The 576,716-nt window shown below is 42.8% G+C and overlaps 1 protein-coding gene across 1 annotated transcript; it reads right to left on the bottom strand.

The window, feature by feature from the left end:
* Positions 1–205,762: 205,762 nt before the first annotated feature.
* LOC126248228 (HEAT repeat-containing protein 5B) lies at positions 205,763–456,278 on the bottom strand. The gene is made up of 37 exons (XM_049949054.1): positions 456,210–456,278; positions 393,806–393,944; positions 388,012–388,223; positions 384,884–385,031; positions 371,960–372,070; positions 367,506–367,683; positions 365,818–365,978; positions 355,426–355,675; positions 352,423–352,566; positions 344,883–345,006; positions 341,995–342,121; positions 339,993–340,104; positions 339,803–339,921; positions 337,703–337,836; positions 337,510–337,619; positions 326,151–326,314; positions 319,591–319,623; positions 299,437–299,511; positions 291,749–292,024; positions 290,948–291,229; positions 290,306–290,495; positions 290,032–290,201; positions 289,785–289,926; positions 283,253–283,432; positions 277,810–278,061; positions 275,979–276,160; positions 275,055–275,300; positions 274,574–274,796; positions 261,465–261,707; positions 257,006–257,168; positions 251,528–251,643; positions 247,906–248,187; positions 246,548–246,784; positions 240,577–240,728; positions 240,265–240,478; positions 233,139–233,284; positions 205,763–209,025 (listed from the first exon to the last, which is right to left on the bottom strand). The coding sequence occupies exons 1-37, from the start codon at positions 456,224–456,226 to the stop codon at positions 208,849–208,851; spliced, it is 6,231 nt and encodes a 2,076-aa protein (XP_049805011.1). The 5' UTR covers positions 456,227–456,278; the 3' UTR covers positions 205,763–208,848.
* Positions 456,279–576,716: the final 120,438 nt, after the last annotated feature.

Raw genomic sequence — 576,716 nt, 5'->3', positions numbered from 1 at the left:
ATATATTACGTAATGCGTAATGTGGGGAATGCCTTAACTAACATTTACTGGCATGCATTTTAAATATTATGTAACTGTACATTTAATAAGTCGTGCATGTTGCCTTATTGTAACTAGTTCTTCGAATGTTTTCTGGCACGGAAGATGGCCACACAATGTGCAATAAACATCACTGCAACTGACTGCTGTACCCTTTACTACTTGAAATGAATATAGTTTGCTGGGCACAACTGTTTCCCTACGGAATCAAATCTGATATATGTCAGTGTTATTGTTTTCTTTCATTGTTGAATTACATATCAGTAACAGCAACGATGGTAGTTAGGGCATCGTTTCCAGAGTTTATATATATATAAAACAAGCTTTTTAGTACTTTGCTGGCCTACTGATCGATCATCTAAACTTCAGAAAAAATGTCGTACGACCACAGCTAGGTGCCACCACATTTCTGTCCAGTGTCTTGACTACCTTCGGGAACCTGACTCTGGACCGAAATATTGTGGCACCAAGTTCGGACGTATGACAGATTTCCATAAGTTTAAAAGAACGATTAATAAGCCGTAAAAACTTTGAAAAACTTGTCTTTTCTGCGAGGTTCATTCTAAAAGTCATGGCAACTGTGGTATATCTTGCGATAATGCGACAACACGTGAATTCCACAGGGTGCACTAAACCGGTACGGCATTGTGTATACCAACGATAACATAAAATAGGGTTCCAGTAGAGGATGTCACGATAAAGGTTGAAATGAAACACTTCCATTGGAACTCCATGTAAATTTATTGTGCCCGAGTACAAATGGAGCAAAAATGAATCAAAATCAACTATGTGCTTCAAAATAGTCCCCCAACGCATTCAAAAATGGCTCTGAGCACTATGGGACTCAACTGCTGAGGTCATTAGTCCCCTAGAACTTATAACTAGTTAAACCTAACTAACCTAAGGACATCACAAACATCCATGCCCGAGGCAGGATTCGAACCTGCGACCGTAGCGGTCTTACAGTTCCAGACTGCAGCGCCTTTAACCGCACGGCCACTTCGGCCGGCTCACCCAACGCATTCCTACAACGTTGCCAAAGGTGTTGAAGGCGGTGAATGCCATTGGCATTGCCATCAGTGTGTGCCACCAGATGCTGAAATCGCTACGGTCGCAGGTTCGAATCCTTCCTCGGGCATGGATGTGTGTGATGTCCTCAGGTTAGTTAGGTTTTAGTAGTTCTAAGTTCTAGGGGACTGATGACCTCAGATGTTAAGTCCCATAGTGCTCAGGGCCATTTGAACCATTTTTAGATGCTGAAATGCCGTGGAGACATTCACCTTGTTTGTAAAGCGCCTCCAGCACAATGTTTTCCTCACTTGTGGAATGAGGTCGACGTTTTGTGGACTGTGGTCTGGTGAGCAGGATGGGTGGAGAAGAACACATTTTGTAGCACTGCCACCCTCACGCTGAATGTTTGATGCGCAGGTACTCGGCCATCCTCGCATGCGGTCGCAATCTATCGGTTGATTTTGGTAATGCTTGCCACGAATTTTCGGATGTATTTACTGCGATTACGATGATGAGATACGTTCACACGATATACCATAGTTGCCATGATTTATGGAATGACCCTAGTATATTTTTCTTTGGCCCCTGTAAACGATGAACCATTTTTACAGAAAAGAAGCAAAATAGCATGAATGACTGTGGTTACTGCGTCAGTAATATTTCTCGTTTGACATTACACATTTCGAATTCATGCCCTCTTAATAAGGTGTCTTTAAATTAAATTAGGCTTCATTTTAGCTGTTTATGTAGCAATATTTCACTTTTGGTGGCATTAACTCTTCGTGTTATTGTGGTCTTCACTCTAAAGACGTTTGATGTGACTCATGACGCTAGTCTATCTTGTGCAAGCCTCTTCATCTCTGCATGATTAATGCAACCTACATCCATTTGAAATCAATTCTATGGTGAAGGCTTGCTCTCCCCCTACAATATTTACCCCCTCCTCTCTTGCACCTCTCTCCATTACCAAATGGACTATTCTTTGATGCCTCAGCATGTGTACGCTCTCAGTATTTATCCGAAATACCTACCTAATTTCCAGCATTCTTCTGTAGCACCATATTCCATAATCTTATGTTGCCCTATGAAAAGGGTTTTCCAGAAACGGGTGTCACTCACAGATTTACGTTGATTTAATTAAATTAGCTAACAAAGCAACATATTTCGAGTCTGCTGCTAAATGTCGGTATTGACATGAGGACTTGCTGAAAGACGATCAGCTGCGAACTGGTCGTGTTGGACCCAGTTCCTAAGAAACGTTAGCAGTCACGTAACATATTAATGTTTGTAAGGCCTGAGTGCCTCTTGTTGGCTGAAAGCCAGCCCAGGCTCCCGCACAAGACGGCTACCAAATGTAACACCCATATGTCACAGATACATTACTATCAACTGAGTCGCATGCTACTACTACTTAGTAAATTGTGAAGTTATTTGTGGTCTGATGCAAGAAACTGGCGCATGTCTCGTGATCAGGAAGATTAGGGTTTAGTGTGCCGACGACGACGAGGTCATATCAGACGGAACTTGATATGGAATGCCACTGTCAGTCCTTCTGTGTCGGGAAAATACCGGCGATCTCCGCCATGATTCGGGTTAAATATACCCTTGGTGTCTCAATCATCAGAAAAGTTAATGAATATGCACCACAGACTTTACTAATGCTCTGTCGTTGAATAATTTAACTATTCTGGGAAATTTTTTTATAAAAATTTCCGATCGCTTATTGACTGTTCCAAGGATGCCTCAAAGACAAGGCATATTTTTGATGCAGTGGATTTTAAGTTAGTGCTGAAGTGGACTACTTAAGTTCCTTCCACAACTAAATCTTAATGCATTTCAAATGGGTGGCGGTGGTGTTCTACTGGGTAGACTCCTAGACTCTGGCGCTGCAATTCCCGGGTTTAGTCACGGATAGGGGCGGTGATTTTTCCTCGTTCCACCCCCTCCAGGGATAGGGGATCCTTCCCGGTGTTAAATGGTGGCTAGCACGATGGACCCACCTGGTATTTCGGCAAAGAAAGATTGTATTCCAACAACAATTGACGACTGGGTATGTTGCAGAATTGTATCTTTAACTTTCACTAATTAAGTACAGGGTAAAACATCGTTACATCCTCGATCGTTTAAGTAAAAAGAACTGAAATGTCTGACAGTTGTCGAAAACAAAGTGGAAACAGTTATTCATCCTGTCAGCCTGGGTGCTTTTCACTGGACTTTGAGAGCTTCAATAACGTGTATGCCTTCCGTGAGCTTTTGTCACTGCCTGACATCTACGTGACATGCTTCGTAAAGTATACGGATGACACCGTTTGGTATCCGTTCTCATTATTCACTGAGAAGCGACGAGAGTTCTTGGAGAGTCTGTGGTGGAAAGCGACGACCACGAACACGCCTGGCAAGGAGCCATTCCATTACTTCAATATCCAGGCTTCGCACGACATTTCTGCCGATACCCCCCTCCCCCCCCCCCTCCTCCTCTCCCCCCCCCCCCACACACACACACACATGAGCCCTGGCATTAGAAGAAAATTGAGGGAGACCATCGTGTGCAGCAGCGACTACATGGTCCAACAGGATCTGTTCGATGTATTGCCTGCCGGAGAGACGACCATGGACAACGATAGTATCCGTATAGCTGTCAACACTGAAGTCTCCCCACAACATCACAGAAGCTAGGAAGTTTGTCGATTTCCTGGACAACATTTCGCAGGTACCGTCCACCACGGCTGTCCACACTTAAGCCATCACCTTACGTTAGATGATATCTGGACTCGTCTGAATAACACGGTTCTCCAGAGCCGAAGTTGCCAGTTCATATGGGCAGGACTGAAGGTGAGCTGCAAGACGTTGTGTCAAGTGGTGTACTCGAACAGTCAGACCGGACACAGCGGCTCCAATTGGCCCTCTGAGATCAACTTGCAGTGCTCTGGCGGTATCCGTAACGACGCCGCAACGCAGAGATGGCCAGGTATCGATCTTCACGTGGGATTGTAATGCTTGGAACACCTTGTCCAACACGCCTTGTGCACTGACCTGTCTCCCCGTAGCGTATCCACAACTTATGGATAACCCATGCAGAGGCAACATCCGCAGCAACACGACCGAAAATCCATCCGTTTTGGATCAAATAGACCAGCCTCACAACTTGCACTGCGTTAAGATGCAAGAGGACGTGCTTGGTTGGATACAACGTCCACAAGTGACAACTGCCGTCTGTGTACCTCACTAGAAAACACTGGGACGCAGGTACTCACTTCTTTCTGAGTGACCGCCTGACATTGCAATGCCTAACACAGCCAATATATGCCGAATGATTTTAATTGTTGCCTTCGTGGAAAGCGAAGATCTCAAACCATGCAATAAGCCCACGGATACTGCCTGTATCAGATTTAACATACCTCCCGTTGATTCATGCAGTCAACCCACAGGTACCGTCTGTATCAAAATATATGTAACATACCGGACGTTGATACACGTGTTCCCCAAATTCTTTTGAACAGTGTACTTCAGTCGGGCCAACAGCCCGGTCACGGGCATGCACCTCAGACAGAACATTTCAAACAGCATTTTACTGACAGAAAATGAACAGTAAGTAGGGGTTCATGTCAAGAAAGCCTGCTTTTTCATGTACCCCTTGTCAAAGATGAGCTATGTTACACATGTTGCACGATCGTTTGTAATCGGAAAATGTTAATATTCCTCCTCCGTACATCAATGTTTAAGTTTTCCCGACTCAATGTTTCTTCTTAAGGTCTTACGAACGGAAAATGGTTCAAATGGCTCTGAGCACTATGGGACTTAACATCTGAGGCCATCAGTCCCCTAGAACTTAGAACTACTTAAACCTAACTATCCTAAGGACATCACACATATCCATGCCCGAGGCAGGATTCGAACCTGGGCCCGTACGAACGGAAAATAATAATGCAAGTTACAACTTAATCTACCGTCAGAGACAGAGATGGACCACTATTTCGGAGCGAAACAGATCGAAGGAAAGATTATACTACCATTCTGAGGGAACCCTGCAAACATCGAAAGTGCTTTCTGGAAATCAGAGAAATGCTGAAGGTTGCTCCTCCCGAAAACCCCTCCTGCGACTTAACCACTGTACCAACTCGACCTGTGCTACAACACGTCTCGTGATTTTATTTTATCTTGTGTGCCATAATCTGTGTCGAATAAATTTTTACTCATCTTATACTGAAATTGTTTTCTTGGACAACTAAATACGAATTTGCTACATTAGAGAGTTAAAATTCGTATCTTTGTAAATTTTTATAGGTTCATAAGTGCAGTGTTAAATGGCTTTCAATAAACACGTCTATTTCTTTCTGAAGCTCTATATTTGTTTATGCAGTGTTTAACAGAAAGGTACGATCAAACTTTACTCCTCACAACATATTATATGGACATGGCTTCAGAAAGAGTTCATTTCCACGTTGGAACTCATTTCTTACAACTATACATAGTATATAAATCATGGGAAACACGCAGGAGGAGAACATACCAGAGCAATGCATGAATGTTCTTACACGGAATTTTCCAAATCCTTCAATAGTATTGATACATGCGTCAACTCACCAACACCTTGAATATTGGATGCGCTGATGTACGAGAGCGCGCAGAAAAGTAATGATCCGAATTTTTTATGTGGAAGTTCTTAACGTTTTCAAAATAAAACAAACGATACAAACTTGCTACATCTTTGTTTTTCATGTCTACATATTTATTTCTCAACATAATCACCCTGGCGACGAACACATTTCTCCCAGCGAGACACCATTTCGTTGATAGCGCCACTGTAGAATGTTTTACTTTGTTGACAGAGTCACAGCCTCAACTCCGCCATTGCCGTTCCCTAGCCCGGGGCCCCATCTCGCAAGTCATGGGACAGGAGGAAGGGACTTAACAAAGGCATATGACTCCATCGACAGACAGACTCTTGATAGGATCCTGAAGAACAGAGGACTTGATGGAACTACACAAAGACTCATAAAATAAATTCTGACAGACACAAAAGCAAGGGTGAGATTCAGAGGAGCACTGTCAGAAGAATTTGAGATCAAGACTGGTGTTAAACAGGGAGATGGATTGTCACCATTGTTGTTCAATATAGCACTGGACGAAGTGATCAGGCAGTGGAGAGCAATAAACGAGGAAATGGGAATACCAAAGACCCATGTGGGGGACAAAAAGGACTGCCTAGCCTTTGCAGACGATATAGCAATAGTAAGTGAGACGGGAGAAGATGCAAAGACACAACTCGACAACTTAAGCAAGGTAGCCAGAAATGTGGGACTGAGGATCGCCTATAACAAGACAGACATTAAATATCACTGCAGACTGGGAAACACCGGAAGGCACTGTGCAAATGGTGGACCAATTTAAATACCTGGGAGAATTTATAACAGGAAGGAACAGGAGCAAGGAGGGAATAACAGAGAGGACAAAGAAGATGAGGTCAGCCTTCTGTATGACGAGAGAGATATACAATAAAAAGAATATATCCACAGAGGCAAAGGTAAGCCACTACAAGGCAACGGTGAGGAATGCAGTATGCTGAGACGATGACACTAGGAAGAAATGGGGCAGAACAACTAGAGAAAGAAGAGAGAAAAATACTGAGAAAAATACTAGGTCCCAAAAGAGGTGGATACGAAGACCTAGGGAAGAATTGTACCGGAATTGTACCCGGGGAAAACAGACTCAAAACGGCAAGGTTTGCTGGACATGTAGTTAGGATGAGTATGGACAGAATGACGAAGAGAGTGTGGGAAACAACAGGGAGGACAAGGGGAAAGACAGGAACCAAGTGGGTTGTTGAACTTCGGAAGGACTGGTTGGAATTGGGGATCAAGGTCGAAGGAAAGGAAAATTGGGGGAACAAGTATACACTGACCAATATGCCGGAGACCAACGACAGAGAAGAATACAAGAAAAGATTAGAGTGTCACCAGTGAAGCCGACAGGAGAAAAGGACACTGAAGATCTCGGAAGAAGAGCAGGAGAGAAGAAGAGAAAGAATGAAGAGGTTCTGGGAGAAGAAGACGAAAATGCAGTCCACGAAGGGACCACCCATGGTCCTACAGAGGCCGTAACGCAAGAAGAAGAGAGTCACAGTCTCACCTCTGCTTGCACAGCTTCATCACTATCAAAGTAAAGTCCTCAAGGTGTTCTTTAGGTTTTGGAAACAAATGAATATCGGATGAGGCCAAGTCGAGACTGAATGGACGATGATCGGCGACAGTGGACCCCAGGCGTCGGTTTGCTGCCGACGTCACAGCACTCTTGTGTGGTCTGACATTTGTCATGCCGAAGGAGTTGGTGCTCCATGTCTGGAGGATTTCTACGACTTCGTGTTTTCAGTTTTCTAAGGGTCTCGCAGTACCTTGCAGAGTTTTATGGTGGTGGCTTTAGGCATAAATTCCAATTGCGCAACACCTTGAACATCCCAGAACACTGTGAGCATGACTTTACCTGTCGATGGGATGGTCTTAAACTTATATGGCGTCGTTGATCCTCCATTCATGCTCTCTTGTTTATGGGGTCAACATGGTAGACCCAGCTTTCATCGTTTGCCACAATGTTGCTAAGGATCCAATCACCCTCAGGCTCTAAACGCAAAAGAAATTGTTGAGAGATGTCCAGTCTCTCTGTTTCAAGTCAGGAGTGAGCATTCGAGGCACCCTACGTGCACACAGTTTTTTTGTACTACATTTGTGCAGTGATGGCCTGTACACGCTCTCATGATATGCGACACTTATATGAGAGTTGTGTCTGTGTTATCCAACTATTTTCTCTTGTGAGGTCATCAACTCGATTCCGATGAGTGTCGTCAGTTGCCGTACGCAATCGTCCACTCCGAACTCTGTCAGACACATTGAGGTAAGCGCCACCGTTTCCTTCAAAATGGTTCAAATGGCTCTAAGCACTGTGGGACTTACCATCTGAGGTCATCAGTCCCCTGGACTTAGAACTACTTAACCTAACTAACCTAAGGACATCACACACATCCATGCCCGAGGCAGGATTCAAACCTGCGACCGTAGCAGCAGGGCGGCTCCGGATTGAAGCGCCTAGAACAGCTCGGTCACAGCGGCCGGCTCCGTTTCCTTCATTGCGAGCACGAACAACCCGAAGTCACACATTACTGATGTCGATACAATCATTACCACACACAGCTTTCATTCTTCTATGGGTTTCAATTGGAGGCACTTTTTCTGCCGCTAGAAACCCGATTACAGCATACAGTTTCTCACGCACCGACATAGTTACGTTACACACCGCCTTGTTACACGCTACAACTCATAGTCGTCTACCGCGCGACTGCTACGGTCGCAGGTTCGAATCCTGCCTCGGGCATGGATGTGTGTGATGTCCTTAGGTTAGTTAGGTTTAAGTAGTTCTAAGTTCTAGGGGACTGATGACCACAGATGTTAAGTCCCATAGTGCTCAGAGCCATTTGAACCATTTTTTTTTCACAGTCGTCTAGCGGCTGAGGTTTGCAACCCGCATCAGCGAAGCGGAAAACTCAGACGAGTAATATGCATGACGTGTAATATCTCAATCGACATTGAGAAAAAAAAAAATCGGAGGCATTATTTTTCAGCACGCTCTCATATTTCAGTGCTACACCATGTGCAAATAATTGTGTTACTGGAGTCATAGCCAACAGAACTTCACGTGCCGATAAAACCAAACTTGTCGTCCATCAAAATGCGGAACGGAAATGATGCATTCTGTGATGAGTATCTGGACGAAGTCCATGCATACTAAAGTATAGATTGCTTCAGTGTAATACACAACTCACTGTAAACAGTGTGGTAACAAACATGATAATGTCATAGCAGTGGATGGGGCGTTGGACTTGTAACGGGACGTCCTCCTCTAACATTACTTTTCCTCAATAGTAGTTGTCGATACCACCATTATTTTTCGAATTTTGAGCAGGCCAATATTGTCTCAGTTGCTTTCCTGAAAGCTTTCATACAATTTTATACACAATATGTTATATTTGAAGCTAAAATTTATTGAAAGGAATTACTTTATAAACTATTTTAGTTTCGATATTATAATCGATAAGTACTAGTTCTGGATGTAAAGTTAAAATTACTTTTTTTAAAACATTTGAAATTACGAATTATTTGCATACTTAAAATTTCTATTATTAAGTGCACAACCCTGTACTGTTTACTATGTTTATTTCTGGATTCATTTATCAAATAATAATCGAAATTAATAATCTAACGAAAAGTAGTAGGAATTCATTTGTTAAGAAACGTTGTAAACCCTTTGGAAGATTGTTCTTTCCGCAGAGTGTGAGAGTCGTAAGCTTGCCTCTGATGTGATCAAACGTATTTTTGTATAATAGTGCGAACAATGTAATTTCGGCTTTGTTAACGTGAAAAATCAATATACCGTATGATATACTAATACGTGAGAAAATCAGTAGTAAATATATGTACGTAAAAAATTCTGCAACAACCATCTTCCAATTTATTTAGTTCAAACCAACCGTGAGGACCTGAAGTTAGATTTTCAGCTTCAAGAATCAGACCACTAGAAAAAAGAACTGCAGCCATCTCAACGCGACAAGCTACGTAAACTTGAAAGTTTATTATAATCTTAGCTCCTCTCAAATCTTCATAAAGGACCTTGCTTATTAGTTACTTGGGCTGGGCATTGTTTAATGTGGACAATAGATGGAAGAGGGAAGGAGGGGGGAGATTACAAACTAAACAAAATTTTGCAGATCACCATAGGTCGTAAATCCACCGTTGTGGAGCTAAGACCGTAAAACGAAAGCCTACCAGCAACGAGAGCACAAAAGTTTGTCCGTTAAGCGGACGTGTCTAGATGTGTCTAGCAGCGCATATTTGTCCAAATATGCTGATTCTGTGTTATACTTACTAACCGAAAAAGTTAATATCTACATGGTACTTTTAGAGTAGTTGATTTAATAGTCTAGTTATACTCCGTAAGCAACACCAAGCAATTCGTGTCTTACCAGCTATGAACAGGAATTTAAAGTTTTCCTAGCTCTTTGACTGTTTCAGCTGAAATCATTATCTTGAGTTAACTGAATTGGTAACTGCACCCTCTAGCATAACACGTATTAGCTTGGATCAGTTTAGATGGACACACTACCGCAGGCTCGTCATTGATTGGCTGTCGTTCAATGGCCATTTCCCCATAACAGCACATTTCCGGCAGATGGTTTTCTGGAAAATGTGGACTAATTCTATATCCTCTGCCCTGCTCTGACCTTATTATCAGGTTTCTATCTGTCCGCCCTATATAGCGCTAGTTTATGTTGCTTTTCTAAAGCATTGTACAGGGTAATTATAAAGTCTGAAAGTTGCTTGTTAAACAGCACTTTCATTTCATTCGCAATTTTGCTTTCATTAAATAGTAAAACCATCTTTGCCTACATTTCACAGAGATGTCCTGTAATTGCTATTGGTACATCATACAAGCTCTTTGTGCTATATTTTGTGGTACATTGCTGTTTATGAGCTTTTTACCTTTGGCGAGTTCTACTTGGTTCGGCCAATCAGGGGGGAGAGGGGCTTAGCGGGCCACGAGGCGGACAAAGTTTGAATAGACTAGATGAGTGTTTTGGATGCAACGACCACTAGTTTTAAGCTGATCGGAGTTGACGGTTGCAGATTTGGTGAGATCGTTATACTTGTGATTCTTGAAGTTTTTCCAGCCTACTGAATATTCTATGCGGTTTCAGGATTGCTGCCGGATCATGTTGACTTCTTGCCACAATATTTCGGTTGGCAACCGTCCAGCCATCTTCAGTCACTGGCTAGTGCCGGACACTCACCTGAAGATAGGTGGACGGTTGTCAGCCGAAATATTTGGGTAAAAAGTCAACATGATCCGACTGCAATCCCGAAATCTCATAGAATATCGTTACAGTTATTTACAGTGATTACTAATACACAACGTTTAAGATACTTCAGTTGGAGATATTAGTATTTGCACATTTAAATTGCTGTCATTTCCAATGCCAGTTTGGTGACGAAATGTGAGTGTGGACTTGTATTCAAAGACTTAGAGATTGATTACTTTTCGTAATCCCGAAGCTGATTACAGTGCTATGTCGTTGTTAATCAATCTAAGCCTTACGCACTCAATTTAGTCACCCTCTCCCGCCCTTCAGGATACTTAATGCACTGTTGGAATACGCGTTTAGATAACTTTTGTTTCCGTGATTACTGGAACTCCAGTTCATGTCCACATGTCTTCTTAAATCCAGGTAGTGTATATCTATTGTTTGATTCCTTTGAGGTTAATATAGTGTGTTAATTCAACATTGTTGTTACTCAATTATGCACTCCTCAACCATTTCATTAATTTTCATGCATGAAACTGAAGAACATGTCGCGACGCCATCTTCCCCAAGATGACGTTGCCAATATTCCCTTTATCCATTCAGTGATTGTCCATGAAATAAATATTGAAAAGGTTCAGTCATATTCAGTTTCTCCCACGAACTAGTAATAAATATCCCACTCTCTTCACGTGCAATTTCCAGGATTTGAAAGGATAGTTTTTCCGATGATTCTGGGACGGAGCTTTGCCGTGTCATCTTTTTGTGATGTTCCCAAGCAACCATTTGTGCAGAATATGGTGTTTTGAGTTTTTGCAATAGCATGTCTCTTTTTTGTTCTTGGTCGTCGTTATTATTTAATCACTGTAACGAAGCACTTTCTATGCTGAATGATTTTGAGATTAAAGTATTATGATTACAATGAAGCGAAATCATCCCACAGTCCTGAGTTTAGATAGAAGCTAACCACATTACACTCTATAATTTCGAGAGGTTTTCGAGACTGATCAAACAGGTTTTGATGTTCATTAGTACAAGCTATACATATCAATTTTCCATCGCGTGGAATTTCTGTGTGTGCTACAGTGTTCACCTCTTCTGGTTATTTCGCAGTCCGATAATGTTTTAGAGTTGGTTCTTGGGTCACGAATATTCATATAAAAGAGCATACCTTCAATTAGTAGGTACTTAGTCTAACTATTCATGGATAACAGAACAATCTAAGACAGTACACAACATAGAAGTCCATGACGCTGCTAAAAAATCGGTATAGATAAATGGCGAAGAACAACGAAAGAAGTGATTTAATATGGGAAATACAAACTCTCAACAGTTTTTTTTTTTTTTTTTTTTTTTTTTTTTTTTTGCAATATGTATGAATGTTCTATGCGTCCACACATCGTTTCGTGGCCCACATCTAATCGGTAGTCCAATCCTGCTCATATCCGACCCAGAGTGTCGGCAAGAGCAGGTGCGGTGTCTTAAGTCTTGGAGGTACTATGGTAGAAGTGGAACGTAAACGCTATCATCGATGTAACCCTGCAAGAAAAAACCGCAAAGAGTCCGTTCCAAAATGCTTTTTATACCTGGTCCACCGCCATTTACGGCAACTTCATTCGGTGGCGCCATTGTTGGCGGTTTTAAAAACTAATTTGCTGGCACCACGTAAAAAATAAATAAATAAATAAATAAAAAAGTTTGAGAGTTTGTTCTGACTTTCTGGCACCACGTTGACGAAATCTTTGTGAGTTTGTTTTTCACATTCTGTTTCATTTGTTACGTTACGTTTAGCCGTCTACCTGTATCTATTTTTTTTAATTTTTCGTGAACTTTATACTTACAATGTATTACGAAAATCATACTATTTACGTAAAGCGAAACTGAATTCTTAGGCAGAAAAATTTCAAATCGTGCTAGCTGTGTAATAGGTTGGTTTATTATTTTTCAAAATCAGAAGATGGGTAATATCTACTTGAAGTCAGTCTAACAACCCTACCACAACAAAGGTCAAAAATTAATTATGATTGTAGTGTTGCTCACGCTGCTTTAATAGTGCATATTCCGGCAACAAAGTTATATTATGTGGCAGGTGTCATTAGAGCACAGTTAATAAAGTCATTTCTTGAAATAATGGATAAACTAGGCACTCATCTTTTCGTGTTTCCCACACTGGTCTCGTTGTGAACTCATGGCTCAATCGTCGAAAATCTAGGTAGTGATGATTCCAAGCTCGGATGCAAAGAGGCCTAGGTGTTATTCTGCGATATTCAAAAGTTTTATAGATGTGTTTCATAAACCATTCTTGAAGATTAAACTTTTGCAAGTTAGGACAATGGTGATGTAAAAAAGTAATCAGCACTCCGAATTTAAGTTACACTTCTTTTTTATTACTTTTGTTGCAATATCACGTAACTCTTTCCAAAACATCACTTCACAATATAAAACATACTTGAAAATATCTTCCTCACTGTTAAAGTTCACATTTCATAAACCGACTACAATTTGCGTCTTTTTAACATGACTACCAAAGCTTGACTCTCTAATAATCGCTTACGTGCCCAAAAATCAGAGTTACAATTACGTCAAAGATCATAGTGACAAAAAAAGAATATACATAAGAATAATATCATTGCAATATATACATATCGATGTATCGAAACACCTCTACATTAATGAAATCAAATCTGAATGTTGTCACAGAAATATGTTAACTATTTTACAGAAACACAGTAGAATATTGCTGGTATGGAGAGGTTTAGGTGAGGTGCCGTAATGGTTACGTAATTCAAGTAACATTACATCGGTTATCAAACGTTAAAAAGTCTGTATCAACGGGAGACTGGTTTCCGTTTTGTTTAGTTTCAAACTATCGCCAAAGAATATTTCAGAGAAAGCTTCAGATGTTCAAATGACAGCCCAGCAGACGTGAGTCATTACAAATGATCGTCCAGATTTCACAAAGGACAACAGGGTGATAGGTCCCGTGCCCGTTCCTCACACTCGTAGTGTCCTGCTGCGAAATCCGGATATCTCATTATGTTTAGCGCAGTGGCTATAATAACAGCAAACCGATGAAGCAAAGCATTCATAATTGACCAAATGGCTTAACCCTAAGCTATTCTCGAGTATTCATTGCATGATTGCGTTAAGCGAACATTTACATGTCGTTCTGGTATACGGGCGGGAGCACGGATTACCAAGTGAATGGGCAGGACGCGGCTGTGTGAAGAGGCCCGGGGGCTACCCCAGGGCGAAACAGATGCGCCACAGGGCTGTCCAAGCGCCACGGCGCGCTGCCGCCTCCTGGCTAGACGGTGTCACACGTGGCCAAACGATTCATTTTCAATTAGACACCAAGAATAGTTGGATTCCGTAGAGATGTTGGAACACGTGAGGCAATACTGACCCTACGACTTATCTTAGAAGAAAGATCAAGGAAAGGCAAACCTACGTTTCCAGCATTTGTAGACTTAGAGAAAGCTTTTGACAATACTCTCTTTCAAATTCTGAAGCTGGCAAGGGTAAAATACAGGGATCGAAAGGCTATTTACAATTTGTACAGAAACCAGATGGCAGTTATAAGAGTCGAGGGGCATGAAAGGGAAGCAGTGGTTGGGAAGGGAGTGAGACAGGGTTGTAGCCTCACCCCGATGCTATTCAATCTGTATATTGAGCAAGCAGTAAAGGAAACAAAAGAAAAGTTTGGAGTAGGTATTAAAATCCATAGAAAAGAAATAATAACTTTGAGGTCTGCCGATGACATTGTAATTCTGTCAGAGACAGCAAAGGACTTGGAAGAGCAGTTCAACGGAATGGACAGTGTCTTGAAAGGAGGGTATAAGATGAAAATCAACAAAAGCTAAACGAGGATAATGGAATGTAGTCGAATTAAGTCGGGTGATGCTGAGGGAATTAGATTAGGAAATGAGACACTTAAAGTAGTAAAGGAACATAATAACTGATGATGGTCGAAGTAGAGAGGATATAAAATGTAGACTGGCAATGGCAAGGAAAGTGTTTCTGAAGAAGAGAAATTTGTTAACACCGAGTGTTGATTTAAGTGTCAGGAAGTCGTTTCTGAAAGTATTTGTATGGAGTGTAGCCATGTATGGAAGTGAAACATGGACGGTAAATAGTTTGGACAAGAAGAGAATAGAAGCTTTCGAAATGTGGTGCTACAGAAGAATGCTGAAGATTAGATGGGTAGATCACATAACTAATGAGGAGGTTCTGAATAGGATTGGGGAGAAGAGGAGTTTGTGGCACAACTTGACCAGAAGAAGGGATCGGTTGGTAGGACATGTTCTGAGGCATCAAGGGATCACTAATTTAGTATTGGAGGGCAGCGTGGAGGGTAAAAATCGTAGGGGGAGACCAAGAGATGAATACACTAAGCAGATTCAGAAGGATGTAGGTTGCAGTAGGTACTGGGAGATGAAGAAGCTTGCACAGGATAGAGTAGCATGGAGAGCTGCATCAAACCAGTCTCAGGACTGAAGACCACAACAACAAACAACCAAGACCAGTGTGACTTGCAGCCGCTTTCCAGCCACTGTTACAGACAACGCACTCGACATTAACGGCAAGACTTTAGCAGGCAGCTTCTTCACAAACAGTTCTTTCGTACGATTTGTGCTGTTCAGTATGTTCATAAGCGTCTCCTGTTCTACGAGAGAAGGAAATAATGTCACAGTCCGGCGTAAAAGATCATTTTTATGTCAGAAATGTACTTATATTTCTACTTATTCCTCTGTTAGGTTAATGTGCATTGTCCGACGATTGTACAGTGAGGAACTTTCATCTCCGATTTGCGAGTCTGGAGGGTCTGCACATTTTCATCAACGCTAGAGTTTCCAAAATTTTCTGAAGTATCGTTATACTGATTTATCTATACATTAGGTGAATGATATACAGATGCTGACGATATACTGGTTGCAAAAATTGATAATTTAGATATACCAAGTAATCGATGTACCAAATAGGGTGACTCTTATTTGATGGAAAAAAGGTTTTACGTTCGTTGTAGGAAACTGTTATTTACATTTGTTCCGTGAAAAATCTGTCACTATGAAATTACAATGAAATGAATATCCCTAGCTGCATACAGGCGTTGATATAAGTCAACTGGGACAGTTGAAAACGTGTGCCCCGACCGGGACTCGAACCCGGGATCTCCTGCTTGCATGGCAGACGCTCTATCCATCATTTTTTTTTTAATCTCATTTTGTTCGATATCGTTCGTTGCATTTGTTCGGTGCGGACGTCCCATGACACCCGTTCAAGTTCACTGTTGATCCTTTCACTCAGTTTCTTATTACAGAAGGCAGCTAACCCTCTGACCGAACACGCTGAGCTACCGTACCGGCATCCATCTGAGCCACAGAGGATAGTGCGACTGCAGGAACTTACCTCTGACACGCCCCCCGTGTGACTCACATTCCCAACTTATTGTCCCGCACTATATTCATAGTGCCCCTGCCCATTATACTCATTACTCGCGGCTTTTTGCCGCTTCCCGTAAGAATTCGGGCACTGTTAGTGCATCCGCACAGAAGAAGCTGGTTCTTTTTTGCACACCACAGTTAAAGAACATTATTCGGAAGTTCGAACTAACTGGCGATTTGGGAATATCTCCTGGGAAAGGCCGATGGCAAAACTCGCCACAAATCATTGAAGAAGTTACTGTTGCCACGACTGACAAACCAGGACGCAACGTGTGATCTTGAAGCCGTGGACGAGCTGTGTCGCGACATTCCATGGTCCATCGTTGTTTCGAGCAATAGCAGAGCAATCCCTAGTGTGGTTTCAGGCTGTTTTGGATGCAAATGGTCGTCGTATTGAGCAACGTTTGTAACTTGGAACGTTAACATTGTACGCAATTAACAAATGTTGACCTCTCATACGACAGGCTTGTTGGCCGAGCGGTTCTAGGCGCTTCAGTCCGGAACCTCGTGACTGCTACGGTCGCAGGTTCGAAACCTGTCTCGGGCATGGATGTGTATGATGTCCTTAGGCTAGTTAGGGTTCAAAATGGCTCTGAGCACTATGGGACTCAACTGCTGAGGTCATTAGTCCCCTAGAACTTAGAACTAGTTAAACCTAACTAACCTAAGGACATCACAAACATCCATGCCCTAGGCAGGATTCGAACCTGCGACCGTAGCGGTCTTGCGGTTCCAGACTGCAGCGCCTTTAACCGCACGGCCACTTCGGCCGGCAGGCTAGTTAGGTTTAAGTAGTTCTAATTTCTAGGGGACTGATGACCTCAGATGTTCTGTCTGTCACAGTTGTTAGATCGGTTACTGCTGCTACAATGGCAGGTTATCAAGATTTAAGTGAGTTTGAACGTGGTGTTATAGTCGGCGCAGTAGCGATGGGACGTAACTTCTCCAAGGTATCGATGAAGTGGGGATTTTCCGGTACGACCATTTCACGAGTGTACCGTGAATATCAGGAATCCGGTAAAACACCAAATCTCCGACATCACTGCGGCCGGAAAAAGATCCTGCAAGGACGGGAGCAACGACGACTGAAGAGAATCGTTCAACGTGGCAGAAGTGCAACCCTTCCGCAAATTTCAATGCTGGGCCATCACCAAGTGTCAGCGTGCGAACCATTCAACGAAACATCATCCTTATGGGTTTTCGAAGCCGAAGGCCCACTTGATGACTGCATGACATAAAGCCTTACACCTCGCCTGGTCCCGTCAACACCGACATTAGACTGTTGATGACTGGAAACATGTTGCCTTGTTGGACGAGTCACGTTTCAAATTTTAGCGAGTGGATGGACGTGTAAGGGTATGGAGACAACCTAGAGAATCCACGGACCCTGCATGTCAACAGGGGATTTTTCAAGTTAGTTTAGGCTCTGTAATGGTGTGGGACGTCTGCAGTTGGAGTGATATGGGACCCCTGGTACGTCTAGATACGACTGTGACAGGTGACAAGAACGTAAGCATCCTATGTGATCATCTGCATCCATTCGTATCCATTGTGCATTCCGACGGTCTTAGGCAATTCCAGCAGGACTACGGGACACCCCACACGTCCAGAATTACTACAGAGTGGCTCCAGGGCCACATCTGCTGGCCACCAAACTTCCCAGACATGAACGTTATTTAGTATATCTGGGATGCCTTACAACGTGTTGTTCAGAACAGATCTCCACTCCCTCGTAGTCTTATGGATTTATGGACAACATTGCAGGATTCATAGTGTAAGTTCCCTCCAGCACTACTTCAGACATTAGTCAAGTCCATGCGACGTCGTGTTGCGGCACTTCTGCGTGCTCGCGGGGGCACTACACGATATTGGGCAGGTGTTCCAATTTCTTTGGCTCTTCAGCGTATATTTTTCCTGCTTTTGGTGGATGGCCACAGACTTTGACACATTGTTTTGATTGCTGATTCGTTTCAGGCGTGAAGTGGCGAAACCACGTCTCGTTCACAAATAGAAATCGAAGATCGAAATCAGTTGGATCCTTTTTACAACCGTTCAAACTTTAACGAATATTCCCGTTTGGTTTTGGCCAACAGCCGGCCGCTGTGGCCGAGCGGTTCTAGGCGCTTTTCGAATCATGTATCGGGCGTGGATGTGTGTGATGTCCTTAGGTTAGTTAGGTTTAAGTAGTTCTAAGTCTAGGGGACTGATGACCTCAGATGTTAAGTCCCATAGTGCTTAGAGCCATTTGAACTTTTTTTTTTTTTTTTTTTTTTGCCAACACTCAAAACATATGCGGACCCATCTTCTTGCTCACTTTCTTTCTTTGTTAATTTACCGAACTCTTTCGTTTGATACGCCCATAGTGCAAGCTGTTCTACTACCAATATGTGCTAATTGTCGAATACCATATTGTGCACTTTCTCTGTTTTCTTAGATTTATGGTTGAAGATGGCGGAAGTCCTTAACGTGAATAACAATCAGCGAACTCAGCCATCCGTTTATTACCTGTTGAAACTGAAGAAGCAGATTCTCTATAAGTTTTCACCAATGCCGCATGTATTTCTGTAAGCGGTAAACCAACTAAAACATAGCGTTTCCAGACGGCAGTGTATTTCAGTTTATTCATTTGAACGAATCGCATACAACGCAACTACGTTGGAAAATAGTGTTTCTTCGTTACCAACACAATCTCTGTGTCAGGTCCTGGAGTTCTTTTCGGGTTCTAATAACTTATGTTGATTACTATCCGAAAGTTTCTCTCAATCACACAATTCAGTCAGTAATTTATGGTTTTTTTGTGACAACGTGGTGATCTGAGTGAATGCTGGTCATGCCCATGTGATTGTTGACAGCTTTATGTTTTTAGGAGAGCTCATCAAATGGTCCCTTGTTTGTAAATAAGGAAATCGTTTTACACATATTCGATTTACCCTACCTGTGATATTCTCGGTATCGGTTATAGACCGAGTTACAGAAGAACGTCTCCTGCCACTTCTGTTGCCTATATTACCGTCCCCATGACCCCTCGTATGGTTGTCATTCCCTTCGTTATCGAGATCAATAGCGGTGACTGAAATAAAATTTATACTGAATACTAAGAAGATGAGGATACGCAAATGACTCGCCCCTCATATTACCTGTAGACACCGAGAAAGACTACGACCATGTATGGCATATTGGTCTCCTTTTCTAACTTCACTGATGTGGGCGCTAGTCGGTCACGTCCTCCTAATTGCATCCTTTACAGCAAACCATCCATTCTATTTAACAATAAACAACACTCGCTCCCGCCTTTTTCTTCTCAACTGCATGATCCGTCCAGTCACACCACTCGATGTTCCTAAACCATCTTCTCCCATATTTTTATTGCTGCCACATCATCCATCATCATCCCAACGATCCCTCCAACTACACCTCAATAACTTGACCTTGGAAGTTGCCTGTAGCATACGTAAACTCTCAGAGTCCCATCTTTTCCGCGTCTGCTAACCCGCGAACACTTTTGCTAAGGTAATCTGTGCTCACTAATCGATGTCTGAGGTGAAGACAGACATTACTGAGTCGAGTTGGGCAGTTTAAGCTAGTTCCTTGGCGAGCTGCGTGTTTCGGTCAAGAAGGGATCAGCGCGTTCTATGCCAGTGCAACGTGTTCGGATTCGGATGGGACGTCGCGAATCTTGCCTTTTTCTTGGGTTGTCGCTTGTCTTCATAAATGTACTCCGAATTTCAAAATTACAATAGCACTTACCACCTCCTGGTGTAACCAGTTGTATCTCTCCATTAATCCTGCGAGAACCAGTCCATCACTCTCAAATTCACCTCATTATAATAACTTGGACCAGTACTTCGTCAAAAGCTGACACGGAACCCCCACATAATAGCCATCCAAAAGGAAGCCCACAAGAGACAAAAACTATTAAAACAACTGACTAACTAAATATGACACTAATATTACATATCCACAAGACTCTCACCCGCCCCATCTTCACCTCTGTAGATGTTGTGTGGATCTCCGCGTGTTCAGTCTGCTTTCGGCTGCGGTGGGCCGAGGACGTCCGCTGCGCCCCGCCGTGCGCGACCGTGAGCGCTTGCTTGTGTTTACCTTCTCGCGGCGCGAGTTGTATTTGTTCCAAGTTCAGTGCGACTATGGCACACACATGGCGCCACGATACGATCAAAATTACCTTCCAACCAGATCACGCGCGTCCTCGAGCCTATGAAACAGAACAGTTCATACGCGACGATCTACGTTTAGATCCAGCGACTGTCGCCGGAATACATGTTTCTATAACGGCGAGCGTTGCTTATGTTAAAATGACCAGTGCAGAGGTCTGCGCGACAGTGTTGTCTAAATACGCGAATTCACTCAGATTCAAACATTCTGACGGGCATATCGGTGCAGCGACCGTGGATCGTGCAGGCATGGGCCTGAGGACTGTAAAGGTTTTTGAGCTCCCCTTCGAGATCCCAGAGGAAGTTGTCAAGGACGCCTTCCGACCATATGGCAATGTCATCAGCCACGTTGCAGAAAAGTGGCAAACTTTTTCGACGTATAAGGTCTACACTGGTGTGCGCCAAATTAAACTTGAGCTCAAGAAACACGTGCCGTCCTATTTGAACATCGGTGGTTGTCGTGCAATCATAATGTACGACGGTCAACCGCGTACCTGTTCCGGATGTGGGTAGGAAGGCCATGTTCGATCGAGCTGCTTACAACGTAGAATTACGCAGACACCAGTGGGAGACTCCGTTTCCCCGACGGGGACGACAATCCTTCCCCTCACGTACGCTCAGACGACGATGCGCACCATAGATGAGGACGAAACGGGCGATCGGGCACACCTATCGACGTCAGAAGGACCGGGAGGAAGAGGAAAGACCCCCGATGCCAATCCAGATCTCGCACCCTCCACAGCAATAACAGCAGCAACAGTCCCAGGGAATCCAGACGCAACATAACATTCAGGACGAGATGGACGTGGACGCCAACATTGTCCCGAACGCGGCTTTCCTAGCGGAAGGTGATACGACGCTGGATTGCCTCCCACATTCGGATACGAATGTCCACGTTTGAAAGCAACGTTCGCCTCGACGACGCAAGCGACATCGGCGGACCCCTTATGACAATTGCCTCCTACACACGGCCGGTCAAGAAGGTGACATCTCGTCAGACGGCATGGATGCTGCGCCTGCTGACGATTTAATAGTGTAGACGGTTCGCTTGCCCATACTACGAGTGCCCAGTTACTTCTTGCACCACAGATGCAGCAGGTCGCGTCGATGGATGGCGCTCCGTCTACCTCTTCCAAAGGCGACGTTGGTGAGAGAGATTTAGGTGCCGATCAGCTACACAGCATCGCGTTGCACCCACTGTGGTCGGACGATGTGGAGGAACTTCATGGAGAGGGCGCGGGTGACACGGGAGGGGATGGCATTGGGGATGCCACTCCTAGCGTGAAAGACTCATAATCTGTGACGGGTTCGGTGCGTTCGGCATCTCTTGCGGTTATTTTCAATTGCCATGGCGTCTACCCTCGGTGAAGAGGCTAGGCAGCACACCTTTCGCCTTGCCACAATCAATATCAATGCGATAAGGGCACCACACATACTGACAATGCTACAACGCATGCTCGATGCGGCGGACATCGACGTGGCCCTCTTACAGGAAGTATGTGTCGCTAGTTTCCCTGACTTCTAAGGATATACAGCCCACATCTCCAACGCCTCTTCTACCGATTGTGGTGTGGCTGTCCTGCTATGGGAAGGCTTGGCGGCTACGGACGTACTGTAGCTACCGAGTGCAAGAGCCATGGCCGTAACTGTCAACGGTGTACGACTCATCAATGTATATGCCCCTACAGGATCAGGGAGACGGAGAGATCGGGGCCGCTTTTTTTCGGAAGATATTACGCGTCTCTTTATGGGCCGCATAGACGATATGGTGATCGGAGGAGACTTTAACTGTACTTTATCTCCGTCTGATCAGCAGCCACATCACGTCCCGTGTGCGGAATTGGAAATGCTAGTGAGTGACCTCCACCTGCTCGACACGTGGCGCCACATCCATGGCCCAGCTCCTGGTTACACCCATTATACAAGTCATTCGTCAAGTCAGTTAGACAGGATTTACGTCACAAGCACCCTTTCGACGACGACGAGAGGAGCATAGCTCTGGCCCACTGCATTCACCGACCACACAGCCTATATTTGCACCATTGCCCTCCAACCTGCACGTGTGTGGCGCAGTAGGCCGCCAGGAAACTGAACGTCACCCATCTGGACGAGCCGGCATGTAAAGGTGCTATCGAAGAGTCGTGGAATGCGTCCTTACAGCGTCGTGGTCGTTACCGATCGACCCTCAGTTGTTGGATTGAATGTGTAGGCGCACCTTCAAGGCTTACGGCCTGGATGCGGCGGCATGGAGGAGGAGCACGGAAAACTTTTATTACACCTACGGGAATGTCTTGCTATGGAGCCCTCACCTGACAGGCAGATCATAGTCAATCGCCCGAAAGCGCAGCTCGTCTCCTTCGCACGCCATCATTTACAGGGCGCTGTTATACGGTCGCGTGCTCCAGACATGATACAATCAGAAAGGCCATCTATGCACCACGTGCTCTTAGAGCGCAGGAGGCGCCGTAGGGCGCTGGTAACCTACATGGTAACGGACGACGGTCGACACGTGGTAGAACAATCAGATATAGCAGAAGCCTTCTATGGGCATTACGCTCACATTTATTCAGTAGTGCTGCCTGGTATGGCGACGGTAGACACCGTTTCAGCACATGTCCACGGCACAGTTCCACCAGACGTGGTACCGACTTTACTAGGAGACGTGACAGAAGAGGAAGTGCTCGACGCCATTGGTAAAGGTGCTCCCCATAAATAACCAGGAATCGTCTGATTACCATTATAGTTCTATCGAGCCTTTAAACAACTGTTGGTATCGCGTTCTGTTGAAATTTGTCAGGAATTGATGTCCCCGGGTATACCGTTGCCTGCACGGTTCTTGGAAGGACTGATTTTACCCATCCATGGAATCATGTCCGCGATTATAGCCCGCCCTTAACGTTACTGAACAGCGACTTCAAGATCTTTTCGAGGCTGCTATCAGAACGTATTCGCGGCACACTATTGCACGTCCTATCCAGCGATCAGACGTCCTTGGGCGGACCCAACAACGTCAGAACTGCGTTATGTCGTTACAGAGATCTCATCTCCCTTTTACGGGAGAGACGTTTGCCGGCAGCCCTGGCGTCTATCGACTTTAGCCAGGCTTTTGACTGTGTTGGCCACACTTTCCTCAGGGCCGTTCTACGGCGCATGGAATACCCCGACCCCTTTATCACAGTGTTGACACGCCTTCTGCATGGTGCCATTTCTCGAGTTCCTGTTAATGGAAGAATGACGGCACCCATGCCGATCCGCCGATCAGTACGACAGGGATGTCCATTATCTACATTGTTATTTGCATTGGCCTTAGAACCTTTGTTGTGTGGCCTCCGAGACAGGCTCACTGGGATACAGTTTGGCGGCTCCATCTATCGCTGCACCGCATATGCGGATGATTTGATGATCGTCATAGGTGGAGCTGACGATGTGGCGGCGGCTTTGGACTGGATTGCAACCTACGGTACAGCTTCTGGTAGCCAAATCAACGTTCACAAGTCCGTTGCCTTGACCATCGTGATTGGGCTACCTCAGAAACACATTGCCCCCTTACGCTTCAGTGATAATGTCCGCTGCTTGGGCTTAGATGTCATGATCGACATGCGACGCGCGACGACGCTCAATTATCGACACCTTCTTAACCAAATTCGGGCCGTAATTGCAAATCAGCGCTTGCGATAACTCAACATCGTTCAGGGGGCGCATTATGCCAATGTATACCTTGAGTCCCGCATACTGCATGTCGCCCAAACGCTACCCATTCCGAACTCCTTGGCGCATAGCATTATAGCAGCGCTGGGATACTTCGTCAGCGCTGGTATGTTACTGAAGATCAGATACGTATCTCTTACCCTCCCGAAGGAAAAATGTGGTCTCGGCCTAGTTAACGTCCATGACAGGGCCATTGCCCTCTACGTTAGCTCGCATTTATTTCTGCTGCGTCGTTGTCCTACAAGCTTCACGACGGCGCTACGACTAAGAGCGCCGGTGCCGCTGGAGGACATCCCAGCGCCCCTCCTTTATATAGGACGTTTCTATTTAAAACAAAGTTATTCCAGTGTAGTGCTCACGACACCACGAATGGCCACAACTCGAGACCTATGTCACGACATGCTGCAACGCCGCTCCCTAAATGTGGTCGAACTAAAATATCCTGATGTACGGTGGCGCGTAGTGTGGAAGACAGTGCACGATGCCATGCTTGATTCCGATGTTGTTTCCCAGTCGGAAGTAATCGTCAATGGGAAGCTAGTGACGCAAGAACGTCTCTACAATAGCCACATGGCAGAACCTCCCAATTGTGTGGGTTGTAATTCAGTGGATTCTGACGAGCACCGCCCCAGCTGTGGAGAGGCGGAACCGGTTTGGCACCTAGTGCGGCAGATGCTGGCTTACCTCTTGCGCGTTAGGCCGGACCATATATCTGCACGAACGTTATTGTTTCCGGATGAGACATTTTACCCCAAGACTCGGACCGTCACCTTGATACGTGGGCATGTGGTCCATTACCTCTATCGTGACGAATACAAGAATTTACTTGACTTCTGGCTCTATTTGCAAGAAAGACATCATGCTATTGCCGTGAATACCAGATATCGACAATGTTTCGCAAACTACCTATGGAGTGCCTTTCACAGCCCGCCGTGTAGTTGGAATGTTCCGGGCAGTGGTAGATGAGGTCAGAACGAACTGCAAACGATCGTACATTGAATTATCTTTGTCAGTGGGCGCAGTCGCTGGGAAGCCTAACTACGAAGTGCTGGCTTTATTTTCATGTTATTTATGTTTACTATCTTCGATGGTGTATTCATTCTGTTTTAGTTTTCCAGGCTTGATTAACTATGACTCTTCGCACATTGATATCTATATAAATAAAAAATAGAAAAAAAAAAAACAAAAAAGTGGTTAGCGTTGTTGCCTCTGGATCACGGGGTCCCGGGTTCGATTCCCGGCTGGGTCGGGGATTTTCCCCGCCAGTGGACTGGGTGTTTTTGTTGTCCTCCTCATTTCATCATCATTCTCGAAAATGGTGACACAGGACTATGAAAAGATTGGAAATTTGTACAGGCGCTGATAACCGCATCGCTGAGCGCCCCACAAATCAAACATCATCATCCTTCCGTTTGCCCTCCACTAACAGTACCTCGTACCAGTTGACAGTCAGCAAATCTAATTAAACAGACGAAATACCTTCTTCAGTTACAAAAAAATCTAAGCGAAGTAGTCCACTGTAGCCTCCACCTTTGCAAAACCTGCCTTGCTGCGTCTCCTCTGACACCATATCCCACCTTCGTTACATCTTCACCTTCCTGTCCCAGGAAAAATTCAACTCTCTCCATCTCCAAGACTATGAAATTTACCCATCCTATTAGCTACAACCTGTCCTACTTCATCGATTCCCAATTAAGGCTCCATTCCACCCTCATCTTGTGTCACAGCAATCCTATTACCCACCTTTCACCACATGCAAAGAAGTCGGCGAAAATCCCTGATAGCTGCAGTGGACTTGGCGCAGTTGCTTAATGTGTCTGTCCCAACCAATCACATACAGAAATACTGTATACGTCTCTATGGCAATGTCTTAAAGCAGTCGCAGCTCTATAGACGACTACTGTTCCAGCCTGCAGCCGTTTGCATTACGCAGATGAAAGCTGGCCACAGCGCTGCAAACTGTCAGTGATCTTCTTTCGCCAGTTCTACTTTACATCCCGTCTCTTGACGCTTCCCAGAAGTCATTCCACATCCTTTCTCATATCACTTCCTTCCCTGTCCCATTTGCAACCTAACCCCCCCCCCTCCTCCGCCCCCACAAATATCAAATGTTACTAGGGGCCACAGCACCATCAATATTATGTTAAGTCAACGCAACATCACAACTATCTCATCAAGTTTAAGGTCATCGATTTTATTCCCACCAATCTATTTTTATTTTTAAAATATTTTCCAACACATGGCAGGTATGATACACAACCAGTAATACACGATGAAGAAACGAACAGTCCAAATATTTCATGAGGGCAATTATATGCTGGGACATTCTGTATGCTCGGTATCCCATGTACCTAATAACATCTAATATTCAGTAAGTCATGTTACTTGCTAGTAACTCCAATTCTGTTAAATGGGGTAATGCTACTTCTAGAGAAATGTACGAAGGTCACTCCAAAAGAAATGCACACTATTTTTTTTAATCCATCTTTTATTCTACATGTTTGAAAGTTTTACAGTGTGTAGATACATCCTTTAGGAACAATATTTTCATTTCTCCACATAATTTCCATCCCTCTCAACTGCTTTACGCCATCTTGGAACCAGCGCCTGTATACCCGCACGGTAAACTTCTGGACCAACTTGTTGGACCCTCTGTTTGGCAGCGTGCACAAGGGAGTCATCATCTTCAAACCTTGTTCCACAAAGAGAGTCTTTCATATTCCCAAAGAGATGATAGTCACATGGAGCCAGGTCAGTACTGTAAGGCGGGTGTTTCAGTGTTGTCCATCCGAGTTTTGTGATCGCTTCCATGGTTTTTTGACTAACATGTGGCCGTGCATTGTCGCGCAACAGCGCTGATGTGGTCGAACACGACTCAGTCGATCTTGAAGTTTCTTCAGTGTTGTCACATATGCATCAGAATTTATGGTGGTTCCACTTGGCATGATGTCCACAAGCAAGGGTCCTTCGGAATCGAAAAACACCGCAGCCATAACTTTTCCAGCAGAAGGTGTAGTTTTGAATTTTTTCTTGGGTGAATTTGCATGATGCCACTCCATTGATAGTCTCTTCGTCTCTGGTGAAAAATGATGGAGCCATGTTTCATCACCTGTCACAATTCTTCCAAGCAATTCATCTCCACCATTCTTGTACTGTTCCAAAAGTTCGCTGCATACCGTTTTTCTTGTTTCTATGTGAGCCACTGTCAACATCCTGGGAACCCACCTGACACAAACCTTTTTTAACGCCAACACTTTCAATATTCTGCAAACACTTCCTTCCCCTATCCCAACGTAGCGTGACAATTCGTTCACTGTGATGCGTCTGTCAGCAGTCACCAATTCGTTAACTCTCTGCACATTGTCTGGAGTGTGTTCAGTACGAGGCCTGCCGCTGTGAGGACAATCCTCAATATTGCCGTGCCCGCTTTCATCACGTAACTTGCTTGCCCACTGACTAACTGTACTGCGATCGACAGCAGCATCTCCATACACCTTTTTCAACCTCTTGTGAATGTTTCCCACTGTCTCGTTTTCACAGCACAGGAATTCTATGACAGCATGTTGCTTCTGACGAACGTCGAGTGTGGCAGCCATCTTGAAGACATGCTATGACGGCGCCACTCACGGGAATAGGTTAAACTAAGTTTGAAAACAAGCGGAAAGGATGTGTCTACACATTGTAAAACTTTCACACATGGAGAATGAAAACTGTATTTTTACAAAAATAGTGTGCATTTCTTTTGGAGTGACCCTCATACATATTTTTTCTAGGCCAATCTGAAGATGAGTGAATCAAACGAAACGTGTCATTGGTATATAGATAATAAATAGCCTCCAGCAGCCAAGACTGTTCGTTTCTCCATGTTTTTATTTATTTTTAATTGTTTCATTAAAGAGCTGAATACAGGCAACATGGCTGCAGATAGCTCATCACCTTTCCGGGAAAAACTAAATAACAGATAAATAAGAGGAAAACAGATGATGACGATTACATATTTGAACAGGAATAAACATAACCTAAACTTCGCGCCCCACAAACAGATCCTTGTTGCACAGAATCAAAGAACACCTAGATTTGTACCTGGGGAATCCCACTCCACACAGATAGAGCCACGTGGTACAGTGGTTTCTGACACTAACTTGCATTCGTGAGTAGCCAGATTCAATTACCCTCCCACCCATCCAGATTGCTGTTATTCGTGACGGCACAAAATCAATTAAAATGAATGCTGGAAAGGACACGGTTGATTTCTTTCCACAACCTTGTCCAATCAGATCTTCTACACCATATCCAATGATCTCCTGGTCAACAGATCGTTAAAACCCAATTTTCGTTCCTTTTCCCCTCCCCAAAGCCTTATCTATGGCTTTTAAAGAGGTATGATGAACAAATTAGCGACCACTCGTACGTTAAACATGTTCGATGGACCACACACCATGCGAATATGCGGGTCAGTGAAACACTGAGTCTACAGTTCTTCAAAGAGAGTTGTACATCCCTCGGAACATTGGCCTCCTGCCAAAATATGGTATGTGGAGCTCTTTGAAGTAACGGCTGTTAACTCGCATTCTGAAATCTCTGTGATATAGTGATTGATACTCAGATCGCTCTGAGTACGGTACAGTTAATGTCTCATGTTGTGTCTAATGACACTTTAAGCCATGACTTAGCGTTTTCCACTATGCCGCCAAAGAGAGCGGGTTGCCAGTTGACAGCACGGTAGCGTTCTATACATATGCTGCCATCTCTGTGAGACAGATGGAAGCAGAACTTGCCCGAAAAGATAACATGTAGCAAGTCGGTACGGCAGCAAAGTGTTTCATGTGCCCGTGGTAGTCAGGCGTTTTTGGTTTCTGGACAATAGAAGCGAACCCAATGCGGTGCATGCCATAACTCCATCGCACAGCAGGCTGCGTAAGGCCATAGAACTTCGACGATCGTAGCTGTGCGGCATACTACGGCCGCGTGGACGCACTGCGATCATCCATTTCTGTATATGGTCCGTCCGGTCATTCGGTCATTCGGGGAGGGGGGGGGGGGGTGAGCTCTTACCGAGTTTTCTTTGCATATGAAAGTTGTAAATTTACAGTCAAGATCAACGTCTGCCCTGCTAACTGTCCCAATACACTTCCGAAGTATCCTTCATCAGGAACTGTACCCTGGTAAATGCTGATGCAGACAAGATTAAGTCAACACAATAGTAATTCCACTGTTGGTATAAAAAATATCAGAGGAAAGAAGCGTACGTGAAAGCAGCCATAAGATTTTTCCAGCAAGCACCTCACTAGTTGAAACACAAGATGTGGGTCCAAAAGGGAGCGGGGCTTGGAGTCAAAGAAACAGTATTTCCCCCAATTGTATGCTAATATGGCCACAGATTGCAGGCCTGTTCAAAAAAATGGTTCAAATGGCTCTGAGCACTATGGGACTTAACTTCTGAGGTCATCAGTCCCCTAGAACTTAGAACTACTTAAACCTAAGTAACCTAAGGACATCACACACATCCATACCCGAAGCAGGATTCGAACCTGCGACCCTAGAGGTCGCGTGCTTCGAGACTGAAGCGCCTAGAACCGCTTGGCCACTCCGGCCGGCTGCAGGCCTGTGTTTACAGTTCTAGTGCTAACTTGGTGTTGTGTGATGTCCTTAGGTTAGTTAGGTTTAAGTAGTTCTAAGTTCTAGGGGACTGATGACCATAGATGTTAAGTCCCATAGTGCTCAGAGCCATTTGAACCATTTCTGGTGCTAACTAAAGTACTGATGAGTGTGAATTTCGATTATATATTGTGTAATTTATGACGTTGTCAGAGTTGTAAGTTTGCTACTATTACTGTTTACAAATCACTTGCATGACACATGTACTCCTCAAATTTTCTGACAAATCCTTTCAAATGATGTATTTCTCATAATTGAAATTTATCGCAAGTTATGGCAAAGTGATGTATAAGACACTGATGTAAACAAATTATTGATATTATTCTTATATTAATGTATTTTAAATGAATGAAAATCAGTCAGGATACTATGTTACATTCTTGACACTACTCACAAACTGCGCCTTGAAGCACTTTATTTGGAGGTCAACTGTTGGTCAGCTCAAAACCTGTCATCATTAATAAAAAATAGTGATCCATACGGTGTTTCTCATTCATCATACTGAAAGGTGGATGTCTATGACCACTTTCTTCTTTTTTCTTAGGGGTTTTCCTAACAGAGTCGTGTGTGTGTGCTGCACAGATGGGTTTTTCCGTGTGTTGTAATTAGCTGATACAAGAATACGTATGGCGCAACAGTATTTATTTGTTTAATCGCCAGTACCCCTTTTCTTGTACACTCCGCATCTCAGAGTAATCTCTGCAAGTATGAATGTGTGGGTATATGTGCTCGATTCTGTCGGTGAGGGAAACAGAGAGTCTCACATGTTGTCTGGCAGTGCAGTGCCAAGTTCGCTAAGCTTCCCCAGAGACGTCTAGCAAATTGTTTATTTTCGAGTAAGTGTTCTCATTGGCTTCTCTCCGAATCATTGACAATGATAATTACTCCCACACTGTTTGGCAAAACGATTGGTCTTTGCGGTAACCACAATTGCCTGGCTTTTTTAAACGGTTGACAAAGCTTGATTCTCTGCGAATTAGAACGTTTCCCACTCTTCCATCTCAAGGATACATTGGCTGTGCACCCCACTCTTCTTAAATAAAAACAGCGAGCTCCAACGAAAACACCCTTTGGCTGGCCACTCAGGAACTTGGACACTCCAATGGTAAGCATGATTTTCTTTGGACCATCTTATGATACATCTTTGTGTTACAGTTAGTGAGGATAGAAGTAGCAGAGTAGTGGCGGCGCAAGAACACTTTTGATTTCAAATTGATATTCAAATTAATTAAATTAATCAATTAATTCCTCCCTTCCCCCAGACAAAGCGCGGCCCCACACCTGAATAATGTCATGTGTTTTTCACAGCCTGCACATGCGCCCCAGCTCCCTCCCCCCTCCCCCCTCCTCTTCCTTCCTCTCCACCACCCCCAACAAACCCTATTGGCAGGAATATCGAATTTTGGCAGGAATTTCGAATTTTGGATTGAATTTCCAATTTTGGACGTAATTTCTTTGTCCCAGGGCTCTGCCTACATCGCACCCCACCCTCACCCAATAACTGGTGGGAATTTAAAAATATCAGTACCATTTCTGGGTCTCGAACACTAGTCCTCCTGGATGGAAATCCCAAGTGTAACCCCCACCCCCCAACACAATTACACCACCAGACACACTTGGCATTGATGGGAAATTAAAAATAGCAATGCTCTTTCTGCCCTGGTTCTACTGGATGGAAAGCCCATGGGCACCCCCAACAGTTGGAAACTGTCCAGATGCAGGAGAGGAATGTTAGGTTAGTGTACTTTATTTATTTTTGACACAAACATGAAGTAAATATACACTGTGTGATCAAAAGTATCCGGACACCTGGCTGAAAATGACTTACAAGTTCGTGGCGTCCTCCATCGGTAATGCTGGAATTAAGTTTGGTGTTGGCCCTCCCTTAGCCTCGGTGACAGCTTCCAGTCTCGCAGGCATACATTCAATCAGGTGCTGGAAGGTTTCTTGCGGTGGTCTCGCGGTTCTAGGCGCGCAGTCCGGAACCGTGGGACTGCTACGGTCGCAGGTTCGAATCCTGCCTCGGGCATGGATGTGTGTGATGTCCTTAGGTTAGTTAGGTTTAAGTAGTTCTAAGTTCTAGGGGACTGATAACCACAGCAGTTGAGTCCCATAGTGCTCAGAGCCATTTGAACCATTTTTTGAAGGTTTCTTGGTGAATGGCAGCCCATTCTTCACGGAGTGCTGCACTGAAGAGAGGTATCGACATTGCTCGGTGACGCCTGGCACGAAGTCGGCATTCCAAAACATCCCAAAGGTGTTCTATAGGATTTAGGTCAGGACTTCCTGCAGGCCTGTCCATTATAAGGATGTTGTTGACTTGTAACTACTCCGCCACAGGCCGTGCATTATGAACAGGTGCCCGATCGTGTTGAAAGATGCAATCGTCATCTCCGAATTGCTCGTGAACAGTGGGAAGCAAGAAGGTGATTAAAACATCAATGTGGTCGACCGCTGTGGCCGAGCGGTTCTAGGCGTTTCAGTCCTGAACCGCGCTGCTGCTACGGTCGCAGATTCGAATCCTGCCTCGGGCATGGATGCGTGTGAAGTCCTTAGGTTGGTTAGGTTTAAGTAGTTCCAAGTCTAGGGGACTGATGACCTCAGATGTTAAGCCCCATAGTGCTTAGAGCCATCTGAATAGTCTAATGACTACTGTGGTCGCTGATATGGAGTACCTGGCAGTAGGTGGCAGCACAATGTACCTAATATGAAAAACGTATGTTTTGGAGGGTGTCCGGATACTTTTGATCACACAGTGTAGGTCCTAATTACGTAATTACTCATAAAGATTGGACCCAATTACACAACTATATGTGTAGCGCTACACAAGGACAGCCTAAAATCGCAAAACAGCTCAAAAACTGATGTTATCATACAACTGATATTATCCTGCTGGGAAAATTTCCGCAATACCACTCGAAACTAGTGACAGACACACTCAAACTCTACCTTTGACCTACAAGCTGGTGGGAAAAAGGCAGGGCTGTAAGGTACTACCTTTATACTTTTTGGTGGGAAATACTTTCAACTGACGAGATGCTGGTGTTGGACAGAGAGTAGTTGAAAAAGTCTATTACCTGTAAGCATACAGCTGAGGACACTATCTATCGTTGTTTGACGTCAGAGTTTGCTACAGACGCCAGCTCAAAAACCACACTGCAGCCAAGGTAACCGAAGCCAATACACACTACCACAATTAATGGAAAAAATGCATCACAGTTTCAATTACACTTCAAAATTGTCTTGAAAAAACCAGCACTCGTAATGAACAGATACAATGCAACACATGTACTGAGGAAAATCATCGTCCCAAAAGACTGCAGAGCGGAAGATAGTTGAATGTGCGTTCTCATCGATAGGCATGCACAAATTGCCTCCCCTCGCTCCCACCCTCCGTCTACCTTTGGAGGGACGGGGGGGGGGGGGGGACAGGCTTTTTCAAACGGCCAGCTGCTCCGCTGAGCGTCTCGTAGTTTTTCTGCAGACAACAGCTATCCTCTCATGGTCGCTGGCCACACTTGGCGTTCCGTCATACCCCCATGGACGCTAGCCACCTTGAGGCGACGATCCTTAGCCAACACAATAGCATGTACAGTCAGCTAAACAATAGGGGATAAAACGATGGCCACCCCAAGTGCAACTTGTTCGTATCAAATAGCGACACAGCTTCCACATACCGCCTTCCTGGTCAGGGGCGACCACCCACAGACTAGGCATGCTCCCAATGCCTCCAATAGGCCTGTCGTTCTGCGATGGACAACACTTTTATTTAACTTCAACTCTTTCTTGTAATCAGTTAAACATATTTCTCAGAAAAACTGGACCCCTCTGGAACAACAGCGACATTATGGAGAACGCTCCAGATCGCTTTTTCAAACAGCTTGGTGCTCCTGCTCCGCAAAGCAATTTGTGGTTTTTCTGCTGCCTCACTGCCACCCCTCTGCGGTCAGTGGTCTCACTAGGCATTCAGCTACCCTCTGCAGTCGCTTGCGGCACGCACGCTGGCTTGAGGTGACGGCCCTTAGCCAACACAAAAGGGAAATTTAGCAGCACCACCCTGCTCCAAGTCTGTCCAGCGACCACCCCCAGTAGACATGCCCCCCCCCCCCCCCTCGCCCCCAGCAGCCCGCCGTTCTGCGATGGAGAACAATTGTATTTAACACAGTGTGCGATATTTGCAGGGGGGATGGGGGGGATTTCCCCCCCCCCCCCCTCTGCATCAGACCATCCCCTCCTCTGGTTTTAGTTTATGCATCCCAACCTGGGATGTTTATTTCCCACCCACTGGAGTAAAACTTTACATATAATTTAAATTTGTGGAGCCGAACACTGAAAGTTTTTAATAAGTCTTACTATTAATGCTATTAATATGTTTCAGTTTTCTATCATCAGAATAAGTACAGCTTTTCACAAATGTGCCTCTACTTTTTGAATTCCCCTCGTATACCTGTATATAGATGATTTTGTAAATAAGCTTTACCAATAATGTACTTTTAAAGATATAACAAGGGATGGCTTTTCTGATAGTGCATACGCGTGAATAGTGAGTTTCGGCATTAACATCTATTTATAAGTAGCTGTTTAACCATGCGTAACGCCACGGTCCAAGTTAGTAACATATATAATTCTACCAACCCCCTCCCTAAGACATCCCCCCCTCCCCCCACTGGTAAAAGCACAGATCGCCCCCTGATTTAACATCAACGTAACTCTTTCTTGCAATCTGTTAAACGTATTTCTCAGAAAGACTGGACCCCTCTGGAACAACATAGAAACTCCAGAGTACGCTCCAGATGGCTTTTTCAAAAGTTGGCTGCTTGGGAAAGAGGAAACCTTCCGCCAAAAGCGACCGCAGCCTCACATCGGAATGTCTTCAGTGCAATGCGCCATGGCGAGCACATTGCTGGGTGGTCAGCGTTATCGGCGCTGACAAAAACTATGATTACAACAGATTGCGACGCTAGCATCCCTCAGAACAAAATCGTTATAAATCAGAGCTATCCGGACCGCAAGTTGTTTATCTAAAGGGACAGCCGTGATCTCTTAGGGAACTTGGCCACCACGCCATTTCAAGCACTGGGCTGTAGCATTTGCTTTTAACATCAATGCGAATCCTATAATAAAGCCACTATTAAAAAACTGAAAACACAGTTGTGACGACAATAAATGTCCTCTTTCGACGAAAATAGGCGTAGACCATTTTCTTTTAGTTTTACGACGAAAATCGGTCTAGTTTTTACGTTCAGCTGCAACATAGAGCCCGAATCTCGTGGTCGTGCGGTAGCGTTCTCGCTTCCCACGCCCGGGTTCCCGGGTTCGATTCCCGGCGGGGTCAGGGATTTTCTCTGCCTCGTGATGGCTGGGTGTTGTGTGCTGTCCTTAGGTTAGTTAGGTTCAAGTAGTTCTAAGTTCTAGGGGACTGATGACCATAGATGTTAAGTCCCATAGAGCTCAGAGCCATTTGAACCATTTTTTTGCAAGATAGAATTCGCATCTCATTATTTCTCCACATCCAGCAAAGTGCGCCGCCGCCGATCACAGATGATCAAGTGTGTATTACGAACATTTCAGACACGTGAAATATCGTTAGGGAATTCAATCTTTCATGCCATTAGCTCACATGACGGAAACAAAACACAATCATTTACCGTTCAACAACAACACACTATAATTCGAGGACATAGCTGTTCTGTACACTTGGCAGGTCTCATTTTACCATTGCGTTGCTATATCACACAGGCATTTACGAAACAAGTCGTGAGAGTCTGTCTTGTAATAGAACCTCCTATAATATTTTACTACGCGTCTCTTCCATTATGGACTCGCATTCGGGAGGACGACGGTTCAATCCTGCGTCCGACCATCCTGATTTAGGTTTTCCGTGATTTCCCTAAATCACTCCAGGCAAATGCCGGGATGGTTCCTCTGAAAGGGCACGGCCGACTTCCTTCCCAATCCTTCCCTAATGCGATGAGACCGATGACCACGCTGTCTGGTCTCCTTCCCCAAGCAACCAACCAACCTCTTCCATTACGTCGAAACTGCATGCTTACATTTGACATTTTTCATGCATAACTCACCTCTACCGACATGTCTGTAAAGTTTCTGTCATACAGCGCCAGGGATTTGTCTTCTAGTTTTGTACGCAACTCGGTCATCACAACCTGTTTCACACAATTTACTCACATGTTGAAAAACAATAGTATCATTTCTAGGTTCCACAACGAGCTATAATTCAAGTGTTTTCTACTTTATAATTATAGGTTATGACGCATGAAATAACACCTATTTTTTAAACATGCAATCGTGATGATGATAATAAAAAAAGCCAGTCATGAGTCCACGAGAATAGAGACAGCCGATTCCTATTGGTTTTATGAGCAAAATCGGTTTAGTTTTGAGAGAACTATCTGCATCCAGACTAGAAACTAGTTATATCTCTCCTTGTTATAGTACATCCTATAAGACTTAACCGCATCTCTCTTTTTTGATATATCGAAAAACAATTACTGTCTGCGTGTCGGCATTGAGCATATTACACATAACGAATAGCTCCATTGGAGTTGCAGGCCAGTGCTCTAAGTCCTTTGCACAGATCTGCACAAAATTTTGTCATCTGTACTGGAAGAAGACCATATCCAGCAAACTATTAATCGTATGAGAGAGTTCCTGTATTGTTCCTTCATAAGCAGTTTAAAAAAATGTCTTTCATTCTCCTTACGGCTATTACAGCTACCCACATCAAATCCGTACCTTCCCTTACAACAGGACATCGTCATTTTCTTTGCACATGTCAGAACACCCATATACTTGTTAAGACTGCTGCTCAAGGCGAATCTATCATGTATCCCTTACTACTACTGAGCATGTATGATACTTGACCAATAACTGAATGCTGGCGATACGAAACAATACTAAGCGAAAATGAGAGATGGGTAGATATGTCTCATAGGTTTTTTTCCTTGCGTGTGGTACCACTGTGTCTTAGAAAGGGAGACATAATCGTCCTACAAGCTTCCAGCTGTTAAAAACACCATCACAACGTCCATGTTACTGTCACATGCGGTCTTGGTTCTAGAGGTGCTCACAAGTATAGCTAACGATATCCATGTTAAACCCTATACAAGCCATATAAATCAAGGTATGGAATTATCTCCGAATGAAGTGGTTTTTCCATACAAATACCTCGAAACTGAGTAGAGATGGTTATCGACGGTGTGTGTATTAACAGACCGACAGTGCTGATACACGTTTCCAACGGCGTAAGCTCGTAATAAAATCACCGAATTTAGAAAGTGATTCGGCTAAGGAGTGTGGTATGAAACCTGTATTTGCAACTTCCTCATGCCGCCGGTAGATATCTCTCTAGTATTTGTAATGCATTCCGTCTCGATGCCATGTCAGAGGTTCTGAAATATATCCACTAGGTTACAGGCGATGGTTGATTGAGAATGATCACATACAGGTGGTGTGCTGATTGAGGTCGAAAGAAATGTACACTGGCCTTTCACATCTCTAGTGTTACGCTTTCCGGTAGAAACGCTGACTGCGATTTGGAATCAAGTCTTTCCATTAAACAATACACATGTGTTGGATCATATGGAGAAGTGTTTTAATGATTACAGCTGCTAGTGAATCATATTCGTGGCACTCTCATATCTCGAAACGAGTCACCGTTTTCGAACCTATCTGTTACAGCAAATTCCAGTGTGGTGTTAGATAGTCCGTATGCATCTTGAGTCTGCTCCTCAGACTCTGCCCCGCCATCCCTGCAGCTTTGCGCATGTGATCGCCCCAATTTAAGTCGGAACTGAGCTGAAGTCGGCGAGAGCTATATCTACCAAATTCTGCTACCCCTGTAGAAACAGAGAGAGCTGACTTAAAGCTACAGGACCGTGTTTTGCCCACTTGGTGGAAATAGGAACATGTTGTCGTAGCTCGGCCATTTATTTACGATGTGTAAGGTCGGCGCCAAACGAAGCCTGCTCTTGCAACACAAGGTAGTATAAAATACAGTGCGAAGAGTTATGGTGCTGTTTCTTATCAGGAAAATTAGGAAGACCCAACATCATACATGAAGTGTTGGCAGAAGAGCCAACACCGTGTTGCTAGAGGAGGCCGAAATGCACGCGTTTAATTACACGCAGACTGGCGTGAGGTCTGGAACAGGACAATGTCTTGAGATTTGCAAGTAAAGTACGTAGATGATGTAATACTAAAACTTTAATCCATAATTGGAGTACATCGCTCTTGATGATACAAAAGTATAATAAGCCCAATATTACTGGTAATGGCGCCTTGCTAGGTCGTAGCAAATGACGTAGCTGAAGGCTATGCTAACTATCGTCTCGGCAAGTGAGAGCGTATTTGTCAGTGAACCACTGCTATGAACGTCGGCTGTACAACTGGGGCGAGTGCTAGTAAGTCTCTCTAGACCTGCCGTGTGGCGGCGCTCGGTCTGCGATCACTGACAGTGGCGACACGCGGGTCCGACGTGTACTAATGGACCGCGGCCGATTTAAAGGCTACCACCTAGCAAGTGTGTGTCTGGCGGTGACACCACAATACATGTACTGCAGTCCGAAGCAGATCCGCGTCCCTCAGGTTCCATTCACGTCTATCACCCAAATATTCTATTATCGTTATTCTGTAACATTCAACACAGAAAAATTCTGAACTATAAAAGCTCCACTAACTTCATTCAACAGATTTTTACCGCATCTCTCTTCTGATATATCGGAAACAAATACCATCTGCGTGCTGGCGTCGAGCACATGTGGCGATCCTATTAAATATACAGGTAGTGACCCACTGAAGCAGGGGGCCAGTGGCCCACGTCACTTACACAGACCAGCGTTAAGTTTCACTGTCCGTACTGTACGAAGACCATCTTCCACAGATTATGGATAGTGGCTTTATTATAGGAGCCGTGTTGATGTTAAAAACAAATGTTACAGCCCAGTGCTCGAAACAGCACGGTGGCCGAGTTCCCTAAGAGGTCACAGCTGTTCCTTTAGACAGTCAGTCTGGGTCTGGGATAGTCCTCATGCAATACCATTTTGTTCTCAGGGATGCCACCGTCGCGCTCTATCGTTTGTGTAGCTTTTGTCGGCATCGATAACGCTGACCACCCAGCAGCGTGCTCATCAGGGTGCAGTGTACTGACGCCACTGCGATGTGAGGCTGCGGTCGCTTTTGCCGGAAGACTTCCTCTTTCCCAAGCAGCCGCCTTTCGAAAAAGCCACCTGGAGAGTACTCTGCAATTTCGATGTTGTTCCAGAGCGGTCCAGTCTTTCTGAGAAATACGTTTAAGAGATTGCAAGAAAGAGTTGCGTTGACACTAAATACAATTGTTCTCCATCGCAGAACGGCAGGCTGCTGGGGAGAGGGGGCATGTCTACTAGGTGTGGTCGCTAGACTGAGTAGCGCTCCAACTTGGAGCAGGGTGGTGCTGTTAAATTTCCCTTTTGTGTTGGCTAAGGACTGTCACCTCAAGGCAGGCTGCGTGCTGCCAGCGACTGCAGAGGGTAGCGGAAGGCCTGGTCACACCAGTGACCATAGGGGGGTGGCAGTGGTTCCGCAGAAAAACGGCAAAGCTCTTCGTCGAGCAGGAGCACCTAGTGTTGTCCAACCCAGAACGACAGGCCTATTGGAGGTATTGGGGGCATGCCTAGTATGTGGGTGGTTGTCCCTGACCAGGGAGGCTGTATGTGGGGGCTGTGTCGCTATTTTAGACGAACAAGTTGCTCTTGGGGTGGCCATCGTTTTATCCCCTATTGTTTAGTGGACTATACATGCTATTGTGTTGGCTAAGGAGCGTCGTCTCAAGGCAGCCAGCATCTGCGGCGGTATGGGGGAAGGCCGAGTCTGGCCAGAGACCATGATGGGATGCCTGTTGGCTGCAGAAAAACTACGAGGCGCTCAGCGGAGTAGCTGGCCGTTTGAAAAAGCCTGTGTTCCTCCCATAGGTAGATAGAGGGAGGGAGGGAGGGGAGACACAAAGGAGGTAAGAGGGCCTCGGTTTCCAGCAGTTGGTGGACACCTATCGATGCGAATGCACGTTCAAGTACATTCCCCTCTGCAGCCTTTTGAGATGACGATTTTCCCCAGTATATGTGTTGCATTATGACACATTCATTACCAGTGCTGGTTTTTTCGCAACTACACTCCTGGAAATTGAAATAAGAACACCGTGAATTCATTGTCCCAGGAAGGGGAAACTTTATTGACACATTCCTGGGGTCAGATACATCACATGATCACACTGACAGAACCACAGGCACATAGACACAGGCAACAGAGCATGCACAATGTCGGCACTAGTTCAGTGTATATCCACCTTTCGCAGCAATGCAGGCTGCTATTCTCCCATGGAGACGATCGTAGAGATGCTGGATGTAGTCCTGTGGAACGGCTTGCCATGCCATTTCCACCTGGCGCCTCAGTTGGACCAGCGTTCGTGCTGGACGTGCAGACCGCGTGAGACGACGCTTCATCCAGTCCCAAACATGATCAATGGGGGACAGATCCGGAGATCTTGCTGGCCAGGGTAGTTGACTTACACCTTCTAGAGCACGTTGGGTGGCACGGGATACATGCGGACGTGCATTGTCCTGTTGGAACAGCAAGTTCCCTTGCCGGTCCAGGAATGGTAGAACGATGGGTTCGATGACGGTTTGGATGTACCGTGCACTATTCAGTGTCCCCTCGACGATCACCAGTGGTGTACGGCCAGTGTAGGAGATCGCTCCCCACACCATGATGCCGGGTGTTGGCCCTGTGTGCCTCGGTCGTATGCAGTCCTGATTGTGGCGCTCACCTGCACGGCGCCAAACACGCATACGACCATCATTGGCACCAAGGCAGAAGCGACTCTCATCGCTGAAGACGACACGTCTCCATTCGTCCCTCCATTCACGCCTGTCGCGACACCACTGGAGGCGGGCTGCACGCTGTTGGGGCGTGAGCGGAAGACGGCCTAACGGTGTGCGGGACCGTAGCCCAGCTTCATGGAGACGGTTGCGAATGGTCCTCGCCGATACCCCAGGAGCAACAGTGTCCCTAATTTGCTGGGAAGTGGCGGTGCGGTCCCCTACGGCACTGCGTAGGATCCTACGGTCTTGGCGTGCATCCGTGCGTCGCTGCGGTCCGGTCCCAGGTCGACGGGCACGTGCACCTTCCGCCGACCACTGGCGACAACATCGATGTACTGTGGAGACCTCACGCCCCACGTGTTGAGCAATTCGGCGGTACGTCCACCCGGCCTCCCGCATACCCACTATACGCCCTCGCTCAAAGTCCGTCAACTGCACATACGGTTCACGTCCACGCTGTCGCGGCATGCTACCAGTGTTAAAGACTGCGATGGAGCTCCGTATGCCACGGCAAACTGGCTGACACTGACGGCGGCGGTGCACAAATGCTGCGCAGCTAGCGCCATTCGACGGCCAACACCGCGGTTCCTGGTGTGTCCGCTGTGCCGTGCGTGTGATCATTGCTTGTACAGCCCTCTCGCAGTGTCTGGAGCAAGTATGGTGGGTCTGACACACCGGTATCAATGTGTTCTTTTTTCCATTTCCAGGAGTGTATTTCGAAGTGTAATTAGAACTGTGACGCACGTTTTCCATCAGTTGTGGTAGTGTGTATTGGCTTCGGTTACCTTGGCTGCAGTGTGGTTTTTGAGCTAACGTCTGTAGCAAACTCTGAAGTCAAACAACGATAGATACTGTCCTCAGCTGTATGCTTAAGGTAATACACTTTTTGAACTCTTCCCTGTCCAACAGTAGCATCTCGTCAGTTCAACATATTTCCCACAAAAGGAATAAAGATAGTATCTTACAGCCCTGCCTTTTTCCCACCAGCTTGTAGGTGAATGGCAGAGTTTGAGTGTGTCTGTCACTAATTTCGAGTGATATGGCGACATTTTTTCTCAGCAGGATAACACCAGCTGTACAGTATCGTCAGTTTTTCAGCTGGTTTGCGATTTTAGGCCAACTTTGCCTAGTGCTACGGATATTGTTCTGTAATTAGGCCCAATCTTTATGATTAATTACGTAATTAGGACATATGTTTACTTCATTTGCTGACCAAAATAAATAAAGTACATTAACCTAACGTTCTTCTCCTGCGTCCAAATGTTGGCGGTGCACATGGGCTTTCCATCCAGTTGAACCAGGGTTCGGGTCCTACAAAGGGCACCGCCATTTTTAATTTGATGTCAATTCCAAGTGCCTTTGGTGGTGTAATTGTGTTGGGAATACACATGGGCTTTCCAGCCAGGAGGACCAGAGTTCGAGTCCCAGAAGAAATGCCGCCATTATTAATTTTCCTGCAATACCTCTGGGTAGGGGGGGGGGGGGGGGGACGTGTGCAAAACCCTGTGATAAAGGAACTCCCACCACAATTCGAAATTCCCGCCAAAATTCCATATTCACAACAAAATGTGGAATTCGAAATTCCTGCCAACAATGTAGGTTGGGGCAGGGATAGGGTTGGGAGTGGGGAGGGAGCAGGTCCCTATGTGCAGGATGAGAAAAACACATTGAAGTCATCTGGCGGTGGGGGTAGGTTTGGTCGGGTCGGTGGAGGTCGTGGTCGGGGGAGGTGAAGAATTAATTGACCAGGTTAATTACTTTGCATATCAAGTTGATATCAAAATTGTCCTCATGCCGACACTACCCTACTACTGACAGATACTCGTTTTTGTTAGGAAACTGTTTGATTTATTTGATTCAGACCAGTATACTTAACATTGGTCTCTTGCAGAATTCTAGAGCATATTCTGAGTTCGAATATAATCATTTTCCTAGAGACTGAAAAGCTCATGTCCACGAATGCTTTAGAAAGCATCGCTAATGGGAAACCCAGCTTGCTCTTTTCTCACATGATATACTGTGTACTATAGGTGAGGAGCAACAGATGAATTTCATATTTATTGATTTCCGAATAGCATTCGACACAGTACCCAAGTGCAGACCGTTAACGAAGGTCGGTGTGCACATGGAATAGGCTCTTATATATGTGACTGGCTCAAAGACTTCTTAAGTAACAGAACCCACTATGTTTTCCTTGACGACGAGTGTTCATCGGAGACAGGGGTAACATCAGGAGTGCATCAGGGAAGTGTGATAGGACTGTTGCTATTTTCTATATGATCTGGCAGACAAGGTGGGCAGTAATCTGCAGTTGTTCACTGATGATGCTGTGGTGTGCAGGAAGGTGTTGAAGATAAATGACTGTAGGTTGATACAAGGTGACCTAGACAAAATTTCTAGTTCAAAATTGTTCAAATGGTTCTGAGCACTATGGGACTTAACGTCTATGGTCATCAGTCCCCTAGAACTTAGCACTACTTAAACCTAACTAACCTAAGGACAGCACACAACACCCAGTCATCACGAGGCAGAGAAAATCCCTGACCCCGCCGGGAATCGAACCCGGAAACCCGTGCGTGGGAAGCGAGAACGCTACTGCACGACCACGAGCTGCGGACAAAATTTCTAGTTGATCTGATAAATGGCAGCTGGCTCTTAATGTAGAAAAACGAAATTTAATGTGGATGAGTAGACAAAACACGCCTGTAATGTTCGGATATAGCATTAGTAGTGTCCTGCTTGACACAGTCACGTAGTTTAAATATCTGGACGTCACGTTGCGAAGCGATATGAAATGGAACGAGCATGTGAGGGTTGTGGTAGGGAAGGCGAATGGTCGACTTCGGTTTATTGGGAGAATTTTAGGAAAGCGTAGTTAATCTGCAAAGGCGACCGCATATAGGAGGATAGTGCGACCTATTCTTGATTTCTGCTCGAATGTTTGGGATACGCACCAGGTCAGTTAGTAAGAACACATCGCAGCAATTCTACATCTACATCTACATCCATACTCCGCAAGCCACCTGACGGTGTGTGGCGGAGGGTACCCTGAGTACCTTTATCGATTCTCCCTTCTATTCCAGTCTTGTATTGTTCGTGGAAAGAAGGACTGTCGGTATGCTTCTGTGTGGGCTCTAATCTCTCTGATTTTATCCTCATGGTCTCTTCGCGAGATATACGTAGGAGGCAGCAATATACTGCTTGACTCCTCGGTGAAGGTATGTTCTCGAAACTTCAACAAAAGCCCGTACCGAGCTACTGATCGTCTCTCCTGCAGAGTCTTCCAGTGGAGTTTATCTATCATCTCCGTAACGCTTTCGCGATTACTAAATGATCATGTAACGAAGCGCGCTGCTCTCCGTTGGATCTTCTCTATCTCTCTTCTATCAACGCTATCTGGTACGGATCCCACACTGCTGAGCAGTATTCAAGCAGTGGGCGAACAAGCGTACTGTAACCTACTTCCTTTGTTTTCGGATTGCATTTCCTTAGGATTCTTCCAATGAATCTCAGTCTGGCATCTACTTTACCGACGATAAACTTTATATGATAATTCCATTTTAAATCACTCCTAATGCGTACTCCCAGATAATTTATGGAATTAACTGCTTCCAGTTGCTGACCTGCTATTTTGTAGCTAAATGATAAGGGATCTATCTTTCTATGTATTCGCAGCACATTACACTTGTCTACATTGAGATTCAATTGCCATTCCCTGCACCATGCGTCAATTCGCTGCAGATCCTCCTGCATTTCAGTACAATTTTCCATTCTTACAACCTCTCGATACACCACAGCATCATCTGCAAAAAGCCTCAGTGAACTTCCGATGTCATCCACAAGGTCATTTATGTATATTGTGAATAGCAACGGTCCTATGACACTCCCCTGCGGCACACCCGAAATCACTCTCACTTCGGAAGACTTCTTTCCATTGAGAATGACATGCTGCGTTCTGTTATCTAGAAACTCTTCAATCCAATCACACAATTGGTCTGATAGTCCACATGCTCTTACTTTGTTCATTAAACGACTGTGGGGAACTGTATCGAAAGCCTTGCGGAAGTCAAGAAACACGGCATCCACCTGTGAACCCGTGTCTATGGCCCTCTGAATCTCGTGGACGAATAGCGCGAGCTGGGTTTCACACCACCGTCCCTTTCGAAACCCATGCTGATTCCTACAGTGTAGATTTCTAGTCTCCAGAAAAGTCATTATACTCGACATAATACGTGTTCCAAAATTCTACAACTGATCGACGTTAGAGATATAGGTCTATAGTTCTGCACATCTGTTCGACGTCTCTTCTTGAAAATGGGATGATCTGTGCCCTTTTCCAATCCTTTGGAACGCTACGCTCTTCTAGAGACCTACGGAGGAGGATATTAGTGTTTAACGTCCCGTCGACAACGAGGTCATTAGAGACGGAGCGCAAGCTCGGGTGAGGGAAGGATTGGGAAGGAAATCGGCCGTGCCCTTTCAAAGGAACCATCCCGGCATTTGCCTGAAGCGATTTAGGGAAATCACGGAAAACCTAAATCAGGATGGCCGGAGACGGGATTGAACCGTCGTCCTCCCGAATGCGAGTCCAGTGTGCTACTAGAGACCTACGGTACACCGCTGCAAGAAGGGGGGCAAGTTCCTTCGCGTACTCTGTGTAAAATAGAACTGGTATCCCATCAGGTCCAGCGGCCTTTCCTCTTTTGTGCGATTTTAATTGTTTCTCTATCCCTCTGTCGTCTATTTCGATATCTGCCATTTTGTAATCTGTGCGACAATCTAGAGGCGGAACTTCAGTGCAGTCTTCCTCTGTGAAACAGCTTTGGAAAAAGACATTTAGTATTTCGGCCTTTAGTCTGTCATCCTCTGTTTCAGTACCATTTTGGTCACAGAGTGTCTGGACATTTTGTTTTGATCCACTTACCGCTTTGACATAAGACCAAAATTTCTTAGGATTTTCTGCCAAGTCAGTACATAGAACTTTACTTTCGAATTCATTGAACGCCTCTCGCGTAGCCCTCCTCACACTACATTTCGCTTCGCGTAATTTTTGTTTGTCTGCAAGGCTATGTTTATGTTTGCTGTGAAGTTCCCTTTGCTTCCGCATCAGTTTTCTAACTCTGTTGTGTACTACGGTGGCTCTTTTCCATCTCTTACGATCTTGCTTGGCACATACTCATCTAACGCATATTGTACGATGGGTTTGAACTTTGTCAACTGATCCTCAACACTATCTGTACTTGAGACAATACTTTTGTGTTGTGTCGTCAGGTACTCTGTAATCTGCTTTTTGTCACTTTTGCTAAACAGAAAAATCTTCCTACTTTTTTAATATTTCTATTCACGGCTGAAATCATCGATGCAGTAACTGCTTTATGATCGCTGATTCCCTGTTCTGCGTTAACTGTTTCAAATAGTTCGGGTCTGTTTGTCACCAGAAGGTTGGTTCAAATGGCTCTGAGCACTATGGGACTTAACATCTTAGGTCATCAGTTCCCTAGAACTTAGAACTAGTTAAACCTAACTAACCTAAGGACATCACACACATCCATGCCCGAGGCAGGATTCGAACCTGCGACCGTAGCAGTCGCGCGGTTCCGGACTGCGCGCCTAGAACCGCGAGACCACCGTGGCCGGCGTCACCAGAAGGTCTAATATGTTATCGCCACGAGTCGGTTCTCTGTGTAACTGCTCAAGGTAGTTTTCAGATAAAGCACTTAAAAAAATTTCACTGGATTCTTTGTCCCTACCACCCGTTATCAACGTTTGAGTCTCCCAGTCTATATCCGGCAAATTAAAATCTCCACCCAGAACTATAACATGGTGGGGAAATCTACTCGAAATATTTTCCAAATTATCCTTCAGGTGCTCAGCCACAACAGCTGCTGAGCCAGGGGGCCTATAAAGACATCCAATTACCATGTCTGAGGTTGCTTTAACCGTGACCTTCACCCAAATCATTTCACATTTCGGATCTCCGTCAATTTCCTTCGATACTATTGCACTTCTTATCGCTATAAACACGCCTCCCCCTTCACTATCCAGCCTGTCTCTGCGGTATAAATTCCAATCTGAGTTTAGGATTTCATTACTGTTTACGTCTGGTTTGGTTCAAATGGTTCAAATGGCTCTGAGCACTATGGGACTCAACTGCTGAGGTCATTAGTCCCCTAGAACTTAGAACTAGTTAAACCTAACTAACCTAAGGACATCACAAACATCCATGCCCGAGGCAGGATTCGAACCTGCGACCGTAGCGGTCTTGCGGTTCCAGACTGCAGCGCCTTTAACCGCACGGCCACTTCGGCCGGCTTTACGTCTGGTTTCAGCCAACTTTCTGTCCCTAGTACTATATGGGCGTTGTGACCGTTTATTAATGAGAGCAGTTCTGGGACCTTTCTATAGACGCTCCTGCAGTTTACTATTTGCTCATTAATATTATTATTCCCTGTTGCATTTTGCCTACTCCTACCTTGCCGCGTCTCAGGAGGAGTCTTGTCGGGCCTATGGAGGGAATTCTCTAACCTAAAAAACCACCATGTGCACTCCACACGTACTCCGCTACCCTTGTACTTCAGGGATGAGTTGCTATATTTGTCACCGGTAGGTTCTATCAGCATGCAAGTGTGCTTCGGGAGATCAAGTGGGAATCCATGGAGGGAAGAAGACATTCATTTCGAAAAACACTACTGAGAGAGTATATTGTACCAGTATTTGAAGCTGACTGCAGAACGATCCTAGTGTCGCCAACATACATTTCGCGTAGGGACCACAAAGATAAGATACTGGAAATTAGGGCTCATATGGAGGCATATAGATAGACGTTTTTTTCCTCGCCCTATCTGAGAGTCGAACAGGAAAGAAAACGACTAGTTGTGGTTCAAATGGTTCAAATGGCTCTGAGCACTATGGGACTTAACTTCTGAGGTCATCAGTCCGCTAGAACTTAGAACTACTTAAACCTAACTAACCCTAGGACATCACACACATCCATGCCTGAGGAAGGATTCGAACCTGCGACCGTATCGGTCGCGCGGTTCCAGACTGTAGCCCCTAGAACCGCTCGGCCACTTCGGCCGGCGACTAGTTGTGGTGCAAGGTAACCCCCGCCACGCACCGTACACCTTTTGCATGGGAGGTATGGGATGTTTCCATTGTTGGTTTTGCCGTTTGCCGTCGGGCGGTCGGAATGCCATCAGCCGGAATCTTCTTGTTGCACACTGTCAATCGGTCGAAAGCTATGCTTCAGCGATTTGCTTGCGAAACACTGCAACATCCTCTGAACAGACCGGATATTTCATTGTGTGAGTTTCACATCTTGGCGACCTGAAAAACGACATGCGTGGACGTCGATTTCAATCAGAGAAGGAAGCGCAAGAGTGGGTGGGGTCGTGGATCTGTCAGCAGCCACCGCGTTATGCGAAACAGGAGTCCTCGTTGCTCAGTGGGATAAATGTCTTGACGCGTGTGGTGATTACTTTTGAATGAAATCTTTCTATGGTCCCATTGTGGCAGGTCATTTGACTGCCCCTTACAAATGAATAGCTTTGCAATTTCCTCTGACAGATAAAACAGCCGCCAGATTGCATTGCTGTTGTTCGTGTTTAGTGTTGTTACCGGGCCTGCTTGGGTATATAAGTGGCATGAGCAGAGTCAGATGTTGATTGGTCACTGTGAATGACCATGGAGATGCCGCGTAGTCGTGTGAGACAGCGTTGTCAGCACCTGACGCAGTTTGAACGGAACCTCATTGTAGTTCTTCATTCCAAGCAGTGAGCAACGAAATCTGCTCTCGGCACTAGGAAATTTGTCTAAATATCTAGGACGAAAAATGACAAGATTATCACGGCTGCAATCCCATACAGCGTAATTCCAGCTGCCAAAATGGATATCGAGCATACTTGTAAAGACGTCTTTCTAAAATTTGGCTGACACTCTCCTCGGACATGTCCGCAAGGAGTAATAGGCCAATTTTTTTAACTTTAATTTGTTCATCAGTTGTTGCAAAAAGCGTGACAAGACACATGAACAGACTGCATCTTTGTATAAAACGTCCTCCGTTTTATTATTTCTCAAATTCAAAAAACTGTGCTATTACTCCGTGCGCAATATTCTATAAATTAAGAAAATTTGCAAACTGTAGGACTTCCGTCATAGACACACCTCAGTTTGGACAGATCACATTTAATTCCTCGAATGATGACTTAATGATGACTGAATTTCTCCAAAAAAATCAGAAAACATTGTCCAAGAATCAATAAACAATGTGCAAAGAGATTTACGTTGGTTGCTTCATTAGTTTTTCCAAAAAGAATCGTAAAAGTCACTTAATTTGAGGGCTGACAGGAGATGGGGAAGGGAGCCAGACCAAGCTTTCATACGGGTGCCGGTTTGACGACCACTGGTCTACAATTCTGGCCAGTCCGAGTGTGTTTCCCTGTTTCCCATGCTTTCCTAGGGAAACGCCGCGCTGGTCGTCAATTACCGCCCCAGGAGACCTGGTACGAGGGCACGCAGAACAAAGTTTACACGATACACACAGAGATGGCACACGCGACCTCCCTCCACCCCCTCCCCCCTTTAAGTTCCCTTTTCTATTTTCTGTAAAACTTCACTCTCATAGTCCTGCAATGTATAATATCAACATCTTATCTTCTCTCTGACTTTCTGAGCTCGACATCTCACTCTTTATGGAGGGATACTGTCTCACATTACAGGCTAGTAAATGGGAAGCTGCTGTATACAAAATGAAAAAAAAATATCGCCACTGTAGCCATGATAACAGATGATTATGTATGTAGTGTTGCACCATGAAATAATGTGTGAATAATATGTGTAGTGTGCGCAATGACTGTTAGGGAGAAACGAGTGAACAATGTAGCACTAGCCTTTCATATAAATTCTTTGTAATAACTTCTTCTAATTCTTTTCCAATTTTTCTCAGTAATTTGCAGTTTGGAGCGTGTTCCATTCAAGAGTATACAGCATTTACGAGCTTAACTCCATTTGTATGTCACGATGTACGCGAGTGTCGTAAACACCGCACGAAATATACGACACGTAATTCCAACTTAACTGTTCCAGTCTGAATTACAAATGTTCATCCATCGACAGTATCATATAATTATTTCACTATATTACTACTCTGAAGCATGTGTTTTTGTCATTGGATAAACAATTTTAGTAATCGTGGTACAGTTCCCTGACGTTACACAATGTCGTGCTACACCAGTCTGAATTAACAGAAGGAAGGATCGAAGGAAAATTAGGGTTTAACGTCCCGTCGACATCGATGTCATTAGATACGGAACACAAGCTCTGTATGCTTCACGCATGGGGAAGGAAATCAGCAGTGCCTTCCGAAAAAACTATCGCTGCATTTTCCTGGAGCGATTTAAGGAAGTCACGGGAGACCTAAGTCTGGATTGTCTGACGCGAATCTGAATCGTCTTCCTCCCGAATCACTGCACCACCTACCTCAGTTTGACTTAACGGTGGTCCCCAAGTATGCCATTTCGTCAGTTCTCTTGAATCCTGCACACTTCAGAAGTAGCCCTCCCTGAATGTTGTTCTTCGCGCTTATGAAATTACAAATTGTATTTCCATGTATTAATATGTAAAGCATAAAATTCGATACTTTCAGTTATTCTGATGACGTGCTCTGAAGCGTCTTCCACCAAATCTGTGAACGTAACAATGTTGTCAGTATTTCTGATGATGGCGAGAATTTCCTCATTAACAAGAATCCATTTTTCTATGACTGTGAGGGCTCCTGGGACGGCTGACCCCGAACTGATTCCGAAATGGTCTTCTTGATTCCAGTTAGCTGCTACCGTATTATTCGACAGCGGACGTACTGATTTCCATCAGTTGCCATCTTAATTTCCAGTAGCATATGTGTTGATTCCTATTAGCTATCAACAGTGCCGTAACGGTTGCCTTCCCATTTTACACAGACTTAGGTCTGTCTACGTGCAGTAAGTAGGGTTAAAAATGTTTGGCTTTTGATATTCTCGTAATGTAAGTGCAGCAGAAGCAAAGCTGCAATTGTCAAGCATAAGTAATAAAAGTATGTAGGTGGACGAAACTTGTAGGGCATGTTTTGAAGATATTCATACCAGTTAACGGTTGAGTCAGACAGCTTTTCCATTTGTTGTTCTTTTTGTGGAGCTTTGTTTGCCCCGCATTTTTTTTCGCGCTTCTCATTTTAACGTAACTTTCAGCTTGAACATCCTTGCCCGCATCTCGTGGTCGTGCGGTAGCGTTCTCGCTTCCCACGCCCGGGTTCCCGGGTTCGATTCCCGGCGGGGTCAGGGATTTTCTCTGCCTCGTGATGGCTGGGTGTTGTGTGCTGTCCTTAGGTTAGTTAGGTTTAAGTAGTTCTAAGTTCTAGGGGACTTATGACCACAGCAGTTGAGTCCCATAGTGCTCAGAGCCATTTGAACCATTTGAACCATCCTTCAGTGTCTCTAACAGATGGAATATGTTCAAATGTGTGTGGAATCTTATGGGACTTATCTGCTAAGGTCATCAGTCCCTAAGCTTGCACACTACTTAACCTAAATTATCCTACGGACAAAGACACACACCCATGCCCGAGGGGACCAGCCGCACAGTCCATGACTGCAGCGCCTTAGACCGCTCGGCTAATCCCGCGCGGCAGATAGAATATGTCAGGATGGGAAGAGTGAAATTGAGCGTTCAGTTTGAAGTGGAATGTCTCACAGCGGTTAGTAGTCCGTTCAGAATTAATCGAGTGTCGTTAACATTTTTTCTTATTCGAACCAAGTCCTGAGTTGTGAGAGTATCAATATCACCATTATGAAATTTTCGCTCTGCAGCGGCGTGTGCGCTGATATGAAACTTTCTGGCAGATTAAAACTGTATGCCGGACCGAGACTCGAACTCGGGACCTTTGCCTTTCGCGGGCAAGTGCTCTACCATCTTTTTTTAATTTTTTTTAATTTTTGTGCTAAGACCAGGATTATAACTCAGGTCTCCTGCTTACTTTTTTTATTTATTTTTTATTTTTTTAAGGAACAAACGCCTACTACGTGAGCAAAAAGTTGCAGGTAATGAGACAACAAATAAAAACCTCTAGTATATGAAAATAAAAGAAGACCTTCTTCATAAAATAACACAATATTCCTTGAAAACGTAAAACATAAATAGGTATATTTTCGCAGCATCCTTCTTTTTTATTTTATTTTATTTTATTTTTTGTAAACGTAAGTAAGTATACAGTCTCACCATCAGCAGCAAACCCAACTTTTTTATTTTATTTTTATGGGGGAGCACAGGAGAAAGAAAACAAATTGGCTGTAGATAGGGAGCTATGTGTAAAAATTATAAACATGTGTAAGGGGAAAAAACTTGGAAGAGGAGGAGAAAGGAGAAATGAAAGAAATTAGGAATACTTTCCACGCCGTGCTCCACTCAGAACAAAGTCCATTCTATCACTGACCATTAGACGGGGGACGTGGGATCGTCCAGTCTTGGTTGGCACGTTTCGTTGAGATTCCAGCTCCGAGGCGGGTTGGAGAAAATACTCTGTAAATAGTCCGCCGGATCGACTATGTCGTCCCGGAAGAGGTAGTTGATAGCCATGCCACTGATCTATGTGATTGCGTGCCACCTAGACGATGGAAAGCAGGTGGTGTTGGGATATATCATCGTGGTAGGAGAAACGTGATGTGGTGGTACTCGGAGGTAGAAAGCCACAATCTTCTGTACGAGGGTCCAGACAGTTGTTGCTGGTCCACACTCAAAACGATGTAGATCTGTATCTTCGACATTGCACTTGAGGCACAGGAGTGAGTCCACAAGCGCGATGCGATGCAGTTTCTGTCTTGCAGTATACTTGCCGTTGACGAGAAGGTACCATGTCGCGGTGGTGTCAGTGGTGTGGTATGGTTGGTGGATCGTTTTCCATACTGTAGGCCGTGAAACCTGGGGGTGACGTGCTTCGACGGGGTTTCGGGGTAGGGACTTTCGGAGAAGGCGGTAGATGTCGCTGGTGGTCGTCTTCTTGGTCCTGGGGAGCTCGGTGCATATGCAGCTGTATTCCAAAAAGAAACGGCCGACGTCCGACATCGGAGGTGGGATGTGTGCCGAAGACGTCAGTGGGCGTCTCGAAACAGGTGCGAGCTCGGTCGTCAACAATCCAGTAAAACTAGCATTTTGGCTTTTCCATAATCGGAGCATATAGTATTGGTGTAAAGTGCCGCAGTCCTGGCTCTCACATTAACCAGATCGAGGCCACCATCCCGCTTCGGTAAGGTGAGAGCTTCATACTGGACTTAGAAGAAATGTACAGAACACATAAAATACCCGAAAGCCGCCTCTAGTCTGGCCGCCATTGTCGCAGTGATGGGCAGAATCTGCGCGATATGGGGTATCCGGGCTGCCAGATGGGTATTGACGAAGGTGACTCTCTGGCACATATTCAGCGGGCGTAGTAGGTGATTTCGTATTTTGGCCCGGATACGTTCCAGTAGCGCCCGAAATTGGTCGCCGCGGTGCGGCAAATGTCTTGCGTGCACATCAACCCGAGACAGCGAAGGGTGTCCACTAGATGGAAGGGGACTACGCTGTCTGCGGGAAGGCCGCGGCCGATCTTCATGGCGCATGATTTTGAGACGTTCATAACGCTTCCTGCCCCTGCACTGTAACGGGTAATCCACTGCATCGCAGCTTGTACGTCGGCCGCTGAACGTACGACGAGGGCCAAGTCGTCCGCGTAGGCTCGGTAGCGGAACATACAGGGTGTTTCAAAAATGACCGGTATATTTGAAACGGCAATAAAAACTAAACGAGCAGCGATAGAAATACACCGTTTGTTGCAATATGCTTGGGACAACAGTACATTTTCAGGCAGACAAAGTTTCGAAATTACAGTAGTTACAATTTTCAACAACAGATGGCGCTGCGGTCTGGGAAACTCTATAGTACGATATTTTCTACACATCCACCATGCGTAGCAATAATATGGCGTAGTCTCTGAATGAAATTAACCGAAACCTTTGACAACGTGTCTGGCGGAATGGCTTCACATGCAGATGAGATGTACTGCTTCAGCTGTTCAATTGTTTCTGGATTCTGGCGGTACACCTGGTCTTTCAAGTGTCCCCACAGAAAGAAGTCACAGGGGTTCATGTCTGGCGAATAGGGACGCCAATCCACGCCGCCTCCTGTATGTTTCGGATAGCCCAAAGCAATCACACGATCATCGAAATATTCATTCAGGAAATTAAAGACGTCGGCCGTGAGATGTGGCCGGGCACCATCTTGCATAAACCACGAGGTGTTCGCAGTGTCGTCTAAGGCAGTTTGTACCGCCACAAATTCACGAAGAATGTCCAGATAGCGTGATGCAGTAATCGTTTCGGATCTGAAAAATGGGCCAATGATTCCTTTGGAAGAAATGGCGGCCCAGACCAGTACTTTTTGAGGATGCAGGGACGATGGGACTGCAACATGGGGCTTTTCGGTTCCCCATATGCGCCAGTTCTGTTTATTGACGAAGCCGTCCAGGTAAAAATAAGCTTCGTCAGTAAACCAAATGCTGCCCACATGCATATCGCCGTCATCAATCCTGTGCACTATATCGTTAGCGAATGTCTCTCGTGCAGCAATGGTAGCGGCGCTGATGGGTTGCCGCGTTTGAGTTTTGTATGGATAGAGGTGTAAACTCTGGCGCATGGGACGATACGTGGACGTTGGCGTCATTTGGACCGCAGCTGCAACACGGCGAACGGAAACCCGAGGCCGCTGTTGGATCACCTGCTGCACTAGCTGCGCGTTGACCTCTGTGGTTGCCATACGCGGTCGCCCTACCTTTCCAGCACATTCATCCGTCACGTTCCCAGTCCATTGAAATTTTTCAAACAGATCCTTTATTGTATCGCTTTTCGGTCCTTTGGTTACATTAAACCTCCGTTGAAAACTTCGTCTTGTTGCAACAACACTGTGTTCTAGGCGGTGGAATTCCAACACCAGAAAAATCCTCTGTTCTAAGGAATAAACCATGTTGTCTACAGCACACTTGCACGTTGTGAACAGCACACGCTTACAGCAGAAAGACGACGTACAGAATGGCGCACCCACAGACTGCGTTGTCTTCTGTATCTTTCACATCACTTGCAGCGCCATCTGTTGTTGAAAATTGTAACTACTGTAATTTCGAAAGTTTGTCCGCCTGAAAATGTACTGTTGTCCCAAGCATATTGCAACAAACGGTGTATTTCTATCGCTGCTCGTTTAGTTTTTATTGCCGTTTCAAATATACCGGTCATTTTTGAAACACCCTGTATGATCCCGGAGTGGAATGCCTGTCAAACGTCGTCGTAATTCTCAAATGAGTGGTTCCATCACAATGTCATAAAGCACCGTCGTCAGTGGGCAACCCTGCCGTATTGAGCGTTCAATCCGTGTAGGTTCTGTAAGTCTGCCGTTGACGAGAAGCCTGGACGTTGACCCTCGAAGGACCCACTTAATCACTTGCGTGAACGTTGGAGGAATCGCCATCCGGTCCATCACTGCGTTGAGGAATGCATGACTGACGCGGTCAAACGCTTGTTTGAAGTCGATGGAGATTAAAGCGCGTGGCAGTTGCGATAGTGTTGCCACAGCGACCACATCTCGATATTCACTGAGGGCTGATTGTATATTACGATCGCGACCTAAGGATGTTTGTTCGTGTGAAACAATGTCTCGTAAGACATGTTCGAGTCGCACTGCTAGAAGGCGTGTGAAAATCTTGAAGTCGGAATTGAGTAACGTGATCGGCTGATAACTGTCGAGTCGTGTTCCTCCTGCAGGTTCCGGACTGGTACGAGTAAGCCTTCCATGAACATTGGTGGCGGGATTGCCGCGCCGGACAAACGTTCCCAGTACATGTCTCTCCATCGTGGCAACATCAAATCTTGGAAAGTTCTGTAAAATTCGAGAGGTAAACCGGGAGACCGATTCAGTGATCCTTTTGCCCACAGCGCCATGGACGTCGTCGGTGGCCACTTCCTCAGTCAGGAGGGTTGCAGCCGCGGTGTTTAGTGTACAATGTATCTCCTGGGCAACCTCAGCAATGGCCTCTGTACCGGCAGGTACTTCTTGATAGAAAAGTCTCTAGTGCGTTGTGAAGGCATCCGCAATGGTAGCTTGCGAAGTCAGCCGTCGTCCATCAGGTAGGTCTAAAGTTGTCATTGAAGCCTGTCGGCGTCGGCGAAAATTTTGAACAATATGATGCATAGAAGGTTCTTCACCGTTAATCATATCTTGGCTGCGTGCTCGTACAATGACTCCCACTAGACGGCAGCTGGTCAAGGTTAAAATCTTTGCCTTGATTCGCTGAGCTTCTTTTAGACGATCCGGGAATGGAGGATGATCCATGAGCTCTCGTAGAGCCAGCACCCCCTGTAAAAGAAAGCCTGTCCACGTAGTGCGTGACCTCACAACATGCCTACACATGGAGTCTACCTAGTCTTCAAAAGTTTTATGGGACAGTCGGGCGCCGCGTTTCGCGTCAGGTTACTATTATAGTGAATGGTGTTCCTGCGTTAGTGTACGTGATTTGGTTGTTTACTTTCTGTTCACTAAACTGGTGATCTGTTTTTCTTGCCTGTGAAAATTTCGTTGCCTGCAAAATGCCGTTTCGATGCTCTGCGCCGAATTGTAGAGGAAATTACGACGGTGGACAGAAAGTAACTGCGTTTAAATTTCCGGAGGATGAAGCAACGAGGAAGAAACAGTTGTCAAGTATTCGCAGAGATAACTTTACTCCTTCTTCAAGTTCAAGAGTGAGGATTTGTTTTGTTTATTTCTTAAAAGAGGTTAAGTGCGCTAACAAAGCATAGGCACTTACGCAGTGTGAAATGTCAGCGACATATTGACTAATATATAAGATCTTAACTGCATAAGTGCCGAAGAAAACGATGTTTCGTTTTCTTGTCCCAGTAATTCTACAGGCTCAAATGGCTCTGAGCACTATGGGACTCAACTGCTGAGGTCATTAGTCCCCTAGAACTTAGAACTAGTTAAACCTAACTAACCTAAGGACATCACAAACATCCATGCCCGAGGCAGGATTCGAACCTGCGACCGTAGCGGTCTTGCGGTTCCAGGCTGCAGCGCCTTTAACCGCACGGCCACTTCGGCCGGCAGTAATTCTACAGTTTAGCTGGTTTAGATTGTATGAATTCTATATTCTGCAGGTTCAAGTAGTATAGTTTAAGCACATTCATACTTAATAGTTAAATATCTCAGTATATCTTTATACTTACTGTTTGTTGTTAGGAATAAAAGTCGGTTTGTGATTAAGTACATGCACATAAGATACAGACGAGTTTCGATGTATTCTGGTTCTAGTATTTAGTTCTGTTTTTTTTCTGCTGTAAAAGTCTTCAGGAAGTTGCCTGTTCAAAACGAAGTAATGTGGTATACCCAAAAATTGAAAATTAAGTAAAAGCAGTGTCTCAGTCGCTTGTTTTTAATAAATTATTGATGGGAATTTGAAGTTCAATGCAAGGAATGTTACTATTAGTGATTATAGTAAGCTTCCACTAATAAATATTTAGCTTTAAAACGATAGAAAGGAGAAAAGAATGAGTACGTGAACGGATCAGTAGGCTATCAGAAAAGACAATGAGAGAAACTGAAAACATGCAGAAAATAAAAAAAATACTTGTATATTTTACAAATTCTTACTTTCTGGGTCGGGAGGACGACGGTTCAATCCCGCGTCCGGCCATCCTGATTTAGGTTTTCCGTGATTTCCCTAAATCACTCCAGGCAAATGCCGGGATGGTTCCTCTGAAAGGGCACGGCCGACTTCCTTCCCCATCCTTCCGTAATCCGATGAGACCGATGACCACGCTGTCTGGTCTCCTTCCCCAAAACCAACCAACCAACCAACTTTCTGGGTCTGGAATTTCAGAAAAATGCCAGTTGCCTACACTGCTGTCTTATAGATACACAACTAAAGTACTTGAAAACAATGGTGTGCTCATGTTTAGCCTAATGGGTAGCACACTACTGGCACTGTATTAGCTACATTATATTGTCAGTTTTTATGTGAGTTATGAACTGATATATCGGCTAGGGAATAGCAACTGAAATACAAAAGCAAAACACTGTCTATCTCATAAAAAGTACTACCATGAAGTATTTCATAGTTCTACAGGACACGCAGTCTGAGAATTACTTTGAATTGTTCTGTTACTCTGTTTCACAGTTGCTTCTACGGACCACACCTGTGTGAGTTTGGTGTCATGCTTTTGTGTATCCGAGGGGTTCTTTACGAATTTTCGTCGTCCGGATCCCTTTACAGTGTATTGCTGTTGCCAAACGGACTGCGAGCAACGGCACCAGACTCTGTGCGTGACGTCACTGAGCTGGCACACAGGCTTTCCTCTGTAGGGGGTGCTGGTAGAGCGCTATAATAGAAATCTGTTGTGTGGTGATTCCACCTGGCTTTGGCTGTGCCATAGTGTGTCAAGGTGCGTCGGATCGCCGGTTTGGCGCACAGTAACCACCATTGCAGTGTGGTCTCGTAACGCGTGATGAGTTGAACACAAGTGTGCCATGTGTCAGTGACCTGTTGTCGACATTCAGGGTCCCTCAGTAGCGTGACGTTGAGTTTCCAAGGTCCTGCACTGCGCCATATAGATTACCTACGTAGGTTGATGGCAGAGATGTAGATGTCATGATCCGAAAAGGCGAACGGCCAACGTTCCGTGTCAAGAAGAACGGATTTTAGAGCGCCAGAGATGTATATTCTATCGAGTCGAATGGCGGAGTGGCTCGTGATGTGTGTATGCCCCGGGCGGTCGCCGCGTACCACCCTCGAAATGTCAAGGAGACGAAGGTGGCGGATGAGGAAGCGAAGTTCCGGACATGTGGTGAAATGAGGGTACTGGTCTGTTCGCTCGAGAACAGTTGAAATCTCCACCTACAATGAGGTGATCGTATCTGCCGAGGAATAAAGGCGTGATATCTTCTGTGTAGAACTGGGAGCGATCCCTCCGTTTATCAGGCCCGATAGGGAGTAGAGATTTATGATTTTCATTCCTTCAACTGTTATGGCCACCCCTCGCGCCGTTGGGAGATATGCGACATCGGGAACTGCAATACATTTTCGGAGGAGGAATGCTGCACCTGTGTGTTCCATAGCTGCCGGGGCAGCTTACGTCTCGTAATCCGTAACACCCGGACCAAGTTGCTGTCCTCAGTTCTTGTAACAGGGCGATGTCGACGTCCGCTGCTCTTAGCGTATCACGGAGCAGTTGAAGTTTAACGTAAGAGCCGATATTATTAGTACCGATAGTACCTATTCGGTACGCCTGGTGGGGGATCCGTGCTGTCGATAGGTTCGTAGCTGGTGAAGATTGTCGTGGTGGATTCTGGAAGTCCATAGAAGTCTCACGAGTCGTCGTAGAAACATCCCCCACTTTAGTGTTGGCCTAACAGAGGAACAGATCTCATTTCCGAATCAGGTGGAGGTAGGAAATCGGTGTCATCCACCCATTAAAAATGTCCGTCAGTTTTAATATCGGTGAGAGATAGCAGCGCTGGCCGAGTCGGCTCAATTGCGTCGGTGACGACGGGCGTGCTACGTTACGTGGCTTCTGGGCGCGGGACTTGCACATGATCTCTATTGGACGGCTCACCGTCTTGTGGATGACGCGTTTCCATGACAGAGGAGAAAGAGTTATCGTGTACTCCGTCAGAGCAGCCATTGACATTTGTTTTACTTCTCCACATTCTTTCTTTATTGTTAGTAATTCCCCTCGAATTTCTCCTATATGCGAAATTATTGCCTGAGTGTCCTTCTTACGCTGTTCGTCAGCTTCTTCCTTCTCCTTCTTTCGCTGTTCGTCATCTTCTTCCTTCTCCTTCTTACGCTATATCTCAGCTTCTTCCTTCTCCTTCTTACGCTGTTCGTCAGCTTCTTCTTTCATTGATCGTAGGAAGCTCAGTATTGGGTTTATGTCATCTTTTTGATCCTCTTCAAACATGGGCGATGTAACTCTGGACACCTGGGCGCTAGAGCTCTGACGTGACCGAGCTGGCCCCTGTCTGCTCTCGTTCGTTTGATTATAAACTTCTGCTGCCGTCTCGACCTGTGTGCCTGTCTCTGTTTCATCCTCTACCTCACTATCATAATCACGGCCGCGACGTTGCTCTAAGATCGCGTCCAAATCACATTCCTCATCAATGACCCTGTCGTCCTGTCCTGCTAAAAATGTGCCCATCTCATCTCCGAACCTATCCCCGTCAGTAAATTGCCCCTTATCCATTATGCTATCCTTTTTTGTTTTAGCTTCGCTGGATAATAAGCGTGCCTTACTTCTCGTGATCATTCATGAAGAACTAATTTATCTACAATGCACAATAAAAATAATCTACTCCATATATTTTTCCACATAGACATAAAATTTCAACAACGCCGTTCCAACGCTGTAATTACATGCACGATTTGTTGTGGTACAGAAACTGCCCACAAACCCGACAAAATGTGATGTAGTGCAGACACCACATCAAAGAAACACATAAAGCAATGAACAAACAAACAAATATATACGCTGAAAACAAAAACAGTAATCATGCGCCGCTACTTAAAACTAATCACGGAACTACAAGAAAAAGAACTTGGGTATTAATCATTAAAAAAAAGTAGAGAAAAAAAATTTGAATGTTCCTACTAAGAATACTGTTTGCTTATCAGTGATTCACAGGAAAGATCCGAGGCTAAGGGTCACCATTTTATGCAAGGTGCCGGGGCTAGCAGTGTATTTAACACTAAATTCTTCTCGAATCTTCATATGGAAATGATGCTCTAAGCCTCACCCTTTTCTAACTCCTACTTTTGCTGTTGCACATGGATTTAGAAGAAACGCCAACTGACTGTAACCGACCCTACAAGTGGAGTAGAAAAGAGTTTGGCACCTGCAATAATTTAATTTGATAGACATTAATTAAACAAAGGAAAGTTTCAGTAACGTAGTGAGGAATGAAAGGGTTGCTCTACCGATTAACAGAATGAAAGTTCTGTCCAAAATAACAATTTGGTTTATTATGACTAAACTCAAAATCATAAACAAAACACATGAAACATTTACAATACATCAAATTGGATACTCAAATAAATGCTGTGAAGGTGAAGTTGTCCATAAACTAGATTGTGACATTTATGACGAAGTGGTATGTGGAGCCAATTCCTTGCAACTCAAATCTTAAGAGAAACACCCAGCCAACTCAACATTAATTGCTGCTACGGTAGTGATAACTCAGACAATGAACACCCAAGACAGAACAAAGTTAGAAAAGACGAACAGGCGCGCTCTGCTGAGCTCTGATTATCACAGTGCAAATTCCCTAGTCTGCCGGTGCTGCAGACATACATTACCAAGCTGTCTTCTTAACTGCAAGGACACGATCTGGCGTACGGGAAGCGATGGCTAGTTGCTTCGACGTCCCGTCGTGGTGATGATAATGTCGCGAGTATAGCACGAAACAAATTGTCCTGGTCTGCTTGTTCCAGACTAAAGACTTCCTATCAACACAAATGCGCCTCTGAGGCAGACGAAGAAGGCTCGCCACACAATCACTGACGGTACAATGATTGATTTTAACAAGCGAAGTCACACAGTAACTCCGATACAGTCAACTTTAGCCAAAACTGCCCAAAACAGACAACATAGGCCGCTCGTACGCAGAACGCTCAATTGCCAACTGTACTCGGAAAGTTATGTTGAAGTCGAAACTTCAGCAACTTCGTAAAACAGTTACAATCAAATAAAAGTATATTAGACAGCCAACGGAAGGCAGGCTGTCCAGAGCAGCTCAGTCTTGTAACCTACTCCGACCGAAAGGCGAGAGCCGACTCTCTCAAGAGCACCCGTACAAGCCGAACACAGAACATTCCCGTCCCCACGACAGTGGCCGTGGTTAAACGTTGCAATCAGAAACTCGAAAACCGGCGGAAAATTCCACTCTATTGCCGAAGCACTACCATTCCACCAATGGAGATTCTTGGCGCCAATTTCTGCGCCGATTTTGCTACGTCACGGAGCTATGCCCTGAGCAAGCCAATCACAGTTACGATTTTGCAGAAAACGCGGGAATTTGCCCGCCAAGACTGCCTGGGGACACAAGTCATTCCCACGCCTCGCTGGTAGACCGCCAGAAAGTGTTTTCGCTAAGTTTCTGCGAAGTAACGGAATCTCTAGCCCAGCCGCTCCTTCAGGCCCCTGCAGGCGTGTCTCCGCCGCTATTCTGACAATGTCGGCGTCTGGAAAGCATTCACTCGACTCCCTCACACCCGTCGGCTTAACCCTTTCAAGATCAGCAGAGCCCGCCTGTCAGAGTAAGATAGAAATATGAGAGAGGACTTCTGCCACTTCCCACCGACACACAGTTTTATTCTGCCAGGAAGTTTAATATCACCATTAGCTAACTACAGTCTGGAGCTGCGCGACCACTACGGTCCCAAGTTCGAATCCTGCCTTGGGCATGGATGTGTGTGATGTCCTTAGGTTAGTTAGGTTTAAGTAGTTCTAAGTTCTAGGGGACTTATGACCTTAGCTGTTAAGTCACATAGTGCTTAGAGCCATTTGAACCATTTTTGAATCTAACTCTAGACGTATATGTTTGGAGGTGCGCTCACACGAATTTTCTTCAGCCTTTCTCTCACAATATTACTGACCTCTGCAGGTTTAATACACCAGAGTCACCTTTTCCATGTTTATGACCTAATTGCCAACCGACAATACAATTTAAAGAATTTAATTTCAGAAAACACATGTTCTCCTCGTACAGTTTTTTCTACCTGTGCCGTCGATGAGACTCTATCACCAACAGTTTCTTGCTCTATTCACTTATATCAAACGCCATCGCGCGCACACAGAGCACTGACTACTTACAAGCCTGACGGACCTGCCTGCGTGGTGCTGGGATGTAGTAGCGAAGCGCCGCCAACCGAAAGTTAGCGGAATCAACACGGCTGTTATTATTCGACGAACTTACCTAAAGTGGGAATCAGGTCGTTCTCTATTCGACCGCAGGGGGACGGAAAACGGCAGTAGCGTCTGGAATAATGGCCTCTGAGCACAAATTGCAAACCAGAGGGACAAAAAGGCACCATCATCGTGGTCCGCGTTGAACGGTAGCATTTTCTCAGTTTGTACCCCCAACTTCGACGTATGCTGATTAATTCCAATAGAGGTGTGTAATAATATGTACATCTTTGTCATCGTTTCCTGTCTCCTTCTGCACGTACTTCAGTTTTCGATGTTATACCTTGTGTCGAGGAAGATACAATTTCTTTGCGTTTTGCAGAGGTACAATCCTAGTTCCGAGGCAACAAATAAACTATGGAAAATATGTTTCTCATTGCAGACATTCGACCGCAGTGGTATAGTACACGTAATGCAGTCAACCACAGTGGTAAGAATACAACAACAGGGGTTGCGCTGTCGCGGTGCGCGAGCTCACCCTAAAGAAGTGCAGGCAATTGATTTAAAGCGACTTCCTGGGCAAACAAGTGTTTAAGAGCGTGCTTAAACTAGCGTGCGCTATCCCTTTTTGATCGTGTGTGGTAAGCACTTAACCGGCTAAGGCCGTGACGGAGCCCGGCCCATTACGGCGGCCATCCATCTTGGCAGCTGTGATTCACGCGGCAGCGGTCACCCCAGCCCGCCGCTGCCACAGCCAACCGCACTTCGTCACGCCCAGCCGTCGCATATATTTCGGGGGACTCCTCCTTCTGCCCTCTCAGTTCGCACGTCACTGTTCAGAGGACGCTGCCACCGGAAGGGATAAACGAATCCCATTTTCGGCCACAGGAAATACACAGCAGAAGCATAATCTACGCACGTTCCCAAGTACACGCTGAGCGCCGATTACCCACATACGTGCGAAATATTGGTGTATCAGGACCAAAGACATTAAGCGCCTAACTGCACGGTGATGCACATCAAGTCAATCGATATACAGGGTGTTTCAGAAGTGATGGTAAATAATTCACACAAGGAAAGCACAGGCCGAAAGTAGCTAAAAGGCTCCAATAAACATGGTCCACAAATCACCCGTTGTCGAGATGCAACACATTTCCTGCGGTTCACCAGTGTCTAGGAACACATGGCACCTCTAAACGTTAAAGCAGGTGTTCGAAATGTTGTCCATGCGTCTCAACGCAACACTGAACTCGTCTCTAATATGAGTTACGAATCCTCTCAGGCAGTGCCGGCGAATTCTGTAAATGCTGGAAGTCTGCTTCAATCCTCAAGCGTAATTCCCCAAGAGAGTTGACTTCGGTAGCGTAGTCCAGGCTTTTTGCACGACTGGACACACAGAAATCCATGGGATTGAAATCCAGAGACCTTGGAAGCCATGGCACAGACCCTCTCTACCTATCCAATGTTGGCCAGACGTCCGAGTTAGAAGTCGACACACTCGTAAATAAAAATGTGCTGGAGCACCGTCGTGCATGAACCACATGTTCAGGCGTTGGTTCAGTGGGACATCATCATGTGTATCTGGAAGTATAGTCTTCAGAAACCGTATGTACTGCTGTCCAGTTAGTCTCTGTGGTAGTAAGTGTAGCCCAGTTATGCAGTCTCCGAGCAGTCGTACCTAGACGTTCAAAGAATAACGCTGCTAATGTCGTGAGACGTGCGTTGCATTAGGATTGACATCGACCCAAATGTGACAGGTCATGGTAGTTAAAATACCGTCCAAGATGCTACTCCAGGTGGGTGTAAAATGAATGTGCGCAACGGAAAATAATAAACGCTAAATGAAGATTTGGCCCTGCCTGGCTACCCCTTGAAGCAGACCTTAGGATCTCTTAATTTTATAAATTACAATCTAAACATAAATGAATAATGAAGGCAACTAATCCTCCTAAATCATAAACGTTGTTACTGCTTATATATTTATTGTAGACTAAAAACAACCTTTAGATTACAAAGTTTACATTTCCTAAGTAAAATTACTAATCAATTGCCCAACTCTGCCACTTATTATCACTGCGCGGTCTGATATCAATAACGCGAAATGACTGACATCATCTACATACCAAACACTAGAAGACACTACTTTCAAAGATGATCTACGGTGGTGTGGATCCTCGGTGGAAATAAACTAGCCGGCCGGAGTGGCCGAGCAGTTCTAGGCTCTACAGTCTGGAACCACGCGACCACTACGGTCGCAGGTTCGAATCCTGCCTCGGGCATGGATGTGTGTGATGTCCTTAGGTTAGTTAGGTTTAAGTAGTTCTACGTTCTAGGGGAATGATAACCACAGCAGTTAAGTCGCATAGTGGTCAGTGCCATTTGAACCATTTGAAATAAACTAACGTGATCACAGCTGTTTAGCTTTTATAGCCCTAGCAACCCGAAGCAATTTGCGTCCGGCGCATCAAAGTGATGGTTCTCGTGCTCGTCTGCGACGATGGAAGAACTCCAGCCACAAATAAACGTTTTCAAACACTAGGACGGCAGAAGGCGGTCCTCCGACTAATATACTCTAATACTGTCTTCTCCTCTCTGTGTTCTACTGACGAGAAACGCGAACTCCCAGCCACAAGGACGGAGTTCAGATAACGTCTCTACGTTAAGTATAGATAAAGGAAGTGCTCTCAATTACTGACCGCTGCGTACTCAACGACGACTTCCAACCCGGAGGTGAAGTCCAGAATTGTATAGGCTCGCAGCAGTACAGTGCCCAACTGTTTTAACTATAAACTTTCCTGAGAGCAAAGACAGCAAGTCCGTCTGTACCAACAAAGCAGATATCGAGCGACCGTCACACATGGGCGCTCACAACGGAAGACCTCAGCAAGGCTCGGCTCCACACCCTCGTAATTCCGAAAACGAATCATATTCCCTAAACCACGGAATATTCTCGCTCTCTACAGATTCTTCCGAACGCCGACCAACGATATTTTAGGCTTTTGTCGTCCAGCGCGGAAAGTTTGCGAGGAAAAACTTATACTCGTACAATGGTACGCTTCTGAGTAAAAATCCTTGGAAATATCCCAGCCGGCGTGGTTTCCGAGGCGACTCATCCCTCGTTCCTCTCAGCTACGTCAAAGATTTTCGTAGTTTCCGAAGTATAATCCCTCCCATCTGGCTACAATACCGACCGGTCGCGACGCTATTGTGCCCCAGCTCTCAGGTGCCACGACGTCCGTCTAGCTCAGGGCTTCACAACATACGTGCTCGCGGAGCAAGCTGTGAGCAGCAAGGCGCGAGCACGGAGCAGCGCGAGCACGCTACCCCCACTACCGGACCAGAGCGGAGAGTGGGGAGAGTCGCGTGGGGTACACAACAGCTGCCGCCAGTCGATGTAAATCTGCGGCCACCTGCAGGGATATCACTCACGAATTATTACTGCGACAAATAAAACAAATAAAGGAGTATGTAGACGTGCCACATAATTTTACTAGCTTAGTGTATGCCTCTACCATCTGTAGACACTGAAACTAAAGAATTCCACGAAAATCCTATATTTTCAACACTTTCTTCAACGCTACTTAAAATATCACCTCCGGTTGTAGTGTTCTTCATGGCTACTACATCGAGGAGCTCCTCCCTCACCTGAAGATCTCTATTAACACCTCTAATAAATATGGCAAGCTGCGCTGTTCCAGTGATATTAACACTTTCGTCCAGAGCTATAGAATACGCCATAAAATCTTTACAGATATTTGCAAGCTGGCTCTGGACGTCGTCTGCCATGTCCTGTATGCGACGCATAATGGTCATGTTAGATAATGGCACAATTCGAAATTGTTCAACTTGAGATGGACACAAATACTCCGCTGCAACTACCAAACATTCTTTTATTAAATCGCCATCAGTGAAGGGGCGCAGGGATTTTGCTAAAAGCAAAGCAATTTTGTAACCCACTCTGAGAGCTGCCTCAGTTGATTTTTCTTCGTCGTCCAGATCTTCTTCGGATAGCTTCCTTTTAATTTTAATAACTTCCTGTGCACGATATGGTCAATCACATTTTTCACGTCCGTAGTCTTTCGCGTGGTACGACATATAATGTCGCTGCAAATTAAATTTCGTAAAAGAATTCATCGTTTTGTGACATACTAAACATTTTGCAACACCATCTTTTTCTGTAAACTGATACAATTCCTCCCAATGGGGGTTGAACTGCGAAAGCATGGTTGGGGTTACACAACGGCGACTTCACATGATTCTTAACCAGCGAAGTGACTGTTAAAGAGCTGATCGTAGTACTTTAAACGTTACACAGTCGGCGCGAATTCAATAGGCATGCCAATAGGCATGCTCCGGCCCTATTCAAACGTGCGCGCGCATTTCCCCTCCCTCCTCTCCCTCCCTACTCCGCGACCTTGCAGCTGCTCGCGAGCACTTGCCTGAGCAGACGCGAGTACTCGCGCTCAAAACCGGCCAGTTGTTAAGCCCTGTCTAGCTACTTCCTGTGTTTAAGCAGGCCCAACACCTGTGCGGGCCTTCCACCCAGAGCTTGAGTTCTGCCTGCCGTTTCATCTCCACTGGCGATCCAACCTCTACTAGTATAGGCAATCATACATTATGCCATTCTAATAATAAAAACACTCCGTCACCTTTCATGCAATAATCGTTAATAATTATTTACAATGCGTACGTGACAATGTCAGTCTCCTTTATATCTTCATATATACGATGTACAACCTATCAAATAATATCTAATTGTGTATGTAGTTCATGGCAAAGTATGCGGATGAGTGCTTGTAAGGTGAGAAATTATAGCAGCCTTACAACTGTCACGAGTAAATCCAGCCTCATCCGTGAACAGAATACTGATTACAAACAGGGGATTCAGGGCACATTGTTGTTGCAACCACTGACAGAAATTCTCTATAGTAGGCTTGCACTCAGTGGAGACGCTATGTATGGAGTACTTGCCGATGTAAAAGCCGCCACACGCTGCTGTGACTCAGGACACGTTCTTGGATAACAATCCTCCCTGTTGAAGTACTCGGACGTTCGGGTACAATGCGTAACACCCTCCCTCAACATCGGGTGTTATGGATCTGGGCCAGCCTTCTCGTACATGGTGTGCGAAACTCCCGATTTCTCTAAGGCGCTGAAGTAACCGGCTAAATGTACGCCTGTCGGGCTGTCTGTGGAGAGGAAAAGCTTCTTCACACAATCGTGCGGCCTCAGAGGCACTGCCATTCGTTTTCCCATACATGAAGTGCATGTCAGCTGGCTCTTCATTGGTGTCACCTCTGTCCATGGAGCCCTCACGTTCGTAACTGATTGTAAGGCCGGTGTGGCACAGTGTACGGAGGGGGAAAGGGAAGTAGTTGAGCATGCGTAAACAAACAGATAGTCGATCCCAAGCCTTGAGATACTAACGTAAATACCGCAGTATCCAAGGGCGTATACAGTTTGTTCCCAACTGGAATTAATGTAAAAGTAGCACAGAAAATAAGGAACAGATGCTAAATGCTTCACATACAGTATTATGAACTATACCAACAGTTCATGACCACGTCATCATGATATTCATTAAACACAATGTGTGGCTTGAGGTTCAGTTGAAACTTTCGATATACCTCTGCGAAGTGCAGCTCCTACTTACGTGATGTAGACACTAAATTATGTTGTCAACTCTAAATAAGAATTGAGCAGCACAAGGCAACAGACGCATGCTTTATGTTTAAAGCATATATGGAAATAAATGTCCGAGAAATCGCCGAGGCAGCTTTTTGTGAACGTTCATATGAACAATGTGGGCTAAAGAAACAGATGAAACTGGTTCACCACAAGGCTCTCATGCTTCTTAGCGCCTCAACTGGATCAACTGAAAGGGATTTTGGAATCTCTGATGTATTTTACGATGATACACTGTTAAATTAACCCCTTTATTAGATCCAACTATCGAATTTTTCTCGTGATGCGAATAGTTCCCATCCGCTGAAAAAGAGCTCAAATCAGTCCTGTTATTAAGAAGGCTAAAAGTACGGATGCAAAGGAATCCATATCAGTATCCATGGCGTCCGACTATTGCAGGCTTCTAGAGTATATTCTAAGCTCTAATATTACGAAACTCCTCAAGGGAAGCAAGCTCCTTTCAATGAATCAGTACTGATTCCAGACGCAGCATTCACATGAAACACAACTCGCCTGTTTATAGAAACGATTTCTAGCAAATACGAGTACTACACTCTGGTGAATCAGCATATCCCGTCTTCCTACGTTTTCTATAGCTACTCGGACCGATAACGTTCTGAGCATACACAAACGTTGAATGAGATATCACCAACGAAATTTCGTTGTTGCTCGCTGTAAAGGCAAGTATTGTCTTCGGATGAATGTAAGAAAAATGTGGAATGATATAGAGAGTTTTCCTCTTGACATGTTGAAGCGAAGCTGTTTTATAATGTAAATAAATGGAAGATAATTCGGATAAACAACAGGAAAACTCAACAGCATTTTATTAATTGACTCATATTGAGTTCTTAAGGGCGATCTGTAGTGATTTCCTAGGAGTAGAACTGCTTAGCCGAGATCGCTATAAAAAACTTTATTGTAGATAACCAATTTCGATCTTCTTTTGTAACTGTCTGTAACAAGTCTTGTAATTTTACTACAGATCTGAAGACGGTAACTTAGTTTTACGGAAACTGGTTATCTACAATAAGGTTTTATAGCGATATCGGCAATGAAGTTCTTCTTCACCTAAGTGAATTTCATTTCAAGGTACACTTCGGAAACTTGTCATCTCCTTTAAACATCTTGGGGGTGATAACCCGACGTGATTCGCGATGGAAAAAACACGTGAAGTCAGTATTAGGGATGGGAACTTCAGGACTTAGAGTTTTTGGACGTGTTGATCATCTGTTAAGGAAACAGGACTCAAGATACTAATGCGACCTACCCTGTAGGTCTACTATATAATCTTTCGATTCATTTCTAATGACTTCATCTTCAGTGAGGCGTTAAACTCTAATCTCTACCTTATTCCAGTGTTTGGATGTGATAGCATGTACTGGGACATTGGGTTGGAGTCCACCCTACGTTCCAAGCTTCATTTCGCCTGATTCCACCTTAACGATAACTACTGCATAACTAATCTCATTACAAATTAGAAGTGAGATGGTGAATAATGATGCAGAAGAAAATTTTTGTTGGATAATTCCGTATAAATAACTTATTTTAAGAGCTACTGTGAATTAGAACTGTGCCCAGAAGGAGAGCGTATGAAGTGAGACACTAAGAAGGGAACCTCCCCATCGCACCCCCCTCAGATTTAGTTATAAGTTGGCAAAGTGGATAGACCTTGAAAAACTGTACACAGATCAATCGAGAAAACAGGAAGAAGTTATGTGGAACTATGAAAAAAATAAGCAAAATATACAAACTAAGTAGCCCATGAGCAACATATGCAACATCAAGGAAAACAGGAGCTCAAGGGCGGCGTGGTCCCGTGGTTAGCGTGAGCAGTTGCGGAGCAAGAGATCCGTGATTCAAGTCTTCCATCGGATGAAAATTTTAATTTTTTTGTTTTCAGACAATTATTATCTGTCCGTCCGTCCGCTATATTTGCTGGATTCATATTGCCCACGCAATACATCTCACGTATTTAATGCACTCTCGTCCAAAGTAGCGAACAGTCAACTGCCAGCCAGGGAGCCTCGTTAGGAGGAATACTATCTCTTCCGTGCGTTGTAGTCGACTGACATCGTGTGTTTCGAAGTTTGTTTAGGTGTAGCGTCCCCATACTACGGCGCAGTTACCTCGCATCGGACGGACAGATAATAATTGTCTGAAAATAAAAAATTAAAATTTTCACTCGAGGGAGACTTGAACCAAAGACCTCTCAGTCCGCAGCTGCTCACGCTAACGACGGGAACACAGGACCACGGCGCTCGTGAGATCACCCTCTCCTTGATGTTGCCTATATTGTGCATGAACTACTCAGTTCGTATATTTTGCTTATTTTTTTCATAGTTCCACACAACTTCTTCCTGTTTTCTCGATTGATCTGTGTTCAGTTTTTCAAGGCCTATCAACTGTGCCAACTTATAACTACATCTGAGGGGGGTGCGATGGGGAGGTTCCCTTGTAAGAACCAATATGGAGAACTTTACAGTACGTCTCCCTGGAGAGGTGTAGATGGCGGGGTTTCTCATTGACGCAAAGGGAGGCGCCTATTACAGTTGGGTTCCGCGTCTCCAAGCTTCTAGAACACTGGCATATTCATACTTCTACTGAATCCCTAGTTTACAGAGCTATTTGTCTGTGGGTATGCCACTTCACTCAAGAATGGGACCGTCTGTTTACCTAGGAGGAGGAGGGCCACGAAATAGTGTGCAGCATTTCTGTATGTACCGAGCGTGTTAGTAAGAGTTGGAGAGTAGAAGGAGTGGCAAACTGCATGAATGAGGTTTTTTGAGGTATTTGCAGACAAAGATTTATTCTTAGATACTACAGTACTGAGTTATTTTATCACGTTGTATTACGTCGAGGGCAGATCCAGCGTCGTCGTAGAACTCCGAGAGCTGTTGTAACGCCGTCAACTGGTATCAGAGATGTCTACGTAACTTCACAACTTGCTTCTCCTCTGGTAAGTCCCCAACCCGATAGCGTTTCGCGACTGCATCCTCTTAACGATAGTAGATAATATTTATGTCTGCTGGGTCACGGTCAGTATCGTTCCTTCCGTAAGTGTTCGGTTATTCTGTGAGTTTTTGCGAGCCGTGAGTTAATACGTAAGACCTGAGTGACAGAACCAAGATTAAAGTACGCAATGCCTTAATTTAAGAGCGAATTCTGAAAGGTACAAAAACTCACGCCGACTGGATAGTGCTGTAAGAAGTTTATCTGGGAAGATACATGTTTGGCATTATAAAGGTCGGTTGGTGCACTCCGCTTTGGTGCCACGCACAACTGTAATTTGAAAAATTGTTTGTTGATTGTGTACAGTTCTAGGAAGCCACAGCCTTTATAACAAGGGGAGGTCACGACGTTGGGGTCACAAATTTACTTCAGACGCATGTAGTAGGCCATTAAAACAACATCATGTGCGAGTAGTAAGGTGTACTATTCTGGCAATTCCGAGAAAATCGCAAGAGAAGTTTTACGCGTCTATTACGTGGCTTATGTACCTGTGCGTAAGTGAAGGAAGTTACTGTTCATGGCGGTCAAGTGATTAGCGTTTGAGCTTCGTGAAACGAACCTGTATGAGGCGATCGTTCGAAACCCACTCAAACTTACGTACTAAGCTATTTTTTTATCACTGGTCATATTATTTAATTTTTACGACATTTGAGAGACAATATAACGAAAAAAACAATGTGTATTTGCCAAAAGTTTTTGCATGAAGTTTCAGTTCATGTTTTCTATGTCTGTACGACAAGTACCATCCTGCAACGTGTGATCTCGAGAGCACATCCGACGAGTAATTATATATTACTCCTGTAGTCTGGCAAATTGTGACTTACTATATTACTGATTGCGAATAACGTCATTCGTATCATTATTTGTCGAGGTTCGACTTGATTTTTCCAAGCCTATCCCTCGTCCTTGAAAACTTAATTACCAGGATTGGAAATTAAAAAGTGGCGACTACGGTCCTTCAATGTAGTCACCAGCGTTGTGTAGAACCCTTTGCCAGCGATGTGGAAGGCGTAGTATACCGTTAGTAGAGCCTGTTCTGTTGATGGTGCGAATGGAGCGGTCTACTGCCTGTCGAATCTCTGGAACAGTTCTGAAGCGAATGCCACGAAGTGGTTCCTTCATCTTCGGAATCAAATCAAAGTCACAAAGACTTAAGTCGTCTTACTGTTCGTTTTGGAGCATCACCTGCGACCAGCTTTGCGAAAGAAGCGGCGACACTTTCTGCGCAACCCACCCATCATTCTGCTCGACAATGCACGGGCGCATACAGCGCAAGTCGTGGCTGCTCTGTTCGGTCGATGGGACTAGGAAGTACTGTACCATCCACAATACGCCCCGGACTTAAGTCCTTGTGATTTTTATGAAGGAACCACTTCGTTGCATTCGCTTCAGAACTGTTCCAGAGATTCGACAGGCAGTATACCGCTCCATTCGCACCGTCAACAGAATAGGCTCTGCTAACGGTATACTACGCCTTCCACATCGCTGGCAACGGGTTCTACACAACGCTGGTGACTACTTTGAGGGACAGAAACACGTGAAAACATGTAACTCTTTTGTATCGGTTGTGAATAAATAGTTGTCGTAGAAATAGAAAAAAAGTCAAATACCGTGAAAATCACTACAACTTCATGAAAATTCAAGTTTTTTTTTCGTTATGTTAAATAATGAGACCAGTGATGAAAAAAATAATGATTAAAAAGTAGGTGGTAGAGGTATTCGAACCGCCGTCTCGTCCACGACCCACTTGGCCACAATTACTTCTTACAATCAGCATCTTCGCACAGATACATAACATACATAATAGATGCGTAAAATTTCTCTTGCAATTTTCTCGGAATTGCCAGAGTAGTGCACCTTACTACTTGCCTATTATGCTGTTTCAATGGGCCACTAACGATGTACAAAGTTTGAAGTAAATTCGTGATCCCAACGTCGTAGCCACCCCTTGTAAGTAAATAATATTCCTTTTTAAACGGCGGTTTTTTTCCGATTGTTCACTCAACACAAATTTAAAAAAGCACTCTATTCCTTTTTCACGTGTGTAACAGTGAGCGTATGTTGCATGCTCGTTTTTGCAAAGATCAACCAGCAGGCAGGTGTGGGCAGAGCTCCAGCCCTCAAGTCGGCGGGGCGACACGCAGTATTACGGCAAGTGCGTTCAGGAGGGGATTCAGTTGCACACCATCTGGGCACTAGCAAAGAGGTGGACGTGGGTATCTTCCTTACTCGGCCTACCTCTCGGTCAGAATTACACTGTAGCGCAGTCAGACGTTGAAGAGATTTAAAAACGCGTGGTTGCGGTCTTAACAGACTAGTGTACAATTTTTCATCCAAGCTCAATTTTCTTCTTTTGGTCTCAAGGCCATACTGCCATCTCTCAGTGTTTTAGGAATATTTCAGGATTTTACAGGGTAAGGTTACTTATATTTGAAAATTTCATAATTAGTTTTAAAATTAATATACTACTTTGATGAAGGAGAATTGGTATATTAGTTGGTAACCGTTGATGGGATCTGATTGACTGCTGTATGAAACTAATATGCTAGTTTTCAGAGAGTTTACATACGATAAAATGTGATTCACATCTCTTACTGCTACTTCATCATGTTCATAGTAAGGGTTATTTCGAACATGTATTCGGTGAAGATGATTGGGGAATGATCCATAGTAGTCACGCTATTGCGACTTTAATTCACTTTGTCTACAATGGTGGCTCTGGCACACCTAGGTCAGTGACATAGTGACATCATCATCCTTATCAGTCGTCGCCCTCATCAGTGCCGTCATCTTCCTCATCTCTGAGAAGCCACAACCCATTGCCCCTCCATCCTCCATATCAACAGTCAATCGTAGCACAGTATTAAAAAAAATATGATTCCGGAAATAGCCCAATTATGTTAATGGCAAATTAAAACTCCTTTCCTCCTCCCCTTACCCCTCCTCTCCTTTCCTTATCGCCAACCAATCATAGCACAGTATTAAAAATCTAAGATGATACAAAGAGACCAATTGTGTTTTGTACACCCTCTTTGTCATGTTTCTAACCAATCACAGCATCGTATTAAAAAACAACGCAGTTGCATTCGTGAAAAATTTAAAAACATCACCTGCTCACATCTATCCTATCTCAAACTAATCACAGTGCAGTATCAAAATGAATCGTCCAATAAAAAAGTCAGAGATGATGGAAAGAGACCAGTTGTGCCTTATATCCCATGAAGTCGTTCTGGTTCCAGACAGTCAGGGTGCAGTCAGTCAGGATGCCCCAGATAAACAGTAAAACCTCATAACCTCGACTGGAGTTCCAAGTTATGCATTGTTTCCTTGAAGGATAATCATTATTTCCGAAAGATATTTACATACCTCTGTGTTTAATCAGCGAAATATGATTATGAGGTTGGATCTTTAAAGCGAGAACTAATTATTTACAACTTACACAAAATACACTCCTGGAAATGGAAAAAAGAACACATTGACACCGGTGTGTCAGACCCACCATACTTGCTCCGGACACTGCGAGAGGGCTGTACAAGCAATGATCACACGCACGGCACAGCGGACACACCAGGAACCGCGGTGTTGGCCGTCGAATGGCGCTAGCTGCGCAGCATTTGTGCACCGCCGCCGTCAGTGTCAGCCAGTTTACCGTGGCATACGGAGCTCCATCGCAGTCTTTAACACTGGTAGCATGCCGCGACAGCGTGGACGTGAACCGTATGTGCAGTTGACGGACTTTGAGCGAGGGCGTATAGTGGGTATGCGGGAGGCCGGGTGGACGTACCGCCGAATTGCTCAACACGTGGGGCGTGAGGTCTCCACAGTACATCGATGTTGTCGCCAGTGGTCGGCGGAAGGTGCACGTGCCCGTCGACCTGGGACCGGACCGCAGCGACGCACGGATGCACGCCAAGACCGTAGGATCCTACGCAGTGCCGTAGGGGACCGCACCGCCACTTCCCAGCAAATTAGGGACACTGTTGCTCCTGGGGTATCGGCGAGGACCATTCGCAACCGTCTCCATGAAGCTGGGCTACGGTCCCGCACACCGTTAGGCCGTCTTCCGCTCACGCCCCAACATCGTGCAGCCCGCCTCCAGTGGTGTCGCGACAGGCGTGAATGGAGGGACGAATGGAGACGTGTCGTCTTCAGCGATGAGAGTCGCTTCTGCCTTGGTGCCAATGATGGTCGTATGCGTGTTTGGCGCCGTGCAGGTGAGCGCCACAATCAGGACTGCATACGACCGAGGCACACAGGGACAACACCCGGCATCATGGTGTGGGGAGCGATCTCCTACACTGGCCGTACACCACTGGTGATCGTCGAGGGGACACTGAATAGTGCACGGTACATCCAAACCGTCATCGAACCCATCGTTCTACCATTCCTAGACCGGCAAGGGAACTTGCTGTTCCAACAGGACAATGCACGTCCGCATGTATCCCGTGCCACCCAACGTGCTCTAGAAGGTGTAAGTCAACTACCCTGGCCAGCAAGATCTCCGGATCTGTCCCCCATTGAGCATGTTTGGGACTGGATGAAGCGTCGTCTCACGCGCTCTGCACGTCCAGCACGAACGCTGGTCCAACTGAGGCGCCAGGTGGAAATGGCATGGCAAGCCGTTCCACAGGACTACATCCAGCATCTCTACGATCGTCTCCATGGGAGAATAGCAGCCTGCATTGCTGCGAAAGGTGGATATACACTGTACTAGTGCCGACATTGTGCATGCTCTGTTGCCTGTGTCTATGTGCCTGTGGTTCTGTCAGTGTGATCATGTGATGTATCTGACCCCAGGAATGTGTCAATAAAGTTTCCCCTTCCTGGGACAATGAATTCACGGTGTTCTTATTTCAATTTCCAGGAGTGTAGATATACATGTTTTGAAGTTTTACTATCTTTCAGAGTCGTCACCGGAATTGTGAACAACGCGTTGCCAGCGTTTTCGAAGTCGTAGGAGAATCCTGGCCACGCCAGCTGCTGTGATAATTTGACTGATGCGGTCTGTTGCCTGACGAATCCCTGTAACAGTTTTCAAGCAAACGCCATGAAGTGTTCCCTTCAAAATGGCTCTGAGCACTATGGGACTCAACTGCTGAGGTTATTAGTCCCCTAGAACTTAGAACTAGTTAAACCTAACTAACCTAAGGACATCACAAACATCCATGCCCGAGGCAGGATTCGAACCTGCGACCGTAGCGGTCTTGCGGTTCCAGACTGCAGCGCCTTTAACCGCACGGCCACTTCGGCCGGCGAAGTGTTCCCTTCATCTTAGGAATTAAGTCGTAGTCATTCTTGAAAGTGTGGTGGGTTGTGCAGCACTATACAGCCCCACTGGGCGAACAAATCAGCCACAATTTGTGCGATATGCAACCGAGCAGTGCCCTGCAAAATGATAGGAGTGTCCTAAAGAAAGTGTGCCTCTTCTTTCTCTAAGCTGGTCGTAAGCCGTGTTACATAAATGAAAACAGTCTTTCAGTGCAACGCATAATGTGCTAAACACTCTCACCTACATAAAGCACTCCGTCTTCAGGCCACAAGTGGCCCATCGGGACCATCCGACCGCCGTGTCATCCTCAGGCGAGGATGCAGATTGGAGGGGCGTGTGGTCAGCACACCACTCTCCTTGTTGTTATGATGGTTTTCTTTGACCTGAGCCGCTACTATTCGGTCGAGTAGCTCCTCAATTGGCATCACGAGTCTGAGTGCACCCCAAAAAATGGCAACAGCGCATGGCGGCCCGGATGGTCACCCATCCAAGTGCCGGCTACGCCCGACAGCGCTTAAGTTTGGTAATCTGACGGGAACCGGTGCATCCACTGCGGCAGGCCGCTGCCTCATCTACATAAGGCTAACTCATAAGCCAAGACTAACATCCTTCAGTGTTTCGCCGTTAGCTATTAAGCAGCGCCCAAACAAACTGCCGGCCGTGGTGGCCGAGCGGTTCTAGGCACTACAGTCTGGAAGCGCGCTACAGTCTGGAACCACGCGACCGCTACGGTCGCAGGTTCGAATCCTGCCTCGGGCATGGATGTGTGTGATGTCCTTAGGTTAGTTAGGTTTAAGTAGTTCTAAGTTCTAGGGGACTGATGACCTCAGAAGTTGAGTCCCATAGTGCTCAGAGCCATTTGAACCAGACAAACTCAGTGAGGCTGCATTCTTTTATACTGGTAATGAATCTCGAACAGTGGCTTTCCATGCGATGGTGGCTTGAAACGTTGGAAAGAATCCACGTGATGAACATGCTCTGCAGTTTCTCAAGTGTTCGTTTTTTATTTTTGTGAAGGGTAGATAGTACATGCCAGATCAAAGACGTGTTGTTTATGGCAACTTCTGGCAATCTGTAATGACTGCTAAGTTAAGATAGGAGTGCTATTCTTTCCATGCATACATATCGCTGTCTGCGATAAATGTGCACTTTCTATATCCTTATGTGCTGAGTGTCAGTATCCGTTTTTAGTTACAGTTAGAACAAATATGTCTTAATAAATTCAGTATAAATGAACAGTTTGACAGATAAAATGGATTGTTAATATACGTTATGGTACTTTGTTAACTGTAAAAAATAAATCACTTCTGCTAAAATAATGTCTTTTTTTATACACTGAAGCGACCGCATGCGTATTCAAATACAAAGATACTCGTATGTAACCAGGTAAGCCGCGCGGGATTAGCCGAGCGGTCTCAGGCGCTCCAGTCATGGACTGTGCGGCTGGTCCCGGCGGAGGTTTCGATTTCTCCCTCGTGCATGGGTGTGTGTGTTTGTGCTTAGGATAATTTAGGTTAAGTAGTGTATAAGCTTAGGGACTGATGACCTTAGCAGTTAAGTCCCTTTTTTTTTTTTTTTTTTTTTTGTAGCCAGGTAAAATACGGCGCTGCGGATAGCAACGACAGCGTAAGACGAGAAGTGTCTGGCGCAGTTGTTAGATCCGTTACTGCTGTTACAATGGCAGGTTATTAAGATTTAAGTGAGTTTGAACGTGGTGTTATAGTCGGCAAACGAGCGATAGGACACAGCATCTCCGAGGTAGCGATGAAGTGGGGATTTTCCCGTACGACCATTTCACGAGTGTATCTTGAATATCAGGAATCCGGTTAAAAAAAAAAAGTCAAATCTCCTATATCGCTGCGGCCGGAAAAAGATCCTGCAAGAGCGAGACCAACGACGACTGAAGAGAGTCGTTGAACGTGACAGAAGTGCAATCCTTCGGCAAATTGCCACTGATTTCAATGCTGATCCATCAACAAGTGTCAGCATGCGAACCATTCAAGGAAACATTATCGATACAGGCTGTCGGAGCCGAAGGCCCACTCGTATACCCTTGATGACTGCACAGCAGAAAGCTTTACACCTCGCCTGGCCCCGTCAACACCGACACTGGACTGTTTATGACTGGAAACATGTTCCCTGGTCGGACGAGTCTCTTTTCAAATTGTGTCGAGCTGATGAACGTGTACGAGTATGGAGACAACCTCATGAATCCGTGGACCCTGCATGTCAGCAGGGGACTGTTCAAGATGGTGGAGGTTCTGTAATGGTGTGAGACGTGCGCAGTTGGAGTGATATAGGACCCTTGATACGTCTAGATACGACTCTGACAGGTGACACGTACGTAAGCATCACCTGCATCCGTTCATGTCCATTGTGCATTCCGACGGACTTGTGCAATTCCAACAGGACAATGAGACACCCCACACGTCCAGAATTGCTACAGAGAGGCTCCAGGAACACTCTTCTGAGTTTAAAAACTTCCGGTGGCTACCAAACTCCCCAGACATGAGCATTATTGAGCATATCTGGGATGCCTTGCAACGTGTCGTTCAGAAGAGATCTCCACCCCGTCGTACTCTTACGGCTTTATGGACAGCCCTGCAGGATTCATGGCGTCAGTTCCCTCCAGTACTGCTTCAGACATTAGTTGAGTCCATGTCACGTCGTGATGCGGCACTTCTGCATGCTCACGAGGTCCCTACCCGCTATTAGGCAGGCGTATCAGTTTCTTTGGCTCTTCAATTTACCAACAGACTTAGAGTATAGCAAACTTGAGTAACTCTTATGAGTGCAGCTTAACCTGAAGGCTTTTATCAGTAGTTCCAATATGCAAGTTATATTTTAATAAGTAAAACAGACAATTTATATGAGGGAATATATAATTTGCTTGCAAACAGTGTGAAATCTTACAATAAATGTTAAATATCTTTATTTGTTTTCGAGATATCGACTCTGACATTGTTTCTTGAGATGTTACATCTATCTGTTACTGTCTTTGGTCGTACTGCAAGTGTTTATTAACAATTTATGTCGGAAGTTAAGTGATATATTGTAATAAAACAGCTTATTCCTTCGCAAGATCGAACACATTACTCCTACCATTCTTCCCTAAAAATCTTGTGCTACTTTACTAAATGTTGGTGTAGTTGATTACAGGTATTTAGCGAGCCATATTTCCGAAAGCAGCAGTTTGTTCATTTATTTGTAATACTTGTCATCTATAGTATTTTTTTCTTGTGATGCTTACCTTCACTCTCCTCCTAGACTAGTAACGAAAACAACGCCATGACAGTACACATTAACCAACTGAATACACTTTAAATATTTAGATACTGTCGCAACATAGATATTACATTTTCTTCCCTTGCTGATGCATTTTAGAATAGTGTGGCATTTGACAAGCTTCATAGATGAGGTAAAATAAATAAATTTGAGCCTTACTACGTTTTTTATTTACCTTCAGCTAGGTCCCAGTCGTTTTCAGTAATTGTTGCGGAGAATATTTTTCTAGTGATACATTTTATTCACTCTCCTCTCACCTGACACATACTTTACAGACTGCGCGAAATTCGGAAAACTTCCAATTAAAAATAAGGGCTGCTATGACTTTGCGTTTGTTGCATATTACATAAAATGTTGCTGCATATGAAATTTAGCTAACACACTGATTTTTTTTTTTTTTTTACACTTGGGTGAACGTCTGTATCTGTCACCAACCTTGAGAAAATTGATCTGATGTAGCACACTACTTTGCCATCACGCCACTCCAGCGATAAAGCCAGAATGAAATATTCACTACCTTCCTAAACGGTTTGAGATATGCAAATGAGATTTTAGCAAATGATGGCACGCAATGAGGAGAGTATTCTGTCATATGGTTGTTATGCAAAACTTAATTATCTATTGTGTTACTCCACCAACTACTGACTTTTTCGATGAAAGAATGTAATTTTTAAGCGCCATCGTTATCTGGTGAAACATGAAATGTTATGGATTTTGGAACGACATAAGTGAAGACTTACATGTTTAATTTGTATCGAGGATGTGCTTTTTCATAAGCTACTGGCTTTACTTTTCCTCAGTTCCCCACTTAACAATCTTACTGAGCACTGTTTCAGAATTCTCTAGCAATTGCGTGTGCGCAATTTGTTAGTGAGGTGTCACTGTGTAAATTGTGCTGTGTTATGGCAAAAGAAGCTAATTTTAACATAGCAACAAGAAAACCATTTCGGTTTTACTCATAATTCTCCTCTCTCGACGCTTCTCTGAAACTTACAAATGCTTAACAAGCTAGGCGAAAATAAATCACTGCATTTTCAGCGGAATTATTTTTAGATACTAACCAAAGCTGAGGTGACAGATGCTTTTGAATTATCACCATGCAAGTGTGGGTGTGAAGCGGGTCAACTTAATATTTAAAAAAAAAATGTGAGCTTAGGTTTCAGTTTCAAATGGCACTTCCGCTCCAGGGTTCGGAATTCCCCTGCAGGACCTGCCAATAGCCCCCACCACTACCACTCTCGCCATGCATGCCCTACCGACTGCGCATCTACCAGCCATGGTATTCTGCACGAACTCCATCTCAGTCGACTGCCCCCTCCCTAAGACAAACTTCAGTTCAAAGGTTCAGCCCGTGTCCCCCTTTTCACATACCCACTATTGCTGAGGCTCTTTGACATTGGAATAGTATCCCAGCTTTGTATGTAATGGGGGAAACTTGCACCTATCCCAGGCATCCCCCTCCCCCCTCCCCCCCCCCCCCCCCCCATGACCATGAACCTCAGCGTTGGTGGGGAGGATTGTGTGCCTCAGTGATACAGATAGCCGAACCGTAGGTGCAATGACAATGGAGGGGTATGTGTTGAGAGGCCAGACAAACGTGTCGTTCCTGAAGAGGGGCAGCAGCCTTTTCAGTAGCTGCAGGGGCAACAGTCTGGATGATTGACTGAACTGGCCTTGTAACATCAACCGAAACAGCATGGCTGTGCTGGTACTGGGAACGTCTGAAAGCAAGGGAAAATTACAGCCATTATTTTTGCCAAGGGCATGCAGCTTTACTGTATGGTTAAATGATGATGGCGTCCTCTTGGGTAAAATATTTCGGAGGTAAAATAGTCCCCCATTTGGATCTCCAGGCGAGGACTACTCGGGAGGATGTCGTTATCAGAAGAAACGAAACTGGTGTTCTACAGATCGGAACATGGGATGTCAGATCCTTTAATCGGCCACATAGGTAAAAAAATTTAAGAATGGAAGTGGATAGATTAAAGTTAGATTGAGTGGGAATTAGTGAAGTTCGGTGGCAGGAGAAACATAACTCCTGGTCGGGTGAATACAGTGTTATAGATACAAAATCAAGTAGGGGTAGTGCAGCTGTAGGTTTAATAATGAATAAGAAAATAGGAATGCGCATAAACTACTATGAACAGCATAGTGAAGGCATTGTTGTAGCCAAGATAGACATAAAGCCCACACCCAACACAGTAGTGCTCTGCAGATGATGAAGAGTATGAAGAAATGTATGATGAAATAAATAAAAACTTCAGATAATTAAGAGACATACAAAATTTATTAGTCATCAGGGTCTAGATTCGGTAGTAGGAAAAGGAAGAGAAAGAAAAGTAATAGGTGAATATGGACTGGGAGTAAGAATCGAAAGAAGAAGCTACCTGCTAAAATTTTATACAGGGTATAACTTAATCATCGCTAACAGTTGGTTTAAGAATCACGAAAGAAGGTTGTATATGTGGAAGAGACCTGGAGACACCGGAAGATAACAGACTGACTATATAATGGTAAGACAGAGTTTTAGGAACCAGGTTTTAAATTGTAAGACATTTCCAGGGGCAGATGTGGGTTCTGACCACAATATATTGGTTATGAACTGTAGATTGGAACCGAAGAAACGGCAAAAAGGTGGGAATTTAAGAAGGTGGGATTCGGATGAACTGAAACAACCAGAGGTTGTAGAGAGTTTCAGCGGGAGTATTAGGGTAAGACTGACACGAACAGGAGAAAGGAATGCAGTAGAAGAAGAATGGGTACCTTTGAGAGATGAAATAGTGAAGGTAGCAGTGGATCAAGTAGGTAAAAAGAAAACACAAACGTCTCATAACGCAAGTGCAAATTGGCTAAGCGGGAATGGTTAGAGGGCAAATGTAAGGATGTAGAAGCATATAACACTTTGGAGAAAAGAGTACCACCTGTATGAATATCAAGAGCTCAGTTGGAAAACCAGTCCGAAGCAAAGAAAGGAAAGCAGAAAGGTGGAAGGAGTATATAGAGAGTCTATACAAGAACGATGTATTTGAGGGTAATATTATGGAACTGGAAGAGGCCGTAGATGAAGATGAGATGGGAGATATGATAATGAGAGAAGAATTCGATAGAGCAATGAAAGACCTAAGTCGAAACAAGGCCTCTGGCGCAGAGAAAATTCCGTTAAAACTACTGATAGTCTTGGGAGAGCCAGCCACGACAAAACTCTTCCATCTGGTGAGCAAGATGTATGAGACAGGTAAAATACCCTCAGACTTCAAGAAGATTATAATAATTCCAGTTCCTAAGAAAGCAGATGCTGACAAGTGTGAACTATCACTTTAATAAGTCACGGTTGCAAAAACTAACACGAATTTTTACAGAAGAATGGAAAAACTGGTGGAAGCCGACCACGGGGAAGACCAGTATGGAATCCCGAGGAATGGAGGAACATGTGAGGCAATGATAACCCTACGACTTTTCATAGAAGACAGGTTAAGTAGAGGCAAACCAACGTTTATAGCACTTATAGAAAAAAATGGTTCAAATGGCTCTGAGCACTATGGGACTTAACTGCTGTGGTCATGAGTCCCCTAGAACTTACAACTACTTTAATCTAACTAACCTAAGGACATCACACACATCCATGCCCGAGGCAGGATTCGAACCTGCGACCGTAGCAGCAGTGCGGTTCCACACTGAAGCGCCTAAAACAGCTCGGCCACAGCGGACTACTTGACCAGTACCACCGATCTTCTTCAACACGTAATCGGTAACAACTTCGACATACGATTTTCAGAACCATGCAGACTTTTGACAACTGTCTGCACGACACCGATGACTATAGCTGAGACTGGAATATGCTTCTGAACTCTGACCAAGATGAAGTCATTTTTAAGGGTCAGATTGATAGAGACTAGGCTCACTGCATTAATTATGCTCTTAGCAAAGTACATTATTCACAGCATACTTAATCTCTACTAAAAGTTTACTGGGTTGTTTTCTTCAAAGGAGGACAGAAAAATGAACTTTGTGTAGAAGAACATAGGTATGTTCCTCTATTGTGTACGGGTAATACTCATGTACACTACTGACCATTAAAATTGCTACACCAAGATGAAATGCAGATGAAAACGGGTATTCATTGGACAAACATATTATACTAGAACTGACATGTGATTACATTTTCACGCAGTTTGCGTGCATAGATCCTGAGAAATCAGTACCCAGAACAACCACCTCTGGCCGTAATAACGGCCATGATACGCCTGGGCATTGAGTCAAACAGAGCATGGATGGCGTGTACAGGTACAGCTGCCCATGCAGCTTCAACACGTTACCACAGTTCATCAAGGGTAGTGACTGGCGTATTGTGAAGAGCCAGTTGCTCGGCCACCAATGACCAGACGTTTTCAGTTGGTGAGAGATCTGGAGAATGTGCTGGCCAGGGCAGCAGTCGAACATTTTCTGTATCCAGAAAGGCCCGTACAGGACCTGCAACATGCGGTCGTTCATTATCCTGCTGAAATGTACGGTTTCGCAGGGATCGAATGAAGGGTAGAGCCACGGGTCGTAACACATCTGAAATGTAACGTCCACTGTTAAAGTGCCGTCAATGCGAACAAGAGGTGACCGAGACGTGTAACCAATGGCACCCCATACCATCACGCCGGGTGATACGCCAGTATGGCGATGACGAATACACGCTTCCAATGCGCGTTCACCGCGATGTCGCCAAACACGGATGCGACCATCATGATGCTGTAAACAGAACCTGGATTCATCCGAAAAAATGACGTTTTGCCATTCGTGCACCCAGGTTCGTCGTTGAGTACACCTTCGCAGGCGCTCCTGTCTGTGATGCAGCGTCAAGGGTAAACCGCAGTTATGGTCTTCGAGGTGATAGTCCATGCTGCTGGAAACGTCGTCGAACTGTTCGTGCAGATGGTTGTTGTCTTGCAAACGTCCCCATCTGTTGACTCAGGGATCGAGACGTGGCTACACGATCCGTTACAGCCATGCGGAAAAGATGCCTGTCATCTCGACTGTTAGTGATACGAGGCCGTTGGGATCCAGCACGGCGTTCCGTATTACCCTCCTGGACCCACCGATTCCATATTTTGCTAACACTCATTGGATCTCGATCAACGCGAGCATCAATGTCGCGATACGATACACCGCAATCGCGATAGGCTACAATCCGACCATTTTCAAAGTCGGAAACGTGATGGTACGCATTTCTCCTCCTTACACGAGGTATCACAACAACGTTTCACCAGGCAACGCCGCTCAACTGCTGTTTGTGTATGAGAAATCGGTTGGAAACTTTCCTCATGTCAGCACGTTGTAGGTGTCGCCACCGGCGTCAACCTTGTGTGAATGCTCTGTAAAGCTAATCATTTGTATATCACAGCATCTTCTTCCTGTCGGTTAAATTTCGCGTCTGTAGCACGTCATCTTCGTGGTGTAGCAATTTTAATGGCCAGTAGTGTAATTTTAGAACATTTTGTATCATTTGTGGTCACATTTTGTAGTAAAATTGTATGTATTTCATATGAACTTTGTACTGACTTTCATGAGCATTAACAATTTAGAATTCGCACGTGAACACCCAGTTGTGTAATTTCAGACCCGCCACCTGCCACTTCTTCCTACAGTGCTGTCCTGTGTGTCGCAGTCCTTAGATCCAGTCGTTAAGATGTTGAATTTCATCTTGTGATATAGTGCACAATTATGCTTCCACCTCTCGTCGAAACTTGCCAAAGAATTTTTTTCGTCCACATAGACTCGGCTAGAAGACGTCGTACCGTAGTCCAAACATCTCAATTATCGATAGGTCTCATGATCATGCTGGCCACGGGAATGAACAAACATCGTGCAGATCGCGTTGGGTAACCTGGGAATAGTATGCAGAAGCATTGTGTGTAGCTGAAACAACACACATCCACGATGTTGTAAGGACGGTAACATAATGGCTTGATGATGTTCTGGAGGCATCCTACCCTGTTTTGTGTTTCCTCGAGAACCACTGAATGTGTGAGGTCATTGTAGGCCAAGACATTCCACACAGTGCTGGCCGGAGTTGGTCCTGTATGTCGCTGCCTAACACAATACAGTAGTTCCTATCTCTGGTCGCCATCGCACTAGATAACGACTATCGTTCCAGCAAAGACAGAATGTTCTCATCACTGAACACAACTTTGCGTCTATCATACGAACAGTAACGTCTTTCCTTATACCGCCAGAGGCTTCATTGCTGGACATATAAATGATATTAGCTTTGTTCCATAGAAATTTATTAGGCTTTATTTCCTCACCTTTCTATTCAGTGTTCTGTATACGTATCCATTAGTGTACCTGAATTCCGCATTTTCTTCGGTATGTGTTTCTCGTTTGTGAAGAAGTTGGAATTTTCCAAGAAGTTGAATTCATCCGCTGTCGTTATTTTTTGGTACAATTTTGCTTGTGACGGGGTCTTGACCTTCAAAAACCATGACGTTTGTTTTTTGGATCGAGATTATTAAGATATAGCTCTTGGCTGTTGTATTCAGTTTACAAATGGCTTCTTGAAGGATGTCCGCATTGTCAGTTATAGGAAGTTAGTCATCAGCAAACAGCGTTATTGTTAGGTTTGTCAGTTATAAGAAGTTGGTCATCATCAATTATTAGGTAATTTCGTTGGTTGAAGTTATGAGTGTAAAGCTAATTCCTTTGCCCATTGTCTCAACATATCATCAACATACATACATTATAATAAAATATGAAAATCATCAGTCAAATGTTTTGTGAAACGATTTGTCTAAGAGTAAGAAATAAAGTAGATTAGAGAAACATTTGACGTTCCTCATTTGATGTACATGATTTCCAATACTATACAAAGGCTAGTCAAATATTTCTCTAATCTATTTTATTCTTTCCTTTTAGGCAGATCATTTCACTAAACATTTGACAGACTTTTTTCAATTTTTTTTATTTTCAAGTTCTATTAAATTTTGCATGTTTTTCAATTATCTGTCTGATGACAAATTTGTTGTCTGGGCAAAACGCTTCCTGAACCCACTTTCATCATCCAGCAAGATATTTTATAAAATTGTTGTGAGTCTTTTTATTATCTTAAAAATATTTCATACCCAGTGTTGCCTAAAGAAATGCTCTATAATTCTCATGCTCTTTCTTTTTTCCTTTCTTAAATATAGACGTTACTATGTCCAGTTTCCAGCTGTTCGCAATTTATTTCTTTGTCACTGTGTAGTTCTCGGGGTGACTGAACAAAGGCGTGACGAAATGCACTGTCCTCCCTGGATCTGCTTTAACTATTCCAACACCGTTATAGTACAAAGACTCAATCACAAAAAAAACACAAACACTTCATAACCCCACAAACAATAGAGACACTGCATCACACGCAGAAACACAAAACAGTAACGCTCGCGACAGATAGAAATGGTACACTTCAACATGCAGGCACAAATCAACCTACAGAATAGCAAATATGCTAAAGAAACAAGGATTAAACATTGTTTACAGAACAAGAAGCACACTCCAGTCACATTTACAGAAAACAACAGACAAACCAGATACATACCTAGGAGCAGGTATACACCAATTACAATGTCAAAAATGTGTATCAGTATAGCTGGGAATGACAGGCAGGGATTTCAAAATTAGGTCTAAACAACATATAAAATCTGGAAGTATGAAAATAGCCATTATACCTTTGATAAACACCTGACAGAACAACGGACATGTACCATCCAACATGGACCAGAACATGAAAGTTACTAGAGTGATTAATTACAACAGAAAACTCCTGACGTTATAGGAAAACTGCCATATCGAAAGAGCGCTTGCAATGGAAACGAAAGTAATTAGTGACGAAATCAGTATAGGCAATAACTCACTGATCGTGTTAGCCACTAAAACAATAACAAACAGAAATGATAATCAAAACCAGAATAAATAATTAATTAATTCCTCCCTCTCTCTCTCTCTTTCTCTCTCTCTCTCTCTCTCTCTCTCTCTCTCTCTCTCACACACACACACACACACACACACATGTAAATCCACTCACAAAAAATAACACGTTCACACATAACAAAACACACACATACACACACACACACAATCACACGCACACAAATGAACAAATATCAAACCACACAAAGCAAACACGAAAGATAAACACACAACAGTTGGCACCGCTGCACACTGGAAACACACACACGTTCAGCATACAATAGGGAGTGCAAGTGAAATGTTTAATAAATGTGGGTGAGAAAACGCCGGAAATCGGCTATCTGGAATATGTGGGCCGAGGAAGCACATCTCCTGGATCACGCACATGGACTAGCAACACTGGAAATCGTAAAACCAAACGATAATTTACCCTCAGGAAGTTTGTGCTGCAACAGTTGTTTCTATTCTGAAAAACAAGAAAATAAAATGAGAACATGTAACACAGAAACACACTTGTAACTACTACATAATGCACTTATTACACATACATAAAAACAAACATGTATTACAGGCCACTGAGGGTGGTACATAAATAAAAGAAGCGAAACGCGTATGGCAAAAAACAAAGTGCCTTTTATTTATATGCAAATAAGGAGCATACGTCCATGAATTTATGTACAGGGTGTTCGGAAATTTACGTTACAAACCTCTGGGACTTGTAAAGGAACCCATGTCTGGAAACGTACAGTTTCAGTTCTACGACGTTTCAGTTCAAATGTGTAACGCGTCCACATCTGCTGAGGGAAAGAGAAATGTCTCAGAGTTGCTTTTCCTGGTATGCAGTAGGGTAGGCAGGATGACGTGTGCTATATCAGACGGTCACCTGATGTCACTTAACGTCGTACGCAAAGTTTAATTTACGAGACTCCTGTAGAGACAGAGCCAGGTCTGCTGGCACAAGTTATCGCTACTGCACTAGAAACTAAAGACACACCAGGTGGGATGGAGAGTGTGCACCAGAACCTGCTTCGTAGGTGCAATGTCTGTAACAACGTTGGTGGTCGCCACATCGGGCAGCTGCTGTAATGCATCAGTACTACTCTGTACGTACAGTATGCTGGATTCATTTTTGTTTTAAAATTATGTAAACACGTAATGTTTATGTGTTAATACAAACAAATGTGTTTAAGTAATAAGTATATGTTTCTTTATGTTTTCTTTCGAATTGTTACCTAACAATTGTATTGCGTCACCCCTAATTCAGCCGGCCGGTGTGGCGGAGCGGTTCTAGGCGCTTCAATCTGGAACCGCGCGACCGCGACGGTCGCAGGTTCGAATCCTGCCTCGGGCATGGATGTGTGTGATGTCCTTAGGTTAGTTAGGTTTAAGTAGTTCTAAGTTCTAGGGGACTGATGACCTCAGATATTAAGTCCCATTGGGCTCTGATCCATTTTTGAGCCACCCCTAATTCAATTCCTCAAGCAGAAGTGGATGAGTTAAACATCTGAATCGAAACTGTAAGTTTCCAGACATGGGTTCTTATACAAAATACACTACTGGCCATTAAAGTTGCTACACCCCGAAGATGACGTGCTACAGACGCGAAATTTAACCGACAGGAAGAAGATGCTGTGATATGCATATGATTAACTTTTCAGAGCATTCACACAAGGTTGGCGCCGGTGGCGACATCTACAACATGCTAACATGAGGAAAGTTTCCAACCGATTTCTCATACACAAACCGTAGTTGACCGGTGTTGCCACGTGAAACGTTGTTGTGATGGCTCGTCTAAGGAGGAGAAATGCATACCATCACGTTTCCGACTTTGATAAAGGTCGGATTGTAGCCTATCGCGATTTCGGTTTCTCGTATCGCGACATTGTTGCTCGCGTTGGTCGAGGTCCAGTGACTGTTAGCAGAATATGGAATCGGTGGGTTCAGGAGGGTTATACGGATCGCCGTGCTGGATCCCAACGGCCTCGTATCACTAGCAGTCGAGATGACAGGCATCTTATCCGCATGGCTGTAACGGATCGTGTAGCCACGTCTCGATCCCTGAGTCAACAGATGGGGACGTTTGCAAGACAACAACCATCTGCACGAACAGTTCGTCGACGTTTGCAACAGCATGGACTATCAGCTCGAAGACCATGGCTGCGGTTACCCTTGACGCTGCATCACAGACAGGAGCGCCTGCGATGGTGTACTCAACGACGAATCTGAGTGCACGAATGGCAAAACGTCATTTTTTCGGATGAATCCAGGTTCTGTTTACAGCATCATGATGATCGCATCCGTGTTTGGCGACATCGCGGTGTACGCACATTGGAAGCGTTTATTCGTCATCGCCATACTGGCGTATCACCGGGCGTGATGGTATGGGTTGTCATTGGTTAAACGTCTCTTCACCTCTTGTTCGCACTAACGGCGCTTTGAACAGTGGACGTTACATATCAAATCTGTTACGACCCGTAGATCTACCCTTCATTCGATCCCTGCAGAACCCTACATTTCAGGAGGATAATGCACGACCGCATGTTGTAGTTCCTGTACGAGCCTTTCTGGATGCAGAAAATTTTCGACTGCTGCCCTGGCCAGCACATTCTCCAGATCTCTCACCAATTGAAAACGTCTGGTCAATGGTGGCCGAGCAACTGGCTCGTCACAATACGCTGTACCTGTACACGCCATCCAAGCTCTGTTTGACTCAATTCCCGGGCGTATCAAGGCTATTATGACGGCCGGAGGTGGTTGTTCTGGGTACTGATTTCTCAGGATCTATGCACCTAAATTGCGTAAAAATGTAATCACATGTCAGTTCTAGTACAATATATTTGTCCAATGAATACCCTAATAACTGATGAGGAGGTATTGAATAGAATTGGGGAGAAGAGGAGCTTGTGGCAGAACTTGACTAGAAGAAGGGATCGGTTGGTAGGACATGTTCTGAGACATCGAGGGATCACCAATTTAGTATTGGAGGGCAGCGTGGAGGGTAAAAATCGTAGAGGGAGACCAAGAGATGAATACACTAAGCAGATTCAGAAGGATGTAGGTTGCAGTAGGTTCTGGGAGATGAAGAAGCTTGCACAGGATAGAGTAGCAAGGAGAGCTGCATCAAACCAGTCTCAGGACTGAAGACCACAACAACAACAATGAATACCCGTTTATCATCTGCATTTTTTCTTGGTGTAGCAATTTTCATGGCCAGTAGTGTATCATGTGCTCGCCCCTCGCCCCTCTACAAATCCTAGAAGATTGTAACTAGAATTTTCGGACACTCTGCATTTTGTTGCTCAAGCGAGGAACGAAGTGCACACTGATGACCTGTACTGTATACTTGGAAGAATGAGCATTTTGTAAGTGACCTCTTTTGTGCAGACATTACACTTCCGTCGAAGTCTGCAACAACAGCGCATGCGCAGAAGAGACGAGAAGTGGAGAGAGGGGCCGGAGAAGGCAACAGACGGATCGGTGCAGGAGGGAGCGCGGCCGAGCTAAGTCGCGGGCTTTAGCTGCGCATTGTCTGCTAAACTAATTGCTGCGCCGCCACTTTGGCGCACCGTCTGATTCGGCGCTCCCCTGCTGCGCCAGTCCTCAATTCAATTACAGTATACATGACGTTGATTAGAAGCAACCTCCACTTTACGGCTACGAGCTCCACATTAAACCAAACTTGCGCTCCTAACAGAATACTAACATATGGCGCCAGCTCCGGGCGAAGCGCGGACATGTATATATAATGTAAACTAATTGGCACAAAAGCAGCTCGGGGGTCCCCTCGCCTCAACTCGGAGCCAACTCTAACCAAAATTGAGTAATAAGAATTATCGAGTACAATGCCGGCGTCCCCCGGCCGCAATCAGGCGGAACGGATTTGCAGCCGTAACGAAGCGGAACTGCAAGTGGCTACCGGCGACGTCGTTACATTACTCCGCCTAATAAAGCCCGCCAAGATAATTCGGGAGGGGAAGCTCTTTCCGCAGACAGTACCGAAGCGACGCGCGGTAACAAAAAAAGTAAATAAATAAAGCCAGGCTGCGTAAAGCGCTATTCGAAATTCGCTCTTTCGACGTTTTCCCTTTTCTCTAGTGTAAGACGGCCTGTCTCTGCTCTGATATAGCGTCTCGTTGATCTGCCGTTCTTACTGCTTTACTTATGGCCTGGAACAAATGACTGTTTAAGAAGCAAGTTTTGCATGTCAGTCTAGATTTGGTTGGGTTGATTTGTGCGAGGAGACCAAACTGCCGGCCGCTGTGACCGAGCGCTTCTAGGCGCTTCAGTCCGGAACTGTACTGTTGCTACGGTTGCAGGCTCGAATCCTGTCTCGGGCATGGATGTGTGTGATGTCCTTAGATTAGTTAGATTCAAGTAATTCTAAGTCTAGGGGACTGATGACCTCAGATGTTAGGTCCCATGGTGCTTAAAGCCATTTGAACCATTTTGAAGACCAAACTGCGAGGTCATCGGTGTCATCGGATTAGGGAAGGATGGGGAAGGAAGTCGGCAGTGCCCTTTCAAAGGAACCATCCCGGCATTCGCCTGAAACGCTTGAAGGAAATCACGGAAAACCTAAATCAGGATGGCCGGACGCGGGATGCGAGTCCAGTCTGATAACCACTGCGCTACCTCGCTCGGCCGTCTAGACTGGGCATACAAAACGGAGTATAACTTGACGCAGTCTTCATGCGTCCGTACTCCGTTTTGTACACTCTCATCCACCAATTCGTCGCCAAGCAATTGTTCTTATGATCAATTTTTTCTCTTTGTTTTGTTCTTAAAAAGTCGAAACAAAGTGTCGAGGCGTAAATAATCTTCACGATAATTAACACTAGATTACTAAACCCTCATAAAACTTAGGATTGCAGTGGGTATCTCTTTGTGGTTCCCGCCAATCTGGACACATTAGCAAGACGTGCTCTTGAGTAGCTGCATGGAAAATATAGCTGTTAATAATGGCTCAACTACGTTCTCTGGGGTGACAAAAGTCGTGAGGTAGCGAAATGCACCTATACAGATGGCGGTAGTATAGCGAACATAAGGTGTTAAAGGGCAGTGCATGACGGTGTTGTCATTATACTCATTCGGTTCAAGTGGAAAGGTGTCCGACGTGATTACGGCAGTACGACGAGAATTAACAGACAGTGAATGCGGAAAGGTAGTTGGAGCTAGCAGCATGGGCCACTCGATTTCGGAAATCACTATTGTTGTTGTTGTTGTGGTCTTCAGTCCTGAGACTGGTTTGATGCAGCTCTCCATGCTACTCTATCCTGTGCAAGCTTCTTCATCTCCCAGTACCTACTGCAACCTACATCCTTCTGAATCTGCTTAGTGTATTCATCTCTTGGTCTCCCTCTACGATTTTTACCCTCTACGCTGCCCTCCAATGCTAAATTTGTGATCCCTTGATGCCTCAAAACATGTCCTACCAACCGATCCGTTCTTCTAGTCAAGTTGTGCCACAAACTTCTCTTCTCCCCAATCCTATTCAATACCTCCTCATTAGTTACGTGATCTACCCACCTTATCTTCAGCATTCTTCTGTAGCACCACATTTCGAAAGCTTCTATTCTCTTCTTGTCCAAACTGGTTATCGTCCATGTTTCACTACCATACATGGCTACACTCCATACAAATACTTTCAGAAACGACTTCCTGACACTTAAATCTATACTCGATGTTAACAAATTTCTCTTCTTCAGATACGATTTCCTAGCCATTGCCAGTCTACATTTTATATCCTCTCTGCTTCGACCATCATCAGTTATTTTACTCCCTAAATAGCAAAACTCCTTTACTACTTTAAGTGTCTCATTTCCTAATCTAATCCCCTCAGCATCACCCGATTTAATTTGACTACATTCCATTATCCTCGTTTTGCTTTTGTTGATGTTCATCTTATATTCTCCTTTCAAGACACTGTCCATTCCGTTCAACTGCTCTTCCAAGTCCTTTGCTGTCTCTGACAGAATTACAATGTCATCGGCGAACCTCAAAGTTTTTACTTCTTCTCCATGAATTTTAATACCTACTCCGAATTTTTCTTTTGTTTGTATTGTATTGTATTGTATTCACTAGTGAATACAATATTCCGCGATTCACAGTGTCCAGTTGTGCTGAGAATAAAAAAATTCACGCATTACCTCTCACCACGGACAACACAGTGGCCGACAGGCTTCACTGAACGACCGAGAAGAGCGGCGTTTGCGTACAGTTTTCAGTGCTAACCAGGGTGCGATTTGTGCTTTTACCGGGGGGGGGGGGGGGAGGATGTCTTAGGGGGTTATTAGTATTATACATGTTACTAGCTTGGACCGTGGCGTTACGCATGGTTAAACAACTATTTATAAATAGATGTTAATGCCGAAACTCACTATTCATGCGTATGCACTATCAGAAAAGCCATCCCTTGTTATATCTTAAAAAGTGCATTATAGGTAAAGCTTATTTACAAAAATCTACATACAGGTATACGAGGGGAATTCAAAAAGTAGAGGCACATTTGTGAAAAGCTGTACTTATTCTGATGATAGAAAACTGAAACATATTAATAGCATTAATGGTAAGACTTATTAAAAACTTTCAGTGTTCGGCTCCACAAATTTAAATTATATGTAAAGTTTTACTCCAGTGAGTGGGAAACAAACATCCCAGGTTGGGGTGCATAAACTAAAACCAGAGGAGGGGATGTGCTGATGCAGAGGGGGGGAAATCCCCCCCATCCCCCCCTGCAAATCGCACACTGGTGCTAACAGACTCGCCGGCCATGCGGTTAAAGGCGCTACAGTCTGGAACCGCGCGACCGCTACGGTCGCAGGTTCGAATCCTGCCTCGGGCATGGATGCGTGTGATGTCCTTAGGTTAGTTAGGTTTAAGTAGTTCTAAGTTCTAGGGGACTGATGACCTTAGACGTTAAGTCCCATAGTGCTCAGAGCCATTTGAACCATTTTTGCTAACAGACAAGCAACACTGCCCGAAATAACCGAGGAAATCAATGTGCAACGAATGTATCCGTTAGGACGGTGCGGCGAAATTTGGCGTTATTCGGTTATGGCAACAGACGACCGACGCGAATGCCTTTGGTAACAGCACGACATAGCCTGCAGCGCCTCTCTTGAGCTCGTGACCATATAGGTTGGACCCTAGACGAGTGGAAAACCATGACCTGCGCAGATTTGGTCCGATCGCAATTGGTACGAGCTGATGGGAGGTTTCGAGTATGGCACAGACCCCACGAAACCATGGGCCCAATCGCAGACTGGAAATGATTATGTACGGTTACTTGGAGACTATTTGCAGGCGTTCAGGTACTTCATGTTCCCAAACAACGATGGAATTTTTATGGATGATAATACGCCGTGTCACCGGGCCACAGTTCTTCGCGATTGGTTTGAAGAACATTCTGGACAATTCGAGCTTATGATCTGGCCGGCCAGATCGCCCGACATGTATCCTATCGAACATTTAAGGGACATAATCGAGAGCTCAGTTCTTGCACAGAATCCAGCACCGGAAACGCTTTCGCAGTTGTGGACAACTATAGAGGCAGCATGGCTCAATATTTCTGAAGAGGACTTCCAGCTACTTGCTGAACACATGCCACATCGAGTTGCTGCTCTACGCCGGACAAAGAGAGGCCCGACACGATATTAGGGGGTATCCCATGACTTTTGTCACCTTAGTGTGGCTTACGATGCGGCTGAGCGGTTCTAGGCGCTTCCGTCCGGAACCGCGCTGCTGCTACCGTCGCAGGTTCGAATCCTGCCTCGGGCATGGATGTGTGTCATGTCCTTAGGTTAGTTAGGTTTAAGTAGTTCTAAGTCTAGGGGCTGATGACCTCAGATGTTAAGTCCCATAGTGCTTAGAGCCATTTGAACCATTTGAACCATTTGAACCTTAGTGTGTTTATTACCTCACTCCAGTGGTTTTCTGTCACTGGTCCCTTGTCATAAACATTACGAATGTTTAGTAATAATGTACTTGTTTTCTAATAGTTAGCATACTTATTTTATCGCTTGGAATTTATCTCAGTGTGGCATCGTACTCGAAATATTGAAATATCAAGCAGTCGCAGTTACAAGAGTATTAGCTTATATCACATCGACTCTCTTCAGTGCTAATATCGTCTTTCGCTACTGAACTTGTCACAGTATGCGTGGTGCTGAGCTTGATCTTGGCCCTAATATACTTGGTGATTTGGTTCAAGAAGCTGATAAAGACAAAGACAATGGAGAATTTAGTGAAGAGGAAGATTTTCAGGAAGATAACGTTGCGTGTATAAATGACAGTGATGTAGACCCAGACGTTAAAGCAGCAAGTAAGAAATCGATTGAAGAATCCCTGTGTTCCCGTCAAAAACAGCAGATCATCCTCCACTCATTTTGTAAGTAAAATACTCTTGGAATCATAATAATTATAATAATTTGTAACTAGTGCGTAGCATAAATTACAACATCTTTTCCCATAACATTTTGAGCGATATAATTGTCATTATAGGATATAAACTTTGAATTTTGTACTTTTTTGTATATACCATACCACTGAATAACTAATAATTGTAATTAACTAAACCATAAGCCATAAATTATGATTTTTTTTTATAAAATTTGAAGTGATGAAATTTACGATGGTTCAGTAGTAATGTAACATTGTCCGCCTTTAATGCTCCAGGGTTAAAACATTGGGAACGACAGTTATGCAAAGCTCCTCCCTGAATTTTGGAGCGATCCTGAAGGTGACAAAATTACCTACTAGTGGATGCTGAAACACAATTATTTACTCAAACTTACAATTCGTCATACAACCAACCGAAACAGTTGTATGACGGCGTCTATATCAACACACAATGACCAGACTACATTTTTACGTTTTCTAGCAACTCTAAGACGTTACGGTGACTCAGAAATCACAATCAATATTCCGAAGCGAGGTTGCACAAACTAGCCAAAACTGAGCAATTCTTATCGATTCTGCAACTAAATGTTCCGCCACTTAACAGTTCGCATAACTACGCAGCTTTCCAGTCCATATGCACCGACATACCTGCGTAGCAACTGCATAGACAAAACTTAACGTGTGGTCGAGCCTCTAATCAGACTACAGTGGGCGTTATGGTGTAGAGCTTGGCACATCTGGTCAGTATATCGAGGGAGTGAAATCATAGTAACCGTCCAGCTTTACAAGTCAAAGTTTTCGTTTATTTCACTGCGTCACTTCAGTCGAGTGTCAGAAAGCTTCCTTCAACAAACTCAGATTCCCACCTCAACGCTGATCAGTTTCGATTTAATACTCCGTCTCGGATTTCTGTGGAACATTAAAGTCTAACCATCCTTCTTTATCATGAATCAACAACGCTATACTCGCAGTTTTCTACTGTAAACTGTGGGTCGCTGTAATTTACGCACGGCAGTCAATGACATCTCCACCATCCTCCGTAACTGATGTACTGGTGGTGCTATCAATTTTTATCACAGTGATTTAGTCAGCAGAGGTTGAAGTAAGGTTCTGATCAGCAGACTACGAGCCAATGTCCTGGGTTAAATCCCAAATCTCGCTTTAGAGTTTCACGGATATTTGGAGAGTGGAAATAGAAACAGTTCTAAGTGCCATATCTAACATTTATCAGGAAAATGAAAAAAATATGTATATCTGTTTGTACATAATTGATTTGTTTTCAAAAAAGTGAGACGGAATTCTGATACCACAGAATCATGCTGCTCACTACATCTCTGCAGAAGGTTGTTAGTCAATTAAGAACATAAGTACCTCATTAAGAACGTTGTAAGTACCGTACCAGGAAACTCACTGGTTCTATGAGCTAATAATAAAGTTCTTACAAGTTGATTAGTGCGAAAAAGAAAACAGCAACGGGTCACTGTTAATAATGCCATTTCTTTACACGAATAGCGCCTTTACTGGTTTCGGACCGACAGTGTCATCTTCAGACGGCTGTTAACGTTTATATTACATTTGCTCTTGTTTACATTATTTGTTGGCTGTTTTTTTTCGTACAGATAATGTAAACAACAACAAATGTAATGTAAACGTGAACAGCCATCTAAAGATAAGCCTGTCGGTTGTTTTCTACATTAGTTTTTGAATGTTTTCTTTCGAACAGCTAATGTAAACAACAACAAATCAATATCAATATGTACAAAAATGAGACGTCTGTCTGTATATTTCGCTTTGTAGCCAAAACTGTTCACTGCAGGCCAATGGCGTTTATGCATCAGAGTAGCTTTAAGTCTCACATTGTGCACTATGATGTTTTGGTCGCGTTGGGTGGAATTGGGTGGTTGTGGGTGGCAAAAATTGAAATGCTGACATAATTAAAACTTGGTGCTGCCAACACACAAACTGCGTAGTGTAATCTCTGCCTAGCGTGTCTCAATATTATTTATAACAATCATAGGAAAAAAATAACAAAGGAAAAATTGCTCGCGAAAACTGTGATTCAGTTACAATTCAACATTTAAAGGAGGAGTAATTAATATCTGTGTCTAATAATAAAGAGCGTGAAAATATATTGGAGCAAAATTCCGAAATGTAAAAGCAACTTCTCGCGACACCGTATAGTACAGAAAAAAGAGGGCGCGGAACAATGAAACCGATCAAGAAAGAGAAGCACGTCTAGCAGTGTTATGACAAAATTCTCAACGAAGAAGAAATAATCTAACAGAAGAGCAACGTGAAAATAGTAGGGAGACAGATGGGAGAAGAAAGCAATCATACAGAAAAACAGAAGAAGGATGGGATAGCAATAAAAATGATGAACAGAATACAGAAGTAATAAAAAATCTTCGCTTAGGAAGTTTGGTCGCGGTACGATGACTGAAGACATCAAATGCTGGATGCACAGGGAGGCAAGTACGTCATTGTCTTAAAAATGAGGTATTTCATTAGTATTCAACTATAAAATATAATGAACATCCAAGTATAGCAATTGGGAGAATGGATAAACTATGTAAATATTGTAAGGCGAAAAAGTTTAAAGAAGAACCATCAAGTATATGCTGTTCAAATAGTAAAAGTACATTGCCAGCAGTAAAATTACCTCCATCTGAATTATTCAAATGGTATGAAGGGCGAAACACTGTTATCGAAAGACTTTTTGAAAAAAATAAGACTCTGCAAATTATGGTTCAAATGGCTCTGAGCACTATGGGACTTAAGTACTGAGGTCATCAGTCCCCTAGAAATTAGAACTACTTAAACCTACCTAACCTAAGGATATCACACACATCCATGCCCGAGGCAGGATTCGAACCTGCGACCGTAGCGGTCTCGCGGCTCCAGACTGTAGCGCCTAGAACCGCACGGCCACACCGGCCGGCTGCAAATTATGCTTCCAAACAACATCCTTTGGAGCAACAGCAATAACCGAGGAGAAAGGATTTAATCCTGTGTAAAGACTTTATGCGTAAGATATTTGTCCGAATTAAAAAGACACGAAGGGAAAAAGTCTTTCAATGCTGTTCTTTTGTCCAGTATTACGTTTATACAACTACTGACAGAAAACTAAAACCCCAGCGAAACGGGTTACTATTAACTAGTTTAATACGTTGGTTGGAACTTTAATAGTGGCAACTATTTATTTACAGCTCGTACAAAATAGATACATGTTTCAAAGTTTTACTGACCTTCAAAGTAGTCGCCAGCATTGTGTATAACCCATTGCCAGCAATGTGGAAGTCGTAAGATACACTTAGCAGTGCCAGTTGTGTTGACAGTTCGAGCGGCACGGTGTATTGCCCGACGAATTTGTAGCGGTTCTGAAGCGAATACCGTGAAGTGTTTCCTTCAGTTTAGAAATCGAGTGGAACTCACGAGGGCTTATGTCAGGGGTGTGCAGTAGGTGGTATAGCACTTAGCAGCTCCATCAGTCAAACAAATCAGCAACAGCTTGCACTGTACGCGCTTGAGCATTGTCCTGCAAAATTATGGTCAGGTCCTACAGAAAATGTCATCACTTCTGTCTCTATGCTGTTCATTTTTGGAACACAACCTACGACCAGACTAGAGACAGAATTGATGATACTTTCTGCAGGACCTGACCATAATTTTGTACGACAATGCTCAAGCGCGTACAGTGCAAGCTGTTACTGATTTGTTTGACTGATGGGGCTGCTGAGTGCTATACCACCTACTGCACCCCCCTGACTTAAGCCCTCGTGAGTTCAACTCGATTTCTAAACTGAAGGAAACACTTCATGGCATTTGCTTCAGAACTGCTACAAATGCGTCGAGCAATAGACCGCGCCGCTCGAACTGTCAACACAATTGGCATTGCTAAGAGCATCCTACGACTTCCACATCTCTGGCAACGGGCTATACACAATGCTTGTGACCACATTGAAGGTCAGTAAAACTTTGAACCACATATCTACTTTGTACGAGCTGTAAATAAATAGTTGCCACTATTAAAGTTCTAACCCTCGTATAAACGTGAATAACCGTCTGAAGATGAACCTGTGGGTAACGGCGATATTTCTGTAAAAAATAAAGAAATAAATAAAAATAAAAAAGACAAGTTCATTAATACTGGTTGGTTTCTGTTTTCTTCTTTGGAAAACTGAACATGTATTTTGTACTGAGCCACGCTCACAAAAATGTCAGTTTTCGACAAAATAGCAGGAAGAAAATTTTTGTTACAAGTGCCCTTATTACTGGGACACTACGTTTTATTTGTGACAATACAAGTACAGAAATACAGCATTAGGTTTTTAAGTAGTGGAACTGTAGTCAACAAAAACCACTTCTCATATCTTTTAAATTTTGTAACTCCAGGGTAAAGCACAACTTCACTACTAACGCATGATTGAAAGACTTTCTCCGTGGTTTGGCACGTGGATAAAGTACGTATAGGCGCATGCAACAGAGTAACGAGAACACAGTAGCACTGAAAACGCGCTTAGAGATAAAATTGCACTCAGAACGTTTACCATTTCCACTCTTACTGATGTTTCGTACCAACATATTATTAAAAAGTGTAACGAACTAAAATTTTGGGGTGGCCCTGAAATGCGGCTTCAGCAATATGCAAATCACAAGTATAAACTCTCAGTGTGCCTCGTTAGCCAAAGACACAGTGTATCACTGGTACGAAGTTTAGAGGATATGCCTCGTTTCACTAGAAGCGTAAGGTTAGACATTCTCATCCTAGCAGTCAAAGACCCTTTCTTTAGAAAAAATTATACGTTTCTTCGACGGATCCTTCTTTCAGGTCAAAGCTCTTTCCCTTCCAGTAGTTACTGAACTGCGGTTTGGAAGGTATGCAAATGATCGTGTGTCAACAGATCACTCCGGTCTGAAGGATCGAATGGATGTGTTTATTTAGGAACATTTTTAAAGTGCCCAAGAAAGGTGCCGGAGTGGCATTAATAGTGTTGCCCAACCGGGGTGCCTTAGAGAAACCTTTTGTCGTTTTATTCACGAGTGTGTCGATGTCGCAGCATCCTACCTCTCCCACATCCAAGCCCCGCCCGTGGACACACCACAGGTTGGTGCGTAAAAGGAGGGATGAAAAAGCATGAACACCCTTTTCTTCTTCAGATCACGTTCAAATGTCGTCTAATGGTTTTGAACGATATCTAGTGGTTCTATCCCGCACACAAGGGTAAAAATTACGGTCACACTACACTCCAAAAGGATAACACGTTAAGAAGGATTGCAACCCAACAGTGTCTTTAGAGAAGGATTCAATCGTCCATGGGTTGCCAGCAGCATCGAAGGTTGTCAAGAACGTCGCCCTGTTGCACATCTCACTGCAAATTGTCGTTTCCGACCACGAAATGTGTCAAAAGAAACGCCTCAGGACAAGGCGTGGTTTCATTCACACCCTTTACAAGACCTCCTCAGGCCTTTTCATGTCGATTGTGAGCAGCAGTGTGTCCGACATATTTTCCTCGGACACCCGTAAGAAAACCGCTTGATTTCTACGATGGATGTCGTGGTTGTGACTTTCGTCATAGAGGCGTCAAGAGCAGGGTTCAGATCTGGGTAAGGGGATGTGTAACGACCTTCCCCTTACACCTTGCATGAACTTCTGAGCACTGCCCCATACTTTCTCCTTTTCTTTCCACCTGCACATATCGTCACCTCGCTGTCTGAAGCATTACCGAACCTCCGCTGACGCCGCAGGGCGCCATGCTTTTGCACAACCACAGAGTACAGAGGAAGGTTGTAGGCACCTTCGAGCCAAATTCCGAACTTCTGCGTTGTAATCAGAGAAAATGACGGTGCTTCAAAAAAGTGACCCTTTAATTTTGTTGCGCAGTGTATTCAGTAACGGCTCCGTACCACACAGCAATACTACGGAAGAGGACGGACAAGGGCAGTTTAGGTAATCTCCATAGTAGATTTGTTGCATTTTGTGAGGTGTTCTACCAATAAAATGCAGTCCCACAACATTTTCTTTGTGATGGTTCCAACACAATTTTTTCATATCGTAATCCCTAGGTATTTAGTTAAATAAAGTAATTGTCGTTTGGGGCAACATGTTTCGTTTTATCGTAAAATTCTAGCTTCTCTTCTAAGTCTTGTTCTCTGTATTTGGTCATTTCAGAACAAATTACAAAGAAAACGTGTAGGCAAAAAATGGTGTCTGGTTTATTTGTTATCCTTAAAGCCAACAGAATCTCACAATTTCTCTCAAAAATTGGTATTCCATGAAGTGTTGGCACTTTAGAAGCAACAACTAATTCAGCATATTTATTAAGTCGACCTTAGAACTTTTATAATAACCAGTTTTCATCTTCCTCTTCTCTGGGTAAGATATTTCCGTTCTATTCACCAACACGTGCAGCACTGTCTGTACTTTTCTTCCTGTCGTCATTTAACAAAAAAATGGCTCTGAGCACTATGGGACTCAACTTCTGAGGTCATTAGTCCCCTAGAACTTAGAACTAGTTAAACCTAACTAACCTAAGAACATCACACACATCCATGCCCGAGGCAGGATTCGAACCTGCGACCGTAGCGGTCTCGCGGTTCCAGACTGCAGCGCCTAGAACCGCACTGCCACTTCGGCCGGCGTCATTTAACATATTAATTTGCTAATCACTAGTAACAATACAGGATAGGAATGGTCAGTGTTGTTCAGAGCCAATTGATGGCGAGCAAGCAGAGATGCATATACGGTCACCCGCTGATTGTCGTGATTTTGGCTTAGACCATGCGGTACCCATAACCCGATTTCTGGACCTTCCCCACTGCATGCAAACATCGCACGATGGTGCAATGATCACAGTTCATCAGACCTGCCACTTTTCGAGTTCACGGAAGTGGGTCATTGTTGATTAATACTTTTAAACGATCTTCATGAAACTCCGAAGGTCTTCCTGAACATCACTAATGTCAAAACGATCCTCCTTAAAACGAGAAAACCACTTTCTTGCCGTGCTCTGTGGAATGGCATTGTCCACAGACACAACGCAAATGTTTCTGGCTGCCTACTCTGCTGTTACCCCTCTATTGAAATCAAACAGAAAATGGCTCTGATCACTATGGGACTTAACTTCTATGGTCATCAGTCCCCTAGAACTTAGAACTACTTAAACCTAACTAACCTAAGGACATCACACAACACCCAGTCATCACGAAGCAGAGAAAATCCCTGACCCCGCCGGGAATCGAACCCGGGAAGAACTCAAACAGAAGAATAGGTCGGAAATGTTCGGATTTCTCCACTTGCCAATCAATTTTCAAGCGTCCACAGCTCCTCTCGCTATCTCCAAATGACAAAACGAAAATACGTAAACTCAAATAGCAAGAGTGAACTACAAATAAAAAATGACAACCCATAAATAAGCCCATAGCAATCGAAATAATAACATGCAAAACATAACCACTAGGAACGTATGCACAAACCTAATATATTGAATAACAACTCTAATAGTTTTTGAGATAATGTTAAAGCGTCCGTGTGTTACTTGTAAGGGAAAAAATGTTTTCCATGCCCTATTATTTAGAACCGTACGGACATTTACCTAGAATAATAAAATGAAGTCAGTGTCTATACAGATACTTCACCGATCTATACAACTGTGCCGAGCTAAGTTAAACGGTTCATCGCACAAGACAAAAAATGGCTCTGAGCTCTATGGGACTTAACTAACCTAAGGACATCACACACATCCATGCCCGAGGCAGGATTCGAACCTGCGACAGTAGTGGTCGCGCTGTTCCATACTGTAGCGCCTAGAACCGCTACGCCAATGTGGCCGGCTCGCACGAGACAGCTTCACCTACCGGATAGTGTGGTAGTTGTATTTGCTGAAATATTCTGAAGTCGATGTACCGAAATGAAAAGCTGATAGCTAATGTTGGGACAAAGTAATCTTCAAAGATGTGTACCACTGTTATTTCTAGCTGAATGAAGTCGATAACTTGTAGAAGTATAATGTTCGTGTTCGCTTCCAAAGATTATACTCCACATTGTTACATGGAATTCCCACTTAAAAACCGCATCGTTATTACTCAGTAAAACTGTAGATCTCTTAAACGTATTTTGTAGATGATATGTTGAAACTACGGAAACGTTAAAACAATTGTCGACCAATAAACAACTGTGATATCCAAACAGTTTTATTATCCGTCAGCAAAACTGAGATCAAAATGAGGAAGTTCATCAGATGGCAGCAGTACATTTATGGACGCATAAGCATTCCGTATCTTTTACAAATCTTTTGAGCCATATTATCGTTATAACAGTCCCAGTTTTTATGAAACTTTGAGTAAATAGACGCCTCTGCTACACCAAAGTTTCATACAAAATCAGTTTATCATTGTTCTTTTCACAATCGCCAATGGAATAATTCCCTGAAAAGGCTCTATTTCCATCATCGATGCTTTTCTTTGTATGACGAGGATGTTTTAGCGTTTTGTCAATATTTATTTGATTGCTGTGGAAGACAGCATCTAGCGGTTCAAATGTCATAGGCAGAATTCATAAAGAAAATGTTTGTGCTTAGGGTTGTCAACAGCAGCGACATCAAGAGAACATTTGAGATGGATCTCAGGCTCAGCTGTGTCAGGTTGAGGAAAGCAGACAGCCTTGATCTTGCCGGGGAAGCCACTCCAACATTCGCCTCAAGTGGTTTAAGGCAATCTCTGAGAACACAGTCTAATGGGCACTTGAATACCATTTATCACGAATTCGAGCCCACCTCTTCAACCACAGCATCACCTTCCTCAGTAGCTTGGTTAACAGAGAAGGGCAAGGGAGGATAAGTCCTTTCTGATTCTGTCAAAAAATTACTAACATTATTTTTAACGGCTATTCGCTCGACGTAATTTGGGGAATCTACAGAAAAAATAAACGAGAATGGCAAAATAGAGATTGGAAGGAAATGAGTGAAGTAGTGCTGGTTTTATAACACTGGACCCGTATTCGAAAGAAGCGTGTTTCAAATCCCCGGCTAGGCATACAGATTTTAGTTTTCGAAGCTATTTTTGAAATGATTCCGTTGAATAGGCCGATTTTCTTTATTCAACGACACAAGTCCTTCGTCCCTACTGATGATACCCACAATAGAAATTTACTCTTTAATTTTCCTTCTTCCTTAACGAAAGAAAGGTCAGAGTTTAAGCTTTCGTCGATTCCAGTACCATTAGAGACGGATTATTAGCTCAGCTCGACAAGAATGAGGGAAGGAAGTGACCTTGTGTTAGTCGGAGAGACATGCCAGGCATTCGGTTGAAGTAATTCAGTGTAATAATGGAATGTCCTACAAGAAGTAGACACGGCAGAGATTTTAGTCTGGTGATTCTGGAAAGTTTTAACCACTGCGCCAAGACTAACAATTATTAAATAAAGTACCCATTTGAAAATTTATCAATTTTACGGTTGTTTGGATCCAGATTCAGTTCAAATTGCGGGAGCTGTAATGAGATATTTGCAACTACCGACTTTTTACTGTAATTAGATGGAAACAGTGAACTGTTATTTCTTGCATTGGTATCTTCCCTGCAAATAAATAAAATCCTTTTTTTGAGTATCTATAACATGCGCTCCACCTCTTTTATTTCCGAACCGTCTTCTCAGGTAAATTTTAGTGATTCATTCTTTACATCTATGATATTATACATCGAAAAAAAAGAAAAATGTGAATAGTAGATACCTATAAAAGCCTTTCATTCATTCTCAGAGACAGTACCCCAGATTCAGACAGTTTATTTTAGTAGCTAACTGACCGACAGCAGACGTAGAAAAAGATTCTTTACACTACTTCAGTTTTTGGAAGTTAGAGAAATAATCAAATGCTGATATTTTGCCAATAAAAATCATCACCGATTCCACAAATAGAAATCTTGCGAAACTCAACTCGTTGTGTTCATCCAAGTAATCCAGAGCGCCTTAGACGTCGGTGGTCAGGTTGATGCAGTGTTCCTTGGCATATGATACAAAAATGTATTCGAGAGTTGCGAATACGGTAAGACAACAGCTATAAAATTTAGTGGAAACATATGAAAATCTGTGCCGGACCGCGACTCGAACCCGCATTTGATAAAGTCAAAAGATCATCTGACGTTCATAACCAAAAAGAAATGAACGTTTTTCAAAATCTTGATGACATTTTTGAAATATCTCATGCTAATGGTTTAAATATCATTACTGTTGAAGAAGATAAGTAGTTTTATAAATAGTTTTTGATCAACGAAGGGTTGAAAGGACGACCAAGATTCATGCATGGAATGGAGGCAACTGGTAAGATGCGAGAGACAAGCTAATATGAAATCATGCAATTTGATAAGTCAGACCAACTTGCCAAATTGGTAACTCTAAGTTCAAGAAGTGCTGAATCAGGGCTACTTGGTTTCGAGGAAGCTTCAGGAACACTGACTGATGAAAGTGTCTCAAATTCAACCGGCAAAAATAAAAAAAAGAGAACACGACGTCAAGCAGTAATGAGTTCAAATGGTTCAAATGGCTCCAAGCACTATGGAACTTAACATCTGAGGTCATCAGTCCCCTAGACTTGGAACTACTTAAACCTAACTAACCTAAGGATATCACACATATCCATGCCCGATGAAGGATTCGAACCTGCGACCGCAACAGCAGCGCGGTTCCGGACTGAAACGCCTAGAACCGCTCGTCCACAACGGCCGGCCAGTAACGAGTCCAAAGATTGTCGATTCCTTTGATAAATGCAAGATCAGTAACAGAGAACCAGTCCACATGCCGATAACTGCAAACGAAGCGCTAGACCAAGATGCTGAAGATTTTGTTGTCAACAGGATTTCTGTTCGCAAGTCCTGAGAGAAACTCCACGAGAATAAAGCTACTAAAATCAAGAATCGTTTTAAGGATTAAGCCATAGCAGGCCGCTACCATCCATTGAGATGGTAAATTACTACCATTATTAACAGATAACGATACGGTAGAAAGACTTCCTTTGATTCTTTTAAACTGTGGTACTGAGAATCGCCTTGGAGTGCCTTCATTGCAGTCTGCTACTTGGAAAGAGCGGGCTACAACTGTTTATCAAACTCTCATTAATCCTATTTTGACACAGCAGGATCAAGTACACGAACTTTCGTTTTAGAAGAAAGATCTGTTGCGTTTACGTTACAGCCGTCATATATATGAAACTATTTTCAGAAGTGTTTTGTGGAACGATAGGTTGCAGAAACATATGTCCGACTATAACAATCTTTAAAAATTCTCAAGACACTTGGTTTGAAAACGGTATTAATTAATTCCAAATAGACATTCAGTACAGATATGTCGAGGAACATGCGAATCAAATCGATGTGTCTCGAATACTCGATTTCGTTTGAGTTTCTTTGAAAGAGAAATACCGTAGATAGGACTGTAGGCAAATATTAGAGAAATTTACTTTGGAGAAGCAGCATCTCGTTGAATGTATGTCTAAACGTGACTTTCTGTTCCTTCTGCAGCCAAAGCATCGTATCTGGATTTCAGTATACTTTCAAAGCTTATAAACATCAGGTTGTCGATTGTATTATCTTCAAAGTAGCTTTGAATGGTACCTGTCTCCTGCATTCTTTGATTATAATTTGTCTTATTCAAAACCGAAAATGGTTAACGCATTGAACCCTGAGACAGAATTAACAGTCGAATACATTAAAAGGGTTAAAGTAGGAAGCGTTCAAATCGGAGAAATCATTACTAATGGGTTCGAACAGTTTCAAATAAAACAAAACTGTTTTTACTAGGTCCTTTGAATTGGAATGAAAATGAAGACTTCATCAACGTTCTGCAGCTAGTCAATAAAACGAAAGTTTTAAATGATCCGGCAGAAACAGGCGTCAGGCTCAAGGAGGATTACAATAAATTATCCATAAAAAATGAGAAATAGAAGCAGCATTTGCTTCAGGTTGTATCAGAGTATCGTTGTAAGTTTCGAATGCGCGTAAGAGAAACTTTATCAAAGAATAAGTACTTGCAAAAGAAAATTCGAATTTATCGCATTTGCCTCACAAACATTATGCTTAGTAGTGTTGTAGGCTGAATTATTACAGTCAATGAAACTAATTGGCTATTTATCGACTTCCATGTTATATTGCTGAAAAAAATCAAATGAGATGTTAATGCGATTTTTTTCTTTTTTCCGTTTTATAGGGACCTAGGGCCGCGAAATACAATTTTCCTGTGTTTCCCAAATTACATATAACTCAATTTTGTGTACAGTGGAATCAAGCGAGGGAGTAGTACAAAGAAAAAAATAAACTTGAAAAGTTAAAGCCACGCTAACGTGTCATACAATTACTTTAAGAACAATAAAAGCAAACTCTCACAATTTTTACGACTTGATAATTTACACAATATACGTGGTTCAATCACATTAATGTGACAGCCGCCTATGTTTGATGTCAATTTACAATAACCACTCACAGATGGCAGGTAGCAGCACCAGCAGTGAAGGGTCTACAAAGCGTTTCCGGGGGACGTCGAAAACAAAAATAAAAAACAAAAAAAAATGTGTGTGAAATCTTATGGGACTTAACTGCGAAGGTCGTCAGTCCCTAAGCTTACACACTACTTAACCTAAATTATCCTAAGGGCAAACACACACACCCATGCCCGAGGGAGGACTCGAACCTCCGCCGGGACCAGCCGCACAGTCCATGACTGCAGCGCCCTAGACCGCTCGGCTAATCCCTCGTGGCGGTAGGGAGGAGTTGAGCTTTTTTTTTAAGAGGAATATAAGTTAATAGATTATTTCTTCCTGCGAGGCTTGTATTTTTGTTTTCACCTAGTGTATTTTAAAATTATTTCGTTTAGAATTTGAATTGTTGATATCGCTTTGTGAATTGATATGTAAGTTATCTAAAGTTTCCGTGCGAAGGCTGTTAAGTCCAGAATCAGTATGCGGATCAGGCAAAATCACTGTGAGCATTGAAGCAATCGCCGAACGGGATTAGCCGGGTGGAGCCGGCACGGTGGCTCAGCGTGTTCGGTAATAAAAAAAACTGAGTTAATCGATCAACAACGAACTTAAACGGATGTCTTACGACGTCATCCCCGAGCAGACACAACGAACGAAAGCGAGCAAGATGGGATTAAAAAAAAAAAAAAAAGCGGTCTAAGGCGCTGCAGTCATAGACTGTGCGGTTGGTCCCGGCGGAGGTTAGGTTCGAGTCCTCCCTCTAACATGGGTGTGTGTGTTTGTCCTTAGGATAATTTAGGTTAAGTAGTGTGTAAGCTTAGGGACTGATGACCTTAGCAGTTAAGTCCTATAAGATTTCACACACATTTGAACATTTTTTAATTGAAGCAATCACCCCATCTGCGCAACAGGCTAAAGGCACATTTTTGGTAAAACACCGTGAAGAAGTCTCTAACCTCCATCTGCACGTCGTTTTAAGGGAACGAAGGCGTGATAGTCACTTGTGGAGAGATCAGGACTATAGGCCTAGTGCTCGAGTGTCTCCCACGTGAGTTGGCAATAACTTCTGCCTTACGTTTGCTATCTGGGGACGTGCGTTATCGTGAACTTGGCGCACCATTCCACGACAGTGGTTTTCGACAGATGGATGTCTGCAGTGTTTGTCCTTCAGCAGCCAAGAAAAAAATAACAGCACATACGTCCTGTTTGGATGCATTTGTAATAACGTAGTCATAGCTCATGTACCCGCTTTTACCGCACGTAGGTCGGAAAGCCACGAATACTACACTAATCCCTTGCATATGTGTCGGTGCTTATACCGGATCTCTCTCCGAAGAGTCGCCAGGAGCATTTTCTCTGGTGTTTCGGCAGATATTTCCAATTTCGTTTTTGCGTTGTGTAGCTGGAGTTAGTCAAACAATTACTGCTGGCAAAGGCTTTCATGCGACGCCAAGTGTCTACAGAAAGTGTTGATTTGTTTCCCATTACAAACAACATTACTTTTAAATCAAAATTTTCCGAGCCTTTTTTTTTTTGTAGTAAGTTTCTATGGGACCAAATTGCTGAGGTCATCGGTCCCTAGGCTTACACACTATTTAAACTAACATACGCTAAGAACAACACACACCCATGCCCCAGGGAGGACTCGAACCTCCTACGGGGGGAGCCGCGCGAACCGTGGTAAGGCGAATTAGACCGCACGGCTAATCAGCGCGGCCTGTGCCTATTCAATAGAGCGCTGCCAAATTAGTCTAGTCCGATATTCGTTTTATTGCTATGTATAATCAGGAACAGTAAATAAACACGAAAAATAAACAGCCATCCAGCAGCGTCTCTCTAGCTCGGCGTCTTTGGCGGTGGCAGTCAACGCGGACCAGTACTCGCAATAGACTAACCTGGGACCGCTCTATCGAATAGGCACCTAAAATTCCGCTTTTAAAAATCATTGTGTTTGTAATGGGAAACAAACCGATGCTTTCCGACGACACTGGGCGTCGCATGAAAGACGTGATGACCACTACTTGTTTGGGCTGTCTCCAGCTACACAATGGAAAAACGAAATTGCAAATATCTGCTGAAACACCGCTCTCCCGGCCGTATGTCAGTTTCCGACCGGTTATATTTCTCTAAAATCAAATATTGCACAACTTATGGGCAGCGTTTCGACACCAGGAAGCTGAAGCGTTGAAACTGACTCGTAATTTAATTGTGGCTTTGCTAATACCTAGAAAGCATTCGTTAAACTTGAGAGACACCCACATGCCTTGCTCATACTGTGGCATCAAGCAGTCAGGCCTGCAAGGTGAGTGGTCTGCCAAGCGAGTGGATTCATTCTTATTTATCGAGTAACATGAACTCTCGTACTCACAATTAAGTTACAAATTATCCTCCTGTATGAATAATACGCAACGGAAACGCACATCTGACTATCAGTGATTTACAGAACTCTGACTATTCACTACGCACTGGCAATACCACATTTTCTTTTTGTCTTTTATTTAACGGCTTTTATCAACACGTGGCCACCGCACTGAATATGAATGGCGCACACATTATAAATTCGGGACATCATGACAACATACAATTCGAAGGAAAAGTCCACCAATCTTTTTCTTTTCACTATCTTATTTATTCCGATAAATTCTATAACCTAAACACACAAATTCCATAACCTACAACAATAACACATGAGAAATTCCGCCCAGTGGGCATGGCTTTACATTGGTGAATCTCTATATTATGGTCTCGTAATTATTTAACGCTACAGTGCACTTTCTGGATAGGATGGTGGATCTTTTATTATTTCTCACACTTCGACTCTCACAATCATCATCACGAAACTTTCCTCCAGACCGAGCAGTACAAAAGGAACACGCATAACCCACTAATATTTTGAAACTACCTCGCTACTCTCCCATGCAAACCACACATACCCAAATTACATGACATACACCACACTACGACATGGAATACAAACACTAAATAGTCACAACACTATCACTTTCAGCTTTCCCACTTCAATTAGTATTTATCCCAGTTTCACACGACACTGCCCCACTTTGTAATTCTACTTTCCTACTATGAACTCTGGAGATATTTGCACGTCTTCCTGTGCAATGCAAGCCAAGTGGCGTTGCTGGATAGACGGCCGACTCACCTTGCTTCTCTCTCAGAGTTTGAATCTAGCGTCACACGGAATCACATCACGCAAACTAATATTAAGAACATATTCATCACACACGGGAGTCCTCAACTGATACCATGGACGAGTACTTCTCTTTATCCTTTGTCTCATACACAGATTGAGACTCACACAGTACTCACCACGTGGAAGTACTCGTCTCTAATTTCAAGTCCTGCACACGCCATTTCTTAAATATTTCAACTTATGGTACACACGCTATTTCTTAAATATTTCAACTTATTGTACACACGCTAGTAATTCAACTTAACTTAAGCACACGGAAGTATTTCAACTTATTGCTACACGTGGTTTCATTGTGACCGTTGGTCACTTCCGAAGATTACTACGATCCCATTAATATTACCTGCCTGACATTTAATTCTCCCCACAAAAGTTCCTGAAATAGAGAAATTATTATATCAAACTACTCTCAAATATTCCACATGCATACCATGTCTCCACTCTTTTGTGTTTACGGAGCACAACTAAAACAGGTCTTAACAGCACAAGATCCAGCGGCAGAGTCCTGAAACATGGCCGTTCTCGAGGTCCTCTCGCACCTCTGCTGAAGTGGGGGAGCACCTTGCTACCGTATTGGTCAGCCACATTTCAGGTGCTCAAAGCTCAGGTAAATTTCATCTCTTTGGTCCCACCAAAGGTGGCCAAAGGATCGTCTCAAAGATGATCATATATTCACATTCACTATCTGCGGTTAGCAGACGACCATACATTCATTCATTTCACAGATCTCACCAAACTGGATGTAGGGATTTATTTTGTGGGAGTGCACATGTGATCAATTAAATAAATAAATTGTCATTCTTTCCCACACTGGTATCCGGCTTCGCTGTATTAATTGAAATTGAGTTATTTTACAAAAAAAAAAATGTGTTGTTCTGACAGCCGGCCGAAGTGGCCGTGCGCTTAAAGGCGCTGCAGTCTGGAACCGCAAGACCGCTACGGTCGCAGGTTCGAATCCTGCCTCGGGCATGGATGTTTGTGATGTCCTTAGGTTAGTTAGGTTTAATTAGTTCTAAGTTCTAGGGGACTAATGACCTCAGCAGTTGAGTCCCATAGTGCTCAGAGCCATTTGAACCATTTTTTTGTTGTTCTGACAAAAATAATGAAGTATGTTGTACCTATTTTCAATGTCAGGCGGTACTGTACCCTTTCAAACTAACGAGATCTATTCGGGAAGTAAGGTCTGATAGGTCGCGAAATGAAAACCACTGTGCAAATCGAAAATGTTTCATTTGCAACAGTTAGCTACGCCTTCCAGTTATTTCTCAACATAGCCGCCACTCCGACTTAAGACATCTGACGTAGCGTTGTACAAACGTTCCAATAACCTCGTCATTAAAGGCAGCCGCCTGTGCTTCCCACCAATTCTCTACGCTGGTCTACAGCTCGTTATCTGAGCCAAAATGTTGTCTTCATAGTCAGCGGTTCATCCGATCAGAGATGAAACTCGGGGGGAGCCAATTACGAGCTATATTGTGGGTGATCAAACACTTCCCATCGAAAACGCTGTAGGAGTATCTTCATTGCCCCTGCAGAGTGCGCCAGAGAACTGTCATGAAGAAGGAAATGCATGACAGTTATGCTATGTGGACTGCATGACATCAGGTGAAATCTCGCACCAGGCCATAAATTTCGGCAGGCGACACTAGTTCTAGGCATCTTTACGTGCTCACTGTGCGCTCAAAAGACAAAAGAGCGACATGACGCGATCTACGGGCATACTAGAGACACTGCCCGACACACCTGTGCAAAGCTTCATCGGATTTTCGCTGTGGTTTCCATTTCGCGCCCGATCGGACCTCATTTTCCGGATAGCCCTCGTAAACTCGATATCATAGACAAGACAGTTCAACAGCTCAGTTACACACACCCCTCTGAAGTCGCATGATATCAGCAGTGATTGAAAAAGAGAAATTACTTACAGTATGAAACATTTTTCTATTGTAGGGAGACGGACAGAGGTAGGATGGGAAACTAACGTCCCGTCGACGAAGAATTTGATAGAGATAAGAATCAGGCTCGTAAGAGGCAAGGATGGAAAAGAAGATCGTACGCGTCTTTTCAATGCAGCCATCCCGGCATTTACCTTTATGGAAACTGTGGAAAACCTAAATATGGATGTCCGGACGTGGATTAGAACTGCGTTCTTCCAGAATGCGTTACATGAGAGGGGTATGTCGGGAAGGGATATGACTCGTCAGTATTGTTAGTATTGAGGAATTGAATCACATAGAGGGTTCGTGTTAGATTCACGGTAAGGAACAATGTCTGGCGTGAGCTTGTAGCGGCCGGCCGCGGTGGTCTCGCGGTTCTAGGCGCGCAGTCCGGAACCGTGCGACTGCTACGGTCGCAGGTTCGAATCCTGCCTCGGGCATGGATGTGTGTGATGTCCTTAGGTTAGTTAGGTTTAAGTAGTTCTAAGTTCTAGGGGACTTATAACCACAGCAGTTGAGTCCCATAGTGCTCAGAGCCATTTGAACCATTTGTGAGCTTGTACCAGTAACGGGACCTCTGCTTGGGCAACATTTTTCAGTAAGGTACCACAGTTCAAAAGCTCAGTTACACACACCCCTATGAAGTGTCATTATTTCAGCAGTGAATGAAAAAGAGAAATTACTTACAGCATGAAACAACATTTTTCTATTGTACGGAGAGGGACAGAGGTACGATGGGAGACTAACGTCCCGTCGACGAAGAGTTTGATAGAGATAAGAATCAGGCTCGTAAGACGCAAGGATGTGAAAGGAGATAGGGCGCGTCTTTTCAAAGTCGCCATCCCGGGATTTACTTTTATGGAAGCTGTGAAAAGTTGATATTAACAATGTTTGAAACACATCCTCTTACAAACATTAAAGAAGTGAGTGGTACACAAACTATGGACTGATCCACTATTCTTTTGCATCCTTGTGAAAATCAGTCACAAATCGTAATAAATGTGTTCGCACGTTGTTATCCAGTACGGAACGGGTTGTTAATTCGCCCACTGCTCCAAACAGAATAAAATGTTGTAGGCGTCTGTGCTTGCCGTGATATCTCTTACCGTACATACACGACATAACTGTCGCTACAGATTTAATCAAATACCGATTCTTAAAATTTAGCCAGAGGAAATATGTAGTCTGGCTAAAATGTACATTATTTGAAATTACTTGTCATGGACGTCAAGACGTAGCGTAATCGTAAAACAAAGCCTTACCAGTTCCCTGTTTCTTGTGCTCTATTGGCGAATGTGGTTTCTTTCATGAAATGATACGACTAATTTTGTTCACCGTCCTTGTCCTACTCGAGCTTGGGCTCCGGCTGTGGTGGGGCTTCCTAAAACATAACGATCTGTTCGCTTCGTATGTATTTCGTTAACTTACTCCTAAATTTCCATCATTTTCGTTAGCACAACGACCATGGTGTCACACGGCACAGGGTCCAAAAAATCATCTTCCTTTTAACACTTCCATATGATGCAAAGGTCTCAGCAGAACTTGGTGCACTTTTAACACAGGAAAAATTACGTTAACTGTTCCTTTCACTGGGTGTTTGAGATGACGGCCTATTTACTGACCTGTTACGTTCGGTGTCCCGATTGATATTTCCGCAGTTGCCCTGGTTATTTCCAGTATGTGGTAAAAGATGACTTATTTTCACATTAAAAAGAAAAATAAAACCGCCGCGACAGACGAATGTCCTACCGCATCCAATCCGGCTAGAAACTTACATCTCAACAATTGTAGCACAGCGGTTATTCTGAGAGGTGTCTTAATGCATTTCTTTTCAACAATGTTGGAGAATCCCGAACTGGTTGTCTGATGTGGTCTCATACATAAGTTTCACGGAACATGTCTGATCCTTTGCTGTGAGTAATTCGTGACTTCTTCATCTGGAAAAACTTACCTCCTTATCCCTCAGTTATATCCGAATTAGGCATATCTATAAAACGTTTCGCGTAACTTGACTAAAGAGAATGGAGAAGAGGGGAAGAAGAAAGCAGATTTTTCTGGACACGAGAGCAGTTCTGTACGATTAGACACAGCTTGTTGCTATGGGGTTATGTCAGAGGTGGATATTGTTCAAAAAATATAACAAAAATTTGAGTATAATTGAAAAGCCAGCAGTGATCACTCTGGACATAACTAGCTACATGTCCCAATTACGTGTCTGGTGAACAAAACTTTATTCGTGACATTTGCAGGAGACAACTACTTATATTTTCGTTATGCCATAAATCTGTTTGGAAGAGATGGGTCGTCCCCAGTGTATGCTTCATTGTTAACGGTGTCAGCTATTTACTAAAAATTGCTTGTATGACAAAACATAAATATCAACTTGCTTAAGACTAAGAACTATTAAAATTTAACCTTCTGTTGGAACATAAAATACCGGTTGGTTAAAATTACAATGCAGCTACTCACAGAGGTCCAGTATGGGCTGTAACCATCGTATGGCAGCGAAATTCTAATGCGTTAATGCAGAACCGATCTACGCTGGAAGAACTTCTCATAACAAGAAAGACTAATTTTCTCTACCACACGTTACACAAACAAAGGACAACGTCAAAACTCTTGTACAATGTTTGGTAAGCAGGAGAATTACTACGTCTGTGGCACTCCGTTAACACTGATTTAGAGGTTACATGTTTTCGCCAGACATCTCCAAGAGAATACCGAGAGCGGTTCTAGGCGCTCAGTCCGGAACCGCGCGACTGCTACGGTCGCAGGTTCGAATCCTGCCTCGGGCATGGGTGTATGTGATGTCCTTAGGTTAGTTAGGTTTAAGTAGTTCTAAGTTCTAGGGGACTGATGACCACAGATGTTAAGTCCCATAGTGCTCAGAGCCATTTGAACCATTAGAATACCGAGGTTGCTCCCCAAGTCCGTTTCTAATGTTGGGCAGGAAAAGTTAACTGTAAGATGTGAATTCTGAAACAGCTCTTCATCGAGTTTCAGCCAGCGGAGACACTGATTCTGGCACATATCACATCGCTTCACGAACCACGAACTGCATTGAATGAAGTTAAGAGTGAAGGTTTCTAAAAATTCAAATGGCTCGGAGCACTAAGCGACTGAACTTCTTAGGTCATCAGTCGCCTAGAACTTAGAACTAATTAAACCTAACTAACCTAAGGACATCACACACATCCATGCCCGAGGCAGGATTCGAACCTGCGACCGTAGCGGTCGCTCGGCTCCAGACTGTAGCGCCCAGAACCGCACGGCCACTCCGGCCGGCAGTGAAGGTTTCTGTCGCATATGAAAGCAACAGTGGTGTCTCTGATCTATTTGAAAGAGGATAATGTGGCTACAGATGTAACAAGAGCTTAGGCAGAACGACTTTCGTCACATGTTACGGATGATGTAAAAAGAACGTTGTTTGTTAATAGTTGCAGAATATTCTGTCCACAGCTTGACTGGCTTTTTTTTTCGTACAGTAACAGTTAACAGAAAAGCAGATGTTTATCTTAACACTGCATACTTCGCCCACAGCAGTTTCACTTCTATCACAAACATAAATTTTGTATGTGGCCGGCGACTACAATAATATGATGATTCAGAGCGCATGTGTATCAGGAGTGACGCAGCAGCTACTGCTCTGCCATCTACTGGCAATATTTCCAGTTACGAAGAGCGCGTCGTCGGTAGATGGCAGCACATGTCGGGCACATGATTTCAGTTCTACGCGGTGATTTTCGATTACAAAGTACAATGTACATTGTGCATATTCTCAGTGTTATTTATTTTTCAAGCCTCTGAAAAAGTTAAGAACAACTGAGGAAAACTGTCAAACAAAATAATTCATAAATATTCATACTAGCGCAATTGCAAGGACGGTGAATTGTCATTATACGAAAAGGAAAGCCCAGCAAATGAAAATTGAGGACTTGGCGCTTAATAAAATCAGTGCATTAACTATTTTTCTCTGATAATTAAGCCTTACTGTGCCTAAAGTACTCCTACGTGAACAATACTGAATGTCTCTTTTGTCAACTGATTGAGCTTTGAATTGGCAGCATTATTGCGCTTGTTCGCATGTCTCGGCAGCGAGCGAGGTGTCGCTTTGTCTAAAACAATGTATGGAGGAGCAGAATCAAATCTCTGCCTTGTCATCGTGAGTCTCAATTTACATAATTGGCTTACAACGCTCTAGGATAATGCTTCGGTGGTTTCTTAAACGAGGGTGGTGTTAATTGTCCATCCGAGCATTTCCAAATTCACCTAGGCTCCGACACTATCGACCTGACCGTCGACCCACTAAGCTCCATTGCTCTCGAAAATTTTTTTCTTCAAAGTAGAAATCTTTGAATATACGCATTTCTGTATCGCAGAAACGTGGGTACGTAGCTGCTTGCTGCATCCTCCCAGTTTTCCATACAACTTGTAAAATGAAGTAAAAAATTACAAATATCTCCAAGTGTATACTGAATCCTGCGGAAGTAATTAGTCGTTCAAATGGCTCAAATGGCTATGAGCACTATGGGACTTAACTGCTGTGGTCATCAGTCCCCTAGAACTTAGAACTACTTAAACCTAACTAACCTAAGGACATCACACACATCCATGCCCGAGGCAGGATTCGAAACTGCGACCGCAACGGTCGCGCGGTTCCGGACTGTAGCGCCTAGAACCGCTCGGCCGCTAAGGCCGGCAATTAGTCGTCACGTCAGACTTAGCAAACGTTAAGAAATCGTATTCACATGTATCCAGCAATCGACTCAACAAAGAGAGATGAGAATCGACGACAAGGTTATCAGAGACGGCGCATAAGTGGAAGGGGCCGTGGCCTTGCTAGGGAACATCCCACCCTTAAACAATTTAGAAAATTTACGGTAGCCGGCCGGTGTGGCCGTGCGGTTCTAGGCGCTTCAGTCTGGAACCGCGTGACCGCTACGGTCGCAGGTTCGAATCCTGCCTCGGGCATGGATGTGTGTGATGACCTTAGGTTAGTTAGTTTTAAGTAGTTCTAGGGGACTGATGACCACAGATGTTAAGTCCCATAGAGCTCAGAGCCATTTGAACCATTTGAACCAAAATTTACGGAAAACCTAAATCTAGATGGCCTAGCGGGGATTATAATCGCAGTCCTATTCCATGGATGAATTTCTATTGAAAATCTGGCAGCCCGTATTTTCTTTTCTTTTTTTTGCAGAAACCTAGTTTTTAAATGTAGTTGCATAAGCAGGACTAAAAAATAATGTGCTCATTAATGTACGCACTAATTATGTATTCTGTAAACTGACTCGTTCCACATCGTTTCAATAAAAGAATCGTTCAACTGAAGTACGGAACATGTAACTAACAACCTAACCCAAATACGGGTCGAGTATCTTACCACTGCGTTCCTCGGTCGGTGTGAACGGATCATTTGTTCCTTGCGAAAGCATAATCTACACACCCATACGGTTCTTAGAGGAATGAATAAGCTCAACAGTTTGTAGACTAAATATCCATCACTCCGTCTGGAGCCGAGCGACCGCTACGGTCGCAGGTTCGAGTCCTGTCTCGGGCATGGATGTGTGTGATGTCCTTAGGTTAGTTGGGTTTAATTAGTTCTAAGTTCTAGGCGACTGATGACCTCAGAAGTTAAGTCGCATAGTGCTCAGAGTCATTTGAACCATTTATCCACCTCTCTCTTCATAGGCGATCTATATACGCTTGTGAAAATATTGAAAAATCAGTATTGTCCTTAGGGGACTAGCAGTTAACGACAAATAATAAAAATACACACAACTAAACTGTTTATACGTCGAATGTAGCGAAATTACACATACATCAAAAAAAGTTTTGCATCACCCCGGTTCCCAGAAATCCTGAAGATAGACGTTGACGTGGATATTGTATCACAGACAGAGTCGCTATGACTGTTCAGAGATGTCACTAAACCCGCCCAAAGAGGTAAACAACCATGCATGAGAAACGCTTCTTAGACGGAGGGGGTCCGACAGCCGATCATTTCCAGTCATTCCACCAGGAACGAGGAACACGGCTCGTGTTGTCCGTAGTTCAACCATGCCTAGACGGTCAATACCGCGGTTCGATCGCGTCCGCATTGTTACTTTGTGCCAGGAAGGGCTTTCAGCAAGGGAAATGTCCAGGCGTCTCGGAGTGAACCAAAGCGATGTTTTTCGGACGTGGAAGAGATACAGAGAGACAGGAACTGTCGATGACATGCCTCGCTCAGGCCGTCCATTGGCTACTACTGCAGTGGATGACCGCTACCTACGGATTATGGCTCGGAGGATCCCTGACAGCAACGCCACCATGTTGAATAATGCTTTTCGTGCGACCGCAGGACGTCGTGTTACGACTTAAACTGTGTGCAATGGGCTGCATGATGCGCAACTTCACTCCCGACGTTCGTTGCGAGGTCCATCTTTGCAACCACGACACAATGCAACGCGGTACAGATGGTCCCAACAACATGCCGAATGGACCGCTGAGGATTGGGCATCACGTTCTCTTCACTGATGAATGTCGCATATGCCTTCAACCAGACAATTGTCGGAGAATTGTTTGGAGGCAACCCAGTCAGGCTGACCGCCGAGTGCAGCAATGTGGAGCTGTCCTGTTGTTTTGGGGTGGCATTATGTGGGGCCGACGTACGCCGCTGGTGGTCATAGAAGGCGCCGTAACGGCTGTACGATACGTGATGCCATCCTCCGACCTATAGTGCAACCATATCGGCAGCATATTGGCGAGGCATTCATCTTCATGCACGACAATTCACGACCCCATCGTGCACATCTTGTTAATGACTTCCTTCAGGATAACGACATCGCTCTACTAGAGAGGCCAGCATGTTGTCCAGACGTGAACCTTATCAGACATATCTGGAATAGATTGAAAAGGGCTGTCTATGGAAGACCTGACCCACCAACCCTTTCTGAGGGGTCTACGCCGAATAGCCGTTGAGGAGTGGGACAATCTCGATCGACAGTGCCTTGATGAACTTGTGGATAGCATGCCACGACGAATACAGGCATGCATAAATGCAAGAGGACGTGCTACTGGGTATTAGAGGTACCGGTGTGTACAGCAATCTGGACCACTGCCTCTGAAGGTCTCGCTGTATGGTGGTACAACATGCAATGTGTGGTTTTCATGAGCAATAAAATGATGCTTATGTTGATGTCTATCCCGATTTTCTGTACAGGTTCCGGAACTCTCGGAACCGAGGTGATGCTAAACTTTTTTTGATGCGTTTATGTTCGACCTGTCCTCCTAAATCACTGAATCGATTTCAACCAATCTTGGCGCACATATCACTTATTGTCTGGAAAGAATCACTGTGGGAGTAAGAACCACCACCTACTGATAACAAGGGCGGGGACAGGGGTGAAAACGCAAATTAGCCCATGTTCGCGAATATCCATAGTTTATTCATGCAGTATTGGAGAATAAGAGTACTTAATGACTTACAGTAAACTTAACACGTAATTCCAAACCATTACGAAATTTTTCCTCACTGACAGCTCCCACAAAATGATTAAAGGAAAAACTTTTATCGCTTTCTACAGCTTCACTATTCATAGAGTAATACTGCTGTATGAAGTATGACGTTTTAGTTTATTACTTCTTCACTAGTAACTGTATTCGCGACACATTTTTGCGCCGGCCGGTGTGGCCGTGTGGTTCCAGGCGCTTCAGTCTGGAACCGAGTGACCGCTACGGTCGCAGGTTCGAATCCTGCCTCGGGCATGGATGTGTGTGATGTCCTTAGGTTAGTTAGGTTTAAGTAGTTCTAAGTTCTAGGGAACTGATGACCACAGATGTTAAGTTCCATAGTGCTCAGAGCCATTTGAACCAACACATTTTGGGGACGGTATTCGCAAATAACACTGAATGCACCAGCAAAATTATGTCGTCGTACGACACATAGTGCAGGACATTCGACCTCATAAGCCTCGCGGGATTAGCCGAGCGGTCTCCGGCGCTGCAGTCATAGACTGTGCAGCTGGTCCCGGCGGAGGTTCGAGTCCTCCCTCGGGCATGGGTTAGTGTGTTTGTCCTTAGGATAATTAGGTTAAGTAGTGTGTAAGCTTAGGGACTGATGACCTTAGCAGTTAAGTCCCATAAGATTTCACACACATTCACACATCGACCTCATAACCATTGTGCTGCGTGAAAATGAAACTACAGGACGAAATTAGCTAGAGATATAGAAACACAGGCGAAATAGGTGTACAAATACGCGAAAAATATGTTCGACATATGTGAAATACATTTGACATATGTGTACGCAGGCAAAGCCACTGGTAAGAAGCTCATCCTAAACTCTTGGAGCGATTTAAAGCAGATTTGGTACTCATACCAGTAACGATCTGGAAAGAAACACTGTAGGCTCCTACTGAGGTGAGTGTGATAACGTGGAGAGAGAAGGGTGAACGAGGAGATGGCCAGGTAATGCGTGAGAAGGATGAGATAGGCACAATAGGAGGAGGAGAAGGACATGGACAGGGAAATGGTGAGAGAGAGGGGAGAGGAGGAGATGGACTCAGATAAGAGGAGGAAGATAAATAGGTGTACAGAGTGTGAGGGAGCAGATGGACAGAGGAGGTGAAGCTGATGGACAGAGAGAGGGGAAAGATCAGATTGACAGGAAGAGGGGCAGGAGTTGATGGACAAAGAGAGGGGCAGATGGAGATAGGCAGAGAGAGGGTGAAGGAGGAGAATAACTAATAAAAGATTGGAATAAATACATAGCCTGCCAACGCCGGGTACTTAGCTAGTGCTTTTATAAAGTCTTTTAATCTTTTATCAAGGTATTTGTTTCTCTTTTATTCTTTTATGAAAAGGCAGAGTCTACTGCTGAACGGCGATCTGCCACTCCCTTCTCTTCGCCAGGCGACTGCACCACGGTATTTCCTTCAGCTTACACAGTGAGGGCTGCAGTAGGCAACAGTGAAGATGGCAAACGAGGGATCATCGCTCGCCTCGTCTAAATGCACGCCGCCATTCTGGTAGAACTCATCGAGACGGTGTTTAATGGTTTTACAAAGTCGACGCACATTGCTTTCCTCAAAGAAGAACTGGAGGACATCGGATTTTTCGTGCGCGACGTGTTACGTGCCGAGTCTTCTCAGTCACAGAACGAGTCGCGGCCTCGCTCGGTCATCGCCACCGACAACTCGGAGAACAGACGGCTCTTTCGACTGAAGAATGTAGCCAAACCCGAGGTCACCGTGGAGCCACTGAAGCAGAAGAGAGGACTGCCACAGTGCTTCAGATGCCAAAGGACGCGACGTGTGGCTCACCAGTGCTCCTTTTCGGAGACAGGTGTTAAAAGTGTGCTGGCAATCACGCGAGCACCAACTGCCCACACCCAAAATCGTGCCCAGATAAGTGCCCCAGCTGTGGCGGCCCGCACTTGACAAATTACAGGGTGATTTTTTTCACCGCGTACAAACTCTAGGGACTGATCGATGACAGGATTCAGAACAAAAAAGGTCTAATGAACTTAGGTCCGGAAGTGCATGGCTTCCATGGTAGAGGCCATTTACTCAATCATACTTCTTTACAGAGACTGCCGTCTAATACGCGCTGTACCATGCACCCACAGTTACAGTATGTGTTGAAAATGGTTTCCATGTGCCTCAACGTATGTGTGTACACGCCGTAGCATGTTCTGTGTCACATGTTAACATCGGCCAGGCTGCATCCCAACAGTGTGAAAGGCAGCTTTAATACGCTGCTCCGGTGTCTCCACATTTGGAATGGGTTCTGCATACATGATCCTTTTGAGATGGCTCCACAACCAGAAGTCGCACTGGTTGAGATCCGGTGAACGAGCAGACCATGCAACTGGACTCCCTTGTTCAATCCGTCGAACAGGGAAGTCACGACTGGGATGCGTCCGGACGTTATTGGCGAAGTGGACCATCATATAACAGCCACATAATCCTTCGAATCATCAATGGCAATTCTTACAGCTGGAGAGGCAAAGTCGAAACGCCGATAGTTCCGGCCTGTTATGAGACGTGGAAGGAAGACTGGTCCCAAAATACAGTCGCCAGTTATCCTGGCCCACACGTTCCGGCTGCACCAATTCTGATAATTCGCTGTCACCATACCATGGGGGTTCTGCATACTATCCCACAGATGACTCTTATGAAAGTTGAAGATACGCTCCACGTGAAGGTGGCGTCATCTTGGAATAGGATGGACGACACAAATCCCGGAATCGTGGTTGCCTGGTGAAGAAACCAGTGACAAAACTGCTCCCAATGTGGAAAGCCTGTTACTAGTAAGCCCTGCACACGCTATAAGTGATAAGGGTATTAACAATTGTCATGGAGAATGTTCCACACAGTCGTCTGGCTTATCCTGTACTGGCGGGCTAACTGCCTGGTACTGACACGGCGGTCGCCTTCCACAGTGTTAACCACATTTTCCTCCAAGTCTGGTGTCCGAACATTTCGGGAACGTCCTTCATGATTTCCCGCTCGCTGAAACGACCCTGTCTCAGACAAACGACGAAACACTGTTGCAAACATTGAATGCTGTGGTTGTTGTCGGCGTGGACAGGTCTCCTGATACAACTTTGCCATTTGCCATTTGCCTTTCATTAAGTAAACGCGATGTCGGCAAGCTCTCGATTGTATACAACGCTGTATCACATCCACTACAAGGCGATTCAGCAAGAGAAGTGAATAGGACATAACATGACCAGTGACTATGGCAGGAGAGGGCGCTAGGGCATGACGTATGAGGAACAGTACCACCCTTTAGGAGGAAATCATGCATACTGTAACTATGGCTGCATACTACAGCGAATATTAGACCGCAGTCTCTGTAACAAGATATGATTGAAATAATGGTCTCTAGCATGGAAACCATGCATTTCCGGTCATAATTTCGTTAGACCTTGTTTGTTCTGTATCAAATGGTTCAAATGGCTCTGAGCACTATGGGACTTAACTGCTGAGGTCATCAGTCCCCTAGAACTTAGAACTACTTAAACCTAACTAACCTAAGGACATCACACACATCCATGCCCGAGGCAGGACTCTAACCTGCGACCGTAGCGGTCGCGCGGTTCCAGACTGTAGCGCCTAGAATCGCTCGGCCACTCCGGCCGGATTGTTCCGTATCCTCTCATCGATCAATCCCTGGAGTTTGTACACGATGGAAAAAATTACCCTTTATAGTGGCTGTGAGAAGATTAAGGCCGCAGTAGCTCGCCAACGCGGCGTGCCGTAGAAGAAGACAGCTGACTGCGTCCGATGCCCGGCCCCAGGCACAAGTGAGGCGGAGTGGCCGATCAACGCCGAGCAGATACATGAAATGTGTTCGCAGTTCCGAATATGGACAACTGTACAATGGAATGAGGACACTAAAAATTTGTTCCGGATCGTGACTCGATCCCGGATTTCCCACTTATCACAAGCGGTCGCCTTATCGTTAGGCTAAAGGTACGTTGTCCAAGACGCGACGCACACTAACGACTGCGACGGGTCGCTACGTGACGTCAGAAGTTGCCTGCTGGCGCATGCGCAGTTCGAGTTTGGGATGCGACGCGCGACTGTTGCGGCAGCTGTCGCAGCACTGCACCAGTGAGCAGTGTTGCGACGGAAGTCGCACGACACAAAGACGTACGGCTGCCAGAAAGATGTCGAGTCAGTCAAGGAAAACTGAAATGAGCCACTCACAGGATGTGATGCTCTGTGAGCTGGTCTCGCAACATCCTTGCCTTTACGATTTGAAGAACCCTAAATATAGACACTATGTTCAGACACAGAATTTGGGAAGAAATTGGTGCACATTTGAAACTGGCAGGTGAGTGAAATATATAATATTTTCCCATTAATGCAAATTTTTCAGGCCTGTTATGAAAATCATATAATCCATGCAGATGTAGAATTAGAATGATGAAAATGAACTTGAAGGTCAATTTTCGCATTACTCTTTTTTCTGACGATAAAAATTGAAAACGGCAAGTACATTACAAAATGAACAATCTAAAGTACAACGAGAAAGTTACATTTTACAATACCTTCACTTCGAAAGTAAACGGTAGATTGGTGTCTTGATGATACCTTCTAGTTGTGAAAAACCACCACCAGATTGTTGTACAGCTTTCTGTAATCAATAGATGTTCGTTTTTGAGGAAGGCGTTTCTCAACAGATTGCGCAAACAGTTTGCTGCAATAAGTAATTTGTCACATTGACTTCAATTCAGTGATTTCCCTAAATCACTCCAGGCAAATGCCGGGATGGTTCCTCTGAAAGGGCACGGCCGACTTCCTTCCCAATCCTTCCCTAATCCGATGAGACCGATGACCACGCTGTCTGGTCTCCTTCCCCGAAACCAACCAACCAACCAACCAACTTCAATTCATTGGTAGAAGATGGTGCTCAAAAAACTTGTGCCAAAAGTGCACTACTGTTTTACAAGGCCCTTCTGGTCTGACACAGTTCACAATTGAAATTCGTCTTTTGTAAATCCTGGAGTGCAGCTTGGCAAGATTAAATGTTCATGTCATCCATAACGATGTATGCTGTCAGAATATAAGAATATGGAAGTTCATTTGGATGGGAATAAAGAGTCAGCCGGCTATGAAAGTTGCCTTAGCTTGTTCCAAAAGTTTCTGCATGGGAGAAACTGACAAGTATAATTTGGGGAAATTTTGTGAACAAGCACGGACATTATTTCTTCCACATTTCTGCCAGTGTATACTGTAGACGTTCAGAATGAAAATTCTAGAAATGTTTAAGGTGTAACCCTATCTTGTTGTCAAGAACTTGAAACAATGCAATGACGCTAGCGTGCGCTTATTGTTAATAAACTTATCTTTCATTGGAATTTTAGGTGAAATGTGCAAAAACAGATGGAGGAATATTCGGGACTCGTATCAGAGAAATAAACGAGAAAGAAAGCTTGGAACAGGTTCAGATGCCTCAGCAAAACCAAGAAAATGGGTTCTGCTTGATCACTTGGCTTTAAGAAACCTACATTTCGTGGCATTTTAAATGAAATTGTCAAGAGCATATGGAGAAATATTAGAAACTCATACCGGAGAAATATATGACATAAAATGGTTTCATTAGGTCGAAATGTGTCAGCGAAACAAAACAAATGCATTCTCTATCGTGTGATGACCACACGATTCTCGTTGCGCGTCGACAGAACTGGCGGCTAGTCGCGACGCTCCCGGAGATATATGAGCCCAAATCTCGGAAACGGAGATAGATATCATTCTGATCTCAACTTTAAAAATAATTTCGATATGTTAGCTTCTTTTCATCGGCAACGATGTATGACCTAACGTGAACCATACGTAAAGTAGCCAGCGACCACATTTTTCACTGTACACAATTCAAATTTTATGCAGTAGGTTACTTGTAAATTAAGTATCGGAATAACTGTGACGAATATCGGAAAAATAGACACCTCATTATCAAGCTGTGATGTGAAACTGTAAGATACGTAAACATCAATTTTTTGTGCCTTTTACTTTCCTCACAATTGATAGAGAAGTAATATACAGCGAAAAAACCACGCAAAACCGGAAGAGATACTTTTCAATTTTTTAAAGTAAAAGGAGAATCTGTATCGAAAAAGTAACTCTGGGAGCCGATGTAACTTTGTTGCATTAACATACAGTATTTTTTAAAGCAAGAAAATCGGAATTCTTATTTTTCTTATGTATTTGAATCCGCCGCCGCCGACCGGAGCTTGGGAAACGGCGACGACTCCAGTCGTGTTGCGGCCGTGTCGCCGTCTGCCAGGGTGGGAAAAGAGGAGGGGGCAGCGTCGCAGTCGCAGCCAACTGTCGCGTCTTGCACAACGTAACTTAAGTGAACACAAATTTTCATTATCATTCCATTACACAGCTGACGGTCGTCCATATTCACAACGGCGAATACATTTCAAGTATTTCGTAACGGTTGCAGTTGCCGCAGTGCCTGTTCCTTTTGGCATGCATGTATGTTCGAAGTGTAGAGGACAAGGGGTTATTTTGAGGAAACTGTGATTTAGTGTGTTTCAGTGAGCGATGCGCCAGCCTCACGGGAGACGGCGGACGAAGGCTGGCCGGCGCGTTAGGCAGGCGACACAGTTTTGCAACGAGCGTCGGTATGTGTGTACGTGCGCGGCAGCCATCAACAGCCAGAACGCAGCATTAGCAGAATTACGCAGGCGCGGGCCGCGTGTGGCGCAGTTGCGTTAGCCAACTCATCGAGAACCTTCTAATAAACACGCCGCCGCGTAACCGGCGGATTCAGCAGCGATCTGCACTATTTAAGGGCATCAGAGGTGGGCGTCGGCATTCGGTTCGACCGATATTGCGTTCGGTCGCTGTTACGTCGTTGTCGTCTGTGATGCTGTCCCCGAGGACCGGCCGGCGGAGGGCGTTGCCCACTGCTGCACCGGCGACTCCCGGCGTCGTCACGAGCCGCAGCGTCTGCAGGAGGCGTTCCCCGGGGCTGCGTGCATCAGCACGTATCCACCACGACGCGAGCGGTGGAGATGAGCTACCGGAAAATGTATTGGGAGAACCAACAATAAAGAGGAAGATTGCTAAAAACAGCCACCTTCTTCTACCCAGCCACGCCCTACAACACCGACCACATCACCCGCTCTGGTCAACCTATTACAGAAGGAACATTGCATCATACTTGTGATCAATACAGGAACTGCTGTACCTTATGTAACACCTAGTAGATCTCGATTCCCCAGAGGGAAAACATGCCGCCAGACTGACGACACCTATGCTGCTTCCCGCCGCATCTGCTGTGGTCGCCGGCACCCGTCACCTCGCAATCTGCTGCTCTCGAAAAGCTGCCTGCCTTTAACTTGACGCTGCAGAAAGTTGCAGAGGTATCGATGACAGCTTCACCTGCAGCCGTGCCATCTGCGCCCGGAACAGAGACGCCAGGCCTCCTGATGGCCACCACAAGCTGTCTGCAGCCGCTAACAGGGTCTCATAAATTCCTCAGAATGGCACAAAGATCGTACCACTAGAACAAGATGTCACAAATTTGTTAATACTCCAACATCACGAGGGTGCGACTGGGCAACCACTGCTGAAGTTCTGTCTGTCTTAGCAGTAGTGGAGGCTCTGATAGGTTATTAGATCCGGTTGGTTGGAAGTGCCACCATACCCATGGCAGCTGCAAGAGGGTCGAAAGCGCCACAATCGGAAATTGTACATAGCTGGCCGGCCTTTGAATGAGTTAATAGGCACATTTACACTACTGGCCATTAAAATTGCTACACCACGAAGATGATGTGCTACAAACGCGAAATTTAACCAACAGGAGGAAGATGCTGTGATATGCAAATTATTAGCTTTTCAGAGCATTCACAAAAGGTTGGCGCGGGTGGCGACACCTACAACGTGCTGACATGAGGAAAGTTTCCAACCGACTTCTCATACACAAACAGCAGTTGACCGGCGTTGCCTGGTGAAACGTTGTTGTGATGCCTCGTGTAAGGAGGAGAAATGCGTACCATCACATTTCCGACTTTGATAAAGGTCGGATTGTAGCCTATAGCGATTGCGGCTTATCGTATGCTGCTCGCGTTAGTCGAGATCCAATGACTGTTAGTAGAATATGGAATCGGTGGATTCAGGAGGGTAATACGGAACGCTGTGCAAGATCCCAATGGCCTCGTATCACTAGCAGTCGAGATGACAGGCATCTTATTCGCATGGCTGTAACGGATCGTGCAGACACGTCTCGATCCCTGAGTCAACAGATGGGGACGTTTGTAAGACAACAACCATCTGCACGAACAGTTCGACGACGTTTGCCGCAGCATGGACTATCAGCTCGGAGACCATGGCTGCAGTTACCCTTGACGCTGCATCACAGACAGGAGCGCCTGCGATGGTGTACTCAGTGACGAACCTGAGTGCACGAATGGCAAAACGTCATTTGTTCGGATGAATCCAGGTTCTGTTTACAGCATCATGATGGTCGCAACCATGTTTGTCGACATCGCGATGAACGCACATTGGAAGCGTGTATTCGTCATCGCCATACTGGCGTATCACCCGGCGTGATGGTATGGGGTGCCATTGGTTACACGTCTCGGTCACCTCTTGCTCGCATTGACGGCACTTTGAATAGTGGACGTTACATTTCAGATGTGTTACGACCCGTGGCTCTACCCTTCATTCGATCCCCGCGAAACCCCACATTTCAGCAGGATAATGCACGACCGCATGTTGCAGGTCCTGTACGGGCCTTTCTGGATACAGAAAATGTTCGACTGCTGCCCTGGCCAGCACATTCTCGAGATCTCTCCCAAATTGAAAACGTCTGGTCAATGGTGGCCGAGCAACTGGCTCGTCACAATACGCCAGTCACTACTCTTGATGAATTCTGGTATCGTGTTGAAGCTGCATGGGCAGCTGTACCCGTACGCGTCATTGAAGCTCTGTTTGACTCAATGCCCAGGCGTATCAAGGCCGTTATTATGGCCAGAGGTGGTTGTTCTGGGTACTGATTTCTTAGGACCTATGCACCCAAACTGCGTGAAAATATAATCACATGTCAGTTTTAGTATAATATATTTGTCCAATGAATACCTGTTTATCATCTGCATTTCTCGCCATTTCTTCTTACGCTGTTCGTCACTAGATGGCTTCGCTTTCACTTGTGGTATGACGGTCGCTAGCTCCATGCGCGGCTGCCTTCTATACGGCGTCATTCCGTATTTCGGCTTCACGTGCGGCGGTCACGTGCCCGCAGCCTAGTGTTCACAGTGTGCGGCAGCCACACACCCCACGGTGTAAGTTATCACGTTGACAGGTGACATTCTGTTACTACTTGTCTTCTTTTTTCTTCCTTTGAACTCTCACTTTCCTTAGGCTATTTTGTCGCTATCTGGTGCGTCACCCGTGTTTTCATTCTGACTAACCCGACCGTATCAACCTTATATTTCTAGTTGGACAGTGAATCCGCACTATTATTATTACAAAAGGTCTTAAGTCTTATACAATTTCTTATTACAGCTTATTCATTTTGCAAAAAATGGTTCAAATGGCTCTGAGCACTATGGGACTTAACATCTGTGGTCATCAGTCGCCTAGAACTTAGAACTACTTAAACCTAACTAACCTAAGGACATCACACACATCCATGCCCGAGGCAGGATTCGAACCTGCGACCGTAGCAGTCGCGCGGTTCCGGACTTAGCGCCTATAACCGCTAGACCACCGCGGCCGGCCATTTTGCCTTTTTCAGTCTTGGAGACCTGAAGATGGGCTTATAGCTGCCGGAAACCGGTCATGATTTGAATCAACAAAACTATTTACAACTGAACATACTGATTATCTAACTCTACTATGAAGCTCAGTTACGGGTTCCTCTAACAAGTTTTATTTCTCTGCCGTTCTACTTTCGAACGGCATACGGCAAAAATGAACACTTAAATCTTTCCATGCGAGTTGCGAGCTCTGTCTTCAATGAACATTTGTCCCTATGTACGTCAGCGCCATTAAAATATTTTCGCATTCGGAGGAGAAACTTGGTGATTGAAATTTCATGAAGAGATCCTACCGCAACAAAAAACGCTTTGTTTTAATGATTGCAACCCAACTCGCATATCACATCCATGACACATTTTCCCCTATTTCGCGATAACAGAAATCGAGCTGCCATTCTCTGAACTTTTTCGATGTCCTCCGTCAGTCATATCTGATGCGGATCCCACACCGCGCAGCAGTACTCCAGTACAGGACGGTCAAGCGTAGTATTTGCATCTTCTAAGTGCTCTGCGAATGAAGCCTAGTACTTGTTTGGCATTCCCCACATCTTTGAGATCGTTCCAAGTTAAGTTATTCGTGATTGCAGTCCCTAAGTAATTAATTTAATTCTTACCTTTTATATTTGTGTGGTTTGTTGTGTAACCAAAATTTTGTAGATTGCTTTTAATACTCATGAGGATGACTTCATATTTTTCATTGTTTAGAGTCACTTGCCAATTTCCACTTTCCGCATCATACAGGTATTTTGTCTAAATCATTTTGTTATTGGTTTTATCACCTGATAACTTTACGAGACGTAAAATGACAGCATCATCTGCAAAAATCTAAGCGGGCTGCTCAGATTATCTCCTAAATTGTTTATATAAGTTAGGAACAGTATTGCTTCTGCAACGGTATTCAGACCTGTTTTGTGTACCATGGTGGCTCAGTAGCATTTAGTACCATATTAATTTATTTGGTCTTTGAGGGCGTATTGAACAGCAATTCCTCTTAATTTTTAATGTGAAAACTCTTAACAAAATATTAAATACAACAAACGTTAGGTTACTAACATTCTACATCTTTATTCTTCATGTCTATAAATTTGCAGCCCTCTGCCACTAGAGGGCTCCGAATTGTAGCATGTAACATGGCGTTGTGTAACGTAGCCATGTCGGTGTGTGAGTAACAGCGTGTTGTAATCGAATCCGAACAACTCGTCCACACATGGAACACCCTTTCTTTCAGGATGACAATGCCAGATTACACTCGAGCGCTGCCACATCTGCAACAAAAAAAAAATGGCTCTAAGCACTATGGGACTTAACATCTGACGTCATCACTCCCCTAGACTTAGAACTACTTAAACCTAAATAACCTAAGGACGTCACACACATCCATGTCCGAGGCAGGATTCGAACCTGCGGCCGTAACAGCAGCGCGGTTCCAGACTGAAGCGCCTAGAACCGCTCGGCCACATCGGCCGCCATCTGGAACAATCCGACGCCTTGGGTTCACTGTTATCGATCGTTCTCCATACAGACCCGATTTGGTCCCGTTTGATTTTCATCAGTTTACAAACATTCGAGGACTTCATTATAATAGTCATGAAGCGGCGCAAGCAGAGGTGAGGTTGTCACTCCGAACACAAAGTCAAACATTCTACAGTGACGATATCAACAAACAGGTCCCTCGTTGGGAGGTATGTGTTCTCATCAGGATGACTGTATTGAGAAATAAATATGTAAATATTCAGAACAAAAATGGACAATGTTAATAACTTTCTTTTATTTAAAAAGCTTTGAGTTTTCACATAAACTCGGAGGCATTACTTTCCAGCAAGCCCTCGTATATCTCTCAGTTGGCGTCGATACTATGTTTTTGAATTGAAGTTACATTTGTTTTATGCTCACATAGTCAGTTTGGAAGGAGAGGAGATTGTCTCTTAGAAAGGCGTCAAGCGAATTTTTATCTCCTTTTTCTCAGTAGATGTAATTTGCTTTTATTTTTGGTGGATTTGGATGTTAAGGTATTCAATCTTGCTACAACGAGCTTGTGATCACTGATTTCTGCAAATCATGATGTTCCCTATTTGCTCAGAATTATTTGTTGTTAACAGGTTAAGTATATTTTCGGAAACACTTGCTCTTTGAGTAGCCTCCTGAACTAACCGTTGAAATAATTCACGGAGAAAGCATTTAGCATTAGTTCGAATGGAGTTTAATGCCTACCACAAACTTTAAACATGGATTTTCGCCAACATGTCGAGGGTAGATTAAAGTCATCATCAACTTTAATTCTATGAGTAGAGTACCTTTTTGGAGCGAAACTCAGGTTTTTCTTCGAACTGTTCAGAAAATAAATCATCTAGACAGGGGGAGGGGGGGAGTGGGTGCTAGGCGGGGGTGGAGGTCTGCAAACCAGTTATTAATTTATTTCAGTTGTCAAGTGTAACCTCCAACCATACTAATTCACAGGAATTATCGATTTCAGTTTCACTGCAAGGCAACCTACTTCCAACGGCAATAAACACTCCGCCAGCAACTGTGTTTAATCTGTCCTTTCTGAACACCGTTAGGTTCTTCGTAAAAATTTCGGCTGAATTTATCTCCGGCTTTAGCCCGCTTTTAGTACCTATAATGATTTGAACTTCAGTGCTTTCTATTAGCGCTTGGAGCCATGGTCCTTTCCCAACACAACTATAACAACTTCCAGCTACAGTACCGACTGTTGCTTGGTCTTCCCTCGTCTTGTGTTTGTCCTGCACCCTTTTAGACTGAAGCCCTTTCTGTAATTTCCCAAGATCATAAAAAAAAACGCCCAGTCCACTCCGTACAGCCCCTGCTACACATGTAGCCACTTTCTGTGTGTAATGGACTCCCGACCTACAGTATTAAGTGGGACCCGAAAACCCACCACCATACGGCGCAAGTCGAGGACTCTGCAGCCCACACGGTCGCAGAACCGTCTGAGCCTCCGATTCCGACCATCCACTGTGCCAAAGGTCCGCAGTCGGTCCTGTCGGCGACGTTATAGATAGTAAGCTCTGCCTTCAACTTGCAAGCAACACTGGCGGTCTTTACCATTTGAGAGATCCACCCGAAAGTAGCGAAAATCTCTTCCCACCAAAGGCGACATACATCGGTAATACAGATCTGAACCATCACATGCAGTTGACTGCACCCTGTGCAGTTGACTGCGCCTGTTCCACATCTGAGATGACTCCCTCCGCATGCACACCGAGTGCCCACTGGACTTCTCCCCCCCCCCCCCCCCCCCCCCCGGCCCCCTTGGCAGCCATCTCCTTAAGGGGCCCCATTACACGCTTTATAACACTGGAGCTGTCAGTTACCAGTAACTCACCCTCTGTGAATGCCCAGATCTTGCCGGGCGACAGACTTCCTCTGAAACAGGGCAAGCGACAGCATCTGGCTCAGGTTTTTTTATCAGACACAGATAACGCCTGAAACCTTTTCGTCAGACAAATCGAAGAGGCCCTTCAATAGGTCCTCCAGAAAGTGTTACGCTGCCGCCACACCTTGAAACCAGCCCCTAGTCGACCACAGGGAGAGTCTCTACGCCAGTGTGGGCAGTAACTAGGGTGGCCACAGTGAAGGGTCGAAAGCCAGTCTGCTCACTTGTTCCTTGCTGAAGCCTGCTGTTCGCTGCAAACTCGTGGATTCAGCTGATCTCGGCCTACAGCCTTCACTTCTTTTCGTAATATCATTGCAAGTCTTTACTCACTTTCATTTTTCTCTTATTCAACCAACGCCTGTTTTTCCGTTGCTCAGAATACTTGTACTCTGGATTCAGAAACTCGTCTTTACTCAAAGGGTTTAGCTGACTACCTAATTTTTTAAAATGATCGTACATACTGGTTCCCTTTCATCACTGAATGTTCTCGAAAAAAACTTATTATTTCCTGAAATAGGCTTTAAGTCTATCACCTAATAAACTTCCTAGAACTTAATATTTCTTACTCGCTTTCCCCCTTTTTCATTTCAAGTAGTCTGGCTTTTTCTACGGTTTAATTAATATTGTTTCCATCTCATTTATATCCCGATTTCTCCATCTTTGCACGTTAAGGAAAAGAACCGCAAAAATTTTAATTTTTATTCCATTTGTTTTCTTCTGGTACAACCAGAAATAGCTTTGTCCGACACAACCTCAGTCTACCACTATGGCTGTTTAACGTTTCCAAGTAATAACTACTTGTGCTAGAATTTGTCGCTCCCTACAATATAGAGAATAGCATTCTCTATATCCAAAAATACAATAAAAATTTCATATTATTTAATTGCAAACAAAACACAACACTCCAAAGTAAATTTAGTGCACTGAAAAGCTCACCAGAAGCGGATAACTTGTTCCCACTCCGAAACGCACTATTGTTTTAATCGAAATTGGAGTGAGTAGCCTTGTTCCTTCGTAGTTCACACTGCAGCGATGCGACAGGTGTTGACACTAGCACTATAGCTCTTGTCCGATAATCATGCCTACTGAAGCACAAGGTGTTCAGACTAACATTCGGGATGATATCAGTTTAAATTAGCTTACTTTTTTTAATAAGACTTTTAAAAATAGACATATCACATGTGTTTCGTCCAAGATGAACTGGAATATCGTGTTATGGTAAAAAAGATGTGTTTTTTGTGAAGTTTGTCGCCAATGGAAGTTCATCCAAAGCTGGTGAAGACTTAAAACGAGTTAAGTATTGTAGCTAGGCTAGCTCTGGCTCAGTCTGCATTGTTGCCATATTTCCCTCTCCTTTATTATGTCATTGATGACATCGTGCATTGTTGCCAGATTTCTCCCCCTCCCCCAACCCCTGACATAGCCAATTTCCCCATGCGTAAAATGATGGGAAGATTAGAAAGCGATGAGAAATTCAAAATAGCATAATTGTGCCCCACTAATATGGCATCATTGTAGAAATATGGAAACTGACCACATGTAAATTGATGGGCTGTTTAGATACAGCCCTATGACGTCAGAATCTACGATGGCTACTTACTATGGAGCACCTGAAGATATTTGTGTAGCTTGCATGGTTGTCAGGTTTTCCCTAGTCCTATGATGCCATAAGACAAGTCAGAAGACCCAAGTATACTAGCGCAGCTTGCATGGTTGTCAGATTTCCCCCTGTCCATTCCCTTACACTGTGATTGATGATGTTGTACGTTGTTACCAGATTTCCCCCAATCCTCTGACATTATACTGAGTTAAAATGGTGGGAAATTCGGTATAGCCCAGTTGTGCTATAAGTTATTCCCCTACTCCTATGACAGCACTGTGGAAGCAAGGCAGTTAGGTGTAAAATTGAGCGAAATTCAAGAAAAATTGAAGATGGGGCATTATCCTATTGGTGTGAAATTCTAAAACTTCAGGATGACAGACCTGTGCAGTATGTGTGCAGCCCTCTGCCATCAGAATCGATTATGTCAACCGCTGATGGAGGACCTAGGAATACAAGTGCAGCTCTATGACATCATTATCCAAGATGGAGGATCTGAGAATATGAACGCAGCTCTGTGACTTTAGAATCCACGATGTCAATCCAAGATGGAGACCTGAGAAAAGAGGTGCAGCCCTCTGATGCCACAGTCTAAGGTGGAGGACATGGTAATATAGGTGCAGCTCTACAACCCAGTATGGAGGAGCTAAGGGATATAGGTGCAGCCTCATTGTTTCTGGGTCACTTGTGCTAAGTATAGAATCCGGTTAGAAGTTTAAATTGGTGGGAAATTTAAAAATCATTGGTTTTCCCAATACCTCCTATGTCACAATTTAAACAATTGTCGTCCTGAGTTTGAAATAGAAGAGGTGACTTGTCCCAAGTTTAAAATGGCGTGAAGTACAAAAATCGACTTATCCTAAGTATAAAAGTATGGGAAGCACTCTTGTTGTCAGAAGTATTGCACTTGTCGCAAGTTTAAACGTGTATAGCTCACTTGTACAAACTGTGTGACTGTCAAACAATTGCTACTGTCATGTGTGCTAACAGGATAGGAATGGGGGAGGTATGCACTTGAATGTTATTTGTTTAAACATGTCACGTGATTCCACTCACAGAACTTCACCAGTCCCATGCAGCAAAAGTCAACAGCTACTTCGCACCACACTGGACAGGACTCACAGGAGCAGCTTACTGCTAGCCGTGAGTCCAGTCAGCCACCAGCCCCCTGCTCAGTCACGTTACAGTTCATGCCTTATATCCTTTCACAGCAGTGCTGTCTTCATAACTGAGTACGCTCAGCAGAGTGCGGCTCTACTGAGTACCTCCACTACAGAAACCCATGCAGCGTCAGAGGTCCATCTCACAGCTCTCGTCAATGCTTGTGGGAGCTCGTAAGATGGTACGAATGCAGACAGTTGTTCGTCTCCTACAGGTATTGCACCCTCCAAGTACTGCGCCCTGACCACAGTCAGCAAAATGATTTCTCACTTAAGCAAGTTTTGTGTAGAGAAACATATAGAAGCATGTGCCTGTGAGCTTAAATTAAATAAAGGCACATTTATAATTGTAACTGTATATAGGTCCCCATCAGGAAATTTTCATCTATTTCTGAAAAATTTGGACTCCTTGTTGTGCTATCTGTCAGACAGGGGGAAGCAAATTATTATTTGTGGGGACTTCAATGTAGATTCTCTGAAAGAGGGTAATAGGAAAAATGACCTTGAAGTATTACTCGGTTCTTTCAATTTGACACCCGTTATTGATTTTCCTACTCGGGTGGTAAAGGATAGCAGCTCACTGATAGATAACTTCTTTATAGACCAAGATAAGTTTAACCAGATAAATGCTCAGCCTGTTGAGAATGGTCTTTCTGATCATGGTGCACAGCTAGTTACAATATATGACATAGCTCCATTCAGCAATACTAAACAGTCCTCCAAAGTGGTACGTTCAGTCAACGATTTAACAATTGCAAATTTCAGGGAAAGCCTACAGCAGTTAGACTGGGATGAGGTGTACCGTGAACCTGATGCCAATTTAAAATATAATTTATTTCATGACATTTTTGTAAATGCATTTGAAAACTGCTTCCCCAAGAAAATAGTTAAATATACTCGTAAGAAACCTTGTAAGAAACCATGGCTTACTAAGGGTATAAAAATATCTTGTAACCGCAAAAGGGAAATGTATCTGACAGCAAGAAAGAGTAGTGACCCAGAAACTATCAAAAATTATAAAAACTACTGTGTTATATTAAGAAAAGTTATTTAAAAATCCAGGAGTATGTGTATCATGTCTGAAATCAGCAACTCTGATAATAAAATTAAAACAATTTGGAATATTATTAAAAGAGAAACAGGTCAACCAAGAGCAGAGGAAGACAGTATTACCATCAAATTGAATGAAAACTTTACGAACAAAAAGTCAGAAGTTGAAAATATTTTTAATAATCATTTTCTAAATGTTGTGGATATAGTAGGATCCAGGTGTTCATTAGAAGATGCTAGGCTGTTAATGGAAGAGGCCATACCTATGCAATTTGATACAATTGAAATCTCACCCACTTCTCCCTTTGAAATTAGGAAAATAATAAACTTGCTTAAAAGCAAAAACTCACATGGAATTGATGGCATTTCCAGCAAAATACTAAAAGCTTGTTCTCAACAGATAAGTAAGATTCTCAGCCACCTGTGTAATAGCTCTCTGGAACAGGGCATTTTCCCTGATAGACTGAAATATGCTATTGTTATACCTTTGCATAAAAAGGGGGATAGATCTGATGTCAACAATTACCGTCCAATCTCCCTTCTAACAGCTTTATCCAAAATTTTTGAGAAAGTAATGTATTCAAGAGTAGCTTCACATATCTGTAAAAATGAAGTACTAACAAAATGTCAGTTTGGTTTTCAGAAAGGTTTTTCAACAGAAAATGCCATATATGCTTTCACCAGTAAAATTTTGAATGATCTGAATAACCGAACACCACCCATTGGGATTTTTTGTGATCTCTCAAAGGCTTTTGATTGTGTAAATCATGAAATTCTGCTAGACAAGCTCAAGTATTGTGGCATGAGTGGGACAGTGCACAAATGGTTTAATTCGTACCTAACTGGAAGAGTGCAGAAAGTTGAAATAAGTAGTTCTCGTAACATGCAAAGATCAGCACATTCCTCAAACTGGGGAACTATCAAGAATGGGGTTCCACAAGGGTCAGTCTTGGGTCCTTTGTTGTTCTTATTATATATTAATGACTTGCCATTCTATATTCATGAAGAGGCAAAGTTAGTTCTCTTTGCTGATGATACAAGTATAGTAATCACACCTGACAAACAAGAATTAACTGATGAAATTGTCAATACTGTCTTTCAGAAAATTACTAAGTGGTTCCTTGTAAACGGACTCTCACTGAATTTTGATAAGACACAGTACATACAGTTCCGTACAGTGAATGGTATGACGCCATTAATAAATATAGACCTTAATCAGAAGCATATAGCTAAGGTAGAATATTCCAAATTTTTAGGTGTGTCCATTGATGAGAGATTAAATTGGAAGAAACACATTGATGATCTGCTGAAACGTTTGAGTTCAGCTACTTATGCAATAAGGGTCACTGCAAATTTTGGTGATAAACATCTTAGTAAATTAGCTTACTACGCCTATTTTCACTCATTGCTTTCATATGGCATCATATTTTGGGGTAATTCATCACTGAGGAATAAAGTATTTATTGCACAAAAGCGTGTAATCAGAATAATAGCTGGAGTCCACCCAAGATCATCCTGCAGACATTTATTTAAGGATCTAGGGATATTCACAGTAGCTTCTCAGTATATATACTCTCTTATGAAATTTGTTATTAACAACCAAACCCAATTCAAAAGTAATAGCAGTGTGCATAACTACAATACTAGGAGAAAGGATGATCTTCACTATTCAAGATTAAATCTAACTTTGGCACAGAAAGGGGTGAATTATACTGGCACTAAAGTCTTTGGTCACTTACCAAATAGTATCAAAAGTCTGACAGATAACCAACAAGTATTTAAGAAGAAATTAGAAGAATTTCTGAATGACAACTCCTTCTACTCCATAGAGGAATTTTTAGATATAAATTAAGAAAAAAAAGAAAAAAATATTAAAAAAATAAAAATAAAAAATAAAGAAAAACAAAAAACACAAAAAAATAAAGTTGTTATATTAACTTAAGTATGTTGTTAAATTAACCTAATTATGTCATGTATTGGAAAATTCGACTCGTTCCACATCATTACGAAATATCGTATTCATGATCCATGGAACTAGTATTAATCTAATCTAATCTAATCTAATCTAATCTAATTTTAGTACTCTATGGCTTTCTGTTGTGTTCGATGACCATTACGATCCAAAAGCTGAACCTCCACAGCTACCGCACACCTTAATTGCCACGACTGTATCCCATCTTATATCGTCCCATCTCCGCCCATGTTCACTCAGTACACTACTGTCACAGTGTATACATCTCATGTGTTGGGGCACACATAAAACCCCACATAACACACCTTTATAGAGACACGTTCCGAAGGCCTCAATCAAGCCTTAATTTTAGAATTGGACAGCGGCTCACTATGTCGACAGGCATCCAGACTGAGCACTGGGATAGGAGCCACCACCATCAAGCTCGCTGCATCAGATATTACTGCTGCTACAAGCTATAATAATGGTCCATAGAGGAATGTGTGCTACTCCTTTCTGAATGAACTTTCTTCTTCATTGAGAACAACACGCTATTTGCGAGAAACTCTCCGTTCCCATGGCAACGGCCTTGCCGCGGTGGATACACCGGTTCCCGACAGATTCCCAAAGTTCAGCGCTGTCGGGCGTGGCCAGCACTTGGATGGGTGACCATCCGAGCCGCCATGTGCTGTTGCCATTTTTCGGGGTGCACTCAGCCTCGGGATGCCAATTAGGAGCTACTCGACCGAATAGTAGCGGCACTGGTCAAAGAAAACCATCATAAAGAGCGGGAGAGCGGTGTACTGACCACACGCCCCTCTTATCCGCATCCTCAGTTGAGGATGACACGGCGGTCGGATGGTCCACATGGGCCACTTGTGGCCTGAAGACGGAGTGCTGTGCTCCATTACCATCACAAATACAGTTTGAAATTCTGTATTTCATTCGTATAGCAACACTGCAGGACTACACCGAACACAGTATCAACCTAGGAGTGATATCTACTGCCTTCTGGCTCTCATAGACAACAGAGCGAGCTGAGTTCCACACAGTCACTGTCTATGGAATGCATGTTGATATTCTGCCTGCAGAAAGGTCATTAAGACATGTTCGAAAAAGCACATCTGAATGACGCTAGCAATATAGACCTTTATTTGTGTGCGTCAACTCGACGACAGTTCGTAAAGTATCCTCGAAAAGTCGTTTTTGATAGCAGCACTGAAATGCGTCAAAAACAGAACATGAACTTTGCAGTTATTTAACACCACCCTACAGTCCTTATGTAGTGATCAACACAACAGTTTCTACATATACTGGTATGTAAATTTAAAGCAATGGACTTTCTAATGAGGACAGCCTACTGATGTTAGCGATATAGGCCTATAGTTTCGTGCATCAGATCGATGACAGTTCTTGAAAATAGGAAATATACTATGGAGATGCTATGTCGCATAAACCGTTGATAGGTTTCAGGAGGCATATGACAGTAAACTTTTAAAAAATTCACGTCAGATTCCAGTTCCTCAGTTCTGTTTTTAAGTACTGCAAGCGAGGACCTGTTTAGTAGTGTAAACCTTTTACGCCTAATACTGAGGTGATTCTGCGTGACACATGCCTTTCATAGGTCAATTATTATTTTCAGTAGTTCAGACATAATGCATAGAAACCTCAAAAAGTTACAGAACTGACATCAGTGAAATGTAACTTCTTGGAGAGCAACACATATAGCAGAACATGCAGAAAGTCTTAGATTTACTTACTCAGTTGTGTGAGAAAACATACATCTTATAATTAAAACGATACACAGATAATTCCAGTGTGGTACTATAAGGATTACCAGTTTTCTGCAAACGGATGTTACATTGTACAAGTGCGGAGAAAGAAAGAGGTGGATGTACCACGCTTCTGAAGGTAATGTTCAGGTGGACGAGCGGTCAGAACTTATGAGGTGTGCGTCCAGAGCTGACATCAAATGATAGAACAGAAAATTACGTCGAATAAAGAGAATATGTTTCAGTGTACGGGATACATGAACTGCGCCTAGGGTAGGAAGTTATCAGGTGTAGGTCAGTCTACGAGATCGAACAAATTAAATAAAGTGGGTTACGGGAGGGGAGGCGGTTCAGGTTAAGTTCTGTTGGTGACTGGTCGTGGGGCGCGGAACCAGAGGCTGTGCCTCCCAAGAAAGACGGCTGTTCTCCTCGAGATCTGGGTCACAAGAGAGAGAAGCAACTCTGTTCTGCTCTGCAGAAACCGCTAGAGTCCACACATGTACCTACCTCCCACGCACTTTATTGCGAAGCCGGTGGCGCGAATTAGCTAGGAGTTTCAGCAGACGTCTGAAGGCGTCTCTTGTCAGCGGTTTTAACCAGGCAGAACTACCTCGGTTCTGAAAGGCAGGTAACTTGTGCCGCACAGGCACAGCCGAAGCTGCTCCGGGAGAAAACAAAGATTTGACTGGGGCCTTTGAAGTAAAATTTGTTAAACCAAAAAATGGGTCAAATGGCTCTGACCACTATGGGACTTAACTACTGTGGTCATTAGTCCCCTAGAACTTAGAACTACTTAAACCGAACTAACCTAAGGACATCACACACATCCATGCCCGAGGCAGGATTCGAACCTGCGACCGTAGCAGTCGCGCGGTTCCGGACTGCGCGCCTAGAACCGCTAGACCACCGCGGCCGGCCTTTGTTAAACCAATACCCTAAAATAATCCTTGACTGGCTGCCACCTTGAACAACATAGTAACTTGCTGTGTGACCAATATCTAGCCATCTTACAGGCTTCATGGGTAGCTGCCGTCAATTCATTTAGGGAGCATGTACTTTCACACAAATTGCAGATGAGGAGATGATCAATGATTCGCTCTTTCCGCATTTGCACAGGGTTGAGTCACAAGAAATCCCCCACTTCTTCACTCCTGTCGACTCCAGATCATAGCCTGTTGGCCAGCTGTCTACATTGCCAGAAGGTAAGTTCTAACATGGTACCATTCATTCTGTGATATTGTTTTGTCTTGACCAGGAATTTACTCTGATTGCCGGAGGTTGTTCAGTGAGGGTTTCTATAGCACGGAGGGAACTCCATCTTGATTTGAGATGGGCTGTTGCTGGTGAGTACTCGTACAGAGAATGGGTTTCTAGACGTAGTTCTGACATGTAACAGTACTATTTTGTTTTATCACATTAAGGGTGACCTCATTTCTGCCACATATTCAAAACTGCCATGACTAGAAAGCTGAAAGTCCCACACATATTTCTGACAAACACTAGAGGTAGCTGCTTTTGTCTGTCAGATACACGTCAATAAGTGCAGTATAAAAATCTCCCGTTTCCACAAGATTTAGGTATCATTTCTGAGTAATGCAGGTTTTCTTCCTTCAACAAGGGGCTTGCATAACAAGCCTTTTGCTGGCCAAGGCTGTGGATGATGACTGCTACGACTTACACTAAACCCCACGTGACAGTCCAGAATGGCCAGCATATCAAACATGTTACAAGGGATTTTTCTAGATTTCGAGAGGTAACTGACATGGTGTGTTTGACACAACTCCCACAAATTGTGTGTGTATTGCTGATTTTCAGTAGCATCGCAGATGCATACAGGTCAGACGAATTTAATGGCTAGGACATCAACAAGTGCGCTCCTTAGACCAGTGTCAGACGATTTGAGTCTTACACCACAGTCAATTTTAAGGGTGCTCATGTAGGGAATATGCACTATAATAGTTCATAAAGACGTGTTGTCGATGTCGCGAAAGGGTTCAAATGGCTCTGAGCACTATGGGACTTAACATCTATGGTCATCAGTCCCCTAGAACTTAGAACTACTTAAACCTAACTAACCTAAGGACATCACACAACACCCAGTCATCACGAGGCAGAGAAAATCCCTGACCCCGCCGGGAATCGAACCCGGGAACCCGGGCGCGGGAAGCGAGAACGCTACCGCACGACCACGAGCTGCGGACTGTGGCGCAAGGGGTGGAGTACTAGTGGTTGTTGTTGTTGTTGTTGTTGTTGTACATTCATTTCATAGACTGAAACAGCAGGACCAATGGTGAATTCAGTGAGGTAGTAGCTGTAGATTCACACTATTCATTCAAACAGATTTCCAAACAGATGTAGTGGACTCATACCATAAATTTTCAACTAACTCTATCATAATGACCATATACTTTTCTCTGATAAATGACAGTGTTATTCTTTAATTAACATTGAATTTTTGCTGTCATGGTAAAAATTTTATATCAGTGAGGATGAAACGGTAAAAATCCAATCATCCTTCCTATAAACAAAAAGTAACCTAATGCTCAGGCTAGCATTGCATTTTTTAGTGCTTATTAAGTGAGTCTACACATAAATTGTGTTTTGCATTGTACTTAAGACAGATAACCATTATCTTAATCGATTGTTGGGGTATTGGGACTTCTGTTTGCAAACTTAAAAGCTTCCATTAGATTTCTAACTCAGTTTCTAATGAATAGCGGTATAACTCAATGAACAAGGGCGCCTGTGCAAGAGGTCTTTTGCTGCTCATGATAGTGAGTGTCAGGACATGTGATGTGAAACAAGCACACATACGGAGTTCGAGAAATGCTACTAGCCTAATAATTTGGAGGACATTGAAACACACTGCCAGAAATAAAATCACAACACCAAGAAGGAGTCGTGCGACATAGACAAAAGTTGCTGGTCGTGTTTCTACATCTGAAAGATGATGTCTACTCCAAATTCAGATAGCTCTAAGCGCTATAGGACTTGAGGTCATCAGTCCCCTAGAAAACGGTTCAAATGGCTCTAAGCACTATAGGACTTAACATCTGAGGTCATCAGTCCCCTAGACTTAGAACTAATTAAACCTAACTAACCTAAGGACATCACATACATCCATGCCTGAGGCAGGATTCGACCCTGCGACCGTAGCAGCAGCGCGGTTCCGGACTGAAGCGCCTAGAACCGCTCGTCCACAACGGCATGTCTACTCCAATTTCGCGCCAGTTGCGTAAGAGTGGAGCTACTAGCGCCACTATTTTGATACAAATCAGGTTTGCTTTAAATACACGCTGTAACGGTCGTGGGCGTTAGTTACCTTTGAGACTGGACGTGGTAAGTTGGTCAGTCAAGAATGTCCTTAAGGCGACAAAGACGCCATTATCAACGCCTTACTGAGTTTGAATGGGATCGTGTAACTGGGCTACAAGGAGCTGGATGTTCCTTCGGCGACATTGCAGAAAGACTTGGCACGAATGTAGCCACTGTACAGGATTGCTGGTCACAGGAATGTAGAGTGACAAGAAGACAGGGCTCCGGACAGTCACATGGCACTACTGAGAGGGAAGACCACCGTGTTCGACGTATAGCTGTGGCGCATCATATTGGATGTGCAGAAGCAATTTGAGCAGCAGTAGGCACCACAGTGACTCAACCAAATGTTACTAATTGGTTACTTCAAGTGTAGCTCCAAGCCAGACGTTCTGTTGCGTGCATTCACCCGACCCAAAACTCCGTTTGCGACTTGAGTGATGTCAAACAAAAGCCCACTGGAGGGCAGGGTAGAGTTCCGTTGTATTGTCTGTTGAAAGCTGGTTCTGCCTGGCTGTGTGTTGGTTCGGAGAAGGGCAGTTAAGGGCCTGTAGCCAACCTGTCAGCGTGCTAGATACACTGGACCTATACCTGGAATTATTGTCTGGAGTGTGATTTCTTATGACAGCAAGTCTCCCGTGGTTACCTCATGCAGCCTGGCTGAAAATTTGTACGTCAATCTGGTGATTGCGCGTGCATTCCAGGACTGTATATTCCAAAGGTAAAACTCTTCCACATAACGCTGTTGTGATAGAACATACACTACAGGTGTCGACACGTTGCCTTGGCGTGCTCAGTCACCAGAGTTGTCTCCAATCGAGCACGTATGGGGTATCATAGGATGAGAACTCCAGCATCCTCCAGAAACAGTATTAACCATCCCTGTATTGACCGACCAAGTGCAACAGGCATAGAACTCCATCCCACAAAGTGACATGCGGCACCTGTACATGCATGTTTGCATGCTTGCATTCAACATTCTGATGATTACACTGGTTCACATTAGTAGTGGCTTAAATTGCACGTACATTAACCTGTGATATTGTAATGATAATCACTTTAATATGTTTCTTAGACAAATGTATTCGCAAAATTTCATTACTCTACATTAATTATTTTTTGATTTTGCAATTTTTTCCATCAGTGTATACTTGACTTTAGTGAAACATTCCAGACAATTGTAGTGGGATGTTTGATTTTATGAAGGCTATGCTGATGATGTTCGGACTTTGAATATTTTATACGAAATGGGAATATGGTGGGAAACTGAGCAATTCGTGCATTGATCAGTAGAGACCACATAACACTTCACCCCATATATGTATATGTTACAATGAAATTCAAACAAAGTACCCTTGTTATAGCAAAACTGTAACAAAATGCCCCATCTTACAGTGACATTCCAGCAAACTGCCCAATGTTAAAGTGAAATTTTAACAAAATGCGCCAAATTACAGTGAAATTATAACAAAATACCCGACGTTACAGCAAAATTGTAACAAAATGTTCATGCTACAATGAAATTGTGACAAAACATCCCAGGATACAGCGAAAATTATAACAAATTACCCAGTACATCACTGTGTCACAGCAAAATTCATCAAACACCTTCCAAAAGTAAAGTTCGAGAAGAGCCTTAGGGCAGAATCAGCATGATAGGTCAGTAGAAGTTCTGCATCACTCCCATAAATTATCTGGGAGTAGGCATTAGGAGTGATTTAAAATGGAATGACCATATAAAATTAATCGTCGGTAAAACAGATGCCAGACTGAGATTCACTGGAAGAATCCTAAGGAAATGCAGTCCGAAAACAAAGGAAGTAGGTTACAGTACACTTGTTCGCCCACTGCTTGAATACTGCTCACTCGTGTGGGATCCGTACCAGATAGGGTTGATAGAAGAGATAGAGAAAATCCAACGGAGAACAGCGCACTTCGTTACAGGATCATTTAGTAATCGCGAAAGCGTTACGGAGATGATAGATAAACTCCAGTGGAAGACTCTGCAAGAGAGACGCTCAGTAGCTCGGTACGGGCTTTTGTTGAAGTTTCGAGAACATACCTTCACCGAGGAGTCAAGCAGTATATTGCTCCCTCCTACGTATATCTCGCAAAGGATAAAATCAGAGAGATTACACAGAGGCATACCGAAAATCTTTCTTTCCATGAACAATACGAGTCTGGAATAGAAGGGAGAACCGATAGAGTTACTCAAGGTAGATACCAATCATGCTGATGTGGAGTCCATTAATGCAATATAGCTTTCCCAAGTATTCGGTGCTTTTACCAAACACCTCTTAGCTCCAACACTGTTATACTCTACTGGGGTTTCCATTGTGTCTTGCGGTGTAATTGTTGTAGGATCTATTTATTGCTCACACACAATTCATAAATGGTGCGGTTGACAAGGTTGTCAGATTTCACTTGTCCTCTTGAGTTTTTTCTGTAACATCACTGCAGAAGTACGTGATCAGCAATAAGTATAGAATCAAGATGATTACTGTGTTTAAAGTCCAAGGTAACAATCTAAAATAGTGGCCCTATGATGTCACAATCCAAGATGGCGAACCAGAAGTCATTGATGTCAAAATCCAAGGTGGCGATCCAAGATGGTGGACTTGGGGCTATGGGTGCAGCCGAAAACAGTTGTTCCAATTTCTTTGGCACTACACTCGCTTACCCCCCACCATTCCTCTGCACCATCAATTCAAGGGGTGAACTCGATAGACATTTCACTACATCCTATTGAAAGGCTGATGGTCATGAAACATCATCAAATATATACCACCTCCAGACAGAAAAATTGACTCGCATACTAGATGGCAAATATTAATTCCTTTCATTATTTATTACTATTATTATTACTATTATTATTATTGATATTATTATTATTCATTTGGCATATGTGTATATACAGCAGAATATTGCTCAAGTATGTAGACTACCTCCGTTGTTGAATGGGTAGTGTCACTGCCTTTGATACGGAAGGACCGGGGTGCAATTCCTGATACCTTCTCAAGTTTTTCTGAGTTAGGGAGGTCTGGAACATGGTCCACTCAACCTCATAAGGCAAAATTAGGAGCTGCTTGACTAAAGAAGTGGCATTATCACCAGGCTTCATCTACTGGCAATAATGGTTGGAGGGTTTGGTGAAATGCTGAACACATCCCATTATCACACATCGCTCCTCGAGCTGCATTCTAAGCAGCAACTGGCGAGTCGGAACAGGACCAAGGCCTAATCTGTGAGAGATGTTTATGTTTAAGTGTGGGCCCCGTATCAGACAGAACGAACAGGTGTTACTGGACGTATACAAAAATGCTAGCACAAATGGCCACAGATCTGTTTGATCCATGGAAGAGTGTTGCAGAGATGCTGGTAAATTTAAACTTGCACATGCTTGAAGATAGATGCCGACTATTCTATGAAAGCCTACTTAAAAATTTGCAAGAACGAGCATTAAGTTGAGCATCAGACTTCCAGACACTCCAGACTAAGAAAATCTTATAAACTGTATTCTTTCCGCGTACAGTCAAAAACCTGTCCCTGCAGTTTGTTGGTTTTATTAATGGTTGGTTGGTTGATGATTCGGGGGAAGGGACCAAACAGCAAGGTCATCGATCCCATCGGATTAGCGAAGGATGGGGAAGGAAATTGGCCGTACCCTTTCAAGGGAACCATCCCGGCATTTACTTGAAACGATTTGAGAAATGACGGAAAACCTAAATCAGGATGGTCGGACGCGGATCCGAACCGTCATCTTCTCGAATGCGAGTCCCGTTGTGCTAACCACGCCACCACCTCGCTCGGTTCCGTTTTTATTAATGTTCACCTTGTATGTGTTGGCGTAGTACACTGTGGATATGTCGTTCAACTCGCTTTATTTTCTTATTTCCATATGACTCAGCAGGTGTGAATACCCATTTTCATTTCAAGTGGATGTAATTGCATTAGCATCGGAATGTTCGTGAATGGTGGTGAATTCAACCCAGCAGTGATTTTTGAAAACCTACATTATTCTGGTACGTAAGTAATATTAACCCCTGCAGAATGGGGTAGTCTATGTGACAACTCAATAGCGATTTCAGCCATGTTTACTCGAAATACTCAGGCAATACATACAGTGATACCAGATGATCACAAGATCAGTGTTGGTGACTTCCCACAAACATTAAAAATTTTTAACAAAACGAAATCTACTCACGTCCAGGAACACACCTACAAGAATTTAACATACAGCAGTTTCGGCATACAGCACGCACTCGACCAGAGATTGAGCTGGCAACCTTACGTTCATAACTTCTATGACACATAGCGGACCAATTTACAGGAACTTTTGTGGCACACGCCCAATCCCATGAAAGAAAATGTAGCTCAATATTTTCATGCGTGCTGCTTGTTAGTATGTGGAACTACCTATGAGTTTACAACACTTGATGTAGGCATAGAACTTTGATTTTATTTGAGAATGTATACATACACCTAGTTATCTGTAGAAATAAATGAAACATGTTTATGACACCTGCGTTCTTTTTGTTTTCCTACAGAACTCCCTGTATGCAAGTGTACTCATATAGTAGTCAATATGAGCGGACGGAAGAAACATCCTCATCACAAGGACTACGTTATAACTTATTGTTCTGATAATACTTCAGAAAAACAGAATAACAAGAATGGGTCACTACTGTAAATCTGTATCGGGTGAATCACTGTTTGTCCATCTGGTAGTGGGAAGGCAAATGTTCTCATGTCCCTGCTAATGCATCCAGATGGCGTTCGCTTCGAGAATATATATTGCTGTTTCAACCTAAGTACTAGCTACTTGCGGTAATACTTTCAGTGTTGACGTGTTACATATAAGACTTTCACCCAAAATAATGGATTCTCACGACGTGAAGGAGTATAACTTAATACAGTATTCACATTTGACGATGTCGTAATGGAAAATCAGTGTCGATGAATTTACAACTTTATGTAGAGATTCTGGGCTCATTCACAAATAGCTTTCTATAAAACGAAGCAGTTGAATGATGATTAGTACCACAAGAACTTTCAGACTGTTTTTAAAAAATGATGGTGTGTGCATACAAAGTGAAACAATAGAATAACTACATCATTATGCTATGAACCAATTCGCGAGATCATCCGCTCACAATCAGTCTGAGACGTGGATGCAGAACGTTCGCCTGTACACTGGCGTGAAAATTCAGATGCTCAACAACAGTATTAAATGTCATACTAACAGACTTGAAGCTCTCAACAAAATAATCAAGGAATTAAATACTTATTCTCAAACCATATTGAAGTTAAACAATGAGGTAACTGTAAGAGTTGATGTAACTGAAAAGAAGACAAGCGAGTTAACTGCACAGCTTGCTGTAATTGAAAAGAAGGAAACAGGAGAGTATATAAGTTGCATACTGATCCAAAGTCAGCCTAGTATATAAAAATATCTTATCAGAACATAGTCGCTGAAGCACGGGAGAAGGTCCTTATTAAATGCTTGGGATTCCCTTCATCGCTTCACAGTTGGATGGGTGACACTGACTTGATACATAACAAAGCGTGCAAAATTCAAACAACACAGTAGCATAACATGCATTACAGGTAGCGTTGTTCTCAGTAATTTGTCAGTAGAAATTAATATCCCTACATATAACTATTGTGGACCTGCAATAGACTTGAGGAGCTACTCATGCGTGGTGACAAGGGAATCAGTCTTTTAAACAAGGTCTGCAGATGTCACAATATTATGTACGCAGCAAATAAGGATCTAGGAATCTCGGCATTGGTCCGTGTGCCACCGCAATTTTGGTTGATAAAGCAATCCATGCAAAACTTAAATTGGGTGTGGGGTTAAATTTCAGTCGAGTTATGAATGCCACTCATTTCCCACTGAAGAATGAGGATAAGAAGAAGAAGAAGAAAGGCAAGTCAAGGTCTTTAAAAAATGTATTCAGCGTTCATTGGCTACAGCTAAACGAGCCTCAAAAGGAAAACTGATTAACACGCCTACAGTTCTATCACTACCAAGCACATCAGATGGAATCCTTCTGGTCTTAATTCCAGCCTTAGTGTGGCTTTCACTGGTTGGTTTCCTAGCCAGCGGTGCGGCAACAATGAACAATGCGGAAAACATGTAGGGGCAGTTTGACGAAGTCAAAAGGCATAATAGTCATGCCGTCTGTGGCTACTGGGAAAGGACAATATTAAAAATGCACAGGAAAAGGGGTTGGATTTTTCATTAAAAGAAACTGTTAGGTATACTGCCTGAAAAGCCACTTACAAATGTGGAACACACTCTCTGACAATATGTGAAAATTCAGTGAATGTGGAATTCTAAATTTAGACGTAACATGGGGTCCTGAAATTCACTAGGTGGCGTATGTTAGAAGAAGAACCGAAAATAGTGTTTATTAATTTGACTCAAATGGCGATTTACAACCTCCAGAAGAATTACGCCGCTACTTTTTGTCTGTAACTATACATTTTGCAATTGTAAACGCAACCAAAAGTTCACTCAGTACCTCTGCAGACATCTATGTCTCATAAGTAGATAGACAAGGAAATACCTGGCGTGCTTAGGTCACCTAGCCCGCCCGGTTGGCCGTGCGGTCTAACGCACGGCTTTCCGGGTGGGGCCGGCCGCAGTGGCCGTGCGGTTCTAGGCGCTGCAGCCTGGAACCGCGAGACCGCTACGGTCGCAGGTACGAATCCTGCCTCGGGCATGGATGTGTGTGATGTCCTTAGGTTAGTTAGGTTTAACTAGTTCTAAGTTCTAGGGGACTAATGACCTCAGAAGTTGAGTCCCATAGTGCTCAGAGCCATTTGAACCATTTTTTTTCCGGCCGGGAAGGAGCGCCGGTCCCCGACACGGATCCGCCCGGCGGATTTGTGTCGAGATCCGGTGAGCTGGCCAGTCTGTGGATGGTTTTTAGGTGGTTTTCCATCTGCCTCGGCAAATGCGGACTGTTTCCCCTTATTCCGCCTCAGCTACACTATGTCGGCGATTGCTGCGTAAACAAGTTCTCCACGTACGCATACACCACCATTACTCTACCACGCAAACATAGGGGTTACACTCGTCTGGTGCGAGACGTTCCCTGGGGGTCCACCGGGGGGCTGAACCGCACAATAACCCTGGGTTCTGTGTGGGGCAGCGGAGGGGTGAAGTGGACTGCGGTAGTCGTCGTGGGGTTGTGGACCACTGCGGCTATGGCGGGGACGGAGCCTCTCCGGCGTTTCTAGGTCCCCGGTTAACATAACATAGCATAATATAGGCCACCTATGACATCATCAATGATTCATCAGATTTCCCCACGCCTCCCCCTCCACAGTCCTGACAAAGGCCAGTTGACCTATGTTTAAAATGACAGTAAATTCAAATTTTCATGAAAAATTACAAAATAGCCAGGAATTTTCCCCCACTCCTTTGGTGCCGCTATTCTACTAAGCACATATTGGCAGGAAATTCATATAAGTAAGGAACGAGGTTTGCCTTGCTTTCTGCGACCTATCCGCTTCCTCCCTCCGAAACACATGCACATAGATCACTGTAAATAGAAAATGTCTTAGGATTATTGGCGGGTTAGCGAACAAGACAAGCAAATATTCTAGTACAAAATATTTATTAATTTCTGCACATACATTTACACACAGAAAACAACCCTTTCTTTATGTTGGTTTTTTGTAGTTTAAATAATATCCAGCTTAATGTTTAACTTATAATTTAAATCCACGTTTGAATAAACTATTTCTTTCTTCAACCTGTAATTTGACGGGTATAAAGACGATATTTTCCCAGATTCCAGTAAGCATCTAATTTATTTATTTATTTATTGTAATCTGTCTCTTTTATGGTTTTAAGAAGTAGCTCCTTTCCTTTTTGCAAATTTCCTAGCAGAGAGCATTTGGAGAATTTAATTTTACCTCTTATTTCTTGTATAACACTTCTGTCATAGCACTCCACATCTTCCTGGGTGTAAGCTACCAGCTCTTCTGATACACATTCTTGTGGTGCTTCCATTTAGAACACAATGTTTACAGCCTTTACAAAAGAGTGGTCATTAACTGTTGTTAGTCCGCTGCTTTTAAGCTCTGCATATGGCTGTTTTGTTGCTAGGTGTACAACTTCTACTACACCAGTTTTTGACACAAAGTAACCATTCTTTTTAAATAAGTGCATGGAGTTGGAAGTTCATAAACTGATTTTTTGTATGTCCTTTAATCTAGTAAACGGGCTCCAATCCATCATTTTCGACCAGGTCTCCAACATATGGCCACTTACCATAGCTGTTAACAGTGAACACACATTTCATATTCCCCAGTCATAGCCTGATTTCTCCACACACTGTATTTCAAGCAGTATTCCAAACCTGCTTGCACATCTACAATAGCTTCTTATTTTTCCAACTGCAGTTTATATTCTTCCTTTACGGCAGTTGTCTTCACCATATACTCCACTTTTAGCTTCTTGACTTCAATTACCTCCATTTCCAGTTTTCTTTTCCACACCCATAACACATAAACTGTACTCAGGGGAGTAATTTCTTTTATAGGAAAAGGCTTAAGTCTGTTTGATACATTGGTTCTTTTGCTTAACACCTATGGAATAACATTATTTGTGGGAACCACCCCCAATTCGGCTATTTCTCTATCTGACAGTTTTGTGCAGAACAATGTTTTGGTTTAAGAAAAATATGTTCCTCCTGATTTAATATAGCACTTCTATATAATACTCGTATTTATTGGAGTCAATGTGCGGTAATGATCCTGATTTAATATAGCACTTCTGTACAATACTCATATCATATTTGTTGTAGTCACTGTGTAATCATTGGTCCTGTCAGACAGACGCCCAAAAAGGGCTTGAAATATTGTGTTATCTAGCTGGTGTCTGTGAGGGTACTCGTTTTGGTATAGCTGTGTTGCCTCTCTACTGTTTCCATTTGCGTGATTGTATACAAACACCATCTCGGCTTGTTCCCAACATGAATAACTGACCATTCTGCTGCTTACAGTACACTGTGTCAATCACACAGCCTGCAGCGCACAAGGAACATGTGGTCAGAGGAACTTTCATTTGTCAGCGACATCTAACATGGCCATATAGCCAATAGCATTTAAAAGGAAATTAGAAGAATTTCTGAATGGCAACTCCTTCTACTCATTAGATGAATTTTTTGGATATAGTAAGTGGGTAATTTCCCCACCCCCACAAAAAAATTAAAAATATTGAGTGTCATGTAATATTTTGTGTAATGTAATATATTGTATAGACATCTTTTATTAACCTGACACATTCCACACCATGACGACGCGTCGTTTTCATGATCTATGGAACAAACACTAATCTAATCTAATCTCTAATCTAATCTAATGATGCATTTCCAGACACATTTTCATAGAACTTTTTTTCCTCCGTTGCCAGTCAGGAATCCGTCCGTCCAGTTTGTCTGCTTTATTAATGTTCACGCTGTATATGAAGGAACATTGATGATGCTTATATGACGTTGATTGCTTAGGTGGAGCCTGACGTTTCATGGTGGGGATGTTACCTCACCAGTAACACATTGCTAACTGAAAGAATTACTTATCGACGGTATATATATTAATTTCACAATTCAGTGTTGGTAACGCAATGAAAAAACTCGTGTGATCGATGTGTTGCTCTTGCTTGTGAGGGAAGGAACCTAATGTTAGAATCTTTGCTAGGATTGAAAATTTCGTGTTGAATCTATGGAGTAGGGATACTAACACAGGAATCTGCTTCTGAATCCATTGCCAATCACATGACTTAAATCATATTTTAGGTGTATGATGGTCTAACAGAAATGCCATTAGTATACACTCATCATCTTGAAACATCTTTATTTGCTGGCCGAGTTCTACCAGCTTTGAATCAAAGTATTCTTTGATTACCACATCTCACTCTTCAGTTATTATTATTTGAAGAATTGTCTTACTCTGATATCGCCGGAATTTGTCCATTGTATGGAATATTTGTTCACATTCCTAAGAAGTTAAACTTTTGTGGTTCTGCTACAAATAATGCTGAAGACAGACCAGAAACTCCTGTCGAGTGAATAATAGGGAGGGGAAAACATGTTAAGCGGTTTTTCGTATCGTCATTTATATATATGGCAGACTGGCTACTGCCTAAATATCATATCTGAATGAATGATATGTCAGAGTTGTTTTCCATGCTGTGGAATAGCAGACTGTGAGGTGAAAATATATGGAAATACCTAGGAGGCTTAGACAAACGTCCTTTGTCTCAACACCTTTCTAAGAGTATTTTCATGTAGGTTGACTACAAATAAGGTGAAACCCAAGCATCACAAATAACAGGCAGGCTATGACTTGTTTGAGATTTGAATCGCACATGAAAATGAATACCTATGCAGTTAATTATACGTCCTGGCAGTGTAGTGTGGTAATGGTGTCTCCGGTTAATAACGGGGTAGCAGTGTTCTGTAGTGACTCAAACGAGCACACACAGCTGGCTCCAGGTAGGTTGGAAGGTGGTGGGGTGGGGTTGGGGGGGGGGTTGGGGGGGGGAGCCATTACGATGACATCACATGCTACCGTGATAGTCTATATATGCAGGCTGGTAGCTGGAGCAGTGCAGTCTGCAAGGCCGTGGGTGCCATAGTGGTCATGTACAGACTTTCACAAGAGTCCCAGACAATGTCAGCAGTGGCTGTGTGACAGTTACGCTACAGCAGCGGTAGCAGTCTCTGCATGAACCACATTCATTTATTTCTCGTATGGCAATGCATATACAAAGATTAGAAAACTACTACACGTCGCCGCGCGGGATTAGCCGAGCGGTCTCAGGCGCTGCAGTCACGGACTGTGCGGCTGGTTCCGGCGGAGGTTCGAGTCCTCCCTCGGGCATGGATGTGTGTGTTTGTTCAAAAAATTGCTCTGAGCACTATGGGACTCAACATCTGAGGTCACTGGTCCCCTAGAACTTATAATTAGTTAAACCCAACTAATCTAAGGACATCACACACATCCATGCCCGAGGCAGGATTCGAACCTGCGACCGTAGCGGTCTAGCTGTGTGTTTGTCCCTAGGATAATTTAGGTTAAGTAGTGTGTAAGCTTAGGGACTGATAACCTTAGCAGTCAAGTCCCATAAGATTTCACACACATTTGAACATTTTACTACACGTCGACATTTAAGCACAGCTCTCCAGCATAAAAAATACAAATTACGACAGCTGTATATGGATGTCAAGGTTGTTTGTGTATTTTATAATGTCACTCGTCGCTGTCAGGAAATCTTCGAAAGGATCCTTGCAGGCGTGTGCGGGACATGTCGATACAACATGACCAACTGTCTGTTGTTCTGCACCACAATCGCACTATGGTGATGAAGATTTGCCTCACTTATACAGAGTGTCTGCACATAGTCCATGGCCCATTCGGATGTGGTTCAAGGTAGTCCAAACTACCACACAGTAGCACGCTCTTCTGTTTGATATCAGGAGGTGGAATGTGGCTAAAGACAGGTAGCCAGGATGTGGGAATAGATCGTATTGACCCACTAACAATGCACATGGCCTCATTAAGTAGTATGTATATATTTTTTATGTATGGACTGTTAAGCCAGGCACACAGTACTCTGCTGCTGAGTATATCGATCTGAGTGCTGATATCCAGCGAGTGTCAACTGATGGTACCCGATGAGCGCCACTGATTTTATGGAGAAAGTTGTTCCTGGTTTTGGGCTTAGCAGATGTTCGTATCAAATGCTCCTTAAAAGAAAGTGTCCGATGTAACGCGATCCCAGGATATTTTGGATACATATTTTGATGAAGTTTGTCTCCCTCAAAATAGACGTCGATAGATCTGTGTGTGCCAATCTATTGGACGAATGAAATCATGGAACTTCTTTTTTATTCGAGTTTGGATCTAACCTCCGCTGGGCGTAGTGGCCGAGCGGTTCTAGGCGCTTCAGTCCGGAACCACACGACTGCTATGGTCGCAGGTTTGAATCCTGCCTCGAGCGTGGATGTGTGTGATGTCCTTAGGTTAGTTAGGTTTAAGTAGTTCTAAGTTCTAGGGGACTGATGACCTCAGATGTTAATTCCCATAGTGCTCAGAACCATTTGAACCATTAGAACCAAACTAAAACAATTGTTTAAATGGTGACATCAAATGGGAATTGCTTATCTCAGGACAGGCAATATGGAATTACACACACTTAGAACAATTGACCTGACTTCTGTAAATAGCCCTACAAGTCCCTGTAGGACTGGGCGCTTTCTGTTAGCACAAGTGAACTAATCCCACCAGTATAACAATTTGCCATTCTGGATTTTTGATTTCCCGCCAATTTATACTTAGGCCGACAGGCCTACATCATACGAGCGGGTGAAAACCCACCAAAATTTGAATTTCTCACATTGACCTGTATCAGAGGGGATAAGAGAGGGGAAATCCTTTGACTCATCGATGGTGTCATTAATGACGTCACCGATTACGTCATAGGTGACCTAAGATTGTGTGAACTGGCACTGCCTAACTACTCACTTCTTACGTAAATGAAACAGGAAGAAGCCCTAATAACTGTTATAATGGCAAGTATCCTCTGCTGTGTACTTCACAGTGGTTTGCAAAGTGTACAACAAGATGTAGTGATAGCGGAATACAGATTCTCGCCTAGACGCCACATGTAACATGGATCCATTGCTGATCACAAGGCTACTGTTGCGCGAATTTAGACCAACGTTGCACCTAGTCTATCAACTGTTTTTCTCCCATATCTTATAACTGTGTACTCTGCCTGTAATGGTGTGCACAACCATACAACTGGAGTGATGAATGGTGCAGTGTTGTGTTTAGTGAGGAAAGCAGATTCCGTCGTGGCATCAGTGATCATCGTTTACGAGTCTGACGTCACCGGTGATCGCTCACTAGGGTGGCGCTGACAAGGAGAGTGGAAACTACCAGAGCGCACAAAACAGTAGCATACTGGGCTAACTCTGGCCATTATGGTGTGGAAACCCATATCCTACAATGACCGTACACCTCTTGTGTACACTGAAGAGGGCCGGATATATCCAGAATAACCTTAGTCTATTCTGTTGCATATACTACTAGGCCAGGGATAATATAGTAGAGCAGCGGTCGTACACACGCTTCTAACATCATTCTTTGTACTCTCCAAGGTCAGAGCAGTAGCCAGATTTTTCCCTCATCGAGAACGTCTGCGGCATTACTGAAAATATTCCTTGACAATTTTAAAACAGGAGGGAGAAGCATGAAACACAGATACCCCAGATTGCGTACGACACCTTTGTGATCGTTTCCACGCACTAATGGACGATAAATACAGGTATACTAGGCCTTACGTCGGACTTGGAGTGCATACCACTTTACGCCAGAAGGCAAAACTGGAATTTCTGCTGCCAGTTCACCCACATATGTTGTAATTATAGTGAGAGAAAAGAACGTTTTGATTTTAAAATTCTATAATCTATGCAGAGCGCCAATGAAATATCGACGCTCGATAATAGTATCGCAGATGATTGTTTGCCTCCCACATTCTATTACAAGGGATACGTACTAATTAAGAAATAATTTTAAAAAATGGCTCTGAGCACTATGGGACTTAACATCTGAGGTCATCAGTCCCCTAGAACTTAGAACTACTTAAACCTAACTAACCTAAGGACATCACACACATCCATGCCCGAGGCAGGATTCGAACCTGCGACTGTAGCGGTCGCGCGGTTCCAGACTGAAGCACGTAGAACCGCTCAGCCACACTGGCCGGCAAGAAATAATTCCGACGCTAGGACCTGCATAAAGATCTGTATGAAAGTTGTGGGATGTAGTGCGCGTGACTGGAAATTCGGGAGCCGAGAGCCACAGTAAGCAGCGTTGCTGATCGTCCGACACGGACAATGCGCCTCGTGACGATGACGATCGCTTCTCTAAGGATCTTGTCCTCTCTCTGTAAAGCGCGTTAAATAAGCGTCGAATGCCTTACCCGCTGTCTTGTGCTTTTTTATGTATACCTCTTAGCGTGAAAGTGTCCTCTGGTTAGCATCTCTTCTTTGGCGATTGCTGTCTGCCAGGTGCATTCTCTGAGTTATTTAACAATGGCGACGGGCATCTTATAGCTCTTGAAACGACCCCTTAGAAAAATTATTGAATTACTGTGCTGATAAACCTCTTTCGTTATTTGATTTTCAAACAGCTGAGCAGAACTGAACGTACTCGGACATTTATCTCTTTACTTATTCTGATCAACACTAAACTGATACATAATATTTTTAGCGCAACGCAAAAGACTAGCCCTGACTAACAATAACTTATACATTTCATGAATCACTTACCTCACAAAATTCTTCGTTACTCGAGCTACTGCAATACATCGAGTGCCAATACTGCCAGCTAAATCAAAGATTCTAACTACTGAAGGCACTAACTACTGATAGGCATAGTTAGGAAATGAAAGATTTTGATAGAGAACAAACAATGTACACTACTGGCCATTAAAATTGCTACATCACGAAGATGACGTGCTACAGACGCGAAATTTAACAGGCAGGAAGAAGATGCTGTGATATGCAAATGATTAGCTTTTCAGAGCATTCACACAAGGTTGGCGCCGGTGGCGACACCTACAACGTGCTGACATGAGGAAAGTTTCCAAACGACTTCTCATACACAAACAGCAGTTGGCTGGCGTTGCCTGGTAAAATGTGAAAGACGTTTGCAGCAGCATGGACTATCAGCTCGGAGACCGTGGACGCGGTTACCCTTGACGCTGCATCACAGACAGGAGCGCCTGCGATGGTGTACTCAACGGCGAACCTGGAGTGGCAAAACGACATTTTTTTCGGATGAATCCAGGTTCTGTTTACAGCATCATGGTGATCGCATCCGTGTTTGGCGACATCGCGGTGAACGCATATTGGAAGCGTGTATTCGTCATCGCCATACTGGCGTATCACCCGGCGTGATGGTATTGGGTGCCATTGGTTACACGTCTCGGTCACCTCTTGTTCGCACTGACGGCACTTTGAACACTGGACGTTACATTTCAGATGTGTTACGACCCGTGACTCTACCCTTCATTCGATCCCTGCGAATGCAGGTCCTACAGGGGCCTTTCTGGATACAGAAAATGTTCGACTGCTGCCCTGGCCAGCACATTCTCCAGATCTCTCACCAATTGAAAACGTCTGGTCAATGGTGGCCGAGCAACTGGCTCGCCACAATACGCCAGTCACTACTCTTGATGAACTGTGGTATCGTGTTGAAGCTGCATGGGCAGTACGCTGTACCTGTACACGCCATCCAAGCTCTGTTTGACTCAATGCCCAGACGTATCAAGGCCGTTATTACAGCCACAGGTGGTTGTTCTGGGTACTGATTTCTCAGGATCTGTGCACCCAAATTGCGTGAAAATGTAATCACATGTCAGTTCTAGTATAATTTATTTGTCCAATGAATACCTGTTTATCATCTCCATTTCTTCTTGGTGTAGCAATTTAATGTCCAGTTGTGTATTTACCTTAATAGTGTTCAAAAGTAATCATATATATATCTATCAATTCATGACATCCATCTTTACAAATTTCCTTTTTCTGGCGGACACACGTCCAGATCGTCCGCTTTTGGCAACTTTGAAACGTCCCTTTAGAAAAATTATGAATGACTGTGCAAGTAAACTTCTAGGTTATTTGATACAAAGACAGCTGCGTAAAACTGAACGTACTCAGACAGTTCTCTCTTCACTTATTTTGATCGTCACTAAACTGACGCACTATATTTTTTTAGCGCGACGCAATCTGACTTTCAAAAATCCCTACAAAAGACTAGCCCTGACTAACAAGAACCTATACCTTTCATGAATCACTTTCCTCACAATAATCTTCGTTACTCGAACTACTGCAATACAGCGAGCGCCACTACTGCCAGCTAAATAAAAGATTCTAACTACTGAAGGCACTAACTACTGATAGGCATAGTTAGCAAATGAAAGATTTTGATAGAGAACAAACAATGTATTTACCTTAATAGTGTTCAAAAGTCATTATATATATATATATATATATATATATATATATATATATATATATATATATATATATATATATATATATATATATATTATAGCAGTCCCACGGTTCCGGACTGCAGCGCCTAGAACCGCACGACCACCGCGGCCGGCAATATGGAATCGGTGGGTTCAGTAGGGTAATATGGAACGCCGTGCTGGATCCCAACGGCCTCGTATCACTAGCAGTCGAGATGACAGGCATCTTATCCGCATGGCTGTAACGGATCGTGCAGCCACGTCTCGATCCCTGAGTCAACAGATAGGGACGTTTGCAAGACAACAACCACCTGCACGAACAGTTCGACGACGTTTCCAGCAGCATGCTGCATCACAGACAGGAGCACCTGCGATGGTGTACTCAACGACAAACCTGGGTGCACGAATGGCAAAACGTCATTTTTTCGGATGAATCCAGGATCTGTTTATAGCATCATGATGGTCGCATCCGTGTTTGGCGACATCGCGGCGAACGCACATTGGAAGCGTGTATTCGTCATTGCCATACTAGCGTATCACCCGGCGTGATGGTATGGGGTGCCATTGGTTACACGTCTCGGTCACCTCTTGTTCGCATTGACGGCACTTTGAACAGTGCACGTTACATTTCAGATGTGTTACGACCCGTGGCTCTACCCTTCATTCGATCCCTGCGAAACCCTACATTTCAGCAGGATAATGCACGACTTCATGTTGCAGGTCCTGTACGGGCCTTTTGGTTACAGAAAACGTTCGACTGCTGCACTAGCCAGCACATTCTCCAGATCTCTCACCAATTGAAAACGTCTGGTCAATGGTGGCCGAGCAACTGGCTGGTCACAATACGCCAGTCATTACTCTTGATGAACTGTGGTATCGTGTTGAAGCTGCATGGGCAGCTGTACCTGTACACGCCATACAAGCTCTGTTTGACTCAATGCCCAGGCGTATCAAGGCCGTTATTACGGCCAGAGGTGGTTGTTCTGGGTACTGATTTCTCAGGATCTATGACCCAAATTGCGTGAAAATGTAATCACATGTCAGTTCGAGTATAATATATTTGTCCAATGAATACACGTTTATCATCCGCATTTCTTCTTGGTGTAGCAATTTTAATGACCAGTAGTGTCTAACGTGCATTAACAACCTTAATACAGGTACAGGTTTACACCACCATCTTTCCTCCCCGTGCCGGCCAAATACCGACAGTGAAAATTTCATTCACCACCAGGATTCGAGCCGGCATACCTCAGAGTCGAGTGCCAACGCAAAGGCGTGTGTTAGCAACCTCGTCTACGGAGGCAGATAGAGTGTAATGAACGTTCCTGAAAGATTAAAAGTGAGTGTTGCATTAAGACACCAGTCTGCAGCTTTGACTTTCGCGTGAAATGCTGTGCTTAGAATGTATCAAGGCTCGCGACTCGATTTAAACCATTAAACTGTCAGTACCTTTATTCCTCTTACAAACTAAAGCATAGCTATGCAGAAGAAGAATCATTCGTACCATGTGGCTATCAGATTACACTGTTCTATGCTGCTGTCCTCCTCTAGGGCAGGCGTACAAAGTTAAAATCGTTGGAGTGTGCTGAACCAATCGCAGCAGCAGTTCCCCGAACAATAGCCCCAGATGCGACTGTTGACAAATGATCAACCGCACGTGTGTAGGACGGATGTTCCGCCCGGAAAGGTGGCCATTATACTGAATCCGCCTCGGAAACTGCTCAGACATAAGGGCTTCTCCGTCCAGCGGTTAATAGATAGTTGAATGCGTGAAGTTGGAAACGCTGCAGTCATAACGAATCAGATGCGGCACGGCCGTCTTTGTTCTCGTTTGGTACCGGCGAGTCGGATCATGCCCTACGCAGGCGGCTACGAGTGACACAAAAAAACAGCGGCAGCAACGGAAACAGGACGAATAGTTACGCGTAATGGCGTAAAAACACAGTGAGAATAAACGGGCTCTGCAGCAGGGGAGCGAGACTGCCGCCGTGGCGAGTTGCCATGCTTTTAACGATGGAAAATGTATGCTCCTCGCTAAACGATAAATGCAGTAGCCTTCGATCACAGAATCACAACTCTCGAAGATATAATTTTATTAATATTGCTATAAAATGCAGCTATCACGCTAATACTGTGATACGTAAAGAAAAGGCTTTGGTTTATTACCAGATTAGGAAAATGCAGTTCGCTGTCGAAAAAATTGCACATATGACGCTTGCGGGCTCTGCACCAGGTTGAGCTAACATGCATCACACAGAGCACACGGATAAGGGCAGCAAGGCTTGGTCACGCTTATGAGAGAGCAGCAAGTACACTGCTGGCCAATAAAATTGCTACACCACGAAGATGACGTGCTATAGATGCGGAATTTAACCGAAAGGAAGAAGATGCTAGGATATGCAAATGCTTAGCTTTTCAGAGCATTCACACAAGTTTGGCGCCAATGGCGACACCTACAACGTGCTGACATAGGTCGGATTGTAGCCCATCGCAATTGCGGTTTATCGTATCACAACATTGCTGTCCGCGTTGATCGAGATCCAATGACTGTTAACAGAATATGGAATCGCTGGGTTCAGGAGGGTAATACGGAACGCCGTGCTGGATCCCAACGGCCTCGTATCACTAGCAGTCGAGATGACAGGCATCATATCCGCATGGCTCTAACGGATCTTGCAGCCACATCTCGACCCCTGAGTCAACAGATGGGGACGTTTGCAAGACAACAAACATCTGCACGAACAGTTCGACGACGTTTGCAGCAGCACAGACTATCAGCTCGGAGACCATGGCTGCGGTTACCCTTGACGCTGCATCACAGACAGGAGCGCCTGCGATGGTGCACTCAACGACGAACCTGGGTGCACGAATGCAAAACGTCATTTTTTCGGATGAATCCAGGTTCTGTTTACAGCATCATGATGGTCGCATCCTTGTTTGGCGACATCAGGGTGAACGCACATGGGAAGCGTGTATTCGTCATCGCCATACTGACGTATCACCCGGCGTGGTGATATGGCGTGCCATTAGTTACACGTTCGGTCCCCTCTTGTTCGCATTGACGGCACTGTGAACAGTGGACGTTACATTTCAGAAGTGTTACGACCCGAGTCTCTACCCTTCATTCGATCCCTGCGAAACCCTACATTTCAGCAGGATAATGCACGACCGCATGTTGCAGGTCCGGTACGGGCCTTTCTGGATACAGAAAATGTTCGACTGCTGCCCTGGCCAGCACATTCCCCAGATCCGAGCAACTGGTTCGTCACAATACGCCAGTCACTACTCTTGATGAACTAAGGTATCGTGTTGAAGCTGCAAGGGCAGCTGTACCTGTACACGCCATCCAAGCTCTGTTTGACTCAATGCCCAGGCGTATCAAGGCCGTTATTACGGCCAGAGGTGGTTGTTCTGGGTATTGATTTCTGAGGATATATGCACCCAAATTGCGTGAAAATGTAATCACATGTCAGTTCTAGTATAATATATTTGTCCAATGAATACCCGTTTATCATCTCCATTTCTTCTTGGTGTAGCAATTTTAATGGCCAGTAGTGTAAAATCTACACAGACACACACGCAAAAAAAGGTCAATCATATTTTGAAAATATCCAGTAGCATATTTTCAGTCATGAACCTACGAATATCCCTTTAATGATATATATTACAGTAACTACGAGGGATGCTCAGAACGTAAGGTCCAATCGGTCGCGAAATAAAAACCATAGTGAAAATCAAAAATTTTTTATTCGCAACGGTTAGCCACACCTTCCAGCTACCTCTCTAAATTTTCGCCTCTCCGACTTAGACATTTGTCGTGGTGTTGTACTAACTTTCCAGTACCCTCGTCACAGAATGCAGCCGCCTGTCCTTTCCGCCAGTTCTCTGTGCTGGTCTGCCTTTCGTTGTTTGTATCAAAATGTGTCTTCGTAGCCAGCGTTTCTTGTGAGCAGAGATGAACAATGGAGGGAGCCAATTAAGGGCTGTATTGTGGGTGATCAAACACTTCCCATCGAAAATGCTGCAGGAGCGTCTTTATTGCCCCTGCAGAAGGCGGCTGAAACTTGTCTTGAAGACAGAAATGCATGACATTTATGTGGGCTGCATAGCTCCAGGCGAAATCTCTCACCAGATCCACATACTTGGCGGGAGACACTGTTGCCGGCCGGAGTGGCAGTGTGGTTCTAGGGGCTGCAGTCTGGAACCGAGAGACCGCTACGGTCGCAGGTTCGAATCCTGCCTCGGGCATGGATGTGTGTGATATCCTTAGGTTAGTTAGGTTTAATTAGTTCTAAGTTCTAGACGACTGATGACCTCAGAAGTTAAGGCGCATGGTGCTCAGAGCCATTTTGAGACACTGTTCTTTTAGGTATTTCTACATGATCACTTTGCGTTCTGAACTGAAAAGAGTGACGTGAAGCGATCGACAGGCACCTACAGACACTGCGCAACACATTTGTGCAAAGTTCCATTGGATTTTCAGAGTGGTTTCCATTTCGCGCCTAATCGTACCGTACTTTCCGAATACGCCTCGTATATGATCCAAATAATCAATGAAGCCTCACATATCTCAATGGTGAGAGAAAAGAGGATAATTATGAACACAGATGTCAATGAAAATTACGTTTTGCCAAGTGCTCTTCAATGATTAGCAGAATTCAGGTGTAGATGTCTATGTATACGAAAACAGTCTGTTTTTGATTAGCGAACTATGTGTACAGGAGTGTAAACGAAGCAAAGTTTGGACTCCTGGAAAACAGCACTAATCTGACTGTCAGTCCCCAGACACACAGAATCTGCACATCATAGACTCTACCTGGGCGACTCACACGCTCTGGCAAGGACAAGGCAATCATTGCATGCAGTCCATACAAAGAAAGACTCTTCTACAAATCCGAACAATTAATTCAGATCACAGATTCTGACAGGTGATGAAATTACAGATCGAATGACTGCTATCACGCATAGGTCACTTGTATATTAAGCAAGTACATAAACTTAATATGCAAATCTCTCCCAGATAGACAATTAGGCGCGAAGCTCTGAAACTACCAACGTACTGTGGAAGAGGTGGATTATCAGGAAGTGATGTCTGAACCATTTTGTGATTACCATAAATCACTTTTACTGAAATTCTCAGTATGATGGGGGAAAGCCGATGACGTTCAAATTATGTGCGTGGCCCAGGCGGTCGCAAAAGGAACGTTGGCACTGCGTGGAGAGAGCAACCCTGAAACTAAAACATTCCTCACCGTCTGTAAAGATGTAACAGGGGCGGGAGATGGCAGCCGTCATATAGAGTTGACAATGCGCACTATGTTTTTAGACGTGGAGGCACACTACAGAAGATATGAGACTGCTGGAGACACTGCATTCCATTTCACTCTCTCGCTAGAATCACTAGCGGAGTTGACTCACTCGTTTTGTCTCGACGTGCACTTTGGCATAGCAGTCTGCCACCGTGCTAGATAACAGCATTTACCTTGGAGTCAGACTTGCAGAGTCCAGGCTAGCTACGAATTCCATCGCATGACAAGATACGGCATCGACCAACGTCGTGGCATCCACGCACGCCCGGGGTAGCCGTTACGACATGCCGCCCACTTTGCTGATGTTAACACGTCGGTAAGCACTACATTGTCCGCCGCCACTTTTAATGAAACCCTGCAGCTCTCATAGCTAGTTAGCAACTCCCCTTCATTCTCGGCATAGTTTTCTCCCAAATTCTTTTGAAATTTGAACGATCTTTTTTTTTCGTTTCTTACGCTAGCATGGTAGGTAATTGGTCAGCCGTTTATGACATGCTATGGGCTGGAGTAAGCGAACTTTCCTATCTTGTTAGCTTTTTTTTTCCTGTTCCATTTCCTATGCGTGACTCCCAAAATGAAAAAGCTACCTAAACTTACATACATTTTGTAGAATACAGTTAAATAAAGTTTAATTTCTACCAACTGTTTCTTGTATGTAACCGCTGTACCTGTCACAATACAGGGTGGTTAAAATTAAACTTTCGCTATTTGAGAGGGTCCCCATGAAAAACGAGTGATTGTAGAACAATGAAACGTTGTGGACACATTGATAAAGACATGGGGAAGAGAAATGACGAATCGACCACTGATATAAACACATTTTAATTTCCACACGATAGCGTAAGCTTTGTTAATTGCGTATCATGTTTACGTTACAGGTTACAATTGTTCCTCAGTGTGACGACCATCTGCATCCACGGTAGCGTGAAACCGCACTAGAGATGGTTCTACTGTTGCCAGAAGAAACGATGGATCGTGGAACAGATCGTGCGCTGCTTGAAGATCTCTCATTGCGTCCAACATTCTCAGTCATGGCAACAGTAACTTTTTCAACAATTTGTGGTGCAATTGGCCGTCGGCCTTTCCCAGGAGCAATTCCCAAATCGCCAGGTAATTCGAACTTCCGAATCATGTTTTTCAACCCTTTTGCGTAAAGAGGGCCTCCCCGTATTCCTTTAATGCAACTTGGTCTCCAGCGCCCACTAGTGGGCGTTCCAGCTTTCATGGTAGGTGGTACGAGGTAAGGGTTTTAAAAACATTTTCATTAGGTTTTCACAAAATTTTTGCATAAAATATTTGGTAAGTAATTACGAGGGTCATTCAATAAGTAATGCCCCACATTTTTTTCTCAGAACATATTTGTTGCTAAGAGGCAGAATTTGGTGACAATATACATCAACACGTCTTGTCCATGTACTACGTAGTGTCCATCACGTTCTATGGCCGTACGCCAACGTCGTGGAAGAGCATGTATTCCCAGCCGGTAAAAGCTCTTGTCCTGAAGGCGTAGCCATGTTTTCCCTGCATGACTGACACTCTCTTCATCTTCAAAGTGCGTTCCTCGTAGAAATTCCTTAAGCAGCCCAAAGAGATGGAAGTCTGAGGGTGACAGGTCTGGACTGTAGGGTGGATGAAGCAATGATGCCCAACCCAATTTCGCGATGTGTTCCCAGGTTCTCAGATTTGCAGACGCTCTTCCAATGCTGACCGTCAACTGTAGACCCAATTGTCGAGTTGTGATGCGCCGGTCGGCACGAATAATGGCATCCGCACGATTCAGCATGTCTGGAACAGTGGCTGTGACAGGACGTCCCGAACGTGGCTGGTCATGGAGCTCTGTTTCTACATTTCCTGAGGCTGTAACTTTCTTTACCCATCACCCAACTGTACTCCTATCAATTGCAGCATCGCCATACACTGCACACAAATGGTTCAAATGGCTCTGAGCACTATGGTATTTAACTTCTAAGGTCATCAGTCCCCTAGAACTTAGAACTACTTAAACCTAACTAACCTAAGGACATCACACACATCCATGCCCGAGGCAGGATTCGAACCTGCGACCGTAGCGGTTGCGCGGTTCCAGACTGTAGCGCCTAGAACCGCTCGGCCACCACGGCCGGCCACTGCACACAAATGTTCATGTATGTTCACCACGGTTTCTTTTTCTGTACACAACGATTCAATACCAGCACGCTGCTTGTAACACTAGTCGTACGTAGACGCCATTTTGACGCTGTACTACGGCTCTGCCATCTGCCAGAACGGTTTGAAACTTCACCGGCGCACAGAACAAACTTCAAATGTGAAGCACGAACAAGGATATATATATATATATATATATATATATATATATATATATATATATATATATATATATGGCTTTTTTTAAAAAAATGTGGGGCATTACTTATTGAACGACCCTCGTATTATTATACGCTTTAGCTCGCTGAAACTCCGCTTTACAAATTTTATAAAGTAAAGTTGCTTCCCTACTTTATAAATCAACATGAATGTGGAGACGTTGGGCAGTAATAAAATTTTACTACCAACAGACACAGAAGTGTTCGGTGGGTAAAAAAGGTTGACTACCCCTGCTTTAATGTGTCGATACTCGATAGGAGCAGCAGCACTCCTGCTGTTGTTTTGATAAAACAGCTTTACGAGTAAAGCCCTGCTTGCATTATCCAGACCCATGTTGACTACCTGCTACTGTAATGCACACTGATGTATGTGTTTCGATCCTACGTCACCATACCAGTGCCGGCGCCTAACGGTAAGTCATGACACTACACTGTTAACAATGCAAATCCTGCAGCGCACAGTCTGAACGTCATTGCTGTAAAGTTCGATGTTCATACTGTAAACAGTTTTCCGCTTATACTGGCTCAAGTAGCGAAAGTTTAATTATAATCACCGTTCATACTCATACAGCAATTTTTAGCAGAAACCCCTGCTGTAAGACAAGAAGTCCGACTCTACCACACTCGCTGTGACAGGAGATGTTCCCTGGAGGTAAGACATTACTTATCAACGAGAAACGAAGTAATCGGCAGTTAGGGAAAGACAACAGCCCAAGATATACAAACGTCTCAATATGTGACGACGCAATATCCCTTTGCAAGAAAGAAACACTAGGAACCGTCTGTTCGGACCGTTTGCCTGCACGACTCTGAACACCAGCGGCACATTAAGTATGTGAGCCAATATCAGTCAGCAGAGGCCAAAACGTGTAGTTTATGCTTGAAATTTCTGGATCCAGACATCAAGGAGACAGTGAAAATTACACTACTGGCCATTAAAATTGCTGCACCACGAAGATGACGTGCTACAGACGCGAAATTTAACCGACAGGAAGAAGATGCTGTGATATGCAAATGATTAGCATTTCAGACAAGGTTGGCGCCGGTGGCGGCACCTACAACGTGCTGACATGAGGAAAGTTGCCAACCGATTTCTCAAACACAAACAGCAGTTGACCGGCGTTGCCTGCTGAAACGTTGTTGTGATGCCTCGTGTAAGGAGGAGAAATGCGTACCATCACGTTTCCGACTTTGATAAAGGTCGGATTGTAGCCTATCGCGATTGCCGTTTATCGTATCGCGACATTGCTGCTGGCGTTGGTCGAGATCCAATGACTGTTAACAGAATATGGAATCGGTGGGTTCAGGAGGGTACTACGGAACGCCGTGCTGGATCCCAACGGCCTCGTATCACTAGCAGTCGAGATGACAGGCGTCTTATCTGTACGGCTGTAACGGATCGTGCAGCCATGTCTCGATCCCTGTGTCAACACATGGGGACGTTTGCAAGACAACCACCTTCACGAACAGTTCGACGACGTTTCCAGCAGCATGGACTATCACCTCCGAGACCATAACTGCGGTTACCCTTGATGTTGCATCACAGACAGGAGCGCCTGCTATGGTGTACTCAACGACAAACCTGGGTGCACGAATGGCAAAACGTCATTTTTTCACATGAATCCAGGTTCTGTTTACAGCATCATGATGGTCGCATCCGTGTTTGGCGACATCGCGGTGAAGGCACATTGTAAGCTTGTATTCGTCATCGCCATACTGGCGCATCACCCGGCGTGATGGTATGGGGTGCCATTGGTTACACGTCTCGGTCACCTCTTGTTCGCATTGACGGCACTTTGAACAGTGGACGTTACATTTCAGATGTGTTACGACCCCTGGCTCTACCCTTCATTCGATCCCTGCGAAACCCTACATTTCAGCAGGATAATACACGACCGCATGTTGCAGGTCCTGTACGGGCCTTTCTGGATACAGAAAATGTTCGACTGCTGCCCTGGCCAGCACATTCTCCAGATCTCTCACCAACTGAAAACGTCTGGTCATTGGTGGCCGAGCAACTGGCTCTTCACAATGCGCCAGTCACTACTCTTGATGAACTGCGGTATCGTGTTGAAGCTGCATGGGCAGCTGTACCTGTACACGCCATACAAGCTCTGTTTGACTCAATGCCCAGGTGTATCAAAGCCGTTATTACGGCCAGAGGTGGTTGTTCTGGGTACTGATTTCTCAGGATCTATGCACCCAAATTGCATGAAAGTGTAATCACATGTCAGTTCGAGTATAATATATTTGTCCAATGAATACCCGTTTATCATCCGCATTTATTCTTGGTGTAGCAATTTTAATGGCCAGTAGTGTCTAACGTGCATTAACAACCTTAATACAGGTACAGGCTACACCCTAAGCAAGGAATGGAAACAGTTGCTCGATACAGAGAGACCAGAAAGGGGTATGCGCTAAGCTCTACATCAAGATGCGAGCAATGAGGGTAGAAGACGACGGACCATCACAGTCACTGGGCACTGGCCGCCACGACAATTGTGTTTTCCCGGCATCTCTTTCAAAGTCAATTGCTTTTCTGACAAATCTGGGGAAGAGATTGTCATATGTTTAGAATGAATTCTAATTCCTTCTTCGCAGCTACACTAAAATGCTTGTTTTTGTCACCAGGCGTGTTTCGTTTTCTGAAATAAAACGTCATCAGTGGTGATATTTCATGTCCCTTTTGCGCTCACATCAGGAAACGCAGTCTGCTTGCACGTTTTTGAGTTATTCCTTCCTTGGGCACTCTTTATTCTGGTCTAATCCCATATTTCTCCGCAGATGGTGACAAAAACAAAAATTATCTTTTCGTTGCAAAGACGGGATGCCTTCAATAACTATAAAGCAACAACGGGCAATATGGCCACACAAATGAAGAACTTAAATTAGAACTGACTGAGTGGCAGAAATACCTGGAGGTTACGGTAATATGCAGTATCAACTGCCAGTCACGTTTGTGCGTGAAGTTTCTGTCGGAATACAATGATGTCTTTTCTTCACCTGCTGTACCAAACGGTCCAACATATTTTCAGTTTGCTTGCAGGATTAACAAGTCGATGGAGACAACTGTGTTTTAGAATGATTGTAACATCACTTTGATGAACCACGAGTACCTAGCTTCACTCTCATGGAAAACTGACGTTCGTGGAGAGCTTATCTCAAAGAAAGATGATAAGACACTACAGTCTCCTGCTTAACGGAATACGCTCCTACAACTTTGCTGACGTACAGATTCAAAGACTGTACGAAACAATGACTTTCACATCGGAATCATATTTGCAGTTGTTTATAGTGGAGCGCTGCGATGATTCTGCCGGCCGCGGTGGCCGAGCGGTTCTAGGCGCTTCAGTCCGGAACCGCGCGACTGCTACGGTCGCAGGTTCGAACCTGCCTCGGGAATGGATGTGTGTGATGTCAGGTTAATTAGGTTTAAGTAGTTCTAAGTTCTAGGGAACTGATGACCTCAGATGTTAAGTCCCATAGTGCTCAGAGCCATTTGAACCATTTTTTGCGATGGTTCTTGCCATCAAAATCATTATTTTTTTTTACTTTCGTGGCAACAGTAGTTGTAGATTTCTATCGGTGTAAATCTCTCCATGCAAACATTTGGGACTGTCAACTATGTTGCATACAAAGGCTTAGCCAGATGAGCCACCATTCATCCTTGAGCAAATACAAACATTCAGTTCCATCAGACTCACGATCCATTGCAGCTTACTTTCTGAATACATCTCAGTGCACTGCCACTCCAAATAATTTTACTGGTATTATATTTCCTCGGACGACGCAGATCAACCAGAAAATGCAATATACCTGACGTGGTGAAAAGTCTCTGGTAATCCACCAAGAAAAATTGGTCTGCAGCCCGACACGAAGTACTTAAATAATGATAAAACCAGAGGCTGTATTTGAATCCACGCCGTTTATTCTTTTTAACACACTCTACCAGTTTCGACACCAAATGGCGTCATCTTCAAGTAACAAGCCCACTGCATACGATTCTGTTCATTGCACATGAAAACTGTTGTGGATGATAGGTTACGCTTGGGACCTGGAGATGACATCATTTGGTGTCGAAACTGGTAGCATGTGTTAAAAAGAATAAACGACGTGGATTGAAATGCAGCTGTTGGTTTTTTCATCATTGTTCAATTGGTGAAAAACGTCTTGACACACCACTGCTCCGTGTGACCTCAGGCAACGAGTAGGAGGACATTCACTATCTGATCAAAAGTATCCGGGCACCCCTATGTGATGCGGAATCGATAACTAAATATCACTATATGTGGGCCCGCCACTATGAAGGAGTCAGGGATTATTGCGTTGTCGGTAAAGAAACAATAACAGCAGAATGGATCGGTCAGAAGAGATCAGCGACTTCGAACGTGGACTAGTCACTGGATGCCACCAGCGTAACAAATGCATCTGGCACATTTCAACCCTTCCACAGCTGGCCAAATCGACCGTTGGTGACCTAGCTGAAAGTGGAAATGCGGAAGAACAACCACATTAAACACAGACCAGGCAGACCTATTCTACTGAACAACAAGGAGCATCGAACACTGCTGAGGGTGGTTGTAAAAATGTGTATGAAATCATCGGAGGCAACCATTCGTGAGTTCTTAAGTGCCACCAGTAGTTTCAGCTAGAAAAATGACTGTGCGTAGGGAGTTAAAATGTATGGGATACAGTGGTCGGGCAGCTTCTCAAGTTACACATTTTTGCAGTCAGTGCTAAGCGACACTTGAGGTGGTGTAAAGATGTTTGCCACTGGATAGTGGAAGACTATAAAAGAGTAATGAACCACGCTAGACCGTGTGGCAATCCGATGGAAGGGTTGGGTTTGGCGAATGCTTGTAGAATGTTGCCTGCCACCATACGTAGTGCCAACAGTGTTATGGTATAGTAGTGTTTCTCGTGGTTAGGGTGTGGTCCCTTTATTATTCTTAAGAAAACGCTAAATTCTGAATGATATCACATTTTACAGCACTGTGTTGTGCGTACAGTAGACGAACTTTTCGGAGCCTTTGACTATTTGTATCAGAATGACAATGCACCCTGTCATGAAGCAGCATATACGTATGAGGCAGTGGTTTGTAGACAAAAAGCATACATGAATGGCTTGCTCGGAGTCCCTACCTGACCCCAATGGAACACCTTTGGATCGAGGTAGAACGTCGCCTTCACGCCAGCCCACAGCGTCCAACACCTCTAGCTTCTCCAGTTTCGGCTCTTGAGGAGGACACTTCATTGAATGTGCCCGCACTAGAGTTCAGTCCATAATAAAGGCGAAGGGTGGACACACCCCATATTAATGTCCACTACTGGGTGTCCCGAAACTTTTCATCTGATAGCGTATAATTGCAAGTAAAGTTGGTCAAGATCAGAGACGCCTTATTTTCAGAAATTGAGTCAATGAGGAACAATGTGTCAGTTCGAACAGTGCGTAACTGTACAGTATCGCAAGTTCAGCCACGACATCCACATCTATACCGACGGAAAAAAAAACTCAGCACTAAGAAGAAGTTGTGCGACATGAACCAAAGTTGGTAAGCGTGTTTCTATACCTGAAATATGATGTCTATTCAAATTTCTAGTAGCGCCACTATGAGAATGTAACTCAGGTTTGCTTTAAATGTATGTTGTAACGGCCGTGAGTATTACACTACTGGCCATTAAAATTGCTACACCAAGAAGAAATGCAGATGATAAACGGGTATTCATTGGACAAATATATTATATTAGAACTAACATGTGATTACATTTTCACGCAATTTGGGTGCATAGATCCTGAGAAATCAGTGCCCAGAACAACCACCTCTGGCCGTAATAACGGGCTAGATACGCCTGGGCATTCAGTCAAAAAGAGCTTGGATGGCGTGTACAGGTACAGTTGACCATGCAGCTTCAACACGGTACCACAGTTCATCAAGAGGAGTGACTGGCGTATTGTGACGAGCCAGTTGCTCGGCCACCATTGACCAGACATTTTCAATTGGTGAGAGATCTGGCGAATGCGCAGGCCAGGGCAGCAGTCGAACATTTTCTGTATCCAGAAAGGCCCGTACAGGACCTGCAATATGCGGTCGTGCATTATCCTGCTGAAATGTAGGGTTTCGCAGGGATCGAAGAAAGGGTAGAGCCACGGGTCGTAACACATCTGAAATGTAACGTCCACTGTTGAAAGTGCCGTCAATGCGAACAAGAGGTGACCGAAACGTGTAACCAATGGCACCCCATACCATCACGCCGGGTGATACGCCAGTATGGCGATGACGAATACACGCTTCCAATGTGCGTTCGCCGCGATGTCGCCAAATACGAATGCGACCATCATGATGCTGTAAACAGAACCTGGATTAATCCGAAAAAATAACGTTTTGCCATTCGTGCACCCAGTTTCGTCGGTGCGTACACCGTCGCAGGCACTCCTGTCTGTGATGCAGCGTCAAGGGTAACCGCAGCCATGGTCTCCGAGCTGATAGTCCATGCTGCTGCAAACGTCGTCGAGCTGTTCGTGCAGATGGTTGTTGTGTTGCAAACGTCCCCATCTGTTGACTCAGGGATCGAGACGTGGCCTCACGATCCGTTACAGCCATTCGGATAAGATGCCTGTCATCTCGACGGCTAGTGATACGAGGCCGTTGGGATCCAGCACGGCATTCCGTATTACCCTCCTGAACCCACCGATTCCATATTCTGCTAATAGTCATTGGATCTCGACCAACGGGAGCAACAATGTCGCGATACGATAAACCGCAATCGCGATAGGCTACAATCCGACCTTTATCAAAGTCGGAAACGTGATTTCTCCTCCTTACACGATGCATCACAACAACGTTTCACCAGGCAACGCCGGTCAACTGCTGTTTGTGTATGAAAAATCGGTTGGAAACTTTCCTCGTGTCAGCACGTTGTACGTGTCGCCACCGGCGCCAACCTTGTGTGAATGCTCTGAAAAGCTAATCATTTGCATATCACAGCATCTATTTCCTGTCGGTTAAATTTCGTGTTTGCACCACGTCTTCTGCGTCGTGTAGCAATTTTAATGGCCCGTAGTGTAGTTAGCGTCGAGATTGGACGTGGTGAGTTGATGTATGTCAAGTATGCCTTTAGGACGAGAAAGACGCCCTTACCAATGCCTCACTGTGTTTCAACGAGGTCGTGTAATACTGCAGATGGACTCGATAGGAATGTAGCCACTGTACATGATTGCTGGCAGCGGTGGTCACGAGAATATATGGTCGCAAGAAGACCGGGCTCCGGACGGCCACGTGGCTCTACCGAGAGGGAAGACAATCTTCTTCGGCGTATGGCACTGGCGCATCGTACTGGATCTTCAGCTGCAGTTTGAGCAGTTGAAAAAACAGTGATACAATGAACTGTTACAAATCGGTTACTTCAAGAACAGCTCCGAGCCAGACGCCCTGTGGCGTGCATTCCACTCACCCCAAACCACCGCCATTTGCGATTTCAGTGCTGTCAAGTGATAGCTCACTGGAGATCTGTTGTGCTTTCTGATGAAAGCTGCTTCTGCCTCAGTGCCTATAATGGTTGTGTGTTGGTTAGAAGGAGGGCAGTTCGTGGCCGAGCGGTTCTAGGCGCTTCAGTCTGGAACCGCGTGACCGCTACGGTCGCAGGTTCGAATGCTGCCTCGGGCATAGATGTGTGTGATGTCCTTAGGTTAGTTAGGTTTAAGTAGTTCAAAGTTTTAGGGGACTGATGACCTCAGATGTTAAGTCCCATAGTGCTCAGAGCCATTTGAACCATTATTGAGGGTAGTTCAAGGCGTGCAAACAACCTGTCTGCGTCCTAGACACACTGGACCTACAGTTGGTTGGTTGGTTGGTTGATCTGGGGTAGGGGACCAAACAGTAAGCTCATCGGATTAGGGAAGGATGGGGATGGAAGTCAGTTGTGCCCTTTCAAAGGAACCATCCCGGCATTTGCCTGAATCGATTTATGGAAATCACGGAAAACTTCAATCAGGATGGCCGGACCCGGGTTTGAACCATCGTCCTCCCTAATGCGAGTCCAGTGTGCTAACCGCTGCGCCACTTCGCTCGGTGACCTACACCTGGAGTTCTGGTCTGGGGTGCGATTTCGTATGACAGCAGGAGCACTCCAATGGCTCTCACGCACCCTGACTGCAAAACTGTACTTTAGTCTGGTGATTCGACCTGTTCTGCTGCTATTCGTGAACAGCATTCCAGCATAACGCTCGCCCACATACCGCTGTTGTAACCAGACATGCTCTACAGAGTGTCGACAAGTTGTCTTGGCCTGCTCGATCACCAGATCCGTCTCCGATCAAGCACATATGGGACAGCATCGGACGACAACTCCAGCGTCGCCCGCAAACAGCATTAGCCGTCCCTGTATTGACCGAGCAAGTGTTACAGGCATGAAACTCCATCCCACAAACTGATATCCGACACCTGTACGACACACTGCGCGCACGATTCCATGCTTGTATTCAACATTCTGGTTGCTACATCGGTTATTAATGTACTAGCATCTCAAATTTGCAATGGCTTATCTAGCGTTTCTATTAATCTGTGATCTTGCAATGTTAGTCAATTATGTTATCTAGACATATGTATTCCCGAAATTTCCTTACTTTACATTAATTACTTTTTTGTGTTGCGATTTTTTCCCGTCAGTGTACATCTACGTCTATATACTTATTATGTAAGCCACCGCATGGTTCATGGCGGAGCTTACCTTGTGCCACTTTAGCCATTTCCTTTCCTATTCCACTCGCAAATAGAGCGAGGGAAAACAACTATTTATAGCCTCCATACGAGCCCCAATTTCTCTTATCTTCATGACCCTTATGCGGAATGTACGTTGGCTGCAGTGCAACCGATCAGTTTCAAACACAAAAATGTTCAAATGTGTTTGAGTTCCTAAGGGGCCAAACTGCTAAGGTCATAGGTCCCTAGACTTACACACTACTTAAACTAACTTGTTCTAAGAACAACACTCACACCCATGCCCGAGGGAGGAATCGAACCTCCGGCGGGAGGGGCCGTTAAAACACAAGTTCTCCAAATTTTCTTAATAGTGTTTCACGGAAAGGTCGTCTTCTTCCCTGTATGGATTCCCGTTTGAGTTCACGAAGAATTTCCGTAACAATCACGTGTTGATCGAACCTACGGGTAACATATATAGCTGCCCGTCTTTTAATTGTTTCGACGTCTTCCTTCAATCCGACCTGGTGGGGATCAAAAACACTAGAGCACTACTCAAGAATGGTTCGCACTAGCCTTCTATATGCGGTCTCCTTTCCTAAAATCCTCCCAATAAACCGAAGTCGACCATTCACCTTCCCTACCTCCGTCCTTACATGCTCGTTCCATTTCACATCGCTTTACAACGATACGCCTAGCTATTTAATCGATATGACTGTGTCAAACAGCAGAGTACTGGTTCTACATTCGCAAGGAAAGAAGATTAGGTTTCAACATCCCTCTGGCAGCGAGGTCATTGGAGACGGAGCACAAGCTCGGATGTTTCAAGAATGGGCAAGAAAATCGGCCGTGCTCTTTCAAAGGAACCATCCCAACATTTTCCTGGTGCGATTTATGGAACTCCCAGAACAACTAAATCTGGATGGGTGGACGAGAGTTTGAACAGTCGTCCTCCCAAATGCGAGTCCAGTGTGCTGTGTTCGAACGTTAAGGTATTGTGTTTCCTACTCTTCTGCACTAACTTACATTTTTCTACATTGAGAGCAACCTGACATTCATCACACCAACTAGAAGTTTTGTGTAAGTCATCTTGTATCTTTCTACAGTCACTCAACGACGATCGCTTCCCGTACACCACAGCGTTTTCAGCAAACAACCGCAGATTGTTGCTCATACGAAATCTCATTTATGTATGAATAGAATAAGAGCGGTCCCATCAAACTTCGCTGCGGTATTCCTGTTGATACCTTTGTCTCTGATGAACATTCGATGTCGGTGACAACGTACTGGGTTCTATTTCTTACTAAGTCTTAAAGCCACTCACATATCTGAGAACCTAATCTGTATACTCCGACCTTCGTTAACCGTCTGCAGTGGGATACCGCGTCAAAGGCTTTCCGGAAATCTAGAAATATGGAATCTACCTGTTGACCTTCATCCACGGTTCGCAGGATATCATGTGAGAAAAGGGCGCGCTGAGTTTCGCACAAGCGATGCGTTCTAAATTGGTGCTGATTTGTGGACAGAAGCTTTTCTGTCTCAAGAAAATTTACCATATTCGAACTTAGAATATGTTCAAGAAGTTTGCGGCAGATAGATTTTAAGGATATCAGTCTGTATTTTTAGAGGTCAGTTCTTTTATCTTTGTTATACACAGGAGTCACTTCACTTTCTTCCAGCCTCTTGGCACTTTGTTCCGGGCGAGAGATTCGCGATAAATGCAAGCTAAGTAGAGGGCCAGTTCTGTAGAGTTCTTCTCTGTAACATCGAACTGGAATTCCATCCGGACTGGCGAGTCACTTGTTTTCAATTCTTCCAGTTGCTTCTCTACGCCAGAGATGCCTATCACTCTGTGCTCCACATGGGGCTGTGTGCGACGGTCAAACGATGACATGTTTGTACGGTCTTCCTGCGTGAATTAGTTCTTAAACGCGAAATGTAAAACTACAGGTTTCCTTTTGCTGTCTTCTATCGCCACACCAGACTGGTCGACGAGTGACCGGATAGAAGCCTTGGACCAGCTTAGCGATTTACGTAGGACCAGAATTGTTTCGGCTTCTGTGCAAGATCTTTTACTAATGTATGACGATGGATGTTGTATGCCTTGTGATTCGATCTTTTTGCAGACGCAGTAATTTCTGTTAACTTTTGCCTCTCGTCATTTGCGCGCTCTTTTTTGTACCGTCAGTGCAGCAATCTCTGCTTCCTCAGTATTTTCCGAATTTTGCTGTTAAACCACAATGGGTATTTTCCGTCCTTAATCCAATTACTCGGCACATGCCTCTCCAGAAAGCGATTTACAATCAATTTGAACTATGCCCACACTTCCTCTACGTCCATAATACCCGAACTAAATGATGTCCGTTCAATATCTAAGTGATATGCTAACATAGGAAACTACCCATCGCAAGCCCCTCAGATTTAGTTGTGAAATGGTCCAGTCGATAGCCCATCAAAAACTGAATGAAAACCAAGCATGAAAACGGGAAGAGGGTGTTCTGAACAGTGAAAAAAGAAAAAACTAGAAACGGTGAACAGCCAAAGCTCAACATATGCAATATCAAGCAAATAAAGATAACCATGGGCTTGTGGTCGTGTGATCACAGTGCTGGACATCAAAGCGGAAGACGCGTGTTCAAATCTCCCTCGTGCCTTTTTTTTCACAAAATTATGAGCTTCCCGTCAGTTCATTGGTGTGTCTGTTCTCCTTCTGTAGTCTTGGCAATTGTCATACTAAACATTGGTTATAGAATATGAGTCATGTGATACGAATATATTACCGTCGCAAGTAAATATGATAAATACTGATGGTAGGCGAGATGCTGCATAGACTTCCGACAGAAATTAACAGGTGTGAGCTATGTTACAACAAAGTACCCCAAGAGTCAAAACTTCTGAAACGGAAGGCAAGAGTCACAACACGTGGTACTTGTGTAGAACAGGGGCTACGTACACTATGTGATCAAAAGTATCAGAAAACCCCAAAAACATACGTTTTTCATATTAAGTGCATTGTGCTGCCATCTACTACCAAGTACTCCATATCAGCGACCTCAGTAGTCATTAGACATCGTGAGAGAGCAAAATAGGGCGCTCCGCGGAACTCACGGACTTAGAGCGTGGTCAGGTGATTGGGTGTCACTTGTGTCATACGTCTGTAAGCGAGATTTCCACACACCTAAACATCCCTCGGTGCACTGTTTCCGATGTGATAGTGAAGTGGAAACGTGAAGGGACACGTACAGCACAAAAGCGTACATGCCGCGCGGGATAGCCGTGCAGTCTAAGGCGCCTTGTTGCAGTTCGTGCAGCTGCCCCCGTCGGAGGTTCGATTCCCTCCTCGGGCGTGTGTGTGTGTGTGTGTGTGTGTGTGTGTGTTGTCCTTAGCGTAAGTTAGTTTAAGTTAGGTTAAGTAGTGTGTAAACTTAGGGACCGATGACCTCAGCAGTTTGGTCCCATAGACTCTTACAGCAAATTTCCAAAATTTTTGCCGCCCTCGTCTGTTCACTGACAGAGACCGCCGACAGTTGAAGAGGGTCGTAATGTGTAATACGCAGACATCTATCCAGACCATCATACAGGAATTCCAAACTACACTCCTGGAAATGGAAAAAAGAACACATTGACACCGGTGTGTCAGACCCACCATACTTGCTCCGGACACTGCGAGAGGGCTGTACAAGCAATGATCACACGCACGGCACAGCGGACACACCAGGAACCGCGGTGTTGGCCGTCGAATGGCGCTAGCTGCGCAGCATTTGTGCACCGCCGCCGTCAGTGTCAGCCAGTTTGCCGTGGCATACGGAGCTCCATCGCAGTCTTTACCACTGGTAGCATGCGGCGACAGCGTGGACGTGAACCTATGTGCAGTTGACGGACTTTGAGCGAGGGCGTATAGTGGGCATGCGGGAGGCCGGGTGGACGTACCGCCGAATTGCTCAACACGTGGGGCGTGAGGTCTCCACAGTACATCGATGTTGTCGCCAGTGGTCGGCGGAAGGTGCACGTGCCCGTCGACCTGGGACCGGACCGCAGCGACGCACGGATGCACGCCAAGACCGTAGGATCCTACGCAGTGCCGTAGGGGACCGCACCGCCACTTCCCAGCAAATTAGGGACACTGTTGCTCCTGGGGTATTGGGGTATCGGCGAGGACCATTCGCAACCGTCTCCATGAAGCTGGGCTACGGTCCCGCACACCGTTAGGCCGTCTTCCGCTCACGCCCCAAACATCGTGCAGCCCGCCTCCAGTGGTGTCGCGACAGGCGTGAATGGAGGGACGAATGGAGACGTGTCGTCTTCAGCGATGAGAGTCGCTTCTGCCTTGGTGCCAATGATGGTCGTTTGCGTGTTTGGCGCCGTGCAGGTGAGCGCCACAATCAGGACTGCATACGACCGAGGCACACAGGGCCAACACCCGGCATCATGGTGTGGGGAGCGATCTCCTACACTGGCCGTACACCACTGGTGATCGTCGAGGGGACACTGAATAGTGCACGGTAAATCCAAACCGTCATCGAACCCATCGTTCTACCATTCCTAGACCGGCAAGGGAACTTGCTGTTCCAACAGGACAATGCACGTCCGCATGTATCCCGTGCCACCCAACGTGCTCTAGAAGGTGTAAGTCAACTACCCTGGCCAGCAAGATCTCCGGATCTGTCCCCCATTGAGCATGTTTGGGACTGGATGAAGCGTCGTCTCACGCGGTCTGCACGTCCGGCACGAACGCTGGTCTAACTGAGGCGCTAGGTGGAAATGGCATGGCAAGCCGTTCCACAGGACTACATCCAGCATCTCTACGATCGTCTCCATGGGAGAATAGCAGCCTGCATTGCTGCGAAAGGTGGATATACACTGTACTAGTGCCGACATTGTGCATGCTCTGTTGCCTGTGTCTATGTGCCTGTGGTTCTGTCAGTGTGATCATGTGATGTATCTGACCCCAGGAATGTGTCAATAAAGTTTCCCCTTCCTGGGACAATGAATTCACGGTGTTCTTATTTCAATTTCCAGGAGTGTATATCAGCATCCACTGCAAGTACTTAGACAGTTAGGTGGAAGGTGAGAAAACTTGGATTTCATGGTCGAGCGGTTGCTCATAAGCCACACATCACGTCGGTAAATGCCAAACGACGCCTTGCTTGGTGTAAGAAACGTAAACATTGGACGATTTAACAGTGGAAAAACGTGTGGAGTGACGAATCACGGTACACAATGTGGCGGTCCGATGGCAGGGTATGGGTATGGTGAATGCCCGGTGGACATCATCTGCCAGCTTGTGTCGTGCCAACAGTAAAATTCGGTGCCTGTTGTGTTGTGGTGTGGTCGTGTTTTTCATGGAGGGGGCTTGCACCCCTTGTTGTTCTGCGTGTTGCTATCACAGCACGGGCCTACATCGATGTTTTAAGCACATTTTTGCTTCCCACTGTTGAACAACAATTCGGGGATGGCGTTTGAATCTTTCAACACGGTCGAGCACCTGTTCATAATGCACGACCTGTGGCGGAGTGGTTACACGACGATAGCAACCCTGTAATGGACTGGCCTGCACAGAGTCCTGACCTGAATCCTATAGAACACCTTTGGGATGTTTTGGAATGCCGACTTCGTGCCAGGCCTCACTGACCGACATCAATACCTCTCCTCAGTGCAGCACTCCGTGAAGAATGGGCTGCCATTCCCCAGGAAACCTTACAGCACCTGACTGAACGTATGCCTGCGAGAGTGGAAGCTGTCATCAAGGCTAAGTGTGGGCCGACACCATACGGAATTCCAGCATTACCGATGGAGGGCGCCACGAACTTGTAGGTCATTTTCAGCCGGGTGTCCGGATACTTTTGATCACATAGTGTATGTCTGGAGGCCCCTTGCTTACACCTCGCTGTTGCAAGCGGACCTTACGCCACGACAGAAACACAAATCTGAATACAGCGCACAGGCTGGTCAACGCCCGTACGGCCAGTTGTGAGCAAAGAAAACTGGAGCACGAGGGAGGTTTGAACACAGATCTCCCACTTCGCAGTCCAACACCAGGACCACGAACCGCGACGCCGTTACTATTTCAATTTGTTCGATGTTGCTTTTCTTAAGTGTGAACCATTAATTGTTTCTATTTTGCTTCTTTTTTCCCAGTTCTGTAGACCTTCTTCCTGTTTTCATGCTTGCTATGTGTTCAATTTTTGATGGGCTACACTTAGCACTACTTCTGAGGGGGATGCGATTGGGAGTTTCCCTTGTAATAACTGCTTATTCACTCTTCCTAGCAAAAATGCTCTCCTTATCTTCTTGATGGATTTATTGACTTTAGTAGCCATCGCCGCTATGATGAAATCACGATCACTAATGCCTGTCACTGTACTGTTACTGTCGATAAGGTCAAGCCTGTTTTTAGCTACCAAGGTCTAAATTATTTTCATTGCGTGTGGGCTGTCGAACGAGCTGCTCAAGATAGTTATTGGAAAACGTTCAAAACTACACTGAAGAGCCAAACAAACTGGTACACTAGCCTAATATCGCGTAGGGCCCCCGCGAGCACACAGAAGTACCGCAACACTACGTGGCATGGACGCGACTAATGTCTGAAGTAGTGCTGGAGGAAACTGACACCGTGAATCCTGCAGGGCTGTCAATAAGTCCGTAAGAGTACGACGGGATAGATATTCCTCTGAACAGCACGTTGCAAGGCATCCCAGATCTTCTCAATAATGTTCATGTCTAGGGAGTCTGCTAGTCAGCGGACGTGTTTAAACTCAGAAGAGTGTTCCTGGAGCCACTCTGTAGCAATTATGGACGTGTGGGGTGTCGAATTGTTCTGCTGGAATCGCCCAAATGAAGACAATGAACATGAATGGATGCAAGTGATCAGACAGTATGCTTATGTACGTGTCAACTGTCAGAGTCGTATCTAGACGTAACTAGACCACTCCAACTGCACACGATTACAGAGCATCCACCACCTTAAACAGTCCCCTGCTGACATGCAGTGTCCATGGATTCATGAGATACCAGTACGCGTCCATCCGCTCGATACAATTTGAAACGAGACTCGTCCGACCAGGCAACATGTTTCCAGTCATCAACAGTCCAATGTCGGTGTTCACGGGTCCAGACGAGGCGTAAGGCATTGTCGTGCAGTTATTAGGGTACACAAGTGGGCCTTCGGCTCGGAAAGCCCATATCGATGATGTTTCGTTGAATAGTTCGCACGCTGACACTTGGTGATGGCCCAACATTGAAATCTGCAGCAATTTGCGGAAGGGTTGCACTTCTGTCAAGTAGAACGATTCTCTTCAGTCATCGTTGGTTCCGTTCTTGCAGGATCTTTTTCCGACCACAGCGATGTCGGTGATTTGATGTTTTACTGGATTCCTGATATTCACGGTACACTTGTGAAATGGTCTTACGGGAAAATCTCCACTTCATCGCTACCTCGGAGATGGTGTGTCCCATCTCCCGTGCGCCGCCTATAACACCACGTTCAAACTTACTTAAAACTTGATAACCTGCCATTGTTGCAGCAGCAACCGATCTAACAACTGCACCAGACACTTGTCTTATATAGGGTGGTCCATTGATCGTGACCGGGGCAAATACCTCACGAAATAAGCGTCAAACGAAAAAACTACAAAGAACGAAACTTGTATAGCTTGAAGGGGGAAACCAGATGGCGCTGCCATAGGTCAAACGGATAACATCTGCGTTTTTTTAAATAGGAACCCCAATTTTTATTACATATTCGTGTAGTACGTAAAGAAATATGAATGTTTTAGTTGGACCACTTCTTCGCTTTGTGGTAGATGGCGTTGTAATAGTCACAAACATATGGCTCACAATTTTAGACGAACAGTTGGTAACAGGTAGGTTTTTAAAGTTAAAATACAGAACGCAGGTACATTTGAATATCTTATTTCGGTTGTTCCAATGTGACACACGTACCTTTATGAACTTATCATTTCTGAGAAAGCATGCTGTTACAGCGTGATTACCTGCAAATACCACATTAATGCAATAAATGCTCAAAATGATGTCCGTCAACCTCAATGCATTTGGCAATACGTGTAACGACATTCCTCTCAACAGAGAGTAGTTGGCCTTCCGTAATGTTCGCACATGCATTGACAATGAGCTGAAGCATGCTGTCAGGAGTTGTCGGTGGATCACGATAACAAATATCCTTCAACTTTCCTCACAGAAAGAAATCCGTGGACGTCAGATCCGATGAACGTACGGGCCATGGTGTGGTGCTCCGACGACCAATCCACCTGTCATGAAATATGCTATTCAATACGGCTTCAACCGCACGCGAGCTATGTGCCAGACATCCACCATGTTGGAAGTACATCGCCATTCTGTCATGCAGTGAAACATCTTGTAGTAACATCGGTAGGACATTACGTAGAAAATCAGCATACATTGCACCATTTACATTACCATCGATAAAATGGGGGCCAATTATCCTCCCTCCCATAACGCCGTACCATACATTAACCCGCCAAGGTCGCTGATGTTCCACTTGTCGCAACCATTGTGGATTTTCCGTTGCCCAATAGTGCATATTATGCCGGTTTACGTTACAACTGTTGATGAATGACGCTTCGTCGCTAAATAGAACGCGTGCAAAAAATCTGTCATCGTCCCGTAATTTCTCTTGTGCCCAGTGGCATAACTGTACACGACGTTCAAAGTCGTCGCCATGCAATTCCTGGTGAGTAGAAATATGATACGGATGCAATCGATGTTGATGTAGCATTCTCAACACCGACGTTTTTGAGATTACCGATTCTCGCGCAATTTGTCTGCTACTGATGTGCGGATTAGCCGCGACAGCAGCTAAAACACCTGCTTGAGCATCATCATACGTTGCAGGTCGTGCTTGACCTTTCACATGTGTCTGAACACTTCCTGTTTCCTTAAATAACGTAACTATCCGGCGAACGGTCCGGACACTTGGATGATGTCGAAAAAAAAAATCAAATCGCTCTGAGCACTATGGGACTTAACATCTGAGGCCATCAGTCCCCTAGAATTAGAACTACACTCCTGGAAATGGAAAAAAGAACACATTGACACCGGTGTGTCAGACCCACCATACTTGCTCCGGACACTGCGAGAGGGCTGTACAAGCAATGATCACACGCACGGCACAGCGGACACACCAGGAACCGCGGTGTTGGCCGTCGAATGGCGCTAGCTGCGCAGCATTTGTGCACCGCCGCCGTCAGTGTCAGCCAGTTTGCCGTGGCATACGGAGCTCCATCGCAGTCTTTAACACTGGTAGCATGCTGCGACAGCGTGGACGTGAACCGTATGTGCAGTTGACGGACTTTGAGCGAGGGCGTATAGTGGGCATGCGGGAGGCCGGGTGGACGTACCGCCGAATTGCTCAACACGTGGGGCGTGAGGTCTCCACAGTACATCGATGTTGTCGCCAGTGGTCGGCGGAAGGTGCACGTGCCCGTCGACCTGGGACCGGACCGCAGCGACGCACGGATGCACGCCAAGACCGTAGGATCCTACGCAGTGCCGTAGGGGACCGCACCGCCACTTCCCAGCAAATTAGGGACACTGTTGCTCCTGGGGTATCGGCGAGGACCATTCGCAACCGTCTCCATGAAGCTGGGCTACGGTCCCGCACACCGTTAGGCCGTCTTCCGCTCACGCCCCAACATCGTGCAGCCCGCCTCCAGTGGTGTCGCGACAGGCGTGAATGGAGGGACGAATGGAGACGTGTCGTCTTCAGCGATGAGAGTCGCTTCTGCCTTGGTGCCAATGATGGTCGTATGCGTGTCTGGCGCCGTGCAGGTGAGCGCCACAATCAGGACTGCATACGACCGAGGCACACAGGGCCAACACCCGGCATCATGGTGTGGGGAGCGATCTCCTACACTGGCCGTACACCACTGGTGATCGTCGAGGGGACACTGAATAGTGCACGGTACATCCAAACCGTCATCGAACCCATCGTTCTACCATTCCTAGACCGGCAAGGGAACGTGCTGTTCCAACAGGACAATGCACGTCCGCATGTATCCCGTGCCACCCAACGTGCTCTAGAAGGTGTAAGTCAACTACCCTGGCCAGCAAGATCTCCGGATCTGTCCCCCATTGAGCATGTTTGGGACTGGATGAAGCGTCGTCTCACGCGGTCTGCACGTCCAGCACGAACGCTGGTCCAACTGAGGCGCCAGGTGGAAATGGCATGGCAAGCCGTTCCACAGGACTACATCCAGCATCTCTACGATCGTCTCCATGGGAGAATAGCAGCCTGCATTGCTGCGAAAGGTGGATATACACTGTACTAGTGCCGACATTGTGCATGCTCTGTTGCCTGTGTCTATGTGCCTGTGGTTCTGTCAGTGTGATCATGTGATGTATCTGACCCCAGGAATGTGTCAATAAAGTTTCCCCTTCCTGGGACAATGAATTCACGGTGTTCTTATTTCAATTTCCAGGAGTGTACTTAAACCTAACTAACCTAAGGGCATCACATACATCCATTCCCGATGCAGGATTCGAACCTGCGACCGTAGCAGCAGCGCGGTTCCAGACTAAAGCGCCTAGAACCGCTCGGCCACAGCGGCCGGCGGATGATGTCACCGAGGATACCGAGCAGCATACATAGCACACGCACGTTGGGCATTTTGATCACAATAGCCATACATCAACACGATATCGACCCTTTCCGCAATTGGTAAACGGTCCAGTTTAGCACGGATAATGTATCACGAAGCAAATACCGTCCGCACTTGCGGAATGTTACGTGATACCACGTACTTATACGTTTGTGACTATTACAGCGCCATCTATCACAAAGCGAAAAAGTGGTCCAACTTAAACATTCATGTTTCTTTACGTACTACACGAATATGCAATAAAAATGGGGGTTCCTATTTTAAAAAACGCAGTTGATATCCGTTTGACCTATGGCAGCGCCATCTAGCGGGCCAACCATAGCGCCATCTGGTTTCCCCCTTCATGCTAGACGAGTTTCGTTCTTTGTAGTTTTTTCGTTTGATGCTTATTTCGTGAGATATTTGGCCCGGTCACTGTCAATGGACCATCCTGTATATGCGTTGCCGACTGCAACGCTGTATTCTGCCTGTTTACAAATCGCTGTATTTGAATACGCATGCCTATGCCATTATCTTTGGCGCTTCAGTGTACTTCACAAGACTGTCTGACTGTACCACCTGCAATGAATCATAGACGTCCCAGTCTCTACTCGGTTAGTTCAAGTCGCGTCTAACTAATATAGCATACTCTGAGTATTTCCGAGCTGCTGAGCGTAGACTTACTTTGGATGATTCTAAAACTGACAAGGCGGCACTGAGTGGCCGGTAAAAAATCCGATAACTAACTTGAGTTCACTTACGTCTGTTCCTCGCTTTCAGATAACTCTACAGTTAGACTCAATTTCGATCTCAATAGGTAACATATTTTTGTCGACTGAAATCGACATTCTCTCTCCTACCGTGTTTCATCTGTCTCTTCGATATACGTTCCATGTCCCGTTAAATATTTCGGAGGTTTCTGCTTCTGGTTTCATCAAGCTCTCAGTCCCGAAGGAATGAAGGAATATTAGGGTTTAAAGTCCCGTTGACATCGTGGTTATTAGAAACGGAGCACACGCTCGGAATGTTTCAAGGATAGGAAAGGAAATCGGCCGTGCCCTTTCCAAGAAACAATCCCGATATTTGTCTGGAGCGATTTAGCTTCAAATGGTTCAAATGGCTCTGAGCACTGTGGGACTCAACTTCTGAGGTCATTAGTCCTCGAGAACTTAGAACTAGTTAAACCTAACTAACCTAAGGACATCACACACATCCATGCCCTAGGCAGAATTCGAACCTGCGACCGTAGCGGTCTCGCGGTACCAGACTGCAGCGCCTAGAACCGCACGGCCACTTCGGCCGGCAGCGATTTAGGGACATCAGGGAAAACCATAATCTGGATGGCTCGACGTGGACCTGAACAGTCGTCCTGATTAATAGGACTCGGTTCTGAGAACTATTTGAGGGCGACAACTTTCTAGGAGAGCACTAAATTGCGGAACTTTGTTTCGAATACTTCGACGATTTACTGCTAAGTTTTGACAGCCCAAGTGGCTTTACTTTGTACGCTGTCTGATTTTGCTCTCATCGTGTCAGCTGACGAGCGTTCATCAGATCTGAAACTACTGCCTGGCCTAAAAAATCCCCACGTGCCCTCCACAAGTACTCTCCTACCAGAGTATCTGATTCATTTGTGTAGTATACCCTTAACCCATCAAGGGGAATGCTATAATTCTCAGCCCCACAACGCCGGTCAAGAAACCAGCACTCAAGACCGCCACAGAATCAATGGGCCCTTCAGATGTGACCCTCCACTCGGCTCCAAACCAAAGCACCCTGATCAACTCTGGGTAAGATGCTGCACATTATGAACTCGGCTTGAACCCTGTGAGAATGTACAGAAAATATATGCTGCTTTTCGAAAATTACACCACTGGCCATTAAAATTGCCACACCAAGAAGAAATGCAGATGATAAAGGAATATTCATTGGACAAATATATTATACTAGAACTGAAATGTGATTACATTTTCACGCAATTTGGGTGCATAGATCCTGAGAAGTCAGTACCCAGAACAACCACCTGTGGCCGTAATAACGGCCTTGATACGCCTGGGCATTGAGTCAAATCGAGCTTGGATGGCGTGTACAGGTACAGCTGCCCATGCAGCTTCAACACGACACCACAGTTCATCAAGAATAGTGACTGGCGTAGTGTGGTGAGCCAGTTGCTCGGCCACCATTGACCAGACGTTTTCAACTGGTGAGAGATCTGGAGAATGTGCTGGCCAGGACAGCAGTCGAACATTTTCTGTATCCAGAAAGGCCCGTACAAGACCTGCATTCGCAGGGATCGAATGAAGGGTAGAGACTCGGGTCGTAACACTTCTGAAATGTAACATCCACTGTTCATAGTGCCGTCAATGCGAACAAGAGGTGACCGAGACGTGTAATCAAAGGCACCCCATACCATCACGCCGGGTGATACGCCAGTATGGCGATGACGAATACACGCTTCCAATGTGCGTTCACCGCGATGTCGCCAAACACGGATGCGACCATCATGATGCTGTAAACAGAACCTGGTTCATCCGAAAAAATGACGTTTTGCCATTCGTGCAACCAGGTTCGTCGCTGATTACACCATCGCAGGCGCTCCTGTCTGTGATACAGCAACAAGGGTAACCGCAGCCATGGTCTCCGAGCTGATAGTCTATGCTGTTGCAAACGTCGTCGAACTGTTCGTGCAGATGTTTGTTGTCTTGCAAACGTCCCCATCTGTTGACTCAGGGATCGAGATGTGGCTGCAAGATCCGTTAGAGCCATGCGGATATGATGCCTGTCATCTCGACTGCTAGTGTTACGAGGCCGTTGGGATCCAGCACGGCGTTCCGTATTACCCTCCTGAACCCACCGATTCCATATTCTGCTAACAGTCATTGAATCTCGACCAACGCGAACAGCAATGTCGCGATACGATAAACCGCAATCGCGATAGGCTACAATCCGACCTTTATCAAAGTCGGGAACGTGGTGGTACGCATTTCTCCTCCTTACACGAGGCATCACTACAACGTTTCACCAGGCAACGCCCGTCAACTGCTGTTTGTGTATGAGAAATCGGTTCGAAACTTTCCTCATGTCAACACGTTGTGTGAATACTCTGAAAAGTTAATCATTTGCATATCACAGCATCTTCTTACTGTCGGTTAAATTTCGCGTATGTAGCACGTCATCTTCGTGGTGTATCAGTTTTATTGGCCAGTAGTGTAAAACGATCTTCGGAGGGAAAAAAACAGTTGTAAGAATATAAAAAGATCTAATGGCAAGCCAATATTAAGCAAAGAAAGGAAAGCTGAAAGATGGTAGGTATACACACTGAGGTGTCAGAAGTCATGGGATGCCTCCTAATGTGTTGGATCACCTTTTGCCTGGCATATTTGACCCCAGATTAGGTACAGCTGCAAATTAAGCTTTAGCAATTTATATTTTTCTCACACAGTCAATTCCACATGCATTACTGGGGAAAGTTAGAGGGTAACTGCATGTTTTGCACATTCGGGAAATGTTACATCAAATAGCTGGACCACTCCACTGGTGGTCATATGAAAAACGTTGTTGTTCCAAAGCATAACACAACAGATGCTACAATTTTGGCATTGTCAAAAGTATTTGCAATTTAGGGTTTATCGTAAGTGAAACTATTGTACAGTGACCCACAGTTCATTGTTCACTTGCGTAAACAGCATTGCAAATAAAATAGAATCAGGTGCATACTCACTCCGTCTTCCACAGGCAATCTGACGGAAAGGCCGAGGGAATGAGTAGGGCCTTCAAGACGTGTGTAAACATCAGCACACATACAGAGCCTTCGCTAGTTTTCTCAGCCCATAAAGGTCAACTTCAAGAGACGTAACAGCCATTTGGAGCTGTTGTGCTGCAGACGGCCCCATAGTCTGCCTTCTGTAGCCCTTACAAGAGGATGCAGTGCTAAGTTCTGGAATGCACCTTCAATCCAAGTCTGCTCCTGTGGTACCACTCATACTTGACAGATGCCATCAATACAATTCATAAGCCCCACCAGTAGGACTACTCTGTATAGCTCAAGGGCATCCTTCTGAGGAGTCATGTGGACTGGACAGAGCATCTTGCTACTATCATCCATGGATGTCACCTGTATTCTGTAAAAGTCAAGGGAACCTTCTAAGATGACACTCGGACTGGACAGAGGGTCATGAATGTCAACAATATTCTGCGTAAGTTGACGGCGACCTTATGAGGTGCTACTCTGACTGGAAAGGGGGTGTCATCACTATCATATATTGGTACCACCTGTACTCTGTGTAGGTTGAGGGTGGCCTTCTATGATTCGACTTGGAATGGACAGAAGATGTCATCACTACTATCTGTGGACACCTCTTGTGTCCTGTGTTGTCACTTGCATCCATGGATGTCACCAGTATTTTTTTGAGGTCAGGGGCGGCTTCCTGGGTTGTTGTCAAATTCACCTGCAACACCAGAGCTGTCCACTACTGCCCTCATTGCCACCATCGCCACTGATTGCCCATCAATATGACAGTTTTCAGTGCAGGCCACATGTTGGTGCCAATGCAGCTAGACAGCTGCCTGGATACCTACACCAGTGTCAGCCACCTATGTATCCTCATGGACTTGGGCCCACTGGCTTTGAACTTCACCCTTAACAAGCAGGAGAGGCTCCCAAGCAAATGTATTATCACTACCGACTGATTCACGAACAAAGGCAATCCCTGCAGGTCAAGGCACATGCGGAGATTGCAGCATTGCTGGTTCCGAACAACAGATGCGCTAAGTGCATAGAGGTGCTTTGCACTTCAAGAAAGCATGTATCCTGCAAATTATGCCTCTTGCTTGTTTGTATAGAATTTGTCATTTATCATCATCATCAGATATGAATAGAAATTCACCAAATAACTCACTACAGTCACATTCAGTGCTCATACCACTGGCTATGACATTCACAACAGAAAGTTCAGACCAGTTTATGGGTGTCCATCCTATTGTTCAGAACAGAGTTGAATGTTCACTGTCTGTCAGAGAATGCCTGAGTCAGGTGCGCAGAATGAGACTAAACTTGAACTCCTTCATTTGTGTCTCCAAGTTTAATCTTTCCTTCCCTCTCTTCTCAAATGAGCCAGCACAAAGTTGGACACTACTGCCTGTCTGTGCCTACATGGGGGAGGGGGGGGGGGGAGGAGATATATTTTTCCAGTAATACTACTGTATGAAAGAAGTACAGGTATTTAATCAGGAGACTGACACTGCTGGATACACTAATTAATAAGTACTGTGCTTCCCACAGTTGCATGTGCTCTGATGCAATGATTCAGCAGAATGTCAACAAACCAGCTGCTGCTGATACAGTCATAACAATCATCACAACATGAAAGCAGTTGCCTTATCAACTCAAGTTACCCAGTGCTCATTGTAAGCCATATACAGTAACTACCGACCTGTGCTGTATGGACTACAGTTTTGACATTTTCTGCTTACTGCTAGTGGCTCAAACAGTACTTGTATCCTAGCACTAAATATTTCAATGGGATCTTTGCTGTGCTATTTACATTGCTTATAGAAACAGCAAAAAGGATGACACTTTGCACACTGCCCTTCAAGACACTAATTCCTTGTCTATAAACCAAAGGCTATGTTTCTAACTCTAGGACAAAAACAGATCTGCTAGAGGGGACTATTACAAAAGTGGAAAACAGTCACCGAGACCCTAACTGTGAGCATACCTTAAGATTTGCACCTCCACCCTATTTCACAGAAATCTTCAATGTAAAGTACAAGTATGAGGCATTGCTAACACAGGAAAGTCTCCTGATTGCCCATTTATAGTTTGATCAGATTATTAAGGCAAGTGATACTTTCTGAAACTACTTTGGAAGTGACTGGTGAGTTTTTACATTTCAAAAAATCTGTATTATGCATTCGTTTACCATTCCAATTGGCCTCTTTCTTTTTTAGGGCTACACCTTGATAGCTATTTGTGTCAGTGATATACACTGATGGAGAAACAATGCAACGCCAAGAAGGAGTTGTGCAACAAACAATAGCTGGTAGGTGTGTTTCTACACCTGTAAGCTGATTATTCAAATTTCACACCAGTCCCATAAGAATGCCGCTGTAGTGCCACTAAGATGATGCAAATCAGGTGTGCTAGAAAAACACACTGTAACAGTCATGAGCATTTGTTACCTTTGAGAACTGATGTGAGTTGATGTCAGTCACGAATACCTTTAAGGTGACAAAGGTGCCATTATCAACGCCTCACTGAGTTTGAATGAGGACGTGTAATTAGGCTACAAGAAGCTGAATGTTCCTTCTGTGATACTGCAGAAAGACTTGGCAGGAATGTAGCCAATGTGCATGATTGCTGGCAGCGGTAGACACGAGAATTACAGTTGCAAGAAGACCGGGCTCCAGACGGAAATGCGGCACTACTGAGAGCAAAGACCATCATGTTCAGTGTATGGCTATGGTGAATCGTACAGCATCTGCAGCAGCAATCTGAGCAGCAGGTAGTACTGTATTGACACAATGAACTGTTACAAATCAGTTACTTCAAGGAGAGCTCCAAGCCAAGACACCCTGTTGCATGTATTCCCCTGACCCCAAACCAGTGCCGGCGCAAGGCACGTGCGATGCGTGCGGCACTTTCCGAGGGGCGGCAAATCTGCCGCCCCCCCCTTTTTTTTTTAACATTCATGCCCAAGAGGGGATTCGAAACCAAACCTCGGAGGGAGCGGCTTCGGGAACTGTAGCATGGCGCCTCGACTAACTGCCGGCCGCCCCTGTTGAACAAGGGGAGGGAGGAGGACTAATTTCTTCCTTGCCACTGTGGCAGCACCGTCGTATTTACGCGGAGGAACAGAGAGGGGGAAGCAGTCTGGCGTACACGCCAGTATTATGAGTAGAGTGTTGCCAACCTGCTACGCGCCGTGCGTTTACTCACAACTAATTTTGCTGAAGACGAAATCTAATTTGGAAATTCGAATGCAATGTTCGATACTACGGTTACATGTTAAGCCTGAAGCAATTTTGCTAAGGTCTTCAATGGCAGTTTCCGAGTGTTTTATACTTCCTGCATTATGGAAAAAAATGGCCGAACATTACTACGGTCAAACATGCCCAACACCTACAATGGCTAGAAGTATTCCGAATGGGTAAATACTTACTGTGAGCTTCTTGCATCTTCTTCTTCTTGGGCGTTAGTTTAACCGTCGCCTCGCTGTACCTCGTCACGTGACCTAGTTCCTGGCACTGCCGCGTCACCAGTTCGCCTTTCCAGGCAAAAGGTATTGTTGCGTTCTCTACAACGAAAACTACAGAATTCGTTTCGGTAGTTGGCCGAGGGAGTCAAGATTGGTCAGAGGCACTTTCATTGCATTTCGTAAGAACAGAAGAATTGGTGCGTCCGAATTTCTTGCAACTTGGGATGTAATAGGTAAGTGCTTTTCATATAACGTACAGATAGTACTGCGCGTGTACGTTTCTCATAAGTTAGAATTTTTCTATTTCAAGATTGCAGAATAGGAAAACTTATTTTTCTTATGATCTGTTACTTCAAAAATTGGCAAGTCGGCAGATAAGCACGCGTCGTCCCAATAGCTAGAATGAAAATAAAGTGAAGAAAAGTGAAGTGATACAGCGATGACTAATTTGTTACCCCTTATTTCATAATCAGACACGAAAGAAGTGACACATGGATGGCTGGTCTCGGCGGAGGTTCGAGTCCTCCCTCGGGCATGGGTGTGTGTGTGTGTCTGTCTTTGTCTTTAGGATAATTTAGGTTAAGTAGTGTGTCAGCTTAGGGACTGATGACCTTAGCAGTTAAGTCCCATAATATTTCACACACATTTGAACATTTTTTGACACATGGAAATTACGACGGATGACGAGTGTCACTTATTTGAAATGAACAACCTCAGTGCTGTGAGTTAATATATTTCGACTAGCATTAATCCGTCGATGCCCGGGAGTGTATTTATTGCATTATTATGTTACTCCATCTCCTTATTCTTCCTCTCTCCATTGTCTTCCGCCCCATTCTTTGACCGGTTCACCTGCGTCTGTAGTGAAATTCGGCCTGAAATTCAATTTCACGCGGCTCAGTTCTTATGACTTCATCTCCTGAACAGTGTATCCTACAGTAATATAATTTTCCGTTTACGTGCAGTGGAATATCAGGAAATTGTCTGCGAAGTCTGTTGCAAATAAAGTTAGTACGCTGACATCAAGTTACTTTCAGGTAATCGTTCTTTATAGGTTGAATCGAAACATGTCCGACGGTAGAAAAAGACTGTCTGGCAGTGAATATAGGAAAAGACGGGCGCTGAAGGAAGATGACGATAAGAAGCAAAAGGATGCACTACAACGGGGGACTGCCGCAATTTAGCAGCTTGCACGGTTGCACGGGGTGGCACTTGGGCTTGCGCCGGCCCTGCCCCAAACCACTACCATTTGCAACTTCAGTGGTGACAAGGGAGAACTCATTAGAGAACTGGGTGAAGGGCTGCTGCTTTTTATGATGAAAGCTGGTTCTGCCATGGGAGTGATGGCTGCGTGTTGGTTAGGAGGAAACCAGTTAAGGGCCTGTAATTAACCTGTCACTGTGCTAGATGCACTGGACCTACACCTGGCGTTATGGTCTGGGGCACAGTTTCGAATGACAGCAGGAGCACTTTCGTGGTTATCTCATGCACCCTGACAGCGAATCTGTACATCAGTTTGGCGCTTTGACTCCTTGTACTGCCATTCATGAACAGTATTCCATGGAGTGTTTTCCAGTAGGATAACACTCACCCATATACTGCTGTTGTAACAAAACATGCTCTACAGAGTGTTGACATGTTGCCTTGGCCTGCTCAATCAGTAGATCGCTCTGCAATCAAGCACATATGATACATCATTGGATAACTCCAGCATCATCCACAAACAGCATTAACTGTGCTTGTATTGGCCAACAGGCATGGAACTCCATCCCACAAACTGACATCCAGCCTCTGTACAACACAATACATGCACAATCCCATGCTTGCATTCACCATTCTGGTGTTTACACTGGTTATTAATGTATCAGCATTTCACATTTGCAATGGTTTATCTCATGTTTACATTACCCTGTGATCTTACAATGTTAATCATTTAACACATTCCCAAAATTTTGTTACTCTACATTAATTATTTTTTGATGTTGTGATTCGTTTTTCGATCAGTATATATGTCTGGATTGCAAAAAAGAATAAAGATTGCCTCTCACAAGTTGGGCTGCTGAATGCTGTTGAAAATGACATGGAAGATCTCTTTAGTCATGTTATTCAAAGAGAACAGGAAGCAGTACTGGGTAAAAACAGGTCATTTCTATAAGCACAGACAATATGGATTAAATATTCCACACCAGGAAGGACTTGGACATACTTGGAAATTCCTGCAGATTGACACTGAGTACCAGACCAAGACTGACACTTGAGATCTTTGCCTTTCTTGGGCAAGTGCTCTACTGACTGAGCTAACCAAACACGAGTCAAAACTTGTCTTCACAGGAAGTTTCACATCAGCACCACTTCACTGCAGAGTGGAAAATTCATTTTTTCCCATATTTATTCACTGTTGTAATTTATGTCCAGCTGCAATATATCTACAGCCTCATCTGGGATAATAAATTATGTTCTTTATTAGAGCCTGATGCTTTGTTGCAGAAGTATTAACTGATGGAGAAGTTAACAGCCTTCCTATTATATATTATACCTTTGGTTTGTGATCAATGGCCTTTCCAAAGATCCCTTTGATTGTCTCTTTACTATTGTGGCTTTTGTGAAACAACTCGTGAGATTAATTAACTCCCACCTTGACACGGAGTTCTGTGGTACATCGATGAGGCGTTGAGTTATTGAGAAGCTCATGTGATGACAGGAGGTTGGAGCAGATACTAATTTTTATGGGCTCATGTACAGCTAATTTGGAGAGGCCACCATGTTGTGGTAAAAGACAGTCACATCTTCTGCAGTTTTCTTGCCAGCAAATTTGTCCTTCCTGCAGGAGTTGTATACTCTTACAACGGGAACTTTGGAAGGTTGGAAATGAATCGCATGAAAGAGAAGCAAAGTATGTTATATTAAACTGTAACTTTCAGCTACTCCATAAAGCCTGGATACAGTTAGGTTTTACTGTAATATGGAAACCCTCATCAAAATGAGTTTTCCTTCTCCTTTCTCTTTCCTTTGATGATGTGTTCCTGAAAGACAGAATCTGTAGATGGACTTTCTGCAAAATCTGAAATTAAAGAAAATTAATCTGAAATTAAAGAATAAGGCTCAGATGATCTGACACATGCTTCCATTCTTATAAAGTCTTATACCTTCGTTGTTGTAGATGAGGCTGAAACAGTGGATATTGGCATGTGTATTGCAGTAAACAGTGCTGCAATCATGTGCACCACTTTTCTGTGTAGTCACATCCCCGTTGAATGCCATGCCCATATCCCTGCAGCGGGCAGACATTTACGAGGTTTGTCCGGAAGATACATCTAAAAGTTGATTAATGTCTTTATGTTACAAGTTGCAGTCACCGCCAGGTGGGACTACTGCTGTAATCAATCCCTTGAACGCTCAGTTCGAGTCAGAGCACTCTGCGTGAAAGTGGGAGTGTGCGGCAGCTTGTTGACAGTTACCCTTTTCACCTGCCGTCGCCATGGAGCCCTCTCTGATTCAGGAACAGCGCGTCAACATAAAGATTCTTGCAAAGCTAGGCAAGAATGGCCGTGAGATTTTTGAGTGTTTGAAACAGGTTTACGGAGACAATTCTCTGAAGGAACCAACCGTGAACAAGCGGTTAAAAAGGTTCCAGGATGGCCGAGAAGAAGTGAACGATGACCCTCGCCCAGGACGCCCGTCAACATCGAGTTCCGATGCAAATGTTGAACGAATTCGGGCTTGTGTTCTTAAAGACCGTAGATTGACAGTCAGAATGATGCTGACGAGCTGTCAATCCCCAAAACAATCGTTCACGAAATCCTGACACAAAAACTTGAAATGAAGAAATTGTGTGCAAAAATCGTACCGAAGCTCTTGACGCCAGAACAGAAAGCAAAGAGGGTTGAGTGCTGTGAGGATTGGTTGGAAGCAGAGGAACGAGGGGACTTTCTCAACCGAATCATCACTGGAGACGAGTCCTGGTTTTACGAATTCGATGTGGAGCTCAAATCTCAAAGCAAGGAATGGAAACTAGCAGGAGAACTGAGAACAAAAAAGTCGCGAAAATCAAGGTCCAATGTGAAAACAATGTTGATTGTTTTCTTTCATTCTAGGGGCATTGTTCACAAGGAATTATTCCCTCTCGGCCAGAGAGTGAACGGAAATGTTTACGTTGAAGTTCTGACACGTCTCAGAGCTCGTGTGGCCCGAGTTCGACCAGAGTTGGTAAAAGGGGGCAGGTGGATCCTTCATCACGACAATGCGCCCGCTCACACGTCGCTCGTTGTGCGCGAGTTTTTGGCCCGAAGCTCAATCACCGTGACAGACCACCCGCCTTATTCACCCGATTTAGCCCCGTGTGACTTCTTCATGTTCCCAAAATGCAAAATGGTGCTTCGGGGGTGGCACTTGGGAGATGTGGAAGCCATCAAGGCGGAAACGACACGGCAACTTAACAACATCACAACTGAAGACTTTCAGCAATGTTATCAACAGTGGAAACGGCGTTGGCAGAAGTGTATCGTGTCTCAGGGCGAGTACTTTGAAGGAGACCCTATTGTAATACCTGAATAATTGTAAAATAAAGTTATTATTCAACTTTTATACGTACTTTCCAGACAAACCTCGTATGGCACTGCCCAGCAATGCTACACTCAGCACACACACTGGGCTTTTGCCAGCCACGTTCAACAGTCCATCAATCAGACTTCTTGCTTGAGCCCTTGTCTCACTGGACTCCACTTCAACCATCCTCGAGCTCATGCCTCACTGGAACTCATCTCTGCCATCCTCGAGCTCATGCCTCACCTTTAACCATCCTTGAGTTCACCATCCTGCTGGACCTTGTCTTCAACTGTCCTCGAGCTCACCATATTGCTGAGCTTCAAGAGTCGGTGACAGACTACAGTGAAGAACATTGCAGTGAAAGGTCAGTTTTGACTTTTAACCTAACCAAGTAATGTGGACTCATGTCTTACAAAAATTGTGTTCTACATTGTTCATTAGGCCTAATAAATGTATTTTCTTCCAGACTAACTTTTTTCCCTGATCACACACTTTGTACTCTGTTTAATAATATATCATGGTACATACATAGTAGTGTATTACTCCACTTGGTCACAAATACAAAATGTGGGAACCATCACAAGTGAAGTGATTTGACATGCAAGTGTTTCTATTTATATGTGATTTGATTCCAGTCACTGGTGTAGTTCCACAATGGCAGCTCATGGGAAAGGAAGGCTTACCACTAAAAGTCAAGAAGAGATACCCTTAGCTATTAGGCGACAGATGGTTTGCCATACCTCTCTAAGCTCTTAAGTACTGGACAGTACACATAGGCACAGGAAATATCTGTCCTTGGACAACAATAACAGCAGAGTGGAACAGCTTTACAAATACGCAAACTGATGGTAATCTGGCCATGGTAGAAAGAACTTTCCCATGGCCGCAAGCACATGCCAGTCAAACATGGAAATTTTGATCGCAACATATTTATAAGCACATTTGTTTGACGGGTGTACAAAGTGTAAGCAAGGCAACTTAGTGCAGGTCAGAAGTTTCTCACGAAAAAAATCACTCAGTGGTCTACTTCAGATGCCACAAACAACTACAGAGACAGATGTGTCATTACACATATCTTTAAACATGTAGGCAAGCCTCTTAAAACTAGAGTGAGACAGATGCCACAGATGTAATTCACTAATCATTTTTTTTAATTAACAGCTGTCTACACTGTCCCCATATAGCATTGGTCTGTACAGTCCTTGTGATACTCATGGTTAGACTAAAATCTCTGCAAGACATGCTGAGTTCCACTGGCATGTTGAACAGCAGTTACTGAGGCATGACCAGTGCTGCACCTCAGGAATCTCAGGTTCACAAGGCAAACGTAGCCATTATTGTCAATAAAGTTCTTCTGGGTATGTGACAGCATTGCCAACGAATAAAATACTCTGATGTTTTGGCCACTGTTGCAAATGTCCTTCCTCAGGGTGTTTCCGCTAATTACTGAATCAGAAAATTTTTGGTTCTCATATAATGGCAGAAGAGGCTGTTACTTAACTCTGATAGGGTATTCAGGAGGATGGGTGTTCAACATCCTTTATTGGTGTTTCCATTATTTCTTTACACTGGTGGAAATAAATATCCTTGATTCGGTGTTTGCTTTATTGCTTGCCACTGGTGGACATAGCCAAATGAGAGATGGGAAGAAGTTGGGCATAGCACCGTTTACTTGCTGCAACTGAGGCATGCCATATTCTGTGTATCTGGAGCCTCTGTGGTCTCCTGCACACCTGTTTGTGTTGTTTCCCATGAGCTGTCATTACGTATCGCTGTTACTGCTGGCAGCCAAGATGCCGGTTATCAGTACCCATCATCTCTTTTCACATTTGCAGGTCACTTGGCTGTTTCTATCAGCTCTCTGATCTTCCTCCTGAAGGGCTCTTTTGGCAGTTTACAGACCTATCACAATTCTATTTGTTTGCTACTCTCATCCTGATGTTCTGCCACCGATGACTTCGTGTGTTGTCTTATTCAGATATATATTACATAATCAGACATCAGTGTGCTGATATAGTTTTTCAGCTGCATCTTTCACTGAGCAAAGAACATCTCTTATTCTCTCTCATTCATTTCATTTGATACTCTTCAGTCAGTGACCCCCACACGTCTCCATAAAAGACCTTGTTCACTTAAAATCCATTTACTAACCCAATCACAAACAATACCTCTACCTCCACAGCTGCAACCAATTCCACACAATTTATCCAACACAGTCTGTGCACCAGTGGGTGCCACATATGTAGTAGCAAACAGTTCCTCTCCAGATATCACGTACTGGATTGGACCATTTTCCACTATGGCTGTAACTAATTCTTGTTGTGCTCTAGAATGAGTGATATCCTCCAAACCTATCACAATGTAGTATACTAGAATTCACCCTAACTACATAGTACCCTATCCTATTTCTTCTCCCAGTATCCTGCCTGGTGGACTGCATCACTATGGAAACCACCTTACTTCCACTCGCCACCTCGTGATTGCAGTCTGGTCATTAGCATTTTCTATCTTATCTTAGGTAGACCCGACTGTGAAAATAGCCATGCTAGCCACCTACTTTTCTGCCATCGCAGAACAGTATTCCACATAGATATAACTGCCAACCTTCCTGGATAAATGGACAACACCAAACTGTGGCTAAGTGGCAGTTGGACCATTCAGTTCCTAAATATACTGCTCATCGTAACATAGTTGACTTCAATGGCTGCTTCACCACCCATGTCACCATCTTAATCACCCCCCCCCCCCACACATTCTCCCCATTCTCCCCTCCCACCCCCACCCCACCAAATCTCCCAATGGTAACTTTCCTGCATCTGGATATTATCCCCGCTTTTCTGCTAATTTGTGTTATTTATGTGCCTGTGCTCAATTCATCCTCTATTCAGTGAGTAGCAATGTACCCTTATGTAGATATTTATTGTAAAATCTGGAAGATTTAAACAACAAAATGTGGAAGATTTAAAGTATGAGATCAGATTACGTGAAATAGATGCTTGAGGTAGTAAGTAATTGGAGACTGCAGTAAATGGTCTAAGCAGTAACCATGAATAAGAATTTCATGCTAATGATAAACTTCACCTCTTGATCATTATTTCTGTAATTTGTGTGACAATATTTACATTCACACTGAAATCAGCATAAAGGTAGAGAGTGTGCCATACTTTTTTATTCATGAAAACAGTTATAGGAACAAACTATCCTATATACCACCCTCATCACTGTAATTTCTCTTCTCCTATTCCTATGGTATTTTTGTGAAATGTGCAGTGCATAATTTTACATAAATGACTACTTCGCTGTAAATAATATTGTAGAAACTTATTTTACTAATATTTTAACAAGAACTGCTAATGAAGATTGATCCCAGGCTCATGTCTTGCATCTACACACTCATGCAACAATCTTAACCTTTATAGATACATATATTAAGCACAGCAATGTTCCTCAAATATATTATTTCGTGAAGTCTATACAAAAAGTGATCACCGTTTTCATGTACCTTGGAAAGCAGTGGGTGGGAATGGAACTGTCAGAACACTGACTCACACAGTAGGACAGTGAACTTAGAGCTGTGACAGTGAGAAAGACCCATTGCATGTCTTTTTGTCTACAACAGTAATTTCAAAATGAGCATTGCAACTGAAAGTCCTGCTGACTTTGAAATCCATTTGGTGGCAGTTTTTGATGGCAAATAATCTCAGAGTTGTTGATATTCGTTGTGAAATTTGTACTGTACATGAACCAACTGTGATTAGTCAAGTTTATGTTTCTTTGAGAGTATAAGAACAACAGAAAGTGCACTCCATCTGTATTTAGCTATAAATATAATAGAGGGAAACATTCCATGTGGGAAAAATATATCTAAAACAAAGATGATGTGACTTACCGAACGAAAGTGCTGGCAGGTCTCTTCTATTTGATGTGCTCAATTTGCACTTACAGATGACTTCAATGATTTCAGATACGGGAATCTGATATGCAAAGCCTTCTGTGGCCCTAGTCTATAATATATTTATTCATAGATATCGTTCATTACTATCATTCTATCGACCTGCCAGCACTTACATTTGGTAAGTCACATCATAGATGTATTTAGCTATATATTGATACAGAAAACTGATGAAAAAACTCATGAAAACTGGAATTTCTTATTATCTCAACTGTTGTACAATTTTTTTTTTTTTTGCAGTTTTCTCTGATAATTTTGCAAAATATTGTGGCTACCACAAATTCCGAAGGAGGATTTCCAGATGCTCTCATGCACATATTGCACACTCAGGCAGCATAATTTTATACAGAGTGAATTTCTCATCTCATTAACAGATATGACATAAGCTTAAAATCTGAATGGTAACTATGTAGAGAAGTAATACAAAGGTTTAGTCTTAAAACTTTTCCACAAAATTTTCTTGGACTGTTTCAATATTCCGTTTATAATCTGGTGGAGATTACTTTCTGATTAGCCTTCATACCTCGTAGATGCCTACAAATCAAAGGGTGGGCAATTATGTCATTACAATTGACACAGCTATCATGTCAACATCATCAAGTTGTCGTACTCATTGCTGAGCACTGTAACCACATGAACCAAGCATCACCAACTCGAATGGTTACTAGCTGTTTTCAGAGCCTGCTGATGAAGTAGACTGGAGGTGATATAGTTTTGATCTATTCACCTGCTCAGTGCACCCCTCCTCAGGCTCATGCCCTCAATCTTTCCTTAAATGGTTATTTAACAAAGACACATGGAGATATTAAGTTGTTTAATAATTGACACATTAGCTCTTCATTCAGTGCATTTTATGCGTAACGTCCCACACAAGCACCAAAGCTCAAATGCATCAATATAGTGCTTGTCTCTGGCCTTGATAGACCATTTTTCACAGCCATAGAAGAAAGTGAAAAACAAGAGTATTTCAACAAGCTGGATCTCTGTAGTGTTCATTGCCACTCTGTCTGCCAGATCTTAATGAGCTTTTCCAAAGTCACTTGTCCTTCTGTAATCTACCTTCTTATCTCATCTCCAAAACTTCCCATGTTGCAGATGGTTCACCCACAATAGATGAAAGAATGCACGACTCCCTGTTCTGTAATTGAGTTGTTAGGTGGACCTGCGGCCTTGATCATATATCACGAGTTTGGACTTTGAGATATCCATATGATAAACTAATACCCTTTATTTTTGTCAGCAGCTCGGCAAGTTGTTTTTCACTGCTTACTAAAAGTAAGATGTCGTCAGCGTATCAGACGTTGTTAATGGTTCTTCCACCAACTGCAATGCCTTTGGTTCAACCATCAAGAGCTTTCTTAATAACATATGTTTGGCACAGATGTTGTACTGTTGGGGAGATAGGACACAACCCTGTGTAACATCTTTAGACACAGTGAAGAAATCAGGCATGCCAGCACTTGTCTTCACAGCTATGTTGATATAATATATGTTGATATAATACACCTTTTCAGTGACAATAGCTACACAGTTTAAAAGCATGGAATATTAACAGGGTTTAAATCTGCTAATAAATGAAATAAATAACTTAAAAACATGACTCAGTTACTTTAATTTGATTACAAAAACTGCTCTAGGATAGTTAACCATTATTGTACACTTATTTATTGCTGCAAAATCACATTTCATTAACAAAACTCTAAATTTACTTCTAACATCAATTCTGAAGAACAAATATAATTTATTTATTTATTTGTTGGTTTAGGAAATCATAAAACATACATAAAAAAACAGAGTATTCTGACACATCGATTGAATACATTAACACAGCTACAAAATATTCTAGGTATCCAGTACTTTACAATTTGCTGTGCACTTTCACCGATATGTATAATAATTACATTAACTACTCAGTTGTCTTTTTTTCTGTATTCATATACAGTTGAGGATAAATGGAAATTAAGCAACAGACACAAATCATTCAGCTTTTAGTGAAACTGAGAGGAAGACTAGAGATATCACATTGTTCAATGAACATGTGGAGCAAAATAGCGTATCTCATTACACTATATGGAAACAATGGTGGATGTGTTGACAAATGATACCTGTATGTAAATAAGTAACTGAAAGTGAGCAAATCAGTTGTGTGTGGTGGTGATAAAAGGCAGCACAGAAAGCAACTGCATACAAGACACCCCAATGCCTGAAGTTTGGTTTCACAGACTCATACAAGAATGAAGTTCTCTCTGCCAGATTCCCAAGGAACCACTCCCCCTTCCCCCTTTCCACTCTCATCGTAATATCATTCACGTCACACTGTTCATCATCATTATGTTTAACTTATAAATAAAAAAGCATCAATGTTTAATGTCTCTTGTCTTTTCATTGCATTTTGTGAAGGCTTGTCTTTAATAATTAATTGTAGCATTTTGTATTTGTTGTCAAAGCTTACAGAAGCAAACAATACTCATATGGTTTGTTCCTGTAGCACTAATGTAGAGCACCTTCTTCTTATAAAGGAACAATGAAAGCTTTATTAATTGTGTCTCATGCAGTCATAAATATGATCTTGATATATTCAACAAAAAGTTTGGACTAACAGGTGTTGTAGCTGTGGTATACTTTAAGTATTGTCTGCTCTTTAGGTCTTGGAAGTTAATGTATCAGTATTCCTCACACAGTGCAGGAAATTCACACTGCATCAGCTACCAAATGCAAGAATTAAATGTAATTCAAATCAGGGAGACTATAGTGAGTATATACAGCATCTAATTCAAAATTAACAATGATTGAAGCACTGAAAGATGAACTAAAATCCAGTTTTTAATTTCTTACAAACAATGGCCACAATTTGGCATAATAGAGTAAATTACTCATAAATAGTGTGACAGTGGTGATGATAGAAGTGGCATGATTTAGCAAAGACAGGGTGGATGTCAGTAAAAACAACAAAAATTGTTAAACAATTTTAGATCACCTGATTTACAGATGTGCATAATGTACTGGGTGGTTAAGAAGCAATTTCTGCTTTATGTTGAATCAAACAGTACAAACAGTAAAATTACTGATGGAAAGGATGTTAAACTCTTGCTTGTTCACTCCTGAATTCTAAAATGTTTGCACTGGCTAGTAAAATGTGCATTTTCTCTCATTTTTCTTTTTCCTGCATACAAGTAAAAAATCCTCTTGTGATGGAAAGACTGGTATTATGTTCCTTCTTAATTTGATGCCTGTTGCTATTGTTCATGCCTATATTTACTGCTGTATTTCAGAACCTGGAGAGGTTTTGTGACCACATTCAGGAGAGTTATTCTTTATATGATATAGTTTCTGTCGCCATAATATCTTTAAAATATCATTTCAAACTATTGAAGAGTGTGGTTAGATTTTTCTGTGTTTAATTTGCCATTTGCCATATGGCCCAATAATGATTTCAACTATCAGCTGAATAGCAGATGTGAAGCAAACCAATTATTTTGGTTTTGCAGCAAATAAACTACTTGACCTAGAGTGTGGAACATGTGATATACTGTTTAGTGTTGAAGGAATGACAAAAGTATGACTGGAAAACACATAGGCATTCAATAACTGTTGCAATTTCTAAGGAAAGGGGCACTGTTGCAAAAGCAGATTGGAACCTTCACAGTGTGTTTTAAAAAATTTGCAGAAATCAAAACAATGATTCACTGTAGTTTTCTTACCAGTTACATTTATCTTTTCTTCCTACATATTGATACATTGTTTAGTTGTTATTTTTACACATTCTTAGAACCTTATCTACACAATATGTGAAACATACAAATATATATCAACCCCCCCCCCCCACACACACACACAAATCTCTCTCTCTCTCTCTCTCTCTCTCTCTCTCTCTCTCTCTCTACAATGTCAAACCTTAACGCATTAGCTCAGTCTTAAGTCAGTATTAAAATTACTTCACATTCCTAAGGTAAAACATAACAGCCCTCTGCCAATACTTTATGGTACCATTTCACAAGCCTCTCTTCTATTTGATGTGCTCAATTTGCACTTACAGATGACTTCAATGATTTCAGATACGGGAATCTGATATGCAAAGCCTTCTGTGGCCCTAGTCTATAATATATTTATTCCTAGATATCGTTCATTACTATCATCAAACTTTGTGCACTGAAAGCAGTCAGCTAAACATTTTGTGAGATTGTGGAGGTGCAATCATACTGACTGAAACACAATAAATAACACTTATACTTGGCAACCATCATGTTGTGTATATCAAATAAATGCAGATGAATTCAGAATGCCGTCATTAAATTACTGAAATGCTGGTTTCTTCCTTAAAACAAATCAGGCAGTTGTCTCTGTTCCTAAAATCAAACATCAAATGGAGAAGATCCTAAAATCCAATATCAATTGAAGAACCAGTAGCAAATCTAAGAAATGGTTTTCCCATCATACCTAGCATTATGGAACCAAAAGGAACCTGTCCACACAGCATGACATAGAAGACTATTAAAAAATTAATTTTCCATTCGGACAGTTGGAATTTGTTTAAGAGTTACACTCAAAGAAACTATCCTGAGAAGTAGAAGTCATATAATTACACAAACAAACATTCCCCTCCACCCACCCATTCACGTTTTTTTTTTTTTTTTTTTTTTTTTTTTTTCTTCTTCTTCTTCCCAAATTTCCCACTCTATCTCACGGCTCTTACAAAACGCACAACAGTTCATTTCTTTTGATACTATGAAGAAAAATTGCTGAAATCAGTTTTAAGTTTTATTGTTGGTGTCTGGGAAGGAAAGGTCTTCGCTGTGGCACTATCAGCTCTCAATTTCTGTTGATTTTTTTGGCTTGACCTTACAGCCGACTCCAGTTTTGAACGTAGTTCAGTTGACTGACTCATTAATGACTTAAACTCCTATTAAAAAAAGAAAGGAAACAAATATTAGAAAAGTTTAAACACAGTTAACTAACAATGACTATTACAAAATAAAATCCTGTACAATAAAATTAGCACACAAAAGTATTTCACACATTGTGAAACACTATAATAATCAGATCATGTTAAACAAATAAACAAACAAATATAAATAAATATTATACTAAGATAGCTAGCCTATAAAAAAACACAACAGGTCTGTTTGACTAGCACTTCTAACTGTTTGTATAATGGTTTCTGACTAATTGCATTTTCAATTGGGTTCATATCAGCAGATACCACAGGTATTCCATTTCACTGATTTCTGCCTCCTGTAGGAAGGTGTTAATATGGTACGTACAGTGTACTGGCATTTGATGTTCTTGAAAGACGAACTGTTTGCCAAAATGTTGACTGTAGGGTTGGACAATAGGGTGAAGGGTCCTGTTCCAAAAATGTACAACTCTCAAGTTACCATAACTATTGATGTATGTACAAAGACTTGCACATGATACCAGCCCAAAACACAACAGACCCAGCTTCCTGCAGATCACATCAGACTTCATCCTGTGGTGTGCACTCATTTATGATGATCATCAGTGTTAGACAGATCCTACACTTCTTTGTGAAAAGAATCCAATGCCACACACCCAGGTCCTACTGAGGTGTTCCATTGTCCATCTCCTTTGGACACCAAAGTGCTGGGCAGTTTCTACTACTGTTTGTAATGACTGCCTACAGGCCAAATGGATCATGTGGAGAAAGATGGGTACTGTACAGGTCATCACAGTCCTCCCAGCTGCCTCCACAAAGGCAATGTGCATTTATGTTACACTCTCCTCACGATAAATAGAAACCATAATTTGGAGGTAGCAGTAATTAGCTCCTGTTGTTAATAGCAGGCAACCACTATGAGGCAGATCTTCAATATTTTTAATTGACTACAGCAGTTGAATGTTCAGATGATGACTGTGGTGTGACCAATTCAGTGGGCAACTACCATTGTTGACAATCCTTGCCATAAACTAACAATGTGAGCGATGTCTAAGTATGGAATAACCCTTATAGGTGTGCTGTCAGACTTAACAGTGTCTGCACAACTGATTTTGTCCCTTTTCTTGTTCACAATTTGAACTTGTTTATTTGTACCTCCATAACAAAGGTGGTTATAGATAAAGATAAAAATCAAGATACAAAAGTCAAGTCGCATCTACAATATTTTGACCAGAATTTGTTGTTCAGCAAAGATTTAGAAAAGTACCATACTACGTTCCCTGAATTAAAGGATTCATCTCATTACTTGAAGTTTCCTAAATTCACTGAAATTATCCATGGTCTAATTTCATTTTTTAGCGAGAAATTTAATGGATTCAGTTACATAACTAGACAAAACACTTGACAATACCACCAGAACTGGTTTATCAGTCAATAAATACCTCATAAAAAAAACTGTTCAAATGGCTCTGAGCACTATGGGACTCAACTGCTGAGGTCATTAGTCCCCTAGAACTTAGAACTAGTTAAACCTAACTAACCTAAGGACATCACAAACATCCATGCCCGAGGCAGGATTCGAACCTGCGACCATAGCGGTCTTGCGGTTCCAGACTGCAGCGCCTTTAACCGCACGGCCACTTCGGCCGGCTAAATACCTCATAAGCACAATGCTATTTCCTCTAGTAGTACTGAAGCACTTTCTCAAAGTGACTATGACCAGTGACATGTCTGGAGATCCCTAAGCAGTGGTGGGATACCAACCTGACTGTCACCCACCTTACAGCCCGACAACCAGGAGTGATGGTGTGGGGTGCCATTTCACTTCATAGCAAGACCCCTTTGGTTGTCTCTGTGACACCCTAACAGTACAGCAGTACTTCAACAATATTCTATGACCCGCTTTGTTGCCCTTCATGGCAAGCCATTCTGGTCTTACATTTCAGCAAGATAATGCCTGCCACACATGCTGAGAGTTTCTACTGCCTATCTTCATGCTTGTCAATGCCTGCCTTGGCTATCAAGCTCACACTTGAAGCATTATGGACAGGATCCTCCAATCAGCTCAGGATTTTGACAATCCTTGCCATAAACTAACAATGTGAGTGATGTCTAAGTTTGAAATAACAGAATCTGGCACAATATCCCACAGGAGATCATCCAAAAACTCTATCAATCACTGCCAAGCCAAATAATTATTTTTATTTGTCTGTGTGTGTACATCACATCTATTGATTTCCACCTCATTTGGACAATTCCTTCGGAGTGCATAACATCTCCTCCCCCCCCCCCCCCCCCCATAGAGTGTAACTGTGACCCAGGTATGAATCTGTTCTTCTCTAAACTAACACATCAGGGAAAGGCTGTTGGCCCTCTTTTTTAAGCTCCATCATGGATTTTAAATTACTGTGGATACAGTTTAAATATTCTACAAACTCTTTAAGTTTTTCTGCTTTATGTACCCTTTCCACAAACGTGTTGACCATGTACCAATAAAAACACATTGGTTTCAACTTGGCAGTTTCTAGTGCTTTTGCTTCAAAGTATTCCATTTATAAGTTTGCCACAAAGGGAATAACGGACTAGGCATCACCACATCACTGGTATGTTCACAATATTTTCTCTTGAAAAAGAAATAAGTTAATGTCAGAAAACACCTAAAAAGTTCTGTGAAATAATCATCAACCTTTCCTGAAATTACTTCCAAGGAATCAGAAACTGGTACTCTCAAAAAGAGGGAGAGTACATCAAAACTGACCATAATATCCTTAACATGAAGTTGCAATGAACTGAGGTAATGTACAAAGTCAGCGGAGTTGTGAATGTGATGTTCACACTTCCTCATATATTTGCAGAGAAAGCATTTCAGGTATTTTGCCAGTGGGTAAATGAGCCAGTATAACTAACTATGGTTCTTGGAGGAATTCCTCCCATGCATACCCTATGAAGGCCATGTAGCCATGGTGACACTGCTGCTCATTTTCTAAGATCTTTAATGATGTTACATAGCAAGCCCAACTCACTGGGAAGAATCACCATCATTCTCTTGATTTGATTTGTAGGAGCGGCATCTATCTGTCTATAGGCAACATCATTTAAAAGATAGAAAATCATCTTACTGCAGTCCACATGTGACATTAGGACCATCACATTGCCCATGTCTGCTGTAAAAACACAGATTTCTCAATGTTACTCGTTCTTCTTTGGAGACATTGGATCTTAGCATTGACACCTTGGTAACTGATCAATCTAGTGGGAGAGAAGCTACAACATGCTCCATGGAGCTGGTGTAATATACTAAATGGGAATGAAGTTTAGCCCTTTACCAAGAATCTTCTTGTATCCTCATCCAGATGTTTGTCATGGAGATTAATTACAGTAGAGCTTCCTGCACCTTGTCTTGACTTTTTGTGCACGTGATCAAATTTTTCTCTCTGGCTTGCAGATATTTCCAAATGCATTGATTCTGCTTGTGATCATATTATATTGTCAACCCGTTCCCAAGAATCTGCAGAGAGTGTCGCTGACATGTAGGGGTGAATATGGAAAAGCTCTTTTGAAGTGACGTTCAGCATTCATTGGGTGTCACAAATTCTCTCTCATACCATAACCAGAGTGGCATGGCACATAATCTTATTTGCTGCTGATGTTTTAATATGATGTTTGACTTTGGCACATGCAGGTACATCTTGTTAGAACATCAGCGTACTGAGAAGGCAACCTTTCTTCTGGCGGAGCTTATCCAACTTGTGTATGTTACGGAACATTTCCTCCCAGCTGAGTGAAGAGATGGCATTAGGTTTCCACAGCGCAATTGATAAATATGGCACTTCTGGGTGTTCTGCCAAGTTTTTTCCATTTTATGCACAATTATTCCACAACTTACCCGTCTATCTTCTTCAGGTGCTGTGATGTATGCTGTTATGTGTACTCGCTGCCTGGGCTCCAAACAGTCTGTGAACCATTGTTGGTCTCGTGCCACTATTTATACCAGAGTTTAACTCCCAACACCCACTATGGCCTCTGATGCTCTTTTGTTTTTCAGAGCTCGCTCTGATAGTCCAAGAAATGCAAAATCCATCAGCACTTTCCAGCTCTGGCAGATGGCGAACAAGATCTTTTTGAACTGAGTGCTAGACGCCAGCCTTGTTTAAACTGAATCCTCCATTCCTGTTTATTAGGGTTTCCAACATCTTTATTTCAATAGACCCTGAATTATGCTGTCTTATAAACTTAGAATTTTGCGCAAAGATACTGGTCTCATTGTACTTCATTTTATGATTATATTCAAGGCAGTGATGGTGATACAGCTGATTTGCTTGGTTGTTGTAGTCGGGCGTGTCACTGATGTTCCTTGTATCTCTCCACAATTCTTATGATAGTCTGCTCCACATAAGACATGCAACGTTCACACTGCATGCAATGCACACCCAAATAGTCTTTAACATTACTAAGAATACTTTTTATCTTAGTTGAAGGTAGTGAAATACACTGGATACCACATTTCAGTAGAAATCTACTGATATTTTTGGTTATTGGATCAGTATAAGGTAACTGACTAATTTTGACTTCTCTTCGCCAGTCTGTCTTGATCTCTTTCTCAGGCATACTGGATTTTGGTGGCGCTGCCCATTTAATTTGATGATCTGAGAACCCATTCCTTTGTAACACTATTCGTAGGTGTTGTAATTCTTTGGAAAGGCTCTCCTTGTCTGAAAGTGTTTGAGCACTGAATTGCTTTGTAGTGGATGGTGATAGCTCAAAGCATGGAGATAAGAGGTCAGTGTGTGTAAGTTGGGGTCTACACAGTGAGTAAATATAACAACAAAACTTGCAGCACCTGAAAAAGGATGCTGGTTAGTCATCGAAAAACTTTGCAAAACATTCAGAAACACAGCATTAATCAATTGTCCTGAGAAAACCTGAGAGATCGTATCACTTCACTCTATGGAGGGATGATATTTGTTAACATACATAATTTGGATAAGCTCCACAAGAAGAAAGGTCAACTTCTAAATATGCAGAACTTTCTAAAAAGGTGTTGAGATGAACAAGCTGGACCTATGTAAGCTAAAATCAAACATCATTTTAGTAACACCACCACTGGACTTCAATGCGGACACAGATAATCCGATGTGGATCTCCCAGGAGAGCAGTAAAGCAAGCTACCACAGGCTGGACATGCAAAGCACTGTATATACAGAACCACTGAATGTGGTGTTTACCAAGGCTGGGCCTTTCAGTTCTTACACTAATTTCAACTACTGCCAACCTGGCTTCACTTCACACCATGCTCTGTCTCCACATGCTTAGCTGTTCACTACTTCAAGCTGGTCAGATTTGTGTATTTCTCCAAAGCTCACCTCTATGCAGTGTTCAGACACACTAATCGCCCATAGGTTGACTCGACATCAAGTTTCTTTCACTCTTCTGGGGTTCAGCTCAACATCTTTACAGTCGGGCTACCATCAGTTAGTATAGTTACTTTTAAGTCGAGACTGACGGTTTTCTGGTGTTGCCTTGCACTGTGCAGATACAAAAATGGTGGCATAGGATGTTCTTACAAATTTGATGGTCGTCCTTTTTTTCATGGCATTAGTTTGTGGCCACCATGCAACTGGCATTTTTGCAATGTTGGCAAGAGGTGAAATTCCTCTGCATCCATGCTGCAATAGTGGCAGGCCAGGTGGCTGCAGAGAAGCCACCCACACTGCCATCCCCAACTGCATACACTGGTTTTGAGGAGTCTGCTGAAAGGTGGGAGAATTATCTGTGCCAGTTCTTGCTGTACTGCCATGTAAAGTGTACTGTTGATCCACAACCTCGTTACTGTCCAGCAGTATGAAATTGTGCAAAATTTGATGTCCTCCAATGAGTCTGCAAAACTTAACTACAGGAACTCTGTCAGCTGCTCATGCAGTATTTCAAACATCAAACCTATATGGTGGTGGCACAGTTGCAGCTTAACTAGCACCCAAAGTGCTCTGGGCAGTCATATGTGTCCTGGATCCCCGACCTGCAAGGTCTTTCATGCAAGGGTCGGTTTAAATGTCCTTAATGTTCTACTTCATATGTGGACTCACTAATTAGGGACACAATTGTCTGGTTAGCACCTGACCCCAAGGTCCAAACTAAGGCACCAGTGTTGTTCGACCCCTTCTTAGCTGGAGCTGCCCAATTTGCTGAATCCCATCAACTTACGGCAATGGCAATTTTCTGACAATTGGCAAATGGTAAAATTAGATATGCATGGTAAGCAGCTCCCAGTGCCTCATGGGGTTGACCAGGCAACTACACTTCCCCCCCCCCCCCCCCCCCAATGTGATTATGTCTTCGCCAATTTTAGGGTGATGCTGTTGCAGCATTCCCTGCCTTCATCTGTAGCAAGCCCAGTATGCACAAGACAAAGAGTTGGGGATCCCGCTTGCAATCTTTTCATGCTTTTGGCATCGCTCTCCTTCTGCATTTGTTTCCACTCTATGCACAAGTTGACAGTCCTGTCCCAATTGTCATGTGGTACATGTTAGACAGGACTGCCCATATGTAGCTGCTATGTTCCTGGTATGCCAAAAAGTATGCCATTTGTGATCAGATTCTGGCAGTTGGTGAGCCGCAGGACGGTTGTTGGAAGGCCCCATTGTTTTCCCTGGACACAGGGGCTGCCTCTGATACCCCTGAAGCATTATCCCAGTGTATTCCACTAATGCTGCTCATGAATTGGTGACTGACTGAGTTTCAGGTACATACGGGAGCAACTGTCAGCCTAACTAACATAGAAACATATACACTCTTGGGTCACTCTGTGTTGCAACAGACATAGTGTTAAGTTATGTCTTATAGTAAAAACACTGTATTCTTTTCTTTTTTTGGAGTGTGTGTTTGTGTGTGTGTGTGGGGGGGGGGGGGGGCAATTCTTTGTTTCAGCATATCAAAAGAATGTGGACTGGAAACTTACATTAACTCACTGTTGGCACAAAATATTTTTCGGTTAAATGCCTTTTCTGCTTTTGGCTTTCAATACTGGACAAAGAACATTTAGTGTCTAAATCTGTCCCTTTACAACAAGGTACAAGCAGCTGTTTGAGAAAACCTTGGGTTGGGCAATAAATTTCGAGGCACACACCTTCCTTAAGCCAAGAGTAATACTTAAATTTTGTCACCATCATCCCATTCCCTTCGCCATGTGTGACGAGGTCAAGGCAGAGTAGCAGCATTGGCAGGACCTCGGCATCATTCCTCCTGTTTCATCATGTTTCATCAAGTCGGTGGGACACACTGGGGCCACACACATGGCACCTTGCTCCTTTGCAACAATTTTAAACAACAGGCAATGTGTCATGGACTCTTATCCAGCTCCACAGCTGGCCAAATTGTCAGTGGGCCAGTATTTTTCTGCATAGCATACCTGCACAGTAGCCATTGGATACCACATCTTGGAGTTTCTTGGTGCTGAAAACCCTCTTTGGGCTTTATCAATTTAATCATCTGCCCTTAGGAATTCCGTCTGCACCAGGAATTTATAGACGATAATTGGAGCAGTTGATTCAGGACATTTTCTGTGGCGAAATTGCCCTGGCGACTTCTCGTTCATGGGCTGTATGCAAGAAGGCATTTACGAAATCTGCAGGCTGTTTCCTAATGCCTTCTGGAGAATGGTCTTCACTGCAAATTGGAAAAGGCACTTTTTCCCCCAAAGGGGCATTTTTCAGGTCATGTGCTTAGCAAAGATGGCCTCTTTTCTACAGATGAGCACAACAAAGCCACTGACAACTTGCAGGTGCATAAGAACCTCAAGGAGCTCCAGTTCCTTTTGGACAAGATTTCTTGTTATGCTAAGTTCATTCCCCAGGTCATGCACACTTGCCATCCTCGTAACTGCCTTTGCCAGAAGAGCATCAAATTTGTATGGTTTGTGGATTGCCAATGGGCTATCCAGTCCTTTAAACACTGTTTGTGCTCTGCTCCCTGTTTGGCTTCTAGTACACCACTTAAATCACTAACCTTGGCAGCTACCAAGTCGCGTAGGTGTGGTTCTGTCACACTGAAACCTAGATAGCACTGAGCAGCCCATCACTTACGCATTGAAGACACTTTTTGTGGTGCAATCTAATCATTTACTTGTGGTAAAAGAATCACTCACTATCATTTTTGGCATAAAAAAGTTTAATGTTTTCTTGTATGGAGTGAAGTACCTACTCATCACCAACCACACGCCACTGGTTTCCTTATTTGGCCTTCATTCCAGGCTCCCAGATAGGACTGCCCACTGATTGCATCAGTGCTATGACATTCATTACCAGTCCACCACCCAGCAGGTGCACTATCATGGTTGCCAGTGGGACCAGATCCAGAGTTCAACTGACAAGAGGCTTTCATTTTGACATTGTATGATACCTTGTAGCAGACACTGCTCAATTTTTCTTTGTTGGTGCTGGAGGTTATGCCCACTATGGCTGCCGCCCTGTTTTATCGGAAAGTAGTTTCACCAGCCTGGACAAGATGGGCCGAGCGCGCTCCTTCTTTTCTCCTACATAATTGCCTCAATGTGATCCAGGGGATCTTCATGTCTGCGATGGATGATCAAAGCTGTTGAAAAGCTGTCCCTCCATTGCTACATCCTCACATACTCCAGCTGCTGCATGGATCAAACTGAGGCATGTCTCATATGTATGCTTTGGCACACACCTACTGGTTGGTGATCAATCATGATCTTGAATATCTTGTGCAGGCTTGCATGGATTGTGAACAGAACCAAGCTCCGCCAACAAGTCAGTTCCTCCCTTGGCTGGTCCCACAGTACCCTTGGGAGAACTTCCACAGCAACTTTGTGGGGCCCTTTTTGGGAAGCATGAGGTGGTTGGTAATGGATGCTCTGTCCTATTTCCTATATGTTGCCAAACTGTTTTCCATGACATCAAGAGCTACTATTCACGCATTGTGTCTCATTTGCTCTATTAAGGGCTCCCCCTCAGACCCTTGTATCTGATAATGGCTGGAAATTTGAGTCAGGGAGTTCGAACATTTTTGAATCCACAATGGTTTCCAGAATCTGACTATCAGCCCCTTTGATCTGGCTTCTAACTAAGAAGTGGAGTGCTTTTTGTGTGAACATTCAAGACACAAATGAAGAAGTCTGTGTCTGCATTGTCCCACGATGATGCACTTTCTAGTTTTCTCACCATGTACCAATCAATGCCCATTAACAGGTGCAGTCTGGTGGAACATTTGCATGTGCACAGGTCATGGGGTCATATGGATTTGTTGTACCCTGAATCGCACACCCTGAATCGCATGCCCTGGACCATCGCAGCTTACTGTGATTTCATCAGATGCTTTTGGGCCCAGTCTTTCAGCTGGTGGCAGGGATGGCTCCCAAGTCTAGTGGTGGGCCACAAAGGTTGGAAGTTGTTTGTGAAGGATGTCAATTGGGAACAGCTGACTGGTCATTCCAATCAGTTGCAAGCTTTTGGACTCATGACATAGCCATCTCTGAGCAAGCCGGGCAACGGGTTCGGTCATGACATATTCCTGGTAGGAGCTCCAAATTCCAGCAATGTGCACACCTGCTGCCATCCCCACTGTGCCGTCTGCCAGCCTACTTTTGCCCACAGAATTGAGTGCAAGAGGCAATCATTTCTGAGACTTCTGCTGCAGGGCCCATGGAGTTGGAACCATTGCCTTCCTTTATCTACTTGCCTGTGGATGTGTTCCCGTATGCTCAGTTGATCAGTCACTCACACTGGCTGTGTTTGTGTTTTTCTTTGTGCTCGCCTCTTTGCGGTGTTCAGACACTCTGCTTCCCTGTAGTTTGACTCACAGATCAAGTTTCTTTCCCTCTGCTGGGGTTCAGCTCTGGGCTTTGCAGTCAAGCCGGCACCAGCTAGTATACTTACTTTGTTCTGACAGTGGGAGTTTTGTGGCATTGTCATGCCCTGTGCAGATACAAAATTCTTACTAACACACAAGCAGCAAACAGGATTATGTGCTATGCAATCCTGGCTCTAGTACAAGAAAGAATTCGTGACATCCAATGAATACTCAATGTCACTTCAAAAGAACTTCTTGAGCTCCATCTTTACATGTTGGCCACACTCTATGCAGATTATTGGGAACACTACATGAGCACAGTTCAAATCAATGTAGTTGAAAATGTCTCCAAGCCACAAAGCAAAATTCAATCACACAAAAGTGAAGACAATATTCAGAGAGGCATACTATAATTAATATCACTGACAAACAACCGAATGAGGATAAAGTGAAGATTCTTGCTAAGGGGCTAAATTTCACATCTACTCCCGAAATGTTATGAACAGCAGATTATATCAGCTCCATAGAGCATACTGTAGCTTCTTTCCCACCAGAAGCAGCAGAAGAGGTTCCACTGTTGACCACTTACCAAGATGCAAATGCTAAGATCCAACATCTCTAAAGAAGAATGAGTAGCGCCGAGAAATATGTGGGAGGTGAAGGCAACTATAGTTGTGCCAGCTAACAAAAGCAATGCTACTGTGCTAATGTCACATGTGAACTACACTAAGAAGATTCTTGATCAAAAGATGTTGCTACCTACAGACAGATAGATGTCAATCCTACAAATAAAATTGAGAGGAAGATGAATCTTCTTAATGAGTCGGGCTTGACATGGTTTTCCACATCTCCCTAGGTGAATACCGGGCTGGTCCCCATGTCCTGCCTCAGTTGCACGGCTCGCAGACATCTGAACACTTTCACACCATTCCATGGATTACACCACCATTCCATGGATTACACTAGTCACAGACAGTTGGGGTACACCAATTCCTTCCTGGGGGGTACGGGGTGGCGGCAGGAAGGGCATCCGGCCACCCCTTCCACTAACAATGCCACATCTGATTAACCATGCCGACCCTGCGTCTCCATGGGAAAAACAGCACAAGCAAAAGAAAGAAAAGAAAAAAAAAGAGTCAGGCTCGATATGTAACATCATTAAGGGTTGTTACATTGGTGCCAGCTGGATGACATCCATTGTATGACGTTGTGTCACTGGTCGAATAATCAGCAGGTACGGCAGTTCGGCAAGGCTAATAGTGAAAACCGCCCCAACACAGCACTGCAGCTGACTGAACTACACTGCTGCACTTTCTGTAGATTCCAATCACTCTTCAGACGATATAACTTTACACTGAGTGCCAAAGAGCAAGCAGCTTGTCATCTCGACCAGCGGCAACCAACCACGCAAATTGAGCACACTCATCCACCTGACAGTATAACCTGTGCCACCAGGCCTCAACAGTGGGTCTACACACAGTCCACAGTGAGTTCACAGCAAGAGCATGGTCCAACCAGTCCATGGTTAGAGTTCACACTAAAAAGCCAGTAAGCTACCATCCACGGCAATCATCAGAGATTGGTACCACTGCCAGAGAAGTGAAGCTTCATGGTCTTTCTAAGATACACAAGGAAGCATTCCTCTAAGATCCAAAGTCATATGGGCACACAGACATACCAGATGGCAAAATACCAGAGATGCATTCTTCACAAATATGCAGGGAAGCATGAACACCACATTCACAACTCGTTGACTCTGTATGCCACCTGAGTCAATTTCAGCTCAAGGATAGGGATATTATGTTCACTTTCGACGTAGTCTCCCTCTTTATGAGAGTTTCACTGTCTGATTCCTTGGAACTAGTCACTGAGCAGTTTGAAGATTATTTCACAGAACTTTTTGAGCATTTTTTGACAACTTATTTCCTTTTCCTGTTCATCAGGAAATATGAACAAACCAATGGTGTGGGAATGGGTAGTCCATTACTGTCTTTTGTCATTAATTTATTCATGGAACACTTTGAAGGAAAGGTACTAAAAACCGCCAAGTCAAAACTAATGCGGTTCTATTGGTACGTGGATGACACGTTAGTGGTGTGTGAGTACAGAAAGTGAAAAAACTTGAAGAGTTCCTAGAAAACTTAAACTCTATCCACAGTAATGTAAAATCCATGATGGAACTTGAAAATGAGGGCCAACAACCTTTCCTCAATGTGCTAGTTTAGAAAAGACTGGATGGATCTCTGGGTCACAGTGTATGTAAAAAGAACTGTGCACACTGACCTCTATCTCCAAGCCTCAAGCCATCACCATTTGTCACAAAGAAATTTGGTGCTTGATCCATAGAGCTCAAACACTTCCAGATAAGGAGTACCTTGTCAGAGAATTACAACACCTACGAATAGTGTTCTGAAGGAACAGGTACTCATACCATCTAACTGAATGGGCAGTACAATCAAAATCAGATACACCTGAGGAAGGGGATGAGACTGAGGAAGAGAAGTCAAAAATCAATAAGCTGCCTTATGTTGACCGATCATTCCAGATATTGGGCCTACTCCAATGGAATCATGGTATCAGAAATATTTTGCTCCCTTAACTAACAAGGTGAGGTTGTAGGATGGGACTCACCAATTTGGCTCAAACAGTGCGAGTAGAAGCAGGTACATGCACCTTTCAAGTTCTTACAATATCCCCCCTGAGTGGGCCATAGTAAATAGTAAGACCCACTGTGAAGATTTTGAGCAGAGTGTGAGGGATACCCCCCACCCTCTCACATCATCAATGACGTGGCCCAGTGGTCAAGGGCACTGTCTGGCAACTCACCGGCTTGGATTCTATTCTCACTGCTACAGTTTCTTTTTCTTTTTTTCCCCTTTTTATTTCATTCCTCGCACTGTTTAACTATGAATTACGAAATTTAAATACATTCAAACAGTTAAATTTATATATGCAAAAGTATATATTCAATTTAATTTGATTAATTAATAAATTTAAACAGGAATTATTGTAAATGATAAATTTCTGAACTGTATTTACTGTACAATGTGCTTTGTGATTTCAACTGGTCTTCAGTAGCAACATTCTCTTTTTCTTTGTTCTCTTTCATGCACTCAGAGCACATGCCTCCGGCAACAGGTCCGTATCCCCTATAGTTGGCCCTTACTATACCTTTTTTCCGACTGTTTGTAACACTCTCTACAGTTGTTAACAGTATTTCATCACACCTTTGTAGCATTTTTTTAATGAAAACTTATTATATTGTTGGAAAATGGAAATTCAACAAGAAATTTTCTACCAGTGAAGTGATTGGAGAAAAAATCTAAACTACAACTTTTGATGAAGGTCTTTCAAAAAATTTCACCAGTGATTTTCACTTGCACTTTTTCATTTTATAATGAAGCATCTGTGGTCTACGGGTAGTGTCTTTGATTCGTAATCAAAACGTCTATGGTCCCGGGTTCAAATCCCACTGCTGCTTCAATTTTGATTAATAATTAGCATTGGTGGCCGAAGACTTCCGACACAAGAAGTCACCCTCACTCTGCCAATGGCCTTGCCAAGAAGGGTGGAAGAGTGGACAGAGGTTCAGGGCACTCTCTTGTCCTAGGGGTGGGAAACTGTCCCTAACGGCGGAAGAATCAGCAATGATCTATGGCATGAGGATGCAGAAGGCAATGGAAACCACTGCATTAAAGACACGTAACATGTGTCCATAGGACATGTGGCCTGTAATTGAAGAAGTGTCATGATATCACATTCAATAAGACACTGAAAACTCACCACATTCATCAACAAAAATGATGTTGCAATTTTGGAAGAAACGGTCGAAGCAGCGGAGAAGTTTTGTACACAGGCGAGACATACAATGTCAAACTTCAGCCTTCATTATATATGAGACCTTAACTTTTCCCGGCGAATTGTGCCTTGAGAATGGCAGGGTGTGCTCCTGTCGAAATATCGGCGGTGGTCAACGACGTCACCCGGCAGCAAACCCGTAAATTATTTGAACATTCAACCCTCATTATATAATTAACACGGGCAAGTGTTGGTGCCAGTATGAACCACTGTATAACAGGTCACTGGATTACAATGGTGAAAAGACAATTTTGGTGAAAAAAATCAACCTTCCCCACCCTTATACAGTGTAGTATAGTTGAACTGCTGCAAGGAAAGTGTCACCCCTTCTATTTTTGTGTAAGCAAGACCCTGCCAATAAACTTACTCCTTGAGTTGCTGCTACTGTCAAGAAATTAGGAGAAGAATATCAGAATATTGTTACTTGCTCCATGCCAGGAAAACTAATAGAAGATATTTATGGAAAATTCTTGGAAACAACATAAAAGCCATATGTGCTAACAATAATTCATGGGGTAACTTGTCTGATGAGACATTCATCAATGAGGAAGGTGAAGTAACATGTTTTATGCAGATCATTCCACCAAAATGTACTCTTCTTGTTCAATCCTGTGATGTATATTTCTATTACCCAGTCAAAAATCTCTAAGAATTGCCGTGAACTGCTACAACAATGAGAATTACTGTAAAGAGAAGATGAAATTAAAATAAATTTGATTTTGAAGCATCACTTCAATGCTCCTGTTTTGACCCCAATGATTTAGTATCAGAGGCTGAGATGGTTCTGCGACCATGTGGGCTGCAGATTCCTCGACTTGCGCCATAGGGTGGTGGGGTTTCAGGTTCCGCTGGATAGGTCAGGAGTCCACTACACGCAACAAGTGGCTACACGGGTAGCAGGGGTTGTGTGGCGTGCGCTGGGCGGTTTTTTAGGTTAGATGGCCTTGGGCAAATACAGAAAGGGCAACAGCCTCAACGGGTGCGGGGCAAAGTCAGGACATGCGGGGACCAAGCAGCAATCGGTATTGTAATTGTCAACTGTCGAAGCTGCGTTGGTAAAGTACCGGAACTTCAAGTGCTGATAGAAAGCACCGAAGCTGAAATCGTTATAGGTACAGAAAGCTGGCTGAATCCAGAGATAAATTCTGCCGAAATTTTTACAAAGGTACAGACTGTGTTTAGAAAGGATAGATTGCATGCAACCGGTGGTGGAGTGTTCATCGCTGTTAGTAGTAGTTTATCCTGTAGTGAAGTAGAAGTGGATAGTTCCAGTGAATTATTATGGGTGGAGGTTACACTCAACAACGGAGCTAAGTTAATAATTGGCTCCTTTTACCGAACTCCCGACTCGGCAGCATTAGTGGCAGAACAACTGAGAGAAAATTTGGAATACATTTCACATAAATTTTCTCAGCATGTTATAGTCTTAGGTGGAGATTTCAATTTACCAGATATAGACTGGGACACTCAGATGATTAGGACGGGTGGTAGGGACAGAGCATCAAGTGACATTATACTGAGTGCACTATCCGAAAATTACCTCGAGCAATTAAACAGAGAACCGACTTGTGGAGATAACATCTTGGACCTACTGATAACAAACAGACCCGAACTTTTCGACTCTGTATGTGCAGAACAGGGAATCAGTGATCATAACGCCGTTGCAGCATCCCTGAATATGGAAGTTAATAGGAATATAAAAAAAGGGAGGAAGGTTTATCTGTTTAGCAAGAGTAATAGAAGGCAGATTTCAGACTACCTAACAGATCAAAACAAAAATTTCTGTTCCGACACTGACAATGTTGAGTGTTTATGGAAAAAGTTCAAGGCAATCATAAAATGCGTTTTAGACAGGTATGTGCCGAGTAAAACTGTGAGGGTCGGGAAAAACCCACCGTGGTGCAACAACAAAGTTAGGTAACTACTGCGAAAGCAAAGAGAGCTTCACTCAAAGTTTAAACGCAGCCAAACCCTCTCAGACAAACAGAAGCTAAACGATGTCAAAGTTAGCATAAGGAGGGCTATGCGTGAAGCGTTCAGTGAATTCGAAAGTAAAATTCTATGTACCGACTCGACAGAAAATCCTAGGAAGTTCTGGTCTTACGCTAAATCAGTAAGTGGCTCGAAACAGCATATCCAGACACTCCGGGATGATGATGGCATTGAAACAGAGGATGACACGCGTAAAGCTGAAATACTAAACACCTTTTTCCAAAGTTGTTTCACAGAGGAAGACCGCACTGCAGTTCCTTCTCTAAATCCTCGCACAAACGAAAAAATGGCTGACATCGAAATAAGTGTCCAAGGAATAGAAAAGCAACTGGAATCACTCAACAGAGGAAAGTCCACTGGACCTGACTGGATACCAATTCGATTCTACACAGAGTACGCGAAAGAACTTGCCCCCCTTCTAACAGCCGTGTACCGCAAGTCTCTAGAGGAACGGAAGGTTCCAAATGATTGGAAAAGAGCACAGGTAGTCCCAGTCTTCAAGAAGGGTCATCGAGTAGATGCGCAAAACTATAGACCTATATCTCTGACGTCGATCTGTTGTAGAATTTTAGAACATGTTTTTTGCTCGATTATCATGTCGTTTTTGGAAACCCAGAATCTACTATGTAGGAATCAACATGGATTCCGGAAACAGCGATCGTGTGAGACCCAACTCGCTTTATTTGTTCATGAGACCCAGAAAATATTAGATACAGGCTCCCAGGTAGATGCTATTTTTCTTGACTTCCGGAAGGCGTTCGATACAGTTCCGCACTGTCGCCTGATAAACAAAGTAAGAGCCTACGGAATATCAGACCAGCTGTGCGGCTGGATTGAAGAGTTTTTAGCAAACAGAACACAGCATGTTGTTCTCAATGGAGAGACGTCTACAGACGTTAAAGTAACCTCTGGCGTGCCACAGGGGAGTGTTATGGGACCATTGCTTTTCACAATATATATAAATGACCTAGTAGATAGTGTCGGAAGTTCCATGCGGCTTTTCGCGGATGATGCTGTAGTATACAGAGAAGTTGCAGCATTAGAAAATTGTAGCGAAATGCAGGAAGATCTGCAGCGGATAGGCACTTGGTGCAGGGAGTGGCAACTGTCCCTTAACATAGACAAATGTAATGTATTGTGAATACACAGAAAGAAGGATCCTTTATTGTATGATTATATGATAACGGAACAAACACTGGTAGCAGTTACTTCTGTAAAATATCTGGGAGTATGCGTGCGGAACGATTTGAAGTGGAATCATCATATAAAATTAATTGTTGGTAAGGCGGGTACCAGGTTGAGATTCATTGGGAGAGTGCTTAGAAAATGTAGTCCATCAACAAAGGAGGTGGCTTACAAAACACTCGTTCGACCTATACTTGAGTATTGCTCATCAGTGTGGGATCCGTACCAGATCAGGTTGACGGAGGAGATAGAAAAGATCCAAAGAAGAGCGGCGCGTTTCGTCACAGGGTTATTTGGTAACCGTGATAGCGTTACGGAGATGTTTAATAAACTCAAGTGGCCGACTCTGTAAGAGAGGCGCTCTGCATCGCGGTGTAACTTGCTCGCCAGGTTTCGAGAGGGTGCGTTTCTGGATGAGGTATCGAATATATTGCTTCCCCCTACTTATACCTCCCGAGGAGATCACAAATGTAAAATTAGAGAGATTAGAGCGCGCACGAAGGCTTTCAGACAGTTGTTCTTCCCGCGAACCATACGCGACTGGAACAGGAAAGGGAGGTAATGACAGTGGCACGTAAAGTGCCCTCCGCCACACACCGTTGGGTGGCTTGCGGAGTATAAATGTAGATGTAGATGTAGTATGTCTGGAACACATCAAAATCATCAGAGGAAGACCTGGATTTAAAAACTTGCATGACTATGCTTTCCACTGAAGCTTATTTTGGCAAAATGTTCTTGCTCAAAAAATGCTTTCATAAAATGTGCATGGTGTGAACAATATTTATGTTTTAAATGTTTCTTTGATAATTATCACTCTAAATAATGAAGTTCCCTTAATAATACATAAAAAACAGATACTTAATTGTTAGAAACTTTGGAAAATTTTCCTTCATTCAAAATTTCTTTCAATTATGAAATTAACTGTTTAAATATATTAATTAATTAAATTAAAGTAATATCAACTGAATTAAAAAGACTCTTTTACGTAAATAAACTGAACTGTTTAAATATATTTAAAATTTACAATTAATAATTTAACACTGCTAGGCAGAAAATAAAATGGGAGGGAAAAAAGGGGGAAAAAGTGGTTTCAGTGAGAATCGAACACAAGCCAGTGATACGCCAGATGACTGCGCCATGCCTCTGAGTTCAAAATTACTTTGAAAAAATCTCACACTCTATCCAAAAATCTTTAAGAGTGTTTTACCTTTTCCTATGGCCCATTCAAGTGAGATATTCTACACATTCTACACTGTCGAAGCCACATTAATATGACCACCTGACAAAAGCCTGAATAATAACTTTTCACGGAGTGGACCACTGCAAGACATGCAGGAAGAGTGTCAGTGTGGTTCTGGAAGGTACTAACAGGGATAAGGAGCCATGTTGACACCAGTGCCATGGCAAAAGGCAAGGGGAGTATGGTAAACTCATCCTGGTGCTCTTTGAACCATGCATGCATGCATGCATGTACACTGTGATCTGTGTGACATTCTTTTTTTTCTTGCTGGTAGATACCATTGTGCAGTGGAAAAACAAACTGCATGTAGGGGTGGATATGGTCCCCAAGGACAGATGCATACTTCTGTTGATCCATTGTGCCCTCCAGTATGATGAGATCACCCAGTGAATGCCACAAAAACATTCCCCAGACTATAACACTCCCTCCATGTCTGCTTTCAGATGTTTCACATCATGCACACCTGTGGTCATCTGTCTGATGGAGCACAAAATGTGATTCATCTGAAAAGGCCACCTGTCGCCACTCTCTGGATGTCCAACTGCAGTACTGGCATGCAAATTCCAGTCTTCACCACCAATGGACAGCAGTCAGCATGGGTGCATGAACCAGGCTCCTGAGGAGGAGGCCAATACACAGCAACATTCGCTGAACTGTCATTGAAGAAACACTGTTGGTGGTCTCTCGGTTCATATGGGTGTCTAGTTGCTCAACAGCTGCATGTCTATTCACCCATACATATTTCTGCAGCCATCGTTACCCACTGTCACCTATGGTCCATGGTGTACCACAGTTGCCTCAGTGCCAGTTTTGGATAGCGTGATTTTCCCATTAAGAAAGCCCATGATCATGCAATTTTAGACGTCAGGTAATTCACTCTATTTCCATACAACAATGACTACACTGTTTTCCGCATCCATCCCCTCCCCCACCAGCACCTGACACGTTTTATATACCCTCCACTGCTAGTGCTGCCACCTGCCATCTGTGAGGGGTTATTGCACGCTGACATCAAACATGGCCTGGGGTTACGTTAATGTGACAAGCTATGTAGGAACTCAAAAGGGGCATTTGTCTGGTTCTACTCACACAGTCTGAGCTAAATTGGTGAGCTCCACACCATGTCCTACCCTCGTAAGGTAAAAAGTATTCTTAGTAATGTTAAACAATATCTAGGTCTCGGAAATCTGGGTGTGCATCACATTCCAGGCGAATGTGGTATGTCTTACATAGAGCAGACTATCAGAATTGTTGAGGAGAGATGCAAGGAACATCAGCAACACATCTGACTGAAACAACCAAGCGCTACCATGGTTATAATCATGCCATAAATATAATCATGGAATCACACAATGGAAACTCCATGTAGGACTATCAATGTAGGAAAAGACAGACTGTTACTTACCATAAAGAAGACACAATAAGTTTCAGACAGGCACAATTAAAAGTCATTTACACAAAGCTTTCAGCCACAGCCTTCATCATCAAAAGAGAAATACACACCATTCATACCCAAAAGCAAGCACACCTCATGCATATGACTGCCAACTCCAGCAGCATGGGCCACAAGGGCGAGAAATATGACAAGACCAGTATTGTGGTGCAAATTCCAAGTTTCTGGGACAGCACAATTAAGGAGTCTATTGAAATAAAGATGTCAGAAAATCTAATAAACAGGGATGGAGGTTTCAATTTAAAAAAGGCTTTGAGTATAGCACTCAGCTGATAAAGATCTCGTTGACCATTAGATCTATGCATATATCAGAGCTCGAAAATGCTGAGAGAATTTGCATTTCTCTGAATACCAGGGCAAGCTCTGGAAAACAAAAGATCATCAAAGGTCATACTGGGTGTTGTGGGCTAACTCGGTTGTAAATAGTGGTATAAGACCAACAGCAGTTCACATTCTGTTCGGAGTCAGAAACCGAGTACATATAACAGCACCTGAAGAAGATGGCAGAGTCAGTCTTCAAAATATTGCACATAAAATAGAAGCAACAACTCAGCAGAACACCCAGAAGCACATCATTAATGAAACATGGTGAAAAAATATGAGAGCTCATACAAGATATTTATTGTGAATGATACTACTATATACAGAGGGTTGGCATCAATAGATAATGTCATCAGAACTGTACTGAACAAAAGGGCTATAAATGATAAGTCACAGCTAGCAAATGTATTTAATAATCATTTCTTAAATATCGTGGAAAGCAAAGGGAGAAACAGTTCAAGAGAAAATGCACAGCAGTGTGTTGAAAAAGTAACTCTCATAAAATTCAATCATATATCATCAACTTCTCCTCCTGAAATTAAGGAAATTAGACATTCTCTTGAAAATACAAGCTTATCTGGTTTTGATGGTGTTTCCAATACAGTACTAAAGATTTGTTCCCATTTAATAAGACCAGTCTTATCTAATATATGTAATGCATCACTAACTCAAGACATCTTTCCAGAGAGGCTGAAATATGCTATTGTTAAACCTCTCTTTAAGAGAGGTGATAAGAAAAATGTCAACTACTATCAATGTGTTTCGCTGCTGACATCATTTCCCAAAATTTTTGAGAAGATGACATATTCTAGAGTAGTATCTTATTTTAGCAACAATAATATCTTCAGCAAATCACAGTTTGGGTTTCAGAATGGTTCTTCTACAGGGAATGCCATTTACTGATTGGTGTTTTTTGCAACCTATCTAAGGCATTTGACTGTGTGAATTGCAATATTCTCCTAAATAAACTGAAGTTTAAGGAATGATGGTATAGTCAATCAATGTATAATGTCATATTTAACCAAAAGAATGCAGAAAATTGTACTTAGTAATTCAACCATTGTAGTCTGGGGGACTAGTCCGACTATGGATAAATCATGTATGGGTTACCCAATGCTCATCCTTAGGTCCACTATTGTTCCTCAAACTTGTAAATGATTTCCCAGCTAATATACAACAAGAAAAATTAGTTCTTTTTGCAGATGACACTAGTATTGCAATCAGTCCAAGTAAACATACAGAAGCGAAGAAATAAGAAACAAAGTTCTTAAAAGTATCACTGACTGGTTTTCTGCAAATAATCTCACTCTCAGTTTTAAAAAGACACAGCATATTCATTTCTGCACATCTAGGTTTACTACACCAATAAAAAGTGTAACACATGGAGAGGAAATAATAAATAATGTGGAAACTTCCAAATTATTAGGTGTCCATATTGATTAGAATTTAAATTGGAAAAAGCACATTTTGGAGCTCCTAAAACAACTTGGTTCAGCCACATTTGCACTTAGAATCACAGCAAAGCTTGGGGAGAGGCAAATCAGTAAGTTGACATATTTTGCATGTTTTGATTCAATAATGTCATATGGAATAATGTTCTGGGGTAACTCATCTTTAAGAAACAAAGTCTTCATTGTGCAAAAATATGCTGAAAGAATAATACATGGTGCTCACCCATGATCATCTTGTGTACATCTGCTTAAGGAGTTTGGCACTCTGACTACTGCTTCACACTATATTGCCTAATGAAGTTTGTTGTAAATAATCCACTACAGTTCAAAAGGAATGATGTAATTACAATACCAGAAGGAAAAATGACATTCATTACTCCACATTAAGGTGGTCTTTGCACAAAATGGGATGCACAATGCTGCAATAAAACTTTTTGATCACTTACACAATGACATAAAATGACTGACAGACAGCAAAGTAAAACTTGAAAACAAACAGAGAAAGTTTCTCCTTGACAACTCCTCCTATTCCATACAATTATTTCTATTATTATAATGTGTAAAAGGTGGTGCGTAGGAACTACTAACACCCATCTGCACATCTTTCTCTCTGTAAAAACTGAAATAAAATGCAAAATAAACAAATAAAAGTACTTACAAATGTTCAGAGTGCAAACCATATGTACAAATTCATGTTCGATGTGAATGTAAAATGACTTGTTCCACAATGTTACGATCTACCATGCAAAATGATCAATGGAACATGTAATTAACTAAATAATTAACTATCTAACGAAATATGCCAAAATTCAAGATAATTTTCAGACGTAAAAGATATTCTCAGATCTCTTTCTATATCACTGCTGGGTAAAACCTCAAGCGTAAATTTCGCTTCATTTTAGTGTTATGTTGACAACATGTTTATAGTCTGGCCACATTGCATGAAAGCACTTCAGATGTTATAGTACAATGAAAGTTGGATGGGCATGCTGGCCACTCTGTGTACCATAAGCTGACCCACACTGATTTACATCTCACAGCATAGAGTTTCCACTGTTCAGTCCAGGAGAGAGCCATATCAAATACACTGATATAAAGTGCTGAAATAGTTTATGACAAGGACTACTTGAATTCCAAAATTAATCATCTGAAGTATGGGTTCCATAACAATAGCTACGGTTCACACGATACAAAATCAGCACTCTCCAAGAAACAGAAACATGAAAATATTGAACAATTATGTGATGAGCCACTGACTGTGCTCCTTCATTTCTGCAGTGGTACGTCCAGCAAAATAGGCAAAGTCCTGGGAAAATGAGGAATAAGGCCTACTTTCTGACCACATAAGTAGATAATGGAGATGTTGTGCCTGGTTAAGGACAGTCTCAGCCTCCAGGTCCCTGAAATTTACAATATCCCCTGTGAGTGCACAAGCAACTACATCAGTCAGTCCATATGTATTTTTTTCAGATTGTTGTACAGGACATCAACAGAACATTAAAAAATGGGTACTTGAGATACCAGCCTCATAAACAAACACAAAATACTGTTTGATGAAACAACAGTTCTGTCCCACACTTTCATATACTGGGATTTTGTTGTTAAACTGGCAGTAGTAATAAGAATGTGCAAGAACAACTTCAACCAGGACACCAGATATAATCTTACTGGTGCATGGAAGTGACACTGAGAAGAAAGAGAAAAATTTGTCACATTATTTATGCTTCTATGGAAGTGGTGGCACCAACAGCGAAGACATTAACACCATTTGTGGCAGCATCTGCTCTTAAGATTCCACAATATCACCTATCAGGAATTCAACAAACATATAATTACTTCCCACACAAAACATAAGCTCATTAAGTTGAAGGAAGGAGAGCTCACACACAAGTACGCAAGTATAAGGGGCGTTCAAAAAGAAACGAACTGGAGGAATAATTACAGAAACCAGTACCTGTATGTTAGAAGTACTGACCCTGGCTGTTGAGACACTTGTCCCACTGTGACACAAGGCAGTGAATGGCTGTCTCATAAAATTCCTGGGGCTGCGATGTTAGCCAGTTCTGCACATACAGCTGGACATTGCCATATGGGTGAAACGTTTGCCCCTCAGAGCCTTCTTAAGGGTTCCAAAAACAGCGTAATCACAGGGAGAGAGGTCTAGACTGTATGGAGGTTGGCCTACAACCTCCATTTGAATTTCTGCAGGAGTGCCGTGACTGAGTTGGCCATATGAGGCTTTGCATTGTCATGGAGTAGAATGATCCCACGGGTGAAATTGCCTGGTCATTTTGATTTGATCGCTTGGCGAAGGGTGGTCAAGGTTTGCGAGTAAAGCTGGGGATTCACTGTTGTCTCGTGCTGCAGCAAGTGAATCAGAAGGGGGGGCCCATCTTGGTCAAAAAAGAACGTCAGCATAACCTTCCCTGCACTTGTGTGGACAGCGACGTCCAGGTGTAAATGCAGAACTGGTTAACATCGCAGCCCCGGGAATTTTATGAGACAGCTATGCAATGCCTTGTGTCACAGTGGGACAAGTGTCTGAACAGCCACGGTCAATACTTTTAACATACAGGTACTGGTTTCTGTAATTATGCCTCCAGCTCATTTCTTTCTGAACGCCCCTTATAATCAGCATTCACTTCATACATTCTCTCTCAATGGAGTGGGAATTGAGACTACTAATGCTAGTATACTACATGCCCTTGTACATACAATAGTTTGCCGAGTACAAACTCATAAACAAAATTATAGTAAAAAAAGTCACTCTGATATATGGCATCTTCATTGTGTATACTATCTGGATTTTTACCTGTGGATACTGAGGACCAATCTTCATTAATTTCTGAAGGCACTGTTCATGCAGCATCTGGCGGAATTTGTTAGCTTCTTTGAAAGCAGGACCCTCCAATAAGCAACTGATCAAGATGGGAACCAACAGTGACAGCATCTCCACCCCTAGAACAATTGTAATTATCTGTGGGTTACAACAGTCAGTTATCTTTGTTAAAATAACTTACTTAAACAAAACATAAGTGAAGTTCATACATACACTCATTTTCCGTGCAGGTGTATTGAAGTCAACTGACTACATAACACCTTGAAACCAATAAAAATCTCAATGCACATAGTGCTTTTACGAGTAGTGCAGTTTAGATCCTTGTAAAGCCATTCACATTTAGGTTTCCTGTGATTTGTCTAAATCAGTATTTTGAAACAATTTAGCCATTTTCCTTCCCGGTGAGAGATTGTGCTCAATTGAGACTGATGATCAACATTGTCAGTACACGATCCACATGTCCACTGCAGTGGACAGCTGTTAATGATTGCTTCTTTGGTATTTTCCGTCAGTCCTGAAGTTAAAGATGCAAGTGAGCTGTGTGCACTTGCAGCCTCAGAACTAAATGAAAATGTCAAAGAAGTGCCATTCACAGCAGTCCACTGCAGTGGAGAAATGCACCACAGGGTTAAAGACACTTAAGAATCTAACCTTCCTTCCTTCAATGAGCCTAAGGTTAACATTTTACAAGGTGATCTTCACTGATGAAATTAAACTGCATGGAAGGGTGACTGGAGCCAGGTCTTTGCCATTTGAGGCAATATGTTTACAAGGTTAGAGGCATCATTTTGTGGATGCTGTTCAGGTAGTAAGGAGTTCTCTTCTACAGAGAAAGACCTAGATAACCTTACTGTTGAGCAGCCGAGTTTAACAATAATAGCGAAAAGATCCATGTTTTAGTCCTAGTCCAATGCACAGTTTTATTTTGTCATACACATTGATTTCAAAGTTCAATTCTGGAGTAAGAATAAAGTTCCATTTTCCATTTTGGAATACTTTTTGAGTGTTACCATGATGCACATAGGTTTGGTCAACAATTATTGTTTCATATACATACCACACCACTTAAGAAGGAATCAAATGCAAGAGTATGCCAAGTCATTAAGAGTTTTAGGAATTTCAATCACTGTATAAAATCCTGCCAACAGTGAGCCAAAGTAGAGATCAAAGTTTTTTCCAGTTTACTAAGATTTGGCTACTGACTGGACTGAGGTCTCTGGTGAAGTGCTAACATTGTTTTTGTATGATGATATTTGCAAAATCACTAAATAATAATAACTAAACTGGGATTTCAACTATTATTTTGAAGTTCTACAGGTTGCAATGTAGCTTATATAGGAGAAAATCTATCTGTTTGGAAGTTTGCTTGTTTTGATTTATAAGACTCATCATGTCATCAAAACACACACTGTCAACATAATGCTATGTTAGCTCATGCACTCCAACTTCAATGAAATGTCACCTGTTCAACTGTGACAACAGTGACAGACCAAGTTCCCCCCCCCACCCCCCCACCCCTACCTCCCATTGTGCTGTACTCTGGTAGACATCATGAGTCTATGGCTTCTATATGGGTATTAAAAATAACTCTTCTTATATCTATGTATGTACACGAAGCTTTATAACTTAACTACAATACATTTCATTAATTACAACACACTAGCCAAGAATCTTGAAAGTTCATATAAAAACATTGAAAGTAAGAGTATACACTCTCATTACTGATTTTAAAAAATGTGTGACATCCATGAGGCCAACCTAGAAGAATGAAAGTGGACAGGAGTGGGATGACAGAAATTTTTCATTACACAGAAAATTATTTTTAACTGAGGATTTTGAGTATTATTAACAAGATGTTCCAATAAATGTCTAAAGCAGGTGTAGTTTGGCTCTGGATGGACAAATACTTGTTCACGAGCCGATTATAATTTTGAGTATGTAAAGTCATGAACACAGAAAACAAATAAATTTCAATCAATTGGAAAACTGTTTACAAATATTGCCATGGAATAGTAGTTCTGCATCATGCACACCAGCACGAAATGAAAATACACACAAAATTGCAATAAATAAGAAATTATTATTTAAAATACATTAACCAACAGAGAAATTGATGCCAAGGGGATTATAAAACACTTATCTACATAAACATGTAAAAAAGCTATGAGAAACAAACCAAAAGATCACATGATTCTTAAGAATTGTAAAGCAACATGCAACTTTTCTGGATGTATATGCAAAAAGAAAACAACTGTGCATAAAAAATAATTCTAAGTTGCATGCACATAAAAGAGACTTTCTACATTTACAACATCATAATTTAATGCAGAATAAAGCCATTATACAAAGTGGAACTTGTAGCTTGTAGCAGCATCCTGATACAACACATCATCAGAGGAAAAAAAAAAACAATCTTACTAACAGCAGGATCTGCAATAGAATTACCAAGTATAATGTTAATTGCAAATACAGTTTCTTAGAAAAATCTATGCCACAGAAAAAAACTTGTGTACAATGCAGCACATTCAAAAGTTGAGAGAGAAAATAAAAAGACAATTGTGAAATAATATTACTGGAGTGCTGAAAGTTCAGCAGTTTTTAACTTGCCTTGAAATACATCTCCTGTGCAGCACAAAAGAGGTAAAAGTGAACTTTATCCATTATAATGTAATTTTCTATACACCACACAAAAATTGTACAGAATTCTACGTTTACATATTTATCAAATCTTACCACAAAGATGAAGAAGAAGAAGAAGAAGAAGATGATGATGATGATGATGATAATTATTATTATTATTTAGTACTGCTTTACTAATGTTCAAATGTGTGTGAAATCTTATGGGACTTAACTGCTAAGGTCATCAGTCCCTAAGCTTACACACTACTTAACCTAAATTATCCTAAGGACAAACACACACGCCCATGCCCGAGGGAGGGCTCGAACCTCTTCCGGGATCAGCCGCACAGTCCATGACTGCAGCGCCTTAGACCACTCGGCTAATCCCGCACAGCACTACTTTATAATTTTACAATGCCAACTGGAGGTTCTAAATTAGGTTTTCATGTCCTGTCGACATTGTGCAAAGGAAAATTAAATAATGAACATTTATTATTAACGCAAAGTATATTCTCCACATTTCTGTGTCCAGTTTATCCAATCTCCAGACAATAACACTGAAATATATTTTTGAAAAGTATTTCCTGAGGGTTCTCTTTGTATACAACATTATACAGTTTATCAATATCAATATACTACCTGTGTTCAAGTTTCAGGTATGATGTGGGTATAGTTTGCTTCTGCACTGTTAGCAAACAGAAATATAATCAGAGTGTGATCTCATTTGCCCTTTTGGTACATAATGGATGACTGTTGCAAGTGCCATGTCTTTGCAATAATTTCCAGACAGCACTTCTCACAACCTCAAACCAGACATTCTTCCTTTCATTTGAAGGTAACTAATCTTCCAACATCAAAGACATTCTAAATAAACTACACTAACTAATATGTGTGATACAGAAGATGGACCAATCAGCAACTGTCTCACCAATGTCTCCAAGAATTATGTAGAAATGAACAGTCAATCTTTATCAAGGTAACTGGAAAAGCAATACTTCAAAACCACAGACATTATCTTGCCGTAAGCTGTTATATCAGGTAATTTTAGAAAATACTCATATGGAAGAAGTTTGATTGTATGCATTTAAAACTCTTAACTGATCAGTTATATCATGATTCTTGATATTTTTGTAATTATTTTCATTTTGTGTTATATCTATATTTCATAAGAAAGTCCAAAAATGAAAGTAAGCTGTGTAGTTAAACACAGTCAGACAGAAAGGGAATGCGTACTTAATTGTCAAATTTGCCATAATCTGAGTACAGGGAGAAACGATTTAGAGGGGGGGTTGGGTTGTTTTGGGGGAAGAGACCAAACTGCGAGGTCATCGGTCTAGGGGAGGACGGGGAAGAAAGTCGGCCGCGCCCTTTCAAAGGAACCATCCCGGCATTTGCCTGGAGCGATTTAGGGAAACAATTTAGATGTGAGAGATAGAAGAAACAGAAATTAAGTGCCTGAAACAGCAAAGAACCATACTTTGAGAGGTTATCTGATCACATTGTGAGTGGATATTAATTTCCTTTACTGTACAAACTACACTGTGGAACAGAATTATCGGATCACTTTTTCAAAACACCGTAATTCTCACCAATTCCCAGTTTGAAATTTGTCCTTGAAGGAGCATACAAACTTCCTCTGTAATGGTGCAAAAGCATGGTGCCCCCCAATGTCACCTTCGGACTCAATGACACTTCAAGAGGCATCGACACTTGCGAGGGAAAAAAAAGAAAGAAAGAAAAAAAAAGAGGGGGGTGGTGTCACACCTCAGAAATTCATGTGAAGTATAAGGTGGGTTAATGATGTCACATTATCACCAAATTTCACTACAATTCTGCCCAATGCTCTGTGGACATGCCATATGATGAGAAGGTCATGGACAGCCTGTTATCCACATTTTACCCCTTCTTTTGATGTGTCTGGGATGGAAGTCAGAACTGCGACACCCAACACTGAAATTATGTGGTTTTCTTATGAGTGCCCAAGAAAAACATTCCAGACACACCACTGCTCAGAATTAGCACAAAAAAGTCACAGGGGGTTGCATAAAAGACGTCAGTGACACCATCCCTTTCCCTTGGGTGTTGATTCTCACACAGAAGGAGCATTGATTCCCACACATTTTGTGGTCAAAAATGACAGTTTGCAATGTGATTAGCAATAGAAAGATGTTCTTCACAACCTACAACTGCTCTGACATCCTTGGGCATTTCAACCTTTCTCTGACATTGTGGGGCTGCAGCACCATCAAACATGATTGCACCTCTTTGGAGCAGCACATCCAGACCACAATTTCTGCTCTCATGTACAGATTGAAAGTCAGTCAGGGACCGTTCAAAACCATTCAAAAAAATTTGAATGTCATCCGAAGTAGCTAAGGGTGCTTATTCTTTGTCAGCACTCCTATTTTGTGTCCTCCTGTGGTGTGACCAAGAAAGGATGCAACACTGACACATGTGAATAAGACAGCAAAGGGTCCTTCTAAGATCCCCTCAGTTTGTCAAAACCTTCAGTGGCACCCGCCCACCTTTACTGAGAATTTCAAAAATGTACCTGTACAGACAGAACATGTGATATATGCTACAGGCCTGCAAACCAGAAACCCCTTCAACACTATCCAATTGCATATAGCCTGCTATCAGATGCACAAGCAGCAATGTGGTGATGAAAGAGCAGCAGCATAGCATGTCTGCAGGGTGGGGTGCCTCCGAGGGTTTTTCTGGGGGGGGGGGGGTGTCTTAGAGGCACCCTTTGCTGTTTTATTCACACATGTCAATGTGCATCCTCCCATCCTCAGCAGCTTCAGATCATGTTCAAATTTCGTCAAATGGTTTTGGATGGTCCCTACTGGTTCCAACCTGTACAAAAGAGCAAAACTGCATTTCCAAACAGATGTGACTATGTTCTATGTGGATGCAACCCCACAGTGTCCTTAAAGATGGGTTGAAATCCATGAGGGCAGTTTCAAAGGTTGTGAAGAATGGCTTCCTGTTGCTCATCACACTGCAAACTGTCATTTTCAATGATGCAATGTGTGGGTATCATGCCCCAGGGGAAGGGGTGGTTTTGCTGACATTAAATATGCTACCCACTGTGGCCTTTTCATGCTGATTGTGAGTGGTTGTCTGTCTGAAATGTTTTCCTCAGCCACTCCTAAGAAAACTGTATAATTTCAATGCTGGATGTTGTGGTTCTGAACTCCATCACAGAGGTTTCAAAAGAAAGAGCGAAATACATGTAAGAAGAGGTGTGACAACCTCCTGATCATGTGACATGTGGCACTGGGCAGAGCTGTGGTGAAATTTGGTACCAATGTATGTGACATCCTTAACCCACCTTACACATCACATGAACTTCTGAGCTGTGACCATTTATTTGTAGTTGTCAACACCTTGCCTGTTTGAAACATCATTGAGCCCATGGGTGACTTAGCAGGGCACCACACTTTTCCACGTTTACAGAGGATGGTTGTAAGCACCTTCGAACCAAATTTCAAACTTAAGCATCACAGTGGGTGACAATTATTGGGTTTCAAAATAGTGATCCTTTAATTCTGTTGCACAGAGTAATTACTGTCTCAGTATAACAATTAATCATCACTTCAGGCAGATATTGTGTTCTGCAAAATATGGGCTCCCTCATTTTTGATAACAATGTGTACATTCAGTTAATAATGCTCACTATATTTACTAATATTTGAGACAGATGATGAAAATGGTTACTGTTGCAACAACTTTTCCACTTTTCCTCAAATAAAACAAACAGTCACGGGGTTATTCAAGGACCTATCTCAAAATTCTTGGACCAAAAATGACCAAGTAGAGAAATAATTCTGACTTTTTTCAATTGTCTCTATTGATGAGCTCCTTTTAATTCTCATACAGTAAATAATAAAAAAAATGTATTCTGGAAATATTTCCCAACTGATTCCAATGTTTGTCATAACAAATCTCTGACACCATGCATAGGAAGAAAGCTATCTCTGTTCCGCAGAGACTTGTAAATTTTCAACAAATTCTGACATTCGGAAGCAAGAAGACATATTCTTAGTAGACAAATGATCCAATACAATTTTAGCAACAGCTCAATGCCTTTTTTTTAATAGACACACAGTCAAGGACTTTTCAACTTGTATGCAGTGTAAAGACATGCCAAAGCTACCTGCAGTAGAGCTGTAACAATACTAATGTTGTTCATTATCTCAAAAAAAACTTTTTGAAGCTGCTTCCATTTTTCTTACATTATTGCACCGCATAGCAGAACTTTGCTTTCAATTCTTTGCAGTTACAGAAATTTCAGCATAAATAGTTAGTGTGTAAAATGTAGCTGTTTAAGTGAAACTAATGCTGTAAACACACTGTATAACACTGGAGCTGAACTGTCAGGCATCATTTATTTATTACAATGACTCTTAAACGGCACCCTTAGTAACTGTTTAGCTGCTGTCTAGTAATTAATAGACTGTCTCAAATATATACTTACTGCATTGTGGCTCTGTGAGGGATGTAAGTGTCTCCACCGTCTGAATGCACTCCATTGTAATCTGTAGTTCCGCCTCGGATGCAAGTTGCCTGCTCTCTTCAGTATAGAGAAATTCAATCAAGCGGGGAGCTAATGCATGAATATAAGGTACTCCAACATTTTGGTCAGGGTGAGAGAATATGGTACGCATAGTCAGAATGCATCTTTGTTTGATCTGAAATGGAAAAAAAAGATTATTAGAAGTCATTTATGCAAGCAATCACTAATTAATTCTGATATTCTGGTTATGAATTGGCTTGAATTAACCCTTACTTGTAAATTGTCACTTTGCAAGCAGTGACGGAACTGATTAATACATGGATACTGGAGATTTGGTACACAAACCACATCTGAAGGAGCATGTAGTACAAATACTGCAATTGCCAACAGCATAGTTATTTCATCTAATTTGGTCTCTTCAGAGCCTGTAAATGAAAAGACAAGTCAAGTCATTGTCAAAAAATTTTATTTCACAGACAGTTAACATAACAACAACAAAACAACAACAGCAATAATTTTTAAGTGCCTCATTCATACTTCCACACTAATGGTTGTCAGACTTAAGGCATGTAGAAGTAATGGCCTGAATGATCACATACAAGTAGGACATGAACATCAATGTACAAACAATACATGATTATGACTGCACAGAGATGGTGTCCACACAGGCCCAAGAGACCCCATCTTGTATAACTGGAAAGATCATTCAATGAAAAGCCAGCAAATAAACTGGAAACATGAAATCCACATCCAATATGTCTTGCTGACATCAAAGGGTGTAATAATGGTGAGTGATTTCTAATGAGTCTGAACAGAGCAAAACAATCAATTCTAGAAATATGAATACTTTAAGAGTAAAGAAGACCACTCGCCGCATAGTAGAAATGGTGAGTTATTGACAAGCACATACGAAAAGAGAAAGAAAATTTTCTACCTTTCAGAACAAATCCTTTGTCAAGCTGATGTACAAAGCACATCCCCCCCTCCCACACACACACACACACACACACACACACACACACACACACACACACACCTGTGCTCTGGCATTGTGCTGGCTGGGCACACAATCCCACAACTGCATTTTGGCATGTGGACTAAGGTGGGTGGGGGTTGTATCAGATGGGATGGGTAGGGGAGAGAGGCAAAAGGCAGGAAAAGGGGTTGGGGTGGGTAGCTAGTAACTTGGAAGGAGGCAGCAGGTTTGCTGGCTAGGAATGTTGAAGGGAAGGACAGGTGCAAGGGCTAGGCATGCGACACACTGATCCAGAGCTGGTAGGGTACAGCACACGATGAAGGTGATGTGGAGACATGGGCTGGGAGAAGGTGACAGAGCAGAGGAAGGGGAAACTGTTGGATAGAGGGTGTGGGGACAGTGGTTTAATGGAGATTGGGGTCATAAAGGTTACAGGACTGGTTGCATCTACATAGTTCAGAAATGCTGGTGGTGGAGGGATGTATCCAGATGGCCCAAATTGTGAAGTAGTCATTGAGCTTCAAAACGCTGTGCTCAGCTGTATATTGTGCCACCAGGTAGTCAACTCTCTTCTTCATCACAGCTGGGTTGTGGCCAGTCATTCTGTTGGGCAGCTGGTTGGTTGTCAAACCAGCATAGGCTGCACAGTGATTGCAGAAGAGTTGGTTTATGCTGCCTTCACATGTGGCCTTGCCTCTGATGGAATAGGATAAGGCTGTGACAGGAATGCTGTAGGAAGTACTGTTTGCATGGTAGTCCATAATCCACCCAACCTACACAACATCCTAGTCCATCCTTATTCCACTATCACTGCCACAAGGATCACATGTCTGTGGAAGATCCAGGTGCAGAACCTGTCCAGTCCACCCACCCAGCACTTCCTACTCCATTCCTGTCACAGGCTTATCCTGTCCAATCAGACACAGGGCCACCTGTGAAAGCAGCCATGTCATATACCAGCTATGCTGCAATCACTGCACAGCCTAGCCTTTTATGTCAGTATAGCAACCACCCTGCTGTCCACCAAAATGAATGGCCACCGCCAAAATCTAGTCAGGAACAAAGTTGACCACCGAGTGGCTCAACATACAGTAGAGCACACCATGTTTGAGTTCAATGGCCGCTTCACAATCCAAGCCATCTGGATCCTTCCCTCCACCATCAGCTTTTCTGAACTATGCACATGAGAGTTATCCTTGCAACACATCCTTCACTCCTGTAACCATCTTCGCCACAATCTCCGTTAACCCACTGCTGTAATCAGCTCCAACAGTGACACAGAGCTATCGCAGCTGTTGGAGTTTGACACTTACTTGTAGCCTTTACCACAGGTAGCACCATGATCTGTAAGCAATCACTGCAAGTGGCACTCTTGGAAGAAGCCACACACCTAGAGCTCAAGTCACATCACCTGGTGGGACCCTGTGACTACCCAACTGTCAATAACTGTTCTGCAGCCTGAAGCTGCTATTCTCTCCTGTGATTGCTTACACAGAACACTCAATTTTCCAGCCACTATCAGTTGACAATTTCAGCTTTGTCTCTGAACTTTGTATAGGTTCATTTTCAGCCAGCTGCATTCTACTTTTATTAAGCCAAATTTACATGTGTTTGTATTAGCTGTGTGCCTCTACTGCATCTGTGTGTTTAACCCAATAAATTATGCTCATAACTGCAGACTTCAACTGTGACAACGAGTATTTCCAAATCACAGAGCGTCAATAAATCTGGCAATGTGGACCCATAATTTACGAAGCAGTGGCTTCTACAACAGCATTAACAATGACAGCTTTATCAGCAACTACAGCAGGAACAATGACAGGTTGACTGAAACCAAATGGACTAGAGCAATGGCAACTGGTCTTATTAGAGCAGCAAATAACACCATTATCCATTAGAAACAAGATAACTATGGCAGTTTCACCGTTTACATCATTTCTAGATGGTATTGGTGACTGAGAAACATGTTTACAGCAGCTCAACCATTACGTCACTGCTTAAAAAGTAACCAACTGAGATTGAAAAATGGTCTTTTTTTTTCTTTCTTGGTCTTTGCATAGTGTGGTTTCATTGCTACATAAGTTGTCCCCCATGGAAAATTCTGGTGTTTGTCTTTTGCTGAACTTCGTAACCTGTTGTCTGATCATTTACAGGTGTCAATCCTGAGTGGTGCATGATAGGTTTGAATTTTACTGGCACTATAAACTGCAGTCATAAACCTATATGAACTGCATCACTGACCTTGGAGTCTTAGCTGCACTTTCATGTGCTCAGAAGAAACATGTCAGAAATCATATGCCGACTCGACAACTCGGGACTTGCTTCTCCAATATTTTTCCAACGAGGAAGTGTATGCACAGGCTTTACAGCACCGGGATCCTTCCCCGAAGAAGGTACTGAAAATTGCTCAGGCTTTCAAGGTCACAACACAGGAAACTGAAAGCCAGTAGGAGGCTCAGTCTGTAGTGTCCACTATCTCCACAGGTGCAGTGGTAGATTCCAGTAAGTACACCAGGAAATTTAAGGTGTACTCAGACTGTGCTCCAGTAAACTTGTTAGACTTGGGCAACAGCCATTCCCTCAGCACAACAGGGTACACATACACAGACAAAGCAGTGAAACTACAAGTGCTTCAGAATGTCTGTTCCCTCACAGTTCAGTTTCGAAGAACTTACTGTCTCAACAGAACTTCAATCAGCACTGTTTACCCTCTTGTCCTCTGTTTTTCCACTGACACCCTCACTCCCACTGCCCACGTTGATCAGCTACCAGACTTCCATGCAGCATTCAAGGTCACCTTGTTAGTGTCAGTCCACTGGCACATGGCAGTATAGGTACAATGTGGCATTTGAGTTGAAATCTTGTTCTACTATTTCCTCCTTTGACAGATACAGTTGATTTACACCTAATGAAGCAGTGCACACTATTGAAATGTTAACTAATCCAGAAACACATAAACCTGCAGAACTGTTATTAAAGCTGCAAGAAAATGGCTTTGAGGTCTATTTTCAAGTGCACTCAGATGGCTCGGGTGATGTTAAGATTGCTTGAATTGTCCAAAATGCTCTTCAAATCAACTGCGAACAACAGTGGCTTGGTGACATCTTTCGGAACATGAAGACCATGAATGGTTGCAAATGGTCTCCAAGTAGCCGAACGTAACCATTTTTAGTCAATGGTTGGTTCAGTTGGATCAAAGAACCCAGCCCATTCCATGTAATCACAATCCACACCATTATGGAGCCACCACAAGCTTGAACAGTACCTTGTTGACAACCTGGGTCCATGGTTTCATGGGGTCTATGCCACACTTGAACCCTACCATCAGCTCTTACCAACTGAAACCAGGATTCATCTGACCAGGTCACGGTTTTCCAGTTGTCTAGGGTCCAACAGATATGGTCACGAGCTTAGTAGAGGCATTACAGGCAATGTCATGCTGTTAGCAAGGTTCCTCATGCCGGCTGCCTGCTGCCATAACCCATTAAATGACAAATTTCACTGCACTATCCTAACAGATACACTCGTTGCACATCCCACATTGATTTCTGTGGTCATTTCATGCAGTGCTGCTTGGCTGTTAGCACCGACAACTCTACAAAAATGCCACTGCTCTCAGTTGTTAAGCAAAGACCGTCAGCCACTGTGTTGTCCACGGTGAGAGGTAATGCCTGGAATTTGGTATTCTCAGCACACTCTTGACTTATGGATCTTGGAATAATTAATTCCCTAACAATTTCCAAAATGCAACGTCTTGTGCATCTAGTTCCAACTACCACTCCGTGTTCAAAGTCAGTTCTGATCGTGCGACGATAATCACATTAGAAACCTTTTCACATGATCACCTGAGTACAAATGACAGCTCCGCCAATCCACTGCTCTTTTATGCTCTGTGTACACGGCACTACTGCCATCTGTATATGTGCATATTGCTATGCCATGAATTTCGTCACCTCAGTGTAGATGTTAGAAGTCGTTAATCTGGCCACATTCTGGCAGCACACATAGCTGACTCGCGTAATGGGCAGCTGTCAGGTGAAATCGTTTGTGGGCCACTGGATGCAAAATGCAAACTAAGATCCTACACAGTGAGAGCAACTGAATAGCAGTAATTACATCAGGCCAGTTTGAAAGTGTGCACAGTACTTTCTTATGGAAACTTTACATGCTATATTTCTTAACAGCAGTGCCCAGCCACAGGTGGAACAACAAGAAACACTACTTGCTTGGCCTGCACGTTTGCCTGACATTTTGCCCAAGAAACATATCTATAAATACATCGACATCTACTTGATTAATCTGAACTTCACACGTGTCACTGGGTTAACAGAAACACTTTCAGACTATTTCTGTACCATTCCACTCTCAAACCACACATGGGGAAAATGAACAGCTCAACACTTCGAAGCAAACTCTAACTTCTTTTATTTTACCGTGATAGTCATTTCTCCTTATGTAAGTGGGAGTTAGCAAAATAATTTGGCATTCAGAGGAGAAAGTTGGTGGTTGAAATTTCACAAAAAGATCTTGATACTGCAGGAAACACCTTTGTTTCAATGGTTGTCACCCAATTCGCTTAGCATACCCTTCTTTCCCTGTATTATGATAACATGAAAGGAGCTACCCATCTCTGAACATTTTTGATGTCCTCCATCAATCCTATCTGGTAAGGCTCCCATACCATGCAGTGCTATACCAGAATGAGAATGACAAGCAGTGTACACAGTCTCCTTAGTAGATTTGTTGGATCTTATAAGAGTTCTGCCAATAAAATGTAGTCTTTGGTTAATTTTCCCCAAAACATATTCTATGTGATGGTTCCAATTTCAGTTGTTCATAGTTTAAATCTGTAGGTATTTAGTTGAACTGACAGCCTTTAAATCTGTCATTTATCGTGTAACTGTGACATGGTCAGTTGGCAACTAGTTCGTCATGATCATCCAGTAACCTCTGTAGGTACATTTTTGATATGCATACAAACTTCATGGATGGAGATTCTCCTTAAACATATCCAGGTCCTCTTTGATAACATGACATGAAATTTTGAGACTGATAATTCAGTATGGGATGAATGTTCATCGAGCTGCAATCAGAATGCACTGCCTAATAATTTGTGTACCGTCATATACTTAATCTGTGGTATTCACATCATTTCAGTCATACATGTTCTCTTTCTTGCTGTCGTTTTCAAATATTGTATAGCATTGAATGTCATTTTCAATGCACCAACAAGACACAGGGAATCATGAATCAATAAACAAAAATTACCTGTCTTTGCCAGGTCCAATATTTTTGCAAGGGTGCTCTGCAGCAGCTGCTTCCATTCTTCACATGAACGTGCATCTGTAGCATACTTGCTGCTACACAAGGATCTAAGGCAATGCAGAGCTGATGAAACTGGGACAGTTGATGCTAAAATCCTTGGATCATGGATGCTTTTGGTTGCTGTCTCTTTGATGACACCAGTCGTCAAATACAGAATAGTTGGCAACACAACTACTGCTCCTGCGAATGGAAAATAGAAAATTGCTACAAAATTATCTGGGAAGCAAAAGTACTCTCAACAAATTTTTAATACTATAATTACTAAAAATATTATCACAAAAAAGTACATTCTAAATCTCGTTTTGAACAGTTTTCAGCTCACTGCTATTCATTAGCAATTTTTCTCGTTTATCTTTCAACAGCTAAATCTTATTTTGCTATATGCATGTGGGAGGGGTTGTGTAAGACACTGATAGATAGGTAGACACACACACACACACACACACACACACACACACACACACACAGAGCGAGAGAGAGAGATTTGTTCTGTATGCCCATCTTCATTTTTAAGCACATAGCAATTAAAAGGCGGAAGCACTTTACCAGTAAGTCCAAATATTTTTTGATCAAGTAATCTGAAACCAGATATACCATATCTCCCACTACCTGCAATCTAAGGCAAAGTTCACAACATGGTCAACTACCTTGCAATGTGTCACCTATAAGACTTTTTTTATTGGAAAAAAGTCAAAGAACTGCTGATCATCAACTACTTTACAACTTGTAATTATACTATGAACAGTGAAAAAAGTATGTGCCGAAAAAGTCACCACTGTCATATCACAGTTTTAAAATTATGAACAGCAGTTTCTTCAGAGCATAGGTCTCATTTCACAGAAACTTCAATTTATGAAGACATTTGAATTACAAATGGGGCTCTGTATCTGAAACAGACTTAGACTCAGTCTTTCTCAAACATGACAGAATTACTTAAAAGTTTCATTACACGTTCTTCTTATAAATAACAAAGCAATTATTATTTCCACATCATAAATGTCATGAAAAAACTGACACATTGCTGTGCACAGCAGAGATTACATCTCTGTAAATAATTACTTGAAATATGACATGTAGACTATTCTGCACCTACAGCCTCACAATTGCACTCAAATGCTATTTGTACATATTTGTACTTGATCCAAGAGACACACCATTGATGACAAGTTGTAACTAGACCTACATTTTTAACTGAAGGTTGAAACATCATCACAACAGTTTTTTAGATAAATGTAAGTACAATAAGTCTACCAGAACATCTAAGCTAAAATTTTTATATAACACTATGAATCACTACTAACCTTGTGGAGAGCACAGTTTTGGTAGGTTCTCCATGCACGAAACTGCGGCAGACATAAGTCGACCAGCTTCTTCTGTTAAATGCAAGGTGCGCACAGCTGAGCAAATCACTGGTGATGGAGAAGGATTCAGAGCTGGTAGCTGCCGCACCAGCACACACAAGCACACTTCAAGCATGGCAAATACTAGTGACTGCCCAGGAACCAAATCACCTTTAGTACCACCTTCACCAAGTAAGTCTACTTCTGGGCAGCTGTTTGAATCTTGATTTGCAGGAACCATTTCTGAAAGATGAGAATACCTACTGGTTACAAAACTAAGACACTGGGAAGTCTGGCAATACATGGCACAAAAGGTAGAACAGTATGCCAAATTACACTCAGGAGAGTACGTTATTCATGTATGATCTAATATACCACTAAAAAGGTGACTTTATTAAGAACTAGTGAGAGAGCCCTTAATGACATATTAATGAGGACAAAGGGCACGAAACAGTGTTCTGATGTCATTTCATCAGTATCCCAAGCTCTGATACTGCTGGGAGAATAGAACGACTATAAAAGACAAAGATGATACATTGCCACAATTTGCCGAAGAGAACAAGATGTTTGCCCTTAATAAATCGTTTCACAAGAAAAAATATAGAACTGGCTTCTCAAAGATAAAAAAGAATTAAAATAATTTTTTTATCACAGACTAAGAAATTAAAGAGAATGTGAAGGTCTTAAACCAAATTAGAATTTCACATGCTCAAGACTAACAAAACCTAGAGTGAAAATAGACACAGGGTTAGAAAGAGACAAATGCAACAGGTAGGAAATAATAAATGACATCATTTAACAAGATGGAGGTATACAACATAAAATTAAGTAACAAATTTAGCACCTGTAAAATGAAGACTACACTGACAAGCGAGTAATGCTATACAGATTACTTAATGTATTTTTTCCCACACGCCGTAGATGTGTTTCAGCTACTGTCATCATCAGAACCAAACTTGATAACTCTGAAACACAGTTCAGTGTCAGTTGCAATAAAATCTATACCAAAATGCACCCACATTGGCTTTACATAACAGTTAGGAGAGAATGCAGTGCCTAATGCTCACACATTAGTACTTAAATAACTGGCATATTTATATCTATAGCTCATGGGCATCACCAGCTTCTGTCTCAACAAAGTACTAACAACTGGAAGTGTTAGTTGCACAGATATAACTGGCAAAAAAACAGTGTGATTCTGCTTGAAGCATAACCAGTTTTCTAAACTATCATGATTTTTGTGACAAGCATTTTCAGCACAGCTCAAAATCTTGAAAATGGAGCAGATTATCTGCCCTGCATTCACAATGTGTCCAACCAGTCCATTTACCAACCTGAAGAAATAATTCAAGGTACATATACAGCCATTTCAGCATTGTCTACTCACTTCATAGTTTTTTTTCTTTTCTCTTGGTTCCCAATCAGAGAAAGGGAAAATGAAACATGGGAAGATTAATGCAATTAAAAACAAGAAGGAAAGTGAAACGAGGGGAGGAGGCGAGAGGTACAGGGTACGGGGAGGAGGTTTAATTGTGGGAATGACAGCATGGATAGGAACTTCAGGGCTAAAGATAATGGTCTGGGAATTTTATACGGTTAGACAATTATTCTGCAGAGGTTATGAGGGTGATACAAGGGGCTAGTGGGTGGTGTGGAGAATATAAAGAAGAAATGATGTCCAGCCAGTGCCAAACTTGAGAAAGTCGTAGCCCTAGTGGATAATCTACAGAGGCAATTGAGGCCTGGGTGGTACTCGGTGACAAAAGGGGTGTTTCTGGGTTTTTTTTGGAAGCGGGACAGTGAGAGAAGGAGATTGCCCACAAAATTTGTTTGTGGACAAGACCTGTGAAGTAGATGCAGTAGAGTAAAGACTGAAAGAGGTTGTTTGTGTACATACTGAGGGGTATCATGCTAGTCAAGATATATTTATCATGCATGCTTAGGCTGTAGTGAAAGTTCTATTTACCATGTAAGGGATGTCAGTTGCTGAAGTGGAGATACTGTTGCCAACTGGTCAGTTTGATACAGACTAAAGTTTAGATGTGACCATCAATAGGATGGAAGATAGCCTCCAGGAAGACAATGTTGGATCTGGAGGAGGGCCAGGTGAATTTAAGCTGGGAAAAGAAGTGAACCTGTAGTAGAAAAAGTGGCGAAGTTCTTTCGCAGAGCACAACTGTTGGGAGCTAAGGAACGTCTTTTCCATGCAGGTCATTTAAAGACTGGGCTATGGTGTGGTTCCCACAGCCGTCCTACTAATTTGTTTATAGGTCTTTTACTCAAATATGAAGTTGTTATGGCTATGATGCTTTTTTACTAAGTTTAAAACTTATTTATTTTTGCTAAACACATTAATAACCTTCTCAAAACATAATTTAATATGTTCTCTTACAATTCTTCACTGAGATTTACAACAATAATTGTCATCTGCAGACAGGATCAATTCTGCCTCTTGATTCAAATAAGATGGTATATTATTAACATAAGGCAAGAATACTAGAATGTCTGTTATCCAGTTGTGTAGAATGTACACTTTAATATCTCCCCAAGCATATGGTGCTCTATGAATTATTTCATCATCATAGTATAACTTTTTGTATTTAATTTCTGAAGTAAAACCAAGCACGTTCTGAACCAAATTTTCAACAAAAATGTAACTTCTCTTTCAAACTGCCATAATAGACACAGTATATACCTATGGTAAGTAACACAATAGTTGCAACTGGTGGTATTTTCCTATTGAAAATAGTAGCTGTCTCATTCGAATGGCCCATTTGTTACCCAAACTGTAACTGGCTAAGTATCCCATTACTGGACACGTGGGTGACAACCCTTCAGTACATTACCTTACCAAAATTTTAGAAATTGGGACACAGATGGCAGGTCATTACTGATATCTGCAGCTAAGAATGGAATATTTTAATTTATCTGGGTATTTCCTCCAATTAATGGTGTATCACACATGTGACTATGATCATTACATATTATAAAGTCTCAATTTCTTACTGTGTTATTAGAAGACTTTTATTGTTAAAGGTCTTAATGATTTCCTGATTTCATTTAATTCTTGCTTCTTTGATGAAATGTTCTTGTTTCTTCTTTGAATTACTGGTACCTATTTTTTTCACCTGCCTTTCAATAGATGTTTTATGAAATTACACACACGAAAAGTCTATTGCAATGCTCCAAACTATTTAATAAAAATAGTGTAACATTCCATAGCATCTTTCCCTATCTCTGTTTCAACAATATTCCATATCGATTTTGCTTTATTGTCTGAGCTCTCAATTCTAGAGAACATATGTGTACTCCCAGTTATTATTCAATGTAGCCTGTTACAGAACAATGGACGAAAGTTTTATTTTGTTACAGAACTGTTTAAAATATGGAAAAAATGTGTATAGTTATTTATTTTAGCAATACATAGATGTCGCACAATCATTTTCAGAAATGGCTGAGGGGGAGGGGAAAAAATTTGCATAACATTTCAATATGCTAATACCTATTCCCCTTAACTCATTCGCCTCTATTTTTCATTATGTACCTCACAAAAAACATCACACACACACCGCACATATATTACCTCTCAGTCTCTTCTTCTTTTGTGCATCAAGACACTCTTGTGCAGCTGCCAGAACTTGCTTTAGAACCTCCATCACCAACAGCTGTGTTGAAGGACTGTCTCTGGTCAACAAGAGCCTGAGCAAAAGGAAAAAATGAGTTGTGATGCATACAATTATTCTCCCAACATCTACAACAATAACAAGAGCATACCGCACGAAGTGACTATTCTCATAGCTTTCTTATTCAGGTTCCTTAATTATCCCTCTTCCTCAAAACAATACACAAATACGCCATCACTTATGTCTGCTATTAATGCAATAAATGATCTATTGCAGTATCACACATTACATACTGTGATGCAAAATTTTGCTGATATGATCAAATACAATGGTAAAATGAACACCTCAGTGTATATGTTTTCACCTTTAAAATATAGGCCCAGAACAACTCTTAAACATTCAGATTAGTGCACTTTGTCTAATGTTTACAAGTACATTCCATCCCAAAGTTCCATTCTGCAACTTATGCAAAATACTCATCCACAGCCACCAAGACCTCTTCATTGAACAGATGGCAATCATGGAATGTTACATTGTACCTTACAATACATAGTTTTCCCATTGCCAAAGCATCTCTGACTATCCAGATTTTTTTAAAAGCGAGGGTGAGGGGAGACCTCAGAAAGGGGATAGAGACAGGTTGTGGAAGGTTAAAGAGAAGGGCAGGTAACTCACAACCAAATAAGAGAGGCACCCACGTACAATAAGGATGAGGGGCTACAATCATGTGTATACTTTTACGTGTGACTGTCGACAGCATTGTGCATTTCATCTTCTCACAGTATGTACTTGGCTGGCTGGTTGGTTCGAGTTTTAAAGGGACCAAACTGTGTGGTCATCGGTCCCCTGTTGCATTGAACAAAGTCCATGGGATAAAATGGAAAACAAACAGTACACACCACAGGAATTCTAGATGGGGGGGGAAAAAAGCACGAAGCTGAACACACTGGTGACAACAGAAGACAAGAAAAGCACAGACATGCAAGAAACAGGCAGAAGAGCTTAAAACAGGAGGGCAGATGTCCTGGGCTGGCCGATCACGAGGATAAAAAAGGATGAGCCAGCTACTCTGCAACACATTACAATCTCTAACCTAAAAGTACTAGGGTAGACAGCACAGGGAGACAAGGAACAGGAACTAAAACTTAAACTGAAGAAGAAAAAACTAGTGTCATGCAGAAAAGGCAAAACCAAGTTAGCCGTGGAGGCATCAATTCCTAAAATCGAAGGAACTGCACCAGGAAGATAAAAATTCCATTGCAGAATGGCTAGATGTGGACAGTCCAACAAAATGTGGACCACTGCCAAGACAGGAATCGCAGCGACAACATGGTGGAGCCTCATGCCAGAGAAGGTTGCCATGCGTCAGCCAAGTGTGGCTGATGCGAAGGCGGCAGAGGACCACAGACTCCCTGCGAGAAATCTGGAGAGAAGACTTACACTCATGTGTGCTGTCCTTGATGGCGCGGAGTTTATTGGGCATAACTAAGCTGCACCATTCAGCATACCAAATCCTGAAAACTTTGCAGCGTAACACCAACTGGAGGTCAGGTTTGGGTATACCAATCTACAGAAGCGGCTTACGGAAATTCCAACATGCCCCGGGGTCCATACAAAGACCACTGAACGACCATATCATTCGAGGGCATAAACCGACTCCTGGATAGTTGCTACCAGAGGATGGCACGGGTAGTACTGATAAATAGCCTGTAAACCACTCAACGAATCACTGCAGACCAGGTAGGACACACCGGGATAGGAACAGTATGTACTTGCCAGAAACTCTGTCTGATAATTTTTTTTTATATATTCTCTCGAGTGAACTTTCCTTTAACACTGTTCTCAAGCAGAAGGGGGGAGGGAGGGAGGGAGGGAGGGAGGGAGGGAGAGAGAGAGAGAGAGAGAGAGAGAGAGAGAGAGAGAGAGAGAGAGAGGGGGGGGGGGGGGAGAGAAATTTAAAAAATGAATTAAATGAAAATGAACAGAAGAACCGGCTCATATCTGAACATGATGCAGGCTGTATAGACTACAGGATCCAACAGTCCTTCATGTTTAACTGCATTAACTTTTATACCTGCACCTAAACATAGCTGGGATACATGCAGTTGCGAGACCCACATGATAGCAGTTACGCTAGTCAACTTTGTATTGTGTAGATGTTGACATTTTCATCTGCATATACTTATATACTCTGCAGACCACTGAAGTGCATGGCAGGTGGTATTTCCCTATGTACAACATGTCAGTGTTTCTTTACATACCATTCCATTTGTCTACGGGAAGTGGGTAGAATGACAGCCTAGATTCCTGTGTGCAAGATGTAATTAGCCTAATCATGTCTTTGCAGTGCCTACGGGAGTGATACACAACAGGCTGGAATGTAGTTCTACATTCCTCACTTAATACTAGTTCTTGAAACACCCATTGCACTCTACCATGAGTTGAACAAACCTGCGATCACTATACTACCCTTATTTTTATATGTTCAACATCCCCTATTTGGTACGAGTCCCACACACTTGAGCAATATCCTGAGACGGATCAAGAAAGTTTTTGTAAGCAATTTCCTTTGTAGATGCAATGCATATTCCAGTACCCTAACCATTAACCAAAGTCTGCCACCTGCTTTACCTACAGTTAAGTCAATATGATCATTCTGTTTCATATCCTGACAAGTTGCAACACCCAGGTATTTTTACAAGTTGACCAATTCCAGTGATGCTGCATTGATATTGTGGTTGTACGATACTATTTTTCTGTGTTTTGTGAAGTGCACAATTTTACATTTCTCAACATTTAAAGCAAGTTGCCAATCTTTGCATCACTTTGAAATCTTATCAAGCTCTGACAATATTTAGGCAGCTTTTTTCAGAGAGTACTACATTATACATAACTGGATCTTTGGCAAGAAGTCTGAGTTTATTATTGATACTGTCTGCCAGGTCATCAACATACAATATGAACAGCAAGCATCCCAATACACTTCACTGGCGCATACCCAAAGCTAAGTCTACACAGTTTGATGACACTCCATCTGAGATAATGTGCTGCGTCCTCCCTATCAAGAAACCTCAGTCCAGCCATAAATTTTGTTTTATATCTAAATAATGATAATTTTGTTAATAAGCACTGTGTGGTACTAAGTTGAAAGCTGTTTGTAAGTCAAGAAATAATGTGAACTGAATGCCTTGATCCATGGTTTTCAGAATGCTAGGTGAGCAAAGCATGAGCTGGGTTTCACATGACTGTGGTTTTTGGAGTGCATGCTGGATGGTGCGGAAGTGGTCATTCTGTTCAAACTACCTCACTGCACTTGAGCTCAGAAATGTTCCAAGATTCTACAACAGATGGATGTCAATTATATTTAACAATTGTATCGTGTGTCACTTCTGCTACCCTTCTAGTAGATTGTTGTAACTCATGCTTCCTTCTGACCACTGGGCACAGTTTCTTGTCTGAAGGATCTCTGGAATACTATGGTTAAGAGAGGGACTAACTCAGCTGCAAATTCGGTATAGAATCTGACAGGAATTTCATGAGGCCCTGGAGATCTGTTCACTTTTAGTGATTTCAGCTGTTCCTCAATGCCACTAACACTAATACCAATAACAATCATCACTGCAGTAGTGTGAGAATTAAATTGGCACAGTACTCCAGGATCTTCCTTTGTAAAATATAATCTAAAACAGAGTTCAGCATCTCTGTTTTCTTTCATTTCTACTCCCAGTATTCGGTTCTCTGTCACCTTGTCTCTGGATACTACCTCTGGTGCCTCAGACAGCCTTTATATATGACCAGAATTTCTTAGGGATTTATGAGAGGTCTTTCAGTGTTTCGGGTATGGAAGTGAACAGGATATACAATGCACATGAAACCAAGGGTGACATTCACTAAAACTGTTGAAATCATCCATACTTTGTGACTACAGCTTCCTTTACTTTCTCATTTACATTTTCCCATTTCCAATTTATAATATTAGTGGACAGTTGAATGTTTTAAGGGTTTCTAATCTCCCCCCCCTCCAAATGTGCTCATCAACTTGCTTCTTACTGAATAATGGATTCATATTCTACATTTCTTCCAACTCACCTTCACAAACTTCATCCTAAGCTTTTCTCAAGGTGTGCATCAGCCACTCAACACATATTTTAACCACCCTCTCTATAACAGAGCAAGGTCAGACTATCCCACTTGTTGTTATACCACTCTTGATGCCAATATTATTATTTTTCCTTTTCTTATCCTTCTTTTGTTAATAGTACATTCATAATAGCTACAGGAAGTAACTTACTTCTTTTTCAAGCAATATTTAACTAAAAAGTTCATGGTGCATCTGCAAACCATGTGACCGTAAAAATTCAATGATGCTGAAAGTTGTTTGAAAATTACTATAGCTCATTTAAAAGCCCTCATTCTCCTCTTTCCAACAAAAATCTCACTTTTTCTGAGTACATAATATTTCCAAAGTTAATTGTATTTAAAATGTTCATGTTTCAGAGTGGTCCAATCTTAAAAAACATTATTGCCGAAAGACAGTGTCATAGTTTTGTAGCCCCAACTTTTCTGTGACCAAAAATGTGTATGGTTACTTAAATTACCTGTTAGTTTATTAACAATCTACACACCGTAAAGGTGACACGTTAAGCTACAGACAGGCACAACGAAAAGACTGTTACATATTTCGCTTTTAGCCAAAGCATTCTTCATTCTGATCCGAGCTGCCAGAGATGGCACTTACGTGTGCGTGCTTGTGTGAATGGATGCCTGTGTGTTTTCTCTTCTGAAGTAGGCATTGGCTGAAAGCTAAATGTGTAACAGAGATTTTGTTGTGCCTTTCTGCAACTCAATGTGTCATTTTTGCAGTGAATAGCAACCTATCCTTTCCCTTATGTTATTGATATTCCACCCTGGAGTTTCCAATGTTAGTTTGTAAATCATTCAGTATGCAGATGGGAGTTTCTCTGGTAACCTACTGTCCCCACATCCTCCACCCAACAGTTTCCCCTTTCTCCATCCTGTCACTCACTCCCAATTCATGTCCCCACTTTGCCTTCAGTGTTTGCTGCTCCCCACTGGCCCCTAAAATCATTCATTACATGCATAACCCATACACCTACCTCCCTCTCACATTGCTAGCTACAAACTGACTTCCTCCCTACAAGTCGCTAGACACCCAAGCCCTAATCCCTCTCCCTGCTCACCACCTTCTTCACCACTACCACCACAACTAGTCCACCTGCTGAAATACAGGTTAAGGCATCTGTTGCTTTTCATGTACTGTGCTTACTGTTCATGGGGAAACACATCTGCTTCAATGGACAGAGGCACAATTTCAGTTCACACAACTTGCGCACAGCTGGCATTTGAACTGAACAGCTCAGAGTACTATATAATATTTAGTTCTTAATACTACCTTAAATGTCATGGGGGCAACTTACCTATGCAGCACATTGCAAAGTTCAATTGGAAGTTTTTCATCACTTGTAAGTACTTGACGAGACCAGACTGAATCTAAAAGAGTGTACAAGGCTTGCAAACATGTACTAATGCTTTCCAATGGTTCTACTGAACGAGGACTGCAAAGAGCTTCCATACAGATACCTGTAAACAATATTAATTATGTAATTTTTTATTTATCTTATTTTTTCCTTTTTTGGGAATATTACTATCATGCAGCAATAAAAAATATGACACATTAAACATAGTGATTTATATGTTCACACTTTTTGCTCTATGGAACCATGATTAATATGGATGATTAATTATGACTATTTTTTGGGTGCAAAGCAGCTAGGTCATCAGTGCAATCTGGTGATCATATGGACCATTTGGATCACAGACCTACAGTAATAAAATTATATCAAACTGACAGCATTATAGTAATAAATTTAGCGGAAGTTCTCTCTATGTAGCATCAAACAATTTCAGGCTTAATTATGCCAGCATTAATTGCTCGTTTGAAAGGAAAACACATTGCATGTTAACATTTTGTACACACGTGTTTAAGAAGTTGGGTGTTGTGACTACTGCTTCACAGTATATTTACTCCCCCTTTAAGTTTGTTATAAAAATCCACTGCAGTTCAAAAGGAACAATGATGTACATAATTACAATACCAGAAGAAAAAATGGCAGTCATTTCTCCACATTAGGGTTGTCTTAAGCACAAAAAGGGGTGCACAATATTACCTCCAAAATTTTGGATCACTTACCCACCGATTTAAAATGTCACAGACAACAATGTAAAATTTGAAAATAAACTGAAAAAGTTTCTCCATGAAAGCTCCTCCTATTTCAAAGAAGAATGTGTTTATTGTAATGTGTGAAAGATGGCAGCCAGAATTACTTATGTCTGTAATTTTTTTTTTTTAAGAAAACAGCCCTTGTAAATCGTCAGCGTGTAGCCATATACATATGTAGGTGTACTAGGAATGTAAAATGACTCTTTTCACATCATTATGATTAATCATACAAGAAACTAACTAGCATGTACAGTAAATCATGCTGAAAGGCACTAGGATGCTTTCAAGCAGGTAACACAATAGTGTCTAATAGGATTACTACCAGTGCTACAACAATCTTGTCATTTTATGCTTTCATTTTTTATTTCTGTATGAAACTTATTGAAAAATTATGCTACACACAACAGCACACTTCATGGATAGTAGTTATGAAAGTTTCACAATTGTACATTTCTGTTGCAGTGGTCTAACCAATTTTGCACGCTTGACACTCCCTATAGCACCCCAACCTTGCTATCATGTTGCTTATTTTTCATCTGCAGGATAATTGCCTCTTTTGAGGTAGTGGAGAATGATTTCAGTCTTCAGTTAGTTAAATACAAAGGAAATCAGTTGAGAACATTCCCACTGATGGCATAAACTAACTTATGCAATAGTAGGTCAAAGACAACAAAATGTAGTTTGTGATTATAGACTTCTATGGTCACTGTCAGCTACAATAAAACCTCACTGCAACCAACCTCTGCCAGAATCATTGTCTATCATGTTGTTGACAACAGATAATATGAGCAGAATGAAGTGTCAGCACACAAAAATTGAGGTGACACTGGCCCAGTAATAACTATACCACAGCAATAAATACACCGGTAGCAACAGTGGCCAACATGATGTCAACATCATAACATAATAATGCTGTCACATACCCAGAAAAGTTTTGTTGTGGATCTCTATGGAAAAAATTTAGAGCTCCATGTCAAAACCTTGACGCTCTCAATCTGTTTCATTCTTTCTTTCTTTCTTTCTTCACCTTCCTCCACTGAGTGAGGTAACATGGTGTTTAGTGCACTGGACTCACATTTGGGAGGGCAACGGTTGAAACCCGTGTCTGGCCACCCTCATTTAGGTTTTCCATTATTTCCCTAAATCATTTAAGGCAAATGCCAGGATGGTTCCCTTGAAAGGACATGGTTGACTCCCTTTTCCATCCTTCCCTAATCCGAGTTTGCACTCTGTCTCTGATGACCTCATTAGCAACTAGATGTTAAACACCTCCTCCTCCTCCTCCTCCTCCATCTTCCTCCAATAATTTTATGTCAGTATATGTTAATATTTGACAGGACAAATGCTATGCACTTGGAATGTATGTCATGAGTGAAGGATATCATTGGTCAAGTGACTGTGTGTGATGAGGTGCAAAAAGCCAGAACTGGCACCTGGCAACATTGCCTATTTGGCTGCTACAATATTTCTTATTTCACACTCACAATAATGTGGAAAAAATTATGAGCAACTGGTGGACTCTGACAACAGCAAGATTGTTGGACTGCAACAAGTTAGATTACACTGCCACAGACTGATGCGTGCATAATGTGTGTGTCCTGTGGCAAATTCCACAAGACTGGTGCACAAATAAAACTGTATTACAGCTTGCAGAATACCTGCCAGTGGTGTTATGAGGCTTTTCTACAAATAATATCACCCACTTGCCGCAGACTGTTGCAATCCTTTTCAGTTGCCAAGCACTGATGTCTCTTATTGTAATGAATGTAAATGGGATATGGACTTCTATGACATTGCTATTTTTGAATGACTTTTGTCATCTTTATTCTTGACAGAACATTCTGAAAAATTTAGCCAATTACATCACACAATAGATTTTGAGTCAGTTTCATGAAAATCTGATGTTCTGTAAAGAGTCATTTTACAATAATATTTCTCAAGTAAAGGCACAATAATAAGCTTTAGAGTCACAGAATCCTTATTACCCTGAGGCCTGATGAAGCAATACAGGGTGATTTTTTCCACCATGTAGAAACTCTAGGGATTGATCAATGAGAGGATATGGAACAAAAAAAGTCTAATGAACTTATGTTGGGAAATGCATGGTTTCCATGCTAGAGACCATTTATGGTATCATACATTGTTACAGAGACTGCGGTCTAATATGCGCTGTACCATGCAGCCACAGGTACCGTATGTGTTGAAAATGACTTCCATGTGCCTCAACGCATGTGTGCTCGTGCCATGGCACATTCTATCTCACACATTCACATCGGTCTGGCTGCATTCCAACAGTGTCAAAGGTGGCATGAATACGCTGCTACAGTGTCTCCACACATTGAATGAGCTCTGCAAACATGATACTTTTGAGATGGCCCCTACCCAGAAATCACACAGGTTGAGATCCAGTGAACGAGCAGGCCATGCAACTGGACGCCCTCATCCAATCCACTGACCAGAGAAGATATAATTGAGATGCGTCCAGACATTAATGGCGAAGTGGGCTGGAGCACCATCATGTAGTAGCCACATAACCCTTTGTATCATCAATGGTACTTCTTCCAACAGGAGAGGCAAAGTTACCTGCAAGAAACGCAGTAGTTCCAGCCAGTTAGGTGACATGGAAGGAAGACTGGTCCCAAAATAAGGTCGACAATTATCCCAACCCACACATTCGAGTTGCAACGATGTTAGTGATTCGCTGTCACCATACCATTGTGGTACTGAATACTATCCCACAGATGACTGTTACGAAAGTTGAAGATACCACTCCACATAAAGGTGTGAAGGTGGCCTCATCTGTGAATAGGATGGATGACACAAATCCTAGAATCGTGGTTGCCTGGCGAAGAAACCAGTGACAAAACTGCTTCCGATGTGGAAAGTCTGTCACTAGTAAGCCCTCCACATGCTGTAAGTGACAAGGGTAGTAACAACTGTCATGGAGAATGCTCGACACGGTCGTCTAGGTTACCCTGTGCTGGCGGACTAAGTCCCTAGTACTGACACGGCAGTTGCTTTCCACAGTGTTAATCACATTTTCCTCCACGTCTGGTGTCCAGACATTTCGGATACATCCTTCATGATTTCCTACTTCTTGAAACAACCCTGTCTCACACAAACGGCAAAACACTGTTGCAAATATTGGATGCTGTAGTTGTTGTCGGCGGGAATAGGTCTCTTGATACAACCTCACTACACACCGCCCGTTGCCATTTGCCTTTTGAATGCAGGACCATTATGTACAATGCTGTATCACATCCAATACAAAGTGAGTCAGCAAGAGAAGTGAATTGGACACAAAATTACCAATTACTATGGCAAGAGAGGGCACTATGGCAAGACGTATGAGGAACAGTACCACCATGCTGTAGCTGGGACTGCATGGTGCAGCGTGTAATAGACTGCAGTCTCTGCAACACTGCATGTTTGAATAAATGGTCTGTAGCATAGAAACCATGTGTTTCCAGACATAAATTCATTATACCTATTTTATTCCATACCCTCTCATTGATCAATCCCTAGAGTTTGTCCACGGTGGAAAAAATCACACTCTATGCATATACTGTAAAGATGTGACATAATTTAGCATAATTTTTTATCTTTTCTTTACACTTGAAACTTTCTTTAACTGAAATCAACTCAGAAAGACTCACCAAACAAAAGGTAGAAGCGATCATGGCCAGATTCACAAATACTTTTCTTTTTAACAATGCTTTCTTCGCATTCTGAGGACTTCTTTGGAGATTGGCTATTATCTTCAAATCCACTTGCATTTAGCCATAAAGCTGCTGCATGAAGAATTGGAGGCCATGAAGTTAAGTAATATGGTCTAGATGACTCCATGGTGTCTGTAGTATAGAATGCACCACCATCATGAGGTAACTGGCTTGCAAATTCTGGAAGAGAAAAGATGTATGAAACATATACATATTATGTCTGGTATTATTTCCACTATCCACACTCTGATGCTGCATGTGCACTCATTAATTTGTATTAGCTTGGAAGAACAAGAAGTTAGTAAATCTCTGTCACATTCTACACCATCTAATGTTTTTACACTGGAAATGTGCAGATACTTCACCAAACAGATAGAGCAAAAATTCATCAATCAATTACAAGAAATAAATTCAATAATAGGTCCAAGAAACTTCCATCCAGGCTTTAAATTAATAATATTGCACCTTCATGCACACATGACAAAAACTTTAATGTTACGTTAATGCCTGCAGCCAAAAGGAATAATTGATTGACAAACTGAGGGCAATTGTAATCCTCTCCTTGATGATTAAAAGCCAGCCTTGACATCATCTTTTGCAATGTGCAACAAAATAATACCATCTGCAAAAGATGAGCTAGAACCATCGGTACCATAAAAAAAGGTGACTGAAGACAATGAATGGCCACTAATGTTTAAAAAGGTAACATACACCCTGAAAAAGAAATAAATGAGACAACTGTTATGTTCTGAACCAATGAATTTGTTAGTGCATAGGGAAGGGGAGCTAAGGTAGTAACCAAAATAAATATAAGTTGTACAGAATGGAGTGGTGCAAAAAGACTTTACTGGACGATCAGAAAAAGATCTGATAGCCATAAACATGAGATACAAGTGACAGGTTAAAACTCAAGATAGATAGTAAAGTTCTAGAACAAAAATTAGGCAAAGTTCTGCATATGGATACAACAAACTGTATGCTATTGAATTAGCCCTGGAAGATGAGTCAGATGTAACTGTGCAAGTATTCATGAGTGAAATTTATTTCTACTGAAATTGTGGTATCCAGACCTGGTGATTCTGAGTGACCTCTGTAAAGGATGGAGCTCAATGACAGTCACCAGACAGCACTGTACATCTGCTGCTGCAGTGCTGGTTGCAGGACACATGCCCACCTTACCAGCATATCAGTGCATGCAGCTGCTCATTAAACATCACAGTGCAGCAGCTCACTCTTCAGTTGTGATTTCATTGCGATCTAGTATCATTGTCACTACACATCATTGTCTCGGTCATAGTATTTGCTACATCTTAGGTTTTCACATTTGGATTACTCAATGGATTTGTTATTCCACTGCATCATCTCTGTTGACTGTCTTCCAGTTGTTGTCCCCACCCTGTTTATTTTCAGTGACTCACTTCCCATTACCTTGATCTGTGAGCCAGTTTCTGCAGGTTCTCACGTTGTTTCTGGGCTTGTTAGATTATGGTCACTATAAATGTTAGTAAAAGGTTAGTAGTTACCCATGGACACAAAGCTCATGCAGCTTGTAAAACAGCAACAGCTGCTCCTGCAGCAACAATTGCAACTGCAGTTCCAACAGCAGTTCCAACAACAGCAACAGCAGTTTCAACAACAGCAGCAGCAGCAAATTCAGCTTTTGAAGGATCAATTGTAGGCACACGGTACTCTTCCCGTACAGGCGGCGGATAGCCATCCACTCACATTTCCACCAGTTAGCAATGTCAAACAAGAATGGGAGACGTACTTGCAGCAGGTGTGGTTCCTGAAGAGGGGCAGCAGCCTCTTCAGTAGTTGCAGGGGCAACAGTCTGGATGATTGACTTATCTGGCCTTGTAACACTAACCAAAATAGCCTTGCTGTTCTGGTACTGCGAACGGCTGAAAGCAAGGGGAAACTACAGCCGTAATTTTTCCAGAGGGCATGCAGCTTTACTGTATGATTAAATGATGATGGCGTCCTCTTGGGTAAAATATTCCGGAGGTAAAATAGTCCCCCATTCGGATCTCCAGGCGGGGACTACTCAGGAGGACATTGTTATCAGGAGAAAGAAAACTGGCGTTCTACGGATCGGAGCGTGGAATGTCAGATCCCTTAATCGGGCAGGTAGGTTAGAAAATTTAAAAAGGGAAATGGATAGGTTAAAGTTAGATATAGTGGGAATTAGTGAAATTCGGTGGCAGGAGGAACAAGACTTTTGGTCAGGTGATTACAGGGTTATAAATACAAAATCAAATAGGGGTAATGCAGGAGTAGGTTTAATAATGAATAAAAAAAATAGGAGTACAGGTAAGCTACTACAAACAGCATAGTGAACGCATTATTGTGGCCAAGATAGACACGAAGCCCACGCCTACTACAGTAGTACAAGTTTATATGCCAACTAGCTCTGCAGATGATGAAGAAATTGATGAAATGTATGAGGAGATAAAAGAAATTATTCAAATAGTGAAGGGAGACAAAAATTTAATAGTCATGGGTGACTGGAATTCAAGCGTAGGAAAAGGGAGAGAAGGAAACATAGTAGGTGAATATGGATTGGGGCTAAGAAATGAAAGAGGAAGCCGTCTGGTAGAATTTTGCGCAGAGCATAACTTAATCATAGCTAACACTTGGTTTAAGAGTCATGAAAGAAGGTTGTATACATGAAAGAACCCTGGAGATACTAAAAGGTATCAGATAGATTATATAATGGTAAGACAGAGATTTAGGAACCAGGTTTTAAATTGTAAGGCATTTCCAGGGGCGGATGTGGACTCTGACCACAATCTATTGGTTATGAACTGTAGATTAAAACTGAAGAAACTGCAAAAAGGTGGGAAGTTAAGGAGATGGGACCTCGATAAACTGAAAGAACCAGAGGCTGTACAGAGTTTCAGGGAGAGCATAAGGGAACAACTGACAGGAATGGGGGAAAGAAATACAGTAGAAGAAGAATGGGTAACTTTGAGGGATAAAATTGTGAAGGCAGCAGAGGATCAAATAGGTAAAAAAACGAGGGCTAGTAGAAATCCTTGGGTAACAGAAGAAATATTGAATTTAATTGATGAAAGGAGAAAATATAAAAATGCAGTAAATGAAGCAGGCAAAAAGGAATACAAACGTCTCAAAAATGAGATCGGCAGGAAGTGCAAAATGACTAAGCAGGGATGGCTAGAGGACAAAGGTAAAGATGTAGAGGCTTATCTCACTAGGGGTAAGATAGATACTGCCTACAGGAAAACTAAAGAGACCTTTGGAGAAAAGAGAACGACTTGTATGAATATCAAGAGCTCAGATGGAAACCCAGTTCTAAGCAAAGAAGGGAAAGCAGAAAGGTGGAAGGAGTATATAGAGGGTCTATACAAGGGTGATGTTCTTGAGGACAATATTATAGAAATGGAAGAGGATGTAGATGAAGATGAAATGGGAGATATGATACTGTGTGAAGAGTTTGACAGAGCACTGAAAGACCTGAGTCGAAACAAGGCCCCCGGAGTAGACAACATTCCATTAGAACTACTGACAGCCTTTGGAGAGCCAGTCCTGACAAAACTCTACCATCTGGTGAGCAAGATGTATGAGACAGGCGAAATACCCTCAGACTTCAAGAAGAATATAATAATTCCAATCCCAAAGAAAGCAGGTGTTGACAGATGTGAAAATTACCGAACTATCAGTTTAATAAGTCACAGCTGCAAAATACTAACACGAATTCGTTACAGACTAATGGAAAAACTGATAGAAGCCGACCTCGGGGAAGATCAGTTTGGATTCCATAGAAATGTTGGAACACGTGAGGCAATACTGACCCTACGACTTATCTGAGAAGCTAGATTAAGAAAAGGCAAACCTATGTTTCTAGCATTTGTAGACTTAGAGAAAGCTTTTGACAATGTTGATTGGAATACTCTCTTTCAAATTCTGAAGGTGGCAGGGGTAAAATATATGGAGCGAAAGGCTATTTACAATTTGTACAGAAAGCAGATGGCAGTTATGAGTCGAGGGGCATGGAAGGGAAGTAGTGGTTGGGAAGGGAGTGGGACAGGGTTGAAGCCTATCCCGATGTTATTCAATCTGTATATTGAGCAAGCAGTAAAGGGGAAAAAAGAAAAATTTGGAGTAGGGATTAAAATCCATAGAGAACAAATAAGAACTTTGAGGTTTGCCGATGACATTGTAATTCTGTCAGACACAGCAAAGGACCTGGAAGAGCAGTTGAACGGAATGGACAGTGTGTTGAAAGGAGGATATAAGATAAACATCAACAAACGGAAAACGAGGATAATGGAATGTAGTCGAATTAAGTCGGGTGATGCTGAGGGAATTAGATTAGGAAATGAAACACTTAAAGTAGTAAAGGAGTTTTGCTATTTGGGGAGCAAAATAACTGCTGATGGTCGAAGTAGAGAGGATATAAAATGTAGACTGGCAATGGCAAGGAAATCGTTTCTGAAGAAGAAAAATTTGTTAACATCGAGTGTAGATTTGAGTGTCAGGAAGTCGTTTCTGAAAGTATTTGTATGGAGTGTAGCCATGTATGGAAGTGAAACATAGACGATAAATAGTTTAGACAAGAAGAGAATAGAAGCTTTCGAAATGTGGTGCTACAGAAGAATGCTGAAGATTAGATGGGTAGATCACATAACTAATGAGGTGGTATTGAATAGAATTAAGGAGAAGAGGAGCTTGTGGCACAACTTGACTAGCAGAAGGGACCGGTTGGTAGGACACGTTCTGAGACATCGAGGGATCACCAATTTAGTATTGGAGGGCAGCTTGGAGGGTAAAAATCGTAGAGGGAGACCAAGAGATGAATACATTAAGCAGATTCAGAAGGATGTAGGCTGCAGTAGTTACTGGGAGATGAAGAGGCTTGTGCGGGATAGAGTGGCATGGAGAGCTGCATCAAACCAGTCTCTGGACTGATGACAACAACAACAACAACAACTTGCAGCAGCTGGAACACTACTTCACCATTCTTGGTGTATCTAAAAATTAAGCTCTCCAATGGTCACTCTTCCTTCTTGAGCTTACCAGGAGATGTTTTTCTTATTAAAGTAGTTGGCTCCACTCTCAAATCCTGTCACACTCATGTTCACAAGTAGATATGTTCATTGTTTTCAAACTATTATTTGTAACAGTTTCATGTAGTCACATCACTCCACGAGTCTTAGCAATATTACAAGAAATCTCGTAAGGTGTACTGCATGTGTGTGACAGATTTGCAAGGGTTGAGTTGCCGTTGCAATTTCATGTGTGTGAACCTGGCTTGCAAAACTTGATAAACGAATTCTTTGATCTGAGGTATAGTGGTCCAATTGGCTCCTAATCCGGGAGTATGCACTACAGCTTTTGAACTGAACAACCCTTCCTTGGACGATATTTTGCAAACTGCACACTCTTTCGAGATTGCACAGGGAGCCAATGAACACCTCACGGTTCGACCACAAGCAGCAGTGGTTCAGCCATTGCCTTGGGGGCGGAATTCTTGTAAGCCTTTTTCCCAACGGCATCATCATGATTCAATGCTTTCTGGTGTGTTGATGTTTTCTGAACAGCCAATCACACCCCATCATCGTAAGCAGTGTGGTCTCTCATCATGCTCTGAATGTTTCACAGCGTACCCACGTGTGGCCTACCTAGATCGCGGTGCACAATGCACCCAACATGGTAAAGATGGGCATCTCTGAGCTATCTGTCAAACTGTCAAGACAGTTGGATCCAACTCCCCATATGCATGAAGGGATGTTGCATGAACTTCAGGAGATTATTCCGCATGACGTGCCTTCTTTTACCAAGTTGTTTATTCACCTCTGAATTGTGAATCAGAATGTCCATTTCCAGGTGGACACTGGAGCTTCTGTTTCCTTGGTCAGACCCCCAATGGAATGAATTTGGTATCCAAGTCCAGCAATTTTGAAAGCCCGCTGGAGGGCCTGGAGCTTGACAATGGCCACTACATGGCAGTGTACAGCTGTGAGCAAGCACTGGTGTAGCAGTGCTGGCTACAAAAGACATTCCCATCTTACCGGCATATTAGGGTCACAGCCATCTTTTAAAGGCTGCAGCATAGCGGCTCACTCTTCAGTTGTGATCCTTCTACACCCTTGTATTGTTGTCACTACACATTGTTGCCTTGGTCATAGTATTCACTACACCTCAGGTTTTCACTTTTGGACTACTTGTTGAACTTGTTATTCTACAAAGCCACCTCTGTTGTCAGTATTCCTATTTTGTTATCCCCATATTTATTCTTGGTCATCTGCTGCTGGTTACCTTGGCCTGTCAGCCAGTTTATGCAGGTTCTCAAGTCATTCCTGGTCTTGTTACATTTAGGCCACTCTAGAGACCAAGCATCTCAGCTTTGAAAATAGTGGCAGAAGGAAGCAAATGTTTTGACACTTGATTCACAGATACTTCAGATTTTGATGATGCTATGAGAATTGGTTGTCTGTATTATCAAGCTTGGTCACTTGCATTGTTAGCTGCAATTATAGATTTATTTTCTTTAATGTGGCTTCATGCTATATATTTGTCAGCTTCATTTATTTTATTATTAATCCCTTGATATTTAAAAGAAATGTAGTTTGGACTGAAATGAAGCTATATTTAGTTTCTTCCTGCCACTCTCCCCGTTTTCCTATTAAGAGTCTTATAAAATGTTGTATCCCTTTTATTTTGTAATGTGTCTTAGCGTAAACGTTTTCCTATTTACATTATTTTGTTCACAATCTATGTGATTTGCACAGTAGCGATGTAGATGTAGATTTATTTGTATTTGTGCTATTACGTAACTTAAAAATTTATACCAAGTGTCTATTTCAGCTGTTGATAAGTGAGAGATGTTGGTGGCCCACATAAATATCATGCAGAAAGCTTTTTTTCTGGTTTTCTTAAGGTTTACAACTCCTGATTAAAATCTCCCTGCACAGGATATAGTGCAGCCTGCCACCATATTGAGTGTGACCTGGCGAAAATAGCGTCTGCGATGACCCACACCAATGTTGGGTTGAAGCCTTTCGTGCGGCATGATCAGCCCCAGTTGAACTGCTCTGCCAGGAGGGTAAATATGGAGTTGGATCAGTTGTGTAGGGCGACCACTCTGTCAGACATTGGATTAGTTCCTGTCGAGGCTATTGATAGGGGGGATTTCACAAGGCACGGCCTACACCTCAATAGGAAAGGGAAGGGTAAACTGGCAGGGTTGTTACCAAAATCCATAAGGGGGGGACACTAGTACTGTTGCTAAAGAGGTCCAAAACTCGCAAGATTCTCACAACAGTAAAGTAAATAATAATGTTATCATTTTTCACCAAAATATTCCGGGATTGAAGAACAAAGTAGATGAGCTCCTGGTTATTTTAGATGACATTGAATCTGATAATGTAATAGATATACTATGCCTGTCTGAGCATCACATTGTGTCTGATATGGAAAGGGTAAATATCAGTGGTTATAAACTAGCTGCACATATGAGTCGAGAGAATAAGGTGAGAGGAGGAGTTGCCATATATGTCAAAAGTTATCACTGTGTAAAAAGCTTAGATACAAAAAAGGTTTTGTCTAGAGCAACATATAGAAGCATGTGCCTGTCAACTTAAACTGAAGGAGGGCTCTTTTATAATTGTAACAGTATATAGGTCCCCTTCAGGAAACTTTCCTTTATACCTGGAAAACTTGGATGCCTTGTTGTGCTATCTGTCAGATAGGGGAAAGCAAATTATTATTTGTGGGGACTTCAATGTTGATTCACTGAAAGAGTGTAATAGGAAGAATGACCTGGAAGTCTTGCTCGGTTCTTTCAGTTTGACACCTGTCATTAATTTTCCTACTCGGGTAGTAAAGGACAGCAGCACATTGATAGATAACACTTTTATAGACCAAGATAAGTTTAAAAACATAAATCCTTGTCCTGTTGAGAATGGCCTTTCTGATCATGGTGCTCAGCTAGTTACAGTATATGCCATAGCTCCATTCAGTAACGTTGTGCGTTCAATTAATGACTCAACAATTAGAAATTTCAGGGAAAATCTTCAGCAGTTAGACTGGGATGAGGTGTACAAGGAACCCAATGCTAATTTAAAATATAACTTATTTCATGATACACTTGTAAGAGAATTTGAAAACTCTTTCCCCAAGAAAGTAGTTAAATCTAATTATAAGAAACCATGCAAAAAAACCTTGGCTTACTAAAGGAATTAAAGAATCTTGTAACCACAAAAGGTAACTGTATCTAACAACAAGAAAGAGTAATGACCCAGAAACAGCCAAATATTATAAAAACTACTGTGCTACATTGAGAAAGGTTAATAAAAAGTCCAGAAGCATGTGCATCATGTCTGAGATTAATACCTCTGATGACAAAATCAAAACAATTTGGAATATTATTACAAGGGAGACAGGGCAACCAAGAGTACAGGATGACTGCATTACCATCAAAGCAAATGGAAGTCGAAAACATTTTGAATTATCATTTTTTAAATGTTGTAGAGAAAATAGGATCTAAATGTTCATTAGAAGAAGCAGGGCAGGTAATGGAAGAGGCCTTACCCACACAATTTGATACAATTGAAATTCCACCCACCTCTCCTTCTGAAATTAGGAAGATAATAAACTCTCTCAAGAATAAAAGCTCACATGGAATTGATGGCATTTCCAGCAGGATAATAAAAGCTTGTTCCCAAGAGATAAGTGGGATTCTTAGCCACGTATGTAATAGCTATCTGAAGCAGGGTATTTTCCCAGATAGACTGAAGTATGCCATTGTTAAACCACTGCATAAGAAAGGGGATACGTCTGATGTCAACAACTACCGCCCAATCTCTCTTCTGACTGCCTTATCCAAAATTCTTGAAAAAGTAATGTATTGTAGAGTAACTTCACGCCTTTGCAAAAATAAAGTTTTAACAAAATGTCAGTTTGGTTTCCAGAAAGGTTTTTCAACAGAAAATGCTATATACACTTTCACTAATGAAATATTAAATGCTCTGAGTAACCAGAAGTCACCCATTGGGATTTTTTGTGATCTCTCAAAGGCTTTTGATTGTGTAAATCATGGAATACTTCTACATAAGCTCAAGTACTGTGGTATGAATGGTACAGCGCTCAAATAGTTTAAATCATACCTAACTGGAAGAGTGCAGAAAGTTGAAATAAGCAGTTCACATAATATGAAAAAAACTGGTGATTTCTCAAACTGGTGAACAATCAAGAGAGGGGTGCCACAAGGGTTTGGTCTTGGGTCCTCTGCTGTTCTTAATATATATTAATGACTTGCCATTCTATATTCACGAAGATGCAAAGCTGGTACTTTTTGCCGATGATACAAGTATAGCTATCACACCCAACAGACAAGAATTAACTGGTGAAACTGTAAACGATGTTTTTCAGAAAATCATTAAGTGGTTCTCTGCAAATGGGCTCTCATTAAACTTTGACAAAACACTGTATACACAGTTCCACACAGTAAATGGAATGACACCATTAATAAATATAGACTTTGATCAGAAATCGCTAGCTGAGGTAGAATTTTCAAAATTTCTAGGTGTATACATTGATGAGGGGTTGAACTGGAAAAAACACACTGAAGATCTGCTGAAACGTTCGAGTTCAGCTACTTATGCTATTAGAGTCATTGCAAATTTTGGTGATATACATCTCCGTAAATTAGCTTACCACGCCTATTCTCATTCTCTGCTTTCGTATGGCATCATATTCTGGGGTAACTCATCACTAAGTAAAAGAGTGTTCATTGCACAAAAGTGTGTAATCAGAATAATTGCTGGAGCTCATCCAAGATCATCCTGCAGACACTTATTTAAAGAACTAGAGAGCTTCACTGTAGCCTCACAATATATATATTCACTTATGAAATTTGTTATTAACAATCCAAACGAATTCAAAAGTAATAGCAGTGTACATGGCTACAACACTAGGAGAAAGGATCATCTTCACTACTCAAGGTTAAATCTAACTTTGGTTCAGAAGGGGGTAAACTATGCTGCCACAAAAGTCTTTGATCACTTACCTAATAGCACCAAAAGTCTGACAGATAGCCATATAGCATTTAAAAGGAAATTAAAAGAATTTCTTAATGGCAACTCCTACTCATTTGATGAATTTTTGGATATAGTAAGTGGGTAATTTCCCCAACCCCCACAAAAAAATTAAATATTAAGTGTCGTGAAATATTTTGTGTAATGTAATATCTTGTATAGACACCTTTTATTAACCTGACACGTTCCACATCATTACGAAGTGTCGTATTCATGATCAATGGAACCAGTACTAATCTAATCTAATCTAAATACAGAGGGCTGCATAACATATTGACTCCCAGCCATCCAGACTGATTGTCTGAGGAATAAGTATCAGTGCTGAACAAATCTTTTTTCTTTATTTTTTATTAATGAACCATGTATTTCAAACCTAGTGGGTTCTTTTTCAGGTGCTGCTGTGAATACATGAAGTAAGTGTACTTTTAGCAGTACATTAAAATATTTTTAAAATACCTTTCAATAGACATGGAAAAACATAGTAACTTAAGAAAATTTTGTTACATGCACAGCAGTTACCAAACACTAATAAAAGAGTGTTATGACTGTAACCAGCACATGAAGATAAACCCTCAGGGTTTGAAGTGCACTAGTATGCAAACACTGTGACTGAAGATAGATTTTATTCAGCTCTGAACTGTCAGAAACAATCACAGTCATAACTTTTACCAGAAAGATAAGATGAGTAATTATTCTGTTGGGGTTTAAATCCAGAGAACACAGTAATATATGCATTAATTGTGGTGCAAGAAACTGTAACAGTTACTGTATTCCCAGAGCATCATTGGGAGATTTTTCATGACTGCCTCATTCTTCCTCTAACCTCTCTCATCAGCAACCATAGGAGGATGCGAGGGAATTTCGCCGAATCCAACATAGAGTGGCTCTCAGCTATGCTCTCAATATATGGGAATTGTTTTCTGGAGTTTTGGAACAAACCTTTGGACTATCCAAAGTTGGAGGCTTTCCTGTGGAGTCACATTAACTTTTCTAGTAATAGTCTGAAAATTATGTAACAAGTTTCTCTTCTGGGCAGCAGCAACAAAAGACAGATCTTATTAGCTGTAGATGAAGATGAGACAATGAAAATGCCTGTGAGCATGAAACAGGTAATCACTGACACAGAACCATCCAGCAGTTAAACAGACAGTTTTAGCATTTCATGTTTTCAGTGCAGTTATTGTGTCATAATACGAGGTTCATTCAAATGAAACCTGGTCAGTGCATCTACCTTTGCCTTACACATAAGATGGCACCACGTAACTGCCACGTAACATGGCGCCATCTATTGGTAGAGAGACTGACGCATGCGCACCGTTTGATGTTGCATAGCGCCAGTGTGGGTTCACACTCAAGACAAGGTGGTCACACAAGTTATCGTCCACTACCGAACATGCAGGCGAATAAGCAGGAGCAACAAGGAGTAACTTGATTTTTGGTGGCGGGAGGAGTTGGAGGCTGTGAAATGTATCGACGGACGAAGGCAGTGTATAGTGAGTACAGTCTGAGTCGTTCAAGTGTTGTGGAATGGTGCAAACGATTTATTGAGGGGGGCAAGTTACTGGAAGACGATGCTCATCCTGGACAGGCTCATTGTGTCATCACATCAGAAATGGTTGCGAAAGTGAATGTTTTAGTTTTGGACAACCACAGAATCACTGTGGATGAGATCCATTGGTTACTGGGTATTACTGTGTGGACTGCCCACACCATAATGCATCAACATTTGAACTTTCTGTGCACAGTGGGTTCCCCACCAACTGACCACCGAACATTGCAATGCTCAAATGGCACTGTCTGAGCCATCTGCAATGTTATCATGAGGAAGAACACGGCTTTCTGTCACATATTGTCACAGGTGACGAAACGTGGTGTCACCATTTTGAACCGGAAAGCAAGCATCAGAGTAAGCAGTGGAAACATGCAACTTCACCACCTCCAAAGAAATCAAAGGCCGTGCGCACCAGTTCTGGTAAGGTCATGATGTCCTCCTTTTTTGACCACAAGGGCCCACTGTTTGTCGAGTTCCTTGAATGGGAAACCACCATCAATGCCCAGTGTTATCACGCCACTTTACAGAACCTTAGATGAGCCATGAAGTCAAAACATTGAGGTATGTTGCCCAATGGCATTATCCTCCTACATGACACACACGGCCAATGTGGCGAAGACAACATAGCAGCAATTTTGGTGGGAAACTGCTGGAACATATACCGTACAGTCCTGACCTTTCATTGTGTGACTTTCATGTGTTTGTATCTTAAAAACAAACTACTCGCGGACATTGATTCACAATGGACGACGAAGTGTGTGACTGGGTCCAGGCCTGGATCCGACAGCAGCCTACTTGCTTCTTCAAGGATGGAACTGACTGGCTAGTGTCACAATGGGAGAAATATGCCAACAGCTTTGGCAACTATTTTTAAGTATGTGTACTGTGTATCATTTTCGAGTTGATAAAATCGTTACCATTACTTTACACTAGTGACCAAGTTTCATTTGAATGCCCCTTATTTTATCTGCCTGTAATCAATCAGTTTTCTACACCAAGGCTGCCAATTCTTATTGAAAAATATTACATTATTATAGTAAAGCAGAGTTGACTCAGGTCCCTTGATTAGCAGTTTTCTTGCTGACAATCTTATAGTTAGCACTGTCTATTGGAATCGTGCACATCGTGAAGAGCTGAAGCTTGGGACCATGGTACAGACAAATATTTAGGACTTCATTCAGCTAAGAAGAGAAGGGGATTGTTGTAACTTTTTCTTAGACTTCAATGAAAGGACCTATAAATTTTAAAACTCAAGATCCAAGTTTAGCCGTTTCATGTTGTTATCAGCACTGTTCCAGTTTCTGTTTTTAGTGTATACAGTAAATGATTATTTGTTGCCTACAAATAACTTATGATTGTACCTAAAAATTAAAACCACTTCTACTTCCCATTAGCATTTTAATCTGCCATATAGGTCCTACATTTATTCTATTTACCTGAGGGAAGTGAGAGTAATGCATGGTCTCTGAGAGCTGCAAGCCAGTAATGTGACAAACTGATTAATTCTGGTTGTACAAGTGTAAGAAGACTTTCTCCACGAAATTCAAATTCACCAAAGTCATCCTCACTTCTGCTTTCATGCATTGTGTCAGAAGAAGCAAAACTTGCATCCATTTTCTCTGGTGCTGAGTTATCCCCAACCATGGCAACTATATAAACCTATAACGAAGAAATGCGCAATAAGTACTTGGATCAGATACCACCAAAACTACTCACTTCATTACAGCCAGCAATGACAAAAGAAAATCTGTTCTACTGGAACAGTAAAGAGACATTAGATAATAATTACTATAAATTTCTACATAAGGATTTGTACGTACAATTCCCTGTTATTCTACAGTCCCAGTGAGGATTCTACTAAAAATTGGTATTGAGAAAAAGTGACAACTACGTATTGATGAATTATGCTGCTCTTACTTCTGCCCATGCTTTGAGGATGGAGAGACGCTCAAGAGTTGCAAGGCTTTCATTGTACAGCTGTGCTGTTCCAGAGTCCTGGTGTAGCTTGGTCAAGCTCGAAACAAGAAGCTGATGAACGCGGCGAAGATCATTCAGGTCTCTTGCGACGCCACTGCCTATCCATGCACTGCACACTTCACATGCTGCTGCAGTTACATGTGATGGTGTTTCAGGAGCAAATGCTGGTCTCAGTGCAGCACCAACCTGTTGCAAATATGTAGCATCTAAGACTTACTGCACTTGCACAATCATTCAGCATCAAAGTCATCAGAACTCTGTCTAATACCCAACCAACTATAATATTATCATGCTACTTTAAAAGAGCTGCATGGAGCGTACACTATACACACAATTTTATAATGAAATGTTCATTACAATCTTCCCTAAATAAGTAGTGGACACACTACATGTTGTATCGTGTTACAGAGTACCTCCACATCCAGTTTCATTACCATCCTTTTGGTTCTTTGTCCAGTTGCTGCTTCTCATTATCTTTATGTTTATTTCTCTCTCTACATCCTAAATTATTTCAACTCTGTTTTACAACTATGATATTTTGTCCACACATAATTTACTGCTGTAGCTACTGTTCTTACCTTGACACCATTTCTATCAAAATGAACAGTTTAAATTTTAACCTTGATGAAATACAAAAGAAGCAGTTGTGAATTCCTATAACAGTTAAATATAGCTAAAGAACTGCATCCCAGTTTTAAGATAATCCTTGGTGTTGTCTTAATGGATGGTACTAAAATAGAAACATACAGACAAAAAACTTTAACTTCTGTCAATCATATAAAATCGTATAAAAAGGATAGGAGCTTGCTGAACTGTAATACAGAAGAATTTATGTGCTGTGAGCAGAACTGCTACTGAAATTACCTGAGCTTGAAATTGTTCTAGGAGAAGATGGCCAGGAAATTCTGGCTCTGGGACTTTCGCAAACTTATCAATAATCTCTTGAAGAGTTTTAAGACCTTCCAGTCTCAATGGATCCGAGTCACTGGTTGCTGCCATAAAAGCCATTCTCACAAGGTCAGACAGATGTAGCACCAAGTAATCACCTGGAACCAAAATTAACACTCCAAGTCATTAAGTGAATTATTTTAGATGAATAGCTCAGCTTAGCACACTTGATTAACGGCTGTCAATATCACATGTAGTTCTATGAAAATAGTTAATGAACATACACAACTTAGAAGTAAAGGAGACCATTCACCGAATAGCAGAAATGACGAGTTGTCAACAGGGACACACAAAAGGACAGAAAACTTGCTATCTTTCAGAATCGATCCTTTCTCGAATTAGAGAAAATTCTCTCTCTCTCTCTCTCTCTCTCTCTCTCTCTCTTTCTCTCTCTCTCTCTCTCACACACACACACACACACACACACACACACACAGGCAATACTTTGTCCTCTTCCTCCGGTGACCTAATCAGTCTTCATGGCAAACCACTAATCCTCCCACCAATATAGAGTAAAATATTAACAAGATGCAAATTACATTACAGTGTGTTACCACAAGGTCTTTACACTATCATATTATTGATCCATTTCTAGGCTAGCAAGTAATTTTCTTTTGGTGGTCAAGTGACGTAGTCCAGTGATTATGACATTGGACTCAAATTCAGGAGATTGGTGATTCAAATCACAATTCAGCCATCCAGTTAGGTTTCTAAATCACATATGACAAACGTCAAGATGGTTCCTATGAAAAGCACACAGTTGACGTAATTCCCTTACCTTCTTCAGCCTAAGAGTGAGCATCATCTCAAATGCCTTCATCATATGCAATGCCAAAATGTAGGCTTCTGGTGGAATACAGCAGTCTGAAATACTGTCTGTTGGGCTTGTGTGTTAAGCAAGTAGAAGAGCATTCAGAGGAGTACAGCATATGATGAACCTTCGTTCAAGACCATACAGGGCCCTCAAATTAATGTAGACATTTGTATCAAATACTGTTACTTGGACTATTGGGGCCAAGTCTGAGGAAAAAAGTATGCAGCTAAGGCAAATGTGACAATACAATAACCAAAATTCCAGATGATAGCACGATCCGAACATACAACCTCATCCAGGATAATAATAATACGAGCTCTGTACCTTACAGATAACTGGTACAGTTGTGTCCTGCATTCTTGAACTGTAGAAACCATTTTTCAAATGCTTTGCACATGTTTATCAACGTTATATGATGTGATCAAACAACTGGCATTTCATGTAATGCCATCTTTAATTAGATCAACCACTTGGAGATGTTAACTGTTGAATTGAGCTTATTCTGGAAAAGCAAGCAGTTGAGTCAATAATCGAAAATCATCTGAAGGCTTTTAAAGGGAGCTTGGCATTCTAACACTCAAATTCCAATACACTTGTGTTTTAGTGACAGTTGTCAATGTCAATAAAAGTTGGATTTGCATGAAATGTGACATATACTACTGCATGATATAGTACTACTTCCCACATAGATATTGCATTTATAGTGAAGTTCAGCACCACTGCACAAAATTCACTAATGGGTATGTAGCCACACTGTTCAGGAATGCATCTGCAGTCAATAGTCATCTATTTCATAATATTATATATATATATAATATTGCTTTTGTTTAACACCAGACATGTTCAAGGAAAAAAGTATATTCAGATTTAAACAGAAACACTATTTACACCCACAATGATTATAACACACCATGACTTAAATGATCACAGTACCTCTGTTTTTAGTAAGCTGCATTTCCTTGGCCAATGCAAGATCAAAATGAGCTGCTTTATTGCCCTCACAAGCAATGATAATTCTCCGAACACATTCTGCAGCAAAAACTCTAGTTGGCCACCGGGGTTGAACAGCAGGATGAGTCACCTGGTCATCTTCAGCATGGAACTTTAGTTGGTCATCATCCCCTTCAATATCTTCTCCTTCAGTTGACACAGCCACATTTATGACCTCTTCTCCTATACTTGATTCTGTGGAAAGCAAATAAACATTTCAGAAATTACAGTATGGCATATTTGGGGCAAATGGAATAAACTTTTGACAAAATAATTGTATGCCCTCTTTCTTATTGTGGTGGCTTCATGAAGTAGTTGCAACAGATACACACAAAACAGAGAGGAGAAAATGCATGTATTTAACGAAGCATTCATTCTTACAAAACAAAGCAGAACAGAACAGAGCACTAGGAGAAACATATTACTAAGCTTCTCAAATAATTAAGTTTGTTCTTCATAAAATTGATGCCTTATGGCATAATTTTCTGGGGGTGACTCATCACTTAGGAAGCAAGTATTGATTTACAAATGTGATCAATGAGAATAATATGTGGTGTTTCCAACTACACCTCACCTGCTCAAAGAAAAGTTCTGTGCATCTGAATATCATGAGAATAACTTTTATGGGAAAAAATAAAAAAAAATGAGCTTTACTTTGAAATAAAAAAAATAGCAGAATAAAAGCAATCTGAAAGTGCAGATCTTCACACATCATCAATGAAATCAAAATCTGATACTGGGTAACATACAGCATCATGCTGCTCTATACTACACACTGTAACATGGTCAGATCCTCTTTGGCATGCTGGACAGAATGTAATCAAGATGTTACAGCTCAAGAATGTCTCTTTCTTTGACAACAGACCTCCTGACATCATCAAGTCTGTCAGAGATTACATGTGAAATTGCACTGCAAGTTGAAACTTGTCCAAAGCATGTTCAATTGTGTTCATGTGCTACAGGTCTTTCCAATTCATTCCACTGATTCCTTGCTCTAGGAGGAAGGTGTTAACAAGGTGGGTGTAGTTTGCTCATTCATTACATTTTTAAAACACAAACCCATTGGCAAAATGCTCTTTGTAGAAATGGACTCTGCTGAACCATTGGGACACGCTCCTGAGATGTGCGTCGGGCACCTGGCCACCTCAAAACTCTTCTGCATTGATTATCAGACAAATCCTCCAGTCAGCGGTGAACAGAATCCAATGACATTGATTCATGTTCCAGTAGGAGTTTTCCATTATCCACTTTTTTTGCACACCATTGCACTATAGGGTTTGTACAGCTGTTGTAATGGAGGTATAATTCATTGTGTGGAGACGGTTGTGAACTTTCTGGGGCAACATGGTCCTCCAGGTGCTCTCAGAAGGAAGTGTGTAGTTTCATTGCATTCTCCTTGGGGTACCAAAGAACTGCAATTTGTTGGTAGTGGTTACCAAGTGGTGTTACTGATCACTGGCAACAACCATGAGGCAGATATTCTATGGTTAGTGTCTCATAACAGTTTAATGTTTAAGTAACATTGCTGTGGTATATAACTTTCTTGCCATATGTATACAAGCTGCACTGTCCAGTTCACAACTGCACACACAGTGCTGCCTGAAAGACTGCACTGAGACTGGAGGTATACTTTTACCTCTGTTACTGTGGTGAACAGATTATTGAAAATGAGGTATCCAATTAAAAAATTATGCAGGCCATAAGGGCAGTGCAAAACTTTCTTGGGTATTTTACATACCTGCTTATGAAATTAATCATAAATAATCCATTGCAATTTGAATAATGTACATGACTATAACACCAGAAGAAAAATTAAACTTATATTTATTACTAAAGCTACCAATGGTTCATAAATGAGCTGAACATGCAGCAATAAAAATCTTAGACCACTGGTGCTACAGTGTTCGGGACGCCAGCCACAACACGCAGATGGCTATAATGCGCGAGTTGTGGAAAGCTATGCTCACATGGTCCGTAGCAGTCACACGGGATTTTCAAGTATAGACCCAGACCACCAGGAGGCACACCGAAAGCTATGAGTCACCAGGTAACTTGTAAGGCAACAGCAAGAGGCCACTGGCTGCATCTCAAGACCACACCTACATATGGTCACAAGTTACTTGATGGCAGCATATCTCTTGCTGGAGAATAAGTAAACCCCAGGAGCACTGTGGGCAGATCCCGTCACCTAGATCTAGCCGAGGATTCTCCTTTGGAAAACAGTTCTTCGTGTGTTGGTCATTTCAGTGTTTTGTTCTGGCTCCAGGGACTTAGTTGGAGCCAATTCCACAAAACTGTATTTTGGTTGGAACTGCAGAAGAGGTGAAGTTAATTACTTTGTAATTATAAATTGTGACCAACAGTTTTTTCTTTTTTTTTCTTTCTTTTCTTTTTTTTGTGAGAAATAATAAACAGGTTTTACAACTGGCCCAGTAACATAACATGTCAGAGGTAACAAAACAAATTTAAAATCTAAACTGGAACTCTCGTTTTATAGAAGATTATTTCATTAATACTGCTATTATTTGTAGTACGATAGACACAGATATTTACTTTGAAGGTAAATTTGTGTCTCACTTGTAACTTGAGTAGTGATAAATGTTCATGCTTATTAAAAATAACCCACTTTGCTACTTAAGAAACTGTAAATGGCCAGCCTGTTGATAAACACAGACACAAATCATGTGAAACAAATCATGTATACACAAATTAACTCATTCGACTTCATTTAAATAGAAACTGTGCATGTCATCTATGTAACAAATGAACATAACTTAAAACTGTTTTAGATACGCAGGCTTCAACAGCTGGCATCAGTCTCACTACAGTCCTTGTGGTGTGCTGTTGCATCGTCTTGTAAAATTCTTATACTACTTTTTAAACCAGCATTGGGCCGACTTGCAGCAGCCTTTCTCAAGATAAAGACTAATTAACTGGGAAGTGGGTGCTTTAATATACAGATTTTTTAACAGTGCCACAAGACCAACCACTGATGTCATGCAGTGGCCGAGCGGTTCTAGGCACTTCAGTCCGGAACCATGCTGCTGCTACAGTTGCAGGTTCGAATCCTGCCTCGAGCATAGATGTTTGTGATGTCCTTAGGTTAGTTAGGTTTAAGTAGTTCTAAGTGTAGAGGACTGATGACCTCAGATGTTAAGTCCCATAGAGCTTAGAGCCATTTGAACTGCTGTCATATTTACTGGATTATATTGGCCCTAAAGTAACATTAGTGGGTGTTAAAAGAGAGGGATGGGGGGAGGGGGGGGGGGGGAGACCTGTTGCAAACTATTTGGATGTTGCCGACAACTGGTATCCTGCTACAAATCAGCAACAAGCTTCTGAGGGCTGTGTTTTTCTGCTGTTACTTGTGGAGAAACAATGCCAGTTGTGCATTTCTTGTTTGTTTAGCCAATTAAGGTAGTGTCCAGTGAGGCCACCTCACTGCTGCTTTTAATTTTTCAATATGTATCACAACTGTAAAATCATATCTGCAGATGAGTTACCCTCCTAAAATTTCAACTCATTACAAGATTTCAGAACAGGAGGTGGTTTGAGGCAGTGAAATGAAGTGTCAGGAGTGAGTTTCTGCTACATACCCTGGTGTCTAGTCTCTTAAGATTTATGCAATTTAATGAGATTTTTTTATTGTAGCCACATTCCAGTCTTTTCTACTTCTTCACTCAAATTGGGCTCTGACTTACGATATCATACCTGATGAAACAGCCATTGCATAGACTAAACATGGTCTAAAAGAGATGTATCTTTTTCAAATGATAATGTCATTCAGTTTTATACTTGTTGGTACTGTGTTGTCAGATTTACTGCTGTTTGTCCTGGTGTTTACTTTTATTGGCAATGGAATTTAAAAATTATTTACACTCTACACCATCATGAAGCTTCCTGCAACACGTCAGAAGAAAAATTTTGCAACATGTCGACAATTTGAACTGTTTGCTGTAACACTTTTAACAGTTAATAATTCTTCAAAAAATGGTTCAAATGGCTCTGAGCACTATGGGACTCAACTTCTGAGGTCATTAGTCCTCTAGAACTTAGAACTAGTTAAATCTAACTAACCTAAGGACATCACACACATCCATGCCCGAGGCAGGATTCGAACCTGCGACTGTAACGGTCTCGCGGTTCCAGACTGCAGCGCCTAGAACCGCACGGCCACTTCAGGCGGCTAATAATTCTTCTCCAACTGTAACATGTTACTTTATTATCAGCAATTATAACTGTAAAATGTTTTGCCTGTGTTCAAGAGATGAGACTTGTCACATAGAAGTGTTTCTTCAGATGCTGTCTAAGCAGCTGACTATTACTAATGGAGAGACGTCTACAGACGTTAAAGTAACCTCTGGCGTGCCACAGGGGAGTGTTATGGGACCATTGCTTTTCACAATATATATAAATGACCTAGTAGATAGTGTCGGAAGTTCCATGCGGCTTTTCGCGGATGATGCTGTAGTATACAGAGAAGTTGCAGCATTAGAAAATTGTAGCGAAATGCAGGAAGATCTGCAGCGGATAGGCACTTGGTGCAGGGAGTGGCAACTGTCCCTTAACATAGACAAATGTAATGTATTGTGAATACACAGAAAGAAGGATCCTTTATTGTATGATTATATGATAACGGAACAAACACTGGTAGCAGTTACTTCTGTAAAATATCTGGGAGTATGCGTGCGGAACGATTTGAAGTGGAATCATCATATAAAATTAATTGTTGGTAAGGCGGGTACCAGGTTGAGATTCATTGGGAGAGTGCTTAGAAAATGTAGTCCATCAACAAAGGAGGTGGCTTACAAAACACTCGTTCGACCTATACTTGAGTATTGCTCATCAGTGTGGGATCCGTACCAGATCAGGTTGACGGAGGAGATAGAGAAGATCCAAAGAAGAGCGGCGCGTTTCGTCACAGGGTTATTTGGTAACCGTGATAGCGTTACGGAGATGTTTAATACACTCAAGTGGCAGACTGTGCAAGAGAGGCGCTCTGCATCGCGGTGTAGCTTGCTCGCCAGGTTTCGAGAGGGTGCGTTTCTGGATGAGGTATCGAATATATTGCTTCCCCCTACTTATACCTCCCGAGGAGATCACGAATGTAAAATTAGAGAGATTAGAGCGCGCACGGAGGCTTTCAGACAGTTGTTCTTCCCGCGAACCATACGCGACTGGAACAGGAAAGGGAGGTAATGACAGTGGCACGTAAAGTGCCCTCCGCCACACACCGTTGGGTGGCTTGCGGAGTATAAATGTAGATGTAGATGTACTTTACAACTGACGATGCAAAATATTACTTCAATTACTTCTCCAACAGGCGACTGCAATTTTTAACTATTAATATAAGTCATATTTAAAAAAAGCAAATAATTGAATGTACCTGTAGCAACTGTAAGGACATCTTTACACAGTGAGAGCCACTGTGACAGATTTTCTGCTGCCATTACTTGCAGCATGCTTGTCAATGAGTCATGGATATCTTTGATAAGATGACCATCAGTCTCTGCATCCAACATGGAGAACAGCACACCTGGTAAGCCACTCTCTGTTATCACCAAGCCTAAAGAAATAAAATGCACAGAATATTTACATTTACATGCTTTATTAAAATGAGAACAGTACTGTTTGTGTGTTTTATTCACAATGAACTCAAGGGAGTCAATAACAGAAGCACAACCAAGGCCAAGTACAGAACCAGTAGTAGTTGCACACTACAAAAACTACTCAAGATTACTGATAAAAGTTATTAAAAAATCAAGGAACATGCACATTATGTCATAAATCAGTAACTCCAACAACAGACTGAAGGCTATATGGAATGTAGCAAAACAAGAGACTGAACGACAAGCCACAAAACAGGATAACATCATTATTGAATTAAATAGAAGGGCTATAAACTATGAGTATCAGGTTGCAAATATGTTTGATAAAAAGCTCTGAAATATAGTAGGAAATATAGGGACAGAAAGTTCAAGAGAAAAATCACAGAGATATGTTGAAAAAGCAACTCTCATAAAATTCAATTATATGAATTTATCACAAACTTCTCTTCCTGAAATTAAGGAAATTTACATTTTCCCATTATACATTTTTCCTAAAATAGAAGCTCATCTGTTTTTGATGGTGTTTCCAATAGATTACTAAAGGTTTGTTTCCATATAATAAGCCCAGTCTCATCTGAAATATGTGATGCCTCATTAACTCAAGGCACCTTTCCAGAGAGACTGAAATATGCCATTATCAAACCCAGCTTTAGGAAAGGTGATAAGAGAAATGTCAATAACTACCCCTTGTTTCACTGCTGACATTTTCAAATTTTTTTGAGAATTGATGTTTTCTAGAAAAGCATCTCACCTTAGCAACAATAATATCTTCAGCAAATCACAGTTTGGGTTTGAGAATGGTTGCTCTGCTTAGAATGTCATTTACATGTTCATTCACCAGATTTTACAGGCATTAAATAATAAAATAGCATCAGTCGGTATTTTCTGAAACCTATCTAAGGCATTTGACTGTGTGAATAACAGTGTTATCCTCAATAAGTTGAAGCTTTATGGGCTTCATGGTAGAGCCAAACAATGGATAATGTGATAGCTAACCAAAAGAATGCAAAAAGTTGTATTTAGTAACTCAACCAACGTAATCAGGGCAAATTATTCTGACTGGAGAGAAATAATGTTTGGGGTTCCCCAAGTCTCAATCTTAGGCCTGCTGCTGTTCCTTATACATGTAAACAATCTTCCATGTAATATACAACAGGCAGATATGACAAAAGTATTGTAATCAATCCAAGCATAGGTATAGCAACATACATATAGCAACAATATTCTTAAAAGTATCATTCATTTGTTTTCTGCAAATGGCTTCACTCTCAGTTTTAGAAAGAAGCAACATATTCAGTTTTTCACACCTAGAGGAACTACACCAATGATACATTTATCACAGGACCAGGAAATAATAAATAAGGTTGAAACTTCTATATTCTTAGGTGTCCATTCTGGTATCCCGGGAGAGTGAGTCTGAAAGCTCACTGGAAGGTATGGAACTCAACAACAGCCACTAGACAGTACTGCTATATTTGCGGCCGTAGTGCAAATGCTGTTGTGAGGACACTCTGCCTTGTCAGTCTGTCAGCACCTGTGGCTGCCCTTAAAAGCCAGTTGCACAGCAGCTCGGCAGTCAATTGTGATTTCTCTGCACTACTGTATTGATCTCACTACACATCATTGTCTCGGTTCTGAATTTGCTACATATTTGGTTTTTTTCTCTTCAATTACTCACTGGGCCTGTTAATCTTCCAAGCAATCTCCGTTAGTTGTCTTCCTCTCGTTGTTATTCATCTGTTTACTCCGAGGCAGCTCACTGTGAGGCCCTCAGCCGGTCAGCCTGTTTCTACTGGTTTTCGAGCAATTCCTGATCTAGTCCAATTTCATTACTATAATTGGCAATAAACTAAATAGTTAGTGGCACCCCATGGATATAAGTCTCATGCTCCTTGTGGAACAGCAACAGCAACAACTTCTCCTGCAACATCAGTTCAACAGCATATTCGAAAACAGCAACAGCAGCACTGGCAACAGAAGGATTTGCCCCGGCAGCAAATTCAGTTTTCAAAGGATCAGCTGCATATTCAGGGTATCCAACCCCTCCAGGCTATGGTCGCTTCCCAGCTGGAAAGCCATCCACCTGTGTTTTTGCCATTAAGCGAAGCCAAAGAGGGTTGGGACGTGTATTTTCAGTGGTTGAAACAGCACCTCTCCTCGCAGGCTTCTGATGATGCTCTCCAACTGTCACTCTTCCTTTCTTGGGCTTCCCGGCAACATTTTTCTTTCTAAAGAAGTTGGCTCCAATCTCAAATCTTGTCGTGCTAATGTCTGAGGAGATGTGTTTGTTGCTGTTGAATTATTATTCACAACAATTAAGTGTGGTTACATTGTGCCTCTAGTTCCATCAGCACCATAAGCAATCTCATCAGTAATACCACTTGTGGGTGACTGATTTGCGAGGGCTGAGTTGACATTAGGATTTCACTTGCAAAATCTAATATGCAAATTCTTTGTTCCATGATGCAGCCATCCAATTATTTCCTGATCTGGATGGATGCATTGCTGCAATCAAATTCAACAACCCTTCCTTGCTCACTCTTTTGACATTGCACAGCCAATGAATGCCTCATGGCTTGCCCACACGTATCAGTGGTCCAGCCACCACCTAGGGGGCAGACTCTTGAGTGTTTTTCCCGACAGCGGCATCATAATTCATCGATTTTGGACATGTCAATGGCCTCCGAACAGCCAGTCACACCCTATCGGCACAAACGATGGGGTCTCCCGTCATGTCCTGACTGGTTCACAGCAATCTTACATATGGAATGTCAGGATCACCGAGTGCATTGCACCCGTTATGGGAAAGATGGGCCTCTCCTAATGTCTGTCATAAACCATCAGGATGGTTGGATCCTACTCCTCACAGGCATTGAAGGACGCTGCACGAACTTAAGGCAATTGTTCCCTATGGCAATCCTTCTGCTACTACGCTGTCTATCATTCTCATGACTGCGTACCATTTTCAGGTGGGCAAAGGAGCTACCATTTCCTTAATAAATCTCCAAATGTATGCTCATCTTGGTTCTCCTGATTTTGCCCCACTGTCCTGCAAATTTATCACTTATGGTAACTGTTTGATTCCTCTCTGTGATCAACTCATAGTGACTGCTGACTACAAAAAGTTCACATGACCGATAACCCTGTGGTCAAGTCACTTGGCCGGCAACATTTTTGGTCTGGATGATTTCTCATTCTTTGAATTCTCCATCACTGTGAAGTTGAGGTTATTTCTGACACAGTTCCATTCCAGAAACTCTACAACCTCTGTGCTACTTTTCTTTGAATGTGTATTTGAACCTGGTTTGAGGTGTGCCACAGACTTCCACGCGCGTATCTCATTGCATCCAGACACAGTGCCCCACTTCTGCCACGCACAGCTCATTCCCGTTGCCCTATGGTTGGCCGCTACACAGGAACTCTATCACCTCCATGACACTGGGCTGGCAGAACCTGTTGAAACCAGCACTCGGGCCACACATCTGGTATAGGTCAAGAAACTCAATGCATCCCTCCAGCTGTGCAGAGACTTTAAACCCATAGTCAGTACCCAGGCACAGGTGGAAATCTACCCCATGCAATATCCAGATAACCCCCTCACAAAGTTTGTTGGAGATGATATTTTTACTAGATAGACTTTCCTAATGCATGTTTGCAAATTCCACTGGATGAGAAATCATAGTGCATTATGGTCATCAACACTCCCTCTGGCTTATACAAATACAAGCAATTGTCCTTTGGGACATCTTCTGCTCTGGCAATCTTTAAGAGTTACCTGGAACAGTTAACAATGTCCATCCCTGCTTGTAATAATTATGTCAATGACTTAACTGCCACAGGTACTATCATCAGAACCATATGCATCTCTGCACCCTCTTTACTAAATTGCATGAAGCAGGGCTCAAAGTGCTGCCTACACAAATGCCAGTTTCTTCAGAACCAAGTGGAATATGATGCACACTTTCTTAACAAAGAAGGGATCCAGCTCACTGACTGCAATGTTTCTGCTACAGACTCTCCACCCTGCCCCCCCCCCCCCCCAACCCCCTAAACTGACAGGAGCTGCAGGCTTCTTTTAGGAAATAGGAAAGCTGAATTATAATCCAAGTTCCTCCCACAAGTAGTATGCATTTTGCACCTGCTCAACCAGTTGTGGAAGGAGTGTGTTCAGTGCAGATGAACGGCTGCCTGTAAGCATGCTTTCACACAGCTGAAGCATCTGCTGCCTTACGCCCTTTCCTCCATCATGTCTTCCAGTTTTGGTTACTGTTGCTTCCCCTTATGGCATTAGCGCAGTGCTCACACTTAGGATTGATGACAGCACTGAGCAACCAATTGCTTACGCGTCAAAGAAGCTGACACCCACTCAAAAGAACTACTTGCAGTTCAGAAAGGTGATTATCTTTGGCATTAAGAAGTTCCATATTTACCTATTTGGGATCAAGTTTACCCTCATTACAGACCACAAACCACTGGTATCACTCTCTGGGCCATGGCCGAGGTTTCTGGAGTGAATAGCACAATGGCTCCAATGTTGGGCACTTTTCCTCATCTCCTACAATTACACCATTAATTATATGGCACAACACGCAAATGTGGATGCTCTCTCTCTCATCTGCCCTCAGAACCATACCAACAGGACATCTCCTGTCTCCACATCAATGTGGGATGACAGCACCAAGTTTCTCATCATAGTTATTCTCATCACTGCTGACACACATCATGACTCTGTCTTGTGACACATCACGTGCTCCACGGGTAGCCCATTTATTTTTCCAAGTTCACCGATCCAAATCTCCAGATCTGGGCTCACTTCTCCCATCATCTGTCAGTCATCTCTGGTGTTCTCTTGCTTGACACAGAAGTGGATAATCACCGTGTCATCATCCCGCTTACCCTCTGCCCTCATGTTTTGTAGCTCCTTCATTGTGAGTACTGTAGTATGTCACAGACGAAAGGCCCCACAAGGCAACATGGCTATTGGCCAGGACTCAACAAAAATGTGGAGGCCATGGTGCACAGCTGCTCTACTTGTGCCTGGTACTAGGCTGCTCTGCAACAGTCTTTCATTCCCTAGCCTGCCCCTGTTACCCCAAGGACTGCATTCATTTGGACTTTGCTGGCCCCTTTCTTGGCTCTATGTGGCTCATTGTCACGGGTCTTATTCTAACTAACCACATGTGGTCAGGATGATGTCTATGATCACTGACACCACACTTAATGCATCACTGACACCGCACTTAATGCACTTGTCCAGATTCTAGCCATCAACGGGCTTCCCTGCACCATCGTGTCGGACAATGGGCCTCAAATCAGGTTGACAACTTTCAAACAGTTCTGCAATTCCAATGGCATCAGGCACCAGTTCTGTCTGCCATTTGACCCGTCCTCCAATGGCGAGCCAGAGCACATGGTGCAAACATTTAAACAACAAATGTTAAAAGCAGTGGACACTTCCACCACCACAGCTGCACTCACAATGTTTCTGAACACCTACAGGACCAACCCTGTCCACAACCGTGGCCCGGCAGAGCTCCTCCGTGGGTTGCAGCTGTGTACTCTCATTCATCACCTGGCCCAGCAGCCCACAGAACCCCAGATCCAGTAAGCTGGTTGCTTTCTGCTGGGCTCCACTACTTGGGCATGCTCATACAGGACAAAACTCCTGTGGATGCTGACCATGGTGATTGCCCTCCATGGGCAGTACCTCATGATGGTTAACACTCGGGGGGTCTGTCTGTCCGTCTGCGCCTATTGACTGCACCACCACTGCCAGTTCAATTGGACCTGGAACACCAGCCCTTGGCACTTACTCAGATGGGTACAACCTGGGCCCCACGGCACCAGCAGCAGTTTGCATGGACAAAGGCATGGAACTGGAGGTCTCAGTGCAACTTCTGTCCTCTTGGCATTTGTCGCCCACACTATCCTTGTCCACTCTGAAATTTCTTCCCACCAGAAAGTGGTCTGTGCCAGGACTCCACCTGTGCCATCAGTTCACCTTCCCAAGCATAACTCTAGGAACTTTTGGCCCTATGCATCCATTATTTAAGACACATCAGCAAAATGTATGTCTTTCTGATCCAGTAAACATGAAGTTTCCAGATACAGAGCAAGCTCTAGAGAAAAGGTTTAATTCAATATGAACAATTCATTACAAAAAAATATAACTCAATAAATAATTTTTAAATCAACAGACAAAATTGTTACTACTGCAGATGTTGCAGTAGACTCCTATTACAAGCCTCTACTACCTAACAATAAAACAAATTTAAAATAGTCACTGCAACAGAATGAGTTACTGTTTACCTTCTACTACATTGGTCTCTCGATTCTCATTGGCCAAAGTCATTGCGTGTTCACACACTTCTTTTGCTTCTCGCTGTGCCAACTGGCGCAAGCAAGAAATTGCTGCTTTACGAAGGAGAAGGTGATTGCTTGACAAAGTCCTCTGTAAAATATTTCACAGGTATTAATGCACCATAAACAGAACAGTTAGTGACAAAGACACATATATAAGAGGAAACATCATCAACAGAAGAAAGGAAACACTCACACAAAGGGTAGGGACAAGAGATGAGAGATTAACATGCCGTGGTGCAAAGAGATGCAGCTGCTGGAGGCAAGATGTAGCTTCAGCCTGCACTAAAGGATCTTGATGATCTTGCATAATAGCACAGGCACAAAGAAATGATGACCGTGCCATGCATATTGATGTTGTGTTGCCTGTAAAACAAAGGTTGTTCTAAGTTAGCAACTGAAATTACAACTCACACATACTGTAAAAATAAGATTATAAAATTAAATATAGTAACACGTGTAACACCTACCCTGAAGTTCTGGTCCAACAGTTGTTATTAACGCCGATAAAACTTTCCCAATGCACTGGTGAACATCAACATAGGTTTGTGGTACATTAAGCAATAATTTTAGAGCAAGTGACAAAGTTGGTTCAACATATCCACGGAACATTGGACCTCCAGAGTCAGCAATTAGGGCCAAAGCATGAAGTGACCAAACCTTGGAAAAAGAATTTAATTATTATGAACATGCAGAACTGTACACACATATCATTACTGTTTATCATACGCATTGCTCTTTCAGATTAAGTGTACAGTGGCAAATAGAAAATAAATCCACATGACAGACACACGTTAGATATATGGGAAATATTCAGTAACTCAGTACTTGTTTCTAGTTTATGTATAGTCAATAATTAATTAATTAACTGAATCAAATGAAGAAGAAAAAACAGCACAGGCAAATGCCAGTCATTATTTAATAATATATATTTTGGAATAGCCATAACAATAAATGTCTGATGATGGAGAACTTCTCTATAAACAATCAGTATTATTTCTGGAGTCAAGGGGAGGCCTCACACACATTTTCATGAACACTACTTTTTATATTTTATTGGCAACTAACATAAAGTGTTATAACTGACAGTTTATGACTGGTGCAGTACATACCTGGACAACAGGGGAGGTGGTATCTTGTGCCAATGCCAGCAAAATGCTGACACTGGTGTTCAGATGTTGGTTTGAACCCATACCACCAACATACCGGTGCAGACATCCCAATGCCAGGGAATGGCCAGTTCGTGAAGCAACATCTCGTGCTGACTTCAGCCGGTCAAAACTTGTCTGTGCTAGTTCTGCAGTAAAGCGTGCATCGGCCACTACTTGTGCCATTCGCCCCAGTGATTCACCAGCTGCACACCTTAGCACTGGGTTACTGCTTGTCAGTGTGCCCTGCAAGCAACAGTAGATGTTCTAATTACATACACATATTTTAAGTAGCCAGGCAAAAAATCTTATCTTGTACCAGAGACACACTGTACACATTTAATTTTTATTTTGTTACAATCACCCCAAGTTTCAGTCACAAAACTGAATGAGATGTTAAGCAATATTTAATTAAATTAATTGTTGGCCACTGGTCACAATGTTTTTGAAAGTTGCCCCTTTGATTATTATAGTAAAATAATTATCTGACTATTTTTCCACCTGTTCTACAGGGTAGCTGACATTTATGGAAATGAACACACTCCCCTGAAATATTTGACACATTTAACTGTTGATAACCACAGATTGATCTCCCAGTAACAATCTAAAATCGCAAAAAAGACCTATGATGAATAGTGAAGATTAAATGCTACATAATAAATAATTTCAAAATCTTGCAGAGATTTGGTCCATCTCTGTTAAGTAAAAATATTAGCAGAAAATACTTATCACAAACATTTACAAATATTTTTGAATGTTTCTCACAATTATTAAACTTGTAGCTGATTTCTTAACTTCTTCTTGGCCAAGAGAAGTCTTTGTTTCATTAAGACCTTTGAGACCACTCAGCACTGCTGTGAAAACATTCATTTGTACTGCCTCCTGTCTCGACGATTTAGCATGACGGATACATTCAGCAAAGTGATCCAGCATCTGCAGTCGGTGTTTATTTGCCACTCTTGGAAAAATTTGCCCAAACAAGACAACTGAAGCATCTATTACTGCAACTCCAAGGGGTAATGGGCCAGGTACAAGTTCACCCTGTGGACAAAACACATCATTCAGAATGCGGATAGGCTTGAAAGAAAATAAGTCACTGTAAAGGATACAATAGCTTTCTGAATGCAGAGTTATTCTAAAGAGTTGTGAGCCACAGCTGTTTAAGAGCTATGTATGAAAGTGTAAACAGCACTGTGAACTCAAGTTTTATATCTGTAAATCAGTGTAATTATTGAAAATTCAAACTTTTGATAATCTGAATAGTGGTTATGTGAAAGTATAGCTTACCTAAAATCAAATTATCACAAGTTATGCCAAATTAATGTGCCTATTGAACACAACTGTGTAGAAATCATCAGAGGTGCTCATTTGAATGGGAGAGGAAGATGCCTTAATAACTTGTGTAACTAGGGTACCCTCTTTACAGTGGTTTTAAAGACTATAGACATAGATGTAGAATGAAGTCACAAGAAATCAGTACATTTACATTACAAAAGGTCACAAAGTTGAAGTCACATGCAGTAAAAGGAATATACTGAGCACAGTCAAAGAAACATATCTGTCAAGCTATATACTATCTTCTCTAATTCTATGAGTATGTTAAAACTATAAATGTTTTAAGTAAATAGGTCACAAAAAATATCCTTTTCAAAAACTGTCACAAAACTGGGCTGCTGATAGTGCCAACTCTCTTTATTATCTACTTGTCAACTATTTTATACCTGGTGGACGGCCACTTTCTGACAAGAATAAAAATTACACATTATTTAGAGGGGAGACTTTCTGACCCTAACAAGGTTTATTCCAGAACCAAAATGGCAATAACATCTATTATCAAGCTCCAGTATACTATTAAGGAAGGTCACTGTACATAATGCATGGATTCCACTTGGAAACTCTGGAATCTGTCACAAGCTTCATATAACTTGAAGTTTCTGTCACTAGTGATATAAGATGGAACAATCATAAACATTCAGCCATGGAGAAGGCAGATACCACACTCAGATTTACTGGGAGAATTCCTAGGAAGTGTGACTATGCACCAAAGAGGTCACTTACATAAACCAAGCTCAATCAATTCTTAGGTATTGTTCTTCAGACTGGGACCATTACCATATAGCATTAATGGAAGAGAACGCTCAAGAAGCGGCAATGTAGGTATTGCAAGAAACATGATTCATATTAGAAAGAGCATTCTCACAAAATTTGACACGAAAATGGGTCAAAAAACATGTTACTTCTGCCAACATAATCTCATGTAATAACCACAATGCTATCATATAAGAAATTTGAGCTCATACAGAAGGTTAGCGACAATCTAATTCTCTGTGTACCATCCTTTAATGGAATAGGAAGAAGGGGAATGATATTAGTCTTCAATGTACTCTCTATGATGGCTCGTGCAAAATGATGTAGATGGAGTTAAATATGCAGCCTCAAACTCAATCTAAAGGAGTGTAACTTCATTACAAACAGTTGTGGAACACACACCCTTGACTACGTAACCTGCGGAACAACCATTCACAGCAGGAAATGTGTTCCTCTGAAAACAGACATATTGAACTGGAAAACTACTATCCTCATGTTTACTTGCAGCCACCAAGGTAGAACATGTGCATCATGGATCAGGCTGACCAGCCAACTAAATATGAATTCCTAGGAAAATATTATACTTGTTCAGAAATGACAGCATAATAATAATGATTGTGTTATATTCTTGAAAACAGGAGATAAGATGAACATCAACAAAAGCAAAATAAGGATAATTCAATGTAGTTGAATTAAATCAGGTGATGCTGAGGGAATCAGATTAGGAAATTAGACACTTACAGCAGTAGATGAGTTTTGCTATTTGGGAAGCAAAATAACTGATGATGATCGAAGTAGTGAGGGTATAAAATGTAGACTGGAAATGGCAAGAAAAGCTTTTTTGAAGAAGAGAAATTTGTTAACATGAAGTATAGATTTAAGTGTCAAGAAGTCCTTTCTAAAAGGAGGAGGGTCATTTTTTTTTTCCAACCTTCTATCACTTAGAAAAGAAGGTACGTGAATGGCAGAAAGTGGACACGCGCTGTAGGCTACTGCATAACTCTTGCACTAAACACTCCGCCGTTGCTGACCTCAAGGCATCAGTCTGCATTGCACTACAGTCACATTAACATGGCTGCCGTCAATTGTTGTTCCCGTCAAGTGTGAATCACGAAGTGTAATTCGGTTTCTGCAAGCAGAAGGGAATAGTGCAGCAGAAATTTATCAGAGAATGAGCTGAGTGCATGGTGATCAACTTCATGACTGATGGTGTTGTGCGTGAATGGTGCTGAAAGTTTAAAGATGGCTGGAATGACGTACATGATGAAGGGGGCCAAGGACGCAAGTCTGTCGTTACAGCCGACCTTGTTGAACGAGTTGACAGAATGGTTACAGAAAATCATACGTTCACCATAACTGCTTTGTCTATGGAAATTCCGAAAGTTTCAAGATCTGTCAGCACTATCGTTACTGAAAATTTAGGCTACAAAAATGTTTGTGCTCGTTGGGTTCCAAAAATGTTGTTGGACTCCCACAAAAGTCACCAAATGGTGTCAGCTTTGAAGTTTCTTGACCGTTATCATGATGAAGGAGAGAAATTTTTGAAATCAATTGTTATTGGAGATGAAACTTGGATGCAATATGACACACCGGAAACAAAATGACAATCACAACAATGAATGCATCCAAATTCACCAAACAAACCAAAAAAATTCAAACAAACATTCAACAACAGAAAGGTTATGGCTACCATGTTTTGGGACCAAAAAGGTGTGTTGCTTGTAGAGTTTATGCAGCCAGGAACCACTAACAATATAGCTGCTTATTGTGAAACTTAATGACGTTTGCGTAGAGCCATTCAAAACAAACGAAGAGGAATGCTGACTTCAGGAATTGTGTTGATCCATGACAACACTCGTCCACACACTGCTGGCACAACCCAACAGCTCCTTGAACAATTTCAATGGGACATTTTTGATCATCTATTGTACAGTCCTGACCTGGCACCCAGCGACCTTCACCTTTTCCCTGAACTGAAAACGTGGCTAGGAGGGCAGCACTTTAAAACCAATGAAGATCTTCAAAACAGCATCAATGCTCATTTGACATCATTGGTGGGAACATTTTTTGAAGAGGGTATTGCAAAGCTTGTCCACAGGTACGATAAATGTCTCAATCTTTTCGGTGATTATGATGAAAAGTAACCATAAGTACACAAAACGTTTGGTAATAAAATAATTGTTTTCTATGAACTTGTCTTTCATTTACAGCCTATTCGAGGTTTTTGGAGAAAAAAAAAAAAAAAAGCACTCATATTTGTATCGATTGTAGCCATGTATGGAAGTGAAACATGGACAATAAACAGTCCAGACAAGAAGAGCATAGAAGCTTTCGAAATGTGGTGCTAAAGAAGAATGCACAAGATTAGATGGCTAGAGCATGGTACAGATTAGAATTGAGGAGAAGAGAAATTTGTAGCACAACCTGACTAAAAGAAGGAATCAGTTGGTAGGACACATTCTGAGGCATCAAGAGATCACCAATTTAATACTGGAGGGAAGTGTGGGGGTTAAAAAACAAAGAGGGAAACTAAAAGATGAATACAGGAAGCAGATTCAGAAGAATGTATGTTGCAGTAGTTACTCAGAGATGAAGAAGCTTGCACAGAATAGAGTAGCATGGAAAGCTGCAAAACTTTTTCCTGTGTCATTCCCCACCTATGCTGGTGCTCAATCTCTAATGAATGCTATGGAAACATAGTATTACACTTTCCCATAAGGCATATGTGAAGCAGATGAAAGGCAAGAAACAATCAAATTGGTGTTTAGAGAATCCATAAAAGGGCTGAAATCCATTTGGGAGGGAGAAGAGAGAGTAGCTGGAGATAATGCACGACTTTCCTTTAGTATTATTTACTCATTACAATATACAGTTTTCCTTCCCTCAATTTACCTTTGTCAAGTCTTTACTTTTCTCCTATTTCTCTCAGTTTATTCCTCCTCCTAGTCACACCACTGCACCATTCCCTGCATTTTTCTTCTCACCGCGCGTGCATGCGTGCGTGCATGTGTGTGTTTTAGCCAACATTTCATATGATAAATTAATTATCTCCTTATCCCTTGTTCTGCTGAGGGATCACTATGTCACATGCTATAGTGTAAGTCATCCAGCATACTCTCTTCAGAATTACCATAAGATTGATATTACCGCAACAGCATGTCGAGGCCCAGAACAGACTTGTTTATCACATGGAACACACATAATCTTGTAACTATTCAACATACAAAGATGGAAATGACATCAGTTTCTTCTGGAAAAGTAGCTCTACATTTTCATTTTAGTTTCATTTTTAACAATAAATTTTTGTCACTGATTTCAGATAAACATCTTATCTGAACAAAATCTTAAGAATAAATCAAATTTTCATCTGTTCCAAAACAAATGTCTGTCAGGGATCTCTAATAGAAAATTTTGAGTTAAATGTGATGTATAATGTTCTGCTTGAATGTCAAGATATAAGTAGTCACTTGTTTGGCTTCATTACATAGAACAGAATGCTAAGTTTACAATAAAGCCATTATAACTATGAAAAAACTTCATTAACAAGACTCTCATCACTATCACAGATACTCATCACTATCACAGATACATAAAGCGTATACAGTCTTTAATTAATGACATTAATGTTTCCTTCACTGAATTTTTTAAACTAACGTCATTCTTCCACGCTTTCTCCAAGATTTGCTGCATACGTGTCATAGTTTTTTCCAGTCTTCAGAGGTGACTTTATCAACAGTTTTTTTGTTGGGAATTTCAACTGGAGACAGGATTTTTTAAATTCCTGACAAGGTAAGCCATAATTTGGGCCCCTATCAATTATATTGGGTTGAAATGGTAGTGATAAGTTGGCACCTAATGACTGGAGATATATGAATTCCTTTCACTCCGCTTGTTTTAAAGATTATCACTTGCTTGGACATTACAACCTTTTTCTTTTCCACTTAACCATGGTATGACCTTTGCTGAAATGCAAAGAATAGTTAGGCACATAATCAAGAACAGTTTTGGCTGGTTTCTCAGCATCTAGTATTAGTGACACTACAAACCATTTCGTAAATATATCACAATTCATTTCTCCATGATAATTTACTGTCTTATTTTACTGAAAAATTTGGAGACAGTATGGGAGAAAACATTGCTAGGTGCCTGCATGCTTATGATTAAATCTGCCTTCCTTGTCAGAAGACACCATCAGTTTTACGTTAATTGTGTCACCTGTCCAGCCGTGCTTCACAATCAGGCCAGAAATGACACACATTTCATGAAGCCACACCAATTCATCAATTTTCACCTCATGGAACTCCCTTAAAAATGTACATATTCTCTCTAGATCAACAGCTTCCAACTACAGAAATGTCTACAATGAAATCTCACGTTTTGCACTGACCAAGATTTACTTCCTTAATGATGACCAATAAGTTGGTGAGTGTTCGATGCTCCTTTCTGCAATAGTAACCATAAATTTTATGAAGTATCAATCATCAGTAAATGAATCTATATTGATTATTCACTTATTGACACAAGAGGCTTTTCCTTGGATTTTCCAGCTACAATGATTTTCGAGTTTCACATACATGTCCTTGTTAGTCTGCACAACAGCATTTTTGCTTACTTCAGAAATAACATCACATAACACTATAAGCTATAATTTTGAAACACCCTTTTCAGCTGATGTTTGTATAACAGATGCTGGACAATGACTCTGACCGAAACTGGTCACATATTAAAGAATAATTGAATCATCATGTTACACTGTTATATAACATCAGTTTGGAAGTTTATGAAAGCTGTGGACAACAATCCCCAACAAAAATATATTGTTTTGTTTACATTCAAAGCTCCAGCAGTTCTTTCAGTCTTCTTGTTAACAAAGAAATGGCCCACCATTTAAGTTTTCTTTCCTGAAACAGGCACACAACAGGTACACCATTTCCTTTGGCTGACCTCTTAAGTCAGCTCTCCTGGCCAAGAGGGAGAATACTGAACTTTTTCAGTCATAACATTTGGCAAACTTGCTTCTGTTATTGTTAACAACAAAGCACAGTAATACCCTATCACATATTAACTCCAGTAACAATACAAAATAAAAATTAACACAAACCACAGTACACAATGAACAAGTCACATATCACAGATAGTTGCCGGACACTAAAGCATAGTACAGTGCTGTATGGGTGAGGTTTTTCAACAAAGCGTGGTTGCTGCGGCTATAGGTCTCAGCTGTGAGACAGGTGAGAATGCGAGCTGTGCCTCCCACATGAGTCTAACTTCATGACTCACTTTGTAGCTGCTAATCTTAAAATAGTTCTGGACAGGGTGCAGAAGTGACTAATCGTTTACAAAATTTGTTTCAATGTATAATGCCATATGCATACAAAAATTCAGTCAGCAAGATGCATCTTCTTTGAAAGGTAAACACAAGATTATCTGATAGTTCTGCAGTAGTAAAACAAAGACAGTGCCAATATGTATTCAAAAAATTCGAAACAAACTAGTTTTGCAAATGCAGAATATGCTTGCAGTTTACTTTCGTTTCATGAGACAATCTCCATCAGTACATTTCAACAGGAACTCCATACCCACTAGGCTTAGTTTTCTCCTAGTAACTACAGTTATTCTTGGTACCAAATGTATATTTTGATTGCTTGTTCTGCGAACAGTCAATCATCAAGTCAACCAAAAGTGCATGACGTTGCAAGCGACCAAGTCTTTGAATCCTATGTCCTCAGTCCTGACCATTAATGACACCCAACTGGTCAAACTGATTTTCACACATGACATTTTATGTTAACAACTACATTTTAGGCAACAAAAACTTACTAATATACAGAAAATTATCCATGCACATAAATTTTAGTTTCACAACAGTGACCATTCTGCTGCAGAGTGAATGCTTCACACTGATAGGTAAGACTGGCTGTCAGAATTCTGTGTTGAAATGTTAGACCCAACAGGAAATTGTGTAATTACTCTAGCTGAGCAGAAATATGACTTCAAGTGAGATATCTCTTGAATCACAAATGGTGGCCGCATCAGCTCAATATCAGTGCTTTACTTTAAGTTACTCCTAAACTGATTCCATTATTTGCTTCAATAAATGTGCACTTTTTTCTCCCTGTTGTAGCATAATTACAGACACATTATGTACATAGTACACATATTCCATCCTACACCTTCATTTTTTATTAATGATCACATGGTATACTAATATTATGACATTTACTTGTTATAATACATTTACAGCAATAACATCCCAGTCACTTGGTTTAAATTGTTTGCACAGCTAATATTCCACATGAAATGCATAAACATTGTATCTGTGCCATTAAGAAAAAGTTATAAATTGCAGTTTAGAATATACTTGCCATTGGAATAGGTCGATATAGACAGCAGACATCATGTTCTAAAGCACCAGAGCCAGCTGCACTATTTGGTTGAAGCTGAAACAAACAAAATCAAACAATCGCTACTTTACCTATACTGTTGAACATTCAAGAGAATCTATATGTCTAAAGCTGCAACAGTGCTTACAAATTTTCACTATGTATGAGATCTGTTCAAAAAGTTCCAGAACATTCGCAATTTTGCACCAATTGTGTTGGAGCAAAATACAGTTGGTATCCCTGCCCACACACATTTAATGTGTAACTGCCAGAAGTTTCACTGTTGTACGCCTGTTGCATATCGTTCAGTGCTATAGTAAGTAGAAGATTGTGTGACACAGTTTGCGAATTTCAAGACGGCAGAGTTAGGGGAGCAACATGTCTGCATTCAATTTCATGTGAAACTCAAGAAAACCTTTACAGAGACACACCAAAGGATACAGGAAGTCTACAGTGATCAGTGCTAAAGCTGTAATAAGTGTCACAAATGGTTCACATGCTTTAAAAATGGTCGGACCCTTGAACGTCTACCAATGATGCTCATGTCGGAAACATCAACGAAATTGTGCTTGCCAATCAAAGACTGACTGTCTGAGAGATTGCGGAAGAATTTAACATTTCAGTTGGATCATATCATGAAATCCTGAAACAGCATGCATGGAATGCATTGTGTTTTCACCAAGTTCATCCCATGGCTCATGAGTCAAGACCAGAAAGACCTTCGACACACAATCCGTGAAGAGTTTTCAGATTGCACAAATGAGAATGAGATGTTCCTTCAGAGAGTCATAACTGATAATGAGACATGGGTCTACAGTTATGATGTTGGGACCAAGGTTCAATCTTCATAATGGGTTGGAAAAGGTTCTCAAAAAAAAAAAAGCTCATCAGGTACGGTCAAATGCCAAAGCCATGCTGATAGTTTTCTTTGACTTTGAAGGATTAGTTCATCATTAATTAATGCCACAGTGACAAACTGTTAATCGATGGTACCATCGGGACGTGTTGCGATGCCTGCGAGAAAATGTGAGAAGGAGATAGCCTGAAATGTGGTGAGACAATCCATGGCTCTTGCATCATAACAACACACCCACAGATTCATCCCTGTTGGTGCATGACTATTGCACAGTAAACAAAATCATTGTGCTGCCTCATCCTCTGTACTCTCCAGACCTGGCCCCTGCAGTCTTTTTTTTATTTCCAAAGTTGAAAATCCTGTTGAAAGGATGAAGATTTGCAACAATAGATGAGATAAAAGAAAATTCGCAGACAGCGCTTCACATGATCCAGCAAGAGGTATACCAAGACTGCTTCCGGAAGTGGAAACGGCATTGGGAGCTGTGTATCTATTGTGGAGAAGAGTGTTTCAAAAAAGATGATGCACAATAAGTAAAAGGTAAGCGTAGAAAAATTTTGCGGACAGAGTTCCAAGATTTTTTGAACAGATCTCATAAATATAAATAACAAGCATTATTTCTGTTTGATACCTACATTCAGTGTAAAGCACCAACTTGTCAGTGGATCACCACATCGAAACCGAGTATGAACTTGCAGTTATAGCAACATTTATGTAACTGTTAAGTTTGAAACAGCATACAAACACAAATTTGTTGCTCAATGATTTCTAAGTTATATTTTGCAAGTACACAATGCATTGTCTTTAGCCATACATACTGCACAATTCTTCATATCCTCTATGTCTTCTCATCATCCCCTGCCTCCCGATTCTTAAACAACATTTTGCTATTGACAGCTTTTGGTTTCAGATGTGATTTTTGGTCTCTCTATTGTCCAACATAAATTATCACTTTGATGAGAAACCTGTTTTTTGCCAATCCAAATTTAAATTACTTTTCTTTCTCTAAATTTCTGTAAATCCATTTTCTTTACACCCAGTAGTACTGCAGAAAATGTCAGATTTACTTTGTTTACTGTCAAGTCATCTCATGCAGCTTTGACAAACATATAGGTTTTATATGACACATCTAATTAACCTGTGTCACATATATAGATAAAAATCTAAAGCTTCTTATGGCTACCTCCATCATCATTTTAGGGGCTAAGTCTCTCTGTCATGAAGCTGGCGAGACTCCCACTGTTACACTCAGAGGGCATGGGAGCCTTGAGAGTTTCACTACAGTCAGACTTCGCCCTTGAAAATCATGAGAGAGGCAGTCATGAAAATTTGGGATTTTATCCAGCTCTGACATAGCAAGTTAATCACGGCCTTTTTAGGCACAGACTTCATCATACGAAACTTCATAGCAGTATCACATATAATTCTCTTCCTGTCACTGTGGCTCCACATTCCCTTTACATCCTCATGTGCAGTTAAAAATGTTCATCAACAGATTTGGTGCCCCCACCACGCCAGGTGTGGTAGTTCAGGGAATGGCTGGTGGCCAATATCACATCTAGGGTGCCATCTAGTTTGTGTTTCATTTACCGTGCAGGTCGAATTTGTCTCAGTCCATGCCCGGGCACTCTGCAGTGAATGTTGGTTGTGATTTAGCTGTTGGTATATCTTCCTACCATTCTGTAGTGAAACTTGTGCACATAAGTGCATTTGTTTTCATTTTATCATTCTTTATCTACAAATTATTTCCAGCACAATTTTATTCTTATCAACATGTCTCAAAACACATTTTAATTTACACTTATTACAAATTTACCTTCGACAGGAAACAATTTCCTCTTATGTTCACGCCTGTTTTGAGACAAGTCTATAAAAATTAAATATGTGTGTAATTACACTTGAAATAATTATTTCATAGATACGGAGCAATAAATTGAAAACAAATGCACTTGCCTGCCCAAGTTTCACCACATAATTGGTAGAATGATAAACCAATGACTAAACCGCAACCAACATTCACTGGAGAGTCCCAGGCATGGACTGAGGCAAATCTGACTCATACAGTAAACAGAACACAGACTACATGGTGCTGATACTCGGAACACCCTAGGCATGACGTCGGCCACCTTCTGTACCCTGCCTGGCAGGGCAGGGCACTGAATATGTTAAGGACTTAAGTGTACACTGAGAGATTAATATAAGTAGAAATGAGAAAGGACAAAAGAGCATCAAGTCCTCATAAATTCCACATATTATAATCATAAAAAATAAAAAATACACTATCCTAGTATCAATTTTCTCACAGTTGAAAGCTAACCTAATTCTAGATATAGTTCAATAGAAACTGTTTTGATACACATTCTACAAAATCTATTAGTTAAATAATCGATGTTAAAAAGATACAGAAACATAAAAATGAAAAATATGACAGTAAAAAAAAGCATTATTTCATGTATAAAATCACAATTTGAATAAGAATTAATCTTACAAATGGCATTTATAATTATAGGAAAGATGAAAAAAGTAATTGCTTAACATTTCAAATAATGAAAGTGAGACAAAAATAACATTCACTAAAAAGTTAAAAACCCTTGGCAACAGTTGTGTTAAACAATAATTTGCTAAACCAATTTGAGGAGATATTTTGAAATAAATATCACAGCTTACGTAAATTATGAACAACATATCCTACTGTCCTGCTGGAAACACATCCATATGATCAAAAAATGCTGATAATAATCTTATCCTACTGCATCTCTTTTGGGGAATTGTAAAATTTTTCACTGACACCAGGAAACTAGTGTGAATCACGCCATAGGACTTTTGTTTTAAAACTTGCAACAACAACTGGTATAAAGTAGAAAAGCTGCCAACAAACAGTTCTCAGAGACTAAACATGAGCAAACAATATTTAAAGACTGATCTACTCAAAAAGCCAGTAGCTCAACTGTATGTGTTTGTTCTCTCTGCATATATTAATTAGTCAGTAAAATGAAAACAAACACTGTCAGACTTATTGGAATTTATACTAAACATTGGGTACATTGTAGTTTCCTAAAACCTCAAGAACAACCTGCCAGCTTAAAATGAAAGTTGTATCTGTCCTGTGTAACATGTTTCAGTAAGCTGTACAGAAAGCACTGACATTACTACAGTATATATTTCTAAAAGTGTGCTGTGTTAGTACATTCTTCATTTATCACTTAACCATCTCAATAAAATAATGAAGCAGACATTATTTCTTTAGATTTTGTTAATGCTCAAAAATGTTTAATTATAAAGGAGAATTAATATATCTTTTTAAAGCCAGTTTCAGAACTGTATAGATATGAAACAAGTACAAAAAAAATTAATAATGATAATAATAATAATAAGTACGAATAAAACAAAACGTAGCATGTGATGGAGTCCAATATTACAAATCAGGCCTTGTTCATTTGTTTGTTATTGCATGCAGCCTATGTTTAATAAAAATAAATGAACATTCTGAAAATTTTACAAAATGACTACACCACAAAAAAAAAAGAGCAGAGAATTCACTACCCATGCTGAATGGTGTCAGTTGCATAAAATTACAGTCTAATCTGGGGTAATGTATTAGAGTTAAAAGTATCAAATAACACACAAAAATTTGTGCCCATTAGTGTAGCATATAATAAGTGGCATGACTGGAATGTAAATGCATAAATAATGAATCTCTGACATATTATATCAAAAGCTTTCTACCTACAATGAAAGGAAATAAACATGATTCTGTGTCATGAATAAGCACATTAAAAGTGCAGACGACTGTACTTACACTTTTAATGCTTTAATTGATTTTGAAGAGAGCTTGAATATACTGATGCATGCATCTGCTTCTGAAGTAAATATGAGTAGATTTCCAAATCTACAGAATAATTAGAGTTGGAAAGGCTAAGTAAGCAGGTATCTCTACTTTTTTGTGCCAATTTGACACTCACCATTTTGTGTGAAGGTTGAATACCTTGACTGTGATTAATGAAAAATTTTGAAGAAAACATAGGTAGTCAATGTGTCAATTAATTGTGACACATCTTTTAAGGGCATTACAGTAGTGCTGGCTGTAGTATTATTTAACAAACCATACTGGCCTCAAAGTAATTTAGGACCTCTACTGAAGGCAAGAAGAATTCCACCGTTAAATGCAGAGAAGCGATGAATGAGTGAAAAAAATTACATTCAAGGTCTCTATGGTGAGGAGGAACTTCCTGATGATGAAACAGAAGAAGAAATAGGAGTGTTTATGGGAGAGATAAGAAATCCAACATTAGAATCTGAGTTTAACAGAGCTTTGGAAGGCATATATAAAATTATTGTGGAATTTCATGGCAGCAGCAGTAACCAAATGAATATTCAAGTTGGTCTGTAGAATCTACAAGTCTGGGGATGTACCATCAGACTTTCAGAAAAATATAAGCCACACCATCCCAAATATAGCAAGGGCAGATAAGTGAAAGAACTATTGCACAATCAGCTTAACAACTCAGACATACAAGTTGCTAACAAGAAAAATTACGCATCAAAGAATGGAAAAGAAAGCTGAGGATACGTTAGATGACAATCAGTTTCGCTTTAGGAAAGGTAAAGATACCAGAGAGACAGATCTCACTCTGCACTTGATAATGAAAGCAAGATTTAATAAAAATAAAGACATGTTCAAAGGTTTTGTTGGCCTAGAAAAATCATTTGACAACGTAAAATGGTGCAAGACGTTTGAAATTCTTAGAAAAAACAGGTATACACAGTAGCGAAAGACAGGTAATATACAACATGCATAAGAGCCAAGTAGGAATCATCCAAATGAAAAATCAAGAATGAAGTGCTTACATTAAGAAGGGTGTAGATAGATATGCTGTCTTTCTCAATTACTGCTCAATCTCTACATCGAAGAAACAATAATGGAAAAAAGATTCAATACTGTCATTAAAATTCAGGGTGAGAGGTTATCAATGATAAAATCCACTGTTGACACTTTTATGCTCAGTGAAAGCAAGGAAGAATTACTGGGCATACTGCAAGGAATGAACAGACTAATGAGCACAGAATATGGACTGAGAGTAAACTGAAGGAAGACTACAGTAATAAGTTGTAGCAGAAATGAGATTAGTGAGAAACTTACCATCAAAATTGGACACTATGAGATAGACAAAGCATTGGAATTCTGCTACCTTGAAAGCAAAGTAACAAATAGACTAGTGCAGGCAAAGAAGTCATTTCTGGTGTAAAGAATCCTACTGTTATCAAGCATTGGCCTTCATTTGAAGAAGAAATTTCTGAGGAAATACGTTTGGAGCACAGCACTGTACGGAAGCGAATCATGGACCATGAGAACACTGGGAAAGAAGACAATCTTAGGTTGACTGATAAGATAAGAAATGAGGTGGTGAGGAACTGGCAAGGAAAGAAACATGTGGAAAATATTGACAAGAAAAAGGGGCAGTATGATAGGACATGTTTTACGACATCGGGGAATAACTTCCATGATAGCACAGGCAGCTGTACAGGGCAAAAACTTCATGAGAAGACAGAGATTAGAATACATCCAACAAACAACTGAGGATATCTGGTACCAGTGTTACTCTGAGATGACGAGGTTGGCACAGGAGAAGAATTCTATGGGCTGTATTAAACCAGTCCAAAGATTGATGCCCACAAGAAGAAACTAAAAAGTTTGAAAGCCTAAATCTGGGCCACACGAGAACTTTAACCTTGTTTGTCACAAACAGGAATCCAGTGTCTTTACAGGCCCCTCTGTGATTGCACATGTTGCATAACAGATATATTTAATCACAAGGTACTACTAATAATTATGAGCAAGTCATCTGCTTGCATTACTAGGTATTAATAGTGCATACAAATAACAAATTGTAAAATGTTTAGGAGGCTAAGGAGAGAAACTACTTGAGCAGAAAAATAAATTACGCAGAAAAATTCAGTACCAGTACCTAAAATGATAAACAAATAAACTGAGCACACAATTGATAGGTGTGGAACACATGGGGACCAAACAGAGAACATACACTGTTCTGATAGTCAAAAGAGAATTGCAAGAGAAATTGTTTTGTGTTTAACATTGTCTCTGGCCTGGAAAATTTTATACCTAAGGGCAAATAATTATCTAATTTTCCAACTATTATTCTGGATTTATTTTGGAAACTAACAAAGACAGAAAGTGCATTACACATTTATGACACACATGGGCTGTCTGTTAAGCCAGTACATGGATTGACCAGAATGACATCAATGCCAAAGAAAAAAAATTATTTACTTCCAAAGTGCTGACATTGTCATTTTGTTTCCAGCTTTATGCTTACGGTGGTGTTTTATTGCTCTACCTTCATTTCGGACCTTATAGACTTGATCTAAAAGGCAGCCCAAGATTGTCACAAATGTGTAACAGATCCTTCTGCCTTTGTCAGTTAATGTTACTGCAAATTATTGGTATCTGCTTGGTTGACACATATGCGGCTATTATCGGGAGACAAAGCACACAGTATCATAACTACATGTGGAGATAATTTATTAAAAATAATAGTTAAAAAGGGTTAACTTTATTGATATACAAAGGAGGACACTAAAAAGCTTTGTTATCTCTAATAACAGGGGCACTAAAGAAGTTTGTTATCTCTAATAATGATATCATGCAACAAAAGTGACTGATGAGAACACAGCATGACAGATCAGTATAAGAACAAAACCTGGGACCTGGACCACTGATTAATGGAAACAGGTAATGTGCCCAACAAGTCTATTATTACACTGCAATCTTACACGTTATTGTGTGTGTGTGTGTGTGTGTGTGTGTGTGTGTGTGTGTAGTGGACATCAGGGAACTTGTACAATCTCAGTTGTCATCTCTTAACTGTGTACTATTATCAAGGTGTTCTGCGATTTGGGCAGAAATACGATGCTCAGTGGGTCCTTTTGCAATTGGTAAGAGGTCAAGTCTGTGAATTCATTTGAGGTGACTATGTTCATTCAATTGAGCAGTCAGTGATCCATTAGAGGATTGCATCTCAGATCACACATTCCATCTTCTAAAATACTAAGACAAAAATTTACTTGGTGAGTGCAGTGGCCCCTGGAGTACTCTCACTGTTTCAGATATCCAAGATGGCCCTACAGCATGTTATTTGACTGTTCATATCTTGTTCAAGCCCTGTACTTCTCCCCATTTGAGTCACAACAAAAACAACAGTAACAACAACAATGATATGCATCTTGTTCTCTGCATAATTACCATTCATTCAATAAGGTAACACCGAAGCATGAAGTTTCCTTATTATTGTTGACCATAATTACATATTTTTAGGGTTCATACCATTTTTTACACTGCCTCTAATTAGTGAAATTTCCCTTTTTATATCATTTTATTATTTTGCAAGGCTTCAAATTCAAAATGTAAACAGAAATTTGACTCATACAGAAAATGATGTATGCAAGCTTGCAGTTCACAGAGATCGTGCAAAGCCTATGTTTCACAACTCACAAAAATTTGAAATGAACACTGAGCATCTTACTCTTCCAAATGATGAACATTTTATGAATTGTGACAAAAATACTTGTAAGTATATATAAGAAAGTATTTGTAAATATGAAATGAGTGAGATGATGATATTGTTGAAGATACAAGTATCTGGAAGATTAAGTGAAGGTATGAGAATATTTGAAATTCCTTTGAGCAACAATAAACTAATTCCCATAAATGTTGGAAAGGAAGGACACAAGAACTATAGTGTAGATATTATTTGCCATCATCTAGTAAAATTTCAAGAATGAAATACCAGTGAGGGAAGGATGTCTTTCAGGAGGTTCATGTTTATATTATTATTATTATTATTATTATTTTAATACTACTACTAGAAACACACGTTGGACACTGTTAAACAGAATCAGTTTACATGAGCAAACAGAATATTATATGCATTAATACACTTTGTGCATGCTCAAGGAAGGACATGCTTTGATAAAATACTCTTGGCACAAAAGTTCTAGCATTCCATAGTTTTTACACTATCATACACTCCACTAATACTGGAAGCAGTTTCTATCTATATCCTCTCATACAAGAAAATGTTACTGCTTTTAGATGTCTGTGGATGAAATATCAACTTGGAATACAGGATATTGAGATTTCAGTACATTAAGAAACGAAGATTTGTAGCAGAACAGTATAGGTAACAGCCCCATATCATCACAGCACACTTCACACTGAACTGAGTGGCTGCTCAAGCTTTCACTGATAAAACTGTACATGAAAACTTTAAAACAGTATTATTTCAGTGACCTTTGTTACTTATAGTCTATGGAAAACAACAGCCAATCATGTCAGTCACCAAACAGTGGCCCATTATCAACTTCCCATCCGGCAGAATTCAAGCAGAAACTGTGAAATGCTACAGCTCGTGCTCCAAGAGCACTTCACCATAAGCAGATACAAAAAATCTCTGTAAAATTTTCAAGCTTCTGAAGCAGTGATATAAAATGACAAAGAATTCCAAAATATTGTTCCCTTCACAACTGATTTTCTTAGTGTCTCTCAAACTTTGGTTTTTCAGTTGAAAAACCCCTTACACGAAATACTTTCTTTTTCTCACATGGTATCACTTACTAAAGTAAACATCATGTTCAAAATCTTTAGAAGATACAAACAATCATTTTTAATTCCCAGCAGAACAACTGTAATTTTAGCTACAAGTGAACTGGGGTCGTATACGAAGAAGATTTCACACCTTGCACTCATTTTAACCAACCTGCTTACAAATTTTCCAAATTAAAAATATCTGTAGGATACTGATTATTTTTAAATGCATGTTCATGCTTTTTCCACTTGCATGATACTGAACAAGTTATGACCATGTAAAGTTATTCCAACATCTTATACAATCATAAATAATATATGTCTACATCTACATACATTCTCCAACAGCCACCATATGAGGCATGGCAGAGGGTACGCTGTACCATTACCAGTCACTTCCTTTCCCGTTCCACTTGCAAACAGAGAGAGGGAAAAATGACTGTCTATATGCCTCCGTAGGAGCCCTAATTTCATTTATCTTATGTTCATGGTTTTCAGGCGAACTGTACGTTGGCAGCTGTAGAATCTGTCTGCAATTAGCTGCAAATGATGGTTCTCTAAATTTTCTCAAAAAGAACTTTGTCTTCCATCCAAGGATTCCCATTTGAGTTCCCAAAGCATCTCCATAATATCTGCATGTTGTTTGAACCCATCAGTAACAAATCTAACAGCCTGCATCTGCACTGCTTCAATATCTTCCTTCAATCTTATCTGGTGCGAACACTCAAGCAGTACTCAAGAATGAGTCACAATAGTGTCCTACAGGTGGTCTTCATTACAGGTGAACCACACTTTCCCAAAATTCGCCCAATGAACCAAAGTCGACCATTTGCATTCCATACTACAATGGTTACATGCTCATTCCATTTCGTATCATTTTGCAATATTACCCCCTCCCCCCTCTTTTTTTTGAGCTAGTTATCATTCATCACACCAACTAGACATTTTATCTAACTCAGCCTGTATCATCCTACAGTCACTCAACACAGAAACCTTCCTATCGCCACAGCATCATCAGCAAATAGCCACAGACTGCTGTTCACCCTGTCTACCAGAACATTTACATATACAGAAAATAACAGTAGTCGTATCACACTTCCCTGAGGCACTCCTGACAATAGCTTGTCTCTGATGAACACTTGCCAATGAGGACAATGTACTGGGCTCTATTATGTTACTTAAGGAGTCTTTGAGCCATTCACATATCAGGGAACCTACTCTGTACGCTCGTACCTTCGCTAACAGTCTGCAGTGGGGCACCATATCAAATGCTTTTGAGAATTCAAGGAATGTGGCATCTGCCTGCTGCCTTTCATCCATGGCTCCCAGGATATCATGTGAGAAATGAGCAAGCTTAGTTTTGCAGGAGTGATTCGTGGATACTAGCTTTTCCATCTCCAGGAGATTTATTGCATTCGAACTGAGAATATGTACAAGAATTCTGCAGCAAACTGATGCTAAGAAAATTGGTCTGTAATTTTGTGGGTCCATTCTTTTACCATTCTTATACACTTCTTACAGGGTGACAATTATTGAACTATATGGGAAAAAAACCAATTAGTTACAAACTACAGCATGCGCACACTTTATTCAACATGTAAAACATCACTATCGATATTCAGATTTATTTTCTGACACGTTCGATATGCCTGCCATCATTGGCAATGATGTGGCACAGACAAATAGCGAAATTCTGCACGACTCGCTGAAGTGTCAGAACATCAATGCTGTCGATGACCTCGTGAATGGCTGTTTTCAGCTCAGCAATGGTTTTGGAATTATTGCTGTATACCTTGTCTTTAATATTGCCCCACAAAAAGGAGTTGCATGTATTGTGACCCGGAGAATTTAGCGACCAATTGAGGCCCACGCCCAGTGGCCTCTGGATACCCCAGAGTGCTCTGGATACCCCAAAGTGCTCCTCCAGGACATCAAATGATCTCCTGCTTTGATGGGGTCGAGCTCTGTCATGCATGAACCACATCTTGTCGAAATCGGGGTCACTTTGGATAATGGGGATGAAATCATCTTCCAAATCCTTCATGTAAAGTTTGGTAGTCACCGAGCCATCAAGGCATATCACACGACTTCTCGATCATGAAATGAAGATTCTTAGACCCCCAAATGCTCCAATTTTGCTCACTGACAAACCCATCCAAATGAAAGTGGGCTTCATTGCTAAACCAAACCATACAACGCATACTAATTCATCATGCCCTGTGGCCAACTGTGCAATTTGAACATCATAACGCAAAACATTCAGAAGTAATGATGATTTTATTTCATACAGTTCAGTAATTGTCACCCTGTATATACAGGAGTCACCTGCACTTTTTTTCCCTGTCACTTGGGACTTCTACATCTACATATATACTCTGCTAGCTCTCGTGCTGAGAGAGATATTTGCAATAAATACAAGGTAAGTAAGGGGCCAATACTGTAGAGTAATCTTTGTAAAACCGAATTGGGATTCCATCCAGACCTGCGGACTTATTCGCTTTCCGCTCTTTCAGTTGTTTCTCTAGGCCAAGGATGCTTATTACTATGTCCTCCATATGGGAGTTTGTGCGATGGTCAAATGATGGTATATTCGTAAAACTTACCTGTGTGAATGATTTCTTAAATGCAAATTTAAAACTTCGGCTTTCACTTTTGCTATCTTGTACTGCCACACCAGACTGGTCAATGATGACTAGATAGAAGCCTTAGACCCAATTACCAATTTTATGTAGACCCAGAATTTTCTCAGCTTCTTTTACTATAGTACGATAGTGGTAGTTGGTGTATACTTCATGCATCAATCTTTTTGCAGCCACACGAATTTCTTCTAACTTTTGACTTCCATGATTTGTGCATTCTCTTATGAACCAAGAGCGCAACAGCCTTAATTCCTCAAAATTTTCCTAATTTGTTTATAAACCATGGTGAGTCTTTTCCGTCCTTAGTCCAATTACTCAGGGCATACTTCTCCAGAGCACAATTTACAATCTGTTTACACTTTGTCCACAATTCCTCTATGCCCATCATACTGGAACTAAATGATGTCAATTCACTGTCCAACTGGGATGCTAACAACCTGTTAGCTGCTCTTTCAGGTAGAAACTCTCTCCTAGCCTTCTTGACTGCTGTATCAACTTAAGTAACAATAGTTGCTATGAGAACATCATGGTCACTAATCCCTATCTCTATGCTGATGCTGTCAATTAGGTCAGGTTTGTCTGTAGTTACAAGGTGCATGTGGGCTATGTATCTATTCAATATTGCATGACCTGGGCATTTCCGTGCTACTGGGCACAGACTTTCTTTGAATGACTAAAACTGTCACAACAGAATCAGGTCACTGGTAAAAACATCCAACAATTAACTTGGTTGCACCTAGACTTGTTACACATGAGTTCATAACTTCACTGTCACACTCAAATTCGACCTCCACATAAACAGTATTTTTATCAACTGCTATGGACACTCCCCCTGCATCTAATCTGCCTTTTTGATGCATGTTTTCTGCTCTGTGTTTCAGTCAGCTCTCAGTCCCAATAAAAATTTTAGCATGAGACATTTTCCTGGATGACAGTAAACTCGGGAACATTATTACAAATAGTTCAACAGCTTACTGATAAAATTTTGACAGTCAAAGTGTCATTACTCTGAATCCCATCTGGTTTTTTTATCTGCAGGTCATTTGGTGAGACTTCATTAAAGTACCTCAAACAACCACATAGCCTAAGAAAACCCCATGTGCATTCCACAAATACCCTGCTACCTGAGTAGCTCCTTCCTTTGTGTAGTTCAACCCTAACCTATCAAAAGGGAGTCCTACGATTCCCCACACGATAATGCAGGTCCAGAAACCTGCAGTTAACACCATCACGTTAAAACAGTCCTCCATTCACCTGCAAACTAAACGACCTCGATCAGTTCTGGGAACAATGCTACAAACTGTAAGCTGCGAGCTCTGCTTGCACTCCACATGCAAGGCCAGCACCCTTTATCACTTCCGCCAGTCATGTGTATGAACCAATGATGGCCTCAGAACCAAAGCAACAGGTGTTGCCGGTGCAGATGTGAGCTACAACTTGCAAACAACTTCACCCTGCATGCTCAATGGTCGAGGGCAAGACCGCCTCCATGTCTCATATGAGCCGCCCCCCCCCCCCCCCCCCCCCCCAAGCAGACATACTGAGTACATATTGCCTTTCTTTCCAGCTCTGAACACTATTTACCCAAGAAGCTCCATAGCACACTTAATATTGGAGCTCCCTAGAACTTGCACACCACTGCCCCTGTATGCCTGCTCAGATCCTGCTAAAGAAACAGCCACCTGTCCACTCACTGGAACAACAGTCAAGACCAGATTGCCAGTCTCTACATTGACTCTGTGTGTCAAGTTACTGAAATGTGTTACCATCCGCCACTCATCCTGCTGTGAAGGAGGATCCACTGCATCGTGTACACTATGAGGGCCCTCCACAGCAGACCCTTTGGCCAAGAAGCAACACCTGAGGTGTCCCATGTGACGCTCCAATTCCTCCACTACCGCTACACCCCAAGGCAGCAGCCTGAAGGCAAGTGACTGTAGCCAAAAGGACATTCAGTTGTTCACACACTGCGTCCAGCACAATATGCACACATCCTACACATCCTAGTATTACTAAAATAAGAAAGGACAATAAAAGCACAGACATGAACTTAGATATGCAACTTTGCTACCCTCCTGACATGTCACCATTGGAGGCTGATGCCTTATGAGCTGTGCAGATAGTTCTGAAGAAATGACAACTGTACTACTGACTGCTTTACTCTACACTTTACAGATACAAAACCATGAGATTAAACCTCTTAGATAGAAAAACAAGCACGGAATTCAAGAACTATACTACTGAGAAAACACAGTAAAAGCTAAATATTTAACTTGTCACTCTGCAGATGCGTACCAGGTGACAGATGGAGCCTGACACACAGTTCAGTTGTGTACATCATGCAGTACTTCTCTACATGAAGTGCAACATTAAATTTCTACATGCAAAACAATATTCTTCATGTTGCCCTCAAAAATAGCAAGCTTGCAGCATGCAGATGACTTTGCAGTTAAGTTCAGTTGTGTACACCATGCAGTACTTCTCTACATGAAGTGCAACATTAAATTTCTACATGCAAAACAATTTTCTTCATGTTGCCCTCAAAAATAGCAAGCTTGCAGCATGTAGATGAAAAGTTTTTCTTTGCAGTTAGCATCATTTTCACTGGAATATATCCTCAACTTCTGTCTTCGAGCGTTAGTGAGTTTTATGGTTTGCTTCACATCCCATTATACAGGTACTCAGGCAATAACTTCTACTCACATTGAGCTAGATCTTTGTGAACTTTCCTCTGCTTTGGTCTTGGGTACAATGTATGGTAGATGGTGATCTCAAACAGCATTTCTAGGCCAAGCAATTTATATTCCTCTGCATATCTACCCACAAGTTCATAAGGAAATGAACACTGGTCATGCAAACCAACTTCATCCATTCTTTGGTTACAGTGTAGGCTATAATTATGTTTGAGGTTCATTTTTCCATTTTTATATACTACAAAATAATCTGAACTACCACAAAGTCTTGAAAAAAAGTGGACATTTTTCTTATCAGCTCACTTTACACTCCTACCACCTCAGAGCACTTGCAATGAATATGGCTGACATGTTTTACCTAATTAATTTTACAATTGTAAAAGCTCAATTATTTCCAGAACAGGTTGGGAGAGTGGTTACCAGTTGTCCATATAAATCCTTCTCTGGTGCTCAGCACTCCCACAGATTTCCAACACAACCTTAATGTATGCTAGAAATTTTGAGGACTAAAGCAGTATGTCCTTTCTCTTCAGCAGTCCATATTTTGAAATTATATTAGTGTGATTTATCTGAAGAGTACACTTTGTGCACGTTGTATCATAATTAAAAGGAAAAACTTACACTAGAGAAAGTATATGCTAAAACAAGTAAAAACATTTCAGTAAATGTGTTGGCAAATGAGATGTATGTGAGATAATTGCAACTGTGTGGTTATGAACAGCCACTGATTTCACCACAAAATATTGCACTATTTAGTATAAACATATTTGAAATGTAATTTTTTTTATTAAGCCCGCAAGTAATTGGTCTCAAATTTCACACATTGCCTATGTTACCAAGAAATGCGATGCCACTTCAGCATGTTCAATGTTACAATTTACTGTACACTTGTACTTCTTAAAGGACATGTTCCACCTGTCATCCTTGCTCTCAGATGCAATACTGCACTCATCTCTGGAGTCAGTTACGAATTCTTTTAACGCCACCAGATTATCTCATAAATCTTGACAAGACTGTACAATTTGGTGCTACAGTGCTTCAACTATATGAATGGGAGTTCTGTACATTGTACTTTCATGATGATCTTGAATGGAAAAATCCAGAGGACTGAGGTCGGGTGGTTTTGGAGGCCAAAGTATGGGCCCTGCTTGACCTATCCATATTAGTATGTTAGAAGACATCTTACATAAGGAGCAAAATGTACATGTGTTCCTTGAATCGTGTACCACATTCACCAACCTTGTGCCACAGGTGAAACCTGAGCCCAATTCGATGGGAACTTAACCAAAATGTTAACATTTCAAATACATTTGTATTATCTAGTACAATATTTCATACACAAGTCAGTGGCAGCTTGTATGCACATATTCATAATTATCTTGCAAGCCGCTCATTTGCAGACCCATGTTTATACAAACATTTTGCATCTATTATCACACACTTTCTCCAGTGTCAGTTTTTTTCTGTTTAATTATAATTCACTCTGTATATCTTGATAGAACACATGGCTCTCTCTGATGGTTTATATAGCACACAATACTTTCATACAATAACATCTATCTGCTTGACTACTGTACTGTAATATCTTCTGATTATATGTCTGTAGTAAAACAATTGTCAGACAAAAGGCATATAAACACAGTGCTCCTTACAGTTGTGTATCGTGTACACCTGTGTTCATAATATATACCAATGACTTTCCAGACCATATGAGATATGGAGACAGAGATCTCTTTGCTGATTACTGCAACAACATAGTCACTGATAATGTGATAAAACACCAGAACTCTTATTAAAGAACACAAATGAAACACTCTCAAGGACATGTGCAATTACACCACACACACACACTGAACACATGGAACACAATTCTGTCACATTAAACATAGGTGATGTTTCCATAAATGGTGTAAAAAGCACAAGGTTTTTAGGGATGGATATTATTGTCAATTAACATGGAATGAACACACAAAAATGCTGACACAAATATCATCAGCTGCAAGTTTTGCTCTTAAGGTTATATCATATGTTTGTAACAAACAATGTCTTGGTGGTGACATCCTATTCTTATGTCCACTCAGTTCTTAACTATGGGTTTTTTTCCCAGGGACCAAAGCCATGAAACTGCAGAAAAGGGCTACTAAAATAGTAACTAGAAGTACTAGTAGGGCTCATTCTAAAGAACTGTTTAAAAAGCTAAGTACCTTTACTGCACGAAATGAGCACATCTACCAACCTGTTGTGCACACCAGGGAAAATATTACTAAGTATATCATTAATAGTTTTATACACAATCATGTAACAAGAGCCAGTTTGGACTTATATTTAACAAGTAAACAAACAAAAAACTCAAGACAGCATTATCTATCAGGGAAGAAAATTGGACGAGGGAGAGCTGAAAAGTAATGCCTCTCAACCTTTTATGTGAAAACTCTTAAAGATGTTTAAATAAAACAAACGTTATTAACATTCTACATCTTTATTCTTCATCTGCGCATATTTATTTCTCAACACAGCCACCCTGGCAATGTTCTCCCAATGAGAGACTAGCTTGTTGATACTGTAACTGTAGAATGAATCTGTTGACAGAGCCACGACCTCACCTCTGTTTGCACCACTTCATCACTATTAAAGTTAAGTCCATGATGGTGACCTTCAAGTTTTGGATACACATGGAAATCAGGGAGGGTCAAGGTGGGACTGTATTGAGGAAGATCAATGACACAGGACCCACGGCGTCTGATTGTTGCAGATATTGCAGCGCTTATGTGTGGTCTGGTATTGCATGCAGAATGAGAGGATGCTCCAAGTGTCGCTGAACTCTACAAATTCGAAACTGAATTACAATACACTGTTTCTCACGCACAGACATAGTTCACTTACACACCGCCATGTTCCACACTACAAATCGGAGCCCTTTGGTGGCAGAGGGCTGCAAATATGTAGGCATGAAGAATAAAGATAAAGACTGTTAATAACATTTGGTTTATTTAAAAAGCTTTCAGTGTTATCACATAAAAAAAATTTCATGCATTACTTTTCAACATGCCCTTGTGTAATACATTGCCAAAGGAGATAAAAGGTTACTAAAATACATCTGTTTAAAAAAGACAGCTAAAAAGTTCTTTTGAAGTAATGCATTCAACACAATCAAAGATTACTTAGAGGATTCAGAGTAGTGGTTAATAATGAAATGGGATTACTAAATCACCTTGTCACATCAAAATAGTGGAATGCTTTTGCCAGAAAACCATGTGCCAAGATCCTGGGTGCATGATAGAAATGTCTTATTATTCTTGCAGGTTCAACATCTCACTCATCATGAGGGGGGTTGTTGACTTAGTTTTTCAGATGAACCGATGGAAGGATACGAACAGTCAGTTTTCAGAATGGATTGGAGTTAGCGAAATGGGTACAGTAGCAAGTTCGTGGTTCTGGATTCCTCAGTGGGTGTCCTTGAAGTGTGCAGCGATGAAGAGTAAAACTGTTTTATATCAAAGAACTATGTACAATAGGGTCTAACCAAATGAGGCAGTGCAGTTGTTAAGATGATAACCTCACATTTGGGAGGATGGTGCTTGCTTTGTCTGGCCATCCTATGCCACTTCCGGCAAATACTAGGATGGTTCCTCAATCAAGGCCACAGTCAACCACCTGTCCCATCCTCTTAAGGCATACATGTACATTCTATGTGTACATATATTTTTGAACTATTTATTTCATTGTATTGTGATGAAAAACCCTATATCATTATAAGATGATCCATGGTGAATAAATAAATAAATAAATAAATAAATAGGCTGCTTGTAATGTCATTATCGTGTAACACTAGATACTGTATCATTAGAGACAGAAATTTGGTGAAGGTTGTACCCATTATTGTAGGTGAACGGATTGATAAGGATTATTTCTCAGGACCAAGTGTAGTGCCATGCAGATTTCAATAATTCCAACATTTCATTGGTGTAAGGAATAAGCATTTTAGCCAAAAAAGGGGGCCTGAGCCCTAGGAACCGCCTGTATGTCCTAGTACTTCAGCACCCCCTCCCCCTCCCCCAAATAAAATAATGCAATGTTGATCATAACTAAACAATCAGAAATTAACGGAAGACTTTGGCTGTAAACAATGGTAAAGGACAGTTGATGAGAAACAGAGCTCTTGCCTACAAAACAAGTAAGTGATGTACTTTATTCCTATTAGTTGATGATAGTTCCACAATAAACTGAGAAATGGCAGCTGTATCTCTAATTTCAGATCTTGCTAATGGCAACTTTATCAGGCTGTGTGCATGTAAACAGTGGTAAGTGCCAGGAACATAGCTGCCGGTATTACTAACGCATGCAGTGTTCATGCCAGGGAAATGCTTTTCAGGGGCAATTTTTATGAATTTGACAATAATGTGGATGACTATAACTCAAATAACAATCCTTAATATGTTCCCAAATGCACTTCAAAAGTATTTGCTCATCAGGTAAATGTGAACATTTATTTAAGCAAGTAAACAATGTGGTGTCCCTTACCATATTTTATGTGAATTTAAATGTGGTAAGGTGATTACTAAAATTCATTTTGTATTGTGCTGAATCATAAATCAGTTTTTGAAGTTGTTATGCTTTTTATTGCAAAAATTGTTAATGCAGATCTTAATATCAAAAACTAAACAATTTCAACCTTTTAAATTTGTATTTTTGAGAGGTTTCACGATAATATTTCATTAATTAACCCAGCAAGTAAACTGTGGTAAGTCAGTGCTAACACATGTTAAGTGCACCCAGTTAACAGATAAAAAATGTTAAGTACCCATTGATGAATTAGTAAGAATATTTTTATGGCAGAATTTACCATTTTAAAAATATGTTGTTGATGTGAATATATTTGAAAACAGTTATTTATCTGAATAAAACAAAAAAAATCACATTGCATATACTTGAAATATCTTATTTAAAATATTTTACTGAAAATTTACTGTGCAATTTCTCAAAACACCCAACTTTCTCTTACCAATGTTTGCAGCCAAGGTCTTTAATTCATGTTTACGACTTTGGTGATAAAAATAATCAAATCTAAGATTTATAGAGGAACTGGTGATACCAACTAAGTGCCTTCACACTAACAGGTAATGGATTTAGCTAAGAATTTAACACTTATACAATGTAAACACCTTTAAAGCCTTTTTCCTATAGATTTATTCAATACAGGAAGGACTCAAGTGCTCATTAGCTTGTAATTAGCCAACATAAATTAATAACAGCCAACAATTTGCTGCAACATTCCATGTGTATCAGCTTTGCTAAAACTCATGCTAAAAGGCAAGCAAAATAAGACAGTGTCAAGTAAATACTCACATGGTCCCCATCAGTCCTTCGATTAGGCTCCATCTAAACATTAAATGAAAATACACAGTACATTAATTGATACCCCTCTTGCTTAACTATCTGTCCACAGTTCAGATATATAAAGATGAAATCATCCTGTGACTCAAATCTGTAAGACATAATCCATAAGGCAATAACCAACAACACTCAAGAGTAACTACAATGAACTGCTTCTGTAATAGCTTCTTTAACTCAGTACAATCCATTTCCATATGTGAGTATAAGTGTGCATTGGTTATGATATGAAAGATGTTAATGTTCACTATGTTGAAGTTTTGCGTGATTGTTACTGTCACAGTCCTTTAACAACACAAACCTGATACTCATTTTATATGATTGTGATGACATTAAAGGACAAAAAACTGTTTCCTGCAAAACAGATGGATTTCTTCTGAAATGGTTTATTACAAAGATGTGTAGCACATCTATGTTGGACTAGTGGAGAAATGGAAGAAAAGCTGCAGTATATCAGAAATCATGCATGTAGACACTGAAGAGCATTCACTTTAGTGGTCTGACTCAGTGATTCACCATCATACTCAACAGAAAGCTCATTAAACTTATTTAAAATCTGAAAATACATCATGTTTGAAGTGTGTCCACTGAACAGATTTTCAGGTCACTTTTAGTTGATTAGTCACACTATAATTTACAAAAAATTTCATTACTATGTATAATTCATAGCAACAATTGAAGTGTCCATATAAAATGAAATTTAATCATATTTTACGGGCAGTACATAGAAAATAAAGCTCCAGTAAAGGTAATATACAGCACAATGAATGTTGCCACCTGATGAATGATACTGACAAACATAAGCTGTACATATAATTTCCTGCTGTCTTTGTTTCATCTACAATAAGACTGTGTTATTTTTATAATTCACTCATATGTCAACATCCACTTTCTGACACTGATGTTTCTATACAAAATGTATGCTTATATGTTTCAAGTACCTTGTGAATAATGTATTTACTGCATATATTCTGCCAAGATTGACATTACATACCCAGTTCTTGCAATACTCTCTCTCAAATTGTGCTGTTATACTGTTCATTTAAGACATTACTTCCTTCCACCACACAACAACAACAACAACAACAAGCTTTAAATATTGAAAGATTTCCTTCCTCAGTTTCAGTATTTTCCACATTATTTAACTGCACGGTTATCACAGCTTCTAGTTAAGACAACTCACAAAGCAAGAATAAATAAGATCTGACACTTATTATTACTGGACAATTATTCAGAATGAACTCTGTTTAGATCACATGATAACCTTCGACCAAAGTAAGTTTAAACTGCAGTACCACATTTCTTCAAATATGTTGTACTGAACGTGTAGTAGCAGACAGAGGCAGTGAATTAAAATAGAATGCAGCAAGTACTAAATTTTTGTAACACACACAGTGTGACTCATTTTGTACACACTTCATGGGAATACTATTACTTTCTGTAAAGATAGCTGCCAGTAGTGCAATCATCAGAGTATGGTGTACAGAATAAATCTGAGACTGACACGAAATATTGTTTTATTTGTGAAGTGTTACATTAGCCCGACAAACAATACAGCTGAAGAAGAATAAACACTGAACAAGAAATCTTAACTCAAACTATGAGATAAAAGCTGTTGTTTCTATCACATCTTTTAAAGACATTCAACTTATAGAGCCATGGATTAGTTATAATTATCGAGTGCCTTCACTCTTTCCATGTCTGCCTTGTTGTTAACCATTCAGCAAACCACTTTTTCCAATGCCATCTCACTTTCTTCGCTACTTTCAGAGAATCCTCTGCAGACATCATATACTAATTTTCATGGCATCCACCACAACCCTACTGAACATTCCATTAACATTGTATCTTTTGCAAATCACTCTGAAGTTTCAGGAAAGTATTCAGAGAACAAGAACACTTTATTATAAATGCAGCAAACAAATGTTTGGCATCAGTCTGAGATGAGTGCAAAGAGGGAAACAAAGGCAGAGAAATGGAACACAATAGCTATATTTTGTATGTACAAAGTCCCTGACAATCTGGATGGGTATTATCCATGCATAGTTTGTTGATTTTCAAAAAAAAAAAAAAAGAAATTAAGCCTAAAGTGTTCTGTCATCATTAGAATGAATATTTTTGTTTGGAACAAACTCTGTTTGTGAAGATGTAGATAATGAAAACATCTGCGAATGGTTACGTAGCCATGCCTATGAACCAGGATATGAGCAGCTAAGTGATAAAGATATAGTGAACAATGCATTTAGCTGTTATTAGAGTATGCAGGACAAAATTCAGCTGACTATACTGATATTTTGACACTCTGGGAAATGAGAACCAACGTAATGAAACATGTGAATGAGAAACAGAAGCATAAAATGGAATAGTATGATTTCTTCTTGAAAGTGGGCTGTAAGCAAGTGAACTGAAATATCATGTGATTTAAGTGTAATTTTTTTAATAAGATGCCAGTTTATGACAATTAATGTGTAATAATAGAATGAGTTTTGAACTGTGACATGTAGTGTATTTTCTGAACGCCATAAATAGCAGTTTGTAGTAAAAATATGTGTATTTTGCATTAAGTACACCTTTTGGTTAGCCTTCCAGTATCAAGTCTGAATTAACATACATAATTGAGAGTTTGCTATATTTTTTCATGTGTACAAATTTAAAATATTTTCAAGTGACTGCCTGTAAAATATCATCATGCAACTATGAACAGAATGTTGATTAGGCTATACCCAAATGATTATTCAATTAAACTTGTCCTATGGTTGGTTGGTTTGTGGGATTAAAGGGACCAGACTGCTACAGTCATCGGTCCCTTAAACTTGTCCTATGAAAAGTTATACCACCATCAGATGTGTTCTGTAGTACCACTAAATCTACGCATGGAAACATTGACAATGCCCGGTGATGATTTATTGGTAGTTATCTTGCAGAAGCCATCTTAACAATTCAAATGTTCTAAAATACTTTGGCATCCCCAGTTCTGAGAGGAGTGTCTTGAACGTGAATAATACAAATGCATCAAAAGGAAAATTGAATTTGAAAACAATTAATAGCAAACTGGATGATGATGGTGATGCATGATATGAATAGTAATAGACTGTGCCAGTTTCAACCACGGAATCATGCTGGGTGGATGATATGAATAGTAATAGACTGTGCCAGTTTCAACCACGGAATCATGCTGGGTGGATGGTTTATCTTGGCGTGCCAGTTGCTGATTTAAACAGAGCCACAAACCAAACCCTTTTGAAGAAAATATTTAGAACCCACTTGGCTTGTATTTGTCTAACCATGATATTCTTAGTGCTGGTTTTTTTTATATATACAGGGTGGTCCATTGAAAGTGACCAGGCCAAATATCTCACGAAATAAGCATCAAACGAAAAAACTACAAAGAACGAACCTCTTCTAGCTTGACGGGGGAAACCAGATGGTGCTATGGTTGGCCCGCTAGATGACGCTGCCATAGGTCAAATGGATATCAACTGCGTTTTTTAAAATAGGAACCCCCATTTTTTATTACATATTTGTGTAGTGCGTAAAGAAATATGAATGTTTTAGTTGGACCACTTTTTTCGCTTTGTGATAGATGGCGCTGTAATAGTCACAAACTTATAAGTACGTGGTATCACGTAACATTCCGCCACTGCGGACGGTATTTGCTTCATGATACACTACCCGTGTTAAAATGGACTGTTTACCAACTGCGGAAAAGCTCGATATTGTGTTTATGTACGGCTATTGTGATCAAAATGCCCAATGGGCGTGTGCTATGTACGCTACTCGGTATCCTGGATGACATCATCCAAGTGTCCGGACCATTCGCTGGATAATTAAATTATTTAAGGAAACAAGAAGTGTTCAGCCACATGTGAAATGTCAATTATGACCTGCAACAAATGATGATGGCCAAGTAGGTGTTAGCTGCTGTCGCAGCTAATCCGCACATCAGTAGCAGACAAATTGCATGAGAATCGGGAATCTCAAAAAGGTCAGTGTTGAGAATGCTACATCAACATCAATTGCATCTGTACCATATTCCTATGCACCAGGAATTGCATACTTTGAACGTCGTGTGCAGTTCTGCCATTGGGCACAAGAGAAATTACGGGACGATGACAGATTTTTTGCACGTGTTCTATTTAGCGGCGAAGCGTCACTCACCAACAGCAGTAATGTAAACCGGCATAATATGTACTATTGGGCAATGGAAAATCCACAATGGCTGCAACAAGTGGAAAATTAGCGACCTTGGTGGGTTAATGTATGGTGCGGCATTATGGGAGGAAGGATAATTCTTCTTCTTCTTAAGTTGCCAATCCTAAGATTGATTTGCAGCAGCTCTCCATTCAGTGCGATTGTCGGCCAGCCTCTTCAATTCTGTGAAACTTCCGCATCCTAGGTTCTGCATTATCTGGCTTATGTACTTTCTTCTAGGTCTGCCTCTTGCCCTTTTGCCCTCCACAAGGCCTTCCGTTATAGTGTGGAGAAGACTTTCATGTCTCAGAATGTGTCCCATCCATATATCTCTCCTCTTCTTGACCGTCTTCCAAAGAACTGCTCTCTGCAGGACTTCATTTGTCATCCTGGCCGTCCATGGAATTTTTAACATCCTTCGCAGACACCACATTTCGAATCCTTCAATCCTTCTTCTTTCGTCCTCTCCAAGTGTCCAGGTTTCGCTGCCGTAGAGAAGCACACTCCCAACAAAGGTCTTTATTAACCGCTTCCTTAACGACAGACTTATCATATTTGATGTGAGGAGTCCTTTCCTTTTATAGAATGCAGTCTTTGCCTGATTTATTCTACTTATTACATCTTTCCTACTACGACCATCTGATGTTATTCTGCTTCCCAAGTAGACAAAGTCTTGTATTTCTTTCAGCTTCTCTCCATTCAGCCTTATATTCGTAATTGCTTGATTATTTTGTTTGCTTGCAACTAAGATTTTTGTTTTTGACTTATTAATTTTCATGTTGTACCGTGTAGCAAGAGTGTTTTCCATTTCCTCCAACACTACTTGTAATTCTTCCTCATTTTCCGCTAGTACAGCAATGTCATCCGCAAAACGCAGTATATCAACTATTTTTCCCTGGATCCTGATTCCTTTAGTTGTCCTAACTTTTCTCTGACCTCGTCCATTGCTTTCTGTATGTACATATTAAAGAGGACAGGGGAGAGTGCACATCCCTGTCTCACACCCTGTTTAATTTTTGCTTGTTGTTGATGTTCCCCACATCTCACTATTGCCACCTCTTCTTTGTATATGTTCCATATCGTTCTCCTGTCCTTGTACTTAGCTCCAGTTTCCCTCAATATCTGGAATAGTTTTTTCCATTCAACCTTATCAAAGGCCTTTTCGAGGTCAACAAATGCTATGTAGGTGTCCTTTCCTTTTTCCAATACTTTTATCTATTATGAGCCTTAGGGCCATAATGGCTTCTCGCGTACCTCTCCCTCTTCTAAAGCCAAACTGGTCTTCTGTGAGCATGCATTCCAAGGATAATTGGCCCCCATTTTATCAATGGGAATCTAAATGGTGCAATGTATGCTGATTTCCTACGTAATAATCTACCGATGTTACTACAAGGTGTTTCACTGCATGACAGAATGGCGATGTACTTCCAACATGATGGATGTCCGGCACAACGTGGGGTTGAAGCAGTATTGAATAGCATATTTCACGACAGGTGGATTGGTCATCGAAGTGCCATACCACGGCCCGCACGTTCACCGGATATGACATCCCCAGATTTTTTTCTGTGGGGAAAGTTGAAGGATATTTGCTATCATGACCCACCAACAACGCCTGACAACATGCGTCAGCGCATTGTCAATGCTTGTGGGAACATTACGGATTGCGAACTACTCGCTGTTGAGAGGAATGTCGTTACATGTATTGCCAAATGCATTGAAGTTGACGGACATCATTTTAAGCATTTATTGCATTAATGTGGTATTTGCAGGTAATCACGCTGTAACAGCATGCCTTCGCAGAAATGTTAAGTTCACAAAGGCACATGTATCACATTGCAACAACCAAAATAAAATGTTCAAACGTACCTACATTCTGTATTTTAATTTAAAAAACCTACCTGTTACCAACTGTTCGTCTAAAATTGTGAGCCATATGTTTGTGACTATTACAGCGCCATCTATCACAAAGCGAAAAAAGTGGGAAATGAAGCACTGGCAAAAAAATTGGTAATATAAAATGTTTTCTGATAAAAACACACCCCTTTCCTTCTGCAATAGAACATGATTCCATTGTTGCTGTCAAAGTAGAAAACTACACAAGCATTTTCTGAACAAACCTGCACTGTACAGTCATCTGTATGTATATCTGGCTGCACTGCATTGACAAAATTTAAATAGTGCCAACTTCAGTTTCAAAGCCTATAATGTCATTTCTGATTGACTGTGGCTAATGAAGAACAACATAAAAATGAAGAAGAACACAGTAATGCAGCCTTAAGAGAGCCATATTGATAATGAGTATTAACAGTAACACTTGAACTAACCTGATCTTCAATTGTTTGATGATCTGTTTCCTGAAGCCATGTTCCTAATATTACTGAGTCATCTGCATGACACACTGCACGCAACTGAGAGGTAGTTGTATTTGCAGGATTTTCTGTGAGTGTGAATTCTGCCACAAGCATACGAAGCAAGTGTGTGTAAGAACCTGTTGAAGAAAAAGAAGCAACAGTAATTCAGGGTGATTCCATGAAGTAACATCCATGAAGGCATATACTGTACATAGAATATCACAGCCAGTAGGAGGACACAAACATGAGTAAAATGTTTAGAAAATGGCTATCAGGGCAGTCTTAACTAAAGTAAGAACATAAATTATATCAACTACATACCAACTACAGCAATGCACAATAATATATATTCCTACCTGATATAACCCCCCCACACACATGATGGGACTTTACTCAATGTGCATAATTTGCCAGACACTTGTTTCTAATATGAAACACCCTTTCTAATGACACAACTTTAAAGGAGAGAAATACCATGTTGGCCCCCCCCCCCCCCTATCTCTACATTGAGAAAACCCTTGTTCTGCATTTTTGCATGTTTTAACTAATCGTGTGGTGCCCTTCTCCAGCCAATATGGGACATCAGCTTAGCAGTCACTGGAACACAGAGAAAACCATAGCTAGGCAGGCCAGCATACCGGATAAAAGTCAATTAACCCAACCCCTTGATCAGTTCCATGCCCAATTCCCTTCCCAGACTTACAGGCTACTACATGAACAAGTTTGTGGTAATAATATATTATATTTTTTTGTCTTTAGGTCTCCCCCATGACCCATGGATATTGTCCAGGTGCAGTGGCTTGCATGCTTCAGTGATACACATACCTATACAGTAGACGTAAGTACAAGGAAATCATATCTTCAGGAAGAAAAGACTAACAAATGGTTCCTGGAGATGAGCAGAATACTTTTCATTAGTTGCGGGGGCAACAGCCTGGATCATGGACTGATGTGGTCTTGTAACATTATCCAACACATTCTGGTAGGTTGGTACTGTGAATGGCTAAAAACAGGAGGAAACTCCAGACTTATATTTCCTGAGAGCATGTAGCTCTTTTTTATAGTTTAATGATGGTTCTATCACAATCTTGGGTAAAATATTTTGGAGGTAAAAAAGTCCTCAATTTGGATTTCGAGGCAGGGACCACTCAGGAGAATGGTGACATCGGGAAAAACAAATCTGGTGCTTTATGAGTCAGAGCATGGAATGTTAGCTCCCTTAATCTGGTGGGTAGGTTACAGAGTTTAAAAATGCACATGAGTAGATTGATGTTAGACATATAAGAAATACATGAAGTGTTATGGCAGCAAAAATAGGATTCTTGGTCGGGTGAGTACAGCATTATTAACAATAAATCAAATAGGGGTAACACAAGAGTAGGTGTAATAATGAATAAGAATATAGGAATGTAGGTGAGCTACTATGAACAACCTAGTGAATGCACTGCTGTAATGAAGCCCAACACAAAGCCAAAACTTGCCACAGTAGCAGAAGTTTAAATGCCTACCTCATTTTCAGATGACAGTATGTATGATGAGATAAAAGAAACTACTTAGATCATTGAGGGAGATGAAAATTTAATTGTGATGAGGGACTGGAATTTGATAGTAGGAAAAGGAAGAGAAGGAAAAATAGTAACAGAAGATGGATTGGGGGAAAGGAATGAAAATGGAAACAGCTTGGTAGAATTTTGTACAGATCACAATTCAGTCATTGCTAACACTTGGTTTAAGAATCATGAAAGAATGTTATATACATGGAGGAGACCTGGAGACACCAGACAGGTAGATTATAACATAGTAAGAGAAGGTTTCAACTACAGATTTTAAACTGCTAAACATTTCCAGGAACAGATGTAGACTATGACCATAACTTACTGGTTATGAACTGTAGGTCTGAAGAACTTGCAAAAATGTGGGAAATTAAGAATGTGGGACCTGAGTAAATTTAAAGAACCACAGGCTTCTGAGAGTTTCAAAGAAAGCATCTGACAATGACTGAATGAAAATGGGGGACAAGAATACAACAGAAGATGAATGGCTAGCTCTGATAGATGAAAGAGTGACAGCAGTGCAGGATAAAATACACAAAATGACAAAGCCCAGTAGAGACCCTTGTATAACAGGATATACTGAATTTGATCACCAGAAGGAGGAAATATAACAGTGCAGCAAACAAAACAGATGACGGGAAATACAGAGAGCTGAAGGATGAGATTGCCGGGAAGGGCAAAATGGCAAAGTAAGCAAGGGATAGGACAAACACAAGATTGCAAGAGCAAGCATGATTAGGGGAAAGACGTATGTCACCTATATGAAAATTAGGGAGACCTTCAGAAAAAAGAGCAGCAGCTGTACGAATATCAAGAGTTCAGGTGGTAAGTCAGTTCTAATAAAAGATGGGGAAATCTGAAAGGTGGATAATATACACTATACAGAAGGGCTACCTAAGGGATATGAACTTGAAGACAATATTAAAGAAAAGGAGGAGGAAGTAGATGAATAAGAGATGATAGATATGATACTGCAAGAAAAATCTGACTGCACACTGGAACACCTCACCGAAACAAAGCTCTTGGAGTAGATGACATGCCCTCAGCACTCAGCATTATTGAGATCTTTGGGAGAACCAGCCAAGACAAAACTATTCCATCTGGTGTGCAAGGCATGCAAAATAAACTCAGACTTCATAAACAATGTAATAATTCCAATGCCAAACAAGGCAGGTTCAAAAATGGTTCAAATGGCTCTGAGCACTATGGGACTCAACTGCTGTGGTTATCAGTCCCCTAGAACTTAGAACTACTTAAACCTAACTAACCTAAGGACATCACACACATCCATGCCCGAGGCAGGATTCGAACCTGCGACCGTAACAGTCGCACGGTTCCTGACTGCGCGCCTAGAACCGCGAGACCACCGCGGCCGGCAAACAAGGCAGGTGCTGACAGATGTACACATTACTGAACTATTTGTTTAGTTGCAAAATGCTGACACAAATTATTTATAGAAGAGTAGGAAAGTTGGAAGAGGCTAACTTCTGGGAAGATCCAGTTGGATTCTGGAGAAATGTGGAAAACCCCACTGGAATACTAACCCTACAGCTATCTTAGAAGACATGTCACCCCGGCCCTGCAAGTTGGAAAGCCTGCTGGAAGTCAGAGATTTCAATGACAGCCACTAGGCAGCACTGCTAAAATCTGTGAGCACTGCTGTTAGCAGTAGAGTGATGGGTCCAGAATCATGCTTATTTTGCCAGCCTATCAGCACTCTCAGATATCATTTAAAGCTCTTAGTGCAGCAGCTCACACAGTCAGTCATGATTTCACTGAGCTCTGGTATTGATCTCATTACACATTGTTGTTTTGGTTCTGGGTTCACTACGTCTTAGGATTTTGATCTTGGTCTACTTGCTGGGTTTCAAATGGTTCAAATGGCTCTGAGCACTATGGGACTTAACAGCTATGGTCATCAGTCCCCTAAAACTTAGAACTACTTAAACCTAACTAACCTAAGAACGTCACACAACACCCAGTCATCACGAGGCAGGGAAAATACCTGACCCTGACGGGAATCGAACCCGGGAACGCGGGCGCGGGAAGCGAGAACGCTCTTGCTGGGTTTGTTATCCACTCTGCCATCTCTGCTGTTTGTCTTTTTTCCACCTTTACTCTCAGGTGACTCACTTCAATGCCCTCAGCAAGCCATCCAGTTAGCCAATCTCTGCAGATTGTCGAGTCATTCCCAGTCTTGTCCAATTCCAGTCACAACAGATGATACATTAAAGAAAGGCAAACCTCCATGTATAGCATCTGAAGATTTAGAGAAAGGTTTTGACAATGTTGATTGGAATACACTTTTTGAAATTATGAAGATAGTATGGACACAATACAGTGAGCAAAAGGTTATTAACAACCTCTCCAGAAACCAGACTCGAGTTATGAGAGTTGAAGGATATGAAAGGGAAGCAGTAGTTGAGAAGGGAGCATGGCAGGGCTGTAGTCCATCCCCATGTTACTCAGTCTGTACAATGAGCAAGCAAGGAAATATCTGGAGAGGGAATTAAAGTTCAAAGAGAAGAAATAAAAACTTTGACATTTGCCAATGACATTGTAATTCTGTCAGAGGCAGCAAAGGACTTGGAAGAACAGTTGAACAGAATGGACATTGTCTTGAAAGGAAGGTATAAAACGAACATGAACAAAACCAAAACAAGGGCAATGAAACGAAGTCTAATTACATCAGGCAATGCTGAGGAAATCAAATTACAAAATCTACATCTACATCTACATATATACTCCGCTAGCCACCAAGAGGTGTGTGGCGGAAGGCACAATTTGCGCCGAAGTCATATTTATTTCCCCCCCCCCCCCCCTTCCCCCTCTGTTCCATTCGCAGATCGCGAGAGGGAAAAACGATCGTCTGAATGCCTCAGTACGAGCTCTAATTTCCCTTATCTTTGAATGGTGATCATTCTGCAATTTGAAAGTCGGTCGTAATAATACGAGGGTCGGTCAAAAAGTAATGCCTCCCATTTTTTTTCTACTTAAAGAAATTAAGTTAAGTGAAAAATTTGAATTTGGCGCCATTCCTCAAACCTTCTTCTGCAATCCACTGCAGTAGTAACTTTCTGTGTCAACAGGTGGCAGCACAGCAGAAGTTTGTAAGATGGCCGACATCGATGTTCGTTTGAGACAGCGTTGTGTGATTGAATTCTTGAATGCAGAAGGTGAAACGCCCATACGCATTCATGAAAGACTGAAGAAGGTGTATGGTGTTGTGACAGTGGATGTCAGCACTGTTAGACGATGGGTTCGTCGTTGTAAGGAAGCTGAAGGGCAAACACCGTTGACTGACGAAAAGCGGAGCGGCAGGCCGGTGAGTGCAGTGACTCCACACAACATTCAGCAAGTTGATGACATCATTCGTGGTGACCGTCGGGTGACTGCAGATGAAGTGTGTCGCATTATTTCTCTTAGTAAAGGCAGTGTGATCACGATTATTAAACAATTGGGGTACTCAAAAGTTTGTGCACGGTGGGTTCCAAGAATGTTAACCGATCAGAATAAAGAGGCAAGGAAAACAATATCCTCCCAACACTTGCAGCGCTTCCGTTTGGAGGGAGATGAGTTTCTGAAAAAAATTGTGACCGGGGACGGAACATGGGTGCATTTTTTTGAACCCGAATCAAAGAGGCAGTCAATGGAGTGGCGTCACACAAGCTCGCCGAGGGAGAAAAAATTCAAAACTGTGCGATCGGCAGGGAAAGTTATGGAAACAGTTTTCTGGGATACAGAGGGTGTGATTCTGGTTGATTTTTTGGAGCAGGGATGCACAATAAATTCTGTTCAATACGTCACAACCCTCAAAAAACTTAAAGCACGTCTTCAGCGAGTTCGCCCAACAAAATCAATGGCAGATGTTCTTCTTTTGCATGACAATGCAAGACCACACACCAGTCGTCACACCTCTGACGAGATTGTCAAAATTGGATGGGAAGTTTTGCCTCCTCCCCCATACAGCCCTGACCTGGCACCATCAGACTTCCATCTGTTCGGGCCACTAAAAGAAGCTCATCGTGGGATTCATTTTGAAGATGAGGAGGCCGTCAAAACATCCGTGCGTCAATGGCTTAGGAAGCAGAGCTGTGATTTTTACCGTGCTGGGATACATGCCCTTGTTCAAAGATGGACCAAAACTGTAGAGATGGGCGGAGATTACATTGAAAAATGACAAAATGATCCTCAATGTTGTGGTTTTCAACCTATGTAATTGCATTTAAATTTCCTGACAATTAAACGTAGAAAAAAAATAGGAGGCATTACTTTTTGACTGACCCTCGTATATGCTCTACATCCTCAGCGAAGATTGGATTTTGGAATTTAGTGAGCAGCCCCTTCCATTTAGCGTGTCGTGTATCTGCAAGTGTGTCCCACTTCAAACTGTCTATGAGATTTGTAACACTCTCGCGATGGCTAAATGTACCAGTCACAAATCTTGTTACTCTTCTTTGGACCTTCTCAATCTCTTGAATCAGACCCAACTGGTAAGGGCCCCATACAGACAAACAATAATACTGGATGAACGAACATATTGTAAGCAATTTCCTTTGTTGAAGGACTGCATCGCTTCACGATTCTACCGATAAACCGCAATCTAGACTTCACCTTGCCCATTACTTGTGTAATCCAATCATTCCATTTCAGATCATTTCGAATAGTCACACCTAGATACTTGACGGATGTTACCACTTCAAAATACTGGGCATTTATTTTGCACTAGTACATTAATGGGGATTTTCATCTTGTTATACACAGTAGGTTACACTTACTAATATTGAGAGATAACTGCCAGTCATTACACTACGCATTTATTTCTTGCAAATACTCATTGATTCGTTCACAACTTTCGTGTGATACTACTTTCCTGTAGACTACAGCATCATCAGCAAACAGTCTAATGCCACTGTCAATACCATTGACCACATCGTTTATGTAAATCGTAAAAAGCAGTGGACCTATTACATTGCCCTGGGGCACACCTGAAGTTACACTTGTTTCTGTTGAGGTCGCCCCATTCAGGATGACATACTGCTCTCTGTCTGTTGCAAAACTTTCTATCCAACTGCATCTGTCATTGGACTGACCGTAAGCGTGCACTTTTTGGAGCAAGCGACAGTGCGGAACCGAGTCGAATGCCTTTCGAAAGTCGAGAAATATGGCATCAACCTGGGAGACGGTATCTACAGCCTACTGTATATCATGCACAAAGAGGGCCAGCTGTGTCTCGCATGACTGCTGTTTCCTAAAACTGTGCTGGTTTCTGCAGATGAGCTTCTCAGAGTCTGGAAAGGTCATTATGTCTGAACAAAATATGTTCCATGATTCTACAACAAATCGATGTCAGTGAAATTGGCCGGTAATTATGTGCATCCGATTTTCTATCCTTTTTATAGATTGCTATGACCTGGGCCTTCTTCCAGTCCCATGGAACTTTCCACTGTTACAATGATCTCTGATAGATGATGGATAAGAATTGTGCTATATTTGTAGCATAGTCAACATATAATCTTACGGGGACACCATCTGGGCCAGATGCCTTCCTGGCATCTAAGGATCTTAACTGTTTTACAATCCCAGATACACTAAACACTATGTCAGCCATCCTTGCGTCTGTTCGATACTTGAAAGGGGGAATGGTGCTGCAGTCTTCTACCATAAACAAGTTTTTGAAAGCTAGGTTTAGAATTTTGGCCTTCTGTTTATCATCATCGGTTACATTACCTATACTGTCAGCAAGAGGAGGTATTGAATTATTTGTTGCATTCATAGATTTTACATACAACCAAAATTTTTTGGGGTTATTTTTAGAATCTGCAGATAAAATACTGCTTTCAAATTCGTTAAAAGAATCACTCATTGACCTTTTGACAGATGCTTTCATTTCGCATAATTTCTGTTTGTCAGCGGGGCAGTGACTATGTTTAAAACAACTGTGCAAAATTCTCTGCTTTCTCAGCAACTTCCTAATATGTTTTTGTACAAAGGTGGATCCTTTCCTTCCCCTATATTTTTGCTAGGTGCATACTTCTCTAGCACATGGTGGACAATACCTTTAAATTCCGACCAAAGATGCTCAATATCTTTGTGTCCTGCAGTGAATACTTGGAGCTGACTAAGAAGATACTCATTAATGACACTTTTATTTGCTTTCCCAAACAAGAAAACTACGCTGTTTCTTTGTCTTTTTTTTTTGCACTGACATAGAAGCCACAATGACGTTATGGTTGCTAATACCTACTTCTAGATTAACTTCCTCCAAAAGATCAGGTCTGTTTGTCACCAAGATATCTAGCATGTTCCCATCTTGAGTTGGTTTTCTAACCAATTGCTCAAGATTGTATGTTGAGAGCACTCCTATAATAACTTCACACAAGTCTTTGCTTCTGCCCCATGTGATAAATGTGTAATTTTCCCAGTCAACGGATGCCAGATTAACGTCTCCACCTATAACTAACAGATAATTTGGATATTTATTTCCTGTGTACTCAAGACTTTCCCTGAAACGTTCTGCGATGTTTGTTGTGGATACTGTTGGTCTATAACAATATCCTAATACAATGGTCAATCATTGTCTGATTGACAGCTTTATCCAGACTACTTCACAGTCCGACCCAGTATCAATCTCAACTGTGTTTAAACAGCTTTTAACTGCAATGAACACACCACCCCCCATAGCATCAGTCCTATCCTTCCTAAACACTGTCCAATCCAAGTTCAAAATTTCACTGCTATTTATGTCTGGTTTCAACCAGCTTTCAGGACCTAATACAATATTGGCATTGCTACTGTTTCTTTCATAGAGTAACTCAGGGACCTTGCTACAGACACTTCGACAATTTACTAACATGAGGTTTAGCATATTTAGATCCTTTGGAATGACCTGTATAGGCAAACTAACAATTTTTACAGTTGGCACACCCACGTTAGTGTCATGAACTGGTAATTTTTTAGGCCAACAGTTTATATATATGTTTTGCTACTTGGGCTGTAAAATAACTGATGTTTACTGAAACAGAGATGACATAAAATGTAAACTGATAGTACCAAGAAAAATGTTTGAGCAAAACAAATTGGTTAACACTGAATAAATATTTCCGTGTTAGGAAGTCATTCTTGAAGGCATTTTCCTATAGTGCTGTCTTGTACACATGTGAAATGCAGAGGATAAAGGCTTCAGACTAGAAGAGAGAGAAGCTTTTGATATATGGTGCTACAGAAGAATGATTATCTGATGGGTAGATTCAATAATCAATGAAGAGGTACCTAAGTGAATGAGGAGAAAATAAATTTATGGCACAACTTGATTAAAAGAAAGGCTCAATTAATAGGACACATTCTGAGGCATCAACAGAAGAAACATGTGTAGGAGAGGGGGTGTAAAAACAGTAGAGGGAGAACCAAGGCTCGATTCCAGTAAGCAAGTTTAGAAGGACATTGGTTATAGTAATTATGTAGAGGTAGAGAGACCTGAATACGATGGAGTAGCAGGGAGAGCTGTATCAAACTAGACTTTGGACTGAAATCACAATAAAAGGTAAATTCTGCTTCCTGTATCACGTTTTCTTAATTCTTTAATATTTCACTTTCACACATCACTCACTTTTAGCCAACCATTTGTCATTTATTTGTATTTTCTGATACTATCCACTTTACTATATTGAAATTCATAAGTTTGATTACATGTCAGTAACTGTCTAAGCATTCACCATACACTGCATCTGGCACAGCACAGAATCTACCTATGGTCTCTGTAAACCATGAGAAAATTATAATTTACAAACACAAAAAGACATTCAGGAGACCAACACGGTGACAAAATATCTCACATAGTCTGATACAGAAACAGAAAAAAAACACAAGAAACATAAAACATCAGCCAATGATGAAATTTCTTGACATACCAACTCGCACAGGTTAGTCAAAACATTATGGCTAGATCCTTAATAGTGTGTCAGTCCACCTTCGGAATGCAATACAGCAGCGATTCTGTCTGGCAGGGATTTGACAAGTCCTCGGTAGGTTTCTGGAGGTATGTAGCATCAGATGTTTCCGTACAGTTCATGCAAATCCTATAAATCACTGGCCAGTGGTTGGTGGGTGCAGAGCTGGTGCCCGATAGTGTCCCAGATGTGTTCCACCAAATTCAGATCAGAAGAATCCAGTGGCTAAGACTTTAATGTGAGTTCACTATCATGCTCCTCAAACCACTATAGGATGATTATGGCCTTGTAGCACAGACAGTTATCTGCTGGGAGATGCCATCACCATAGGGGAAGACATCAAGTACGAAGGAATGCAGTTAGTTCATAGTAATGTTCACACAGTCCACAGTTGTCATGGGCCTTAGATTACTGCTACAGGTCCCATAGAAGCCCAGGTGAATGTGCCCAATAGGACACTACTATCCCCCAATGAACTGCATCTATAGCACTGTGCACATATCGAGCAGCCATTCACCAGATGATTGCGTACCAGGACACGATGACTGATCTGGTGTAGCAAGAAACTTAATTCATCCAACAGGCAACATATTTTCATTGATACACAGTCCAATCCCAATGGTCCTGTGCCCACTGCAATCATAACTGATGATGATGTTGGGTCGACAGGGGAACATGTATAGATCATCTGCTGTGAAGCCTCAAGTTCAATAACATGTGTTGAACTGTGCACTCCTGAGCACTTGCAACTGCACCAGCACAGTTCTCTGCCATTATATCTGCCACAGATCTCTACCTATCCTGCTTTACAGAGTGGGCAAGCCTCTGACCTCCACATTCTGTGTGGAAGCCCCAGTAGCAGCCCAAATCATCACTAGAATGATTCCCCATTTACCTCAGCTCCACTTGCATTTCCTTACCACGTCACATGCCTGCAATACCAGCAGGTGGCATTCAATCTCGCAGCTTACAGTTGTCATAATGTCTAGATTCAAATGGCTCTGGGCACTATGATACTTAACATCTGAGGTCATCAGTCCCCTAGAACTTAGAACTATTTAAACCTAACTAACCTAAGGACATCACACACATCCATGCACGAGGCAGGATTCGAACCTGCGACCATAGCGGTCGCGTGGTTCCAGACTGAAGCGCCTAAAACCACTCGGCCACTCCGACCGGCCATAATGTCTAGGCTCTTTGGTGTGTGTGTGTGTGTGTGTGTGTGTGTGTGTGTGTGTGTGTGTGTGTGTAAGGCAGGTTACATAAACAATCCTTCTGGTTCTATACACAATTATCTTCACTTAAAGAAATAGCGTATTTTTCCTGTTTATCTGATTTATTAGTCCAACAACATAAACAACATGGCAATACAACTGCACAGAAAATGACATTCCATTTCAGATGGTAGCACCAATACTGATTTAAGTTTGTCCCTTTACCAATTAAATGCTACTGAATTTGCTGTTTATAAGTCACTGTTCTTGATTCATTTGCTATTGTACCTTGCTCCTATGAAGCCCAAGAAAAAATAAAGTAAATAGTTATTAATAGTTCCAGATGTGCAAGGTAACGAACAATGTTTACCCTTGCTGTGCCCCACGGACACAAATGAATACAATGTGACAACACACAAGCAGCAGTTTCAACAGCTAATAATTGTTAAAAGGAATTAAGTAAAAGAACACAGTCACATACATAAAAAAAAATACATTATAAACAGGGTAGTAAGAAAACAAAATATGAATCACAAGTTTTTAAAAAGTGATCGGGCTGTTCTAAAAAATTCTCAAGAGATTTATTTTTGTAGTAAGGAGTTGGTTTTCTTACCTTCAAAGGTATGTGGAGGCAGCATAGAAAGTGTCTCATACAATCGTAGTCGAACCATCGCTGCAGGAGCTTTAAGGTGCTGAGAATAGCTTCTCAAAATCTGTGTCAAACTGCACGGAATGAAGGCAAGGCAAATTAACATCTTGGACTACTTTTGCTACCATAATTAAACTAAAATAACAATGGTACTTACTTTGTCAGCATGACAAGAGCTGATTCAACAGGTGTTAGCAAACGCCTGATGATATCATCATTGACTAACTCAGAACAGTTCTGCAGAAAACTGTGCATTGCTGAAAGTGCACCAGCACGGCCTTCAAGTGTCACCTAAATGAATTAACAAAAGGGCATGAATACCCTATTAATAAGCACAGTTTTCTAATTCCATAACACCATCAAACTGTAAAATGCCTTCAGGAAATTATGTTGTGTTACTACTTTTCACTCTAAATACGATAGGGCACTTAAAAAGTGATGCCTCTGAATTTTATGAGAAAACTCTTCTAGCCTTTTAAATAAACTGAACTTTATTAACACACTTTCTCTTTACCCTTCATGCTACATATTTATTTCTCAGCATAGTCACCCTGGTGACAAACAACATTCCTCACAATGAGAGACCAATTTATTGATACCATTACTGTAGAATGTTTGACTTGTTGACAGAGCCACAATCTCACCTCTGCTTGCACCACTTTATCACTATCAAAAGTGAAGTCCTCGAAGGCATTCTTAACGTTTTGAAAACAGATGAAAATGGAATGAGGCCAAGTCGAGACTGTATGTACGATGATCAATGACAGTGAACCCAAGGTGTCAGATTGTTGCAGATGTCATAGTGCTCGTGTGTGGTCAGGCATTGTCATGTTGAAGGAACAACTCTTCAAATTCATGCGTCCATTTTTCTGAGGGTTTCTCAAGCACTGATATAGTTTTGTTACACACTTCCATGTTACATACTAAAATTCGGAGCCCTCTAGGAGCCCTCTAGCAGCAGAGGGTTGCAACTTGCGTCAGCAAAGAGGGAAAGTCGACCAAGTAATATGCATGATTTGTAACACCTCAAGTGATATTGAGAACAGAATAAAAATGGACAGGCATTACTTCTCAGCACACCCTCACACACAACTCCCATGACTTAAGTAGCATTCCCAATTGTTAAAAGTGTAAGTTTTCCATTATAAAAACACCATCATTCCCAAAAGCAAAAACACTTTCCACTCCCATTGTAGAGAAGCCATTATCCCTTCACTATTCATACAATGGTAAGATGAAAGTTCTTTACCAGGTGCAGATATGGCAGCAATGCCAATGAAATTTTACTTCAGTTTTGTTGATACATGCTGTAAAATGAGTGTTACTTTTATCTGTAGAATAGTATCTGTAGTCATGTTAGGACTGTTTTAAATTAAAATGGATGATCTGTAATGCCATGGACTCAGTCTTTGTTTTTCATGGTTTATAATGGAGTGAACTTCATCTAAAGCTTATGAAAGTTTGTAAGTAGTCTACTGGCTTATTTTAAATTATCAAGAAATGGATGGCTGAATTTACATGTGGTCATTCTTCCCTTGAAGATTATCTGCATGATAGATACCCTAAAACTGCACCCACAGATGAAAATATTAAGGATGTAGCCAATACTGCATTGGATAAATGGTAAATACAGGTATGTGAAATAGTTGATGTCACACGCAAAAGGACGAGAACATCAAATTTATACAAACAGTTAATACTGAGGAAGCTGCTTTGGCGAGTTTCGGCCAAAAGCAAATTTCAAAAAGAAATTTCTCAGCAGTGTTTGCCACTGACTGTGTCCACTGATGTGTTACTGTGAAAGAGATTTTGATCCACTACACTCCATGCCATAAGTTGACTAACTGACCTCCAAGCTAACATTCAACAGTTTCCTGTACTATTCAAAATGCTTCGTGCAACATGTGGGAGATGAAAATCTCCTCCTCTGACTGCAGATTTCCTGTAACATGAAAATGTGATGAAGTTCTTTTAAGATAGCATGGAATGTTGTACATAGCATCCCAAACAGTGGCAACGTTAAGGTACTCATGAACTTCCGAAGGGAAGGGGGAAAATTTCCTTTCTTAGGTTCAGCAAACTGTTTGAAACAAAGGACGCACAAGACATCATAAGTGACATGAATGGTGTAAGTAATTACACTGTACCCACTAATAGAATTTAATTAAACACTTTTTCAATATTATAGTTGAGAGATTACAGTGAAATTCATTTTGTGTATCCTGTCACCTGTAAGAAATGTCAAAGCAATACTTACTTGCCATGTGAAAGCATCTCCCCTTGCCTTCTCAGAATCCAGTTCCTTGTTTGAGCGAGGGAAAGAGTTTCTCCAAAGTAACAGCATACGTGGCAACAATCCCCTAACGACAGGAACTCCTGCAACACCATGTCATGCAACAATCTTGTTTTAAAATAAATAAAATAAGACTGTGTCATTGAGTATTTACCTAGTGTCATTATAGCACCAATTAGCAACCACCCAGCTTGTGTCCGGTTCAATGAAAGCCGGCTGTTTTGACTTGCACTGCGCAGTAATTCTTCAGCTGTATTAAAAATCACCTGCAATCAAACAATGAAGTCACTTATTCCTGAGGCAAAAATGCCATCAACTACATACAGCATAAGTGAATGAGTTTGGGGTCGTCAAACTTTATTTGCTCAGGGGCCTATACTGACATTGTGGGGTGGCACCTCGGGCCGCATATGTACTGGTTTTATTATTAAATGGTAACCTTTACGAATTAGTATATTACAATCCCCTAACAGACTAATTATAGGAAGGGTGCAATAAGCTGGCTCCGGCCCCCACATAATGACTGTTAAAAGTCGACACCATTCGGAATACTTCATTTTGACTGTTCTCTGTTTCAGATTTCTGCCATCCTCAGCACCCCAAAGTAATGACACTGTAGTTGCCTGACAAAATGTTTTTGTGTTGTCTGCACAAGTGGATGATTGATTAATAACAGTGATTCTACTTATATTTAAATCTATTATTCTGTTGAGTACGACTCCATACACAATGGTATGGAGTGGTGGGCTACAGAGTGGTGCGGCAACTGTCGTCATAGGAAAGCTGGACAGGAGTAGAAATGATTAGTGAATAAGCTAACATAGTAAACAGAACTTAACTTGTATTTCACCAAGTGTATGGAGATGCATTACAAAATATGCAACAAGAAACAGAGTCCTGCTCTCACTGTCAACAGGGATGAGGCTCTTCGAACTAAGCACGAATGATGGTGTCGGAGCCGCAAATATACAGCATCCGTACAGCATCACATAGCGAAGGGGCTCCGAGCAAGCGTGGGGTGTCTGGTTGCCGCCAGCTGTTCTATACTGCTGTGGCAGAGAGCACTCGCACAGAGCCGCTGGAGGTGTGGCACAGCAGGCGAGCATCATTAAGTCTGCTGGATACCTCACAACCGCTGTCAGCATCTGATGGAAACTTGCAACTCTGTTGCCAACTTTGACGCTGGTTGGGTGGTATCAACATATGATGCCATATATTCAATATGAGACACAATTAGAAACGTTTACCAAATGCTTTCAATGTAAATTTTCTTCTATTCATTGTGTTTTTCTACAACGGCCTTAATTTAATTTCATATTCCTTGTGGCACATTTCTGTAGCATTTGAAGATGACATCTCTGAAATGCACATTCAGCAATCAATGTTACTTTCATGTCAAAATTTATACTGTAGCAGCTGATCAATACAAGTTGAGCACACCTGTCTGTTGACAGTATTGGAAGGCAAACAATAAAATATTCCCCCTCTTACATCCTCTAACCCCACAGTGGCCATGCTTCTTACCCCTCTACCCCTGAGGTACACGACCAATGTTCATGGTCAAATCCATCGACGTCAATTAAAATCAAGCACATTTTAAACTATTACTGTTTCTTAAAGTATTTACGTTTAAAGATTTCCAGAAATTACTGCAACCAGCTGACCTTTGTTTTATTCTTCAATTTTTATTTTCCATTATGGACAATAAAAATGGTTGTAATAATTTCTGGAAATCTTGTTCATCATACTTGCAGTGTTCCATATCATAATGGATACAAGTTGTATTTTTGTTTGTTACTGAGCTGGAAAAGTACACTCTTAAGAAGATATTAACATCAGTTAACTTTTGTGGAGTCAGCTCTTGGTTGTTACATGTGCATTGTTTTAACATACAGTTGTGAACCACGGGCTGAACAGTTTGACAACCACTGGGTTATACTGTTTTAGAAACTTACATTTTAATATTGATCAGTACAAACAAAATGTTCGTATCAAATACATATGACACACAAAATAAAAACTAAAATGCTATCATGTGTTACTTGTGATTTCCAGAGACAAATATTCAATAAATGTTATGGTTGAGTCTGTTTCATTTCTAATAAATTCCACAAATGAACTGTAACTTCAAAGCTTTAGCAAATTCTGCACTTTACCTTTCCTTTTGTGTGAGGGACTCCAAGTGGTGATAATCTCACGCTACCTAGAACAGCTGCTAATGCACCACTATAGCCTGCTATACCCTCAGGAGACGTCTTCATATTCTCTATTACTTCCAAACACCTGTAATAATGCAAGCACCAAACATATTTTAAAAATTGGTTATACTTCAAATGAGCCCAAGTTAAGAATAGTGCCAGTAATGTATGTTTAGAATTTTTTCCACTACAGCTTGATATTTTATGATATCAAGTGTAACCTAACAATATGCAGTTCTTACTAAAACTTTGAAATAATACACTCCTGGAAATTGAAATAAGAACACCGTGAATTCATTGTCCCAGGGAGGGGAAACTTTATTGACACATTCCTGGGGTCAGATACATCACATGATCACACTGACAGAACCACAGGCACATAGACACAGGCAACAGAGCATGCACAATGTCGGCACTAGTACAGTGTATATCCACCTTTTGCAGCAATGCAGGCTGCTATTCTCCCATGGAGACGATCGTAGAGATGCTGGATGTAGTCCTGTGGAACGGCTTGCCATGCCATTTCCACCTGGCACCTCAGTTGGACCAGCGTTCGTGCTGGACGTGCAGACCGCGTGAGACGACGCTTCATCCAGTCCCAAACATGCTCAACGGGGGACAGATCCGGAGATCTTGCTGGCCAGGGTAGTTGACCTACACCTTCTAGAGCACGTTGGGTGGCACGGGATACATGCGGACGTGCATTGTCCTGTTGGAACAGCAAGTTCCCTTCCCGGTCTAGGAATGGTAGAACGATGGGTTCGATGACGGTTTGGATGTACCGTGCACTATTCAGTGTCCCCTCGACGATCACCAGTGGTGTACGGCCAGTGTAGGAGATCGCTCCCCACACCATGATGCCGGGTGTTGGCCCTGTGTGCCTCGGTCGTATGCAGTCCTGATTGTGGCGCTCACCTGCACGGCGCCAAACACGCATACGACCATCATTGGCACCAAGGCAGAAGCGACTCTCATCGCTGAAGACGACACGTCTCCATTCGTCCCTCCATTCACGCCTGTCGCGACACCACTGGAGGCGGGCTGCACGATGTTGGGGCGTGAGCGGAAGACGGCCTAACGGTGTGCGGGACCGTAGCCCAGCTTCATGGAGACGGTTGCGAATGGTCCTCGCCGATACCCCAGGAGCAACAGTGTCCCTAATTTGCTGGGAAGTGGCGGTGCGGTCCCCTACGGCACTGCGTAGGATCCTACGGTCTTGGCGTGCATCCGTGCGTCGCTGCGGTCCGGTCCCAGGTCGACGGGCACGTGCACCTTCCGCCGACCACTGGCGACAACATCGATGTACTGTGGAGACCTCACGCCCCACGTGTTGAGCAATTCGGCGGTACGTCCACCCGGCCTCCCGCATGCCCACTATACGCCCTCGCTCAAAGTCCGTCAACTGCACCTACGGTTCACGTCCACGCTGTCACGGCATGCTACCAGTGTTAAAGACTGCGATGGAGCTCCGTATGCCACGGCAAACTGGCTGACACTGACGGCGGCGGTGCACAAATGCTGCGCAGCTAGCGCCATTCGACGGCCAACACCGCGGTTCCTGGTGTGTCCGCTGTGCCGTGCGTGTGATCATTGCTTGTACAGCCCTCTCGCAGTGTCCGGAGCAAGTATGGTGGGTCTGACACACCGGTGTCAATGTGTTCTTTTTTCCATTTCCAGGAGTGTATTTAAAAAATCCTCTTTGTCAATTTCTTGCTCCACTGGCTTTACGCTCTAAGTCACAACCAAACTATTACATCACAACAAATAAAAATGTTCAATAAACAACAGGAAACATTTGATAGCGTAGAAATCTAAACAAAACAAAATTCAGTTTGATAGGAAATGAATATTTCAAATGATGGTGCACTAGATCAATGTAGTTAACAAACTGCTGGAAAGTATGAGTGTTGGAACTTTAATAGTGGCAACTATTTATTTACAGCTCATACAAAATAGATACATGTTTCAAAGTTTTACTGACCTTCAGAGTAGTCACCAGCATTGTGTATAACCTGTTGCCAGCAATGTGGAAGTCGTAGGATACTATTAGCAGTGCCAGTTGTGTTGACAGTCCGAGCTGCGTGGTCTATTGCCCGACGAATTTGTAGCAGTTCTGAAGCGAATGCCGTGAAGTGTTTTCTTCAGTTTAGAAATCGAGTAGAACTCTCCAGGGCTTAAGTCAGGGCAGTGCAGTAGGTTGTATAGCACTCAGCAGCCCCATCACTCAAAGAAATCAGTAACAGCTTGCACTATACATGCTTGAGCATTGTCCTGGAAAATGATGGTCAGGGACTGCAGAAAGTGTCACCACTTCTCTCTCTAAGCTGATTGTAGGTTGTGTTTCAAAAATGAACAGCATAGAGACAGAAGTGATGACACTTTCTGCAGGACCTGACCATCATTTTGCAGGACAATGCTCAAGCATGTACAGTGCAAGCTGTTACTGATTTGTTTGACTGATGGGGCTGCTAAGTGCTATACAACCTACTTTACTCCCCTGACTTAAGCCCTCGAGAGTTCAACTCAATTCTTGAAGGAAACACTTCACTTCACTTCATGGCATTCGCTTCAGAACTGCTACAAATTCGTCGGGCAATAGACCGCGCCACTTGGACTTTCAACACAACTGGCAGTGCTAAGAGTACCCTACGACTTCCACTTCGCTGGCAATGGGTTACACACAATGCTGATGACTACTTTGAAAGTCAGGAAAACTTTGAAACACGTATCGATTTTGTATGAGCTGTAAATAAATAGTTGCCACTATCAAAGTTCCAACCCTCGTATATACCAACATACTCAAAGTTTTACTGTAGGAAATTGATAAAAATGTTAATAATGCTTACTTATCAATAAGTGGTGTGGTTTGACTGGGTACAGCTACACACATACATCGCAAGCACCACGCTGCAGCTAGTCTAGCAGCTTGACATGGATGGACAAGCACAGCCAAGGTTGCATCAATCAGATCTGAAGATAAAAGAGTGCAGTGAGTATTTTGACTCTCTTAGGCAGTTATTCAGTTATAAGAACTTATATGCACAATATCTTAACTTATCATTAAAGAACATAAGGTAGGCGAAAATGTAGTTAAATGTATTTTTAATACTGCTTCACACCTGAAATGGGAAGTAGGATGTTGGGGCGGGGACAGGAGGGGGAGGGGGAGATGGGCAGACAGAAAGAGGTGTGTGTGTGTGTGTGTGTGTGTGTGTGTGTGTGTGTGTGTGTGTGTGTGTGTGTGTGTGTGAGAGAGAGAGAGAGAGAGAGAGAGAGAGAGAGAAGAGCTGCATGCACCTGATTTCATGTATGTGTATGCACTTTGACGTAGTATGCATGGGAAATAATTGGATTTTTGTGATCAGTACATTGTTTATGTGCAAATCTGCTGCTCAATGGAAGTAGAAATTTCTTGGCTGCATTATCAACAAATCAACAACAAAATTCAAACTGCTTGTGGTACAGCAGTATGTAGTTCAGTTTTACAGGCAGCCTTGTGCCCATGCAGCAGATGCTGTTTGGGGGGAGCCCGCGTGGCTGTTTCCTACATTATGTCATGTGTCATCTGGCATGCTACAGCACTTGAGCATGTAGGGAGAAGCTAAATTGTATGCCAGACTGTGATTCCATTATTATCCATTTCCGTGAACCAATATTAATGAAACTTTGTACTATGTTATTGCACAGAAACATGAGTTAACCATATAAACATCAATTAAATATCTTTCATTGTTTTGGGGTTATACAAATTTCCTTAAAATACAAAATTTACAGTACTTAAAAACCAAATTAGAATTTGCATGTTGTTAAAATGTATGTGGAGTGTGTTGGAAGTGTACACAAAAAATGAATTTTAAGTTGTAGGCAATTAATAACATGTGAGTGTGTGAAATAATGTTGTGCAGTTGTGGAGTGGGTCACATATCCTGAATGAAAAGAAAAATGCGAAAACAGTCCGTAATTATATTTGAAAATTAATATGTTTACATCAGTCCATGTTACAAGTACAGACATGGTTGTCTGAAGTTCATTTCCTAAGGAAATAATATTTTGGCAGTTAACACATACTATATTTAAAAGTTATCATTGGTCAATTTGAAGATTTTCTTTGTTAGATGATAATGTGTACAACCCTCACTGACCATCACTAGAATAAGCTGATTAGAGACAAGTGCACTCCCACGTTCTGGAGTTAGGAGATGTAACTGCACTGGAGAAAATGATGGGAGTCATAATCCAGCCACCCTTAGGTAGTGGTAAGATATTATGGAACCAAGCTGTTTAGGTAATCGGTCTCACCCTTAGGTCAGGCTGTGTAAGCATTTTGTTAAAATGTTGCAACAATTTGTGTTTTGTTGAGAATAAAGAGACTGAAGTTAGTCTGATGTGGTCATACACAATGATATCTGATTAGGATGATGATTCTAATAAGTTATTTTGATGAAGTGAAACAGAACTTTATTACTATATATTGTAACTTCCCATGGTTTATTATGCAGAAGTCACTAAGCAAGAAACTGTGCAGTATTTTTTTGGGGGCATAGCAACACACTGAACATCATCAAGTGAAATTTTAACTGTTTATAAACTGACAGAATCAAGATTTAGCAACAGAAGATTGTGAGTTTGATATAGCGACTGTTAATGAGAATGTCACACGTGGAATTCACAGCTGAACTTTAAGTAGAAATTCTTGAATAATGCACCAGAGATTTTTAGTTGCAATAAGAGTATGGACTTTGAAGCAGTTTTGTGATCTGCCTGTTCTTAGAATGCACATAATTCATTCTTTAAAGCAACTATTTCAAGTATTCGAGAACCTAATCCTGAAAAGTACAATGTGCTTTCAGCTACTTAGAAGTAAATGTAGTGCAGTCTAGGAACACACGCAATGCAGTCATAGTTTTTCACAGCTTTTCCAGGCTGAGTAACTTTGTGCACCTCCCTCAACCAGGCAGTGGAAAGTGTAGAGCTTATTGAGGTGAGTGAAACCATCTCTTGCAGCATTACAGCCACATGATATGACAGCCGTGCCCCAGCATGCTAAGTGTCTCATGCATATAGTGGGCTGTTGTCTTTCTGCAAACCATTATTTAGAACTATCTTAGTTGTATCAACAAGTTACTGGGACAGGTAAAGAGGTTATACATTAATTCCTCCAACTTTCATTTAAGCGAATCATCACATTAATTCCTCCAACTTTCATTTAAGCGAATCATCACATTGTTATGTCTTATTGCTCTTGATGAATTCACTGAGCGCAGCTTTTCTTTTGGTTGTATACTTGGACTTTAAGGTAATACTCTAAAATCTACAAGGAAATTTATGGACCTATAATGACATAAATATTAAATATTTGTATTTCAAAAGATCAATGAATGTAAGTGTCAGTAATTTTCGATGTGCATTATTGGTCAGATACACCCATCTTACAGTCTTTGTTACAGGTGATCCACAAACTGATGGAAAGGTTATTAACTTACTAATTATTTTTCATAAGCTTTATGGTTTTTATCTTTTGTACTACAATATACATTTGCATAGTGAAAGATTTGGCATATTTTTCTTTGAGGTCAGAGACTCTTATGCAAGTAAATCTGGTAATGAAGAAAGTTTTAACAGTCAGATTTATGCTTGTACTTCAACTGTTTCAGTGTTTTACACCCAATTCAGAATTCACTTGGATAAGTAGAACAAGTGTCTCTAAACCAGACACAGGCTAGTCAATGTACCATATAATCAATATTCAGTTGCCAAGCAGATTCAATTTCTGGCACCTGGAAATCACTGTAACTGCTGTCAAGAGATTGAAAGCTAATGCAAAAAGGTTTGTTGGGAGGGCTACCAACAGACTTGTGCCAGACATACCAGAGGTACCTCAAGTATTATCGTCATCTGTGTGAACTGTCTCATCTCCAGGAAGTGCAGAATCGCGTCAATATTACTGGGAATGGCATATCAGTGGTAGGTCTAGGAGCCTTGTAGAAGGTACCCACAGACCAGGGTGTTACACCTATCCCCAAAACCAACAGGTTTCAGGTGCTCAGTTTCCCACTGAAATTGAGTCTGCAAGTCACACTTCAGTTATTTTGGGAAGACTGCTATGTCTCATGTTGGGAGGGTAGGGGAAGGGTTGGGGGTGGGAGACTAGGAAATGTAAATGGTAGAGGTATGTTAATCATTGGCAGTTCAATTGTATGGGAAATAATGGTACCAGTTAGGGAAATAACAGCAAGGGGTTGGAAGGATCAGCTTTTGTATGTCTGGATGCCTCACCTGGCATCTGTAACAGACTGTTCCAGCAGCCACTGAGGGATTAGCTGGCAACCAGCTGCAGATTGTGGTGCAAGTTGGAACAAAAGATGCCTGTTGTCTGGGGTTCAAAGTCACAGTTGGATCATTCCAACAACTGGCCAAGAACGCTAAGAAGGCCAGCCTTGCTCATGGAGTTTCAACAAAGCTCACAATTTCCAGCACTGTCCCCAAAACTGATCATGGACGTCTGGTTCTAAGGCAAGTGAAAGGACAGAACCAGAGACTTTGAAGGTTTTGTGACAAGCTAAGAGTTCCTGGCCATGGGGTTGAGAACTGTAAAGTTCCCCTAAATGCATCAGGGATGCAATACACATATGAGGCTGCTGTCCTGGTTGCTGAGTGACTGGGGTGCACACACAACTGCCAAAGCATCTGCAAAAAAAGTACTCGATTTTTAAGTACTCCTACAAAGCAGTGGAGATCACATAATACTAGGCACAGAAAACTGACTGAAACCAGAAATCAGTAGAAGTAAGATTTATGGGTGAATATTCAGGATTATTCAGATACCACTACCATTGGGTTTTATGCAGCCCACAATGTCTTAAAAACCCACATACAAGATTTTCTCTTACTCGCTACACACAAAAATCTTACAGAATAAATGAACAGATCTTTTTGTAGGAAATTTAATGTAGTTAAATTTTGTACTGGGTTAAGTTTTCGCTAGAGGCCATAGTTCGAGTTATTCAAGAACAACATATTTGAAAGTAACATTTGTACCCCATAGCTGCAAAATGTCGCAGTTCTGAGCCTGTTCGGAGTTTGCCACACAAGCTGTCCTTCAATGAAACCAGTAGCTAGATTTTCCAATGGTGTCATCCAGTAGTTTTCAGACCTCTTATTCCACATTGATAGTCTGGAACATGTTTGTTGGACAGTGTTATCTGTTGCACTCATGAAACATTTCCTGGACAACAGTTAAGGGATGATAATATAATGGGTGTTTATTGGGTAGGGTGCACACCTTATAGCTTTCTCTGCATGGAGCTATCTCATGCCTGATGTCTAGAGCAGCAATTCCAGCTAAATGACTGATTTTATACCATGTTGTAGATTTCAGACATCCAGCAACTAGTGTATAGGCTTCAGAAATATCAACGTATTTAGCATGTGCTGAATACTACCAAACAGGGTTATCATATTCATCTGCAATGTAAAACAAAGATGAAGTTGTAGTTTTGACTGTTTCTGCAGCTGCACCTCTGGATGTTCCCATAATTTTGTGCAATATGTTTTTCTTACAGATACCTTTTGTTTTAGATTCAGGCAGTGCTTATTGAAAAATCAATGTATGGTCAAAATTGAACCCTTGTATTTACAGTGGAAACTGTGTTCCAGCTGCACTCCACTTGAAGTTTCATAAGGGCCTGTCTGTTCTTTACATGAAATGTGCACACTTGGGTTTTGCTGGGATTTGATTTTACCTGGTTATTACAGCAGTCTTTATCTAATTCCTCCAAAGCAGTGTTAAGATTTAGTTCCACCTGTTCAAAGGACACACTTTGGGAACAGAGGGTGAGATCATCAGCATAAATGAAAAATCTTCATGTGTTATTAGGCAGGGGTTGATTGTTGTATAAATATTAAATAACAAAGGATCCAAGACACTGACCTGTGGTAACCCTTTTTTTTTGGCCACTCCATCGACTGCACTGACATTGGAATTCTATGAAAAGCTTTCCATTTTGAAGCAGATCTTAAATTATTCATGTAAGATGGTAATCTTTAGTTATTCCACACTTTTTGTGCAGACGCATCTGGATTGTGTCATAAGCTGCTGTTAGATCAATAAATGCTACCCCAGTGACCCTTCTTGTCTCAAAGATGTCTTCAATATTCTGGATTAGATTTAATACCTGTGCTATACAATCTTTACCCAGTCTATATCCAGCTTGCTGTAAGATTAAGAGGGGCTCAGCTGCTTCTGAGAGTCTCTTATGGATCATTTGTTCAAAGATCTTGTAGAGATGACATAGATGCGAAACTGATCCATAACTTGCTTCAGAATGGCAGCTGCACAAGAGCTCCTCCATAACTTTAGGATCCAATAATTACCGAGACGATTGTTGAAGACAGCACCTTTACCAACTTCAGCATCTGATATTGTCCTCTTTAGTTGTTCTTGAGTATATGGTTGAGAAAGATCGCTCAGTTCCTCTTCTGGAGGGTTGCATATTTTAGTTAAAGATTTATGAATGCATTGGTGGTTTACCTTTCTTAAGCAGGATATTAACTATTTGATTGGCAGAAACATAGACAGAAACAGATCTCTTAGTCAGATCATTATTTAATCTCCTCAGCAGTTTCCATGCTTTTGACTATTTCTGGACATGTCTAGCTCTTCTATGAGTTCTATCCACTTCTCTTGTTTGAGTTGTTGAGGTGTTGGCCAGCTGGAGTAATTTCTTCACTTCATGAGTCTTCTTCGAAAAGTTGAAGGTATTTCTTTAGTTGTTGCTTTGTGCTCAGAGTACATCCCTGTACGTAGCGGGTTCTGCAACCTTGATTTTAGTCATCCAATTCTGTACTATTTCAACAAATTGATCATAAGACTCAGGTGTGGAGACTAGTTTGGTTATCTTCTGAGCCAATGTGGATTTGAATTTCTCCTGATTGGACTTTCTAAGATTACACCCTCAATGGAATGGTACTACCTGTGGTCTTATTGCCACCGGCATATTATTGGTTATGTTGGGTATTTGGGACTGGCACACATACAAGCTTTGCACATTGCCCAGCAATGTTATTGCCAACAGACAATAGGTCAGGACTGTACCCACGCCACCATCTGCTCATAGTGAACAATGTGAGTTGTTTGATGTCATAAATTGATGGTAACTGTAATAGTCTGCCTGTTTAAGAACATTTTCACTGTTTTCATCATCATCATCATCATCATCATCATCATCATCATCACCCATCATCATCATCATCATAACCCCATGCTGTACCATGACTGTTGAAAACTCCAATTACAAACTTCACTTTTCCTTTATGAAAGTTTCAGGCTCTTCGAAGTCAAATTTTCACAAAAAGTTGTAGTTCTAAGTCCATCACCATCTGAATCAATTTTAGCTACTATCAGAACAGTTTCCCATGCTAGGCTCTGAATTATTGACATCATCTGCACTGTTTTTAAAATTAAGTAAATGTAGTTTTTGGTGGTTGTACAACAAACAATATTTTTCTCTGGAGTTCATGTCAATATTAATGTAGGAAATTATTGTGTCACAGTTTGGTAGTCTCCAACACAATATTACAGTACAATAATTCTCCATGCACATTATTTATCTTGGTCACTCATAATTTTGGTAGTATCATACATCTGCCTACAGCATGAAGGCATCACAGTAACATTTTGTTTGTCACAGCATACCATGTGCAATTTTGCAGCAATCTGAAGTATATTACCTCACAGCATACCATGTGCAATTCTGCAGCAAATTAAAGTTTATTATCAGTTGGATGGCACCATTTAACAGGCTGTAGAAGGCACTGACAAAATTATTAAGCCTGTTGGTTCTTCCACTTTCACACACATGTAGAAGAGTCCAGATTTCTGTTCCCAGTACAATCTCTTGTCGATTTATATGTGTATAAACTATGTGTATATATTTACAACTGACCTTAACAGCATGTTCACCTTATCAGTTTATTAATAGGGAGTTATTTTGTGTTAAGTTTCAGATCTTTAATCCCATGTTTCTATATGAAACTGAAATGTAATGCTCGTATCTTAACAACAACTTTTTTGTCCTCATCTGTAGGCAAAATTTATCTGTAGCTTTTGCTGAGACATGCTACTCCCTGGAACATGTTCTGTAAAGAACATCTGAAGGCATGTTTCCTCTGTTTATCACCACAGCAAGTATTTCTTTATCCACAAAATGTACAAGAAATTTTATGGAGGCATGGGCATGTTTCCTTCTTCTAACAAGGTCACCACATATATTTTGAAACAATTATAGCTTAAAAACAATAAAATTAAAATAGTACACAAAAAGCAATCAAAGACTAGAGTACAGTTTTTGTACAGGTACTTCAACACTGATTAGTGGCTATACTTACTTAATGACTGATCTGTAACCAGAGAAACTGCTGTTGTTCCTAGGCCTTGAATTAAGCTGCCAATCTCCTGCAAGGCACACACTAGTAGATGCTGACTAAAAAGAGTCTCCTGGTTAAAATCTTTGGCATTCTCTGGATTAAAATCTGTAATTAAATAAAAGAAGTAACAATAATTTATTTAAATGTTGTAAATTTGGTGAGTAAATATTTACTATCAATAACATTTCCAGTTTTTCAAACTACATATCATATACATTGTAATATAATAAAATAATTGTAATTCAATAAAATAAGTGACTTAACAATTCTACTTTCAAAGCTTTGTTAAAATATAATGTGCTTCAGCAAGTTTTAACAAAATTGTTCCACCAACTTTCTGCTGTAATTTACATGTGAGATTCAGATGAAATGCATGACTATTGCATTTCAGTTTCTTTCTTTTCTGTTAGACTAAGTACAGCAAGATCCCAAAAAGATCAAGCGATACACCTAGAGTTTACATATGTTCAATAGTTTTCAGCACATCACAATTTTTCTATGTTCTCACAGATTTCAAGCCTTTTCATAACAAAGCTCTGGCTGTAACATGTTTATCTCATTAATAAACAGCACATGTTGTAAATACTTTCCTCATAACTGCCAACAGATGGATTGAAAATGAAGATACAAAATGTGTGGAAGGCCCTAAGTCACAGTTCCAAAATGAAATGTGAATTTCAACTCTTGCACTTAACTATTAACTCTCAGAAACAAATGCTGCCATTCATATTTCCATCACCATTCAGGAACGAGTTATCCCTCTCATTTTTCTAGTGTACTAAAGTAGTACACAGTCTCCTCCTCCTTTCCCTCCCCCCTCCCAATACCCACACCACCACCCTTTTCCTGGCTCAGCATCAGAATCTTCTATTATTAATTTAAATATTAAAACTTTAAAGAGTTAGCCTTCTCCTTGAACAAAAATGAGCAAATTAATAAAATTTTGACCTTGTTCTTTTCATTATTGGAGGTAACGAAAGGGATCCCAATACCATATAGAAAGCAAGGACGTTACAGTTCAAAAATTGACAATGACTTGAACTAAAATTATTCAAGAGAGGACCTACAGAAGCACTTTAGAAAAACTTATCAGCCTTTGAACGAAGAATTTTTATTTTGAGGATAAATGTAAATTATGGACCATACATTTATCAAATCAGGTGAAAGATGAGACTACCCCGCCATTGTGTACACATATGCAAGATGTTGGGCAAGTTGTCTAATACAACAAGTTGTCCAATACAAGAACAAAAAGAATCACATCTTACTCCTTTGAATCTTTAGGCCAGTTTATTTCTGTACTGTAGCCTACAACATGAACTTCTGCTATCATTTTTGGCATCATTAAATATCACAGAGAAACAAGCACTAGTTCCCATGCAGCTTTGCATTTCAGTTAGGAGTAATTTAGCACTTTGAGAAAACGCCTCTAGTGCTTGGGCAAGACTATGTACATTGCTCTACCATATTAAGATGGTTCAAAGAGTTTTAGAGACATAACATCAACTTAAAGGATACATTGCTTTCAGGCTGACCACATAGAGTATAGAAAACTTCAGACGTACAGGAGTGTGAGTCATATCACTGCATAGAGGTCTCCTAGTAACAGTTTGCCTACAATTCCCACTTTTCTGATAGATTATAATAAACTCAGGACACTTCATTCATTGTGGGTGCTCCATTCTTTAACTAGGAAGCAAATGACGATCGTGCAAACAACTTTTTAATAAAATATTGAAAGTGTCTACCCCTTTAAATGAATAATACTGTTACACACAGTACAAGCTGATTATATTATGATGATGTTCCAACTAGCTCACAAAACAAGAAGTGGGTATTTGAAGATGAAAGTGCACCTGCTACAAGCTCAAAATAACAGTCTGTTGCAAAGGTGATGGGCTCTGTTTTCTTCACCATAAGAGGAGTAGTGTAACACAACTCACTCTCTGAGAAAGAAGAAGTTGCATAAGCACTTAGAAAATCGTTAGTTTTTTCACGCTATAGGTGTAAGTGCTGCAGCAGAAGATTATGAATTGGAATATACTGTCAACAAACCTCTCTGCCACAACTGAAATGCTTTTTTGAACAGAAACAGTTGTGGAGCCTGTTATTCCATCTTCAGGCATATACACACTACTGTATTAGACCTATGTATAAACTCTTGAACGTGCAATAAATGCAGAGAAAGTATTTGAAAAAGTAGAACAAATGAGGCTGTAGTGTAAAATGCAGCATATAATTCTGATGCCTCATGCACCTATATTTAGACAATTTTTATATTCTTAAATAAATAAATTATTATAAAAATTGCAACACGAATATAGATGCATTTGAGGGGAATAAATTTTGTACCTCAAATTAGGTATATGACAATATACAAATGATTAGGTTTACAGAACTGAACACAATCTCTTACTCTGAAATCCAGTAACACAAATCCTCACATGCAACCTGCATGTGGTGTCTCTAAACCTCATGGCATGGAATTTAAAAAAGACTGCATATATCCTTGGGGAAACTCCCTCCATAAGGTTTGTAAAGGAGTCCACAAAATGTAAACAGTAGTTGCTAGATGATTGTATTGAACAAATCTCTGGCCAACCATAACCGAGACATGTCCAATGACCAAGACGCTAGGCAAATGTGAGGACCTCTCAACTGGCAGAGCTTAGCATAAGAATAGGGAGCACTGCTTGGTCCATTTTCATGCTGCCTCTCTAAATTCTTCTTCACTTTTGGGGGTAAAGTGTTATCTACATTCTCAGAGTTTGGATTTGTAAAAGTAATTCTTTCTCAGTGTTGCAATTTTCACAATTGAAATTGTAGTATTATTTATTTCTATAGCCTTAAATAATGTTACAAAAGTTAGCAACAAAATAAGGTAGTCACATAAAAATTATGGACAACACTGTATTTAACGTTATATGGAAAATAATATTGTAGAATAATATTGCTTAATCTTACCCATTGAATTCATTTGTTTCACTACTATATGGACAAGATCTTTGCATGCTGATGCCTGTGATTTTTCTCCCAGCATTTTTCCCAGCAGACTACGCAGAATGAAGTTTATACACTTGCGAGAGTAAACAGCATCAACATGTGATGAAGCTGCTTTAGGGTTTGCAACCAAATCAAGAATATGTGCCAGGAGAGTAGGCAAGTTTCGCTCCAACCACACACTGCCCATTGTCTGAACAAACACCACATATGCCTACACAAGAAAAACATGAATTAAACAATATAAAAGACAGTTCATTCCTGCAATACGTTATCTACAACATTATATAAGTAATCTACTGACAAAATGTACCATAATATAGATCAAGTCAAGGAAATACATCTCTGTTTTCTAAAATTAGACATCTCTTAATGAACCACGAAACTGTTTAAAGTATCCTCAGTATGGGTATTTATTACAGCTATTTCTGATCATAATTTGCGTGTATTGTTGCTGATCATGTTAACTTTTTATGTTCCCTACATGTGCACATGTGTGGTGCACACCTGCATCCCCCCCAGCTACTTTAACTAGATTTTTGAGCCATATCTGGTGCCTGACGATGAGACAACAATCTTGAAATCAATTGTACGTGAACTGAGTATCAAAACAAATTATAATACAGCTGTATGGAAATGTTGACACTATTACCGGAATAAAATAAACAGCTGAAAAATGCCTACATGGATGTCCTATTCACAATGAACTCCAAGAAAATAAGTTACTTACTCAGCATGCAACAATCACACTGATTAACAAATCAACACTGTGGCACCTATTTGGGAAATGTTGGATCAACATGTGCACTAAGACTATGAAAGTTTCACTCTGTGCAGGTATTCTTGAAGTAGAAAATTCCCTACATTTTGCTGCTCTATTCTGGACAGGGAAGACAAGAATGAACATAAGCTTTCAGTGACAAAGCACGCTGCATTTCTCTGGAAAAGTTAATTGACACAACAACATAGTTTGGGGAGCACATTGTCATGAAAGATATTCTAAAGTTCGTGTACCCTCTGTGCTCCCTTAAAAAACATATGTTCTATTCCCCTCGCCCTTTCTTCCACAGAGAACAGTCTTCAGTCTTTCAACACTGATTTTTTCTGCAAATGCAGAAGAGACATTGAAAGCTTCAGTTATCAATTATGCAGTGCAAGACTGCACTGGCACTAGATAGCAAAAGACTTTTTGAATAAGATATTTTTGTGGTGGGTTAGGTAACATGGACTTCAAGATTTGGCACTTTACATGTGGCCTCCTTGTTTCTACAAAATGCTATTGCACTGCAGGTAATTTACTTGACATTGAAGGGTAAAACTGAGACGGAAGAGACTACACACTGATATGGCAAATACTGCCTCCATGTGTCAAGGCAGTTATCATATGCTACAGCCAAGCAGAGGGGCCAGAGGCATAGCAGAACAGCAGAGCTGCTGCAGCATGGGAGACCAGATTGCTTCACACCTGACCTGTGGCTCTGTTGTGGCTTACATGATAAAAACTGATGCTTTAGCATAAACAGGGATGAGCCAAGCCCACATTAGTATTACCCATTCCTAAACAGAGGCACTGCAGTCTGTCAGCTTAAGGGAGGCCTATGATGATCTATGAGTCTACATGGATCACCAGTCTCCACCTCCCCGACTCTACTGCTGCTAGCTGCAGCCCTGCTACTAGTGCTCAGCCACTTTCGTTTGTATGGGCAAACACCTTGCTGCCTGTCTCCATTTATATGGACAGACACAGCTGCAGCTGCTGCTGCTGAGATCCATTTCATCCATGCTGATTCCAGAACACCCCTTAGTGTGCAGGTACGGAGCCTCTAGTCTGCAGTGTCCCCAACTGCAGAGTCACTGTTGTCATCACTCCACCAACTGTACAATGCTGCACACCACCGTGCTACCTACTGATGACTGCATCTCTTCGCAGGCCACCCACCATTTACATCCACAGCATGTTGGCCTCTCCAAGCACCATCCCAAGTGTTGTAGCTGATGAACAATAATCTGATGTTTTAACAATGATGTTTTCATGACAATGTGTAGGACGGCAAACAGGCATTCAGTCACAGCTCCTCCACTACCCCATCCAGGGTGGTAAACTACTGGCCTCCAGGCCTCTACCAACACAGTTCACCCACCCACCACAGAGGCCTGCTATGCTGGTCTCTACAGGGTGAATCAAAACTATTGATTCGAATCAATACAGGAGGTATAGAACATCAAAACAAATATAGTTAGTTATGGTACATATGGTTCCTGACAGCAATTTCTGATGTTAGGGACAATTTATGCAGAAAGTAGTTAAGTGTGTTAATTACAGCAGTGAAATTCACAGGAACTGCTAGAATGCCTGACCATTTGCTTGAACGCATGCCATACATCATCGGACCACTGACTGTCACGACCATTTGAAGATTCCTGGCACGTCCACAATGATACCAGCAGTGACGGCAATTCTAGCAATGAGGTCTACTTCTGTGTCCACAATGGTTTCAGACACCAGCTGCTTCATCCACACATCTACATCTACATCTACATCTACATCCATACTCCGCAAGCCACCTGACGGTGTGTGGCGGAGGGTACCTTGAGTACCTCTATCGGTTCTCCCTTCTATTCCAGTCTCATATTGTTTGTGGAAAGAAAGATTGTCGGTATGCCTCTGTGTGGGCTCTAATCTCCCTGATTTTATCCTCATGGTCTCTTCGCAAGATATACGTAGGAGGGAGCAATATACTGCTTGACTTCTCGGTAAAGGTATGTTCTCGAAACTTCAACAAAAGCCCGTACCGAGCTACTGAGCATCTCTCTTGCAGAGTCTTCCACTGGAGTTTGTCTATCATCTCCGAAACACTTTCGCGATTACTAAATGATCCTGTAACAAAGTGCACTGCTCTCCGTTGGATCTTCTCTCTCTCTCTCTCTCTCTCTCTCTCTCTCTCTCTCTCTCTCTCTCTCTCTCTCTTCTATCAACCCTATCTGGTACGGATCCCACACCGGTGAGCAGTATTCAAGCAGTGTGCGAAAAAGTGTACTGTAACCTACTTTCTTTGTTTTCGGACTGCATTTCCTTAGGATTCTTCCAATGAATCTCAGTCTAACATCTGCTTTACCGACGATTAATTTTATATGGTCATTCCATTTTAAATCACTCCTAATGACTACTCCCACGTAATTTATGAAATTAACTGCTTCCAGTTGCTGACCTGCTATATTCAGGGTGTACACGTGGACAAGGAAAAAAAAATTCCCGGATTTCCCGGTTAAAAATACACTTTCTCCTGGATGAAAATACACTTTTTCCATGGTAGGTAACAGTATAATTTTCCTCAGAACTGTAAAACTTATCAATCCTTTCAATGGTTGTGGTTTTATACACCGGCGTAGAATTTCCCGGCACTTTAGAAAACGAAACTCGGAGGAAAAACATGTTTTGGAAAGATGTCTGATGTGCAGCAACATGTACACTGCATATTTTCGTATTGCACGAAAGTATAAATTCGAATACCACCAAACACCGCATGTTAGTTTCCGAAAGATTGAAATAGAGACTACGATGTGCTTTTGTAAACCAGTCGTAGCTCATGTCAAGAGATCTCGCCAGCCAATGACAGAGGATATTCAGAGCATAGGATACGTGATGTAGTCAGCCAATAGCAACATCACTGTTAAGTAGTGCGAACACACAAATAGGAAAAGGTAATGGCTTAAATTAATATATATAGTGCTGCTACAAGAAAAGAAAAGCTTACACGTAATATATTGGTCTCTAAGATTAATAAGCTGACAGAGAGGCTAAGCTTTCACACATAATGTTGATCTTCTTTGCCCGTGTTACACTTTAAGATACATCACACAAATGTGCCAGTAAAATTTTTAACAACGAGATAAAAGTCTGATCTTCTGAGCTCGAAAATATTCTAAACGGTCGTCCTCAAAGATTTGATTTTTGAATGAGTGTCAAACATTCTGCGATTTAAGATATTCATTGGACATTCGCGCGCAGAGTTCATCTTGAGTAAAAGGAAATTTTCTTTGAAAGTAACGCTTTTCAAACAACCATTCGGAATATTTTCCCGCGACCTGTTAGAAATAGTTCCATTTCAGCAGTTGCCAGAGAGGGCCAGATAACAAGTGACGCCGCGCTTGCACAGCTACAATGACGCAAGAAGCCCGTACATTCGTACGTGTAAAACATTAAAAGATCTTACATTGTCATAAAAAAAACAAGACATTAGAGGATACTCCAGGAGCATGGGAATTTTGGGAGCCATACTAAAATGCATCTTGAAGTGCACATTCGTATGTCCAGATTCAGATGTACATTTTCTTGGAGTACCAGTACAGTATTATTTCATGTTTGGTTCTTTACTACAGCATAATGCCATACGTGCTAGGAGATGAAAACGAGGACTTGAAATGCAGCGAACAGTTGAAACTAGTCAATAGTGTGGAATTAAATACTTCGTTTCAAATAAATCGACTGCCTCAGCAGTCAAATTTCTTTAACAAAATGACAAAAATAACTTCATTGTTCTGCAAGGCAATTAACACATGACTGTCAGAAAGGTGGCAACAAAATAAACTCTGACATTAATGACATATTCCAGCCTTCCGTAATTATGTGAATGTATTTTAATTCACTTGATAGCTCCCGGCCACAGAAATCCGTTTTGTTTTCATTTGACGTGAGAGCAATAAACGAAGAGGAAACAGCAAAATCACTTAACGTAAACACATGGAGACTACCACCTCCCCACTACAACTGAGACTGCTCTGTGCATCAGGTCCGGATCTACGATATTTCCAAACCGGGCCAATATTAGATAGTGGCGCTACCCCACCCTCGAGCGTTTGAGGTAGGACGCTAAAAATTTAAAAAAATCGACTTTTCAAAAATACCTTCATTTTGTAGCGCACATCTTTCTGAAGAGGGAAGACATGTTATTTGGTCTTAAGTGTGCCAAAGTGCAGTACCACGCCTCTTCACACAGCATTCTTCCATCGCACGTCTCTATATTTCCCTCTGTGGAATTCAAACGCGTAATATTTTGTAATGGGTGCCATCACACTATATTCAGGCCAGTGGAAATTAAAATGTCCTGCGGTGCCTCTCCTGCTCGCAATCGGCCGGTTTGACATCCTGCCCCTCTTAAAAAGAATCTCGCAATTAATACTGGATGAGATTATTTGTAACCGGCAGAACAAGAACTCTTCAGAAAATTTGCAGTCTTTACTGCATATTAGCTAGTAATTTGCTGTTCTGTGTGACATAAAATTAAATATAGGATACATAAAACGAGTAAAGACAAGAGACAAGATAGACAGTACACATTTCTTCAATCCTTAAGTCCTAGCTTTTTTTTCTATGTAATCTTGCCAGCGCTTTATGTGGCGTACTTTCTTTTCTGGGAAAGACTCTATTACCTCATCGAAGCTCGTCAACGTTTTGCTACATGAAAAAATGAAATGTCGTTGTCTAATACATTAAAGCTGTTAATAAATACAAATTGTAGCCAAGACTGGTGTGGTTCCTCGAACTGGTTACGTGTATTTTGTCACTGTCTGCTAGATAAAACGAAAGAGGCCTGCCTAATATTGCAGCAATTGTTACAAACACCAAATAAACGAGACTGTTTCGGCACAAATGGTCATTTTCATAACACAACAGAATATAATTCACTAAGTACCAATATCAAATGCCTATAAGGCCTACTACAAGCAAAATGTTTTATGTTAGGAAATAGTTTCACATTTCATTCATACTCTCTAGCTTCTGAAGCATGAGATCGAAAAGCAGTAGTACGAAATTTTTATACAAATTTGGAATCGTCATATTCTTCCGTAATTTTTTTGAGTCCGTTTCTTCTCCTTCCTCATTCTAACAAACCATCTTGTCATCACTAATTCTGTAACTATTCCTACCAGTGTCAAAACTTATTCTCTGGTTAACTTCACTAACCCTGCCACAATCACCGCTTTAGTTATCCCACATTTATTCTCCGGTTAGGCGTTATAACGTGTTCGTACAACGCGTTTTCCGCACTACTCCCAGAATAGAACTTTAGCGGCTGCTAGCCGGGGACTGTATAACTGGCCCTTGGTAGTGTAGTGGTCTGGCCAAAAATTTTCTGTCAAAACTTCAAAACTTCACTTTCTTGGATACACGGAGAAGACAATACGTGATTTTTGTTGCCTGTTATTCCTGTTAGTTGATTATTTTCACTCTGGTAGTCTGAATCTATGGAATTCGCTAGTAATTGTAACAACGCTGATTTACGAACCCAGTCGACGGCATAAAAAGCGATTGGCATTCACCCGTTCGACTTCATTCCGCTCAGCTCGTATAGAACCGTCCTCTTTGTCTGCAGGAAAGTTAATTTCTAGATGCGACTGGGATTCCCCTGGCAGAGACATCACTAACACTATGCAAATATGAATTTGCCCCCCCGAAACTGCCGCCCGGGGCAGATATCCCGGTTTGCCCCCGGCCCCTACTTCCGGGCCTGTTGCGCGTACGTGGATCTGGCAGTTTAGGGGCACCAGTAAAATTTTTCTGGATAACATTTGGCTGCTTGCTGCTACTGCTTATACAGCTAACTGCCACACTTCTGTAGCCAGAAGCGAGAGAAGTTACTACTCATACGCGACTCAACTGCACATGCGCATAAGCTCACTCGCAACCGTTAAAAAAGGATCTAATGTAAACAATTGTGACGTCACGCTCATCAGAGGCAATTTGTTGTTATGTTACATTACATAGCTTCCTAAAGCCTTTGACACATTTTGCTGTCGGCAGACGCTTGTCTGAGCACTGTGTTTTGTTGTTGTATTGGTGCATTTCCTTTGCAACTTATGTTTTATTTTCGTTTTTTTTCTCTCGTTCGTTTTTTATTGCTGCAGTATTATTCTGCAGTAACGAGATACAGTAATATATTGCTTTTTACCAGTCAAAGTTACAAAAATTTAACTGAAAACTAAAACAATGAAAAATTCCCGGGTTTTTCCCGCTTTTCTCCCGGATGAACAAATTCCCGGGTTTTTCCCGGATCTCCCGGTTGTCCCGGGTTGTATACACCCTGTATATTGCAGCTAAATGATAAAGGATCTTTCTTTCTACGTATTTGCAGCACATTACACTTGTCTACATTGAGATTCAATTGCCACTTCCCGCGCCATGCGTCAATTCATTGCAGTCCTGCATTTCAGTACAATCTTCCATTGTTACAACCTCTCGATATACTACAGCATCATCCAAAAAAAGCCTCAGTGAACTTCCAATGTTACACACAAGGTCGTTTATATATATTGTGAATAGCAACAGTCCTACGACACTCCCCTGCGGCACATCTGAAATCACTTTTACTTCGGAAGACTTCTCTCCATTGAGAATGACATGCTGCATTCTGTTATCTAGGAACTCTTCAATCCAATCACACAATTGGTCTGATAGTCCATATGCTCTTACTTTTTTCATTAAATGACTATGGGGAACTGTATCAAATGCCTTGCAGAAGTCAAAAAACACGGCATCTACCTAGGAACCCGCGTCTATGGCCCTCTGAGTCTCGTGGATGAATAGCGTGAGCTATGGACATGTGAAATAACATGACCTGGGTGGTCAGTCCACAGGGCCACCATGGCCAATTCATCGATCCCTGAAGGTGGCTCTCAGATGATTCCTCAGAGCAATGCTGAAATAGGCTGGCACCCTAGCATGCTGGAAGTACATCCTTTGTTTAACATTCAGATATACGTCCTGGCAACACATGTTAAATGAAGATGTGACATCTCTGTCTACTGAGGCACAATAGAAGAACATATGGTACAGTCAATACATCAGCAAGAATTCTGCCCCACACATTAACACCAAATTTCTGTTTGTGAACACAATTTCAAGTACCACCTCATGGATTCACATACGTCCAAACATGTGAATTGTGGAGATTGAAACAGCCTTCATGAGTAAACAAAGCTTTGTTGGCATACAGGACTTGGCCAGAAATAAGGGATGCAGAGCAGTCTGTTGTAAAACCTTTGTATGAATTGTGTGCATAGGGGAAAATTGCAGGTGTAGAGCTGCCATGCACTGAAGATGTAAAGAATGAAGCTACTGATGATGTAACACATTCCATACAAGGCTATGCCTGATGCCAATGATGTGTGCAATAAGTCATGTATTTACAAATGGAGTGTCTTCAACATGTCACAGAATCTCTTCCTCCATTTCAGGAGTTTGCACTGTTTGATTTCAGCCTGTATCATGTGTATGTGCACAGAAAGTATCTGTTTCATATAGCACGTGGTTCAGGCATCCAAATGTTTGGTGTTGTGGAACCTGTTGGTTTGGATAACGCTGTCGAGACTATCACTGCAACTCATCCATTTCCATTCACAGACCCATACACCAAATGCATGTCAGCCATTTCAGCACATGTTAAATGCTCCATGTTAATTGGTGTTGACACAAGGCCGTAATGATTGCAACTGAATCAATGAGCTTAGAAGGAAGTCTCTGTTGTTGTGAAAAGGTGGTGATGCTTGTGAATAAATCTAGAGACCATATGTTCCTTACTGAAATATATTTGTTTTGATGTTCTCTACCTCCTGTATTACTTTGAATGAATAGTTTCAACACACCCTGTACAACACTTTGAATTTCGCAAAAAGAATTTGTGTACATGCTTCCTATGCTAAATACCTTATCTGAAGATACATGGCACAGTAACATTTATTCTGTGAGGATACAACATGTAACCCATCCCTACTGATGGGTCCAAGTATAGGCTTTAAGTGTGCTTTAAGGCTGAAGGACTCATCACTAAATGTTTGATCAAAAACAGTTGTAGCTTCAGTACCTTTGCATTGGAAAAAAGTATAACATACGAGGTGTGGCTAGAAAAAAACCGGACTAGTACTGGTGAAACAATAAAACGAATGCAATAAGGCTGAAAGTCGCGTGGCCTGTCACGTGACTCTCGCTCCGCCTACTGCTCGAGTTTCATCTGCCTCCTGCACTCAGTCTGCCCGTGGCGTCTGTTTTAAGTAGTTGACGTTTTGTCTGTGCGTCGGAAAATGTTGAGTGTACAGAAAGAACAGCGTGTTAACATCAAATTTTGTTTCAAACTAGGAAAATCTGCAAGTGAAACGTTTGTAATGTTACAACAAGTGTACGGCGATGATTGTTTATCGCGAACACAAGTGTTTGAGTGGTTTAAACGATTTAAAGATGGCCGCGAAGACACCAGTGATGACAGTCGCACTGGCAGACCATTGTCAGCAAAAACTGATGCAAACATTGAAAAAATCGGTAAACTTGTTCGACAAGATCGCAGTTTAACAATCAGAGCAGTGTCTGAGTTAACAGGAGTTGACAAGGAAAGTGTCGAACAAGTTTACCGATTTTTTCAATGTTTGCATCAGTTTTTGCTGACAATGGTCTGCCAGTGCGAGTGTCATCACTGGTGTCTTCGCGGCCATCTTTAAATCGTTTAAACCACTCAAACACTTGTGTTCGCGATAAACAATCATCGCCGTACACTTGTTGTAAAATTACAAACGTTTCACTTGCAGATTTTCCTAGTTTGAAACAAAATTTGATGTTAACACGCTGTTCTTTCTGTACACTCAACATTTTCCGACGCACAGACAAAACGTCAACTACTTAAAACAGACGCCACGGGCAGACTGAGTGCAGGAGGCAGATGAAACTCGAGCAGTAGGCGGAGCGAGAGTCACTTGACAGGCCACGCGACTTTCAGCCTTATTGCATTCGTTTTATTGTTTCACCAGTACTAGTCCGGTTTTTTTCTAGCCACACCTCGTAAAATAAATTTACATCTGCAAGATATATTTTAAAATATTTGTCATTAATGGACATTTTCTGCCAAACAAGGCGGAGCAGTGGTTGAGGCACTGGACTCCCATTCTGGAAAATGGCAGTTCAAATCTGTGTCTGATCACCGCGATTTATATTTTTGTGGTTCTCTCAATTGATTAAGGCAAAGGCCTGGTTCAGTCTCTTGAGATGGAAACAGTTGATTTCTTTTCCCATCCTTCCTCATACCAAGCTTGTGTTCCATCTGGAAGGAACTTGTCACCAAAGTGATGTACTACCATAATATTCCTCACTTTTTCTTTTTTATTCTCTTCAAAATAAATAATATTTTCAACAAATGGTACATTTTGGCAGGTCATGAAACACATTTCAAAGACAACGCTCCTTAAATCCATTAGAATCAGCTTTTACTTCTGATTTTCTAAAGATGAATGACAGTATTTTTGAAATTACAATGAAAAAACCAGTCCTACAATTGAAATTAATATTCAGTAACAGTTTAGGAATATACTTACATGTGTCACACCAACACGCACTTCTCTGTTCACTCCTGAACTTCCTTTAATCATTTCACCAGTGCCTTTCAGAAAACCACTGCCACCACGAAGAAAGCCTGTCATAAGAACTCCAAGTGCTTCTTCCAGTGACAGTGGTTTAATTCCCTTATTCTGCTGGCCTGAATAAAGGAATAGATTAACATAATAAAATGTTGAATCAGAGTCTTGTTGAAAATGTATAATGCACACCTACTTCCAAAAACAACAGAGTACAATTAAGTATCAAGAAGACTTAACCGCAACTTGCTTGCACCCAAATTTTTATATGATTGACCATGTAATATACTCAACAGGCAGACTCATTAGTAAGACTCCTCCTTTCCATGATAGCATGACACTATTGTTAGTATATGTAGATGGTTGGTGAGACCAGCACAGTTACATCATAAAATGAGCATCTTCTTTCGAGGGATGAACACCAATCAAAATAAATGAGGAAAGAGACTTTGACAAGTGTGTCACATTGTGAAGTGTGCAGTCATAAGTTCACTAGAGGCTAAGAAGTCATTGATGACAATAAGCAATTGAGGCAGCCACACACTGTACAGTATGGCTGTGCTGAAAGAGGATCAGCTTTGCTTGTACCTTGGCATTTTGTATGGTAGTGAGTACGAATTAATGGAAAGTAAACTCTCACTTTTGTCACATGAACATGCACTTCTCTGTTTGTTCCTGGACTTCCATTTTCCTTCAGTCATATTCATATGCCTTTCAGAAAACTGCCTTTTGCCACTAAGTTTCCTTGGCGTTAGACACACACACACACACACACACACACAGAGAGAGAGAGAGAGAGAGAGAGAGAGAGAGCACACACGATCAGGAAAATTGTAATGCTGCTGCAACATCGAGATTGAAAGGTTAATGGATGACAATTTCATTTCAAGTAAATATGGATGTAGCATTTTATCAATGAATCTAGATGGAGATATTAACAGTCAATTATCACTAAGAAATTACACCAAACCTCACCCACTAGGAAGCTGGTGTTAACAACCTTCTGAGATGAGTGAAAATCACTCTTACTCAGTTTCCAGTCTTGTGTCACATGTTGTCACCATCAATGAAGGCAACTACAGTGGCACACACACGTTTGTTAGCTGCCATCAGGTAAAAGCACTCAGGACTCCTCTCAGAGCAATGTGATTCTCTATTAAAACAATGTAACAGACAAACAGGGCTGCCAGCTGACAGCAATTCAAATGGCAGAGTCTTTAATGCACTATACAGTCCAGACTTCGAGGTTGGTTGGTTTGTGGGGGTTGAAGGGACCAGACTACAAAGACCATCAGTCCCCCAGACTTTAACCCAGTTATCACCATGAGCAATGTGCTTGATTCAATGAAAATGTTTATGGCATGAAGAAGATACTTTTTTTGGCAATGTTGTGAAATGCACTGCACAGCTCTGGCTTGAATTCAAATGCCAAATTATATTACACCAGAACCTTCAAACTAGTGGTAAAATGAGACAAATGACTGAATCACAGAAGGAAAATGTGGTTAGCTACTTAAAGCAACTTAAAAACTTGATCATATTATGATTTCTTTGTGTGTGCCATTGTCAGCAAAAATACGCAAGGGCAAAGTCTTTTTGATTCATCCAAGTACAAACAAAATTTTAGAAATACATTTACTTTTACTCACTGGAACTGTTGCCTTTCTGCATCAGCTGAGTTGCAGCAATCAATGAACCAAGGAGTTTTGATACAGCACATCTTACTTCATAATTAGAACCATCAAAGGCACGAAAACACAGGCTAGCCAGGCTCTCTAGTTCTGACGTGCACAGAAACTGAGCATGAGTTAGCAGTTCTTGAAGACACTGAAAAGAACATTTATAATAAATAAAATGTATGATGAAACATCTCACTAAAAATAACAGAATTAGTAAACAGTAATAAGAAGTAATCAATACTAGTTAGTTCCATGTTACACAGATCATTTGCATGATAAATTGTACTAATGTAGAACAAGTTGTCATACTTCACATCACAAAGTAATTTGTATATATGGCTACATGCTGAATATTTACAGTGTTTTTTTTTTTGTTTTTGCTATACATATGTGAGTAGTACACATTACAATAACAGAAATTCTTCTGCAGAATAGGAAGAGTTGACGAGGAGGAACTTATTCAGATTGTTTTCAAATTTTACTTTACTGTATATCAGGACATTTTATATCACTGGGTAAGTGATTCAAAATTTTACTTGCAGTATCATGCACTTCTTTATGTGCTAAATACAATCTTAATGTGGAGTAATGAAGGTCATTTTTTCCTCTCGTATTGGAATTACGTACATCACTGTTCCTTGTGAACTGTAGTGGATTATTTACAACAAAATACACTGGGGAATAAATATACTGTGGACAGTAGTCAAAATGCCCAACTTCTTAAACAGAAGTCCACAAGACGATCACGGGTGATCACCATATATTATTCTTACAGCACATTTTTTAGCAATGAAGATTTTTTTCCTCAGAGATTAGTTACCCCAGAACATTATTCCATACGATGTTATTTATTAAAATTTGCAAAATATATCAGCTTACTGATTTGTATCTCCCCAGGATTTGCAATGATTCTAAGAACAAATGTGGCTAAACTAAGTTGTTTTACAAGTCCCAAAATGTGCTTTTTCCAGTTTGAATTCTCCTCAATATGAACACCTAAAATTTTTGAAGTTTCTACCTTATTTATTATGTCATAACCATGTGTTACACCAATCATTGGTGTATTACCTATAGATCATTGCTATAATACCTCCAGACATGCACAATTGAATATGTTGTCCCTTTTTAAAATTGGGTGTGAGACCATTCACAGAAAACCAGTCAATGACACTTTTAAGAACACTGTTTACTATTTCTTCTATTGCTATATTTATACTTGGACTTACTACAGTACTAGTGTCATCTGCAAAAAGAGCTACTTCTTCTTGTTTTATATCAGACAGAAGATCACTTACACATATGAGGAACTACGTCAGACCTAAGATTGAACCTTGGGGAAACCCATACATGATTTCTCCCCAGTTAAAAGAATATTCCCTGATTACATTGGCTTAATTATTGAGTACAGCTTTCTGCATTCTTTTGATTAGATATGACATTATCCATTGGTTGGCTATACCATTAGTTCCTTAAAACTTGAGTTTATCTTGGAGAATATTGTGAGTCAAGCAGTCAATTGCCTTAGAAAGGTCACAGGAAATACAAATCAAAGCTATTTTGTTATTTAATGCTTGTAAAATTTGGTGAGTGAATGTGTAAACACCATTCTCACTACAAAAATTCTTCTGTAAAGCAAACTAGGATTTACTACGGATATTACTGTTGCGCAGGTGAGGTACTATTTTAGAATACATAACATTCTCAAACATTCTGGAGCACAGCGTTAGTAGTGAAACATGATGGTAAATATTGGCATCTTTCCTATCACCTCTCATATAAAGGGATTTAACAATGGGATATTTCAATCTCTTGGGGAAAATGCCTTATTTCAGATAAGACTGGGCTTATTATACAGGAGCAAATCTTCAGTACTGTGTTGGAAACACCATAAAATGTAGATGATCTTCTATTTTTGAGAGAATATATAATTTTCTTAATTTCTAAGGAAGAAGTTAGTGATTTTATGAGAGTTGCTTTTTTTCTCTTGAACTGTCTGTCCCTCTATTTTCGACTATATTTAAGACATTTCTATGAAACATATTTGCTTGCTGTGACTCATCATTCATAACCCTTCCATTTAATTCAATACTGACATTATACTATCCTTCAACTGTTTATCCTATCTCCTGTTTCACCACACTTCTCAGTCTGTAGTTGGAATAACTAACTTCTGAGATAATGTGTATATTCCTTGACCTTTTAATAAATGTTCCTAGTAATTTTGAGTTGATTTTGTACTGTGCAACTACTACATGATCTCTACTTGTTCTTGCCAACAGCTACATTTCCCTCTACCTTTCAGAAGATACTTTAATCTCTCTAGTAATTTATGGCTTTTTTCATGGATGTTTTAATTGCCCTTTACAATTACATTACGCAGAAAGCTATCTTCAAATAACAATAAGAATTTTATCAGGGAATTGATTAAATTTTATGTCAGCTGTGATTCATTATAAATTTCATCTCATGTCACCTCTTGTAAACTATTCTTAAAAACATTTGTTCCGGAGTCAATAATTATTCTGATTTCTCCTGAGGAGTATCAATATCTAAGACACTCGTCATTTATCTTAAGTGTGTATGACTATCACAGAGAGCATTTGTTGGTGGGTATGCATTTATTTTCTTGCTTTGAACCCCATCAAAGGAAACATTGTCAATTAGGGTCCTACTGTCTTTGTCCACCCATGTTGGAACATTAATTACTAAGATTAGATTATAGCATCCAAATAGTTTCCAGATCCTTTTCCTATCAGAATGCTTTAGAAAATCTACTTTGAAATCACCATAGACAATTAACAGCTTGCAGCAGTCTGACAGAGCATAGCAAGGGGTCCATTGCATCATTAACAGTTCAAAATTTCCCAGCAGAGTTCTGTGTACAGGTACAACTGACTGTTCAGAGATGTCACTAAAGCCACCCAAAAATGTAAAAAAACCATGCATGAGCAGCACCTATTAGATGGATGGGGTCCGACAGCTGATCAGTTCCACTCATTCCACCAGGAAGGAGGTACACAGCTCGTGTTGTCTGTAGTTCAACCATGCCTAGACAGTCAATACCATGGTTCGATTGTGTCTGCATTGTTGCTTTGCACCAGGAAGGACTCTCCACAAGGGAAGTGTCCAGGCATCTTGGAATGAACCAAAGTGATGTTCTTCATACACAGAGGAGATACCTACCAACGAATTATGACTCAGAGGAACCCTGACAGCCACATCACTATGTTGAATAATGCTTTTTGTGCAGCCACAGGACGTCGCGTTACAACTCAAACTGTGCACAATAGGCTGCATGATGCGCAATTTCACTCCCAACGTCCATGGCGAGGTCTATCTTTGCAACCACGACACTATGCAGCACAGTACAGATGTGTCCAACAACATGCCGAATGGACCTCTCAGAATTGGCATCACATTCTCTTCACTAATGAGTGTCGCACATGCCTGCAACCAGACAATCATCAGAGATGTGTTTGGAGGCAACCCCGTCACGCTGAATGCCTTAGACACACTTTCCAGTGAGTGCAGCAAGGTGGAGTTTCACTGATGTTTTTGGGTGGCATTATGTGGGGCCGACGTACGCCGCTGGTGGTCACGGAAGGCGCCGTAACGGCTGTACGATACGTGAATGCCATCCTCTGACCAATAGTGCAACCGTATCGGCAGCATGCTGGCGATGCATTCGTCTTCAAGGATGACAATTCGTGCCCCCATCATGTACATCTTGTGAATGACTTCCTCCAGGATAACTACATCGCTTGACTAGAGTGGCCAGCATGTACTCCAGACATGAACCCTATCAAACATGTCTGGGATAGATTGAAAAGGGGTGTTTATGGATGATGTGACCCACCAACCACTCTGAGAGAGCTACGCTGAATGCTGTTGCGGAGTGGGACAATCTGGACCAACAGCGCCTTGATGAACATGTGGATAGTATGCCACGACAAATACAGGCACGTGTGAATGCAAGAGGGCATGCTACTGGGTATTAGAGGTACAGGTGTGTACAGCAATCTGGACCACTGCCTCTGAAGGCCTCACTGTAAGGTGATACAACATGCAATGTGTGGTTTTCATGAGCAATAAAAAGGTCAGAAATGGTGTTTATGTTGATCTCTATTCCAATTTTCTGTACAGGTTCCGGAACTCTCAGAACGGAGGTGATCCAAAACCTTTTTTGATGTGTGTACTACTGGTATTGATCCGCAAGCAAACACTTCTGTGTGGTAATCACTACAAAATCTACTTGTCTCAATGTTTCTGAACTTGTGTTCTGCCTTAATATATGTAACAATTTCTCCTTTTCCTATATTAGTTCTACATGAGTACAACACAAGAGTGTAACCCATAATTCATTGTATGCTTGAGGATCAGTGATTGTTAAACAGCAGAGCAGCTACAATATTACTTTTACTCACCTTTGCAGCAGCACATCTCACTGCCATCACTCGGTCTGTTAGACCATGCCGAGCAGCTTTATAAATCTCCTTGTGTACATTAGAAATGGCACTACCCATTCCAGCGCACACCTGCAAAGAAGAGTACACTTACTGGAATATTATACATTTTTCTTCAGTTCATACAATGGAATGTAAATGACACACAAAAGAACATGTTGTATCTCCTAAAGATTTGATGTAGAATAGAAAATTAGTTACTTAATTTCATCCAGTCTAGTTCATATAACTTGGATAGAAAATGAAATAGAAGTCTATCTCCAGCCACAACTCTTAACATTACTGCAGATGTACAACATATTTCAGGCCCAGCAGTCTCTCTTTCCAGTGCTTATGTCATCTTTTCATCCATGTTTATAAACAGTTCTCAATGTTTCCATGTAAACAGCTCAGCTACAGTACAGCACAATTACAAGTAAAATAGCATAAAAAAGAAACATAAGGTATTTATTGGTTTTAGTTTATTTCTTTTTGAAAAAGAAATAGTAGTAGAACATTGCAGAAAATACAAAAAGCAATCATTTCAGTGATGATTATACAGTCCTGTGACATAATTGTTAATTTACAACAACAACATCTGCACGCGAGTACTTATGAGATACTGTTATAACTACATGAAGATTAGCATCCATGAGTCAAAACACATCAAGCATCTCTCAAAAAACCAAAATCTGTTATAAAAGGTTGACAGCCTACACTGCACTTGTTCATCCTCTGCTAGACTGTTGCTGCATGGTACGGGATTCTTACCAGATAGGATTCATGGAAAGCATCAAAGAAATCCAAAGACGAGCAGCTCATTTTTTACTATCACAAAATAGGGGAGCAAGTGTCATGGATATGGTAAGTGCATTGGGGTGACTATCGTTTAAACAATGGCATTTTTCGTTGTCGTGTGATCTTTTCATGAAATCTGACTCAAAAACTTTCTCCTGTGAATGAGAAAATATTTTATTCTCACCAACCTACATAGGGAGAAATGATGATTGCAATAAAATAATAGATTCAGAGCTTGCCAGAAATATTTGTGTGTTCATTTTTCCCATATGCTGTTAGAGTGTCGAATGGCGGACACATAGTCTGAAGGTGGTTTGATTAACCCTCTACCAGATACTTAAGTGGGAATCACTGAGTACTCATGTAGCCATAGACTTTTATCCCATATTTTATGAAAATTTGGGAACTACAATTTTACAGCATAAATGGAATAACTGCAATGGTGACTTTGAACAGAAATAATCTGAAGTAAAATCCAAGAAGAAAAGTAAGAAGCAAGTCTATTGTATCAATACAAAACAATATTAATTGTTTTAAGGAGGATCATTTTGACATTAGTGACTCTCCATGTTCAGGAAGACCTTCAGGGTTTAATGAAGATTGCTTAAATACATTAATCCACAATGACCCACATCAGTGTACTTGAGAACTGGCAAAGGTGGTGAACTGTGATCATTCCAGCACCATGTGAGATCTGCATGCAATGGAGAAGATTCAAACATTGGGTTCATGTGCACCACACACTCTAAGGAGGCACACGAGCTAGCATGGGTAGTGCAATGGGACAGTGCAGAAACATATCATTAAGGGCACAAGCAACACACAGGGTGAGCTGATACACTCATGCAGTTTTTTACCTGCAGCCGGCAGTAGGCAGGCACACCAGTGCTTACTCAGAATTCGTGCACTGTGGACCTCAACTAGTGTATCGCACTGTGTATTGTGCCAAGTGCTTAGCCACTGGCCGTCCACACCGGCCACACACTTAGGTCTTCCTGTGCTTGTCTCTATGTGGTTTGGGGCTCTCTACTTCCATCAGATAGACTCGCATAGTGAATTCGTTACCCACTCATGGGACCCTGTCCCCCAGTTATTATCAAGCCACCATTGGCCTGTTAACTACCAATACCGACCATGTAGTGAAGCAGCTTCATTATACGTGTGCAGGAACTACAGAGGCAACAAAGGATGTTCTTAAAATGTGACACCCCTGTATTTTCATTCCCATTTTCCTTATGTTCACTTGGGCCACCGTGGACCCAGCATTTCTGCAATACTGGCAGAAACAATTGTGCCTGCAGATAGAGCAGCATCGGCTCTTGAAACAGCAGTAACAACAGGAGCAGATGCAGGCACTGATAATCCAGAATGTGGATTTGCTTTGTGTGGTGGTCTCGCCAGTGGAGGGCCAACTACTCAGTGAGTCGTTTCCTGCACTGCTCCCACCACTCTCAATGCTGTTTGCCATTTTCGATGAGTAGACAGAAATGTGGGAGAATTACCTGCACTAGTTCTTACTGCATGGCCAGGTATGGTGTATCGTTGATCCAGTTGATAAGAATGCCTTGTTGTTATTCAGCAGCACCTGTTTATACGAAGGTGTCCAAACTTTGAAGCCCACTAAGCCTGAGAAACCTGCCTTTCATGAGCTTTGCCAGTTGCTTATACAGATTTTTGACATAAAAACCCACGTGGTGATAGCACGGTTGCAGTTCAACCAACTCCACAAGCACTCTCAGCAGTCGCATGCAACCTGGATCGCCGATTTGCAGGACCTCTTGCACAAGCGTAATTTTGAGTGTCTCAAATGTGATACCTCTCTTATGCAGACTCATTAACTCGGGACATGATTGACAGGTTAAAGATGTTCAGAGCAGGGCACTGACTTTGTCTGACCTTCTCCAGCTGATTTTGCCCAAATTGCAGAATCACATGAGCTTACAGCTATAGCAAGGAACATCCTTTATGATAACTGGCAGGTGGCTCAATTGGGTGTGCATGGTAAACAGGGCTCAATTGGGTGTGCATGGTAAACAGCTCTGGTTCCCCATGGTATGCCTCAGGTGGCTTCGTCTCCTGCCAAGTTGCCGTGTGTTGCCATAGTTGACGATGCCTCTGCAGTGACGTGGCTGCACTGCCTGTCACTCGGCCGTGCCAAACTCAGTGGGTTCGTGGCCCTCACAGTGTTATAATTCCTGCCAGAAGCTTTTTCTGGTTCCTCAGCATCATTCTCCCTCCACTTGTTAGTCGAGCCAGCGGTCCTGCCCCCAATTGTCATTTGTTGCATGTTTGCCCTGATTGTCTGCACGTGGAGGCAACGTGTGTGGTATACCAGTGGATAGGTCATTTGGCAACCTTTTGTGACAGTCAAAGGGACTGTTTGTCAGTAATCAGGTGCCAGGGTGTTTTCACTGGAGTCTGGTGCTGCTGCCTCTGATGCCCTGCATATGTCTCCCCAATGTATTTTGCTGACAGGGTACTGGTCGGGCAGCCAGATGTATTTCAGACAGACGCAGGAGTAACAGTTGGCCTAATTAATTTAGATTTGTAGACACTCTTGGGGTGCCCGGAGCTGAAATAGCCACTATGTCAGGTTGGTCTTATAGTAAATGACACACTCCTTTGCGGAGACAATTCTCCATCTCCATGTGTTATAAGAATGTGGAATGACAACTTATGTTGTTAGGGGTCAATTCATCATTGGTCAAAATATCTTTGGGTTCAACATATTCTCTGTTTTTGACAAAGTGCATTTAGTGTCTCAATCTGTTCCTATTTGTGATTTGGACTGCTTACTATGGTCCTACAGCACGCTGTTTGAGCATACTTTGGGCTGAGCAGAAAATTTTGAGGCACGTTTCACTCAAGCTATCAGCGCTACCCAAATTTTGTCACCCTCACCCCATTCCTTTCACTATGGGTCACTAGGTAAAGACTAAGTTGCAATGTCAGCAGGATCATGGCACTGTTTCTCCTATTTCATTGAGTCAATGGGGGCCACAGCTTTCACGGTGATTCAGATGCCCGATATCACTGTTTCCCTTTGTGGTGATTTGAAACTGATGATCAATGTGCAGCACATTGTAGATTTTTATCCGATTCTGAGGCACACAGAGCTGTTAGCAAACTTGTCAGCAGGGGGTTGGGTGGAGGGTATTTTTCCTCCATTGACTTGCACAATGCTTACCTGCGGCTGTCATTGGACTTATTTTCTTGGACTTTCCTGGTCCTCAGTACCACCTTTGGGCTTTAGAAGTTCAGAAGTTTAACTGCTTGCCTTTTGGAATCTCATCTGCACTGGGAATTTACCAATGCTATTTGGAGCAGATGATTCAGGACATTCTTTGTTGTGTCAATTAACTGGATAACATATGGGTCATGGGCCCTAATCGGGAGGCATGTTTACAAAACCTTCAGTCAGATTTCCAATGCCTCCAGGAGTTACAAAACCTTCAGTCAGATTTCCAATGCCTCCTGGAGAATGGCCTTCGTTGCAAGCAGGAGCAGTGAAGTTTTTTCTCCCTCGAGTTGCATTTTTTGGGTCATGTGTTTAGTAAATATGTTCTTTTTCCCACAGATGACCACATAAAGGCCATTGTCAATACAACGGCTCCAGTCTTTCTTGGGTAAGATTTCATATAACACTCAGTTCATTCCCCAGTCTGTGCCCATCTGCCAGGCTCATAACCAGCTTTGTCACAAGGGCATTAAGTTTGGTATGCAGATTGTCAATGGGGTTTTGAGTCTCTCAAGCAGCGTTCGTGCTCTGCTCCATGTCTAGTTTCCTTTATGCCGGGTAAACCTTTAATCCTGGCCTGTGACACATCCCAGTATGGCACTGGTGCCATTCTGTCCCATCGAAACCCGAACTACTCCCAGTAGCCCACCGCTTATGTATCAAAGAAGCTTTCCACTGTGTGGCGTAATTACTCACAGGTAGTAAAGGAGGCAACAACTATTATTTTGAGGGTTACAAAGTTCCATGACTCCTTGTATCGGGTGCAATTCCTCCTCATCAGCAACCACATGCTGTTGGTTGTTCCGAGCCGTCAGATAGTACTGTCCACCTGTTGTAGTGGTGGGACCTCTTTCTCACTAGCTATTGTTATGACATTTGTTACCACTCAACCATCCAACATGTCAATGCTGATGCACTATTGCAGCTACTGGTGGGGCCTGATTTGGTGTTTGATCAGCAGGAGGTTCTTGTGCCCATATTGGATGACAAATTGCAGCAAACCTTGTCAAACTTTCCACTGGTGGCACGCGAAGTTGTGACCGCCAAGGCCGCCAACTCAGTTTTAAAGTGAATCATTTCGGCAGTCCAGTTGAGTTGGCTGGAGCATTTCTCTTCAGGTGCAGATCCAGCGAGGTGCACATTTTTGCTTCTAAAAGGTGTACAACATTGCTTCTACTGTTTTTTCCCCAACATTTGAGGCTTTAATGAAACAAATTAGTCACACATGTATCATTTAAAGTATTTTCCATCACTGGCCACTACTTTCTCCAATCTTTCGGGCAGTGTACAAATCACACGCCCAAAAAATTGTTCATCTTTTGAAGCAATCCACCAATTGGTCCAATTTGTGACTTCTTCATGAGATCGGAAGTGTTGGTCAGCCAGGCCATGCGCCATTGATCTAAACCGGCGATAGTCAGTGGGAGCTATGTCAGGAGAACACGGCGAGTGGGGTAGGACTTCCCATTTTAACGTTTCCAAGTACATTTTGACCTCTTTTGCAGAGTGGAGTCGAGCACTGTCGTGCTGCAAAATCACCTTATCGTGCCTCTCGCTGTATTGTGACCGTTTGTCTTTTAACGCTCTGCTCAATGGCATTAATTGCATTCGATAACAAGCACCTGTGATTGTTTCATTTGGTTTTAACACCTCATAGTAGACAATGCCCAGCTGGCCCCACCAATGCAGAGCATGATCTTGGAGCCATGAATATTCAGTTTGACCGTCAATGTGGAAGCATGGCCGGCATATCACCATGATTTATAGCATTTAGGGTTATCATAATGAATCCATTTTTCGTCCCAAGTCACAATGCAATGCAGAAATCCCTTCCGTTTTTGCCTCTGAAGCAACTGTTTACAAACACACAAATGCCGTTCAACGTCCATTGGTGTCATCTCACACAGGACCCACGTTCCTTCTATCTCAATCATGCCCATAGCCTTGAAACATTTTGAAATGGCTTGCTGTGTCACTCCCACTAATTGTGCCAATTCTTCTTGAGTTTAACGTGAGTCTGCACTCAGCAATGTCTCCAATTCTGCATCTTCGAAAACATTCTCTCTTACACCACTATGCCGGTCTACGACCTTAAAATCACCGTTCTCGAAGCGTTGAAACCACTCATGACACATTCTTTCACTAATAGCATGCTTACCATTCGTACTTGAAAGCATTCGATGAGACTCAGCCGTTGTTTTCTGCATATTGAAACAAAATAGTAACACCTCCTGCAAATGATGAGAATTAGGCTCGTAAACTGACATTTTCAATCAACAACAACTTTATGATGCAGACACAAATTGACTAATGTTTGAATGAGGTTATGTTGACCGAGGTCCAAGCTAACTGCCCGACATCTGCGATCTGTTTCTTTCGACTGCTACTTACCACTGTCGCCACCTATCAGCAAACGGTGGAAGCTAAGTTGTACACCTTGTACATGACTGACTCAGTGTTGTCCAGGGATCGTCGTGATTCTCACAGAGGAACAATGCTGTCATGTGCTTATTCCCCTAGCATTGTATCCTCAAATATTCCAGTTGCTGCATGCGTCACTCTGGTGTATGACACGTATGAATGTGCTATTGCGATGTCATGTCTATTGGTTGAAGGTATCTGACAACAGTTGACAGTTTGTGTCACTGGCGTCTGAGGACTTCTGGGTTCACAATGATATCCACCATCTAACTGCCACTCTGCTTCGCCTGGCTTCTGACTCAAAGGTGGAGCACTTCATGCGTACATTTAAGGCCTAGATGAAGAAGTCCATGTCTACCATTTCCCATGATGATGCATTGTTGAGCCTTCTGTCTGAAAAGCAGATGATACCAGTCAATGGGCGAAGTCCAGTAGAACATTTGCACATGCGCCAGCTGTTTGTGGTGGATGTTGGTAGGAAGTAGCTGACCAAACACACAAATCAGCCCACGCCCTTTTGGGACTTCACTGTTGCCATCTGCTGGGCAGCAAGTTGGGTCATCCCAATGTTCCGGGTGAGGCTTCGCACTTGCAGCAGCATGCTTCCTCTTTCTGTCCCCTCTCCAAGCTCTGCTGCCCTTCCATCACCTGCAGCAGCAGCCACCAGTGAAACCCACACAGGCAACTGCCGATGTGGAGCCTATGAATTCTGATCCATCCTCCTCCCCCCCTCCCCTTGGCAATGGAGATGGCATCATCTACACCATCACTAGTGGACCCCTCATTTCTGCAGCCTGTAGGCCCTTCCAGCAGAGCCGTTGGCATATGCGTGGCCTCCTTTGGCAATTGGTCAGTTGTTGGGGCCTCTCAGGTTCTATGCTGGAGGTCATGGCCCAAGTCGAGTCATTTTCAGCCATATGTGGTCTTTTCAGGGGCCGAGCGGAATGGCCGCGTGGTTAGAGGCACCATGTCACAGACTGCGTGACCCCTCCTGCCGGAGGTTCGAGTCCTCCCTCGGGCGTGTGTGTGTGTGTGTGTGTGTGTGTGTGTGTGTGTGTGTGTGTGTGTGTTCTTAGCATAAGTTAAAGTTAGATTATTAAGTAGTGTGTTTGTCTAGGGACCAATGACCTCAGCAGTCTGGTCCCTTAGGAATTCACACACATTTTTTTCTTTTTCGGGTGGAGGGATTTAGTATCCCACCAGTGGACATCAGGATGGAGATGAGCTATAATGGGTAGCACTGTGGAATACTGCAGAAACGTGTCATGGAGGGTGTGTGCAATACATAGGATTATGATATGCTGGAGGAGGTTTTTACCTGCACATGACAGTATGCCAGGCGCACCAGTGCTTCCTCAGACTCTGTCCACCACTGACCTCAACTAGCAAAATGAGCCATGTGTTGGGCCAACTGCTTAGCACTTTAGTCATCCATGCCCGCCACGTGCTGCATTCTTCCCATGCTTATCTCTACGTGGTTTCAGAACCTCTGTTTCCCACTGACTGACTCACACAGCTAGTTCATTTCCCTCTCATGGGGTTCCATTTCCCAGATACTATTGAGTCACCATTCTCCCGTGAAGTATTCACTCTGACCATGTAGTGAAGAGGCGTTGTCATGCCTCTGAAGATACTAAAAGATCCATTATAATTGTCATCTATTCCAGAGTGGTATTTGATGTCAAATGCTGCCTCCAACTGAATCTGGACAGAGTTTGCTTTCTGCGGTTCCAAATTCATGGGGTTCTCCAATGGCTGGTAATTAAAAAATACAGGGATAACTAGTCACTGTCAGATAATCACGAACATTTCACCACAATAGAGGAATGTTGACTCTACTATTATCATTACAGACTATGATAACGTTACCTAAGAATACTTACGTAAATGTAAAACATTAGAGAAAAGTACAGTACATTTTAATATCCCCATGTGTACCTTGTTTTTAGGATACCAAACTATCATGTAAGTTGGGTATTCAATATTTATAGTACCCTGTCATAACAAACCCAGCAGTCAAGCCTCATTTCAAATGCTGACAGAATACTTTCATCAACATCGAATACAGCCAGAAACTGATAAGCCCCAGATGAATACTGAAGATTTCCACGTAGTCCTGTAGCTCAATGTGCAGCACTTTACATGGAGCCAGACTCAAATAGAATCTGTCTGCTAGATTAATAATTGTTGAGCTAGTACATCAGCTATCATAAGTATGTTTTCAAGACAGTTTTGTACATTTGTCTAAGCAAGTGTCACATTGGTTTCCCAGCTCAGCCTCAGAGACACAACACACAAGCAGTTCAAATATGTATAAAGATATAATGAAGCTTATAAGATTCACAGCTATATACCACACACTTAAATCATTTAATTTAACTGACATTTGTTACTCCAGAAAAGGCAAATGACCACATAATAAAAATAATTGACAAACAAACAGTGTGTGTGTGTGTTTATCAGTAACACACATTGCCATATGCAGGGCAAACACCAGAAAAAAGAACATTCTTCTTCATCACACTAGAAGATACTTTTATGAAGATTTTACTTAATGAGTAAGGCATTATGTGCATGCACTTCATTTATATACTATCAGTGCCAGAATAAAGAGAGAATTAGGAAAGGTTTGTAATGTAAGGCATCAAGTGGACAAGACAAAATCTCTTTTTCAGCTTGTTGACAATAGCCCATATATGCTTTGTAAGCAAATTCTTGTGTTCCTTCTGTTAGTATTGCTGTTATTACAGTTAGACAAGAAAGTGTGTGGCAGCATTGTGGTACAGTTTTTCGCAAAGACTGCATTTCAAGGAAATGTCTCCAGGGTATGGAGAAGATTGTCCATGACTGAACCGTAATCGGATGGTTAAGAAAGTTCTTTAAGAAATGCCCCCACCCCTCTCCAAGTTGCCATCCTACATTATGTAGTAAAGACAACATTACCGCAAGTGTCAACTAAAAAGTTCTGTAATGGGACACCTCACACTATGAAAAAAACAGCCTATGGAATATGGCATTACTTTGTTATTCTAAATGAGTTCAGAAACAGTATGTCTGTGAATGAATATGGTGCATGTCTCACAGTCAAAAAGTTTCAGTCTCTCAAAAAAATTAAGCACTGTTCACAGTAATACATGGGCATGCTGAAAAGTAATGCCTCCTACTTATTTATGTGAAAACTCTTAAAGCTCTTTAAACAAAATTAAAGTCATTAACATTTTACACCTCTATTCTCCATGTCTACATACTTGCAGCCCTCTGCCACAAGAGGGCTCCAAATTGTAGTGTTTAACATGGTGGTGTGTGTGGCAACTACATTGGTGCATGAGAAACAGCACATTATAATACAGTTTCAAATTCAGTTTATCCACACATGGAGCTCCCTCTCCTTCGGTGTCATAATGCCAGACAATACAGGAACGCTGCAACATCTGCAATAATCTGATACCTTGGTTCCACTATCATAAATCATACTCCATACAGTCCCAACTTGGTCCCATCCGATTAGCATCTGTTTCCAAAACTTAAAGAACACATTTGAGGACTTCAGTTTGATAGTGATGGTGAGGTGAGGTTATGGCTTCATCAATAAAGTCAAACATTCTACAGCGACAGATAAACAAACTGGTCTCTTGTTGGGAGAATTGTGTTTGTCGTCAGGATGGCATGTTGGGAAATACATATGTAAAACATGAAGAATAAAGATGCAGAGACTTCACATAAAAAATTGGGAGACATTGCTTTTCAGCACGCCCTGGTAACACTGGCCTCTATTCCTCATAGTCTCATTCTCCATGGCGTGGTAATCCAATTAATAATGTTGGTAAGCATTAGGTGATGAATATAGTGGACTGTGGGGTAAGGATGTAGACAATGTGAATATGAAAGTATGGTTCAGTCCAGGAAATGTGCATGGATAGCCAAAGTGGTTAAGGTGACCGCTTGCGATAAGCAGGAAATCAGGGTTCGAGTCCAGGACTGGCACAAATCTTCCTGTGTAGTACATCTCTGCCTAATACAGCTGATGACAAGGAATTTACAGTCAGTGAATAAATTTCAAACTATTTTGTCCCTAGCAAATAAGATAGGAACTAAAACTGAGGATAGCAAAGCAAAAACAGAAAAGATTAACTCAATTTTCAAATGTCCTTTACAAAGGAAAACACAGAAGAATTGTCACAATTTCATCCTCGTACCACTGAAAAGATGCATGAAATAAGTATTAGTGTCAGTGGTGTTGAAAAACAGCTGAAATCAATAAAACTGGGTAAAGCTCCAGGGCCTGATGGAATCTCTGTCAGATTCTATACTGAATTTGCGGCTGAGTATGCCCCTCTCATAGCTATAATATATTGTAGATTCCTGGAACAAAAAACCACGCCCAGTTCTTGGAAGAAAGCACAGATCACACATGTCTACAAGAAGGGTAGTAAAAGTGATCCACAAAACCACCATCTAATATCCTTGACATCAATTTGTTATAGAATCTTAGAACATAGTCTAAGCTCAAATGTAATGAGGTTTCTTTAACAGAATTACCTCCTCAATGCATGGATTCCAAAAACATCAATAGTGTGAAAACCAACTAGCACTTTTCTCACATGACATACTGAAAGCTTTGGATCAAGGCAATCAGTTAGATGCAATATTTCTCAAAATGCATTTGACTCAGTACTACATCTACACTTACTGTCAAAAGTATGATCATATGGGGTTTCAAATGAAATTTGTGAACGGGTAGAGGACTTTTTGGTAGGGAAGTCACAGCATGTTATCTTGCATGGAGAGTCAACGTCAGACATAGCAGTAACTTCAGATGTACCCCAGGGAAGTGTGTTGGGAGGCTTGCTGTTCTTGTTGTATATTAATGACAACATTCATTCATAGTAATATCAGGCTTAAGACCCGCCCGGTTTCCATGAGGTCTAACGCACTGCATTCCTGGGTGGGAAGGAATGCTGGTCCCCAGCACGAATCTGCCCGGCTGATTAGTGTCGAGGTCTGGTGTGCCGGACAGTCTGTGGATGGTTTTTAAGGTGGTTTTCCATCTGCCTTGGCGAATGCAGACTGCTTCCCCTTATTCCACCTCATTTACACTATGTCAGAGACTGCTGTGCAAACACTTTCTCTACATACACATACACCATAATTACTCTACCACGCAAACATTGGGGTTACGCTCGTCTGGTGTAAGACATTCCCGTGGGGGGTCCACTGGGGGCCAAACCACACAATAACCCTGGGTTCGATGTGGGGCAGTGATGGGGTGAGTGGACTGCTGTAGCCTGCTGTGGGGTTGTGAACCACTGAGGGCTATGACAGGGACGAAGCCTCTCCGTCGTTTCTAGGTCCCCAGTTCCATACAATACTACAATACAATATCAGGCTTTTTTCAGATGATGGATTTATCTAAAATGAAGAACTATCTGAAAGAAGCTGCATAAATATTCAGTCAGATCTTGATAAGGTTTCAAACTGGTGCAAAGATTAGCAACAAGCTTTAAACGTTCAGAACTGTAAAATTGTGCACTTCACATAACAAAAATTGCAGTATCCTATGACTATAATATCAATGAGTCACAGGTGGAATCGGCCAACTCATACAAATACCTGAAATAGGATTATCACATAGACTCAGTCATGGGTAGAGCAGGTGGTAGACTTTGGTACATTGGTAGAATACTGGGGGTTGCAATCAGTCTACAAAGGAGATTGCTTACAAATCACTCATGTCACCCGTATCAAACAGGACTAACAGGGGATATTGAACATATGCAGAGAAGGGCAGCATGACTGGTCACAGGTATGTTTGAGCCATGGGATAGTGTCACAGAGATACTAAAGGAAATGAACTAGAAGACTCTTGAAGATAGATGTCTGTTAAAAGTTTCAAGAACTGGCTTTAAATGGTGACTTTAGGAATATACTACAATCCCCTACATACTGCTCACTTAGGGACTGTGAGAATAAGAGCAGAATAATTACTGCACGCAATGAGGCACTCAAACAATCATTCTTCCAGTGTTCCATATGTGAATGGAACAAGAAGAAACCCTAATAACAAGTACAATGGGATGTACCCTCTGTCATGCATCTCCCCATGGTTTGCAGAGTATAGATATAGATGTAGCTGTGGACTGTCAACAAGATCTGTTCTTTCAGACATGCAAGTAAGTAGGAAGTGTATTGACATATGTGATTCTTACATTTAAAAAAAAACTGCTACTGGAATGTGGCATAAACAACACTGATTTCAATGCACAAAGGTCTAATTTACCCAAAAATGAAGACTTTTTTGTTTTGCTTTTGTTACAAAAAAATTCATGTTACAGTTCAAAATTTATCCTTGCAGCCAAAAATTTTGTATTACACACACACACACACACACACACACACACACACAAAATTACATAATTCATTTTTAACGAGGTACAGGAGAAAAACATTACCTTTTCTAATGTGTGCATAATTTCAATTCGTGTCTGCGATTCAGCATTTCTCAAACTTTTGACAAGAATCTGCACAGTTTCTTCATATGATCGGCCCATCATGCGGCCTAATTTTTCATACATGCACCCAACACAACATATTGCAGCTCTGCAAGGAAAGAATTTAACACCACTACATAAATTAGTTTACAAATTACAGTGTGGCAGCTCTACATGACAAACAGTTATTTACAGACTGTACAATCTGATATATCATAAATTAAACACACAGTAGTTTGTTGAGGGCAATGAACACATATTACAAATGCTGAAACACACTGAAAACAACAGTGGCATACCCCAGTATTAGGTGCGCAAAACATTTATGAGTAAATTCTGGAAATGCACATTATGAGATGCAACATTTTCTCTGTCTCCAGTAATAAGAGATCTGATAACAATCTAATAGCGGATATTTAATTACTGTTAAGAGTTTACAAAAAAGTAGCAATTATCAGTGGTAACAAGTATTTTATAAAGTAACCAAGATAACTCACGGAGCAAAGGTTTGGGCAGGTGAACATCAATGATCTGCATCAAAACAAAAATAATTTCACACAGTCCTGAAGCAAGAAAAAGTCCTAAATAAGGCTAGAGAGAGATGAAATGCAAATGTGAAACCAAAAAGTGGAAAAATCGGGAGAAGGGGGCTGAAACTGAAAAACGTCAAAAAGAAAATAATCAAGGTGAATGAAAGAATATTTGCTCACCACATTCCAGAATGTGAAATGGAAATGTCAAGACAATGATGAAAGTATCACATTCATATAATTAGCAACTCCTTACTATTTATAGTACTTATTAGGAAACATTACCAACTCGACCTCATATTTTAAGGAGAAAAATAACCACTTGCAAGATATCAGTCCCAGTAATCTATCCCGCATGAAAAATTGGGCCATTAAACTTCGCTCAATCCCACTGCAGCAGCTGCAAGTCAGAGTGTGAAGAGCTGTGCAGAGGAGTGACAACTACAGCCCTCCTTTTTGGGGGATGTTGAAGGTGAGAGAAGGTGAGATGGACATATCTGCCCAATGGGCTCTGAAATCTTGCTCGAGAACACATGTTATTCTACACGAAAGATAGTAGGTAACATTAGTACGTAAGTCGATCTCACACACATATATGTTCAATATTATTTTAACAGTATTCTCATACCGATATTCTTCAGATGTGTATCTGAAAATTAATAAACCTGACTAACTGAAGAATAATTATTAAATGAAGTCAATGAGTTTCGATTTGCAATTTAATAATGCATATCATGTTGAAGAATAGTGCATCTCCTGCAGGTGCACTTACCTCTAACAGTGTAATCTTTAAAATCCAAAGAAAATGACGCACAACAGTGATCATAATAATTACAGAGCATTACGCTATTTCTTTAATGATACACCAATTCATTTGCACTGCATTTGTGAATCACAACATAAAAACATTCAAAGCGAAGAGATCTCTAGCACCAGCTACAGGTTAGAAAGCATGCACTTTTGACACAACAAACAAAGCATGTTACCAATGACAACACCAGTATTTCACGACCCTCTTACTCTGCTGTCGGGCACTTTGAGCTCAGGCATTCAATGGCTGCAGTGGGATGGAGCTCTACTTTCAGGTCATAAATGTGTACTATTAGGTTGATGTGTAAGTTCGTAGCCTTTTTGTTTTGCACATTGATATTCTGGTTGCTGTGGATTTATTTATCGATTGTAATTCTTTATTTGTTGTTCGGTACTGTTATTTGACCTTAAATACTGTCATTTCGTCATTCCGAGACAGCAAGTGGCTCTGTGGATGTTAGAAAATGGGAGTGCCAAGTGGACAAGCTGGAACATTTCCGACATATTCTTCTGTTTGAGTTCATTAGAGTAGTTACAGCAGCAGAGGCAGCCAGAAACATTTGCGCTGTGTATGGGGTTAATGCCATTGGATAGAGCACGGCAAGAAAATGGTTTTCTTGTTTTAAGGAGTACCGTTCTGACATTTAATGATTCTCCACATTCAGGAATATCGTTGGGGTTTGATTCACATCAGTGTACTCGAGGACTGGCAAATGTGACGAGCTGTGATCATTTCACCATAGTTCGGCATTTGCACGCAATGGGGAAAGTTCAAGGATCAGGTGTATGGGTACCACATGCTCTAAGCCAAAATCTGCAGGTGGGCATATGTGCATCTCTACTTGTTCGACATCAATTGGCTCGTGAACAACACCAACCATTCCTATTTTTTATTGTAACTGGTGACATAAAATGGTGTCTTTGTGCTAACATATGGAAAAGAAAGGAATGTTTGAGCCTAAAATTGCAGGAACTCCCTGTACAAAGATCGTGCATTTACAAAAGATAATATTATGCACCTGGTCGAACAGCGACAGTATGCTGTACTACGAATTGCTTCCCCGAGGTGTAACCATCAGTGCTGACACTTACTGTCAACAACTGAAACATCTTGCCAGATGTAACACAATAACAATGACCAGGAAGACTACGTGAAGTGATGCTTCTCCACGATAACACCTCCCTGCATTCTGCTGCACTGACAAAAAACGCTATACAGAACATGGATTGGAAAGTCATTCCACACCCACCTTATTCACCTTGTGTTCTCAGATTTTCATCTTTTCTGCCCTCTGTCGAACAACCTTCAAGGAACTTCCTTTCCACATGAAAATGTGCTGCAAACAGGGCTCAATGGGATATCCGTCTCAAAACCACACGATTCCTATGGTCACCGAATCAAAAAGTTACCCCAGCATTGTTAGACTGTTGTAAATAGTGAAGGAGCATATACTACTGATGACTAAAATCTGTTCTGTGTATCTGTTATGTTCATTAAACTTATGGAAAAACATCACTAATTTATGCACTAACCTAATATCAGAATTACCCAAATTTCCCACGGGATTGATTGCTGGGGCTGATATCTTGCAAGTGCGCTTTTTTCTCCTTAAAATATGAAGTCAAGCTGGTGATATTTTCTTGTTAGTCTACCCTTTTCTTTATTCTTATTTATTATTTTTACAGTCTAGTTTAGTGTCAATACCAGTTGTAGTATGAAAGAGTTGTTTAACAATGAACATTGCTTACAGCTTTGTTGGTAGAAAACTTGGCGAATCATCTTTATTTTTCAAGATATCATTGCATTTGTTGACAGTATCGAACAGCAGAAATGTGTCACCAACACTGAAGAGTGTCGCTAAACATCGTGCTATCAATTTTCTTGTAGGTGGACCAGGTGATTCCTGTATATGTTGAGTCAGTTGCTCTACAAGTTTTTTCTGGCACCCTTTGATATCAGACTGTAACAGAAAATTACTAAAGATGTTAATTGAAAACATTATCTATCAAACACAAGTGTAGTTTCATCTACAAAATGTTTGCACAGCTGCATTTTTTATCTGTGAATCCCTCATCAGACAGCTCTCGTAATTATAAGATAACAATGTACTCAAACAGATGATGAAATTTTTACATTCTGTAGAAGAAAACTTTCAAGTAATTTTTTTTACTAATAAAGGAAATAGATTTCCTGGACGAGTCTGTGATTATTGTAAATATTTTGTGAATACAGTTACTTGTAACACTTAATACACTGAGGTGACTAAAGTAATGGGATAGTCATATGCACATATACAGATGGCAGTAGCATCATGCATATAAAATATAAAAGGGCAGTGCATTGCTGGAGCAGTTATTTGTATTCAATTGATTCATGTGAAAAGGTTTCCAATGTGATTATGGTTGCATCGTGGGAATTAAAAAACTATGAACACGGAATAGTAGGATAGGTAAGACAGAAAGATGTCAAGTTCTACGAGAGGTCAGGATTGAAACAAATCTTCAGTTTAGGAAAGAAATTAAACAGCACAATTCTAGCACATTGGATCACCAATCACAGCTATCAATTATAAATTTTCACCAATCACCAGAAATTTTATTTCCACCAAGTTGTAGCTCAGTCCTAGGTAATTGCATTGATGAATTAAAGTCACCCAACCCAGTTGACATAATCTGCCTCTCTGAACACCGTGTGACCACTGGTATAGGAACTAGGCCTAAGCACAATGAGAAACTCAGACAGGAGAGTACTGCAAATGTTAGAATAAGGAAAGGTTCTCATAAAGGTATAATTAAAAATAATGTAAGTATATTTCATCAAAATATTGGGAGTTTAAAGAATAAAGTAGATGAGCTTCTGGTTTGTTTAGAAGATTTAGAAGCTGAGAATGAAATAGATATACTATGCCTGTCTGAGCATCACATTGTTACTGATATGGATAAGGTAAATGTAAGTGGATATAAGCTCTCTGCATATGTAATGAGAGAAAATATGGAGAAAGGAGGAGTTGCCATATATGTCAAAAGTTATCATTGTGCAAAAAGTATAGAAACAAAAAAGTTTTGTGTAGAGAAACATATAGAAGCATGTGCCTGTGAGCTTAAATTAAATAAAGGCACATTTATAATTGTAACTGTATATAGGTCCCCATCAGGAAATTTTCATCTATTTCTGAAAAATTTGGACTCCTTGTTGTGCTATCTGTCAGACAGGGGGAAGCAAATTATTATTTGTGGGGACTTCAATGTAGATTCTCTTAAAGAGGGTAATAGGAAAAATGACCTTGAAGTATTACTCGGTTCTTTCAATTTGACACCCGTTATTGATTTTCCTACTCGGGTGGTAAAGGATAGCAGCTCACTGATAGATAACTTCTTTATAGACCAAGATAAGTTTAACCAGATAAATGCTCAGCCTGTTGAGAATGGTCTTTCTGATCATGGTGCACAGCTAGTTACAATATATGACATAGCTCCATTCAGCAATACTAAACAGTCCTCCAAAGTGGTACGTTCAGTCAACGATTTAACAATTGCAAATTTCAGGGAAAGCCTACAGCAGTTAGACTGGGATGAGGTGTACCGTGAACCTGATGCCAATTTAAAATATAATTTATTTCATGACATTTTTGTAAATGCATTTGAAAACTGCTTCCCCAAGAAAATAGTTAAATATACTCGTAAGAAACCTTGTAACAAACCATGGCTTACTAAGGGTATAAAAATATCTTGTAACCGCAAAAGGGAAATGTATCTGACAGCAAGAAAGAGTAGTGACCCAGAAACTATCAAAAATTATAAAAACTACTGTGTTATATTAAGAAAAGTTATTAAAAAATCCAGGAGTATGTGTATCATGTCTGAAATCAGCAACTCTGATAATAAAATTAAAACAATTTGGAATATTATTAAAAGAGAAACAGGTCAACCAAGAGCAGAGGAAGACAGTATTACCATCAAATTGAATGAAAACTTTACGAACAAAAAGTCAGAAGTTGAAAATATTTTTAATAATCATTTTCTAAATGTTGTGGATATAGTAGGATCCAGGTGTTCATTAGAAGATGCTAGGCTGTTAATGGAAGAGGCCATACCTATGCAATTTGATACAATTGAAATCTCACCCACTTCTCCCTTTGAAATTAGGAAAATAATAAACTTGCTTAAAAGCAAAAACTCACATGGAATTGATGGCATTTCCAGCAAAATACTAAAAGCTTGTTCTCAACAGATAAGTAAGATTCTCAGCCACCTGTGTAATAGCTCTCTGGAACAGGGCATTTTCCCTGATAGACTGAAATATGCTATTGTTATACCTTTGCATAAAAAGGGGGATAGATCTGATGTCAACAATTACCGTCCAATCTCCCTTCTAACAGCTTTATCCAAAATTTTTGAGAAAGTAATGTATTCAAGAGTAGCTTCACATATCTGTAAAAATGAAGTACTAACAAAATGTCAGTTTGGTTTTCAGAAAGGTTTTTCAACAGAAAATGCCATATATGCTTTCACCAGTAAAATTTTGAATGATCTGAATAACCGAACACCACCCATTGGGATTTTTTGTGATCTCTCAAAGGCTTTTGATTGTGTAAATCATGAAATTCTGCTAGACAAGCTCAAGTATTGTGGCATGAGTGGGACAGTGCACAAATGGTTTAATTCGTACCTAACTGGAAGAGTGCAGAAAGTTGAAATAAGTAGTTCTCGTAACATGCAAAGATCAGCACATTCCTCAAACTGGGGAACTATCAAGAATGGGGTTCCACAAGGGTCAGTCTTGGGTCCTTTGTTGTTCTTATTATATATTAATGACTTGCCATTCTATATTCATGAAGAGGCAAAGTTAGTTCTCTTTGCTGATGATACAAGTATAGTAATCACACCTGACAAACAAGAATTAACTGATGAAATTGTCAATACTGTCTTTCAGAAAATTACTAAGTGGTTCCTTGTAAACGGACTCTCACTGAATTTTGATAAGACACAGTACATACAGTTCCGTACAGTGAATGGTATGACGCCATTAATAAATATAGACCTTAATCAGAAGCATATAGCTAAGGTAGAATATTCCAAATTTTTAGGTGTGTCCATTGATGAGAGATTAAATTGGAAGAAACACATTGATGATCTGCTGAAACGTTTGAGTTCAGCTACTTATGCAATAAGGGTCATTGCAAATTTTGGTGATAAACATCTTAGTAAATTAGCTTACTACGCCTATTTTCACTCATTGCTTTCATATGGCATCATATTTTGGGGTAATTCATCACTGAGGAATAAAGTATTTATTGCACAAAAGCGTGTAATCAGAATAATAGCTGGAGTCCACCCAAGATCATCCTGCAGACATTTATTTAAGGATCTAGGGATATTCACAGTAGCTTCTCAGTATATATACTCTCTTATGAAATTTGTTATTAACAACCAAACCCAATTCAAAAGTAATAGCAGTGTGCATAACTACAATACTAGGAGAAAGGATGATCTTCACTATTCAAGATTAAATCTAACTTTGGCACAGAAAGGGGTGAATTATACTGGCACTAAAGTCTTTGGTCACTTACCAAATAGTATCAAAAGTCTGACAGATAACCAACAAGTATTTAAGAAGAAATTAAAAGAATTTCTGAATGACAACTCCTTCTACTCCATAGAGGAATTTTTAGATATAAATTAAGAAAAAAAAGAAAAAAATATTAAAAAAATAAAAATAAAAAAATAAAGAAAAACAAAAAACACAAAAAAATAAAGTTGTTATATTAACTTAAGTATGTTGTTAAATTAACCTAATTATGTCATGTATTGGAAAATTCGACTCGTTCCACATCATTACGAAATATCGTATTCATGATCCATGGAACTAGTATTAATCTAATCTAATCTAATCTAGTCTGAGCTAGACACATGGAACATTCCATTTTGGAGATCATTAAGGATTTCAGAATTCCAAGATCCACAGTGTAAAGAATGTGTCGAGAATACCAAATTTCAGGCATTACATCTCACCACGGACAATGCTGGGGCCAACTGCCTTCACTTAACGACCTTGAGCAGCAGCATTTGCATAGAGAAGGAACATTGAGCAAAATAACTGCAGAAATTAATGTGGGACGTACGATGAATGTATCTGTTAGAGCAGAGTGGCAAAATTTTGAATTAATGGGCTTTGGCAGCAGACGACTGAGGCGAATGCCTCTGCTAAAACGACATCACCTGCAGCACCTCTCCTGGGCTGGTGACCATATTGGTTGGACCCTAGATGACTGAAAAACTGTGGCCTGGTAAGATGAATCCAGATTTCAGTTGGTAAGAGCTGATGGTGGAGTTCCAGTGTGGTGCCGAACCCACAAAGCCATGGACCCAAGTTGTCAACAAGGCACTGTGCAAGCTGGTGGTAGCCCCATAATAGTGTGGCCTTGTGCTTACAAGGATTGCACTTAGTCCTCTGGTCCAACTGAAGTGATCATTGACTGCAAATGGTTATGTTCAGCTACTTGGAGACCTTCTGCAGCCATTCATGGACTTCATATTCCCAAACAACAACGGAATGTTTATGGATGACAATGCAATATGTTACCGGGCCACAATTGTTCGCCACTGGTTTGAAGAACATTCTGGACAATTCTAGTGAATTATCTGGCCACCGAGATTGCACATCATGAATCCCATTGAACATTTATAGGATATAATCAAGAGGGACAGACCAGTTCATTCTCAAAATACTGCACCGGCAAACCTTTTGCAATTATGGACAGCTATACAGGTAGCATGGCTCACTATTTCTGCTGGGGACTTCCAAAGACTTGCTGAGTCCATGCCACATTGTGTTGCTGAACTACACTGGGCCAAAGGAGGTCCAATGCTCTATTAGGAGGTATCCCATTACTTTTGTCACTTCAGTGTACACATCTATACATCTGTCTTCCTTTTTATTGTCTGCAGAATGGGCCATTATCCCTTTGTGTGCTTAATTATATATGTACAGTACCTTCAGTATGACAGTGATATGTTTAAACTGTGCAGAGGAGTAAAAACCTGCTAAATATGGTTATAACACAGATATACAAATAGCACTTTAACTTTTGGGAGATAGGTCGCTACAGCATGACATTTATAGTACAGAGTACATTAAATAGTAAAATTAATAGCAATGACACTACACATGCTGTCTTGCTCTGCCTTTCCTCTGCACCATTCTTTTTTTCTCCTTTACGCTTTTCATTTCGTTTATACCTAACCTATCCCATTTTCCTTCTATTGATCTATTTGTTTTATTACATGATTCTATTAGGGCTGACTGCATCTTCTTTTCATATATCATTCACTTTCTCAATAAATAGTCACAAACAAAAATAAAACTACTTTCTTGCTTTCACTTAAGGAGAAAGTCGAACTGGAAACAAAAACTTAAATATTCTACAACCGTAACAGCTAAATCCTTTATGTCCCTCTCAAGACTAAAGGAGCATACCACTAAGATGATGATCACCTATGAAAATCATATTTTGTAATATCATCAGTAAGAAGAATGGCTTACTTTCTGTGCTGCTACAAGAACTTTATCGAGGAAGCGAAGCCATTCAAATACAAATACTGGTCTCTTGGCCTCCGGAATCTGACGCAGGGCCTCTTCATTTAGCGTCAGACTATGGCTCAGCTCCATCATCATGGCAGGGCTACAAACAGGAAAATGTCATTGATTACAACCATTATTATCGTCAGCACAGGGTTCACAATTTATATAGTAGCCTGTGATATTCCAATTACATTTAAGTTGCAACATGATCTTTCACAATTTCAGCATTTAAAATACGGCAAATTAAAATACGACCACATATTTTTGGCAATAACGCAATATTAGCTCTGTTGGAAATTTGAAAAATAGCGTTATTTACTATGAATAGCATACTAACACTTCTAGATGTTTACTAAACATAGCAACATATATTACCATGGGATTTTACGTTTAAAAGCCATCACCTTGCAATATTCCACAGATAACATATGAGATTTTACGCTTAAAAACCACCACCTTGCAATAGTCCATACATAAAAGAAAGGAAAAGTTTCATATGCATAAAAATTAAGCTGCTTTTGACTTTAATATATGCTGAGTCGGTCCTTCCGATTATCATTTCTTTTTCAGTTTCTTCACGATACGATAAAAGTGTGTAATTCATGGTTTTATCACCTGACGATTATATTTTTATATATCGCATAACATGATGCTGCGAATACATTTGTGAACCTGATAATGATCAGACGACTGAAACAGGTTGTGTAAGTAAAGTACAGCAGCTCATGGCGGTAATATGACATATTTCACATACTCTCACAGGAAAAAATCTCTGCAACAAAAAACAATTAACGTTGCGTAGTGAAATTTCGAGACCACATCTGTAACACTTGATTAACGCTGCAAGATCACAGGTTAATGCAAGTGTACGATAAGCCATAGTAAATGTGAAATGTTAGTACATTAATAACCGGCGTAACCGCCAGAATGTTGAATGCAAGCTTGCAGACGTGCATGCTTTATATTGTATAGGTGCTGGATGTCACTTTGTGGGACAGAGTTCCATGCCCGTTGCACGCACTTGGTCGGTCAACACACGGACGATTAATGTTGTTTGTAGATAACGCTGGAGTTGCCGTCTGATGATGTTTCATATGTGCTCGACTGGAAACAGATCTGGTGACCGAACAGGTCAAAGCAACATCTCGACACTCGTTGGGTCACAGTGGCGGTATGTGGATGAGCCTTATCCTACTGGAAAACACTCCCTAGAGTGCTGTTCATGAGTAGCAGAACAGGTCGAAGCACCAGACTGACGGACAAATTTGCAGTCAGGATGCGTGGGATAACGTCAAGAGTATTCCTGCGGTCATACGAAATCGCACACCAGACCGTAACTCCAGGTGAAGGTAAAGTGTGTAGCACGCAGACAGGTTGGCTGCACGCCCTCAACTGGCCTCCTCGTAACCAAAACACGGCCATCATTGGCACCGAGGCAGATCCAGCTTTCATAAGAAAACACTGAAGACCTCCATGCCTCCCTCCAATCAGCTCTCGCTAGACACCACTGAAGTGGCAGATGACGGTGGTTTGGGGTCATTGGCAAGCACGCTACAGGGCGTCTGGCTCGGAGCTGCCCTTGGAAGTAACCGATTTGCAATAGTTCGTTGTGTCACCGTGGTGTCAACTACTGCTCAAAGTGCTGCCGCAGATGCAGTACGATGCGCCAGAGCTATACGCCGAACTCGATTGTCTTCCCTCTCGGTAGTGCCACGTGGCCGTCGGGAGCACAGTCTTCTTGCGACCGTATATTCTCGTGGCCACCGCTGCCAGCAATCATGTACAGTGGATACATTCCTACCAAGTCTTTCCGCAATAACGCAGAAGGAACATCCAACTTCTCGTAGCCCTGCCACACGACCTCGTTCAAACTCAGTGAGGTGTTGATAATGGCGTCTTTATCTCCTTAAAAGACATCCTTAGCTACTGGCGCCATTCACTCTTATGCGACTGGCGCGAAATTGGAATACACGTCATCGTAGAAACACTCCTATCAACTTTCATTTATGTCGCACAACTCCTTCTTGGTGTTGCGATTCCTCTTTCCGTCAGTGTGTATAAGAGCTGTGGGGCATCACGTTCTGACAGTATATGTAGGAGGAAGCAAAAGTTTGCTTCATTCTTCAACGAACGAAAGGTGTGGTGTCACCGCCAGACACCACACTTGCTAGGTGGTAGCCTTTAAACAGGCCGCGGTCCATTAGTATAAGTCGGACCCGCGTGTCGCCACTATCAGTGATTGCAGACCGAGCGCCGCCACACGGCAGGTCTAGTCTAAAGAGACTCCCTAGCATTCGCCCCAGTTGTACAGCCGACTTTGCTAGCGATGGTTCACTGTCGACATACGCTCTCATTTGCAGAGACGACAGTTTAACATAGCCTTTAGCTACGTCATTTGCTACAACTTAGCAAGGTGCCCTATTCAGTTACTATAATTACTATCTTCAAGAATGTATTCTGAACAGATAATATTGTGAATTATGTAGCGTCAAGAGCGACGTTCATCATTAATGGATTAAAGTTAAGTATCAAACTAATTACGTCCGCTTTCTGAATTCTCATTCCTTGTCATGTGCCAGACCTCACGTCAGTATAGTTCTTTCCTCCTGACGCCAGCCTGCGTGAGCTAAAACGCGTGCATTTCGGCCTCCACTCGTAGCACGGTGTTGGCTCTTCTGCTACCACAAAATAAGGTCTCGGAATTTTAACAGTAAACCAACGTCCTCTACGACTGCTACCTACGTGGTGAGCAAAGGCGCTCATACCACAGTATGTAGGGGGGGGGGGGGGGGGGGGGAGTAGAGCCAGACCCGGGATATGGTGTATTTTTAATATTTTTGAAGACGAATGGGGACTTTTAAGTAGTCATAAAAATGTTCCAGTTCGACCCTGTTAAAAATCTACTTAACACGGGTATGTAAATCATTTTCTAGGAAAAAGAAGAACCTGGCTCTATCCTTGCCCCCGGGGTATGAGCGGCCTCGGTGGAGAGGACACGTCGCTTTAATGTCAAACCTAGCTTCTTGTGATGACACCCGAGAAGTATGAAAGAAGTAAAATCTGGTTCTTTGACGACATTCTTCTGAACTTCATCTGTGGCTCCCAATCTGGTAAAAGAGTGTCCAGTAACATACGAGTTACGTCTCCGAATTTATGTGAAGACTCTTAAAGCTCTTTAAACAACTCTGGCGTTAGTAACATTCTACCTCTTTTCCCTTCATATCTACGTATCTGCAAGCCCTCTGCTGCTAGAGCGCTGCGAACTGTAACATGTAACATGGCGGTGTGTGAGGTAACTATGTTGGTGCATGAGAAACAGTGTATTGTAATCGAGTTTCGAATTCGAAGAGCACCCTCTCCTTCTGCGTGACAATACCAGACCACACACGAGCGCTGAAACACGTGCAACTATCCGACGCCTTGGGTCCACTGTCATCGATCATGCTCCATACAGCCCCAACATGGCCTTATCCTATTTTCATCTGTATCCAAAACTTAAAGAACACCTTCGTGGACTTAACTTTCATAGTGATGAAGCGGTGCAAACAGAGGTGAGGTTGGGGCTCCGTCAACCGTGTCATTCTAAAGTGACGGTATCAGCAAACTAGTCTCTCACTGGGCGAACGTCGCCAGGATGGCTATGTTGAGAAATAAATATGTACACACGAAGAGTAAAGATGTAGAATGTCAACAACGTTGGTTTTATTTAAGAAGCTTTAGAAGTTTTCACATAAAAAATTCAGAGGCATTCCCTTTTAGCACGTCCTGTTGTCTCTATTGGACATATTTGAAAATTTGTTTCTCTTTACACTGATAACAGCGGTTAGATTAGATTAGTTTTCGTTCCATAGATCCGTGCTGAGGAGATCCTCGTGGATGTGGAACATGTCAATTTTTAACTACCGAGTTTATTCGACAATTATTGCCGTAACACTTAAAATGGACACGACAGTGACCGAACCGTTTCTAATTAATACATAACATTTATCTACGTCGCTATAATCCCATACGAGACGCAGACGTCACGTGCGGAGTTAAAAATAGCTTAAATGTTCTTCGCTATCAAAACTGAAATTGTCTTATATATCTACATGCTTAATAAAGGTCCTGACTGAAACAATTACGTACACTTATCCCCAGGAAAGGAAACAGTACGAAATAGAATGAAGTACAAACCATCAACTTAGCACTTAACAATGACTACCCGACACAGTCTCGTCAGGCAGGTAAACAAATGAATACCGGCCGACGCCTTCCGACGTTTACAGACTTCTACCGACTCAGAACTACAGAGCAGAGAGGCTAACTTACTGATAACTCACTGTACTATTCTCTGTACATTTTCATCCAACTGTTTTCTTCCTCGTTTCGAAGTGAGTGGCATACGATACAGCAGGACCGTTTTCCTCTTATAAGATTTCACCTTCGCATCATAACGATAATACACAGACAAATTTTTTGAGCTCACGTTTCTAATTAAAAACAGTTTCAGCTTCCAGCCACACGTGTTATAGAAGTACCGCACGACGAGTATTGGAAAATTATTGCCATTTTAAAGAGCACCTCACCACATTCAATGTCTTCAATGGCGCAGCTGCTTGGCATAACTACTATATCGGTCGATATCGTGTGAATTAACAATAGTAAAGTTAACTGCGTTGTTATGACTACGTAGGCTTTCCCGGCGTAATAAGTCTTGAAAGTCTTTTCGGGTTTGCTGCCGGATCCTAAAATCAACTGGACTCGATATTTCGGCGATCCAACTGTTCGCCATCTTCAGGAAATTCTGCTTCTGCTGATGAGTCCCGCTGAGAACTGACGCAAGATTGCAATTCGACGTCCTATATAGGCAGCATTTCCTGAAGATGGCGAACAGTTGGATCGCCGAAATATCGAGTCAAGTTGATTTTAGGGTCCGGCAGCAAACCCGAAGAGACTTTCAAGACTTATTACGCCGGGAAAGCCTACGTAGTCACATCAAGTACCTCTACGGGGAGGAGATGGTGAAGCTTGTACAGAAGTTAGATAAACTTCGGAGGAAGAAAGGAAAGCTGTTGAGTACACTCGCCTTCTTGCTGAGATGCCATGACGAAGGTATTATTCCTAATTTCGCCAGATTTATTCATTTTATTAACAGTAAGAGAGCTAATAGGATTAAGGAACGTGCGAGCCAAGCACTTTTAAGAGAACGCATTCGTTTTACCCGTAGACAGCTGGATATTGTTTCCAAAGATTTATTTTATTTACATTTGAACTTGTCATCGCAGTTTTCAAGGGATGTTTGGCAGTGGGTTGATGATTCCACGTGGGCGCTATCAGATTGGACACATAGGAGCGCCGTTACCAGACAATCCTCGAAATTTGAACGGCTTCTTTCTCGTTCTACAGCATCAGAAGTGGATAAACGTCGGCGTACTGTGATTAATCTCTCTAACAAGGCGTTGGATGGGCCCACAGTGTCGATATTGGAGAAAGGTTTAAATTTTTCGCCCACTCCCAAGAGACTTCCTATCACAGAGTTCATTTGCTCTGTAGAACAAGCAGTACACAGCCTACCCGAGGATCAAGCAGAGGAAATAAGGCAAGAAGTGTCGCACACATTACGTCGGGCTCGAACACCGCGGGATAACATCTCTTCCGCAGAGAGAGCAGCCATTCGTTCCCTTAAGAATGATGACGTAGTAGTTTTACCAGCTGACAAGGGGAATGCCACGGTTGTAATGACGCGGGATGATTATGTCCTAAAAATGGATTTACTTCTCAACGACCCGGCGTACAGAAGACTATCTAATGACCCCACAGAAAGGATCAAACGTAAGACACTTTCACTGCTGAAAAAAAGAGTTCGTTGTCAGATGATTTACGTAAGAAACTTCATCCTGGTGCTGCCGTTCCGCCTAGGTTGTATGGTCTGCCTAAGTCGCATAAGGAAGGGGTTCCTCTACGCCCTATTGTTAGTAATTTGGGTGCACCGACCTATAACCTGGCAAAGTATTTATCATCTGCTCTCAGTCCATTTGTTGGCAAATGTGAACACCATATATCCAGTTCGGTGGATTTTATTCGACGATTGGGGTCTTTGAAGTTGAATCCTTCAGATCTGTTAGTGAGTTTCGATGTGGTATCCCTATTTACACGAGTTCCTCTGGAAGAGTCCCTTAGTTTGATCAGTGAAAAATTGGATGAAGAGCTGGTGAAGCTTTGTCGTCATGTGCTGACCTCCACGTATTTTTTATTTAACGGTAACATTTTTGAACAGAATGACGGAGTGGCTATGGGTAGTCCTTTGTCACCCATAGTCGCCAATTTATTTATGGAGGACTTCGAGGCTATGGCACTGAGGACTTCAGCTTTGCAACCAACGTGCTTCTGGAGATACGTGGACGATACCTTCTTCGTATGGCCGCATGGACGTGATGCTCTTAACAGGTTTTTGGACCACTTCAACTGTCTTCATCCCCGTATCAAATTTACTATGGAGGTTGAAACTGATGGGATGCTTCCATATTTAGACGTAATGGTTTATAAAAAACCAGATGGAACTTTGGGACACAGTGTTCACCGAAAGCCGACACACACAGATCTGTATCTGCACCCTAAGAGTTGTCATCCACCACACCAACGTAGTGGCGTCCTTAGGACTTTGGTACGGAGAGCATATGCCATTTCCGACGCAGACAGCTTAACCCAAGAACTTGAGCATTTGATGACTGTTTTTAAGGAAAATGGATATACCGAGAAACAGATTCGTAGGGCTATGGAATTTGGACCGTCTCCGGAGGTGTTCGAAGAGGAACATAGATCTGTGGCCTTTCTTCCTTATGCTAGAGGCTTATCGTTTAAAATTGGACGAATTTTAAGGAGTTTTAACATTAAGAGTGTGTTCCGTCCACCCTCTAAGATTAGGGCTCTGCTCGGCTCTGTGAAGGATGATTTGGGACTTAGGAAACCCGGGGTGTACAAAATCCCGTGTCAATGTGGGAAAGCTTACGTTGGCCGTTCTATTCGCACAGTGAATGACAGGTGTGTGGAACATCGCCGTCACACGAGGCTACAACAGCCGGAAAAATCGGCCGTAGCAGAACACTGCCTGAATGAGGGACACAAAATGAAATTTGAGGAAACTGTTGTAATTGCCAACATTTCCGGTTTTTGGAATAGTGTGTATAAAGAGGCAATTGAAATTAGGTTGGCTGATAATTTAATCAACAGGGACAATGGGTTTCCTCTTAGCAAAACGTGGAATCCTGTATGATCTCGCATCAAAACGGAACGTTCTTCGGTGCGGCCTTGATTGCGATATATCGTTGCCAGCAGTGTTTCACTAAGGGCGGCGCCACCTCCCTGTTTTGGAAGCCAGAAACCGTGATGGGCGGCGCATGCGCCGTGTACTGAACGGTGGCCTATATAGGACGTCGAATTGCAATCTTGCGTCAGTTCTCAGCGGGACTCATCAGCAGAAGCAGCATTTCCTGAAGATGGCGTACAGTTGGATCGCCGAAATATCGAGTCAAGTTGAATTTAGGATCCGGCAGCAAACCCGAAGAGACTTTCAATTAACTGCGTTGTTCTTTATGAGAAATGCTGAATAATATATAACGTCCAATCGATATTTTACACTGTTAATATAGCGCCTCTCATGAAACTGCTCGCTTAATCCTGAGATACAACGAAGGTAAAACATCTAAATCCATGCTCTGCAAACTACTGCGAAGTGAATGGCTGAGGATACGTCCCTATACCAGCTTCTCCCCGTTCCATTCACGTATGGAGTCGGGGAGAATGATTGCTTAAATGGCTCTGTGCGAGAAATCTTAAGCTATTGATTAAGTGTAGATATTACACTTAATCAAAAAGTATTTACGACGTCCCTCAGAAATTAACACCTTGACATTTTTAACAAAAATCTTCTTCATGAGTAAAAACTTCCGGGCTAAATTGCCGTGGTCGATCTGTAGAACTACTTCTCCCTGACGTTTCGTTCTCAACTACGGAGAACATCTTCTTCTTCAATCACGTACGGGTCTTTGTAGAATGTTTTTACCTCTACTTATGTCAAACTTAAGCTGAAGCATTTTTATTGCAAATGTAACAACTACATGGCTATTTATTTACGCATTTCGCATGCGATGCCAGGATATTCGAAGAAATTCCTTTCATTCTGTATTTTTCTTCAGATTTTTCAGAATGTCAGCAACTCTTTATTGCTTGCAGTAAGTCCAAACCTATGGTTTTTATTTGATAGTAGGATAATTGAGTTATGCTGCCCTGTGTTTCCAAGAGGATGAATTTGAAACTATTGTTGATTGTGTGACTATTACGAATGTGGACGCTGACTGTCTAGTACTGAAGTACGTAAGTACTACATAAAGCATTTTGTCATGTTATTTTATAGGTGTCAGTATCAAATTGTAACCATACTTAAAATTCATATCATGTTTTAGCTTATGTTACAATTTGTTACACACTATTTTGTACATCGAGTAGCCGCGGATAAAAAAAAAACATTGTTAATATTTAAGAATATTCAAACTTTTTTTTTACTAAAAAGTTCTAATGAATTGATGGGATCTTCAAGCCGCTTTAGCTGTTGTGTAGTCTTTTATTGCGTTCCCAATAAAGGCTTACTAACAGCTACAGTGGCTTGCAAGTCTTCATCACCGTGAATCTCATCAATTCATAAGATCTTTTTTAGTAAAAAAACAGCCTGAAGATGCTTAAATATTACAATGTGTGTTTAGTAGAAAAGTCTAGTTCCATTTTTAAGTAATGTTAGCATATGAGTGTCTATTTTATACTGCTAACACATGGAACGCATCCTTAACATTCTGTACTGCGTTTTCCTCACGTTGTATTGCAGCCACATGTACATTCCGCATTTACAGTCGCGAACATATTTTTATGAAGTTTCGTGTATAAACTTTTTTACAACATGATGTTAGAATGTCAAAGTACATATTTTCATGCATAAATTTCAGTCTTTTAACCTCTAATGGACGGGGTGGCACTGTCTACTATGTATGACAGTTGACAACGGTTGAGAAGCTATTCAGACGTTAATATTCATAACAGTCACGCAAAATCAACCATAGTTACAAATTCATCTTCTTGGAAACACTGAGCAGAATAGTTCAGCTATTTCGCTATTAAATAAAAACCATAATGCAAGCACTTCCGATTTGACAATGACCGTAAAGTTTATTACATATGAACATTTTAATAGCACATAAATAAGCACACAATCAACATTTTTAAAGAATAGGTGCTGGTTTCACAAAGGAAATATCCAATAGTTAAATGTGCAAACTGCACCTTAAGCTTACTTTATAAGAAAATTTTCTTTATATGTGAGCACATAATTATGCGTTAAATGCAAATACAGTTATCAGTTTATAAGAGTTAAGGCCTTCACCAAAATTATTTTTGCACTGTATACAATAGTTTTTTTATGTTCAAACAGTACTTTAAGTGAAGAATTCCTCGGATGTCAAAGCAAACTGGCATTTCCGTGCAAAACAGTTTCTGTAAATCATGAAAAATTCGTGTCATACGAAAATAATTTTGATGAGAAATGTAGATTTCCATCTATTAGGCGTGCACTATGGTTTACCCACTTAAGGGTGATCATAAATGTGGCTTGATACAGCAAAAACACCGCTGAAACCAAAAGTGGAGGAGAAGGGACAAGAAAGCCGGTTGAAGGAGAGGGGATGGGGGCAGGGGGAGAAACCCGTGGTGTGGGTGAGGGGTGTACCTCCAACGGAAGGCAGTGCAAATGTTAGCTTGGCCTGACATTTTGTAGAAGTACCTCGTCATTACAACGCGTGGAAAGGACAAACTTAGTCCTCTGCAAAGGCTGTGGACTGAAAAGACGCTCAGGTGGAAACGCTTACGGAAGATGTGCCGAACACAGGTAGACAGCAGAAAAAAGTCGCTCTTCTCGTATTCTCAATAAAGCAATTCATTAAATACGTAGTACGTTTTGTCATTCACCTACCCATTAGTTTCTCCTTGAGCTTTACCGTACTACTGCCAGCAAGGTCATTAGCTCTACATAAATAATATTATACATGCGTGAATGCCAAAAACGTAGGCGATGTGAACAATGGTGCTTGATATTTCCGAAATTTATACTCAGTAACAAAAGTGAAAAATCTTGTTTGCATTTTTGAAAGCTATATGCGAAGTACAACTTCCACTTCAAAAACGATAGCAAGAAACAGCTCCAGAATACGCAGGATACCTGGAGACATCACTAACTGATTAAAATAATCATGGCTAGTCTTCTTGATACAATAGCTATTTCTATTAATTGGGAACCAAATGCCGGTTCAAAACACCCACGACTTGCTTCACTAATTTCTAGCGGTTATTAGGGAATATAGCGTACCCTTAAAGTTACACAGCAGTACATAATTTAGAAAACGGACCGAAATCCCATGTATAGGTACATTATGCAATAAATATACATAAAATTGCGACACACACACATATATATCAACATTTATGTGGAAAACTATCACGTCGTAACCGTTTTCCAATTATTCATCGCTGGACGTAAGGCATGCTGCACGTTCTTATGTATGATGAGGAGAACCACAATTTTCGCTAACATTTCTTGTAGCACCGTTGCAAGTCAAAAAAATGTGCTAAACGCATTCTCTGAAAATTATTTCGAGCAGTTAGTTCATGAGCCCTGTGGAATAGTAAACGGCTGTGAAAACACACTTGATCTCTTAGTAACAAATAATCCTGAGCTAATAAAGAGCACCAAAACGAATACAGCAGATATAAATTCGCTTGACGCCTTCCTGAGAGACAATTTCCACTCCTTCCAAATTAACAATGTAAATGTAGACCCGATGTGGCTTGATTTCGAAGAAATAGTTCGACAGCAATTGGGAGATTTAACCAAATGAATTAACAAAGGACGTAGCTGATCCCCCTTGTTACAAAGAACGGGTCAGAACACTGTTGCATAAACAACGAAAAAAGCTTGTCAAATTTAAACGAACGCAAAAACTCCTAAGACTGGCGATCCACAAAGGCAATTGTGTCTCGAAACTTGGCAGAAAATCCAAAGAGATTCTGGTCGTACGTAAAGTATGCTAACGGCAAGACACAATCAATGCCTTCTCTTCCCGATAACAATGGAAATACTACCGATGGCTGTGCCGCTAAAGCAGAGTTACGAAACACAGCCTTCCGAGATTCCTTCACCAAAGAAGACGACGTAAACATTCGAATTAAGAACAGTTGCCAACATGAGTAACTTAGAAGTAGATATCCTCGGAGTAGTGAAGTAATTTAAATCACTAAGTCTTCTGGTCCAAACTCTATACCAATTAGGTTCCTTTCAGAGTACGCTGATGCAACCGCTCTTTCAAAAAATGGCTCTGAGCACTGTACGACTTAACTTCTGAGGTCGTCTAGTAAAATCGCTAGATGATCAAAACAAACTGCTAACCGATTTAGAAAATACATCTGATGGTGTTAAAATTGGCAACTGGCCCTAAATAATGAAAAGTGTCAGATCATCTACATCAGTGCTAAAAGGAAACTTCGGATGTACGATAAATCAGTCAAATCTAAAGGCTGTAAATCCAACTAAATACCTAGGAATTACAATTACGAACAACTTAAATTGGAAAGGAAGAAAGATTGGGTTTAACGTTCCGGATGTCGATGTCATTAGAGACGGAGCACAAGCTCGGATTGTGTCAAGGATGGGAACCATACCGGCATTTGCTTGGGGCGATTTAGGGAAATCACAAAAAACCTAAATCTGGATGGCCGGACGAGGGTTTTAACCATCATCCTCCCGAATGCGAGTCGAGTGTGCTAATCATTGAGCGGTAAATTGGAAAGAACACACAGAAAATGTTATGGGGAAGGCGAACCAAAGACTGTGTTTTATTGGCAGAACACTTAGAAGATGCAACATATCAACTAAAGAGACTGCCTACGCTACACTAGCTTGTCCATACTCTTTTGGAGTACTGTTGAGCGGTGTGGGATCCTCACCACATAGGATCAAGGGACTACATTAAGAATGTTGAGATAGGATTAACGGTGTGCATCGAGAAAGTTCAAAGAAGAGCAGTACGTTTTGTATTATCGAGAAACAGGGGAGAGGGTGTCACTGACATGATACAGGGTTTGGGGTGGACATCGATAAAACAAAGGCGTTTTTCGTTGCGAAGGAATCTTCTCATGATATTTCTATCACCAACTTTCTCCTCCGAATGCGAAAATATTCTGTTGACGCCGACCTACATAGGGAGAAACGATCATCATAATTAAAAAAAGGGAAATCAGGAACAGAAAGATATAGGCGTTCGTTTCTTCCGCGCGATGTTCAAGATTGTAATAATAGATAATTATTGAGAAAGTGGTTCGATGAACACTCTGCCAGCCACTTTCTGTGATCCATGTAGATGTAGAAGTAAATGTAGATCTAGGACGAGGATATTGCCTAGTTTGTGACATTATTTTGTGGTGCCTAGAGAGGTTATTCTTTCTGTATTATATGCAATAGAGAGGAAACAAAATAACCAGGCAAACATTGGCAACCAGACGTTATTTAAACTAATAAAACATATTGTAGAGAAAGAACAACCCTCATAGACACCACAGAATAATGTAACAAATTAGGCAAAATCCCCCTCTTCCCTCCCCCTCCCCCAATAGATCACCACCACTGTACCACAGTAAAGCAATAATTTACCCACAGAGTAGTTAGGAAATGTCAGCGCCACACACACACACACACACACACACACACACACACACAGAGAGAGAGAGAGAGAGAGAGAGAGAGAGAGAGAGAGAGAGCAGACACTCGTACCACTACCTAAGCAAACAAAGACGAACGCATCCCGCAATAGCAAAACCAAAGACACACAATGGCGAGATGACAGTAGTTTTTTACAACACAAAAACGTGAGCATATTTAGCGCCGTGAAAGTGCTGTGTGCTAAAATTTATCACAGACATCTGGAAGAGCGAGAAGAATGATGTAAACAACAAAAAGCAGTGAGTAACAATAAAAATTAATACTGCTTTTAGTAGTAACTGAAGCATGCATACTGATCCTGATGCCAGAAAACAAAATTGTAATAGAAAAATACTATATTCTTACAGTGACCACTGAAGATGCTTCAAAATAAAGCGAAATGCGTTTGGTCTTAATAAGACTTCCATTACAGTTGCAAAAGACGGTATTTAACGTATACAACTTGCATATCTGCAACTGCAGAAAAAAAGAGGCTGAAAAACAAAGAACACAACACGTGTTTAAAGAGCATCAAAGTTTCCACTAGGCCCTACTAGAATCTGATTATTTGAATATACTGCCAGTATTGCATTAATTTTCATCATTTTTACGATAAAGTGGTCTGCTACGAAACCACAAAGCTAACGTCAATAATTAAATAATACTTGCTTCCTCAGACACAAATGTTATCTACGCATCGCATAAGAGAAGCATCATCGACTTTCATCTCATAAAGTAACCATTCTACACTCCTGGAAATGGAAAAAAGAACACATTGACACCGGTGTGTCAGACCCACCATACTTGCTCCGGACACTGCGAGAGGGCTGTACAAGCAATGATCACACGCACGGCACAGCGGACACACCAGGAACCGCGGTGTTGGCCGTCGAATGGCGCTAGCTGCGCAGCATTTGTGCACCGCCGCCGTCAGTGTCAGCCAGTTTGCCGTGGCATACGGAGCTCCATCGCAGTCTTTAACACTGGTAGCATGCCGCGACAGCGTGGACGTGAACCGTATGTGCAGTTAACGGACTTTGAGCGAGGGCGTATAGTGGGCATGCGGGAGGCCGGGTGGACGTACCGCCGAATTGCTCAACACGTGGGGCGTGAGGTCTCCACAGTACATCGATGTTGTCGCCAGTGGTCGGCGGAAGGTGCACGTGCCCGTCGACCTGGGACCGGACCGCAGCGACGCACGGATGCACGCCAAGACCGTAGGATCCTACGCAGTGCCGTAGGGGACCGCACCGCCACTTCCCAGCAAATTAGGGACACTGTTGCTCCTGGGGTATCGGCGAGGACCATTCGCAACCGTCTCCATGAAGCTGGGCTACGGTCCCGCACACCGTTAGGCCGTCTTCCGCTCACGCCCCAACATCGTGCAGCCCGCCTCCAGTGGTGTCGCGACAGGCGTGAATGGAGGGACGAATGGAGACGTGTCGTCTTCAGCGATGAGAGTCGCTTCTGCCTTGGTGCCAATGATGGTCGTATGCGTGTTTGGCGCCGTGCAGGTGAGCGCCACAATCAGGACTGCATACGACCGAGGCACACAGGGCCAACACCCGGCATCATGGTGTGGGGAGCGATCTCCTACACTGGCCGTACACCACTGGTGATCGTCGAGGGGACACTGAATAGTGCACGGTACATCCAAACCGTCATCGAACCCATCGTTCTACCATTCCTAGACCGGCAAGGGAACTTGCTGTTCCAACAGGACAATGCACGTCCGCATGTATCCCGTGCCACCCAACGTGCTCTAGAAGGTGTAAGTCAACTACCCTGGCCAGCAAGATCTCCGGATCTGTCCCCCATTGAGCATGTTTGGGACTGGATGAAGCGTCGTCTCACGCAGTCTGCACGTCCAGCACGAACGCTGGTCCAACTGAGGCGCCAGGTGGAAATGGCATGGCAAGCCGTTCCACACGACTACATCCAGCATCTCTACGATCGTCTCCATGGGAGAATAGCAGCCTGCATTGCTGCGAAAGGTGGATATACACTGTACTAGTGCCGACATTGTGCATGCTCTGTTGCCTGTGTCTATGTGCCTGTGGTTCTGTCAGTGTGATCATGTGATGTATCTGACCCCAGGAATGTGTCAATAAAGTTTCCTCTTCCTGGGACAATGAATTCACGGTGTTCTTATTTCAATTTCCAGGAGTGTATGTTGATAACTTCACTAAGTCGCACATCCTATAACTGTAGTATAATACACCATAATTGGAACAACGTGTTTTGGTGGGATCCTTAATGCAGTGGTCCACTGGTGGGTTGGCTGATTGGTTTGGGATATAAAGGGACCAAACTACAAGGTCATCAGTCCCTTTTTCCTGACGCAAGCAAGGCTCAAGTACAAAAACACCCAACACCACACATAAAAAGAAAACGAATGAAACGAACAAAAAACGAGGAAAACATACACTACAACGAAAAGCAGAAGATGGTATTAAAACCATAGAGCATATGGTCTGGGCTGGCTGATTACAACAATAAAAGAAGATGAGCCAGCCACTCTGCAGCACATTTAAATGTCCACCCCAAAAAGACAAGGCTAGATGAACACACGTAGGGAAAAGACGACCACCACGACAAACAAATGCAAAGAAAGTGCGACAGAGTTAAAACGGAGGGAGGTCGGCGACCTCAGAGAGAAGGCTAAATGCCTACCGTTAGGTGGCACGATAAAAACCCCCTTCACGAATAAAACGTAAAACTAAATCTGATGTTGAGGCATTGTCGCCCAACAACGAAGGTAGGGCGCTGGGAAGGTTAAAAGTCCGCCGCAGGGCGGCTAAAGGAGGACAGTCCGGCAAGATGTGGACGACAGTCATATGTTAGCCACGGTGACACCGAGGTGGGTCCTCGCGACGGAGGAGGTAGCCATGTGTTAGCTACTTATGGCCAATGCGGAGCCGGCAGAGAACCACAGTCCCTGTGAGAGGCCTGCATGGAGGTCATCCACACATTCGTAGTCTCCTTAAGGGCACGAAGTTTGTTGTGCATACTGAGATTATGGCATTCCGTCTCCCAACCATGAAAAACCTTGCGGTGTAATAATGATCGCACATCAGTTACAGGGCTGCCGATCTCCAGAAGTGGTTTCCGTGTAGACTGTTTGGCCAGCCTGCCGGCAACTTCATTTCCTGGGATTCCGATGTGCCCTGCGGCCCACACAAACATCACGGAACGATTGGACCATTCCAGGGCATAGATGGACTCCTGGATGGTCGCTACCAAAGGATGGCGAGGTAGCACTGGTCGACAGCTTGTGGGCTGCTCAAGGAGCCAATAAAAAGAAGTACATACATGGCGTGTGACGAGGGCCTCCCGTCGGGTATACCGCTAGCCTGGTGCAAGTCTTTCGATTTGACGCCACTTCGGCGACTTGTGCGTCAATGGGGATGAAATTATGATGATTAGGACAACACAACACCCAGTCCCTGCGTGGAGAAAATCTCCGACCCAGCCGGGAATCGAACCCGGGCCCTTAGGATTGAGTCTGTCGCGCTGACCATTCAGCTACTGGGGGCGGACAATAAAAAGAAGTAACGACTCTCCAGGGCATGAGCGGATGTGCTCAACAGCACGAGAAATGGCCGCCAGCTCTGCAATGAAAACACTGCAACCACCTGGCAAGGAGTGCTGTTCAATATGTCCTCCATGAACATACGCGAAGCCTACGTGACCATCAGCCATCGAGCCATCAGTGTAAACCGCTTCATGGTCTGAGACATGTCAAGAATCGAGAGGAAATGACAGCGGAGAGCTGCGGGTTAATTGAGTCCTTAGGACCATGTGAAAGGTCCAGGCAAAGCTTCGGCCTAGGTGTACACCATGGAGGTGTGGACCTCAAGTACAGGTGGACTCCACTTCAGACAAAAGGGATCAGACGCAAACCGCAATCGTAAGCCCTGACATGGGCCTCCGGTGTGGGAGATGAACGGCCATGGATGGGAAAAGGATATGGTAATTCGGATGCTCAGGAGAACTACGAATGTGTGCCACGTAACTGGTGAGCAGTTATGCATGCCTAACCTTCAATGGAGGGACTCCGGCATCCACCAGGACGCTCATTACCATATTCGCCCTGAAGGCTCCTGTTGCCAGTCGAACGCCACAGTGGTGCACTGGGTCGAGTAAACGCAACGCGGAGGGCGCTGCCGTACTATAAACCAGACTCCCATAGTCAAGGCGGGACTGAACAAGGGCTCTTTAGAGCTGCAGCAGCGTAGAGCTATCTGCACCACAGTTGGTGTTGCTCAGGCAGTGGAAGGCATTGAGGTGCTGCCAGTACTTCCGCTTCAGCTGACGAAGACGAGGAAGCCATGTCAATCGGGCGTCGAAAACCAGTCCTAAGAATCGATTTGTCCCCACCACAGTGCGTGGATTGTCATTAAGGTAAAGTTCTGGTTCCGGATGAACGGTACGACGGCGACGTAAGCGCATAACACACGACTTCGCAGATGAAATCTGGAAGCTGTGGGCTAGAGCACATGACTGCGCCTTCTGGATGGCTCCCTGTAGGTGTCGCTCAGCAACACCAGTACTGGAGGAGTAGTACGAAATGCAGAAGTCGTCTGCATACAGAGAAGATGAGACCAACGGCCCGACAGCTGCTGCTAGACCGTTAATGGCCACTAAAAATAGAGATACACTCAATACAGAGCCCTGTAGGACCCTATTCTCCTGGATATGGGGGGAACTAGGCGAGGCACCAACTTGGACACAGAAAGTAAGGAGCGATACAAAATTTTTGGATAAAAATCTGGAGCGGGCCCCAGAGACCCGACTCATGTAATGTGGCAAGAATACGATGTCGCCAGGTCGTGTCTTAAGCTTTTCGTAAATCAGAAATACGGCAACCAGATGGCGTCTGGAAAAGGCTGTTCGGATGGCAGCCTCGAGGGAAACTAGATTAACAATGGTAGAGCGACCCTGGCGGAAACCACCTTGGCATGGAGCCAGCAGGCCACGTGACTCCACGACCCAACCAACCGCCGACTTACCATACGTTCTCACAGCTTACAAAGAACGTTGGTGAGGCTCATGGGCCGATAGCTATCCACATCAAATGGGTTTTTACCGGGTTTGAGCACTGGAATGATGGTGCTCTCCCGCTATAGCGATGGAGAGACGCCATCGCACCAGATCCGGTTGAGGATGACGAGGAGATGTCGCTTGTAGTCGGACGAGAGATGTTTGATCATCTGACTGTGTATCCGATCTGGCCCAGGAGGTTTGTCGGGGCAATGTGCAAGGACGCTGAAGAGCTCCCACTCTGTAAATGGAGCATTATAGGGTTCAATGTGACGTTCAGTGAACGAGAGGGCTCTCGTTTCCATCCGCTGTTTGAGGGTGCGAAATGCTCTGGGATAATTCTCTGATGCGGAGACTTGAGCATAGTCCTTAGCAAAGTTCTCGGCAATTGCGTTTGCGTCGGTAGATAACACGCCATTGATGTTAATGCCAGTAACACCTGTCGGGGTCTGGTATCCACAGACCCGTCTTATCTTCGTTCAGACTTGGGAAGGTGACGTATGGCACCCAATGTTCGAGACGTACCTCTCCCAGCACGCCTGTTTCCGTCTTTTTATAAGCTGGAGAACGCGGGCACGAAACCGTTTAAAAGCTATTAGGTGCTCTGGGGAAGGGTGCCGCTTATGTCGCTGTAGAGCTCGCCGACGCTCTTTGATGGTCTCAGTGATTTCCGGCGACCATCATGGTACAAGACTTTCGCCGGTGGCACCCTAAAGAACAAGGGATCGTGTTTTCCGCCGCAGAAACGATCGTTTAGTGACCTGCTCAACTACCACATCTATGGTACCATACGGGGGAGATTCAACGGTGACAGCAGAGGTGGAAGCTTCCCAGTCTGCCTTGTTTAAAGCCCATCTAGGTAGACGTCCGGGGAATGGCGCAGGGGGAGTGACAGGAAAATGGGAAAGTGGTCACTATCACACAGGTCATTGTGGGCTCCCCAGTGGACAGATGGGAGAAGTCCTGCGCTGCAGAGGGATAAATGAATGGCTGAGTAAGTGCCATGAGCCACACTTAACTGTGTGGGGGCCCCAGTATTTAAGAGGCAGAGGTCGAGTTGAGACAGGAAAGTTCTGACATCTCTACCTTGGCCAGTAAGCACAGTGCCACCCCACAAGGGGTTATGGGCATTAAAATCTCCCAAAAGTAGGAAAGGTTTCGGGAGTTGTTGGATCAGTGCAGCCAATGCGTTCAAGGGTACTGGACCATCTGGAGGAAGATATACGTTGCAGACAGTTATTTCCTGTGTCATCCATATCCTGACAGCCACAGCTTCAAGAGGGGTTTGAGGGGGCACAGGTTCACTGCATGCTGAGTTCAGGACATAGACACAAACTCCACCTGACACTCTACTGTAGTCGCTACGGTTCTTGTAATATCCCCTATAGCCGCAAAGGTTAGGGGGCTGCATTGCCAGGAACCAGGTTTCCTGAAGGGCAAAGCAGAAAGCAGGTGTAAAGCTTAACAGTTGCCGTAGCTCAGCCAGGTGGTGGAAAAAACCACAGCAGTTCCACTGGAGGATGACGTTATCGTGAGGCTGGGAAGGCATGAAGCAAGCAAGGAGGCAGTTTACGCCTCAGGTTCACCTGCTGCCACCGAATGAGTATTTGTATTCATTCCTGTTGTGGATGAGACATCAGTGAGATCCAGGTCCTCAGGGGACGCTGAAATCACCACCTCATCTGAAGGTGCAGAATTGGTAGGGAGTTGTGGTGTTGGGGCCACTGGAGGGTCCTTTTTCTTAGCAAACTTCTTTGTTTGCTTGCCCTCTCGCTTCTCTTTAGGGGCTTGCTGGGAGGACTTCTCTGAAGTAGCTTCAGGCACAGAGGAAAACTGTGAAGCTCTTTGTCCAGCAGCTTTTGGCTCCTTTAGCCAATGGTGAGTGTCCGCTGTGGCATTAGTGGAGACCTTGGGAAAGAGGGTCCCAAGAGACCCCTTACACACAAGAGGAGCTGGAGGAGACTGGTACTTATCCAGCTGGGGGGGGGGGGGGGGGACCAATGTCCCTTGTATTTGGGGGGCCTTGCTCCCAAAGTAGGTACTTTTGGTGCAACAGAAGGAGATTTTCTCGTACTACCAAGAGGGCGGATGTATTCTGGAGGCCCGGAGGGCCCACTGTTGGTGGCACCGAGTGTGGTATGACTGGTACTTGTGATGGCGATGGTAATGTAGCTGCAGCGTATGTGGGCGTCAACCGAAGGGGGGGTGTAATCGCTCAAATTTACCTTTAGCCTCTTGCTAAGTCAACTGGTCCAGGGTCTTATACCCCATGATTTTCCGCTTCTTTTGGAGTACTGTGCAGTCTGGCGAGCAGGGGGAGTGCTGCTCTCCACAGTTGATGCAAATGGGAGGAGGCGCACAGGGAGTATCTGGATGCAGCGGACGTCCGCAGTCTCGACATGTGGCACTGGAAGTGTAGCGGGAAGACATATGCTCGAATTTCCAGCACTTAAAGCATCACATAGGGGGAGGGACGTATGGTTTAACGTCACAGCGGTAAACCATCACCTTGACCTTTTCAGGCAATGAATCACCCTCAAAAGTTAGCATGAAGGCACCGGTAGCAACCCTGTTGTCTTTGGATCCCCTGGAAACGTGCAGGATGAAATGAACACCCCCCCCCCCCCCCATCCCTGTTCTAGATTGGCGCAGAGCTCGTCGTCAGACTGCAAGAGGAGGTCGTGATGGAAAATAATCCCCTGGACCATGTTGAGGCTTTTATGGGGAGTGACGGAAACAGGAATATCACCCACATGCCCAGGATTGGACTGGGAATGCTGTCCTAATCAAGAATGCACCGCTTCTCATCTCTGAGTGACAGTGCTGTCACTTACCCTCAAGATGTTCAACAAAAAATTGAGGCTTCATAGGTAGAAAGGAGTCCCTGTCCATTCTGCTACAGACTAAATACCGAGGCGAATATGGATGGCTCCCTTCTATCTGTAGACCTACGTCCGACCCATGGTGTAGCGAGGGAGGGAAACGATTTAGGGTCATATCTGTCAGCATTGTACTCAATCTTGCCCTTGTTAGAGACTGCTGGCGCCGCATGGTCACCAGCAAGAGATTAATGAGTCCGCTTCATTGCGGGTGATGCCACACACTCCCATCAGGGGCTCTCACCACGGGCGCCACAGCAAAGGCCACCTGGCATGATGGACATTGCCGGGAGTCGTGATAACCCAGGAAGACAGGCATCTACTCCTTGGCATACGTAGGGAGTTTACAGCTCAGGCATCAGCAATGCGATCCCTGTGTTGTCAGGGGGCTACCACAAAGTGGGTACATGATGGCACCACCACAACGGACTGGCTACCGTGCTGGATATTGGGCGCAGAGAAATTCAATACTGTCATGGGGGCGAAAGAGGACAGGAGAAAATGGAAGAAGATGACATACCCTGGAAAGTGTCCTCGCCCAAATAGTTCAATTGCAGGTGGATATGCAAAGCCATGACAAGAAGTTCAGGAGATCGAATCTAAGGGCACTATGGATAACTGATGCACTATGTAAGGCATCCTTCCCCATATAGCCCGCACTTCTGAAGAATTTGGAAAGTGGCAGGTCAAACCATAAAATGGGACCTGAACTCATAGGGCCGAAATGTGAGACACTCCTTTTAAGTCGCCTCTTACGACAGGCAGGGATACCTCGGGCCTATTCTAACACCAGACCCGCAGGGGGAGCAGTGGTCCATTGAAACTAAATACACGCAGACATAAATATGAAAAACATGAAATGTGGCATGTTAGCTTCAAACGTGGGGTCCATTCTGACGCTGTTCAGCGGTGAGAAAAGGAAAGTTGCGCCACAAAATTAAAGTGTTTTTAAGTTTTGTGGCATGACGTTTTTCCCTTCATCTCATATATGTAGTACACCCAAAAACTGTATCCACAACACTACCGCAGTCCCAATTGCATAACGCTGGCATATGTAAGTTCACGTTTTTGTATTTGTTTACTAACAGCCGCTCACACAGTTGCAGATGACATGATGTATGCCGAGAAAAGCGACAACAGAAAAACACAGAAAATGTGCCGCAAACAGCGACAACAATCTTAAAACCATGCTGTGACGTACATTAAATAAAGTATTATGAAAATATTCACAATATCTAAAATAACCAAACAAACAGTACACATGTAATGTTCGAAATGTTTTATAACTATGCTATGGTACCCACAAACAATGTTATTCCAGAAGTCCTAAGAAAAGGAGTAAATGTATCACACACACTTAAAGTATAGAAACGAAGCCTCTAAGTGCAGTTACTGTACGTAAAAGAAAACTTGAAATGGAAGAGGTCGGAGCCAAAAAACTAAAACAAGAGTATATGGCGAAGATAACTGTCATAATGGAAGAATATAAACTGCAACTGGAAAAAGAAAAAGCTATTGCTAATGTGCAGGAAAGGCTTACATATTGCTTTAAACACAGTGTATCGCGAAATCTATCTATGAGTAAGGAATATAAAGTATTTGTATTTACTATTAATAGCACTGGTAAGTCGCCGTATGTCAGGGTCCTGACCGAAAAGGTGGATTACTACATTAAAGGACACACGAAAAATTTGTTTATAATGCTCTATTCCCACCTTAATCCGCTTAGAAAGGATGGTCACATTGTATCTACACTGAGTGTTGTGCACCCACTAACAACACAACTGTTTGCAGAGCTTAGAACGAAAGGCATAACGATATTTAATGGCCCCTCGTCTGCAAAAGTTGTAAACATAAAGTTCTCTATTGAAATTCCACAAAAATGTGCAGCAGAAGAGCTGGTACATACGCCCAGGAATATGTGGTGTTATAACAATAGTGTTATCCACGAAATAAAAGATAAAATTAAAATCCCCAAATGATCTCAGCTAGAAGAACTGCTGGAAGGAACAGAGTTAATCGTCAAATCTATAAAAGAGATAGGTGACAAGAAAAAAATGAGATATCTATTGGAATTCGAGAACATACATTATTTGTACCTGTCTGATGACTGGTTGGAGAAACAATTAGAAAAGTCCAATGTAGATTTAAATTATAAGTTAAAAATTCAGCTAGATGTTATTCAAACTACACAAAAAAATAGAGTTGTTTTCTGTGTTTGAATGTGCTGTCAAGAATAAATAAAGTTTGTGAATATATTAAAGTTCCTGGCAAAAATCTGGATGTGGATCCCATTTATGATGATCTACATGTGTGGGATGTAAGTAGTTGCATGACCTTGAAAAGTAGCTGAAACTAGGTAGTTGAAACTATAGCGAGAGTAGTAGGGCAATGCAGGTTGCCTACATCAGGGACAGCATACATTCAGGGGAAAACTAGTTGTTCTCTTTTGACTGACAGGTTCTTAACCTATTGTTCTGCAAAGTGCATTATGACCCCCTGGGGATAATCCGTCCTTCTGAGAAACGTCGCCCCTGCCCCTACCCCTACCCCTACCCATCCTCATCCTCATCCCCATCTTCATCCCCATCCCCCACCTCCTCCTCCAACATTCTGGTGATAAGGAAATACCAGACTCGCTCCCCGTCTCTCTCAAGAGACGACTCCCTGTAATCAACGCCTCGAAACACGAGGACGGAGGTTTTCATCTCTCCTCAGAATACTCTGTTTCTATTGTAATGCTGGAGACAAAGGGAGAGCTGACAAAATTTCTATATCAAAAATAGAGTGAAATAATTCATTTGCATGACCCTATAAAGTTAATTGTTTAACAATTTACAGGACACAAAACACTTATCTCCACCTTACGATGATCCTTCTTCATAATAAAAAATATTGTCAACGTTTGAGTATCATACACAAACATTACGTAAATCAAGTAATGAAATTTCCGCCACAAATAGATCGTAGTGCTAAATACATCCGAGTTCTTGTATGCACCGACATTTGAGAACACGGACACCCTTCTCCTCCACAACGTTTCCTCTAAACGTATCTCGTGGAAAAAAATCCTACCGCTCACACAAAATCGCGATGACGATGGCGCGCCCTCCTCCGACTGCCGGATAACCGCGGTCACGCCATCCGCCGCTGTAAAGGGACATAGTGTCGTCTAGCGAGCGCCTTTGCGGAGAGACCCGTACACGCACCAGCTATGATGGCAGCTGCGTACCCATCCTCCGGCATCCACACGCCCGCTGCATCGAACGCTTAGAGGTCGGAGAGAGACTGCCACCAAGTAGCCAACCGATCAATTTACATGGGTGGAATAATCGTCCAGTGCAAACACCCATCATACTGAATCTTCTCACGCAACACACATGTCCTTCTATCGCCGCTCACTCAGCACACGGTTCATTTCGCAAGCCCGCGCTGCTGCGAGCAAGAACAAGGAGGTCAGCGCATTCTTTGTGCCTATTTGCCCGTCACAGGCTGAGGTAATCCATTAGTACCGGTCGCCGACTCCTCATGACCACCACTGCCGGCAGCTGCGGTGCACTGTGAAACAAACAGCTGTGGCTGTGATGTATGTAGTAGTTCTAAACAATTCCACCCAGACATAGACATCCAAGTTTAAAAAATCCACTTTACCCAATCCGATACAGCGATGTTGTTGACCATATACGTCGAATTTCTCATGTAAAATCTAGATTTCTCCCTTTTATAAAAGTTATTTTCGAAGACAAAAGAAATCGGGGCATACATGCGCTTACTCATTGCTGAAGCATCATTACTTGTTGTCAAAAATCCCATAACAGTATGGCATAGGCTAAATTTCCTCTAAGTATTTTCTCATCAGGTAGAAAAAAATCTGTTCTAATCAGCTGCCGGCCGCGGTGGCCGTGCGGTTCTAGGCGCTGTAGTCCTGAACCGCGGGACTGCTACGGTCGCAGGTACGAATCCTGCCTCGGGCATGGATGTGTGTGATGTCCTTAGGTTAGTTAGGTTTAAGTAGTTCTAAGTTCTAGGAGACTGATGACCTCAGTAGTTAAGTCCCATAGTGCTCAGAGCCATTTGAACCATTTTCTAATCAGCTTAATATCTGTTACTACATGCATCACAGGACTAGAATATTAAACTCATTTTTGGCTCATGACAGAGTGCTAAGATCTACCTTGTCACAGAACACCATCTCACTATCGAACTCCCTTAAAGTAATCAAATCCCTCGCCACATACAAAGTCTCTTAAGGTAACAGCATAGAGAAGTTGTAAATATCAGGTTTATACTATGTATCACATTATAAATTCTGTAGTATATTTGATTTTATTATGAAAAAAAAAAATAAACGCCTGGTTACTGGTCCAACTCAAGAATCACATCTATGGTATCCTAGCCATCACTTCCACCTGCCACGCGACACGACATTGATATCAAACTGATAGGCTAATTAATTAAATTGATCATGAGAGTCACTTTTCATGGCGAGTAATTTTCTTCCAGCAGTCGGATTACACTCACCAGAGAGCTCAATTGGTAATCCCTGGAGGGAAGGTGATGTTCTTTTCGAGGAATACTACTGAGAACCGACATTTGAAGCTGAACGCAGAAGGATTCTACTGCTGGCAACATACACTTCACATAAGGACCACGCTATTAAAAACATGATCACAATGACTACGTTACTGTCACCCTGCATAAAAAGCAATCTCGGTTCTACAGGCACACACAAGAGTCACTGATAATGTTACACTTTCAAGTAGAAATGCTGTCTGCGATTTGGAATCAAGTCTATCCATTCAACTATACAGGGTGGTTCATTGATAGTGACCGGGCCAAATATCTCACGAAATAAGCATCAAACGGAAAAAATAGTTTGAAGGGGGAAACCAGATGGCGCTTTGGTTGGCCCGCTAGATGGCGCTTCCGTAGATCAAACGGATATCAACTGCGTTTTTTTAAATAGGTGCCCCCATTTTTTATTACATATTCGTGTAGTACGTAAAGAAATATGAATGTTTTTGTTGGACCACTTTTTTCGCTTTGTGATAGATGGCGCTGTAACAGTCACAAACGTATAAGTACGTGGTATAACGTAACATTCCGCCAGTGCGGACGGTATTTGCTTCGTGATACATTACCCGTGTTAAAATGGACCGTTTACCAAGGTCGATATCGTGTTGATGTATAGCTATTGTGATCAAAATGCCCAACGGGCGTGTGCTATGTATGCTGCTCGGTATCCTGGACGACATCATCCAAGTGTCCGGACCGTTCACCGAATAGTTACGTTACTTAAGGAAACAGGAAGCTTTCAGCCACATGTGAAACATCAACCACGACCTGCAACAAATGATGATGTCCAAGTAGGTGTTTTAGCTGCTGTCGCGGCTAATCCGCACACCACTAGCAGACAAATTGCGCGAGAATCTGGAATCTCAAAAACGTCGGTGTTGAGAATGCTACATCAATATCGATTGCACCCGTACCATATTTCTATGCACCAGGAATTGCGTGGCGACGACTTTGAACGTCGTGTACAGTTCTGCCACTGGGCACAAGAGAAATTACGGGACGAAGGCAGATTTTTTGCACGCGTTCTATTTAGCGACGAAGCGTCATTCACCAACAGCGGTAACGTAAACCGGCATAATATGTACTATTGGGCAACGGAAAATCCACGATGACTGCGACAAGTGGAACATCAGCGACCTTGGCGGGTTAATGTATGGTGCGGCATTATGGGAGGAAGGATAATTGGCCCCCATTTTATCGATGGCAATCTAAATGGTGCAATGTATGCTGATTTCCGACGTAATGTTCTACCAATGTTACTACAAAATGTTTCAATTCATGACAGAACGGCGATGTACTTCCAGCCTGATAGATGTCCGGCACATAGCTCGCGTGCGGTTGAAGCGGTATTGAATAGCATATTTAATGACAGGTGGATTGGTCGTCGCACACATACCGGATCTGACGTCCCCGGATTTCTTTCTGTGGGGAAAGTTGAAGGATATTTGCTATCGTGATCCACCGACAACGCCTGACAACATGCGTCAGCGCATTGTCAATGCATGTGCGAACATCACGGAAGGTCAACTGCTTGCTGTTGAGAGGAATGTCGTTACACGTCCTGCCAAATGCATTGAGGTTGACGGACATCATTTTGAGCATTTATTGCATTAATGTGGTATTTGCAGGTAATCACGCTGTAACAGCATGCGTTCTCAGAAATGATAAGTTCACAAAGGTACATGTATCACATTGGAACAACCGAAATAAAATGTTCAAACGTACCTACGTTCTGTATTTTAATTTAAAAAACCTACCTGTTACCAACTGTTCGTCTATAATTGTGAGCCATATGTTTGTGAATATTACAGCGCCATCTATCACAGAGCGAAAAAAGTGGTCCGACTAAAACATTCATATTTCTTTACGTACTACACGAATATGTAATAAAAATGGGGGTTCCTATTTTAAAAAACGCAGTTGATATCCGTTTGACCTATGGCATCGCCATATAGCGGGCCAACCATAGAGCCATCTGGTTTCCCCCTTTAAGCTAGACAAGTTTCGTCTTTGTAGTTTTTTCGCTTGACGCTTATTTCGTGAGATATTTGGCCCGGTCACGATCAATGGATCATCCTGTATACTTGAAATGGATCCTATGGAGATGTCTTTCAATGACTACAGGCACAGGCACTGGTGAAGCATATTCGTGCCACTCTCGTGTCTTGAAGCGTGTCATCTTTATCGAACTTTTCTGCTAAGGATCCCATACAGCAAAAAAATGGCTCTGAGCACTATGCGACTTAACTTCTGAGGTCATCAGTCGCCTAGAACGTAGAACTAATTAAACCTAACTAACCTAAGGACATCACACACATCCATGCCCGAGGCAGGATTCGAACCTGCGACCGTAGCCCATACAGCAAAACTCCAGCTTGGTTTTTCATACAGCCCTACCGCATCTTGTAATTGTTCCTCAGTCTCCGCCCCACCCTCCCTGCAGTTTTGTCCATGTGATCATTACAGTTTAAATTAGGAGTGGACAGGAGTCTGAGAGTGCTATATTTAAGACCTTCCGTATCCTGTGGAGAAATAGGGTGAGCTGAGTAAATGCAACAGGACCGTGTTTTGACCACTTGGTGGAAATGGGAACATGTTGTCATAGCTGCACCAACCGTGTACAATGTGTGAGGCCAGTGTCAAACGAAGTTTTCTCCTGCGACATGAGATACTAGAAGAGACACTGTTGTTCTTTCATAAGCAGTTTGATGCATTGTTTTTTTTCTGCTGCAACACATTCAAGCAGTGTATGACTACAGCTTTGTACACCACTGTCGCCGGCCGAAGTGGCCGTGCGGTTCTAGGCGCTGGAGTCTGGAACCGCGAGACCGCTACGGTCGCAGGTTCGAATCCTGCCTCGGACATGGATGTGTGTGATGTCCTTAGGTTAGTTAGGTTTAACTAGTTCTAAGTTTTAGGGGACTAATGACCTCAGAAGTTGAGTCCCATAGTGCTCAGAGCCATTTGAACCATTTTTACACCACTGTCATTTTTCTTTTTCCACCAAGACTTCGAGGTCTGTGTCTGGTGCTAAACCAAAATTAACACATCTCAATCCATTGGCTCTCACTGAAAGCTGGGCATTGCAGGGTGTAAACTGTGCTGCCCCACAACACAAAGGAAGGTTGAAATTAAATACACAGACAATGTTTCTTATTAATAAAATTGTGGAAGACATCACGACACAGGGAAACTGGAAGAGTTTGCGGCATTGTGGGACGTTTCCATACAGGTGCCCAAAACTGATTGATAACCTCTACATTTAAATTCACCTTCCACAGTGATGTGGTAGCAGAGATCTAGGTTTCCGTTTCAATTGATTTCTCATACTGCAGTCATGAACACGATCACTGTTTCCTGCAGGCCATCCCCAGAAGGTGCTGCTCCCACCAAGACTCTCTCCATCTCAAACAAGCAGTACCAGTGGACAGATGGGATGGAAAAGACGCCGTCGATATGGGGCGATGTACTGCAATAAGCATCACAGTTGACAGTGCCATCAGTTTTTGCAATTTTACCATTTTTCCGTAATTTCAATGTCAACCAATGACACTACAGCATGCCTCCAAATTTCTGTATCATTGTTACCCCACACCTCCACTATTTAGCGTGTAATATACAGATGACAGATAGATGACTGTGCAATACATCCATTCATGGTCAATCCTCGAACATATACACCTAAGTATACCAGACAGCGCCCTATACCGATATAGTTATGTTATCTGCGTATTTCTAGCAATTCGATCATAGTGCATAATTTATGATTACGATTGCCCATCTTTCCTATGTGGATGGGAGGCACAGAGGGTTCACATATTCTTTGGATAAAGTTGGAAGTTGAAAGATCTCGTGGCACTGTGTTTGACAAACCCTCCCTACAACACTGTTCTCGATTTAATTCGCAGCTGATCAGAAGTACCTTCCACATCTCGTGAAGGAACTGCTGTTCAGTGAAGACTGTTCCACACCGATCTTAATCACGGCGCCAATCCAAGTGTTCAAGATCTCTTCAAAGGCGCGCGTGTCGAGGAGGTTGGCACCCGTTATCGGTGTATAAGAGATACGAGAGTGTTGTGATGAAACAACATACTGTTAAGAAGAAACGTGTGGTTTACCCATGATGAGCTCTAGATGGACATGGTGTGAAACATTTTACGTATATCAACTGCGCTATCAATTATTAAGTATTGTCCCGGTGTTTGGTGTCCATACCCAGAACATATCGCCATCTGTATATGTGCATCTCGCGACTCTAACTATAGAGTTGATGTGTACAGGGTGCACCACTTAAATCTGGACAAGTGACATTTTTTAAAGCAAATTTATTACAACAAAGTACAAATGAAAATGAAAATCCTTTCTCATATAAGTAATGGTATCTTTCAAGAGTAACATTACTCGATGTAACCCCCTTCAGAAGCAATGACCTCCTCCTACCTTGTTCTGAAACGACTGCACACTCTTTAAAACAGCGCTGTCCATATTCGCGAATGCTGCTTCGATAGCGGTGTGTAGAGATGCGACATTATGGTGCCTCGTCTTATTGGTAACTTTTTCGACTACTCTCCAATCTAGCAGTCCAGGGGGTTGAAATCTAGGCTGTTCGGGGGCAGAGCTTCTTTGACCAGAACATCTAAACGTTATCCAAAAGCCAGCTTCGGACTAAATGGCTCGTATGAAGTCGTCATCTGCCATTCGACGTATTGTTTGCTCGCTGACAGCCAATACTGACGCCAATTTCCTCTGCGATTGCCCCACGTCCTCCGAAATCAGCTTCTGAGTCTTTTCGATAACTGCCGCAGTTTGTACACGCGCGCTTCCTCGAATGAGGTTTCCCCACCGTGTTAGCGGAACTTTTCCTAGACACTTCCGAAGCATTATACTTGGTCGCAATATCGTAAAAAGTTGATCTTGGGTACCCGAAGGACCTAAGTATTTCAGTGGGCGAACGCCCAATCACGGCTCTCCGGTTGTACTCCGCACTTGTCCGTAACATCTCGGCCATTTTGAGATTCTGTCTGTCTACTAGATGCCTATAGTTGTCAAGAACGCCAATCACAACCTCCGGCGGAACTACCATATGGCGGGAAATTTGGATTGAAATTTGTCTGGATTTAAGAGCATGAGAAATGCAGATGATAAACTGGTATTCATTGGACATATATATTATACTAGAACTGACATGTGATTGCATTTTCACACAATTTGGGTGCATAGATCCTGAGAAATCATTTCCCAGAACAACCACCTCTGGCCGTAATAACGCCCTTGATACTCCTGGGCATTGAGTAAAACAGAGCTTGGATGGCGTGTACAGGTATAGCTACCCATGCAGCTTCAACACGAGACCACAGTTCATCAGGAGTAGTGATTGGCGTATTGTTGCGAGCCAGTTGCACGGCCATCACTGACCAGACGTTTCAATTGATGAGAGATCTGGAGAATGTGCTCGCCAGGGCAGCAGTCGAACATTTTCTGTATCCAGAAAGGCCCGTACAGGACCTGCAACATGCGGTAGTGCATTATCCTGCTGAAATGTAGGGTTTCGCAGGGATCGAATGAAGGGTAGAGCCAGGGATCGTAACACATCTGAAATGTAACGTCCACTGTTCAAAGTGCCATCAATGCGAACAAGATGTGACCGAGACGTGTAACCAATGGCACCCCATATCATCATGTCGGGTGATACGCCAGTATGGCGATGACGAATACACGCTTCCAATGTGCTTTCACCGTGATGTCGCCAAACACGGATGCGACCATCATGATGCTGTAAACAGAACCTGGATTCATCCGAAAAAAAATGACGTTTTGCGATTCGTGCACCCGGGTTCGTAGTTGAGTACACCATCGCAGGCGCTCCAGTCTATGATGCAGCGTCAAGGGTAACCGCAGCCATGGTCTCCGAGCTGACAGTCCATGCTGCTGCAAACGTCGTCGAACTGTAGGTGCAGATGGTTGTTGTCTTGCAAACGTCCCCATCTGTTGACTCAGGGATCGAGACATGGCTGCATGATCCGTTACTGCGATGCGGATAAGATGCCTGTCATCTCGACTGCTAGTGATACGAGGCCGTTGGGATCCAGCACGGCGTTCCGTATTACCCTCCTGAACCCACCGATTCCATATTCTGCTAACGGTCATTGGATCTCGACCAACGCGGGCAGCAATGTCGCGATACGATAAACCGCAATCGCGATAGGCTATAATCCGACCTTTATCAAAGCCGGAAACGTGATGGTACGCATTTCTCCTCCTTACACGAGGCATCACAACAACGTTTCACCAGGCAACGCCGGTCAACTGCTGTTTGTGTATGAGAAATCGTTGGAAACTTTCTACGTGTCAGCACGTTGTAGGTGTCGCCACCGGCGTCAACCTTGTGTGAATGCTCTGAAAAGTTAATCATTTGCATATCACAGCACCTTTTCCTTGTCGGTTAAATTTCGCGTCTGTAGCACGTCATCTTCGTGGTGTAGCAATTTTAATGACCAGTAGTGTAAATACCGCGTCACGTAATAAGAGAGAGTGCATAATACGACAGGTCAGGTCAGTTCTACATTTTGAACAAAATACGAACAACTACGATCGCGCTGTGTTGTCAGGACATTTTTTTTATTATAAAATTTTTGCGCCCTGCAGACTATGTGTTAGCGCAGGAGGTTCTGGCCCGCCACGTTTCGCCGATCGGCCTTCCGCGCAACACGGCACACGCCGGAAGGCCGCGGGCATAGCGCGCGTGCCGCCAGGGGGAGGGGGCTGGCCATCGTGACAATTTATCTATGAGCGCACCTGCAACTCGTATAAAAATAATAAAGTTATCGTAGCCGCGGATCGTATAATAATACACTGACGGAAAGAAATCGCAACACCAAAAAATAAAGAATGTAATGAAATTTCCAGCATACATTAGTCTAGGTAACATATTTAAGTGATTGACATTACAAGATCCCAGTTTAATGTAAGCGCGAGGTAAGCCATTGCAAATGTGAAATGCTGGTACATTAATAACCGGTGCAACCGCCAGAAACGTGCATGCATTGTGTTGTACAGGTGCCGGATGTCAGTTTGTGGGATAGAGTTCCAAGCCTGTTGCATTTCGCTGGTCAATACGGGGACGGTTAATGCAGTTTGTGGATTACGCTGGAGATGTCGTCCGATACTGTCCCATATGTGCTCGATGGGAAACAGATCTGGTGAACGAGCGCTATCCTGTTGGCAGACATCGGCTGGAATGCTGTTCATGAATGGCTGGACAGTAGATCGAATCATCACGGCCGGCCGGTGTGGCCGAGCGGTTCTAGGCTGTTCAGTCTGGAACCGCGCGACCGCTACGGTCGCAGGTTCGAATCCTGCGTCTGCCATGGATGTATGTGATGTCCTTAGGTTAGTTAGATTTAAGTAGTTCTAAGTTCTAGGGGACTGATGACCTCAGATGTTGAGTCCCATAGTGTTCAGAGCCATTTTTTGAATCATCACGTTGACGTACAAATTTGCAGCCAGGGTGCGTGGGATAACCACGAGAGTTCTCCTGCTGTCATACGAAATCACACTCCAGACCATAACTCCAGATGTATGTCCAACGTGTCTATCACCGAACACGATGTCTTCCCTCTCCGTAGTAGCACGTGGCCATCCGGAGCCCGTTGTTCTGGCGACCGTACATTTCCGTGACCACCACTGCCATCAATCATGTACAGGGGCTACATTCTTGCCAAGTATTTCTGCATTATCGCAAAAGGGACAACCAGTTTCTCGTAGCCCTATTATACGACCTCGTTCAAACGCAGTGAAGAGTTGATAATGGCATCCTTGTCGCCTTAAAGACATTCTTGACTAACATCAACTCACCACTCCAATCGCAAAGGTAACTAACACTCGCAACCGTTACAGCGTGTATTTAAAGCAAGCCTCACAATGGCGCCACTACCACCACTGTTACAATACTATGGCTTGCCACGCCGACAGCCAGCAGTCGCTCGCCCGTCTTCGGAGTGCAGTTAGCGCGGCAGCTGCCTCTCTCTCTTGGTGCGAGCACACGTCCGCTTCTGTTTGTACATAAATGGATGTATGTAGACGTCAAATGGAGCGGTACAGGGGCCGCCATTCTCTTTGGGGGTACCTATACACATCTTGACACAATTAGTGGTCCAACTGTATCGCAGGGCGTAAATCATTCTTTGGTACTCATTTACGACAGTTTCCCAAGTAGCCTTGAGCACCCCATTGCCTAATTATGATGAAGTAGGGTTGGGGAAGGGGTGCCACGAATCATTCTTTGGTACCCAGACAGTTATCCTATGCTGCAGAGGGAGTGGCGATGACAGGTTGATATGTCATTAAACATCCGTGCCAGAAGTCCCAGTTCCCCCATACTCAGTGCGTTAGTTGGAATGAAAAATTTTTGGGCACGCCTTTACCGTAGTAGTTTCCATGGAGTACGATATTCAGGAAACATTGTATTACCAAATGGTTCAAAAGGCTCTGAGCACTATGGGACTTAACTTCTGAGGTCATCAGTCCCCTAGAACTCAGAACTACTTAAAACTACTTAAACCTAACTAACCTAAGGACATCACACACATCCATTCCCGAGGCAGGATTCGAACCTGCGACCGTAGCGGTTGCGCGGTTCCAGGCTGTAGCGCCTAGAACCGCTAGGTCACCCGTCTGGCACACTGTATTACCCTCTTGCTTTCTGCAAGTTGTTTCATCCGCTAATCTCCTACCCACCACCAGCTATGTTTACACGATTGTTGACTGCAACAAAGTTTATACGGACATGGTTTGGGATAAATATTTCTGGGAATGCTCTTCCCTCCCGCTACCACCAGACTAAAGCACTGCCCAACTATCACTGTTTTTATGAAATCTTGATTTTGCAATAAAAGCTACATATCTGAAATTCTCAAATTTTAGTTTCCTCTTAAGAAACGGCACTACTCTCCCAATAAATTGAATTTGTAACTTTTACAATAGATTCTAAAATTGGAAATGCTAATTTCTTAGTTAGTAGTGACCTCATTTTACAATTCAGATTCTGACTTTCTTTTAAAGTGTGCCTTTGACACGATGTTTCACTGGCCACGGAGCGTACTACAATTATTAAAACATTGTTCTAGGAACTCTTGCGGCGGAATATGCAAGAAACCTTCAGTGTTCAAGATTTCCAGCAATAGACTGCGAAAAGATTTTCGGTTTTGGGAATGCAACGGTATCCCACATCGCTTTAACAGAGATACAGGAATGGCTGGATGGTAGTTGCTCTAGTCATTTCTTAGACGATTTCCTGTCTTAGTGAAGAAAAAACCCCAGGGTCTATCTACAGACGGAGCTACAGCTGTCAGCAGAAAGAATACCGAAGAATACTTTCAGTTACTGAGTGAGGTCATAACCAAAACAACAAATCTTTTCAATAAACCAGCTCATATGTACAATATGAATGAAACTGGTTTTCAAATGAATCCGAAACTGGGTATTGTCATCGGTAAAAGACTTACTCCAACATTGTATCAAATGACAATTGGAGGCAGAGGAGACACATTAACCGTAATATTTTGCTTCAATGCCGACCGATATTTTATATCTCCTAACTGTATTTGCAAGGCGAAAAAACAGGAAACCTGTATGGGAAGTTTCTGTTCCCAACAGATCCAAAATTTACGCGAATGAGAAATCCGGGCATGCGACGTCTGACCTGTTCATGTGTTGATTAGTAATCAATGATTACTTTTTCTCAATGAGTAGCATTCATGCGGTAGAGGTTACAGGTTCCTCACATAGTCCACCCATTACACGCACGTTGTGCTTTGTCCCATACGTCGCTGATGATAAAAGTGAGACTTGTATGCAACAAACGCTACATATCTCGAGCAAATGTATTCTCCAAGTTGTAGATATTACCGGCAGTAGTCCAGAAGAAGCTTCATTACTCGCTTAGAAACGTACAAATGAATAAATTGACAGCACGACACAGGAGTAACTACATAAGGGCTCCTGCAGTATTGTACACAGTATTCTTCTTCTTCTTCCTCTTCTTCTTCTTCTTCTTCTTCTTCTTCTTCTTCTTATTATTATTATTATTATTATTATTATTATTATTACTTCTACTGTTGTTATTACTACTATTACTACTACTACTACTACCCATTATTATTATTTTTTTTTCTTTACTTTCTCAGACTTTTTAGAAGTCTGGTTAAGAATGGAGTGACGCGGACCTTTATCAAGCGTCACTTCCTTTTTGCTGTACGGTACATGTTATATTGCATTTAGGAACTTTCGGGTAATTGAACATGTACAAATAATTACGGATTTCTGTAATTGTATATATATGTTTGGATGTAGCTGTATTGCATTGATGTATTGGTGGATATTGTGTGGTATGACTCCTGTAGTTGATAGTATAATTGGTATGATGTCAACTTTATCCTGATGCCACATGTCTTTGACTTCCTCAGCCAGTTGGATGTATTATTATTATTATTATTATTACTATTATTAGTAGTAGTAGTCCCCCCCCCCCCCCCATGAACCATGGACCTTGCCGTTGGTGGGGAGGCTTGCGTGCCTCAGCGATACAGATGGCCGTACCGTAGGTGCAACCACAACGGAGGGGTATCTGTTGAGAGGCCAGACAAACATGTGGTTCCTGAAGAGGGGCAGCAGCCTTTTCAGTAGTTGCAGGGGCAACAGTCTGGATGATTGATCTGGCCTTGTAACATTAACCAAAACGGCCTTGCTGTGCTGGTACTGCGAACGGCTGAAAGCAAGGGGAAACTACAACCGTAATTTTTCCCGAGGACATGCAGCTTTACTGTATGATTAAATGATGATGGCGTCCTCTTGGGTAAAATATTCCGGAGGTAAAATAGTCCCCCATACGGATCTCCGGACGGGGACTACTCAGGAGGATGTCGTTATCAGGAGAAAGAAAACTGGCGTTCTACGGATCGGAGCGTGGAATGTCAGATTCCTTAATCGGGCAGGTAGGTTAGAAAATTTAAAAAGGGAAATGGATAGGTTAAAGTTAGATATAGTGGGAATTAGTGAAGTTCGGTGGCAGGAGGAACAAGACTTTTGGTCAGGTGATTACAGGGTTATAAATACAAAATCAAATAGGGGTAATGCAGGAGTAGGTTTAATAATGAATAAAAAAATAGGAGTGCAGGTTAGCTACTACAAACAGCATAGTGAACGCATTATTGTGACCAAGATAGACACAAAGCCCATGCCTACTACAGTAGTACAAGTTTATATGCCAACTAGCTCTGCAGATGATGAAGAAATTGATGAAATGTATGACGAGATAAAAGAAATTATTCAGGTAGTGAAGGGAGACGAAAATTTAATAGTCATGGGTGACTGGAATTCGTCAGTAGGAAAAGGGAAAGAAGGAAACATAGTAGGTGATTATGGATTGGGGGAAGAAATGAAAGAGGAAGCCGCCTTGTAGAATTTTGCACAGAGCATAACTTAATCATAGCTAACACTTGGTTCAAGAATCATAAAAGAAGGTTGTATACCTGGAAGAATCCTGGAGATACTAAAAGGTATCAGATAGATTATATAATGGTAAGACAGAGATTTAGGAACCAGGTTTTAAATTGTAAGACATTTCCTGGGGCAGATGTGGATTCTGACCACAATCTATTGGTTATGAACTGTAGATTGAAACTGAAGAAACTGCAAAAAGGTGGGAATTTAAGGAGATGGGACCTGAATAAACTGAAAGAACCAGAGGTTGTAGAGAGTTTCAGGGAGAGCATAAGGGAACAATTGACAGGAATGGGGGAAAGAAATACAGTAGAAGAAGAATGGGTAGCTCTGAGGGATGAAGTAGTGAAGGCAGCAAACGATCAAGTAGGTAAAAAGACGAGGGCTAATAGAAATCCTTGGGTAACAGAAGAAATATTGAATTTAATTGATGAAAGGAGAAAATATAAAAATACAGTAAATGAAATAGGCAAAAAGGAATACAAACGTCTCAAAAATGATATCGACAGGTAGTGCAAAATGGCTAAGCAGGGATGGCTAGAGGACAAATGTAAGGATGTAGAGGCTTGTCTCACTAGCGGTGAGATAGATACTGCCTACAGGAAAATTAAAGAGACCTTTGGAGAGAAGAGAACCACTTTTATGAATATCAAGAGCTCAGATGGCAACCCAGTTCTAAGCAAAGAAGGGAAGGCAGAAAGGTGGAAGGAGTATATAGAGGGTTTATACAAGGGCGATGTACTTGAGGACAATATTATGGAAATGGAAGAGGGTGTAGATGAAGACGAAATGGGAGATAAGATACTGCGTGAAGAGTTTGACAGAGCACTGAAAGACCTGAGTCGAAACAAGGCCCCCGGAGTAGACAACATTCCATTGGAACTACTGACGGCCTTGGGAGAGCCAGTCATGACAAAACTCTACCATCTGGTGAGCAAGATGTATGAAACTGGCGAAATACCCTCAGACTTCAAGAAGAATATAATAATTCCAATCCCAAAGAAAGCAGGTGTTGACAGATGTGAAAATTACCGAACTATCAGTTTAATAAGTCACAGCTGCAAAATACTAACGCGAATTCTTTACAGACGAATGGAAAAACTGGTAGAAGCGGACCTCGGGGAAGATCAGTTTGGATTCCGTAGAAATGTTGGAACACGTGAGGCAATACTAACCTTACGACTTATCTTAGAAGAAAGATTAAGAAAAGGCAAACCTACGTTTCTAGCATTTGTAGACTTAGAGAAAGCTTTTGACAATGTTAAGTGGAATACTCTCTTTCAAATTCTGAAGGTGGTAGGGGTAAAATACAGGGAGCGAAAGGCTATTTACAATTTGTACAGAAAAAAATGGTTCAAATGGCTCTGAGCACTATGGGACTCAACTGCTGTGGTCATTAGTCCCCTAGAACTTAGAACTACTTAAACCTAACTAACCTAAGGACATCACACACATCCATGCCCGAGGCAGGATTCGAACCTGCGACCGTAGCAGTCGCACGGTTCCGGACTGCGCGCCTAGAACCGCGAGACCACCGCGGCCGGCAATTTGTACAGAAACCAGATGGCAGTTATAAGAGTCGAGGGGCATGAAAGGGAAGCAGTGGTTGGGAAAGGAGTGAGACAGGGTTGTAGCCTCTCCCCGATGTTATTCAATCTGTATATTGAGCAAGCAGTAAAGGAAACAAAAGAAAAATTCGGAGTAGGTATTAAAATTCATGGAGAAGAAGTAAAAACTTTGAGGTTCGCCGATGACATTGTAATTCTGTCAGAGACAGCAAAGGACTTGGAACAGCAGTTGAACGGAATGGACAGTGTCTTGAAAGGAGGATATAAGATGAACATCAACGAAAGCAAAACGAGGATAATGGAATGTAGTCAAATTAAGTCGGGTGATGCTGAGGGAATTAGATTAGGAAATGAGACACTTAAAGTAGTAAAGGAGTTTTGCTATTTAGGGAGTAAAATAACTGATGATGGTCGAAGTAGAGAGGATATAAAATGTAGACTGGCAATGGCAAGGAAAGCGTTTCTCAAGAAGAGAAATTTGTTAACATCGAGTATAGATTTAAGTGTCAGGAAGTTGTTTCTGAAAGAATTTGTATGGTGTGTAGCCATGTATGGAAGTGAAATATGGACGATAACTAGTTTGGACAAGAAGAGAATAGAAGCTTTCGAAATGTGGTGCTACAGAAGAATGCTGAAGATAAGGTGGGTAGATCACGTAACTAATGAGGAGGTATTGAATAGGATTGGGGAGAAGGGGAGAAGAGAAGTTTGTGGCACAACTTGACTAGAAGAAGGGATCGGTTGGTAGGACATGTTTTGAGGCATCAAGGGATCACAAATTTAGCATTGGAGGGCAGTGTGGAGGGTAAAAATCGTAGAGGGAGACCAAGAGATGAATACACTAAGCAGATTCAGAAGGATGTAGGTTGCTGTAGGTACTGGGAGATGAAGAAGCTTGCACAGGATAGAGTAGCATGGAGAGCTGCATCAAACCAGTCTCAGGACTGAAGACCACAACAACAACAATTAGTAGTAGTAGTATTAGTGGCTGTGATCAGACACAAAGCAACAACAACTCTAAGTCTTCCAATTTATGCCAGTTCGACAGTGCAGCAATCAAGTGATATACGAACAATAGGTATAGTGCACACATTTTAACTGGTTAATTTTAAATGGAGTTGCAGTATGCAGGTCGAGCAAATCCCGCAATGGAGAAGAGTAATGCAGGGGAAGTGTGTTTTGTAACAAGTTGATAGTTAACTTTCTTATCTGAGGAGTTGTGGGTAACACTTCCGATACACCACGAACACACACACACATTTTAAAAATAGAACTCTACAACTCTACAATTAGGTGATGAAGTTGGTGATAATGTGGGGGAGGGGGCGGAGCGCAAGGTTGGATTGTGTCAAGGATGAAGAAGGCTGTGCCCTTTCAAAGGAACCATCCAGGCATTTGCCTTGAGTGATTTAAGAAACTCATGGAAAGCCTAAATGTGGATGGCCGGACGAACTACAGCGCCACGTCGCTCTGTCTTTGTGCCTTAAGAGTTAAGGTGCCTTCACCATCACAACAAAGTGAATTTCTCCTAATTCATCTTCATTATGGAATCTGCTATTTTCACTAAGGAAGGAGAATTCAACTCCGACAACTTTGATCAGTGAGCGTAGGAAAATGCTCATCACATTCGAGAGCCTCCAGGAAAGACTTTTAGTCAACGACTGGATAGGAATTGTCGATGAGAAGTTATCCGGAAATTCCGCCTCAACTCCCGATTAGCTCTTAAATACTCGCGTTGCTGTACTGCATGCATCACTTCTCCATTTTTGCTTATTCTTTGGAGAAACTGGGTTGCTCTCTCTTGGCCTTGCCTAGTGTGGTAAAGTTGCGATTTACACTTTTGCTTTATATTATGTTTAATTATTGAACCTTTCTTTGCTGAACTCTTTTTTTTTTTTTTTTTTTTTTTTTTTTTTTTTTTTTTACAAACTAAACTCACTTTATGTCTACAATAACCATAAACTGCCGCACTTACATAATTTTAGTCCTAGAGTGCGAATCAGGAGGGTGGCGTCCATAGTACACCACGCGAGAAGTAACAGAACAAAAAATAGGCTTGACTACTTCCGGGTTAAATGGACATAATTGTTCACAATTTCTGAGTGTCAGTTATCCGTGCTGCTCGCTACAGACGATGAAGGACATGTCGCACTTCACTCTGGTGGACAGGCGACATTCGACCAAAGCACTCGTAGGGCACGAGAGGTCGCGGATCCCGCAAATTAACATGAGTTGTCTGTAGGGTTATATCAATGAGCTGTTCGCAAGAATTTTATAAGCCTGGGTATTATTCGCAAACACCAGAAATTTTTCGATGGTGTACGCCAATCATTTCTTCCGAAGTATCAATTTTGTACCAATATTGCAGGAACACATTTCGAGCGTTTTCTGTATAAATTGTGATTTGCGACGACGAAATTGTTTGGAATTTATATTGTTTTGTTTTCTTTTTCATCAGTTTCCTACTTTAAAGCTGATATATTTTTCAGAATAAAAAGTCATGTTTCTTAACTGCGAAAGAAACAAAATTATAATAAGGGCCCTTTCAGAATCATTATTTTCAATATAGTGTCTCACTGTCCCTCAAGTGTAGTACTTCACTGCAGTGCCGTTTATGTTGTGTCCCTTATTAAGTTAACAAATTAATGACATTGCGGTACCCTAGTGTAGCCGGTGTAACAATCAAGCGTTACTCCGTAAATCTACCTCCGTCAATTCAATTAGCCTTGGATATAAATCTAAATTTTCCCTGGCTCTGTCTGTTCGGGTTAAGCACTGAACTTCAGCTAGTTTAACAAGTACCTACGCTCTTTAACATAGCAAATTCGAGCTGGGGTCAACAGGGATAAATTCACATAATTAAACATCCATTTATCGCTTAAGCACATTTTTTTTTGTATTAACTCTTTAACATTACATGTTTATGTTATTCCAAAACTAAAATGAACCCAGCATACTATAAAGTACAGAACAGTACTGATGAATTACAACAAAAGCTCGACGTGACGACCACCAACGTTGTTACAGACTTTGTATCCATGAAGCACTCTCCATTCCGCCTGGTGTCTCTTCAGTTTCTTGTGTAGCGGCCAGAACTCGAGCCAGCATATCTTCCTCTGTCTCTGCACGTATCTCGTAAATTAAACTCTGCATACGACCCCTCAACAAGCAGTCCATAGGATTACACATCATCCCGTTTATACCATTGCTCACCAGGTCAAGCAACTCTGCGACTTCACTCTTTCCATCAGCACACGTGGACGCGTTACACATCTGAATTGAAACCGTCGTAGAACGGAAAGGGTACGTTTCCCGACTTGGGTTCCTATTCAAAATATTATGCAGGGTGTTCATTTTAACAGAAGACATTGAAATATCTCGAAAACTACAACCGGGTTAAAAAAGGTTATAATTACAATTTATTTGTCTCGAAGGGGGACATCCAATGATCCCACACTCGACCCAGTATCCAAACCCGTAAACCCGTGCGTGGGTGACGGGGGGGGGGGGGGGGTGAGAATTTTGAAATCTTCAATGGTAACCCGCGTTGTTTATTGCAGATTACGATTCTACGGCAAAATCTACATACGTTTTGTCTGAAGCATTTTCTTCGTTGCGCCACACATGGCGCTGTAATCGAAGCAATAGAAATTAGTAAAAATTAAACTCCTCTCGAACAGGCCATTAAGGCCCAACGGAACCGACCGGCCGCCGTGTCATCCTCAGACCAAGGCCTTACTGGATGCGGATATGGAGGGGCAAGTGGTCAGCACACCGCTCTCCTGGCCGTGTGTCAGTTTCCGAGACCGAAGCCGCTACTTCTCCATCAAGTAGCTCCTCAGTTCGCCTCACAAGGGTTGAGTGCACCCCGCATGCCAACAGCGCTCGGCAGACCGGATGGTCACCCATCCAAGTGCTAGCCCAGCCCGACAGTGCTTAACTTCTCTGATCTAACGGGTACCGGTGTTACCACTGCGGCAAGGCCGTTGGCAATAGAAATGAGTGCACAATCGTAATTTACGACATGCTACTCAATGACCCCTGAATATCTGAAATAAAAAATGGGGGTCCCCAATGAAGATTGCAAAGTTGCCCCCCCCCCCCCCCCACCATTCACGCACAGAGTGCAGTGGCGGTTCGACTGTGGTATCGTTGGATGTCCCTTCCTAGACAAACAAACTAGAACTATAACTGTTTTTATCAGAAGTGTAGTTTTCGAGATATTTCAATGTCTTCAGTTAAAATGAATACCCTGTATACTCACTCCCATCTATAAGTCCTAGAAGTTGGTAACGAGAATTTCCGAACACCCTGTACGAACCTCTCGGCTTATCTGTATTTGATGTTTACTTGTACTCTCACTTAATCTGATAGCTGTTATAGTGGAACTAAAAGTGCACATGTAATTTGCATGTTCAACTTGTTTCAAATAAATAGCTGATTTCTGCGGAGAATCTACTGTGCCGTGTTGCTGCCAAAATTCCTGTGTATCACTGAAAAATGACGTGCTTCATTGCTTGACCAATTAACAAAAGAAAGCTGCCACACCACCTTTCGATTTCTGTCAGCCACTGTCGTTGCGACAAATTTAAAACCTACGAGCTTGAGAAGTTGCATCCTGAAATTGCATATGAAAAACTTTAACAACAAGCGCGACTGTTTGCGCACGAATTATCATGACACTGGCAAGTGGCAGCCGAGTCGGCAGGTGGTGTGACGCTAGGGGCCCTATTCCGTATCGTTCATACCGATCGGTATGTGAATGATTATAGCATAAAAAACAGTTTCGGTCAATATTCGAACAAAATACCGGTTATTTTTACGTAATTAAGAGTTTAAAAAAATCATTAAATTTCAAAAGGTCGGCTCTGCTTACGTATATCACATGAGTGTTTGCTGAAATTAGTAGTGACTTGGCCGGCCGCGGTGGTCCAGCGATTCTAGGCGCTCAGTCCGGAGCCGCGCGACTGCTACGGTCGCAGGTTCGAATCCTGCCTCGGGCATGGATGTGTGTGATGTCCTTAGGTTAGTTAGGTTTAAGTAGTTCTAAGTTCTAGGGGACTGATGACCATAGATGTTAAGTCCCATAGTGCTCAGAGCCATTTGAACCATTTTTGTAGTGACTTGGCGTACTTTTTTCCGCAAATGGTTTTCTTATTAATTATTGAAACGCGTTTAATACTTTTAAGTAACAATGCAAAGGAATTTTTTGAAGCCTGATAGAGGAAACCTTCCAAATTCCATGCATTTGCGGCTTACGCCCGCATTGTTCGGCAACAAAGTCAGCCTGCGTCTCTCTCGGCTGGAGTTACGTGAAATATAGCGCTGCAGGCAAGCGCTTAGTAGTAGCACAGTGGGTAAGGCAACAAACTGCCGTGTCAAAGGATAACGCTGGGTTCAGAAATATTTTGTTTCCTCTTCGTGTTTGTAACAATTTCTAGGATTTCGTTAATCGTCAAAGTTAAGCATTGTTCTGAAATATTCGTTGTCATTTACACGTAACAGAGCGCGTTATCAGCAACGAGTATCTTCGATTTCGTGACTTCCAAATGTTTAAGAAACGAAAGATGAAATTGCTGTACATGGAACAACTGACAGTGACATTTATACTTATTCTTGTCACAAATAATTCACCATTTTTTTCTGAATATGTAGTCATTTCCGAGAATGTGGTCAGACAGGAATCTAAGAGCACAACATAAATTACTGCGAATGAAACTAGCAGCAATCGTCTTTATAATGTAGCTTGTCACAAGTATTTTTCTGAAATAGAATCCTTAACAACACTAGACAGAAATGAAAGATTTCTGCCACAATATTTTCAAACTATACCACCATATACGAGATATTTTAATTCATCAGATGCATGTTATACACTACAACGAACTTTTATAGCTGCACTGCTCTCGGAAAGGCGTTTTTTCAACATTTTGTTTTTATGAACCAAATCGTTGATGTATCGTACAGGACAGTAGGCTACTTCATCATTTGGATCTCTAGGAGCGAGTTACAGCCTCATTCTATGCGTCGTCTTATTGTTTGACACTCCCAAAGTTTCGGGTTGGTGGAGATGTGTTCCGTCTATGCAACTAATTGAGGGCAGTTCGTTTATTGCAATACGCATTTCGCTTCTTTTATTTGTGAAGCATCTTCAAGAATAAAAGAAGCGAATCGCATATGGCAATCTTCACGAATAAAAGAAGCAAAACGCGTATGGCAATAAACAAACTGCCTTCAATTAGTTGCAAAGACGGAACGTACCTCCACGAATTTTGAAGCAACAAAGGAACGAGGGAAATAAAAAAATGACTAATTTTTCGAGTGTTTCTATACATGTATTTGTACACTGTGGTACTACACTCCATTCGTAACTCATATTTCGTAACGTAAAATATAAAACAAGACGTCGATGTGAACGAGAATAAAATGACGTAATGTATTTATGACAGATTCCAGAACACAGTCAACATTCTATCGTTATCACGCATTCATGAAAGCACATGGTCAGCGAAATTTGAACAATATTACGCACTCTAACCACACTTCGGTACTGTGAAGAATAGCGTGCCTGTGTCAGCTGTTAGCCGCTTCGAGTTCGTGCCGCTGTGGCGCTTCAGTGCGCATGCGCGGATATGAGGCAGATTGCTTTTGATTGGTAGACGCGAGGAGAACTGACAAAAGCGTTTCGGTTCGCTAGGACTTTTCGGCATCGCTTACAGAATAATGGTGGGGCTCTCCTTTCAAAACAAGACCGTTCAGTACGGTCGCGTACCGAACCGATCGGCAAAATGGCGGAAAGGTACAGGATAGGGCCCCAGGAGAGCGACGTTTGACAGTTCTGGATTATGCTAGACTGGACGAGCTTCGCGGCGTGGTGAAGAGGTGGCGGCACCTTTGACGAGCTATGGGCGGAGCTGAAAGTACGAGAAATCCTGACTGCAGGTCAGCTAGCCTGACACTCGGAAAACACGGTGGGGAAAACCCGACCGTTTGAGATGTCAAGCGCGGTTAGCCGCTATTGGCTGAACTAACTGAATAAAGAAGCTATGAAATAAGGGAAACTCTAAATAAAAACTGAACAGACAGTGGCAGTGACAGAGCGCCCAATCACATGGTTTTAAAGAAAAAATTAGAGGAGTGTGTGAGTGAAGATACACCTCCACTACAAGATTTAGTTTAAAAGATATTGTTAACTGTTTAGGATAGAAAACGATCTTTAAAAATTAATAACTCACTAACGCCTTAAGCTATTCAGACAAATGTAGTGAGCACTGTCGAACCGTTTCAACAGATTTTCTGCAAATATTTCGTCTTTCAAACTACAGTCTGGAATGTATTTCCTGCACATCAAAAAGCGAATTTTCTGGCAAATGAAACATGTAACAGTAAAGGTAGCGGCAGCATTAGCAAATAGAGGTAACTACGGGATTATGACTGTAATTGGTTTAATTGTTTAATATTTATTACTGACATAACGACACAAGATGGCACCATACACGCAAGAAAACTATTTTTCGTGTACACCATTAAAGCTACATGAAAACTAAGAGTAGCAGTGAAAAGTTGATGATGTCAACATAACATTAAATTTATACACGTTTTTGAATGTCGGAAATACTTGAGTTTTTTTTTTTTTTTTTTTTTGGGTTTAAGGGCGCTCAACTGCTGAGGTCATTAGCGCCCAGTCACTGTTGTGAGAGCACATGGAATCTGGTAAAACTCAAGGGGATGGGGGGACACCAGAAGGACCTGACAAATATGCAGATAAAATAAGTAAAAAGGTTAAATGTCTTTGGACAAGCCAGTTAAAGTTATAAAACGCAGAATACGAGCAGCTGCTCGAGCGTCATCAGCTAAAACATCCGGTAAAATAGATGGCAGGGACAGGACAACACGAAATTGACTAAAACGGGGACACGACAATAAAACATGGCGCACTGTTAACGCCTGACCACAAGGGCACTGCGGGGCTGGGTCACCGGAGAGCAGGTAGCGGTGGCTAAACCGGCAATGCCCAATCCGCAGCCTGGTCAGAAGGACCTCCTCGCGCCGAGATGGTCGGGAGGATGTTGTCCAAGCAGTTGGGAGCGTTTTTACTGCCCGGAGCTTGTTTCCTTGGAGGGATGACCAAGCATCCCACCACAACGACACAAGCCTCTTACATACATGCCCCACGAACGTCAGATGACGGGACACAATGGGAGGCTGGCCGAGGCAGGAGGACTGCAGCCTTGGCTGCAGCTTCCGCAGCCTCATTCCCAGGCACTCCTACATGTCCGGGAACCCACAGAAAGCTGACAGAACCACCATTATCAGCGAAAGAATGGAGGGACTGCTGTATCCGTTGAATCAAGGGATGGACCGGATAGGGAGCTCCAAGGCTCTGAAGAGCACTGAGTGAGTCAGAGCAGAGTACATACGATGAATGGCGGTGGCGGCGGGCATACTGAACGGCCTGATGGAGAGCAAAAAGCTCGGCCGTAAAGCTGGAACATTGGTCGAGGAGCCGGTATTTAAAGGTGGCGGCCCCAAACAAAGGCACAGCCGACACCATCGTCAGTTTTGGAGCCATCGGTGTAAATAAAGGTGTGACCGGCAAGTCGAGCACGAGGTTCGACAAACCGTGAGCAATACACTGCAGCCGAAGTACCCTCCTTCGGGAGTGAGCTGAGGTCGAGATAAATACGAACCGGAGCCTGGAGCCAAGGTGGTGTCGGGCTCTCACCCTCTCTGAAGGTGGTAGGGAGGGCAAAATCCAATTGTCGAAGCAGGCGACGGAAGCGGACTCCGGGGGGCAGCAGGGCAGACACATACAACCCGTACTGACGGTCGAGGGAATCGGCGAAGAAGGACTTGTAAGAGGGGTGGTCGGGCATAGACAACAGCCGGCAGGCATACCGACACAGCAGTACGTCGCGCCGGTAGTTCAATGGTAACTCGGCAGCTTCAGCATAAAGACTCTCGACAGGACTAGTGTAGAAGGCTCCGGTCGCAAGACGTATCCCCCGATGGTGGATGGAGTTGAGCCGGCGTAAGAGGGATGGCCGAGCGGACGAGTAGACGAAGCTCCCATAATCCAGCTTCGATCGGACTATGGACCGATACAAGCGAAGCAGGACAGTGCGATCCGCTCCCCAAGATGAACCGCTAAGAACTCTGAGGACATTAAGGGAACGTGTACAACGGGCCGCCAAATAAGAGACATGTGGAGACCAACACAGTTTACTGTCCAACGTGAGCCCTAGAAACTTAGTTGTGTCCACGAATGGGAGAACAACGGGACCGAGATGTAAGGATGGCGGAAGGAACGCTTTATATCGCCAAAAGTTGATACAAACCGTCTTCTCTTCAGAGAACCGGAAGCCATTTGCCACGCTCCATGAGTAGAGGCTGTCTAGACAATGCTGAAGGCAGCGCTCCAGGAGGCATGTTCTCTGGGCACTGCAGTAGATCGCGAAGTCATCGACAAAGAGAGAGCCTGAGACATTAGGTGGAATGCAATCCATAATTGGATTGATCGCGATGGCAAAAAGGGCTACGCTCAAGACGGAGCCCTGAGGCACTCCGTTCTCCTGGAGGAAGACGTCGGACAATACGGAACCCACACGTACCCTAAACTTTCGATCCGTTAAAAAGGAATCAATAAAAAGGGGCAGTCGACCGCGTAGGCCCCACCTGTGCATCGTGCGGAGGATACCTCCTCTCCAACAGGTATCATAAGCCTTCTCCAAGTCGAAGAACACGGCTACCGTTTGGCGCCTTCGCAAAAAGTTGTTCATGATGAATGTCGACAAGGTCACAAGGTGGTCAACAGCGGAGCGGCGGCGACGAAAGCCGCATTGGACATTAGTAAGTAGCCGTCCAGATTCAAGAATCCAGACTAACCGAGCATTAACCATGCGCTCCATCACCTTACAGACACAGCTTGTAAGAGAAATGGGGCGGTAACTAGAAGGAAGGTGTCTATCATTCCCGGGTTTGGGTATAGGAACAACTACGGCGTCACGCCAACGCATGGGGACTTGACCTTCGGTCCAGACGCGATTGTAGGTACGAAGAAGGAAGCTTTTGCCCGCCGGAGAAAGGTGTGCCAGCATCTGAACGTGAATGGCATCGGGCCCCGGAGCAGAGGACCGGGACAGTGCAAGCGCACGTTCGAGTTCCCGCATAGTAAAGGGGGCATTATAAGTTTCCAGATTCAGCGAGTGGAAGGAAGGTCGCCGAGCCTCTTCTGCCTCTTTCCTGGGAAGGAAGGCTGGATGGTAATGGGCGGAGCTTGAAACCTCCGCGAAAAAGCGGCCAAAGGCGTTGGAGACAGCCACAGGATCAACAAGGACCTCATTACCTGAGGTCAGGCCAGGTACCGAGGAGTGGGCCTTAATGCCCGACAGCCGGCGCAGGCTACCCCAAACGACGGAAGAGGGAGTAAAACTGTTAAAGGAGCTGGTGAAAGAGACCCAACAAGCTTTTTTGCTGTCTTTGATGACTCTACGGCATTGCGCTCGGAGTCGTTTGTATTCAATACAATTCGCCAACGTAGGATGGCGGCGAAAGGTGCGTAAAGCACGTCGTCGAGCACGGATAGCGTCCCTACAAGCCTCGTTCCACCAGGGGACGGAAACGCGACGTGAAGAAGAAGTAGTACGAGGAATGGAACGTTCGGCAGCATTGATGATAACAGCCGTGAGGTATTCGACCTGACTGTCACAACTGGGAAAATCGTGGTCCGCAAAGGTCGCCAGGGAGGAGTAAAGTCCCCAGTCAGCTTTCAGTATGTTCCAGCTCGAAGGACGTGGGGATGGGGTGTGGTGCAGGAGACGAACGACACAGGGGAAGTGGTCGCTCGAATAGGTGTCAGAAAGGACATACCACTCGAACCGACGGGCAAGAGTGGTAGAACAGATCGAGAGGTACAAGTGGGAGTAGGTATGAGTAGAGTCTGAGAGGAAAGTCGGGGCGCCAGTATTGAGGCAGACAAGATTGAGATGGTTGAAGACATCCGCCAAGAGTGAGCCTCTTTGACAGGATGCAGGAGAGCCCCAAAGGGGATGATGGGCATTGAAGTCGCCAAACAATAAAAACGGCGGGGGAAGCTGAACGATCAGGTGCATCATGTCAGCCCGACTTACAGCAAATGACGGTGGAGTGTAGATGGTACAAACTGAAAAAGTAAAAGCAGAAAGAGTAATGCGGACAGCTATTGCTTGGAGTGGGGTGGTCAATGGGATGGGATGGTAATAGACATCGTCCCGAATGAGCAACATGACCCCACCATGAGCTGGGACACCGTCCACGGGGGTGAGGTCATACCGCTCCGAGGTATAGTGGGTAAAGGCAATAAGGTCAGTCGGGCGCAACTTGGTTTCCTGGAGACCAAGGACGAGCGGACAGTGCAGGCGGAGGAGCAGTTGTAATTCCTCCCGATTAGATCGAATACCTCTTATGTTCCAATGAAACAACGCCATCGCTAGTCAAAAAGTTGGGGGAACGAGACGGGGGAAGAGCTGGTCACCTCGACGGCCGCGGAGGGCCAGGTTGCGAGGGAACAACGCTACAACCGACGGGAGGCGGATCCGGTTCCATCGACTCGTCGCCAGCTGCGGCCGCTGTCCTTGGTTGTGTAGGAGGGGCAGCATCGTTTGCCGACGAAAGGCCAGCTGAGCGCCTGGCAGCAGAGCGTCCCGGCGAAACTGAGGACGGCCGGGAGCAGCGACTCACGGATGGAGCGTCAGACGAAACGCGCCGGGGTGGAGAGGGGGAGAGAGACTTCTTCTTGGAGGCCTTCTTGGAAGGCCGAGGAGGCACAGGGATGGTGGGCTGGACCCAAAGAAGGTCCTCACGCACGGGGTCCGTTTTGGAACGCCGGACCTCGGAAGCTGGGGTCCGGAACGTTTCCCCGATGGACGCCTGAGAAGAGGATCGCTTCTCAGGTGGCGTGGGGGCAGGAGGAGGAGGAAGGGTGGCCCCTGGGGCAGAGGGGGTGGGGGCCACGGGGGAGGAGGATTTGGAAGGGAGGGATTTGGGAGGCGGAGGCAGAGCCCCCTGATGGGCGGAGGAGGCGGAGGGGGGACAGGATAGGGGTGAGGATACCGCGGAAGGAGTGGACACAACTGAGGCAAACGAAGTGGTCAATGGCACGGGATGGAGGCGGTCATACTTCTTCCTGGCCTCAGAATAAGAGAGCTGATCCAAAGTTTTGATTTCTTGTATCTTCTTCTCCTTCTGATATGCGGGGCAGTCTGAGGATCTAGGCGAGTGGACGCCAGGACAATTAATGCACCGAGGTGGTGGGGTGCATGTATGTTCCTCACGAAGAGGACGTCCGCAATCGCCACAAAGGGGCTCAGCCTCACACCGTGAAGACATGTGCCCAAAGCGCAAACACCTAAAACAGCGCATAGGAGGCGGGACGTAAGGTCGCACGTCACACCGGTAGCACATCACCTTTACCTTCTCCGGGAGAACGTCCCCCTCGAAGGCGAGGATAAGGGCCCCGGTGTCGATGCGACGGTCTTTGGGGCCGCGCTGGACTCGCCGGACGAAATGCACGCCTCGGCGCTCCAGGTTGGCCCTGAGCTCCTCATCAGATTGTAGCAGGAGGTCACGATGAAAAATAACCCCCTGCGTTCTATTTAGTGCCAGATGTGGGACAATGGATACTGGGATGTCCCCTAGGCGGTCGCACGCCTGGAGCGCCGCCGACTGTGTGGCGGAGGTGGTCTTGATAAGAACGGACCCTGAACGCATCTTGCTGAGAGCCTCGATTTCCCCGAAGATGTCCTCAATGTGCTGAACAAAGAACATGGGCTTGGAGGTGGCGAATGTCCCCCCATCGGTTCGAGAACAGACCAAATAGCGGGGAAAGCACTTCGCCCCAAGCCGGCGGGCCTGTCCCTCCTCCCATGGAGTGGCCAAGGGGGAAAGGGCAGGAGAACCAGAACTAGAAACGGTACCTTTTCTTTTTAAAGACTCGGCCGCAGAGCGACCTGATACGTGTTGACGTTTCATCTGCGAAACGTCCGCCCCGATACCACCCACTCCGACCAGGGGCTCTCCCCACGGGCGCCACCCAGCCGCAGCAAGGGCCACCTGGCAGGATGACCATTGCCGGGAGTCCTGATGCCCCAAGGAGACGGGCATCTACTCCTTGGCCGACGTGGGGAGGGTGCAGCTCAGGTATCGGCAGTACGATCCCTGTGTTGTCAGGGGGCTACAACCTAGAGGGTACATGACGACCCCACCACAACGGGCTGGCTACCGTGCTGGATTTCTGGTGCCATGGAAAGTCCATCATGATCGCTGGTGCAGATGGAGATGCACTATGGGCGTAACTTGGACAACCCATCAGGCGTTTAGGCCCAATTTGAGGAATAGTGGGTATGGTTACAACGCCGGTGCAATGCTGAGTGCCAAGGTCTTAGTGCACTTGGAACCAGTGGTACACCACGTAAGGTGTCCTTCCCCAAAAGGCTCGTACTTCTGTAGAATTTTGAAAAATGGAGATCAAACCCCAAGGGGGACCATCACATGGAAGGCCGAAACGGTTGAAACTCCTTTTAGTCGCCTCTTACGACAGGCAGGAATACCTCGGGCCTATTCTTACCCCGGACCCGCAGGGGGGATACTTGAGCTTGATTCACATTCAGTGGGAGCCTGACGTCTGGCGGCCATTTTCGCGCGACACAGATTTCTGCACTCAATTGGAGCGCAGCTCGCCTACAGACAGGTCGTTATGTGCGGCTGGAAGTCGCCTCGTATGTGTGTGTAAATGAAATATTTTCTAGCCGGCCGAAGTGGCCGCGCGGTTCTGGCGCTGCAGTCTGGAACCACGAGACCGCTACGGTCGCAGGTTCGAATCCTGCCTCGGGCATGGATGTGTGTGATGTCCTTAGGTTAGTTAGGTTTAACTAGTTCTAAGTTCTAGGGGACTAATGACCTCAGCAGTTGAGTCCCATAGTGCTCAGAGCCATTTGAACCATTTGAAATATTTTCTAAGTTTTCGGTCGGGACCTGGAAAAGTTTTGCCTACGACAATTGCGAATAACTCTGAAACAATTTTAGCTTGTTCGTACTTAAAGAAATTCACGTCACGTGAATGGTTGGTTGGGACTTGCAAGTATTACGCGAGTCTCGATCGATAAGGGTTTGAGAACACTGTACAGCGTTTGGACTCTGAATACTATTGGTTAGTCGACTTTGTCTAAACATCTGTGCACTGTTACGCAGTTAATTTTGAAGTGCTCTTCCGTTAAGAATATCGTTAGTTCTCCTCAGCTTAGAAGCGTGCTGAAGCACTCTGAATAATTTTCGTGACTTCGCTGAATGTTAAACGGAGACGTGATGGTGGCCGACCTACTTAGGTTATCGCACTGACTAATGTTATTTTAATAATAAACTGTGGTGAATAGTGTGAAAGGATATTTCGTTTGTTTTTCTAGAATAAATACAGCCTGTGAAGAGTGAACATTGTTTCACCCCAAATTCCTGCCTAAATTTTAATGAACTTGTGACTGCCTTCATTTACGGTTAAATGCGACGGATGCATTGGTGGGCCTCTGGACAGTGACGAAGCCAATATTCTGAAATCCGGCCACACATTGGAAAGCCCTATCTATGAACACTGTTTTTCTTGCTTTATTTAATTTTTTATTCGTGCTGAAGCACGTCGGGCCTTACGAGTCGAACTTTTGTGGAAGCAACATGTAATGGGACGCCCTCCTCTAACCATATCTTTTTTATAGAAGTAATCGATACCATTTATACTATCGATTCTTATATAGATCAACATTACCTCAGTTGTTTAACTAAAAGAATTTCATATGTTTTTGTATACTATGTATTATATTTCAGACTAAAATGTATACAAAGAAATTAATGTGTTACACTCTGCGTGTACAGTTAAAATTATTCTTCTTTTAGGAATATTTGAAATTACGAAAATTCTGTTATACTTAAAATTCATATTATTAATTGCACAATCTAACGCTAATTATCAAATTTATTTCTGGATTTATCTGTAAAATAAGAGAAAATGAAGATAAGTGAAACTGAAGATAAGTGAAAATTTTTTCTTTTGTATATCTTATGCCTCTCGAAGCTTTCAAAATTTTTGCAGAGACAGACAATTTTATAGTGATGTGTGGGAGAGTAAGATTACAAACAGTTAACAACGTCACCATTAGCCATTTACTTTTTAATTAATGAAGAAGAACAGAACATTTTAAAAACAAACATTTTCGCGTGGGGTTGGTCCCGTCCGGGATCAGACAAACATTTCCTCCCTGTATATATTTACCCCACCTTACGCCGCAAGCTACATCTCCACATTTACATCCACATCTGAAATCCGCAAACCACCTTACCGTTTGTGGAAGAAGGTACTTCGCTGTGTCGCCATCATTTCCTCCCTTTTCCATTCGCAAATGATGCGATGGAAGACAACTGAATTTCTTTGATTTTTTCCGTCATAGTCGTTTCGTCAAACGTACGTGAGACGCAGTGATATGTTGCCTGCCCATTCTTGGAACGTATGTTCTCGAAATTTTAAGAGAAAACTTCACAGTGTCGTTCAGCGCCTCTATTGTAGCCCCGGCACTGGGGTTACATTGGCGCCTCCGTGACGCTCCTGCGCTTATTACACGAAACCGTGACAACTCGCACCACTTAACAGTTTCTTGTTAAATGGTCACTAGATATGTGCTTGGTTCACCGAACAATTTATTTACAGTAGTTCCTAGAGAAGGTACTTAACACGATAATTTATCTATGAATCGAAAAATAAACATTCAGTTCTCCGATTGTTGGTAGGAAAAATTTCGTAACTTCTTTAATGTAACTACAGTGACTGTAAGCTCAAATCGGACATCCCTCCCTCTAACAGTGCTCTAATCAATCAATTTCGTTAGATCCAATATTCCTGATTTTGACGTTACATTCTTTGTGTTGCGTGTTATTATCTATGAAGTCTTCTCCAACTTCTGGTGACATGATGATCGATGGCCTCCACGCACTGCTGGGCGTTGTTTTGTTCCACAGCTCTTCCACGATTATGCCAGTGCTTTCTTTGATGCCTCCACCTCATTTCTCCTTGGTTTTTCTCTACACCTTTGCCCTTCTGCTCTTCTGAGCATCACAACTTTTTCTAGGTTGTCTTGTGGTCTCATGATAAGCCCAAAGCACCTTAATTTCATATATAGTATATTGGCATCCAAAGATTTTTTGACTTTATTTTTTATAGAACTGTCTTATTTTTTACTTTTTGACTCCATGAAATTATGCAGATCCTTCTCCAATCCCACATTTTAAATGAATCGATTTTCTTGCGATCCACTTTTTTTATTGTCCACAACTCAAATCAGTACAAAACTACGAGAAAGATCAAAGTTTCAGCCATTTTTATTTTGTTCAATAGGGACAGTTTTCTTAGCAACTTGCTTAATTTAATTGTAGCAGCTTTTCCGAGTTATATCCTCCCCCTTTCCTCATTGCAGGAGCTGCATTTTGTTATCCTAGATTTTAAATATACATTCTAACACAAAAAAGGCACACCACCAAGGAATTGTCCGAATGGGATGGAAATCAGTACATGTGATGTACATGTACAAACAAATGATTGTAATGTCGGTAAAAATGGATGATTAATTCAAAAGGTGGGGCTTCACAAACTGAGCAAGTCAACAACACGTTGGTTCATCTGTGGCCTTATGTAAGCAGTTATTATTGATACAGTTGTTGGATGTACTCGTCGGGGACATCGTGCCAAATTCAGCTTAGTTGACGTGTTAGATCGTCGAAATCCCGAATTGATTGTAGGGTCCTGCCCACAATGTTCCAAATGTTCTCAATTGGGGAGAGATCTGGTGACCTCCCTGGCCAAGATAGGGTTTGGCAAGCACGAAGACAAGCAGTAGAAGCTCTCGCCATGTGCGGGTGGGCATTACTTTGCTGAAATGTACTCCCAGAATGATTTCCCATTACGGGCAACAAAACGGGGCATAGAATATCGTCGATCGTACCGCTGTGCTGTAAGGGTACCGTGGATGACAACCAATGGGGTCCTGCTATGGAATGAAATGGAACTCCTGGTTGTCGGTCCGCATGACGGGCTACAGTCACTTCCGTATCCCACCGAAGTTCGGGGCGTCTCCAGACACGTCTTCGGCCTTAAATCTCATTGACGTGGTGGGTAGAATTGTCTTCAGTGACGAGTCCCTCTTTGAACTGAGCCTCGATGACCAGCGAAAACGTGTTTGGAGACGGCCCGGACAGCGGTGGGATACCGACCTCAGTGTTGCACGCTGTACAACCCGACAACGAGGAGTGATGGTCTGGGGTGCGCTTTCTTTTCCCAGCAGAACCCCTTTGGTTGTCATCCCTGACACCCTTACAGCACAGCGGTACGTCGACGATATTCTACATCCCGTTTTTTGTCGTTCATGGCAAACCACTGTGAGCTTACATTTCAGCAAGATACCGCCCGCCCGCACACGGCGAGAGTTACTACTGCTTGTCTTCGTGCTTGCCAAACCCTACGTTGGCCAGCAAGGTCGCCCGATCTCACCTCAACTGAGAACGTCTGGTGCATTACAGGCAGCGCCCTCCAACTAGCTCGGGATTTTGACAATCTAACGCGCCAATTGGACAGAATTTGCAACTATATCCCTCAAACAATTATATCACAAAAATGTTCAAATGCGTGTGATACCTTATGGGACTTAACTGGTAAGGTCATCAGTCCCTAAGCTTACACACTACTGAACCCAAATTATCCTAAGGACAAACACACACACCAATGCCCGAGGGAGGACTCGAACCTCCGCCGGGACCAGCCGCACAGTCCATGACTGTTCGGCTAATCCCGCACGGCACAATTATATCAGTCAGGGTCAAGGCGAATAACTGCTTGGATATGGACCAGGACCTACGCCAGTTTGTGAAGCTCTTCCTCCTGAATAAATTATCCAATTTTTCTAAATGTGTAATCATTTCTTTGTCTGTACATGTACATATCATCTGATGATTTCCGTCCCATTCAGATGACTCTTTCTTGGTGTGTAGTTCCTTTTTCCCCTTGCGAGTATATACGTTTATCGACTTTCTCGATGATATCTCCATCTGTTGCCATTATTAGCCTTCATTCTTGTTGTCAACCTTCTTGTTTTCTTCAGATTTAGCCTTAGGCTAACTGTTTCACTTACTTTCGTAGTTTTCCCGTCTTACTTTTAATGACTTCTTCAGTGCCTACTGTAAGTGCACTGCCATCCTAATATCTTAAGTTGTCAATTAAGTGCCCCCCCCCCCCCCCCCAATTTTACTTCGAGTTTTCATTTATGTTAGTCCTGCAGTTCTCATTACATATTCACCATACCAACAGAAAAGAAACAAAGATAGTACACACACCTGTCTGACTCTTTCCCTACCCCTAAAGCATCTGTAAATTAAATTTCCTGGCAAATTAAAGCCGTGTGCCGGATCGAGACACGAATTCTCTGGCAAACGAACAGTTCTCGCAGCTTTACTTCCGCCACTATCTCATCTCCTACGTTCCGAACTTCATAGAAGTTCTGTGGAACTTGAGTTGCATTCCTGGAAGGAAGGATATTGCGGAGACATTGCCTAGCCGCGGCCTCGGAAATGTTTCCGAAAGAATTTTTCACTCTGCAGCGCAGTGTGCGCTGATATGAAACTTCCTGGCAGATTAAAACTGTGTGCCGGACCGAGACTTTATATATCTTCTTCCTGTACTTTTACTGCTGCTTCTTGGTGTTTGTGCATTTTTGATTTGCTGTATAATGGTGCTCGGGTATTCCCATGAAGCCTAGTATTTCTCACATTTTCGAGCGATTTACACAGTCAAATGCTTTCCTGTAGTCTATAAAGCAAATAAATAAGTCTTGCTCATATTCTCTGCTTTTTCCACGAACCATCTGACGTTTGCTTTATGCGTCTACCCCTACTGGACCCTACTTGTTCCCTTGGAAACACACTTTCCACGTACGGCTTTAGTTTGAATAAAGATACTGGTTCTTGCAGTTTGCATTGGGCACTAGACGTAGCCATTAGCCATTATAGCTTTGATGCGATGATGTAAGGGTCTACAGTCTAGACTCTACAGGAAATTGTTTAGGAAAACAAATTGCGCGCGCGCGCGCGCGAGAGAGAGAGAGAGAGAGAGAGAGAGAGAGAGAGAGAGAGAGAGAGAGAGAGAGGTGACAATACGGATAGGGGGGAGGGAGGGGGAGGGAGGGAGGGAGAGGGAGAGTCATCCTGCGTTTATCTCAAAGTCGGGTTGATAGTTCTCGAAATGTGCCACAGCTCTTAGAGGATTACATAGAAGCTAGCTACTATGCAGAAGTCAATACAAACAGGTCATTAGAACACGTGAATCGCTCATATGTGACAATACGATTATATGATGACATTAAAATGTGTTAGTTTGGGTCATAATTAGTGATTCCTGCTTTAGTTGTGTGAAATTTAAACTTATCGTTTTCCAAAATAGTTTTCCTCGTTTAGTGGAAGGATAAGGCGCATGACAAGGTAACATACTTGCGACACACAGCAAAACCAAGTGATATCGTTATCGACAAAGCTCAAGTAAATACGAGTTTTCAGCAGCAGGTATGAGGCTACATTATACTGTGACCCAAATTATTTAGATTATGAAACTTCCATGCTTGTGGTGACGACATGGACAGAGCTTACGTAGTGTTGGATAAAAATGAGAAATGGAAATGTGGCATATCAGACCACTTATTGATGGTGTGTGTATGTGGGGGGGGCTGTAACTCATCGGGAAGGAGAGCAGCGGCCATCTTTTCTTTTGAATTACAAGGATATTTACAGAGTGTAAACTGAGAATACAGGTGCGCAAAATACTCTATTCAGGCCAATCAGCAAATGGACTGCTGATATCTGAAGACGCATACCAATAAAGATCGGCAGATGAATGTTGCTAGATACACGAATTTGCCTTTGTGCTAAAAGATATTCCAGAACAATAAGGCATTTTTGTTGAACATGTTTCTGAATGGAAGTAGCTTTTTGACAAGTAGCCCAATGAGGTGGACAAATATCTTGTACTTATCTCAAGCATCATGTTGATCAATCCTAAAAAACATTTAAGACTTCATTTTTAGTGGAAAACAGTGAATAAGAATCAACAGGACAACAGCAACTACAACTACTACTACAGCAACCATCGTTTCCCCATATAACGCTCCATGTCATTAAGTGCGCCACAGTGCTAGAACTGCTTATCTATCCGCCCTTAGTTTTCGTTCATCACTATGTTGCAGTTTTATCTGTTTTCCAAATTATTAATGAAGTTGAAGGCACACTCCACAGATATATTGTGACTTCTATTATGAACACGTGAGTTCAGCACTACGATATTTATTTTTCTCTCCAATAATTACACTTTATCCAGTGTGGATGCTAAAAGTATGTTGACATTAAAAATGCGGACTGAGTTGATTAACATTTGTGTTGCAGTTTTATATCAATTACTTGCCCCCTTCCCAAACGTATTCCTCTCGTACTGTTACTCTAATACTCTTCACAGTATTCGAACAGCACGGTTAACATAACTATGAAAGAAGATTTTAAATTTTCCTTTGTCTGATTTCTCCGTAAAACATAGTAGAAACGTCATCTCCTCTTCCGATTCCAATGCCTATAGAGACGGATAATGGATGCATTTAGTTTGAAGAGTTTTGCAATAGTACGACAATGTATCCACAGTGTACACCTTTGTACGAAGAATCTAGTATAACGATTCGACAACTAAATAACAAATGCGAATGCGCAGTATGGTCAAAACATTAGTTAATTCTGTGTAATAAAAAACTTAAAAAAGTCAGAAATGCCAACTATAAGAATGGAGCGACACTCAGAATTTTCTGAGAGAACAAGTCAGAGGGCTTTCTTACAGTTTCAGAAGTCATAAGAGGCCGGGCAGTGACGCAATTTTGCCCGTTACTATCTCTTGCTGAGCCGAGTCACTACCGTGCTAAAAACCTGTAATGAGCTATTTCTATCTGCGAGTGCAGTTCCTTGGGCGACGTGCTTGAAGATGCTTCGCCACACGAGTTGCTCTCATTTTGCCCACAACCTATATTCACATGCAGTCAAAGTTTTGTTTTCACTCAACTACAACTTGTCATGGCTTGACTGAGTTCAAGCTAATGGCGGTAAATTTTCGTTTTGCTAACTGCCTATTCGTTCTGATAAACGATAGTATCAGTGTTTCGCCGACAAAATGAACAAAGCCTTATAGCTTCATCACCGTAAGTACCGCAGTAGCAGCAGCGATTTGACACCAGCTGATTAATAAAGGCTATCATCATCATCATTATTATTCCAGTGTGAACGCTGGTGGGGTATGTGATGCACAATAAGGGATATCTTCAGAGTTTTGTTTTGCTCCTATCAAATTCATTATCTCATAATGGGCTCTTTTCTGCTCGTCAGACAAAGTTGCTCCAGTCTTCTTGGGGTTTTCTGCAAGACAAACTCTCGAGTCGCGAATTTTCTTCCTTTATTCCTTCATGTTTTCTGTTACCACACCTATCCATTTATATTTTAAATTTTATCCGAATACATGATGGTACACTTTTCAATTTCTGTATTTGCTCTTTGCTTCTTCAGTATAAAAATTGAAGAGAAATTCCAACTTATGTAAGACACCATTTGATTAGTTTTATTTTACCCAAACATGTATCAGCACTTTCTGTGCTGCCCTCAGCAAAGTTTTATTTATTTCCTTTCTTATTACATGTTAACGTCTTGTGAAGGTTATATGAATTTTAGGGTTATTTACATGTATAACAGTGCGATAATTTTTTCAGCATGGCTGAAATGTACAACATGGCCTGGTCAGATGAGCCCCGATTTCAGTTGGTAAGACCTGATGGTAGGGTTCGAGTATGGCGCACACTCCACATAGCCATGGACCCAAGTTGTCAACAAGGCACTGTGCGAGCTGGTGGTGGCTTCATAATGGTGTGGGCTGTCTTCTGGACTAAATGAACCGATCATTGACTGGAAATGGTTATGTTGGGCTACTCTGAGACCATTTCAGCCATACATGGATTTCCTGTTCCGAAACAACTAAGGAATTTTTATGGATGACAATGGAACAGGTCACCGTGCCGTAACTGTTCACGATTGGTTTGAAGAACATTCTGGACAATTCGAGCAAGTTATTTGGCCACCCACATCCCCCAACACGAATCCCACCGAACATTTATGGGACATAATTGAAGGGTCTGTTCATGTACATAATCTTGCACCAGAAACACTATCGCAATTATGGTTCAAATGGCTGTCAGCACTATGGGACTTAACATCTGAGGCTATCAGTCCCCTAGAACTTAGACCTACTTAAACCGAACCAAGGACATCACACACATCCAGGCCCGAGGCAGGACTCGAACCTGCGACCGTAGCGGTCGCGCGGTTCCAGACTGAAGCGCCTAGAACCGCTCGTCCACAAGGGCCGCCTCGCAATTGTGGACGGCTATAGATGCAACATGGGTCAATATTTCTGCAGGGGGCTTCCAACGACTTGTTGGGTTCTACGCTGGGCAATAAATGGTCCGACACGATATTAGGAGGTATTCCATGACTGTTGCGCGTCAGTGTATAAGGGTGGAGGGAGACTCGAGAAGAAAATTTCTACTTCATCATCATCTACCTTCCAACAATTTAAAGACTTTTTGAAAAAGCAGTTGTGACACAGTTGTTCAATACTCGCGATGAACTGTTCGATCGACCTTGAGATACCATCTATTGCTACAGCCTTCCCCTACGTTACCTTCCTCTACAATCAGTTCGCCCAAAACGACGTCGAGCTATAACTAAACTTCTCACAAAACATGAAAATATTCTACAGCGAACGGTGAACAAACACTGCTACTGTGCAATAGTGTACTTGTGTCGCCTTTCAAATTGCGTAAGAACGCAGTAAATCTAAAAATGAGTAGGCTGTGATAACATTTGTGTGAAACGATTGTACTTCACTATTTTACAGACTGAAATATCGGTTAATGTAGATTAATTCTTACAAAGAAGAAAACAGCAACCAGCCACTTAATACTGCTATTTATTTAGGTAAATAGCGCCGTTACCTGTTTCGAACTTTCAAGTTCATCATCAGACAGCTATAAATGCAACATTGGTCAATATTTCTGCAGGGGGCTTCCAACGACTTGTTGGGTTCTACGCTGGGCAATAGGTGGTCCGACACACAAATGTTATCACAGCCGTCTGATGATGAACTTGCCAGTTCGAAACCGGTAACGGCGCTATTTACCTAAATAAATAGCAGTATTAATAGTGGCTGTTTGCTGTCTTCTTCTTTGTAAGAATTAACCTACACTAATTGTACACAGCCATGGTCTCACCATGTCAGTTTTAGACAAAACAGCATGAAAGAAAAGTGTTTGAGGGGGATGAAAAGTTCTGAATGTTCGGGAGACGGTTTCTCTGCTATCTATAACATAATGTAGTGGCATGTCCAGTGGATCTAGACTCAATAATAATAGTCGATTATTAATTTCATATATCCGTATCTTGTCACAACGACGACGGTATACATTTCCAAGATTTACAAGATAAATCATTCAGATATAACGGTAAATACTTGACTAGTTGAAATGAATAAGTCTCCTGAGCAGTTCTTAATATAAATGATGCTGTCGAATAACGACAATAACAAATATTACTTATTCGTAACACCGCGAACAATAGCATAGCACCACCCAACCCAAACACAGTGTCCCTGGAAATCGAAACAAAAGTCCTAGTGTATAGGAGCGTACGTTCTTGCCAAGAGCTTGACCACACAGTTCAGTCACAGTGCAGAAGCTGAATGACTCCAACCCTATATTTTCACCTTGTTATCTCTGCGCAAAGAAATTCTCTGCATTTGTAATATCGAAGTGTCGCAAATAGGTCTTTGGATCACTGTTAATTGTTTCCAGAAAATAAAACTGTGATGGTAAAGCAACAGCAGCCAAACGTACCTGACGTCACGAAACATCTTCCGGTGCCGGTGATTACGTCTTCCGGAATTACTGAGTTCTGCTGGCCAAGCAATGAGACGCGTCGCAAAGGTCCTTTTAACAAACGAGGAGTCACGAAGTACAGCTGCCTCTGCGTTTTAGCTCGGCGCTTCACAGCTTGCGACTCGGCTGTTGCATAACGCTGGCGGACGAGCAGCACAACGGAAGTGGGAAGGCGAGCACGTCAGCTCACGAACAGTAGCATCCGGGGAACCACGCGGCCCAGTTGACGGCGCTGACTGCGGCCGCCTTCTGCTTGCGAACTGCGGGCAGCGGTCGCGCCGTTGCGGAACGCACAGTCGTAATCGTAAACAGTGACAGTCGTCTCCTGGCATGAAGCTACGTCACGAAGGAGAAGTGGGAGGTGGGCGTGGAAGGAGCGCCATGTACAGCAATCGTATTACACAATCTCTTTCGCTCCTCGTCAGTCGCTCCACAGCAGTGTTCTATTCCCACGTGGCCTTCCTCGTCATCTGTTTTACATGAAGTTAATTATATAGTACAGTTATTTTTGCCTCGCGTAATAACTAATATGGTCGTTTCGTTGTGTTTTGATGCGTCAGTTGTAAAGTGTATACTGATTGAGTTTTTGTCTGTTAATTTTAGCTATTTAAGTTGCTTGAGAGAAATATATATATTGCGTTTTTAATTTTTGACAGAAGGTAATGTTATTGTAGACGACGGAAAATGTGTGTCAAGTCCAATTTTGTTACGAGGGCACCCTAAATATTTTTGCCGTACATAAGGAATGTGTCACCGAGGAAAGACCAGCTAGAAATTGACTTTCTCGGTTGAAGACCGTCGTTTCGACACGAATAATGTTCCAAATTGATGAAGAGCTTAGACGTGGGGTTCTCGTTAGCGTATATTAAAAATGGAAAATGTGACGAACTCTGACCATTGAACTATCACATGAAATTTGCATTCAGTGGGCAAGGTTCAAAAATCTACCGTATAGGAACATAATGGTCTAAGAGTTTCGACCAAAACAACAAAAATCTGACGGTATGTCAACTTGACGGCACAAAAAATGCCTGGAGTTGAAATTTCAACAGCCTGTCACGTTACGCAGGAGCCAATCTCCTTAAAGGGCGTACAATTCTGCTTGTTAAAGAAAAGAACGCTTGTAATTGTATCATTAAAGGGTAACACCTTCTTGACGCTCTGCATAAGACTGCACCGTCTAAAAACACATATGAAACTATTCCTGTCATTTATAGAATTAGACACGTAGGTAATGCAGATGACGTAGAGACATATGTGCGGAACAGCGGTAAAAAAACACCTCGGTACGGCAGTACCTAGGATACCAACGTCTTTTTAACCCGCTGGCATACTCTACTAACTGGAATCCAAGTGTGTGATGGCAGGATCCGGTTAATCTCCCTCTTATGGAAAATAATTGTGTTATTGATATTGCGTTGATGTGTTTAATTTTTAGAAACCTCGAAGTTAACAGAACAAACATTTTAAGGTCCGTATGACATATTTTCGCTTTCAAAAGGGTACAGAATTCATTCCTTTATTACTTACTATGTCATCCAAAGGCTTACCAATTTCAGTGAGTATATTCATTCTACGAGGGCAACGGCCTTGCCGCAGTGGATACACCGGTTCCCGTGAGATCAGCGTAGTTAAGCGCTGTCGAGCGTGGTCGGCACTTGGATGGGTGACCATCCAGGCCGCCATGCGCTGTTGCCATTTTTCGGGGTGCACTCAGCCTCGTGATGCCAATTGAGGAGCTACTCGACCGAATAGTAGCGGCTTCGATCAAGAATACCATCATAACGACCGGGAGAGCGGTGTGCTGACCCCACGCCCCTCCTATCCGCATCCTCCACCGAGAATGACACGGCGGTCGGATGGTCCCGGTAGGCCACTCGTGGTCTGAAGACGGAGTGCTTTTTTTATATTCATTCTACGAGGAAGTGAGTACATGAGGACGGCAAAATATACATTTCTCATTTTCTGCTACATCCTACCGGACAGGTAGGGTTGCCGTTCCACATGTTATGACTTGTTCTTGGCGCGGGTCATTTTTCTCGCATTTTCCGTTTCATCTCTGCCCATACGCCTTCAGTGGGGTTCAGGACTCTACCAGAATAAGGGTAGTCATGAAGAGAAATCTCATTCTGTTGTGCAAACCACTGCTGCATCCTTGACATGAGCAGTTCAAACTGATCATGCTGGAAGCAGATTAATGTCTTAGGGATATAGTCATCCCGCTGATAGGGGTAGCAATATTACTTACAGTGCGGAAATTCTGGGCATTAAGTTGAACGTCTACCCTATGAAGCATTCCAAATCCACGAGAACTAATCTAATCATGAACAGCCATAGATACGCGGCCACTGAAAGATGACTTTCGGATGTATTTGGAGTCGAAGTGGGTACCTTGTGGCCTACATACTCGTACTGGACCACCATTCGCCGAGAAAGAAACATTATTCGTTGGAAAATATTACATTCCGCCAGTCACGATTGACGTTGTCCTCTGTAAAGGCCAGCTGGTAGTTAGTGTCCACCACGGAGCTTTGTATTCCGGCCTCCCAAAGCCAACGCCTTAACCGTATTCATCGACCCGACAAACGCAGTATTTCGACTGCACCGAATTGAAATAAGCATTTGCTGTGACGTACTGACACGTTCATTATCCTGGACCGATCTTTCTACACGCTGAAGTCCAGTTCCCACGCGCCGTCTACATTGTCCAACATCTCGACATTGTTTTTATTAGTCGATGCGCAGAGCGCTCTGGAACGCCACAGCGTCTTCCGGCCTTGAACGCAATAAAACACTTCCTCCACAACAGCGAAGACGCGGTCACACACAGCGTGCTGCCTACGAGGCAGCGCTCATGAATAAAACAGCTGGACTCAAAGTGAGATGTAGCAGGTATCTGACCATGAATTTTGGACTGCCATGGCTTATTATAACACTTTTGGGGGCGTTATACTCTTACTATCAGTCTGGGCACAACTATACAGCCACCACATGCAGGGTTGCGTCTAACGTAATGAGCTATTTCATATATTTAAAAAAATACGTTAAAGTGCTATTTGGCCGAAGTTGAGAGGATATAAAGTGCAAATTGGCAATGGCAAGACATGCGTTACTGAGAAAAAAAATAATTGTTGGCACTGAATGTAAATTCAAGAGTTAAGAAGTCTTGTCTAAAGGTCTGGAGTTTAACACTGTACAGAAAAATAAACAGTTCAGATAGGAAGAGAATAGAAAGTTTTGAAACGCGCTGCTACAGAAAAATCCTGAAGACTGGTTGGGTAGGTCGGATAACAAATGAGGACATACTGAATCGAATTGGGAACAAAATAAATGTATAGCACAACTTGACTAACAAAAAGGATCGGTTGATTGGGCGTATCCTGTGACATCAAAGAGTCGCCAATTTAATAATCGAAGGAAGTGTAGGGGGTAAAAATTGTAGAAGGAGACCAAGGAATAAATTAAGTAGGAAGGTTCTACTGACTGTAGGTTGCAGAAGTTATGAGGAGAACGTCTGCCACACGATACACTATATGCCAAGCCTCGTCTCTTCAAATGCATGCAACAAGTGAAAACAGAACATAAGAGTGCAGTGCACAACTTTCTCATTCTGATAATGGACAGTTCTTTCAGTTGCAATAGTATTCTGTCGCGTTTCATTACAAATATTTTGTGTTTTTTTGTTGGGATCATCTTTGACTCTCGTACATCATCTTATTTTCCGCGCTTCCGAAGAAAAATTGGAGAAAAAATCCGTCTTACGCATGAGAGCTTAGAATTTTGACCATCTTCAGCGACTGTAGTCGTATATGATGAAATAATAAGCAACCAGTTGCATATAAGAAATTTAATTTCTTGATTGGTTTCAGTCATTTAGAGCCCTTCTTCGGAAAGTTACGCCTATCGCATTATTTACGAGTGTCAATAATAAAGTGCGTAAAGCACAATGTCATGGTCCTAAAAATATTTTTAGGGCCATGGCATTGTGCTGTATGCACTTTATTATTGACACTCGCAAATAGTGCGATAGGCATAACCTTCTGAAGAAGGGCACTAAGTGCCCGAAATCGGTAAAGAAATTAAGTTTCTTGTATGCAAATGGTTGCTTATTATTTCATTATGCATGAGAGCTTGTTTACTTTTAACTTATCAATACATGTTCCAGTAGTATTTGTGTTATCTTCAGTGGGTTTTCGTTTATTACAATCTATCAAATAACGCTGTAAGTTATTTTGTGCTGGTAGTTTTATATGTAACGTGCATTGTAGATTTTGTCATGGTTTCTGATGCTACAAGCTACTAAGTCGAAACAAAGGACTTGGAGTGGACAGCATTCCCTCGAAATTATTAGGAGCCTTTCGAGAACCACCCACAACAAAACTGTTTCACTTGGTAGGCAAGACGCATGCAACAGGCGAAATACACTCAGACTTTAAAAAGAATGTAATAATCCCAATTCCAAATAAGCCACATGGTGGCAGGTGTGAACATAACAGAACCGTCGGTTTAATAAGCCACGGCTGCAAAATACTAACACGAATTATTTACAGATGAATGGGAAGACTGGTAGAAGCAGATCTTGGAGAAGATAAATTTGGTTTCTGGAGAAATGTAGGAATACGCAAAGCAATACGGACACTACGACTCATCCTGGAACACAGACTGAACCAAAAGGGAAACCTACAATTATACGATTTGGGGACTTAGAAAAAGGTTTTAATAAACTTTACTGGAATGTGCTCACTGAAATTCTTAAGGTAGCAGGGATGAAATGTGCGGAGCGAAAGTTTATCTACAACCTGTACAAAAACCAGATTGCAGTTGACGGTTGTAGCCCTCCCCGCTTGTTATTCAGTACACTGAGCAAGCGATAAAGGAAACCAAGTAAGAATTTGAAAAAGAAATTTAAGTTCCGGATGAAAAAATACAAAAATCAAGATTTGCCGATGACATTGTACGAGGGCTATTCCGAAAGTAAGGTCCGATAGGTCGCGAAATGGAAACCACGGTAAAAATCAAAAATGTTTTATTTGCAACAGTTAGATACACCTTGCAGCTACTTATCTCCATAGTCGCCGACCCGACTTAGACGTGTATCGTAGCGTTGTACCAACTTTCCCATACCCTCGCTATAGAAGGCAGCCGCCAGTGCTCTCCGCCAATTCTCTACGCTGGCCTACGGCTCGTTGTCTTGTGCCGAAATGTTGTCTTCATAACCAGCGGTTCATGTGACCAGAGCTGAAACTCAGAGGGAGACAATTACGGGCTGTATTGTGGGTACTCTCACATTTCCATTTGAAAACGATGCAGGAGCATCTTCATTGCCCCTGCAGAATGCGGCTGAGAATTGTCTTGAAGACGAAACAGCACGACAGTTATGTAATGTTAGCTGCATAGCTTCAGGGGAAATTTCTCACCAGGCCCCCGTACTTGGCGGCAGACACTATTTTCTAGACATCTTTACGCACTCACTGCGAGCTCAGAAATGAGAAGAGCGACGTGATGCTAACTGGGGTTATACTAGAGACACTACCCAACACATCTGTGCAAAGCTTTATCGGATTTTCATAGTCGTTTCCATTTCGTGACCGATCGGACCTTACTTTCGGAATAGCCCTCGTAGTCTTGTCAGAGGCGGCATAGGCCTCAGAAGATCAGTTAAACGAAATGAAAAGTGTCTTCAGTGATGTTATAAGATGAATATCACAGAAGTAAAAACCGGCCGCGGTGGTCTAGCGGTTCTAGGCGCTCAGTCCGGAACCGCGCGACTGCTACGGTCGCAGGTTCGAATCCTGCCTCGGGCATGGATGTGTGTGTGATTTCCTTAGGTTAGTTAGGTTTAAGTAGTTCTACGTTCTAGGGGACTGATGACCACAGATGTTAAGTCCCATAGTGCTCAGAGCCATTTGAACCATTTTTGAACAGAAGTAAAACATAATTAATGGGATGTAGTCGATTTATATGAGTCGATGTTGAGGGAATTAAAGTACGAAACGTGACACCGAAACTAATAAACGAGTTTTACTATTTGTGGAGTAAGAATAACAGACGATGGCTGATATACAGAGGATGAAAAATGCTGACTTGCAATAGCAAGATATTTTAAAAACTACCGTAAATTTAACTATTACGAAGGCTTTTCTAAACGATTTTGTCTGGCGTGTAGCCTTGTACGGAAGTGGAATGCGGACGATATACAGTAAAGGTAAGAAGAGAACAGATACTTTTTTCATACCGAGCTATACAAGAATGTTGAAGACTGTATGGGTAGAGCGCATACCTAATGTCACGAAATGTGTAGCGCAACTTGACTAAAAGAAAGAATCGGCTGATAGGCCACACCAAGAGACATCAAAGTTTTGATTATCTGATTATGGAGAAAGTGAGATAAAAATTGTTGAGGGAGACCAAGGCTTCGTTTCAGTAAGCACGTTGAGATGGACATGTGTAGCGATAGTAATGCAGAGATGAAGAGGTTTGCACATGACAAGACTCGAGTGGAGAGCTGCATCAAACCAGTCTTCAGACTGAACGTTATTTTTATTTAGTTATTTACTTGTGTATTGAACCGGGGACCTAGAAACGACGGAGACGCTTCCTCCCCGCCGTAGCCCTCAGTGGTTCACAACCCCACAACAGGCTACAGCAGTCCACTCACCCCACCGCCGCCCTACACTGAACCCAGGGTTAGTGTGCGGTAAGACCCCCAGTGGATTCCTGGACAGCTATTGGGACAGTGTTATTAAGGAGGCAGTTGAGATTAAATTAGCGAGCAACCTCGTCAATAGGGATGGAGGTTTTTGTTTAAACTCTGTTTGGAATCCGGCTCTCTCCCTTGTCAAAAAACAGAGGGACAGAGTCAATGCTACCTCGCCTGCGAATTCGTAGTCTCACTATCGATAGCTCTGACTTTGGTCATCTTTGGTGGCAATAGTGTTCAGTGTGTGTGTTATCTTTCCTGCTTCAGTCCGAGAACCGAGGTTTTAAATTTGCATGTACGTCGCCTGTCCGTTGCAATTTGCCTTGAAAATGGCGGGGTGTTCTCCCGCCGAAATATCGGCGGTCGCTGAAAGTGTTACCTGGCTGAATTCCCGGAAGTTGTTTGAAAGTTGTATACGCCAGGAGAAACTCAGGTGTCACATTGTTTACCTCTACGGGGAGGAAATGTATCGGTGTTTACGTAAGTTGGATAAACTTCGTAGCTGTCGAGTTAGACTGCAATGTGCTTTGTCGTTTGTATTGAGATGTCGTGATGAAAATCATGTCCCAACATTTGGCAAGGTTGTGCACCATATTAATTCTCCTGCCGCCAATCGCATCAAGCAACGTGCTGGCATGGCTCTTGTTCGTGAAAGGATTCGTTTTACTCGTCGACGTTTGGATTCTGTTTCCAAAGAATTGTATCGTTTTCATTTAATGGTTGCATCGGAATTGTCTGATTTCATATGGGATTGGTTGGACGGTGCCTCATGGACTCAAGCTGACTGGGAATACAATTCCGTTACTGTCCGGCATTTGGCAAAGTTTGAACGTTTTCTTCGCGCGGAGTCTGATGTTGTATCTCGACGTTCTGTGATAAATCTCACAGAGAAATCTTTTGACGACGCAACCTTACCCGTGCTTGGGAGGGGTTTAAATTTTGCACCCACTCCGAAGAGTTTGCCGGTAGTTGATTTTATTAGTTCAATTGAACAGGCAGTTTGCAAACTACCTCCTGACGCTGCAGAGGAGGTTAGGAGGGAGGCATGCCGTGTGTTGACTAGGGCTCGTCCACCCAAGAGTAATGTAACAGCAGCAGAGAGGGCTGCTTTACGCTCTCTCAAAGTTGATCCTGATATTGTTATTTTACCTGCGGACAAGGGCAATGCCACCGTTGTTTTAAATAAACAGGATTATCTACAAAAGATGCAACGTTTACTATCTGATTCAGCGTATCACAGAATCGATGCTGACCCACAAAAATTGTTGAGAGGAAGACCAACAACCTCCTAAAGAAAAGTGGTTTGTCGCAGGACACTATCAAGGGTGTTAACACCTATAGTGCTGTTCCGCCTAGGTCATATGCCTTCCAGAGGTTCACAAGGAAGGGGTTCCTTTCCGTATTGTAATGAGTAACATCGGCGCTCTGACATATCGTATAGCCAAACATCTTGCTTCTCTGTTTAGTCCACAAGTAGGTCGGTGTGAACATCATATCAGGAACAGCTGATTTTTTACGTCGTTTGGAGGGACTGAGGTTGAATAACTCTGATATTTTAGTGAGTTTCGATGTGGTCTCTCTCTTCACTCGTGTTCCTCTGTCTGATTCGTTGCGGTTAATTGAGGCTAGGTTTGGTGCTGAATTAACTAATCTCTTTCGGCATGTGTTGACATCAAGTTACATTTTAATCAATGACCAGTATTACGAGCAGACAGATGGAGTTGCAATGGGTAGTCCGCTGTCTCCTGTGATCGCAAATTTGTGTATGGAAGACTTTGAGGAACGTGCATTGGAGTCGGCGCCTTTGAAACCCGCCTGTTTCTTTAGATATGTTGACGATACCTTCGTTGTTTGGCCTCATGGTAGGCAGAATTTGAATGCCTTTCTAGAACATCTGAACTCGATCCACCCGAACATTCGTTTATGACGGAGGTGGTTGCCTTCCCTTTCTCGACGTATTGGTTAGGAGGAAGGATGATGGATCATTGGGACATGCAGTCTACAGGAAACGTACTCACACCGACTTGTACTTACAGGCTAATAGTTGTCACCATTCGGCTCAGCGTGAAGGGGTACTTCGTACCTTGTTGCACAGGGCACATGTCATTTCTGACGCTGAGACTTTGCCAGCTGAGCTGTCCCATCTTGAAGTTACATTTCGTCAAAATGGTTATAGTGATATACAGATTGAACGTGCGTTGCGCTATCGACCAACTGTACATCGGGTGACTGATGATAATTCTGAGTCGACACCTAAGTCTACTGCCTTTTTGCCTTACGTAGGAAACACTTCCAACAAGATCGGTCGTATTTTACGAAAATACGACGTGAAATATGTTTTCCGACCTCCATCTAAAATTAGAGCGCTTTTGAGTTCTGTTAAGAATGATCTTGGTCTGCGTAAGGCGGGTGTATATCGTATTCCTTGCAGCTGCGGCATGGCATATATTGGTCAAATTATCAGGACCATGGAGGACCGATATACTGAGCATAAACGGCACACACGATTACAGCAGCCAAGTAGATCTGCTATTGCCGAACATTGTTTGGATACTGGTCACACCATGTTATATAATAACACCGAGATATTTGCATGAACGTCCACTTATTGGGACAGTGTTATTAAAAGGAGACAGTTGAGATTAAATTAGCGAGCAACCTCGTTAACAGGGATGGAGGTTTTTGTTTAAACTCTGTTTGGAATCCGGCTCTCTCCCTTGTCAAAAAACAGAGGGACAGAGTCAATGCTACCTCGCCTGCGAATTCGTAGTCTCACTATCGATAGCTCTGACTTTGGTCATCTTTGGTGGCAATAGTGTTCAGTGTGTGTGTTATCTTCCCTGCTTCAGTCCGAGAACCGAGGTTTTATATTTGCATGTACGTCGCCTGTTCGTTGCAGTTTGCCTTGAAAATGGCGGGGTGTCCTCTCGCCGAAATATCGGCGGTCGCTGAAAGTGTTACCTGGCTGAATTCCCGGAAGTTGTATACGCCAGGTGAAGACAGTGTTTGCGCAGCAATCGCTAACATAGTGTAATTGAGGCGGAATAAGAAGAACCAGCCTGCATTCGCCGAGGCAGATGGAAAACAGCCTTAAAAACCATCCACAGACTGGCCGGCACACCAAAACTCGCACTAATCCGTCGGGCGGATTCGTGCCAGGGACCGGGACGCCTTCCCACTCGGGAAGCAGTGCGTTAGACCGCACGGCTAGCCGGACGGGCTAGTTATTTACTTACTTATTGTTGCTTACATTCTCCGCGCCCGACACCTAGAATCCAGAATGGGTCGTGTTTCCACACAGCTACAGAAAGATGTATACAGCTACGATTAAAACATTCACTCCCTGATTTGTTAAGTAGTTTAAGCATTTACACTAACTGGTGAAATTAAATATGAAATAAAGAGGGAAAACCATCTAAAACCCTAAAACCATGGTACTACGGTTGTTGATCATGTACACTACCACGCAGCAGATGTTTTACTGACAGATCTTATCTTAACCACTGCAACATCGGAGAGTTAAGGAAGCCATATCCCTCAGGAAGCCCCTGTAGCGTATTTCTACATCTATGACCTCTGCTAACATTTTTCTATCAAGCTAGTCCTCGATTTCTGGCGACAGCACTCTACATCTCTACAAAAACCCGAATCCAGGAAATCCATACCATCCCCAAACAATTCCGAACCCACAGCGTGTGTCAGCCCTGAGATGGGACCACAGGTGAGGTAGCGCCGTCTGCTGAAGTCCTAGTGAGGACAGCCAGCGACACTTAACGATCCTCACCTTTCCCTCAACCTTCGTAGCCGCCTCATGCTGCTGGTTCTGCCATAGCTGCCACGTTGTTGGCCACTGCTTCCGATCGTCCTCTGAGTAGGAGTTAATTCTCGCGCAGGTGAATCCTCAGTGATATTCACTGCACTCATAGCGCTCACTTAAGCTATTGAGTTTATTTACTAATTATTTTGTAAGTTGCCTTATCCGTTACTTCGTTCATCAGGTGCTATTAGTCTTTCAGAATGTTGTTTAGTGTTCCACTGCATACTTAAAAAAAAAAAAAAACACAACACAAATAAAGAGGAAAAACCACCCACAACCCTAAAACCTAGGTGCTGCAGTTGTGATCATCTACACTACCATCGGAGCAGACGATTTACTGGCATATACTGAACTTAATCACTGCCACACCGGAGGGTAAAGTACACTACTGGCCATTAAAATTGCTACACCAAGAAGAAATGCAGATGATAAACGGGTATTCATTGGACAAATATATTATACTAGAACTGACACGTGATTACATTTGCACGCAATTTGGGTGCATAGATCCTCAGAAATCAGTACCCAGAACAACCACCTTTGGCCGTAATAACGGCCTTGAGACGCCTGAGCATTGAGTCAAACAGAGCTTGGATGGCGTGTACAGGTACAACTGCCCATGCAGCTTCAACACGATACCACAGTTCATCAAGAGTAGTGACTGGTGTATTGTGACGAGCCAGTTGCTAGGCCAACATTGACGAGACGTTTTCAATTGGTGAGAGATCTGGAGAATGTGCTGCCCAGGGCAGCGGTCAAACATTTTCTGTATCCAGAAAGGCTCGTACAGGACCTGCAACATGAGGTCGTGCATTATCCTGCTGAAACGTAGGGTTTCGCAGGGATCGAAATGTAACGTCCACTGTTCGAAGTGCCATCAATGCGAACAAGAGGTGATCGAGACGTGTAACCAATGGCACCCCATACCATCACGCCGGGTGATACGCCAGTATGGTAACCGCAGCCATGGTCTCCGAGCATATATTCCATGCTGCTGCAAACTTAGTCGAACTGTTCGTGCAGATGGTTGTTGTCTTGCAAACGTCCCATCTGTTGACTCAGGGATCGAGACGTGGCTGCACGATCCGTTACGGCCATGCGGATGAGATGCGTATCATCTCGACTGCTAGTGATACGAGGCCGTTGGTATCCAGCACGGCGTTCCGTATTACCCTCCAGAACCCACCGATTCCATATTCTGCTAACAGTCATTGGATCTCGACCAAGGCGAGCAGCTATGTCGTGATACGATAAACCGCAATCGCGATACGCTACAATCCGACCTTTATCAAAGTCGGAAACGTGATGGTACGCATTTCTCCTCCTTACACGAGGCATTACAACAACGTTTCACCAGGCAACGCCGGTCAACTGCTGTTTGTGTATGAGAAATCGGTTGGAAACTTTCCTCATGTCCGCACGTTGTAGGTGTCGCCACCGGCGCCAACCTTGTGTTAATGCTCTGAAAAGCTAATCATTTGCATATCAAAACATCTTCTTCCTGTCGGTTAAATTTCGCGTCTGTAGCAAGTAATCTTCGGGTTGTAGCAATTTTAATGGCCAGTAGTGTAAGTTACATGCCTCAGGAAGCCCCTGTTGGAGTTGTGCGATATAAAAGAAAATTGGTAGGCGTGTTTCTACATCTGAAAAATGATGTCTCTTCAAATTTCGCGCCAGTCGCGTAAGAGTGCCGCTAGTAGCGCTACTATGAGGATACCTATTAGGTCTGCTTTAGATACACGCTGTAATGGTCATGAGCGTTAGTTACCTTTGAGATCGGACGTGGTGAGTTGATGTTAGTCAAGAATGCCTTTAAGGCGACAAAGCCGCCCATTATCAACACCTCACCGAGTTTGTACGAGGTCGTGTGGTAGGGCTATGAGAAGCTGGATGTTACTTATGCGATACTGTAGAAATACTTGGCAGGAGTGTAGCCACTGTACATGACTGCTGGCAGCTGTGGTCACGGACGCAAGAAGATCGGGTTCTGGACAGCCACGTGGCACTACCGAGAGGGACGACCATTGCGTTCGGCGTGGGGGCCTGGAGCAGCGTACTATATCTACAGCAGCAGTTTGAGCAGCCGTTGACGCCAAAGTGACACAACGAACTGTTAAAAATTCGTTACTTCAAGGAAAGACGCTAGCCAGATGCCTTGTAGCGTATCTGACCCCAAATCACCGCCATTTGCGACTTCAGTGGTGTCAAGCGGGAGCTCACTGGAGGGCAGGGCAGAGATCTGTTGTGTTTTCTGATGACAGCTAGTTCTGCCTCTTCGGAGGCCAGTTGAATGCTTGCAGCCGATCTGCCTGCGTGCTAGACACACTGGACCTACACCTGGAGTTACAGTCCAGTCGTATGACAGCAGGACCCTGACTGATGATGATGATAAGACTGACTTAAACTTAGTTTCTCCAATGTTTGGTAGCATACTGGGCAAAATGTTTGCTCCAGCGACCTCGATTAGCTGGTAGGTTTTCAGCTTCGTCCCAGTTCATGTGCATGCATTACAGATTTTATGCAAAAGTTCGTTTCCATGAGTTACGAGGTCTTCCTATACTTCTCTATCCCTTCGTTGGTTTCCACAACAGTCCCGATTTGAAGAGTCTTACAACTTTCATGCATATAACATGCCTTGCACGCTTCAGTCTTCTTTCAGCAACGATTCTGTGCAGACTTCAAAAAATGTTCAAATGTGTGCGAAATCTTATGGGACTTAACTGCTAAGGTCATCAGTCCCTAAGCTTACACACTAATTAACCTAAATTATCCTAAGGGCAAACATACACACCCATGCCCGAGGGAGGACTCGAACCTCCGCCGGGACCAGCCGCACAGTCCATGACTGCAGCGCCTTTTCTCGGCTAATCACGCGCGGCTCTGTGCAGACTACGTAGACCATTTCTTCTCAGCACGTCATCATTTGAAACTTGTTCGCGGTAATTAATCATCAAAGTTAGCCTCAAGCATCATTGGTAAAAAACATTGACCTTTGCTGACATTTTCAAGGCCTCCTATGCTTATATGGCCACCAGCAAGATGACAAAGGAGTACATCTGAAGCCTTGTCAGCGTACTTATAGACTCAAATTGCCATTTGGGTCGCATTCGTTGGAAGACTGTACAAGATCTCCCAATGGATCTACTGCTGATGCCCGCTTCTACGTCCCCGTCCTCATTACTTAAGTTTTCTGAGATATGGAAATGGAACAGTATCTCCTACACGGTTCAGTCACATTAATGTGACCACAGCCTATGTTTCACGTCAACGTGCAGTAACCACTCACAGATGGCATGTGGCAACACTAGCAGTGGGGAGTATATAAAGTGTGTTGAGTGGACGCGGAAAACAGTGCAGTAGTTGTCGTAATGCAGAAACGGAGCGAGTTATCTGATATGCAAAAGGGCTTTATCATTCACTGCGTACAAGTATTTCCCAAACGGCTAATTTTGTAAACTGTTCGTATGCCACTGTGGTTTAAGTATACCGGCATGGCAAAATGGCGCTATCCAAAATTGGCACTGAGGTATATGTGGTGCACTACAGGCCATATATAACAGGTAGAGATGGGTAGTTCGCGAACGAACGGATGCAAAGGAACGGTTCACCAAGATGAACGAAATGACCGAGTAACGAATTCCAAGGAACGATCGGTTCATAGTTCACTTCGGTCGCGGCGGTCTACTTATAGTTCCAGGGAACGAGGAACGATCGGTTCATAGTTCACTAGTTCACTTCGGTCGCGGCGGTTTACTTGGTCTACTTATAGTTCCCGGGAACGAAGAACGATCGGTTCATAGTTCACTTCGGTCGCGGCGGTCACTTCGGCAGTTCTCGTTCCAGCCTCGATCGCGGTCTCGTCTCAGTCTCGGTCTTCCTCGGCCGCACTCGTCGTTCTTCGCATGACCACCTGTCTCAGTTCCACTGCCGACTGCTCCTAGTTAGTTCAGTATCCAGTTGTTCGTTTTGTTCACTGCGCTCGCCTATTTTACATGTGTTCCAAACTGTTCTTGCACTTGGTTCTGGCTATTTAGCGTTCACGACCGGTAATCAAAAAGTATTTTATAGTTACGTAAATTACATAAAAATTACGTTGTATGTAATAGGTTCGTCTTTTCAGGTAACAAAGGGCATATCAGCTCACTTCATTATATCGATGAACAGCAGAAGACATACTTATAACAAGGCAAGTTTTTTTGTTATTCATATATATATTTTGGTTTCATCGACTTGATTTAGCAGCTAACTTTCAATAATTTGCTTAATTTTTAGTGTAGGAAAATTCATATAAAACGATTTTCGTGTATCTTTCATATACAGAACATTACATTTAGGAAGGCTCTAATTATTTCAAGTTTGGTTGTTTCCAATTTGCATTGCCTGCTAGTTTGATTTCTTTGAAAAAAAGAAAAAAATAGTGGGTTGTGGGTCATTTTGGCTCAGTAGGAACAGTGTTGCCTCTTCATTTGAAAAGACATAGATTGCCATAAAATCGTATTTACTTATTATCTCAAAAACATTTGTTCAGAAGGAGCTTTCAAACCAAAAACTTTATTACTGAGAACTTAATTATTATTATTGTTGCTGCATTAACTTTAATAATGCAACATAAAAACCTAATTTTTACTAAGCGTGTGACGCAAGTATGAGAAAACCACATTTTATTTTATGCTTCCATAAAGTCTACTTCGCCTACTAACTCAGAGACAACGTGAAGTATATATAGGGTGTAAACGATTATTGTTTACAACGTAGCATAGCTATGTAGTGGAAGTCGAAACGAAGAATTTTATACAAGACACTTGTGGTCTATTAAGTTGGGAAACAACCACCAACAGGTTTACAAGACTACATGAGCTATGGCCCATGCGCGTCGCCTGAGATTTTCATGTTCTCTTCTCCAGCTCTCTACACATCGTTATCGATTGTTTCGGAATTGTTGCTTGCATTAGCTTGTTATTTCTTCACTGCCTAATTATTAAATGTTTGTCTGTTTGTTGTATCTGCTCGTAACTGGCAACACGTCGTCCGTAATTGGCGAGTAGTCTATACTCGAGCCGGTTTTCCGTACGCCACCCTATATTATTTCCCTGCGATTAGCCACACAAGGCTACAGTTGGCTAAACGAGAGGTTCTGCAGAATCACAGAAATTTCTTCTAAAAGTGTGTGAGAATTCTGTAATGAATAAAAACTCTATACTCCAGGGGGTAGGCAAGGGCCCCCTCTTGGTGCCCTCCATCCTTCAGTCACCTACACTACTAGTTTTCAGTTTTTCATAAGAACCATATACCAAGCACAAATGAACGGTGAACGAGTAAAAATGAACGGTTCCCAAAAAAGAACGGTCAGCAGTAAACTAGTTCCCAAGGATGAAAGAGTTTGCCCATCTCTAATAACAGGGGTGAATGACAGATGCGGAGATGTGTACAGGTGAATAGTCGTGCAATTACTGAGCAAGTGACCGCCCAAATGAACCGAGGGGCTACCAACGGTATCTCCCTAACGACCGTTCAGCGTTCCACAGAATGCACGTGGTTCATGCACCCATGCCGACTGCTGTTCGTCGGCGACGAAGGCCGGAATTTGCACGTCAATACCGCAACTGAACGCCTTTTCAGATGAATCACGTATTATTCTCCTTCGGACAGGTCGCCGTTGGCGTGTACAGCGTGAAACGTCTGAAAGCAAACACCCTGCATTCGTTATGATCTGAGAAATGTTTTCATGGCATTCCCTGGGCGATCTCGTCATTTAGGAAAGGAAAATGAATCAACCCAAGTATGCATCTATGCTTGGGGGGCCACGTCTACCCGAACATACAATTTGTCTTTCTTTGGCACGATGGTATCTATCAGCAGGACAATGCAACATGTCACACAGCACACAGTGTACTTGCGTGGTTCCAAGAGCACCGGGTGTTGTTGCATGGACACACAATACAACCAAGAATTTTAGTACAACTTTATCAGACTGTGGCACGTACGCCACTCACTGAACACAATAAGGCAAATGTATGTAAACAGTAATAACATGATAACTGAGCGGTAGCGTACGAGGGGCGTTTGAAAAGTCCGTGCAAAGTCCGAGAGATGGCACCACCGGCGCGTATCGAGGTCATGTTTAGTTAGTAGCATATTTGGAAAGAACGCACACCAAGTTTCAGTCATATTGGTCTATTTCTTTGTGAATAAAGGACGTCGAGTGATTGTCAAAAAATGGAGGAAAAAGAATTTTGTGTGGTGATTACACATTACTTTATGAAATGCAAAACGCCTCAGGCGACTAAAGAGAAGCTTGATAAACATTACAGTGACTCTGCACCTTCGATTAGAACAGTTTATAAGCGGTTTCAAAATTTTGGGAGTGGCCACATGGGAACAAGTGATGCTGAACATTGTGGACGCCCTGTGGAGGTTACGACTCCAGAAATCATTGATAAAATCCATGATATGGTGATGGATGACAGAAGAGTTAAGGTGCATGAGATTGCCAGTGCTGCGGGCATCTCGAATGAACGGGTACATAACATTTTGCACAAACATTTGGACATGAGAAAACTACCCGCAAGATGGGATCCGCGATTGCTCACGCTTGACCAAAAACGGAATCGTGTGAAGTGTTGCAAGGATTGTTTGCAGCTATTCAGGAAGAATCTGCAGGATTTTAAGCGTAGTTTCAAAAAAAAAAAAAAAAATGGTTCAAACGGCTCTGAGCACTATGGGACTTAACATCTGTGGTCATCAGTCCCCTAGAACTTAGAACTACTTAAACCTAACTAACCTAAAGACATCACACACATCCATGCCCGAGGCAGGATTCGAACCTGCGACTGTAGCGGTCACGCGGTTCCAGACTGAAGCGCCTAGAACCGCACGGCCACACCGGCCGGCTAAGCGTCGTTTCGTCACTGTGGAGGAAACATGGATACATTACTATACTCCTGAGACCAAACAACAATCTAAACAATGGGTTACCAAAGGAGAATCTGCACCAAAAACGGCGAAGACCATTCCTTCGGCCGGAAAGGTTATGGCGATTGTCTTTTGGGATTCGCAAGGGATAATTCTCATCGACTATCTGGAAAACGGTAAAACTATTACCGGTGCATATTATTCATCGTTATTGGACCGTTTGAAAACCGAGCTGCAAGAAAAACACCGGCGATTGGACCGCAAAAAAGTCCTTTTCCATCACGACAATGCACCAGCACACACCTCAGAAGTTGTGGTCGCAAAATTAATGGAAACAGGATTCCAACTCGTTTCACATCCCCCCTATTATCCAGACTTGGCTCCCTCGGACTACTATTTGTTCCCCAATTTGAAGAACTGGCTGGCGGGACAAAGATTTTATTCAAACGAGGAGCTGATTGCAGCAACTAATAGCTATTTTGCAGACTTGGACAATTCCTATTATTCGAAAGGGATTAACAAATTAGAACAGCAGCGTTGGACGAAGTCTAGAAGGAGACCATGTCGAAAAATAAAAAAGGTTTACCCCCAAACACGTAAGTAGTTTTTATTTTTGCACGGACTTTTCAAACGCCCCTCGTAGCACGGCAGCGTTTAAATAGGCGCTCGCCCTTGGGAGGCTCTGTCGGAAGTTCCCAGTACAGCTCTTTCGCGGCGCACTGCCGCAGATGACAACACACTGCCAATGCGCGCGGCTTTCAAGTGTGCGCGTATTACTCCACCGGGATGCGTTTGCCCCATTCCCCAGCCACCAAACTGCTCGGATTTAAACCTAATGTAGAATGTGTGGGACCACCTCTATCGTGCTGTTCGCGCCATCGATCCTCGACAGAGAAATCGAGCGCAGCTACCCACGGCACTGTAGTCGCCACGGTTCCACATTCCTGTCGACATCTTTCAGAACCTCACTGACTCTCTCCTGCACGTCTCACAGCGAGTATGTGGGTATTCAGGCTTATGACAGGTGGTCACATTAATGTGACTGGACACTGAAGTACCTTCTGTTGTACTATAATTAGAGAAGATACATATCCACTTTTTATGCACACTGATTTCGCCTTGCCGACATTTATTTTGAGCCCTACAGAACTGGCCAGTCTATCCAGCTAGGTGATCATTAGTTGTAAATTTTTTGTGTTTCTACCAGAAGTATAACGTCATGAGCAAACTCCAAATCAGTAGGCCTAGACTGTTCATTTTTACATATGCCCCCGTTGGCGAGGTCCATAGTTTTCCTCATTATGAAATCTACGATTAATATAAAATGAGTGGTGACAAAATGTATTCTTGTCTGACGCATATCAGAATAATAAAGAAAGGGGCGTGCCCATCTTCTGTTCTTATACAGCAATTCGAGTCTAGATGCAGTCAAAAGTTTTTTAAAAATCAACGAAGTGTAGATGCAGTGCAGAGCTGAATTCTATGTAGTGTTCTATTACGTTTCGCAAAACAAATATTTGTTTGGAGCAGCATCTCCCATTTCAAAATCCAGCCTTTTCTCCCTGTAATCGAAACTCAGTTGCTTCTCGTATCCTTTTTAGAAGAACGAGGCAAAAGACTTCGCCTGGTACCAATGGAAGTGTGATACCTCTCAGTTTGTACATTCGGGTAGGTTTTCTTTCTTCGGTAGTTTAACAATGAAGCGAGCTGCCTCGTCTTCTGGAATTTGCCCTGTTTGCCAACAGGTATTGCACAGTTTAGTAAGGTGATGAATTAAGTCTGGACTTCCATATCTCAGAATTTCAGCCGAGATTTCATCCAAACCAGCTGCTTTATTTTTTCAGAGTGTTCTCATTGCGGCATACACCTCTGTTTCTCTGATACCACAAAATACCGGCTCCGTTCGAATGAAAGGTCTAGTGTTAACTATTACTCTATTTCACCACTGCAAGAAAGCGAAGCGCCGATATGGCGACAAAGTCTGCAGTACTTATACGGGCTAGAAATGATACAAATTCGTCCGAAGTCCCTCTCGTAATAGAAATCTATAATAAGTAAAGCATGCCTAATTTGTGAATAAATTTTAATATTATTGGAATTAACGAAATATTTTGCATATTATGCTGGACACTTACATCGCCACACCTTCGGATACGCAATGAGTTGCACAGAAACTACGTGGTTCAAAAGACGACAACGGAGTTACTTAGAAGCCACCATAATGTAACGAATGTTTAGAATGAAAAAGTATCACAACGCCGCTGGTTTATCAGATTTTGTAAGAGCTTAAACATGAGGTATTGCAGGTCAATTGACACGTGCAAATGCCTACGCCAAGTAAACAACACTAACTAAAATTTTGCGTTACATGACTTCCTAGTATTATCACTGCTTTAAGCAATGATTTACATTTAAGCGATGTTTCCTAAGTTAACACAGAAGAAGATCAACGTTTTCAAGGACGGTGAATCGCCAGCATTCTGAATTTTCGCAGCATGCTCAGCCGTAAACTATTTTGAGATGGTCAGAGATATTCAGGTATCCCTCAGTTCACACCAAGTGAGATGCTTGTGACGTCATTATGACGTGTAAACACTGTACCGAAGATGACAGAAGCCTTGTAGCGGCTTTATGTGGTACTTCGAGACTTTAAACTGCAGTAGCCATTCTAGCAGACAAATTAAACGAGCAGCTAGCTCATTAGTAGCAGGGGGTTGGGGTTACGACGACGCTTTTGACATTAAATTGATACGCAAATTAATTAACCGATCAATTAATCACCCCCGGCCCCACTCTGCCCCGCTCCCGCACACGCCCAACCCCGCCCCAAGATGACGTCACGTGTTTTTCACAGCCTGCACGTGGGCCCCAGCCCCTCCCCTCACTCAACCTACCCTATTGGCGAAAATTCTGAATTCTGGCGGGAATTTCGAATTTTGGCGGGAATTTCGAATTTTGGCGGGAATTTCTTTGTCGCAGGCCTGTGCCAGCGTCCCACCCCTCCTCCCCACCAGGAAATTGGTGGGAAATTAAAATTGGCGTTGCCCTTTACAAGACTCAAACCCTGGTTCTCCTGGGCCAAAAGCCCAAGTGCATCACTCTAACGCACATAAACCACCAGAGGAGCTTGACCTTGACGCGAAATTAAAAATGACAGTGCTGTTTCCGGGACTCAAACCCTGAGTCTATTGGTTGGAAAGCCCAAGTACAATCCCCCCTCCCTAAGACATCGAAACTGTGCAGATGCGAGAGAGGAAGGTTAGGTTAGTGTACTTGACTTATTTTGGTCGGGAAACTGACCCAAAGATCGTTCCTCATTATGTAATTAATTGTAAAGATCAGGCCTAATTACACAACTATATGCATAACACTACACAAGAGTGGCCTAAATTCGCAATACAACACGAAAATTGCGATACCATACAACTGGTGTTATCCTGCTAGGAAAAAATTTCGCAATACCACTCGAAACTAGTGACAGACGCACTCAAACTCTATCCTCCACCTATAAGCTGGTGGGAAAAAGGCAGAGGTGTAAGGTACTATCTATATTCTTTTTGGCGGGAATTATGTTCAATTGACAAGATGCTGGTGTTGGACAGAGAGGAGTTTAAAAAGTGTATTATTTGTATGCATACAGTATCAGTCTGGAATAGGATTTGAAGGTGGATCCACCGTGTGTTACACCCGGAGCGATATTGGGATGCGGTTCCACAACACATCACATATGGGATAGAGCTCAAAGGTGGAACAATCACGCGTTACATATGGAGATGTGTTCTATGTTCGACGTTGGATCCATCAGCAAGAAGAGCACATCATGGGAGCCTTCTGCGACACACTCACAGACACGAGAGATACTTAAGACAGAGCAAACGAGCTGCAAGTGTAGAATATGTGGTTGGAGGTGACTGGTTGCATTCGAGTACAGAGCTATTCTATGCCGCCCGACCAAAAAAATAGTGCATTTGCGCTAGATGTTGGCAGCTGTACTACATTTACAAGCAGTTTTGGAACACGGGACGAGAAGTGATGTCGTGATTGCATGGTTAAAAGTGACATAAAATCGATAAAATGACGGAAAATAAGTATAAATTGAGGGAAAATACGCCGAAATGCAGGGAAACTGAGGGAGTACTTGCATGTCTTCTGACTGGTGCCGAACAATTCTTGTACGGGGTAACAAGTATGCAACAGCAAGAGGAATACGGGAAAACGGCGAGATGGAAGCACCGTGAACCGGGGATATAATCTTTTATTTTTCGTCAAGGAAACATTCTATTCTATGTCTGTTGATGTAATAGTGACACACGCGAGTTGACTGCTGTCTTTGATGCTTTCCTGGAAAAAGAGAACCATCTGCCTCTAAATTTACTTGCATATGCGTTAAAAGGATGACAGAGTGGATGGAGTGATCGGTTGAGATGGAGTTGTAACGAGGTACGATTTAATGGTAGACATGCATTCTAGAGAGAGAGAGAGAGGGACATTTGACCATTTTTTCCGTTGTTCTCTCGGGATGCATCAGTTGTGTGACAATGTGCGTTCGACTCGCATACAACAGCGTGTTCTGTGTGTGGCTTAGAGCAGTGTGCCGGCCGCTGTGGCCGAGCGGTTCTAGGCACTTAAGTCCGGAACCGCGCTGCTGCTACGGTCGCAGGTTCGAATCCTGCCTCGGACATGGATGAGTGTGATGTCCTTAGATTAGTAAGGTTTACGTAGTTCTATGTCTAGGGGACTGATGACCTCAGATGTTAGGTCCCATAGTGCTTAGAGCCATTTGAACCATTAGAGCATTGTCTACCTGCGATTGTTAACAGCAAACCTCTAGGTAATCAGAGGACTACAATTCTGTTTCGACACATTCCTCTGGACGAGCGAAGATTTATGCGACGTACTCCATCCCACTGCCGCGTCTTGGACATGAAATCGAGTCTTCAGTTTCATAACTGCAGTAATTTTAAGTTAGCGACAGGCGTTTTACGAGATACTACAATCCCCGTGTGTACATCTGCTTGACAGATGTCCTGTTTATGGAGTTAGTGACAGCATGACGTGTAATTTCACATGTCAAACACCGCTGCTATGCGTTTTTCTCTTTGTTTGTAAGAGGCATTCTCCGATACTGACGATCATTTTATATAGCACTGATGCGAGCATAGTACAATTTCTGAAGTGTGATCGGATGTGAATAGTGGGGGCTATACACCTCTGGAAAGCTATATTGTACATGTATCGCAAGGAATCGATGTTTTGAGAAAGTAGTTGTTCATTTTTCAGTTTATCATCATAGTTTATCGCAGAGAAACATGCAAGGAGAATGTATGCAATGCGCTGGAAATATATTTCTTACATTGAGGTAGTAACAGCGTTGCATTCCATATGACTAATAGGTTGGAAACCGCAACGATCTAACATTACAGCGTGTTTTAAGTGCAGAACCTTGTAGCTTTAGGAGTCCATGTGTTGATGTTCTCTCTTACTAATACCTTCTTGGTAATGACCCAGACACTAGAACGATACTTCAGACTTGATAGCGCAGTTGATTTACGTAAAATGCTGCAAACTCCATATGTCTTGAGCTCCATCATGCCTAAAAACCACCCGTTTCTTGTTCTTGAGCATCTGCTATATCATCACAACAGATTCATATCTACTATACACTGATAAAGGGTGCTAACCTCCTCTACATTCGCGCATCTGGAGATCTTGTGCTCTTGGAAGGGTGCGGGACAGCAGTTACAGCCTTGGTTCGCACTGTTCCTACACGAAACGTGGAATGTAGCGGTCTACTTCTGGTCAGCTGCAGATTAAGGGTAAATAGGTGCCAGTGCTGCAGGGAGCACTGGTCAAAGACAATGCGAGGAGATCTTTCGGTCTCTGACTTCATCCTAAGAATGCAAGAATGCCCTGTGACTCCCATCCACATCGAAAAAGATCGTACATTATGCACTATGATCGAAGTGCTAGAGATATGTGGGTTTCTGTCTGGTATACTTTGGTGTGTATGTTCCAGAGTTAACAATGAATGAACATACCGCACTGTCATCTATTTACATTCGCGGTGGTACTCGCAAAGTAGGAGGGGCTGTTTAGCGATGATACAGAAATTGGTACGCATGCTGTCGCATCATTAGTCAGTGTTGAAATTACGATAAAGTTGCTAAAATTGATCGCACTATCAACTGTGATACTTATTATTACAGTGCATCAGCGGCATCTTTTCCATCGCAACAGTCCACTGGTATGCTGTTGATTATCACATAATGTTTGGCTGAAATCGCTTGTCTGAGATGGAGAAATAGTCTTGGTGGAGGAGACATCACCTTCCGGGGACAGTTAACACCGGAACAGTGATCCCGTGCATGGCAGCAATATGAGGAATCAATCGAACGGAACACAGTTCCATCAGCTATCCCGTCACTGTGAATGATGAGTTTAAACGTAGAGGTCATCAAGCACCTTCGGACAGCAGTTTGGAAATGCTCCACAATGCCTCAAAACTCTTCCAGTTCCCTTATGTTGGTTGGTTGGTTTGTGGGATTAAAGGGACCAGACTGCGATGGTCATCGGTCCCTTTTTCCAAAAAATTAAAACCGCCCAAAGAGAATAAAAAACGAACAGCAGGAAAGACGTCAGACGACACAGGACGAGAAAGACTCCGACAGAGATCAGACAAAACAAATTAAAACACACAGAGTGTGACGGTGGTTGGCCGACCATAGAGGAAAAAAAAAGAGGAAAAGCCAACCACCAAGAACACATTAAAAACTCAGTTTAAAATCAGAGGCTAAAAGCCAGAATCAACACTAAAAAACTTAAACACTCAGATTAAACTATAAAAAACCCCTGCCCGAATAAAACGCAAAACTAAGTCCACCATGGCAGAGTCATCTAGTAAAAGGGCAGGGAGCGTATCAGGCAGCGCAAATGTCTGCCTGAGCACAGTTAAAAGCGGACAAGTTAATAAAATGTGCACCACCGTCAAAACCGCCCCACAGCGACAGAGAGGCGGGTCCTCACGACGCAATAAATAACTGTGAGACAGTCGGGTGTGGCCAATGCGGAGCCGACAAAGAACAACTGAATCTCTGCGAGTGGCTCGCATGGATGACTGCCACACACGCGTCGTCGCCTTGAGAGAACGGAGTTTGTTTGGCGTGGGCAGATTGCGCCATTCAGTGTCCCAAAGCGAGAGAACTTCGCGGCGGAGGACTGCCCGCAAATCAGTCTCCGGGAGGCCAATGTCCAGGGTGGGTTCACTGGTGGCCTGTTTGGCCAGGCGGTCAACATGTTCATTGCCCGGGATACCGACGTGACCGGGGGTCCACACAAAGTCCACAGAACGGCCGCAACGCGCAAGAGTATGCAGGGACTCATGGATAGCCATCACCAGACGAGAACGAGGAAAACACTGGTCGAGAGCTCGTAAACCGCTCAGGGAATCGCTACAGATAACGAAGGACTCACCTGAGCAGGAGCGGATATACTCTAGGGCACGAAAGATGGCGACCAGCTCAGCAGTGTAAACGCTGCAGCCATCCGGCAAGGAACGTTGTTCGGAATGGTCCCCTAGAGTTAGCGCATACCAGACAAGACCAGCAACCATCGAACCGTCAGTGTAAACAATTCCAGAGCCCTGATACGTGGCCAGGATGGAATAAAAGCGGCGGCGGAAGGCCTCTGGAGGGACTGAGTCCTTCGAGCCCTGTGCCAAGTCGAACCGAAGGCAAGGGCGAGGAACACACCACGGGGGTGTACGCAGAGGTGCCCGGAAAGGAGGTGGAACAGGGAAAAACCCAAGCCCGGAGAGAAGCTCCTTGACGCGTACGGCGATCGGACAACCCGACCGGGGCCGACGGTCTGGAAGATGGACGACTGACTGTGGGAACAGGACACGGTAATTTGGATGCCCGGGCAAGCTAAAAACATGGGCAGCATAAGCAGCCAGTAATTGTTGGCGTCGTAACCGCAGTGGAGGGACACCTGCCTCCACTAGTATGCTGTCCACAGGGCTGGTGCGGAAAGCACCAGTGGCAAGGCGTATCCCGCTATGGAGGATTGGGTCCAGCACCCGCAACGCAGATGGGGAAGCTGAGCCATAAGCCAGGCTCCCATAATCCAGACGAGACTGGGTTAACGCCTGGTAGAGCCGGAACAGGGTAGATCGGTCGGCGCCCCAGCGGGTGTGGCTCAAACATCGCAGAGCATTGGGATGCCGCCAACACGCCTGTTTGAGCTGCCGGATATGAGGCAGCCAAGTCAACCGGGCATCGAAAACCACCCCCAAAAACCTGTGTGATTCCACCACTGATAGAAGTTCGCCGTTAAGAGAAAGCTGCGGCTCCGGGTGGACAGTACGTCGCCGGCAGAAATGCGTAACGCAGGTCTTGGCTGCCGAAAACTGGAACCCATGAGCTACAGCCCAAGACTGCGCCTTGCGGATAGCGCCCTGTAGCTGACGTTCAACAGCTGCAATGCCAGTAGAGCTGTAGTAAAGGCAGAAGTCGTCAGCATACAGGGAAGCGGAGACAGAATTTCCCACGGCCGCAGCGAGCCCGTTAATGGCTATTAAAAACAGACAGACACTTAAAACAGAACCCTGTGGCACACCGTTCTCCTGGACGTGGGAGGAACTATACGAGGCCGCGACTTGCACGCGGAAGGTACGATACGACAGAAAATTGCGGATAAAAATCGGCAGAGGACCCCGAAGACCCCATCCATGAAGCGCAGAAAGGATGTGATGACGCCATGTCGTATCGTACGCCTTCCGCATGTCGAAAAAGACAGCGACCAGGTGCTGACGGCGGGCAAAGGCAGTACGGATGGCCGACTCCAGGCTCACCAGATTGTCGGTGGCGGAGCGGCCTTTACGGAACCCACCCTGAGACGGAGCCAGAAGGCCCCGAGACTCCAGTACCCAATTCAAGCGCCGGCTCACCATCCGTTCAAGCAACTTGCAAAGAACGTTGGTGATGCTAATGGGACGGTAGCTGTCCACCTCCAAAGGGTTCTTTCCAGGTTTCAAAACGAGGATGACAATGCTTTCCCGCCATTGCGACGGAAACTCCCCCTCGACCCAAAGACGGTTGTAAAGATCGAGGAGGCGCCGCTGGCAGTCCACTGAAAGGTGTTTCAGCATCTGACAGTGGATGCCATCTGGCCCAGGAGCGGTATCAGGGCAAGCGGCTAGGGCACTGCGAAATTCCCACTCACTGAATGGAGCATTGTAAGATTCTAGGTGGTGGGTGCGAAACGAAAGGCTCCAACGTTCCATCCGCTCTTTAATGGAGCGGAAGGCCAGTGGGTAATTGGAAGAAGCGGAACTAAGAGCAAAATGCTCTGCCAAGCTGTTGGCAATTTCGCCGGAGTCTGTACAAACTGCTCCATTCAGTGAGAGCGCAGGGACGCTGACAGGGGTCCGATAGCCATAGAGGCGTCGGATCTTGGCCCAGACCTGCGATGGAGAGACATGGAGGCCAATGGTGGACACATACCGCTCCCAGCACTCCTGCTTGCTTTGGCGGATAAGGCGGCGGGCCCGCGCACGCAGCCGTTTGAAGGTGATGAGGTGTTCAATGCAGGGATGTCGCTTGTGACGCTGTAGCGCCCGCCGGCGATCTTTAATCGCTGCAGCGATCTCAGGCGACCACCAAGGCACAGTCCGCCGCCGAGGGGACCCAGAGGAACGGGGAATGGCAGATTCGGCGGCAGTAACGATGCCGGTGGTGACCAATTGAACCACCGCATCAATGTCATCATTAGAGAGAGGCTCAATAGCGGCAGTGGAGGAGAACAAGTCCCAGTCAGCCTTAGTCATAGCCCATCTGCTAGGGCGCCCAAAAGAGTGACGCCGTGGTAGTGACAGAAAGATCGGAAAGTGGTCACTACCACACAGGTCGTCATGCACACTCCATTGGACAGACGGTAAGAGGCTAGGGCTACAGATTGAAAGGTCAATGGCGGAGTATGTGCCATGCGCCACACTGAAGTGTGTGAAGGCACCATCATTCAAAATCGAGAGATCGAGCTGCGACAATAAATGCTCAACGGTGGCGCTTCGACCTGTTGCCACTGACCCACCCCACAGAGGGTTATGGGCGTTGAAGTCGCCCAATAGCAAGAAACGTGGCGGCAATTGGGCTATCAGCGCAGCCAGGACATGCTGCGAGACGTCACCATCCGGTGGAAGGTAAAGACTGCAGACGGTAACAGCCTGTGGCGTCCACACCCGAACAGCGACAGCCTCTAAAGGTGTTTGGAGAGGGACAGACTCGCTGTGCAGAGTGTGAAGGACATAGAGGCAGACGCCACCAGACACCCTGTCATATGCTGCCCGGTTCTTATAATAACCCCGATAGCCACGGAGGGCGGGGGTTCGCATTGCTGGAAACCAAGTTTCCTGAAGAGCAATGCAGAAGAAAGGGTGAAGGCTGATAAGTTGGCGGAGCTCAGCTAAATGGTGGAAGAAACCGCTGCAGTTCCACTGGAGGATGGTATTGTCCATTGCGGAGAAAGGCGTGACGGGACTGGGAAGGCAGATTACGCCGCTGGGTCACCTGCTGCCTCCGATGGAGCACCCGTGCAAGTGCTATCCATTGCGTCTGAGGGACCAGCGAGATCGAGGTCCTCAGCGGACGCAAGGATCTCCACCTCATCCTCAGACGCAGAGCTTTTAGGTAGCGGTGGAGTAGGTGCCACCGCAGGTGTCTTGGACTTACGGGTCTTCAAAGTCGTTTTCTCTCGCTGTTCCTTTGGTTGCCGTTGTTGAGAGGGCTTATTGGAGTCAGTCTCTGGGACTGAAGAGGATCGCGAAGCCCGTCGACCAGCGACCTGTGGCTTCTTCAGCCGCTGGTTGGTGTCTGCTGTGCCGCTGGTAGGAACCTGGGAAGGGAGTGACCCAAGGGATCCCTTCCGAGCTAGAGAAGCCGAAGAAGACTTACGCTTCTCCGACTTAAAAGTGGGGACTGGTGTCCCCGGTGGTTTAGTGGGTGCTGCTCCCGAGGTAGATGGTGTGGGAGCAACAGCGAGAGAAGGGGCCCCCATCGTCAAGGGGGCAGGTGAGGTCCTCTGACTCTGAGAGCTGACTGTATATCTTGCAGCTGAAGGAATGGAGCAGGAGTGACAGTGGAGGCATAAGATGACATCATGCGCACGGGATGTAGCCGTTCAAATTTCCGCTTAGCCTCAGTGTAAGTCAGTCGGTCCAGGGTCTTATATTCCATGATTTTGCGTTCTTTCTGTAAGATACTGCAGTCCGGCGAGCAAGGGGAATGAGGCTCTCCACAGTTGACACAGACGGGAGGCGGAGCACATGGAGTATCGGGATGAGATGGGCGTCCACAATCTCGACATGTGAGGCTAGAAGTACAGCGAGAGGACATGTGACCGATCTTCCAGCACTTAAAGCACCGCATCGGGGGAGGGATATAGGGTTTCACGTTACACCGGTAGACCATCACCTTGACCTTCTCTGGTAAGGTATCACCTTCGAAGGCCAAGATGAAGGCACCGGTAGCTACCTGATTGTCCCTCGGACCCCGATGAACACGCCGGACGAAATGTACACCTCGGCGCTCTAAATTGGCGCGCAGCTCATCAGACTGCAAAAGGAGGTCCCTATGGAAAATAACACCCTGGACCATATTTAAACTCTTATGTGGGGTGATGGTAACGTGAACATCCCCCAACTTGTCACAAGCAAGTAACCTGCGTGACTGGGCAGAGGATGCCGTTTTTATCAAAACTGACCCAGAGCGCATTTTGGACAAGCCCTCCACCTCCCCAAACTTGTCCTCTAAATGCTCTACAAAGAACTGAGGCTTCACGGATAGAAACGAGTCACCATCAGCTCTGGTACAGACGAGATACCTGGGCGAATACACGTCACTGTCATTCATTGCCTTTCGTTCCTCCCATGAAGTGGCAAGGGATGGGAACGATTTGGGGTCATAAACGTTAGCTTTAAAATGAGCCCTCGAACGCTTAGAGACTGCTGGTGGCTGGCCGCCAGCGAGAGATGATGTACCACGCTTCATTGCGGGTCATCCGCCCTGATGCCACCTACTCCGACCAAGGTCCCTCCCCACGGGCGCCACCCAGCCGCAGCAATAGCCACCTGGCAGGATGGCCATTGCCGGGAGTCCTGATGGCCCAGGGAGATGGGCATCTACTCCTTGGCATACGTGGGGAGTTAACGGCGCAGGCGTCAGTAGAGCGATCCCTGTGTTGTCAGGGGGCTACAACCAACAGGGTACATGGCGGCCCCACCACAACGGACTGGCTACCGTGCTGGATCTTAGGTGCAAAAATGTCCAAGGTCGTCGTCGAAGTTAAAAGCAACACTGCAGAGTGCAGCGTGGTAATCGCACCCAGGGACGTATCCTCGCCCAAGAGATGGAAAACGAGCGGGACACCATTGCAACGACGAAAAAGCCGGCTAAAGGTCTCAATGCACGACGGATACAGTGCACCATGTAAGGCGCCCTTCCCCAATTGGCTCGCTCTTCGGAATAATTTAGAAAGATGGAGGTCAAACCCGAGAGGGGACCATCACATAAGGCCGAAACATTTGAGACTCCTTTTAGTCGCCTCCTACGACAGGCAGGAATACCGCGGGCCTATTCTAACCCCCGAACCCGCAGGGGGGTCCCTTATGTTGTTACTGTCTTTTTATTTCTATGACCCAGTGTGTGGGCGTGTTGGGGGATCAGCAGCACCAACATAATTTACACCGTACAATGTCTAGTTTTCTGGGGAGCCAATGGACCAAAACGTGTTAATGTCAGTTTAGTATCTGACACAGACGTCGAAGTCTTGGCGAAAAAAAAAGAACAAAATGTATGGCAGTGTACAAAGCATGTTACAGCAGAAAAAGTGGTGTATCGAACAACGAAACAGGGACCCTCTCCTGCGACTGATAACCTGTGGGAGATGGTTCTCGTACAGTACAGGCGATGAAGCTTTACACCGGTCTGTGAAAGCGACGCTGATCACTGGCCGCCAGTCCCAATGGATAAATCCCATATATTTAATAGGATCGCTGCATATGCTCGATGCCGGCACGTAGACGGTATTCGTTTTCGCTATATCGGGAGAGAGAGATACGGTAAAAATCTATCGGATGTAGTTAGAGGAGCTTACATAGTTCATAATTTTTTCCTGTTAGATGGTACAGAATAACTATGATAGAATGTTTGGGTTATAGACGTGAATGGATCCTGAGGAACGCGGATCTGCTTCGGACTGCAGTACCTGTATGATGTTGAGTCTTCCTAATTTTCCCGATAAGAAACACCACCGTAACTGTTCGTACTGTCTTTTATACTACATCACGTTGCAGGAGCAGGCTTCGTTTGGCACTGAGCTTACACATCGTACACAGGGGCGGAGCTGCGACAGCATGTTCCTATTTCCACCGAGTGGTCAAAACACAGTCCTATAGAATTAGCTCACTCTGTATCTACACGAGTTGCAGAATGTCATAGATATAACTCTCCCCAACTTCTGGGTAAAATTGATCTCGCTATCAACTGCGGTGTGTATTACAGTAGCCGGCCGCGGTGGTCTAGCTGTTCTAGGCGCTCAGTCCGGAGCCGCGCGACTGCTACGGTCGCAGGTTCGAATCCTGCCTCGGGCATGGATGTGTGTGATGTCCTTAGGTTAGTTAGGTTTAAGTAGTTCTAAGTTCTAGGGGACTTATGACCTCAGCAGTTGAGTCCCATTGTGCTCAGAGCCATTTGAACCATTTTGTATTACAGTACATCGTTCCATTTAAACAGTGTCTTTCTCGTCCTGACTGTCCACTGGGTACACTGATGATTACCGCATAATGATTGACTGAATCCACTCGGCTGTGATGGAGGGAGCCTTGGTGGAACGCCGGGTATCTTCTATTGTCACTGTGGAGCATGTGATTAAATTTAGAGGTCATCACCTTCATACAGTTGTTGGGTAGCGTTCCTCAATGCTACAGACTAGTCCTATTTCCATATGCCGCGATGTCCTCCACATGCTTTTTTTTTCACAATAAGGTGACAGTAACACTTTATTTTTACTACCCCACGCGTGTTGTGAATAGCACCTTCCGGCAATGGACAACACCAGAACAGTAATCATGTACATGACTGCAAAATGAAGGAACAATGCTTTTCGAAATGGAACACAGAGACCGCTAACCTTTCGATGAGAAAGATGAGATTAACTATACATGTCATCACCTTCGAACAGCTGTTGGAAGCGCTCTACAATACTGCAAACTCTTACAGTTTCCATATGTTGCGATGTCTTGCACATTTTTGTCAATGAGAAACATCTCCTCTGTGTTCTATTTCAACCAGCCTGTGTTGTGGTAGCTGTACAGTTTATGCCATGTGATGTTCAGCTTTCTGTGGGAGCCAGAGCATCGAAACGTGTTAATGTCAGTTTAGCAGCAGCTGACATGGATCTCTAAGTCATGGTAGAAAAAACAAAGATATGGCTGTGTACACTGATTGACTACGTCACAGCCTAAAAACCAATGCATTACACTACTTATGGAGGAACAATGCAGGAACTCTCTCGTGTGACTGATAGTCTCTTGGATATGGTCATCCTACAGTACAGGAGATGAAACTACACTGGTCTGTGGAAGAGAGTTCGATCACGACCAAGATGCAGAGGAACTGTCTAAAAAATAGCGCTGGAGTTTTTGCTGTATGGGATACTTAACAGATAGGTTCGAAAAAGGTGGTCCCGGCGGAGGTTCGAGTCCTCCCTCGGGCATGGGTGTGTGTGTTTGTCCTTAGGATAATTTAGGTTCAGTAGTGTGTAAGCTTAGGGACTGATGACCTCAGCAGTTAAGTCCCATAAGATTTCACACACATTTGAACTCGAAAAAGGTGACTCAATTCGAGATATGAGGGTGGCACGAATATGATTCATCAGTAGCTGTAATCATTAAAAGACGTCTCTACAAGATACAACGCAAGTACATGGTAGAATGAATAGACTTGATTCCAAATCACGGACAGCATTTCTACCCAAAAGCGTAACACTATCAGCGACTCGTGTATGTGCCTGTAGACTCAAGACCGCTTTTTATGCAGGGTGATGGTAACACAGTCGCTACGAACATATTTTTAATAGCACAGTTCTTACGCGAAATGTATGGTATGGGCTGTAGACTCCCTCCGCGGTCAGCTTCAAATGTTGGTTCTCAATAGTGTTCCTCGAAAGGAACATCGTCTTACCTCCACAGATTCCCATTTGACCTACCTAGTGAGTGTAATAAGACTACTGAAAAAAAATACTCGCCTTTCAAATGGACAAATGGACTCTCATGGTCAATTTAATTACTTATCCTATCAAATTGATATCAGTGATGTGCCGCTTGGTGTGGTTTGTGGAGGAGATGGCTAGGGCACCACGGAATGATTCTTGAAAGGCGTTTCTTTTTTTTCTGTTGTGGCGATATCTTTTAACGAAATTTCAATCTCTCACCTACACAGGGCGAGACAGGCTCTCACGATTTGTTTCGTAAACGATAGTATGATATAGCATCGCAGTGGTAAAAGGGGAACTGTCATAGTGTACAAAACAGCTACGTTCTCTTGAATTATAGCTTGTTGTTGTCAAACGTAAAATGAATGTTTTTTTCCGACATGTGAGCTAATGGTATGAAAGATTGTCTGTAATGTTTGTAATACGCACGTGCATGACAGTTTATTTACAGACACTGAATGCGAGAAACGCTCTCAGGTCGTGTAATTTGTTCAATTGCATAATACACATATTTTTTTCTTTGGAGTTTACATTCTCACTTTTTCTTTACTCCGATGACGGTTTCGAGACACCGAAAACATTACGCTGTGATCGGTAATTTTCACAGCAAAATAGTCGAAGTTAAAGTGTTTTCCATCGCAGAACGAGAGGCCTATTCGAGGCGTTGGGGGCCTGTCTAGTCTGCGTCAGGTCGCCGCCGCAGGTGCGCACCCTAACCATTAGGTGCGGCTGTGTCACTAACTATACTTTAGACCCCTGTAGGTGGATGGAGGCAGGGGGGGTGGAGGGAGGGAGGGAGGGGGGTGGGAGGGAGGGAGGGAGGAAGAGGGCCTCGATTTTCGGCAGTTTGTGGACGCCTATCAAGGAGAACGCACATTCAACTACCGCCTCCTCTGCAGACATCGAATGAAGAGGCCTACACATAACCGAGCTAGTTATAAAAGATGTTAAGGGGGATGGGGTGGGAGTGTTTCATCCACGTTGGTCCGTTGGGGCTTTCGTCGTTTTATTATGCTCCCATACGCTGAGAGATGTTCCCGTCATTTTTATGTCACGTGACAACTATAGAGTTACGTCATGACCTTGTATGTAAGAAGCATAATTGCCTGGGTGGTTCTTCTGTGTTAACTTGATCAGTTCCCGGTGGTTCCGCGGGGGAGAGAAAGTGGGGGCACTAAGGAGCTCAAGTGGCTAACCATGACACAGAATGTGTGATAAGATTGTTATTCCAGCCGGAATTGGCAGAGGTAACTACTATTTACGCACAATATCCCCCGTTTATAACATGTGCTATGGCCCCCACACATATGAGCAATATTCTAAAATGGGACGCACGAGTGTTTGTAAGCAGTCTCTTTTATGGATGCCCTCTTTAACAGTTTCTGGAGCACGTTGTTTTACAAACATGGAATTAGTTTTCTTTTCAGTTCCAGTCTTCTATTTTTCGAAGGTTGCGCCCTCTAACGCCAATCTCTCTATTGCATAGCAATCAATTCTTATTAGAAATGTTATGGAGTGTTTTTGTTATACAACTTGTATCCGCAAATTAGGCACAATTTAATTCTTTCGCAGGCGTAGGCCTTGTAATGAATCAAAAAAGTATGCCAATTACATGTACTCGTGCTTGAAAACTTGCGAAACCTTTCAACACTTCTCACACTTTCGTACGAAATCCATTCTTGAACAACACCACTACGAAGGATAACAGTGCCTGCCCTCTCCTCCAAATCTTGAAACTAACTGCAACTTGGAATTTTTCACTGAGGAAAGAAATTACAGAATCACAGTATATTTTTACATGAGACCACTAGCGTCGTAGAAGCAGCGCATGAGCAACGGTGCGATAACAACTTATTGTTAAGTACTTTACGTGAAGGTGGCATGTTCCCATCTTCGAAAAAGAAAGCAATAGCTTCCAAAACTGCAATGAATGTACCAATTGAAGATATAATGAACTGCTCCTTTAAGTCGTCTGGTAGAATGGCAACGGCAGCTTAGAATCTCGAGCGATCACAAAAGTCGGTACACGGCTTCTGTCGTCTACGATACAGGGTGTGTACATCAGGAGGACATCACATTCACCTCATTTCGTGTTAACTGAAGGCTATCCGAGCTATTCACGCCGCTAAAACTATGATTCGCAGTTGGTCACGAATAGCACTAGTTCTTGTCGCATGAGTTCTCTTCCTTCGTATAAGAAATGGCACATCGTAAGCTAAATTTATTTCACCCTCGGTGAGTTAACTGCTATGCAATAATCAACTTACCCAATATGATATATCTCAGGTTGTTTTATCAGCATTTCATAAGCATCTGTGTACATCTAAATTATAATTCAGTATTTGTCGGTTTACGAATACAACTCCAGATAGAAGCTAATTTTTTTAAGCCAACGCTTGCACACACAGTTATGCAGTATCCACAGAAAGCATGTTTAGAAAGGACTGTTTTCTCGTAGGCAAACTCGCTGTTCAATAACACTAGTGTTTCTCACGATTGAGAATCAGTAGTAGCACAACTACTCTCGAATAGTGTGTCGTGTAATGTTTCTTCGTTTTCTTTTCTTTTCTGTGTGTGTGTGTGTGTGTGTGTGTGTGTGTGTGTGTGTGTGTGTGTGTGTGTGTGTACTAACGAAACCATGCTGACAATGAAGTGAACTAATATGTGTGAAAAAATGTCAGTATACACAACGTAACAGTAAAGGATGTTATGACATTAAAAGAAGACATTCTTTCATACTACACAATTTACGAAAAAAAAAAATCACAAATTAAGAAACAAAGTAAGACAACGTGAAACACATGATTTCCTGGCCGCGCTTGTGTGCTCTTCCTGTGGCTATTATCTACATCCGGGGCTATATCACGGGGAAGGAAGTATTTTTCAGACTGGAGCTGATGGGCTGGTTCTTCCCTAATCCTCCTAAATGGATTGTATTGGAAATCTACGCGGTAGGTTCATGAAATAGTGAGTTTCCCAGGTTGGCAGGAGTTTTCGCGCACCTGCTAGATAAACTTCAGAAAAAACTTGGCAGTAAGAAGTATTTTGCAGTGGAGCGATTAGCGCGAGCGGGCAAATGCCAGTGAAATTACCTGCACGCGATTACTAAGTTTGATTGGCCACAAGGCAGGAATCTTAAAATAATTTCTTGGAGCGACTTGCAGCTCGCGAAATTGATGAGTAGGCCGGCAGGCCACGTGAGATTGAGGTGGCAAGTTGTGGGGTCTCTGGGCTGGAGTTTGTGTTTTATAGTGGTTGTCATTCGGGAGTCAGGAGTTAGTTAACTTTCGCAATAAAAGAGGTTACTTTCCCCCTATGGAAGAACTACAACGCATTCAAAAGTGCATTCCCGTGCGAGTGCGTAGTATTCTGATAAGGCACTTCCTTGTTTTCTTTTTTTTTTCCTTTTCTTTTTTCGACGAGAGTTGCAGATTTTTCTTAAATTTTTTTTATTTCAATTTATCAGCTTTCGGTTCGTGCCCACGCACCTACCTCAATAGCAGAAAGACGATACGACATGTATGTTTGAGGCGATTTTGTTGACAGTAACGACGATATGAATGTAAGGACAACAGAACAACCAGTCCCCGAACGGAGAAAATCTCCGAGCCGGGCTGGAATCAAACCCGGTTTACTTCTGCACGCAATATTTGTGTCGCGGATGAGTGAGCGTCGATTTGTTCCGCATGAGGGGGGCTTCAAGGTAGTCCATGGAACCATTAGCTAACTAGAGACAGTGCAGGATAAAAGTGACGGACTTTGCTGCATCTACATTGTTAGTCTGCAATTCACAATTAAGTGCCTGGCAGGCGGTTCACTGAACCACATTCAAGCTTTTTCTCGACCATTACACTCTCGAACAACGCGCAGGAAAAACGAACACAAATCTTTCCGTGCAAGCTCAGATTTCCCGTATTTTATTATGATGATAATTTCTCGCTATGTAGCTGGGTGCCAACAAAATATTTTTTTTTTTTGCTTTCGGAGGAGAAAGTTGGTGATTCAAAATTCATGAGGAGATCCTGCCACAACGAAAGACCCCTTTGTTTTAATGATTTTCACCTCAATTCGCGTGTCATATAGGTGGCATTCTCTCCGTATTGCGTGATATCCCCTAGTTCGAGATAATACAAAACGTGCTGCTCTTCTTTAAACTTTTTCAATGTGCTCTGTTAATATAAATCTACATCTACATGGTTACTCTGCAATTCACACTTAAGTGCCTGGCAGAGTGTTCATCGAACATTTTCATACTACTTCTCTACCATTCCACTCAAGAATGGCGCGTGGGAAAAAGGATCACCTTAATCTTTCCGTTCGAGCTCTGATTTCTCTTATTTTATTATGATGATCATTTCTCCCTACGTAGGTGGGTGTCAACAAAATATTTTCGCATTCGGAAGAGAAAGTTGGTGATTGAAATTTCGTAAATAGATCTCGCCGCAAAGAAAACCGCCATTGTTTCAGTGACTGCCACCCCAACTCGCGTATCATATCAGTGTCACTCTCACCCCTATTGCGCGATAACACGAAACGAGCTGCCCTTCTTTGCACTTTTTCTATGTCCTCCGCCAATCCTACTGTACCTGAAGCGGATTCCACACCGCGCAGCAATACTCCAGAAGATGCTGGAAAAGCGTAGTGTAGGCAGTTTCTTTAGTAGAGCTGTCGAACTTTCCAAGTGTTCTGCCAATAAATCACAGTCTTTCGTTCGCTTTCCCCACAGCATTATCTATGTGGTTGTTCCAATTTATGTCATTCGTAATTGCAATCATGAAGTACTTAGTTGTGTTATTTGATGCAACAAAAGTTTCATTTGTTTCCGTGGAAATTTGAGTCGTGTTTCTGTGTCATCTTTCACATACTGACTTTAAAATAATACTCCGATTTTTCTGTCGTGGAGATTGTCTAAGGAAGTTACTACGAGGGCGAGTCAAATAAAAACCTTAAATATTTTTTTAAATATTATTTATTGTGCAGAAGTGGTACAAAGCTGTATCACTTTTCAACATAATCTCCCCCACGCTCAATGCAAGTCCTCAAGCGCTTACAAAGTGCGTAAATTCCTTTAGAAAATTTTTTTTTGGTAGGCCGCGCAACCACTCATGCACCGCGTGGCGTACCTCTTCTCTTCATCAGAACGGAACTTCCCATTGCGTCTTTGAGTGGTCCAAACATATGGAAATCACTTGGGGCAAGATCTGATGAGTATGGTGGATGAGGAAGACACTCAAAATGCAGCTCTGTGATTGTTGCAGTGTGGGGCCTTGCATTGTCATGTTGCAAAAGGATGCCTGCTCACAGCAATTCACGTCACTTCGATTTGATTGCAGGCCGCAGACGATTTTTTAGGAGATCTGTGTATGATGCACTGGTGACAGTGGTCCCTCTAGGCATGTAATGCTCCAAAATGACGCCTATTTCGCCTCAAAAGAGAGTCAGCATAACCTTAACTGCTGATGGTTCTGTTCTAAACTTCTTTGGTTTTGGTGATGAGGAATGCCGCCATTCGTTGCTCGCTCTCTTCGTTTCCTGCTGATGAAAGTAGACCCAGGTTGAGTCCCCAGTAACTATTCTTGCAAGGATGCCATCACCTTCTCGTTCAAAGCGCCGGAGAAGTTCTTCACAAGCATCAACACGTCGTTCTCTCATTTCAGGAGTCAGCTGCCGTGGCACCCATCTTGCAGGCACTTTCTGAAACTGGAGCACATCATGCACAATGTGGTGTGCTGACACATGACTAATCTGTAAACACACTGCAATGTCATTCAGCGTCACTCGGCGGTTTTCCTTCACTATGGCTTCAACTGCTGCAACGTTCTGTGGAGTCACAACTCGTTGTGCCTGACCTGGACGAGGAGCATCTTCCACTGAAGTCACACTATTTGCGAACTTCCTACTCCATTCGTAGACTTGCTGCTGTGACAAACATGCATCACCGTACTGAACCTTCATTCGTCGATGAATTTCAATAGGTTTCACACCTTCACTACGTAAAAACCGAATAACAGAACGCTGTTCTTCCCTGTTACAAGTCGCAAGTGGGGCGGCCATCTTTATACTGATACTGCGACGGTATGTGTGCATCTGCACTATGCTGCCACCTACAGGCCATATTCTGCACGTTGTTTGTAGCACGCTTACCAACTTACAGGATAACGGCGCAAAATTTAGATTTGTTATTACAAATTTAAGGTTTTCATTTGACTCGCCCTCGTAGTGTACTTTTGGCGGTGTACATATTCCAGACCAGTGGTAGGATCTTGTAATGTTTCTGCTAGTGGTCGGCTCAATGGGCACCGTGAGCTCAGCCCCTTTTCTGTGAGCCGCCTATTAACGTTCCTTACGGTCACTAAAGCACTAGTTGCACGTCGGATCGATGATAATGACAAATCCGGGGCTCTCGGTGCATCTCCGACGATTGTTCGGTCTTCTCGTTCTGTCGTCTCTCTAGATCGACCGTTTCCTTCTTGACGCTGTGTTCCTCCATGGTTCACCCGTCGTCGACTAGTGGCATCGATCCTATTCAAATGTCGAGCGATTCGCCAATTGCTCCAACCGGCTTCTTTGAGTACAAATACACGTCCTCTCTCAAATGCTGACATCTGCATATATTGTTCACGCACCTGTCTGCGAAGCATTGTTACTGTCCAGTTGAGTACACGGAATGACATTTGCAGACATTATGCTTTGGTATCGGCATGTCCCCTGTTTACTATCCTAGCCAGCTTCGCGGCGAAATTGGGCTGCAGTGTCGCACAGTATCCATCGGCCACGAAGTTGTCAATTTTGCATTTTCCGTAGGTACCTGGGTCAATATCAATTTATGACCAATTTGCATAACCCCTTCGTGGTGCGTCTTTTCTTTTATGTCTTAGAAGGCAAACTGATTAATTTGATTATGTTCATATACACTCCTGGAAATTGAAATAAGAACACCGTGAATTCATTGTCCCAGGAAGGGGAAACTTTATTGACACATTCCTGGGGTCAGATACATCACATGATCACACTGACAGAACCACAGGCACATAGACACAGACAACAGAGCATGCACAATGTCGGCATTAGTACAGTGTATATCCACCTTTCGCAGCAATGCAGGCTGCTATTCTCCCATGGAGACGATCGTAGAGATGCTGGATGTAGTCCTGTGGAACGGCTTGCCATGCCATTTCCACCTGGCGTCTCAGTTGGACCAGCGTTCGTGCCGGACGTGCAGACCGCGTGAGACGACGCTTCATCCAGTCCCAAACATGCTCAATGGGGGACAGATCCGGAGATCTTGCTGGCCAGGGTAGTTGACTTACACCTTCTAGAGCACGTTGGGTGGCACGGGATACATGCGGACGTGCATTGTCCTGTTGGAACAGCAAGTTCCCTTGCCGGTCTAGGAATGGTAGAACGATGGGTTCGATGACGGTTTGGATGTACCGTGCACTATTCAGTGTCCCCTCGACGATCACCAGTGGTGTACGGCCAGTGTAGGAGATCGCTCCCCACACCATGATGCCGGGTGTTGGCCCTGTGTGCCTCGGTCGTATGCAGTCCTGATTGTGGCGCTCACCTGCACGGCGCCAAACACGCATACGACCATCATTGGCACCAAGCCAGAAGCGACTCTCTTCGCTGAAGACGACACGTCTCCATTCGTCCCTCCATTCACGCCTGTCGCGACACCACTGGAGGCGGGCTGCACGATGTTGGGGCGTGAGCGGAAGACGGCCTAACGGTGTGCGGGACCGTAGCCCAGCTTCATGGAGACGGTTGCGAATGGTCCTCGCCGATACCCCAGGAGCAACAGTGTCACTAATTTGCTGGGAAGTGGCGGTGCGGTCCCCTACGGCACTGCGTAGGATCCTACGGTCTTGGCGTGCATCCGTGCGTCACTGCGGTCCGGTCCCAGGTCGACGGGCACGTGCACCTTCCGCCGACCACTGGCGACAACATCGATGTACTGTGGTCTCCACGCCCCACGTGTTGAGCAATTCGGCGGTACGTCCACCCGGCCTCCCTCATGCCCACTATACGCCCTCGCTCAAAGTCCGTCAACTGCACATACGGTTCACGTCCACGCTGTCGCGGCATGCTACCAGTGTTAAAGACTGCGATGGAGCTCCGTATGCCACGGCAAACTGGCTGACACTGACGGCGGCGGTGCACAAATGCTGCGCAGCTAGCGCCATTCGACGGCCAACACCGCGGTTCCTGGTGTGTCCGCTGTGCCGTGCGTGTGATCATTGCTTGTACAGCCCTCTCGCAGTGTCCGGAGCAAGTATGGTGGGTCTGACACACCGGTGTCAATGTGTTCTTTTTTCCATTTCCAGGAGTGTAGTTCTGTTTAATAGATGAGGTTGAAAATATGAAACTTCTCTAAGAGGAAATATGTTACGCTTGGTTTTTTAATATGTTATTTATTAATCGTTATCACGTGAAGTGATGCATATTGCTTCCAATTTTGAACGGAAATTTTTACAGTCTGCCGCAGCTCAAGGACAAAAGTCTTCTACTGACAAACTTTCCCACTCTGTGGGTCCAGGCGTCTCGACCATTTGTCATAATAGACCGGGTAACTGGCCCATTTCGTCTGACAGGCAAAGTTATAGCAGTGGACGTACTGAGTTAAATTATGGTCCGCAACTCGGATAAACGTCACACGGAACATTTCATACGAGACATGACTATGTAACAGAAAAATGCGTTTTGCAGAAGACTAGCTTATTTAAAGCTAATTAATTTAACAAACAGATTAAAATAATATACTGACGGAAAAAAATTCGCAACACCAAAATATAATTAATGTAGAGTAATGAAACTTCAGGAATACATTTGTCTAGGTAACAAAAAAATGGCTCTGAGCACTATGGGACTTAACACCTGAGGCCATCAGTCCCCTAGAACTTAGAACTATTTAAACCTAACTAACCTAAGGACATTACACACATCCATGCCCGAAGCAGGATTCGAACCTGCGACCGTAGCAGTCGCGCGGTTCCAGTCTGAAGCGCCTAGAACCGCTCGACACCGTAGCCTGCTGTCTAGGTAACATATTAGAGTGATTACCATTGAAAGATCACAGGTTAATGTAAGTGCAAATGTGAAATGCTGGGACATTAATAACCGGAATAACAGCCGGAACGTTGAATGCAAGCATGCAAACGTGGATGAACTGTGTTATAGAGTTGTCGAATGTCAGTTTGTGGGATGGAGTTCCATGCCTGTTGCACTTGGTACGACAATACAGGGACAGTTAATGTTGCTTGTAGATGACGCTAGAGTAGTCGTCCGAAGATGTCCCATACGTGCTCCACTGGAGACAGGTCTGGTAATCAATCAGACTAAGGCAACACGTCGACACTATGCACAGCATGCTGGGTTACAACAGCGGTATGCGGGCGAGCGTTATCCTGTTGGAAAACACGCTCTAAAATGATATTAATGAATGGCAGCACAGAATGAGGCACAGATTTGCAGTCAGAGTGCGTGGGATAACCACGGAAGTGCTCCTGCTTTCATACGAAATTGCAACCCAGGCCTGAACTCCAGGTATAGACCCAGTGTGTCTAGAACGCAGAAAGGTTGGTTGCACGCTCTCAACTGGATTCCTCATAGCCAACGCACGGACATCACTGGCACCGAGGCAAAACTAGCTTTCAGCAGAAAACACAATAGACCTCCACCCTGCCCACCAATGAGCTATCGCTTCACACCACTGATGTCGCAAATGGCGGTGGTTTGGGGTCAGTGGAATGCACGCTACAGGGCGCCTGGATCGAAGCTGTCCTTGGAAGTAGCCGATTTGTAACAGTTCTTTGCGTCACTGTGGTGCCAACTGCTGCTGATATTACTGCTGAAGATGCAGTTCGATGCGCCAGAGCCATATAACGAACGCGATGGTCTTTCTATATCACTAACGTCGATTTGCAGTACGGTTGTGGAACATATACTGTATTCGAACATTATGAAGTACCTCGAAGGAAACCTTTTATTGACACATAGTCAGCACGGTTTCAGAAAATATCGTTCTTGTGAAACACAACTAGCTCTTTATACTCATGAAGTAATAAGTGCTATCGACAGGGGATGTCAAATTGATTCCATACTTTTAGATTTCCAAAAGGCTTTCTAAACCGTTCCTCACAAGCGTCTTCTAACCAAACTGCGTGCCTACGGAGTATCGCCTCAGTTGTGCGACTGGATTCGTGATTTCCTGCCAGTAAGGTCACAGTTCGTAGTAATAGACGGGAAGTCATCGAGTAAAACAGAAGTAATATCCGGCGTTCCCCAAGGAAGTTTTATAGGTCCTCTATTGTTCCTGATCTATATTAACGACATAGGAGACAATTTCGGTAGCCGTCTTAGATTGTTTGCAGATGCTGCTGTCATTTACCATCTTGTAAGGTCATCATCAGATGACCAAAACCAATTGAAAAATGATTTAGATATCTGTATGGTGCGAAAAGTGGCAATTGACCCTGAATAAGGAAAAGTGTGAAGTTATTCACATGAGTACTAAAATAAATCAGCTAAATTTCGATTACGCGATAAGTCACACAAATCTGAAGGCTGTAAATTCAGCTAAATACTTAGGGATTACAATTACCAATAACCTAAATTGGGACGATCACACAGATAATATTGTGGGTAGAGCAAACCAAAGACTGCGATTCATTGCCAGAACACTTAGAAGGTGGAACAGGTCTACTAAAGAGACTGCTTACCCCACGCTTGTTCGCCCTATTTTGGACTACTGCTGTGCGGTGTGGGATCCTCATCAGGTGGGACTGACGGATGACATCGAAAAAGTACAAAGAAGGACAGCTCGTTTTGTATTATCGCAAAATAGGGGAGAGAGTGTCACAGACATGATACGTGAATTGGACTGGCAATCATTAAAACAAAGGCGTTTTTCATTGCGACGGGATCTTCTCATGAAATTTCAGTCACCAGTTTTCTCCTCCGATTGAGAAAACATTCTGTTGGCACCCACCTACATAAGGAGAAATGATCATCACGATAAAATAAGAGAAATCAGGGCTCGCACAGAAAAATTTAAGTGCTCGATTTTCCCGCGTGCCATTCGAGAGTGGAACGGTAGAGAGACAGCTTGAAGGTGGTTCATTGAACCCTCTGCCAGGCACTTTATTGTGAATAGCAGAGTAATCACGTAGATGTAGATGAGACTCTCGGGAATGCCTCGTTGCCATCTTGAGCCCGGTCATCCTGCGATCGTACATTCTCGTGATCACTGCTGCCAGCAATCATGTAGAGTGACTACATTCCTGCCACGTCTTGCTGCAGTAGGACAGACGAACATGCGGCTTCTCGCAGCCATATTACGCGACCTCGTCCAAACTTAGTGAGGTGCTGATACTAGCGTCTTCGTCGTCTTAAAGGCTTCTTGACTAATAACAACTCACCACGTTCAATCTCAAAGATGCTCACGACCGTTACAGCTTGTATTTACCCCACTAGCACCCAGCGTCCTAGTTATAGGACAGTTGCTTTCCATTGTTGTATCATGCAACCATGAACGTTGTTGCCTCCACACGTTCAGCTAAAACTTTAGTCCATTTGGAGACCGAGTTTCTTAGCCTGTGTTTATATATCTTTATGTCAACATTAGTGAACTTTTTCATGTGCACATGATTTGCTTTGTGTTTTGCTAGAAGTCTTACGAGAAGGGTAAGTAAATTAGATTACTTAGTATTTTAATGTTGAAAGTCTATTTATGCCTGCTGTATAAAATACCTGATTAAAACGAATAATGGCGTACTAAATAATTTGAGTTGAAAATGGTGTCTCATAAGCAGGACAATGAGGTGTTACAATACCCGCGCCTAATTTCCTTTTCGTTCAGGAATTCAAATATGTATCGGTAGAAAACATTGAAATCGGCCAAGGAGGCTGTAGAATACTTGTTTTCTGAGTACACAGAGGCAGATATGGTTGCATGGTGTCGATGAACTGACATGAGTGGAGTTTCGATGATGATGATGATGATGATGATGATGGAGAAGAAGAAACTCGGTATCCTATGGAGGACGATATTCCAGGGATGATGATGATTGGTTTGCAGGGCACTTAACTGCGCGGTCATCAGCGCCCAGACAAAGTCATAATTTTTACACAGTCCAATTTCTTTCACAGTCCAATCTAGCCACTCTCACGAATGATGATGATGATGAAATTATGAGGACAACACAAACACCCAGTCCCCGGGTAGAGGAAGTCCCCAACCCGGCCGGGAATCGAACCCGGGACCCCGTGATCCAGAGGCAGCAATGCTAGCCACCAAACCACGAGCTTCAGACCATATATTCCAGGGACAGTAGAAATCAACGTGCCGGAGGACAACGACGTTCCAAGCTATGCTACAGCATCTTCATCTTGTGCCAAGGAAAATGATGTTCAGTCACAATCGCAGAATCGTTCTTCTGAAAAGAAAAAGGAGTGAACCACGGCAGTATGGTCTAAGACACATCCTAATTACAGTTTCGGCAATGTAGGTAGTCCGACACAAACTAAACGTGAAAATATTGTGAACGCTCTACAAGGTTATACGCCATTGGACATTTTTCAGCAGTTGCTTACTTCTGAGTTGCTAATTGAACAAACTGAAAAGTATACAAAACAGTGGAAAAACAAGCCACAGTAGTCTACCTCAATAGATGAACTGGAAGTTTTTATTGGTTTCTTAATTTTATCGGGATACCACACATTGCAACTCCAGAAGTTTATTAGTCTGATGATGATCTGATGATGCCCCTTGTAAAAAGTGCCATACCACGTAATAAATACCTTGTACTAAAAGCAGTGCTTCATTTTGTAGACAATAATGAAGCGAATGCTAACGAAAGTGATCGAGGGTTCAAGGTCAGAAATTTGATTGAATAAAAACTGCCAGAATTGGGGTCTTTTTGATGAAAATCCCTCTATTAACGAAACGATGGTCCAGTAGCATGGTCGCCATTCTCTGAAGCAATTTCTAATAGGGAAATCCATTATGTTTGCGTATAAATTTCGGGCTTTGTGTGGGACAGGTGGCTATTGTTATAATATTGATCTGTACTGTCGGAATGATGTCTCTGAAGATTCTCTACCTTTGAGAAAACAAGTCGTGAGAGAAATGATAGTGTGTCACTGACCCGAACAGCCATATCATATATTTTGACAGCTTTTTTCGTTCATATTATCCATTTATAGAACTAAAACAGATGAGATTCAATGCCACAGGTACAACAGGAAAAAACAGGACTGCTCACTGCCCTTTCGAAGCACACAAAATCTTAGCAAAGAAAGTTCGAGAAGTTACGATTCCCATTTTGACACAACCACCCAAATCACCATGGTAAAGTGGAATGACAACACTTGCGTTTCATCAGCAACAAATTTTGATCGAATTGAGACTCTGGTTTCAGTTTCTGGACGACAAAATGAAAAGAAGTTCGTCGCACTGCCTTATGTTGTGAGCCACTATAACAAATACAGTATATGGGCGGCGTAGACCGCCATGACTGGCTTCTGGGGAAACATACGATCACAGTTTGCGCGAACAAATGGTACTGGTCAATTTTCAGAAGAACTGTTGACATAGCTGTGGTAAATACATATGTACTCTACAACAATGTATCTCAGGAGACGAAAAGCATGAAGTCTATTCAAAGACAGATTGCCACCTCTTATCTGAAAATCGGGCAGAATGCAAGAAGAAGCATTGGTAGACCAGTACCATTGCAGACCTCTAGGAAGAAAGTTCTGGATACTGCGCAGCTGGATGGCAGAGGCCACATTACTGGAAAAAGAGAAAAGCAGAGAAAATGCCAATTCCAAAATTGTTCGGCGAAGCCTCTAACATTTTGTACGTGATGTAACCTTATGTACTCTTTGTTTTCCAAAATTTCATAACTAAACAAACTTCCCAAGCAATTGGATTGGTTGTAGTTGTACCATCTAACAAGCTACTAATTTCTATGAAAACTTATTTTCCAAAAGTTACATCAATAATTATTAGATTCAACATTTTCAGTAAGTGTAACTCATTGCGCCTGTAGGTTCTAATGAGCAGCTTTCACAGATAATCACAGTTACCCTTGTTCACCTAGTGTATGACTGATGTGACTCCATTTAGAGGCTAACTACAAACTTTCATAAATTATTTATCATAATATTTCAAGAGTATGGAGTTTATTTTGCAATTTGTGCATTTATATAAATCTTTCTCACTTTGAAATTTAGTGTTTTGTTTCTAATTTATCTCCTTAAAAATAAAGTGGAACAAAAATTGTAAAACAGGAAAGCAAGCTGAACGAAGATTGTTTTCTTTATAGGACACCGCAAGCGCCGAGCGTCCTATTTATAGGACAGTCATTATTTTTATTTCCGTCACAGGGAATCAATTTAAACTTCAGCTATACGTTATTTATTTAGACCTTTTCAACATATCATTAAATTTTAAAGAAATTCACACTAAAAAAATTTGGCGCTAATGGGTTAGAGCAGACCTGATTTGTATCCTCATAATAGCGCTAGTAAAGCTACTCTTACGCGACTTGTACGAAATTGGAATACACATCTTTCAGATGTAGAAACACGCCTAACAGCTTTCGTTTATGTCGCACAACTCCTTTTTGGTGTTTCCTTATTTTTCCGTCACTGTAGTTTCAACATTTATAATTAAGATGTGCTGCAAATAAAGTGGTAACAGATGCAGAAAACAAAAATACACTAACTGAGCAAAAGTAACTGGACAACCCCATATACTGCGGAACTGACCACTAGGTGCCAGGAGAGTGACTCTGAACGTGGACTAGTCATTGGATGTCGCCTGAGAAAGATATCTATCAGTTGCATTTCAACCCTTCTACAGCTGCCCTAGTACAGGGTGTTACAAAAAGGTACGGCCAAACTTTCAGGAAACATTCCTCACACACAAATAAAGAAAAGATGTTATGTGGACATGTGTCCGGAAACGCTTAATTTCCATGTTAGTGCTCATTTTAGTTTCGTCAGTAAGTACTGTACTTCCTCGATTCACCGCCAGTTGGCCCAATTGAAGGAAGGTAATGTTGACTTCGGTGCTTGTGTTGACATGCGACTCATTGCTCTACAGTACTAGCATCAAGCACATCAGTACGTAGCATCAACAGGTTAGTGTTCATCACGAACGTGGTTTTGCAGTCAGTGCAATGTTTACAAATGCGGTGTTGGCAGGTGCCCATTTGATGTATGGATTAGCACGGGGCAATAGCCGTGGCGCGGTACGTTTGTATCGAGACAGATTTCCAGAATGAAGGTGTCCGGACAGGAAGACGTTCGAAGCAATTGATCGGCGTCTTAGGGAGCCCGGTACATTCCAGCCTATGACTCGTGACTGGGGAAGACCTAGAACGACGAGGACACCTGCAATGGACGAGGCAATTCTTCGTGCAGTTGACGATAACCCTAATGTCAGCGTCAGAGAAATTGCTGCTGTACAAGGTAACGTTGACCACGGAGAGTGCTACGGGAGAACCAGTTGTTTCCGTACCATGTACAGCGTGTGCAGGCACTATCAGCAGCTGATTGGCCTCCACGGGTACACTTCTGCGAATGGTTCATCCAACAATGTGTCAATCCTCATTTCAGTGCAAATGTTCTTTTTACGGATGAGGCTTCATTCCAACGTGATCAAATTGTAAATTTTCACAATCAACATGTGTGGGCTGACGAGAATACGCACGCAATTGTGCAATCACGTCATCAACGCAGATTTTCTGTGAACGTTTGGGCAGGCATTGTTGGTGATGTCTTGATTGGGCCCCATGTTCTTCCACCTACGCTCAATGGAGCACATTATCATGATTTCATACGGGATACTCTACCTGTGCTGCTAGAACATGTGCCTTTACAAGTACGACACAACATGTGGTCCATGCACGATGGAGCTCCTGCACATTTCAGTCGAAGTGATCGTCGGTGACCGATGGATTGGTAGAGACGGACCAATTCCATGGCCTCCACGCTCTCCTGACCTCAACCCTCTTGACTTTCATTTATGGGGGCATTTGAAAGCTCTTGTCTACGCAACCCCGGTACCAAATGTAGAGACTCTTCGTGCTCGTATTGTGGACGGCTGTGATACAATACGCCATTCTCCAGGGCTGCATCAGCGCATCAGGGATTCCATGCGACGGAGGGTGGATACATGTATCCTCGCTAACGGAGGACATTTTGAACATTTCCTGTTACAAAGTGTTTGAAGTTACGCTGGTACGTTCTGTTGCTGTGTGTTTCCATTCCATGATTAATGTGATTTGAAGAGAAGTAATAAAATGAGCTCTAACATGGAAAGTAAGCGTTTCCGGACACATGTCCACATAACATATTTTCTTTCTTTGTGTGTGAGGAATGTTTCCTGAAAGTTTGGCCGTACCTTTTTGTAACACCCAGTATACTGTTGGTGATGTAGCTGTGAAGAGGAAACGCGAAAATACAACAACAGCTAAACCAAGACCAGCCAGACCTCATGTACTGACGGACAAGGACCAGAGAACATTGCGGAGGGTGGCTACAAGCTAGCAATTAGCAAAATGCGGCGAGCATTATGTTATTGTGTTTGGTTCAAATGGCTCTGAGCACTATGGGACTTGACATCTATGGTGATCAGTCCCCTAGAACTACTTAAACCTAACTAACCTAAGGACATCACACACATCCATGCCCGAGGCAGGATTCGAAATTGCGACAGTAGCGGTCGCGCGGTTCCAGACTGTAGCGCCTAGAAACGCTCGGTCACTCCGGCCTGCGTTATTGTGTTTCCTAACACTGTCGGCGTTCATTTGTCGGTGAGAGAGTTTGGCGCCGAATCTGAATTTTGTTTACTTTTTCTCTTCCTTTGTGTGTGTGTGTGTGTGTGTGTGTGTGTGTGTGTGTGTGTGTGTGTGTTCTTAGCTGTTTCTGTTGCCTTTTCTGTAAAATTCCTTTGATGTGTCAAATAATGTGCCTTTACAGAGTGTAGTGTTTTCAATTGTTTGCCTTCTACTGTTGCCTTCTGTATGTGGAAGTTATCTTCTATTGTCGGTTTGTAGTACAGGCTGTGGCTGGATTTCAGTACTTTTAAATCTGTCGCTATTGTAGTTGGATGATGGTTATGTGCTATGGGTGCTGTTACTTTTTAGAGCTCTGAGGTGTTCTGAGTATCTTCTTTTGTAGTTCCTACAAGTTCGTCCCATGTATACTGATTGGCAAGTGTTGCATGTGAGTTCATATATTTCTGATCTGTTGAATTTATCTATGGTTGTCTCCTGCGTTCTGAGTTTTTTCTGTGTTGTGTTGTGTGTCCTGTATCCTATTTGAAGTCCGTGTTTCTTCAATATGTTGCCTGTGCTGTGGACAATTTTGTTATTGTAGGTAAGCTTCAAAAATATTGAAATCTAGCCACAGCCTAGACCACAAACTGACAACAGAAGAGAACTTCCACATACAGAAAGCAATAGCGAAAGGCAAACAAGTTTTAAATGAGAACACCACACTCTGCAAAGGCACAAAATCAAGTTTTTTTTAAAAATCAAGGGATATATTAACTCGCTGATGAAATTCACATTTACATCGTTTGGTTTGCAAATGAAAAGATATCAGTACAGGACACTATACAGACGGTCCTGCAAAATCATGTAATATAAACTCACGGTAAGAAGAAAAACGAATAAAAACTTTCTTTGGGTCTCACTTTCTTAGATCAGTTACAACCTGAAATATGTTCACTTTTTACAGTTTTCAGTAAGCAAAACCCACTGATGATGGCACAGAGGTGCCGAAACTTGTTTGGGTAGCAAGCAAAAACAGTGTTTTCGCATAAAAGGCGGAACCTACATCCAATAATTCAACCGCAAACACGGAAGAAGCTGCAGATCCAAAAGATGAATAAATGCAGTAACGGGAAAAGTGCGAGGAGCGGAAACCCAACCCTACAAGAGCTATTTTTGACGTAAACGATGAAGACAGAGAGTGCATGTACTGCGAAGAAAAATTTTCAGATTCAAGGCTACAAGTGCAGCGAATTTAGTGCCAGTTGTACTCCCTCTGGGACCACGAACTACGTACAGAAATTGAGGAACACAATTTGACTATCATTAGTAAAAATTGTAAACAAGTTAATTTGAATAATGTTTTGCAATAAAATATATGTAGTTCTGTGTTGAAACAGTTCTTTATCCCTTATTTTTTAAGTGGCCACTTAGTCCGCCACTTTGTGAATATTGAATTGTTTGAAGTATTAAATTTGATCCTAAGATATTTAAAGCATTCGATATGATACTTGAATTGTTGCAGATTATAAGCACTCATTTCTATGCATTTACATCTATTGCTAGTCAGCTTAAAATATAGGAATATCTTTGTCTTGTCACTTTGTCCGGTTCTCCCCTATTCGCATCACCAATGAGTCCTATTACCTTTTCAGGCACAACTAAAAGACAGTCATGCGCTACCTTGCAGTTTGACGCAAAGCACAGGAATCGTTCTGACTAACCGTGACCTGTCAGAATCACTGCACGAACAACTTTTAGCCGTCAAAAACTGTTTCAATTTGATGAAATCGCTGCTCAAACATAGCTTTCGCTATCCGTATGAGTGCGAAGCTTGGGAACTACGGTTTGAATAAAGCATACAGTCATGTGATTACAACAAAGGTTCCTCAATGTGAATATCGCAATACCGCTTTCTGGTTTACGAGTGCAGGCACGGCCCAAGGAAGTCTACGGTACAGAGACCCGCAGAGCATTCTGGTAGTTATAAAAGCCTTGCCTGGTGGAGTTTCAGTACCGCACATCTTGCCAGCAAGAGGGCGGCTGTTTGGCGTGTTATGGACCTCTTGCAAACTTGGGGTTGGCCGTACTTACCGGCTTAAGGAAAGCGGCTTTGTTCTCGAGGTAGAGAACGAGAGAACGTGTCCGCAGGCAGCGCCCTCGGCTCGCCAGTGCACAACAGACTACTAGACCATCTTGCTGCATAAAGTCGATTCACACCTGTCGAGAAGGAAAATGGTGGCATGTTCACAAGTCTTAGGTTGTCAACAGAATGGGACGTCAACGCCAAAGTGTCTCGGGAAGAATGCTCTGATGTTGACGTTGAGGAGGGGGAATGATAAGTCTCCTACCACTACAAGTTGACCTATTATCGCCATGTTCATTTATATTACAGTAGTGGTTTCCGGTTTTGTGCGGTCTTAGGCTTTATTTTATTGTGTCTTGACATTTTGACGTATTCCATATTCCATGACGGCCTAGATTTTTTTATGTAAGTTTTCTTCCACAAAAGAACTCAGGTATCTAAAGGCGTGAATACCTGCAATACCTGGACAAAGAAGAAACACTGGCTATAAACAATATAAATCGGTTAAACCACTTTTATGAAATAGCTTTTTGTTTAACTGTGAAAAAGTCAGCAATACTGAACGAAAAAAAACACAGTTAAGACATAATGACGTTAATTGACCGTGACTGTTTCAAAAATATGAGGAAGTTTTTCAGAGATCACCACCAGTCACAAAATTTTTGTTGATTTACTTAAATTACTTAATGAGGCAACATGTTTAGAGGTACAAACCTCACCTTCAGGCTACTACGATAATACAAAAAATATTTAACAGAAGTGAATGTGATAGGGTCATTCTGCGGAGGAAGAGAAAGGTAACTTAATCTTAAGTCCTCCTCCTCTTGTTCGCAGTTCGTCGGCCAGTGGTTAGCGTCACTGCATCTACGTAAGTGATGATCAGCCTGATCCCTACCGACCATTACTGGGCGTTTCAGCTTTCATGGTGAGCAGCAGGCGGCAGGGGCTTAAAAAGTCATTAGGTTTTCGTAAAATTTTGACAAAGTATTTGGTAAGTAATTATTATCAAACACCGATCAGCTAAAATATTATGACCACGGACCTACTATCGATATAAACCCGTCCAGGCGATAGCAGCGTCACCTGACTAGTCAGACGCACGCACGTTGCATGTGTAGTATCAGTGACTGTCCTGTCCGTGTGTGGAGTGGGGAAGGTGCGCGGTCTATCTGAGTTTGACCGAAGGCAGATTGTGATCGCCCAGAGGGTGGGCACGAACATTTCGGAAACTGCACGACTTGTCGGGTGTTCGTGGAGTGCTGTGGTGAGTCTCTTCAATATGTGGCGAAACCAAAGTGAAACCACGTCCAGACGTCGTGGGGTTGGGCAGCAATCCCTCATTACAGATGTCGGACGCCGTAGGCTGGGCAGACTGGTAAAACAGGACGGGTGGTAACTGTGGCGGAACAAAGACCAGACTTTACTGTTGGGCAGAGTACAAGTGTGTCTGAACACACAGGGCACCAAACACCTTAACGATGGGCCTCCGCAGCCGACGACCCACGCATGTGCCAATGTTAACACCACGACATCGGCAACTACGAATGAAATGGGCACGTGAATCGGCACTGAACGTTTGCGCAGTGGCAGATCGTTGCACGGTCTGACGAATCCCGATAAATTCTTCATCATGCCGATGGGAGGGCGTGAATCAGTCGTCTTACAGGGGAACAGCTCCTTGACACCTGTACTGCGGGACGGAGACAAGTTGGCGGCGGCTCCATTGCAATATTACTGCGTAATATTCACGTGGGCATCCATGCGGCCGGTGGAGCTCGTGCAAGGCACCACGACGGCAAAAGGGGTGAGGCCTACCGTACACTGGTTGCAGACCACGTATACCCCATCATAAGTATTATTTTTCCCGACGGCAGTGGCATTTTTCAACAGGACAATGTGCCATGCCACGAGGCCAGGACTGAGATGGAGTGATTTGAAGAATAAAGTGGCAAATTCCAACTGATATGCTTCTATCCCAACTCGCCATATCTGAACCCGAGCAAACACATCTCGGATGTGATTGAACGTGGTGTCAGAGCTCATCGCCTCCCTCCCCGGAATTTATGGGAGTTAGGTGACTTGGGTGTGCAGATGTGGTGCCAACTCACTCCAGCGACTTAACAAGGCCTCATACAGCTTCCATTACACGACGCATCGCCGCTGTTATTCGTACCGAAGGTGGACACACCAGCTATTTAAGTAGGTGTTCATAATGTTCTGGCTGATCACTGTAATTTTAACTTGGTATAACTGCTTCATAAATTTTATAAAGTTAGGCCCCTACTTTACAGATGATCATTACCGTGGGACCAGTGGCTGTGTAGAAAATTTTACTACTAACAGAGATACAAAATTGGACGGTAAGTAAAAAAGGTTCGCTACCCCTGCTCTAGATCGCCGGCTCCCGGGTTCGATTCCCGACCCGGTCGGAGATTTTCTTCGCTCGGAGACTGGGTGTTTGTGCTGTCCAAATAATTTCATTTCATCTTCATCATAGAAACGCGGAAGTTTCCGAAGTTACGTCAAATACAGAGATTTGCACCAGGCGGCCGAACTACCCCAGGCGGGGTCTCCCGGCCAGTAATGCCATACCATCATTTCATTTCATCCTCCTCTTCTGTCCACAGAATGACTACAGCACATACTAAGACCGTATACATTAACTCCAATATTTCTATGTTCTTTTTTTGTACTGAGACTGTAGCCTGAAGATGTCTTTACCTCGAAACACGTTGCTTCATTAAAAAACGTAAGCCAACAAAATATTCATAAAAATACAGCTGTTTCTGGCGTTATTTTGTACTTAGCTGGGAGAAAACCACCATGAATGAGGTAAATAATTTGTATGTATTGTTTTGTAAATATTTCTTGTTGTGTTTAATATGTACATACACTGTACCGCCATAGACACTGGTATAGGCATGCTTATTCACATACAGTGATACGTAAACAGGCAGAATACGGCGCTGCGGGCGGCAACGCCTACACACAAGTGTCTGACGCTGTTGTTAAATCGGTTACCTCTGCTACAATGGCAGGTTATCGAGATTTAAGTGAGTTTGAATGTGGTTTTACAGTAGGCGCACGAGTGATGGGACACAGTATCTCCCAGGTAACGGTGAAGTGGAGTTTTTCCCGTACCAGCATTTCACGAGTGTAGCGTGAATATCAGTAATCCGGTAAAATATCAAATCTCCGACATCGCTGAGGCCGGAAAAAGATCCTGCGCAAGAACGGGACCAACCACGACTGAACAGAATCGTTCAACTTGACAGAAGTGCAACCCTTCCGCAAATTGCTGCAGAATTCAGTGCTGGTCCATCAGCAAGTGTCAGCGTGCGAACCATTCAATGAAACATCATCGATATGGGCTTTCCGAGCCCACTCGTGTTCCCTTGATGACTGCACGAGGGACAGCTTTACGCCCCGCCTGGGCCCGTCAACACCGACATTGGATTGTTGATTACTGGAAATATGTTGCCTGGTCAGACGAGTCTCCTTTCAAATTGTATCGAGCGGATGGACGGGTACGGGTATGGGTATGGAGACGACCTCATGAATCCATGGATACTGTATGTCAGCAGGGTGTTCAAGCTAGTGGAGGCTCTGTAGTGGTGTGGGGCGAGTGCAGTTGGAGTGATATGGGACCCCTGAAACGTCTAGATACGACTCTGACAGGTGACACGTACGTAAGCATCCTGTCTGATCACCTACGCTCCAGGAACACTTTCTCTTAATGGACGAGAATGTCCGTCCATGTCGAGTTCTTCAGGAGGCTAAATGCCTGCCAGGTGAAGTCCCGTGGACGGGCCAGCGAGGAATCCTAACCGCATAACCATAGAGCATGTCTGAGCTCCAATAACGAAATCAAGTGCAGACTCTTCAGCCTCCAACATCGCCTTTTCCAGAATTCTGCAAAGCTCATTCCCTGGGATACATATCTTAAGCCATCTCATACAGAGCATGCCATGACGCTCCTAAGGATATGTGGAAACTAGGACTAACAATAGTTCCTATTAACACTCTGGTTACTGTTTAAGTAGTTCCCCCATTTTTTAGTTTTCAAGTGCCTTTTCGGTTTCATGTGTTTTAAGTATATTTTTTAACAATGTTGTATCCAAAATGTCTTGTGATATAGCATTGCTTGTTCTGCAGTTATTCAGACCTCCTACTCAGCAAAATGGTCTGTTTCACTGATTATGCCTAACTTTAGTACCAAAGTCAATCTAAGCTACAGCACACGGTGTTTAAAACGAGAAACAAGACCATATTTAAATTCAGTTATAAAGGATGGACAACTAAGAAATCGCTCAAAAAAACATGTAAATATTAATGGATAACAGTGTGATTCCGAAATGCACTAAAGGTATTGTAGCGGCAATAGAGAACCGTTTAGTAAAGAAAGTTTACATTTTTCATTGAAATTATCTTAAGCGAAAGGATGACGAAATGCCTTTAAAACTTCTTTTCCGTTACTTTCACATATACACCTGTTGACAATCCATCTTACTGTGTGATTTACAGTAAGAGAGAAGGATGGAAAATTCCATCAGGTAACTCCAGAAAGACAATTTAATTTAGAAATCTTGCCATCAAACGCGGTTAACAAACGTCTAGAATTTATAAATCTGTTTCAAGTTTCCGTTCGCATCAAGTGTTTCAAAATCACAAGTATTCCTCTTCGCATGAACTTCATATTCCTCTTCTTTAGTTCACGTCTATATAAAGATACTTGAGCGTAGACCTTTGCACTGATATTTTAAGACACAATGAGTATTCAACTTTAAAATTTAAATAGAATATGTTTTGTGCAGAAACTTGTTGATTGTAGTATGCATCAATATTTAATGAACGCAGCTTCAGGTTGACTTCTTTAAGGGTATCTGATGATTTACTGAGAATTAAAACCTCCAAACAACAGCCAGATTCGTTACACTACTGAGAACATGAAATAAATTTAACAGTCACCAAAATATTTTTTCTTCGATTGTTGTTTTTAATTCTCTTTCTTTTCTTTCTTTGCCTCAAGTTTACTGCACTATTATCACAGGATAGCAGGGTAAAGAAAGTATGTAAGCTCACCTTGTAGAGAAGGTCGCTGAGAGCAGCAGCGTGCCCAGGTTTATAGTTGACGCCTTGAAGGTGGTGGTGAAGCAGAGGGCTGTTGCCTCAAGGAATGAAATCTCCCAGTCACTATTAAAAAGCTAATGCATTGTAACCTGAAAAAGAAAGAAAAATATCAATATTGACAGTTCCAAATTGTCTCTAAAACACAGACTTAAAATTGTTCAGCTTTGGGTAGTGTAAGGGTCTTTCACGATTTTAGCAAACATTGTCCATTGTTTTTCACTGTACCGTCTCCTGACCTGAATATCATACTATACTGCTAGGAAGGTATTCAATCTACCAGATTATATTGCTGCGTGAAAATGATGCGTTTTAACACATATCATTAATTTTTTATATGTGTGGTGTCTGTTCGTTCGAACGTGTCCGAACGAACAGACACCATTAATGATCCTGCAGCTATACATAAACGACGAATGACAAATTCCGTCATCAGCTGCAATCGGGCACTGAAATAAATCCAATGGCTACAAGTAAAAATTTGTGCCAGACCGGGACTGCAGCCCGGATTTTGTGCTTGTCGCGAGAGGTTCATTAACAACTTCGGCTATCCGAGCACACTTCTCATCCAACCCAAATTCCCGTATGTCGCACACTACATACTTAATGTCCCCTGTGAGGACAGCGCTCAAACAGCCAGTTGCTCGTTGCTGATTACTTCGATATATACGAGGGATATCCACGAAGTACATTACGTTTTCGTTTGTGTCCGTTAGGGGCGGGGCTAGCGTGGCCATCTCGCTGTCGTGGCATTCCGCCGCTGTCGGCATCCTGCCGTGCTAGTGAGAGGTTCGTGCTGTACTCTGTTGAGTTACTGTGACAGTTTGAAATGTCAGCGTTAATTGAAAATGCCGCGAAGTGTGAAGTGCGTGCTGTAATAAGGTTTCTGACTGCAAAAAACTGTACACCGATAGAAATCTATCGGCAGCTTTGTGAAGAGTATGGGGACAACATAATCGCTGAAGGTGGAGTGCGTCAATGGGTCATAAAATTTAAAAATGGCCGAACTAACGTTCACGACGAAGAGCGAAGTGGAAGACCCAGCATAGTGACTGCCGAACTTGTCGAAAAAGTCGATGCCGCGGTCCGTGAAAACCGTAATTTCACAATAACGGAACTCTCTATGAGTTTTCCACAAATTTCACAAAGTTTGTTGCACGAAATCATTACCGAAAAGCTTGGTTACCACAAGTTTTGTGCAAGATGGATACCAAAAATCTTGACAGAGATTCACAAAAATCAGCGAATGGCTGCAGCGTTAACGTTTTTGGACCTTACGAGAAAGATGGCGACTCATTACTCGATCGTATCGTTACTGGTGACGAAACATGGGTTAAGCATGTGAACTGCGAGACAAAATTGCAGTCAATGCAGTGGGGGCACACAAATTCCCCCAAAAACCCAAGAAATGCATGCAGACAATGTCGGCAAGGAAGGTGATGGCGACTGTCTTTTGGGACAGAAAAGGTGTGATTTTTGTGGACTTCCTGGAAAGAGGCACTACAACAAACTCTCAAAGGTATTGCCAAACTATGCACAACCTCAGAAGATAAATACAAAACAAGCACAGGGGAAAGTTGGGCTCAAAGATCTTGCTGATTCACGACAACGCCCGGGCCCACACGGCAAATGCCACTCGTGAAGTTCTCGAATCTTTTAAGTGGGCGTTGTTTCCTCATCCGCCGTACAGTCCCGACCTGGCACCGAGCGACTTCCACTTATTCCCAGCAATGAAGAAGTGGTTGGCTATGCAGCGTTTTGATGACGACGCACAGCTTCAAGAAGAGGTAACCACGTGGTTGAAGGCGCAGGCGGCCGAATTTTACGACGAAGGAATTTCCAAGCTCGTCCATCGCTACGATAAGTGCCTTAATTTAAATGGCAACTATGTAGAAAAGTAGTATTTAAGCGTGGCTTTCATCTGTATATAATTAAAAAAATTCCAATACTTTATTTATTTTTAATTCCAAAACGTAATGTACTTTGTGGATAGCCCTCGTACAACTACAGTTGCTGAAGAGGGATAAAATACTAAATTTTCACTTGTCACCACTGGATTTATTTCAATGCCCGATTGCAGCTAATGTTAGAATTTTTCTTTCGTCATTAATTTTTAAATTGTTTATACATAAATAATTTTTCTGCAGATTCTCCGCTACTAAAAAATTGGGTCAAAGGCTATAGACAAGTAAATCACATTGAATTTTGTAGAACTAATGGTAGTTACCAGAAAGCTTTAACTCCACGTAAACTATTAAACACAAATCCAAATATACTATTGCGAATATATCTGAACTCATAAGATTCAACAGGATTTTCAACAAATTACATCGTCTTATTTATAAAAGGTGGCTTCGTATTTTGCAAAGAAAATGCGTAAACATCATTTTCTCGCAACACTTACTGGATGTGATGGCAATGAGCAGACAGAAAGATTTGATTAAGTGAGTGTACATATATGAATCATTGACCACAAGGCAATTACAGCATCAGTGATCATTGTTCATTGTTGTCGAACGTCAGTATGATAGGTAAAAAGATATTCCTGTTTAACAAGTGCGGTAGGGAACTACCTGAGCAGTCAGCTAAAACATTCAGGTGTGATTATTAGAATATGAGAGATCTGTGATAAGAAATGCATGTGCTACGTCAGTTAATGTCGTGGAAGGTAGTGATGGATAGAAAGATTCCGTAACGGATCAGTAATATCGCGAAGCGACTGAAAAACCGGAGGGTGCTTCATAGAACATTCGTCAAAGACGAAACCTTGCTGACAAAGAAAGGCTAAATTAAATCAAAACAAGCTAAGGAAAGCTATTCAAGAAGCGTTCAAAGAAAGGTCTTACCTGATAAGTTGTCAAAAATATCCTCAAATGTTTCTGTACTACGTACAATGTCCAATGTAACAAAGCGGCTCGTTCATTATGATAGCACCGAAGCGAAAAATAATAAGATGAAGGCCAAAATGCTGAATTCTGTTCTTCTAAATTGCTTCACCGAAGATCACAACACACGTCCTACTTTCGACAGCTGCACGGATTTGAAAAAGACAAATGCATACACATAAAAATGGATGTACGTGTATATATACATATATGTTGTTCAACATCTCCTCCTAAACCACTGCACCAATCTCTACCAAACTTGGTACACATATCACATACTGTCTGCAAAGAATTGCAGTGGGGGTAAGAACCACCTACCTATCAAAACGATTGGGGTGGGGGCGAAAAAGCAGTGTAGTCCGCGACGCGCGTATAGCCACACTTTCTAATCCAATATTTGAGAATGAGAGTACTTAGTGACCTGCAACAAACTTTACATGTAATTTCAAACCTTCTCGCTGAAAACCCTCATAGAATTATGAAAGGAAAAAAGTTTAACGCTTACAACATTTTCAGTGTTCACGCAGTAAAACTGCCGCATGAAGCATGGCGTTTTAGTTCATTACTTATTTACTACAAATTGTATTCGCTATACATTTTGCAGAGAGTATTCACAAACACGATTCAATATCCCATCGAAATTATATCACTGCACAGCACACAGTTCAGAAGATACGACATCATAAACATTAAGCTGCGTGAAAGTGGAACTGTAGGGCGAAATTCGATAGAGATACAGGTAAAATGTGTGTACAAATACCCGTGAAATACACTTGACACACGCCCGCATCTCGTGGTCGTGCGGTAGCGTTCTCGCTTCCCACGCCCGGGTTCCCGGGTTCGATTCCCGGCGGGGTCAGGGATTTTCTCTGCCTCGTGATGGCTGGGTGTTGTGTGCTGTCCTTAGGTTAGTTAGGTTTAAGTAGTTCTAAGTTCTAGCGGACTGATGACCATAGATGTTAAGTCCCATAGTGCTCAGAGCAATTTGAACCATTTACACTTGACACGTCCGTAGACGGGCAAAGCCATGGGTAAAAAGCTTATCCTAAACGCCTGGAACGATTGTAGCCAAATTTGGTATTCATATTAGTTACGATTTGGAAGGAAATACTGTGGTGGAAGAAACAGCAGCATCCTATTTGGGTGAGCGTGATAACCTGGAGAGAAGAGGAGGCAGGATGAGATGGACAGACAGCGAGGGGGAACGAGGAGAAGGACTAACAGAAGACTGGAAACACACAACGCCAGCTACTCAGCTACTATTAGCTCGTGGTCTAGCGGTTAGCTTTGCTGCCCCTGGATCACAGGGTCACGGGTTCGATTCTCGGCCGGGTTTGGGATTTCCTCCGTCCAAGGACTGGGTTTTTGTGTAGTTCTCATCATTTCATCATCATTCAGGAAACTGGCGAGACTGTACTGTGAAAAGATAGGGAATTTGCACGGGGCTGATAAACGCGTCGTTGAGCGCCCCACAAACCAGTCATCATCGTTATAATTAGCTACTCGTAGTATAGAAATAAGTGAACTAGAAATAAAAAAACGACTCAAACCGCTCGGCACAGGAAAGGATACAGGACGTGACGGGGGTGCTCTTTATAGTCAGTATTGAACATGCGGTGAAAGTGACTCCTCTTCTAGTATCACCTAAGCATAGGTCGTTAGATTAACGCAGAGGGGCACGTGTATGGAGAGAAAAAAAAAAGACTAAGATGGTTCCAGTTTATAAGAAGGGTCGTAATACAAGCAAAATTTTAGAACTATAACTGACGTCAATATCTTGCAGAATTATGAAGTATCTGTTGTGTTCGCGTATGACTTTTCTGGAAACCGAACAATTCCCATGTAAAAATCAACATGATTCCCGTAAGCACATATCGCAAGAAATCTAGCTTGCTTAGTTGATTCATGACGTCTCCAAAACAGTACATAGATGAGCTCAGGTTGTCGGCCTGTCTTGACTTCCAGAAAGATTTCGACATGGTTCTACATAGTTGCCTAGGAAACAAAATACATGTGTACGAAATTTTCGAACAGCTATGCGATTCGACTGAAAACGTCCTAGTGAACTAAACTTAGAATGTCGTTCTCAATGGAGAGTAATCGTCATAAGTGAAAAAGAAGGAAAATCAGGATGTAACGTAGCGCAGACGATGAGTTCATTAGAGACGGAACACAATTTTGGATCAGGGAAGGAAATCATTCATGCCATTTCAAAGGAACCGTTCCGGTATTAGTGGTAAGTGATTTACGTAAATAACGAAAAATCTAAATCTGGATGGCCGGACGAGGATATGAGCCACCGCCCTCCAGTGTCTTACCACTGCTCTCCCCTCCCCCCCCCCTCCCCCCTCTCGCTATTTGCAAATAGATTTTGTCGAAACTGCTCCATTAAGATGGTAGTCAACAAGTACTGCATTAACGAGGCCATTATTAGAGCTATTTTACGACCTGCTACCTGATCAGCGGCGGTGAAAATTAAGATTCAATTTCGAGTTCTGTTTTCACCTAACCATGATTGGGATTTATGTCGCTGCTTATAAATATAGAAAACTACATGAGCTGTGAATATGTTGAAATTTGTAACCAGTCTTCTCGCTCTGAAATGGTCAATATCACGACTTAACGTATTACACTGTCCAGTCACATTATTGTGAACCCCTGTCAAAATCCTGAATAACCACCTTTTGCAGCGCGGATCGCTGTGAGACGTGCAGGAAGAGAATCAATAAGGTTCTAGAAGCTACCGACAGGTACGCGGAGCCTTGTCGACTGCAGTGCCGTGGCCACGTTTCTCGACTGAAAACCCACGACGCGAACAGTCCAGTCGAAGTGGTCCCACAGATTCTCGATTGGACTTAAATACGGGGAGTCTGGTGGCCAGGGGAGTACGGTAAACTCATCCTGGTGTTCGTCGAACCGAGCTGTGTGACAAGTCGCATTGTCCTGCTGGTAGATGTCATCGTACACGCCAACGGCCATCTGTCCGATGGAGCATAAAGTGTGATTCATCTGAAAATTCCATCTGTCTCCACTCCAGTCGCGGTACCGATGTGCAAACTCCAGCCTTCGTCGTCGTTGAACAGCAGCCAGCATGGGTGCATGAACCAGGCGCCCCCTGCGGAGGCCCACACGCAGAGACATTCGCCAAACAGTCGTTGAAGACACAGTAATTGTAGACCCTTGGTTCATCTGGGCGGACAGTTGCTAACAGTTGCACATCTATTCGTCCGTACACATCTCCTAACCATCATACCTGTCACCCATGGTCCGTGGTGCAGAACAGTTGCCTCAGTGCCATTTTTTGACAGCGCCATTTTGCCATCCACTGTGTGCTATAAACATAACAGTTTTAGAAATGCTTCCTCCGTTGTCCCTAAAGTCAATGAGCATGCCCCTTTGGACGTCAGATAAATCGCTCCGTTTCAGCATAACGACAAAGACTGCACTGTTTCTGCCCCCCCCCCCCCTCCCACCCACCACAACATGCTTTATAAACTCTCCACGTTGACGTCTAACATAGGCGGTGGTCACATTATGTGACTGGACCATGTACAATACAACACTGATACTCGAATGGACTGAGATATATGACAGCACTGTTATCACTGGGATTAATAAGAGCACGATCTTGGTCGAGGGGAGAGGTACCAGCAACAAACGGATTGACTGGGAACGATTTGCGGCTGCCACTAAAGAAGCCAAACTGCTGGCCATTAAAATTTCTACCACAATAAAGGTCACATGCTACAGACGCGAAATTTAACCGACAGGAAGAAGATGCTGTAATATGCAAATGATTAGCTTTTCAGAGCATTCACACAAGGTTGGCGCCGGTGGCGACACCTACAACGTGCTGACATGAGGAAAGTTTCCAACCGATTTCGCATACACAAACAGCAGTTGACCGGCAACGGCCTGGTGAAACGTTGTTGTGACGCCTCGTGTAAGGAGGAGAAATGCGTACCATCACGTTTCCGACTTTGATAAAGGTCGGATTGTAGCCTATCGCGATTGCGGTTTATCGTATCGCGAGATTGCTGCTCGCGTTGTTCAAGATCCAATGACTGTTAGCAGAATATGGAATCGGTGGGTTCAGGAGGGTAATGCGGAACCCCGTGCTGGATCCCAACGGCCTCGTATCACTAGCAGTCGAGATGACAGGCATCTTATCCGCATGGCTGTAACGGATCGTGCAGCCACGTCTCGATCCCTGAGTCAACAGATGAGGACGTTTGCAAGACAACAACCATCTGAACGAACAGTTCGACGACGTTTGCAGCAGCATGGACTATCAGCTCGGAGACCATGGCTGCGGTTACCCTTGACGCTGCATCACAGACATGAGCGCCTGCGATGGTGTACTCAACGATGAACCTGGGTGCACGAATGGCAAAACTTCATTTTTCTCGGATGAATCTAGGTTCTGTTCACAGCATCATGATGGTCGCATCCGTGTTTGGCGACATCGCGGTGAACGCACATTGGAAGCGTGTATTCGTCATCGCCATACTGGCGTAGCGCCCGGCGTGATGGTATGGCGTGCCATTGGTTACACGTCTCTGTCACCTCTTGTTCGCATTGACGGCACTTTGAACAGTGGACGTTATATTTCAGATGTGTTACAAGCCGTGGCTCTACCCTTCATTCGATCCCTGCGACCAGGGTGACCGAGCGGTTCTAGGCGCTACAGTCTGGAACCGCGCGACCGCTATGGTCGCAGGTTCGAATCCTGCCTCGGGAGTGGATGTGTGTGATGTCCTTAGGTTAGTTAGGTTTAAGTAGTTCTAAGTTCTAGGGGACTGATGACCTCTGCAGTTAAGTCCCATAGTGCTCAGAGCCATTTGATCCCTGCGAAACCCTACATTTCAGCAGGATAATGCACGACCGCATGTTGCAGGTCCTGTACGGGCCTTTCTGGATACAGGAAATGTTCGACTGCTGCACTGGCCAGCACATTCTCCAGATCTCTCTGGTCAATGGTGGCCGAGCAACTGGCTCGTCACAATACGCCAGTCACTACTCTTGAACTGTGGTATCGTGTTGAAGCTGCATGGGCAGCTGTACCTGTACACGCCATCCAAGCTCTGTTTGACTCAACGCCCAGGCGTATCAAGGCCGTTATTATGGCCAGAGGTGGTGCTTGTGGGTACTGATTTCTCAGGATCGAATATATTTGTCCAATGAATACCCGTTTATCATCTCCATTTCTTCTTGGTGTAGCAATTTGAATGGCCAGTAGTGTATTTTCTACGAGTTAACTTTACCCCAATAGCTTCTTATTCATAAATTTCAGCCATTCTTCTTTGCATCGGCACTTAACGGTATACCTCAAAAGCAAGCTCTTGGTATGCTGGAGGATGGCTCAGTGAATCATGGAATTTCCAGTACGTGTTTCCCTGGCTGCTAATTACTAATCTGTTTGCCTGCTGGGTTCTCAAGTGTCCTAGTAACCGGAACAATGATACTTTCTCCAGTCGTTGTAGGCTGATAAGGTTGTCCTGGACTTTTGCGTTTCCTCGGTACATCCACTGTATAGGTTTAAGGATACTCATGGAGTTGGTGCGGACAAAGATTTCCACAGTGCAAGTGTGTCTCATCTCCTGCGCTACCCTCAAGATCTCATGTATTCGACATAGAAACAGTACACTGGTTTGGTAAACTATTGACGAGAACACAATTTACTAAAACTATATGGCAACTAAGGGAGTTCCTTTGGCTAAATCTACATGAAAATATTGTCACGTAACTTTAGTGCTCATTTAAAATTCTATAAAACATCGAATTAAGAAATATCCAAGAGAAACACATTTCCTATACTGCAGTAAATCTAAAATCATTTTAGAGCCTCTTGAGTAACCACGCCAACAGTCATTCCTCAATTTGGATTAGCGCTGTTATTAATCCCGCACCAAGCCTCACTAGGCCGTGCTTTGCGCGGATTCCTAATGATCTTGTTATTTGCGATTTACGAAAATCAGTCAAATGACAGGACGACTTCTGATAATCTAATGATATTTCAACATAGGTTTCACAGAATGAGGTCATGAGGACTTACATAAGTATTTGACTGCCCGATCCAAAAATACAGCCATAGAAAACAACACCTTCCTTCTTACGAAGTACAGGGTGTTCATAAATTATCTTTACAACTTAAGACTTCATTAAATTTCAAACTATACTAGATATGAACAAATGGTTTCCAACATGTGACAAGATAACTCAAAGTTTTTTTTATCTCTTTTTACTTTCCATGTGATGCAATTATGGCGCAAAACTGAACATGAAAACCTGATAAAATGTGATCGCCATGGGAGAAAGCTCAGTGTGTGTCCGATAGCGAAGTGCAACATAACTTTCGAACCACCCTCCCGATCAACTACTCGGGGTTGGCATACATCATTTACGAAAGCGAGTAATGTTCTGTGACGGAAGTAACTGCAAAATTGTGTGACGCATCCATTTCGCAGAGAATGCATTTTTTCGGCAGGCTAAATTGGTCCACTCATGTTCAATGAAGTGCTTTTATCGGTTCTTTCGGCCGTAACAGCATGTTACACCTCCACAAGCCTGGATATCATCTGCTGTTCGTTGTGACATCGGCTGCACACGGCGTTTCACGCAACAGATATCATTTTCCAAGCAACCTTGCTATGACAGAACTAGCAGATCTGTAAGATGCAGTATGTACCGTAGTGCGCAGCATATGGTGTGTTATTTCACGCAGCGCTAAAAATTTTCACTGCGGTTCAAGTACGAGAAGTACGCGGCCTGTCCGGATTTGCGATTTTTTCTGTACGCTACTTTTTGAAGTAAGACAGACATTTCTCCACGAAATGCGAGAAATGTCATTTTACAAGATATGCCTGATAATGTTGCAAAGTTCGAGTGACTCGTGAGGGTGCGCTCACCAACTCCATTCACTAGAGATCAATATTACTTTTACACTTTTCATGATTCCCCTGCTGGTCAAAAAATGATCGTCGCACGTATTTGGACAGCAATGGGAGGAGAGGTGGCTGCCTAAAATTTTTGATCACCAGATATTTCGCCCGTGTTCTTGGTTAAATTCAGACCTCTCTGCAATGTCCCATATGTGAGGGAAAGTGATACTGTTGGTGGAGATCCGTCCGTGGGATGACAACGCGATGGTGGAGATCCATCCGTGTGATGACAACTCAAAGCTTGCGACGCTCTTGATGATATTCGAAAGAATTGGTCTACAGGCCAGCACCAGGTTTCATCAACTCCCTTCTGTCATCATCATGACATCGACACAAACATAACACCACAAACTCATTACACTGAACACGAACCCATCACTGTCATTTTCATGAGACATTACACGTAAAGAGGCCTGACCACTATGCCACCAAGTGGTGTCAACTGAAAGGCTTGCACCAGGCCGTGAGCCACACGAGTACACAAAAAAATTTCCATTTGATAAGGGAGAGATGTGCCGTTCTGACAGCTTTTGTTATCCTTATCAGCCAAGGGGGCCGTGTTGACACAACCTGTACGGTAAGCTGTGGTGCAAGTTGGGGTCATTACTTATACAGGGTGACAATTATTGAACTATATGAAACAAAATCGTCACAACTTCTGAACTGTTTGCGTTAGGACGTTCAAACTTCACGCTTGGCCGCGGGGCATGATGGGAACTAGTATGCGCATGCGCACGCGCCTTGATGTTGTCGGCCATTTGCACGTGAAAACGTCACGGTACATCGTGTCTGAGCGTATTGCGCTTGTGAGGACCTACTATGCGAGCAATAACAGCCCAACTGCGGCTCAAAGAAAGTTTGCGACCTACTTCAAGCCGAGGACAACCGGTTCAAGTGTGCTAACAATCAAGAATTTGATTAGCAAGTTTGAGAGAACGGGTAGTCTTCGTGAAGACAGTGTTGGCAATATCGGTCGTCCAAAAAGGGTGAAAACGCCTGAAAACATTGAGAAGACACGTGATGTGTTCCAAAGCAGCCCCAGGAAACCGATCAGACGAGCTGCAACAAACTGTTGTTGAAGACCTGCATCTCTTCCCATACACATTTCAAATCCATCAGCCATTAAGCCCCAAGGCCATGGAACAGCGGTTGTGTTTCGCTAACACTATCGTCCACAGAAATGATGAACAGGACTTTGATGTGAATATGGTTTGGTTTAGCGACAAAGCCGACTTTCATTTGGATGAGTACGTCAATAAGCAAAATTTGCGCATTATGGGGACTAACAAACCGCATTTCGCGATCGAGAAGTCTCTTAACCCTCAACGGGTGACTGTGTGGTGTGCAATGTCCAGTCACTAAATAATCAGTGCGATATTCCTTGATGGCACGGTGATTACCGAACGCTACGTGAAGGTTTTGGAAGATGATTTCATCCCCATTATCCAAAGTGACCCTGATTTCAACAAGGTGTGGTTCATGCAAGACGGAGCTCCATCGAAGCAGGAATGTGTCTGATGTCTTGGAAGAGCTCTCTGGGGACCGCATTCTGGTTCTTGGGTACCCAGAGGGCACTGGCATAAGCCTCGATTGGCCGCCATATTCTCCGGATCTGAACACATGCAACTATTTTTTATAGGGCTATATGAAAGACAAGGTGTACAGCAATAACACCAAAACCATTGCTGAATTGAAAACAGCCATTCAGGTGGTCATCGACAGCATCGATGTTCCTACACTTCATCGGGTCATGCAGAATTTCGCTATTCATCAGCACATCATCGCAAATGATGGCAGGCACATCTAAAGTGTCATAACCTAAATCCGAATATTTGTAGTGGCGTTTACATGTTGAATAAACTGTGTGCACGCGATGGTTTGTAACTAATTTACGTTTTTTTATATAGTTCGATAATTGTCATCCTATACCTCCCAACTGGGTACTTATTCAGAATGAATTTGGAATACGACTCCGACATTTGCCTTTCAGCCAACGAAGACCTCCAAACGGATTGCCAGAACTGTTCATTTCGTTTTCATTTCGCCTCACTAAGCACAGTGGTCACAGTCCCAAGGGAGGCTGCCGTCACGCGTTCCGTCAGCCAAGACACCATCGGGGCTATAAATGTTTCACGGATATACGAACTGTCCCTATACTCTTCTGCCAATTGTCATTTCTCACGGATAAATGGCCATTTCCTAAGTCTCTGCCACCTAACAGAACGGTTCGAACCTTCACCGGCGCACAGAACAAACATCAAATGTGAAGCATCAACAAGGACGTCTGTCTACGTATATTAATACCTTTTTTTTTAAAAAAAAAAAAGTGGGACATTACTTATTGAACGACCACGTACAAAGCTAAAATGGGAAGGCGTCGTAGAGCGTCCAGCCCGGATATACGAGGGTAATCCCGAAAGTAAGGTCTCCTAGTTTTTTATAAGTATATAGACCTGTTTATTTCTACAATGGTTTACATCAATTTACAGCTTGAACATTTAGCTATTTTTCGACATAATCACCATTTCTGTCGATGCATTTTTGTAGACGTTGTGGCAGTTTTTGTATGCCCATGTCATACCAGTTCGCCGCTATGCTCTTCAGAAAGGTATGAACCTCTTCTTTCACCTCGTCGTTGGAGCTGAATCGCCGGCCGGGGTGAAAGAGCGGTTCTAGGCGCTACAGTCTGGAACCGCGCGACCGCTACGATCGCAGGTTCGAATCCTGCCTCGGGCATGGATGTGTGTGACGTCCTTAGGTTAGTTAGGTTTAAGTAGTTCTAAGTTCTAGGGGACTGATGACCTCAGCAGTTAAGTCCCATAGTGCTCAGAGCCATTTGAACCATTTTTTTCGGAGATGAATCGCTTTCCGGCCAAATGTTCTTTTAACTTAGGGAACAGGTGATAGTCACTGGGCGCCAAGTCAGGACTATAGGGTGGGTGGGTGATTATGTTCCACAGTAACTTTTGCAGGAGAGCAACGGTTTGCCGAGCGATGTGTGGGCGAGCGTTGTCATGGAGAATGTGTACGCCCTTGCCCAACATTCCTCTTCTCCGGTACTGAATTGCCCGTTTGACTTTTGTCAGAGTCTCACAGTACCTGTCAGAGTTAACTGTGGTCCCTGTGGGCATAAAGTCGACCAACAATACCCCTTTACGATCCCAAAACCCGTTGTCATGACTTTACCGGCAAACTGTATCTGTTAGAATTTCCGTGGCTTTGGCGAAGAAGGATGCCGCCACTGTCGTGATTGTTGCTTGGTCTCAGGTGTGGTATGCCCAGGTTTCGTCACCCGTGATAACTGAGTCCAGAAAGTTGTCTTGTTCGACTGCAAGGCGGTGAAGTAATGCGCGGGAAGCATGAACTCGTTACCGCATGTGGTCCTCTGTCGGCATGTGTGGCACCCATCTTGCGCACACCTTCCGGTAGTTCAATGTTTCCGCTAAAATTCTGTGAGCGGTGCTTCAGGAAACCTCAGGAATCAACGTGCAGAGGTCATCCAGGGTGATCTGCGATCTTCACGCATGCTTTGCTCAACCTTCAACACTGTCTCCTCACACACTGACGGTCTCCGGCTCCTTTGTTCGTCGTGAATTTGTCCGACCAGCTGCAAACTCTCTACACCACTTACGAACATTTTTAACATGCATGCACGACTCACCATACACTTCTGTCAATTGGCGATGAATTTCAATCGGCGCAGTTCCCTTTGCGTTCAAAAACCGAATAACTGCGCGCAATGCGCACTTGGCGGTAACATCCAACGGGAGCTCCATTCTCAACGGCTGCCAAGCCAAGACTGAGGGCGTCAGCATGGGGTGCGCATGTTTACACACAGGACATGAAGCACTCTTCAAAACAGTGTGACCAACTGCCACACAAACAGAGTTCTGTACTTATAAAAAAACAGGAGACCTTACTTTTGGGATTACCCTCGTAAAATCGATCACTAAAACTACCTTTTAACTGTCCATATTTTTTTCATTTTCGGAAAAGAAATACGAAAGAATAAGGAAACGGAACAAGAACGACATGCTCATAGTGAACCTGAAGTAGTACCATAACGCATCGTTTTCATTTCATCCACAGACTTCATTTGATCGGGACGTGACGCCAGCAGCAGCAGCATCAGCAGCAGCAGTAGTAGTAGTAATTTTTGTTGTTATTAGTGTGTCAGTGTTGATACTCACAACCATTTACTTGCTCTTTATTGGAGTGGTAGAATGGACGAACGTAAAAGGAAAAAAAGCTTTGAACAGGATGCAACGATTTAATGAAACAGTTACTCATCCAAAGTATCATTATAATATTTTCAGAAGTTTACAGTTGATGATGTCGTTCTGCATTTGTCCCAATGTGTTGCATCTCCCTCGCAAAGGCTGATCAGTAGACGATTTCTGTTGAGGAGTACAAAACAACAACGATCTCTTCGTGACACCAGATAAACTGCATATGTTGCTGAGATGAAACTGACAGCAGTCAGCGTTGACCTACTGGGTTATCCGCAGTTTTCTAAATCGTCAATTTCAAGTCCATTTTCATGTCCGCTACTGGAAGGCTACTGAATGCTGGACTTGTAGGCTAGCACCGTGCTATGTATCTCCTCTCACTCATATAGTTGGAGACTTGTCAGCACCGCAACATTCACTTCCTTTTTTCAAATCATCAACAAATACAATTCTTATATTGTTATAGTTTGTGGCTATTTTTCCTCAGTCGATAGCTCAGTGATGTTAAGGTACAAGATTAACTATGACTCGCCTGTGATAATTGAATTTTATTTTGTTTCAAATTGAAACGTGTTTGTCTAAACTTCTTTAGTCATTTGCATCAACTGATATTATAATGACAGTTTCTCGCCACAATAACTTTGCCTGGAGTGTTTATACCTAGATAAAAACCTATTTACAGGTAGTTTACAGGACGGTTACTATTGCAACAACCCATCCGAGAATGAGCTTGGTCATGACTTACGTTCTTATCATCGTACGTGTATTAGTCAACTAACTTGGGTGCCAATAGGCTCATCAGTTGAGGTTGGTAACGGAACATATGACGCGCTCATACATACTATCGCTGCAAACATCGTCATCTAACAGTAACCCAACGCAGCCCACGTATGTAAATAACGTCCTGTAACAATAACAAACGTGGACAGCGTCAAAAATGAAATCCTAAAATACGGTGGAATCTCTACCCGCCTGAAACTGCTACATCTGTTCACTACGAAGTGGAAAAGAAGTGCATACCAAGAACATGGCACCAAGCAAAAGTTGTGTCCCTGTTTAAAAAGGGGGATAAAAGTAACTGCCAGCATTATACAAGTATTAAATTTACCTTCTAAGTAAAATGGTCTAAGACCACAAAACGAATATACCGAAAATGAAACGTAAAACAATTTTTTTATAGGATGGAACCTCATGAGAACAAAAGTAGTAGAACAGGTCAGCAATTTTGATGATTTGGAATGTGATACCCCATACAAGTATGAGAAAACTACAGACAAGAAACTGACAAAACTTGTAACCGTATGTGGAAGAATCAAGATGTGCTTAGAAACGAGACACAAAAGAAAACAACAATGAAATTTATAAAGTAATGGCCGACCCCCCACTTGTGAAGTGTGTAGTGTGTCATTTACAGCCGGTCGGTTGTGGCCGAGCGGTTCTAGGCGCTTCAGTCTGGAAACGCGCTTCCGCTACGGTCGCAGGTTCGAATTCTGCCTCGAGCATGGATATGTGTGATGTTCTTAGGTTAGTTAGGTTTAAGTAGTTCTAAGTTCTAGGGGACTGATGACCTCAGATATTATCTCCCAAAGTGCTCAGAGCCATTTGTCATTTACAAACGACAAGAAAGTAGTACACTATTGGCCATTAAAATTACTACACCAAGAAGAAACGCAGATGATAAACGGGTATTCATTGGACAAATATGTTATACTAGAACTGACTTGTGATACATTTTCACGCACTTTGGGTACATAGATCCTGAGAAATCAGTACCCAGAACAACCACCTTCGGCCGTAATAACGGCCTTGATACGCCTGGGCATTGAGTCAAACAGAGCTTGGATGGCGTTTACAGGTACAGCTACCCATGCAGCTTCAACACGATACCACAGTTCATCAAGAGTAGTAACCGGCGTATTGTGACGAGCCACTTGCTAGGCCACCATTGACCAGACGTTTTCAATTGGTGAGAGATCTGGAGAATGTGCTGGCCAGTGCAGCAGTCAAACATTTTCTATATCCAGAAAGGCCCGTACAGGACCTGCAACATGCGGTCGTGCATTATCCTGCTGAAATATAGGGTTTCGCAGGGGTCGAATGAAGAGTAGAACCACGGGTCGTAACACATCTGAAATGTAACGTCCACTGTTCAAAGTGCCGTCAATGCGAACAAGAGGTGACCGAGACGTGTAACCAATGGCACCCCATACCATCACGCCGGGTGATACGCCAGTATGGCGATGACGAATACACGCTTCCAATGTGCGTTCACCGCGATGTCGTCAAACACGGATGCGACCACCATGATGCTGTAAACAGAACCTGGATTCATCCGAAAAAAATGACGTTTTGCCATTCGTGCACTCAGGTTCGTCGTTGAGTACACCACCGCAGGCGCACCTGTCTGTGATGCAGCGTCAAGGGTAACCGCAGCCATGGTCTCCGAGCTGATAGTCTATGCTGCTGGAAACGTCATCGAACTGTTCGTGCAGATGGTTGTTGTCTTGCAAACGTCCCCATCTGTTGACTCAGGGATCGAGACGTGGCTGCACGATCCGTTACAGCCATGCGGATAAGATGCGTGTCATCTCAACTGCTAGTGATACGAAGCCGCTGGGATCCAGCACGCGTTCCGTATTACCCTCCTGACCCCACCAATTTCATATTCTGCTAACAGTCATTGGATCTTGACCAACGCGAGCAGCAATGTCGCGATACGATAAACCGTAATCGTGATAGGCTACAATCCGACCTTTATCAAAGTCGGAAACGTGATGGTACGCATTTCTCCTCCTTACACGAGGCATCACAACAACGTTTCACTAGGCAACGCCGGCCAACTGCTGTTTGTGTATGAGAAATCGGTTGGAAACTCTCCTCATGTCAGCACGTTGTAGGTGTTGCCACCGGCGCCAACCTTGTGTGAATGCTCTGAAAATCTAATCATTTGCATATCACAGCATTTTCTTCCTGTCGGTTAAATTTCGCGTCTGTAGCAATTTTAATGGCCAGTTGTGTAAGATCCAGGCAGATGAAATGAGATTTCTTATGGTTGTGACAGGCTGTACCACAGTAGGTAGTCTGCTTTATAAAGTCCGAATTTATAATTCGGTAGGCCGAAGAAGCCTGGGAATGACGAGGAAACGAAGAGTACCGTAAGACGCTAATGCCTAACGCTTGAAGTGAGTGAATAACATCAACACCAACCTGTAACAAATCAATCACAATTACCTGTACAAATAATCTGGCTGTATTGCGTAAGATAAGAGGCCAAGAAATTAGATACACGATGTTGGACGTACCCTCATATAGCGAGTGATGGGAACACACAACAGGCACTGTCTTTTTCACGGTCCAGGTGTTAGGTGTGGGGAGTATAATATTGCATGGCGGTACTGGCATCCAGACCTTTGAACACAGAGCGCTCGCTGGTCGACAGCATTTGGACGCTGTACCTCTCCCCCATGTGTCTTTTCAGGGGAGCATTCGGCCCTCACTTCATTTTCATGGATGACGATGCGCAACCGCACAGGTGGAGGAGCTCTTGGAAAGAGAGGGTATTCGGCGAAATGGGCTGCCGTGCTTATTCTCCCGATTTAAATCCCATCGAGCATGTGTGGGGTGCGTTGGGGAGAAGTGTTGCAGACCGTCCAGATGCACCAACGACAATTCAGCAGTTGCCAACCCCACTGCTGGGGGAATGGAACGCCCTATCACAAGAACTCCTTACTAGTCTTGGATCACCATGGGAGCTCGTTGCAGAGCATGCACTGCTGTCCGTGGTGATCACATGGTCTATTATGAACTATGTCTCGCTTTTTGTAATGTCCAAGGCATGACCATAAAATAACGGTGACTTCAGTGCAGTTATTGCCTATGAATAAAAGAGTCACTATTGTTCCCCTAGTTGCGTATTTCTTTCAGTTAACTTCTGTACTAAACAGCAACAGTCCTTTCTAAATATGGTCCAAGTTTCATCGAGCTATGTCACTTCCACTGACACATCATGCTGAAGTTTTGCACACCAGTGTAGATCCAAGGTAAGTGGGACAATGAAACCTATACTACTGGTAGTTGATTTGAAATAACGACGCAAGATCCAGTTTCAGTTTCATTCTACATCCGTTTGTAGATATTTTCCTTCTCGCTGGCGCCTTATTTGCTATATTGCAAGAAAGAACTGACGACATTAGCTAAAGTGTAATAAAAATTAATGAATTCCAAGAAATGTTGAAAACCAAATCCATCGGATTTCAAAGAAAACGGAAAACAGTCATTGATGACCAACATGTGGGTGGCCCAGTAAAATGGTTCAAATGGCTCTGAGCACTATGGGACTTAACTGCTGTGGTTATCAGTCCCCTAGAACTTAGAACTACTTAAACCTAACTAACCTAAGGACATCACACACATCCATGCCCGAGGCAGGATTCGAACCTGCGACCGTAGCGGTCACGCGGTTCCAGACTGTAGCGCCTAGAAACGCACGGCCACTCCGGCCGGCTAGGTGGCCCAGTAACTAAATGTCCTTGGCATAACGATACTGTCAATTTAGAAACACATTTTAACAGAGTCTGCTGTAAAATTTTGGACATAGTGACGGGACAGTTACCAAACAGAGTCAGTAATTTGAACTCAGTTAATTTTTGAACTTTTAAATCTAGATCGTTTCGATGTTGCCCGGAAATTGCATTGCTGTCATTAGAAAACTGTTACGGATCTTTTTTGTTTTGTTTTTTCCCACTTAAAATCACAGCTACTCGTCGTGTATACTTCCTGAGAAATTAGTAATGAAAGTGTTGTTGATTTGTTGAATGGACATCAGGCTCCATAATGTAAAACTTTAAAACTCTTTGAATTTGTTTTGACAGTTCGTGCATCCAGTGCTTCAGCTGAGAGAAGCTCTTCAGCTATAAGAACGATAAATAATTACGTATGTAGTTCATTAACTCAAATATAGCTTAGAAATTTAGCCGTGTTATCAACTGAAAAGGATTTCCTTCGGCAGTTGCAAAAGATAATTTCATGTTTTAAAAAAGGACATTTCATTCTTTTGTAACCGCTTGTCTTAACGAAATGTTCATTAAACGCCACTATTGCGTCCTCATGTCTTTCTTATGAGTGAGTATCGTGGTGTTATTTTTCTACAGGAAAAAGTGGAAAGTGTTTCTATGAACCGTTTGTGTGATGTGGTACTCTCGTTGGCAGCAATGACACCCTTCCCAACCGAATTAGTGCATGCAACCAAGGCAGAAGGAGCGTAACGGCATACTGACAAGTTCTTTGTCAATTTGTCTCTATTTTCTAATCACTGCAATAACATCACATACCCTCTGAATCTAGGTACTTTCATTTCGTTTGCTCCTCCCCTTCTTGGTGATTCACTTTTCTGTCAGGCAGGGGATTTCTAGTTCATTAACGTGACCCATTGTCGAACCTACCTATATTTATTTCTCTTGTGGTGTCGAGACAATAATCTAAGAACGACAGCTGCTGCGAAAGGAAGTTCGACAGTGGGTCACGGTAATGAACTAGAAATCCACTGCCTGACAGAAAAGTGAATCACTCAAAATGGGAGGAGCAAACGAAATGGAACTACGTAGGTTCATAGGGTGTGTGATGGAATGGTGCTAGGAAAGTTTTGCAATACAGCTTTAGTTATTTAACTTTTTGAAGTAATTTCCACTACAGGGAATACACCTCTCCATCCTCCAAAACCAATCCCAAAACCAGTTCTCCTACGTTTCTGTACGGAGTAACGCACACTCGTTGTCCCAAGCACTCAGGAGGTCCTCATCACTTGAAAACTGCACTCCTTTCAGCTTCATTTTCACTCGCGGGAAGAGTGAAAAGTCACAAGGAGCAAGATCTAGACAGTAAGGAGGGTGCTCAAGAAGATTCAATCCTGTACCCCGCACATATTCGGTGCATGCTTTGGCGCTGGAGCGTTGTCGTGATGGAGGAACCAAATATCCATTCTTGACTTCGGTCGCAGTTTTTTCAAAGAATGGATGACTTTGGGCAGGCACTTCTCATTCTTCTGCTTGGCTGTGACTATCTTCTGTGTGTCCAAAACTACACGCTCTACAATTCCACTCGATATGAAAAGAACAGTTATCATTTTCTTCTTTACTGATAAGCATTTTCTGGCCGTTTTCGTCATCTTCAAAGATCCAAACTTTTTTTTTTTTTCCAGTCTTAGTCGGCACGTCATAATAGTCCAGGCAAGTCTCGTCACCAATCACGATGTTATTCACATACTGAGATTGTCCCTTACAAAACTTCTTTAACGTCTTCCGGCACCAAGTCACACGTCGTGTCATCGGCTCTTCCATCAACCTATGCGGCACCAAGAGACAACAAAGTTTCTTTACTTGCAAATGATCATTCAAAATCGAACGAATTGCTGGTGTGTTTAGCCCTAAGGTATCTCTACCTGCTTATAGGTCACTCGCCTGTCTTCGTCTAGCATTTTCCTCCGTAACTGATGATCGTGGACTTCCCGCCCTCTCAGCGTCCTCCAGAGTGAAATTTCCTCTTTGTAATTTTCTGTACCAACTGAATATAATTGTATGATGTGCACACACATCACCGAGAGCAAGAGTCATTCCTTTATAGCACTGATCTATGTTTAAACAAAACACGAAATTGTACCGCAAAATTGCCCGATTCTCACTTCGTGACCACGATGCCATAGCAAGCACTTCAAACTAACCCTGCTAGTGAACGACTACGTCCACAGACTTGGCACAGCGGCTACAATGCAAGTATGAAGTATTCAGAACACAGCAACAATCAGTCTCCAACGACTTATTGTTGTGTCGTACTGCAAAACTTTCCTTGTGTAGCTATCCTTCTCAAAACATTGCTTTAAATTAATATTATATTAGATGTCATACTGATACATTATATGTATATTTAATCTAATTACTATATCACATGCCAGACTGTTAGTCTTTGGTAGACCCTGTACAGAAATTTAATTCATCCACAAACAAAGTGGCGATCCCAAGACTCGTTGGACGGATTCTTGAGTATTTTTCACCAGCCAGGGATCCTTACCAAGCAGGATTAACAGGAAAGAAACAGAATTTCTAACGACGCGTTTCGCCAGGGGATCGTTTACTCGGCGGGAGAGCGCAGTTACGCAGATACTACAAGAGAGGCGTCGTTCATCTCGGAGAGGTTTACTGTTGAAGTTTTGAGAGCGTACTTTCCAAGAAGAGTCGGGCAAAATATTAATTCCTCCCACATATGTCTCGCGAAATAATCGCTACAAGAAAATCAAAGGAGTTAGATGTGATACAGATCTCTATCGAGATTCATTTTTCCCACGCGCCGTTCATAAATGGAACAGGAAAGGGGGAAAGGATAGAGGCAAGGTTGTACCAGAAGTACTCTCCGCCATACACCATAAGGTGGCTCACGGATTGTGGATGTAGATGTGGTGCTCTGTATTCACATGGCTGCTTTCTTTCCTTTCCTTTTCTTGCTTTTCTCGAAGTCCAGTGCAGAGGACTGCAAATAATGTGTAAAAGGCGCTTTCATGGTTGTACGCCCAAAATGGCAAACAGAGCATCCGGTGGACACACGCATCTTGTATGAGAAATAAAAGGCATTTCTTGTTCTATATACCATATTTGTAAGAAAAGCACATAATGAGTTAAACTGAAAGACCTGCTAAGGAACGTTATATACCTAATCTAAATAACTTACAGCGAAAAAAATATTGTGAGAAAATAAATTTCCGTTGTGGGGCATTGAAGATACCTAAAGTATTTTGTCAAGCATGTTTGGTTAAGCGACAAAATAAAATTCGGTTACAAAATACGAGAAAAAATATTTCCCATCTGCAAGATGAACAACAAACGCAGTTAATAAAATTAGCTTCATCCATAGCCAACCTTTTTATGTAAAAATTTGAAGACATCGCCTTGGACACGACTCCAGCTAAGCCAAGTTGCTTTTATCGTTACGTCGATGACACTTTTATCATCTGGGCCCATGGTCGTGAAAAACTGAGAGAATTTTTAAAACACCTGAACAGCATTCACGGCCACACCAAGTTTACGATGAAAGTCGAGACAGATGGTGCATTGCCCTTCCTTGACGTCCTCGTTCGACGGAAAACCAATGGGCACCTCAGCCACAGTGTCTACTGAAACCGACACGCAGATCGGTATCTGCACGCTCTCAGCCACCACCATCCGGCACAAAAACGTGGCGTTCTGGATACCCTCGTCCATCGTGCTAAAGTAGTCTCAGACGCAGAAAGTCTGCCAGTAGAACTGAGCCACCTCCGAAAAGTCTTCCGGGAAAACGAGTACAGCCACGGACAGGTGTCATTGGCAATATCTGGTGTGACACGCAAGAAACACACCAACGAAGAAGAGAACACCACCGAAGAAGACAGCAAGAAACTTGTGTTTTTGACTTTCTGTGGTACAGTGTCGGGAAAGATTAGCCGGCTCCTTAAGAGATATAACATTTCATCGGTGCTCAGGCCCCCAGCAAAAATTCGTCAGTTCGTGAGGCCTGTGAAGGACGATCTAGGGCTTAGAACGCCTGGAGTGTACAAGATACCATGTCAGTGTGACTGTTACTACGTCGGCCATACAGTACGCACTATGAAGCAACGCCGGACGGAACACGAGAGGTGCTTACGCCTGCGCTATCCAGAAAAAACAGCCGTGGCAGAACACGTCTTAGAAAATGGACACCGAATTCTATTCGACGAAACATCTGTCGTTATGAAGACGAAGGGATTTTGGGATAGCGTCATAAAAAGCTATTGAAATAAAAACCTCTGAAAACACCATGAACAAGGACGGCGGTTTGCAGCTCAGCACAGCCTGGGACCCGGCTATCGCGATGTTAAAACTTGCGCGACGGACGCGGGATGAAAACATTACCGTATATGGTGAGGAAGAGAGCACCACTGACGTCACAGCCAGCAGTGCGGCTATACCGGGTGATCAAAAAGTCAGTATAAATTTGAGAACTGAATAAATCACGGAATAATGTAGATAGAGAGGTACAAATTGACACACATGCTTGGATTGACATGGGGTTTTATTAGAACCAAAAAAATACAAAAGTTCAAAAAATGTCCGACAGATGGCACTTCATCTGATCAGAATAGCAATAATTAGCATAACAAAGTAAGACAAAGCAAAGATTATGTTCTTTACAGGAAATTCTCAATATGTCCACCATCATTCCTCTACAATAGCTGTAGTCGAGGAATAATGTTGTGAACAGCATGTAAAGCATGTCCGGAGTTATGGTGAGGCATTGGCGTCGGATGTTGTCTTCCAGCATCCCTAGAGGTGTCGGTCGATCACGATACACTTGCGACTTCAGGTAACCCCAAAGCCAATAATCGCACGGACTTAGGTCTGGGGACCTGGGAGGCCAAGCATGACTAAAGTGGCGGCTGAGCACACGATCACCACTAAACTACGCGCGCAAGAGATCTTTCACGCGTCTAGCAATATGGGGTGGTTCTAATAAAACCCCATGTCATTCCAAGCATGTGTGTCAATTTTTACCTCTCTATCTACATTATTCCGTGGTTTATTAACTTTTCAAATTTATACTGACTTTTTGATCACCCGGTGTAACGACGGGGCCACGGCGACACAGCAGTCAGTCTTACCACTTGACTATGACCGGGAGGAGCTCGGTCGAAAGCTCGTGGGATTTTAACCTTCTGACGCGGCTGAAAGCCCGAGAAAATTTTATTAATTCATATCGCCGCGAAACCATGCATTCATACAAAAACAAACACAGTATTTGTTCGCGAGGGCTTACTCGCGTGATTCCTTGCATAAAATGCTTCTGATGTTCCCACCGGCGTATGATGTTAGTTTTCCCTAAACGTTTCGAATGTTACCTCCACCTCAGCCGAGAGCAGAACTGACTTCCGCTGCTGCTGTACTTCTCCCTTGGCCCGTCAACCGGTCTTGGCTCGGAGGCGGGAGGAGACCACACTCCTCCATTGCCACATCCTGCGTTTTGCGCTCCACAATCCGGCCAGTTCAGTGGCTGTATAATGACGTCATCGAATAATTGTAACACTTGCGGAGGCATGTAGAGCAGCGCCAGTAGTAGCTGTTACTGCTGACGTAGAAGCCGGAGTTGGTCTTCAAAACAAATGGTGCGGCTGCAACACTGAAAGTCTTGTTCTTTCGATCAGACGTAATAGATTTCAAATACTAACTGATATTGGCTAGGGGGATGGTGCCAGGCTCGACGTATACACGCTGTCGAAAAAAATTAAGATACCTGGAAAGACAATGTCGATTTTGAACTGATGACGGCATATGCCACTTTGGGGGAGGGGGGAGAAGATGTACTGATGATAGTTTCAACGTCGTTCGCAAATACAGCGTAGAGGCATAACTACCAGAGCGCCATCAGTGTCTACGCTTTAATATGCAATGCTCACACCCAGAAGGCTCACTGTGTTGCAAACGTGTGAAGCAAGCAGGCAACCATACCACGGGGACGCACTCGCGCTTCCTACAGCCAACTGAGCGAGTTTGAAATGGGTCAGATTGTGGCCTCCCGAGAGACAGGATTGTCCTTTTGGAAAATTGCCACCCAAGAGGTGAACGGGCTGCGTCAGTTATGCAACGATACTGGTATCAGTGGCCACGTGAACATTCTCACACCCGTAGACGAAGTTCTGGACGCCTATGCAGCACAGACGCCCGCCAGGATCGTCCTATTGTATGGGCAACAACGGCAGATCGTACAAAAATGGTTCAAATGGCTCTGAGCACTATGGGACTTAACACCTGAGATCATCAGTCTCCTAGAACTTAGAACTAATTAAACCTAACTAACCTAAGGACATCACACACATCCATGCCCGAGGCAGGACTCGAACCTGCGACCGTAGCGGTCGCGCGGTTCCGGACTGAAGCGCCTAGAACCGCTCGGCCACTCCGGCCGGCCCGCAGATCGTACAGCTACCACAACACAGACAAGAGGGCTTGTGAGCCCAGCGTGTCAACACGAACCGTTCCGAACCGGTAATTAGCAGTGGGATTACGGGCAAACATACCTATAACCCATCTTCCACTCACGCCACAGCATCGATGCGCACGGCTCGACTAGTCCCACCAGAGGATCGCTCGGAATATGGAATGGCGTTCCGTGGTCCTCAGCGATGAAGGCAGATTCCGCCTGCACGCAAGACATGGTCGTTTGCGTGTACGACTTAGACCTGTTGAGCGCTGTCTTGTAGGGTGCATTCGTCCAAGACACAATGGCATCACCGCAGGACTTGCGGCCTGGTGTGCGATAAGCTAAAACTCTCGTTCACCTTTGGTGTTTCCGTAGGGGACGCTAACCAGCGCTCGGTACGTACAGGATGTTGTTAGACCTGTTATTTTATCCTTGCAACATGAAGGTGATGTTTTGTTCCAACAGGATAACGCTCGCCCACACACTGCCCGTGAAACTCAACGTGCCGGCCGAAGTGGCCGCGCGGTTCTGGCGCTGCAGTCTGGAACCGCGAGACCGCTACGGTCGCAGGTTCGAATCCTGCCTCGGGCATGGATGTGGGTGATGTCCTTAGGTTAGTTAGGTTTAACTAGTTCTAAGTTCTAGGGGACTAATGACCTCAGCAGTTGAGTCCCATAGTGCTCAGAGCCATTTGAACCATTTGAAACTCAACGTGCTCTGCAAGACGTGCAGCAGCGTCCCTCGCCAGCGCGATCTCCGGACTCGTCTCCAATCGAGCACGAGTGGGATATGATAGGACGAGAAGTGACTCGTGCGGCTCGTCAACCAACAACTCCTTCAGAACTACGTGAACAGGTCGAGCAGACGTGGGATAACGTATCCCGCGACAGTATTCGCCAACTGTACGATTCACTGGATGCCTGAGTCAGCGCCTGCATTGCCGCCAGTGGAGGTTACACCATGTACTAACATGGGTGTTTCAGCACGTGTTGATACCTGGTACCTCAGAACCACTTGTCCTACAGATCTATAAGTGTAATGATTTCACGCACTCCGTATGGATACACTAATTATTTTCCGGCACTGTATATGGAGAGTTTACTTTCCTACCCTATCACCTAATTTAAAGGTACCAATCTTTTCCTACCCCTCTAAATGTACTGGAGACCCTAAGGAATGTCTCATAATCCTAGGCTCGTTTGATGGAAAATCCGGACATTCAGCTGCCAATGGTGAAGAGTGAGCAACTTCCACAAGGCCCTACAACGCATAATCGGAGTATCTTGCAGTAAACTCGAATTTCTCTACTACCCTGAGGGGTGCAGCTAACATTTCAAGCAAAAATATTATGGAAATGTGAACTCAGAAAAAGAACAATCTCATGGTTCAGAATTTTGAAAATTTGGTTTCTGGTACATTCTAGTGACCTTTTCTGTACGGTGAAGGGAAAAATTTTCAGGTGTGCCGCCAACTTCTAGAAGAGGAATTTTTTAAATCAATTTATTTTCGTCCGCAGGGCCAGAGGAGGACCCACGCTATATTAGGTGCCTAGCCCATGACATACGCTAAGTCAGTGTATTATCAAGATCTGGCTGGATAGATGTGAAGATTTTTTTTTTTTTACAGTAGTTCCTTCCAAATGGTTGCACTATGTGCAAAAATTCTAAGGCTATTATTAATTATTAATACGCTCTACCAGGTCAGTCTATCATGATCACCAAGACTCCCCCCACACACTTCCCTTTGCCATTCCCGAAGTCTATCGATGATGCTGCATACTCCTGACCAAGAAATCTTCAGTCGGGTCAGAAATTTCTTTTGATACACCATCTGATCGTACTTTCGGTAATAAAGATGGCGTGGTACTGAGTTAAATACTTTTTAGATGTCAAGAAATGCTGCATCCACCTGATTTCCATGGCCCGTGGCTTACAGGATGTCACGTGAGAAAAGTGAGAGTTATGTTTGGGATGCTTTTCCATCCGTACTCTGCTGTTTTTGGGTGCACATTATTTAAAAATTTGAAAGACTAAGCAAATTTTAGCCAGGTAATTCGGAGGCTTTCCCTTAAGTTCCACTTAGCAGCCGTCACCGATTCTCAGTGAAACCAGGTTGAAAACCAAAATATTCTTGGTGCCCAGTTTCAAAGTACTCTACATACTGTATACTACCATAAAAGGAGCTCCCAGCCGGGGCAGGTCCGAGACGGAGGAACGTCCTCAGCCCAAATGAAATGCTGTTAATTTAATAGCTTGTTTAGCACCCATATCTTACAGAAAAAATTATGATACAAAATTGGAAAAAATAACCAGTACGACAGTAAACATCACATTATACCCGTTCAGTTTGCTTGTGGTATGGGCGATGTGTAGATTGTAGACCATGCTAGAATTGAAAGCAAATGTGGGACGTAAAAGAAATGTAAGAGTTAGATCATGTTATTGGGCACTACAGGAATGTACATGTGTGAGAAATAACTAAAGCATGCGCAGTGAAAATAGCAGTAGCTAAAGTAGCAAAAACAAATGTATTTATATAAGTCTGTGAAAAGTAGAACAACAAAGACAAATTACTGATAGGTAGATGTAAAGGAAAGGCACTAGCAGCAGTGGACGTGGGAGAAGGAGTCGAGGGCGTTTATCGTGAATCTCACGCCCACCACAAAGTCCCATGTGGCTGGAAAAAAGTGCAGGTGACTCCTGTATATAAGACAGGTATAAGAACGGACCCAAAAAATTACAAACCAATACCCTTAACTTCCGTCTGCTGCAGAATCCTTGAACATATTCTGAGTTCGAATATAATATACTTTCTTGAGATTGAGGAACTCATGTCCACGAATCAGCATGGTTTTAGAAATCATAGCTCGTGCGAAACTCAACTTGCCCTTTTCTCACAAGATATGCTGCGAACTATGGATGGAGGGCAACAGGCAGATTCCAAATTTCTACAATGAAGTGAAAAAAATAAAGAAATAAGAAAGAAAGAAAGAAAGAAAGAAAAAAGGAAGGAAGAAAGAAAGAAAAACTGGTATATCATGCGTATTCAAATACAGAGATACGTAAACAGGCAGAATACGGCGCTGTGGTCGGCAACGCCTATATAAGACAACAATTGTCTGGTGCAGTTGTTAGATCGATTACTGCTGCTACAATGGCAGGTTATCAAGATCTAATTGAGTTTCGACGTTGTGTTTGGCCGTGTCCTTCGCGAGCGACAGAAGCGAAGGACAGCGCGCGACAGCTTCAGGCGACAAAGCACAACCGCAGTTGTAGTTACAGAGGTGTCCTATGTGAGCGACATCTGTGTCACTGCCTGTCTCCTGCTGCAACTGGCGACGTTTGAATTCAAACGTGTGTGAATCTTGTCGCTGCAGGACGCGCGACAGAAAGCGACAGCTACGTGTCTTCTCGGCAAAGCAGTGGAGCGGACGCGACTGCAGCTATGAATTACTCAACATCCGATTTTAAGAAAACTATTCGGTGAAAAAATTTGATTCTTCCTCATCGTACGGTGGCTTGCAGAGTATCTGTGTAGATGTAGAAAACAGAACACAAGTAATAAGGAAAAGGAGGAGGATAGATAGCGCTGAGATTAACAAACGAAATGAGAAAGAAGCATAACTGGAAAGAGATGGAAATATTTGATTTTGTGTTTGACAAAGATATACTGGCCATACATGCCAATTTTTTAATGGAGTAATTATGAGGTTCATGGAAGGAGATGCTTCAACATTTTCTTAAATACAACATGGCACTGATTTGTGCGCAGAGTGTAGGGCAAAGTCCCTACTGCTGCTCTGGAAGCAGCTGACACGAAGTCGTTTGCACAGCAGAAGCCAATTCTGGTCTGTTCGTGAATGCAGGAGCCATGGCATAGAGGCTGCGTTCCGTAACACCCCAGATATGCTAGATGTAGTTCAAATCTGGGCTCCCCGGTTGCCATCTGAGCCTTTTATCTTCTCTACATGTTCCTGGAACCATTTCTGGGCGACGTGGGAGCGTTGTGGCTGCGCGTCATTATCTTGAAACATCATAGAACCATCAGTGTGTCGGGAGGCCAAAAATGGGTGGAGATGGTCCCCGAGCAGCTCAAAATATCGCGGACTATTCAAGGTGCCTTCCAGAACAACTTAGGGAGGCCATTCCTTAACAGGAAAATGCGGCCCACACTATAACAGAGAAACCATCGCCTTTTTGGCACGGCAGGTCCCATCGGTTCATGTGGTCTGTGCCACACACTGTGTAGCTGTAATCGTGATTCGTCAGATTATATCACGTTCCGTCATAGTTCCAATGTCTACCCCTGGTGCCTGGCGACAAATGCAAGTCGTCGTGCCTGATCAAGTTGGGTTGACAGTGGCACCAGTGTGCGGTACCGGCTCCCATGCCCCATGGAACCCATGTTCCGACGGATTGTCAACTGGGAGATGCGCCCAGCACGTCCTGTGCTGAATTGAGCCGCGATTTGTTGCAATATTCTGTCAATATTGACGATCCGTCTCAGATGTCGTCGGTCGAGGTCATCGAGGGTGGCTTGTCGGCCGGTAGTTCATCTGTTGTGGTCTGTGGCACCCTCATTCAGCCATTCACAATACACCCTGGATATCACCCCTCAGTGTCGAAATCTAAATTCCCATCCGTCGGGCAACGACCGTCATACCCCGCTGGAAAGGCGACAGCTCACGACAATGTTGCATGTTACACAAATCACTTGCACAACCTCTTCTCAGAAGGTCTGCTATACGAATACAGCTGGCACAGGGGAAGTGTGGTGCGCATACTACACATCCGCGCCAGCTATGCCCCACTGTCCATGACATTTGCTATAGCAGTGTATTTTAAAGTGGTGCAAAAGATTTGCTACATGCTTTATATTTTCAGGAGTATGAAACTGTCTCCTTCGCAAAACGCAAAAACAGAGAACCATATCTTATAATTACTGATTCCAGTGGAGACGCATTAACATTACAAACTCCTATAAATACCTGAGTGTTACAATTTGTAGGATTATGAAACGGAACGATCACATACGGTCAGTTGTAGGTAAAGATGGTGGCAGACTTCGATTCGTTGATAGAACGCTACAGAAATGTAACGAATCAACAAATCAAACTATTTAAAAAGCTCTCGTGCAGCACTTCCTACAATATTTCTGAAGTATGTTGGACCCATACCAGATACGACTTAAAGGGGATATAGAACGTATACAAAATGGCCAGCAAGATTGGTTACGGGTTTGAATCACGCGAAAGCGTTACAAATATTATGAAGTCCCCAGAACTGGTGGACGCTTGAAGATAGACCAAATTATCTAGCGAAATCCTATTTACAACATTTCCAGAATCAGTATTAGGTGAAGAATTTAGGAATATACTTCAGCCCCCTATGTATCGTTCCCGTATGAACCGCGAAGACTAGAATAAGGTAATTACAGAGCACACAAAGGTATTTAAGCAGTCATTCTTCTCATGTTCCATACGTGAATGGAACGTGCAGCAGCACTAATAACTTTCACCATGGGAAGTACCATCTGTCATCCACTTCACAGTGGTTTGCAGGGTATGGATGTAAATTTAGGTAAATTAATTGTATGATTTCGTGAGGTGAAACATTTCAGTTAGCGATTTAGTGTAAACGAAGCCATTTCCTTGCGGAAGCGGGACGCTTGTATTTCTGCGGCTTGTAATTATAGAAGTGCATTCCAAGCCAGCAGTAACGTAGAACTTCGCCGCAGATTGCTAGCGAACTTTAAATTTCTGAGGAACGTTCGATACAGGCGCGAGGGTAATCGTTTGTGTTGGTCACGAACTTTATCTCGATAAATAAACGTGCTAATAGAATCACAACATACAATGTAGAATTTTTCCCAAGGAAGCGGTGGAGATAGAATCAGCACGGCATCAGTACATTCTGCAGATAGGTAACAGCAAATTAGCGCGAGTTACAGCAACAGAAAGATACAGTTCTTAAGTACAGTTCACCAATATTTTATAATAGCCTTCATCACTTACACATATTACCAGAAATTTCTCACATCATTTGCGAGAATCTGGGTGAAGAGCAGTTCTTAGGACAAAGCTTTGGTAACTTCTTTCATAACATCTTCTTACAGAAAGAATACCAAGAAGCTTTAACTCTGTTATTATACCATGTTTATCAACTACGAACAGCGTGATCTTTAAATTCTGTTTAGCATCCTAAGTAAACTTATAACACACAGGTCAATTAATCTAACAGGTGTGTGAAGCTAATTATGCAAGGGATTTAACAGACAGAGAGAGAATTCGAACTTGCTGCCTAATTACGTGTTTGCAAACGAGATATTGTCAACAGGTGAAAGATTAAAGTCCAAAATCTACGTCAGTAGGATTCACGCCAAACCTTATCCACGACTCAGTGAGATACGTTACCATATTCCTGCACTCTTGTAAGTCTGGAGTTATAGAACCTGTTGCTGCTATTATTGACAGTAGACTATTTGTACAGGTGCTACGGGGGACGTATGTGTCATGGATACTGCTACTGTGGATTCGCTCTTAGTCTACGCGGTGTATCGCATCCCTTGTCACCCCAGCGTTGGCCGACAGTCATTTCGGTATCATACTCTTGAAAATATGCAAGCGAAATATTATTGCAGTTTCCTGGTGTAATCACTATGTACAGCTTCGTAAGTATGTATCGATTAAAGTCTGATAGCAGGTTACACTTAATTTCGTGCATTAAACTGGTCTTGCTATTTATTTGCCACTTCGTTACGCACGAATATTTTGAACGAAGGAAGATCAGTGTTTGGAGTCTCGTATATGAAGAGGTTATTAGATATACAGCATACGCGAGGACTGGAAAATGGTGGGGAACGAAGTCGACTGTGCTCTTGCAACGAACAGTTACAGCATTTGCCTTAAGCGATTTAGCGACATCAGGGAAAAACTACATCTGGATTAACCGCCGACTTCCCGAATGCCAGTCTTGTGTCTCACCAATGCTCTCCCTCGCTCGGTGAATGTTTGGAGGGAAAGGCACACAAGTGTAACTGAAGCTGCAATTTAAGTCTGGAGTACAAGTGTATTCCACTGCGCGTAGCCGAGTATGTACAGTGGTCAAAATAAATGTTGTACATTGTTGTTCAGAAAAAACAGAATACCTTGAACGACTAGAGATAGGACGTTAATATTCACAGGACATGTACATTAGTATGTTCTGCATTTCGGTTCAGCATGTGTCCTGTTGCCTAGGAGTCAAAGGCAGGGTCCGCCAAGGGCTGTAATAACTTGTTCCATGTGTGATGGCATCGAAGCGTATAACACGCGAATGGCGTCCTGTGGTATAGCCATCCATGCTGCATTCGCCCGTTTCCAAAATTCATCTGTGGTGGGTGACACTGGGTCACAGCACTGCACCCGTAGGTTCATCACGTCCCATACAATTTTCGACTGGCGACAAGTCGTGATAGTGCACTGTCTTGCTGAAAAATGGCATCTGGGGTGTTGCACAGAAAGGGTATGGCTACGGGTAGTAATGATTTTTTGTTGTACCCAATAGCATCCCACACCATAAGGCCCTGAGTTGGCGTTGTATGTCTTGTGCGAAAGCAGTCACTGTGATGCCGCTCCCCATGTCTGCAGCGAACCAAAATGCAGTCATCATTTTCAAACTAACAGAACCTGCATTCGTCCGAAAAAACTATCTGATGTCATTCCTGTCTCCAGTTATGTCGTTCCATACACCACTGCCGTCTAACATGTTTCTGCACATTCGTAAAAGATAGGCGGAAGAGTGGACGACGTGCACGTAGCACATGTCGTAATAAACGGCGACGGACTGTCACCCATGAAAGTATACGATGTGTTCCACTGATGTGCAAGAGCTGACCGAGGACGACTCACATCTCCCCTGCAATGCCATTTGGATGAGGTGTTGATCTCCTCGGGTGGTGGTCTGAGTGGTGCGACTTGACCCATCCCGTCCTGTTCTATGGCGTTCCATGAACCATTCTGCACACACTGCGCTGCTGAAACACTTCGTCCCACAAGAGCAGCGGTTTCCCGGATGGATGCATCACATTTTCTCACGCCAGTAATTCGCCCTCTTTCAAGCTCACTGATTTGACAGGCATACGTCTCCGAGGCATCCTGCACGTCTGCTCAAAACACACTGATCCATTACCTTCGGTTTATAGCAACGAGAGCCGCAGGCACATTTTGCCAATAGGTGGTGTAGCGCTGCGATATCCATGTTGACCTTGAACCCGCGGGCCGACATGGTTCAAATGATAACCATTTCTGCATAACACACTAATGTACATGTTCTGTGAATATGAACGACATATCTCTAGTCATTGAAGGTGTTCTGTTTCTCCTAGTGTTGGTTGCTTTATTGTCAAAACTGGACATTCACTGAAGCGCCAAAGGAGCTGGTATAGGCACGTTGTATTCAAATACAGAGATATGTAAACAGGCAGAATACGGCGCTGCGGTCGGCAACACCTATACGAGGTGCATTCAAGTTCTAAGGCCTCCGATTTTTTTTTCTAATTAACTACTCACCCGAAATCTATGAAACTGGCGTTACTTCTGGACGTAATCGCCCTGCAAAAAAAATGGTTCAAATGGCTCTGAGCACTATGGGACTTAACTTCTAAGGTCATCAGTCCCCTAGAACTTAGAACTACTTAAACCTAACTAACCTAAGGACATCACACACACCCATGCCCGAGGCAGGATTCGAACCTGCGACCGTAGCGGTCGCGCGGTTCCAGACTGTAGCGCCTTTAACCGCTTGGCCACACCGGCCGGCCGCCCTGCAGACGTACACATTTTTCACAACACTGACGCCATGATTCCATGGCAGCGGCGAAGGCTTCTTCAGGAGTCTGTTTTGACCACGGGAAAATCGCTGAGGCAATAGCAGCACGGCTGGTGAACGTGCAGCCACGGAGAGTGCCTTTCATTGTTGGAAAAAGCCAAAAGTCACTAGGAGCCAGATCAGGTGAGTAGGGAGCATGAGGAATCACTTCAAAGTTGTTATCACGAAGAAACTGTTGCGTAACGTTAGCACGATGTGCGGGTGCGTTGTCTTGGTGAAACAGCACACGCGCAGCCCTTCCCGGACGTTTTTGTTGCAGTGCAGGAAGGAATTTGTTCTTCAAAACATTTTCGTAGGATGCACCTGTTACCGTAGTGCCCTTTGGAACGCAATGGGTAAAGATTACGCCCTCGCTGTCCCCGAACATGGACACCATTTTTTCAGCACTGGTGGTTACCCGAAATTTTTTTGGTGGCGGTCAATCTGTGTGCTTCCATTGAGCTGACTGACGCTTTGTTTCTGGATTGAAAAATGGCATCCACGTCTCATCCATTGTCACAACCAACGAAAAGAAAGTCCCATTCATGCTGTCGTTGCGCGTCAACATTGCTTGGCAACATGCCACACAGGTAGCCATTTCGTCGTCCGTCAGCATTCGTGGCACCCACCTGGATGACACTTTCCGCATTTTTAGGTCGTCATGCAGGATTGTGTGCACAGAACCCACAGAAATGCCAACTCTGGAGGCAATCTGTTCAACAGTCATTTGGCGATCCCCCAAAACAATTCTCTCCACTTTCTCAATCATGTCGTCAGACCGGCTTGTGCGAGCCCGAGGTTGTTTCGGTTTGTTGTCACACGATGTTCTGCCTTCATTAAACTGTCGCACCCACGAACACACTTTCGACACATCCATAACTCCATCACCACATGTCTCCTTCAACTGTCGATGAATTTCAATTGGTTTCACACCACGCAAATTCAGAAAACGAATGATTGCACGCTGTTCAAGTAAGGAAAACGTCGCCATTTTAAGTATTTAAAACAGTTCTCATTCTCGCCGCTGGCGGTAAAATTCCATCTGCCGTACGGTGCTGCGAGCTCTGGGACGTATTGACAATGAATACGGCCTCATTTTAAAACAATGCACATGTTTCTCTCTCTTTCCAGTCGGGAGAAAAAAAATCGGAGGCCTTAGAACTTGAATGCACCTCGTATAAGACAAGTGTCTGGCGGTTATTGAAGTGGGGATTTTTCCGCACGACCATTTTACGAGTGTGCCGTGAATATCAGGAATTCGGTAAAACAACAAATGTCCGACACCGCTGCGGCCGGTAAAAAAGATCCTGCAAGAATGGGATCAAGGACAACTGGAGAGAATTGTGTGCAATTGGAGTGATATGGGACGTTGATACGTCTAGATACGACTAACACGTGACACGTACGTAAGCATCCTGTCTGATCACCTGCATTCATTTATGTCCATTGTGCATTCCGACGGACTTGGACAATTCCAGCAGGACGATGCGCCACCCCCACACGTCCAGAATTGCTACAGTGTGTCTCCAGAAACATTCTTCTGAGTTTAAACACTTCCGCTGGCCAACAAACGCCCCACTCTTCAACATTATTGAGCATATCTGGGAAAGAGATCTCCACCACCTCCAACTCTTACGCATTAATGGACAGCCCTGCAGGATTCATGATGTCAGTTCCCTCCAGCACTACTTCAGACATTAGTCGAGTGCATGCCACGTCGTGTTGCGGCACATCTGCATGCTCGCGAGGGCCCTACGTGATATTAGGCAGGTGTACTAGTTTCTTTGCCTCTTCAGTGTAATAGGAAACAAAACTGATTTTGTTCTGTCAGTTACAGTCGTAAAAAAACACAAATAAAGAAGATAAACACATTTTCACTTGATGAACACAAACAAAAACAAAACATTACGAAAGATTCCACTGCAAACAGCACAGTTTCGCCTCACTGTCATCTTGCATAAAACATTGTTTATGAACCAGTTGGCCCTCCTCGTAAATGGAGACACTTTTGAACGTGATTAGGCAGTCTCCTTATCAAATTGTCTAGGTAAGCCTGTGGGATATTGTCCCATTCCCCCACAGCAGCCTGTATGATGGCCTGTAAGGTCCCTGGTGGAACAAGGCGATTGCAGACAACTCGTTTTAGACTGGCTCACGCATTCTCAATGCAGTTGAGATCCGGAGACTATGGAGGCCATTTCATCCAACTGTTCGTATGCTCCATTAGGAAGGTGTTCACAAAACTGATACGACGGGGCATACATTGCCATCCATTAGCGTGAATCCCGTTTCAATAGGGGTTATTTCAAAAAAGACTTTACAGCTCTGAAAATTCATATAAATTAATTTATAGTACCTACAGAGTAGTAGTGTTCGACACCCGCAGTGTCAATTTGTAGGGAAATACATCAAGTTTTGTCACGCATAGTTCGCTAGTGGCGATTCGCACCGTAAGGAGCGCTAGCGGCAGCTGCGTTAAAGATGGCTGCCTCCACTGGGCCAGAGCGTGCTAGCTGTGTGTCTTGGTTTGAAGACTCGAAGTTGGCGACAATAGTTTAGCGTAATTTCCGCACCAAATTGCTAAAGATCCTTCTAGTAGGCCTACAATTTATGAGTGGCATAAGTGTTTTGTAGAAACAGGGTGCTCGGTAAGACATGGGTAATCATCAGGTCGTCCAAGTATATGTGACGACATTGCTGAGCGAGTAAGACAACGTTTTGTCAACAGCCGTACGAAATCGAACCGGCGTCCATCTCGCGAACTGCAAATCCCACATACAACTGTTTGGAGTGTGTTGAGAAACAGTTTGCATCTGTAACCGTACAGACTGACGATCGTACAAGCAATAAAAGACACTGATAAAATTGCTCAAATGGTTAAAATGGCTCTGAGCACTATGGGACTTAACTGCTGAGGTCATCAGTCCCCTAGAACTTAGAACTACTTAAACCTAGCTAACCTAAGGACATCACACACATCCATGCCCGAGGCAGGATTCGAACCTGCGACCGTAGCGGTCGCGCGGTTCCAGACTGAAGCGCCTAGAACCGCTCGGCCACTCTGGCCGGCTAAAATTGCTCGCAAGAACTTCTATGCGGATATGTTAAATCGATTACATGAGGATGAACATTTCTTGGACAAAATCATCTTTTCTGGCATGTCGACTTTTCACTTAAATGGCAAGGTTAACACACACAACTGTAGGATTTGGGGCAGTTAAAATCCACATTACACAATGCAACATGTTCGTGATAGCCCTAAACTGGACGTTTTTGTTCATCGAACAAAGAACAAAGTGTTCGGCCCCTTTTTTTTCGTTAGAGAACCATCAACGGGGTAGTGTACATGGATATGTTACAACAATTTTTGATACCACAGATCGATGAGGATGAACAAGAACGAAATGTTTACTTCATGCAAGATGGTGCACCACCCCATTACCTGACTGACGTCCGGGATTTTCTCAGTGACCGCTTTCCAGATCAATGGATTGGCCGTACGCCAATTGTACGGCCCGCACGTTCCCGAGACCTGACACCACTCGATTTTTTTAATAGGGATTCATAAAGGATATCGTGTTTGTACCTCCTGTGCCAGCTTCTATACCTGAACTTAGAGCAAGAATTTAAGCCGCCGCTGAAAAAGTTACACTTGCAATGCTACAGCGAGTTTGGGAAGAAATTGACTTCCGATGGGATGTGTGCAGGATAACCAACGGAAGCCACATACATCCTTCGTTTAAAGTAAAAAAAACTTGACATGTTTCCTTACAAAATAACACTAAACCCAGCTCTATATCCTCTTTCAATAAGTTTATATGAATTTTTAAGGTTGTAAAGTCCTTTTTGAAACACCCTGTATGTTCACCAAGTGAAGCCACAGGGCGTGCAAGGATGTCGTCCCTATACGTCACACCAGTCATCCTCCCATGTGCTGTCACAAGAGATGTCCTGCAACCATACATGATTGCAGACCAAAACAAGACTGAACCTCCTTGATAAGGATGGTGATTTACGATAAAGTTAGGGCGTAAGTGTTGTCCTCGTTGTCTCCACACATGAATATCAGTACTGTCATGGTGCAGCGTGATACAGGTCTCATCAGAAAAGATCGTTGTCCCCCACTGCTGCCTGGTTCACCAAGAGTGGTTTCGCGCCCATGCGACACGATCCCCTCTCCGAACACGATTTACAGGAGCAGCCTCGAGATATCTTGTGGCACGTGTCCCATGCCCATGGAGTCTATTTCGTATGGCTTAACACATGCACTCTATCTGTTTGGAACTGCCGCTGCATCGTTTTTCTTCTGCAGTCACTTCTGTAACGATCCTCTGCTGATCCTGTCGCTAGAAACTTGTTCCAGATTCCAGAGACATCACTTTGATTCACAACGAGATTCGCTGCGACGTCCACCTGTCTTATTCCATGTCCCATTAAAGTCATTATCCGTAGCCTGATCGAACGTTATTGTTGTCCGAACCATACCGAAGCAACATAACTCTCGTAATGACACACGGCACAAGTACTGCAATTTTAACAGGTGACACGGTTGACACATACTGCTCCTCACAGTCGAAACATGGACTGTTTCACCTATAATGACATTACAAACAAATCAATGTATTGAACTAACGTATTTCTGGATCACGACGTTCAGTATTTTAAAGTTTCGGCAATATGCAACATTTACTTTGACCACTGTACTATTAATCGTCCATCACCAGCATGCAGTAACCTTAAAGGTAAAGAATCGGAGCGAATGGCTTTAGTTTCCACCTCGAAAGGCAGACACTATCGCAGCACGAACTATTTAACAGTTCTAATGGAAAGTTCTGATGTAGTTTGTGATTTAAACTAGGATTCTTCCACAACCTACATTACACTCATAGAACTATCGCTACGTTACTTTACGACAGAATACGGTGGAAGCAGGGGAAGAAATGCCTGAAACATGACGCTCCACGAATAGTGCCGGGGGATTTTTCAGAGCATAAGTCAAGAGTGCCAGTTCCAGTGGTTTATAATAAGCAGCCTTAAATTTTGGACTTCTCTCTTTATTTCATACAATGTAAACATTTATTTTGTTCTAGAGAACGAGATACGGCGCAGTGATAAAGTACGTTTAGGCGCGCACGAAGACCAGGAGACTACTGCAATCTCTAGTACTGATAAGAGAGATACGAAACTGGTGAGATTATCTGAGATCGTTGAAAGCGGTATTTTACACATACTGCTATAGCCATGCATTTTGTCTTTGATTCACTGCCGTTTTATATTGCTTTACGCAAGCAACGGAGGAGGGCACCGAACGGCAGTCTCACATTCCCACAAAATTATAATTTTACATTGTGTCTGCCCGACGGAATTATAATGGACAACACAAACTCATGAAGCCGCGAGCGCAACAAATTATACGATCATCTACCTTAAGATGAATTTAAACACCATAATGCTATTCTACGCACGGTCCTATTAGAAATGTATACCCTTGGATTCCTCCGATCTGAGAATTTGCTCACTTAGATATATAGTTTACTTACAGCTTAATGAGTAGTTTCCAGTCCGCTTAATTTTGGGTCCACACAGCAGAGATACGAATTATAACCTGACATCTTCGGATCAATACTACCACAATTACCCAAATTCTAGTTTTGTTTCTGTCGCCATATTATATTTACAACTATATACCACTGAAAATGGGTTATTTACAGCACAGAAGTTCTAAGTCTATTCTTTACAGTGATATGTTTCTTTGAGAAAGCCCTCACTGAATTATGTATAGTTTCATTTCATAGCTATATTACAAGGTGTACTACTTTGCTTCGGCCGTTAGCCGATAGCTGGCGACAACGGTAAGTAGCGGTCGAAAGAAACAGATCGCAGACGTCAGGCAGTTAGCTTGGACCTCGGTCAACATAACCTCATTCAAACATTAGTCAATTTGTGTCTGCATCATAAAGTTGTTCTTGATTGAAAATGTCAGTTTACGAGCCTAATTCTAGTCTTTCGCGGGAAGTATTACTGTTTTGTTTCAATATGAAGAAAACAGCGACGAGTCTCATCGAATGCTCTCAAGTACGTATGGTAAGGACGCTATTAGTGAAAGAACGTGTCGTGAGTGGTTTCAACGCTTCAAGAACGGTGACTTTAGCGTCGTAAACCTGCATAGTGGTGGTAGAGAGTATGTTTTCGAAGATGCAGAATTGGAGACATTGCTGAGTGAAGACTCACGTCAAACTCAAGAAGAATTGGCACGATTAGTGGGAGTGACACAGCAAGCCATTTCAAAACGTCTCAAGGTTATGGGCATGATTCAGAAAGAGGGAACTTGGGTCCCGTGTGAGCTGAAACAAGAGACGTTGAATGGCGTTTGTGTGTTTGTGAACAGTTGCTTCAGAGGCAAAAACGGAAGAGATTCCAGCATCGCATTGTGACCGGGGACGAAAAATGGATTCATTACGACAACCCTAAACGCAAAAAATCATGGAGATATCCCGGCCATGCTTCCACGTAGACGGCCAAACCGAATATTCACGGATCCAAGATCACGCTCTGCATATGGTGGGACCAGCTCGGCGTCGTCTACTATGAAGTATTAAAACCAATTGAAACAATCATAGGTGCTCGTTATCGAACGCAATTAATGCGTCTGAGCAGAACATTAAAAGACAAGCGGCCGCAATACAGCGAGAGGCACGATAAAGTGATTTTGCAGCACGATAGCGCTCGACCCCACGTTGCAAAAGTGGTCGAAACGTTGGAAACGTTAAAATGGGAAGTCCTATCCCACCCACCGTATTCTCCAGACATTGCTCCCTCCGACTATCACCTGTTTAGATCAATGGCGCATGGCCTGGCTGACCAACGTTTCCGATCTCATGAAGTCACGAACTGGATCGATTCGTGGATCGCTTCAAAAGATGAACAATTTTTTCGACGCGGGATTGGTACACTGCTCGACAGAAGGGAGAAAGTAGTGGCCAGCGATGGAAAATACATTGAATGAGACATGTGAAACCAATTTGTTTCATTAAAGCCTCAAATGTTGGGGAAAAAACGGCGGAAGCAAAGTTGTACACCTCGTAATTACTATGCTTTTCAAATAGAATTATTGTAATTCCTGTTGCTAGTATTATAGTTATAAAAGAAAGGAATTCAATGGCGTTTCCTTCTTCCAAATCCAGTTAGTAGTTTCGGAGAAATTACGACACTTAGAACTTTGGATTTAACTGTTCTGAACAAGAAATAGATTGCTGTCTTACGCGGAAGTTCGTGTTGTCATACGGAACTGTCGCGTTAGTCTGAGGGGGCTCTCCAGCTTGACACAGTTAAAAGAGTCTACTTACAAAAGCGAAATGCTGGAGAAAATCTCAATTTAAAACTGATACAAAATCACACTTGGTTAAGTATGGTTGGGTCAACACGCCAACTAGAAAACAAATGAGAGAGCATCTACTGGTGACCTACCAGTTTACCGCAGAACCAGTTCTGCTCTTTTTGCGAGACCCTTGAAAGACAGGCACACATCAAAAATCCAAGGAATTTGTAAAGCAGGGAACTGAGGTATAAAGACTGTTGAATAATAATTTCTCGTCATGAGTTTACTGTCAAAATACACACTTACATTGCCAAATTACACCAGCAACAGCAACAAAATGGAAATCAGAAACTAGGCGCGCAGTCCGGAACCGTGCGACTGCTACGGTCGCAGGTTCGAATCCTGCCTCGGGCATGGATGTGTGTGATGTCCTTAGGTTAGTTAGGTTTAAGTAGTTCAAAGTTCTAGGGGACTGAGGACCACAGCAGTTGAGTCCCATAGTGCTCAGAGCCATTTGAACCATTTTTGAAATCAGAAAAGAATGTGGTCGTAAACACTTTCCTAAAGTTCTTTCTGTTTCATTAAGTGTTTGGAATGCCCCCGTCTACTGGAATACTCCTTTTTAAGGGCTTCCCAACAATCTGAAGAGATTCAGGGGTATTATTACACATGGTGTAACAACATGATTCTCTTGGATCGTCGGAGCTTGTGCATAAACTTCATCTTCGAGTTTATCGCACAGAAAAAAGTCCAGTGCTGTCAAATCAATCGAACATGCAAGCCAGCTGATAATTCCTTCAAGCCCTACGCAGCAACCAGGAAAGAGCGGGGTGAGCGCTTTTCTAGCCACAAGCGGGTAGTGAGCCAGGCACCCATCCTACTGGTACGGCATACATCTATGTACTTCAAGTGGTAACTCCTCTAGAAAAAAAAAAGTTCAAATGTGTGTGTTATCATACGGGACTTAACTGCTAATGTCACCAGTCCCTAAGCTTACACACTACTTAACCTAAATTATCCTAAGGACAAAAACACACACACACACACACACACACACACACACACACACACACACACACACACACACACACACCACACCCGAGGGAGGACTCGAACCTCCGCCAGGACCAGCCGCACAGTCCATGACTGCAGCGCCTTAGACCGCTAACTCCTCTAGCAGATCGGTAACAAATTGTGCCTACGTTTCACTCGTTAAGGCTTCTTCAATCAGGTAATGACCAGTGTCACAGTCCAGGGGCCGCTCGTGCAAGATAATACCAATGTGCTACAATGTGGTGGTCTATAAGTTTGGACTTAGAAGGTTAGTAACCGTAACTAAATTGAGTATATTAATTTTCCGTGTGTAAATTGAACTGTTTAAGTATATTTAAATTTTATAATTAATAGTTTAACGTTGTGAGGAATGAAATAAAATGAAAAAAAAGTTTGGTGTCCGTGAGAATCGAAGCTAGGTTGGCAAGTTGCCAGTCTGGGCTTTTGACCATTCAACCATGGTGTTGTCACGACAGCGGCCCTCTAAAAATACCTCATTCTCATACACTTCACAATATACTACACGCGATTTCAAAGAAAAATACTGGCCTTTTGAATTCAGTAAAATGTTGCAATCGATTGATTTCAGATCAAGTATTTGTTCAGAACATGATATGCCCTTCCTAAAACCAATTTGATATTCACCTAAATTACTCTCTAGTGTTGTTTCTACTTTGTTTAGTATAATCCAGGAAAATTGTTATATGCAACTTGTTGCAAAGAAATTCCTCTGTAGTTGTTAACATCTTGTTTATTGACTGTCTTATGTAGTGGACTTACCAGGCCACCTTCCACTCTCATAGGAGTTTTTCTGTTTTCCAAGTTTCCTCAAAGACTAATTTTAGCAGTTGTTTATTTTTGGTAGAGACTATTCCAAAACCGGAACCGACTAAACGAACAGAGAGAGAGAGATTCCAAAACTTTTGCAGTAGTAGAATCTTCTCTACTAGCCTTATAAGATTTTAATAGCTTCTTAGATTTCTTTGATAGTTGAGGATAAATAATCTAAATTTTCATAAGGGTTTGAGTATTCGAGCTTACGGATTGGTTCTGGACAATTAAGAAGCTGATCGAAATATTTTGCAAGTATTTCGACATTTTCAGCGTTACGTAAGCCAAACTGGTTAGCCTCGTCGCACATCCCTCTGTAGTTAGATTTACATTTGAAGTACATCTACCTAACTGCTTATAACTCACTTTTTCCCCCAAAGATCTACTGGAAAAGAGCCTCTTTAGCAGATCATCGACAGAAAAGAGTTTTATGTTATATTTTTTCGTATACTCGCATATTTTACTACCATGCAGCCTATAACTTTTTGTCTTACAATGGTACTAATCATAACTAATTTGAATATATTAATTTTATGTATATAATCTGAACTCTCTAAATATATTTAAATGTTATAATTAATATGTTAATATTACGAAGAATAATATGAATTGAAAAAATTATTGGGAGCAGCTGGAATCGAACCGGGCTCATTGATGGTTGGATGATTTAAGGGACCAAACTACGAGGTCATCAGTCCTTTCTTCCTCATACAGGTCTGTGCATCAGAGATGACCTACCGCGCAAAACCCAGGGCAAGAAATACCCAAGGTCTGTCAAGGTGAACGAAAGCTAGATAAGGGATAAAAAAGAGGAAAAAGGGACACAGCGGGAAAGAAAGGCGAGGTGCCCCATCCAGAGGGCAACTAAAAGCCCGAGAAAGTAGCGTGCAATGAGGGGACATAGCTCCCCACCCCACCATCACTTACCAGAGGTACCCCACTTACAAATTGCCGATGGAAGACTAACAACACGGACAGGGCAGGAGAAGCACAGATACAGTAAAGACGAACAAGTCGAACAGACCACGCGAGAGGGGGCAGGAAAAATAAAAGAGCAGGTAAGGTGAGGGCTTCGGTGGACCACCAAGCCCAGACAGCCACAGCCCGGTATGGGCAGAGGAGGCAAGAGAGTATACTGCCAACCCCTCAACAGGCCGATAAAGTGGTTCTCGCTTAAAGAGAGGGATAAAAGCTCCTTCACGAATAAAACATAAAACTAACTAGGGCGCTGAGACACCGTCTCCTAATATCAAGGGTAGCGAGTCATGGAGATCAAGAACTCGTTGCAGGGCGGCTAGGGTGGGACAGTGCTGCAAAATGTGGACCACCATCAAATGGGAACCACAACGACCGCGGGGTGGGTCCTTCCGACGGAGGAGATGGCCATGAGTCAGCCAAGTATGGCCTATGTGAAGCCGGCAAAGGACGGTAGAGCCGTCTTTGTGAGAGGCCTCCATCGAGTACGTCCACAAATTCATAGTCTTCTTTATGACCCGTAGTTTGTTAGGCGATGTTAGAGTGAGCCGTTCTGTATTCAAGATCTCTAAAACTTGATGGTGTAATACCGATCTCAAGAGTCAGCTTACTGGTACCCAGGTTCGACAGGCTATCAGCGAGTTCATTCCCCGGGATTCCAATGTGGCCCTGGGTCCAGACGAAGGTCACTCAGCATCCACTTTGTTCAAGAGAAAATGGGGAATCCTGGATAGCCGTGATCAAGGGATGACGACGGTAACATTGGGCGTGAGTTTGCAAACAGCTGAAGGGGTCGCTGCAGATGAGAAAGGACTCACCGGTGCAGGAGCGGATATGTTCAAGAGCATAAGAGATGGCTACCAACTCAAGAGTGAAAACTCTACAGTAATCCGGCAAAGAGCGCAGTTAGATATGCCCTGTGTGAGTCTAAGCAAAGCCTAAGTGACCAGCAACAGTCAAGCCACCAGTATAGACTACTTCTGAAACCTGGGATGCGTCAAGGATGGAGAAAAATTGGTGGCGGAGGAACTGGGGATGAACCGAGTCTTTTGGACCTTCTGGGTCACTGAATTACCAGTCTGTTATTTAGTCACTCGGCCACAGTGCCGTCACAATACTTTATAAATCCGTCATACTGTACACTTGCAAAATGCACTACATGCAGTTTCTCAAAGGAAAAATTTGACCTGATGCTGTGAACAACGTAGCAACGTAGTGCTGAAAGGGATGACATCACTTCACAGCATGCGCAACAGAAAACAGACAGCTGTGTCGCTTCTCTGAGTTGATCGTAGCGAGGCTGAACGTAATTTCAGCACTCGACAATGGTTTCTAGTCACCGTCTACAGAGCGCTACAAAATGTTTTCGTCCGTTTTATTTGCAGAAAAGCACGCATTCGAAGTGAAATGGTGTAATTTTAATGTGATTTCCGGCTCACATTCAAAGAGAAATTGCATAATTTTAGTGCGATATTTACAGCGTGTTGTAATACATTAGCATATGACAGCCGGCCGCCACTGACATATCTCTAATTATCCCGCACCAAACATTCACACTGCACTGCCTCTGATTGTGAATGGCCTCATTCAGTGCTGGGTCTCAGCAGCCCAATAATGCACAATTCTTACATTCAGCTTCCCATAATTCAATGGCAAAGAGAATTCTTTGAGAAAATAACACTGTCCTGACGTCATATCTGAACTGAACGACTGAATTCCATGTGCAGTCTGCAGCTCACTGGTAAATCTGCGGGTGAAGTGGCACAAAATACGGATGGACACTGCGTGTAAAATGCGAACAAATCTGAACTGATGTAATCCAGAGGCACTCGCAGTTTCTCTGAAACTAAATGTATAGTATGAACAATAGCTACCATAACATCAATTCGTTCACTCCTCTCGTTTTAAGCTTGCTGCTCACCCTCTGTGTAGTAGAATAGCAATTTTTTGCACATTCGTTGAATTGTCATTCTTTGTAAAGAAGTAGCATATATAATTTCTCTTAGTTTGTGACGTTTTTTTGAACTAATGCACACTCGACAAATGGTTCAAATGGCTCTGAGCACTATGGGACTCAACTGCTGAGGTCATTAGTCCCCTAGAACTTAGAACTACTTAAACCTAACTAACCTAAGGACATCACAAACATCCATGCCCGAGGCAGGATTCGAACCTGCGACCGTAGCGGTCTTGCGGTTCCAGACTGCAGCGCCTTTAACCGCACACTCGACACACGTGAATGACAGAGACGGAATTAAAACATTTCCTCTGTGCCCCTTATACACCGTATTGCGATGGTGTAATAGTGTTTCCACCTCACTTGACGTGATGTATTTCCTTATTTGCGTATTAAATCACGTACTTTTGTATAATAGAGCAATCTGTCTCGTGTTCAAAACAGATGAAAAATAAGTTATAAACATTATAATTTCTCCGGAACTAGTAAGCCGAATTTTGAGGATGAAACGCCGTTGTTCAAATGGCTCTGAGCACTATGGGACTCAACTGCTGAGGTCATTAGTCCCCTAGAACTTAGAACTAGTTAAACCTAACTAACCTAAGGACATCACACACATCCACGCCCGAGGCAGGATTCGAACCTGCGACCGTAGCAGTCCCGCGGTTCCGGACTGAGCGCCTAGAACCGCTAGACCACCGCGGCCGGCGAAACGCCGTTGTAATTGCCTGTTTTAGAACAGCAGAAATTGCTATAGATCCACTTCAAAAAGCGAAGTTGACATTGACCTCTCTTAATTAATGTAGCTGTGAAAAGATGCCATACGCCATTTAGTGAGTACTTATTCACAATTTATTTGGGCGCAAACAGAATTCGAGTATCGTAAACGATTCAGGAAACATCTGAGATGAACAGCTTAGCTTAATTACCTTGTATTATAGTATCATTGATTGTGGCGCCAACGTTGAATGCGAACATCAGTAAGAAGACTAATTCACTCGATTGGAAACCCGGGAGCTTCTTATTAGTTCAAATCGCTGAGAAAGATGACAAAATAATATCATTTCACTGGTATTTTTTCGCACACCAAACAAACCCAGGACGAATCACGCACCTTTTCTTTGAATCTTCTAGTCTCTTCCTTTAACCCAACGCAGTAAAGGTCCTACAATAACGAAAAATACTACAAAAAAAAAATGGTTCAAATGGCTCTGAGCACTATGGGACTCAACTGCTGTGGTCATAAGTCCCCTAGAACTTAGAACTACGTAAACCTAACTAACCTAAGGACAGCACACAACACCCAGCCATCACGAGGCAGAGAAAATCCCTGACCCCGCCGGAATCGAACCCGGGAACCCGGGCATGGGAAGCGAGAACGCTACCGCACGACCACGAGATGCGGGCTAAAAATACTACAGAAATGCGACCTCCTACCTGGGTAAATTACACTTCCCTACGTTTCTAAATCGTGGACCAGCTGTCCAGTGGAAAAATGGTCATGGTATACGCAAAGTAAAAGCTGCAGCTAATCCCACTGTCCCTGACGAATAACTGAACCGATATTTCGCATTATCCATTACCACAATTGAACCACAAACGAAATGGAGACTCAGCGATTACTTCATGGGGATAAACGACCGAAGCCACGAAAAATTCTATCTACAGTATGTTACTTGCAATATCGCCAAAAAAGTCATCCTGCGTATCACACAAGCATCTACTGGCATCACATTCCAAACGATGAGGCTTGTTACTGACCCACTACTGCCCACTGTAACAGGTATCCTCAATCACTCCTTAACCACAAGTGTTTTCCCTGAGGCCTGGAAATAGGGAGTAGCTAAGCCACTACCTAAAAAGGACGTTGCCACAGCACCCTCTGATTACCTAGTTATTTGCATTTTTCCTGCACCGTCTATGGCGTTAGAATATATAGTCCACGACCAGCTAACGAAGTACCTAACTACAAACAACATACTAGTAGAATACCAATGTAAAAATGACCTGAAGCTTGCCATGGATGCACAAGAGGCAACAATCATGTGTTTCGTAGACATCGGGAAAGCCTTTGAAACTGTCGACTTCGACATTTTACTTGCCAAACTTAGCAGCCTAAATTTCTCGGCAAATGCAAAGCAATAGTTTCGCTCATACCTGACGTCTCACCACCACTGCGGCGTGTCCGGCACCATAAAGTCACAATGGATGCAGGTAGTACCAGGCGTCTCCCAGGGTTGGGTATTAGGTCCTATATTCTTTTCACTGTACGTCAATCATGTCCTCCTGCAAATAACACATGTGCGCTGATGACCTCCAGTTTATCTTAGTGCAAAACCAATAAACCTAAAAGCAACTACCAAGAATCTCAATTCTGACCTGCATTCACTATCAAAAGTAGCGCAGGTTCAACGCATCCAAAACCGAAGCGGTATTGGTTGGTCATTCTAGGCTCATTAGCCCGAAATATCTGGAATCGCTACCATATTTAACCCTAAATGGGACATGTATCAACTTCTATGCTTCAGCAATGAATCTCTCCGTCGTCAGGCCACGAGTGGCCTACCGGGACCATCCGACCGCCGTGTCATCCTCAGCGATGAATGCGGATAGGAGGAGGCGTGGGGTCAGCACACCACTCTCCCGGTCGTTATGACGGTATTCTTGACCGAAGCCGCTACTATTCGGTCGAGTAGCTCCTCAATTGGCAGCACGAGGCTGAGTGCACCCCGAAAAATGGCAACAGCGCATGGCGGCCTGGATGGTCACCCATCCAAGTGTCGACCACGCCCGACAACGCTTAACTTCGGCGATCTCACGGGAACCGGTGTATCCACTGCGGCAAGGCCGTTGCCTCAGCAAAGAATCTAGGGGAAATAATAGATGAAAATCTTAATTGAACTGAGCCACGTAACTGCAGTGTGCAAGAAATCATCAGCATCTCGCCACCCAAAAAAAACTATTTCCTCTTGACCTGAAAAATAATTATACTTCCAATGATTGATCACGGTGATGTTATCCCGCAACGCCTTTCCCAGGAAAGCTAACGGCGTCTGAAACTGGTTAGGAATGCCTGTGTTCATTGTATCTGTGATGTTCGACTCTTTGATCATATTTGACCATGATATGCACAGCTACCCTGGCTGCGTGCAGACAAACGCAGATATTTTCATACCCTCTGTCTTCTTTACTGTCTTTCATAGAACACTGTCCTTCATCTCTCTCCTCGATCTTAACGCTCTCGTATGAACAACATGGCAGGAGCACCCATTCCCATCAGAGAAAAATCCTTTCTTCCCACTCCATCGTTCAGACACTATTTCAAAGCCCTTCTTAATACCAGGAACCCGATTCTGGTATAACATCCACATTATATTGGGGAACTGAATATCTAAAGCTTGATAAGAAAGTTAATGACATATCTACTGAAGCAAAAATAAGATTTACCATTGTTCCTAAACGCTCTTTCAACCCTTGTACATCCTTCTTTCCAATCAGATCTTCTCATTTCCCAGTACTGTTAGCTGGCTCAGTATCAAATTTCCTTTCGTCAGTACCAGCTATATCATAAAACATCCATTTTGTTCACCAATCAAGTCTTTTTATATCTGCCACTATCACTGTTATTACTGTCATCATCATCATCATCGCCACTATCATTATCATTACTACCACTATTAGTGGCAGCTGCAGTAATACAAATACTGCCAGTATTAACTTTATTAGTTCATAGTCAGTATTATTTACTCGCATGCCACTTCAGACACTCAAATCATTTTAATACTGTTTGTCATATGAAAGTTGTTATTTCTTAGGTAACTGTAATGTAAAATGGTACTATAAGAATGACGCCCTGGTCCTATGTAATAGAGGGCCTGATGGCCCGAAGTGCACCATGTTAAATAAATAAATAAATGCACTACAGCAACAATAACACCTGTAGTAGCAGAGAGGTGGTTTTCAGTGATGAAGACCCAGGACTAGTTTTCACGATACGACTGGTTTAAATCTTTTTACGGCTATCCCAGTTTCAGTTTTTGATAGTTTTCACAAGTAATTTCGGCTGAATACGTGGATGGCTCCTGTAAGGCTCAGTACAATTCCATCCCCTCCATCACTCACCCAATCTTTGTGGGACAAAGACAATGTGTTCCCCTTCTGAAGACGTAATCGTCAATTTCCAACACAAAGAAGGAGAAAGGAACGCTGTTTCAAAGGCGTTACAACTCAGGATGATGTCTTCATCTCAGTCGTTAGTGTGTTATCCACACAGGCGTAATCTTTCAAATAGTTTCTTTGTTGTGGCGCCCGCTTGTTTCAGTTTATTGAGATTTATTTTTTATACCTGGCGCAGTTCCCTTGCATCATTTCATTACAACTACACGGGAGACGGCCATGGAAAAAAAGAGATGTCGGGTATCACATGTACCAGGCCTCTGTGGTTTTCAGTCGATAAACTGCGTATTGTGAGTAATACTACATTGTACAACAAGTTTCATTTCTGTTCTCCAATTATGTTCGCTGTCAAAGACAACAATTAACCCTCAGATAATCAATTCAGACCGAGAAGGTTGCATGTCATCCACAAACAGTTATCAGACCCGAATTCGAGAATGTGTCGTTCTTCATATAAGCAAACAATAGAAACTATTCAATCATCTCTTCAAAATCAGCTTCTAAAAACGTCGACGGGACGTTAAATTCCCACGATCCGATTTGAAAACAGCGCAACATAGACCTGCATTTAGCGCACTAAATTAAAGATTTGACCTGGATCGGATCTGTGCCCTGCTCGATAAAGGCTTCCGCATCACAAATAAACGGGGTGCGTTTGAACATGTAATGGGATTTCTACGTTCATAGCGACTCAGGTGGTCTACCGAAAAGGCTTCCTGGTTTAAAGCTCATTTATATTTATACTTACACATTACACTGCACACCTACGGCCGCAACAGGGAGTCAACCTGTGATCCTTTTGTTGCCATGTATCAGTTCTCGTGCACGAATCTGGTATGTCACTACTAACTAGCTGCCAACAGGAATGCCAAATCAGTGCTGTAAATCAATACTCCAAATGCTAATTGAAGAACAATCTAGCTCGTGTAAAAAAGGAAATATCATCACTGCAGGGGCCAGCAACATAGTGACGTACAGCAATATGATGTAGCGATAAAACAATTGGCTCAAATCTAGGCGATCTCCGGTAGGCTCTTATCGAGAAGGCAACACGCGATTGTAAATTTGGAGAAAAAGAACCCTGCTGCGCGCCTTCTTAACCTTTAGATCATTTCACGGCGCGTTTCGGAGCCTACGCCCCATTCTCGTGTGGTACACTAATCAAACAATTCTTTTTTATAGTTCGGCTGCTTCACTTTTCGTCACCAAAACCCATCTTGTTTAGAAAGAACTGCAGAAGTTATAATATAGCTTTAGCAATGGCGGCACATACCTTTTGAAGACCTCAGTTTCGTGGCTAGGAATAAATGCAGACACCCTCGACTTAGTTTGGCACTTTGACTTATCAATGACGTACAGTATACAAGCGTCTTACAGCAAGCAAAGTCAGTCTACAGAATTTTCTAGCCCCGAAAACGAAATGTTACAAGAGAGGTACTGGCCACAGTTACTAAGAGAATATATTAACAATTCTCAAATGTATAATGTGAAAAGTTGTAGTGATTTCTTTCACGCAGGAAATCAGAGACGTTATGGTGACGCAAAAGATGCAAAGAAACTAAAAAAAAAGAACAAGGAAGAGAAATTAAAGTTTAACGTCTAACCAACGACGTTGTCATTTGAAAGGGAGTACAAACTCAGATTGGGAAGAACGGGGTAGAAAACTATCTGTGTGCTTTTGAAACGAACCATCGCAGCATTTACCTTGAAAGTTTTAGGAGGAACAACTGAAGAGCTAAACGTGGACAGTCGAACGGGGATTTGAACCCCAGCCCCTCACGATACGAGATCGAAATAGAGTTTTGTTACTTGTATATTATCTGAGGCTGGAGCATACACTCCGACACACACTGTAATGAACAGGAAAAGTTAAAGGTGAAAACCGTAACAAGTTTCGATTTCTTCTTCTCCAATGTCAACAGTCGCAAGTGTGACGTACATGTAACAACACGGCCATGTTTAAAATAACGTGCAATATCTAGCAGTACTACCAGCCTGAGCATTAAAGTTGATAATTATTATGTTGTATATTTCTTCGCAGAGTACCACAGCTCTTTAGGAAAGGAAAATAAGGGTTTAACGATCCGTCGACGATGACGTCATGACATACAAAGGACAGGATCTGGAGGAAGAAAGGATGAAGAGGTAAGTGGGGAGTGTCCTTTTCAAAGGGATCATCCGGGCATTTGCCCTTAAAAGATTTAGAAAACCACCCAAAACCAAGTTCTGTGTGCAAACCATTACGTCATCTCGCTCGCCTTAGTTTTATGGATTTCAAGGCATTAGCCCTGATACTCAAATGGTGGAAAACTAAGGGGAGCGTTCAATAACTAACGGAACTTTTTTTTTTTTTTTTTTTTTTTTGAAAGCAGGTTGGTTTTACTCAGGATTCCAATACACTAATTTATTCCCTAACCATCTGACTACAAATCCGTGTTCTTCAACATAATCTCCGTTAAATGCGACGGCATTGTGCAACCCAACTAGGAGGGCCTGTATGCGCCTGCATGGTAGCACTCTACTGGTCGACGTCGGAGCCAACGTCTTGCTGCATCAATATAACCTCACCATCATCCCCGTACTGCTTCCCACAGAGTGCATCCTTCATTGGGCCAAACACATCGGAGTCGAAGGTGCGAGATCCGGTCTGCAGGATGGATGAGGAACAACAGCCCAATGAAGTTCGAAGTGATGAACCCGTGTTTTATCGCCTGTGATGATGTTCAACAAAAAATTGTCACGATCGGCCTCGTAACGTGCAATCAATCCCGTACAGATGATCCTTCGTTGCTCTTTATGCTCTTCTGTTAGGCAGCGACGAAACCAGCGGGCACACACCTTTGAGTAACCCAATTGGTGGACGTGTGTGTCAGCATTATTAACAGAGTCGTCCAGTTGTACACCGAGGCTTTTGATTGTGATCCGTCGATCACCTGGAATGGCAGAGTCCAACAATGCAGGAGTTACAGCTGCGTGCGGCCGAGTAGAAGCAGTGTCCTCCTATTATTCTAGGACATGTATATAATCCTGAAAGATTAATGATTCACTACACTCTCAGAAACGTGGACAAATTTCGGCACACATTACTTACTATCCTTTTAAGAAGGAAGAGCCTCTGCCCAATGTTCTTCGCCAAGTACTTGATAACGTTTAGCACCCTGGCAGCCACCCATCCATTTGAGGCCTCACATGAATGATTTCTCTGGCACGAAAACTCACTTCTAGTGTTTCGCCCTAGCGTCCCACAAAACTAAATCTCAGCAGCAAACGATGCCTCTTCGATGAGTCTCGACCTATCAGTGGACAGTTTACACCTCGCAAAGGAGCTGCGGCCTCGATTCAATAGAGATGTGTCGAGCACAATCAAAATATTCGTATGATGGTTTCCACAGAGTTGAGGCAGACTACAGAAACGGTTATGGTTCAAATGGCTCTAAGCACTATAGGACTTAACATCTGAGGTCTTCAGTCCCCTAGACTTAGAACTACTTAAACTTAACCAAGCTAAGGACATCACACACATCCATGCCCGAGGCAGGATTCGAACCTACGATCGTAGCAGCCGCGTGGTTCCGGACTGAAGCGCCTAGAACCGCTCGACCACAGCCGCCGGCTGGAAACGGTAATACCTCGCGAAAACATTAACCAACTAACACGAAAGTTAAGCACACTATTACTTCAGTAGTAATGCACTCTGCCACTTTAAAAGCAGCAGTGCTACTACTTATATACTCCGTATTTAAGTTTAAGACAACATCATGTCTGGTAGCCGGACAGCATTTACTGTTGAGTGAGGAAAAAAGGGATCAGATACCCAACGACGTCAGTAACGTCGGGGTACCATTTACCGGATGCACTACAATGGAAGATCATTGAAAAACTGCAGTGGAAGGTCATTGACAAACTGGAAACCGGTGAAATTCATCAGAAGTGGCAAATGATTACACGTTTTTTAATCTGTTGTTCATAGACTGTGACAACAGTTTATGACTACAGGTTCGGCGTCCGAAAGGTTTTAAGGTCTAGGATGCGTGGTGATGATAAGAACTTGCTGTTCTACGCTCCAAAATACAGAAACGCATCCACACCTGCCCTTAACGCAGTTAAAGAAACAGTGACATCTTCGATTACTGAACGCAGAAAGGATCACGAAGCTTGCACATTATCTAACACCTGTTAGTGGCTACTAATATGAACTATGCCCACCCTTCGCCTTTATGAAGGCCTGAACTCTGTTGAAGACACTTTGATTCAAGTTTCCGAATGTCTGTGGAAGAATGGCACCCACTATTTCTCAAGAGCTGAAACAAAAGAAGTTATTGATATAGGACGCCGAGGTCTAGAGCGTAGAAAAACAAGGAAGAAAGATTAGGAGTTAAAGCCCTGTCGAGAACGAGGTAGTTATAGATGGAACACAAGGTCGAATTGTATCAAGGATTGGGAAGGAAATTGGCCGAGCCCTTTCAAAAGAACCATCCCGGCATTTTCTTCGAATGATTTAGGGAAACCATGGAAAACCTAAATCTGGATAGTTGGTCGTGGATTTGAATCATCGTCACCCCGAATGCGAAATAGTTCAAATGGCTCTGAGCACTATGGGACTTAACTTCTGAGGTCATCAGTCCCCTAGAACTTAGAACTACTTAAACCTAACTAACCTAAGGATATCACACACATCCATAACCGAGGCAGGATTCTAACCTGCAACCGTAGCGGTCGCGCGGTTCCAGACTGTAGCGCCTAGAACCACTCGGCCACTCCGGCCGGCCCCGAATGCGAGTCCAGTGTGCTAAGCAATGCGCCACCTCGCTCGGTATCTGGAGCGAAAAGCCAGTCATTTCAGGTATATTACTGTCTACAAACCATTGCCTCACAGATGCTCATGGTGATAAAGTCAGCCGGCCGGTGTGGCCGTGCGGTTCCAGGCACTTCAGTCTGGAACCGCGTGACCGCTACGGTCGCAGGTTCGAATCCTGCCTCGGGCATGGATGTGTGTGATGTCCTTAGGTTAGTTAGGTTTAAGTAGTTCTAAGGTCTTGGGGACTGATGGCCTCAGATGTTAAGTCCCATAGTGCTCAGAGCCATTTGAACCATTTTTATGATAAAGTCAATCGTCGTCTCCGAGCTGTTCCTCTACGGTACGCAGTAACAATGCTGTAAAACGAGTTCATATCCTTCCGCATTTAGCGCTTTCTTAAACACAATTAGGAGACCATAACCTAGCAACGAGAAACATCCCCATACCGCAACGCAACCTTCTCCATACTTCACTGTTGGCACTACACATGAAGCCAGCGAACTTTCACCGGGCATTCGCCAAACCGAAACGCTTCCTTCGCTTTGACACAAGGTATAGCGTGATTCATCACTCCAAATTACTCGCTTTGAGTCATTCACTATCCAGTAGCGTCGCTCTTTACATCACCTCAAGCGTCGCTTAGCACTGACAACAAAAAAGTGTGGCTTATGAGGAGTTGCTCGATCATTGTAACCTATTCTTTTTGACACTCTACCCAGAGTCACTGTGCCAACTGGACTGCTGGTACCTCTTTGGAACCGACGAGTGATTCCTTCCGCTGATAACATGAAATTTTTACAACTATCCTCCGCAGTGCTCGACGTTTCGTCACGCAATACATGAGGTCTGCTGGTCTTGGTTTAGCTGCGGTTGTTCCTGCGCCTTTTCACTTCACAATGACATCACCATTAGTCGACTTGGGTAGCTTTAGGACTGGAATGTTCCTGACGAGTTTGTTACTCAGGTGACATCCAGTGAGCAGCTCACGTTCTAAGTCACTGAGCTCACCTGACAGACTCATTCTGCCGCAGTCGCTTCCCTACTCACTCTGTCGTGTGGTGCAAATATGTTTACATGACGCCATTTAGGCAACTTGCGTGTCGAGAATGATTAGAACAAAACACAACTCCCAGTCCCCGAGTGGATAAAAACTCCGACCCATCCGGGAATCGAACCCTGGTCCCTTTGGCTGACATTCAGCCACGATGACCACTCACAACAACACGGAACACTGTTATGACCACGACTGACGCTTGCAACGTATTTAGGACATTGCACAGGTGCCGTCCGTGGTCATATACAACAGCGCAACTGCAGGCTTGGCTAGAATCTGCATTTATGTTCAAGCACCCATTTCTCTCAGTGTTTCCATATTTTTGTCCATCCTCTATATCCGTCGCAATGACGAATGGAACAGTAGGGTCTGTCACGCCATCAGGCATTGTAATGGATGGTCGTCTCTGTGAGAGTTGGGCGCAGGGTGGGCAAGAGGCGCAATATCAAAGCAAGTCACTGTGTATACCTGACCGCATGCGGCACTCCCACACGGACACCGTGAAGACCCTAGTCCACTCACTTTAGTGAGCACCTCGATTCGGACAAAATCACTGCCGCCAGAATCAACTGCCGCGGGCAAATAGGTTTGGTGATAGGGGTCAACGTTGGCTATTGCCGATTGCGACAGATGTGCCAACAGATGCGCCACAGGTCAGCAAATCACTCGCTAATTAAATGCTGGACGCCGACAACCAGTGAGCTGCCATGCCTTTTACAAATCTCTCCTATTTGTTGATGAGCACAGAAACTCCCACCCCATGCATGTACCTCTGTTCAGTGCAGACTACAAACACAAATATTGATAGTAACGCAAAAAAAAGCCACTGGACGCTCTAAATATGATGAAATACCGTCTGGATTTATGGGCTGCAGTATTCGTTAGGTCACGTCGATGCTAGGGTAGAAGTACGTCGAATACCACATGAGGAAAGCTTACCAACTGTCAACATGACACTGTTCAGACAAGTGATAAAGGTACCCTTGTAAGGAGGATGTTTACTTCTGATAAATAAAAAGGGTCCCCTGATGCATCCGACATTGTGTCTCACCAACTAACGATAGAGCAACAACTAGCTGATCGTGTGCATGCGGTTTGTTCACCTACTGAAGGTGTAGCGAAATGTGAGCTATTTTGAAAGTTCCTGGCAGATAAAAATTGAGTATCGGATCGGGAATCAATCCCGGAATCCTACCTTCCGCGGAAAGTGCTCTTACCGATTGAGCTATCCACGCACGCCTTTGATGCTCAGTCAGTAAGAGTACTGTCGGCGGAAGGCACGGTTCAGGTATCGTGTGCTGAATCGGCGCAGTATTAACCGGCAAGAAGAAAGTTTTGTGATACTCCGATAACTTTTGTATGGAGACCACAACTATAATCTGACACAGTTTTGTGGATGTGCGACGGAGCAGTCCCAAAACAATGTGTACACATCATCCGTCCTGCGCACTTGAATATGCCGTACCTCACAGACATTCAAATGGCTCTGAGCACTATGGGACTAAACATCTGAGGTCATCAGTCCCCTAGAACTTAGAACTACTTAAACCTAACTTATCTGAGGACATCACACACATCCATGTCCGAGGCAGGATTCGAACTTGCGACCGTAGTGGTCGCGCGGTTCCGCACTGAAGCGCCTAGAACCGCTCGGTCACAGAGGCCGGCTACAGCACTAACGTGCACTGAAAAGAGGCGTAACTTCATCTCTCCGTCCGCTCTTACAGTGTGCGGCAAAAGCAACACCGTCGAAAAGCTACTGAGGAATTTTGTTTTCACCGTACTCGTAAAACCAACTCGACCCACAGTATACCCAAAGGCATCGCAGGAACGCTGCGCGAGCTTTCCGTAGAAATTCAATCTTTCGTTTTCGAATCATGTTGCGACTAAATCCGGTTTTCCGCTGGGAGAGACAAAAGTTCGCAATGGTACTTGAGCAAAATCAATAATCTCTGTTGGCGGCGAGTGGAAGCTGTCTCCCACGCGCGCGCCGCTGCCAGTTCACAGGCCTCGGCGCTACAAACTTCTCTTTCTGGCTCAGATTTACAAAAAGTATCGCAGTTTGTCTGTACTACAACCGTATTCACTGACATCACACGTTAATTAAAGACACGAATAGTTCTCTGTATAAAACACACCATTTGGAGTACCCAAGCGCTGCGATTGATTTCGCCCACGAGCTGCCAATAGAGGGACATTTCTGTGGGTGCTTCTCGTGTTGCGTGTCAGCACTGCGAAGTCTCTCCAAAAGTTCACAGCACACTGATGCACGTAATTTGGTCAAAAGGAAAGGCGACTGGAAGGATTCTGGTTTAAGGATTCCGTTGACGTCACGTCGGCATTCGCTTTACTCGGTATAGAGAATTTACGGAAAACCTAAAATATCTAACTGAACAGGGGATTTAAACACCGTTCCTCCTGAATGCAGGTATGTGTCTTACCATTGCGCCATCTCGTTAGGTAGAATTTCACGCATTGTAAGTGTATAAACACAACAAACTTGTTGCCAGATACGTAAAAAAGTTATCTAAGTAAAAACTACGGCGTCCAAATCAATGGCGTGTTCTCTCAGAAGTAGTCAACGGAGAGGAAAAGAACTCAATGACAGACCTATTCGTAGAGAGGCAAAGGACTCAGCTTTTATGATCCCATTTCTATCCCAAAGTCGAGGAGAACAACAACGAATGCTCGACGTCGTTTAAAATCACTTCACATGTATATTTAAGTACCATCAAGTAAAATGCCTTTTCCTCACCCAGATTCTGGCGCTCTGACGATGTAAGATTATCTTCAAGATTTTCTGCAGTCAGAGTGTTACCGAGGTGATTTACCCGTTAGATGGAGAGTTTTTACTGACCTTCGACTGCTTGTTTGCGGAGTGCTTCGGCGGCTCGAGAGAAGACCTGAATACGAGTACTGGCGTACGTACGGCTGTTACGAGAAGAAAAGTGTGTCATAATAATCTATTTTAAGGTTTTCTTTTCCCTCCACGGATTTTTATTAATTATTTTAGGATGGATGAAGAAAGTAATTTTCACGTACTACCACTGGTTACTCCTGTTATTATGAAATGTGATAGCATTTCTCTCCACGAAAGACTCAGGCGACGCAGAGGCTTTTACGTACCCAAAAAACTTACGAAGATCTTAAGGTATATAAGGCAAGAAACGCGACGAGTTATTTATGAGGCCCTTCGTACGGATTACATTAACACACTGCCGTCCGGCGACACGACAGTGGTGTCGTGCGTGAAATAGCGGTCAACAGCCGGCGACACGACAGTGGTGTCGTGCGAATAGCATCGCTCAGTGGCCGGCGACACCACAGTGATGTCGTGAGCATAGTGCAGAGTGGCCGGCGAGAGCATTTTAGTATCTTTTGCATTCTGTTGGTGTTTTGTTTAGGTAACAATAAGATACACACGTCAACAAGTTTTTTCTTTTCATCAGTACTTGTGCCCTTTCATCATGGGAAACGAAAGAGACGACACGATTATTTACGATGAATGCGCGGAGCAAAACTTGGAGGTTGCCACTACATCGCGTACGTCTCATCATGATCCGGTTGACAGACTTCCCGGTCACATAAAGCAACACCAACTAATAGGCATACGTATTTCCGAAACGAATAAACGAAAACGAAGGAACTACCATGTATGTTCCAAAAACAAAAAAAAAAAAGAACAACAAAATTAATGTGCAAGTCTTGTGGAGTTGCGTTACATCTTGGAGACTGTTTTGCGGCATAGCGCGCCGGCCGTGGTGGCCAAGCGGTTAAAGGCGCTACAGTCTGGAACCGCGCGACCGCTACGGTCGCAGGTTCGAATCCTGCCTCGGGCATGGATGTGTGTGATGTCCTTAGGTTAGTTAGGTTTAAGTAGTTCTAAGTTCTAGGGGACTGATGACCTTAGAAGTTACGTCCCATAGTGCTCAGAGCCATTTTGTTTTTGCTGCATAGCGTGTGAAAGAGAAATACTAAAAACTAAAGACAATGCAAATAAACAAATTTATGAAACAAACAAATTTTGTATTTACTTTCATGAAAGTAGAGGAACAGGGTTGAGAATTTAGGAGAACTAACGATGAGATTAGTAAAACGTAACAATTTATAATCTCCCGATAATGTCAAGAACGGCCGGCGACAATCCAAGTAATCCGAATTAGCGCTGCCGGCGCCAAGTGAATAAATTTGTACGAGACGTGCGGACGGCAAAGTGTTAAGGTAAGAAAGTAATTACTGCACTATTGATACACCGACAAAACTTTATTCAAACAGGCTTAAAACACTGTAAAACACAACATTGTGGAGTAGAATAATGTTCCATCACTAATCACTTCGCACTTTTTCCACGAGGCGCGAAATCTATGTAATTAAAAGGTTTCGTACTCATTAACTGGCGTGGATACTGTTTTTAAACATCTATTCAAGAACAGTTTCCTTCTCTTCCTTGCGAGTTTAATAAGGCCCATAAGAAAATTGTATTTTCTCGTTATTTAAGAATATTACCAGAGTTAATGGTAACCTCAGTCCAAGTTTCTGACGAAATCTGAACCATCAGAACAGCCGATTTACAGAAATCTTAACGTAAAACAACTGACGCTCGGGAAACCGAAATGTGTAAGAACGGCAGCGACAATCAAAAAATGGTTCAAATTGCTCTGAGCACTATGGGACTTAACATCTATGGCCATCAGACCCCTAGAACTTAGAACTACTTAAACCTAACTAACCTAAGGACATCACACAACACCCAGCCATCACGAGGCAGAGAAAATCCCTGACCCCGCCGGGAATCGAACCCGGGAACCCGGGCGTGGGAAGCGAGACAGCGACAATCGGTTTCCGAAATTGGATTTTCATTTTCCGGAAGTTCTGTCGCATGTAAGCGCAGAGGTCGACTGGGGCATGGGCTAAAAGCGCGAGTTTCAACTGCACAGTCTCAGCACGCAGCCAGGTACGTAAAAAAGTTTTTTGTTCTGATTTTGTGAAATGTGCAGTCCATTTCTGGCCAGAGAGACTTCCTCACAGATATTGGTGCAATCCTCAAGATTTGGACGGTTAACTTCAGACCTCGAGGATTATCTATGCAGGCGTGGCGGCTAAGTTATTTGCATATAACGTCTTCAAGATTCACAGTACGAAACGTTGCACGGAGATGGACATGTGTGGACCTCGCGGGAATGTGGAAAGCGCTCCTTACTTAACTGATATGTCATACACTAGGGTTACTTTGCTGATTTCGTTTAGAAATCTTAGTTTCCATCGACAGAGAAACTTAATACAGAAAAGCACACTTCCCATGCTGTGGTAAAAGATCGAAATGGGACCTGATCTGTATCAGCATACGTTCCTGTCCTTAAAGCAAGGACCACTGCATTGTGGTTCGACGAAAATCGGGTGGATTTGCCGGACCAGTCTGCTAAAAGCTATAACCTGGACGCTATCGATTAGAGTGCACTAGAGAATCATCTTCGTATAGGACTAACTCAACAACTCGTTAAGTAGTACAAATCCTTTAGAACATATTGCAAATGTCTTACTGAAAAATAAATAAGTAAAATATTGACATTTGTTCAAACAGTAATCAGTGTCCGGAAATTTTTGGCCACTCAGTGTATTTACAGGGGGTCTCATGTATCGTTGATACCCATAATGTTACCTGAATTGTTCAAGATATAACAAACAAGGTTTTCAACAAGTGGTAATACGCAAAGAGAGAAGTGTTATTCTGTATCGTTAATACACCGAACGATTATACCTAGCGAGATATTGAGACAATTCCACCTTTTTAATGGAATGCTACGCCTTTCGTAACTGTATTGGATAGTCCTTGGAGAGAGGACCATAGTGATACAACGTCTTGTTGTGTTGAAATGATTTGTTCCCTTAAAGATATACAGAAGCACGTGCTAAATGTGGAAGGCTCAGGCAGTCGGCTGACTCGGTAAGCATCCGCTATGCTACTGTATATTTACATGTCAATTGATGTGAAATTGGGCTGTCCCGCTTACCAGAGTCTTTATATGTAACACTCCCTACTAAACGTTTCATGGCAAATATTAACGAATGTCATGTTAGTGTAAGTTTCTATACAAAAGCTCTCTATTTTCGTAAAACTTAAATGCTTCAATATTACTGCAGATGTAACAGTCAATATTACTTACATAATAAATCAAAATACTTATACGTTTAAGTAACGTCAACATTTAGGAAATACCGGGTGAACCCAAGTTACGTGCCGCGTCCTGTACATAAAAAAAATGGTTCAAATGGCTCTGAGCACTATGGGACTTAACATCTATGGTCATCAGTCCCCTAGAACTTAGAACTACTTAAACCTAACTAGCCTAAGGACAGCACACAACACCCAGCCATCACGAGGCAGAGAAAATCCCTGACCCCGCCGGGAATCGAACCCGGGAACCCGGGCGTGGGAAGCGAGAACGCTACCGCACGACCACGAGATGCGGGCTCCTGTACATATATTAGTAACACTGTTAGCTGCGAGGCAGGATAAAAGATCCGAGCCACAGGATGCATTCTCATAGTCACCCATTTTGTTCTTCGGGATGCAATTATTTTTATACATAAGAGAATATTGCGAATCATCTTAGATGTACTGAAATCACCCGTTTCCAAATCTATCACATTATTTTCTCACAAGCTATTCAGTACGAGGATCTTTGAAAGGTGTTACGAGGTAAATGTTATTTGATGTATGCACGAATTATAATTAACACATGTAAGCTTCACGATCCGCCGATTTCCAAATTCATGACACTGGGTTATCATTCAGGAAATGTGGGGTTCAAATTCCCAACCTGCAATCCAGATTTTGATTATCCGTGTCTTCAGTGAATCGAGTAATACGAATGCTGCGATGGTTTCTTTCAAAAAACCACGGCCGAGTTTCTTCCTCGTCTTCGTCCAATTTGAACTTTTATTCTGTATCCAACGATTTCGTTGTCGACGAGACGTTAAGTACAGGACTTATTTCCTCTAATTCTCCCTTGAAAGAGTACGGCCGATTTCCTTCCTCGTCCTTGACACAATCTGAGCTTGTGCTTCGTCTCTAACGACCTCAATGTCGACGGGACGTTAAACCTAATCTTCCTTCCTTAAATTCAAATCCTTCTCGTTAGGTGATATTAAATCCCTTACTGTAATAGATACATCTGTTGTCTCTTCGGGGGGTAAGTTAATTAACGCTTCTCGTAACTTCCGTTTCTTTCGAAACCATTAAAGTCTAACAAGGGGAGGCCGCCAATTGTGAAATTCAGATTCGATTCATACTGCGCATAATAAAAGCTAATGGCCAGAGGTGTAATGTGGCAAAGCACCGAGATGCACTTCTCAGCCGTTGTCGAGAAAATCGACAGTTAAAAGAAACCGTTGCGGTGAAATACTCTCTACGGTTAATAATTTTCAACAGCGTCGTGGCGCAGCGGTAAGCGATCGGGCTCGTAATCCGAAGGTCGCCGGATCGAATCTCGCGCCATGCAACTTTTTTTTTAGTATTTGTTTTTTGTATTTCAAATGTGTACACACACACACACACACACACACACACACACATATATATATATATATATATATATATATATATATATATATAATTCCCGGCAATCAGTTGCAACAATTATGCATACAATAAGTTGTTGAAAGTAGTTTCTCGTGGAAAAACTGGCGACTTCGAACATCATTAAGTTTTCCGCAAACAAAGTTGTATTTCACA

This window comes from Schistocerca nitens, chromosome 3 (genome assembly GCF_023898315.1).
Source record: "Schistocerca nitens isolate TAMUIC-IGC-003100 chromosome 3, iqSchNite1.1, whole genome shotgun sequence".
Lineage (NCBI taxonomy): Eukaryota > Metazoa > Arthropoda > Insecta > Orthoptera > Acrididae > Schistocerca > Schistocerca nitens.
This window is presented reverse-complemented; position numbering and strand designations above follow the sequence as displayed.

Bases quoted from the DNA above. Each gene is read 5' to 3' on its own strand.
- LOC126248228 (XM_049949054.1), bottom strand. The intron at 339,922-339,992 runs GTAAATACTCAA...ATGGTGTTGCAG, and splicing joins TGGTGCTATAATGACACTAG to GAGTTCCTGTCGTTAGGGGA. The intron at 209,026-233,138 runs GTAAAAATCCAG...TTTTTTTAATAG, and splicing joins TTGGTCCTCAGTATCCACAG to GAGTTTAAGTCATTAATGAG.